Here is a 560139-nt window from a genome sequence, read left to right as displayed (position 1 = left end):
ATCAGTGTTGGAGAGGTAGCACGGTCTTGTGGTAGGACAGAAGATGTTGCTCTGAATCTCTCTGTGCTGCAGTCCCCTCATCTGTAAAATGGGGATAGTAATCCTTCCTTTCCCAGCCGTTGTCTATTAAACTGTAGATATTCAAGGCAAGGGTTGTCTCTTACTATATGTGCATACACCACTGAGCGCATTGGGCCCTGAGCTCAGCTGGAGTCTCTAGGCGCTTCTGTCAGACAAACAGTGATGGTGGGATTTGCCTCCATACCGGCCATAAATTGCTAGCTGGGGAGTCCATTCCTTAACCCCCCCGCCCCCGAGTTTAACTGCAGGTCCCCTGTGCACCCTCCAGCTGTTGCTGTCTTCATTCGCCTGTTTTCTCCCCACTTTCCCTTCTCCATCACCACCCACAGATGTCTCTGCCAACTCCGACGAGGCAGTGTCTGAAGCAGGGAATTAGCCTGGTGGAAACTCCCCTCCCTGCTCTAGATTTTCACTCATACATTTCTGGCACTAGAGAAGATGTCTGTCTCAATCTTCCCAGAAGGAAAACTGTCCCCCTTCTCGTCCTTGATGGGAGCTTGTCTCACACCTATAGGGTGACCAGACAGCATTGTGAAAAATCGAGACGGGAGTGGGGGGTAATAGGTGCCTATATAAGAAACAGACCCAAAAATCGGGACTCTACCTATAAAATCGGGACCTCCGGTCCCCCTACACACCTATCCGTCCCCCTTTCCTTTAGCTCTGCAGTCATCTGGCCTGAGAGGCTGATGGGGATTCCTCACAGAGTCAGTTACCTCCACCCTTCCCCACTTCAGGGCTTTTTGGTACACAAAGTACAGCGATGGGACAGGCCTGCCACCTTCAGAGCAGATGGGGAAATTACTAGTCAAGAAATAGTGATTATTTTTTGTAAAAAAAGTTTCTCCTCCCCCCCGAAAAGAAAAATGTTCTCCTTTTTTCATCCTCTCTGAACCCTTTCCTCTCCCCTTCCCCACTTTCCTTTTCCCATGCCCCCTTCTCCAGTGGCAAAATGGAAAAAAAGGAGGGAAAAAAACAAAACTGGAAAATTTGTTTCTGTTTTTTATCAAAACACCAAAACATTTCAGCGGAAACTAATTTTGTCCCATGAGAATGTTTTTTAAATAAAAAAGCCATTTTTGGGGAAAGTGTTTTACTTTTTTTGTTGGTTGGTTGGGTGGTTGACCAGCTCTGTAACTGACATTTCCTGTGCTTTGTGTAACTGACATTTCCTGTGCTTTGTGTTATCCTTTATGTATTGACCTGTAAGCTTTAGCTTGGGAGATGAGGCTCATGAAACTGAAGAAGTGGCAGTCGAGCAGTCATTTACCACCTACTGCCTTGTAGCATTGAACTCAAAGCACCTTGTGATGTAGTTTGCATGGAAGCCGCTATGCAAAGTAAAGCTGTGTTCTGCTGGGTTGTATTGCTTCCCATATGGCTTTGATTGTTTTGTTCAGCAAATTTCAGTGACACCAGTGGTGTCCCGTACCCACGCTCAGGCTTGTGTGTGTAAAAGTATTGGTCAGAGAGAGGGCTCTGTGACAGTGTTTAGCAGCACCAATGTGTCATGTCCCATTGGCTAGCTATGCCTGGCAATTAACCCACAGAGGGGAGAGAAAGTCTTTCCTTATTCTCAAAGGCACTGGTGCATTGCTGCGGGACATTAATGTACCTGTATACCCTATTGGGAGACAATCCTCTGAGCACAGCCGGGTTTGTTTCAGCGTCCTCTGAAGACGAGTGGAAAGGGAGAGGGAAAATCGATGGGCAGATGAAACTCGCTAGAAATCAGACCCAGGGCTTGCTGTGCGCTGAGAGCTGTCGTCTGGCGCAGGAAGATGAGATATTGGGGAAATCTCCGCTCCCATCCTTGGCTGCGGTGAAGGGGCGCACAGTGTAGCTCAGGAAAGGGGTTTGTGGAAATAGGTGGCTTTTCATTAACTGTGCGCTCCCCGATTCGGCGCCAGGTTGAGCACAGGGCTGGCCCACCAGTATAAATTAGAGCAGTCTGAGGGCTGCTGAAAGTTACACTGGCTGCCAACAGACCCAAGGGCCCCAGAATCACTATGGTACAGGGGACGCTGCTACCTTCCCTATTCCCCAGACATGCTCCCTAACCTGGTTGCAGGGAGGGACAACACAGAAGGTGGCACAACAGCCTTCCCCGGTGGCGCTCTGCCACCAAGGGCTCCCCTGCGCAGGGGTGATCTTCCCAGGCCACGTAAACAGGCATTAGGGGCACTTTGCTACCGTGGAGTGGAGCCAAGCAGCCCTGACACAAGGAAGGACACCAGCCCTACAGTCCATTTTATGCTGCAGGAGGCTGAGGTGTGGAAGAGCTGGAGTCAGGTTCCTGGCGTGGGAAGGAGGGGCAGTCAAGTGTGTGGTTCAGTAACAGCACTATGTCCTAGCATGGGAACACCAGGCAGGGCAGAGGGGGGACGGCACCCTGGATTGCCCTGGTAGGAACAGAAAAAGAATTGCTGTAATTACACCCGATCTGACTGTCCTGGAGAAAGGGACCATGGCACTGTATTGAACTTGTCCATACTGAATAGAAAGGGAGGAACATCTGAACGCAGGAATAGATGATTTGCACAAGCAGCTTGACTCTCCCAGAAATTATAGCCACAGACTAAACAACTTTATTTTTCTGCAGTTAGCTTGATTTAGTAACCCAGCCCCTACAGTTCAGCAGTTGCTCTGTGATCAACTTAACTCTACACTGTACTTGTTTTGGAGGAAAAGATTTAGTCTCTCTCCATTATGCCCAGTCCAGCCCAGTCACTCTGAAGTTCTGGAACATTCTTACCAGTGGCTGGGTTTCTCTCCTGGGGTTCTTTATTCAATTGCAAGCGAGACAGTGAGGTCTAATGGTAGCAGCAGGGGACTGGTTAGAGCAAGGAACAGTTAGGATACCTGGGTTCTTAGGTAATAAATCATCTCATATGTGAATTTGTTTCCGTCTAGTAGCCAACTCTAATAGCCTGTAATTTGCTCACCGCTAACAGGTGCTTTTTTAGCTTCACGTCGAAGAGCCTTTGCTTTTGGTGCTGACGGTCCCAGTCCTCGCTGGCGACCACATCTCATTGTATCTGCAACTTTTCAGTTCCCCATTACGTTCAGGCTCCTCATTCTCACCCCCGTGTCACTACATGACTCTCCCCTTGCCTACATCTCAGACCTCTACCCCTTCTCACTGCTCTCGTCCCCTCTCCCATGTGCTCCCTTCCTCTCTTCCCACTCTCCACTTCATGCTGTCTCCCAGGAAGTGAGAATTTGTGCCAAGCGTGTGATGTGCCATGGGAAGAGGTATAGATTCATAGAGTTCAAGGCCCAAAGGCGCCATTGGGATCATCATGCCTGACTTCCCCCACCCCCGTGTAACGCAGGCCACTGGACTTCCTTGAATTAAGTTGATAGTTGGAGAAAAACAGTCTGCAGAGGGGAACGTAGCAAATTTTGGCTCCTGTTGCTTTTCATCTCTTCTGGTGTTGATTGATATGGAGTTGTCTAGATGCTTTTGCATTCTGATCACCCGCTGGGGACAGGGAAAAATTCTCCTCCCACTCTATTTATTGCATTGCAACATGCGATATATTATGATGATTTACAGCTCTCGCTCATGTATCTGGCACTGGTCGCTGGTGGGCATGGGATAGCAGACTATCTGGATCAGTGGTCTAGTTTGACCAGGCCTAGGTGCTTCTCAGGAGGCCACAGAAAGTAAAGAACCGTTGTGCCTCATTCTTTACTAGTGATTGTGAAACTCAGTAGGACGACATATTAACATTAGGAAAATTTTCCACTGGAGTCTGATGGCACACCAGGGATTGAACCAGGGCTAAAGGCATGAGCTGCTACCATTCGACGGGAGCTAGGGACTGTAACAACTCATATTCTCCGTGTCTCAGCACAGGGGTAGACGTGTAAATGTAAAAGTGAAAATGGATGTTAGCCTAAACCCTGATTCGAACTCTGAGCCTGTGTCTGGGGATATGTCTACACTGTACACTCCTTATAGTGGCGTGTAGCATACATACACTGCACGCCCCATAGCATGAGCATAAATAGCAGGTGGTGAGGCACTGCTCAGGTGAGTGGAGTAAACACACATCTGTATCCTTTTGGTACATGGCTCTCTACACCCCCGAGCAGTGCCTCCCCTGTCTACAAGCTATTTTTAGCAGGATCGTGTCCCTCTGCCTCCCCGCCGCCTTTCCCTGCCACCGTGAAGGACTTCAGCAGCTCCAGAGCCTTTCCCCATTGCCTCCCCCTGTCGGAGCCTTTCACTGACTTGTGTAGCGACAAACCTCAGTGTGGACACAACAACCCACTTTTGACTGTGGCATGTAACTACACATGCCGCCACCCAGTGGTATGCTGTGTAGACATACCCTGTGTGTGAATCTCACGGCTGTCTTTGTAATGCAGCTAAACCAAAAACCTGGATCTAGACACCTCAATACTTTGGGTGTATTTGCAATCTTGGTCCACATTGCAATGCTTGTGCCTGTCTCCAGGAGATAATAAGCCCCCTCCTAATTAGTAGTTTATATTACAAAAGCTTATAAGAAGCCCGATCAAGCATCAGGGTGCCACTGTGCTAGGTTCTTGTGCAGACAAGTGACAAAAAAGACAGCCTGTGTCCTAGAGAGCTCTCAACATACATGTCAGACAGGATGCGACAGCTGGACGAAAGAGCGTTCTTTCCAGCTGCTGCTCCATGCGGGGGTATTGCAGACGGAGCCCCTTCTCATTGCCGCTTTGAAATGGCAGTTTCAGCTTGTGCCTCACCGGAGCCTGAATGCAGAGGAAGCTTGGAGGCTCTGCAGGAAAAGGGGGCTTGAGAAAGAGCTGTGGCGATAACAAACAGCCCGAGCGAGAATCATCTGCACGAATATGCTTGGCACAACCTTTCCAATGTCAATGGATTCCCCTGCAATGCTGCGGCTGCTACTGCTGGCTCCGGGGTCAGGTAAACATGATGGCGATCCTGCATTCTTTACACAGACAAAAATACCCAATTCTCTATGGAGAAGTCATCCACACCAGTGGGTGTAAACTGCTACCATTCTGATGTGCTGGCATCTTCCCCCCCACTTTGCACAGGTACTGGTGTAAAGGACTATGGGGTAAAGGACACAGAGCAATGGGAGTTCTGTGCCTGTCAGAACGGCAGGATTAGACTCACTGAGTAAGTGATGCAACGGAACCTGCGAGAAGGAAAAATATTTTCAGTGTTTTACAGTCTCTAAACTGATTAAAAAAAGTTAATGTCCAATTAGCATAGATAAACGGTATGAAAATCTACAGAGTACAAATCTACAAATACCAGTCAGTGTAATTAAAGCCTGTTCTTTGAGAATCAGCAGCTTTGCAGGAGAGACAATTGTGTGCTGCCCTGCTGGAATTGATGAACTCTTCCAAGACAACTGATGCTTGTTTAGCATAGAATAGCCATCTCATTAAGCCACAGCGAGTGTATTATAAAAACGGTAATGATCAACTAAGCGTCCACATGTGATTGAAGTAGGTTTTTTTTTCTTGATGCCAAGATCATTCCAATTAAATTATTAAAGCAGTTTATTATTATCCTTTATCTGGTTTATAGCTTGTTTTCCAGATACCTATATTATAGCATTGCAATAACTGATGAGGAATGCCACAAAGCTGGGTGCATTTCTCCAGTGCCCAATAGGGTGGAGGTATTTAGGGATAGCTTATTTTTTAAATGTATCTAAAGGCTTGTACCTTTGACATTTTGCTTGTCAATTTTTGGTCTATTTTTGTTTGTCCATTTTGGCTAATTAGACGGTAAGCTGTTTGGGGAAGAGACTGGCTTGTGTTCTGTTAATGCGCAGTGCCTAGCAAAATGGGGCCCTTATGCTGATTGGGCCCCCTATACACTATCATAATAGTACATATTTACATAGTTAGTCTCTTCTTCTTATTGTCTCCTTTTAGGACATGCAACTTTCCTACATTAGAATTAATGTAAGTGAGTTGCATTCTGTTCAGATCCCCCGAGTAAACATGGCAGAATTTACTTCATAGATTTGTTCTACACTACCTATATTTGAGATGTAAAGCACAGTGAGTTCCGCAGATGAAAAACTCCAAAGAAGTACAAAATATTGTTATGATAAATATAGTTGTTTTCAGCACACACAGGACCACATTTCCAAGAGGTGCCCACTATTTCTGCATGTGCAGATTTGTGATTGCAAATGTTTGTATCCTGTCACTTTTGCACAAAAATGATCAAGTCCCATGGGCACATGAAGATCAAGTTTTAATGGATTTTGTGCACATAAATTCAGTCATTTGCAGTCACAAATTCACAAAAATAATTATATGTACAAATTTATATGCGGAGAAATGGAACTTAGACTGAGGCATGTTTGAAATTTGACCTATAATCTGCAAGTTTCCCCCACCAGGCACGGATATTCAAAAAAGGGCCAACACATCAGATCTAAAACAGGTGAACAACATTATTTCAGTAAATGCCAGAGCAGCTGAAAAATCAGTGTGGCCAAAACATGATAGCCACAACCATGAATGTTGAAGCATAAATTTATAAACTGAAAATCCTATAATAAAAATCTAGTCTGATGGGATCTGATTCTGATCTCATGCTAGTTTTATACCAACATAACTCTGATTTTCACTGAGTTACTCCTGATTTACACCTGTGGAAGTGAGAGCAGATTCGGGGGATTTAATTCAAATTTTATTCAGGTTGCACTTTGGTTTCCATTGCAAGCCTGATTTTGATGACTCCCTAAAATGTAAAACAACACAAAACCCTTCATATCAGTCTCAAAACTTATGGGTTAAATTTGGTGCTGAGGTAGAATTTTTCCTGCAAAATTTAGAGTGAACCAAACAAGGGGATCTTGAATTATGACATCCTGAAATTAAAGCTGTTAAACACAGTTATAAAATTCTTCTATTTTTTGTTTTGCCATTTTGTAGCCAAGAAATAGAAAGGGGGGTGGGGGAAGGTGAGAGAGAGAACTTACTTTACCGTATTCCTCTTCATTGAGAAGTGCAGCTTTAATTCTGTATTTCCTGGCCTGCTAACATTTGAAGGTTTTATTTAACTCTTAAACTCCAGGACGCTCTCGAACGGCTCTTAAGTGCTAACAAATGCAACTTCACCTTAATTTTTAGGGAGGAATTTTATTAGTTTCAGCTCTTTAGGCAGAACTGCTGTTACTCCAACCTCCACTTTTCAATGCTTTGGTCTGGATATACTGGGCTTTGAATCAGCAAAGCACACGCTTAACTTTAAGCATGTGCCTAAATCCCATTGACTTCAGTGGGAGTTAAGGGTGGGATTTTCCAAAAGATCCTGAAAGATATTTAGGTGCCTAGCTCTCATTGAAGTAAGTGGGAATTAGGACCCTAAACACTTTTGAGGATCTGGGCTTATGTGATTTAAGAGCACAAGTTCCAAAATCCAACCCCTAGTGCTTAAATGCTTTGCTGAATAGGGATGAATGTAAGTGTGTAAAAAGCAACAGAGGGTCCTGTGGCACCTTTAAGACTAACAGAAGTGTGTAAGTAAGTGTGTACTTAGAGTTGAGGGCTTTGTTGAACTGGGACCTAAATGCATTGCTGAATCAGACCACAGATGCTTGCCGTTAGCCAGTGATCCCTTAAGAAACCTGGCCTGAATAATTCTGAATCCAAAATGCTCTGATGACCTTATCACACCATTCGTAATTAATTGACATGGACATATTTGTCTCATTTATATTATTGTTGACCTTTTATCAGTAGGGTAAAAACAAGATAATGTAAGATTGGTCAGCGTGTCACACAAATGATCGGGAGACCCACTGTGGGTTGCTGAGCTTTCGGAGGTAGCAAGGGAACGAACAAACGGAATATAAAATGAATCCAAATACTCCATCACTGTGTTCATTTATACGACAACCACAGGAAAATGTTAGTTACTTTCAGTATAATAATACTATATTGGGAATTAATGAATCTTATCAGGGAGAGCTAATGGCTACTCTGATGTATTGATTAATTCAATTGTTATTCATAAATAATGGATTCACTGAATAGTGTTGAACCAACAATGCAAATGGTTAGCTACTGCAATTTTAGCTGAAAAACTTATTTGATTATAACCAGCATTATTTGGTGAATCTGATAAATAATATTCAAAAAGCTCTGGAGTTCTAGCAACAGCATGGTGTGGTTAAATCTTTGCTGAGCAGCAGGGTTGGATCACTGAATCCTGGGTGATAATTACTGTGTTTGCAGGTTAGGGAAGTGTGGATTAGGAAGTCCCCTCCCATACTTATGACTCAAACATTTGGTAAATGTTCATGGAATTATTTGAAACTAGTGTGTAGCATCAATAGTATTTATGAGGATTAAGTAACTAATGTTTCTAAAAGTGCTTTGAGATCCTTTGATGAAACTGAGTGAGGACTTCAGGAGCTGGCATGGATCATTGGGGCAGGAGGAGTTGATGACCTCGGCTGTTTAAGCCTGTTTCCTTACAGATTTCTTTAAAATTATGGGGTGAAATCCTGGTACCACTGAACTGATATCAGAGCTTCACCATTGACTTCAATGTGGCCAGCCCTGTTCTTTAACTGAAGTAATGAGTTAAATGCCTTGCACACTAGTTTAGCAGTGGAGCGGAACAAACACATACTGAGAATATATTTTTGTCAATGTATATGTAATAGGGTGGGTTGATGTGTTTCAAATTTCAAAATGTTGATGAAAATTTTTACCAAAATTTTGAATTCTGATACAATAAAAGGGGGGAATTAATTGCACTTTTATATTTTTGACCAATCCTAATATATATTTTCAATTGTCACTCGTTCTCTAAAATATATAGCATAAACAGATACTGTATGTGCAATATTGTGAATATATTGCAGTTATCAGAGGGATGATCCATGAAAAAACTATATATGATATGTTATCATTATACATCAGTGGATGAAATCTGTAGCCTATGCTATGCAGAAGGTCAGACTAAATATTCATAATGGTCCCTGCTAGATTTACAATCTACGGCCCCAATCCTGTGAACATTTATGCATGTACTTATCTTTACTAATGTGAATAGTCCCATTAAAGATAATGGGACGCTCATCATAGTAATGTTAAACATATGTACAAGTATTTGCAGAATTGGCACTTATGAATCTGTGTTGCTAATAAGGTATGCAAAGTAGTTAGGTGCCCAAATCCTGTTGAATTTCAATGGGATTTGGGTACCTAACTGGTTTGAAAATCCCAGCTGATGTAAATAATATACAAGTTATATATTTATAGTAGTATATTAACCTGAAGTAAACCATATCTATGAATATATTTTAGTTTATTCCATTTTATGTAAGCAATGCCTTGTGTGTCGATTTAAATTATGTATGTATACAGATGAAATACTCATGTAATCCACATCGGGTCTGGGTATTTTACTTGATTCATTTTCAGTAACCTTTTTTTCTTGATAAAAATGTCGGTGTTCTTTCTTTGAGTGAGTATCCTGTAGTTTAAGATCTTGCAACATTGCCACTATTAACCCTGTCTCTGAGAGTTTTCACGTACTGACTGATTCAAATTGTGTCTGGCTGGGGAATTTGCTGAAGAGGCTTTTTTTCTTTACTTTTCAATATAATTTTAATTTGCTAAACTGCTTACAAATCATGAAGGATCAGGAAGACTGGAGACTTTATGGCCGCAGAGCCTTTTCAAAAAAATGTGTTCTTCATTAATGTAGGGACAGTTCTGCAGTTAAATTTTCACTAATGGAGGCACCGGTTGTAGCTCCATTGTGTTCTGGTTTCCACTTAAAGAAGGACTAAAACTCCTTTTGTTACATAATTTAAATACTGTTATTTTCGCAGCAAGTTGGAGTCAATTCCTCTTCAGAGGCCAGTTGAATTTTCCAAGTAATTTTCTTGATTAATTTCTCACTTATTTTTATATATAAAATTCTTTAAAATCCCAAATTTAGCATTGGTGTCCAAATGCCTCTTTTGTCTTGAAAGATCTCAATTAATAAAAGTCATACACTGTTGAAATTTGGCGTGGTAATTAGGGCTAAATTGACTGCAGAGGCCATTTTTTCCCCAGACAAATCAGTTTTCATACATTTAAAGTGTAGCTTCATTTGGAAATGTGACTGTGCAATAGAAGACATCTTTGTACTCCCGCATTCTGATTCCCATGAGTGTATTTAGTCATATCGGCTGATTTTAGTGCAACAAAAAATAAGAGCCAGATCCTCTGCTGGTGTTAATTGGCTCGAATGGAGCTAGGCCAATTAACTCCAGTGGGGGAGGAGGGAATCTGGCCCTAAGTTTTTACTGGTTTAAGGCCTGAAATCAGTGGGACTCTTTCCATCTAATGGGTTTTCGTTGTGCCCTTTTTCTCCTGTTCGCTCTGCAGAACCAACGCAGCTCCAGGACAATGAGCTGTGAGTTCAGTTCCATCTTGCTCACCATCATCAGATCTGTTCACTAACAGACCGTCTGCATCAGGGATTTGTCCTGGTTACAGCCCTGGGTGTAGGCAGGCAAAGCTGGTGTAAATTGCAATTGGCGTTGATGAAGCATATCCCGTTTTCAAGCAGAGGAAAGCTGCATGAATACAAATCATGGGTTGTAGTGTCTTACTCTGCCTACACTAACAGTTTGCACTTGGCGCAGCTACACAAGTGGCTAGACTCCCCAGTGCAGACATAGCCTGAGTTCCAGTTACACATGTACAAGAACAGTGAACAGGCTCGTGTACGTGTCCCCAGGGGTTGCATTTGGGCAGCAGAATGTTGATTTCTGGTGGTGATGTGTGAAATGGAAAGAGACCAGCTTTACTCTCATAGACTGAAAGTCTGCAGGGACTGACGGTTCAGAAAGCAAGACTTTTTTTTTCGCTTATTGGGCACATTTCATACAGAACGTATGATGCCTTTTACTGTCATGTTCCAGAGCAGAATCACACTTTAAGTAGTAGTGCATAGTTTCAAAAGGCATCCAGCAAATTGCTCCAATGCATCCAACAAATATATCCTTATAAAAGGAGACCACTGTGTAGTTAGCAAACACCTAATATTAACAACAAGAAAAGGTATTGAGCTTGTGAGTTTGAATGGATTAGGCAGATTTTCAAAAGAGTTTGGAGTCAGATTTTCAAGTGTTAATAGCACCCACTACCGGGGCTGGATTTCCAAAAGACCTCCGCACCCAAAGTGCTGAGTTGTTTTGAAAAACTGGCTTTTAGTTAAGTACCTAAATAAGTGCTGAGCTCCTATGAAAATCTAGTCCATTGTCCGTTATGTGCATATTTCTGAGAAAGACAGCCAGAGCTCTATATAATGGTTGTATGCGTTTTTTTCTTTTTCTTTTTTTTTTTTAGTACGTGTAAGTTTGTTCCCTGGACAACGTGATTTAAACAACCAATGTATTGGTTGGAATGGTAGGAACTTTCCATTCTGAAGCTAAGGCCGCTCCAAGCAGGGGCGGCTCCAGGCAGCAAGCACGTGCCTGGGGCGGCAAGCCGCAGGGGGGCGGCGTGCCGGTTCCCGTGAGGGCGGCAGTCCGGCAGCCTTTGGTGGCATGCCTGCGGAAGGTCCGCCGGTCCCGCGGGTTCGGTGGCAATTCGGCGGCAGGTACGCCGAAGGCGCAGGACCGGCAGATCACCCACAGAAATGCCACCAAATCCGCGTGACCAGCGGACCTCCCGCAGGCGTGATGCCGAAGACAGCCTGACTGCCGTGCTTGGGGCGGCAAAAAACATAGAGCCGCCCCTGGCTCCAAGCAAACTCTAGATTCAAAGGGCCAGATTCTGATGTTAGTTACTCCTACACAAATCTGGAGTAATTCTACTGACTTCAGTGGTTTCTCTAAATTTACACCATATCCTGGAGAGTGGAATCTGGTCCCAAACAGCTGGTTTGAAATAATTACAGAGCATGTCTGTAATGTGGAGTTTGTGTCATTTTTGGAAGAAACAATATTTCATGTAATAATTACCACGCTACTTGGCTACAGAACCCATTTGAATCACTGATCTGTGTTTGCACTGTAACCAACTTGCTTAACCTCTTAAGGAACCTTGTGGCCGTGCTGAATCCAGCTGCTGAAATGAAGGGGAATTTGGGTCAGAGACAGGGAGATAAAGAAAACACCATCCTTCATCTGGAAATCTGCATGTTGAAATGATTAGACAGAAGGGGAGCGTTGACTCAGAACATATTTGCTTTTCAGGGCTTATACCCAGTTATTCCCATGTTTTATATGGAATGGGGGGAGGCCTCTAAGTTTATCTCCTTGACTTAAAACAGAAATGTCTTAGAGTCCTGCTCGAGGGTCAGCATTTGTTAAAAAGAGTCCTTGCCCCCTGAGAGCTTGCAATCTAGTCTCTTATCACACCAGAGGTGAATAGGGTTCCAAAAAGACGGGGGAGGTGGGGGGCAGGTTATTAGCCCTGTGACTTGAACTCAGATCCCACACTAGTGCCAGGCCAGCAAATCTTTGGTGTCATTAAGTAACTTTCTGGGTATTTAAGGATATTAATTAACATTATTATTTGCAGAGAAGTACATGATTTTTTGAACCAGGATTGAACAGCATGGTGGCAGAAATTCAGTTGTTTTGAATATTTATTAATTAGAGGGATTAAACATCCATGATGCCCCAATTAACTGTAATTAGTGCAGACAAAGCTAGTCTTTGAGCACCTGTAGTTTCCTTCCTTATATACAGGCAAAGGATGGTTCAGATACTACCATGATGATCATGATATAGCTTGACTAGATGCAAAGCGAAGTTAGTGGATAAGACCGGAAGTCAGGATATCTGGGTTCTTTCCAGTCTCCATACACTTTCCAAGTGACTCAGGGTCTGATCTTGCCATGTGCTGCATCCCCTCACAAGCTGCTGAGCAGCTATAGGAGCTGAAGGAACCCACCCATCAGGATATGGCCCTTCACCTCTCTGTGCCTCTGTTTCTCCATCTGTAAAATGGGTATAATACTACTGCCCCCATCTCACAGGACGTTGTGGGACTCACTGAATGCTTTAAAGTGCTTTGAGACCCTGCGATGGACGGCTACAGAAATGCTAAGGATGATTATGAACTTTGTTATTTAAAAGCCAGCAGTTTTCTGTCAGCTGGCAGGAGATGAGTGGAGAAGTGAGACTATCAGTCACACTGCGGTGTCCCTACGACCCTGAGCACTATGCTGTGGAGAAGCTGTGGTGCAGACATGAAGTAATACAGTGTCTCAACCTCATGGGCTGTCAGGGGAATGCCAGCAATGAGCACCAGGGCTGAGCAGCCATTCGAGAAAGCAGGGAAAATAGAATATTCCCTTTCATGATGACGGGACACCTAGAGAATGCCACCGAGTTTTATGGGTGTAGGAGCAGTGTCATGATATTAAATGTCATGATAAACATCTCCAGTGGTAAAAGATTGTTCAGCTGATAGCTAAATAGTGGCTATACCTTCACTCCAGCCTACTACAGGACAAAGAGCTCATCTGCCTCTCTGTTTAGGGTCTCATCACCATAGTCTCTTCAATGCTATTTCTGCCCATCAGGAGTAAGCATTTTAGGAGAAATTTGCAACCTGTGGGGCCTGATACTCTGTTGCCCTGCATCTTCGGCCTGATTCTTGTTGCATTAAGGACCCTTAACAAGGTTCTGTCTGTGTAAAGGGGCTTTAAAGAGCTCAGTTCTGTCCCTGGTGGCATTATTCACAGTGTATGTCTATCCTGCAATCACAAAGTATGATTGCAGCTTGCCCGAGCTAGCTTTAATCTTGATAGCTTGTGTCTCTCTCTTACCAACAGAAGTTGGTGCAATAAAAGATATTATCTTGCCCACCTTGTCCCTGGGTCATTACTCAGTGGCTAGCCTGCGCTGAAGCCCATGACTGTAGTACAAATAAACCCATGAATGCTTTATCTGGCATGTGGTGCCACTGAGAGCAAGGCCGGGTGTTTGCTCCCAGAGGTGGATGCTAATTACCCCCACGCTGATAGGAATCAGTGTGTATGGAAAATTTTCCCTGCTGCTGCTCACACTGTCCCAGACTAGGGGCTAAAAAAAGGACTCCAGCCTCCAGAGCTGTCTGTCTGCCACCTCCAGCACCAAATGCAGTGGTTCAAGCACTGACACGACACTTGTCTTCTTGGAAAATCAGCTGATACCAACCAATGCCTCAGCTCTGACAGGTCTCAGAATAGCAGCCGTGTTAATCTGTATCCACAAAAAGAACAGGAGTACTTGTGGCATCTGAGACTAACAAATTTATTTGAGCATAAGCTTTCGTGGGCAACAGTCCACTTCATCGGATGCATAGAATGGAACATATGGTGAGGAGATATATATACACATACAGAGAATATGAAAAGGTGGGAGTTGCCCTACCAACTCTAAGAGGCTAATTAATTAAGACGAGCTATTATCAGCAGGAGAGAAAAAACTTTTTGTCAGCTCTGACAGTGCTCCAGAAAAAGGCTGCAGAGGACCAGAGGGGATCGAACAGGTCTCCTCCCGCTTGAATGTCTGTGTTTGCTTCCCTGATGTACCAAAGAGGGCAGTTGATCACTCCCTGCCTGGCTCACTTCCTGCCTGTTTGATCAGATAGGCTGAGTCAGCCCTGCCACTGCTTCTCCGGGGTTGTTGACCTACAGAGTGATTTTAGCTGAGTGCGTTGGTGTCTCTGGAGCCTGGGCGCACTGAGGTGTGTGGGCCTTTTCCTCTCTCGGGGAGATGTTCCTGAGCCATCCCAGCTTGTCTAGATGTGCAACACCGACACCAGGTACGAACCTGCTTCAGACCCTGCCCGTATTTTGGGACACGAGTCAGTAGTTTCAGAACTGTAAGCTGAGTCTGATTGGCACAAATGGGATCCCCTCACCTCCATGAGCTCCCAAATTCACCCCTGTTGTTTTGTACTTGAAAGGCCTAGCCAGTAAATATAGGATGGGATTGACTCCCTGACCTTGCTCCTGGTGTTTACATGAGTGCAAAGCAGGTGCCAGACACCATAGGCCCCGACTCCGTCGGTGCTCATCCTACATCCTTTTCCCTCACTGAAGGAGTGACATATGTAGAACCTCAAAGAAGGACTCAATAGTCCATTCCAGTCCACTGACATTTCCCATTCCAACAGCACCAAGCTGTCCCTCTTTGTCCAATGTCACTCTTGATGGTGATATGTCTTGGTACTGCCCCAAAGCTGCCTAGAAATCAATCAGATGCATCAGATTCACACAATGTAACACTCCCTCCTGTTCTAATCGTGCACTTGCTCTCACTTGGCCAGATCCCCTAATGGTGTAAACAGGTGCAGTTCCACTCAAGTATCCAATTGTAAATGCACAATTAAGGTTCTAAATAGCTGGCTATAGAAAAATAATTAAATTGTTTCTCCAACACCCACCCCCCGCGCGCGCGCACACACGCACGCACACACACACGCACGCACACACACACACACACACACACACACACACACACACACACACACACACACACTTCATTTTTATTCTTAATTATCAAGGCACCAAGGAATAACTCACATGGAACATATTCAGACATGAGAAAATATGCCCTGCTGCACTCAGGATAGAGGATGATTTTGCCACATATATGAATCATTCCAATGCCCATGAACATCACCCATTGTGTGCAGCCCTCACCTGACCAAGAGCAATACCCACCTAGTAGGGAATGATGATCTTGGAGTAAAACCACAGGAGTGGGAGTTGGGAGAGCCAAACTGTTCTCGCAGCTAGTCATGTGCACACTGTGACTGTGGGTGAGACACTTCACCCCCTCTGTCCCTCAGTTTCCCTACCTCACGGAGGAGCCAAGCTCGACAATGTTTGTGTCTTAAGATCCTCACACTGGTGATGGCAAAGTATGATTAGTGATTGTGTTTAGATGACATACAATAAATACCAGGAACAGAGGTCTCTGAAAACTATGGTACTCAGCTATCGTAGTGATGAATGCTCTATAGGAATTACAAAGACTACAATGGCATTATCACTGTTAACTCGTAGCAGGTTCAGATTGATCCTTTGCGGCGCCTAACTTTGCTGTTGAGTAAATAATTATTTCCAGCTGCTTCTCTGGGTTGGCTGTGGGCCAAAACTCAGCTGGTGTAAATCAGCATCGTACCATTTAAAGTGCTGTTTTACACTGGCTGAGGTTTGGCCCTTTATCTACAGAGCCTTAGCCAGACAAGCTTTGCCATGGCACATATCAAGATGCCAACTGTAAGGGAGAGCCTAGAAGGAATCACAGCCAAACCTACAGGGACTTTAATTTACCTTGTGGTTCCTTCTTGTATTGAAAAATAGGAATCTCTGTGTTTGGATAGTTATTTTTTCCTTTCACCCATTAAATCTATTGTACATTTTTAGCTTCTTGGAATAAAAGTGTATTTCTGTTGTCTCTCAGGTGTGCTAACGTGCAGAGTCCGGTACCATTTTCTGTTGTGAACACTTTGTCATTATGAGACCTGGTAAGCCAGATCCTTAGCTGGCGAGAATTGGTGTGATTCTGTTGACTTCAAGGGAGCTGCATTGATTGACACTGGCTGAGGATCTAGTCCTTTTAGTGAATTTGCTGGGGAGAGGTTCCAGATTAACAGCAGCCCTGGAGAGCAAAACCTTCTCCCTCTTCACCGAACAGGTGCAGTGTGGGCAACCTTCCCCATATGGCTCTGCCAAGATGCCTCCATCCTGCCTTGCAGACACTTTCTCTAGGGCCCAGCCAGTTTTCAGCCTCCCTGCAGAGACTGCCAATAAAGGTGCCAGCTATGGTGGTGAATATTTAATGTATCCCCTCAGCTGGACTGAGGCTTCTAACTCTCCTCTAATGGCCCTTCACAAGGCTGGAGGGGATCAGTGCTGGCTTGGGGCTGGAGGCCCACTGGATGCAGTTTGAAAGAAGGGCTCTGCTATTAGATTCTGTGATGGGTAAGGGGCTGAGATTTGGGAGTGATGGTGCATGAATGCTGGCATGCTACTCATAAAGGCGTACGTGACCACAGAGCCCCTGATTCTTCAACAAGTAGCACTTACTCACATGAGTAAACCTGCCAGTAGGACCATTTGTGGAGTAAGGTACTATGGCCTGGTCTAGGTCCACAGATAGAGTCAAAATATTTCTGCTGCATCAGAGAGCAGTGTGATCCAGTGATTAGATCAATGGACTGAGCTTCTGGACACCTGAGTTGTGTGTCTAACTCTCTCAGAGATGGCTTTAAATGTCTCAGATGTGGGTTGTATTCCCAACTCTGCTGTGTGAGCGTGGATGGTAGGGTGACCAGATGTCCTGATTTTATAGGGACAGTCCCAATTTTGGGGTCTTTTTCTTAGATAGTCTCCTATTACACTCCACCCTCTGTCTCGATTTTTCCCATTTGCTGTCTGGTCACCCTAGTGGATGGATCACTTCCCCACTCTGGGCCTGTTTCCCCTTTCATCTGTTTTGTGTATGCACATTGTAAGCTCTGCAGCGCATAATAGGACTCCAATCTTGACTGAGGCCCCTGGGAGCTACTGGAATACATCTAATAATAAATAAAAGACTGATTTACACTTGCTGAACATCTCTGTGTGTAGGAATCCAGCTGGCAGATTTCCGCCCATAAAACAGTCATTTATTTCCCAGAGCAAGAAAGCTGGACACACAGCATAGGCTTGAAATCAACAAGAGATGTCGGTCCATTGCATTTAACTGTACAGCTACCACTCCACCAACCCCAAACCAAACTGCCTTGAGCTCTTCTCTGCAAGCTTCAGAAGATGGCAGTGAGACAAGGAGAAGCAGGGGGTGCAGGGTCTCGCAAGGGCTGTTTATTCTATTAGGCAACATGTATAAAGCCAGCAGCCCTGTGGAGATGTCTGATCAGCAGCCACTTCCTGTTACCGTTACACTGTTACAGTATTTTTTAATCAGTGGTCTGATCTTCAGCTGCATGAATTCCCCTCTCACACCTCCAGGGGAAAGGGATTGCTTCACAGGGCCAATAGAGGGACTAAAGCACGAACCAACACAATTTATGTAAGTGGATTTAAAGCTGACACTGCCATCTCATTATCTACAGGACAGGTATAGTGATAGGCAATGGGGAACTGGTCTTCTATTCTAATCTGGCGAGTTCAGGGCTCATCAATCCTTGGTGTTTTTAGCCAGCCATTTACTGGAGTGGTTTTGTGATATGACCTGGCTGGGAGTCACAAAACTCATTTCATATGGGCCACTAAACACTCAGCAACTAGCAATAGCTTTTGTCCACTATGCTCTAGAGCTGGTTGAAAAGTTTAAACTGAATTTTTTCCTAGGAAAATGTGGCTTTGATCAAAATTCTCTGTGGGAAAATATCAATTGATTCTATTTTTTAATTTTCTGTCCAGAAACATCTGAATGAAAATGTTCATTTTGAATTGATATCAAGTCCAAATGTCAACTCAAAATGTTTTTGTTTTGAATCGACTGTGCAAAGCAAAAAAATTAGATGTAAAAGTCAGAAGGTTTTGTTCATTCAAAACTATCAAAATGTTTCTGGAATGAATTTGCTTGAATTTTTCATTTTGTGAAATGTTTGAAATTTGGATTTTTTTCCTATCCTCATTCAGGATGAAAATCAATGCTGGACTATCAGAAATTCCTGTAGGATGGAAAACCTGTTTTCCTACCAGGTCTACTACCAGCCCTGGGTTGGATTTGAACCCCTTATCTGCCTAATCTAGCTAGCTGGCTAGGTTATTGCACCATGCTCCTCAGACAGGAAAGAGAGGTTGGTCTTGTGGTTAAGACACCAGACTGGGACTTAGGAGATTGGGGGCCCATCCATGGCTCTGCCACTGACTCCAGGTGAGACAGTGGACAAATCATTTAATTTCACCCTGGGACTCAGTTCCCCATCTGCAAAATAATCCTTCCTTTCTCCCCCTCTCTATCTGTCTTGTCTATTTATACTGTAAGTTTTTTCAGAGCAGGGACTGTTCCTTAGTATGTGTATTTACAGCACTTAACACAATGGGGCCCTGATCTTAGTTGGGGCCTTTAGGGGATCCTGGAATATGAGTAGTAATAATTAATATTCTTCATTATAGCATCTGACCTGGAAATGGAGTATGGGACTTTCCATTGCTAATCGTCTGCCAGCCCCTAATTTTGGTTTGAATTCAGCATCTAAAAATGCTGCAGATAAGTGCACAGTGAGGTTTATTTAATCCTATGGAGACTTTCAAATTAAGCAGATTCACGGCCACTGACCCTACCCCCTGCCTTCCATCTATTCCACAGAGGCAAACCTGTTCTTTTACGCTGCTTCTGAAATTCTTCTCGCCCACCCTGTGCTCTCCACCCCTTTTCTCTTCCCTGACATCTCCCATCTTGTCTGCCACCTCCTCCCAGCCACCTGTCCCAGTAAGATGGGGACCTACACAGTACTGGAAAGAAGGCCCACAGTGGGCAGCCTCGGCTGAGCAGACATTGGATCATTTGATAAGACAAAGCCAGCAGGGAGCAGGCAAATGAGCGGAAACGCCGGGGGGAAGCCAGACAAACTGAGCCAGTAGCAGGGATGGTCTCAACTCTAAATTAGAGCAAATAAATAAATAAAATAAATACCGAAGGGCATGTTTCCTCCCCATGTAACTCAGAGCCCCCTCTTGCAGCTAGGACCAGTGTTTAAAGGGAATCTGCACAGGGGAAGGAACATATGTTACATAACTGAGTTTGTGCCTGTTTGTTCCTTCTTTGTGATGGGTTAGGAAAGGTCCTGAGAATTTTTTAATTTTAATAATGTATCTTTTCCTCTAGAAATGCCAGGAAGGTCCAATCTTGTGTTTTCTGGTTTCTGTTAGCACTTTCCTCGGAGGACCCTGGCATGTGGAATGAGAATCCCTAGACACAGGGCCAGCACTAGGTATGTGTACCGCTTCAGCCTTTCACAGCCCCAGGGGCGCCACCATCTCAATGCATGTTAATAATAATTAGTAATACATAGCTCCTATGTGGCACGCTTCATCAGAAGATCTCAAAGTGCTTCACAAAGGGAGGTGAGAATCATCATCCCCATTAAAATCTACACTGCCTTTTCTACACTAGGCTTTTAGACTGCATTGGTAAGCACCTCTTAGTTAACTGCAATGTTCTTAACAGCACCCCAGTCTAGACAAAGCTCAGATGGGATGTACATGGTGCAAGGCCCTCTCAGCTTGAATTGGAAGGTGCAGGGATGGTGAACCTTAACAAAAGTGCTTTTCTTCCTATTGTTTATTCAAGCCTTTGAATTAAATAGATATTAACAACAATCCAAGACGCTTTAAACAGTCTGAATAGTGATTCCTCCCCCACTCAGTTAATTAGGGTCACTTGCTTGGTGTGTGTGTGGCCTTGTCTAGACCAGGATAAAAGGGGTGTTGTTGGAACAGGTTGATTCACAGGTTCTAAATGATGTGCCTTAAAAGCCTAGTGTGGATAAGGCACGTTGCCTTTAACGTGCAGTACACTGGCCCAGTGAAACTCAAGAAAGCCTATGCTTCAACTCAGCCAGGTTAGCACATTGTGAAGCCTACACTGTCTTGTCTATGCCAGACCTCTAACCATGTTAGCATGGGTTAACATCACCCCCTTCAAATCCTAATCTAGACGAGGCTGGGACGTCCTCCTCGCTCAGGAGTGCTGAAGGAAAATGAACATAATCAAGGCCTGAATCTCTAATGTAAAACACAAGCATGTTTGCTTGCACCACTCCATTGGCTTCAAGCCCCTGGAGCAGTGTACATGGCATTGAAACCAAAGGGGCCGGTAATAAGGGCAAGATTTGGGTCTAGCTGTACATATAAGTTCCAGTTCAGCGAAGCACTTAAATGCATGCTTCACTCTAAGGATTTGCTTAAGCACTCTGCTGAATTGAGGCCGTACAGCAAAGCTCATTGACATCAATATAGTCTTTCCTGTGACTCCAGTGGGCTTTGGATCAGGCACATATCCTTTGATTGTTACATTCAGTGGACATTAGTAGTACAAGTTCCTTGCAAATCCTTGATTTCAGTGGGGCACCTTCCTTGAGCCAGAGCTACTAACAAGAATAAAGGCTTCACAAAATCTGCAGTGTTAATATGCTGGGGGGGAGGGGGGGGGGAGGGGCAGAAAGAACATAATGAGCAAAGCAAGCGCAGCTGCAGTCAATATCTCATTAGGTTTTATCTTTAAAATACATATTTAAATACACTTTGAAAATAATCTCTTCTATCTAACTATAACCATGTAAGCAAAGAAAATGCCTGCTAGTGAATTTTGGATTTGTGTCTTTCTTTGTAATTTCCTTTACACCGACTCACTTTTCAGATTGCTATCTGCTTCAGCATCATCTCCTGCACCGCAATAGGAAATGAACCATTTAAGAATGACAGCCATCTAAGAAGGATACTTCGGGGGATGCATCAGTTCTATAGGGGAGTGGAAAAAAAGCAAGAAATGGACTTCTAGTCTGGTAGTTGCCTAACTCTTCCGGTAAGTAGAATTATATTGAAGATGGATTCAGAGGGACGTTGAATGGGATTCTCGAGAAATGTTTTGTTGAGCGACTCTTGGATATTCTGTTCTGGGATCAAAATCATTTTCTGATCCACAGTGCAGACGGAGCCTCTATCTATCTCGTTTCTAAGGCTCCTCTCATCGTAGTCTCTAAAACCTGTCTCTGAATAGGAGACGTTTGTTGTTAGTAATTATACATAAGCATTTATTTCATTTTAGTTATTCGATCATTTTAAAGTATTTATCTAAAACTGAACGTGCCCTTACAAAACTGAAAACACACAATGCCAATTAAATCTGGCTTGTAAACCTTAGTTACAAAGTTGAATTCTCTTGGATATTATGGCCAAAAGTTTCAAGCTGAGGGCCCCAGTGCAGCAGAGCGGATGTTTAACTTTATCCGTGTGCGTAAGTCCCACTAGTTTGAATGGGATGTAAGCGTTACCTTCAAGTTAAGCACATGTTTAAGTCTGTGAAGTTCAAAGGCGTATAAGGGAAGTGGGTGCCCGATTCCCATTAATTTGCAGTGGAATTTGGGCACCTAATTAGCTTACACTAGGATTTTCAAAAGTGCCTGAGGGCTTTGTTGAATCAGGACATGAGTGCCAGATCCTCAAAGGTATTTAGAACAGGCGCCTATCCCCCAATGAAATCAATGAGAGTAAGGCACCTAAATACCTTTGAGGGTCTGGGTCTTAGTACCTAACGTTAGGCTGTTAAGTCCACGAGTAGGCTTTAAATAAAAGAGGTGTGATTTTTTTCTGAGAGGTACTGAGGGCCCACAAATCCCATTGGGAGCTCCCGGTGCTCAGCACATTGAAAATCCAACCTCCTTTATTTAGGTGCCTGACTTTAGATGGGTTTAGGAGCCTAACTTTCTGCACTCCTGGTTTGTGGCTTTTATTTGTTACTTCATCTTTTTTTAAATTGTATTTTTCAGATGCTTTTTGGGGGCATTTAAAAAAAAAGGATAAAATTATGAAAAACACCTTTTAGGTTTATTATTATTATTTATTTAATGTATGTACTAATTGTGATGAATTATTGGATTGCGGTAGTGCTCAGAAGTTCCAATCAAGGATCAGGGCCCCCTTGAGAAGGGCAGTGGACACACACACGCACACACATGGAGTTGTGTTTCTGCCCCACTCATGTAATGACTATTTTAACTTTTAAAACATGGCCAGTGAGGTTTATGCAGAGTGTAATGATTACGGTTTCCAGTTGTAGGTTAAAGTCAATAAAACTCCACCGAAGCAAACCTTGTGGAACAGGCCTTTGTAACATATACACCAGAAAGACCCCACAAAATGTTCCTGTTTTTCAGTGTTGGGAATGGTTAGCAGAGGTGGCTGAGACACCCTAATGCTTTCCCACACCCTCTGGGATCACAGAGCTCTGGAGCGTGTTGTCGTCTTTTGGTAAAACTCATCGAAAACAGTCAGCTACATCTTGGCCCAAAGGCCCCAATTCGGTGAAGCATCCCTCTTCAGGGAGCACTCATTGGAGACAAAGTGTTTTCCTGATCTGGGGCCTCCCAGCCTGGATGGGCAGATTTAGGTTAGTGGGGTTCACACTAGCATGCTAAAAATAACTATATAAACAGCACGTTGAAGTTGTGGCTCAGGCTGCATCTTCAAAGTGCTGTCTACACAGCTATTTTTGGAACGCTGGCATGAAGCCCCCCTAGCTCGAAGCTGTTGACCCGGGCTGGGAGGCTCGCTGTTGGAGACGGTATAGACAAACCCAAAGAATGCCACAGTGGCACATGGCACTGGATCAATGCAGGAGCATTCTATGGAAGTCCCAACCGCTGGCAAAGAAAGCCAAATACGCCATTTTTTTTAAAATAACCCAAATTTGCATAATGCTCTGCAAATTCTCTCATGCCTCATCCGGAGAAAAGCTCACTTGGTGTGTTATCACATCGTGCAGCTGAAAATTAGCAACTGAATATTTCCTCTCTCTCTCATTAGCAATGGCTAATTATGGGCCTTAGTCACATAATTGACCCACCAAAGTCAATGGGGCTGCTTATGTGAGTACAGACTACTCATGTGAGTAGAGGATGCTTAATGGAACTCTCGTTTTGCAACTCTCAGTCTGCATGTTTGAGGCTACAGTAGCCTTACTTTGGGATCTTTGGCTGCAAAGCACTATATAAGAGCTAGGTATTATTATTCGTTACTGAATAACTTAGGGCCCGAATTGCACCATTTGGACCAAGCACTGAGAGATGCTGAATCCTGATAGTGCAATTTTATTCCCACTGAAGTCAATAGAATTGTCGCTGCTATGCACCTTTCAGGACCCATAGAGAAACATACTCTTCGGAATGCCACTGATGTTCTTTGCAATCGGAAGTACCGCTGAAGTAAGAGTCTGTCATGCAGCAGAACCACAATTTGCAGTCAACAGAGCTTTGCATTGAAAATGTGTCATCTAGCCAAATGTTAAAATTGGATAAGAAGTAGTTTTCTCATTGGTGTCAAGTCCTTTTTATGAACCTCTCAATATATACTATGTAGAGAATCCCTTATAGAAACCTAATCCTGCTCCCGTGTCAGCTATCCTGGGGAGAATGTGAGATAGTGGCCTAATGGAGGTAGACACTGGGGGACAGGGGAATTACATTATTATTTACAGTTCTGTATTATCTGTGACTGTGACAAGTTTTTATTAAGCACCTGTTGCTGCAGGCCTTTGTTTTTCCCTCTAAAACATTTTTATTATGGCGCTACATATAAAGTAAATTGGGGTAAGGCAAAGCATATGGGAAATAACTGCATGTACAAACAACAGGAGAGGACATTACAATGCAAAACAGGCGCGATGCATATCTGGATTCCTATCATGGCTACAACTAGATTCCCCTCCCAGGTCTTGCTCCAACACCCACTGAAGTCAATGGAAAACCTCCCCTACAAGCCAAAGCAAGTTGTATTCTCCTCTTGGTTACCCCAGGGCAACCCAATGAGTTTGTCACAGAATGGAGAATTTGTTAGATAGGCCTAGGAACAACGCTTCATAAAAGATAGACCATGAATTAGAAATAAGAGGAAGGCTCTTTGTTTGTTTATTTTCCTACAACTAATTTTTGCAGCTTTGGAAAAGTCCTACCAGGCTGATGCCCCTGTAGAAACCTAATGGGACAGAACCTTGGTTGGTGGAAATCGGCATTAAAGTCAATGGAACTGGCTGGGGTCTGGCCTAATGATGATCATGTCTCCTCCTAACCCTACTTCTTCCCTCATTCAGGGCCGTCCAGAGGATTCAGGGGGCCTGGGGCAAAGCAATTTCGGGGGGCTCCTTCCATAAAAAAAGTTGCAATACCATAGAATACTATATTCTCGTGGGGGCCGCTGCGGGGCCTGGGGCAAATTGCCCCACTTACCCCCCCCCCCCCCCGCCCGGGCGGCCCTGCCCTCATTTCCAGCACACAGTCCATTCCATTGCTATATTTTTTTTTATCTCCTTGCCACTCCGTTTATGTTAGTGCATCATCGGTTTCTTTTCTTTGTTGCATCACTCTGCTTAGACTGTTGCATTTTTTCTCCATCAGTTCTGTCCCCTTACTGCAGTTGGCTGGGAAGCATCACCCACTCAAGTCCACATAAGGTTCAGTGGATGGTAAGAAAGACTTATGGAAGCTGCTGTTTGCCCAGTACAGCGCAGTGCCATTGCTAGCATTAATTGATCCCCTTATTGGTAGCTGACGTAGGGCATTCCATGAGGTATTGCATGGTTTTAACCTCTGTGGTTCAGGGCAGCTCCAGGGGAATGAAAGCCAAGAGGAGTGCAATAGACAGCCCCAGAGGGCACAGGAGGGAGCTGTGTCTAGTGGTCAGAGCATGGGACTGGGAGTCAGGCATTCTGGGTTCCATTCCTGGCTCAGTCACTGGGCCCTTGTGTTGCTCTGGGCAAATTGCTCAGCCTCCCTGTTCCTGAGTTTCCCCACTGTTATGCGATATACACGTGCATAGTATTATTATTGTTTTATTGGAGCCTGGGGGACCCAGTCATGTTCCTTTATGTGTTCATCTGGCCCTGAAGACACTGCTGCCTCTTCGCTATTAGGTCCCTGGATATCCCTGCCCTGTCTCTTTCTCTCTCCTTAGAAACCCTCAGCAACTTGTTCAGCTTTTTACGTACCTGTGAAGACTCTCTGCTGGGAGGATTAGTCTCAGGTAAGCGCTGCATAAAACAGCTCTTCCTTTCGGTGCGCCCAACCGCGGTATGGAGCAGGGGCCATTAGTGCTGCTTATTCGAGGGAGAAATCTGCTATGAAAGGGAGTTGGTGATCGATTTCCCCATGGAGTTGGGGAGTTGATTTTCTCCCCTGTAACCCGATCTGTAGAACTAGAAATGGGCTCCAGAATTTGAAGGCATTAAAATTCAAGGGTGTCCAGACCCAAGGGCATCGGACTCCTCTCTGCTTATTTTTAAAATCTCATTTTGGCTGTCACTGGGGCAACTATATATTCTTGCTGGGCAACCAGGTCTGATAGTCAGTTAGGCCAAGATTTTCAAAAGTGACTAGTGATTTTAGAGTGTCTCCATTTTTAGGAGTCCAATTTCTATCCTATTCTATATAGATTCTTATGCCATGCTCATCACTGTCTTATTTGGGTGTCTTTCAACTTGAGATTCCTTAAAGGGGCCAGATTTTTTTCAGAAAGTGCAGAGCACCCAAAATCGGATTTAGTTTGTCTCGAATTGGACCCCCAAAAGCTTGGCAACCTCAAACCACTGGTCACTGTTGAAAATCTTTCCCAAAGTCTTTGGGAAATCACCTTAAAAACAACGTCCTATCTGAAACCATGTCAGCCCATCAGCACTTGGAAGATCTAACATAACCTGATTGTTTTCTCTCCCTCAGCATGTGTTTTTATTGGTGGATAAACGTTCTCATCTCAGGTGTGACCTCTATCTTCTATGTTGTTCTCCTACTAGTGCTTTACATCAAGCTCAGCAGGAAAATAGGTAATTTCATCTCTTATTGGTTTCATTTATAATGTTCCCCCATTCATCCCTGGTGTGAATCCATTTAAGTGAAAGGGATGAATTTGGCCCAAGAGCCAACAAAAAGTAACTCTTCGGTTTGTTAAGGGTCACAAACTGCTGAATTGCGACGGCTAGTCCTGGTTCATGAAATGCCAAGCACTCCAGGAGATGGGGGAGGAGAATGAACGGGGGTCCTTTTAAAACAAATAAATAAACGGAGATATCCCATCTCCTAGAACTGGAAGGGACCTTGAAAGGTCATTGAGTCCAGCCCCCTGCCTTCACTAGCAGGACCAAATACTGATTTTGCCCTGAGCGGCTCCCTCAAGGATTGAACTCACAACCCTGGGTTTAGCAGGCCGATGCTCAAACCACTGAGCTATCCCTCCCCCATTTAACAAGTTCCAATGCGATTTGACAAACAGATGGATCAGCTCCTTAGCAGGTGTAAGTCGTAGTGCCATTGAAGTCATGCACTGAAGCCAAAGGAGCTACTTTGCTTTACACTAGCTGAGGTTCTGGCCCGGTGTGTGTGGGGCTGGAAGTATTCTGTCGGCAAACGTGCCGGCCAAGTACCGAAAAAAGCGTTTACACATGCTGACTTTTAGCGACAAAGCTGTGTTGACACAAGGCCTTGTCGCTAAAAGCTGAGTAGCGTAGGCAAGCCCTTGGGTACTAGCACAAGCAGAGCTACTGAGTGTCTGGCTACCCAAGCTGAGAATTCTGCCTCCCAGCTGCTATGTAGAGGTGCCCTGTGTTGTCATCACATACATACTAAGTAAGCTGAAATCCTGCCAGCCTTACTCACACGAGTAGACCCACTGAGGTCAACGGGACAACTTGCATGAGTGAGACAAGCAGAATTTGGCCTGTAATGGCAGCTGTCTGACAGGACATATTACACACGAAATAGTCTATACTAGTCTATAATTACAGCTGTTTGAAAATTTGTCCTTTCACGGGAAATGTCAATGCTTCAAAATTATTTTCTGTTCCCAGTCAGAATGAAAAGTCAAAAATATTTTTACACAAATTGCGACATGAAAAACTCCAAAAAGTTTTGCATCAGAAATGTTGAAATGGAAAATTCTGACACTTTGGATCAAAATAAAACAAGTCAATAGATTGATGTTTGATTGTTTTTGTTTCAAAACCATTTTTTTTTCTTTTGAATAGACATTTTAAAACAAAAAATGCCACTGCATTTCACCAAGTTGATTTGAAACATTTTTTGTTTCAAATCTCCCTGTTGGAATGTGGGAAATTTTCATCAAAGTCAACATTTGATTTTGATTAAACCACATGTTCCAATGAGAAACATATTCATGCAAGCGTTGTACATAGTACATGTTCCAATCCGCCCTATTGCTTACTCTGATCTTGTATTTGTATAGATGGAGGTTCAGAAGCACAATGAACCTTTCACCACAAGATATCTGAGTCTAAATCTGCTTGAGATCACAATTTGGTAGTTTCAGTAATTTCTCACTCATTTGTTCCCCTCAAAAATAAAATAGCCCACTCTGACTCTTACGTTGTATGATATAAATGATTACTTCTGCTCAGGAGAGGCCCTCACAGGATTGGCATGAGATGTTCTAGGACTGGGTTATAGTGCTGTGGTGGATCCGTGTGTGAAAGTCCCAGGAGTGGAATAACAGAGGATGCTGGGATGTGGATTGAGGGGCACTGGCAGATCTGGATGTGGGGAGCGCAGGACTGGAATAGCTGGTGTACGTCTGTGTGGGGGGGGGAACTTTCTCGAGCCAATACTGTCATTTTTTCATATTTGTAAGCACTGGGCACTTCTAGGAGGGACCAATTTTGCTTGTAGTTCAGTGCACCATCTCCTGTAATGCCCTGTACTGTGTGCTCCAGTGGGAGGCACAGAAATGACAACAAACAAGAAAACCACAAACGACCTAGCCCCTTGTGCATCATTATACCATAGCAGGAGGGATTTTTTTTATTGTCCCTGCCTCGTGATCAGCTCATGCCCTGAAGTGATGGCCCTTGTCGTGTTTTCCCTGCAGTAGCAGAAGTAATGAGCAAATCTGACTTTCCATTTCAGACAATCATTCCTGTAGCAATCAGGTGAGCAGCAGCAGCAGCCCTTCTACGAAACCAGAACAACCCAACACTTGCCAGGCAGCAAATGAGGCTTTGAAAAGGCCACGCATCCGGGGTAAGATTGCATCTTTGGGGCCAAATAATCAAGTCTCGGCTCAGTGGGTGCAGCTTGCAATCTTCAAATCTGTGCTTGCACCAGCTCCTCGGTTGTTGTGAATTGGCATAGCTTCATTGACTTCAGTGGCCCACCGCCAGTTGAAGCCGGCTGAATAGCTGACCTCAGGTACTTGTTCCTGCAGACAGGTATTTGGAAACACAGGGCCGGATTCACCGCTGCATTTCACCTCATGTTGACACTTACACCCATGCTAAGGGAATCTAACATGTTACTCCTCAGCTGTGGTAGTGTGTTACACGCGTTTTGCACTCTTTTTGAAAATGATGAGTGACATAAGGTGTGGGTCCTGCATTCATATTTCTGTGTTTGAGAAGGCGGGGGGACAGTTTATTCGTTACACAATAATTTCTTCTTTAACTAGCTATGAAAATACTTCGCTATCAGCCTGATTCATTGCAAGGGATGAGCCTCTCTTTATATGTTAGCAGTAGAACTGGGCAGCAGCAAACGCAACCTAGCTTTAGGACGGGGAATGAAGGACCTGTACACGTGAGCTATATGCATTAGCAATTCACATCACCTCCTCCCTCCCCATTCCATTTGCCAGATGAGTTCTTCTCCATTCAGTCCTCCAGACAGGCGGATAAGGGCCTGTGACACCAGCACTCTTCATGTTTTACATTTTTATACTAGAGAATATGATCATCGGGCGCCCGTAACACACTAAACATTTGAATTCCGTGATCAATGTTGCTGATGTACAATAATGCCTCGTGTCAGGCTGCAGGGCTGGGGGGTGGAGTTTCACTGCACATATTGGGAGGGGGCATTAAAAAAAATCAGTATTAAAAACAAAATTTCAAATTGCCAATTTAAAATCAACCATAATGCGGCAGAGTTGGAATATATTAAGGGCCTGGTTCTCATTTCTGTTAAGGACTTTTCTATGCATGGAGTTATTCAGGGACTTCCTTAAGCAATACGGTTAATTTAAACAGGAACAAGACACCCACACATGGAGTTAATCAGGAATAGTTCCATGTGTAGACAAGCCTGAAGGCCCCTTTACAGCCCATCTGGCAGCCTAAGGATGGGGGACTCTATCCTGGAAAGCAATGACTGTGCAAATCATTTGCGGGTTGTGGTAGATAGTCAGTGGAACATGAACTCCCACTTGGATGCTGCAGTCAAAAGAGCTAATGTGATCCTGGGATGCGTAAACCGGGAAATCTCGAGTATGAGTAGAGAGGTTATTTTATGGCTGTATTTGGCCCTGGTGTGACCACTGCTGGGATACTGTATCCCGTTCTGGTGCCCAAAATTCAAAAAGAAAGTTGATAAATTGGAAAGAGTTCAGAGAAGAGCCATGAGAATGATTAAAGGTTTGGAAAATATGCCTTCTAGTGATAGACTCCAAGTGCACAATCTATTTAGCGTCACAAAGAGAAGCTTAAGGTGTGGTTTGATTACAGTCTATAAGTATCTCCATGGAGAACAAATATTTTTAATAATGGGCTCTTTAATCTAGCAGAGAAAGATAGAACATGATCCAACAGCTGGAAGCCGAAGCTAGCCAAGTTCAAACTGGAAATGAGATGTGAATGTTTAACGTTCAGAGAGATTAACTCTTGAGACAGTTTACCAGGGGTCGTGGTGGATTCTCCATCCCTGACCATTGCTAAATCAAGATTGGATGTTTTTCTAAAATACATGTTTAGGAATGACTTTGAGGAAGTTCAATGGCCTGTGTTATGCAGGCAGTCCCTTCTCACCTCAGAATCTATGAAACTATATGAAGGGGCCATATGCCCATTTTAAGGCCCCTTTATAGTGCCAGGGTGGTGTGAAGAGGCATTAATGTAAATGAGAATCACATCCTGACAATTAAAGGGCCCAACACTGCCCTCCCCTCCCCCCCACCCCCCGGAAGTTAATGGGAGCTTTCCCAAGAAATTAAGATAGCAGGATTGGGCCCCATTTTGGACTCATGACTGGAACCCCCAAGAGACAAGAAAATGGAATTGTGCATTATTGTTTGAGAAATAGTGCCATGTGCATAGACAAACACCATGTGAGAGAGAGAGAGATCCTCTATCTACTGCTAACCCCCTTTCCCGTTCATCTCTTCTCCGTGCCCATTTTCTAACTTATAGTTATTAGAGGTACAAATGTTTACACTTTTTTTTTTTTTAAGGTGACAGTGGCACTTCCTCAGACAGCTCTGAGAGCTCAGACAGCAGCCCTTCCATTAGGCAGGTAATGGAATTGCACCAACCTCGTGCTTTATTTAATTTATTTATTTATATCATTTATTCTTTTAACGTAGACATAAGGTATACGCTGAACCAGGTCTAGGCCCCATTTTATTAGATGCTGCTGTCCAGACACTTGAGACTAGATTTCCCAAGAGCTCAAAGCAGCACCCAGCATGATGAGCTCCCCTGAAAATCTCCCCACTTATTTGGTGCACAAAGAGGAGCTGAACTCTCGTGGAAATCTGGCCTATAGTAAGAGACAATCCCTGCCCCACAGGACTTCAGCCTAACTCCCAGCTTCGGCGCCATTCAGCAGACTGCCAAGGGAAAGGTGTGGGCATCAGGACTTAAAGAGAAGAGAGATAAAATGGGAGTGGGAATATTGCAGAGGGTACAGCTGGCCAGATTAGATGACACACATGCAATTTTTCCTGGTCCTACTGATTGATGATGTCCTCCCGGGTTTACACTTTAGAACATTGACTCTCAGATGATGGTGCTTTCTGCAGAGTACTTCCTGGTCGGGGAGGAAACATGAGAAACAAGCAGGGGAGGACTGAGGTGCTGGGGTGGGGAGGGTGCCAAGAAGAGCATGCATATTTCCTGCATTTTAGGGCTATTCAGATCCAGGACTCCAGAATCCATCTTGTGTATGTGCGATGGGGAGAGAGAGAGAGAGAGAGAGAGAGAGTGTGTGTGTGTGTGTGTGAAAAACACACTGAAAAGCAACACTGAGATGAGAATGTTCATGATCTCAGTGCCATCTGCAGTATTGACAGCTGTTGCTGCTGACCAGGGCCGGCTCCAGGCACCAGTTTACCAAGCAGGTGCTTGGGGCGGCCACTTCAGAGAGGGGCAGCACGTCCAGCTGTTCGGCAGCAATTCGGCGGACGGTCCCTCACTCCTGCTCGGAGCAAAGAACCTTCCGCCGAATTGCTGCCGCAGATCGCAATCGCAATCGCGGGGGGGTTTTTTGTTTTGTTTTGTTTTGTTTGGCTGCTTGGGGCGGCCAAAACCCTGGAGCCGGCCCTGCTGCTGACCCAAAATCAAACTGCTGGCAGACATGGCAGCAAAATCCCAAGCAAACTTACTTCATTTTCCTGCTAAAATAGTAAGTGAAATCACTAAGATTTGAATGGCAGTTGTTCTCTATGGCATGCAAATGTGTCTGACTATAGATAAATGTACACATGGGTGGGATTTGTGTAGTGAGCTTAGAGGTCGTAGGACCCACTGAAGTGTGCCATGCCACTATGATTGAACCAGAGCTGATCATGGCTGTGAAGACTAGACTGAATTCTAGTCTGGTTTCTATTTGTCATATCCTAGTGTCCTCGGTCAGAAGAAGGGGTCGACTACACATCCCTGGTCTTCCAAACTACCGGTCGCAGTGCAAGCACTGCAGGGGACTACGAGAACATGAAGATGGGAGCAGACTATGTCAACGTGGATCCCCAAAAAAGGAAGGTGGATTTCTGGACCTGCTCGAGCCCTGTATCTTCCAACCCCGTAGAATATACTGAAGTGAAATTGTGATTATTGAGATGCTATTAACTAAGTTTTCCTTAGGAACGTCAGAATTGCCACAGCAGGTCAAATCAGTGATCCGTCCTTAATCAGTATCCTGTATCCTGTCTCTGCACATTTCACATGGGTCACTGTCAACCTGTTCATATAGGTATGTTCCTCCTAATCCTCGTCAATTAGTGGCTGTCATGTCCTGAAGCTTGAAGCTTTATATTCCTTATAACATTTTATTCTGCCTAATGTAACTGTGCATGTTCTTGTTATCCATACAAAGGTCTCTTCCTTTCTGAATCCTACAAAGCTCTTGGCTGTGTTGATACAATGCAGCAGTGGGTTCCACTTGTTATTCACAGCTTGTGTAAAAACAGCATTTCCGTTTCTCAGAGACAAACGTGCCCTTCCATTTCATTGGCTTCCCCTTGTTCTCACGTTAGAGGAGAGCGTAATTAAGAAAATATAATAGGGGGTCAAATCCTCAGCTAGTATAAAACCTAATTCAACTTCACTGGAGCTACACCAATTGAACTGGCCCTTTGATTGGGCTTGTGTTTTATTTGCTTGATGTCAATTAATTAAAAAAACCAACTTTTTAAATGTTTAAATATATTTCCTGGATCGCCTTTGTCTTTTCCCTTGACCAACACTGACTTTTTTTTTTCTCCCTTCCTCTTTTTAAATTTTTTTAAAAGCTCTTCATAGTGTTTGAGTGACAGTTCCCTGGGCACTTCTGCAGGCAATCAGACCCAGCCACAAGGCAGGGGCTCGCTTTTCTGAAGATGATTTGCCTGCGCCGTTCTTTAGCTGAGGACAGTCATGTTCGTCAGGGGTACCCGGGGTTGTGAGGCACCTCTCCACCACTTGTCGGGTGTGTAAGGGAGTCTTTTCTGTGTCTGCTGTGGAACAGTTCCCCGCAACCACTAGCTTGCAGCACAAGTGCTACCTTCCAGGCCTCCACAGGCCTCGCAGTCTCTGTACAGGTAGTGATAGGCACACACCAGCCCCTGCGTCCTCGGCGTATCCCTGCAGAGTCCAGCCCCTTACCACTGAAGGAGAAGGCCCTCCCACAGGGAGAAGGCTGCTGTTCCTTTTGGAACAGCACACACCAGCTTGTAAGCCTTAAGCAAAATGGTGACCCTCAGTTAACACCAGAGCACGAAGGTATTGTGGTGGTGAAAACAAGAATAAGTTGATGATCAAAGAGCAGACATTCAAATGACCATGCGTCAGACTGTTGGAAATAAATGGTTATGTATAAAACAAAATCATAACGCACTTCCTGTACGCTGAACTTAACTAAGACTATCCTCTTGGTAATATATCTCTTATTTCCTCCCCCACCTTGTCTCTAATATCCTGGGGCCGACATGGCTACAATAACACTGCATGCAAATTATTCTCCTGTCCAAAGAAGGTTATCTAACCTAACATTCTCTGCCAAACCTGGGCAACCCCTCTTTCATGAAGCAAATTTGCTGTCCAATTACTTCTTTGGCTCCCCCTGCCCCGCTGTAGTACAGCAAACCTTAGATATGCATCTTGAGAGGGTTCTCCCCCCACACCCTTATTTGCTTCCTCCTGTTATTTTTCTCCCTTTGAAGTTTTTCCAATCCTTCATTAACAGTCAGTTCAGACTGGTGAGAAGAGATCCCTTGTGAACTATACAATACTTAATTTGCATGTAACAACCAGCTAGATCAGGGGTGGGGAACCTACAGCCCGCAGGCCGCTGCTTCATTTCATCCAGGCCATGGCAAGTCTCTGCACTATGGGCCGGAAACCCCGGGCCTCGCCTCTCTGCCCCCGTGGGGCTAGAGCCGCGAGCACCGGCTTGCCCCGCTGCGGGGGGGAAGCTGGGGTTCACAGGCTGTTAAAAATCTGGTCGGCTCCGCACAGCTCCTGGAAGAGACCGGCATACCCCTGCAGCCCCTAGGATCAGAGATGATCAGGGAAGCTCCATGCACTGCCCCCAGTTTAAATTTCAAGATGCAGTATGAGAATGGAAGGGTTTAAGGTTCAGTCCTGCGCTATTTGTCTTGCAATAATGTTCTGGCCTTCTCACTCCATGAAAATGAAATTCCACCTACATTTTCTGTGAGCCTTTCCTAATCCTGTCCCAAAACACCACCTCAGCCTTTACAGCAATTTCCAGCCTGCAGCTTTGATCCCAGACTGTCTCGCAATTACCTTTCTGAGCAGAGGGGCCCTGATTCTGAAATGTCAGGAGTAATGTCAGAGCCAGGATTTAATAACACGCTTGACAGTCCATGGGCACAAAATGCACTTGAACACACAGAATCCTATCACTCGGCTTCCCTGCAGGCACCTGGCTTTGGTGTGCTGTTTTGTAGGGCGCTGGCCCCTGCCAGATGCAGGGTGAGGGATTTGCTGGACCTATGCTTTGATCTGGTATGGCAAACGCTTGGGGCCTGAATGACCGTTCCCCTATAGTTTGTGTAGTCACTTATACCAGTGCAAAGCATACGTGACAACAGCAGGTACAAGGCAGTGGAGAATCAGGCTGTTGGTTTCTGTGTGTAATAGATTTCCCTATGCATTACAGTCAATTTCAATGTCAATATATGAACTTCAAGAGGCAAGGTCTATGCGTGATTTAAGTGCCGCTTAAGTTTAAAGTAGTGCAGAGGCTTTGTGCTGCACTGGGATGATGCCGAGTAATGAAAGCAGTTCCAGGCTGGTAACATCGGTCCTGCTCCTGTGGGGCTACACCTCCCCTACAAAGTGCCAAACACCCGCAACTCCTGTTAACTTGAATAGGAGTCCAGGGTACTTAGCACCTCACAGGATCAGGCCTATTGCATATGGGCCTAAGCCAGAACACTGGCATGTTAGGTGGGGCTGGAACTGAGCCTCCCAGGTTAAACCTCTCTCTAACTTCCTGCCCATAGTGGTTGTTCGGCCAATTGATTTTGCAGAAGTACATTAATAATCAAGACACGCTTCATCAAAGGGAACTTGTATCTGCAGCAGCGTCTCTGAACTCTCCAGGGACTGAGCAAGGCTGCCAGCGAGTGGCTTATATTCATTTGCCTGCTGCACAAACCAATGAGCTGATTTTGTAGTGATTTCCCAAGTCCTCCTCCTGTTCCCGGTCAAGTCCATGGGAGCTGTGCCATTCGCTTGGAATGCAATGAGAACTGGCCATGATGGCGTCTACAGCTGCAATGTGAAATGTATTTTGATTCAAAGCCGCCCAGGGCTTTTTTCTGTCAAGTCAAATTAGAAACAGATAAAGCACATGAGAGACTTCTGAAATCAGTGGCTTTTAGAAGCATCTGCATCGCTACGTCCAAGTAGGAGCTCTGCTCCCTCATCCTATTGCTTTATATGAAAGCAGAAGTTTTGTTCAAGATGCATCTGCACCTGCCATTTATTCCCCGCTCAAAGCATATCACCCTCCTATCTGAGCTACTGACTGCAAAGGAGCCGTGGCTGTGTACTCACTAGATCGATCCTCTATTGCTTTAGCATCCAAAAGGCTTGGTCTTCAGTTACACGGTGTTGCCAGCTCTTGTGATTTTTATCACAAATCTCACAATTTTTAGTGATTTTTCTTAAAGCCCCAGCTGCTGGAACCATGGTGTTTTCTGAGACTAGTATTAATACCTAGCGCTTTTCATCAGGAGATCTCAAAGCGCTTTATAAAGAACATTAGTATCCTTCATCGTCCTCATTTTACAGATGGGGAAGCTGGGGCACAGGGATAGGGTGTGACTTGCCCATGGTCACCCAGCCAAACGGGTCTAATATCCAAGCTTAGAACCCCAGTCTCTTGAATTCCTGACCAGCGCTCTAGTCGCTAGGCCACCCTTTCATTTTAAAAAGTAAATTTCTAGCCCTCGTGGTTGCGGAGGGACGCTTGAAAATGGGAACCAAGTGCGACCTAAAGGTGCAGAAACCAGCAAAGAAAAAGGTCCCATCCTTTATTTTTTTTCAAAGTCTCATGATTTGGGGGAGCGGACTCGTGCTCTTGGAACATTTGGGGATGGCAGCACTGCTTGTTCAGGCAGAGGAAAGGGGTCTTGCAGGGTGAGTAAATTCACGCTCATTTTAAAGCCTCTTTACGCTGACAGAGTGATGCAAAGCGGCCTTTGTGTCAAGGAGAATCAGACCCCTTGTGTTTTTCTAGACTCCAAGAACAGCCATAGGCTTCTGGGACCAGATCCTCTGTTGGTGAAAATTTGGGATAATTCCATTAACTTCAATGGAACTATGCTGATTTATACCAGCAGAGGACCTGGCTCTCAGCTGAAAATGGCTTTTGTTTTAGAGGAAGGAAAAAAAGCAACAAGAAAGAAAACCAAGAAAAGGCCCCAGCAGAGAGCGCAGCATGTAGGTCTCTTGGCTGAAACAGGCTGCAGCAGCTCTGAGAAGAAAACAGCTGGGTTCCTGCAGACAAGCAGCATGCTTAGAAATGTAAAGGTGCAGTGCCCAGGAAACTAAGGGATCGGTTTTGTAAGGATATGCACCAGAGAAGCTCATGGGAATGTTGAGTGCACACGGAATGCCGGGAGTAAGTAGGAAATCAATAAGAAGGATAATCTAAAGTCTATGTAAACCCGGTGGCCTGAAGCTGGCGAGGGTAAGGAGCATTCTACTCCCACCTGTTGGCAAACAGCAAGCAGAACAGCCAGCGAGCTGCTGTATTTGTATAAGCGATTTATCCAGAACTCCAGCTGGAGAGAAGCTCCAGAGGGGGAGGAAATCTCTGACTCATTTGTTTGTGAACAGGGGGAAATGGAACTACAGACATCTTCTTTTGCATAAGCTTTCTAGCCAGAATTCCTCCAGTGACACTTTGGGAGCAGCAAGCTCAGAACTGGTTAGGTAATGGAACTGGCTTAAAAGAAGATCCAGGTGAAAACGGTTCTTAATTTGTTTCAAGGACTTTGTTTGAGGATTCCGTGTCCTCTTGATTTTCCTTTCCTGGGGATCATGTGTTGTTGAGAGGACTTTATGGTAAGACAAGAGCCATGGCTCGCTTTTCTGCGGGGTGCAATGCAGCGAGGGCTCTTTTCTGAAGCTGCAGAGGACCTCAGCACAGCTAAATAAAGCTGAAGTCATTACATCTTAGGTAATGGAGCCTTAGGACAGAACCAAGCAACATTTTCCAGGGGGCTGGAAACAATTCTGCTCAAGTGTCCCCTTGAGACTCTGAAACTGTGACCCACCTCACTGACTCCAAGCTGTGTTTAACAGATGGGGAAGGGATATAGCAGGGGTTCTCAAACTGGGGGGTCGGGACCCCTCAGAGGGTCACGAGGTTATTTCATGGGGGGGTCACGAGCTGTCAACCTTCACCCCAAACCCCGCTTTGCCTCCAGCATTTATAATGGTGTTAGATATATAAAAAAGTGTTTTTAATTTATAAGGGGGGGTCTCACTCAGAGACTTGCTATGTGAAAGGAGTCACCAGTACAAAAGTTTGAGAGCTGCTGGGATGTAGCAAAGGCTATTGGCCCGTAGGCAGGAGCGGCGCCAGGGGTTTTGCCACCCTAGGCAGCAGCGCTCCTCCTCTGAGCATTCGGCGGCGGGGGTCCTTCCGCTCTGCGTCTTCGGGGCACTTCGGCGGTGGGTCCCGGAGCGAGTGAAGGACCCGCCGCCGAATTTCCGCCGAAGACCTGGAGCGGAAGGACCCCCCGCCGCCGAATTTCCGCCGAGGGCGGCAAAATGCCACCCCTCAAATCCTGCCGCCCTAGGCGACCGTCTAGGGTCAGCTAGTGGAAACGCCGGCCCTGCCTGTAGGGCATTTACACCAGCAGGTGGGGTTAGTAGACTACTGCCCAGGTCACTGTGGGAGAGTGGTGGCACCTTAAAGACTAACAGATTTATTTGGGCATAAGCTTTCGTGAGTAAAAACCTCACTTTTTCGGATGTGGGAGAGTGTTTGACTTCGCATATATATCATTGAACTATATTGCTCCTGTGTTTTCCCGGGTTGATGCTGTGTTCTTTCCCCCAGTGAAGTTTTCCTTGTTTCATTCCCAGACTCAGTGCTTTCGAGTGGGGAAGTATTGCCTGTCAAAGGCTTCCAGGGAGGTATTTCGTGATCTCTGAAATTCTGAGCGAGGGCTTGAGCTGATGGTGGTTGATAGTTTGAAGAGGGGCCTTGTATTCATTTAGAAAGGCCAGCGGTATTGATTCAACCCAGTCACTGCCCTGCATTAAACAGTTTCAAACAAGATTTGGGGTCTGATATGCTCAGTCTGCTTAGTATCATGGCAAACACACCATTACAAGTCCTTTTACGCGTTTATTAAAGATACAGACAAACCCGAGCCGCACCTTTAAAGCTCTGTCTATTCCGCTTTACACTGAGAACTAGTGTGCACCCCACTAGCCTGATTCTCTCCACCAGGGCTGGGAGATGTACCCGGAAGGGGCAGGACGTGCTTTTCCCCAGGTGATGCTCTGCAGGAAGGCCCTGATTCAGCCCAGCAGTTAAGCAGAGCCTTAACTTTAAGAAGGTGCTAGCATCCTAGTAGCAAAGCCCCTAAGCACATGCTTAGCTTCAGAAGATAAACGTGTTCTATGGTGAATGTGTGAATGGAGTTAAATGCTCTGCTGAATGGAGGCCTAAATAACGCCACACTAGGGCTCTGTCTGCCACGTAACACAGTTGCCTTGAGTAACACGTAAGGAATAAATACCAAATGCTCAAGGAAAACCTATTGGTTAGCAAGTGACTGCTGAAAATGCGGCATGTTGCCATCTCTTCTATTCTGTGCCACTTAGAATTTGGCAAGAAATAAAGCGAAACAATAAAAGCTTTTGAAGACGTGGGTCCCTTTGTGATACAGTAGGGTTCTATTTCCTACGATGATGTGCACTATCTATCCTAGCGGCTGGCAGCAGTTGCAGTCACAGCAAAGGAACTGCCAGCAGCCCCCAATACATTTCAAACAGAGTCAAACTTGGGATTTATTTATTTGTTTAAATGAAAGGTTTTGAGACTTATCGATTTGTGAGTTCAGAGGTGGTTTTTTTTTTTTTTTTTTTTGTCTTCATGATCTTGTTGTTCTGAGTTGTCCCCTGTAGGAAAAGACATGACGGATCGGTTTGGAGACTGGGAAATGATGGTAAGGCTAAGGAGAAATGGGGCTGCAGAATTAAAAGGGTAGATGTCAAAAAGAGAGATGGATTTGTTGGTTTTCTTTCTAGAAGAGCTGGCGAAAAGGGAGAGACGTGATTTGAAGTCAAGGCAACGCAGGGAGAGGTCACCGCAGAAGCGTAATGTAATCTGGCATTTTCTATATGTAGGCTGGAGTTTTCAACAGAGCCTAAGGGAATGATGTGCCTAACTCAATGGGTGTGGGATACCTATCTAGGGTCTGTATATGGCCCCTAGGACTGTAATATCAGTGCGCTTTCCAATCTTTAATGTATTTAGCCACACAATGCCCCTGTATACTAGGCAGTGTTATTGTCCCCTATTTTTTTACAGAGAGGCTAAGGTTCTAACTCTCACTGAAATCAATGGGAGTTGAGTGCCTAGGTACCCTCTGAGGGTCTGATCCTGAATGACTTGCCGAAGCCTGTGGCAGAGACCCCAGGTAGTCCTAGGCTAGCACCCTAACCCCTGAACTGTCCTTTTGTCCTTTTGAAAGTCCCCACCGTAGCACCCCAGAGCACTCTACGAGCTTTGCATGGGCCATTTCAAGCCCTTTGCGAGCTTAACTAACTGATGTACAACCTATGCATAGTACAGTTTCCTCTTCATCAGCCACTGGGATGCAGCCACCTCTGAGATGAAATGCAGCAGCTGTTTAATAGCGCACAGCACCACTGCACAACAGCCGAGGCCAAGAAATAAGAACGCTGAATCCAGCTGAAATGGCACAATGCATTTAGGGAGGCCGGATCTGTCTAGATTAGTTGGAATTTAGCCAGGACTCCTCCACCTAGCCCTTTAAGGATCACATGTTGTCCAGAACATGAACAACTACATCTCTTAACAAGACAGCATCCTGTGTGGCAGATGGGCTGGGGCTTGTGCAGACTCAGAGGAAAGAGGTCCCTCTCGGGAACCATGACTGGTGCTTCCTACAGCAGCAAAGTACCTTTGGGAAGTTACACAGCAAAGGTGCAGGATAAGCATGTGAACTATTGAGCTCAGCCAAAGGCAGGTTTACTCTAAGCACTAAGGCAAGCTGCATCTCAAAACAAAACTAACCTTTGCAGGGTGGAAAGAGGGAACCCTTTCTTTCTGCAGGGAGGACCAGTACTTTCCCACCAAGGGATCCCAAAGAAGAGATCTGTGGAGCTTGACAGCTTGTCTCTTTCACCAACAGAAGTTGGTCCAACAGAAGATATTACCCCATCCCCCTTTTCTCATATCCTGGGACCATGGCCACAACAACACTGCAAATCCACTGATGGTAATTTCACAGGCCAGCTGCGGCTATGTAATAACTTGTGGCCACATACAGGCATCACGTGCATCAGGTAACCTTGCGCCTTGTGGCACAGGGAATAGGATGTTGTTTTCATGACCCTGTCATTCTGAGTTGTCACATCTTGGAAAAGACATGATGGATTGTTGGTGGTTTGTTTGGTTTGGTTTGTTTGGGTTTTTTGAGAGTCTGAGAAATAGAATAATAGAATCATAGGACTGGAAGGGATTTCGAGAGGTCTTCTAATCCAGTCCCCTGCACTCAAGGCAGGACTAAGTATTATCTACACCATCCCTGAAAGGTGCCTAATGTTGCTAAAAACCAGGAGAAACGGGTTTACAGAATTTAAAGGGATAATGAAGATTACCTAAGATCTGGGCATCAGCTACTTGACCACAGCAAAACTGCCATTTGCTTTGAGCTTGTGGAACGGTACAAAAAAAAAAAAGCAAGGAGGGCTGTCGATGGGATCTGCCCTAAAACAACCCATCAATAGATGGCACACATACACCCCTGTGCTTTGCAGACCCCTGATACAGACATCCAGGGTTCCAGCCAAATTAGGTGCCAGGCGATAAAGCTCTGCAGCCATCAATTACATACAAAGAACAAACTCACCAGAAGAGCGTGCACAGGGAGAGAACTCACCAGGCCTGATTCTCTATTATCCTGCCTCTTGTGCCGTCATTCATACCAGTGCAGTGTCACTGTGAAATGCCACCATTCTGATCTGGTGGCATTTTACACACCCTTTACACGGGGGTAAATGGCTGCACAAGGGGCAAAGTAACAGTGAATCAGGCTCCTAAACGCTTCGCTTGACTCCCTGCTCGCTTACAATGTTTTTACAGCAGTAGATAAAGTGCTGTGGGGCAGGGCCTGTCTTCTTGTTCTGTGTTTGTACAGCGCCTAGCACAAAGTGGTCCTGGTCCATGGCTGGGGTTCCTGGGTGCTCCCATAATATAAATAACAATAATTAATAAAACTCCAGTGACCTCAATGGAGTTAGTCTGCAGAGGGATCTCTTTACACCTGCATTGCAGCAGAGGGCAGCGTCGCACACAGCTATTAACAGAGTGAGCGGCTAACACATTGTAAAAGGTACATTTTGACCTGGGGGAGCTGAATTTTCTTCTCTCTGAGCGAACCATGTCCATAGGCTGCGTAATTATTTTTAATGAACTTTCAGGCAGGCTTAGCTGAGCTGCCTCTTGCTAATAGCGCCGGTCACTTTACAGCAACTTTATTTGACATCTTATTTAAAAGAAACGTGGAACCATCCCATGGACACCCGGCGAGTTACTCTGGATTGACCGTAGTGTAAATGACAGCAGGGCTTGGCCCTGAGAGCCTGCTCCTGCTCCTATTATAGCAAAGGGGCGTCTGGCTGTTGAATTGAATGGCGCAAGAATAGACTTGTTGCCTTGAATTGATCCTGCACTCAGATCTGAGCAGGCATATGGGCCCACCCACGTGGATCTGAACTGTGGCCCCTCCCAGCGTCGGACTGCCATGCCCTCAGGGCAGGGGGCTGGTTTGTAATATGTTCCTGCATTGATCTGCGAATGTACACCTCTGTGTCAGGGACCCTTCAGAGCAGTGCACCAAATGCTGCTTTACTCAGACAAAGCGTCCATGGTAGTCTATAGGCCTGATTCGCCTCTCACTGTCCGCGGGGGGAACCCCATTGACATCAGTGGGCTGCCTCCTGCCAGACATCGGTGTCAGTGAGAATCAGGCCCCCAAGACTTCAATGGAAGCTTTGCTTCAGTAAGGCCCTGTAAAAGCTTCAGTGATGCTTGTTGGTATACCCACTTCTAGGGAGAACAGCTGTGAAGGTGGGGAGGGGGAGCCCTGTTATTTCAGAGGCACACTGACCATATCTTTTCACTAGACTGCTTCTCCTGGTGTTTCAAGGGCAGGTGGAAGGGGGACCAGACCTGATTTCCTTTGTGCATGGGAAAGAGAGTGAAAGAGATGCTGCTTCTGCACAGTAGCAAAGCACATAAGGACAAGAGAGACACTGTGGTGCTTGCCGGGTTAAACACACAGGTTCCTGCAGAATAAAATTCTGCCTGATGCACAGAGACTGCCCTTCCCCGGTCCTCCACCCCACCCAGGAGGCATCATGTGTGTCCTCTAGTCCCACGTCCATTCAAAGTTCTGAGTGACAGGCAAGCAGCGCGGATCGCCTGACGGCACAGAGGTGTGCATCCTGCAATGGCGGCTGGCGCGAGCCGCGGTTCTAGAGCACACCTGACTCCGTCACCGTGTCCTCGTAGGACTGGTAGAAATCTTTCAAGTCCCCCTGCTGCAGCTGGATCCCAGGGGTGTCGGTTTGGTGGCTCTGAGTCAGGATGGTGGTTTTCCTGCTGCAGAGGCTCCCGTTGGAGTTTTGCCTCTTGAGGCCAGGCCGGAAGCTCCCGCAGCAGGAGACGTACCACAGGATGTCGTGCAGGAGGTGCCCACTGAAGAACATGTAAATCCAGGGGTTGCAGCAGCTGCTGAGGCTGGCCAGCAGCATGGTGATGGTGAATGCCACGTTGGTGGACTCTGCAAAGAACATGTTAAAAACACCTATTAATTCCCCAGCGGTGTATTGACAGAAGCAGCATGGCCAAGTGGACAAGGCATTGGCCTGCGATGTAGGTTCTATTCCTGCTTCTGACACTGATTTGTTGGGCAAATCACGTCCCTTCCCCTCTTTGTCTTGTTTGCCTCTTTTATTTAAACGATCAGCTCTATGGGGCAGAGACTGTGTGTTTGTGCAGCACCCTGCACAGTGGGGCTCTAAGCTCAGCTGGGCAGGTGTGACTGGCAAACAAATAAGAACATCCATGCACATTACAGGAGAACACTGCCCCCACCAGGACTCTGCGGGGATAGCCTGCACCTGTGCGGGTTGAGGCTGTAAGTCAACCCACATGTGTGGTGTGATCTGGCAGTGTGTGGCGTGTCCATCCTGTTTGGGTGCCTAACTTCCAGACACAAGTGAGTGCAAAGAGCTCCGTTCCATGTCAGAAGAGGGAAGAGACGTGCCTGTGGAACCATCAGGAGCCTGTAAATATTGAGACAGGAGCTAGCTGGTGCCTGGCTTTCCATTTACTGGCTGAAACAATTTCCCAAAGCCACTGTGTGTGTGTTATGTAACCAGAGAGTGGCTTATGACATCCTACATTTAAACAATTGTCACAGACACCTGCAAACACCCCATCCGTCCCCTCCCAGGAGCCTCCCCGCACACTTTGAGGAGGTGATCTGATCTCAGCAATCAGAAGGCACCTTTTCAAAAGTCTGCCCCTGTGTCGGCAAAAGCCTGAACGCCATGCAACGCTGTATGTTAAAGACCTGCTAGGGCTACACAGCCCCAGCAAATAGATGAGAAGCTTTATCCTGCTGTCCATTATGGAGGTCACTGAAATCATAACAGTGGACACAGTTAAAATCCTCCCCGCTCTCCCACAGCCTTGTAACATGCCAAAACAATGGAGCAGCTCCTGATGTGCATCTTCTCCACTCAGTTGGGATTGCACAAGGCACTGCATTTTGAGGAGTCTATGCATGCGGCTGGAGGGGCAGAAGTCCTGGGCTTGGCTGGATTTCTAATAACAGCAGTGAGTTGGCTCTGCAGACTTTTCTCTACAAATACGCCGGGCGAGCAAATGCTTAGCCTTCTCCATTATTTGTTTAACAAGAAAATAACATGCAGGGCCAGATTCCAGCACCCTGACTCATGAAACGTATTCCACTCTTCAGACAATCCCGTTGAAGTCTATGGACCACTCCGTGAGTCAAGTGCCACCCAGCGTGTGTAAGGGTGTCCGGAGCTCAGTGGGAACGGTGTTATTCTGTCCAGACTGATGGTGCAAGCAGCTATTGTCAGGGCCTGGGGAGTGACCATGTTGCTAGGATCAAAGCTTTCCAAGACCCCCGAAGTGAGCAGAAAAGCTCCCACTGACTTCAATGGGCTTTGGCTCAAGCGTATAGAGGGAGCTTGCTCCAGCATACACAGAAAGGCTCTTGCAGCACAGAGGAAAATCTCCTAAAGTGCAACTTACCAGCTGCTGTGACATGGGTATATTTTATCAGCTCAAGGGCCTTGTCAAAGATTTTCCTACGGACTTTGTGAGGAGATAGGAGCTGAACACCAGCAACTTCTTTTCTACCTAGGTTTATCTAAAGTCACCTAGTAGCGGCTTGTCTATATCATTGTACAGTGGCTATTCTAATAAAAAGTTTTAAACCAGCGGCTTGAACTCGAAGGCTCTGACTCTCATTTACATTAAGGTCCCTTTTACACCGCTCTAGCAGTATAAAGGAGCCTTAACGTGGGCATGGATTAGCTTTACCCCCCTGTCAGAGCGGAGTAAAGGGGCCTTCGCGTAAATCCGAATCTGGCCCAGGATGTTTTTATTTCTTGAAGGGAACGTTGTGCAGAAACTGGACCGGATTCTGGTATCACTTACACCAGAATAAATTTGGAGTAATTCCATTAATTTCCAGTGGAGTTATTCTGGATTTGTGACCTTGTAGGAAAGATCAGCATCTGACCCACTGTTTTCTGACCCTGAGTGGCTGTGTAATCCAGCATAGCCGGCTGAGAGTTGATACATTCAATAGGATTTATTTGTCACTACAGGGATCTGATTCAAACGATAGACAAAGTCTGAGAAAACACAATTTGGGATGAAGAGGGTAGACTAGAAAACAATGTAAATAGTCTCATTTGAACTTTGTCAAAGCTTTCATTTAGAGGCTGAAATCCTAATGACCCTGTGAAAGGCAGTGTTGTTGTTAGGCATGTAGGAAGATTACATTCTCGTCTTCTGCTCCAGTGTCTGAAATTAAAGACTTTAATAAGTATGACTAGGTGAGAACTGCTTCCAGTGAAGCAGTTGTTAATTCTATTTCTCTGAACATTAAATAGCTAGAGACGGTGATTGGCGTTTGGACTGACTGCTCAATGGGAACTGAATTTCAAACTCAAGACACTGTGACAGCGGTGGCTGTATGCCTTAAGGGTGAAATTCACCCTTGTGCTGGCTCTCTGCACAGGCTTAGACACTATTTAAGTCCCTCTTCATCCTTTAGAGTTAGGTTATGGGGTTTTGTGCTGTCCTTTTGCCCGGGGGCTGCATTTCACCCTTACTGAATATCCAGATATAAGGTGTGAGGCTGTAAGGGGGAGATCTGCAAAAGCACCTAGAGGATTTAGGAGCACAAGTCCCATTGGGTTTAATTTAATTGTATTTGTTGTATGATTAATTATGTTAGGGCATCTAGAGCCTTGGATCGGAATCTTTAAGAAATAAATAAAATCTCACACTTGCTTCTAATGATCTCCTCCTAAAAATGCTGCTGCCTTTTGCATCTATATATCTTTGTAAAATGTCACCCTTTGCCATGACTGTGATGAAAGCAACACAGAAAAACTGCTAATGTCTGAAGAACTAGTCGAGCCGAAGTGCGGCAAAGCTCTGAAGCAAGAACAGAGAAAGCAAAGTATTGCCAGCCGATTTTGCATCAGGGATAACATGGTAGCACTTTGCACCGGGATTCTGTTAAATGCATTTTGCGGTGTGACATTGGTAACATTTTAACATAAAAAAACAGCATTTTTATTGATTACAAAAAATGGTGGTTTGTTGGAAATGCGTCTCTGATCACTTTGGAAATAATCTGTACCACAAAAAGAAGAACAGGAGTACTGGTGGCACCTTAGAGACTAACAAATTAATAAATTTGTTAGTCTCTAAGGTGCCACCAGTACTCCTGTTCTTCTTTTTGCGGATACAGACTAACACGGCTGCTACTCTGAAACCTGTCAATCTGTACCACAGTGAATAGTGGAATGAACAAGGAGTACTTGTGGCAGCTTAGAGACAAACAAATTTATTTGGGCATAAGCTTTCATGGGCTAAAACCCACTTCATCGGATGCATGTAATAGAAAATACAGTAGGAAGATATATATACACAGAGAACATGAAAAAATGGGTGTTGCCATACCAACTCTAACGACAGTGGGACAATTTTCAAGCCAATTTTTGTGTCTCAGACTGAAAGGTTGAGAAGCACTATTCTAGGTATCTGTATCCACTCGGAGACACACAATACACACCTGCATACTGCTCGTTCTAAGCTAAATGGAGATGAATGATAATTATTGTGTATGTGTGAGACAGACAGACAGACATCTGTTTTATTTTGTAAAAATGTGTGCTGCTCAGTCTTTGTGAGTACGTGTGGGTCTGTCTGTGTGGGTGTGACTATGTACCTTTGTTGAATGAATGTGTCTGTGTATGGAAGAGTATATATAGCTTTGTGAGTGAATATGTGAGTATATCTTTGTGACTGGATGTGCATTTAATGTGTGTGTGTGTGTGTGTGCGCGCATAGACTGTGTCTTTGTGTGTGTGTGTGTGTAGAATGTGTGTAAATAATCACAAACCAAGAGAGGGATTATCTTTTTGCTGTGTTTATCATTTGTGTGCGAACAAAATGTTTTTGCATATTGGAGGGTTGAGTATGTGAGTGTATCTTAGTTGTGGTGTGCTGTGTGTGTATTCTCTGTGTGTTTTGCGTGAGTGTGTTGTGTGTGTATATTGTATTCTGGATGCATATGTGTGCTGTTTGTGTGTTCTGAGGATGTATATGTTGTATTCTGCATGAGTGTGTTGTTTCTGTGTGTGCTGCATGTTTGGTGTGAGCGTGTTTGGTGTGTGTACGTACCTGTGTTGGGGCCAGGAGTCATGCTTTAGAAGCCAATAGCTGCCCTGGATGCCCATGTACACACCCCGGCCTGGGGGTGGCTGCAGCTGGCAAGCTGTATGAGGTGCCCCTGCGCTGCATCCCGGCTCTCCCCCTGCCCCCCATCACTCACCGTCATCGGGGGCGTTCTCGTCCCAAACCGACCACATCTGCACGCTGAAGAAGGGCGCCCAGCAGGCGACATAGGCCAGCACGATGACAAAGGTCATCTTCACCGTGCGGATCTTGGCCCTGGAGATGGTGCGCACGCTGCTCACCCGGGAGGCCTGGCTGCAGGGGCACCCCGCTCCCATCTCTGCTCCGCTCTGCGTCTTGCCCCGGAGGTTCTTGCAGATCTCGTGGCAGATGAGGCTGTAGCAGATGGTGAGGATGACCACGGGCAGGACGAAGACACACAACGTGGTCCAGGTGATGTACGCCCTGGCGCCCCAGGGGTATCTGAAGTCAGCCCAGCAGTCCAGCACCCCGGAGCCCTGGTGCACCTCCTGCAATGAGAAGATGAAGACCTGGGGCAGGCTGAGCAGGCCACTGAACACCCAGGTGGCCCCGATCATCAGGTAGGCCTGCCTGCCTGGCTGTTGCAGAGTGCGCAGCGGGTGGCACACGGCCATGTAGCGGTCCAGAGTCATCATGATGAGCATGTAGGTGGAGGCGAACATGCTTAGCACCTGCAGGTACTTGACGGCCCTGCAGAGCAGGTCGGGCCCCAGGAAGCGGTAGGTCACCTCCCAGATCATCTGGGGCAGCACCTGGAAAAGCGCTACCCCCAGGTCGGTCAGCCCCAAGTGCAGGATGAAGAGGTGCATCCTGCTCATCTTCTTCCTCAGCCGGTACATGGCCAGCAGCACCCCCAGGTTGCCCACGGCGGCAACTGCCAGGATGGTGGCCAGCACCCCAATCTCGGCCCGGGCTAGCTCCTCGTCCCGGGTGTGGAAGAGAGTCCAGTTGAGATCCCCCACCTGGGTCAGGACGTCCCCAGGGTCGCTGCAGGGAGTGCTGTTCCTTTCCCAATCCGGCTCCATTGCTGGGAGAGCTGGGCGGGAGGCGGCGGTCGGCTGGCAAGGGGGGAAGAGAGCTGCTGGGGCTGGAGACAACCGTGGAACCAGCAAACTTCTTTTTCAAAGTGGCGTGTTTAAAATGAATCCCTCTAGCAAGCTGAGCTGGAGCGGTTCCATTTCCTCACCCCCAGATCCTGGAGCTGGGCATTTCCCCTGTTGCTTTCCCCACCCCTGAGTGAATCCTCTCTCTCTCTCTCTCGGTTTCAGACAAGTCCTCAACTAACTGATGGCAAATCTCCTCTCCTGTTAGGCAGGTCAATTTCAAACCTTCTTCTTGGGTAATTTGATGCAATATCCCCCTGGAAAGCTCCTAAATCCCTCTTCTCCCTCTTGCATTAGCCAACTCCAAATCTTCTTTCAGCCCGGGCTGGTCAGCTCCCAAATCCCCCCTACCCCCTTCTCCCCTGTCGTTAAGTTTCAGAAAGAAAAAAAAACTTACTTTCTTGTTTTTTAAAAATGCAATAAAAATAAATAAGAAGCACCTTAGAGATGCTCCATCTATTGGATTTTTCATCCAGAGGGTAACTTGAAAGAAGCCAGGTTTCTGGTGTTAAAATGTCTGGTCTCTGTTTAGGTGCTGTAGTGCCTTCTGAATGCAGCCTGCGATGTGTGAACAGCGTCTGGCTTGGGTCTGAGTTTTATAGCCTGGGAGCTGCCTGCTCTCTCCTGCTCCCTTCCGCTGCCACCCTGTTGCTGAGCTGCGGCTGGCTGGAGTCAGAGAAGCAGCACACACAGGTGGCTGTCAATTTCCTCCCTTGAGGAATAAAAGAAGATGCCTTGCATCTCTTCTGCTGAATCTCCCTGCTCCCTCTGATTCTCCTACAAAGCTGAGATTTCCAGGACTTCAACACCGGACCCGTTTTCACCACCAGTGATGTATTGGTAGGAAGGGGGAGGGGGACCCCAGAAATACTCCCCCATCCTTAAATTGTCTGTTTCGTGCTTTTAAAGGCTCAGCAGCCTCCCAGGCAGGGAACGTTTCTCTCACCCTCTTCCTCAGTGGTTTGCACTATCACCTCTCAAACGCACTACAGAGCCATATTTCTGCAGCTCCCAAACCTTCCCATCCCACCTCTTCTGAGATTTGAGAGAGACAAAGTGGGTGAGGTAATGTCTTTTATTGGACCAACTTCTGTTGGGGAGAGAGACAAGCTTTGGGGCTTACACAAAGCTCTTCTTCAGACCTGGAAAAGGTACTCCAAGAGTCACAGCTATATACAAGGTGGAGCAGATTAAGCACAAGGAGTTAGCACATTGCAAGAGACCATTCAGGGTGAAGTGGGCACTTGACAACTCTGCAGTTGTCGGGCAAAGGAGGGTCAGTGTGTTCCCGCTTATTGTAATGAGCCATAAATCCAGTGTCTTTACTGAGTCCTGATTTTGAGTATCTAGCAAAGTTATGAATTTAAACTCCAGGTTCATCTTTTGAACGTGTTGTGCCGGTTTCCTTGGAGGATGAGGACTGAGAGGTCAGATAGGGAGTGACCCTTTGTGAAAAATGATCGGCCACGGGTGATAGGGTGTTTTGTCTTATCATTTTTCTGTGTGACTTCATTGGAGAGCGTAGTGATTGTCTCATTTCACCCACATAGTTGTTGTTAGGGCATTTAGTGCACTGGGCGAGGTACCGTCTACTTCCCAAGACTTTCATAGCTAAGGCACTGATTTTAATCTCCGGTATCAATATACTTTACAGAGGACTTGTGCTTCCTCCTCTGTACAATAGTACAAATGAAGGGCCTGATCCAATTCCCATTAAAGTCAGTGGAAAGATTCTTATTGACGTCAATGCCCTAAGTGACCCAGCTCTGTCTGTGACTCACTGCATGACCTCCCCACCTCTGTCCCTCCATCTGTATAATGGGATAATGATACTTACCTCCATTACAAGAATTTTGTGAAACTGATCAAATGTTTGATATCCTAACAAGCTTGGTTAGTCTTCCTAGCCCAAACACTGCAATTTCAGTTCATCAGACAGATGGCCGTCCCCTGTTGGACAGGGAGCAGAAAACTGGTTACTCCACTGTGGCTAGTTCAGAACAACCTAGACAATCTCTGGACTGTTGGTGGAAGGGTCATGCCAGCAGCTTCTACACAGCCAGCGAAGAAGAACATATCCTCTGTGAATCTGTCTGCAGAGCAGTTTCAGTCTTCAGTCTGGAATAACTGTCTGGTCTCCCTTATCATAGATTTAGGGTGTGTGCTGTGTAGTTAAAAAAGCCTCATGAAAATTCATGGGAGGGGAAAGGGATGCAAACACATAATAATTTCCGTCAGTAGGCAAAGCATGTTACAGATAGTTTGAGCCAAGAGAAATGCAATAGATGATTCAATTAGAAATGCAATAGCTTCTGTCAAGAGACAAGTGCCTTAGAAATTACAGTGCCAAAAATACAGATGATAGTGTACTTATCTCCTGTAAGAAGGGGACTGTGTTTCTTGCCTGCAGGAGGCGAATTTTGGGCTTGTGGTTAAACCCTGAGGCTGGGTGTCAGAAGAGTTGGCTTCTGTGCCCAGCTCTTCAAAATGTGGTTTTGGGCCAGTCACTTCCCCCTTCTGTACAATGGGGATGATAATATTTCCTGCCTCTTGGGAGTGTCGTGAAGTTTTAATTCATGAATGCTTGTAAAGAGCCTTATCTGCATGTGTGCTTTATATTAATTAGAAGGGATAATTAGGAGGATTTCCCCCAGTTTTGGGGTTTAACGCCCCTTCGCCTCATAATCTTCTCTCCCCTGGATTTTCACTTCTTTATTCTGAAGATCCCTTTCCCTCTTTTTCTTTCAAAAACTATTTCTCTCCCTCTTTTCCGCCTGCTGCCCTGATTTTCTCACTTCCCAACTGTGTTCTCTCTTACTAGGAGCCCCAACAGAATCTTCCTTCTTCGTGCAGACCTGCTCTGAGCAGGGACAGATGACATAGTATTTAAAACCCTGGTAGTCCCCTGCAGCCCTCTCTCCCTTGGGAGCTAACTGCTGCTGTAATTGGTGGAGATCAATTGGGGATGGGAAATTTTAGCAATAACAAAATCGTAGTGTAGATACAATCTCAGAGAGTAGATAGACCTAAAACGAGACCCCCCCACACACCTCCCCCGTGCTTTGTGTAGATGTGCGGGCAGTTGTATATGTCGCAGTGTCTCCTGGACCTTGCTGGGCTGCGATTCTTGAGGATAAGCAGGAAATTGAAATTTTAAAAATCCCGCTGTGGTGGGAAAGGTTTAGTTTCAGTGTTAGTGCACAGTTCACTGTCTGTAAGATGGAGATAGTAATCCTTCGTTCCTTCCCACCTTTTGTCTGTCTTAACCGTTTAGGTTGTAAGCTCTTTGGGGCGGGAGCTGTTTCTTGCTATGTTTATGTACACCACCAAGCCCAGCTGGGCCCTGATCTTAAAAAGGGGCTTCAAGGCGGTCATGTAAAGTACATTATGATTTGTTGTTATCTCGGTCCCGGAAAGATTGGTACCGGTAGAGTTTGTATCTCCATGATCACAACGGGTTCAGATACCACAGTGATGGGCATGGTAGAGGAAGAGAAGAGAACCTGGGCACCCTGGGACAGTGGGATTTTTAACTGTGCTGCGCGGCTTGTTCTGAAGAAACTCGCTGGATTTTTTCAGATCCAGGGGAGAGGATTTTGTTTTGTTTTGTTTCTTTTTAAGGTTAGTTCTCAGTGTATAAAAATTAGATGTGTCAGAATTGTTGGTTCAGAACCAGAACAGCAGGGGTTGTCGCAGATCAGAGTTTGAAACATGTTGGCAGAGCTTTGAGTTTGGAAGTTTGAGCAACAACTGCTTCCACTATGCCTGTCAGAAACAAGGGCTATTGGCCCTTTACTTTTCTGAGAGCTACACTGAAAAAAACAAAAAGAAAATCCTGAGATCATTAACTGCAGTTCATGCTATTACAATATGCAGTTTTATTAAAGTATCGGATCTAAGTCAGCGGTGTTTATTTCTCACTCTGCATGCTATTTATTGTGTGCGTATGTATAAGTGTGTGTGGGGGTGTATATATCTGTTGCCCTGTGGTTTACAATGTGGATGTTTTCTTTTTCCACTGGCCAATTATTTCTGTTTTGTGTGAACAACAATTGAATTTATTCATCAATAAACAATTCTGCTGCCATTCCTTGCAGGAAAAAACAAAAACAAAGCCGAGCCCTTGATGTAAATTGTATTTCTTGATATAGGATTTGTTGCCTGATGGTGGTTGGACTGCTATGACTCAGGGTATTTGTAATGTTACAACTGGTTTGCCTGTAAGAGTCCAATTATTTTCTTAATAAAGGTTTGCAATTTTGCAGTTCACCTCTAAAGGGCACAAGGAGCACAGTTTGTATTTAATCAAAGATCATTTATATTCAGCAGTGACCCTATGGACAGAAACTGCACATTCCTATAAAATGCCTATCTGAAGTCCTGGAATTGTTAGAGAGAGGGATGTATTACAGGGACTAATGCAATATTTTACAGTTTAGGATCAGACAGCTGATTTTCTACCAGATTTTTTTTTAAAGTGTAATAGAGGACACACCAGTGAAAAACCAATTGAAGGTAGAGGTGGAAGGGAAGATTCTGGAGAGAGAAGGATGCATCGAAATAGTTTCAGGGCCAGATTTTGATCTCACTCACATGAGTTTAAACCTGGAGCAATTCTTTCAAAGCTGGTGCTCTTATTCTGCATTTACACCAGGATAACTGAGCAAAGAACGTGTTTCTAAAGATATTTGCAAAGGAATGATGCTAATCCATAATGGACAAATTATCCTTGGAAGGAAGAAATCAAAAGAAGTCATTAAAGAACAACATTGACTTCAGGGAAATCTTTCAAACAGATCGAACTTAAAACATAAACACGTGTACTCATCGCTTGTTTCTCATCATTTTGTTCGCCACATTGGCTAGTGTTTTCAAAGCTGTGTTTCAATGAGAGCTTGAAACACAGCCTTTCCTGCTCATATTCCTTTGTTATTATTCATTAATACTTGAGATATCTATAGCAGCTTCATCTGAGACCCTCAATGCTCTTTACAGTATAATTATGGAATACCTAACTGCCGCTCTCTAGTGGACAGAGGCAGAACTGCTCAACTGTGTGTCATTGGCTCTGTAATGAAAGCAGCTAAAAGAGATTCTCCTTTCGCACAAGTGATCAGCGGCTCATTGTTTTGGCACTGGAGGATCTGAGTTCTGTTCCTGCTATCACCACAAAGTTCTAGGTTATCACCATGCAGCATAGTGACCACCATGAAGCGCTGGGTGTGTTTGGATTTGCTACAATATATTCCTAATAGCAAAGGAAATAGAGAGAATCACTTGCCAAGTGCACTGCTCTTTTGTATCCTTCTCCCCACTCCTAGTTAACCCTAGTTAATCTTATCCCAGTTGTGGCATTCTGGATCCTGCTTATTGCTAGAGTTGTTACTTTATTAGCTCCCTTGTCGCTCTCCAGGCTGTACTTTTTACAGAACTCACTGAAATAGGAAACAGCCGTGTGATGAGGTACGTAGATGGCGTGCTGGGATTCGCAGGCAGAGGGTTAACAGGAAGGCCCACAGTTAGGATTGTCAAGGGAGCAGGGCTGGGCTGGGCTGGCGGTGGTTAATTAGGCCATTCCCCTCAGCTCCTTCTGAGTGGGCTGAATTGATGAGTAGTGGGAACTAGACGTTTTATAGGGGAAAGAGAGCAGTGCTGGTTTTTGGTGAAGCCCTCCGTCTCTTCGTATTCTGGCTGCTCGCTAGTCCAGAGAAGGGAGCTGAGGGAGAAACTAATGATGTGCTTTCACACAAAAATGCTCTGGAGGCCGAGTCTGACTTTTTCCTTTGTTTTTAGTACAACAGCATTGCTAATCCTGCTTAGGGTGAGTGATAGCCAAGTGGCTCTGGCCAACCAGACAGTGCCACACAGAGTTGATTACCTGGAAGAGGCTGACTGGTGAGTAGTGTTCTTGTTGATTTACCACGCCCCCATAAGCAGATGTATCCTGCATAGCCCAATCTTCTCCCCTCCAGGCAGTTCAGCAAGCACAATTTTAAAAAGGGTTGGATGCACTGGGTTCAAATGATCAAGTATCAGGGGGTAGCCATGTTAGTCTGCATCTACAAAAACAACAAGGAGTCTGGTGGCACCTTAAAGACTAACAGATGAGGTTTTTACTCACGAAAGCTTATGCCCAAATAAATCTGTTAGTCTTTAAGGTGCCACCAGACTCCTTGTTGTTTTTGGGTTCAAATGAGTGTAGTTCCGCTGAAAAATCAATGGATCTAATCTATTTAGCACCTCTAAGGACCTGACCCCCTGGGCTTCAAGGTGAACTGGCATCTGCTGTTACCAGCTGTTTGCACAACAGCACTTCCTATTACCTTTCCTGTCTGAAATCACTTGGCATAAAGTTTCATTGCACATTGTCCCAACTGCAGTGTTCAAATCCTGAGTCTTAAGAGCTAATGCAATATCGCACTTGCATAACCTGATGGTGAGGTGTCACTTTTCTACTCTGACGTCCATTGCTAAATGATCCCTTTAGGAAGAGAAGAGAGTGTGTGTAGGGCAGTATCTCCAGCTCCCAAGGGAAGCCCACAGCTGTAAACCTTTGGTTGTGAGCATTTACGATCTCCTCAGTTAAGCATCATTAGGCTAGGTCAATACTTGGATGGGAGGGAGACATTCAGGAAGGGTTGTTGGGTAGCCCCCAGTAGTGGGTGCTCCTCTCATTTAGCTGCTGTCTCGGAGTGTGTGGGAGGATGTGGTCTTTAAGGTTAGATCTAAAACTACTGGGGGTTATTAAAGATCCCATGGCACTGTTGCAAGAGTTGGGTAGGGCTGGGCCGTGGCTCTGGTGTCCTAGCAAAGTCTCATATGGGTTCTGTCCATCTTCTACTCCTCTACATTCCACCTGCAGTTTCAGTTGCATACAATATTTGTCCTTATCCTAAGCCAGCTGTGCATTGTTGACAGCACTGTTATAAAAGCTGTTGTGCGCTGCAATTTAGTGGTGGGTGTAGGTTGTAAGGCAGTTTGATGTTTGTAAAAAGGTGTTCTATAAATCAGGGATTAACTGCGCTATGCATAATTAGCCTTCCTACGTTGGTGGCAATTATAAGCATCGGTAAACTAAAGAAATCTATAATACAGCTCTCTGCCTACACTCAAATCTATTTCCCAGATCTCTTGTGTGCTGACAATCCTGTCCATCTTGGAGGCCCAATTCATTTGACTCTTGGGCACTCTGTATTCTGGCGGTAGTGGGATGTATTCCGTTTCCAGCTGAATTGTGTCCCCATTGATGCTGTCTTCTCACATTCAGGATGGACATCGTGTAAACAGACTTTCAGAAATATTTGCACAAGGAGCTTAAAAAGTCCTACTGCCCAGAGAAACAAATATTGCCACTTCTTGTTGTTGCACCTAGTCCTTTGCACATCAGATTATTGTGTTGAATCATGTACCAAAAATGAGTTCAAACCAAAGCTGTTAGGGAAACACAAATTGTAATTGCAAAGACCATGTTTTTTCTTCATGGGCCTGATAATGATATACACAAGTTCTAAGCTCTTAACGTATGGCTTGTCATGGTAAAACCCTATTAGAACAACTAATTTTCTGACCCTTGTTGTCAATAAATCATTAAGTATAATATGTGTTTTTATTACCAATTTACATCCTGCCCGTTCCACTGCAAAATACAGAGTTTGGGATCTCTTGTGACCATTAGTTTAAAATGCATTTGGCAGAAGAATTGACTGCTCTGTTTCATGGCAGGCATAACAGGTTTAATACCTTAATTTTTTTTCCAATTTGCTTTTCATGGCTTTTTTTATAACACTGAGATTCAGCCTGTATGTGGTGATATCACACTTCAGTGGATAGCACAGGGCACATTCTTTTGTGTCCCATTGTATGTATGGCTTTACCCTTGCCTAACTGAGTCAATAGGAGCTTTGCCATTGACTTAAATGAGAGCAGGACTGAGCCCATAGTGACTACTCCAATTTCTATTAAGGTCAATAAGAGTGTTTTGATTGACTGCAGTGGGCGTTGAATCAGACCCATAGAAAGAGGGTCTGAGCGCAGCATCGAGAGCTAGGAATTCGTGAGTACTAATGCCCACTCCCTGTGGAACCTGAGCCAGGAAGACGCTGAGCTTTCACGGCATGTAATGACTGCGCCCCCTTTGAAAAGTCAGGCTGCTGATCTCCGGATTCAGTTTGAAGTGAGGCTAAGGCTTTCCTGCTACCACATGGCGAGGGGGTGAGTTTGTGAAGTTTAATGTTTGTAAAGTGCTTTCAGGAGAGCACCCATGTAATATGTTCAGTAGCAGGCAAACCAATCGCTTTGTAGGGTAGTGATCAATTACAGAATTTAAATGAGATTCCCCTTCAATGTGGGTGTCGTGGAGAATCAAACCCAGGCTAATGACTTGGGAGCCAGGCTCCAACTCGAGACAACGTGCAACGAGCAGAATGCAGAACGTCTCCTAAATGGAGACGCCTACTCAGGCACAGCTATTAGCAACAGCGTTACTATGACCATTATTATTCTCCTCTCTGGACCAGCATTACCAGGATCCCTGCAATTATGATAAACTGCCACCTTTGGCTTATAATTATCCTCAGTTACAAAAGCTGCTGTCTAGAATTTTGTGGCAGTTGTGTTCCTTCCCTTTCCAGTCTCGTTTTTCTCTAATGAATTAAAATGGTGGTATTGCTTTATTTTAAAGAGCATACATAGGTGCCTAAGCAAATGTTAAAGACATCGCAAATATGTCAAAGAGACACATCTCAGGGATACCTCTAGATACATCAAGTGACTCCAAGCATAATGAGAAGTCTGTGAAAATCTGCTTACGAAGGTGTGACTTGTGGTATTGGAACCCTTTCTCCTAAGGTCTTAAGGGTGAAATTCACACTTGTGTAGGATGCCTGTGTATCACTTAAGTCTTGATAATAAGTGCTGCACAGGCCTTGGGCTGGCCCTCTTGACTGGGGTGGATTTTGTCCGTAGTATTGCCAGCCCCAAGCAATCAAAAAATCATGAGCCAAAACCATGAGATTGGGCTTAATCCTGAGAATTACAAAGTAATACATCTTGGCAAGCTTTATATTTGTCTTCTCGTGGCTTGGCTCCGTGTGGGCGTGGCTTGACTCCGTGTGGGCGGGGCCTGACTCCGTGTGGGCGTGGTTCACACTTTCCAGTTTTCTTCCACAACCATGAGGCTTAGCAACTTGCAGATATTTTTGTTTTGTGGTATTTTTTTTTAAATGAATGATAAGATTCTCTTGTAATCACAGGTCTCCAGGAGCTGGGACTTTTATACAAACAGCAAGTATCACAAATCTCATGATGAAATCACAAGAGCTGGCAATGCTGAATAGGACCACGCTTTCAAACATCAGAGCTTAAAATACACCTGCAAAGCGTATGCTTGAAGGACCAGATCCAAAGCCCCTTGAAGTCCATGAAAAGACTCCCATTGATGGCATTGGACTTGGAAATATTCCCTCCACTTGTACTGGGAAAAATGCTATATAATATTGGTGTGATCGTGGGGTCAAAACACCAGAAGAACAATAGCCACGTTTTTCAGAAGGGACTAGTGATTTTTGGATGCTCAACTTAAGGCACCTTAACCAGACCTGATGGTTGGCTCGATAGTTTATTCAGAAAATGCTGAGCATCTGTTCTCTGAAAATTGGGGGTATGTCAACTATGTCAACGTGGGCACCCAAAATCACCAGTTGCTCTTGGAAAATCTTGGCTGATATTTATTGGCACACTAGTGAATTTCCAACTGTACCGTCCCTCCCGCTACAAGTCCCCCAGAGCAACACTGACTTGCTCTGATGATTCCCTAGGCCATTAACAAACTGTTCTTATGCTGATCTAGCCAGGTCTGCTACATGAGAGCCAATTTGTTTCTGTGCTATTCTTCCATCTGCCAGTCGCAACTGCAGCTTATTTGTTTTACTTACAGAGCATATGATGTGCTGAGAAAAGATGGCTATAATGAAATTGGCTAGAGTCCCTGGAGTGTATCTGGAATGATCTATTAATTTGCCAGCCAACTGTACAATATCTATTATAGCTTAGCAAGGAACCTGTACTGAATGCCTGGTCAGCTGCAGCTTTCCCTTTGCATCTCCCCTGTTGTCTTCAAATATTTTAGGCTTTGGGGATAAAATCATTAAGTCATGGGCATGACAAATGGCACAGGTGCTATACTTGTTGGCTTGATTTTTCACCTCATGTCCCATTGACAAACTTTTGGCTGTGTGTGAACGCTGTGCAGGAACGATGGGGGAAGTCAGCATCGAGGAGTGTTTGTTCCCCAGAGCAATTTCAGCAATGCTGCGTAAGCTTGCTGCATCCTGACTCCCCTTGAGCGAGGAGTTGTCTTTCCATTTGTGGCATCTCGAAAGATGATCAGCTGTGGTGTTGTCTCCTGTTGATGCTTTAATAAGAACTGGATCTAGGCCACCCAAATTGGTTCAGAAAGGCATCAGAGGATGATAATTTTGGGGGGAGGTTTTGGATGTCTGACAACCAGAGGCCCCTTTGAAAAAGCCTGGATTTGCTTGCCAGTAGCTAACTACATTTTAGATCATATACACAGAATTCTGATACCCCAGGGATTGCGTCTATCTGCCTGGTAACTTCTTTATTATGAAGCCGGCCCACAAATTGGCAATGTAACAGTTGCCATATGTAAATTCTCAGTGCATCTGGTCCTACCACGTACAAGAGTATGGCATATTCCCCCTCCCTGCTCTCTCTGCAGTGCCACATGCTTCCAGGAAAATACATTCCAGTGCTTACTGATACAGCAGGAATATTGTAAGAAATCAGATCACTTTTGTCTCCGGCTTTTCATTTGCTTTCTATGATGGGATGAAATTATGAAGTCAAGGGAGGCACCCAGCTGAGACAGCTGCCTCTCAAGAGCAACGAAGAGCAGGTCTTGGATACTTCCTTTCCTTATTGGAGGCTAAAAGGGTGAGATGTAGAGCTGGGATTTGATGCGCAGCTGCCACTGTTGTTCATTGATTGGCCGGAACAGTACTTGTATGTCACTTGAACAAGAGAACCCTTTTTGCCACATCTATGTCAGAAGCTGATACATTTCTAAAGAGAGCCTGAAGGCTGAGAAGCTGAAAACTTGAGCCACCTTTTCCATTTCTCTGGCTGCACAAGGTGTGTCATTCTGTAGACAGACTTACTCTAAATGAGTCTTGGCGTTGTGGCTGAATAATACTCCTACCCCCTCGCTTTTACATGGTACTCGGCACCTGTAGATCTTGAAGTGCTTCATAAAGGAGGTCAGTATCGTTATCCCCATTTTAGAGGGTGAAACTGAGGCATGGCTGGGCAATTACTTGTCCCAAGTCACCCCAGTATCAGGCCCATCTCTCAGGAGCAGTCCTTGGGGCTGGGATAGGCACTTCTTACTTTCCTAAGACAAATCCAGTTCTAGCACTTTGTCTGGAAGATGATGTGGACCTTCGCACTGTTGTTCCTGATGATGCCAGTATGGGTCTCATATAGACTTGGCGTCTCTAGAACAGGCCTTCTCCAAGAATCTTGAAGCTCCTTGCAAACACCAATCCTTATTACCCTGGGCAATAATTAAGTAACTCCCCCCACTTTTACGATGAGAAAACAGAAGCTCAGAGGGGAAGTGACTGGCGCTAAACACATCTGTCACTGACAGAGCTGGGAATAGAACGCAGCTATCATGGCGCTGTGTGTGTATATAACAACCTGGGCCCCCAGTCCTTTGTACTAGCCCCTTGGCAAAGGTGGCACTTGCTGTACGCTCTGTAGCAGCTCTGTCATGTCCACATTAATCCAGAATAACTCCACTGACTTGCATGGAGTTAATTCCACCTTTACATGGGTGTAAACTGGTCCCAAAACAGTTACAAAGGTGTTGGCTGAAAGCAGAACTGCTGTATCCAGGGGAGCTGTCTGGAGCCATTTGATGCTTCTGAGGAGGGTGCAGTGCCACTTGAATAGGGATGCTGAAGGTCTGCAGCGCAGCTGTGGTAAAAGCATTCCCTCAATCTTTCTCTGACCTTTACTTTGTGTTAGGTTTTCAGTTACATGCAGGCAATGCACAAAACCAAACAGGGTTTTTAGCCTGTCATTTTAGGGGTGGAGGGCAGGAGGCTATGACATGTTTATTGTCAGTGGTTCCTCAAAATTAGCAACGGCCCCTTGGAATTGTCTGGGCTATTGTTCGGCAGCTATTAATGGAATCCCATTTAGCCCTCAAGAAAATTACTGCAGCACTTACAATAGCATTGTACTAGAGCTGTCAATTAATTGCAGTTAACTCACGCGATTAACTCCAAAAAATTAAGCGTGATTAATCGCAGTTTTAATCGCATTGTTAAACAATAGAGTACCAATTGAAATTTATTAAATATTTTGGATGTTTTTCTACATTTTCAAATATATTGATTTCAATTACAACACAGAATATGAAGTGTACAGTGCTCACTTTATAGTATTCTTATTACAAATATTTGCACTGTAAAAATGATAAACAAATGAAATAGTTTTTTTCAGTTCACCCCATACAAGTACCGTAATGCAATCTCTTTATTGTGAAAGTGCGATATACAAGTGTAGATTTTTTGTTGTTGTTACATAACTGCACTCCAAAAACAAAACAATGTAAAACTTTAGCGCCTACAAGTCCACTATTTCTTGTTCAGCCAATCGCTAAGAGAAACACGTTTCTTTACATTTATGGGAGATAATGCTGCTGGCTTCTTATTTATGTCATCTGAAAGTGAGAACAGGTGTTCGCATGGCACTTCTGTAGCGGCATTGCAAAGTATCTACGTTCCAGATATGCTAAACATTCGTATGCCCCGTCGTGCTTCGGCCACCATTCCAGAGAACATGCTTCCATGCTGATGACACTCTTTAAAAAAACAATGCATTAATTAAATTTGTGACTGAACTCCTTGGGGGAGAATTGTATGTCTCCTGCTCTGTTTTACCGGCATTCTGCCATATATTTCAGGTTATAGCAGTCTTGGATGATGACCCAGCACATGTTGTTGGTTTTAAGAACACTTTGCGTTTTGTTAAATCTAAAGTGAAAGAAGTTACCAATGTGAGATTTCTAAAGATAGCTACAGCATTCAACCCAAGGTTTAAGAATCTGAAGTGCCTTCCAAAATCTGAGAGGGATGAGGTGTGGAGCATGCTTTCAGATGTCTTAAAAGAGCAACACTCTGATGTAGAAACTACAGAACCCGAACCACCAAAAAAGAAAATCAACCTTCTGCTGGTGGCATCCGACTCAGATAATGAAAATGAACATGCGTCAGTCCTCACTGCTTTGGATGGTTATCGAGCAGAACCCCTCGTCATCATGGAAGCATGTCCTTTGGAATGGTGGTTGAAGCATGAAGGGACATATGAATCTTTAGCCATCTGGCACATAAATATCTTGCTACGTCAGCTACAACAGTGCCATGAGAACGCCTGTTCTCACTTTCAGGTGACATTGTAAACAAGAAGTGGGCAGCGTTATCTCCTGCAAATGTAAGCAAACTTGTTTGTCTGAGCGATTGGCTGAGCAAGAAGTAGGACTGAGTGGACTTGTAGGCACTAAAGTTGTACAGTGTTTTATTTTTGAATGCAGCTATTTTTTGTACATAATTCTACATTTGTAAGTTCAACTTTCATGACAAAGAGATTGCATTACAGTGCTTGTAGGAGGTGAATTGAAAAATACTGTTGCTTTTTTTTTTACAGCACAAATATTTGTAATCAAAAATAAAAAAAGTGAGCACTGTACACTGTATTCTGTGTTGTAATTGAAATCATTTTATTTGAAAATGTAGAAAACATCCAAAAATATTTAAATAAATGGTATTCTTCTATTGTTTAACAGTGCAATTAATAGCGATTAATTTTTTTAATCCCTTGACAGCCCTACATTGTACACATGGATGTTATTTTGAGCTTACAGCTTCTTCAAACTCCCTGTAAACCCTAGATGAATGACTGAGAACAGCCATTTAAAGGACCAGCCTAGCACAGGTTAGTCGGGCTCATTAGCAGAAGGTTGAAGACAAATATTTTGGAATTCTAGAGTTACGCTAACACTTAAGCATTAAGGAGGAATTGCCCTGAACCTGGGATTGTCACTTACACCAGTGCAAAGTGTGTGTGTAAATTGGCACAATTTGGATCTGGGACTTGCTATACCCCACTTTGCTGTAATGTAAATGAAGTCAAATGGTTCAGGAAAACAAAGAATCAAGCCCAGGATCTCAGTTTACCCCTCAGCTCCTCCGGACATCGATCTGCCTTTTCTCTTGAAGTCTTTACCTGTCCCTTAGAGAGAGACCCGGTCTGAACCAAGGGCCCCAATGCTTGGGGATGTTCAGTGCTATGATGCTGACCTGGGCCCATCTGTGTCCCTGTTTCCCCAGCTCCAATCTGAAATTCTCCTGAATAGTTGTCGTCTGATCATCACTGACAGCCACTCCCTGCCTAGAATGTCCACTTCTTGTGGAATATTATCTGCTGAACATGAGCAATATGTGCTGTGGAAGACCCACATTAAGGACAGTCCCTGCCTTAGTGCTCTACAGCCTAGAAAACAAGATGAGAGATGAAAGCCAGAGGAGAGAGTTAACAGGGCTTTTTGTTGTTGTTGTTTTGTTTTAAAGCAGATCAAATCAGCTCCTCTCCTGCAGTGGAATATCAGGCTGAAGAAGGTGTCTGGCGTGAGCTAGTGTTAGTGGACTTCCTGGAAGAATTGTCTTATGCAGGTGTTTAAATGGGTGAAGACCTAATGCTCAGGAACTTGTAGCTCATCCCATTTGCACTGTGCAGCATGGAGGAAGGTAGGAAGACGGGGCTGGAGAAGGAAATGAATAGGGCATTGAGGCTTCGTTGCCATGGAGAGGGTGAGACTATAAGAGAGGAGATGAGGCCTGGAGGTAGGAGCAGACTTGTGGAGCAAAGAGAAGAGGCTTATCTCTCTGATAAGGTAGTAGGAAAAGGGGAGTGGGCGGAGAGGTTCGAAGGGAGTGATAGGGTCTGGCTGAGCGAAAATCAGTGCTTTAGAGATACAGAAAGGGGGGTTACATGTATCAGGGAGGCTGTGGTAATATCTGAGGCTGGAGGTGGAGAAGCGTGCTGCTAAAGAGGCTCGGGTTTGCTCTATGTTGTGACAGAGGAAGAAGCTGCCTGGAGGCGAGGGGAGGACGAACATGGGGTCGGATGGCTGGAAGCCTGTGTGATGGGACAGAGGGTAACGGGGCCAGTGGCAAAAGAGGAAGTGACGTAGGAGGAAAAACAAGGAGCTGAATTACAGTTGTGTGGCTTTAGCCTGTTTGTATTCCTGCTGAACCAGCAATAAGTGGGATTGTATAACTGTCCACGGTCACATAAATAGTATTGAGGCACTTCCCTGGGGAATAAAATAAACCTGACGCCAGGACATTATTACAGCCCAATAGCTCCATCACTTTTTTCCCTTCTCTGTGTTCTACGGCAGCACTTAGCTTGATGCAGATATTTTGAAAACTTTTTGCATAATAGAAGCAACTGCCAGAGGAAAAATGGAACAGACTGGCATCCGGAAAATAGAAAATTACTTGTCTATCAATCTTAGGCTCTTACTGTTATTTACACGGCCTCTTCCTTGCATCACCCATGACGCTGGGAGGTTTTGGTATCCATGAAACAGCTCATTTTCTCCCCTTTTCCTCACTTGCTCTGCTAGAACCGTTCGGATTTAAAACCAGACACAGCCAGAGCATTTACAATTTAACAATCAATACAAAAAAAAATTACACTCCAAGACTGGAAAGAAATCATTTCGGTCTCGTCTCTTCCTGCCGGGGTGTAGCGAGAAATATGTGCTGGGCTAGCTCTGGCCTGAAAAGCATTAGCAGCCAGATGGACAGTTAGTATTGTCTTAAACTCAGCAGGTAATGGAGAAAGTCAGTGGCTTTAGCAATAAGACTGAGGCAGCAGCTTTGGGCCTGTTTGACATGTATTGAGTGGGAATGAAGTAAGGTTTTTTTGAGAGGGGACCATCTTTTCGTTCTGTTTGTACTTGGCACAGAGAGGTCCGGCTCCATGACTAGGTCTCCAAGGTGGTACTGCAATACGGATAACAAGGGTTGGGCCTTCTAGTGTAACCCTTCTGCCCATCTAAGTTGGCAGCAACAAGGGCCGGGTTCTGTATCTAGGGGTTCTGTTTCAATAACACAATGCAAAACCGGCTCGAGCCCCCACCCAGTGACCTGGGACAATTACATACCACCCCCTGGGCGCCTCTAAGAGGCAATACTTCCCCTCTCGCAAGCACGGAGTCTGAGTGTAACAGAAAATGTTTAATAACATGAGGTAAACAACATCAGCATTACATTGGAAAAAACACCACAACTAGAGTTCTTAGACCAAACCATGAGCGAAGACCCACCCCAGCAAATTGGGCCGTGTCCTCTCCCGTTGGTTCTTGAAACCAGCGACCCAAGAATCACCAAAGTCCCAAAAGTCCACCAATCCCAAAGTCTCTTGGGTCCAGCAACCCAAGAATCACAAAAGTCCCAAAAGTCCGACAACCCCCCCAAAGTCTCTGTCCATGATCAGTGCAGCCCCAGAGTTCAAAGGGGGGGGGGGTGAGCAGGGTGTTAAGGGGCACCTTACGTGATCCGAGGCCAACCGGCTGCTTCTCTGTGGGGTTCCACCGCAGCCTTTCACCACGAACTGCTCCACTCCACCCACAGTCCCACTCCTGCCGTCCCACAAACTGCTCTGGCAGCTGCTCCGCTCCGCTCACCGACCTGTGAGCCGTGCCGCTCCGCTCCGCTCCAGCCGTCCCTTGGGCCGCTCCCACAAGGCTCTGCTCTGCTAGCTGCTCCTCCAGCCGCTCCGCTCACCGACCTGTGAGCCGCTCTGCTCCGCTAAGCTAAGTTAGCTTAGCTTCAGGCTCCCCCACTAGTTAACACAGCCTCAGTGATCTCAGCTCTTAAATAGCTTTAGCTCTTTTGTGATTTCAGCTAGTAGTAGGGGAGCCCCAGTGCTGGTGCATTATTGGCCCAAAGTGAACTCAGCTCAGCAGTCTGTAACTAGACTCCTAAGGGAATCAAAGTTAGCTCTGACATTCAACAGTGGAGAGAGGTAGTGCAATTGGTGTTTCAACCCCTCAGGGAGGGGGCCATACTATCAGGTACAAATACCTGTCCCCATCCTCTCTCCATTCACTGGGTTTTGTAACCCATGCCCCTTGACAAGCAAATGCTACTTAGGTAATGGTAAATGACTCACTCAGTCCTTCTGTCATACAACAGTTCCACTGGCCTTGATTCACAGAATCAGGGTAACAAAACTTTATTCTTCCTGCCCCAATAACAGAGAAACTGGGGATCCCACACCAGCCAAAGTAACCACTTTGAGTTGCTGTGGTTTCATGCCAGGCGAGTGGGTGTGCCTATGCAAACAAGATCAGCCCCTGGAGTTCTTTTCCACACTCGCCATAATTCACCACCAGATGTCAGGGTAGAGCTCATCCTGACTCTGCTTACATCAGCGAGGAAAATTGCATCAAACCAGCACAAACAACACTTGAGCTCCAGTCCTGAAATCGGAAGCATGCAGAGCCCCATTGGAGGTGTGCAGGGGCTGCCTACGTGGAACTCACTGCAGGATAAGGCATAGCCCCGTACGGGATGCCGCACATTCTAGCACCTGCATTCTTGTACTGCATGCAGTACTGGGTTCCTGGCCCACAAGCTGGCTCCCGCCACAGGCAATCTTATGCCTGCTGCTAGGGGACGGGGGAGGGGAAGAGGGACTGTTTTCCTTCTCCTGCTGGATGAGAGGGACATGCTAATTTTAATTCTGTTTTTAATTGGAAATGTCAAGGGGGAACAAAATGAAACCTCCCATGAGCTCAAGGGCTGCTCTGTCTGCTCACTCTCCCTCAGATTGATTGCCCTTCTTCAGTGCAAGGACAGCCATGGCAGCATTTGCCATCAATCAGGACTGTGATGCTTTAGGGGCCGTCCCCACAATTACACCCTCTTTTAAAAGAAAATGAGTAATGAGAGGCATCGCTTGCACTGATGGGCACAATCGTCAATGGCTGCAGATTCAAGGTTTTGCAATTTAATAGTTTCTGTCCTGTACACAGTAGGGTCAGCCCCGGGTTCTCAAAAAATCATGGGACTTGACAAAGGTCAGGCTGTTGGTGTGCTGAGGTCACTGCCCGTCATGCTGATCTTATTGTTTGTGTTTCCCTCATCTGTCTCTTCCCGCCTACTGTCTCTTGTGTTATACTTCGTCCCTGCCCCAAGGACCTTACAATCTCGCTCTTTTTTTCTGAGTTTGTATAGCACCGAGCCCAATGGGGCTCTGGTCCACGACTAGCTCTCAGAGGCGCTACTGGGATACAAATAATGACAATGAGACTGGCTTAAATCATAAGATTGAAAAAAAATTATTTGGGGTTCTTCTTTGCCTCTTGATTTCTGAGCCGTTAGGTTATCGCTTAAATCAGATTAGTGAACAGGCTGGAGATCGTTCACTTAAGGAATTTGTGGGGTGCGATTGGTCACATGCTGTTATTTCTGTTCCCTCATTGGTGACCTGTTAATGGCTGCCATCTAAGGAACAACAACATGCTGTCACCAGTTCTTTGGAGGAGGACTTTTGGGGTAAAATGGATGGGATTTAATATCAAAACAAATAACTTGGGGGGTAGGGGGGAGGCGGGGAAGAGAGTCCTGGAACTGGTTCACTTTCATCTTCTTTAATGCACTAACAACCTCCATTTTAGATGAAGTGCTGCAGTATTTCTAGTCGGCTGCACAAGAGAGACCTAGACAGCAGCAAGGTTGTGGTTGAATTTATATTATACTATAATAGTCCAAGGCTGTTTAATGAAAAGTGCTATTTCACTTAGCCTGGTCCAATAACCTCTCATCCCTTGTCGTTCCCTTTCAGCCTACCTGACGTGGGCAAGGAGACGAAATCAACCCAAGTAGTGAGCACTATTGCAGGCTTGATTCGAGAGCTTTAATAGACCACCGATGTTAGTGGAATAACTTATTTTCATCTCACATGAAGTGTGTCTTCTCTCAATGTGTGAAAATCTCTCAGGATACACGGGGCCCAATGGGCCGTCTCCTCCCTTCACGATGGTCCTTAATTTTAGAGCAGAGAGCTGTGCTGTTTGCCTGATTAGATGGAAGGCTGCGGCCATAGGATATCTTCCAAGTAGAAGGAGACATAAGGCAAGGCTGATCGTTTCCTTCAGTGACTCCCTGTTGCAGCTTTTGTTTACCCTGGGTAATTGCTGCACCTTTACCACACAAGCTACTGTCGAAACTAAGCATCCAGGGCGATTTAGGAATCTTAGCTACGGCACAACATTCAACCCTGCAAGCGAGATAAGGTCTGGCCAGACTTGGCTGTGACTCAGAGGGAGTAACTGCTAGGGGGATCCTTCCCCTGAGAATACCAGCAAGGGGATTTGGATGGAAGGAGCTATTGTGAGGGTGGTTTCTTACCTGCCCTACTAGGAGTTGGACTCCGGCCACCAAACCATTGCTGCTGCAGGGCTGGATTGCAACAGGCATCCTACAGGCAACCGTCTCTTTAGCCTGTTCAACCCCCTTGGGCTATCGAGTGCTCACACGTCAGTGGCAAAACCTTTTCTACAGCGGCTTCATTAACACCCAAGCAGCAACCTGTTGTGGAAAGTAATGTGAGGATAATAGCTGCTAATCCTTAACCAGTGCCTTATGCCCCATCTGCTCTCCTTTGTCCTGTTCCGAACTCTCTAGCTGAGCTCTCCTTCACTTCAGCGGTAGCAGGACTGGAACCTGAGAGAGCTGCTAATGCTTTTAATCCTCTCCCACAATGAGATACCTAGAAGGAGAAGCTGGGATACGCAGCATTTGTGCTTTGTAGCATACTGGCTGCTCCAGGGAGATGGATGGGCAGGGTCCCATAGGCAGGCAAGAATTATTACTAGGCATCGGTATAGTCCATGTGACATCGCAGGAGCAGGCACTGAGCAGCACTGGGGTGTTTTTCTTTTCATGTCCTGGTGATGAGGAACAGCAAACTGTTGTGGAAGAGGCAGCAGCCGGCCGGAACTTTGTCAGCCTTCTAAGTGAGTGGCAGTGGGTCTCCCCCATGCAATGACCCAGACGAGTGGAGGTTCAGATTGTCCGCTAGTCACCACACTGAAAACAGTCTGAGACGCTGAGCTGTAGCAGGCTTTGCGGGAAGGGACCTGCCAACCCTCTATATGGACACAGGTAGGCAGGGCCGCCCAGAGGGGGGGGCAAGTGGGGCAATTTGTCCCAGGCCCCGGGCCCCACAGGGGCCCCCCCACAAGAATATAGTATTCTATAGTATTGCAACTTTTTTTTTATGGAAGGGGCCCCTGAAATTGCTTTGCCCCAGGCCTCCCGAATCCTCTGGGCAGCCCTGTAGGTACGGAATCAAGGGTATTGACCGCAGTAGAATGCATGGTGTGCTGTGAGCTCTGTCACAAGTTACAGGCAAATCTGGCCCCAGGCTGTGAGAGTGGGCTAGTGCAGTGGCAGGGTGGGATTCCTACCACGGAAAGTCTGTCCTTGGATGGTGCACCCTAGCTCCAAGCTAGTAAGGTCTGCCAGCTACAAGCTGTGATGAGGCCTCTAGGGCAGACACAGCAGCAGAAGCAAAAGGCGCTCAGGGATTCATTTCCTCCTGCTCTATCTGAGCCATCCTGCCCCACCAGGATGGCTTCTTGGCCACGCTCCCACTCCTTAGGAGCAGGGCTGGCTTTCACTGTAAGTGGTTAGCAGGGATCGGGCACACTTAGTGCTGGTGCTAGAGATGGGTGAGTCCTGGCAGTTCGGTTCAGAAAACACCCAGGTATTCAGGGGCTTATCCAAACCCACTGGAAATCAGGCTGAACCTTCATGGGGATGGATTACATCATGAGATTTCTAGTGCTTCCTGCTTCTCCCATCTTGGCAACACCACAAGAATAGTTTTTCCTTGAAGGGTTCTTGTCCTTCTCTCTCCAGTCCTGGTCAGAACCAGTGACCTGCAGGGGGTTCAAAACTCAGCAATGGAGGAGAGTCAACCGAAGCGGTTCAGAATTCAGGATCAATGCCACTTCCAATAGAAGAGTCAGTTCAGTTATTCTACTCTCCTGGATGGCTCATCTAACTTTAGGTAATACATTATAGTCCATATGAGTATTCCTTCACTATATAAATCCATGAATTACCATAGGTTAAAATAAGACCGTATAATCTAATGGCTAGAGTTGGGGGACTTTTGTTTGACTGTGGCTCTCCCATTCTCTCTGTGGCCTTGGGTACTTCACTTAAACTTTCTGGCTGCAATTTTCAAGGAACCTAGAGGAATGAGGTATCACCCAAATCCCACTGAAATTCCAAGAGTGGGGATAATGCCTCTCCTTTGTAAAGTGCTTTGGGATCTCCCCGTGACCTCATTAATCAGAATAGAGACCGCTGCTATAGTTTAGGATGCTTCATTGCTTTGATTCATAAAACTCATTTGTCTAAGGTGTTCATTAAACCAGAGTATTAAATTGTGAATTGTGGTGAGGAATTCAAACAGCTTGGGATGGAAGTAATTCTCCCCTTCTCCTTACCAACCAATTTAAAAAAAAAAAAAGGGACTCTTAGAAGATGTAAAAGAAAAGGGAAACCCCAGAGACAGAGCACAATGTTTTCCAGGCATGTCTTGGATTTAGGAAATTGAACTTGGTAACTGTTTTGATCTATACCGTGGTGTAATTTGTTTGGGTATCTGGTAACTTTAAACAGTATTTTTGCACTCAGATATGGTAGGGTTACCATACGTCCGTTTTTTCCCGGACATGTCCGGCTTTTCGGCAATCAAACCCCCGTCAGGGAGGAATTGCCAAAAAGCGGAACATGTCCGGGAAAAATACCGGCCGGGCACTTCCTCTCCAGCAGCTGCTCTGCTCCTCCCCTCTCAGACTTCGGCTCTGTTTAAGAGCCAAGCTGCCCGAGCCAGCGCTACCGGCTTCGGGCAGCCCCCTTGCCTCCGGACCCCAGCCGCCGGCCGGGCACTTCTCCTCCCCGGCTCCAGCTGCTCTGCTCCGGCGGCGCAGGGTCCGGAGGCACGGGGGCTGCCCGAAGCCGGTACCACTGGCTCAGGCAGCTTGGCTCTTAAACAGAGCCGAAGAGTCAGGGGAGGAGCACAGCAGCTGGAGCCTGGGAGGGGAAGTGCCCGGCCGGGGGCGCAGGGTCCGGAGGCAAGGGGGCTGCCCGAAGCCCGAGCTCTACCGGCTTCACGGGTTTGTCAGGCAGCCTCCAGACCCTGCACCCCTGGCTGGGTGCTTCCCCTCCCGGGCTCCAGCTGTGCTGGGGAAGCGCCAGCCGGGGGCGCAGGGTCTGGGGGCTGCCCGACAAACCGTGAAGCCGGTAGCGTTTGGGCAGCCCTTTTCGCATGGTTGGGAGAGAGGAGGGGGAATTAGGGCGGAGACTTTGGGGAATGGGCGGGGGAATGGGCGGAGTTGGGGCGGAGTTGGGGCGGGGTGGGAAAGGGGCGGGGCCAGGGCCCCGTGGAGTGTCCTCTTCTTTTATTTTTTAAATATGGTAACCCTAGATATGGATCTTCCCTGCATCTACAGTCCCAATTACCAAGGCACTTTTAAAAGCTGCTTCCATATGTGTTTGCACAATAGATTTGAGTGACTATTAGGGCATGTTCAGTGTCATTGTAAATGGGCACCGTCGCCCGTGCGTCAGGATATGACATTTTGGAAACTCCCACATGCATCCTTGATCACTCTCCGTGTAAGTGATGTGTAGCCTGGTGTTTTCAGCTGGAATTGATGATCATTTCATCGTTCAAGCCAATCTCAGTTTGCCCTGCTGGTAAGGAAACCATAGACTGAAATCAGTGGTTTCTGCATTGGCCTCCCTGTCTCACTCAGCGTGGATCTTCTAGAAAATGAACGAAATTAACGTGCAGGTCAAGCACCAGAGGATCATTTTGTGTAGAATAAAGTTGCCCCTTGTGAGCATTGGAGTGTTGGAGCCACTAGGGTAGCAGCAACATGATAAGCTGGTCTCTTCTATTCCCAAGCTCCGGTGGTTTTGTACAGTCAGATTTTTAAATTTTAGCTGCCGCAATGGGAAGTGGAAGAATCCAGAGAGGTCTGTGCTTTGTTTTGCTTTCTCCCCCATCTCATTTCCCCCCCAAAAATAAATTCTCAAAACCCCGACTGCTCAACTATGTGTCTGTTGTATCCAGACAAGGGTGGGGATTTGCATCCAGGGTTCTGGTTTTGGTCCATCAAAACCTGTACAGGATCTGCTTGGATTTCTTAGATGATCCTTAACTGGTATGGAGAGCCTGGTTGTGATCCTGCCCCCATTGAAGAGCTCTTCCATTGATTTCAGCGAGTGCAAGATCAGTCCTTAAATGAGGAGCAAAGCTGCTAGCCATGTGCTGTGTAGAAACTCCAGCCTGCCTCATATGCCATTCGTACCAAATCTCAGGTATCTAATTCCATTCATAGGTTTAATTCAAGCACCTCACCTTGTGCAGGGAGGTGAGAGTTGGTGCAGTTTCAATGAGGGGGGAGATTTACAGCTAACTGCCATATCAGAAGGAAACATGAAAGCCGCTCTTAAGCCCTTTCGCATTCATCCAAACAAAACAAGGAGAACTAAGCCCATCCCTTCTGCCTCAGGGACCAGGGTCCCCTGGCTTGTTAGCTTTGTTGATAGGATTTACAAATAAATTTAATGTTATGTCCTCCATAAACTAATCATGCAGGGATTATGCCTGGAAGGAAACCAGAGATGAGGGAGTAAAAACATCGCTCCCTGATGTAACCTGTGATTAGTGATATAACTGGTGATTAGCCAGAGGCCAATTCCCTTCCTGGGCAATTTTGCTTCTCACAGAATTCACTGCTATTCACAGGGGCATGGTTGGGTTTTTACTTAACCTTTGCTGTTTAAATGTTAGTGCCTCGCTGGAGTCTTAAGAGGGACTGGTATCGAGACACTGCATTGGAAATATCAACAGGGTTTGAGCCTGGGACCATCAGCTCTGCAGCACCAACCTCTGGCTCCTGAGCTAAGGGCCTGACCCAAAGCCCATGGAAAGGGATCGGGCCTGCCTCCTATGGCATTTCTACCAGTTCTTGAGGGGACTTCAGATCTAGTCTTTGGGCTGGTAGCTGCCTGCAGTAGCAAGTGGCTACAGTGGCTGGCTCACAAAGGATGAGGTTGAGGGGACTGTCTGTGACACGCTTTACAGGCATGTTACAATGGATGGAATAAGGGCCCTGATCCTGCAAATGCTTAAGTATGTTCTAACTTTGTTAATTTACATGGTGTAAATTTCTAATTGCGAAGGTAATTAGCCATTGGAACAATTGACTATAGGCGCCGACTTCCTCTCTACCCGGGGGGTGCTCAACCCCACCCCCTCTGCCCCAGGCCCGCCCCCACTCCACCCCTTTCTCCAAACCCCCATCCCCGTCCCAACGTGTCCTGTCCCCACTCCTCCCCCTCTCTCCAGCACCTCCTGCACACCGCAGAACAGCTGTTGGGGGGAGCTTGGCTGCCGGTGGGTGCTAAGCACCTGCTGGAACACCCATGGAGTCGGCGCCCATGCAATTGACCAAGCGTGGATTCTCAGTCACTGACAATTTCTACATAAAAGCTCACCTTAACTGATCACTCTCCTTATAGTGTGTATGGTAACACCCATTGTTTCATGTTCTCCGTATATATATCTATATCTTCCTACTGTATTTTCCACTCCATGCATCTGATGAAGTGGACTGTAGCCCACGAAAGCTTATGCTCAAATAAATTTGTTAGTCTCTAAGGTGCCACAAGTACTCCTGTTCTTTTTGCGGATACAGACTAACACGGCTGCTACTCTGAAACCTACATTTAGGTTGGCTGTTTTTTCTAAATGATATACTCTACAATAATGGCAAAGTTCTTGGTTCAGGCTTGTAGCAGTGATAGAATAAACTGCAGGTTCAAATCAAGTCTCTGGAGTATATCCACAGTTGGGATGGGGTGTTCAGTCCTTTGTATAGAGCTTCCTTTTATAGCAAAGTCCCCCCAGAAGTATGAAGCAGGATTGAAGACAAGATGGAGATGAGGCATCAGCCTTTTATAGTCTCTTGCCGTGTGGTCTTTGCTTTCTTTGTCCCAAGAACACTCTATCCAGCATGTGGCATAGAAAAACCTTAGAGTTCTGTCCATAGGCAGGTCCCTGCATGCCTTGCTGAGTCACAAGGTGTATCTTCCTTCTCTCAATGGATCAATTGTATAGCTCATGGTCCTCAGTGGGCCATCAAGCAGGCTAGGCAGAACTAACACCAACTTGTCTGGGGTGTTCCCTGGAAGCATAGCACAAGTTTGAAATACAGATAGTATAGAGCCAATATTCAGAACGTCAACTACAAAACTGATACACATATACAGATAGCATAATTATAATCAGCCAATCAGAACCTCTCCATAGACCCCTTCCACGACAACCTTTATACAATATTGGCTGCAAATATATAACAGTGGTCACAACGGTGATCTATACAGTTACAGATTATGTCAATAGCGTCACAGGAGGTGACGCGGCATCAGTGAGACTGATATTGGAATACTGCCTCCAGTTTTGGTGTCCTCCTTTGAAAAAGATGTTGTGAAATTGGAGCTGGGGCAGCAAAGAGCCACCAAATGTTCTGAGGGCTGGAGAAAAATGCCTTCTAGTGAACAGTTGAAAGAGCTCAACCTCTTTAGCTTATCAAAAGAAGATTGAAAGGTGACTTCATTGAAGTGTTGAAGTGCTTTAATGGAGAGAAAAGATTGGGTATTAAAGGGCTCTTTAATCGAGCAGAGAAAGGCAGAACAAGACCCAGTGACTGGAAGGTGAAAAGAGACAAATTCATATTACAAATAAAGCACAAATATTCAACAGCGAGAATGATTCACCACAGGAACAAGCTACCAAGGAAAGTGGTGGATTCGCCCTCTCTTGCTGTCATTGAATGAAGACTAGATGCCTTTCTGGAATGTGTTTGCCCCCAAAGTAGCTATTGTGTCATACAGGAGGCCTGTGACATGCAGGGGGTCAGATTAGATGCTCTAATGGTCTCTTCTGGCCATCAAGTCTACTAATTTCTGAAAAACGGAGTGTAGCATTGGGAGCAGCGTCTGAGGTTTTACTGTCTAGTCGGCTTGCTTCCTAGAATGAACACGCCTTGAGTGGGGTGATCCACAGGGAGTAGCTCAAAGCTCCCAAGTGCCTGGCCAGGGGCAGGATATTAGCACAGCAAGGGAGGGGCGTGGCAGTGACATCACAAAGGCCTTTGCAGGCCCTCAGACTATTGGTCAAAGGTGCTGACCTCACAGAGAGATGCTGACATCAGCCAGGCAGGACAGGGGCGAGAGGCCCGGGAAACCTCAGAGACTCCTGTGGCTTTGCTTCAGCAAGTCTCTGTCTCGAGGTCTCTCTTTGAGGACTGAGAGAACATTCGGGTTCACGTACGTGAGCGGCAGGAGGAACCTCTGTCGAGTTTTCTCCTTCCCTTTTCGTGATTGTACTAGAAAGCAGACGTCCCTGTGCAGAAGGTAAGAGCCTCCTCCAGGTTTGAAACCTGTTCAGTCTGATCCATCGGGTGAGAGTTGAATTCTAGGCATGGAAAACACGAGCCGATGCGGTGCTCTGCGGGGGCCGGCGCGGTTCTGGGCCGGGGGCCGGGGCCGGCGCGGTGCTCGACGGGGGCTGGCGCGGTGCTGGGCCAGGAGATGTGCCGGGGGCCGGTGCAGTACTGGGCCGGGGGGCCGGCGCGGTGCTCGGCAGGGGGGCGGGCCGGGGGCCAGCGCGGACATTTGGCCGGGGGCTGGCGCCCCAGTGCCCAAACCAGGCGGGAGACGCAGGGGCCAGAGCCTCTTGGCCTGGGCCAGCCTCCCTGTTTCAGGCTTCCCGCAAACATTTGATTCGCGGGAAGCAGGGGAGGGGGAGCAGCAGGGGGCGGAGCGTTCAGGGGAGGGGGCAAAGTTGGGGTGGGGCTGGGGGCGGGGAATGGGCGGAGTTGGGGCGGGGCCCCATGGAGTGCCCTCCTTTTTAAAAATTAAAATATGATAACCCTACCAGTGAGCATGGACTTGTCAAGAACAAATCATTCCAAACCAATCCTAGCTCCTTCTTTGGCAGGGTTATAGGCCTAGTGGAGGTGGGTAAACAGTAGATGTGATCTCTCTTGGTGTTTCTAAGACTTTTGACACAGTCCCATGGGACATTCTCACAAGCGAACGAGGGAAATGTGGTCTAGATGTAATCAGTGAAATGTGAGTGCAGAGCTGGTTGAAAGCCCAGACTCCAAGAGCCCTTCTCCATGTCTGGCTGTCCAATGGAGAGGGTGTACCTAGTGGGTCCGGCAGGGATCAGTCCGGGGGCCGGTGCCCGGTACTATTCAATATTTTCCTTCAGGATTTGGAAAATGGAGTGGAGAGCATGCTTCTACAATTTGCAAATGACACCAAGCACTTTGGAGCACAGGATTGGAATTCAAAACACCCTTAACAAATTGGAAAATTGGTCTTCTTGAGCCAAAGTCCATGGCTGGGCCCCTCTCTCTAGACTGGGCTGAAGTGAAACCCCAGAGCCAAACACTCCTGGGCAGTGCGCTCCCACCTTCAATGGGCAGATGCTGCTTAGCGCTGTCAGAGCAGCTTTTACTGGGGGCTTCTCCCAACACTTTCCAATAGTGGGAAAGTATGAAATCCCCGTTTGACTGCTGGGGACAGAGCCAGAGAGGGGGGAGCAACTTGCCCAAAGTCCCACAGGAAAAGGAAAACAACCATCAGTGGAACCAACAGGAAACCTAGCAATGGAACTCAGGAGTCCTGGCTCCCAGTCCCCTGGTCCAGTCACTCCAGCGGAGCACACTCCCTCTCAAAGGCAGGGGGAGCGGACATGAGGGCCTGGTTGTAATTGCCAGCTGTGGGAGGGAGTGTGCAGCAGTGGTTAGTGAAGGGGCCTGGAAAGAAAGGCTGCTGGGTCCCACCATACTTCTGACACTTGGTGTGACCCTGAGCCAGTAGCTTCCCCTCCCAGGCCTGGTTCTCATCAGTGGGGTTGGGGTCGCAGTCCCAACAGCCCAGGGGGGGTCACAGTCCCAACAGCCCAGGGGGTTGGGAGGCTCCAGGAAGGTGTGTAAAGTGCTGGGATGTTGGGATCCCGGAGGCGCTGTCACCCCTTCACGAGGGCAGTGTTGTGCACCCCCTGCTGCTGGCCGAGTTTCTCTGTCCCTTGGCACTAAGACAGACTCTTGTTTTCACAGCCAGCCGATCGCCCCGTGCCATCACCCTGCCTGCTTCCTGGGCAGGGTAACTCCTCAGCTCACCACCACCCTCTCCAGCCTGCCTTGGGCTTGGAGAGTGAGGAAAAGGGCGAGGGACGACCCTGAACATCCTCCATCCATCGCTCCATCACCAGAGCAAGTGAGTGGCATTAGGGTTCCTCGGTGGCGTCCCCTGTCTGTCTGGGGAGAGGCAGAAAGACGGGGAGAGAATCTCTCCCAAAGGAGATTGGATTTGCAAACAGCCCCCAGGACCGCCTCGCTCTCAGACCGGGAAGGGGCTTCTCCAGAGCCGTCTCCAGTGTGTTTGGCAAGGTCCCAGCAATGGGGCTCCCAGCCCTTCCCTTGTGGGAGACTGTTCCCCAGGCTGAGAGTCTGTGAGCTGGGCCAGACCTGGTGAGCTGCTGAGCATGGAAATCAATGGGAACCGAGGAGGCCCTGGCCTTGCTATGCCTAGGGACTTTGAAGTGGGGAATGGTTTCCCAGGAGAAGTCCGGACTCCTGGGTTCAGGGCCGGCTTTAGCAAGTGCGGGGCTCGATTCCTGGGGCAGCACTTCGGATTGCCAGCTGGGGGAGGTGGCCCCGCGGGGCTGCCGCACTCTGGACGGCACTCTGGCCAGGAATGCAGGGCCATGGGGCTTGCCGCGGTCTGGCCGACGGTCCGGCCGGGGTCGTGGAGCTGCCGCGCTCCGGCCGGCGCTCTGGCCAGGGGAGCGGGGTCCCCGAAGACGACTGCCGCCGGGGTGAGTGCGCGGGGCCCTTTTAGGCGCGGGGCCCGATTCTGGGGAATCGGGCGAATCGGCCTAAAGCCGGCCCTGCCTGGGTTCTGTTCCTTCTCTAGCCTGGGCGGGAGGTGGGGGGGTGTGAGTGTGGTCTGGGGTGGCAGGAGGGAGCTGCTTGTCCAAAGTGACCAGTGTCTTTGTGACTGACCCCAGTGCTCGAAAAGGACGAGACTCCCCAGTTCTTGCAGCCCCAGGGATGACGAGGGGGAATGTTGAGGGGGAGCAGAGCATGCAATGAACTCCTGCCAGTGGGGGTAGCTTGCCCTCCCTGTACCCCTGTGGGGGGAGCAGGAGCTGCTCTGGCTGGGGCAGGGATGGGGAGGGACCAAACAGGCTGGTTAGTGAGCGGCTGCCTTGACCCCAGACTCACGCCTGCTCCCCGCTGGGTTCCAGGATGGCCAGGCTCCTGAGGATGTTCGGGAAGAAGGCTCTGCAGGTGGCCCCAGAGCCTGAGGGAAGCAGCCACCATCTTCCCCAGGAGCGAAGCGGCCCCTCCGTCCCCGCTGGAGGGGAAGAAGCTTCCGGCCGTGCCAGGAGGTGGAAGCGCCCAGCCTTCTGGCGGAGGAAACCCACTCCCGGCACAGGTGCCGAGGTGGGAGCATCACCTCCCAGGCCAAAATGGAGCTGGGCCAGGCTGCGGCTGGGCAGGCAGGACCCAGCCCAGGGGCGGAACCGGGCAGGGTGGCTCTGGGGCTTGTTGTTGTGTGGGCAGCAGCGGCCCCAGGAGCCCAGCCCCAACTTCCAACAGGAGGCATCACCCTGCTCGGTCAGTGAGGACCTTCCAGCCTCCCCAGGGCAGGAGGTGGAGGATCCCTCTGCCAGCCCCAGCAGCTCGGGCCGCTCCCCATCCGACAGCAGCAGCGCCTGCGACGCGGACAGCAGCCTGGCCGACGGACGCGTCTGCTTTGTTCCAGGTGAGGAGCCAGGCTGGGCTCGGGGAGGGGTGAGGAGGGGGCTGTGAACACCCTGGGCCCAGGCCCTCGAGCAGTGCTATGGGGGCGGGTCTCCAGCCCAGGTGTCTGGCCTGAGCCATGTGAACCCCACGGACACTAGATGCTGCCACTTTGGTCCTTGGTGCTCCATTGGGCGGGGGTGGGGGGAGGCACCTCCAAGGGAGTCCAGGACAGTGGGGAGGGTCTCTTTGCTATGGGCTCCTGAAGGAGTTGGGGGCTGATGCCATCACTGAGAGGGGGGAGTGTGGGGCCCAATCTGCCCTATGTCCCGGAGGTGGGAAGGGGACACATTGTCCCACCATGCCCCTGTCCTTCCCCCGAGTGGCAGCAGGAGTCACCTTGTCCCCTTCTCTCCCTGGTGCAGCGTCCGCCAGGGACTCCGAGGACGATGAGGAGAAAGAAGAACGGGTAGACTTGGTAACGGAGGAGGCTGCTCTCATGAACATCCGAGAGCAGCTCCATGCCCGAGAAAAGGTACAAACGTTCCCCAGCTGTGCTGGAACTGAGATTGTCCTGCTCCTTCCCAGCATCCTGACCCCCTGCAGAAGGTCTTGGCCCTAATCGGGACCTTTCTCCTTCATGATCTGGGACCCCCAAGATGGGGGTGTTTGTCACACACCAGCCGGGGTCTCCTCCCCGCACAGGCACTGTCCCAGTTCCTGACCCTGCTTGTGGAGGAGTCGTGGGTGATTTGGACAATAGGCAGGTCCCCACTATCCCCCATTCTGGCCTAAGTCCTGCAGCTGGTGTGGCTGGGGCAGGGAGGTCCCTGGCTAACTGGCTCTCTCTCCCCTAACCCCACTCCTGGTGGGCGCAGGACCAGGCGCAGCAGCTCGAGTTCCTGCACGCCATCTACCCCGCGTGCCTCGCTGCCCAGCAGAGAGGGGACGACACATTGGAGCCACACTGCTCGAAGGCGGCTGTGGTGGAGAGGATTGTGGTGAGTGAGACACAGCGCCCGGCAGCTGGAGGGTGGACAGAGACATGGGAGGGGCAGGGGTCTCCCCGGGCCGAGGGTTGGGGGATGGCTGGTGCTGGAGGGCAGCTGAGGGCAGGGATTGCTGGGGCTGAAGATTGGGGAGAGGAGATGGGAGAACTAGTGGGCAGGAATCGGAGGAGCGGGAGGCAGCTGGGGGGGATCCTGCTGGCTGTGTAATCTCCTCCTTGGGGAGTGTCAGTGAGGCCCGAATCTCACACGCTCCTTTGTCTCCTTTGCGTCTCACAGGAGCTCATTGAGGAGCTTCCTCCTAACACTCCACCCGACGCCGTCCTGGCCAACTCCCTCATTGCTGTGGCCAACCTCAGGTACCGAGACCCTCCCGCCCGGTTCCCCTAACCCCGGTGCTGCTCAGGCCCCTGGCTGGGAGTCACTGCCCCTCCCACTCCCAGGTCACCTCCCAAGGGGGGCTCCTCTGGCAGAGGTGGGGGGAAGGGTCACTCCCTCTCCTGGCTGCTCTGTTCTTTGCACTCCAGTACATTGCAACGGCTTTGGGGAGAGGCTGACTCCCAGGATCAGATACAGGAGGGGCAGCAGGGTCCAGGGAACAGGCACCATTCCTGCCCTGCCACTGTCGGTCTGGGAAACCTCGGCCTTATCATTCCCTGGCTCGGTGCCTCAGTTTCCATTCTCGCCAGCCTCTGCCTATTTCCCTGCAGTTTCACGTCCGTGTTGGTGCCAGTCCCACCCCCGCACTGCACAGTCTAATACCGGCTCCTCTCTCTTGCCAGCACCATGACACCTGCCCTGGAGCCGGAGCTGGAGACCCACCTCCTCCGAGCCACGCTGCACGCCGTGTTCACCCTGGGCACGCAGACGGACACCAACCAAGTCCAGGTAGATCAGCCAGCTGTTATCCTGCCCGAATCCTTGCTAATTGCCTGCAGTGGGATGTGAATGAGAGAGGCCAGGATATGTGTTTGGGGGTCTCACCAGTGCTTCCCAGAGACTCCTCTTCCCATCCTGTGGCAGGTGTAGCCCCAGTTTCCCTAACTCTGACCCATGGCTCTCCCTTGCTTTGCAGGATCTGCATAGGGTCATACCAGACCTCCTGGACGCCATGCTGCGGAAACTGCTGGAAAAGACCCCAGACACGGACAAGCTCCACTACATCTTGGAGGTGAGCCCGATGAGGGGGTGGGGGCAATTTTACCTTAACTCTTAGATCCATTTTCCAGTCTGTCCTCCTAGCTGGCCCCCAGTGGCCGTCCTTGGTCAGGGCAGTCAGTGCAATGCAGGGTCAGGCCCTTCCTCCTTGAAGGACAGAGGAAGGAGCTGGGACTTCAAGACAGAGCTCTGCCTGGTTGTGTCGAGCACTAACCACAGGGCCCCCGGCTGGCTTGGGGAGTGAGAGTCTGAACCCCTCCTGGGAGATCCAGAAGATGGTCCTCAGAGAAGAGCCACAGCCTCATTCCTAGAGAAACAGGAGGGCCCCAGAGAATCAGCCCTTGTCTCTGACGGGCTCAATCACACTCAATCCCTTCACCCAGCCAAGGACTTGAGAGCCAGGGAGGGGGGAGGGGTCTGTCTCCTTCCTGGGGAGCTGTTCAGGAATCAGCAGTTCAGGGAGGATGGGACCAGCCCTGACACCGAGCATTGTTCCAATCTAGAGAGACAATGACAAGTTGTGACCTACAGGATACAAGCATTGTCCTGGGGGCAAGAGTCCCCTTCTAAAACTCTGCGGTCAATGAATCAGTTATTCCACCCCCACCGCATGCAATGTCTCAGCCCCCTTGGGATGGGGGGGGGGGGCATTAGCACTACACATGCACCCCCTCATCAATCCTGAGCTGCCTCCTTTCCCCACAGCACATTAACTACTGGACCGTGTCCAGGGTGCCACGAGAGAGAGCCAGGGCCATCAGGAGCAGCGCGGCCCTGCTCACGTCCGTCATCTCCCTCCCTGACTTTGACGTAAGTGGCCTCTGAGCCCAGCTTCCTGACTCCAGGCGTAGGGGGGCCGGTTCCAACGGGCTGGAGGATCTGCTGCTGCAGGGGCTGTGGGCTAGGAGTGATCCTCTTGGGGAGGCAGAGTCAGAGCAGAGAATGAGCCTGGCTTGAGTCAAGTTCTTCTTGTCCTGGTTAAGTGGCGACTCTCGCTTGTAAGGGGAGCAGGCTCCAGGTTCTTGCCTTCTTGTCATCCTGGAGCAGCTGGGGAAGCAAATCCTCCTGGAGGGCCCTGCCCACATCTCTGTCCTCCGGGCTCCCTTGCGGGCAGAGATAACTAAGGATTCAGCTCTAGCTCCTATCCTCTAGCATCTCCTGCAGAGGGGCTGAGGGGAAGGAGAGTCCTGGCCCAGGCAGGGACTGGGAGCTGACAGGAAAATGCTGATGGAGTCCCCTCTCCCTCTCCCTTCCATTAGAACTCAGCCGAATTCCCCAGGATGGGCCACCACGTGGCCCAGCTGGCTCTGTCCATCAGTGACCCAGACGAGGACATCAGCCGGCAGGCCAGGGAGGGGGTTTACCGGCTCTACCAGCTCCTGCTGCGCCAGAGGGGTAAGGAACCCGGCTAGATGAGTGAGACTGGGACCCCAGCCAATTTCTCTCCGAGTGACCCCGGCTGGCGGATCAGTCTCTCTCTCTCTCTTTCTGTGTTCTCCACCACCCCCGCAGTTCTGTTGGGCTCTGCCCACCGTGCAGCCACCAATGGGATTGGAAGGACACAAGCCCTGCAACCAGAATGACCAATGTGTATGTGTCTCTCTCTTTCCCAGAGCTGACCATCCGTGAGGTCGAAGACCTTTGGTGCTGGGACTGGCACCAGGACAGCCAGCTCCTCGGCTATAAGAACACCGCCAGGGTCGGGGAGGTAAGGACACTCTGCCAGGGCATGGCACAGCTCTGCAGGCAGGTGGCTGCCTCCTGGAGCCACGCGACAGAGTTGCCGTTCTAGGCCAGGATTTGGAGCCTGGTTCGGGGCAATCTGCTGAAGCCTCACATCTGGTTGGTTTCAGGTTTTTGGCAAATTCTTCTCCGAGGGGCAGAGAAGATTCTTCCTGCAGACAGCAGTGCTGGCCATGCACGACCCCCTGCTGCGTGTCAGCCAGGCTGGGCTGCTCCTCACTTACTCCCTCCTGGGGCAAACCGAGCAGCTGATGGGGAGCAGGGTGAGCAGCTGCATTAGACTCAGGAGATTGGGGCGGGGCCCAGGCCTCATTCCCATCCTCTGGCCATTCGCCGGCCTGGCAGCAAGGCGACTGGTGGGGAATGAGAGTGAAAGCAGGTGCTCCTGGGAAGGGAGATGAATTCACCTCCATGAGCAGGAGGGAGGAGGTTGTCCCCGGAGCAGTTCCAGCCCAGCTCGTTAGCAAGGCTAATGAATGACAAGCATTGCCTCAGCACGGACTTCTGTTCCTGGGAAGGGCAGCAGAGTCCTCTATGTGCCCTCTGCGAGCCTCTCCTGTCACCCGCGCCACCACCCAGAGTTGTTCCCGTCACTGGCAGCCTGGGAGGCCAAGGACTGAGGGGTGATGGCGACTGACCGGGCAGTTCTGAGGCACATGGGCGGGGGAAGCTCGTCCTGCTGCCGGCAGGGCTGGACTCGCTCTAGAGAGAACGGGAGGATTCACTCAGCAGGGGCTGCTGATCTGCCCCATTCACCAGGGCTGCCATCCTGCGGCTTCAGCCTCAGTGGCTGGGATGACTTGGGGAAAGGTCTCAAGCTCCCCACATCCCACTTCACTGCTGCCAGAATCCCTCCGCCCCCCCGCCCCGCTAGAGCCCCCTCTCTGCCCAACCTGGGTGGGGGTGGAGGAGAGGGGTCAGAGAACTTGAGCTGTGGATTGGCGGTGGAACAGCTGTCAGGGGCACTGGGTGGGAGTTGGCAGGAGCTCCCCCTACAAGGAGGTTGTTGGCACTGGAGGTCCCTTGAAAGGAAAACAAGACTCCATTCTGGGGGTCAGGAGGGGGACTTCATCCCTCAGAGGTGCGCGGGTGCTGGGTGGAATTGCTGCTGGTCCCAGGGGCCCTTAATTCCCCCTGATTCCACGGGGGCATCTGAGTCTCTGACAGGTCCTCGTTCCCTTGCAGCACGAGGTCGTCACAGCCAAAATAATGAACGAACTTCACATCATCCGGCACTTGCGCCAAGTGCCGGAGGCGCTGCAGGAATTCTGCCTCCAAGGCCACCAGCAACTCCTGCTCCCTCTAAACGGGGAGTGTAGTGAGACTGAGCGGCCTCCCTCCGAGCAGGAGAGCAAGGGCCCCTCTACACGCCCCTTGGAGGGCAGAGCCTATATCGCCCCACCCCCCTTGCCTGTTGGCTGGCCACCGGGGCCTCTGGTAGACTCTGTTTCAACTGAGCGGCCTCCCTCCGAGCAGGAGAGCGAGGGCCCCTCTACACGCCCCTTGGATGGCAGAGCCTATATCGCCCCACCCCCCTCGCCTGTTGGCTGGCCACCGGGGCCTCTGGTAGACTCTGTTGAAACTGAGCGGCCTCCCTCCGAGCAGGAGAGCGAGGGCCCCTCTACACGCCCCTTGGAGGGCGGAGCCTATATCGCCCCGCCCCCCTCGCCATAAGGACCGGGGCGTGGGGTCGGAAATATAAAAGGCCGGCCCTTGACCACAGTTGGGGAACAGCCTGCAACAGAGGAGGACACTTGGCCTGTTCTCCAGAGGCCCCTAACCCTAACCCCAGACATGGACGAGGACTGGCCCAGAGTACCCGCTCCCTGTTACTCCAGGGAGCCGGAAGAGGCCTGGAGGCCGCAGGTACCAAACCCTGGGGATGCAGGAAGTAGCCCAGGGGCAGCCCGGGAGCTGCTGGCTGCAGAGCCCGGCGCGGCTCAGTCGGCGTGTTGCGGCTGGATCCCCGCCGACGCAGGGACAACCAATCCTGCCCCTGCCAGCGCCTTGGGCTGGGACGCGGGGGAGGAGGGTGGGACCGCGTCCCCCTGCCACCCCACCCCGGGTGGCTGACCCCCTACATGGTGCAAGGAGGCTCTAGCCCAGGACAGGAACTGTTTGTTGGCTGGCCACCGGGGCCCCGCCCAGGCTAGAGCCAGCCCTGTCAAGTCTGTCTGTTTGCTGGCTGCCAGGGTTCCACCCAGGCCAGGGCCCGCCCTTGAAGTCTGGTTGTTTGTGGGGTGCTTGGGCCCCGCCCAGGCCTGAGCCACCCCCGATACAGTGTGTTGAGGGGCTGACCACTTGAGCGACCTCAGCCCAGCAGCGCCGGCTCTACCATTTTTTCTGCCCCAAGCAAAAAAAAAAAAATACAACAACGCTCGGACTGCCAAAGTGAGCAAAAAGAAAACCAAAAAAAACCCCAACCACTTGGACTGCTGCCACCCGAACTGCCAAAGCAGAAAAAAAACCACCAACAACGCTCGGACTGCCGCCGCCCGAACAGCTGAAGTGCAAAAAACAAAAAAGTCGCCCGGCCTGTGCTGCCCCAAGAATGGACGGAATGCCACCCCAGGCATGTGCTTCCTCCGCTGGTGCCTGGAGCCAGCCCCGCAGCCCAGGCCGCAGCCTGGTTGCGACAGCTGATCGCTGAGGTGGAGCGGCTGCTCCACCCCCATGCAAGAGGGCGCTAGAGTAGGCCAGAGCGGCTCCAGAGGCTGGTAGCCAATCAGAGAATGGTCAACTGAGAGCCAATCAGGGCCGAGATTAGAGCCAGCCAATCAGGGCTAAGCTAGGCCCTATATAAAGGCTGCCCAGGCGAGCAGCAGGCAGTATCCCCCAAACCTTGATGGGAGAAGGTCTGTCTTCAGAGCAGGAGACCAGCATCTCCGAAAGAGCAGTGCTGGGCAGGCTCAAGGGAGCATACTACAGCTCCGGCCCAAGACCTGCCAGACTGCGGGCCCTGATAGAAAGGGCCTAGAGGGCCCAGAGGAGAAGTGGCCCAGGGACAGTTGGACAAGGGGAGAGCAGGGAGACTGCCACTAGAGGATCCCTAGGTTTGGACCCAGGATAGTTGGTGGGCCTAGGTCCCCCCGTTCCCTCTTGTACTGCAGCTGGCCATACGATGGCTGAGTCAAACTGCAACCGGCCCTTGAGACAAGGGGCTAGACTTTGCGGGTTTTGGTTCGCCACTGAGGCAAGTGCAAGGACTGTTGCTAACCTACTTCCCGCCGGAAGGAGATGAGGATGGATTAGGGGGCACTGCTGGAGGGAAGTGGCCTGAAGAAGGACACCGTCAAGTGGACTAGGCAGATTGTGCCACATGGAGAGACCAAAATGGTGGAGAAAAGAGACTTCTATTGGAGGGCCTGGGTGGCTCGGCTTGCCAAACAGCAGCGGGAGTTGTTCTGGCTGCTGTGGAGGTCGGCACCCAGACCAAACAAGAGATCCGGCACCGAGGGAGAGAGGCCAGGAACGCTGAACTGCTTCGCCTGTAGATGACAGGGACACTAAAGGAGGAAGTGTCCCTCCTGGGAGGGGGCAGAGAGGCCCCACCCAGAAAAGGCACCCCCTGTGAGAGTAACAGGGGGCCCCCCGGCTTGTTGGGTCTGTGGGGAGCCAGGGCACCTGAAGAGAGAGTGCCCCTACAGGACTCCCAAGGCCCGGGCCAGCCCAGAAGGAAGGGCTAGGGCCCAAACAAGCAGGAGTAGGGATGTGGCAGGGGGAAGACCCAGAAAGTGCTTCCACTACCACCAATGGGGACACTTAAAGAGGCACTGCCCCCTGAGGCAGAAAGGGGGAGTGTCTGAGACAAGGGCTCGGTCAGAGACCAGCCACAGAGAAGAGGTGGTGAAGATGGAGGCCCCTAGAGAGAAAGGGGCTGAGGCAGAGAGGCCCCACCGAAATGAGGGAACCCACATAGGAGCCAGGAGGGCCCATGTGGGAACCCAAAGAGAAGTGGGAACCCACGTAGGACCAGGGCGTTCTACAGTGGGAACCCAGACCCTACAGCTGGGAAGCAGCTGGCTCCAGACTTTGGAGGGCCTGCGAGAGGAAAGGGATGCCCTGCAGGCCCCACTACGAAGGAAGCTGGGGCGATAGGGACCCCTTTCCTCCCCTCCCCCGTGACCATTTTTTAAGGGGGAGGGTTTGTGGTGGGACGGCTGCCCCACCCCCATGTGAGAGGGAACTAGAGTAGGCCAGAATGGCTGTGCAAGCTATCAGCCAATCACGGAAGGGCCTACTGAGAGCGAATCAGGGCCAAGATTAGAGCCAGCCAATCAGGGCTAGGCTAGGCCCTATATAATGGCTGCCCAGGAGAGAAGCAGGTAGTCTCCCCCAGAATTTCATGGGGGAAGGTCTGTCTCCAGAATAGGAGACCAGCATCTCGGGCTGGGCAGTACTGCATCTGGCCATCCGGTGGCCGAGACAAATTGTAACCGGCCCTTGAGACAAGGGGCTAGACTTTGGGGGTTGCGGTTGGCCACCGAGGCAGGTGCAAGGACTGTTGCTAACCCCCGCCCCTGGAATGGGGTGAGGATGGACTAGTGGGCACTGCTGGAGGGGCAGTGGCCTGAAGGGCAGTGTCAAGCGGTGAGCAACGCGGCTCCAGATGCCAATGGAGGACAAGAGATGGATGGGATGCTGCCAGCAGAGGGCGTTCCCCATCAACTGAGCTAATTCCCAGAGCGACCAGCGGGAGGCGCCATGCTGGTGAGTCCCAACCCCGTCAAAACCGCCCAGCCCTATTGTGGGCCCACTGCTACCCTGCAGACTCTGGTCCAGACCAGACTGGGCCAGCTGGAGTGGCCTCCCTCTGATTGGGGGAGCGAGAAGGGGAAATGGAGCCCCCTGGCACTCACAGAAACTCTATCCCCTCTCTGTGGAGCAGGGTTCTTCCCTCTGCCCCCCAAATTCCTTCATATGGGGCAGGACCTCTTTCCTTTGCACCCACTCCCCTCTGTCTACCCCCCCTCATTCCCGCTGCGCCCAGGCAGAGCTCTCCCTGCCCCATATGGTGCAGAAAAGCCCTTGTGTCAGGGCCACAGCCCCACTGGAGCTCGGAAAGCTCCACTTTTGAGGAGGTGGGGGTGGGACAGAGGCTCAGGGCTAGCTTCACCTTCTGCCCTTTATTCTCCCCTTGGCCCTTCTATGGGGTCTCTGGGTGTGACAGGAATAGGAGCCTCCTTCCAGCTGTCTTCCAGGCCCTGGGATCTGGCACAGCCTCCAGGACGGGCGCTTCCTGTAGCTGAGCCACGTCAGAGAGCAGTGGGGACAGGTCACCTCGTCCCAGCAATGCCGGCTCTCAAAGAGGCTTAGATGGAAGACCCCAGTTCCTCATGGAGGTAAGAGCCATTTACTCCTTGGGGCGTGTGGGTCTCTTGGGGGAGAAATGGCATCCCCGATGCATAGCCTGGCTGGGAGCTTTCCCGGCCCCTGGATTCCAGCCCTGGTACAGAGCCCTATTTCTCATCATGATATCCTCATTTTATTCTCAGAGGCGGTGTCCAGGATCCTGGAGACTGTTTCCTGCTGCAGGAGGTTTGAGCGGGGAGAGATCACTCACTGTCACGACCCAGGGGTCTCCAACCCGGGTCTGCAGGGTTCATGGGAGCAGCCACACTCCAACCCTCCACCTGGAAGCCTGCTGAAAATTGCTTACCTCGGACCCATGAAGTTCAGCCCCAGTTTGAGGCTCCACTCCTGAGGTCCTATTGGAGGAGTCCCAGGAAAGCTCCCTGGCCCTGTGGACGACAGCAGCAGGAACACGAAGCTGACTGAACACCAGGCCTGCTCCTGGTTCTGGACCGTGCGCTGCCTGGTTCTGCTGCCGCTCCCCTGGCTTGATTTCCTGGCATCTGAGTGGTGGTGGTGATAGCAAGTTTGTCTTTTGCTGCTGATCTTCCAGTATCCTGACCCGGCTGACTCTCCACTCCTGTCATGTGAGTGTGGACTCTGGCTCTGACCAGTAGGTCTGGCTGCCCTTGACCCAGCCGTGACATGGACTTTGGTACAACTTCTCCAATGCCCCTTTCTGATCTCCAGCAAGATACACCAGTCCCTTGGCTCCCAAAGTCCCAGTTGGCCGCTATTCAAGGGCTGAGGGGTAGTGCTTGTATCGCCCCACCCCAGCTGCTTTTCCTAGGGGAATCTCCCTAGAGCCGAGGAGAAATCTGCTCTTTTCTTAGGATCAGTCCCACCCTGGCCTCAGCTCAGCTACTTTGTTAACCTGGGGTCAGGCACCACTTTTGAAGCCCTTAGCGTGGGGGTGGAGGTGGGAGCAGAGGCTGAAGCTCCAGCAGTTTCCACCAAAGAACACCCCCCGTCTTTCTATGGTCCGGCTAGGGCTCCCCATCCATCCTGGAGCTGAACACCAGATGGGAGCTGATGGATTGTCCGTGGTGGGCCATGTTCTTGTGTGTGATGAGAGGGCCAGGAGCAGATGCACCACGCCTGGCCAGGACCGGGCTAAGCAACCTGTAATGCTCGGTGAGTCAAACCATGGCCACAATACAGCCACCCTGGGCATCCATGGGGACTGAATCTGGGCCCTTCACAACCAAGAGCACAACTCGTTCCAACTTGAGTCATGATGCTGGTGACCCCTGCCAGCCCCTCTGAGGGGGGTCAGTATTATCCCTGTTCGCTGGGGCATAGGGATAGAAGGCAACTGGCTGCAAGGTCACACATGACGTCCCTGATGGAGGCAGGAAGGAAGCATGGGACTGATACCAGTCCAGCTCCAACCGCTAGACTCCACCCACTTCCAAAGTCAGAGAACCCAGGAGCCCTGACTCTGACACTAGGCCTTAAATGACAAGACCAACCTCCCTCCCACTCAGGAAGCCATAGAAGGGACTATCTGCTGAGCTCCCCTTGGCAAAGCCGCTGTCAGAGACCATTGCTAGTGGGTGCCAAGTGCCTGAGCAGGGAACTGCTTGAGAGCCTCCTAGAGATTCGCAGGTGTTTCACTGTGACCCTCAGGGAGCCGTGGGAAGAGACTCTCCGGCTCTAACAAAGGGTTTCTGTTCTCCTAGGCAGTCAGCCCGTGAGGCCAGTTTGCAGAATGTGGAAGAGCCCTTTGGCGAGGCGTTGGAGGATTCACCATGAAGGTGGCAGCAGCGGCAGTGCCTGGGGTCCCCATGGGCCAAGCCTCAACTCCTGCCAATCCAGGCTAATCTCCCCCTGCTCTCAGTGGGGCTTGGCTTTAGCTGCTGGGCCTGTGAGCCTAGACCAGGGGTCTCAAACTCCAATGACCGCGAGGGCTGCATGAGGACTAGTTCATTGGCCCGAGGGCCGCATCACTGACACCCCCCCCCTCGCTGCCCCTGCCCCTGGCCCTGCCCCCAGAGGGGGCAGGAGGAGTGTGGCAGGGGCTCAGGCCGGGAGTTGAGGTGCAGGAGGCTCAGGGCAGGGAGTTGGAGGGGTGAGGCAGGGGGTGCAGTAGGGGGCTCTGGGCAGGGGTTGGGGTGTGGGGTGCAGTAGGGGTGAGGGGTGCAGCAGGGGGCTCAGGGTAGGGAGTTAGGGTGCAGGAGGGAGTGTGGGATGCAGCAGGAGGCTGAGGGCAGGGAGTTGGGGTACAGAAGGGATGGGGGATGCAGAAGGGGGCTCAGGATAGGAAGTTGGGGTGCAGGAAGGATGTAGGATGTGGCAGGAGGTTGAGGGCAGGGAGTTGAGGTGCAGCAGGGGGTTGAGGTGCAGGCAGGGGGCTCAGGGCAGGGAGTTGGAGGGGTGAGGTAGGGGGTTGGGGTGCAGGCAGGAGGTTCAGGGCAGGGGGTTGGGGTGTGGGGTGCAGGCGGGAGTGTGAGGTGTGGCAGAGGGTTGGGGTGCAGGCAGGGTCTCACAGCAGGGGGTTGGGGTGCAGGATGGCATTGGCCTGTGGCCTGGAGCCGCTCACCTAGAGAAATAGCCCCGCAAGCCGTGTGTTGGAGACCCCTGGCCTAGGCCGAGCACTCAGGTATTTCCATCAGCCTGCTCAATGGCGAATGCAGCCACCCAAAGAAGGGAAGAAGAGTGGAAGTGAAGGAGTAAAGCTGGACCATCCGCTGAGCTGCTGCAATCAAGTGAGCAGAGCCGGGGAGAGAAGAGGGAGAACTCGAAGGTGGCTGGCGGCAGTAGGGAGGAGAAGCAGTTTGGGAGCCAGGAGAGGAGAAATAAATAGTTCATGACCAATGCTGTCGGCTCTCTTGTGTGGTGAAGGGTTGAAAAGGGGTCTCTTTACTATCAGGCTAAACTTTCAAATAGCTGTGTATGGGGCGGGGGGTCTATAAAGGTAAGAGGTCGCTCTAGGGGCTTGAAGTCCCAGATTCTGGTGCTATTGCCTCCTTCTACCAGCTGATCTCAACCCAGCAACTCCCTCAGGTGGTAGCAGTAGTGAGCTCTTGTCCTCCTTTTCTGGACTTTCCACCAGAAAAAGGACACGATCCATGGCCAAGGAAAGAGAGAGGCAGTGTTGCCTGTTACCATGGCTCTTGTGGGGGAGCACGGCAGGTTACGCTGGACTAGGTAGGAGCCACATGTCTCCAAACTTGCGCCTCTCGAGGCTCTAGAGACTTCGCTCCCGATCCCAGAGCGTCCTCAGAGTCCTAAAGCACGAGATGGATTCTGGCCTCTCCCCCCACCTCAGCAGTCCAGAAAAAGTGATTTGTAGACATGTTCTGTGTCCTCTCCTGCCACACTCCCCTGTTGGCAACTAATGCAGTCAGAGTCCAGGCTCGGTGACAGGCATTGCTCTGGGCTGGGACAAGCAGGAGGACATGAGCTGCAATGGATCCCCCTGTGCGTGGGCTGAATGGGCAACCTCTCTCCGTCCATCTCTGCTTTCCAGCCCACAGGCAGTAAGGAGAAGGTGATGCACTTACCCCAAAGGTGGGGGTGGGAAGAAGCAGAGTGAAGAGGAGATCAGAGCGCCATCTCATAGCATTCCTCCTAGAGTCTCTCCAACCACCACCTGGCTCCTTCCTGCCGTAGGCCACAGACCCTAGGTTCCACAGGGACTTTCTGAATTAACCCTCTAGAAAGCTGCCTCTGGCTTCCTACAAGCTCTCCCACGGCCCTGTCATGGGAGGTAAGGAATAAGGTCCTGCCTCCCCCAACTGCTCGGGGGAATCCTCTCCGAGAATCAGTGCAGGGCTTTATGCAGCTCAACAACCAGATCCCTTTGGGTGGTGGTGTCAAGAAGCTGCACCCCTCGCTTGGCAGCTCTTTTTAGAGCAACATTAACTCCCCCAGGGATTTCTGCTCTAAATGCACCAGGCCTGAGGGCAGGATTCTGTGGAAAACAGGCCTTTCCCTTGCTCCAATCCAGGCTCTGCTGTTCTGATGCTGCAGAGGCTTGAGGGTTCCTGGAGAGCGTGCTGCAACGCCAGCAATCCCATGGGGCCTCAACCCTCGGGACATGTTCTCCTTCTCCCCCAGCACCGTGCAATGGAGGGAAGAAAGGGACACGGGAGATGGTGTCTCTCACTGCAGGATGGGTTATCCGTAAGCCAGGAACACCAGTGTGGACGCAGGGGAATGCTGTGCTGTGGTGTATGTGCCCTGCAGGATATCACTCGTGAAGGGAAGCAACACTGCTCTTGGCAGCGGAATCTGGGCAATAAGGAAGAGGAGATGGAAATTCTCCCTGGGGAGGGGAAATGGGGAAACCCGGGGGGACGATGGGTATGTCGCTGGTTACAGCCCACTGAGGTAGGGGAGAGAGGGTACAAAAAGTGGTGGGCAGGGAGGTGGTTCTCAAACTCTGGGTCAGGACCCCAAAGTGAGTTACAACCCCATTGTAATGGGGTCACCAAGGCTAGCTTAGACTTGCTGGGGTCTGGGGCCAAAGCTGAAGTCCGAGGCCCCCTGACTGAGGGGGAAGCCAAAGCCTGAGGGCCTCAGCCCTAGGCAGTCAAGCTCGGGTTGCAAGCCCCTTGTCTGGGGCTGAAGCCCTTGGGCTTCGATTTTGGCCTCCCCACGCAGGGTGGGGGGATTTGGGCTTTGGCTTTCCCCCCACACCCAGGGTCGGGAGGGCTCAGGCTTCGGTCCCCCCTCCTGGGGTCGTGTAGTAATTTTTGTTGTCAGAAGGGGGTCGGAGTGCAATGAAGTTTGAGAGCCCCTGCATTAGACACATCATTACCTGTTTTACGTTCTTGGTTATTGAGAACCCGGACCTCGAATGGATAGGGATCAAGCTGCTACTGACACAGCCCAGCAGATGAACCGGTGGGGGGCTGGCACCATTCACTGAATCCAAACCAGAGAGCAGGAAATGTTTCTCCTTTTGCACCTGTCTATGACTTGTGGGAAGAAATTAGGTTAGCCCGGGGGACTTCCTACTGGGAGACAGACAGGGGCGGTCTCACGTAGCCAGGAGTAAATCGTCCTTGGCCATTTAAAAAAATTATAGATACTTTTCTAATACAAAGTTTTGTGCCCAACTAGGAGTGACTCTATTGTGGGCCTCCTTGTGTTGGATAAAGATGAACTGATCACTGGACTGGATGTCCGTGGTTGCTCTGGGGCCAGTGATCATGACTTGACTATTCAGTAAGGACCAGTATCCTTACTGGTTTTGGAACAAATTGATAAATTAAACAGCAATAAGTCACTTGTCCTTTAAATCAGCTTCCACACCAGATGCCTGGAGGAGAGCTAATATGACACCAATGCATAAAAAAGGCTCCAGAGATGCTCCTGGCAATTACAGGCAACTAAGGCTAACTTCAGTACCAGGCAAATTGGGTGAAATTATAAAGAGCACAATTATTAGACACACAGATAAACATAATTTGTTGGGGAAGAGTGAACATGGTTTTTGTAAAGGGAAATCATGCCTCACGAATTTACTAGAATTCTTTGAGGGAGTCAACAAGCATGTAGATAAAGGTGATCCCGTGGATATAGTGTACTTAGATTTTCAGAAAACATTTGAGAAGGGCCCTCCCTTGGCTCTGAAGCAAAATGGGATAAGATGGAATGTCCTCTCTGGGATATGTAACTGGTTCAAAGGCAAGAAAGAAAGGGTCTGACTAAGTGGTCAGTTTTCAGAATGGAGAGAGGTAAATAGTGGTGTCCCCCGGGCAGGGCTGGCTTTAGGAAGTGCGGGGCCCGATTCGAACAGTTTCGACGGGGCCCCGACAGGGATGACTAAAAAAAAAAAAACCACGTAAAAAAACCACGTGGGGCTCGTACTCACCGGGCCGCGCTCCTAGTCTTTGGCGGCAGGTCCTTCACTCGCTCCGGGTCTTCGGCGGCACTGAAGCACCCGCTGCCAAAGTCCTGGAGCGCCGCCGGGTGAGTAAAAATTAAAAAGGTGCCTCTAGCCAGGGAAGGGATTCTCTGCCACTTGCCCCCCACACTGGGCGGCCCTGCCACTGGGCGCGGGGCCCTCTTAAGCGCGGGGCCCAATTTGGGGGAATTGGTGGAATTGGCCTAAAGGCGGCCCTGCCCCCGGGCTCTGTACTGGGACCAGTTCTGTTCAACATACTCCTAAGTGATCTGGAAAAAGGGGTAAACAGTGAGGTGGCAACATTTGCAGCTGATACAAACCAACTCAAGTTAGTTAAGTCCAAAAGAGAGTGCAAAGAGTGACAAAGGGATCTCACCAAACTGAGTGACTGGTCAACAAAAAGGCAGATGAAATTCAATGTTGATAAATGCAAAGTAATCAATTACAACATGTCAGGGAAGATTCTAGGCATCAATGATCTGATCTTTGGGTTGATGGCGGTAAACAGATTCCCATAAGGCTCCCTCTCTCCCTCTTCCCAAGAGCCACCCTCATCCTCTCTCCCCTTTCTGCTCCTGCATCCTCTGCAAACTTTCGAAGATGGATGCCTCATGATGGCCTTCGCTCATGGGGATGTTGCCTAGTGGTCAGGGTTTCGGCCCTTTTGGGGGGAAGGGCGCAGCAGATGGTGGGGGAGCCCAGGGCCTCCCACTGGGCTCTGACCCAGGCTACTCTGGGGCAACTGTGACGTTATTGACATAAACTGGGACCGTATAGATCATTGTTGCAACCAAGGTCCTGTAGTGGCACCCAAATCTTGTATAAAGGGGGTCAAATGGGGTGTCTAGGACAAGGTTATGGTTTACTGGTTATGATCTTGCTGTCTATATGTGTGTATCAGTTTTGTAGTTGAAGTTATGAATATTGGCTCTATACTGTCTGTATGGCAAACTTATGCTATGCTTCTGGGTGACATCCCAGACAAGCTGAGATTAGCTCTGCCTAGCCTGCTTGATGGCCCATTAAGGACCATCAGCTATACAATGGACCCATTGAGAGAAGACAGATACGCCTTGTAACTCAGCAAAGTATGCAGGGACTGGCCCATGTGACTCCAGACTCCATTTTGCTGTAATTTTCCACAGTAAGAACAAAGAGGTGTTCTTACACCTGGAAAAGACTATATAAGGCTGATGCCTCATCTCCATCTTGTCTTCAATCCTGCTTCATACCTCTGGAGGAACTTTGCTACAAACTGAAGCTCTGAACAAAGGACTGAGGACCCATCCCAGCGGGGGATGTATTCCAGAGACTTGATTCGAACCTGCAGTTTATTCCATCGCTGCTGCAAGCCTGAACCAAGAACTTTGCCATTACTGTATGTAATTGATTCCATTTAACCAATTCTAACTCTCATCTCTATCTTTTTCCTTTTATGAATAAACCTTTAGATTTTAGATTCTAAAGGATCGGCAGCAGCGTGTTTTGTGGATAAGATCTGACTTGTATATTGACCTGGGTCTGGGGCTTGGTCTTTTGGGATCAGGAGAACCTTTTTCTTTTACTGGGGTATTGGTTTTCATAACCATTTGTCCCCATAACGTGTGGCCCTGGTGGTTATACTGGGAAACTGGAGTGTCTAAGGAGATTGCTTGTGAGACTTGCGGTTAGCCAGTGGGATGAGACCGAAGTCCTCCTAGTCTGGCTGGTTTGGTTTGCCTTAGAGGTGGAAAAACCCCAGCCTTGGGCTGTAACTGCCCTGTTTTAGCAATTTGTCCTGAGTTGGCACTCTCAGTTGGCTTCCGCCAAAACCGCATTGTCACAGCAACACAAGGGGGTGACCCTTCCTAGCACCCCGCTATTGTCCAAAGTTCGCAGTTTATCACAGGAAGCTCTGAAGGGTGCTTGGCAAAGGGGAGTCATGCCATGGGGCGGGGGGTTGCAGAGGAGCAAGGGGGAGTCATGTCATGGTGTCAGGGGTTGCAATGGGGCCGGTCCCCCCCGCTCACCTGGAGGTGAAGACCTTGGAGCAGCTGACGGAGGGGCTCAGGTCGCACATGGCCCGGTACCCGGGGTCCCGCTCCCGCGAGCTCTCCACGTGCAGCGCGTACACGGAGAGCACCAGCCCCAGCGCGCACAGCACGAGCCGCAGAGCCCACTCCCAGCCCGGCGCCGCCATCGCCTACTGCCACCACGCGCCGGGCACGGGCTCGCCCCCACTGGCCCGCGCACCTGCCAGTCAGCAAACGGCTCCGGCCCATTGGCTGCCCCTTCAGGAGGTGGGATGGCGGAAGCAAGGGATTCTGGGACTTGTAGTTTTATGTACCAGTGGAGGAGAAGGGGGAGCTATGGTGCTTATGGGGAGGAGTCTAGTGCTTGGACCAGAGCCCTGGGGTAGCAGGGGACTCCGGGGGCTATTTAAAGTGCCGGGGCTCCAGCTATCTCTGCTGCCTCGGTCCTCTAAATAGCCACGAGAGCCCCACAGCTTCCCCAGGGCTCCGGCAGCTATTTAAAGGGCCAAGGTGGTAGAAGCAGGGGGGCCCCTGCCCTGCCTGCAGCCAGCCCCTGCTGCACCCCCTGCCCTGCCTCCAGCCCCGCACCCGCCCCCACCAGCCCGTCTCCAGCCAGCCCCTGCCTGCAGCCAGCCCCTGCTGCACCCCCTGCCCGCACCAGCCCCGCACCCCCTACCCTGCCTGCAGCCAGCCCCTGTCTCCAGCCAGCCCCTGCTGCACCCCCTGCCCACAGCCAGCCCCTGCTGCACCCCCTGCCCGCACCAGCCCCGCACTCCCTACCCTGCCTGCAGCCAGCCCCTGTCTCCAGCCAGCCCCGCACCCCCTACCCCCACCAGCCCCTGTCTCCAGCCAGCCCCTGCCTGCAGCCAACCCCGCACTCCCTGCCTGCAGCCAGCCCCTGCTGCACCCCCTCCCCTGCCTGCAGCCAGCCCCTGTCTCCAACCAGACCCACACCCCCTGCCCACAGCCAGCCCCTGCTGCACCCCCTGCCCCAGCCAGCCAGTGCCTGTAGCCAGCCCCTGCTGCACCCCCTGCCCTGCCCGCAGCCAGCCCCTGTATCCAGCCAGCCCCACACCCCCTGCCCGCAGCCAGCCCCACACGCCTTGCCCTGCCTCCAGGCAGACCCTACCTCCAGTCAGCCCCTGCCCTACCTCCGGCTAGCAATGTATGTAATATATAATTTTAATTTTATTTATATAGTTATGGAAAGTAAATAATACATGGAAGAAATGAAGGGGGGGGGTTACGTGTTTTTTTTTAATCATCCCTGTCGGGGCCCCGCCTAAAATGTTCAAATTGGGCCCCACACTTCCTAAAGCCAGCCCTGCATACAGTAATGGCAAAGTTCTTGGTTCAGGCTTGTAGCAGTGATAGAATAAACTGCAGGTTCAAATCAAGTCTCTGGAGTACATCCACAGCTGGGATGGATCATTCAGTCCTTTGTATAGAGCTTCCTTTTATAGCAAAGTCTCTCCAGAGGTATGAAGCAGGATTGAAGACAAGATGGAGACGAGGCATCAGCCTTTTATAGTCTCTTGCCGTGTGGTCTTTGCTTTCTTTGTCCCAAGGACACTCTATCCAGCATGTGGCATAGAAAAACCTTAGAATTCTGTCCATAAGCAGGTCCCTGCATGCCTTGCTGAGTCACAAGGTGTATCCACCTTCTCTCAATGGGTCAATTGTATAGCTCATGGTCCTCAGTGGGCCATCAAGCAGGCTAGGCAGAACTAACACCAACTTGTCTGGGATGTTCCCCGGAAGCATAGCACAAGCTTGAAATACAGACAGTATAGAGCCAATATTCATAACGTCAACTACAAAACTGATACACATATACAAATAGCATAATTATAATCAGCCAATCAGAACCTCTCCATAGACCCCTTCCACGACAACCTTTGTACAATATTGGCTGCAAATATATAACAGTGGTGGGAACGGTGATCTATACAGTTACAGATTATGTCAATAGCGTCACAGGAGGTGACACGGCATCAGTGAGACCGATATTGGAATTCTGCATCCAGTTCTGGTGTCCTCCTTTGAAAAAGATGTTGTGAAACTGGAGCTGGGGCAGCAAAGAGCCACCAAAGGTTCTGAGGGCTGGAGAAAAAAGTGAGCGATTGAAAGAGCTCAACCTGTTTAGCTTATCAAAAGAAGATTGAAAGGTGACTTCATTGAAGTGTTGAAGTGCCTTAATGGAGAGAAAAGATTGGCTATTAAAGAGCTCTTTAATCGAGCAGAGAAAGGCAGAACGAGACCCAGTGGCTGGAAGGTGAAAAGAGACAAATTCATATTACAAATAAAGCACAAATATTCAACAGCGAGAATGATTCACCACAGGAAAAAGCTACCAAGGAAAGTGGTGGATTCGCTCTCTCTTGATATCATTTAATGAAGACTAGATGCCTTTCTGGAATGTGTTTGCCCCCAAAGTAGCTATGGTGTCATACAGGAGGCCTGTGACATGCAGGGGGTCAGATTAGATGCTCTAATGGTCTCTTCTGGCCATCAAGTCTACTAATTTCTGAAAAACGGAGTGTAGCATTGGGAGCAGCATCTGAGGTTTTACTGTCTAGTCGGCTTGCTTCCTAGAATGAACACGCCTTGAGTGGGGTGATCCACAGGGAGTAGCTCAAAGCTCCCAAGTGCCTGGCCAGGGGCAGAACATTAGCACCGCAAGGGAGGGGCGTGGCAGTGACATCACAAAGGCCTTTTGCAGGACCTCAGACTATTGGTCAAAGGTGGTGACCTCACAGAGAGATGCTGACATCAGCCAGACAGGACAGAGGCGAGTGGCCCGGGAAAGCTCAGAGACCCCTGGGGCTTTGCTTCAGCAAGTCTCTGTCTCGAGGTCTCTCTTTGAGGACTGAGAGAACATTCGGGTTCACGTACGTGAGCGGCAGGAGGAACCTCTGTCGAGTTTTCTCCTTCCCTTTTCGTGATTGTACTAGAAAGCAGACGTCCCTGTGTAGAAGGTAAGAGCCTCCTCTAGGTGTGAAACCTGTTCAGTCTGATCCATCGGGTGGGAGTTGAATTCTAGGCATGGAAAACACGAGCTTGAGGAGGCAGCATTTTATTCCGCACCTGGGATTTTGTCCCTTAGAATCACTGGGGACATTGGGGTTTGTCCGTTTTGTTTCCCCTTTTCCTCCAGCCCTCCCTCCTTTCTCTTCTTCTCTTGCTTCTTTTGTCCTTTCCCCTGTTCCCCTCCCAGCACCAGGGTGTGTGTGTTTGTGTGTCGCGGGGGAGTGCTCTGCAGCTCCCACGGTGGGAGGTCCACCCAAAAATGTGGGGCTGAAATAGTGCCCCGGCAGTGATCCCCACCAGTAGCGTATCTAAGGGGGGTACAGGGGAAGCAGCCACTTCCCCTCAGCACATTTTCCAAAAGCGGTGCCTTAGTCAGGGGTTACCATGGCGCCAGCGGGCGGGGCCCACGCTCCGCTCTGAAGCTTGGCCTGCCCTGACCTCCTGCACGCCAAGGGGGGGCAGCACGGCCGGAGGAGCCATGGGAGGGGGGGGCCGCGGGGGCGGAACGGCACGGCCGGAGGAGCCATGAAAGGGGGGGGCCGCGGGGGCGGAACAGCACGGCCGGAGGAGCCATCCTTTGGGCTCTCTGGTGAGAACCCTCAGCCTCCCTTCTTATCAAAAGAAGATTGAAAGGTGACTTCATTGAAGTGTAGAAGTGCCTTAATGGAGAGAGAAGATTGGGTATTAAAGGGCTCTTTAATCGAGCAGAGAAAGGCAGAACAAGACCCAGTGACTGGAAGGTGAAAAGAGACAAATTCATATTACAAATAAAGCACAGATATTCAACAGCGAGAATGATTCACCACAGGAACAAGCTACCAAGGAAAGTGGTGGATTCGCCCTCTCTTGCTGTCATTGAATGAAGACTAGATGCCTTTCTGGAATGTGTTTGCCCCCAAAGTAGCTATTGTGTCATACAGGAGGCCTGTGACATGCAGGGGGTCAGATTAGATGCTCTAATGGTCTCTTCTGGCCATCAGGTCTACTAATTTCTGAAAAACGGAGTGTGGCATTGGGAGCAGCGACTGAGGTTTTACTGTCTAGTCAGCTTGCTTCCTAAAATGAACACGCCTTGAGTGGGGTGATCCACAGGGAGTAGCTCAAAGCTCCCAGGTGCCTGGCCAGGGGCAGGACATTAGCACCGCAAGGGAGGGGCGTGGCAGTGACATCACAAAGGCCTTTTGCAGGACCTCAGACTATTGGTCAAAGGTGGTGACCTCACAGAGAGATGCTGACATCAGCCAGGCAGGACAGAGGCGAGTGGCCCGGGAAAGCTCAGAGACCCCTGGGGCTTTGCTTCAGCACGTCTCTGTCTCGAGGTCTCTCTTTGAGGACTGAGAGAACATTCGGGTTCACGTACGTGAGCGGCAGGAGGAACCTCTGTCAAGTTTTCTCCTTCCCTTTTCGTGATTGTACTAGAAAGCAGACGTCCCTGTGTAGAAGGTAAGAGCCTCCTCCAGGTGTGAAACCTGTTCAGTCTGATCCATCGGGTGAGAGTTGAATTCTAGGCATGGAAAACACGAGCTTAAGGAGGCAGAATTTTATTCCACACCTGGGATTTTGTCCTTTAGAATCACTGGGGACATTGGGGTTTGTCCGTTTTGTTTCCCCTTTTCCTCCAGCCCTCCCTCCTTTCCTTTCTTCTCTTGCTTCTTTTGTCCTTTCCCCTGTTCCCCTCCCAACACCAGGGTGTGTGTGTTTGTGTGTCGCGGGGGAGTGCTCTGCAGCTCCCACGGTGGGAGGTCCACCCAAAAATGTGGGGCTGAAATAGTGCCCCGGCAGTGATCCCCACCAGTAGCGTAGCTAGGAGCGGTGCAGGGGAAGCAGCCACTTCCCCTCAGCACATTTTCAAAAGCGGTGCCTTAGTCAGGGGTTTCCATGGCGCCAGCGGGCGGGGCCCACGCTCCGCTCTGAAGCTTGGCCTGCCCTGACCTCCTGCATGCAAAGGGGGGTGGGCAGCACGGCCAGAGGAGCCAAGGGGGGGGGCCCACGGGGGCGGAAAGGCATGGCCGGAGGAGCCATGAGGTGGGGGCCGGCGCGGTGCTGGGCCGGGGGCGGGGCCGGGGGCGGGGCCAGGGGCTGGCGTGGTGCTCGGCCAGGGGCCAGGGCCGGCGCGGTGCTGGGCGGGGGCCGGCGCAGTGCTGGGCCGGGGGCCGGTGCGGTGCTCGGCCGGGGGCCGGGCCAGGGGCCAGCGCAGGCACTTGGCCGGGGGCCGGCACGGTGCTGCTCTGGGGGCTGGCGCGGTGCTGGGCTGGGGGCCGGTGCGGTGCTCGGCCGGGTGCCGGGCCAGGGGCCGGCACGGTGCTGGGCCAGGGACCAGGGCCGGCGCGGTGCTGGGCCAGGGGCCGGGGCCGGCGCGGTGCTGGGCGGGGGCCGGCGCGGTGCTGGGCCGGGGACCGGTGCGGTGCTCGGCCGGGGGCCGGTGCGCTGCTGGGCCGGGGGCCAGTGCGGTGCTGCTCCGGGGGCTGGCGCGGTGCTGGGCCGGGGGCCGGGCCAGGGGCCGGCGTGGTGCTCGGCCAGGGGCCGGCGCGGTGCTGGGCCGGGGGCCGTGCCGGGGGCGCGGGACCGGGGGCCGGCGCGATGCTGGGCCGGCGGTGCAGGCACTTCGCCGGGGACCGGTGCGGTGCTGGGCCGGGGGCCAGGCCAGGGGCCGGTGTGGTGCTCAGCCGGGGGCCGGGGCCAGCACGGTGCTGGGCCGGGGGCCGGCACGGTGCTGGGCCGGGGGCCGGGCCAGGGGCCGGCGTGGTGCTCAGCCAAGGGCCGGCGTGGTGCTGGGCCGGGGGCCGTGCCGGGGGCGCGGGGCCGGGGGCCGGCGCGATGCTGGGCCAGGGGCCGGGCTGGGGGCCGGGACAGTGCTCGGCCGGGGGCCGGCGCGGTGCTGGGCCGGGGGCCGGGGCCGGTGAGGTGCTGAGCCGGGGTTCGGGGCCGACGCGGTGCTCAGCCGGGGGCCGGCACGTTGCTGGGCCGGGGACCAGGGCTGGCGCGGTGCTGGGCCAGTGGCCGTGGCCGGCACGGTGCTGGGCGGGGGCTGGCGCGGTGCTGGGCCGGTGCGGTGCTGGGCCAGGGGCCGGTGCGGTGCTGGGCCGGGGGCTGGTGCGGTGCTCGGCCAGGGGCCGGGCCGGGGGCTGGCGCGGGCACTTGGCCGGGGGCCGGCGCGGTGCTCGGCCTGGGGCTGGCGCGGTGCTGCTCCGGGGGCTGGTGCGGTGCTGGGCCGGGGGCCGGTGCGGTGCTCGGCCGGGTGCTGGGCCGGGGGCCGGCACGGTGTTCGGCTGGGGGCTGGGGCCGGGGCCGGCGCGGTGCTGGGCGGGGGCTGGCGCGGTGCTGGGCTGGGGGCCGGGGGCGCGGGCACTTGGCCGTGGGCCGGTGCGGTGCTCGGCCGGGGCTGGGGGCGCGGGCACTTGGCCGGGGGCTGGCGCGGTGCTGGGCGGGGGACCGGTGCGGTGCTCGGCTGGGGGCGGGAGCACTTGGCCGGGGGGCCGGCATGGTGCTCGGCTGGGGGCCGGGGTCGCGGGTTCTTGGCCGAGGGCCAGCGCCCCAGGGCCCGAGCCGGGTGGGAGACGCCGGGGCCAGAGCCTCTTGGCCTAGGCCAGTCGGCCGCCAGAGGGAGCCGCTCGGCCAGTGGGGCCGGACTGGGATGCGCTGCACCCCGCCCCAGCCTATCTGCTGCCTCCCTGTTTCAGGCTTCCCGCGAACATTTGATTCGCGGGAAGCAGGGGAGGGGGAGCAGCAGGGGGCGGAGCGTTCAGGGGAGGGGGCAGAGTTGGGGCGGGGCTGGGGGCGGGGAAGGGGCGGAGTTGGGGCAGGGCCCCATGGAGTGTCCTCCTTTTTAAAAATTAAAATATGGTAACCCTACTAGTGAGCATGGACTTGTCAAGAACAGATCATTCCAAACCAATCCTAGCTCCTTCTTTGGCAGGGTTATAGGCCTAGTGGAGATGGGTAAACAGTAGATGTGATCTCTCTTGGTGTTTCTACGGCTTTTGACACAGTCCCATGGGACATTCTCACAAGCGAACGAGGGAAATGTGGTCTAGATGTAATCAGTGAAATGTGAGTGCAAAGCTGGTTGAAAGCCCAGACTCCAAGAGCCCTTCTCCATGTCTGGCTGTCCAACGAAGAGGGTGTACCTAGTGGGTCCGGCAGGGATCAGTCCGGGGGCCGGTAGTATTCAATATTTTCCTTCAGGATTTGGAAAATGGAGTGGAGAGCATGCTTCTACAATTTGCAAATGACACCAAGCACTTTGGAGCACAGGATTGGAATTCAAAATGCCCTTAACAAATTGGAGACTTGGTCTTCTTGAGCCAGACTCCATGGCTGGGCCCCCCTCTCTAGACTGGGCTGAAGTGAAACCCCAGAGCCAAGCCCACCTCCTCCTGGGCAGTGCGCTCCCACCTTCAATGGGCAGATGCTGCTTAGCGCTGTCAGAGCAGCTTTTGCTGGGGGCTTCTCCCAGCACTTTCCAATAGTGGGAAAGTATGAAATCCCCGTTTGACTGCTGGGGACAGAGCCAGAGAGGGGGGAGCAACTTGCCCAAAGTCCCACAGGAAAAGGAAAACAACCATCAGTGGAACCAACAGGAAACCCAGCAATGGAACTCAGGAGTCCTGGCTCCCAGTCCCCTGGTCCAGTCACTCCAGCGGAGCACACTCCCTCTCAAAGGCAGGGGGAGCGGACATGAGGGCCTGGTTGTAATTGCCAGCTGTGGGAGGGAGCGTGCAGCAGTGGTTAGCGAAGGGGCTTGGAAAGAAGGCCTGCTGGGTCCCATTCATTCTTCTGACACTTGGTGTGACCCTGAGCCAGTAGCTTCCCCTCCCAGGGCTGGTTCTCATCAGTGGGGTTGGGGTCGCAGTCCCAACAGCCCAGGGGGGGTCGCAGTCCCGACAGCCCAGGAGGGTTGGGAGGCTCCAGGAAGGTGTGTAGACTGCTGGGATGTCGGGATCCTGGACACGCTGTCATCCCCGCACTAGGGCGGTGTTCTGCACCCCCTGCTGCTGGCCGAGTTTCTCCGTCCCTTGACAATAAGACAGACTCTTGTTTTCACAGCCAGCCGATCGCCCTGTGCCATCACCCTGCCTGCTTCCTGGGCAGGGTAACTCCTCAGCTCACCACCACCCTCTCCAGCCTGCCTTGTGCTTGGAGATTGAGGAGAAGGGCGAGGGACGACCCTGAACATCCTCCATCCATCGCTCCGTCACCAGAGCAAGTGAGTGGCATTAGGGTTCCTCGGTGGCGTCCCCTGTCTGTCTGGGGAGAGGCAGAAAGAGGGGGAGAGAATCTCTCCCAAAGGAGATTGGATTTGCAAACAGCCCCCAGGACCGCCTCGCTCTCAGACCGGGAAGGGGCTTTTCCAGAGCCGTCTCCAGTGTGTTTGGCAAGGTCCCAGCAATGGGGCTCCCAGCCCTTCCCTTGTGGGAGACTGTTCCCCAGGCTGAGAGTCTGTGAGCTGGGCCAGACCCGGTGAGCTGCTGAGCATGGAAATCAATGGGAACCGAGGGGGCCCTGGCCTTGCTATGCCTAGGGACTTTGAAGTGGGGAATGGTTTCCCAGGAGAAGTCCGGACTCCTGGGTTCAGGGCCGGCTTTAGCAAGTGCGGGGCTCGATTCCTGGGGCGGCACTTCGGATTGCCAGCTGGGGGAGGTGGCCCCGTGGGGCTGCTGCACTCTGGACGGCACTCTGGCCAGGAATGCAGGGCCATGGGGCTTGCCGCGGTCTGGCCGACGGTCCGGCCGGGGTCGTGGAGCTGCAGGGCTGCTGCGGTCCGGCTGGGGCTGCGGGGCCGCTGGGCTGGCCGGAGCTGCAGCCAGGGTCGCAGGGCCGTGGGGCAGCCACGCTCTGGCCGGAGCTCCAGCCGGGGTCGTGGAGCTGCCGTGGTCCGGCCGGAGCTCCAGCCAGGAGAGCGGGACTGCAGGGCTGGGCGCGCTCCGCCGGAGCTCCAGCCGGGGTCACGGGGTCACAGGGCTGCCGCGCTCCAGCCTGGGTCACGGGGCCGCGGGGCTGCCGCGCTCCGGCCGGCGCTCTGGCCAGGGGAGCGGGGCCCCCGAAGACGACTGCCGCCGGGGTGAGTGCGCGGGGCCCTTTTAGGCGCGGGGCCCGATTCTGGGGAATCGGGCGAATCAGCGTAAAGCCGGCCCTGCCTGGGTTCTGTTCCTTCTCTAGCCTGGGCGGGAGGTGGGGGGGGGGTGAGTGTGGTCTGGGGTGGCAGGAGGGAGCTGCTTGTCCAAAGTGACCAGTGTCTTTGTGACTGACCCCAGTGCTCGAAAAGGACGAGACTCCCCAGTTCTTGCAGCCCCAGGGATGACGAGGGGGAGCGTTGAGGGGGAGCAGATCATGCAATGAACTCCTGCCAGTGGGGGTAGCTTGCCCTCCCTGTACCCCTGTGGGGGGAGCAGGAGCTGCTCCGGCTGGGGCATGGATGGGGGGGATCAAACAGGCTGGTTAGTGAGCGGCTGCCTTGACCCCAGACTCACGCCTGCTCCCCGCTGGGTTCCAGGATGGCCAGGCTCCTGAGGATGTTCGGGAAGAAGGCTCTGCAGGTGGCCCCAGAGCCTGAGGGAAGCAGCCACCATCTTCCCCAGGAGCGAAGCGGCCCCTCCGTCCCCGCTGGAGGGGAAGAAGCTTCCGGCCGTGCCAGGAGGTGGAAGCGCCCAGCCTTCTGGCGGAGGAAACCCACTCCCAGCACAGGTGCCGAGGTGGGAGCATCACCTCCCAGGCCAAAATGGAGCTGGGCCAGGCTGCGGCTGGGCAGGCAGGACCCAGCCCAGGGGCGGAACCGGGCAGGGTGGCTCTGGGGCTTGTTGTTGTGTGGGCAGCAGCGGCCCCAGGCGCCCAGCCCCAACTTCCAACAGGAGGCATCACCCTGCTCGGTCAGTGAGGACCGTCCAGCCTCCCCAGGGCAGGAGGTGGAGGATCCCTCTGCCAGCCCCAGCAGCTCGGGCCGCTCCCCATCCGACAGCAGCAGCGCCTGCGACTCGGACAGCAGCCTGGCCGACGGACGCGTCTGCTTTGTTCCAGGTGAGGAGCCAGGCTGGGCTCGGGGAGGGGTGAGGAGGGGGCTGTGAACACCCTGGGCCCAGGCCCTCGAGCAGTGCTATGGGGGCGGGTCTCCAGCCCAGGTGTCTGGCCTGAGCCATGTGAACCCCACGGACACTAGATGCTGCCACTTTGGTCCTTGGTGCTCCATTGGGCGGGGGTGGGGGGAGGCACCTCCAAGGGAGTCCAGGACAGTGGGGAGGGTCTCTTTGCTACGGGCTCCTGAAGGAGTTGGGGGCTGATGCCATCACTGAGAGGGGGGAGTGTGGGGCCCAATCTGCCCTATGTCCCAGAGGTGGGAAGGGGACACATTGTCCCACCATGCCCCTGTCCTTCCCCCGAGTGGCAGCAGGAGTCACCTTGTCCCCTTCTCTCCCTGGTGCAGCGTCCGCCAGGGACTCCGAGGACGATGAGGAGAAAGAAGAACGGGTAGACTTGGTAACGGAGGAGGCTGCTCTCATGAACATCCGAGAGCAGCTCCATGCCCGAGAAAAGGTACAAACGTTCCCCAGCTGTGCTGGAACTGAGATTGTCCTGCTCCTTCCCAGCATCCTGACCCCCTGCAGAAGGTCTTGGCCCTAATGGGGACCTTTCTCCTTCATGATCTGGGACCCCCAAGATGGGGGTGTTTGTCACACACCAGCCGGGGTCTCCTCCCCGCACAGGCACTGTCCCAGTTCCTGACCCTGCTTGTGAAGGAGTCGTGGGTGATTTGGACAATAGGCAGGTCCCCACTATCCCCCATTCTGGCCTAAGTCCTGCAGCTGGTGTGGCTGGGGCAGGGAGGTCCCTGGCTAACTGGCTCTCTCTCCCCTAACCCCACTCCTGGTGGGCGCAGGACCAGGCGCAGCAGCTCGAGTTCCTGCACGCCATCTACCCCGCGTGCCTCGCTGCCCAGCAGAGAGGGGAGGACACATTGGAGCCACACTGCTCGAAGGCGGCTGTGGTGGAGAGGATTGTGGTGAGTGAGACACAGCGCCCGGCAGCTGGAGGGTGGACAGAGACATGGGAGGGGCAGGGGTCTCCCCGGGCCGAGGGTTGGGGGATGGCTGGTGCTGGAGGGCAGCGATTGCTGGGGCTGAAGATTGGGGAGAGGAGACGGGAGAACTAGTGGGCAGGAATCGGAGGAGTGGGAGGCAGCTGGGGGGGATCCTGCTGGCTGTGTAATCTCCTCCTTGGGGAGTGTCCGTGAGGCCCGAATCTCACACGCTCCGTTGTCTCCTTTGCGTCTCACAGGAGCTCATTGAGGAGCTTCCTCCTAACTCTCCACCCGACGCCATCCTGGCCAACTCCCTCATTGCTGTGGCCAACCTCAGGTACCGAGACCCTCCCGCCCGGTTCCCCTAACCCCGGTGCTGCTCAGGCCCCTGGCTGGGAGTCACTGCCCCTCCCACTCCCAGCTCACCTCCCAAGGGGGGCTCCTCTGGCAGAGGTGCGGGGAAGGTTCACTCTCTCCTGGCTGCTCTGTTCTTTTCACTCCAGTACATTGCAATGGCTTTGGGGAGAGGCTGACTCCCAGGATCAGATACAGGAGGGGCAGCAGGGTCCAGGGAACAGGCGCCATTCCTGCCCTGCCACTGTCGGTCTGGGAAACCTCGGCCTTATCATTCCCTGGCTCGGTGCCTCAGTTTCCATTCTCGCCAGCCTCTGCCTATTTCCCTGCAGTTTCACGTCCGTGTTGGTGCCAGTCCCACCCCCGCACTGCACAGTCTAATACCGGCTCCTCTCTCTTGCCAGCACCATGACACCTGCCCTGGAGCCGGAGCTGGAGACCCACCTCCTCCGAGCCACGCTGCACGCCGTGTTCACCCTGGGCACGCAGACGGACACCAACCAAGTCCAGGTAGATCAGCCAGCTGTTATCCTGCCCGAATCCTTGCTAATTGCCTGCAGTGGGATGTGAATGAGAGAGGCCAGGATATGTGTTTGGGGGTCTCACCAGTGCTTCCCAGAGACTCCTCTTCCCATCCTGTGGCAGGTGTAGCCCCAGTTTCCCTAACTCTGACCCATGGCTCTCCCTTGCTTTGCAGGATCTGCATAGGGTCATACCAGACCTCCTGGACGCCATGCTGGGGAACCTGCTAGAAAAGACCCCAGACACGGACAAGCTCCACTACATCTTGGAGGTGAGCCCGATGAGGGGGTGGGGGCAATTTTACCTTAACTCTTAGATCCATTTTCCAGTCTGTCCTCCTAGCTGGGCCCCCAGTGGCCGTCCTTGGTCAGGGCAGTCAGTGCAATGCAGGGTCAGGCCCTTCCTCCTTGAAGGACAGAGGAAGGAGCTGGGACTTCAAGCCAGAGCTCTGCCTGGTTGGGTCGAGCACTAACCACAGGGCCCCCGGCTGGCTTGGGGAGTGAGAGTCTGAACCCCTCCTGGGAGATCCAGAAGATGGTCCTCAGAGAAGAGCCACAGCCTCATTCCCAGAGAAACAGGAGGGCCCCAGAGAATCAGCCCTTGTCTCTGACGGGCCCCGAGATTCCTGGGGGGATTGTGTTCACACTCAATCCCTTCACCCAGCCAAGGACTTGAGAGCCAGGGAGGGGGGAGGGGTCTGTCTCCTTCCTGGGGAGCTGTTCAGGAATCAGCAATTCAGGGAGGATGGGACCAGCCCCGACACCGAGCATTGTCCCAATCTAGAGAGACAATGACAAACTGTGACCTGCAGGATACAAGCATCGTCCTGGGGGCAAGAGTCCCCTTCTAAAACTCTGCGGTCAATGAATCAGATTTTCCACCCCCACCGCATGCAATGTCTCAGCCCCCTTGGGATGGGGGGGGGCATTAGCACTACACATGCACCCCCTCATCAATCCTGAGCTGCCTCCTTTCCCCACAGCACATTCACTACTGGACCGTGTCCAGGGTGCCACGAGAGAGAGCCAGGGCCATCAGGAGCAGCGCGGCCCTGCTCACGTCCGTCATCTCCCTCCCTGACTTTGACGTAAGTGGCCTCTGAGCCCAGCTTCCTGACTCCAGGCGTAGGGGGGCCGGCTCCAACGGGCTGGAGGATCTGCTGCTGCAGGGGCTGTGGGTTAGCAGTGTTCCTATGGGGGAGGCAGAGTCAGAGCAGAGAATGAGCCTGGCTTGAGTCAAGTTCTTCTTGTCCTGGTTAAGTGGCGACTCTCGCTTGGAAGGGGAGCAGGCTCCAGGTTCTTGCCTTCTTGTCATCCTGGAGCAGCTGGGGAAGCAAATCCTCCTGGAGGGCCATGCCCACATCTCTGTCCTCCGGGCTCCCTTGCGGGCAGAGATAACTAAGGATTCAGCTCTAGCTCCTATCCTCTAGCATCTCCTGCAGAGGGGCTGAGGGGAAGAAGAGTCCTGGCCCAGGCAGGGACTGGGAGCTGACAGGAAAATGCTGATGGAGTCCCCTCTCCCTCTCCCTTCCATTAGAACTCAGCCGAATTCCCCAGGATGGGCCACCACGTGGCCCAGCTGGCTCTGTCCATCAGTGACCCAGACGAGGACATCAGCCGGCAGGCCAGGGAGGGGGTTTACCGGCTCTACCAGCTCCTGCTGCGCCAGAGGGGTAAGGAACCCGGCTAGACGAGTGAGACTGGGACCCCAGCCAATTTCTCTCCGAGTGACCCCGGCTGGCGGATCAGTCTCTCTCTCTCTCTTTCTGTGTTCTCCACCACCCCCGCAGTTCTGTTGGGCTCTGCCCACCGTGCAGCCACCAATGGGATTGGAAGGACACAAGCCCTGCAACCAGAATGACCAATGTGTATGTGTCTCTCTCTTTCCCAGAGCTGACCATCCGTGAGGTCGAAGACCTTTGGTGCTGGGACTGGCACCAGGACAGCCAGCTCCTCGGCTATAAGAACACCGCCAGGGTCGGGGAGGTAAGGACACTCTGCCAGGGCATGGCACAGCTCTGCAGGCAGGTGGCTGCCTCCTGGAGCCACGCGACGGAGTTGCCGTTCTAGGCCAGGATTTGGAGCCTGGTTCGGGGCAATCTGCTGAAGCCTCACATCTGGTTGGTTTCAGGTTTTTGGCAAATTCTTCTCGGAGGGGCAGAAAAGATTCTTCCTGCAGACAGCAGTGCTGGCCATGCACGACCCCCTGCTGCGTGTCAGCCAGGCTGGGCTGCTCCTCACTTACTCCCTCCTGGGGCAAGCCGAGCAGCTGATGGGGAGCAAGGTGAGCAGCTGCATTAGACTCAGGAGATTGGGGCGGGGCCCAGGCCTCATTCCCATCCTCTGGCCATTCGCCGGCCTGGCAGCAAGGCGACCGGTGGGGAATGAGAGTGAAAGCAGGTGCTCCTGGGAAGGGAGATGAATTCACCTCCATGAGCAGTAGGGAGGAGGTTGTCCCCGGAGCAGTTCCAGCCCAGCTCGTTAGCAAGGCTAATGAATGACAAGCATTGCCTCAGCACGGACTTCTGTTCCTGGGAAGGGCAGCAGAGTCCTCTATGTGCCCTCTGCGAGCCTCTCCTGTCACCCGCGCCACCACCCAGAGTTGTTCCCGTCACTGGCAGCCTGGGAGGCCAAGGACTGAGGGGTGATGGCGACTGACGGGGCAGTTCTGAGGCACATGGGCGGGGGAAGCTCGTCCTGCTGCCGGCAGGGCTGGACTCGCTCTAGAGAGAACGGGAGGATTCACTCAGCAGGGGCTGCTGATCTGCCCCATTCACCAGGGCTGCCATCCTGCGGCTTCAGCCTCAGTGGCTGGGATGACTTGGGGAAAGGTCTCAAGCTCCCCACATCCCACTTCACTGATGCCAGAATCCCTCCGCCCCCCCGCCCCGCTAGAGCCCCCTCTCTGCCCAACCTGGGTGGGGGTGGAGGAGAGGGGTCAGAGAACTTGAGCTGTGGATTGGAGGTGGAACAGCTGTCAGGGGCACTGGGTGGGAGTTGGCAGGAGCTCCCCCTACAAGGAGGTTGTTGGCACTGGAGGTCCCTTGAAAGGAAAACAAGACTCCATTTTGGGGGTCAGGAGGGGGACTTCATCCCTCAGAGGTGCGCGGGTGCTGGGTGGAATTGCTGCTGGTCCCAGGGGCCCTTAATTCCCCCTGATTCCACGGGGGCATCTGAGTCTCTGACAGGTCCTCGTTCCCTTGCAGCACGAGGTCGTCACAGCCAAAATAATGAACGAACTTCACATCATCCGGCACTTGCGCCAGGTGCCGGAGGCGCTGCAGGAATTCTGCCTCCAAGGCCACCAGCAACTCCTGCTCCCTCTAAACGGGGAGTGTAGTGAGACTGAGCGGCCTCCCTCCGAGCAGGAGAGCGAGGGCCCCTCTACACGCCCCTTGGAGGGCAGAGCCTATATCGCCCCACCCCCCTTGCCTGTTGGCTGGCCACCGGGGCCTCTGGTAGACTCTGTTTCAACTGAGCGGCCTCCCTCCGAGCAGGAGAGCGAGGGCCCCTCTACACGCCCCTTGGATGGCAGAGCCTATATCGCCCCACCCCCCTCGCCTGTTGGCTGGCCACCGGGGCCTCTGGTAGACTCTGTTGAAACTGAGCGGCCTCCCTCCGAGCAGGAGAGCGAGGGCCCCTCTACACGCCCCTTGGAGGGCGGAGCCTATATCGCCCCGCCCCCCTCGCCATAAGGACCGGGGCGTGGGGTCGGAAATATAAAAGGCCGGCCCTTGACCACAGTTGGGGAACAGCCTGCAACAGAGGAGGACACTTGGCCTGTTCTCCAGAGGCCCCTAACCCTAACCCCAGACATGGACGAGGACTGGCCCAGAGTACCCGCTGCGGTTTACCCCAGGGAGCCAGAAGAGGCCTGGAGGCCGCAGGTACCAAACCCCGGGGAGGCAGGAAGTAGCCCAGGGGCAGCCCGGGAGCTGCTGGTTGCAGAGCCCGGCGCGGCTCAGTCGGCGTGTTGCGGCTGGATCCCCGCCGACGCAGGGGCAACCAATCCTGCCCCTGCCAGCGCCTTGGGCTGGGACGCGGGGGAGGAGGGTGGGACCGCGTCCCCCTGCCACCCCACCCCGGGTGGCTGACCCCCTACATGGTGCAAGGAGGCTCTAGCCCAGGACAGGAACTGTTTGTTGGCTGGCCACCGGGGCCCCGCCCAGGCTAGAGCCAGCCCTGTCAAGTCTGTCTGTTTGCTGGCTGCCAGGGTTCCACCCAGGCCAGGGCCCGCCCTTGAAGTCTGGTTGTTTGTGGGGTGCTTGGGCCCCGCCCAGGCCTGAGCCACCCCCGATACAGTGTGTTGAGGGGCTGACCACTTGAGCGACCTCAGCCCAGCAGCGCCGGCTCTACCATTTTTTCTGCCCCAAGCAAAAAAAAAAAAAAAATACAACAACGCTCGGACTGCCAAAGTGAGCAAAAAGAAAACCAAAAAAACCCCAACCACTTGGACTGCTGCCACCCGAACTGCCGAAGCAGAAAAAAAACCAACAACAACGCTCGGACTGCCGCCGCCCGAACAGCTGAAGTGCAAAAAACAAAAAAGTCGCCCGGCCTGTGCTGCCCCAAGAATGGACGGAATGCCACCCCAGGCATGTGCTTCCTCCGCTGGTGCCTGGAGCCAGCCCCGCAGCCCAGGCCGCAGCCTGGTTGCGACAGCTGATCGCTGAGGTGGGGCGGCTGCTCCACCCCCATGCAAGAGGGCGCTAGAGTAGGCCAGAGCGGCTCCAGAGGCTGGTAGCCAATCAGAGAATGGTCAACTGAGAGCCAATCAGGGCCGAGATTAGAGCCAGCCAATCAGGGCTAAGCTAGGCCCTATATAAAGGCTGCCCAGGCGAGCAGCAGGCAGTATCCACCAAACCTTGATGGGAGAAGGTCTGTCTTCAGAGCAGGAGACCAGCATCTCCGAAAGAGCAGTGCTGGGCAGGTTCAAGGGAGCATACTACAGCTCCGGCCCAAGACCTGCCAGACTGCGGGCCCTGATAGAAAGGGCCTAGAGGGCCCAGAGGAGAAGTGGCCCAGGGACAGTTGGACAAGGGGAGAGCAGGGAGACTGCCACTAGAGGATCCCTGGGTTTGGACCCAGGATAGTTGGTGGGCCTGGGTCCCCCCGTTCCCTCTTGTACTGCAGCTGGCCATACGATGGCTGAGTCAAACTGCAACCGGCCCTTGAGACAAGGGGCTAGACTTTGCGGGTTTTGGTTGGCCACTGAGGCAGGTGCAAGGACTGTTGCTAACCTACTTCCCGCCGGAAGGAGATGAGGATGGATTAGGGGGCACTGCTGGAGGGAAGTGGCCTGAAGAAGGACACCGTCAAGCGGACTAGGCAGATTGTGCCACATGGAGAGACCAAAATGGTGGAGAAAAGAGACTTCTATTGGAGGGCCTGGGTGGCTCGGCTTGCCGAACAGCAGCGGGAGTTGTTCTGGCTGCTGTGGAGGTCGGCACCCAGACCAAACAAGAGATCCGGCACCGAGGGAGAGAGGCCAGGAATGCTGAACTGCTTTGCCTGTAGATGACAGGGACACTAAAGGAGGGAGTGTCCCTCCTGGGAGGGGGCAGAGAGGCCCCACCCAGAAAAGGCACCCCCTGTGAGAGTAACAGGGGGCCCCCCGGCTTGTTGGGTCTGTGGGGAGCCAGGGCACCTGAAGAGAGAGTGCCCCTACAGGACTCCCAAGGCCCGGGCCAGCCCAGAAGGAAGGGCTAGGGCCCAAACAAGCAGGAGTAGGGATGTGGCAGGGGGAAGACCCAGAAAGTGCTTCCACTACCACCAATGGGGACACTTAAAGAGGCACTGCCCCCTGAGGCAGAAAGGGGGAGTGTCTGAGACAAGGGCTCAGTCAGAGACCAGCCACAGAGAAGAGGTGGTGAAGACGGAGGCCCCTAGAGAGAAAGGGGCTGAGGCAGAGAGGCCCCACCGAAATGAGGGAACCCACATAGGAGCCAGGAGGGCCCATGTGAACCCACATAGGAGCCAGGAGGGCCCATGTGGGAACCCAAAGAGAAGTAGGAACCCACGTAGGACCAGGGCGTTCTACAGTGGGAACCCAGACCCTACAGCTGGGAAGCAGCTGGCTCCAGACTTTAGAGGGCCTGCGAGAGGAAAGGGATGCCCTGCAGGCCCCACTACGAAGGAAGCTGGGGCGATAGGGACCCCTTTCCTCGTCCCAGCAATGCCGGCTCTCAAAGAGGCTTAGATGGAAGAACCCAGTCCCTCATGGAGGTAAGAGCCATTTACTCCTTGGGGCGTGTGGGTCTCTTGAGGGAGAAATGGCATCCCCAATGCATAGCCTGGCTGGGAGCTGTCCCTGGATCCCAGCCCTGGTACAGAGCCCTATTTCTCATCATGATATCCTCATTTTATTCTCAGAGGCGGTGTCCAGGATCCTGGAGACTGTTTCCTGCTGCAGAAGGTTTGAGCGGGGAGAGATCACTCACTGTCACGACCCAGGGGTCTTCAATCCGGGTCTGCAGGGTTCATGGGAGCAGCCACACTCCAACCCTCCACCTGGAAGCCTGCTGAAAATTGCTTACCGCGGACCCATGAAGTTCAGCCCCAGGTTCCACTCCTGAGGTCCTATTGGAGGAGTCCCAGGAAAGCTCACTGCACCCCTGGCCCTGCGTAAGACAGCAGCAGGAACACGAAGCTGACTGAACACCAGGCCTGCTCCCTGTTCTGGACCGTGTGCTGCCTGGTTCTGCTGCCGCTCCCCTGGCTTGATTTCCTGGCATCTGAGTTGTGGTGGTGATCGCACGTTTGTCTTTTGCTGCTGATCTTCCAATATCCTGACCCGGCTGACTCTCGACTCCTGTCATGTGAGTGTGGACTCTGGCTCTGACCAGTAGGTCTGGCTGCCAGCCGTGACATGGACTTTGGTACAATTTCTCCAATGCCCCTTTCTGCTCTCCAGCAAGGTACACCAGTCCCTTGGCTCCCAAAGTCCCAGTTGGCCGCTATTCAAGGCCTGAGGGGTAGTGCTTGTCTTGCCACCGCCCCCACCCCGCCTGCTTTTCCTAGGGGAATCTCCCTAGAGCAGAGGAGAAATCTGCTTTTCTCTTAGCATCAGTCCCACCCTGGCCTCAGCTCGGCTACTGGGGTCAGGCACCACTTTTGAAGCCCTTAGCGTGGGGGTGGAGGTGGGAGCAGAGGCTGAAGCTCTAGCAGTTTCCACCAAAGAACACCCCCGTGTCTTTCTATGGTCCGGCTAGGGCTCCCCATCCATCCTGGAGCTGAACCCCAGATGGGAGCTGATGGATTATCCTTGGTGGGCCATGTTCTTGTGTGTGATGGAGCTTTGTGCCAGAGAGGGCCAGGAGCAGATGCACCACGCCTGGCCAGGACCGGGCTAAACAGCCTGTAATGCTAGGTGAGTCAAACCATGGCCACAATACAGACCCCCTGGGCATCCATGGAGACTGAATCTGGGCCCTTCACTACCAAGAGCACAACTCGTTCCAACTTGAGTCATGATGCTGGTGACCCCTGCCAGCCCCCTCTGAGGGGGGTCAGTATTATCCCTGTTCCTGGGGCATAGAGATAGAAAGCAACTGGCTGCAAGGTCACACACGACGTCCCTGATGGAGGCAGGAAGGAAGCGTGAGACTGATACCAGTCCAGCTCCAACCACTAGACTCCACCCACTTCCAAAGTCAGAGAACCCAGGAGCCCTGACTCTGACACTAGGCCTTAAATGACAAGACCTATGGCTTCCTGAGTGGGAGGGAGGTTGAAGGGACCATCTGCTGAGATCCCCTTGGCAATGCCGCTGTCAGAGACCATTGCTAGTGGGTGCCAAGTTCCTCAGCAGGGAACTGCTTGAGAGCCTCCTAGAGATTCGCAGGTGTTTCACTGTGACCCTCAGGGAGCCGTGGCAAGAGACTCTCTGGCTCTAACAAAGGGTTTCTGTTCTCCTAGACAGTCAGCCCGTGAGGCCAGTTTGCAGAAAGTGGAAGAGCCCTTTGGCGAGGCGTTGGAGGATTCACCATGAAGGCGGCAGCAGCGGCAGTGCCTGGGGTCCCCATGGGCCAAGCCTCAACTCCTGCCAATCCAGGCTAATCTCCCGCTGCTCTCAGTGGGGCTTGGCTCTAGCTGCTGTGCCTGTGAGCTTAGCCCAGGGGTCTCAAACTCCAATGACCACGAGGGCTGCATGAGGACTAGTTCATTGGCCCGAGGGCCACATCACTGACACCCCCCCCTCGCTGCCCCTGGCCCTGCCCCCAGAGGGGGCAGGAGGAGTGTGGCAGGGTCTCAGGGCAGGAGTTGAGGTGCAGGGGGCTCAGGGCAGGGAGTTGGAGGGGTGAGGCAGGGGGTGCAGGGTGCAGGCAGGGAGCTCAGAGCAGGAGGTTGGGGTGCAGGAAGGATGTAGGATGTGGCTGGAGGTTGAGGGCAGGGAGTTGGGGTGCAGCAGGGGGTTGAGGTGCAGGCAGGAGGCTCAGGGCAGGGGTTGGGGTGTGGGTTGCAGGAGGGAGTGCAAGGTGTGGCAGGGGGTTGAGGTGCAGGCAGGAGGCTCAGGGCAGGGGTTGGGGAGTGGGGTGCAGGCGGGAGTGTGAGGTGTGGCAGAGGGTTGGGGTGTGGGGTGCAGGCGGGAGTGCGAGGTGTGGCAGAGGGTTGGGGTGCAGGCAGGGGGCTCACGGCAGGGGTTTGGGGTGCAGGATGGCATTGGGCTGTGGCCTGGAGCCACTTTCCTAGAGAAATAGCCCCGCAGGCCGTGTGTTGGAGACCCCTGGCCTAGACAGAGCACTCAGGTATTTCCATCAGCCTGCTCAATGGCAAATGCAGCCACCCAAAGAAGTGAAGAAGAATGGAAGTGAAGGAGTAAAGCTGGACCATCCGCTGAGCTGCTGCACTCAAGTGAGCAGAGCCGGGGAGAGAAGAGGGAGAACTCGAAGGTGGCTGGCGGCAGTAGGGAGGAGAAGCCGTTTGGGAGGCAGGAGAGGAGAAATAAATAGTTAATAACAAATCCTGCAGGCTTTCTCTTGTGTGGTGAAGGATTGAAAAGGGGTCTCTAGCTGTGTATGATGGGGGGGGGGGGTCTATAAAGGTAAGAGGTCACTCTAGGGGCTTGAAGCCCCAGATTCTGGGGCTATTGCCTCCTTCTACCAGCTGATCTCAACCCAGCAACTCCCTCAGGTGGTAGCCGTAGTGAGCTCTTGTCCTCCTCTTCCGGACTAGCCACCAGAAAAAGGACACGATACATGTGGCCAAGGAAAGACAGAGGCAGTGTTGCCTGTTAACATGGCTCTTGTGGGGGAGCACGGCAGGTTACTTTGGACTAGGTAGGAGCCACGTGTTTCCAAACCTGCACCTCCCGAGGCTCCAGAGACTTCGCTGCCGATCCCAGAGCGTCCTCAGAGTCCTAAAGCGCCAGATAGAATCTGGCCTCTCCCCCGACCTCAGCAGTCCAGAAAAAGTTATTTGTAGACATGTTCTGTGTCTTCTCCTGCCACACTCCCCTGTTGGCAACTAATGCAGTCACAGAGTCCAGGCTCGGATCTTAGGGAACACTATTTCACTAGGAGGGTGGTGAAGCACTGGAATGGGTTACCTAGGGAGGTGGTGGAATCTCCATCCTTAGAGATTTTTTTAAGGTCAGGCCTGACAAAGCCCTGGCTGGGATGATTTAGTTGGTGTTGGTCCTGCTTTGAGCAGGGGGTTGGACTAAATGACCTCCTGAGGTCTCTTCCAACCCTGATATTCTATGATGTCTCTGTCCCTCTTTTCTACTCTTTCAGTTGCTAGGAAGATCGTGGCTGTGTCATGGGGGTCAGGCAAGCCCATTGGTCAGGCAGTACCCCACTGACTAAGTGCCCTCTCCAAGGAGTCTCTCAGAGAGTGGATTCTTCCTGATGGGCCATCAACACCTTTCTGGCCCTCCTTTGTTTCTACTGTAAAGCTGGCTCTGGGCGTCTCCCAACCTCACAACAGATTTCAGAAACACACATAGAGCATAACTTCCCATACAATGACAGCACCCCCAATCCAACAGGTTATTAATGTTCAACAGATCCAGACATTTTACATACCACCTCACAAGGCATGCATAATACAAAACATCTCATAATCATATCACAGTGGTGAATACTGTGTGCTACTGAGGGATACAGGGTTCCGTATCATGGCCAATGGCAGTAAAAGCCCAAAGGAGATGCTCCCCTGGAACAGCCTTTGGTGACAGCAAGGTCCCCACTGAGAACTTCAGTGTGACTCTGCAGCTGTTACCCAGCTGTCCCCCCGCCCTTCCGCCCCCACCCCCAGCATCAGCTGCAACTCAGTGCTTTTTGAGTGGCTTCATGCTGGCTGCATGCCTAGACAACAGATAAAATCTGCTAAATCTTTTCTTTCCCAGAAAGAGCCATTCCCATGTTTCTTTCGATTTCCACCCGCGTCAGACAGGAAACAAACCCAATGCAGAGTGGAGGGTGTCACGGCCGTGATGCACTCTGAGAAAACCCAACAGCATTTACAGCTGGCTGTGTAACTTTTCATTGTCTGATCACTACCTTCCTGCCTCCCAGGCTGAGATCTAAAGTGAAGATGTGGGGTGTTGAGAAGTGGCTTGCCATTAGTAGTGTTCAGAGTTAGCACCACATTGAGGTGGACTGAGGCCAGCTTGCCCCTCTCTGATAGCTGTTGTGTGAGGCCCACTACAGACTCAGGCAGAAGTTAGTTTGTTCTGGAACAGCCATCTAAGAGGAGCAGTGAGGGCAAACAACCTAACTGACTTCAAGATTGAGCTTGATAAATTTATGGAGGGGATGGGATGACGAGACTGCCTACCATGGCATGTAGCCGATCTGTAACTGCTAGCAGCAAAAATCTCCAACAGGCGGTGATGGGACACTAGATGGGGAGGGCTCTACTACAGAGAATTCTTTCTCAAGAGTCTGGCTGGTGGGTCTCCCCCACAAGCTCAGGGTCTATCTGATCGCCATATCTGGGACGAGGAAGGAATTTCCCCCAGGTCAGATTGGCAGAGACCTGAGGGGAGGGGTTGCCTTCCTCTGCAGCACAAGGCACAGGTCACTTGCAGGTTTAAACTAGTGTCAATGGTAGATTCTCTGTAACTTGAAGTCCTTAAACCACGACTGGAGAACTTCGGTAACTCAGCCAGAGGTTAGGGGTCTATTACAGCAGTGGGTGGTGAGGTTCTGTGGCCTTCAATGTACAGGAGGTCAGACTAGATGACCTTCTGACCTTAAAGTCTATGAGTCTTATTGAGTGGTTCACACTTAATGTAAAGAACCAAAACCTGGGAAATACCAGACAGGGGACCATCAAACAGGAGTAAAAAGCCTCAGCAAAGAGCTCCAGGATACATAGCAGGGTTCATGTGGCAGTGAGTTCCAAAGATAAAGGACCCATTCATAAGATCACATTATCTGAAGAAGCCACCCCAGAGACAGCTGCATCTCAGCGCTGGGCAAGCCATCCCCATGTAGTGTTGCTGTGCTGCTGTTCCGCAGCTGTTCCACCCCAGAGGTGACTGCATCTCAGTCCCAGGTGACCATTACCCAGCAGTGGAAAGAGTTGAATCTTTGCTAAGGGTTTTTGTTTTCAGTTCTAAGAAATACCTCATTTCTGAGAAGAGGCAGTTGGGATGTCATTTCTGGACGAAGAGACAATGGTAACATCCAGAAATTCACAAGGGGGTGTATCTCTGGCCAAACTGTCCCCCTCCTTCTCTCCCCCCCCCCCCAAGGTTGGTCACAGTTCCTGGCACTTTCAGTGCTCTTTAAAGCACGTGCACTTCCAGACCCTGCTGCTCCGAAGAGCCCGTGGGGGGATCTGGGGAATGAAGATTCTCTGCACCCTCCAGTCTCTGTCACTTGCTTTTCCAGCCTGGCCCCACCTCTCCGGGCCCCTCTGTGCTCCCCTCCCACACGCACACTGCCTCCCACCCCCTCGCACTACAATGTGAGAGCAGGGCCGCCCCACCCACCTTCAAACCCCTGCCAGCTGGGCTGCTGGAAGGATAAGACACAGAGTTACGCTTTTTTTCTCAGACAAAATTTTGCCTGCACGGAGAGAAGCAGAGATTTGGCAGGCTAAGAGCAGGGGGCGGAGTGGGGAGGGCATGTGGATAGTTTTTTCCCCAATCTAGTCCATCCCCCCCAAGGAGCAGGATTGTCCCCCCTACTCTATCCCCCCCGCCAGGGCCGGCTTTAGCAAGAGCGGGGCCCGATTCCTGGGGGCGGGGCTTGCTGCAAGCCCCGCCCCCAGGACCCGAGCCGCGCCACCGGGGGCCGGGGGGGCCCGAGCCGCACCGCCGGGGGGGCCGGGGGGGCCCCGAGCCGCACCGCCGGGGGGGCCGGGGGGGCCCCGAGCCGAGCCGCGCCGCAGGGGGGCCGGGGGGGCCCCGAGCCGAGCCGCACCGCCGGGGGGGCCCCGAGCCGTGCCGCGCCGCCGGGGGCTGGGGGGGCCCGAGCCGCGCCGCGCCGCCGGGGGGGCCCCGAGCCGCGCCGCACCGCCGGGGGGGCCGGGGGGGCCCCGAGCCGCGCCGCGCTGCCGGGGGGGCCCCAAGCCGAGCCGCGCCGCGCTGCCGGGGGGGCCCCAAGCCGAGTCGCGCCGCCGGGGGGGCCGGGGGGGACCTGAGCCGAGCCGCGCCGCAGGGGGGCCGGGGGGGACCCGAGCCCAGCCGCGCCGCGCCACAGGGAGGCCGGGGGGGCCCCGAGCCGAGCCGCACCGCCGGGGGGGCCCCGAGCCGAGCCGCGCCGCCGGGGGGGCCCCGTGCCGAGCCGCGCCACAGGGGGGCCGGGGGGGACCCGAGCCCAGCCGCGCCGCGCCGCAGGGGGGCCGGGGGGCCCCGAGCCCAGCCGTGCCGCGCCGCAGTGGGGCCGGGGGGCCCCGAGCCAAGCCGCGCCGCAGGGGGGCCGGGGGGGACCCGAGCCCAGCCGCGCCGCGCCGTAGGGGGGCCGGGGGGGACCCGAGCCGCGCCGCGGGGAGGGACGGGGGGGCCCGAGCCACGGGGACCGGGCCGGAGCCGCGCCGCGGGGGCCGTGCTGGGGCCTGCGGGAACGGGCCGCGCCTCCCCAGAGCCCTTCTCCCGCCCCCACCCCAGCTTACCTCGTGCTGCCGGCCGGCCCGCCCCTGCTGCTTAGTCTCAGACTTCCCGCGAATCTCTGATTCGCGGGAAGCAGGGGAGGGGGCGGGGCGTGCAGGGCAGGGGAGGAGGGGGAAGTGGGCGGGGTGAACAGCTGCAGCGCGGGGCCCTCTTGGCGCGGGGCCCAATTCAGCCGAATCGGCTGAATCGGCCTAAAGCCGGCCCTGCCCCCCGCCAAGGGGCAGGATCGTCCCCTCTGCTCTATTCCCCCAGGTTGCAGGACTGTCCCCCGCAGTCTATCCCCCACCCATGGGGCAGGATCATCCCTGTTTGTTCCCCATGTTTCACCCTCCCTAACTGTGCTAGGGCATTGCCAAGTCACATGAGAAGTCTTGGCTCTCTGTGGGTGGAAATTCCCAGCAGCTGGGGATGGGGGTGTGGGACAGGGTCAGTTCGGCCCTTGCCCTCTGTCCAGCAGAAAGATAGGCTCAGACAGCAGCTAATCTACCCCCAATGCTGGGTCTGGCTCATGGCGTGATTTGAAACACTGTCAAACTCTCACCAGTTCAACCAGCTAAAACCCGGGCAAACCCCTGGGCCTGTGGAATCCCCTAGAACAGTGGCTTGTCTTGCAGTGGCTGGGAGGGATCCCAGGGTGGGAAACTGGGGAGTCTCCAGCAGAAAAAGAGGAGACTTTGGTGCTCCTGGACCAGAGCCCAGCGTTAGGGGAGTGGGGTTGGGTCAGGGCGTGGGGTGAGAGGGTGAATTTGCTCTCACGCCAGCTGGAGGAAAGCTCGGCCAGTCAGCAGCCAGCTCACTGCATGATGGGAAGGAAGCTATTTCCTTGTTAGGCCCTGAGCGTGGCCTTTCCTAAGGCCGAGCTCGGTGCTTCCTGGACTCGGGCTCCAGGAGCCCCTGTGTCTCCCCAGCTGCCCTCGGCAGCGAGTCGGACTGAGATCAAACTCCTCTCAGAGGCTTGTGCCCCTGCCAGGCGTGGCACTGCCAGTGATTAGCCCCTGGCACATGGCGTCAGCCAGGCCGTAGGCAGCAGAGAAAAGTCCAGTGTCACCAACAGCCCCAGCACTTGGGTAGGCTGGGCACAAGCCAACAACATGTGCTGTGATACAGCCAAAGAGCATCGGCCATGCTCCCAGCCCAGTGGGGGGTGGGGGTGTAGGTGTCTCTCCAGGGACACAGAGACGCTGACAGAGTGCAGGGGGCCATGGGGGATAATCAGCTGGACGTGAGCCCCGGTGCGACAGTGTGGCCAAAGGCGCTAAGGATGCCCAAACTGGGGAATCGCGCGTAGGAGCAGAGAGGTCAGTTTACCTCTGGATTTGACGCTGGTGCGACCGCTGCTGGGGTCCTGTGTCCAGTTCCGGAGCAGTCCAAGAAGGATGTGAATATATTGGAGAGGGGGCAGAGCGGGGCCAAGCGAATGGTTAAAGGATTACAAAACGTGGCCTGGAGTGATAGACCCCAGGAGCTCAAGCTATTTAGCTTAGCAAAGAGAAGCTCCGACCTCCCGGGGTGACTTGACTCCAGTCGAGAAGCACCTACACGGGGATCAAATATTTAATAATGGGCTCTTCAGGCTAGCAGAGAAAGCTCTAACGTGAACACATGGCTGGAAGTTGAAGCTGGACACATTCAGCCTGGAAAGAAGATATCCGTGTTTACCAGGGAGGGGAATTAACCATGGGAACAATGTACCAAGGAGTGCGGTGGATTCTCCCTCGAGGTGGGATGTGTTTCTAGGAGATCTGCTCTCGTTCAAACAGGAATTAACTGGGGGCAGTTCTCTGGCCTGTTATCCAGGAGCTCAGCCTTGGTCCCTCCTGGCCTGGGAATCTACCAATCTCCACCATGACTTCTTGGAATCCATCTTCTCGCTCTGGTGCTGCCCTGTGGACAGAGACACAAACTGGGCAGGTAAACTGAGTCACACAGCTTGTTCACAGAAATATTCCCATGTTCTCTCGCTCCTCCCCAGACTCCTGCTGCCAGGAAGGGGCACACCTGGGCTAGAGATCAGCCATCCTCCAGCAGAGCCCTGCTGCTCAGGGTGCCAGGTCCTGCCACTCAGCGGGTCTAGAGAGATGGATCAAGTCCAAGAGGACGTCACCTGCTCCATCTGCCTGGATGTCTTGGACGACCCCGTCTCCATCGAGTGCAGCCACAACTTCTGCCAGGGCTGCCTCGTGGCTCACTGGCGCGGGGTCTTGGCCCAGGGCTACCAGTGCCCCGAGTGCCGGACTCCCTGCTCCAGGGACAGGATGACCCCAGACACGCGGCTGAGAGCCCTGGTGAAGAAAATCACAGAGCCCCTGCGGGAAGAGATGGAGCTGGTGAGACCAGACAGGCTGAATCAGGGGAAAGGGGCGCAGGCTCTCACAGGCCCCAGGGCGGGGACTGGCTGGATCAGGGGGTGGGGAATGGCACACGGAGCCTTTCCTCTCTAGGGGGCGCAACCTCTGATTTGGAGGGCAGGGGACTGGATGGCTCACGGGGGGTGGAAATGGCTCAAGAGGATCTGATCTGAGGGGCAGGGACTAGTTGGTTCAGGGGATGGGAATGGGGCACGGGGCTCTCATCAAGAAGCAGGGACTGGCTGGCTCTGGGATGGGGTCCGAGCTCTGACCCTGCTCTGTCCCTGCAGCAGGGGCCGGGGGCTCAGCCAGAGCCGGGGCGCCCGGTGCAGCTGGTTCGTCTGGATGACAAAGGCAGCCTGATCCTGTACGAGGAGGCCCTGAGCCTCTGCCTGGAGCAGGGTGGGGTGGGGGACGCCCCCGTCCTGCCTGGTGTCCATCATCGGGGAGCAGCGCCGGGGAAAATCCTTCCTGATGAACTGCCTGCTGCGCCGGCTCCAGAGCCCGGTGAGTGGGGACAGGAGCCCCAGCTATGGCCCCATCGCCTGAACCAGAGATCCCACCCACCCCAGCCAGGGCCTTGCCCCTTGCAACACAAACCCCACCCACCTCGGCAAGGGCCCCCTCCCCCTCCACGACTGGCCATGCCCCCTACAGCAAAGGTCCCCTCTCCCCAGGCAGGGCCCTCCCGCTGTACCAGGCCCAGGGCAGAGCAACTGAGGCCCCACCCTGCAGCCATGGCCCCTCCCTGTTCACCAAAGGCCCCACCCTCTGGTCGTGGCCCCTCCCCCTGCACCACAGGCCCCACCCTCCAGCCATGGCCCCTCCCCATGTACCACTGGTCCCATCCTCCAGCTGTAACCCCACCCCCAGACCCTTAGAACTCCACCTCCTCCCCCCAGTGTCCCACCACCCTGCCCCCTGAGAATGCCAGACCCAATCCCCGTTCCCTTCTGACCTTGCCCTGGTCACCCCCTACAGGAGGCTCCTTGAACCTCCTCCCCCAGGGCCTGTCTCCAGCCAGCGTGCCCAGGGCCGGCCCCAGGAAGCCGGGCAGCGGAGGAGCCAGGGATGGGCAGGGGCGAGGGTGGCGTCAGTGCAGGGCACTCGTCGCTGTGGCTGGTGGATCTGTCCGTGTGTCTGTCCCTGCAGGTGGCCATGTTCCTGGTGGACACCGAGGGCTCCCTGGACCTGCAGCGCCGTATGGAGACCAGCATCAAGCTCTCCGTGTTGGGCATATTGCTCAGCTCCTACTGGGTGGGGGAGCCGTGCTGCGGGGGACGGGGCTGAGGGCTCTGCAGGGGGTGCCGTGCTGTGGGGAGCGGGGTGAGGGGGCCAGCAGGGGGGCTGTGCTGCGGTGGGGTGAGGTGTGGGGTTGGCAGGGGGGCTCACCTTTTCTTATTATTATTTTCCAGATCTTTAACATTTCCAGTACGTTTAAGCAGACGGAGGCAGATTATTTGGAGGTGGGTGGGGCAGAGGATACACACAGCTCTACTGACACGGACCTGCCAGCCAGGTGTCTGCTGGGGGGACCCAAGACCCTGGGTGATGTAAGGAATTGGAGGGGGGCAGTCTACAGGCTGTTATTGATGTTTAGAAAGTGCCAGAGATCTTGCCCCAGGCTGGGATTCGAGCAATGAGTCTGAACAGTAATACGTGAGCAGTAATTAATCAAATATTAGTGACTGTCATATTTCTAGTTCTTTATCATTACCTGGTGGCTATTTGTCATTAACCGATTAGCTCTGGTTCTCACTGCTGAGTGCTGGACCTGCTGGGGGGCTGGTGGAGAAGAGACTTTTGTGTCCCGGTTCACTCCCCTAAGTGATCTGAAATGCTCCTGCAGACTCAGGTCTCCGGGAGGGTCAGGTAGCCTTGTGGTAGCTTTGGTGACCCAGAGCTGAGGTGGGTGGAACCAGGGCTGATGAGCGGGGGGAACCGGTACAAAGTACGGGGACCTGGCGGTCCGAAAGGGGGCCCGGGGCCCAGCGGTCCGGAAGGGGGTCTGGAGCCCAGCTTCCCCCCGCTCTCGTCGGCCCTGTTTAGCCGGTCTGCCCTTGCTGGGGGGCCCGAACCCGCTCTCGGTGGCCCTGGCACCATGTCACCGTGGAGCAAGGGGTAGCCCAGATACAGGTGCCCCCAGAAATAAGCATTTCTCACAGAACGTGTCCAGCCAGAATGTCGTGCTCAGCCAAGCCAGGGCCAGCAGAGTTAAGGGAAATGCCCCCCCAACCGTACCTCGACCTTCTTGGGCTGGCGCTCCAATATACCTGTGGCACGCAGCCCTGCTCTCTGCCTGTGCCCCATATGGGGCAGGAGCCACCTGCACATGTCCTGCACCCAGACACTGAGTCTGGATGGGCAGGAGCCAGCCCTCTGCACCCTGCATCGCTCTGCGTTAGTTAAGGGATTGTGTTGGGACAAATGTTCCATTGGAATCTTCCCAACCAGCCATAACCCTAAACCTATGTCCCATCCCCCAGCCCCACCTCTGTGTGTGCTTCATTCCCCCTCCCCCCATGCCAGGGGTCTATGTGTCCCGCATTCTCCCTGCTCAGCACCCAGAAGTCCCTGCTACCTTCCTTCCCCAGAGTGATTGGCTTATTGGCTGCTGATGCTACTCACCGGATCTAAATGGAAATTGGGCTTTCCCGTTTTCCAATTTCCCCCGCCCCAAGTCAGTAGCGTTCTTTCAACTGTTGCCCAGCGTCTCCCCTGAAATTTGGGAATTGATCAGATGTGGTCTCAAAAAGTGATCACGATACAGACAGACAAAGAGAAATGCCATCCGGTTGTCTTTTAGGCCTTTTACTTCACTTAGCCAATTAACTAACTTGTATAATTGGTTATTTTATATTCATTAATAGCTGCCAGTTATTGATTATTTGTGAGTCACTACTGGCTATTAGCTGTTTGTTATTTCGTACCCACCATTAGTTGTCAGTTGATTTAATAGTGACCATGTGGGGAGATGGAAAATAAAAGTTTTGTTGAAAAATGGAAAGCTGACAAAATCAGAATGTTTTCATGCCGATTTCCACTTTCAAAGAACAGCCAAATGTTAGCATTTCTTGGGTTTCTCTCTGCACGTTTTTGGGTTCCACTCATTGTTTCTCAGGTTTCGATCTATGATTTTCAGCCTTTGGTTTTCAGTTCTCGTTCATTGTGTTTTGGTCCATGCTTGTCAGTTTTGTGGCTTTAGTTATCACCACTCCCATGTCATTTATTGGGTTTCATTCTTTGACTGTCAGATTTTGATCTCACTGGTTTGGGGGGAGCGGTTCATTATTGGTTTTCTGCTTTTTCTTTATTGGTTACAAGATTTCAGTGTTTGTTTACAGAGCTTCATTTATTAGTGTCTCTCTACTGATTACCGGCTTTTAATTTTTCTTTATATATTTGGAGTGTTTAAACTTTTTTTTCATTTCTGCTGTTCACTTATTGCTTCTTTTCACTATTGGTTTCTCTCTTTGACTATTCATTTTCTAACTTTGACTTGGTTTTGGCTTTCTGTGTCTTCTGTGACTGCTTTTCTAGAACCAACTATTGGATTTTCTGAATTGAGTTATTGCTTTTATATCTTTGATTACTGCTGTTGAGTTATTGTTGTTTGAAATTATGTTTTCTCTCTTCATTTTGTCAATTTTTCTCTCTTCAATGATCAGTTTCCACTGAATGTTGTCTGGGATCCCTTTAGTTTCAGTGGCATTTATTTCACTCGTTTATTTTGCATTGCCAATCTTGATTGGTCACATGTGCGGGGATGGTTTGTTCAAGATGGAAAAATGTTGCCTTCTCTCTCTCTCTCTCTCTCTCTCTCTCTCTCTCTCTCTCTCTCTCTCTCGCTCTTTCTGCATCTCAGATGTTCATTCAGGTTGCGAAGGAGGTTGGAGGGACCTGCAATCTGGCCCCAATCCAGGTGGGTCCTTGTTTCCCATCACCCCCCATATGAGGATATAATGCTTGTTCCACCCCCCGCCGGTCCTGTTATCCCACCTGATTCTTACTATTCTTATTTACTGTCTCTATTGCCAGAGCACCTCAGAGCCCCCATCCTAGACCCAGACCCCATTGTGCCAGGTGCTGGACAAACCCCAAAGAAACAGCCAGTCCATTGTTCTCCCTCCACGCCCACGTCATGCCCAGGGTCTCAGTGTCCGTGGCTGGGTTGGACAACAGCCTCCAGCTCTGGTCTCCTCTCTGTGCCCCCAACCCCAGTGTGACCCTTCTCCTGTGCTCTCTGTTGCAGCGCCTGGACCTGTTGGTGCGAGATTGGCAGCTCTCTGGAGCCTACGGCGCGGACGCGGGGCAGGAGTGGAGAAATCACAGGTAATGATCAGATACCACGTGTGTTCACGGAAACAGCAAACTTTGGGGCGGAGCTGAACGTTTCCACAGCGGGTCTGATTCCCTGCTGACGGCCACAAATGTTGCTTTGACTCCCGCAGGACCTGGAGGTCTCTGCTGAGCAGCCCCTGGTGTTGGAAGCCCTGAGGGCGAGCGGCACCCGGTGCTACCTACTGCCCCACCCTGGCACTCAGTTCACCAGGAGCAGGGCAGGGACGCCAGATGGTAAGAGACCCTCATCTTCTCCCCTCTCACCCCCTGCTCTGCTCCCCCAGTCCCCACCCCCTCCTGCACTGCCCCCACCCTCTTCCCTGCCCCCATCCCCACCCTCTCTCCTCTGCTGCCCCTTTCTTCCCCTCTTGCGCTTCCCCCACCCCAAAATCCCAGTGCCCAGCTCACCCCCCTTGACTTAGAATTGACTCTACTGCCCACTGCACAGGGGCACTCGCTGGGTCACAGCATCTGTGTGGGAGGTGAGAGGGACATTGGGGGGGGGTCACTGCTGGGGTCCTGGTCTGCTAGGGGAATGCTGCTGGTGTCCCCCTTTTGGGTCTTCATGGGTCCCCTGGCACCACCCAGTGGAGACTGCTATCTCCCCACTGCAGCCTCTCCTTGCCCCCTCATGCCTCTCCCCCATTTTCCCCCAGGCAGTGGGGTGGGGGGTGTTAAGCAGCTGTTGCCCAGAGATGGAATCTCATTTCCTGTGGCACAAACTAGCCCACCCAATCGCATTTAACGTGTGTCCTACCCTGGACACCCAGATCCCTCCCGGATGCCTGGGTCCTTTTCCCCTCTGCAGACATGGACGAGGATTTCCGGCAGTGCCTGTGTGACTACATCAGCACTGTGGTGCGCTCAGCAGGGACACACGTCCGGACGGACCGAGCCGGGCAGGTGCTGATGGGGCTCAGCTGGCTGCCAGGATCAAGGTGGGAGAGTGGGGGCTGTTAAAGGGGGGGGCTGGATGGGAGACAGCAAAATGGGCCGCAAAGCGGGGACAGGGATTCAAGGCGGGGTGCCATTCTGCAGGGAGCGGGGCAGGGTGCTCAGTAGGGGGCGCTGGGCTGCAGGGAGCGGGAAGGGGCTCAGCGGGGGGAAAGGGGCTGAGCTGTCCCTGATCCCAGTTCCCCCGGGCGTTATTCCCTGCAGGGCGTCTCCTGATATTGGAAGACCCAACGCTACGACTTCTCCTCACCCATGAAGGTACCAGGTCACCCCTCCCTCCGCCTCTCTCTTTCCAGCTTGGATTGGGGGGGGCGGGGGGCTGGTCCTATTGACCCCAACCCCAGGTCCTCCTGACATTGGCCAATCACACTAGCCCAGAAGGGGGCACCACAACAGCTCCACCAAATGTCCTGATCGAGGACTCCTAGCACCCAAGAGATAAGGGGACCTGCAGGAAGCCCTGCCAGAGAACCAGCCCCTCCACTGGGGTGGCAGCAACATGGTCATGGCTGTGGGATCGAGGTGCTGCCCTCTGGCTCTATTGAAATGTGGGGGGTTGGGGACCAGTTCGGAGGTGATAGGGAGGAGCAGGTCCCGTACGAATGTGGGGAAGCTGGTGACTGTGGGGGGGCTCCTAGTTCAGAGATGGGCCCAACCCATCCGCACCCCCAACCCCGTTCCCTCTCCCCACACAGATGGCTGAGGCGTTTGCAGTGATGAGACAGGAGTTAAACAGGAGAGCAGTAGAAGCCACCAGGAGGGAATATGACCAATTTGTGCAGGAGCTGGTGAGTGCAGAGGGGCTGTGGATTGGGAGTGAGGGGCACCAGCATACCTGGGGGGAGGCAAGGCTGAGGTAGCAGGGGGCTGTGTATCAGGAGTGAGGGGGCTGCGGTGTGTGAGGAGGCGGCGCCCCCTGTGGCTGGGTAACGCTAGTGCTCGTCCCTAATGGCCGATCACTCCCCCATCCCGGCAGGACCATGACCACCAGAGCATGAGCAGCTGCCTGAGGGTGAAGCCCCTGGAGATGCAGCGACACCTGGAGGGGAAACGCCAGGAGCTGCTGGAGCGCTGCCGGGGGGAGCTGCGGGGCGAGGACCCCCAGAAACAGGCGGCCCTGGAGGAGCTGAAGAAGGAGCTGGACAAGCAGATGGCGGAGTTCCATATGAACAGAGCTTTAAAGTGAAGAAGGCCGAGTGGTTGGGCCTGTACATTGGGCGGGGGGAGGGGGGTTCTGGCAGTGGTGGGTGCGGGTATCGGAGTAGGTATCAGGGCGAGTGTAGTTGTAGTGGGGCTGGAGGAAGCAGTGGCCATTGGGGTTCTGGCTGGGGGCTTTGGCCTGATGGGGGGGGGGGAGGATTGGGCAGCTGGGTGGGCCCCAGTTTGGATGGTAGGTGGCCTTGAGCAAGACAGGCACCAACACCCTAGGTCAGGGGGATGAGCGGGAGAGTAGGGCAGGGTGTTCAGATCAGGAGCCCCTTCTATGGAGGGACACACAGCGGGAAGGGACCATCACACCTCACTCTGGTAAAGGGTCTGTCCCAGCCCTCAGCACTGGGAACCTCTGTTTGCAAGGGGATAGATAGGTAGATAGATGGGGCGTGTGGGGATAGATAGATAGATAGATGGGGTGGATGGGGATAGATAGATAGATAGATAGTGTTGGAGAATAACAGAGTGCTCACTTTTGTTTGGGTACAGCAAGTCAGATACTTTATTTTCTCAAACAATTGCGTAGAGGGAGAGAGCTAAACAGGTCTCTCTAGTGGTAAACAGTTACAGCAAACCTTTTTATACCTTTCATTACAAACAATAATAAGCAACAGCTGCATTTTGTTTATACATAGGCCATCTTGATATCTTATTTTTCTCACTTGTTTTGACTCTAGTCTACATACAATATTTTCTACACATTATCTACACAAGGTCGCAACAACTTCTCACACAGTCCTTTCTCACTCGCCTCACACAATCCTCGCGTCTACAAATCTCGTGTTATTAGGGTTACAGTTAGCCTGACTCTTGCTAACAAACTGTCATGCATTGCAATCCCCTTCCTGTCAGTTCTTTCTCTGCTTTCACAACCCCCCCTTTTGTACTACTAGTACAACAAATATTTTTAAATTTTTATTTGCATTAAGTTTTGGAATTTAGATTTTACATTGGATGCTTTAATCTTAGGAGTTTTGATTGGATGTAATGATAATACATGATGAGCATGGACATGAAAGGTATTATTATTATTATGTTTTTTACAATAATAATAACATCCTTTTACACTAGCTAACAACATTACAAGCAATAACATTTTTATAGCGATAATATGATGGGGTTGTTGTACATTTTTAGTTATAAAACATAATATATTATATTTAGTACATAAGGTGGACATTTTATAAGCTGTATGAAAGACATACTTTTTAACTTGATATATATTTTGAAGCATGTGAATTTGCTTTTGTACTTTAGAGATTTTTTTGAACCTTTGGTAACAGTGAAAGCAAATTTTGAAATTGATTTGGTATTAAACTAGTTTAATTAAAGTGTATTTGGAACTTAAGGGCTATTTGCAAAACTTTATTTGCAGGCCAGTAGATAATATGATTGCCTGCAGTGGTAGTGAGATTAAAATGTATGTCGTGCAATGTGGTGGCATTAATATACACACAGCTATTATTAGCTTGGAAAAGTAAATGTTTTGTTAGGCTAGTTTTTTGTTTTTTATTTTTTTAGCAAACGTAATTATGAACAGTGACAACTTTTTTTGGCTTTAGTTTACATATACACTGAAGCTGTGGGGGTTTTAACGGCCAAAATGTCCATTGACTTTCTAACTTTATTTAAATGTCAGGTGTAATTTTAGGAGCACTGACTAAAAATTGATTGGGCATACCAGGTAGTTGAATTTTTTAGATGTTTTGGTGAATTACCCAATTCCACATGCATTTTTTTCATGGACCCGGCAGGATTCGGTATGTGGGAGCCCACACCCCTCTAACTGGTTCATATGCTTGGAATGAGCACTGAGAACGTCCGCACTTTCACCCAGAAAGTCTCCAAGTATGTTTTTATGGCCACAGATCAGATGGTACTTCTGATGTGTCTGTAAGGGCAGTGGGCCAAGCCTGATGCTCAAGATCATTTTGAATGGCCATTAGCTGGTTATTTAGGAAATTCTGAATTTTTGAACTTGCTAGATTTTATGCAATGCCTTTTTAGCCTTAGTGATATTTAATATATCACTTTTAGACTCCACACCCGAGACTCGTGGAGTCTCTTTGTTGCTTTCTTTTACCAATAGACAAATTGCTCCCACTGCGTATTAGAGGTTTTTGGTGAAGCCAGGGTTTTTCTGAGATATGTAAGTTTATTTAAATTGAAGGTACCTTCTAGTGGGCATTGTTTAGATGGATTTGCACGTGTGTAAAGATTTCAATTCTCTAAATACCTGCAGGTTTTCGGACCATGATTTATGTACATGAAATAAGCTGGGGTACCCTTAGGGGGTGAGAGGGAATGCTTAGACTGTTCCCCACCCATTTTTTAATTACACACATAGGGAGGATGCCCTGTCCGCGCTAGCGGCTCAAAAACTAAGGATCTCTCCCTACAGGATACTCACACAGGAGAGGCTAACGAGGATGGCCACGACCCTCCTACACCTCCCTTCAGCAAAGAGCGTCGGCTAGTCTCAGAGAGACGGCGCCGCTCATTCTCTTCACATCCAGCGAGATAATCAGACTGTCAGTGGCTCACACAGAGAGGAAAGGGGAGGGAAGATGGGTTCACACACTCCTAGACCCAGGTAGCTTCCTTGCCGGACGATGCCAGGCCGAGTTAGCCCACCAGGGGTCAGATCTCCTAAAAGATCCTCTAGTTACCGGGCTTGCGTTAGAGTAGTTCTGGTCACGAGCCAAAAGACTTCGCAGAGTACTCTGGGCGTCTTCTGGTAACTCTCAATTCGCACTGGTGTGTGTATACACACACACACGTACACACACACACACACACACACACACACACACAGAGGCCTCTATTTCCAAATACCACGATGCATATGGGGGCGGCCAAACTAACAGGTCCCCAGAACCACATACAACTACCTTATTGGGGGCGGCAAAACAATTCCCCAGAACCGCTCTGCATCTGATCTTGCTGCACAGTCAATAAGTTCGGATGGCGTGAGCCCAATAGGGACAGACGGCTCCACGGACAGTCCTTCCTTGACACCCCAATAGAGATTTTAAAAGGTCTCTTACCTCTATTGTGGCGCCATGGGGTTCGAAGGGGAACGATCCGTAGCAGCTGCCGGTACCTCTGCGGGCGTTGCCATCCCGGACGAGCGCCCAAATTGTCAGAGAATAACAGAGTTCTCACTTTTTGGGTACAGCAAGTCAGATACTTTATTTTCTCTAACAATTGCATAGAGGGAAAGAGCTAAACAGGTCTCTCTACAGGTAAACAATTACAGCAAACCTTTATACCTTTCATTACAAACAATAATAAGCAACAGCTGCATTTTGTTTATAAATAGGCCATTTTAATATCTTATTTTTCTCACTTGTTTTAACTCTAGTCTACATACAATATTTTCTACACATTATCTACACAAGGTCACAACAACTTCTCACACAGTTCTTTCCCACTCGCCTCACACAATCCTCGCGTCTACAAATTTTGCATTATTAAAGTTACAGTTAGCCTAAATCTTGCTAACAAACTGTCATGCATTGCAATCCCCTTCCTGTCAGTTCTTTCTCTGCTTCCACAATAGATAAGAAGGTTGTGTGGGGATAGATAGATAGATAGATAGATAGATAGAGTGTATGGGTATAGATAGATAGATTAGATAGATGAGGGGGTGGATGGGGGTAGATAGATAGATGAGAAGGTTGTGTGGGGATAGATAGATAAATAGATGAGAAGGTTGTGTGGGGATAGATAGATAGATATGAGGGGGTGTAGGGGGATAGATGGATAGATAGATAGATGATGAGGTGTGTGGGGATAGATAGATAGAGGGGGTGGATGGGGATAAATAGATAGAGGGTGTGTGTGGGGATAGATAGATAGATAGATAGATAGATTAGATAGAGGTGGTGTATTGGGAAGAATGGGGAGAAGGTGAGTGTCCAAAAGGACACGTAGGTTGATTGATTTACAGCGGGGTCACCGAGATCAGAATCCAGCCCTGACCCCATCGACGTCAGTCAATAAATAACCCGGTCCTGGCTCCTGCGCCCCGAGCTACCCCCTGCATCGCTCAGTGACAAATTTAATTGGTTTTCATTTTCAACAAGTAGGAGAAAAATTGATTTTCATATTTTGTGTTTGTTTTAAAGATTTTCTCCTCCCCTGATACAGTCCGTATGTGTAGAGGGGACAATTTAGGGTGATTCCCCTCATTTCCCCACTGATTTGAAAACAATACAAAGGGGTTAGGGAGGTCTGAAAGCCCAAATCCCAGTCGGACAGTTTTCAGTTCATTCTCACCCCAGGTCCACCCTCCATTGGCCAATTGCACTAGGGGGCCAGGAGGGGGCACCACAAAGGTGGCACCAGTGGGGGGGTGACAGCAGCAAGCAGGGTCCTGGAGGAATTAGGAGAAGGTGGTGAGTGGGGGAAGGGGGCTCCCAGTTCAGAGGGGATCCCATCCCCACCCCTACCCTTTTCCCTCTCCCACCACAGATGGCGGAGATGGCAGAGATGAGAGAGAAGGCAAACAGAGGAGCAGTAGAAGCTGCCAGGAGGGAATATGGACTATTTGTGAAGCAGCTGGTGAGTGCAGAGGGGCTGCGGGTCGGGAGTGAGGGGCACCGACAGGACTGACGGGGGGCAGGGCTGGGCTAGCAGGGGGCTGTAGGTTGGAGTTGAGGGGGCTACAGGTGTGTGAGGCAGAAGTTCCCCCTGTGGCTGGGTAATGCTAGTTCCCGTCCTCATGGACGATCTCGCCCCCCTCCCGGCAGGACCGTGGCCCCCAGAGCATGAGCAGCTGTCTGAGAGTGAAGCCCCTGGAGATGAAGCGATGCCAGGAGGGGAAACGCCAGGAGCTGCTGAAACGCTGCCGGGGGGAGCTGCAGGGCGAGGACCCCCAGAAACAGGCGGCCCTGGAGGAGCTGAAGCAGGAGCTGGACAAGCAGATGGACGAGTTCCAGTCGGCCTACAGGCAGCGCTTTAAAGTGAAGGAGGCCGAGTGGTTGGGCCTGTACATTGGGCCATCGCCAGCTGCCACCGCACGCCGGGCACGGGCTCGCCCCCACTGGCCCACGCACCTGCCAATCAGCAAACGGCTCCGGCCCATTGGCTGCCACTTCAAAAGGTGGGATGGGGAAGCAAGGGATTCTGGGACTTGTAGTTTTATGTACCCAGTGGAGGAGAAGGGGGAGCTATGGCGCTTATGGGGAGGAGTCTAGTGCTTGGACCAGAGCCCTGGGGTAGCAGGGGGCTCCGGGGGCCATTTAAAGTGCCGGGGCTCCAGCTACCTCTGCTACCTCGGTCCTCTAAATAGCCACGAGAGCCCCGCAGCTTCCCCAGGGCTCCGGCAGTTATTTAAAGGGCCAAGGTGGTAGAAGCAGGGGGGGCCCTGCCCTACCTGCAGCCAGCCCCTGCTGCACCCCCTGCCCCCACCAGCCCGTCTTCAGCCAGCCCCTGCCTGCAGCCAGCCCCGCACCCCCTGCCTGCAGCCAGCCCCTGCTGCACCCCCTGCCCGCACCAGCCCCGCACCCCCTGTCTGCAGCCAGCCCCTGCTGCACCCCCTGCCCTGCCTCCAGCCCCGCACCCCCTGCCTGCAGCCAGCCCTTGCTGCACCCCCTGCCCGCACCAGCCCCGCACCCCCTGCCCTGCCTGCAGCCAGCCCCTGTCTCCAGCCAGCCCCGCACCCCCTGCCTGCAGCCAGCCCCTGCTGCACCCCCTGCCGGCACCCAGCCCCGCACCCCCTGCCCTGCCTGCAGCCAGCCCCTGTCTCCAGCCAGCCCCGCACCCCCTGCCTGCAGCCAGGGCCTGCTGCACCGCCTGCCCGCACCAGCCCTGCACCCCCTGCCTGCAGCCAGCCCCTGCTGCACCCCCCTGCCCTGCCTCCAGGCCCGAACCCCCTGCCCCCACCAGCCCGTCTCCAGCCAGCCCCTGCCTGCAACCAGCCCCGCACCCCCTGCCTGCAGCCAGCCCCTGCTGCACCCCCTCCCCGCACCAGCCCCGCACCCCCTGCCCTGCCTGCAGCCAGTCCCTGTCTCCAGCCAGTCCCGCACCCCCTGCCTGCAACCAGCCCCTGCTGCACCCCCTGCCCTGCCTCCAGCCCCGCACCCCCTGCCCTGCCCGCAGCCAGCCCCATACCCCTTGCCCTGACTCCAGGCAGACCCTACCTCCAGTCAGCCCCTGCCCTGCCCCTGCCCTGCCTCCAGCTAGCAATGTATGTAATATACAATTTTTATTTTATTTATATAGTTATGCAAAGTAAATAATACATGGAAGAAATAAAAGGGCGTTTTTAATGTGGTTTTTTTTTTTTAGTCATCCCTGTCGGGGCCCCGCCTAAAATGTTCAAATTGGGCCCCGCACTTCCAAAAGCCAGCCCTTACTCTGGGAATGATTTGGGGGAAGTTCTATGGCCTGCGTTACATAGGGGGTCAGACTAGATCAGTGGTTCTTGACCAGGGGTGCATGTACCCCTAGGGATACGCAGAGGTTTTCCAGGGAGTACATCAACTCATCGAGATATTTCCTAATTTTACAACAGGCTACATGAAAAACACTAGCAAAGTCCACACTAACTAAAATTTCATACAGACAATGACTTGATTATACTGCTCTATATACTATACATTGAAATGTAAATACAATATGTATATTCCAATTGATTTTATAATTATAATTATATGGTAAAAATGAGAAAGTCAGCAATTTTTCGGTAACAGTGTGCTGTGCCATTTTTTGGTATTTTTATGTCTGATTTTTGTAAGCAAATAGTTTTTAAATGAGGTGAAACTTGGGGGTATGCAAGATAAATCAGACTCCTGAAAGGGGTACAGTAGTCTGGAAAGTTGAGAGCCACTGGACTAGATGATCACTTCTGGCCATGGAATCCATGAATCTATGTGAGCAGTCACATTGACTTTCAATGGGACCACTCACAGTGCATGAAGTTAAGCATGTGTGTAAATCTTTATAAGATCGGGGCCTTGCTTGGTCCTTTGTTCCATGTCAGGATAGGTACTAACTTCCCCAGAGCGTGAGCCATACCGCATTGCAGGGAGCAGCCTACAGAATGCATTGCCCTCTCCTGTTCTCCTGCTTCTGTTGTTCAAATCTGTTTAAGATCAAAATACAACATGCTAAGAGTTGAAAGGAATCCTCCAAAATAAATACTGAGTGAAACAAACAAGCAAGGGATTATGTGAGAGGTTGCAGAGAGTCCCTGATGCTTCACACAGTTCAGTTCAGCTAATATCCCAACCTGCTAACATGAGAGCAATATCCTGTCTTCTTCCCTAAAACTAATTAATTTTATACCCGAGTAAGTCTCCATCTTAAGCAATATCACCCCCTCATTTAGTTCAGTGGCAGGGAGGTGAGGCTTTGACGTGAACTCACTGTAATTGTAGGAAGGGAGAGTGCTGGGAGCTGGTTATTAGGTTTGAGAGATTCACATTCCTGAAAGAGATTTAATTTTTTTTTTTTATTACTAAGACAACCTCATCTTTAGATTAAAAAAAAACTGCAGCAGAGTTTGTAACTTGACTGAGGGCCAAACCTAGTGGGGGTGGAAATATGCAAGCCTTGATCACTAGCCTATGACTTGAGTCAACTGTGATCCCTCTTAACAAAATCTACTTCACTTCCATCCACTTGGTTTGTTTCCTTTTAATAATACCTGTTATTATTAAGTTGAATTGGTTGTTAATGGGTGAAACAAAGCTAATTGGCTGCTGGTGGGGGTGGTAATAAAGCTTATGTAGTGTTTCTCATCTGTAGATCTCCAAGAAAATTGCCAAGGTGAGTGGGCGGTGTTATCCCCATTTTATAGATGGGGAAGCCGATGCATAGAGTTTGAGTGACTTGCTCAAGGTCACAAGCAACACTGGGAAATCCAAATATATAAACTGGTGCCCCATCTACTGACCCACACTCCTTTCCCCAGTGCTGCTGCTGGAGTAAGTGACTCTTGGGTTCTATTACTGGCTCTCCCACAGATTTACTGTATAACCTTGGGCAAGTCACTTAATCGCTCTCGCTTCATTCACCTTTGTGCTGGGGCGTGTTTTCTCAGTGGCCTGTTCCTTTGGTTGGTTGGTTGGTTTAATGTGAGGTAGGGTTGTGGGCAATCTTGCAGATCTCCGTGGGCCATATTGGAGTTGCATTTTGGTCATGCCTGCTGTATAGTAACAGTGGATTTTTCAGAACTTTTCATTGACTAGGATGAGTGAACCATGTTTATTTTAAGTCTTTGTATGTAAATTATTTTGGTAAAATGTGTAGCCTGCCTCCCATGTGCCACAATCCCCCTAGATCTCCCAAGCTAAGCAGCATATAGCCAAATCCATTTTAGGATGGGAGACCTGCTGCGAGGAACACCTCTCTGTACCTGAAGGTGTTGGTGATTGAGTAAAATAAAATAAATAAATTAATTAATGGAGATATCCTATCTCCTAGAACTGGAAGGGACCTTGCAAGGTCATGGAGTCCGACCCCCTGCCTTCACTAGCAGGACCAAGTACTGATTTTGCCCCAGATCCCTAAGTGGCCCTCTCAAGGATTGAACTCCCAAGCCTGGGTTTAGCAGGCCAATGTGCAAACCACTGAGCTATCCCTCCCCCAAGTGGAGGGGGGGGGGTAGTAGTCTTCCCTTCCTTGCACCTGAGTCAGTGGTGAACTAATATCACTAGCATGATATTAGGAGATTGACTTTCATGTGCATGATAAAATGAAAGTACATCTCCGGACACTAAAGATACCACAGAATTTTATGTAATAGCAGGGTGTATTATCCTGGTGCCCTGGCTAAATCCCAATTTGGGTATAATAGGGAAGCAGAATTTCATTCAATTCCCCCTACATTTTTTTGGAAAGATATCTTCACCCTCTGTCCTAAGCTGTTGTATAGTGTTGCTATGTGCTGTTACGCAGCTGCTAGTTCTCACACCAGGGGTGGCTGCCCATCAGTGATGTGTGATGTGATTTTTATTTATATAGTCTTTTGAAGTGCCTTGGGATGAAAAGTTAGATCACTTACCTCTGAAACGGTCAAGTAATACTTAAGTCTTGGAATTAATTGGCTAACAGCTGATCCGAGGCGCTTGGCTAAAAGGTGAGATAGGAGTTCATGTCTGTTATTCTTGCATGAGATTCTGTAATGGGCAACTGAGTCGCAGATCCCTTGACGAATGATTGCTCTGGATTTCAATCTTCATGCTACTTTGGTGTCAGAATGCAAAGCCCCACTGGAAACGCAACCTCCATGATGTTAATTGCCCCGGGGAGCAGTAATACCAGGAGTTGAGGCACTAACGAGCTCTTGTGCTAAGTGAGCAGAGGACAATCAGTGAACAAGTATCGAGTATTCATGCGGGTCACAAGTGCATTGCGAGCTATTTGTAACCGTTCTGCTGGGTGTTTTTGGCAGCAAGGAGAGCTGGGTTCAGTTATATAGATCTTCCTTCTGAAAGCGTAACAAATCAGACTAGCTCAAACTCCCACCTTGGAGGAGCTCCCACCGGGAAGCAGGAGCGCCGTTCTGCCTCTCTTTCTAGTTTGTCCAGGCCCCGCTACCCAACTGTGCCAGCAGCTGTGGGTTTTATGAGGGTGACCCCTCGCCCCAAGCACATTTGGTGCAGTTCTCTTGCCCTTTGGTTACACGACCGGGATAATCAGGTGTGATTGCCCCCAGACTTAATACTGAATTCTGACCCAAATGCCCCCAACTATCATATAACAGACATGCAATGAGGCCTGGCTAATACCCCAAGCTCACCAACAAACACTGGCAGGCAGCTCCTTCCACCGTGGAGCCGCTATCCGACTGGAGTTCTGAAGCAGCTCTTCTCGCTGTTCATCAGGAGGTGTCAGGAGCAAGCTCCCTACTCTCTAGGGGTTGAGCCACTACCAAGGGGCCAGAAGAGATTGTATCTCTTTAAATAGGATATCGTCTCCTTGCCGGGTGCACGACTCAGTTGACTGGCACAAGCATTAAATGGTGCATGTCTGGTCGATAACCCAAGTCACCCCCTTCAGCAATGTCTCATCCTGAATAATAATAACAACGTTCTGCACTCTACTGGCCCTTTCACATCTCATAGTGTTTACAGTGAATCAGTTAAACCTTTTAGGAAGGTGTCGCCTCTATTTTACAAATGGCGAGGGAAGCACAGAGTGGGAATTAAGCACCTATCTTCATGCACTTAGCCCACAAAAGCTTATGCTCAAATAAATGTGTTAGTCTCTAAGGTGCCACAAGTACTCCTGTTCTTTTTGCTGATACAGACTAACACAGCTACTCCTCTGAAACCTTAAATACCTTTGAATATCTGGCCCCAAATCACTTTGTGGCAGAAGCAGGAATAGAACCAGGAGTCCTGAGTCCCCATTCCCTGCTCTAGCTACTAAGCTAAATTTCCTACACTAAATTAGAGATTATTTAATGGGAAGATGAGATTTGTAAAATCATTTGGGCCACTTTTTTTACCACTTCAAAAGTTATTTTTCCTCCATTGGTATCCTACTGTTAATTGATTTATCTTGTTAGACTGACCTCACACTTGGTAAAGCAACCCCCATCCTTTCATGTATTTATATCTGCTCCTGTATTTTTCACTTCATGCATCTGATGAAGTGGGCTGTAGCCCATGAAAGCTTAGCCCAAATACGTGTGTTAGTCTCTAAGGTGCCACAAGGACTCCTCGTTGTTTTTATTCTTTGGAGGGCACATTTTTTTATTATTCCCAATGGAGTCACCCACATCTTATGTTTTATGTTGTTGAAAAATGGAAATAAGCCTGGACAAACCCCCTGATCAGAGTGCCCCCAAAATTTATGACTCCCAATTATCTCTGGTAAAGTAACCTGTTCCCTGGCAGCTGTTTTACTTTCTCCCTTGACTTTCCTCTGCAGCACCAAGTAAGAAGAGAGCCTAGTAATTGGGGTTAAATGGTCCTGCCCTATCCATTCATTTCCTGATGCTTTGTTTTCCCCCAGAGTGGCACTAAATATTCATTGAACTTCTAAGCAAATAAAGAGGGAAGAGGCTCGCTTATTGAAGTCAAGTCAGAGAACATAATGGTCTTCAGCAGTTACCCTTATTTGCCTGGTGAACAGAAAATAACACAACTTTGGGGACTTGGCTGTTTATTGCTTTGACAAGTTTGTCCTTCACCAAGAGTTAAAATGGCAGCTCCAGAAAGACTTGAAAAGCTATTGTTCTCCAGCACTAATCAGGCCGTAATTCCACCAAAAACTTGAAATGAACCGTTTCTGAGGCTGGGAAGAGTTCAGTGAACTTTTGCCCCCTTCATTTTTGTTGCATGTGTTTCTGGGGGGACGCCTGGGAGTAGAAGCAGTGAAAGACTCTGAGCAAGACATCAGGAGTGGTTCCCTTGGAATTCTTGGTAAAGATTCAAGTCCATGTCTATTTTCAGCAAAATAGATTGCCAGACGCTAATTCTGATTACTGATTTTTATTTTTTTGAAACATGGTGCTCCCTGTGCTGTCCCCTCTGGCTTTTGTTGGATACTGAGAGATAGAAGAAAAACAACCAGCTGCAATCATCCTTGTGTTTAAAATAATAGCTATGGTAATCGTCTACATATATATGTGGCCTGGCTTTAAGTGTACATGCCTCTGCTGCACAGTAGCTTCAAGATGCTAAGGAACAGAGGTCCAAGTTCTCTGTAGATGCAAATTGCTGGAGCTCTATTGACTTGAGTGGTGATGCACCAATTTACATCAGCAGAGAATTGGGCCCAGAACCTCCATCCCAAAGAGTTTATAGTCTAATGCAGTAGAGAAGAAATGCAGCCTGACTAACAGATCCTATGGTTGGATTGGAACCCTCTTTCTGTGTGGCTGTTAAATGGTTTCTCCCAAACACAACATGAAAGGCAGCCCTGAAAAACTGAATGCCTGCAATGATGTTAATGAAATAAAACTAAAAAGGGGTGCATTAAATAGGCCATGTCTATATGAGCTAGGGGGCTGAGACACAAAGGTCCATATTAGTTTATAAGATATCACTGATCATAAAGTTCACATTGAGCAGTAGGTCCTGGTCCTGCCCCCACTGAAAACTCCCACTTCCTTGGGGCAGGATCTGGCCCTTTGAGCACATAGCTAGATTGAATATATGAAAGAAGGACTCCCTTGGAATCAGAAACTGCCGGACATATCCTCTGCCCCTTCCCGTCCCATTCTTCTGTTCTAGGCTATAAGGTCACTGACTGCTCTTTAAATTGGCAGCTAGTCAGTTCATGGACCATACTGTATTGAAAGGGTGTCACAATGATCGGTCTCAGTTAAATGAAAATAGAATCTAATGGGTTTAGACAAAATTAAGCCTGTATCAGGGTCTGCCAGGGCTAGGCCACGATATGACCGCTTGTAGAAAACTCCCTAATACGGCACTGTCCTCTAGTGGCGAGAAGTGGCCATGAAAATAAATTTGTTAGTCTCTATGGTGCCACAAGTACTCCTGTTCTTTCTTTTTCCATGAAAAGAAGTACTAGTAATCGTTTGTATTACAGTAGTGCCTAGAGATCTCAAAAAAATACAGTTTTTAAGAAGTTAGTCTTCAGTGTGTGAGTGAGAAGGGTCATGCATCCCAAAAGTCCTTGGTTGCTATTGCATGATAAGATTTTCAAGAGATCTTAGCATCTGTGAGCACAGCAGTTGGCACTGTTCTCCAGGAGTATGAAGGGAGAATTTCTGTTTTCAGTGGGAGCTGCTGGGTGCTGAGTCCAGGTGAAAGCCTGGCCCCAGGTAGCTTCACTGCACTCGAATAGCCTTCTTACTTCATGGAATCTCTCAAATCAAAAATTAAGTGATAACTGGCATACAATTAAAGGAGAGGGGAATGCAATTTAACAAAACAACAGAGATGGGAGTCATTGACGTGGCTTATAAACCCAAATTAATGTTTCTAATGGCCAGCTCTCCTGCCAGAACAGAGGATCTTAATGAAGAGTGAATTATGGAGGTGCATGGGGTTACCTAACATTACACAAATCTAACCATTTATTTTGCTGCCATCTGCTGGCCTTACTCTAGGCCATCCGAGTTCTTCAAACAGCCCTGAATCAGCACCTCCCCAGAATCCTCAGCCACCCTTTTGAAGTCCATGCAGACTGACCCCTGTCATGTGGTAGGAACCTTTAATCCACACTCCTGTCATCTGCACCATGAGTCCTTCAGTTAAACAGGGAATAGGGTGACCAGATAGCAAGGGTGAAAAATCAGGACAGGAGGTGGGGGGTAATTGGCACCTATATAAGGCAAAGCCCCAAATATCAGGACTGTCCCTACAAAATCGGGACATCTGGTCACCCTAACAGGGAATGCTTCAGCACCCTCAGTGCAGGAGTCTGTGCTGTGCCCTGGGCCATCTGGTGAGTTTGCTAGTGCTTAGGCTACTCCTTATTTTGTTGAGTACTTGCACAACTAGAAGGCCCTGAAAGCCTCTCACTCCTCCTCCCCATGCTTAGCACCTTACATCCCCCTATGTTCAGAGGATACCTAGTTTGCTGTTCCTGTCTAGCACCTCCCTTCTACAGGGCATTGTAGAGGTGTGGACTCATCCCTGCAGCACCTCTTGCTGGTGACTGCTGGGATTTGGCTCATTCCAGCTCCAGAGTGCCCTCTGCAGGTTCATGATCCACCTGTCCTCTGGCCCCTGTGTCCCTCCCTGGACCCCAGTGCCCTTTTACCTGGGGTGCTGCCCCCTAGCAGTAACCCCTCAGTCTTAGAGTCTCCCCTCCTCAAGGAACCCCCACCCACTATGCCCACCTCAGTACAAGGCTACTGCCAGTCATTGCCTAGCCCCATGCTCTGGGGCAGACTGCAGTATCAGCCTACTCATCACTGGCAAGATTGGGTTTGGACCTGCTGCCTTGGCCTACCCCTGGGCCACCCTCTGCAACCTCTAGTAGCCCTTAGCCTTCTGCTAGGCCATAGCCTGGGGGTTTCCAGGCTGGAGCTCCCCAACTCCTCTGCCTTTCCCCAACCCTGCTCCACTCAGGTACTCTGTCTCTAGCTCCCTACAGCCAGGCCCATCTCTCTCTGAATGCAGATAGAGACTGTACCCTTGCTCCTGGCTCTCAGCCTTTATAGGGCCAGCTGGGCCCTGATTAGGGCGTGGCTCAGCTGCAGCTGTTTCCTCCCAGTCAGCCCAGGCGTCTTGCCCTTCCACAGCCCTCCTCCAGGGCTGTTTTAAACCCCTCAGGGCAGGAGCAGGTAACCACCCTATTACAGGCATGTAGCCAGTGTCTGTGCAGAGTGATGGAGATATCCTGTAACTACCCACAGTTTCCAACAACTGCAGCTCTCCAGGAGTTTTAAACATACACCTAATCTTTAATTTTTTAGGATATTAGGTAAGACTTTATTTTGGGGACCTGCTTCTCCTCTCCATTTATTCCAGTCTCGTGTCTTGAGCAAGGGGCTAGAATTGAAGGGGAATCTTGCTTTCTGATAGCTTGGCCAGCTAAAATCCCACTGAACTCTTTCTAGTCTGAGCAGTCCTTGTGGCACCTTAGAGACTAAGGACTCCTTGTTGTTTTTGCTGATACAGACTAACAGGGCTACTCCTCTGAAACCTTTCTAGTCTGAGTGGGTGCTAACAACCCCATGGAACGTTCTGTAAGATTAGGGGCAGGGAGTGGTCCCGGTCTCAGACTTGCCCTCTGTCTGCTGTTGTACATTGTGTGAGATGATTGCCAGCTTCCCACCCCAGAAGTGGCTGCATTTCAGTGGTGGGATCTGTCAATTGTACAGTGCTTTGGAATCCTTTTGGGGTGAATGATAGGGAGGGAAGATATTGTTACTGCCCTCTGAAACCCTGTGCCTTTCCCTAATCAGCTTTGGGATTATTATTAGATGTTGGCATTTTCTGTCAACTCATTAGTTTATTGCAATACTGTTTTAACCCACGGTGGTTGGTATGGTTGACTTTCTGCTGTGCCCTAGGAAATGTAAAAGGACGGTGTGACCAAAGGGTCTGTTTTGAGGGATGTAACCAGAACAATAGAGTGGTACAATTCCCCCAACCCCATGAACATCACATCATGCCCCATGCATAGACTGTAAGCTCTTTAGTGCAGAGGCTGGCATTTATTATGTGTTTGTCCAGCATCTGGCACAATGGGGCCCTGATTCTGACTGGGGCCTCTGGGTACACCTGGAATATAAACAATAGATTCCTCCATTAGAAAAAGTCTAGGAGGAGTAGAAAGGATTCAGCACCAGACCAGTGCTAATGAAGGTGATGTCCACACTGCAGATTATACCTAGCACAGAGCGTGGACTCATAGCTGAGGAAAATAGGGCAAGGACCCGTGTATGTGCACACATGTTGGGGTAGAGGGGGGGGCATTAAGTGCATGAAAGGGATTGAAAAGAGTCTGAGAGTTGGGGTAAAGGAGCACAGGCATGAATGAGAGAATTTATTTAGAAGCATGTGAGTAAGAGCCCTTGAGTAAAATGTTACCCTGATCTCTTTGCAAAGCCCATATTCTCAATATGTGGGGACTTGGAGGTTTAAAAAGAAAAATTTTAAAGTTTTTAAATGTATAGATGAGCCTCTTAATAAGTCAATGGGCGTCTTTCTCCATTGAATTCAGTGGGGTTGGGATTAGATCCCAAATAAATAAATGGCAGGTACCCCTCAGCACCAAACCAGTATCTGTCCCCATCACTGAAGAAGAACCCTAGGATAACAAAGGAATGTGTGCCCAAGAGGATGCGAGAAGTGTTTCCTGGAAGGGAATGGAATGGAATCACTTTTAAGACTCCAAGGATTATTACAAACAGAAGTGAAGAATGGGGAATTTATATTTTAAAACTCTGAAAAAATATGTTGATGGGATCTGTTGTCACTGGCCCCAACACCCCCCCCCCCCCCGTTGCCCCCAAGCCAATTCTCATTGTACAGCAGGTGGCGCTACAGATTCAGTTTCCAGGCTGGGAGCTGAACTAGAAAGGGTGGTAAATTTCCTGGGCCATGAAGCTGCAGAGGCAGGCCGAGTAAGAGGTGGTTTTAGGAGGCAGTGCTGGGCTGACGGTGGTTTACCGTACAACATCTGGTTGAGTGTGCGAAATCTGTTATTAACCCTGACAAATGACAGAGATAATGAAAGGTAAAATGATGTTCAGTCAGGCTGAAGTAGCCTGATGTTGCTGCTCCATGGCAGGAAAAAGTCATTCCAGCTCCTTTGCTGCCCGGGAGGCTTCTCCGGTTTCCACCACAAATGACAAGGGAATTACCCTTTGGTCTGTTGCTCCCGCCCAGACATGGCCTGGATTGGATGACAGACTCTGGAAATGGCTTCTGTGGGCTGTGAGGATGTTTGGGTCATGCCCAGGGACGTGGCGTGTTTTCTCTCCCACCCTTGCTTTTGGCTTCGCCATCACAAGTGGCAGATGGGCCTTTCAGTGCTAGAGTTTGATTGACTGAGCTGTTTGTTCTCATTGCCCCTGTTTGTGGAATGCATCTCACAGCACTCTGGCAAACCCACAGGGTGTTGCCTGTTTGGCACTGGGATAGCATAGTAGCTGGCACCTTAAAAAACATCTAGATACATCTGGATGATTGCCAGGCTCAGCATGTGCGCTCACCAGGATGTGTGCAAACGAGGCATGCAGGTTCTCTTTTCTAATGTCTTTTATAAGATGCCCATCGCTGGAATAATTTTAAATCTTGTCACAAATCCATAGTCCCAGAGAACTTTCCCAGTTGCCACTGTGCTGCACGCCACATCTATTCAGTACCTGCTGGCCACCGTGGAGCTAGAACTCTGATCTTTCTGGTCCAAAAGCATGGGTCCTGCCACATGAGCTAGGAGAGAATCTACATGGACAGCTAGCAGTATAGGATCTATGACACACTGGAGCAATAGATTCTGTTTGAAGGCGAACGGTTCTTGCATGATCAGTACAGTGTTTTTTCAGAACAAGGAACTTATGACACCATCTAGTCTCATCAATAGTGAGATTTCCATGCTGGACAAACAGAACTAGAATCTGTTGACTTTCAGGGCAAGGTACAGGCTTTTCCCTGCAGGCATGTGACTGTGGGGGAGGTATTCAGTTTATTTCCTAGGATGCATGTCTTTTAACACATGCCTTGTTATGTCCATTATGGTTTTGAAATTTGTGCATGTGCCTGGGGATTTTGTAATGAGCACGTCTTATAAGCCGAAGCTGTAAACCTGGAGAGGCAATGTACACCAGTGGGTGCTGGGCTGGGATATAGGTTCTGGTCCAGCTCTGCCACTGAGCTGTGTGATCTTGGGCAAGTCCCTGTGCCTCTATCCTGTTTCCCATCCTCTTGACTGTGGAGACTGTGAACTCTTAGGGGCAGGCAGTGTTTCTTACTACAAGCATATGTACAGTGCCTGATCTCAGCTGGGACCTCATTGGGCTTTCATCATACAAACAATAATAAACAGGCTGTGTTACTATTCTCATCCAGGCACAGGCTGGTAGCATTCTTTTTGTCTATCTGGGAGCACATGCAATGCTATTGCATGGAACAGAGAGCGTCATGGTTTTAAATCCATTATTCCAGATGCTAACCTTGGAGACACTGCCTCATATTCTTTGGGCCAGTGACCATATCTGCCAAAGTATGTGTGATGCCATCACAGGTCACAATCGCAACCTCACTGGGAAAGCAGTGAGATTAGGCAAGCAGTGCCTAGACACTAGCTAATTCCTGGACAGATCTCTTGCAGACAGTGCAGTGGTCTTCACCGTGAGAGTGGCTAATGGGATGTTCCCTTGATCATGTGTAGACCGAACTCTTTGAGCAGCTATATTGTGGCTCCAGGTGGGGAAACCTCCCCTGTTTGGAAAGAGCTGGTTTTGTTGGAAATGTCTGAATTTTTCCCCTGGGGGTGGGAGGTGGGTCATGTGGTAACTTTACCTTTTTCTTGAGCTGTTTCTAGTTCTATCATTGCTTTATAGTGTTAGCTGGGGGATTTTTGTTGTTTTTTGTTTTTCTGCCAGGAGTCAAGTAAGGATAATCTAATCACATGCTTCAAGATGTGAAAGGGAAGGGGACAGGAAGGGTTATTTCCACAACTGGCTTGGTGCCTGATGCCAAGGTACCATGGTGATGGCCGCGTTAGCTATACCTATATGTGTTTTTTCTTTTGGGTTTCTTTTGTTCATCTTCCTCTGAAGCTGTGGATATAGGCCAGTGCTCCAGGAAGGACATCAGACAAAGACCAATAACATAGGCTGCATTCCTTAGGCAAAATTTCCTTTCAATTCAGTGGTAGGCTCCCCCCACCCCCTGTGCACACACACAGTAGTGAATGCAGGGCTGGCCCTCGACCCTGCATGGCAGATTCTCTGTTCCTATAAGAACTGGTGGGGTTTGGTTAGTCAGAAGGTTTGATAAATGTTGACACATCTGATTTGTGATCTGTTGCTTGGTTCCCAAGGATACCGCATATGTTAGAATCTAAGATAAGCAGCTTATAACCTAAGATGAATGCTTTTAAAATATCAGTGCCCCTCGCTTTTTGCATTTATATTTATCTCTTGCTCCTCCTGCCCCCTCAATGGTCTTTATTTCACACTGAGAATAGAACATGTGTGTTCTGCAGAGAAGCCTTTTACTCTTTAGGTTTGGCTGAATTTATAGATTGAGCCAGATCTTCTGTTATCACCTTTCACTGAGCACAATGCTAATATCTCTTACTCTTTTCCTTTGTGCGCTGATAACCGCGATGGAATTGAGATCCAGAGACTGACGTTCTCTAGCTAGCCATGGCAGATGTTCATGCGTGCAGTGGCAGTACACGCTTCCCCTCCCCCATTTCACCCCATTCATGTGCTTCAATCTTGTTCTGTAGAAATTACCTTTAGTGGTGGGGAAGGAAGGGCAGGCTTCATGGACTGATCAGCTCTTGACCTCTCTGCTGAGGTGGCCTTGAGATGAGGATGCTTTTCTACTAGGAATTGATCTGCAACCCACTAGACTCCTTGCACACAGGTCCTGGCATTGCCACCCGATCAATACTTTTGGTCACTTCCAACCCAAGCTGAGTTTAAACAGGGGACTTTGAGATGAAAGGTCCCATATCTCATTAGCTAATGGCCCTCTCACCAGCTGAGTCCAGTATCTCCTGCATGTCTCCCTTCAGCAGGAGCTCAGGTTGAGAGCCCTCCGCAGCAGGAGAGGATCTTGTCTTTCATATAAATCAAGACAATAAGGATACTCAAATCTCATGCTTGAAGGGTCAGCCATTCACCTGCAGGGCTCCAGAAGCTGCATGTCTTGTGTGAGTGGAGAGAACCTTCTCTTGAAGCAGTGTTGGCCAAGGCTGGAGGACCTAGATAGACCAGCAGTCTGTTCAGGTGTGGCAATTGCGTTATCACTGTAACGCACTGTGTTGCTCGGGCTGGTGTGCCCACACGTCACTTAATGCAAAGAAGCCTCTCCCCTCTCCAGCAGGAGAAAGGGCGAGCCCTGTCAACTTTGATGGCTCTGTATCCGTCCTCTCCGCTGAGCACGTTCCAACTGGCTCAGCACCCGGTGTCAGTTTTTTTAAGGCGTGCACAGGCCTTGTGGGGCTCCTTGACAGATCTGACAGACTAAACCTGTAAAGCCTTTGAACTTCCCCTCCCAACTTCTGAGTTAACCCTTTCCCCATGAGGCCCCCCCGCTTGCAATTAACACCCTCCCTTCCAAGCCCATCCATGCTGGGAGGGATGAGGCAAAGGAACAAAATTAGGCTGACTATCAAGAAAAACATCTTGACCCAGAGCCAGATCAGATTGTGCAATAACCTCCCCCTCCCCTGGGGAAGTACACATCTGGATGTCGTGCCAGTGCAATGTTGCAGGACGTGCCGCGTTACATGAACAATGGAGTCAATGTTGGAGTGTTGGCTACTTCAGTCACTGGTGGCTCTGCTCTCCAGCTTTTCCAGGGATAGTACCACACCAGAGCAGACCAGTGGTTCTAATCCAGTATCTTCCCTCTCTTCATTCCTAACAGCAGCCAGTACCAGCTGCATCAGAGGAAGGTGTGAAACACCTGGGCAGTTGGAGGGAGGTTCTTCCTAACTCCCATTAGTAAGAGGTTATCTTATGTCCTGAGGCATATTTCACTCCAAACTGAAAACCACTGCCCTCCAGCGTCTCTCATGTGCTCAGACACTGAACAGCACGCCCTTTGGCTTTTAAACCAGGCCAGCAGAGTGTCTTAATATTTCTGCAGGAATTTTTAAAGTAATAAAAAAGCTGTTGCTTCGCGCCTGGATAAAGTGACCTATCATTTATCCCCCAAGGGCTACGCGAGGCTCGTCTGTCTTTCCTTGGGGTGGAGTCCTCCTCCTCTGCCTGACTGCTGATCCAGCAACTCCATGAACAGGCAGCTAAGGCTTGGGAATGGGTCCAGGTTTGTTCCATGGCAGCAAAGTCAATGCTATCGCTAGCCTCCTGCCCTCTCAAAATGCAGCTTCCTTGGCCAAGGGGTTCTAGATGGAGCCTCTCGCCTCTAGGTCACTTCTGAAGTAGTGACTGACAGTTAGTTTGGCCAGTGAGAGACTGTTTGGAGGTGTCTGTGCACTTCCTAGTACATAAGTGCCATATCACAATTGATCCCTGCCCCCCCTCCCCACACACACACACTCCCCCACAAACCCCCTTCACTGAGGCTCTTTTGAGAGCTCATCAGGGAAAACATGGGTCATGAAGATGGAATGCCTCTCCCTCTCAGATCATGGTTCAGACATGTTATCGGGGCAGGATGAGTGGAAGCTGGAGCTGCTTCTGCCCATGCTGTGGACAATTGGAGGATTTTGGTTTCCACCAGGGTTGTCCATCTAGTACCTTTCATTAGTAGTAATATAGAAATAAATGCCACCATTGAAATACAATACTATGGCACCGTGAGGGGGAAGGGTAGGAGCTTTGTCTGTGGCCAGGGTCTGGCATATCACACTGTGGCTAGAGTGCCAAAGTAGTTGGTGCCCAAGCTTTGAACATGCCTGCTGTAGCCAGAGAAGGCTCAATGACTTAGGACAGGTGGTGCTGTCCTTATCCAAGTGGCTCTTGTTGCCAAGTCCTTTGATCTTACTGTTGGCCTCCAGCCTTTCTCTGGGGCTCCTGAAGCCCTGGTTAGAGGGGTGACTTTGGCAGTGCTCACAGCGATTTAATTTTAGATCCTCAGGATCAAGCTTTTGTAATCCATTGGAGATTGTCTGTAACTCATTGTTGCCACCTTTAATGTGTAAATGATGAACTGTAACCTGAGCTGCTGTGCACCTGCCTCACTGTCCGTTACCTAGAAGGCGTTTCATGTTTTATGAATGAATTGGTGCTGAGACCGCGGTTTAGATGGGAATACACACAATAAAGCTTTGAGATTGAACTATAATTTCGCCATACAGCAAAGTGCCTTATAAATAGCTAATTAGACCCATCAGATGGAGTATTCTCCTCCTCCTTTTAAAGGGGAGGGGGTGAATTAAGGCACAAAGGGGTAAGAGTATATCTACACTGCAAAGAAAAAGTCCTGGCACCGAGTCTCTGAGCCCGGTCTATTCACTGGGGCTTGTGGGGCTCTGGCTGCAGGGCTAAAAATAGCAGTGTAGTTGCTCCCACTTGAGCTGAAGCCTTGGGTCTGAGACCCTCCCCTCTCGCTGGACCACTCGACCCTTCTACTTCAGGCTCTTTTGGACTTCAGCTTGTACTATTCGCACGACTTAACCTTTTTTTCATACTTGGCTACGTAGCACTCCTCTGTAGATCTCAAAGCACTGAGCAAAGTGTGGTATATATTTTCATTCTTTTTTTTTTTTTTAAATCACATGAAACTTGGCTTCTTGTTTGCAGCTGTTGGAAATAGCAATTGCATGACTGCAAGTGCAGACCTGTTTCAGACAGGCATCTTTCCTCAGCAATGAATGACAGGTAAAGAGCTGTTCAATTCCATATATTATGCCTGGCAGATTTATACCAGATCAGAGCAGCTGTGCATCTAATTTGGTGTCCTGTCTTTGACAGTGGTCAGCACCAGATGCTTCGGAAGCTGTTCCCGTTTTTATTCCATACAATAGTTGGAAGAGATTGCAGGCACCTTCCATTTCTTAAAATCTTCTTGGTGCCTATGAATCTTGCATTTCTGTAGCAACTGAGGGAAATAGAAATTGCATCTAAATTACATTAATAGTGGACACACACAAATCAATTTGATAATGCCCTGCTACTATTTTCAGGGTGAAAGTCACTCCTGTGCTGAGGTCCAGCACAAACCTTTTGTACCTATCTTTGAGTGTTTTGCTGGCCTTCTGTAGAGGAGTGAATGTCACCTTTCAATGCATACTGTAGAAAAGGCCAAGCATTTAGGTATTGACTAATTTCTGAGTTTATGCCAGGTCTGAATTGGTGATAACCTACACCATCATCACCTCTTAAAGGTGACCCTTTGTCTTCCGATCTGCTTTTCTAACCAAGTAATGCTATGGTTGCACAATTCCCTTTCACTAGCTTCCATCTGAGGCTGCTAGTGCAGCTTTGTCCTCCTGGATTGACAACACTCGTCGTCCATAGGCAACTGGTTTATTCTTTAACAAACTGGAGTACATGAGCCTAATCCTCCTCCCATTTACACAGGAATAAATTGGGATTAACTCAGTTGGGGTCACTGGGTCTGCAGTGGTATAAAGCTGTAAACGAAAGGAGAATAGGACTTACTTTTTGTATTTGCCAGCCTACCAACCCATTGTAACTTTTCTTGGAATGCACAACACTTTAAGGTGGGTTCTTAATTCTATTTTTAATTACACAGTTCCAATAACATGCAAGACTCCAAACATTTCTGGGCTTGCAGTCCCACTCTATGTTCTAATTCAGGCCAAAGCCTATATAAAATGCTCAAAATGAAGATAGACTCTTCTCACATTCAAAGCAGCTTGCTTTAAACTGTTCTCCTCTGTCATGCATGAATAATGATTCCATACCATCTTGTTGTGCTTCCCCCACTGCCAGCTTCAGCTTAAAAAAGCCATCTGGGTATGTTCTGTAAGCACAACGGGACAGACTCATCCTTGGTTAAATGCCAGTCGTTTTAGGGCTGAACTTGGCCCTGTATTTTTGTAATATAAGGACAAATATGTTTCTCATAAAAGTGAGGTGCTGAGGGCAGAAGCTTAAGCGAAGTGAAGGCAGAGACTGGACAAACTTCCTCCACCCTTCTCTGCCGATACTCTTCAGTCCGGACCTCTGTCACACCTTGCAAATCCTTGGAGTATGGAGTTGGCTCTGTGATATGGGCAAACAGCAAAAAGCGGCAAAACTAAGCCCATTTTCACTGGTGACTCAAGTGGCTGTGAGTGGGATTTTCAAATGCCTAAGTGACTTGAGCACAAATCCATTCACTTTTAGTGGGTCTTGTGCACCTAACTCACTTAGTTGCTTTGGAAAAATCCCACCCTGAATGTCCAGATGAATTTCCCCCCAACAAGGGCAAATGTTGTATACTGGAATAGGATATATGCTAGGATCCATCTAACTATAATAAGGTTCCACTATATAGTGCAGCAGGAACTAATTGTGGTGCAGTTGCAGCTGCATCTGAGTGACATTCACTGGTATTTTAATAAGCACTTATTTAGGGAATTATCTTTCACATTTCTCTGACGGCACCACAGTCTCTTTGTATCCGTGTTGCTTCACAACCTTGCACACAAATTCCAATGTACGTTGACACACAGATGGAAGTTGGTAACAGAGACACAGAGCTAATTTCCCTTGCGTGATGTTACCCGGAGACGTCAAGCTGTCAGTATTGCGAAGAACCGCAGATGACATGGAAACTTAAGCACCAGAGATTTTTTTTTGAAGAGTTCAGACGTGGACCTACCCCTCCTCCCCCTCTCCCCCACTACTGTTGTCCAAAATGTGAGACATGCTTTCTAACAGGAAATCAATATGGAGTGCAGGCCAGTTTGTTCAGCCTGCATTGGGCATGAAGTCTGACAAGAGACATCATAGATAGCAAAGCAGCTGTGATGCCTCAGAGCTAGTCGCTGGTGTCAAAATACTGCTACTTTTTTCTTTTTTTTCATACTATATTGGATCATCCAAAATTCAACAATCTGGAATTAGTTTTGTATGGGATATGCAAACCCAAGTCCGCTTATGTGTTACTGCTCCCCTATGATAGCCCTTGCGTACTACGTGATATGGGGAACAAGTCTCTTGCTCTCTTGAATGCCATGTTTCCATGCATATGTAGGGCAATCTCTCTCCAGTGGGCTCCCTATCTTCATTTGGGGTATTGGCTGTATCCATTGGATCTTTTTCAGGATATATACTAAGGCTGAAGAAACATCAAGAAGGCAGCAGAAGCACAAGGATGCTTCACAAATGGGAGGTGGACCAGTTCAGTTCTTGGTGTCCAAATCCATGAGCTGGCCATGTTCGCTAGCCAACACATGCATGTTGGGATTGGGGTCTACAGTCACCTCTCTATACCTTGCAGAAGGAGCCACAGCAGTCCTAGATTGCTTACTGTAGACTTGGGGCTAAGGATTTTCCTCCTCAGACTCACTCAGGTATGACACGGCTGCACCTCTGACCTGCTGGGCACCCTTGGCCAAGTCACTCTCTGTGCCTCTGTTTTCCCTTGCACCCTTTATCTGGCTAGGCCAGAAGAGACTAGCAGATCATGTAGTCCAGTGGTTTGCAAACTTTTGTACTAGTGACCACTTTCACATAGCAAACCCATGAGTGCGACCCTCCCCCCTTATAAATTAAAAACACTTTTTTATATATATTTAACACCATTATAAATGCTGGAGGAAAAGTGAGGCTTGGGGTGGAGGCTGACAGCTCGTGACCCCCCCCCCATGTAATAACCTCATGACCCCCCGAGGGGTCCAGACCCCCAGTTGGAGAACCCCTGGGCTAGCATATTTTGATGAGAAGTTCTTTGGCCCAAGAATGGTCTCTATGTGTTTCTAACACAAGAGGTCCCTGTCTCAGTTGGGGCATCTAGGTGCTGCCCCAAAACAATTGAAAGGCTGTTTGTTGCGGGGTGTGTGTGTGTGTGTGTGTGTGTGTGTGTAAAACCAACACATGCCTGTCGTTGGCAGGCAGGTGGGACTGAACCTGGGACCTCTGGAGCTAAATGCATGAGCCTCTACTATGTGAACTAAAAGCCATAGGCCTTTTAGCTAAGGCTGTAGAGCAAGACTTATTAATCTTTCTCTCTAAGTGGGCTCGGTGTACTAGATGGGATAGAACACCACATCCAGGAGGTGTGTGGGTTACATGTGCTCTTCCTGAGGGTATGCTTTTAGGGGTCCACATATCTTACAGACTTAATAAAACATGGAGAAATAATTACATATGCAAAAATAAAGTGGTTTATAATACAGGACGACCGGTATTAGGTCACTGTTTATAAGTGAATGTCTTGAGCATGGCATGTATGAGGGGGCAACAGAGCAAAACTTGGCACCTCTAGTCTCCATACCACAATGGCTGCTGGAGCTGCATGGCATAATGCCCTCTCTGAGATACCTAGAACCACAGGTTTCAATCCTAGCAGGGGTGATTTAGGCTCTGTTTCCAAAGTAAATAAGCTGCATTTCAGGCTAACAGAGCATGGGATCTTTCCAATTTGACCCTCAATAATCAAGGGCCACATGGTCCATTTGGATGAAGATCACATGCCAATGTTCATTGCAGAATGGGGTTTACCCAGGTGTCCTGGCACCGTGCTGTTTGCTTGGCAGCTGCCTTCTATCCTAGAGCTGGCTGCATTTCAATGGCAAAAGGTTTCCTATCTGAATGTCATTTGTGAAGCACTTTGACCTGAATGGTGATATAAATTAATGCCTAATCATAATCTTACATTTGTATCAGGGAATAATGAAGAATATTTAAATGTGTTTTCTTTGTTTCTCTTCCCCCTTAAAAAGCCTTGCAATTTATCACTGTCTTTCTGTGATTTTTTTTTTTTCCTCCCCTCCTCCCGCACTAGCTAGAAATAAATGCTGAATTATGCATCACAGGAAAGAAAATGCATCATCACTGACAGCAACATTGTTGCACAAGGTCCTGAAAGAAAGCTATTGACTTGAGGGTTTGTTTGTTTTTAAATTCAGGTTTTAAATACTTTTTCATCCAAACCAAATCTGTGACCCTGAACCTACATCTATGTACGTGGTGATGTTTCCCTGCTGCACTGCTGTGGATGAGTCCTGTGGAGGGTCTCTAACAGTTGAAGTATGGAGTGTTGTTGTAGCAATGTCAGTCCCAGGCTATTAGAGAGACAAGGTGGGTGAGGTAATATATTTTTTTTTGTATTGGACCAACTCCCCTTGGTGAGAGACAAGGTGCTAAGCAGCTGGTAGCTCACTTTGACTTTAACTGCAATAATGGGTGCTCAGTCTCTCTGAAAATCGGGCCATTACTGTCCTTACACAGTAGAGAAGATTTCAAATGAGCTGAGTTAGCTAGAATGTGTTTCATTATTTTTGTTAGCTAATCACTACAGATGTATTCTTAAGTATAAAAGTTAGACAATCCCCCAGCTACATAATGTGCACTTAATATATCCCCCAGGAGAATGTGGTATAAATCAACATTTATTTGATACACATGTAGATAGCACACAGTCATAACAAGACATCCAAATACAGAAAAATAGCAAATACACACTTTAGCCAACACAGAAGAAGAGGTAGTAACACCAATTGAGAACAGATACAGTAAAGTACTAAAACAAGAGTCTGCCTTCACTGCATCTTTTCAGAGCTGAACAGAGAATATACAAAATGTTAATCTTGATATTGATCTTGGAGTTGCTTTTAGTAGGATTCAGGAAATCCACCCTACCTCATCATGTACTACTTCACTGTTGTAAATACATCACTTGAAAGATCCATCTTCAGCTAACCAGATGTACCAAGTCTACATGTGGTTTATGAATGGAATGCTTTGGCTTCTGCAAAACACCAATGAGCTTTGTGTTAGGGGCTTGTTAGAGGGAGCAGGATGCCTGCAACTGCCTTTCTGTTGTGTTCTTCAGTGTCTAAGGCCATGTTTTTCTATGGCTAGTGAGTATGTGGTTTTTGGTATAAATCTTGGTTGGGGATGTAGCTAGGGGTTTACAATAAAACAATGGCTTTGTAAAAATGGACTATCTGAAGTGGTCTCAAACAATCGCTGTGAGAGATAAAAAACTCATTTCACACACAGATTTCCAGGGCAGTCCTTTGTAGGATCAGAACCTAAGAGGTTTTGCGCAATGGGCACTGTCCTGATGTTCACCGAGCCCAAATAAATGAAGAGGAGTCTACCCACATGGAGCTTATTGCAGAACTGCAGACTTACTCTGTTGGTTCTTCATCTTAGGGACTGTGGGTAGGGTTTTACCAAGTGCTTCAGGAGCACAAGTCTCCTTGACTTTCCAAGAAGCTGTGAGTGGACGACAGGGGATGGATCACTCTGATTGCCTGTTCTGTTCATTCCCTTTGAAGCACCTGGCATTGACTACTGTGGGAAGACAGGATACTGGCTAGATGGACCATTGGTCTGACCCAGTATGGCTGTTCTTATGCCCCACTATTGATGATATTTTTGGTAAGTCACTTAGGCATTTCTGAAAATCTCACCCTATGTCTGTAATTGGTATATAAAGCACCATCTAGTGAGAGCCCTCTTTACAAAAATGTACAATAAGTCACTTCAGAAACCTTCCCATGAAATAGAATATGTCTGTTCTGAAGTAAATGTCTACCTTTTTAAAAGTTGTTGGTCAGATGATTTTTCTTTACAAAGTTATTCTTAGAACCTCCTAGCCTTAAACAAGAAAATTTTTCATTTGAGAACGTAAACTTGCTGAAGCAGTTACTTTGTAGCCGCAAGCAGAACAGTACTCTTGAAGCCAGATTTCACTCCAAACCATGTCTGGCTGCCTCCTTTCCACCTTCCACCACCGACTCTGTGGAGATTACCCACCTTCCATCAACACAAGAGCCAGATGGAGATTTTATTGAATCTGGCCCTAAACTTGTCTCACGCGCTACTCCAGCGTCATACTTACTGCTCCTCTCATTTAATACTGACAAAATAGACAAACATAATTACAGATTATTTTGCTTGGAAACTATGCCTTTTCTCCCTCTTTCAGTTTTTCACCGCAATAGGGAGACTCCTACAGAACAAAAGGAGTTTCCCTCACCTGTGTAACATTTCTTAAGAATAGTTATGCTAATATTTCATTGAACGTGATTCATTTCCATTTAAAGCAGGGAAGTGTGCCAGTTCCCAGCATACTTCCATATTTACCATTTGTCGGTCATTCTGTTCACTGGCAGCAAATCTCACTCTATAAATTTCTTATGCAGTTTAGTTTTTAGCAGAACTGAGTACTTATTACGCTCTGAAAAAACTCGGGCGAGAGACCCAGGTTCAGGAGCATCCCAATGCTCATCTCCCTAGTGGTTTCACAAGCAAACCACTCCAAAGCAGGATGAAGACAGATGGCTGTACAGTTTCAGCAATCCCTGCTGGCCCACTCTTTCGATAGCATTGATTGTGGCCTCAAAGGAGGCTGTGCATATACCACCTTCTTGGCTATGGGTGGAATGGGAAGAGAGAAAAGGCAGAGTCCAGAAGGGGGCATAACTAGAGCCCATAGAATTCTCTTCATAATGTCACAGCTCACCCAGAGTAACTATTCCTCAATAGCACTACCCTAAAGGTAAAAATTAAATTTGTTTCAGTGATACCAAGACTTTTGATCCACAACTGAGCTGTTATTTAGGAAGGAAAAACGGGCAGCAGCTGGTACTTGTAGACATGTCAAAGCCTGTGTTTTCCTTACCTGCAGCTGTTAAGATTTAGAACTATAATAACAAAATAGCCCTAAAACCAGCGGTAGCAGCCATCTGTATGCCATTCATTTTCCAGATAGGCGCATTTTAAAGCTGAAAGGGATTCTTAAGGCATATTACATTATACCCTTTATGAAAAATGGTTTGCCAGCCTTCCTGTTTACTGTATTGCTTGAGTTTGTACATTAAGACAGTGGGAAGAAAGCTGCAATACAACGTAACAAGGGAATACACTGCTGATAATTATCGGATATACTCCTCCTCAGAGATGCCAGACAGGTCTTCATCAGTGCTTTCATCCAAATCTGGTAAATTGCCCCAAAGCAGTAAATTCACACCTGGAAAAAAGGATTGTAAATAACTTAATTTGTATTCGGACCTCATTTGAGTTAGAGTAAAAACTGAATTCATTGCCTCAAAATGAATGGCTCTAGTCCTTGAAAAACCTGTTAGATGAAATAAGACAACATTGCCTAGGTCTAAGTTATTTTCTATTTTTATTCAAAAAGGATCTCTAGAAATATCCTTTTGAACTAGACAATAGTAGCAAGTCCTGTATGAAGAGTTATATGAAATAATCATGTAGCTATTGGTAATCTCCTTACGGCTGGGTTACATTAATTGTGTTGGTTCGAGGCACAGATGACATTGTGAAAGTCTTTAAACTAACTAACCTTGTGTATGAGGAACAGAAATACAGATGGTCTAGTAAAAGGCCACATACTTTGGGAAGACCCAGAAGGACTGATTATGCGAGATACACCTCTACCCCGATATAACGCGACCTGATATAACACGAATTTGAATAGAACGCGATAAAGCAGTGCTCCGGGGGGGCGGGGCTGCACACTCCGGTGAATCAAAGCAAGTTCGATATAACGCTGTTTCACCTATAAGACGGTAAGGTTTTTTGGCTCCAGAGGACAGCGTTGTATCAAGATAGAGGTGTATTTGTAGTTTGTGTGCCAAGTAGTTGTTTAAAAGGAACTCAAGCGAACTAAATAGTAAGAGCTAGTATTGGTTGTAACCTCAGCCTAAGCTAATGGGGATCAACAGAAAAAGTTATATAGGGTCACAGTGACAACACAGCTCAACTCAGAATAACCAGTCAGTGGAGGGTTGCTTAATAGCACAGTGAAGCTTCAAACACTACTATTAATAATATCCTCTGGCTCTGCATTTACACTTGTATTTGTGCAGTTTACATAACAATATTGCTCAGAAAATCCTGATTCCCATCAGCAATAGGTTAGAGTAAATTTTCTGATCAATTAATCTTACAGCCCTTTTTTAATATAAAGCCACACAAACTTGAGGCAACCTAATATTGCATTTTAGATATTTAAGCTCCAGGTGACATGAATAGTTTCCTCATACAGCATTCCTTCCCCACAAGCCTCTCTGCTGGAACGGCAACTCAGTATAGATTTGCTATATACCTTAAGTAAACAGCATATGCGTTGAGACACCTTACTATTGGGGGGAGGGGGAGAAGGGAGGAAGTTGCCACTTAACTCTCCTGTGAGGTAAATAGACCTTCCCTGTTCAGAATCAAGAGTTCCTTACCAGAGGAGTCTAGTCTGTTTATACCAAAGACTGCTTGGCTGTGAAACATCCAGAAATGGCCATTGTTACAGGACAGCAGGCAAGGTTTGCATGGAGCAATCACATGGTAACCTACAACATTGCCACTAGAACAGCAAACAAAATAATGATCATGTAAGTTCGTGGATGAAAGCCAGTTTGCAATGAAGAACCAACTAAGCTTAATGTTAAACAGGATCTAACCACTTTACCAGGCAAATTGGTATAATATTCTTATCTGGGGAAAATTAAAGGCGAGTTTTTAAACAAGTGGTGCAAAAAGTGTCTGAATATATTTATTTAAAGAAAGAGGGGGTGTGTGGAGTCTTGTCTTATTGCAGAGAACCAAATTCTGTCTGTTACCCGAGTGTACTTTAACTTAAGTCAGTGAAATTTGTTGCATCATGGAATCTGATTGTTCCATTTTAAAACAGAACTCCCCAGTGAAATCAATGGAGAGTTCTCCTTAAAACTGATGGTACAATAGGACCCAATAAAAGCTAAGTAATTAGATTGTAAGAGCTAAGTAATTAGGTTAGTGTATATATGAGCCTGATTCTGCTCCATTAAAATAAATGGAAATTAAGGGTTTGAGTAGGAACAGATTATAGCCTAATTAATTTACCTGTAGTAGATTCCTTTCACTCTCAGAAGCACACCCAGAAGAAAGTGTGTGCTTTCTATTTCAGCATCTGGACAAACCAGAATTCCTTGCTAGCCAAGTCTCTCTCTCTCTCAAGAGAAACACCTTGTTATTTTTAATCCAAGAACCTTCCTGTCCAAGTTCAAATCTGAGCAAGCTGAAATTTTAGGCATAAAGCAGACAAGTGACCCTTTTGAGCAGTTTAGCAGAACTTTTTTTTTTTAAAAAGGAACAGTATCTTAAGTATCAGGCATTAATAAAAATAAACAACAAACTCCAGGAACTTTCATGTTAATTTTTTCCATCCCCTAGTGCAGAGTAGGTCTGCCAACAGCATGTTCTCTTACAGCAGAACCTCAATTTTATGAACCTGTTATACAAACCTATTGTAACTGAGATGTTCAATTTTATGAACTCCTGAATCCCCAATTAGTTCATAAAACAGGAGTTCTCCACTGTATCTGTTTTAATAAAGTGGAAGATATGAGTAACTGCATTTCATGGTGACTTTATTCACACAGCTATCTCAAATCAATACTGAAGCAGTCTCTCTGGAGTCAGTCAGGTGCTATGCAAGTTTCCTATAGAACCCCACTTTAGTCTTGATATGCATTGTCCCGTGCATTTCTGCTAGGGACTTCTGCAATGACAGACTAACAGTCACGTCCAAAGGTAGTGGGACTAAGTTTCCACTGAGCAATGTTATATCAAATTCACTTCATTTGTGACCCAAGCGCATGCACTCTAGTGGTCAGTAATAAGAATGCTGCAATGTTGCTGCAGCATATGCATTGCAGAGCTGGTGCTTGTATGATTACGAGTCACATTGAAATGATATTACTTACCATTTTAAACATGCAATATTCTTCAGTTTGCATTTGCAGATGTCAGTGAAATAGCAGCTTCCAATGAAGTCAACAGTACTGGAGAGGGAAAAAAAAGTGTCACAGGAATAGTTTAGACTTAACATAACTTCACCCAGCCACCTGCTCTTGCTGTAAGCTAGAATTCCAACAAACAAATGTTTGAAGTTCTTACTTTTCTATTTCCATTTACAAACACCTATCTGCTATCATCCAATCTCCCTCTATCACCAAGCATAGTAGTATCAAGATAGCAAAGATTCCTATATATTCCACCAGCACAGCCTGAGCCAGCACCACAGTGCAGATTTCAAATTTGTGGGCAGAATGATGGAGTGCTAGCACATTAGCCCTGCTGTACCCCTCCCTACCTCTTACAATGCTGCCTCACCAGCTCACCTCTAGTTGTCCAGTAGGATACCATAATACTCTATTGTCTAGGGTCATCTACTCAACACAGATTTCAGTTGAATCCCAATGCTAAGTGAATGTACTTCAAATATTCACATAGCTGACTCTCTTCACTTCATGAAGTAAGAGGAAGAATAGCAGACCGCTAGTGTAAAGCAGGTATTTGAGGGCACCATTAAATAGCAAAAGAGGCAGTGCGGGTAGAATAAAGATGCTCTTCAAAGTTGTGTTGAAAGTTTCATAGATAAACTCATCACAAACCATGTGAGGAATAATACTAATAATGCTGAACATTACACCACTGCATAGTCACTTAATTGCATATCTCCAGTTATCACACCAATAAACCAAAACTGGATTACTTCCTAGAACTGGTTGCTACATAGAAAGGAATAAAAGCACCCAATGTGGTGGTCATTTTTATCGAGTGAAGTCAGTGATCAAAAGGCATTGCTCACAAGAATCTCAAGATGACACTTTATCCCAAGCAATGCTATACTCTGCAGTTTGCACTGAGTTAGTCATCAGTGCTATAAAACAAGAGTGCTGGGTTTTTTTTGAAGATCTTATTCCACTGTATGCTTTTAATCCACATTTGAAGTTGGTTCAATCCAGGCACTGTCCTGAGGCACACTTCACTTCACCAGGTTATACATGTAGCAACATGCTTTTTAATTCTACCATCTTTTTGATGGACAATGAAGGCTTCTCCTCAGGCCTATAGTATGGGCATTTACTGCTATACAGGGACTTAAAGGATCACCCGTGAAACTTTTAGCAGCTGAGGTTCATAAGTGGTTGATGGGATCTACAACTCCCTTATATGTGCACACTACAATCCCAGCAGAATCTGCCATAGAGTAATTAAAAATGAAGCATAATTGAATGCTTTAGACCAAAAATCTGACCACCTGAAATTAGTGGGAAGTGCCCATCAGATTCTGCTTTAAAAATCCATTACAGTAATTGAAATTTAATTTTAGAGTAGGCTTATTTACATCTTTAAACTTCTAAAAATATTACACACGGGCAGAAAATAAAGTTACAAGCTAGCTGATAAAGTCCCTTTAATGGCTTTGCTCTATATATTTAGTTTTTCCTGCTTTACATGAGGATGATGGCTAACTTCTTCTGAATTGTTTCAGGCTATGAGGGTTGTCTGGTTTTATGCAACTCAATGAACTGGCCCACAGAGGTTAACATCAGCAAGGCTCAAGAGCTGCTTTGTTGGTGTCCCAGTTCCATGCAAACAGTCAGTCCAGAGCTAACCATTTCAACTAGACGATAAGGCTTCAGTCCAGGGAACTGGGCCCCTCACTAGTACTTAGAGATGATAATTAGTCCTTTTATACAGGGAGTGAACTCAGTTACCAACTATACCATTGGGTTCAGTTAGCAACTCACTACCTTTGTCTACATTAAGAAACTTGCCTATTTACAATGGGTGTCAGCAGCAATAGGTGTAGCTGGCCTGGAGCAAGATGTAGTTTAACTGCAAGGGTGAACAGGTTCAAACTATGTTCAACACCGTTTCAGAAATGGTAGGTGATTTGATTTAGTCCTGTCTGTGCACTTGCAGTTAAACCATTTTCAGTACCATTTAATATGCTTGTTGCAGACACCCTACATCTTTGTCTGCAGGGAAACAGTGTGCACAGGTTAGCCTATCTGAGGTACCTAAAATCCAGCTAGCTCAGGTAACAATAATAGTGAAGACACCACAGCCAGGCTTCTGTGTGGGTAGTGCAAGTCTGGGATGGACTTTGGGTGCATCATCAACATCATCATCAGCGATCCCTTGACTCAAAGATGATCTCGACCACGGATTTACATATGGGTCCTGAGATGACTCAGGAGTCCAATCCTGGAATCATAGATCCGTCATAATAGGTACAGACATTTCCTGTCAGGCCAACTGCCTGGGGGGAGAAAGTTCTCTCTTTTCAGGTTCAAGGGCAAGGCACTTCTCAAAGCGACTTATTGCCTGATGGAGGATGTGGCGCTAGTGGGGTCAGTTGGTGGCTTGCTTCTCCTAGCTTGTGATATCCACATCAGTTTTCTTGAGATACTCTTTCAGTGTGTCTTTTGTAGTGCATACTTGGCTTGCTAGCCCACTGTGACACCTGAGCTGTGCTTTCTGCACTTCTGTTGTTACCCGTGCTTGCTGGATTCAAGTTGTCTTGGACAGACTAGCCCATGCTAGCTTTTGCTGTGCAGACATACCTTCAAACTTGATGATGATAGAGGCTGGTAGCACTTTGTCTACATCAGGACTCCAAGCTACAATGGTGGTAGCTCCGGTGAAGAACTACTTCTATAGTTCCTTACTATGGACCTAGCCAGCTTTGGCACTGGGTCAGTTTCCTAGTGCAGACAAGGCCATTGTCAGACTTAACATCTGTGTGTCAGTTTCTTCTTCTGGAAAGTAGGATAGTATTATCTAAAGCAGGTGTCACCCCAAACAGGTGTGAGGCTGTCTGATTTTAATGTCCTCTGTAGAAAAGCTGTTAAGAGCAAAGTAATATTGTCAAATACTCTTCTGTAATAGGGTTCCTATGGTAGATCTTAGGTAGGTAAGCATTGTCAACCCCCGTCATTTTTAATTGGCTCTGTTTTTGTAAATGGACACAAACTAATATTTTCAAAGCAAACTGATCTTTCCTATTTTACAACTCTGTTTGACCCTGCAATCCTTCCTAGTTTTCCACCAGTTGGAGCACTAGTGTAGGCAGCCACTGGCATTTCAAATGTAGTGTTGTGCAGACCCTGCTTTAAGCTGTGTTAGATGAGATGGTAGGTAGAATGCCGACAACTGGTTTACACTAGCATTTCCACTGTTAGAACAGCAGCAATGGTAATGTAGGTACAGACTTTGTGAGAAAAGGGGCAATTTGTTTACATAACTTGGTATGTACTGGGTTGAGTGCTCCATGTCCAACATGAGTGCTTCCATTCATTCTGTTAATGGGTGGGAAAAACAGTCCTGAGAGTTGAACTTCTGCCCTGTATGCAGAGATATAAGTTTACTTAAGAGTCTGCATGTTTCCTATTTTGATTTATTCTTATAATTTAGATCCTCAATACATTAGCTCCTACTCCAAATCTAACCACTCAGCCTTGACCAAACCATCATTTGCCATGGGAAAAAATCAATTATTATAGTATCAGGAAATCACATACCAGGAAATGATTTCCTGAGTCACTAAAACACAGATCGCTATTTTAACTTTATACTGAAATATGTGGTTTACTGACTTTCATTAACTCATTTTTGTAGTTTAATATGTTTTTATTGTACACTAAAACTGTGGATTACATTTGTAACCACACGGATAGCTTTAACTCACGTTTGACAACTAGCATTGTATGAAAGACATTTTACACCAGTTTAGAACATCTGTGCCAGGAACTAGGTGTCTATTGTAAATCTCAAATGAGACCACAGAACAATGGCTTAGTGATTAGAATGTGTTTAAAAAATGAACCTTTGTTTTTTTTAATTAATTTTAGCCCATCTTAGTTTATCTCCTTTTTAACTCATGCTTACAGATTAACGCTTTGTAATTTACATTTTCTTAATATATAATTTACTATTTAATATTTAAATATGGCTTTCCCATAGTTACTCATCCTCTGACTTCAGCTTACGTTTGATCAAGTAACAAGAAAGAATTTTTTTCTTTAATTCCTGGCCTTGCTTAACTCTGAAAGCCAAATTGGGTTCTTTCTGCTTCTTTCATCTTCACCAGTTAATGCACTCAACAATTCTGTTGATCTATGAGGCCAAACAGAATACAGCTTGTTTTCCTTGACTGATATTGGTTCCTGCACCATTAAGAGTAAAAACATGTTTTTATCCTTAAAATAAACAAATTTGACTTGAAACAGAGAAAGTAGTTGTATTTGATTGTAGTAACATTTTTACAGAGCCACTGAAGTAAATTTGTTTTTGTCAGGCTGGATGTACATTCAAGCTATGTCAATGAACAATCTTATTATCCATCATCTAATTCAGTGGCTCTCAACCTTTCCAGACTACTGTACCCCTTTTAGGAGTCTGATTTGTCTTGCATACCACCAAGTTTCACCTCACTTAAAAACTAGTTGCTTACAAAATCAGACATAAAAATACAAAAGTGACACAGCACACTACTCCTGAAACATTGCTTACTTTGTCATTTTTAACATATAATTATAAAATCAATTGGAATATAAATATTCTACTTACATTTCAGTGTATAGTATATAAAGCCGTATAAACAAGTCATTGTCTGTATGAAATTCTAGTTTGTACTGATTTTGCTAGTGCTTTTTATGTAGCCTGTTGTAAAACCAGGCAAATATCTAGATGAGTTGATATACCCCCTGGAAGACCTCTGCGTACCCTCAGGGGTACATGTACCCCTGGTTCAGAACCACTGATCAAAGTCACTAGCTGGGAGAGTGTGTGGCCTTAAGGGTAGAGTAGCAGAAGCATTTCCAGATCTAATACTAACACATTCTGACATCTTGTGGCAAATCACTTAAGGGATATGGGTTAGATTTAAAATAATTTTAATGTATATTCTTACTTTGTTACTAACTCTTGAACAACAATTGTAGAAAGTAATCCAGATTTTTCTATCATTTACACTACTTACTTATTTGCAGTCCACCAAGCTTGGAATAGATCATTTAACTGTTGGAAACATCCTACTAGTCTGGGGCAAGGCCCCCCAAGTTTATACTGCACCTGTCTGGAGGTGTTACCCTACTACAAACAAAAATAGTCTAGATACTGACTTGAAACAGGAGTGAAACTGACATTTTCAAGTCACTTTCACTTCTGTTTAAAAGCTAGTTACTTTCCCGAAGGCTCTTAAATACAACCCTACAGTGATTGTCACAGGAAAATATTTAAAGTCAAACACCAAGAAGATTCCACATTTTAAAGTTGAGAAAAAATGAGTCTTGTTTATTATGTAGAGTTTGTATATATGTATTTTTTAATGTACCATTCTGTGTTTGGACTGTTCCTCAGTTCCTGAAAATGGAAATAATAATACTTGCTTGCTTACCTGCCATATACAATTATAAGGAGTAGATTGAGATCTGGTGGGGGTAGGAACTGGGTCTTCTTAATGGTTTGCACGGTACCTAACACAATGGGGGTATTGCTACTGATTAAGGTCTTTGGGGGCTACTGTTCTATTAGTCAGCTGTTGAGATGCCTGCAGGTGGCAAAGGAAGAGGACTTACTTGGTGGGTGGGATGTCGGTGGAGTACAGGTCGATCTCTGTGTTGGCCAGCAGCACGGCCTTCATCCCCCGCGAGCTCAGCACCTGCTGGCAGAATCTGCAGCAGAGCACGGACACACACCTGTCCTTGAAGGTGAAACCACTAGTGGACATGATGGCTCTGGACCGAAATGGTTTGTCTCCTCTTCCCACAGAGCGCTGAGGGTGCTTCTTGCTTTTCTGAGGGCAAACTGGCCACCAGCCCCCTTTAGCTGCTCCTAGCCCCCGCTTCTTCAGCTCCCTCTCTCTCAGGATCCTTGCCCCAGGGACTGTTCCCCTTCTGCTGCTCTTCCCACACTCACTGCCCCCTCCCTCAGGGGACAGCCCTATACCGGCACACCTCCCTTCCCCTGGAGAAGGACTCCCCTTTCCCACCCTGCTGCCCCCTCCAGGCTCCAACACCCCCCTCTGCAAACCCTGTACCCCCCCCCCCCTGCAGGCCCTGTATTCCCGCCCCTTGCAGGCCCTGTACACCCCCCCACACACACTGCAGGCCCTGTACTCTCCTCCCTACCAGTGGGGGCCTTATGCTCTCCCCTTCCACTGCCCTCCCCTGCCTTGTGCTCTCTTTCCCCCCCCCTGCTACTGGGGGCCCTGTCCTCCTCCTTTTCCCCCTACCAGTGGGGGCCCCGCTTCCGCGCCGCCACCACCCAGGACCCACTGCTTCGTCTCCCACCCCCAGCACGGGGTACCCAGGCTATGCTCCCCTTGCTGCCCCACCCCCACAGCCCCTGCTTACTGCCCCTCCCAGGGGCCGACCCCCTTCTCTTTGCCCCGGGCCGGCTGAGTCGCCTGCGTCAGCCCTGCTGCCGTTAGACCCCAACGGGCTAGCCCCAGCGAGCCCCTGTCTTCAGAACTGTCACACTCCGTTTGAATCCCTGTCCTCGCTTCCCATTGGAAGAGAGCCAACACTCCCCTAGAGCCTGATTGGGGGGATTGGGGCAAGATCCGCCTCTCAGAGCAGTGAGGACCCGCCCCCCTCAGCTCCTAATTGGAGGAGCCGTGAGACAGAGGCGGGAGAGGGAGACCAGTAGAATGCTGCTATTGGTTAGGAGGGTTGTCACTTCGACACATCCCAGCTGCTGATTGGGGGAAACAGACGAGGGGGCGGGGTGGGTGAGCTAGCGCTGCGGAGGAAACTGACCGCGGGAGTCGTAGCTGGAGAGCCTCGGCTCATGGAGGAGGGAACCTGGCTGCGCCGCGCTGCAGGTAGGCGCTCCGCCTGGGGCTGAGGCGCGTGTCGCGCAGACCTCCGTCCTACCATAGGCGTGCCCCAGCCCATAATACTCCCGCCCTCCGGGGAGACCCGCACAGCCCCCAGCCTGGGGTGTCCGGCACGGGCTGCCCCCGCGAGCCCATTGCTCTTCCCCAGGCGGTAATTCTCCCTGGCTCGTCCAAAGCACCCCGCGCCGCCCCTTCGCGCAGGCAGAGCACCATAGCCCCGTTTCTCCCTAACTGTAACCCCCCCCGCGGCATAACCCCTCTCCTTCAACTGTAACCTCCCCCCCCGCGGCACAATCCCCCTCCTTCAACTGTACCCCCCCGCGGCATAACCCCCCCTTCCCTCCCTTTAACTGTAACCCCCCCCCCCGCGGCATAATCCCCCTCCTTCAACTGTACCCCCCCGGCATAATCCCCCTCCTTCAACTGTAACCCCCCCCCGCGGCACAATCCCCCCTTCCCTCCCTTTAACTGTAACCCCCCCCCCGCGGCATAATCCCCCCTCCTTCAACTGTAACCCCCCGGCATAATCCCCCTCCTTCAACTGTAACCCCCCCCGCGGCACAATCCCCCTCCTTCAACTGTAACCCCCCGCGGCATAACCCCCCTTCCCTCCCCCTAACTGTAACCCCCCCCCGCGGCATAACCCCCCCTTCCCTCCCCCTAACTGTAACCCCCCCCGCGGCATAACCCCCCCTTCCCTCCCCCTAACTGTAACCCCCCCCCGCGGCACAATTCCCCTCCTTCAACTGTACCCCCCGGCATAATCCCCCTCCTTCAACTGTAACCCCCCCCGCGGCATAATCCCCCCTTCCCTCCCCCTAACTGTAACCCCCCCCCGCGGCACAATTCCCCTCCTTCAACTGTACCCCCCGGCTTAATCCCCCTCCTTCAACTGTAACCCCCCCCCGCGGCATAATCCCCCCCCTTCCCTCCCTTCAACTGTAACCCCCCCCGCGGCATAATCCCCCCTTCCCTCCCTTCAACTGTAACCCCCCCCGCGGCATAATCCCCCCTTCCCTCCCCCTAACTGTAACCCCCCCCCCCGCGGCACAATTCCCCTCCTTCAACTGTACCCCCCCCCCCCGGCATAATCCCCCTCCCCCTAACTGTAACCCCCCCCGCGGCACAATTCCCCTCCTTCAACTGTACCCCCCCGGCATAATCCCCCTCCTTCAACTGTAACCCCCCCCGCGGCATAATCCCCCCCTTCCCTCCCCCTAACTGTAACCCCCCCGCAGCTTAAGCTCCCTTCCCTCCTTCAACTGTAACCCCCCCGCGGCATAGCTTCCCCTTCCCTCCAATTGTAAATTCTCCGCCGCGGCATAGCCTGTTCTCTCCCCCCCCCCCCCAATTGTAACCCCCGGCATACTCCCCCCCCCAATTGTTTAGCCTCCCGCGGCGTAGCCTCCCGTTCCCTCCAACTTTAACCCCCTGCGCAGCCCCCCACACCCACTTGCAACACCCCCTGCGGTATAGCCCCCTTTGCCCCTCCCGCCTCAAATGTAACCCCCCGCGGCACAGCCTCCCTTTCCCCACAATTGTAACCCCCGGCATAGTTCTCCCTAATTGTGTAACCCCCTCGCGGCATAGCCCCCCCCCCACCCAATTGTACCCCCGCGGCATAACCCTTCTCCTAGGATAGAGTTTCCAGCATATACAATTCCCTCCTCCAGTCTATAATACTCAAGGAGAAATTATTCCCCCCCGCCTCCCACTATTCCTCTCCCCCGTATAGCTCCCAAACCTTCCCCACCCCACACTCCAGGACTGATTTCCCCATCCTCCCCCTTCTAGGAGCTGATCTTCCCCCTTCATTCCCAGAGCTTATCTCCCCTTTTCCTCAGACTTTAATATTCTCTTTCAAACCCATAATAGTCTTCCCACCACCCCCATTTCTTCTCCCTGCTATGATTAGCCGCAGGAAAGGGAATACAGGGTTGGGTCCTTCATTCCAGAAGTGAAAAGCAAATGGGGTTTAGGTGACCAAGTGGTCCTCTCATACGATTGAGTTTGCAGCAGCCAGGATCCCGAGGTGCTGGGGCGTTTTGCAGTCAGCATTGGGGAGCTCCGGTGGTTTCTCCGTGTATTTTTGGGAGAGCTTTAAATATGTGTATTTGCGCAGTCTCTTTCCAGCTGGGTGGATAGTAATTGCATAGAGCAGCTTGGAATATCTTCCACTCCCTCCATAACTAAGGGGAGAGCCAGCCACACTCTTTCTGTTTGTTTGTTTTCCATTTAAATGCTCTAACCCTAGTCTGTAACCCTTTCCCGTTTCCTGTCTCTGCTAGCCACGTTGTTCCTCTTGATGTTGGATGTGGATCCAATAGTTGGTTGGCTTTTTAAAAAATGCACATCTCCCTGATTTCTTACATTTGTTACCCAGAATAACTTCTAACACCCCCCCGCCCCCTCCAATTGTGCCCTGACTTCCTCCTGCTGGGAGATTTGCATCTGCCTTGCACATGCTGGGCTGCATTTCCCCTGGCTCCAAATCAGCTTTGATGTCTAGAGGAGATACCTATATTTCTGGATGGGGGGGAAACCAAACAGTCGTAATAATAACAATAATATAGAATAAAAAAGCTGCCACGTCTGTTGAATCAAAGGCTGCTGTTTTAGCTATGCCAGAGGGGATTAATCTTGTTTATGAAATGGTTTGTGGATTCATTTTTGAGCTCCTGCAGTTCATGTAATTTAGGGATTTGGGTCTAATTTTTCAACATATCATGTTGCTGCTTCTCCAGTACCTTTTTTTTCTCCCTGTATTGCTCATTTAGAGAAGCGATTTTTCCGCAGGCTAGTTTCCTTTTACTCCCACCCCTTTTTCCCTGGGGACTGAGCTTTCCCAATGAAATTTTTGTTTTTGTTTTTTTGGGGGGGGGGGGGCGTACTTGCTACGATGCAGGCGTTTTATCTTGCTTACCTGGGTGATGTACATATGTAGTAATATGCTGCAGCTTAAAGAGGAATTTGCAGTACTACAGCAGCTTCTTTAAATCACAAATTTTGTCCTTGCATCTTGTAACTGACAATTTAATTTTTAAAAAATATTTTTTTATTTACAGGCAACAAAACCAAAGAAAGCAACATCTGATCCTACATTTCTACTCCCGTTTGGGATTTTATTTGCATCATCTTTGAGCCTATTTATAAAAAAAAAAAAAAAGGGCAAACCAAACCCACACAAAACATGTTGTGCGGAAGGACTTCCACTCCCTGACTGTGCTATTAATGTTAATAACCAGGAAAAGCCTTTGGGGGCTACATGATCTCTCATCTGAAGCTTGCTGCTGCTGCTAAGGGTTTTGGTGCAGGGAAACAAAACTGCCTTTTCCGCCCGCTGATTTCCTAACATCTGCATGTTTCTGCTGCCGCACTCCGTCTCACACCCTCTTCCCATGGACTGATTTTTTTTTTGTTATTGAGGGTTGGAAGGACAAGAAACCAGGGCATTTCTTTGGGAGAAACAAAATTGCATTTATTTGTTGCATTCTGGTGGATCTGTTCTGAGGTTAATATTTTTGGAAAGGAAAAACATGACGTCGCCAGCTAAATTCAAAAAGGATAAGGAGATCATAGCTGAATATGACACTCAGGTCAAAGGTAGGAATAATTTTACATCCGTCTATATTGTTACAGTTTTGACTTGCTAATGCAGGCGTTTGCACTAGATATTTGGGTGGGGACTGGGAGAAGAATTTGCAGTGCAATCTTGTAAAGGATTTGCAGTAATTTTCTTTTTCTCTTAAGGGTGGACTCCTGGGTATGTCCATGTTGTTTTAATGCATCCTAATGAGAGGAATTTTTTTTCTGTATATGAAAACCCTTGAGTTTACAGAGTTGGGTTTCTTTTTCTGGATGTTTTAAAATATGGTTAGATTTGAAATGTGATAGGCAGTGAATAGCTTTTCAATTTTTTTCCCTTAGGGAATCTTTAAAAACCTCTGTAAAAGCATAAGAAGGTATATCACTTGCCAGTATTGTGGACCCTTGTTCACATCAATGCTTCATAGCTGTCTGTGCCAAAAAGCTATAATATTCAGGCTTCTACTCTCCATAAATTCACACTTCATACAGCTCTGGCTTTAACACCCTACATTTCCTGTGCATATATGGACCACTGTTCTGAATGTAATTGGCATTTGCAATGACAATAATTTTTATATATTCCAAAGAAGTGTGTGTTGCTGCAAATGAGCTTAAGGCTTGATCAGGACATCACATGCCCTCAGTGATAAAGAAGGTGGTGAATGTTTGTATAGTTTTCAAGATAATTTTTGTGGAAAATTATTCTTTGCTTGTGACTTGGCAAATTGTTGCTGGTGGGAAATCAACTGCGTTTAGCTTGTTGTCTAAAACTTGTTTGGTACATTGGTAGGGGAGGGGGAGATGGCCTTGGGGTTGAGGCAGAGCACTGGAAGTTGGAGATCTGGATATAGTTAGACTTGTGTTATTTGGTGCAAGTCACTTAGTCTCTGTGTAAAATAGTGACGTGTGAGCTGCTCCTCAAAGGAGTACTGTGAAGCTTAATTCATTAGTGTAATGATTTAATGCTTTGAGATCCTTGGGTGGGAGGCCACAGAACTGCAAGGTATTTTATATATGTATATTTTTAATTTCCCCTCTACCTCCTCTTATTTAATGAACCATAATCTTAACTTGACAAGCTAGTCAATCTAGTGGAATGTCAAAAGCCAGCTGGAGGTGCTGCTTCAAAAAGATGGACTCTGTCCTGTGCTCTAGTGGCTGGAAGTGAGATGTAGGTGGTGCATAAAACTCAGTAAATTAAAATATGCATGGAGATGTGATTCCCGCCCCTTGTTTCAAAATGGGTCAGGGGAGGGTTCCCTCCTCCAGCTTTCTGAAACAATGCACAAGGCACTTTCTTAACCTAGAGCTCTTGAATATTGTAGCTCAGATCTATTGAATGATTGGTCTGAGAAGGATTTAGAGTAGTAATATAATAAAAAAAAGCTTAAGGTTTATTTAGCTAGCCTGCCATCATATACTCTTTGGCTGTGATCTCATCAGCTCTTGCACCTGAAATTGGATCAGCTGTGGTCAGTATTGGAATGGAAGCTCTGTAAGAAAATGCCAAGGAGCAGTAGGAAGTACTATTGCTGGTTCAGGAAATGGCATTGTGTCTCTCTCTAGAACCAGGGCTCCAGCACAGTGATGAGGGGCACTGAACTGTGTGAGACTAAAATCCAAGGTTCTGAGCATTTTGTAGTTATTAAAAATACAGTTGTCCTAGTGTAGCAATAACTATCATGTTAATTGTGGTGTCTTGGTCAATTTCCAAATGTGATTAATTACATGGTGCCTCTAAATTGCCCCAGTAGTTACATATGGATGTTGATCTTCTTGTTTACTCTCCTTATGTTAAGTAGTGTTGCTAAAGGTATTTTACCCCTGAGGTGGCTGCAGCAGTGGTAGTTGAAATGAATCACATTTGTCATACTTGGATGCTGTATAAATTGCAAGGTGTTGTCTGTCTTGCTCCAGGGTGACGAGATGTCCCGATTTTATAGGGACAGTCACGATTTTTGGGTCTTTTTCTTATATAGTCTCCTATTACCCCCACCCCGTCCTGATTTTTCACACTTGCTGTCTGGTCACCCTAGTCTTGCTCTGATATGAGAAAATTCCTCTATCTTTGCTGGCATTTGAAAGCTTAACACCTTTTTAGCTGCATTCCACACTGGGATGATGTAAGGCAGCTGTGTTTTGAGACATCACTTAAAATCCTTAATCCACAAATAATGAGCTTGTGTGCATGTTCTCTAACCTAAAAGTTGCTGCTAATCCCTAAATTTGGTTTGAAAAATTCATTAACTATTTGGAGTTGGTTAACAAAAGACAATATTAAGAAGGGCATCAGTTGGTGATTAATAAGGTCATAATTACAGCCCTATGGTTGAGCTACTGAATGAACGTGATCATCAGATTGTGAATGTCTTGGAACCAAATGGATTAGTTAGTGGCAATTCATTGTTCTGAATTAATTTTGATGTTTACATGTTTGTTCCCTTGGTCCAGCAGCCATGACCATATCCCTTTTGGGGTGCAACTGTGCCCATAGGTGATTTTTTTTTTTTTTTCTCTTCAGACTGATTCCCCAGCCCGCAAGTGGCTATTGTGCAATCTCCAAGTCAATGTTGATTTGTAGCTTCCTCCCTGGAGACTAGGAGTATTCTCTCTTCTTTGATCTCTACCTTGTAAGGCAAGGATCATGCCTTGTTCCGTTTGTTTTAATCCAGCATCTAGCACAATATGACTGTGAACCTGAATGTGGTCTGTGGGTGCTAATGTAATATCTCTTTGGTGTGTGGATGTTCAAATCTTGGTAGATATGTAGAACTGTTTAAAATGATATCCCATTGAGCTGTAGAGAATGTGGCTTTCCAAATCAACTTCAGTGGTTTAATTTCCCCTATTTGAAACCTAGATGGTACATAAAACTGACAGAATTTGATCGTTGATTGTGCTTGTGTCACTGTCTAGAATAGCTCAGAACCAAGAGTGCCAGGCTCAGGTCAGACAGTCAGAAAACAGGGCAGACACTGCAAACTGGTTGGTATATTCTATAATTAAATTTTACCAAGCCAGTAACACACCTGCACTCCCACAGCCACAAACAGTCCCCTTAGGTTCTCCAGCGCATTTTACCATGCAGACAAACTAGACTTTGATGAAAGGTTATTAAAACCAAAAATCACCTCAAATTAGATTACTCCCAATCCCAAGGGATTGGTCACTTATCCCAGGTCAATGGATACTCTCGATCCCATACCCAAAAAAAAAAAAAAATGCTGGCAGCCAATCTCTCTAGTAAGCTAACTAAAGATTTATTTTCTAAGAAAAAGTGAGTTATTGAAAAGTTAAAGAAAGTAAAATACATTAACAGGTAAGTCCAAGTTTGTAAATCCAGAGAAGTAGTAGGCTGCTCGTTTTCCACAAATCTCGCAGGGTCACCCAAAATAACTTCGGGGATCTCTGTCTTACATCTGGAATGCTCCCTGAAAGTGTCCAAGTGGCACAGATATACGTGATTATTCTCTGGATCCGTTTTTATAGCTAGCTTTCCCCAAAAAACAATCTGGCAAGTGTTTCTGTCACAGCATAGGCTTTTTGTCTGTTGACTAAATGCAGATACCCATGCTTTGAAGTTAGCATGCTGCTTCTTTTTTACAGTTCCAAGACCCTAATCCTGTTTGATGGGCAATCCAATTACAGAAGTATACACAATGCATTTAGTTGCAGCAATCCAACCAATCTTTCATTAGTTTTCATGAAGCTTACACATCAAGTAAATTCTCACTAACGTATACTTTTGATCTAGGCTAGGGTAATAATGTAATGCGATTGTAAACAGATTATAGGTAAGTGAAGACAATAACATTAACATTTGATATCCACACACAAGTGAATTGTCCTATGCCTTTGATTTGAACTGGTCTGTCAGAGTCCCAATGCTTCCATGAGCTTCAGAATATTTTGCATTATGGGTTGATGGGAGAAGAGAGAACTTCAAGGCAATCCTCTTGAATAAGTGTGGTTGAGAATGGGTGTTGTCTTGGAATACAATACTGTTTAAATAGTGAGTTGAAATTCTCCTGAGAACTGGGGTGGAGTTTGGGGGTGGGGGTGGAGAACCCTGTTTCTCCATTATGTGTTTATGAAGATTGAGATCTACAGAGTTGGAAAGTGAGATTCCATGATTCCCGTATGGACCCTTTAATAGTGCAAGCTCCTCTTCTTGCCTAGATTGTTTTAATCCTTTGGGGTATAGCAGCCGGGTATGTCATGGAGCCTGCTTTCCGTGTCCGATTTGGACTACTGCACTTCTGGGTCTGATGGAGACCACCAAGATCATTTTTAGCATAAATGTTGGAGTGTAGACTTTGAGGGAAGAAAGGCCAATGCTCTATTTTTTCTCTTCTTCTTCCCCTTCTAATCTCCAGAGAGCATTTTATTTAATCATTTTGTGGAAAGCTTCTGTAAATAGCTTAAATGGTTGGGGCTACAGAGATCTCATACTGGAGTTTTTATCACCGCAAGGGTTCCACAACCATTTTTTCTCTCTCTTGGGAAAAGTCACATGTTAAAATAAATATAAATAAATATATCCCCCTATGTGAAAATCAAATCACTTGAAACAGTTCATTGTACTTAGATCTATTTTTTTCCCATAGTCCAAATTAATCCATGACAGGCGGAGAACATGTGTACATGGTCATGCAATCAACTGAGTAAACAGATCTAAACAAAACTAACAGAAGATGTTTGGCTGATGTTCCTATAGTTAAACACATCCCCCCACATGCTTTCAAATTCAATCTGCTGTAAAACTTGCCTTACTAATCTTTCCAAAGCAACTCCACCAACTTTCACATACATCCTCTTACTTTCTGTTGGGTAGAATTCCAGGTGGTTTTCTTGACCTGATGTTTTCCTTTTGCTTTCACCACTGCTTGAAATCAGCAAGTGACTGGTCTGTGAGTTGAGGTGAGCAACTGTAAGTGATGTTAGCTGTAATCTTAATTTTGATAAGGTCTCTTGAGCCACATAACACTTTCCTTCATGGGAACTACTGTGCTACCTTAAAAAGGTCTTGTTGAGATGGGACCCACTAGAAAATTGTTCCCCTATGGAAGGGGGAGTGATAAGCAATTATAACATACCTTGAGTTACCATCATCATCTTTAACCTTTTAATTCACCATCTGGTTAATAGACCTTTTTTGAAAGGTCCCTCCTGAGAATTTGAGATCTTATTCCTGATACTGTGTATAAACCAATTGCACAGAATGGAGTTACTTGCAGAGCCATCTTTTGTTTAATGTCCCATTGAGATCCGTCTTGGATTGGAGGTAGCAGTTTTCAGTGTCTGTGGAATTTCTGTGTAGCTCTTTTCAGAACTTGCCAGTCTCTTCATTTTGATTTAATTTTGTTTTGTTTCCATTTACCGATATGTATATATACGCATGCATTTGGGAGTTGCAACTGGGCCTTTGGATGTTTGTTTGCCAATGGCTGCTCAGTAAACTATGTAAATAAATAATGGAATAAAGTTTTCAATTATTCACTTTGACAGGGGTGAGTGGAATATCTTAAGATTTCCAGTTTGTGTATATTGCATTACTGTTTATATTTAAAATGTAAAACTACCTTTTAAGGGTTTTACAGTTAATCATTGTTTTGCGTGCATAAGTGATTCCATTTGTTTGCAGCAATGAGTTACTTCAAACTTCTGGTATGGAATTGCTTTAGAAGTCCTCTGTTTTTTCCTGCAGTTTTTGATAGTGCTAATCCTCTGAGCTTTGAATCTGTTCAGAATGTGCCAACTAAAAAGTTAGATCCCAGATGGGGGGACCCTATTGGGAGACTGGTGTAGTGTTAGATATGATTTCAGGATTTTTGTTGTTGTTCTTGTCTCTTATTTGGGCTCCCTACTAATGGATTATTAACAAGGAGGGGGAAAGAATACAGCTATTTCCTACTTCACTCCCACCCCCAGAAAAACCTTCCTGTGTGTCTAGTCGTCTCCAAATTAATCAAATGTTCTAAGGCTAAAATCTGAAGCTGATCAAAAGACTTAATTCCCTAATGGGTATCAGTTTCTTTAGAAGGGAAGAGAGCATGTTGTTTTCTGCTTGAGCTCATATAAGTAGGTGTGGCAGAACTCATTTTTTTAAAATAATTTCAATGGATGATATTGATGCTTATTTTTAAGCATTTGTTCTTAAATTTTCACTGTTGGGGGTGGGTGTGTGTGACGATCATTTGATAGTAGATGTTGAGATTCGAATAGTTAAAGCTTTATTACTGTTAACACACATTGTCAACATCACGTACAAGAAATACAAAGTAAATATCCTTAAATGAAACTAATAATTTCTCAAGCAGCATTTATCTTACTTTGTCTATCTGTACACTTCTCTTATCAATGGAAATATTTTTTCATCTGTTTGTCTGCATATGGTGAAATTGACACTGGTAACAAGCTAATCCTTCCACGCCTACTTACGAGCCTGTTGTCCTCAATCAGCTAGTGTTTATCCACCATGCTTGTTCCCAAATGATTTCTCTTCCCGTGGAGTGACCCCTATCCATCCTTCTGCCTCTTAATTTAATCAAGTTAAACAACTGGATTTAAAAAAAAAATCGCCTTGATTTTTTCCATTTCTGGCATTTGCTTTAAGACCATATATTGGGTAATTCCACCGTCTCCCCTTTATAAATTCTGAAGAAGGCAAAACCTAAACCCAGAATTCTGTGGACATTTGTAACTGTCCCTCTACCTTGCTTTCCCCCTCCCCACCCTCAGGCAAGTATGCTTATTGGAAGGATGAAGGTTGGAAAACAAAATCCAGGAAAAGGGTAAAGTGCTTCATAATTAGTTAATTATCCATCTTTGTGCATGGATTTACCTTTAGAGTGGACAGTTCAAATAGTTAAACAGTATTCCTTTTCATACTTAGGAAATCTGTGTAGTGTCTCTCAAACATAAGCAATATGAGGAATTTCTGAAATGGGATGTCTGAACTCTTCACTATTAGTTTCTGCTAACCTAAGAGGCTTTGTTCTCATTGCTCATGATTGAGAAATTATCAACTTTTGCTGGAAATAATCTTCTTAAATGGACATCTTTCTGAACTTTAAATACGTATGTTCTTGGAGGAAGCAGCTGGGAAATGTGGATCCCTAGCTCTAGTTGAGTAGGATTATTTTAATGTGCCATCTGTCAATTAGAAGCCAAATTTTTATTCTCTAAAAATGTATCCATCAATGGGAAGGTGACCAAGAAACAACATGGAAACCGGAAGCTGGTATCTGATGCATTACAGATTTTTCAATATCTTTGTAGTCAGGATTATTTAAAAACTTAGAATATTGAACACAGTCAAAAATATAGATTAAATTTCTTTGTAATGGTTTCAAACAGGTACATTTTGTGCTGTCATCAGCTATATGTACCAAGGACTTGATCAAGGCATTTTCTTGTATTCCTCCACCCTCGTCCATATAACAGATGGCAAAATTTGGAGCTGGAGCATGACCCCAGGAAGAATCCAATTGACAGCTTGCATTAATTCCTGCAACGTATCCTTGCCATAACTGCTTGTAACCTGTAGCGACTAGAGATGGTCTAGATTAGTGGTTCTCAAACTTTTGTACTGGTGGCCCCTTTCACATAGCAAGCCTCTGAGTGCGATCCCTCCCCCCTTATAAATTAAAAACACTTTTTAAAAAAAAATATATTTAACACCATTATAAATGCTGGATGCAAAGCGGGTTTTGGGGTGGAGGCTGATAGTTCGTGACCCTCTATAATAACCTCGTGACCCCTTGAGGGGTCCTGACCCCCAGTTTGAGAACCCCTGGTCTAGATGCAACCATACCCGATATTTGTAGAAACTGGACCTGCGGCTTGGACTTGTATTTAAACACAACAGCTTTGGTCTTCTGTAAAACTCATTTTGGTTCAGGATCTCCTATTGCTTATGCCAGTCTTACCTCTGTGGACTTTAAATAGAGTCAGGCCGATGTAAATCAGGAATAAAAGAAGGCAAATCAAGCCCTAGTCACCCCTCCACCATTCAGACATTCATTGCAACCCAGTGTGCTATGCGCTAGGGAATCAAGACTGTGAAAAGCCAGCACTTACGACCAACTTCAGTCATGAAATAAAGCATTTAGGATGCTTCCACATATTCTTTCCCCCTCCCCACCACTAGTTCTGAATTTAGCAAATGCATTTATTCCAGATTCTATTCCTTGCTCTGGTAACCCCATGACAACCAGAATAATTTTAAAATTCTTCAACATTCAGTTTACTTACTCTCATGTCTCTGCTTCTCCACACCCCTTCTTTTTGTAGTTAAATAGTAACATAGTGGGAGAAATTTACTCAACCACATTCGCCTACCTAGTTATATTGAAACATTGTTCTTCTGGGTCTCCTTGGATTATCTACTTCGGCGTCAGTGTGGGGAGGATGTATCATTCATCACTGGAAGATCAGTTCTTCATTGATGGGTTTGTGCAAAACCTCTGTGTCCCTTCCAGTTTGCATGTCCTGGCTGGCTTTAGTGTCTCACACTGATACTTGCATATTAATGTCAATTTCAGTTTTTATACATTCATTTGAATTAGCTTTGGGGTTTGGTTCACAATCGCCATGCTACAGTTAGTTGTGATAGATCTATCTTGGATTGTAGTGGTGATGTGGTAAGATTAATGCTTTGAATTTTGTAATGCCTTACTTCTGAGGAACTGTCCCTTCTAAACGTTGTGTTAGCACTTTGATGGTATGAGTATTATCTTCATTTTACAGATGAGGGCAGTTACTTCTCACCGGCAACGTAAATATTTACTTTGTTGCTGTTGCGCTCTAGGGCTTGTGACCCAGAAGTGCTGCCTTGAATCACTAGTGTGAGAGCTAATCATTTCTTGAACAAGTCGAAGCAAGGATTTGGAATTAAAAACAAAACAACACTACTTCCTTTGCAAGTCTAAATATAAAATGATCATGTGTTTACAAGAACAGGCATTATTTGGGAGTGCAGCTTGTACTCTGGAGTCAACGTGGGTATGATGTTACAATAGTACTGTACAGTCTGTGACAAGTCTAGATAAGAATTAGCGATTGGCAGCTTGGTAAGAGTTTAAGCGTTTGGAGAAATAAGCCTACAACTTGTCATTCCTAAGCACTAGGAGTGGAAGCAAATATATATGTAAATGTGGCTTGGGGGAGGGGAATTATCCTGAACTGGATAAGTCTGGCTCCAATGTGTACATTTCTGTATGCTCCAGCACGTTCCATGGAATAATGCTGCAAGTCTTGGTTGTAAAACATAAGCAGTAAAACCTCTGTCATTGTTTTGAGGTGGGTGGCTTTTGCTTCCTTCTCTCCTCCAGGATTCTAATAAAACGTGGGGGAAGTCATCCGATGGCTGTGTTCCAAAAGCAGAAGAAATGTGGCTGTTAATAAAAAATAAACCTGAAATTAAGATTGGGCTGTTTTTAAGGCTTTCAGTAGAAAAGCATGTTTGTATTGCCACTTCGTCGAGCATGCTGGATTTTGGGTTGTGTGTGAAATTGAACCTTACTTTAATTGTAGGGAGGAAAGGGAACCCTTCAGTCTTGGAATGGACACACATTAGGCAGGCCAGTCCTCGCTTACAGGCAACCCCCCAGCCGGAAGCAAATACTCACCAGCAACTACACACCACACCACAGAGACACCAACCCAGGAACCAATCCCTGTAGCAAACCTCGTTGCCTACTCTGTCCCCATATCTACTCTGACGACACCATCAGAGGACCCAGCCACACCATCAAGGGCTCATTCACCTGCACATCCACTAATGTTATATATGCCATCATGTGCCAGCAATGCCCCTCTGCCATGTACATTGGCCAAACCGGACAGTCCCTCCGCAAAAGAATAGATGGACACAAATCGGACATCAGGAATGGTAACCTACATAAGCCAGTAAGTGAACACTTCAATCTCCCTGGTCATTCTATTACAGATTTAAAAGTCACTATCCTTGAACAAAAAAACTTCAGAAACAGACTTCAAAGAGAAACAGCAGAACTAAAATTCATTTGCAAATTTAACACCATTAATCTGGGCTTGAATAGGGACTGGGAGTGGCTGGCTCATTACAGAAGCAGCTTTTCCTCTCCTGGAATTGACACCTCCTCATCTATTATTGGGAGTGGACTACATCCACCCCGATTGAATTGTCCCTGTCAACACTGGTTCTCCACTTGCGAAGTAACTCCCTGCTGTCCATGTGTCAGTATATAATGCCTGCATCTGTAACTTTCACTCTATGCATCTGAAGAAGTGAGGTTTTTACTCACAAAAGCTCATGCCCAAATAAATCTGTTAATCTTTAAGGTGCCACCAGACTCCTTGACATTTTAGTCGAAAACTTCCTTGCTACTGTTTCTGAGATCAATCAAAGCAGGAGTTTTTATCTTGGAGAGCCCTTGATCTTATTGTGGTCTATGCATGGGGGAGGGGAGAGAGAAGAGTAAAGCCATGTGGCATGTTGGGGGAAGTAGTCTTAAAAGAAAGCTTTGAGCTGGCTTAATGAGCCCCATCTACAACACAGAAGGCATTGATTTGCTGTCTTTTTTTTTTTTTTTTTTCTTCTTCTCCTGGGATGCTTTAAGCACAGCAGAGGGCAGGAATTGGTGCATTCTGTTCTGTGTATAGGAACACTATCCAAAAGGGATGGGGGCATTCATAAAGGCAGGCTAGCTCAAATAAAGTTGCTGTGTAAATGTTTGTGCACACAGAATGTCTTGAGAGGGGAAGAAGGCTCGTCTTGAGGAAACCAGGTCTCAGTGCCACTCAGATTTGGCCCGGTTGCTGTAATGCCTGGGGAGCCGCCGGGCCCAGCCAGCCAGACACGAACTGCTGTTGTGGGGTGAGTCCGGGGTTGGCTTGCTCTCCAGCATCCCCCACTACCACCACCTGCCCAGAGCCTCCCCTTTGCACTGGGCCAGGATTAGAGTTGCAGTGCCGAGACGGAAGGTGCTCCTGCCCCCTTGGTCCATGCGCCCTTGGTGGGGTGGGGAGGTGGTGGCAGAGGAAATGGATGATGGCCTGTGACCTTGTATCCCGCTCCCCAAGTAGTTTAGACTTTGGGTGGGTTGCAGAAGAAGACAAAATACAGGTGACAGGTTGCCTTGGTAGAAAGTTTGGAATCCACTAAGCTTGAGCTCTGACTATACCAGGTTTCTCTTACTGCAGTTGGATAAGAGCTGGCAGTCCTGTAGCTCAACTTCATTAACTGTAATGGTGCGCTCTGGCCTGCCAGCCCATGTTTTTTATATTATATATAATAAAATCGCTAAGATTTTATTTTTGTAAAATTTTAAAACTCAAATTTCCTTGCCAGTGCTGTCATTTGAAAGAATAACCCAGGCAACTCTCACTCATCCTTATGTACTTTTAATTTAAATAAAAAAATCCCAAGCCATGGCTGAATGGTAGATGCTTGGCTGACTCTTGTCTACTTTGGGGAATAGGAATAGCTTGTGCTGGGTGGCAGTCATTCCAGACTTTATTCAGAGACAGCTAAAGTGCTGAAATACTGAAATCTTTAACAAGCAGTTACAATTATTTTGGGATCCCATTTATTTCTATAAAATAAACTGACTTAGACAAGTGTGAGGCTGCAGATTTGCTTATCGTGGTAGAAATGGTGGCACATAAGCAGCTCCTGGCATCTTGACTCTAAGAAGGTAACCGAAAAAGCAGATTAACTCTAAACCAAGAGAGGATTTGATCTACAGGAGTAAAGTGGTGAAGTGATGAAATTTAGACAGCGCTATTAATTTTGAGGCTTATTTTTTTCTTCTTCTAATAACTTTCAATAATAGCATCTTGGCTTCCATTCTCTTTCTTAATCTAAAATAGTGTTTTTCTGTCTACATTTGGACAAGTATTTTCACGCAAATTATAAATAGCAGAGCTTTATGATTTACAGATGGTGAGAGCTTACAATTTGATTGTACTTAAAAATGCTAGAAATTGTAGCATGGAAATTAGTCTTTGACTTTCTTTAGCTGACTAATTCCCCGTGTACACCATTCTCTTCTGATTTTTTGAGAAAGGTAGCTCAGTTTCTGTCAACGTTGTAGCTGACTTAGGTGCCCCGAACTGCCTGTCTCTGAGTAAGCAGATCTTTTTGGTTTTTTTTCTCCAAAGAGGTAAGGCTCAATCAATCAAAATGTTTCTGTGGCATTGACATGTTTTATAAGGGCAATGAAAATGGCAGCAGCTTTCTTGAGAGGGTAAATTCATCTGCTTACTTGCCATTGGATTTTAAGTTGCTAATACAGGCATTTCTCTAATAATTAGTCATGAGTATTCCTTTTCTGTGTGTGTGTGTGTTTTATAAACCAGGCAGAAACTAGTGTTTCTATAATAAGAACAATGACCTGAGATCTTGGTTGGTTTGACGACCATTCAAGCAGATCTTCTAGTTTATTTTAATTTTTCGCTTTACTTTAAAATTGCCATGTGTACTGAAGGAATATATAAAACGTTGCTGAGGAGAGAGCAATGTCAAGCTTTCTAAGTACTGATGAATGTACTTAAGAACTCTATTGCCAGTTGCATGCTATGGCTTCTTTATATGGATGCAGTTTTCCACACATGGTGTCTAGACACGTGGTACAATAGTGAGCTTGTAGCATAGGATGTAGACGTATCCCCCAGACTGCCGATTACTTCATCATGGATCCTTAGAGTAAAGGAACGAACTGTGTGGCTTTAAAAGGCTCTTTATCCCATATTAGCCTCCTATCTGTTTCCAGTTTGAATCTATGTGGTCGCTGATGGTGACTGAAGGGGTGTCTGTCTCCTCCTCCCAAAAAGTCTTGCACTAGTGGTAGAAACAGTGCTAATGCAGACAAGTTGCTAGTGAGGAAGTGTTTTAACCCCAGGATTATTTAGCTTGGCTCAGGGCAGGTCCAGAGGACACAGTAATAGCCAAAAAAGCCAACAGTCATTGATGGCTTGTCACTTCTGGCACTACCTCTGGTGGAGGTGCACCATTGGTAGCATCAGTGGGACATCTTAGGGGAGAAAATAGCTAGTGTAGACAAGGCCTTCAGGACAGTTACCTTGTGGCTGTTCAGTGACCGGTATGAAATTCAGTAGTAGGTCTAAGTTTCTAGTGTACACCACTGTATTTTAGGGGCTAATTGATCCACCTCCTTGTTTCCCATCTCAGCAGAGGCCAAAAAGTCAATAAATCTCTGACTCCTAGAAGTGATCTATCCAGGTCACAGGGAACCATAATTTGCAGGACACCTTTGAGAAAGCTTTTATTGTTATCGGTAGAAGCTTTTATATGGTGCCCATCACTGTTGTATCTAGGTGCTTGTAAAATAATAAAACTCAGATAAGCAAAGCACCAGGCTTCCCTGATAGTGCTTAATCAAAATGGGAAGTTCTGGGGGAGAGAGGTGCATCTTACCACTAAACAATGTACTTGAAAGACATAACATGTCAGAGTTCTCAAGAAACTGAAGTGCACTCTTTTGTTTTCTTGGGTATTCCAGAACAACTAGTGACATACAATAGACCACAATTCGCTGCAGCAGAATTTACACTCTCTCTAAAAGTGTCTGAGTTAATGCTTAAACATATTTCTGTAGGGAGTAAATTCCAGAGGCATGGGCCTGCTGCCAAGAATACCTGGCGCCTGCAAGCTTCACCCATATGCCATAACTGTTTCTGTGGATAATAGGGCTTCAGTCCTCTGGGCTGTTGAACTAGCACTGATTCCACTTAAAATAGTTCTCTAGACTGAGATCAGGACTGGATCGTGGGTTGGAGAAACATCCTGTAAACTACCAGATGCAGTTCTTTAATTTAAACTAGTGGTTCTCCATCTATTTACCATTGTGGGCCACATATGCAGCTCTGTGTTGTGTGGGCCACATCCACACAATATATATACTACCTGTATGGCTCTGAGGATGTCACATGGGCCGCAGCTGTGTGCTAATTGGGCTGCAAGTGGGCTGCAGGCTGAGAACCACTGATCTAAACAGGTGCTTGGTGGTAACCTCAAGTCAGTCAGTGGTAGGCTGCTATGCAACCAACTGGTATCTTGGAATTCTTGTTCATCTACCCAGTTCTGTTGGTGGAGTGCAATATCCCAAATTCTTTTTTGGCAACCACAAGTATGATGACATAGCTGCTACTCCCAGGGTGCTTCTCGTCATTCCAGATAATCCTCCTGGAAATTTTAGAAACAAAAAATTAAACTGCGCAGAGAATAATCGCTGCCCTGCTTTATCCAAAACCCTGGGTGACTGTTATCAGTTTGGAGCTGGGAATGTTTCAACCCACCTTTCTCTTGAGTTCGGTTTAGTGATGCCTTTACGTTCACCGCTTTAAAGCGATACACTTTTGATCATTGTTTGATGCATGCAGTGACTTACGGTGTTTAGCTGTACTTTGTCAGTGGTTCCTGGGGGGATGCCCGAGTTCAGAGACATGAAGTTGTGAGCCCTAAAGGAATGAGAGCCTCTTGCTCTCTTGCAGGTGGCTTGGATTGAAAAGAGAATATTAACGCAATGAGGAGATGTTTGGCCATTGATGTTGATCTTGAGTTTTTTGAGGTTTTTTTAGTGTGGTCTGGTTTGTAGAGTTAATACTTCAGACTGTCCTCCAAGATATTACTCCATTGATACATGCAGCCAGACTCTCAATTATAACCAGAAAAAATGACCATACCTGTCGCATGTAGTTTCAGCTTTACTAATAAGCACATGTATTCTCTGAATTGCAAGATTTGGAGTAGGAGAAGCTGCGTAATGTATGGATTGATCAATACTTGTGGCTCTGTCAACTTTGACTTGGAACCTGTGTAAGTTTCTTGAAAGCTATAATAATTTGCTTTCATCTTTGTGCTTTGTTGGATGTGTTTTGGGTTTTTTTGTTGGCTTTTTCTATTTCTTCAGGTAGGTTGCTTACTGTATTACAAAATTTGTTTTCCATATTCTGTTAAAATGCCCAGTGGATTTGTCCATGGACAACAACAAATCACAATATGTTTAACTCTTTTTCTGAACATTATCAAAAACAGCTTTCGGCCCCTTTGATACCATTTGGTTTCTTTTGTAAACTAGTTTTGGAAGGTAGTTGTTTGCCTCTTTCCTCACCATGCTTTCCTTGATGAAACGTTGACCCTCTGATGTCCCTGCCCCCCCTCCCCAACTGACACAAAGGGGTCTGCTTCACCACAATTAGCCTTTTTAAAAAAAAGTCAGCATGCTTCCTGTATATCTGTCTGCTTAGTAGGCTACTTACGCTGTTTGCATGTGATATCTCAGTAGGACTGTCTGCAGAGCACTACGGGAAGATACTGAAATAGGAACAAAAGACTTTGTAAGTAAAGAACTGAAAATTGCATCTGGAGCAGGGGGGAGAATCTTTGCCACTGCAGAGAGGGAGGAATAATTACAGCCTTACAAAGGTCACATGATACAGTAATGATCGGATGGAAACTTAACTTGCTTTGAAAGAAAATGTGCTTTCTGGTGTTTCCTCCTGGCGTTGAAATGCTTGTTTTCATTTTTGTTTTGTTTCATGCTGTGGTCTGGGTTCCATAAATGCCTCCTGTGAACTTCCATCACTTGTGGAATAGAAGTGAAGAATCTGAGGATGAACTGAAAATGTGCAAACAGCTGCTGCCAAAGGCTGTCTCGCTAAGGCCTAGTCTACAAATGGTTTTACTAATGGTGTGATGTTAAACCTATTTAAATGGTTTTATCTTTGCATGTGGACAAGCCTTAAGACCTTGTCTAAACTAGACAAACTTGCAAGTTTGTTTTTGTTCCAGCAATGATGCGTCTGCACTCTTTGCTACCAGTGATTTCAAGTGCTAGTGCAGAAAGCTACAATGCTATTATATAACCTACTTTGACCATATGTCAAAAGACATTTGAGCCATGCTCTCATTGGAACCATTGCTGAGAAACAGGTGGTAATTTTCCTATCAGAGATGCTGCACTCTGCTAGTATGTTTTCACTGCACAGTTAACTTGGGTTAACCTAGCCTGGGTGCAAGAATCCCCACCACAAACCACACCTGTTACCGTGTGCTTACTGTTTGTGTTGCCTGTGTATGTCTGTGGGCGTGTCCCATTGTTCGGGCTGCGATATTCTAGGGTTAGTTCATGGTCAATTTGTAGGAGAACTTGTGTGCCTTCCAGGGCAGCTGTGGGAAGGGCATTGGAGGACTCTCGACACTCAAATGACTTTAGCCTGTGTTCTCAATAGAAAGTGGGTGGCTTCCAGTCTGAGTTTTAAGTGGAGCCTGAGTTCTAACCTATACCTCTACCCATGTAACCTAGTTCATGCTTTAAGCACTTCTAAATGTGAGTTGGGGGTGGGAGGGTGGAAATGAAGCTAAAATGTGGGTAAGAGCCCAGGTTAACTGTGTGGTCAAGACACCCTTTATGGCTATGTCTACACTGCAGGCTAGGGGTGTAGTTCCGCTGCTTGGTTACACACATTGACGGTAGCTTGAGTATAAATAGCAATGTAGTTTCAGTAGCTTGGGTCGCAGCAGTGCAGGCATGGCTGAGCTGCACCGAGCACAAAGCCTGCCTGAAAGTTCTGGGTATGTACTAAGCACAGCTTGGCTGTGCCTCTGTTGTTGCTACCCTTGCTACTCATGTGTATAAATGAGCAAAGCACTCACTCCGCCGGCTTGTAGTGTAGACAAGCCCATGAGACACGGTGAGGTTTTAAGAGTTTGCATTTATGCTAATGCTTTAGTTGGAGCTGGAGATTTATACTACCATAGATGTCTGCTTTGTCTGAATAGATTGTGACCTGCAAAACACAGCACAATTTTTTTTTTGCTGCAGATAATGTACACTTCAGAGTAATAGGAAAAAATGAAGGGAACCTGATACTTGTTGCCTGAAACTTGGAGGCCGCATTCCTGATGCAACAGGTCCCAGGACAAAACTTTAAACTCTGCAGCTGGGAAGCAGATTGTATTCGTCACTCCAAAGAATTTAGTGTTGAGCTCATTTCCTGCCCCTTACCCTGATAATATTTCCTGCCTGGTATGAATCTTCCTCATTGTGCTGTTGAATCCCAGTAGACTCCTCCCCCACTTTTACCTGTTTCAATTTGGCTATAATGCCTCTGGAGTTGGTCTGATCAATACATATGTAACTCCCATTATTCCTGCTAGTAGGAGTTAGTTATGTAAATCACTTCATGCATCAATGGAAGAAAGACCCTTCTGCTGTGGCCAAGGTCTCTTACTCAAAACACACTTTCACATGTGTTCCACCTTCATATTTATTTTGATTTAGAGCCAATGAAGTTTGAAACCATCATTCCCCCCCGCCCCCAAATTAGAAGAAAATAACTAACCAGAAGATACCAAATCAAACAACCCAACAAAACTCAACTCACTTCTAAGTGTTAGTGTTTTTTATCCCTTCCTTCCCAGAAGCTTTGGTTAAAAGTTGGGCTTTGCAGCATGCTCTAAAGGTCAACCGATATGGTCAATTTCAGGGAGGGACTCGGTTCCAAAATAGAGGGCATCTCCTGGAGAATGTACAACAGGCAGCTCCCTTTCTTGTACCAAGAAAGCTATACCAGCTTGAGTGCCTCTGGCCACAACAGCTGTGACAAAACAGCGAGGAGGGAGCTGGTCTTCTGGGGCATTGTAGGTCAAAACGAACACTTTATACTCCATTCTGAAACAAGATGATTAGATCCTAGACTATTGGTGTTCCACGCTCCCAGCAAGGTATGTTTTATTAACTGCAAAATGCTGGATTTATCCTCATTTTTTTTCTAGGTTGATTTCAAGGTGTAATCGTTAAGGTGGCAAAGCGTGGGTTACAGTAGCACAGTCCACATCTGAAATAAGGGTTGCTAACACCCCTCACGCGTGGTTGTTGTATGGTGTGTTCTTTGTCACAGCTGCTGTGTGATTGTCCAATGGCACTTTGGTGTCCAGCAAAGCTCTCTAATTGTGAAGGCCAGTAAAAAATTAGTCTCTCACTCTTAGCTGAAGGGGCAGTTGTAATTCTCTACAAATCTGGTGGCTTCTCCTAATTTATAAGCATCAGGTCTCAGGATTGAGCTTCTGGCAAGCTAGCCCACATAGATACCCCAGTCTCTTCCAAACACAGTTGAGGCATTCAACAGCAGTGGTTGGATTTTTTGAGGTGAGACTGATGGTACTGCCACTACCTTCAGTTTAATAACTCTGAATCTTTCTTCCTGACAGAGGCCTTGCTGTTATCCTTTCTGAAAATACATTTTGTCCACACCAGTAAGTATACAAATGTATCTCTCCATTTTTAAAGAAAGGAGAAGCATTTCTAAGTGATCATTCATGTGAAATGTAGTCAGGGTATGAAATACAAAGAGTGTACTGGGGTTGCTACATCCGCCTTCAGGAAGAGTCAGATGATCTCGTAAATGGTTCAGCATTTAACCAGCCTGACCTGTGTTCTTTCTTATGAGAAGGTTAAATGGTGCTTACAGAATTGTGTTCTCTCATTGACAATCAGAGTGAAAATAAATGCAGCTCTGTGAATAGACAAAGGGTGGTCTGGTGTATGGGGAAAACAGCCCCCCCCTTTTGCTTCTAGCTCAGTGGGCTTCTCAATGCATTCTTACTATGTGAAACCTCACTCAAATTCTGGTAATTTGACAGTAATGATATTAAAAACTGTTGACCTCCATGTGTTTAGCACACGTATGCTGCTATTTCTGCAGTACGGGGTGGTTTTTCTGCAAACATTTGAAGATCAGCCTTTTAAAATCTCTCTCTTTATGGAGCCTTTAGTTGCTTGGGGAAGGTGGGGGTGTGGAGTTGAAGTAGCACATAGAAATTGCCTGGTTTTTAAATACTCTGAAGAGCTCTTGAACTAAACCTTTTCTTAATTTATTTTTAAACTTTATCACCTTAACTTTTAAATCTCCTTTTACACTTGAGTTGTATTCTCACTTTCTTCTATGCTATAGATTGAGTTCAGGAACCCAACTACAGTATGTAACTTTTTCAATTATGTTACTAGCCAGAGAAGCTCAATTGAGATTTGGCATGCTGTCATATTAAGGAATCTGATTATAAACACATTGCATAATAATTAACATTAAAAATTGAATGTATTTTTTAAAACGTATTGTCCTTCCATTTTTGTTTTGCTTTCCTTTATCCTAAGTGAACTATCTATTTCACGTTTGTCCTATAGTTGGGCTGGGTGGACAGACCTCCCCTTCCGTCTACCTTCATACAAGCCACAGGAGAGAAGCTGCACATGTTGTACTCCAGTTCTTGGGTGCTGTAGCCTCTTTGCTACTGTGTGTGTTCCTCCCCCACCAACCTCTGCAGGGTATGAGTTTAACGAGAGGACCTGGATAGTTACAGATCCTTGGTTACATTCTCTGGCTCCCTTGCTCTTCCTTCAAACTGAGCTCTGTCATAGGGTGAGCCCTCCATCCTGCATGTGGCAGTGGCCAAATCACACAAGTTCCTGTAGCCTTTTGCATCATAAATTATGTAGAAGGGGGAAGATGTGACACTTCGCAGGAGTAGGGTTGTGGGGCACCTGCTCTTAGCATGAGGAACCCTTGTCTGTGCCTGCCATACATCTGTTCCCCAACTCCACAAAAGCACTTTAACTCTAAGGCTTGCAGGCCTCACTGTTATTTTACAGTTTAGCGATTGACACACCTGAACCTTTGAGCCTTCCAGGCTCCTCACTCGAGTGTCCAGCCTCTGATCCACTGGACACTCCCAGTATTCCCAGATTCATCGCTTCCAAAGCAACAGTGCTCCCCAGCTAACCTGTTCCAACTCTGATTACTGCTCCAACACACAGTGCTTAGATATATTTATAGTGAAATCTGGTATAAGTTTATGTAACAAAGCACAGAGATTCAAGTAGTAATGAATAGAAGTATTGTAAACAAATTAGTTACATATAAAATTATATCCTGGATTCTAGAACCTTTACTTAATTAATAAGATGCTCTCATGTCTTGTAGAATGCTGCTCACCCAAAACCCTTGCAGCGCTTTGCAGCCAGGTTGGCTGTGATCCTTCTTTCATGGTGAAGGATCCAGTGTCTCTTTGCACTCCCAGATATACCAGAACAATTCTTTGTCTGTAGTCATAAACAGGACACGCCACTGCTGTTTGTTCATATAAACTTCTTCTCTTGTAGATTTTTGAATCTCTTCTTTTGCCTGTGGCTCCGTATGCACATACACCTGTGGTGAAGCTCCCTGTACACAAATGGCCAAATGGGGAGAGGTGTCTGCTATGTCCTGCCTGAAAGGAACATGTCTGAGCTATATCACCACCTGGTGACTTACCTTAACTCCAAGACCCTAAGAACATGACTTTTAGTATAGATATATAACTCCTTAAATATTATCCATGTGTATGTTTCACAATGATCATGACTACCAGTGGGCTATTGGCTCTCGGTAGGGATCTCGCACGTCACCCTTTGTGACCCCCCGTAAAAACTCTGTGCACCTCCTATTCTCTTGTCAGTTGGCATCAATGGGTCCCTGGATCACAGTAGGCAGGATTAGATTAATAGAGTCTGAGGTTGGGAGGGAGGGGCCATTGTGATCATCTAATCTGACCACAGCAGGATCTTCACATGGTTGTCCCTTTCAGCCTTAAAGGTTGTGAGTCCTGCTAAATACTTAGTACTACTGCTTTCCTACTTCTTATTACTGCAGTGCTGTAAAACAAAGGAAAATGTCAATGACAAGAACATGTGTCTAAATCCGGACACCCAGGGTCCCTCTCGGGACTGGCGCTGACTGTTCTCTCCATGAAGGTTGAAGGACAGTCCGCTCCTAAACTGGAAATGATGGCTGATACTTGTGCAAAACACTGGTGCCATGTTCTCTGTTTACGGGAGTTTCATTGAGAATCACAGGATAAATGACCCAGGGTACCAGGAATGATGTTGGCTGTTGAGAGACCATACCGCCAATATGGCTGTGCCATATTCGTTAAGCCAGGCATCAGGATTGTATCCACCTACAAAATGGGAGAGAATAATATTGAGCATCTCACTGTTGAGCTTGACCAGATCTCCCTACTATCCAAGGAACCAGACACACCTTTTAACTTCTGACATGCCCATATGACTTTGCATTGTCTGCTGTTACCAACCAATCGTCACTTGGCAAACACCTCTGGATGCACACAGTGATTCAGACCTCCTAATGCCCTTCTCCATTGAGGAACTGGATGCCAGCATCAGCAACCTGAAAACGGGGGAAGCAACAGGCCTAGATGACATCTGAACTGAGCAGAGCAAAAATTTTTGCCCACACCCCCCCAAGTGGCTCCTAAGTATGTTTAGTTATCTATCTTGTTCAGCTCCAGATATGAAAAATCTGGCAACAAGCCAAGGTAGTGGCTCTCTTGAAGCCTGGCAAAGAACCCTCTGATCCACAAAGCTTTTGACCCATCTCACTTGTGTGATACTTTAAAATTGAGTGTGTATTACTACGTTGCCTCACACCAGTTATTGATTCACTTCTTATCAGTGTACAGGCTGGTTTCCGCCCAAGTTGGTCATGTACTAGACAGCTTCTGAATCTGACTGAACACATTGAAGATGCACGTGAAAGGGGATTGATTACAGGAGCGGTGTTCGTTGATCTTTCAACTGCCTACGATGCGGTTAATCATCATGGGGACTTTGCCATTGTTCTCTGTGTAACCCCACTGAGTACTATGGCTTTTAAAATTGCTTTTTGTGATGCATGGTACACTTCATTGTCATACTCTGACATATTTGGTGGGCAATTTCATCAGCTGAGATGTTAAAATGTCAGCCCATCTTTGTATTGTCAGTCTACATATGGTCAGCTGTGCTTTTGTGAGGGGTCTTATCTTTAGAATCATCATTTAAAAAATAGCAGTGGTAGACATTCTGGCTTGTGCGAATTAGAGCTCTGAAGCACACCCACTCCTTTGCAGCCTGAGCTCCAGCCTGAGCCAGAACATCTAGTGAGCTCGAGTGTGTAGATTCAAACTCTGAGACTTGCTGCTACAGTCTTTTTTTTTTTGGTTTTTGTTGCGTGTGTTTTTGCAGTGTGGATGTAACCTAGCTGGTCTGTGTAGACTCTGCTGGTATGAACTAAGTTATCTAGAACAGGAGTACTTGTGGCACCTTAGAGACTAACAAATTTAGCTGTAGCCCACGAACGCTTCTGCTCAAATAAATTTTAGTCTCTACAGCTTATGCTCAAATTTTACTCTCTGAGGTGCCACAAGTACTCCTGTTCTTTTTGCGGATACAGACTAACACGGCTGCTATCTGAAATAAGTTATCCAGTGCACTTTAAGCTACATATCTCTTAGAAAAATATCCAGTTTTGATTTAAAAATTGCTAGTGATGGAGAATTCACCATGACCCTTGGTAAATTGTTCCAGTGGTGAATTACTCTCCCTGTTGGGGCCTGTGGAATTAATTTCTTTAAAAACCTGTGCCGGGAGTAGGTATCTTGTACTAAATCTCCTGAAAATAATAATCAAACATCTTCTAATCGGCACTGTAAGGGTTTGCAATTCATTGGAATGAGATCTTGGCAACTACTTCAGTGTCCCTACTTGTTTTGCAGTTGGCCTTGGGGTTCACCTTGATCCTCCTGCATTGTTAATGATTCTTGAGTGGTTGGAGTGAGAGAAGCTTTGCTACAGGCCTTAGCAAGTCAAAGCCACTCCAAACAAAAAAGCAATGAATTGTTCTTTCTCCACTTCTTGCTTCCATATTTAGACTCATTATATTGAAGGGCCATATACTTGACTCCTGTAGGTAACAATGTGCCAGTCTGTGTAAAATGACAGCCTGTTTCTGTGTATGTACACACATCTGTACTTGCATTCCAGCTTTATAAGAGACTCTGATCATACTACTTGAAATAAATCTGAGCTTATTCCAGGTGTGTTCAAGAATCTGTAAAAGGACACAGCTCTCGCTCTCGTCAGCGCTGCCCCTCCTTGCTTACCCGCCCTTGTCCTGTCACTGCATCATCCCATGCTCCCTACTCAATTTGTGATGCCTCTCACAAATGTCTATGCTTTCATCTTTGTTTAAAGGGACTGCATGGAACTGAACTGATCTATAAGGCAAATATCCTCTTTCAGCTCTGTCTTAGTAATTAAATTACTGTAGTAATAGGGACAGTGGGTGCCTCACAATCTAATGTATTGATCCTCACAACACCCCTGGGAGGTAGGGAATTACTGTTAATCCCTATCTGTAAAATGGGAAACAGAGGCATGGAGAGACTGAGTGACTTGCCCAAGGCCACACAGGGAGTCAGTACGAGAGCAAGGGCTTGACCCCAGTTTTTATAGACTTGTGCCCCAATCCCTGGACCATCCTTCCTTCCCAAGACTCAGTTCTTCCAAGATGCCATAAGCAATCTGCCAACAGTAACTAGACTGTATGTTTGATCCATGTAGTTTAAAAAAAAAAAAACCCAAACACTAAAACAGGTATGTACATACAATAAAAACTGCACATATTTTGATCCCTCTTCTCCCTCCTATGTTGCTTGTCTTAGGGTGAAAAACCTACAAGAAACTAAAAATATGTGCTTACGATCACCATAGCTAGTCTGGTTGTATATTGTACTCCACTCCTGGTGTCTGTTCCTTATTTTTTTAGATATTAAACAGCCTTGGGCTGGGACTACACTTTGCTATAAATTTTATACAGACCTAGCATATTTGGGGGTTTTGATTCAGTTAAAGGACTTTACCACAGTCTTCCAGCAAATACAGGGAAGTCAAGATCTGATATTTCCATTGAGGGATGGATTTTGTAGGCTGCTTTTATATATTGTAAAGAAGCAAAAGGAGGCTATGTGCTATTTTCCTCCCCTTTTCAGATCACCTTTAGAGTACGTTTAAACTTCCTGTGTATTCTAAACACTATAGACCATTTCTCAAGGCCACTTTAAAGTTGGACAGTCTTAGTTGCTACGGGATATAGGCATATGTAATTTTATAATAGACACTTGGCTTTTTTTCCCTTTTAAAAATACATTCTTTTTTTCTCTCAAGAACTTAAAATGAGGGATGAACTAAGTGTACTTGCAGTGACTATAAAGTACATTAAATTAACCTTTTTACTGGTCTCATGGTGCTTCCTCTTACTTTGCATTTGAATGGGTAAAGGCACCCTTCCAGATCCATGTTAGTTCGGAGGCACTCTGTAAATTTTCAATATGTTTTCAATTATACTAAGTTAGATTCTTTTTGCAAAAACAATTGCAGAATCTGATGGTGTTGTGTTCTAAATAGACTGAATAAACAAACTCAGGTAAAAAGATTTAAGGGGTCATGACAAATTGGGAATGACCTTAAAATAAGGTCACTAGCAAGGTTTAAGAGATTCAGTTGTACATCATGCACAAGTTAAACAGCTTTTTAATTGGGCTTTAATATCTGGGGGTAAGAAGGGCAAGCTTAGGAAAGACATGCCTTTGTTTCTAAGAAGTTACTTGTGCTGGGAAGAGGGTCATGCTGTTGCTTTTGTTACAAAATGGCAAATTCCAGCATTGTTATGAATGGAATGAGAGTTAAATAGCCAAATGCTCGCCCGTGCAAGTTGGACAAAAGTAGAAATGGGGGGGATAGGGTGTAATGTGTTGAGATGAACACTGCTTATATAAAATTGCCTGAACAAGTTAAAACTTGTTCACACTTGGGTACTGCTTTCTAAAAATTTGAAATTAATTTTAGTTGAGTTTTTTCACAGGACATGTTTGCACTAGAAGTTGAATTGTTTGATTTCTCATATCAAATCTAGTGCTCTGATCCTTTCCTCTTGACACTCCTCTGCCCCAGGGTTTTCCTAACTGTTTGATCACAGTTTAGCTAGTAGCAAGGATCAGGCCAAACCCCATTAAGAGGCCAGTGCAGAGAGCATATGCTGTCTCAAGCATCATTGCTATTTGTGCTGTGGCCAAGATGTGTTCAGGTTCCTTACAGACAGACAAAGTTAAGACTCTGTGTGAAACCCAGGCCTTGCTGAAGTCTATATTAAAACTCCCATTGACTTGAATGAGTCCAGGATTTCACACATGGTCCCTGCCTCAGAGCTTACAGTAGAGCTGAATGAAACTTTTTATTCAAACCTTTTTAATTCCTTGTCAAATAGGTCTTCTTAAAAAAAAAAAAATGGGGGGGGGGGGCAGATTTTTTTTATAATTAAATTTATTCCATGAAAAATGGCGTTCATGTTGCTGTTTGCCCCTCTTCTCCCATTTTTGCTCCTGAGAGGAGGAGGGAGTACAAAGAAGTCCAACCTTTGGAACTTCTCTGTAAAATATACTTGGCAATTTTCAACCAGCTCTAGCTTAGTCTTAAGATTTTAGGTGAGACTCAACATGTGGTAGCAACAAACAATGGGATAAGGAAAGTAATTGGAGGAGGAGGAGGAATACAGAAATGAGATCCTGCCTGTATTTACAATTACTGCATGAGGTTTAGGGAAGTTGTTAGACACTGAGTGCTGAGGGAAGTTGAAATTCTAGCATAGACAGGCCCAAATATGTCATAGCAATTCTCTCTCCTACCTACCCCACCCCCTCCTCACAAAATCCAATGCAAATATACTAGCTAGACAACTAATAAGGTTTATTTAAGTGTCAACAGTGTGCACAGAATTATAAGCTATTCTTGTATAGTACCTATGTTTGCACCAGTGGGGATGAATCTGCAAAGTTTTCTTAAAGGTTTATTTTTAGGAAGATAAAAGCATAGACTTAGTGCTGGCAAAATATATCCGCTTGACAGATCTAGACTTTAAATGTGTGTTTTTAAATTAAAATCTGTAACCTGCTAAGAAGATAGAACTGTTGAAAATAGAAAAAGTGTACAGTCCTTTTACTCCTATTTTGAATGATGCTTTTGTAGATCATGCATGTGTCGAAAATATATATACATACGTGAATCCCACAAGTGTGTCTGGGGTGTGGCATTCTTTTTTTTATCAGTGTAATCCTTGGAAAGGAAGCTACCTTTTTAGTAGTGCCGAGAAGATAAGAATAGTCGTAAAGCACTCTGTTCAAAGGGAGAGAGTAAACTTTTTTAAACAAATTTCCTTTCTTGTGTTGCACATAATTTCTTACAATATCAAAACTTAAAATCTTACCTCTTTCTTGTATTGCTTGAAGTGTGAATAGTGAAAATGAGTGAGTTTCACTTCTGTTTGATAGACAAGCTGATTAGATAATAAACCCTCCCACACTAGAGCAATGTTGCAGTGACTGGGTTTCAGTCACCTTCAGGAAAGTGTTAAATCTGTACCCCTTTTTTATTCTATTGGAGATGGTGTGAGGGAGAAAAATAAAGGAAAGTCTACTACTCTTAGGTATAGTAAGTGATTTGACTTGTTTTTTTTAACCAAATCTAAATGTGGATTAAAAAAAGTCATGGTTATGCCCTGCTAATTGCAATTCACAAATTGGATAAGTCTGTTCGCCATCAGCCTGGGGTCAGGGACTCATTGACCTGTTGAAGTCTGAAAGCTTATTCAAAAAGCCTCTTTTGTAAATGAGATGATAGACACTCTCCTCTTCCCTTGGAGTGGAAGGCTACATTAGACGGTCTCACAGAGGTGCTGGAGCTTTGTGGTGCTTTCCACTTAAATTCCCTAACTTTTCCCTAATTCAAACAGTCCCTCATTGGTGGTAGAATAAGCAAGGACTGCCAAATGAGGGCACGCTATTTCAGGATTTATACCGTGTCCTTTTATTTACTTAAAGGGCTTGTATTTGTTTGAGTGCACTTGTTAAACTGCACTTGATGTCCTGTTCTGGATATGTGTGAACAGAAGAGTTGAGTCTCTATATAGCCCCTGTATTGAGGTCTTTTTTTTTTTTCTCTCCTTATTTTCTATGGAATGTGCTGAGAGTCATCTTTTGCTTTCTGGCACATGTTTATATTGGCAAGCTGTATATCCAAGGGTGAAGGGGTGGGGGTGAGGTTGGTATCGAGCCCACTCTTGTCAAATGCTGTTTAAGAAGCTTTTTTGTTGTTGCTCCCAAATGCTGTTAATCTAGGCGAATACTTTAATGCTTTATTTTCTTTGCAGTCTGGAGTAGAGAAGGGAAGCAATCTAAAGGCAATTGTGTGTGCTCTTTGGAGAGGGGGGAGGAGTACCCCCGGAGCCAAGAAGAGAAAACCTTGCATTACAGATAACCAGTGTATACTCATGAACTTTACTGGTATATAGGGTGACCAGATGTCCCGATTTTGAGGTCTTTTTCTTATATAAGCTCCTATTACACCACCTCACACCCCCCCCCCCACGTCCCGATTTTTCACAGTTGCTGTCTGGTCACCCTACTGGTGCATAGCTGTTCAGACTTAATTTTCTACATGCCTTAGCTTGGTTTCAGGTTAGATAGTTCTTACTAAGACAATATATAGTTTTTAAACAGCAGAATGGCTTGAGTATTGTACTTTAAACAGAAGTGGCTAAAATACCTAAATTGCTTATATTCAAATTTCTGTGTACCTATATCTCTCTAGTCTGTCTCGCGCGTCCACCCTCGCCCCCCCCATGCGCCTCCCTACCCCCAAGTCTCTAAACAATGGTGACAATGGGGATATCTCTTTATTGCTAGCTGGACTGAGTGGCAAATTGACCAATAATGTATGTAGATCAATCTCTGATAATTTTCATATGACTTTACATTGTGCCTCTTCATATAACCTTGTGGTGGGTCTACCCACGTGTGACCTCTGTTTTCATGGGACTTTGTATCAAAGCTTCATTTAGAAACTTTGCATTGCCCTTGGTATAATATTATAGCCCCTAAGGATAGAATAAGATAGAAGAAAAATTTCTGTTTGCTAGCAGTAGAACAAGAGCTCTCCCCCCACCCCCCCCCACTCTTAATCAATTGCCCTGTTGAATGAATGAGGTGTGGATGAGCAAGGCATGGAAGAAGAACAGGAGGACTTGTGGCACCTTAGAGACTAACAAATTTATTAGAGCATAAGCTTTCGTGGACTACAGCCCACTTCTTCGGATGCATATAGAATGGAACATATATTGAGGAGATATATATACACACATACAGAGAGCATAAACAGGTGGGAGTTGTCTTACCACCTCTGAGAGGCCAATTAATTAAGAGAAAAAAAAAAACTTTTGAAGTGATAATCAAGCTAGCCTAGTACAGACAGACAGATAACAAGTGTGAGAATACTAACAAGGGGAGACAGATTCAATGTCTGTAATGGCTCAGCCATTCCCAGTCCTTATTCAAACCGGAGTTGATTGTGTCTAGTTTGCATATCAATTCTAGCTCAGCAGTTTCTCGTTGGAGTCTGTTTTTGAAGTTTTTCTGTTGTAATATAGCCACCCGCAGGTCTGTCACTGAATGACCAGACAGGTTAAAGTGTTCTCCCACTGGTTTTTGAGTATTTTGATTCCTGATGTCAGATTTGTGTCCATTAATTCTTTTGCGTAGAGACTGTCCGGTTTGGCCAATGTACATGGCAGAGGGGCATTGCTGGCACATGATGGCATATATCACATTGGTAGATGTGCAGGTGAACGAGCCCCTGATGGTATGGCTGATGTGATTAGGTCCTATGATGATGTCACTGGAATAGATATGTGGACAGAGTTGACATCGGGGTTTGTTACAAGGATAGGTTCCTGGGTTAGTGGTTTTGTTCAGTGATGTGTGGTTGCTGGTGAGTATTTGCTTTAGGTTGGGGGGTTGTCTGTAAGCGAGGACAGGTCTGTCTCCCAAGATCTGTGAGAGTAAAGGATCATCTTTCAGGATAGGTTGTAGATCTCTGATGATGCGCTGGAGAGGTTTTAGTTGGGGGCTGAAGGTGACAGCTAGTGGTGTTCTGTTATTTTCTTTGTTGGGCCTGTCTTGTAGGAGGTGACTTCTGGGTACTCGTCTGGCTCTGTCAATCTGTTTTTTCACTTCAGCAGGTGGGTATTGTAGTTTTAAGAATGCTTGATAGAGATCTTGTAGGTGCTTGTCTCTATCCGAGGGATTGGAGCAAATGCGGTTATATCTTAGAGCTTGGCTGTAGACAATGGATCGTGTGGTGTGTCCTGGATGGAAGCTGGAGGCATGTAGGTAAGTGTAGCGGTCAGTAGGTTTCCGGTATAGGGTGGTATTTATGTGACCATCGCTTATTAGCACAGTAGTGTCCAGGAAATGGACCGCTTGTGTGGATTGATCTAGGCTGAGGTTGATGGTGGGATGGAAATTATTGAAATCATGGTGAAATTCCTCAAGGGCTTCTTTTCCATGGGTCCAGATGATGAAGATGTCATCAATGTAGCGCAAGTAGAGTAGGGGCGTTAGGGGACGAGAGCTAAGGAAGCGTTGTTCTAAGTCAGCCATAAAAATGTTGGCATATTGTGGGGCCATGCGGGTACCCATAGCAGTGCCGCTGACTTGAAGGTATATATTGTCCCCAAATGTGAAATAGTTGTGGGTGAGGACAAAATCACAAAGTTCAGCCACCAGGTTAGCTGTGACATTATCAGGGATACTGTTCCTGATAGCTTGTAGTCCATCCAAGATCCATAAACCTGGATATCCTGGACGCCCCATCATCTCAGGCATTGGCACCCTAACATCAGGCTTGTCTGGTTATGTAGACTCTCTCCTCAGACCCTACGCTACCAGCACTCCCAGCTATCTTCGAGACACCACTGACTTCCTGAGGAAACTACAATCCATCGGTGATCTTCCAGAAAACACCATCCTGGCCACTATGGACGTAGAAGCCCTCTACACCAATATTCCACACAAAGATGGACTACAAGCTATCAGGAACAGTATCCCTGATAATGTCACAGCTAACCTGGTGGCTGAACTTTGTGATTTTGTCCTCACCCACAACTATTTCACATTTGGGGACAATATATACCTTCAAGTCAGCGGCACTGCTATGGGTACCCGCATGGCCCCACAATATGCCAACATTTTTATGGCTGACTTAGAACAACGCTTCCTTAGCTCTCGTCCCCTAACGCCCCTACTCTACTTGCGCTACATTGATGACATCTTCATCATCTGGACCCATGGAAAAGAAGCCCTTGAGGAATTTCACCATGATTTCAATAATTTCCATCCCACCATCAACCTCAGCCTAGATCAATCCACACAAGCGGTCCATTTCCTGGACACTACTGTGCTAATAAGCGATGGTCACATAAATACCACCCTATACCGGAAACCTACTGACCGCTACACTTACCTACATGCCTCCAGCTTCCATCCAGGACACACCACACGATCCATTGTCTACAGCCAAGCTCTAAGATATAACCGCATTTGCTCCAATCCCTCGGATAGAGACAAGCACCTACAAGATCTCTATCAAGCATTCTTAAAACTACAATACCCACCTGCTGAAGTGAAAAAACAGATTGACAGAGCCAGACGAGTACCCAGAAGTCACCTCCTACAAGACAGGCCCAACAAAGAAAATAACAGAACACCACTAGCTGTCACCTTCAGCCCCCAACTAAAACCTCTCCAGCGCATCATCAGAGATCTACAACCTATCCTGAAAGATGATCCTTTACTCTCACAGATCTTGGGAGACAGACCTGTCCTCGCTTACAGACAACCCCCCAACCTAAAGCAAATACTCACCAGCAACCACACATCACTGAACAAAACCACTAACCCAGGAACCTATCCTTGTAACAAACCCCGATGTCAACTCTGTCCACATATCTATTCCAGTGACATCATCATAGGACCTAATCACATCAGCCATACCATCAGGGGCTCGTTCACCTGCACATCTACCAATGTGATATATGCCATCATGTGCCAGCAATGCCCCTCTGCCATGTACATTGGCCAAACCGGACAGTCTCTACGCAAAAGAATTAATGGACACAAATCTGACATCAGGAATCAAAATACTCAAAAACCAGTGGGAGAACACTTTAACCTGTCTGGTCATTCAGTGACAGACCTGCGGGTGGCTATATTATAACAGAAAAACTTCAAAAACAGACTCCAACGAGAAACTGCTGAGCTAGAATTGATATGCAAACTAGACACAATCAACTCCGGTTTGAATAAGGACTGGGAATGGCTGAGCCATTACAGACATTGAATCTGTCTCCCCTTGTTAGTATTCTCACACTTGTTATCTGTCTGTCTGTACTAGGCTAGCTTGATTATCACTTCAAAAGTTTTTTTTTTTTTCTCTTAATTAATTGGCCTCTCAGAGGTGGTAAGACAACTCCCACCTGTTTATGCTCTCTGTATGTGTGTATATATATCTCCTCAATATATGTTCCATTCTATATGCATCCGAAGAAGTGGGCTGTAGTCCACGAAAGCTTATGCTCTAATAAATTTGTTAGTCTCTAAGGTGCCACAAGTCCTCCTGTTCTTCTTTTTGCGGATACAGACTAACACGGCTGCTACTCTAAAAGGCATGGAAGGCAGCACCTCCAGACAGCCTCAACTGTTGGAGAGGGGCTGGGAGCCAGACCCTAGGACAATAAAACGTGTCAAGTGGGCTCATTAAAGACAAGCAGACATACTGACGGCCTCGGGGGTTAGAAGCAAGCACCTTCTTTTGGAAACACCCTCTTTGCAGCATTGGGACAACACTCAAAAGAAAGCAGCACAAAAGACCAATGGACACAAACACAGAGTTTGAATCTGGTATAGATTTGCATAAGAGGAAAGCTGCTATAAAAGTGAGGTGTCTTGCAGAGGACCCCGGGTCTCGTCTTGTCAACATGGGAGCATCGATCCGGATCGGCAGAAGCCCGGCTCCACCCCCTCCCCCATCTAACTCACCTGGCCAGTGAAGTTAAGGGGAGCAACTAATTGGTAACAACAAGACGGAATGGGTTTGTGTGTGTGTGTGTGTGTGTGTGTGAGTGTAAGTGTAATATATTATATGCATATAATACAGTGTTAATGAATACATGTATTACTAATAAATGTGGCATTTTGCCTTATTCCCCCTGAAAAGATCCTGTGCAGTACTTTAAGTACAACATGTAGTTAGTTCAAATAAAATAGCAGAACTCGTGGTGATAGTGGAGTATTTTTCCATTCTTCAAGTTGCTGTCTTCTGGCCTCTAAATCCACCAGCCTGCACTTATGAGCTCTTTTTGTATGTTTTTCTTCCAGCTTGGTGTGACTGACTGACCTCTTTATACAGGTCAGCACTACAGCAGTGAGACTTTATATCATTGGTTGACCTTCTAGGAACATCAGCATTACAGCCTCCACGTCTTTGGGGCAGGAAGCTTATCTATATGTGACACTTCCATTTGGTCTGGGCCTCTAGTACAATGCCAGTTCCTAGTAATTGCAGAGCAGTAGTGGCAGGGTAGAGACCACGTAATCTGTTACTTGGGACCTTTTATTCATCTCATTAGTTCAGAGCAAGGAAAAAGGACTTTCAAAGACAAAAATAAAGCAGAAAATTGAAGCTCGAGTTGGCTGCTGTGCAGTCCATTCAGTTCTCTGATTGCTCCATAGTTACTATACTGACTGTGCAATGTTGGTGTGGGACAGATCTCTGTGACTGGCAGTAGATTGGGGTCTCAAACACGCGGCCCACTGAATTATTTCCTGGGCCCGCCATAGGCGCTGATTCTACAGGCAGCCAAGCTCCCGCCCCGAGCGTGCCACGTCCCCGCTCCTCCGCCTACTTCCCAGCGCTTCCCGCCACCAAACAGCTGTTTGGCAGTGCTTAGGACTTTCCAGGAGGGAGGGGGGAGTAGGAGGGACGTGGCGTGCTCGCGGGAGGAGGCAGAGAAGAGGTGGGGCTGGGGCGGGGATTTGGGGAAGGGATTGGAATGGGGGCGGGGAAGGTGTGGGAAGAAGCAGGGCAGAGGCGGGGCCTCATGGACTAGACGAGCAGTCTGAGGTATGAAGTTCAGCGTGTATGATTCTTTGTTGTGAGTAGTTGGGAAGAACGTTTGTTAAAAGTGGCAATGTATTGTGTATGAACAGTTATTTTAAAAAGTTCCTGCCATTGCAGCTATGTTGATAGACTGTTAGTGTAGATCATAATCAGTGTTACTGACCACATAAGGAATAATTACAGGTGTTGATTTTATTAAAACCACTCTTTGCATTACAGTTTTAAACAAGTTAATACATTGACTTTTAATAGCTAACTATATTACTCTTCATTTTTGTTCATTTTTGACTATTTTTGTATCATTGTATGAAAAGGTGTCAGTGATGCGGCCCTCAGGCCAATGTACGAGTCCTCATGTGGCCCTCATGGTGATTTGAGTTTGAGATCTCTGCACTAGATTATGATGTCTTCTGATTGATTCTATCTAGCATACTTATTCAGTAGCCAACCTACTGCTTTCACCAAATTTCTTTTTCTGTCTTGATCCGAGGTGACTGCACTTGAATGATGAGTGAAATGATTCTTCGCTATGTAATATACAATGGGTTTTGGAATGAAATATGTTGATATGAAAAATTATTTGATCTTAAATTATTCTTTCCTGATCATTTAATGGATACAGTGTATCTTTTTTGTTTATAAAGGACTAATTCTTTTCTCTTTCCCTTCCATTTCTTCCTTGCTCTGGCACTTCAGAATTTGAAGATGTCAGGGGCATACAAAATTATGTGAATAACTTCTAGTTTACAGTTTACACCACATTAATTTCAGACATGCATAATTGTAGGCATACTTATATCAAATACTCTTTTTATAATTATTTGTTAGAAGTAGCATGCAACAGAGTACGCCATGAAAGGAACTTGGAAGTAACACATATGATGTGTTCCCAGTCTGGTGTTAGAGAGGGAGATTTTCAGCCAAAAAGATTAAGTCCTATTGAAAGTCACTGACATGAATGTCTAAATTTCTTGGGTGCTCTTGAAAATCTTCTTCTCCAAAATGTACAAGCACTAGAAATGGAAAACCAGTTGCTGCAGTTGGAACTAGTTTGCAACATCTAAACTTCTTATCTTCAGTCATGTGTAAAAATGGCATCCTTAATTGTTTGTTCATTTGGAATCCCACCCTTTTGACTAACTACCTGACTTTTTAGATAGTGTGGCTGTTAGCCTGCTTTCTTCTGATGCAGACTTGTGATGGGAAAAACTGTTTTTTTGTGGGGAGAATACAGTTCCACCTTTCTAGTACTTCAGAGTTCCTAGGTAAGCTAAAATAGATAAGGGGCCTGTTTACACAGAGATTTAGTTTGCAGAAAGCCGGGGTGTCAATCTAGAGTGCACTAGCTTGCCACACACTGACTGTGTGGACCAGGACCTGCTACCAAGCACTAAAAATTCCATGGTGTGCTTTGACACATTGCTGTTTCACAGTGGCTTGCTGTGACTAAGGGTACATCTACACTACAGGGGGGAGTCGATTTTAAGATACACAAATTCAGCTACGTGAATAGCGTAGCTGAATTCGACGTATCGCAGCCGACTTACCCCGCTGTGAGGACGGCGGCAAAATCGACTTCTGCGGCTTCCTGTCGACGGCGCTTACTCCCACCTCCGCTGGTGGAGTAAGAGCGTCGATTCGGGGATCGATTGTCGCGTCCCGACAGGACGCGATAAATCAATCCCGGAGAGGTCGATTTCTACCTGCCGATTCAGGCGGGTAGTATAGACTTAGCCCAAGTTGCTGTGTAGACAAGCCCAGGTGTACGTGAATCTCATTGTAGAAAGTAAAGCTTTCCAGGCTGTAATGCGTGTCCTCAAACTTGTAACATGCTCAACTAGTTTCACTACACTAGAAATTTTTTTAAAGGGTTCTGTAATTTTGTTTTTTCAACTATTTGTTTGTTTAGAAAGTATTAACAAGTTTACAAATCCTTGCCATATAAATATCAGGGGAAAAAACCCCAATCATTACAAGGTAGCTTATGTTTTGAGCAGGGCAGATTTGATTTAAAGCACTAGTCAGGAAGACTCGATTTAATCATGGATTTCTACATAAAAGTGCATTCTTGTTGGTTGTTATAACCTTAATACATATTCTTCACAACTCAGAGATAGATGTAGGTTTCATTTTTAGAAGGTACACACCATACATTTTAAGTGATTTATTTTGAAAACTTTTCAGATTATTTTTACAGCTATATCGGAAAATGATTGTTTGGTTATTTCATTTACCAAAGGTAATTGTGGCAGATAGTTCACCTTCCAATAACTTCATAAATATCTCCAGTTCAACAGGTAAACCATTAATATTTGGAGGATTTTCTTGCTATGCTGTATTAGGAGAACATCACCAGAGAGATAGTTAAATTGTTTTGTTTAACTAAAACAACAACGTTATTGATTCTGGATTTTTTTCTTCAACAGCAAACATAATATTTTAGCAAAACAAGCATATACATTTTTTAAAATCAGGTTTGTTTTTGTTAAAATTGTTTAACAAAAATATACCTCTACCCCGATATAACTTGACCCAATATAATATGAATTCGGATATAACGGTAAAGCAACGCTCCAGGGAGGCAGGGCTGCGCACTCCGGTGGATCAAAGCAAGTTCAATATAATGCGGTTTCACTTATAACGCGGTAAGATTTTTTGGCTCCCAAGGACAGCATTCTATCTGAGTAGAGGTGTAGTTAAATGAAATATATATTTATATTTATATTTTAAAACAAAAATTAAATCGACTGTCAGCCAGGTCAACATGAGAAACTTATAATATTTTGGTTCTGCAGCTAACTCAGTCGTCTTCACCTTCATTTTCCTGTTTGTTCATGATCTGGAAAAGAAAAACAAGCTTTCCTGCTTTTTCAGGTCCCAAACCATTTCTCAATTTGGAATGAATTAGTCCAAAGGAAGAAAATATTCTTTCTCCACTGGCAGAAGAAGCTACTGCTGTTAAAAATGAGATTATCACTTCAACAATCTCTGAATCCAAGTGCTTAGGTGATTTCCACCAGTTCACTGGTGTGACTATCTTTAAAACATCATCAGCAAACATATATTTCTTGAATGGTTCTTATTCCCAAACTGGGTCTCTTTTACGGCCTGCTGCCATTTTAGGTTTTCCCTTCTAGTGAGAGAATGGTATGGTAGATCTCAAATCAATGAAGGCTACACTCAGAAAGACCTCAAGACTTCTGGAATATGCCGCTCAAACAGTTTCACTTTTGTTTCTACTACCTGTCCCTCCCTTCTAACATTTATTTCAAGAGTTCTCCTTGTCCAGATCTATTCCACCCCCAACAATCTTCTATTCATTGAACTTTGTGAAACTTTGCACTTTTAGAGAGTGGTAAGGGATTGACTCTGTGTATACAAATTTGCAAAGGGACAATAGGGTTGAGGTCTGTTATTTCTCACCTCTATATATTATTTATTTAAAAACATTTTTGCTGTTAACAAGCATGTTCTCTCTGGAGACACAAATCCACAGTTTGAGAACTGCAAAACTAAGTATCTCGGGTAATCCACAGTTTGAGAACTGCAAAACTAAGTATCTCGGGTAATATCGTCTAGGCTGAGCACTGAGTCCCATTGGGTAGATAGAAAGATTAACCTAAATAATAAATACAGAAGCCCCTGGAACCCCATAAGATTGTGTCCCTAATCCATGAACTATTGGAAATAATTTACAAAACTTTTCTTAAACGTTACATGAATATATTCTCATACTATCGAATTAGATTTTATAATCCCTATTCCATGATGAGATATCTTTGAGCTATAAAGTATCTTAATTAAAACTGTCTCTAGATTGGATTTTTTTGATAAAATGCTTTTTGAGGGGAAAAAACCCATTGATTTTTATCCACCCTGGTTTTAAGCGACATACAACAATATAATAGATCTCTTTCTAACACTGTTACCGAATTAGAGTATATCACAACCAATGTCATTTCTCATGATTTTATTAAATTGACTGAAATCTCTATATATACACAAATTAACAAACTAGGCATGTCTATCAAACGTTACTATTTTAAAAAAAAATTGGACAGCTATATTGTTTGTAGTTTTGTGTTTTTTGTGGCGGGTTTTGGCAGGTGAATGAACTTTTGTCTAAGTATTGAATAAAAAGTAACCAAATATTTGAGAATCTGTCAGTCTGTTTTGCTGGGTACATAATTGGTCTTAATTTTTCCATAACCACATCCTCCAATGTTTTTAACCATTCCTTTACGATAGCGCTATTTTCTTTTTTCTAATGAGACGCTACCAATAGTTCAGCAGCTACTAGCAGATGACAGATTAATCTTTCGTTTTCTTCTGTGAGACCATTTCTGCTGGGAAGCCAGAGGAGGATAACCAAATGTTCCTTTAGTAACAGATTCATCAATTTGTGATAATTTTTGTATGGATTCCATCCCAATACTGTGTAATGACCAGACATGTCCACCATATATGCATAAAATCTCCTCTGGAACCACAACTTCTCCAACATTTATCTCGATTCAATATATGTATAGAATAGCATTTAATTTAACCCGACAGGTTTGAGGTACCATTTGAGACGGAATCTTAAAGAAATTTTCTTTTATTGTGCTGCAGACTGAGGGAGGTGGTCCTCCTTTCCAGGTCAAACCTCATTCCTCTAGGGTAATTAGTCTGTCTACATCCTTTAAAAAGGGTCCTGTGACCTTTTTTTGTTTTTAATGGCTTAGGCTATAATGGCTTTCATCCTGCTTTTACTCTATGCAAAGGTCTCTCAAGAAAATCTCATAACAGAATCTAATGTTGAGAATGCCACATTAAAATCAAGCATTGTGGCAACACCTTAGCTTCTGATTTCATTGCAGTGCCTTTGGACTGAGTCGGGACAAAATGCTGTGGCGCTTGATGGTTTCTAACAAAGTGGCATGTGTTTGCTATATTAATACGTAATATTTCATGCCACTACACTTGAAGTGTGTGTGTGTGTGTGTGTGTGTGTGTGTGTGTGTGTGTGTGTGTGTGTGTGTGTGTGTGTGTGAGTGTGTGCGCGCGCGCAAATCAACATTATCCTTAAGTTGAAGCTCACATGTTTTCCTGTGACGGGAGATGGGGAAGGAATTACTGACTATATTATTACCCTTTTCATAGTTGTAACAGAAGTCAGCTTTTCAGAGAGGGCTTGAAAATGGCAGGGACATGACTAAAGTTGTGTCAGGACCTGAACTCAACTGTGCAAAGCTAAATGGCTTTTAAACTCTTCAATTGCTGTCATTTCTAGCATTTAACTTAGCATGTCTATATTAGTTTGCACTGAGGTCAGTTTAAATTTTTTTTCTAGTGACTGAAATATCCAAAGTTGAGGTCAGAGGTTCAAATGACTTGGTTTTTGTAAGAGGCAATTCAGAAAGTTTAATATCAACTTTGCTGCCCGGTCGTATGTTGACTGTTTGTTTTTATTACTAATGGTTTCCTCTAGAACTGCTTTTTCTCAATACATACTGTTCATGTGTACCTAGTTGTAAATAAGGAGTAAATGAAAGTAACTTTGAATGTGTGACAATCAGGTTCGGTACACCAGATGGTAAATAGAGCTTCACTTTTTCTAAGTCCTGGTTCCAATCCATTCCATGTTGGTAGCCTTCTGGTTGCTTCCAAACCCTCCTTCTATTTGAGATGAGTTTTGGTGCCACTTCAGTTCCCAGCTGATGAAGTGTATCACAACTCTTCTCTCTTCCCCTCCCCCCCTCTCCTCTTCCCCCCCCCCCCCCCCCCCCGCCCTGCTCTTGGCACTAGTTGATTCCCTTTTGGTAGGTTCAGCAGAGGCCAGGGACTGAATGGGCTTGTGGAGAGAATGAATTGATTTCACCCTTAAGAGGCTCGTGCCATTTCAACTGGGAAATAACATTCATCCCCCCAAATATGCATCTGCTGGATTTGTTCTGTCTTAGTTTGTTCAGTCTTGATGCTGTGCACTGTGTAGCTATGACACTGTATCTCGGGGGAACACCCTGCACCCCCATGTTCATCCTTATAATATGATTGTGTGGTATCCAATGCAAAGTTTGTCATGTTGGGTGTCTTCAAAAGGCTCATGATGCACTGAGCATTGTTGTTATAGTTATGTTATAGGTATGAGGCTGAAAATGTGTTCTCATGGCTTAAAACAAGCCCAGGCAAACTCTCCAGGAACAGAGGGGCAGTTCACACCTCATCAGGGCCTGTATGGGACAAACGCAGCCCAGCCTCACAGGAACAAAGGACACTGGCCTAGGCAGCAACAAAGGATATGTTGGAATCTCCAGTGAGTCACCCCCCTTCCCTTCATCAGTTTGGGACTACGATGAGGTAATGCTCACCTGACCCAGAAGGGAGGGGGCAACGCAAGGAGGGAAGACCGAACATGAAGATAAAGAGACGTTTGCCATGCTCTTGCTCTCTCTCTCCAACCTCAATGTACAGACACCACCACCAAGTGACTGAAACACTGATCAAAGGGGAGAGTCTGGCTGAAGGGCAACCAGCAAACCTGTGGTGAGAAGCATCTAAGTTCGTAAGGGCACTGAAAGTATTAAGATCAGCTTAGAATGTGTTTTGCTTTTATTTCATTTGACCAAATCTGACAACTTGTGCTTTGACTTATAATCACTTCAAATCTATCCTTTTTGTAGTTAATACATTTGTTCTACCTGAAGCAGTGTGTTTGGTTTGAAGCGTGTCAGACTCCCCTTGGGATAACAAGCCTGGTACATATCAATTGTTTTGTTAAATGGACGAACTCATATAAGCTTGCAGTGTCCAGTAGGCATAACTGGAAACTGCAAGACAGAGGTTCCTAGGATTGTGTCTGGGACCGGAGATATTGGCTAGTGTCATTCGATTGCACAATCCAAGCAGCGGCTGGCCAAAAGTGCTCCCTTGCATGCTGGGAGCAGCTTACATGCTAGAGGCTGTGTGAGAACAGTGCGGGAGTGGGGATTCTCGCAGCAAAGCAGGGTAAGGCTGGCTCCCAGAGTCGAGGGATTAGAGTGACCTAGCAGATCACCGCTCCAGCTAACACTAAGGGAACGTCACAGTAGCTCCTGATAAAGAAAGTGCAGTGTTGTCTAAATATTAGAGCACAGGACCGGGGATCAGGACTTCTGATTTCTACTCCTGCCGCTGATAGGCTGTGTGACCTTAGGCATGGTATTTAACCTCTGTCAGTTTCCTCATCGGTATGAGCATAATACTCCACTACCTCAGCAGTATTGTGGGGCTTTCATACTTACAGCACCCTGATGAAAGGCATTGTACTCATGCAACAGATTAGTAGTAGTCTAAAATGCTTGCTTGTACTATTTTGGGGTACAGCTCCCTTTATAGTAGGAAAAATTCACTGCAGTGTCCTTCCATTCAGTTTAGTCCTAGTTTTCTTTGCCTCTACTGATTGTGTACATTCTGTGCAAACTTAATTGGATGGAAAATTACTATCAGTTGTATTCAGCAGCAACCAGCTCCTGGTTGGCGAGAACTGGATTGTAGGTCCCCACGCTGGCACTGTTGGGTCTTCACATGAGCACATCTGATATCAAACTTGCCACTTCAGACTTGGATCTGCTCTTTAAATACTTGAACTACTTCATTAGTGGGCAGAATCCAATAATTTCAAAGTGGGCATTCGCTTGGCTTCCTGTGTTTAGCCTGACATTCAAAGAGAAACTTGTGTGTTTCACACTTTAAATAACCCTCAGATTGTAACATGGATAGTGAGAGAACACAATGCAGTGGAGACTGCTGGATTATGTGGACTCTGCAGTTCTATTCTTAGATCACAATAACCGGAATGAAAAGCTGTAGACACTGGCTCACATTTGAGCCATTGTGTGTGAGTAATGTTTTTAATTCTGTGAGTCAAAGGCCTTTGCAGGCTCTCATTTGACTATACCAATTATTTGGGACCTGCTCTTATTTTTCTTTACTAGAATGCAGTGAGGGTTTTGAAGGGCAGGGGCTGCAAAGTGGCTATTGAAAGCAGTCTTGTAAAATTCTACTTGCCGGTAGTGGTAATTTTATGGATAGTAATCTTTCATTAAGGATTTTCCCCTTATTATGGTAGATGGTGGGTGAGTAGATTTTGTTTGTCTGGAATTGCACATTTTCATGGTAGCTTTGTAAAGATTTAGAGAATGTGAAAGTTGATAAGCTCAAGCCATGGGCTTCCTTATTCACTTGCTTTATTGATATGTTCCTGCTTTCAAAAAAGACATTTATTCCAATGAAAGAAGGGTTGTGATGGTTTTAAATGTAATGGTGCTGCAGACTACACAATACTTCTTGCTCTCTGGGAATTCGGAGATTTGGGTTTACCGAGTGGCATTCCTATCTCGTGCAACTAGACTGAAATCAGTAATACATGGTTGTCTCACTTTTAGAAGCACTGAAGTCCTAACTGACCATTTTCTTTCTAAAGCGGTTTGTAATCCAAGTAATTGATGGCATTTAATTAATCTTCACAGAGTAATCAACTGGTCAACCCAAGCAGTCAGAAGACTATCCTTCATAATGCATGTTGACTACTGTGATCATATGAAAATAACCTGTTCCCTGATATGGACAGCATATGCTGATGTTAAACTCCTTCTCATACATTTCATATGCTTACTGTAGCTGTAGATAACTTCAACGGAAAGGATAATTTCTTTTATTGGCAAAGCTTTCCTACAACATTGCACTATTCCACATTTGTCATTCCTCTGAGTCTCTTGGGGAAAAGAAGGGAGGTGCTTGGGGAGGAGGTGAGAAGGAAGGGATTACTGTTTTCCTCTTTAGCATTCATGTAGCTTTCTTTTTAACGAGACCAGACACTATTAGAGGTTTGTGACTAAAGTATATGGAGGGTGGGGATGATTGTTCTCCCAGCTGGAAATTGACTGTCATTCAATTGAGTTAATTTACGAGAGGCAAAAATATAACTGCGTAAGATAGTGCCCAATTACAAGGGCCCACCACTTCTAAAAACTCATCAGCTCTGGAGATCTCACAAAAATATATTGTAAAAGGTTTTTGCAGTTTTTAGCAGAATATGGTAGCTCAACTGAAGCTGCAGAAGAGCGTTTAGATCCTATTTCTCACAGCAACCTGCTATGCTAGATGCCTCTTCCAATTCTCTTCCCTCTGACCCCAGAATCTAACAGAAAGAATAGCAGCAGGTGTACATGTTAAATTTTTACTTTCCTTCCTAGCTCTAGGAATGATGATGTCAATAAAAGACACATTCAGCCTGATCTCCTGTGAAAATGGCACATTGCACTTATTATGCTCTGGAGTTAAGTACCTCCTACTGTTTAAGTAGCTCCAGACCTTGCACTTTCTTTAGCAAAGCATTTCAGGTTGGTTAAAATTAAGTACCTGGTACCTAATAAACAATCCCAATTGTCTTGCAGAAGTGGAGTGTGAGCAGTGAGTGAACAAGTAACTGAGTCTAGTTTCACATCTGATTTGTTTATAGTAGGAAAACTGTTTCAGGGCTGAGCGACAAGGAGAATGTTTCATCTCACCTTGCCGAGGGAGCACATGAGCTTCTGGCAGATGGCCCTCTACTCCCGCTAAAGTCTGTTCTTCTGCCTCTGCCTGTTGACCCAGTTTCAGTGAAGCCTTCATAAATGATCTAGAGGAGGCACTCTCTGGAATGCAAAGTAGAATATTGCTCTCTGGGTTTGTGGAGGCTGCTACCAGTGCCCCACGAATAAAGCCAAAGGAAGCCTGCTCATTGCAGTAATGTTACTCACAGTCCATGCAGGAACCAGAGCCCCTTCCCACAGAGAGTGTCTGCTAAACTGCATAACCAGCACTCTTTTGCCTTGTCTGTCTAGACAGTTCCTGGGTCATTGTATGGCAGGACTGATGAAATTCAGAAATAAAATTTGATTTTTGCCTAACTGCAGAAGGATTTGAGTAAATGTTTAAGCCAGAGGATAAAGGCCCACAGTAGATTTCCTTCCAAGTAGTGCATTTTCTCAGAATCTGTCCTCAGTGGTGGGGATGGGGAGGAGAACTGACATCAGAAGGAGAAACCCAAGAAGGCAATAGAAGTGATGATCCGCAAAATGATAGCAAGCAAGACGATGTGTACGAAAAGATGATGCTGATGGCAGAGGGGCTCAATTCTGCTTCCTAGGCCTTCAGCTGTCTCCAGACACAGTTTGTGTATAATGCTGAATCCAGAAACAATAAGTGCTCTAGCACACCAGAGTACTGGGTGATTTTTCAAACATCGCAGTGTGGTAGAATTTGACTGGAGTGGGTGGGGCTTGGATTGGTATAAAAAGCCAAACATTTTTCATCTGATAACCTCAGTTAAAATTCCAGGCTTCAGCACTACTCATTGTTTAAATGTCTAACCTGCCAATAAATAAATAATACAAAGTCCCATCTTCTTTGTGGTAGGAAGTGGGGCAGCATTTTCTATATGTGTAACATTTATACTCTGCAGGATGTGTAATGTTTATGTGGGAATGGTACCTTATGCTGAAACATCGGTATACAAAGTTTTCTAAATATGTAGTACTTTTACAGGGCCAAATTCTGCTGTTTTTAGTCAGGTAAAACTCCCACCGACTTTAATGCAAGTTGCTGTTCAGTATTTCTGGTTATCATCCCCTTAACTGGGAAACAAAAGCAGTCTTATGTGAATGGCTTGTTTATACTATGAGGTTAATTTTAATTTGCATATGTTAGGAGGGATGTGGAAAGACAGAAACTCACACAACTCTCCCCTGTGGCCCTCAACACCTCCAAGAAAACAGGACCAAATTCCCTATTTTCTGATTTTTTTCATAGATCAAATCACACATTCTTACTTTCACCTATTCCATGCAGAAAACTCTTCTTTTCTGCTAACTTCAAACTTAGCTGGCCTGCGAATTATTTTTTCATTTTAGAGTTAGTGGGCAAAATTTTCAAACCAAGGACTCCTGAATCCATCTGTAGATACTGAAATGAAAGGGGCCTGGTTTCAAATACCAGTATACAGTCTTCTTTCAAAGGCTGCCTTATTGTCTCATGTAGTCTTAATAAAGAGCCAGCTCATCCTAAAATAACAACAACAACAAATTTTTCAGTTGTCCAGAGATTTTTGGAACCTCTGTTTTGGAGTTCCTTATTTGAGTGAGACTTGCTGAGGGGTGTGTGTGTGGTTTTGCTTTGCTTGCTTGGTGGGTTCCGCCCCCCCGCCCCTTCTTCCTTCAGAAGTGACTACAATTCCCGTTTGGCTTCAACTGGAACTTGGTAGTGTTCAACACCTCTGAAAATCAGGTTCATAGTGTCTTAAGTTGGGCCATCAAAACTGGAGGCACCCAAAATCAGTGAGCGCTTCTGAGAATTTGGGTCTAAATTCATTCATCATGGAACAGCTTTGTCCTTCCTCATCTCCAGAGCTATGTCAAACTGTTTGAAGAGGGAACTGAAACTTCTTCAGGAAAGTATCTTGTATTAATCCCATTTCACAATATATGGGAGAAAATCAATTCTCAATTTGATATATTAGTTTGTTAACTCATTAGTTACCTGAAACAAAGTTCTGCCTTGTAATTTTTGTGAAGGGCCTTCCCTTCTTTTGCTGCAATGTTACTTGGCCGGACACCACCCCAATAAGAGTGAAAAAGCAAAACAAATGTTTGTGTGGAAATATCACATGGAGAATGTGGTTGTGTACTGAACTAACTACACAGTTGGCTCATAAGTGTGTTACCTATAGTGCAGCTATGTTTAATATGTGCTTTTGTAATGCACCCATTACAGCAGATTTCCAGCTCACTTTACAGATGTTGGCTCAAGTAGAAAAATGACCATTTGTCAAAAATTGGAATGTATACATCCTGATCCTCCTCCCTCAGGCAATAGCTCTGAAAGGACCAGAGATGAGACTTAATTGTTGGGCTGTATTTCAAGATTTCCATTATATTTATTTCTGAAGCCCCTTGAACAGAGATGTTTAAAAAGTGGCCAGGCTAAGACTTAACACCGGTGAAGACTTGCTTTACCGGTTTCACTTTGGAGATGGACACCTGAAATCCTTCCTACAGAATGCAGGGGGAGACGTAGTTTCTCTTAACATTTTTAAAAACAGTTGTTACTACCAAAGATCTAGTATGTTTCTGATTCCATTGAGGACAGGACTGGGATCTGTAGAAATGACATTTGGAAACAGCTGATACCACCAGTCTTCACAGTGAGGCTTCACTTAGATGTAAGACTCTGTTCACATGTACTGCTGGATGCTGTCTCCAAACATAGAGCAGTTCACTTCTCTTCTCGTAGTCCAGTATGGTTTTATGCTTTGTGCAGTCTGTTCTGAGGACGCTGTCCAGTTAAAAATTATATAAACCTGCAACTCTGGCCCAAGTAGGGTGACCAGATCACCAAAGACAAATATCGGGACGTGGCGGGGGGCGGGGCCAAAAAAAAAAAAAAAAACACCTTCCTCCGCAAGTGCTGGAGGGAGGCCTGGGAGACTCAGGGGAAGCGCGGGGCCGGGGTAGTGAGAGTCCGGCCTGGCCCCGAGCAGGCAGGACTCAGTTGGGAGGTAGGGCGAGGAGGGGGGCGGCCCACGGGGCCAGGCGGTGGCTGTTCTCACCCCCGGGCAGCGGGACTCGGGAGCAGCCGCTGCTGCAGCTCCCACTGCCGCGGGGGAGGAAGCGGCCATGGCGCTTGGCGGCTGCGGCTCTGGCGCCCCCGAACCCCCTGAGCCGGGGCCTGCCGCGGGGACCCAGCAGCGCGCACGCTGGGCCCAGCCCCTGGCCAGTCGCGTCTGGGCTGCCCAGCTGGTGCTATCCCGCGGCGGCCCCGCAGTGGGGGCAGCAGGCCCCAGCCCCCCCCGTCCCGCAGGGGAACGAACGGGGCTGGGCTGCCGATGCCTCCGCCCCGGGGCCGCCGCGCGATAGCACCATCTGGGCAGCCCAGACGCGACTGGCCAGGGGCTGGGCCCAGCGTACGCGCTGCTGCAGGCCCCGGCTCGGGGGGTTCGGGGGCGCCAGAGCCGCCGAGCGCCATGGCCGCTTCCTCCCCCGTCGCCTGGCCCCGCGGGTCGCCCCCCTCCTCTCCCAACCACCCGAGTCCTGCCTGCACTGGGCCAGGCCGGACTGTTACTCACCCCGGCCCCGCGCTTCCCCAGCGTCTCCCGGGCCTCCCTCCAGCGCTTGTGGAGGGAGGGGGAATGGTGAGCCCGGGGAAGAGGCGGGGATTCGGGGAGGGAGCCAATCGGGGGAGGAGGGGGCGGAGTCGGGGCAGGGGGGGGGGCGCGAGCACTTCCGGGCTCGAGGCTCGGGGCATTTCCTTGTTTGTCCGGTTGTCCCGACCGCACGTCGGTCGGGACGCGGGACAAACAAGGAAATATCGGGACGGTCCCGATAAAATCGGGACGTCTGGTCACCCTAGGCCCAAGACACATAGATTTCTGCATGTTTGCCGTGTTTTTAATGCTGCAGCATATGTCATGGAGACTGTAAGTGAATTCTGACTTTTGGGACTGAATCACATTTTAGGCTCCCCATGAAGTTGTTCAGTGTCTTGTCTTTTGACTTTGTTCAGGTCTGGAGTCTTCAATTAATACAAACTGTCGTCTTCTAGATAAGAGCATGACTATTAACAATGTGTTATTAACAATTAACTTCTATTCTGGAAGAGGGTTTCCAATTTTACTGGCTTAGGTGCAGGTTATTATAAGCAGGAGCACTGGGGTAATTTACACCGTATGCTTATCTAATTAACTTTGGACAATTCCCAAGTCCAGCAAGGTCAGAGTAAGTATCTTTCAGCAGTACTTTGTGACAGCCAAATATAACAGCAGCAGCTGTGCTGAACGCCAGTGGAATTAACTACGGGAGATTTTTCTCACCATGCTATTTGGTTTGCCTGCCTGTACACATACAAGAGGAAGAATGAGGGAATCTGTAAGGTCAGGGAAACCAGTCTTAATTTCCATGTATTGCAAATGTCATGCAGCAGGACAGTGACAAGTTCCAGGCTTTTGGTCATGCAGAGAAAGTCAGTGTCTTTGTCATCAGTCAAATCTCTTGCCATTGTACGGGTGGCCATGAAGACTGCAAGGGCCTCTGCAATGCTAGGATATAATCTGTGATGCTCTGTAAATTAAATCTGATAACTTTTCCTCCCTTCCTCACCCCAAATGGATCTCAAGATTTCCCCCCGGAAAGTGTTAGATGCTTCTCTAGCATCTGTAATAGCGCTCCTCTTTAGTAGGACTAGCTTGAGAAGGGTAGGGGCAATAGGTTCCTATGACCTCAAACATAATTCTCAGTAATATTGGTTAAGCTTCATTAGAGCTTTGTTGGTTAAGCTTCGGTCATACAAGGTGTTGCGATAACACAATAATATGCATGGAATAAGAACCTGAGCAGAACAGGATCTATACTCTGCCCTTCCTGGATCTCTTCCCTCTTTCTCTTCCCCTCCACCCCCCGCCCCCCAAAAAAATTATGGTTGCAGGCACTTGATTTAGGAGATTAAAGCTTACTAGAGAAATATTTGCAACATTCATTGCGAACCTCCTTGTCTGCTGAGTATTTCCGTGCTGGTTAACTTACTTGTAATCCCTGGTCTCTCTCAAGGCATGTCAACGGACTGTACTCAATAGCAATTTAACCCAATTTTATGCCCTTGCTGTGATAAGATTTTTTGTAGCACATGTGCATGTCTGAATGCTTTATGAAAGTGGGTGTTATCCCCATTTTATAGAAGAGGAAACAGAAGTGCAGAGATGTGATGTGGCTTGTCCAAGGCCTGCGTTGGTGATGCTTCCAGAAGACTCCTGCTTCTGTAGGGGTGTGACTGACTTTATCTGCTCTCTCTTAGGTGAAAAATGACCTTTTTGAATAAGAAAGGTAAGTGTGGAATGGACTGGGAAATAACTATTAAATCGGCCCCATAACTTTGGAACTGCAACACAGTATCTGCTGTGGTCAGTTCAGCTTTTTGAAGGGCAGTCTATTTATTCAGTGACCTCTCCTCCAACATATGTTTAGTTGGTACAGAGAAATGTCTTATTTCGTCAGGAAGGGTGAAAAGTGACCCGGTCCAAATAAGATGCTTAGTTGAAGGTGACTAGGTAACTAATAGAATCGCTGATTATATGAAGGAGGAATTGAGGAGCAAGGGAAAAAACCCTGTGCCTAAATTGTACTTGTGCTTGTTTGTTGGTTTTGCTGGACTTGTAAGGGAAATTTGTGGTGTGACTATACAGCATTGCAAATCTGCCTGTTTAGTTTGGAAAAGAAGTGGATGAGGGCCAGAACAGTCTACCCAGATGCTTTACAGAGACACTGTCGTGGAACTAAACTATAACTTGATATATACACACACACACACACACACACACACACACACACTATATATATATATATAATTTATTTATTTATTTCCGGATGGTCTCAGTACAAGTCATATTGTAAGGTATTGTGCCTTATTTTGACATGGTTGCACATTGTGTTGCTCAATTAGTCTGACTTCGTAGTACTGTAGACCAGGTCCTGCTATCATTAATGTTGATGGGAGTTTTGTCATTTGACTTAAGCAAGAGCCAGATCAGGCCCAGGATGTTTCTTCCCCTTCCTCAGTTACAATATTTCTGACTTGCTGAATGTTTTCAAAAGGTTCTGCTTCCCGCAGTGAAAAGCGAGAACTGACTGATAAAGTAGCAGTAACATGTAAAACCAAGGAAGAGTTTGCTGCTGTTGTATGATTGCATTGTTATGATGGGATTTTCAGTAAAATGAAGGTTTTTGAATTTTAGGGCAGACTTAGAATGTTAAAGCCACTGCCTTAAGAGGAGCTCTTTCACCCTTTGGAAGGTGAACGAAATAGAACTCCTATGCCTTTGTTGTTTTGCTAAAGGAGAAATAGTAGTTTCAAGAGTAAAGTCAAATGCTTCATGATCACATTTTATTTCTGGTAGAGGTGAGGAGGGACTACCTTTTTAGGGGCAATATATTGTTGGAGATGGCACAGTAATTGTGTATTCTTCATGTGGGAAACATGTTTTTGAAGATAGTACATTGCAGTTTTACATAATCATTACCTTTTTAAAAATGATGAACCAGGCATTTTGTCCTTCTGTCTTATACTCCGCTCCAAGAACTCTAGAATTTCTTTTGGCATATGGTTACGTGTGTAAATGGAAATAAGGGACAACCTGTAAGTGTGTGTGCACCTTCGAGCTGTCTGCACTAGGAAAAGATTAGGAAAAATTTATAGCCATTGCAACATTGAAAGCTCTAGTGTAGTTGGGCTGCTGCTGTGCTGTTTTAATTAGAGTTCTCTAACCCTTCACAAAGCAACCGACCTAACCTACAAAGGGCTTAAAATACTGACAACAGCTGTGGACGAAGCTCCTTTGTCGGCTCTAAGGCTCCCAAAGTTTCTGATGGTGCTGACCCTGCACCATCTTCACAAACTTATCATTTCTAAGGCTACATCTACACTACAGGGGGGGAGTCGATTTAAGATACGCAAATTCAGCTACGTGAATAGCGTAGCTGAATTCGACATATCGCAGCCGACTTACCCCGCTGTGAGGACCGCGGCAAAATCGACCTCCGCGGCTTCCTGTCGACGGCGCTTACTCCCACCTCCGCTGGTGGAGTAAGAGCGTCGATTAGGGGATCGATTGTCGCGTCCCGATGGGACGCGATAAATCGATCCCCGAGAGGTCGATTTCTACCCGCCGATTCAGGCGGGTAGTGGAGACCTAGCCTAAGGCTTCAGTTGCAGTTGTACTTTAAATACATTATGCTGTATTTTCTTTAAGTTTACATGGAGGAAAGCAATTTTTTGGGGGAGGGGGAGAATGTGTTTACATTTCATGTGCCTGCAGAAATGACTATTCCTAGGTTAATTAGTGGGGGTGTGATGTCTGTGGTTTCAAACTCAAAATTTTTATATCGCATTAGATGCGTGCCTTAGTATCCTAGAGCATTTAAAGAACATGGATAACTTAAATTTTCCTAAAATTAATATTTTGTAAAAATAGTTGTTTTTTATATATATACTGTGTATAAAAAAAACTTAAGGATGGTAGAAATGTTGCTTTGTAACTTTTTTTTATGATTTTAGTAAAAAAAGTTGTTTTTAAACACACATTCTTCTGTAGGGTTTAGGCCCAGTTGTATGGAGTTGATTAAGCAAGTTAGTGCTACAAAGTTATGATTTTAAGAACAAATTATCTGTATGTAAAACTGCGTATAAAGAAAAACTGACATAAGTGACTAAGCAAAGCTAAACAAAAGGCATAAATAGTAATTTAGTAAATTGATTCCAAAACTTTTCTTCAGATAATGTAAGTTGCTTAACACACTTTAAAAAAAAAAAAAATTTTTTTTTTGCCTAAAATGTTTACCGTTGATAGTGTTCCTTTAAGGCAGCGCCCACTGTCTTGTTTTTCTTCAGGCAACATTTTGCATTAAATTTTGTGTCTTTTCAAGGCAAAAGTGCTTGGTAAAACTGTAAAAATCAGAATGACATCTTCTGCATTTTAATCACACTGTGAACTACAGATGCTATAGGGTTGTGGAATATTAGTTAAGCTGAGATTGCACTATAAAAGCTCATAAACAGTCTATCTTTTTTCTGATTCAGAAGTGGTGTTCCCTGGGGGGATCGTGTGTTCTGTAAGCTGTCCTGAAATGGATAATACTGTGCCTTTGCATGAAGTCTGCAATGACTGCTCACTAAAATGCTCAGGCACTTACAAGTGGGCAGTGTAGAGTTTTTAGAAATAGTTAGCAGGTTGTAGTTGCTGATAAACGAACCAATGTAAACACTCCTAGTAACAAGGCTTGGTAGAGAAGTCCAAGTTAAACACTTCACTTCTGGCTTCTTTGTTGATGCTGGCTAGTACTGGATGGTGCTTTTTGAATGGTTCAGTTTGGCAGATTGCTGCAGTTTCAAATACTGAAAGTAAATTAGTCACATTCTAGATAGGGTTGCCAGGTGTCTGGTGTTTGACCGGAACGCCCAGTCGAAAAGGGACCTGGGTGGCTCCGGTGAGCATTGCTGACAGGCCCGTTAAACGTCCGGTCGTTGGGGCTTATCAGGGAAGCTCTGCATGCTGCTCCTCCCCTGAGCACCGCCCCTGCAGCTCCCATTGGTAGGGAGCTGCGCCCGTGGGCGTGGGCAGCATGCACAATGCAGGGCTGCCTGGCCGCCCCTGTGCTTAGGAGCTGGACGTGCCAGCTGCTTCTGGGAGCCACATGCAGCCAGGGCAGGTGGGAAGCCTGCCTTAGCCCCACTGCGCTGCAGACTGGGAGCCATCTGAGCTAAGTGCTGCCTGGCTGGACCCCGAACCACTTGCCCCAGACCTGAGCCCGGTCCTGCACCCCAAACCCCTCATCCTTGGCCCCACCCTCAGCTGGTACCCGCACCTCAACCCTCTGCTCCAGCACTGAGCCCGCTCCTGCAGTCTGAACCCCCTGTCCCAGCCCAGAGCCCCCACCCAGATTCTGCACCCCTTATTTCTGGCCCCACCCTGGAGCCCGCACCTCGAGCCAGAGCCCTCGCCTTCTTCTGCACCCTGCCCAGTGGAAGTGAGTGAGGGTGGGGAGAGCGAGCGATGGAGGGAGGGGGGTTGGAGTGAGTGTCTCCCCTTGTCTCTGTGTGGCTTGAGTTTCCTACCTGAAGGCTGTTCACTTTATTCCTACAGAAGGGCTGAATTTGGTCTGGCATCGAGTTAGATTGGGGGAAACAACTTTTTGACCTTAATAGATGTTGAAGCACTTCAAAGTCCTAATGTGAATTTGTATAATGGTGACAATTTTCATTAGTCATGGGGAAAAGCCATAGGTTTTGGTGTTTTTTGAAGGCTTATATCTTCCTTTATTTACTGTCTTACATTTTTAACAAATGCTTTTTCTTGGGGATTCTGGCCTCTTGGGTTTTCACAATTGAATGTAGCCCTTGAAATGCAACATTGAACCAAGAGGTTTTTTTTCCCCCCTCTTCTGCTTTAGTTGAAAGAAGCTTTTGGGATTCTTCAAAAGTAGAGAGATGATCCTAGTGTCTTTAGACAGTCTTCCCTTTCTCAGTAAATGTGATCCTGAATTCTGCTGTTGTGGATATTTGATTGTAGAGTCTGTAACTGCTGCCTATAATCTACTTCCTACTTGGAAATTGGATTAGAATTTTGTTTTCAATAGCACCTTTCATACTTGAGTTACCATAAATGAGCTGCGAGATTTCAGCAAATGAGTTCTAAGTTTTTTAATCATCTAGTTACTATTGATGTCTCAAATGAAGAAGCCTTGAGCTACTTGTAAGAACAGTGATTTTCATTTTATTGTGTTTTATTTTAGGTTGAGTAATTTGAAATTTCTCATATCTCAACATCTAAGTTATTGACTTCTTCCTGTATGTCAGGTTGCTCTTGGCTGCACTTGTGTGCAGTCAAACAATTCCTGCTATGGAATAGTCTTGTTTATGTGAGAGAACTTTAAGGTTAGAGTTAAACGTAGGGTTTAATTCTATTCATGTTGCTTGTGATGCTGTCAAGCACACAAGAATAGATAAAACCCTGTGCATGGCCCAAACAACAGATACGCTATCCATTGTGGTTTTGTATTCATCCTGCTTACTTTTGTTGTATATTGGAGCCATGGAAGGGAAGGGCTTCATTCAGAACTCAACCTTGAGATGGTGGTTAACTCTAAATACTTTGGTCAAACCTTCACCACTCAATAAAAGTCCATTATATAAATAACAAAATTAAGTTTGTACATAGGAATATGAATGGAGTCTTCCTTAGTTCTTTCTCTTCCATCCCTGTCCTTCCATACGAGTATGCATGTGATCATGATTCATTTATTATAATGCAAATGCTTGGTTAGAGAAATGTGTCTAGCACTGGGATAACTGCCAACGTTCTCACTTCAGTTCCTGGCATTTTGGCAGTAGATCTCTTCCCTTCTCTTACATGCAATTTCTTAAAACTCGTGATTTAAAAAGAACTAAAATTTAACATTTTACTTCCCAGTATTATCTGATTTTTTTTTTTAAAGTTGAAATCACTCTGTTGGTGATCAAACCAAAGGCTTTGTGCAATCAGTGCCGCTACTTTTGAGCAACCCTGCAGTAGCACATTGCTATGCATGCAGTATGGAGGAATACCGCTTTGTAAGAAAACAATTTTCAGTATCAAGGGCTTATTAAAATTTATTTTTATAATAGTTTTTTTAAAAAGGCCTGTTCAACTAGAAGATGGATGTTTAATGACTAGAAGTGCAGACTATGATTAACAGAAAAAACTGCACCGTAAGTTGAACTGAACTTGAAGGACAGATGTACGGAAGTGTTTAAAGGGAGGAGGGGGAAGGATTTCTGTTAAATATTCATACTGTAGTGTTAGGAGGCCCTGCTCAAGACCTAACTGCTAGATACTTCACACACTTATACGGAGACAGTGCCTGCTTTGATCAGTTAAATCGAAGAAGACCAAAACAAAATTTCATTACTTGGCTCTATAATTATCTGTAAAACGAGCAAATACAACTGTTGCAGCTGAATTTTTCATCTGTTTTATTGATCACATTTCATTTTACATGACAGCAATTGGGTTCCATTTTGTTTTGGATATTGACTCCTCTTTTTTCCCAAAATGTTATCCTGTTCCTAATAAATCTAAGTCCCTCCCCTACACACCATTATCTCTTTCATGCACTGAGACCCTGTCTAACTGGCCCTGCGCATGGAACTGGAAGCATTTCAAAGAATGCTACCATAGAGGTCTTGGACTTGAAACTCTGGCCTCCAGCATCTACCTTTCCCTATGTCATTGGTACCTAAACTTATTACGATCATCGGCTCCTCCCTAGCACTGCACATACATCTATTTAGATGTCTTGAGTGGATGGCAACCTTTGTGCCTGGCAGGCCATTCACCATGTGGTTCTCCCAGTCATCACTAACCCATCAATCTATATTTCTCATAATCGAATCTCCCATTGCTATTACCGGTCTCTTCCTAATAACAAGGGTCTCCTCCCCCAGAGGGATATCCTGAGAGTGAGAGGGATACTATTACATCATCTCAAATTAGGGCCCTAACTACAGGAATCCTTTCATCCTCCTCAGCAGCACACAGGCTGTCAGATGGGTGGTGGGATCGCTCTACTATGTCCCAGTCTCGTCAATGTATCTCCTGGTCTCCCTTAGCTCCTCCGGTTAAGCCACTCTCCTCTCCAGAGGCTATAGACTGTCTCTGAGGGCCATGAGCTGGTTTTACTGAATGCGCACACATGTTACCTGCCCACAGGGCAGTTAATCACTCTTGTGGGGTTTGTTTGTATGTGCTCTCTTGGTGAGGGAGGTTATTGGCTTAAGTATAAAATGTTTGTTAGGTGTTTCTGGCTCTCATGCTCCCTCGCCAAGCTCTGCTGGTTGCTTAGGAGCTGGTCTTTTAAACCTCTGTTCTCCCTGAGTTAGCCCTTCCCCTTGTCAAGGGATGGGATCAAAGGATGGTAGAGAGCCTCCTAAGGAAACCCTCAGCCTTGCTTAGCAGGCACTTAGTTTCAGCATGCAGCCCCCCAAACAGATCACACCATAAACTTTAATCAAGCAGGCACACAGCAAGCAGGCACGCGAAAACAAACACACAACAAACACCCCAAGGATCATGTTGTAGCTCTACCTTCACCTGGAGAACCTCCCTCACCAAACTCTGCTGTTTGGTGCTTACGTTCACTAAAATTAAAAAGTTTGTAGAGGAGTTTTTAAACTAATAGCTGGGGGAAAGCCAACAGATGTGGAGGAGCGCACAGTTTGGATAGACACCTCACTTAGGGGAGGGTTTATTGAAGCAAATACTCTGTCCTAGTTTAAAAAAAAAAAAGATAGAAGTTGATAAAGTACAAGTAGGAACTGAAGAGGAACAGTCCAATGAAAGAGTCCCATTAAATTACATCATGACAATATCAACACATTTTATAAGTGCTTGTATACAAATGCTAAAGTCTAAATAGTAAGGAATATTGATATAATAGGCATCATACAAGCTTGATGGAACAATAATTGAGACATGGTAATACCAGGGTACGAAATACATAGCAATGACAGTAGGTCGCACTGATGAGGGAGTGGCACTATATGTGAAAGAAAGCAGTCAAATACAGTAAAAATCTTAAATGAATTAAACAGTACCATTAAATCTCTATGGATAGAAATTCCATGCTTGAATAATACGAGTATAGCAGCAGGAATATACTACCGACCCCCTGACCAGGATGGTGAGAGTGATTGTGAAATGCTCAGGGAGATTAGAGTGGCTACAAAAACTGAAAACCCAATAATAATGGGGGTTTTCAGCTGTCCCCGTATTGAATGGGCACATGTCATGTCAGGACGGGATGCAAAGATAAAATTTCTAGACACCATTAATGACTGCTTCTTGGAGCAGCTAGTTCTGGAACTCAGAAGGAGAGAGGCAATTCTTGATTCAGTCCTAAATGGTGCACAGGATCTGGTCCCAGAGGTGAACATAACTGAACCCGTTCAGTAATAGTGACCATGATGTCTATGTTCATATGCTCTTTATTGTACATTATGGCATGCGCAATCCTCAGCAGGTCCCCTGCACCAGACCTTGGCCTTAGAGATGAGCTTGCAAAATGTAATGGTTTCTTTCCTGCTCTTGAAACTTCTTTCAGATTATTTTAAAGGCTTTCTCCTTACCTCTCCTTTTGATTGACACTTTTCATCAGACATACCGGGGGAAGGGGATAGTGGACAAATGGGGAGGAAACCCATAAATGTCCTTGGGGGTTATATGAATGAAGCATGTACAAACCTTCACACTGGCCAGAAATAGTCCAAGACATGGCAGAGTCTCTTTTGGTTATTCATGACCCAGTAGTCTAAAGTACAGTAGTTGGGCAAGATCAAATCCCACCTTACATTTCTAGAAAAGTTTTTATTTTACAGACTTTTAGGGGGCCTCTAGATCAGTGGTTCTCAAACTAGGGCCGCCGCTTGTTCAGGGAAAGCCCCTGGCGGGCCGGGCCGGTTTACCTGCCGCGTCTGCAGGTTCGGCTGATCGTGGCTCGCACTGGCCGCGGTTTGCCGCTCCAGGCCAATGGGGGCTGTGGGAAGGGCGGCCAGCATGGCCCACGCCGCTTCCTGCAGCCCCCATTGGCCTGGAGCGGTGAACCGCGGCCAGTGGGAGCCGCGATCGTCCGAAACTGCGGATGCGGCAGGTAGGTAAACCAGCCTGGCCTGCCAGGGCTTTCCTTGAGCAAGCGGCAGCCCAAGTTTGAGAACCACTCTCTAGATTTGATGGTGCTTGTGTGGTTTCTAACTGTGAAAGTAAATCAAGGGAGTTTGGGGGGGGGGGAACATATTGACAGCTCAGAGAAAGGTGTTAGTTGCCATGGCAACTCATCTGGAGTGATAGTGCTGGCTCAAGGTTATCTTGCTGCAGTGGTGCAGCTACCCGATTAACAAGAAGCCTCATCTGGCTCTTTGCTACACGGTCTATAAGAAATATCCCAGCTGTATTCAGGTTGTCTAAATATCAACCAAAAGGTATATCAGGTTTTTAAATCGCCGATGTGATGAAAAAACACATGCCCTATATTTTTTCCTTAGTTGCTTATGACAACTAAAGAACTTGGGAATGTATTAGAAATGATTTCTAAATATTTTTTTCTGTCAAGCTTTTGATTAGAAATGTTGAAATTTTTGTCTTGCTTCATTTACTTTTTGATCATTTATGCATGTTAATGTGTCAGTTAAAGAAATCCTGAGGTGAAATTAGATCAGAAACTAACATTAATCATTCTGTTTATATCTCTGACTAAATGACACAATTCACCAAGGGATTTTTCTCTTCATTGAAGAATTAAAACACACATCCCCTTCTACTGCAGCTTTTCTTTGAGCATCGCTGTTGAGCTGAAAAATTATTTTAATGCTACTAAACCTAGGATATCCACCAGAACGCCTAATCTTCCTAGGTGCTGTGTACCTCCTGGGGGGTGCTGTGTGCCCTCCCTGCCTTTTGCAGTTAGTGGGATTTGAGGGTGCTGAGCACCTCACTGTATCAAGCCCTTACAAACAGCTTCACTGTTCGGAAGTGTTCAGTGAGTGACTACTAAAGCATCAGCAGGAATCCTATACCAACACTAGGGTTCTTAGTTGTCTGGGGAGGCATGTAGATCAGTTTGTTGAACCGAGTAAATCGTCATCCACCCAACAGTGTTTTGGAAGTTGTTAGTTGAAGTACAGTTCATTCTATTTAGAACATCTTATGAAAGTAATATTGAATAGCAGTGAGGTGGAACTCCAGTACATGTGTTTAAAACATAAGATCAAACACAAGTGGTCACTCAGCACTTCTTGACATACTGTGTTTCCCCAACAAACTCAATTCTAGCAAAATATCAGTGTATGGTTTCCTAGATTTCTAGGCAATTTGAAGAGTCCAGGGAGCTAATCTGAGATGTTTGTAAGTAGTACTCAAACACAGACCTGTTCAAAAAGCCTTAATTTGAATAAGGGAGTGAGAAGGTTTTAAACATTAACCATTACATTCTATTTTCAATAAAAAAAAAAATACACCACTTCAGTAAAAACACTAGTGGCGAGGGTGGGGTGGGGGAAGAAACTGCACATATGCAGATTATAAAGCATATGTTATTTGAATCAGATGTTTGGCAAGATCAGTAGTAATAGGAGATGTGAAGGAAAATTTCTCTAGCTACCACCAGTGTTACAGGTTTAGCCAAGCGATCTTGAGTTTACTTACTGCCTGGGATAAATTAGTAGAGTACCTAGGCAGTTTTTATGTATGTTTTTTTCCAGGGTCCTGAAGACACAGGGCACTTTTTAACTGGCCTACTAAGGACAAAATTTCATATGGAAAGTCAAGCTATTGAGTTTCTGACTACTAGGTAAAATAGTTCAATAGCTAAAAATGCAATGTGTTAGCATTCCCATGAATAACTAGGATCCTGATTATGCTAGTGACTCTTGAGACAGGAGATTCTTTCCTGAATATAAATGAGGATGCTTTCTCTAAGGTTTTGGCTGTAGAGCAGGAGGAGAGGAATTTTTTGGAGCAGTTTTAAGCAATGGTCATTTGAGTATGATTGTGTGAACTATGTTGGAATGCAGAGCTCGGGTATGATTGCAGGTTGTGATGCTCCAAATCATCGTCTTTCCCTCTGCCCTCCCCCCTACCCCCACCCCAAAAAAGGAATGGACTATTGATAATCCTTCAACAGTTTGAGAATCCTCCAGTGGCAACCCTCATCCAAGCCCATCTGGGCACTTTCCAGACTTTAAGCTCCTCAGTAGATATGTGGCTTTTCCATGTTAGATGGGAAAATTTGGTACGAGGGAGGAGGGATTTTAGTTAATTATTTTAGTTAAGGTCCAATAGTGGTTCAACGGTAGTTGGGAATTGCATCCAGGAATGCTGGCTATCCTTCTTGTGCGCTATCTGATAAACTAATTTAGTTGTTGAAACATGGATAGTATTTGGTATGCTATAGAAGAAATTTGCCAAGTGCTCGCCTGGAAGGTATGTGTTACATGTCCCTCAAATCTCCACACTGATTAAGGAGCAACTTTGCCTCAGAGGCACAGCCTATTTTCTCACAGTCCTTCATCAGAATTTGATTGTGACATGGGATGGTGGAATTAAAATGGAGTGGGAGGGGAGGGTCAGGATTAGAGGATATTTAGAGCTACATAAATAACTCCACAAGGGCAAGGGAAAATGCCAAATGGTTAACATTGAAAACCTTTGTGCAAGGCCATTAGGAGGGCATGTGTTCTACCAAAGCCTAAAACTTTAGCTTGGAAGTCATGAACATAAGAGGAAACTAATCAGCTTTGCAGTGTCATTCAGGCTAAATCAAATTATTGGTATATCAAGAAAAAAAATAGCACATAATGACAGAAATGTTCTTTTCATCCTGGCAGCCTCACTAATGTCCTGCTGTTCCTTCCTCTGCATGGAGGTGAGGGGGCTTGAACTCTGTATTTCATGCTGGGTCTCAACCCTGCATGAGTGTATTGTTTTGTTCTGTACATGTCTCCTGCAATCAGCACAGTTCCTAGTTGCTGGCTAGACACTGATAGGGACCAACAGTCCCAGTAATGCACAGTGTTTGAGTAGTTTCTGCTTAGCGTTCAAAGAGTTAGAGGAAAGTAGGATTGAAGGGGAAAGGAGAAGTAGTATCACTGAAGTGTAGCCGTTGGTCTTACTCAGCCATATTTAATTCCCAACTGTCACTATCATTTATAGACCTTGTTTTGTGGTGGGTGCTACCTGACAAGTAAGACAAAGTCCCAGCCCCCTCCCCGCCATTCTTATTTAATAGACAAAAGAAATTAAGAATTGGGAAGGAGATGCAACAAAGGCAAAATAATTGAGCAGTAATGTTTACAATGTGTCCTATTAGTGCTCCAATTTTTGTCTCTCTTACACCTTTTTGAGGAGGTTGATTATGGTTCGTAGGCCTTGTGGAAGCAAGTATTCAGTATCTTAGTTTTTAAAATGGGGCACATTCCAAAAAGAATAATTGATGCACTTTAGTTACTTGAAGGGAATGTAATTTTATTTTTTGTATATAGAAACATGCTGCTTTTTTTTTTCAGATCTAAGACTTTTTGTGGTAAAACTGCAGGGGCATAATGGTGCCTTCACATGTGGCACATGTTCAATACCCGAGTAGAAGAGGATGGGTTAAAGATAGGGAAAGTCAATGTGTGGGAATAGTTGTCCCTTTGCTTTTCTCCTGAATGTTCTGTACATGCTGAAAGCACATGAAGGGCTTGTTTATGCTTTGCTACAAGGGGAAGTGGTTCAATGTGCTGTCCCAAGAACAGACCAGGAAGCAGATTGTGACTCCGAAAGTCTCAATCTGGTACATTGTAACTCCACTTGTTCTGGAAGGGAGTAATCTGTACTAATCCTATACCTGACCTTGGAGATAACTTGTCCCGATGTGCTGGGTCAGCTGCACCATAGAGTGCCATGAGGGTGGGCAGCAAAGCCAATGCCACCCCTTCTCCACTCACAGGCGGGGGAATAGTAGCTCACAGAGGCTGCTTCCCTGCATGCTTTTACCCACAGTGTGTGAGTAGCCCCCATAAGGGAATAGGAGGATGCCTTGTGTCCCCATGCATGGGTGTGAAAGGTGCTCACAATTAAGCCCTAAAAGTCAGGAGGTTTAAAATAAGGACTATTACTGTCCTGAAGAAATATGCAGCACTGAAGACAAGTTCACTCTAACATCATGCACATCACCAGTTTAATGATGTGTCCAGGAGAGTCCCTTGCTGTGAGCCTAATTTGGAAATTCTAAAATGAGTTGAGGTGGTGAGCACACATACGCTGAACTCCAAAAATAACTATCACATTACATAGATTTCATGAATAATTCAATTCAGTTTAATGCTGTTCCACCATGCAAATAAAATCTTCGCAATATTTGGCATAATACAGCCAAACCCTTTCAATTTTTTTAGAAGGAAGAAATAAGGAGCCTTTTCATTTCTATTTCTAACATCACTAACAGATGGAGCCTTTACCTTCTGCTCAGTTGGAATAAATAAATATGTAAAACCCTGGCTGGAGCTACTGGTATTAAAAGGTTCCTGTACATTGCAAGGTGGGAGTGCAGACAGCACAGTGGCCTTTCAAAGGTAGGGCTGTGGTTACGAAGGAGTAGCATTTAGCTGGGAAGATGAAACTCTTTGCAAAATGGGAAAAGAGCATGTCAGAAACTGATGAAAGCAGCTGAAGACGGGAGAAATGAAAGCAACCAAAGTCAGGGAAGTGCCCCCCTCTTCTTTCTCTTCTCCCCCCCCCCCCAAAAAAAAAGGGAAGGGCAGAGTGGAAAAAAATGCAAGCCTGGGATTTTCAATAGGTACCCACAGCTCATTGAATTCATTAAGATCTTGTGAGAATCTCACCCTACGACATTGGTGACAAAGGTGCGATTGTATTATAATGAACACCAGATGAACATTTTGCACTTACAGCATGCCATTCATGGTTCTCAATTTTACAGACACTTTAAGCTTTACAGAGTCCTTGTATTATGACCTTATACCCAATCTTACAAATGTGGAATCTAAGGCACAGATTGAATGACTTGTCTGTGGGGGAATGTGGAATGGAATTCAGAAGTCCTGATTTAACACTTGGTAGCACTGCCTCATTGTGTGTATATAAATTATAATGAAAATTTTAAGTTTGAGATATGAAACTCTTCTGTGAGAAGCAAAGGTGTTCAAAATAATAGTTACCGTCTTTAAGGTTACATTGATTGTAATAAGATAACCATATAGTTCTTGGTCGGAGCAGGGTCTGAACAAAATGCAGGTAACCACTTGTTCTTTGCTGTTGCTTAAACTGAAACCTAACATGCCATTCAGTATGGTCCCTAAAAACACACAGATGGGTGCATATGAGGGTCTCCTTTTTGAGCCCCTCTTACACAGCTCATGATAGAGGCCGCTGCAAACTGTAGAAATGTCTGCTGTCTACAAATCTTTTAGAGGCTGCCTCTTTGTGGTCCTTCAGGTGGCTGGTTTTTGCTACTCACTGGCTTTCTTAAAATTTGCTTGCCTTAACACCTCTTTGTAGAGCATACTTGCAGATCTCGATGACTGATAGGGCCATGGAGAGTAAGAGGTCTTCTGCAAACGTCCTAGTATATTGAGCTGGTGCGTTTCTTGAAATCAGTGCTGTATTCACCTACAGTAGCTTTTATCACTAGGAAATGCAATGGGGCAATGGCTTCTTAACAGTGCTTCTGTCTTTTTCAGACCTGCTTTACTGTTCCCTCCAGACAGATTTCTTGTACTGGAATGAGCAGATGTTTCTGTTGGAAACATGTGCCAGCCTCTCCCTGCATACATCAATTTCACTTGCTTCGTGTAGTGGCAGGAAGAGCTGTGAGGGCCTCCCCTCCCTTGTTCAGCTCTTCAAGAAATGAGAAGACTGCAGTTTCTGAAATGCATTCTCATAATTTCCTATGTTGTGGTCAGCCTCATTGATTCTAATTCTTCCCAGGGTATGTATAGAATGAGCTTTGGTTGGGGGCTACTCTCTTTTCCCTCTGGAATTAATACCTCACACTTCCACAACTTTCTCTCCAGACTATCTCAAAGTGCTTTACAAATGTTCACTAATGAAACCCACAGCACTCCCTATGAAGGAGGGTATTGTCACCCACTGCAGAAATGAAGCCTGTTCTAGGGTGAAAAGTGTCAGTGATCAACAGTAAAAGTAACTGTTTAAATCAGGAAGGGAAGAAACTATATCCCACTGAAACTGCAGAAGAACTGGAGAATTTTGGTTGGCAAAATAAAAGCTTCACATTTGCCAGGGATGCTAGAGCCAATACCGACTAATGTTGCCCAACCGACGGTGGATTGTTCACATGTGGTGACTGTTAATGAAGGGCTTTATGTATCTTCAGAAGATGCACTGTTCCGTAGTATTGGTTCATTACTGACTCAGGGAGGGATGGGAGGAGAATGACACTTGCTGAATTACCAACATGGTTTCCAGGAGAACATAGATGTTCCAGGGAAGTCTCCCATTCAAGGAGTGACCTAGCTTGATGCTACATAGCCTGTGAGATCTGAGAAGAGCACAGCACAAGGTAGTATGGCTGTAAAATTTTTCAGGATGGGCCATTTTTCTTACAAGTCTAGTCTAATTATATTGTGAATCCTTCCAGCTTAGAATATTGTTGGGCCTTTGTTCTCCCCCTCCCCCCTACTATATTTTTAAAACAGTGTTCAAACCTAATCTTCCATTTTGTGGTCACTAACTCTGTCCTGTACCTATGCCTAGGCTTGGAAAGATTCGTTTTTTATCAGTAAACCATCGCTTTCATCAGGTGCACAAAGATGAAATATTTCTATCAATAATAATAAAAATGTACAGAAAGAAGCATTTTTCTTACTTTGTCTTTCATGCTTAGTTTCATTAAAGGATATTTACTTGGTATATTTTGACATGGCATTGACAACTTGTGTTAATGGTTATAAAGCTTTAACTCCTTGACTCTGTCATTAAATAATTGTGTGAGAACCCCTCCTCCCCCCCCATTGTCTGATGCTACATAGTTGTCTGAATTTGTGGAAATTTAAATTGATCAAAATAGAAGAAAATGCTTAAAATTAAACACTGATATCTGATGAAATTAACACACCAATTCTGCTAAGCCTACATATGCCAGGTACTCTGGGGAGTGTAGCTGGAATATGGTTGGAGGAAAAACACGGTGCTGTATTAGTGTGTATCTTGCAAAGTACAGAAAAATAAAGCATTTGATCAAGCACACCAACAACTCTGTTGGTGAAATATCTGCAGTCTAGCACAGCATTTTCTATATTGGTATGGAAAAAGAGATGATTAAATTCATGTGAATTTTCTGTACTTTTCTTCAAGCGCTAAGGAAAAATTATCTTTGAAAAAAAATTGAAGAAAACATTAAATGGGTTGTTGCTCCCCAAATGACTTTGTGCATTCATGCATGAAACAGTCTTCCTGAGCACATCTACAATGCCCTCCGTCTTCCATATGGGTCTTCTGGAGGGACATGGATATCTATCTTGAGTCCTATGATAAACTTGCTAGCTGACATATTTGAAGAGTAACTTCTATGTCATTTTCTTGACCTGTATTTAACACAACTGTGTGCTTATTTCCTTCCCCTTCCCAGCTCTGTTTTCTTGCCCACTTTTAGCCTTGGAGATCTCTAAATAAGGGTTTATGCTGCCTTGGTTGCTTGCAAAACACCTAGTGTGATGCAGGTGCTACTGGGTATAAATCATACATATATAGTCTGTACTTGTTAGAAATTTTTCCTCAAAGGCGATATCGTGGCTCGTTGAACAGAGAAAGGGATAAAACTTCTGCCTTCTATTCCCAGTTCTGCTACTGATTTACTGTATGACCTTGTGCAAGCTGCTTAACCGCCGTGCCTCAGTTTCCCCATCTAAATTAGTATAATACTGCTTACAGGAATGTTGAGGATTAATTTTTTTTTTAACTGGGGTATAACATAGTTCTGGGCAAGTGCTTAGTATTTTAAACCACAAATCTGAAATATAAATGTCAAATTTTGAGGGGGAGAGATTTTTTGGGGGGACAGGAGAAGACATTGGTATTGACCTGTTTGCCTCCCCTTGCAGCTGCTGTTTAACTTAGTCTTCAGATCAGGATGCTTTTTGGTGGGAGTTTTTAACGAGGCTCACTGCTGTCTTACTGTGTGTGCCCAAATAAGTTAAGAGACAGTCAGATGGTTAAGCACTTTTATTGCCTACTCAAGGAAACAGACTTGCGCTATCACAGAGTGGAATCTTCTCCCTTTCAATTTTGATATACATCCCTCTGGTATCTTATTTATTTTTCTCCTTTTAAGTAAATATAATGCTAGTGAAAGGGGGCAGATTGACACCCCTGGAAACTGAAGCCTTTTATCCTTGGGAAAGGTTTTAACACAAGCAGCAGCAGTGCCACCTTCCCTGCTAATGTCACAACCCTCTGGAGTTCTTTGCATGTCAGGCAGGTTTTGCTGCTGGGTTCTACAAATATGGGTGTTGCTTCTGATGTGGGGGTAGGCTGAGCCCAGAATCCTTTCTTGTAAGCTACTGGATAGCAATTGCACTGTTGGTTGGGGCTGGATTTGACGCACTGACCTGGAGGTAAAAAGCCAGTCCTCCAATGGTTTTCAACCAAGGGTACATGTACCCCTGGGCCCCTGCAGGTTACGCAGAGGTCTTCCGGGGGCACATCAACTCATCTGGATATTTGCCTAGTTTTACAACAGGCAACATAAAAAGCACTAGCGAAGTCAGTACAAACTAAAAATTCATATAGACAATGACTTGTCTATACTGCTCTATATGCTATACACTGACATGTAAGTCCAGTATTTACATTCCAGCTGATTAATTTTATTATAATATGGTAAAAATGAGAAAATAAGACATGTTTCAGTACTAGTATGCTGTGACATGTTTTTTTTTTGTATTTTTGTCTGATTTTTTTTTTTTTACGTGAGGTGAAACTCGGGGGTACGCAAGACAAATCAGACTCCTGAAAGGGGTACAATAGTCTGGAAAGGTTGAGAGCCAATGCAAGCTGCTCAGTGTCTTAAGCCTTCCACTTGAAAAGAACCCCGCAAACAAACAAGTGGCTCCTGTAAACTGACTGTCTCACTAGCACTGCACCTCTGTGTTCTGATTGCCGCTTAGGGCACACCTGCCGGGGACAAAGTTAAGGCGAATCAACTGAAGGTGTAAAGTCAATATGCATAAATTAAAGCATATTTACTCAGCATGTGGAAGCCCTCACTCAGAAATAAGGTGGCTTTAGTTGGCTGTAATTTAATCCTCTGGAGGATAGAGGAGCCCTTACTACTCGAGCATGTATGCCCAGTCCCTAATATGTATTACATTCCTCCCTTCCAATCCGTGCAAATATCATTCAAATTATCTTGGTCTTCCAGTGATCAAACCTTGATATCCCAAGTGGCTCTGCTTGCTTCCCCTTGCCCACAGTATTAAATCAAAACCTCTGTCGTCGCTTTCAAGACTCCACGTCACTCCATCCTGACCTACGTATCTTGTTGCTTACCATATTCCACCTGTGCCTGGGTCCCATCACCAGCCTCCTTTTGTCTTTGTCTTATTCCATGTTGCTTCTGATGAATGGAACAAGTTCCTAATCCCAGGTTGCTGGGACCTTCCACTGCTGTTGTCGTTGGCCTACTCCACGTCCTTCCTAAAGACTTGCTTTTTCGGCAGTGTCTATAAATGAAATAAAAACAAAGTGTGCGTGTGGGCCGAAAAACAATGATCAGGCTCAGAATTTTTGTTATACCTAAAATGACCCCGCTACCTTCCAGGACTCCATGTGTTTTGTCAGTCTTCACCTGCTTTCTAGTTTGTAAGGCAATCTGTCTTGATGGTATGCTTTGTGTTGTACAAAACATGAGCGTCAGCAAATAGGGGTTTTGTGAACAGGTAGGTGCCTAGGTTTCTTGTGTGCTCATGAGATTTACCCATGTTCTGATGAGTCAAAACATATGCACATGTTGCTGTATTCTTATCAAGAATGAGAGGCAGACAAGAACTCTCCACTAAGAACCCTTTTGCTTCCCAATGCTGCCTGGTCCTGTTGAAGGGAATGGGAAAATTGCTGCCTATTTCATGAGGAATCTGCTTTGGTGGTGGTATCTCTTTTTTTGATTTACCTTCAGAAAATGACAGCGGTTTTATATTGTGCATTGATTGTGTCCTCTTATAGGAGAGTTACATTTCATGTCTACACAGACTGTTGCATAGTCTTTATGGAAAGACATCCTTGCCAGTCATTTAATTTTCTAATATCTGTGTTTGTAGTAGGGTAAAGAATCCTCTGGAATGCTCAGATGTTGCTTTTTGCCTGTTAATGACAGAACTTCAAACGCTGGGGCCATTTTATGTAATTTTGCACTTGGCAGGAGGTAACACAGGAAAGCTGGTCACAATAGGCAGCTTCCCCAGAGAACCTCGCTAGTAAAAGCATCTTAAACTGGCAGAAGAGCTCTCCATGGCCATCAAAGCCTTGGAGGTCTGGTTAATCCAAATCACTTATTAATTTTTCTCTTGGGGATATAAACAATAAAGCCATTTGGATTGAGAAATCAATAGTGGAGCTCTGCCTGTATAAGACTGTCTGGCATTTAGATCTTAACTGCCTAGACATATGGATTGTAAGTAGCCACAGATAAACCAGTTCTCTTTCAATTATTTTTATGGGTCCTTCCCTGCCAAAGCATCCCCTTGTGAATTGAAATCCTGTATGGTGATTTCTGTAGGCTAGAATGTGAACGGCTTATGCTTTCTAGTGCAACGTTTCAGTGAGCTGAGAATATCTTGCTGTTATAACAGCAAGGGCCTTATTTATATTTTCATTTTAGTGTGGAAACTTGAGATCTGTCTCCAGTTTTACTTTTGTATTCCAGTCTCTCCTCCTTTCAGCCGAATATTCATATATAATTCATCTCCTAATGTTCATCACTTAAAAGTAATAGGCTTCATTTGTTCAGGTGGTGCTAAATTTTGGACTTGAAAGTCCTGGATTTAACAGTGTAGTGATTTTATCCTTGAGTTCTGGTAGCTCTTTCCCCCAGAATTCTAATGAGGGATATTCCTGCTTCTCCTGACATGCTCGGTATTTCTAATGAGTTTTCCATATAATGGGGCAAAATCTCCAGTAGCATAGTTCTTTCTAGTCACATTTTTGGTAGCTTTCGTAGCTTTTCTTGCCCTTAGTTAATGTCAAAAACAACTTTGTGCTATATAAGAATGAGGCAATATTATTTATTGCTCTAAATGACTTGATAACCTCCCTAACCGGTCTACAATGCAGACTACATCTGTGAAGCTGTTCTGGATTCTACCTATATGGAAATGAAGTGACCGTGATAATCTGCAATGATGTATAGCGCCTTTCATCAGAATCTTAGTGCTTTCTGAAGATGGGTGTTATCTTAATTTTACATATGGAAAAAAATAAGGCACAGATAAGTGAAGCATAGTGCTTAAATAATATCAAGGTAGATGGATTTTTCTTAGATCTTGCAATGAGTCAGTGACTATCAGGATTAGAACCTTTTGTCACCTGGCTCCCAATGCCCCTACTCAAAGGACTAGAATATTGCTGCCAGATACTTCCCTCTTTCCCCTTCCCCAAAGATGGGGAGGTACTGAATTCTGATCCCATTATTTTGGTTTCCTTGGACAATTGTGTAAGCATTTAACTGTGGCTCTTTTAATAGAGCTGTCTAGTTGCTATTAAAACATCTCACTTGCTTTAAGAACATTTGCTGAAGCAGTTTCCCTAAAACATCAGACAAGCTAAATTTATTTATTGCCCTACTGGCGAATACCCAGACATCAAAGATAATTTATTTTCTAGTCTTACTGAATGATACTAACAGGAATTCAAGTTGGAAGGTTGAATGGTAATGAAAGGATTGCTTTCAGAAACAATGTTAACGGGAGATTGTTATACTTCAGTGCAGTCTTGTAGGGAGCAGCCTGCCAGAACATTGTGTAGCTCTGTCCAGGAGGAACTAAGCTTTTTTTATTTCTTCTTTGCACAGAGATGTATTGTGTAATGTCCAATGGAAAGTTCCCCCACCCCTAGGGGAACATTTGTACTGAAACTTAGATTCTGGTGATGTCTTATCCCTCATAGGCCTCATGAGAGTCAGGGTGTAGGCTAGCTCAACATGTTCAGTGTGTGTTTCAAATCCTCTTTTTATTGTAACCCAGCTTAGAATTGACCAATTGTTTGCTTTTATACTTCTTGTGGTTGGGAACACTTAGGGAGCTTCCTCAAACTTTTAGTTGTATTAAATGCCATTTTTCTCCTTCATAATTTGCTCACCAATCTTTGAAGAAAAGTTGCCTTCTCTCCAAATTCCTATCACAGGAGGACAGTTTCAGACTGTCACTGAAGATGTCTGGTGGATAATAGAGTCTCTCTGAAGTCCTAGAATTATATCTGCCTCAAGCAGTCCCAGTCTAGCTTTAGAGAAAAAGGACAGTTGGGGCAGAGTGGCTCCTCTTAAATTTAAAATGTGCTTATCTGTACTGGCAGTGGTTTAACAGCTCAGAACCATAGGTAGGAAGGAGCTCAAGTAGGTATTGAAAAGTTATCTGAAAATGTCTAACTTTAAACTGCATAATGTACAATATGCTTTACCTTCCAAAAACACAGCTATTTTAGATGTGCAAGAATACATCCCAGGATGCATTCAGCAGACAACATGCATGTTGCTTGTGCACTGAAGGTTTGAACTGTTAGGCGTTATTGGTCTCATGTATACTAGTGGTTCATGTCCGCGTGAAGTTTTGATCCAATTAGTTACATAAATTAATGTCACAATTTTTAATTCATACTGAAGTTTACTTTTACTTTTGTCCGTAAGATTTTACTACAATGTATATTGAAGTCTGAGATTCCTATTGCATTTTTTCTTTAACTATTGATATACAAAATTCATTTGGATAGTAAAATCAGATCTATAGAATAGCGTGTTTGTGTGGGGGGGGGGGGGGGAGGGGGTAGCATGCAGTTTAGTGAAAAGGGTTCACTGGTTGTTAAAGTTTGGGAACCACTGGTCTAGGCCCTAGACTCCAGGGGATGTGTGGTGCTGCTGTTGGGTCGTCAGCACGTTCTATTAATGTATCCTTGAAGTATTTCACTGTGGGAGCCCCATAGAACAATGCTTCAAAATCTAAACTGTTCTGTGCTCCATCACTTAAATCTACGAAGCGCAGTCTGCCTTCTAACAGTGGCAACAAAATATTTTGTAGAGGCAGAAATAAAAGGAATTTGCAAATATAATTCAGCATTATCTCTACAGAAAAGAGAGAACAGATATCCTGCTCCAAGTCCTAGAATGCTGTTTTACGATTGTTGGAAATGATGATATAGGACTCTTCTAGTGGAAGATTATTTACTCTTTTCCTCTTGTAACTGTCTGCAGCTTTCTTTTTTTTTTTACAGTGCATCGCGCCCTTCTCCTCCCACCCCGGGAAGATACTACAATATTGGACCCATACTAACTTAGTTTTAGCATTAAAAAGGTCTGGAGTGTAAGCAAAGATTTCTTTTTAGATGTTGTTAAAAGGTGACCACAGTCCTTTCATTATACTCCTTATCACAGAACATTTATTTACTTAGAGATTAGGAAACCTTTTAAAATGTTGTGGTACCTCATCCAAAGAAAACTGTGTAACATTGATGCTGCTTGCCCTCCTTTTAAAAAGTACTATTTCTAATGGTATTGATTAAAGTCTCAGTGGCTTCAACTCCTTCTCAGCTAGTTTTAGTATTTACAAAGCAGTTATTGCATGTACTGTTTGGTTAGATTTGTAGCAACTCTGGTCTTATCCACAATGCAGTGATTGCAGGACAATAATGGAAATCCATTTGGAGACTTTTGCCCACATTAAGAATTATCCAAATTTATTACATGTGAGCTTACAACAGTGAATCTCTGTATGGGGTAGTTCAGTCCATATTTTCTTATTAAATATCTTCCTCATTGATGTCAAGAGCATGAACAATGTGTTGTCAAATGCTGTTGGCAGTCCAAATTAGCCTTTCATTGCACCAACATAGTGCTTGAGGTGCATAGGGGTTGATGATTCTTGGCCAGCACCTTGAGTTGCTTAACTTCAAGCACATACTTAAGTGTTCTGCTGATGTGGGGCCTTGCATCGTGTGCAAACCCCTTGTCTTCAGTCTCCGAAATACAGATGACAATGCTTTGCTTTTCACGTGGGTGTTGAGGGGCAACTCATAAATGTGTGCAAAGTTCATTGAGACCATTGGTTGGAAGAACTTTTCAAACCATTAGATCTGATTTGGTATATTACAAAACTGCACTTACAGCAGGAATCTTCAAGTTTCAATTCTTCATTTTTTTTTTTTTAATGCCCTTGTGGTGCTACATATTATGTAAGATCTGAGACCCAAGAAATTCATGACTCAGCATAAACTGAGGTACATGCAAAAAAAAAGTACTCAGTATTTCACGGAATATTGCATCTGAAACCCAGTCTTAAACCCTACTCTTACAGAAAGTACTTTATGCTACCCTTATGCTTTACTACTATTCAACTTCATGTGATCATCCATGACCTCAATGCAGTTTAGGAGGAAAAACTGCTGCAAGTGTCTAATTCTACAGATAACTTTTATCCAAGTACCTTAAACCCCCCTTAAACATTAATACTACCTACTCCTGTGAGGTAGGGAACTAGTAATATCCCCATTTTTTGGATTAGGGAAGCTGAGGCATGGAGAGGTGAAGTGCCTCTTTCAGGGTCCCACAGTATGTACTGCAGGGTTTGAACTAGAAGCTAGATCTCCTCACTATTCCTATGACTTAACCAAAAGACTACCTTCATTCCTCTCCTTTTCCTGTTTCCACCTCAGTGGTCTAGGCCAGTGGTTCCCAAACTGGGGTTCACAAAGTGTTACAGGGGGTTCTTGGGGAAAAAAAATCCCTAATGGTGGACAGAGCTGTCCATAGGGACCCCGGGAAGCATGGGGCAAGCAGCCCGGAGCCTCTGGACTTCCAAGAACTAAGCAGATCAAAGCAAGCATATCTATCACACTGAGGAGACTTCAAAACTCCTTATAAGAAATGGAAAGGGAGGTGGATATTTTTTGCTGTTTTTAAAATAAATAAGCAGCTAGTATTTTTAAAATTATTATGAAGAACTAGTTTGAGCTTTGTTGTAACGTGCATTGTTTGCCTGGACTGCTCAAGACCTGAATGCTTGTGTAGGAGGAACTCTTTGAGTTGGCTTCTTAAATACCTTTATGCTGTTTCACATCTGATACTCCTTGATTAAACATAGGAGCCTTGTCTTATAACAGGCTTATTCAAAGTGATATCTTGGAAGAGTGTTGCTTTTTTCATAATGTAATAAAAATACTGTAATGATAAATAATAAATAGTGTGTAATAAACATGTCATAAAACCACATTTTATATTTCCAAGATCACTTCTTTTTATAATTTATACTCAGGTAAAGTAGAAAATCCCTGGAAATACTCATTTTTAGGAGGGGGTTCGTGAGACTTGACAGTTTAGTGAAAAGGGTTCACTGGTTGTTAAAGTTTGGGAACCACTGGTCTAGGCCCTAGACTCCAGGGGATGTGTGGTGCTGCTGTTGGGTCGTCAGCACGCTCTATTAATGTGTTTTGTTTGATGAAATTCTGATTGTGTGACTCAGTCAAAACTGCAAAATTTTCCAAGCTATTTAATCACCTGGTGGCATTTAAATTTGCAGACTGAGACTGTTGTATGTGTGTATGTTTTGCCTCTTTCCTCCTCTTGAGGCTAGCTACTGACGTTTGTATACAGCTCATCTCTGTGTTCAAGAGGCCAGATCTCTGAACATGATGCTTCTTTCTGTCTAATGGCCAAACCAATGGTAGCCAGTTTGAACTCTGGCTCTCCAAGGACCAAAGGCTGATTTTAATTTGGTCTGTCAGCAAGGGTGGCTGGAAGATATTATGGCTGGTGAGTTCCTCACTTTTACCCATAAACTAGGAAAAACACAGCCTCTACACAACACATGAAATCCATGGGCTTGGGGAAATCAGTAACAATATCAGGGTTGTATCTAAATAAATTGCTAGAAATGGATTGGAAATAGTTTCTGAAGATACAATTTCCATAACATTGAAATCCCAGCAGTGGCCTAGCAGTTGAACCTAACACACTTAACAAATCCAAAGGGACCAGCCAATTTTTCTTTACTCTGATATTTGACTCTAACGTTAGATTCGCCTTTTAATTCTTGGGGTGTGTGTGTGTGTGTAATTTTCCACATTGCACCATTTCTTCTGTATTTTCAAAATTCGTCATTCTTTTCTGCTGGCTTCCTTAAATCCTTCCCCCACTGTGCCCCCTCTCCCCTACCACCATCAACTAGTTTTTACTTCTGTCTGTGGATTTTTTGTTTTAGGTTAAAATCTGAAACTGAGTGGAGTCAATTTTTGAATTTAAACAATAATCTTTGCCTTAACTGTAACCTCTTGGAAGGTTTAAAAGGATAACCAAATGTCTGCATTATTGCAAGTCTTACTCTGACATTTAAAACATAAGTTAATTATACCTTTTGGGAGATGGGAGTTTCTGTTTTAAGAAACTGATTGCTGACAAGGCCTAGGATCTAAAATTACTATTTCAGTCTACTGTATAATGTGGCCACGTGTTCATTTTGCAGCCCTTTGTCTTTGTTATGCTGCTGAGTCACTTGAAAGAGAGGATCCTGGCAAAGCCATATTTGTAATTTAAAGCTTGTTGACTTTTTTTCAAGTTGCCTTATGTAGTTGCTTCCCATGCACATGCGTAATGGGTGACTGGGCTGCATTTGAAGCTCCTCAGTCTGGTGACCCCCTCATCCCCTTTCCCAGTTGTTTTGTCCTTGGCTTTGACTTTAGTGCAGGGGTGCCCAACCTGTGCCTGAGAAGGAGCCAGCATTTACCAATGTACATTGCCAAAGAGCCACAGTAATAAGTCAGCAGGCCCCCATTACCTCCTGTCCCCCGGCAGCCCCTCCCCCTCTGCACCTTCCGATCAGCTGTTTGGTGGCGTGCAGGAGGCTTGGATGGGGAAGAGCGAGGGCATAGCAGGCTCAGGGGAGAGGGCGGGAAGGGGTGGAGTGGAGACAGGGCCTGTGGCAGAGCCAGGGGTTGAGCAGTGAGCATACCCTGTTGGAAAGCTGGCGCCTGTAGCTCCAGCCCCGGAGTCAGCGCCTATACAAGGAGCCGAATATTAACTTCTGAAGAGCCGCATGTGGCTCTGGAGCCATAGGTTGGCCACCCCTGCTTTAGTGTGTTCCTGGTTGTCTTTAATTTATGTGAGGAGGACCAGTCCTCGCAAAGGAGTCATGAGGGACGTTTCAGGCAAGGGGAAACTGTAAATACTTCTCTGATGGATTATATCTACTAAGGGGCATCCCATCCTAAATGCTCAGTTACTGAGGGACAATCCACACTCATTCCTATATTTGCTTTCTACAACCAACTGTATAACTTCTCATGAGTGATGTACCCAAGTATTTGGATTCTAATACCTAAACTGTATTACATTTATCTACATTTGGGTTATTGCCAATTATGTACTATGTGTATCTTATCAGTTTCTAAACAAACGTTGTATTTATGGATAATCTAACCACTATACCCAGATGTACAGATACTCTTTTCTTAACCTGTGTATTATATATATATTTTTTAACATTAGCTTTAATAAAAGTTTTCTGAGTGTCACTCAATCAGCTCTGTCCGTTAAGACCAGTCCATGTGGGTGAGAGACTTTTAAAAATCTGGGTAGGTGTTGGGGATGCTGCTTTTGTTTTGTTGCCAACCCAATCCTTTCCCGGGTGTCTCATAATTTGAAATAGCTTGGCATCTGGGACAGGGATGGGAATGTCATGGAAAGACTTCAGTGCTGTTACATGGCTGAGGTAACTGAACTGTGAAAAGCAGCATTGGCTTCTTGTTCCTCCTGGAATACTGAATTGTTATGTCTGTGTGATTCACTCTGTGCTTTCCAGTGCAAGCTACTTAGAGTCGAAAAATTATCATTGAAGAAACTCCTCATAAGGAGAGAGAGTGCCCTTTTTATTTGCGTAGAAGCGTGGTGTGGAAAAGAGAAGGTGACTGGGAGCCAGGATTCCCCGGTTTGAAACACTGTTCTGTTGCTACTGTGTGATCCTGAGCAGATCACGTGAGCTGTCTGCTTCAGTTTCTACAGTCCCCAAACGGAGATAATACTGATACCAGGGATTCTAAGAGCCACAGTAGATTGTTTGTTTGTTTTTAAAGTAATTTCAAATGCTCTGGGGCAAGGTGCTATAGAAGAGCAAGGGTGTCTGTTAAAATTTTGGAAATATCTTCCACCTCGGAGACGCATCTGAGTATTTTTGAGGCATGCCTCAATGGGCATTCGTATCACAAAGGTGAACTCTGGTGGTCCCTGATGCTTTTAGTGTGGGTTTTAAAATCATACTGACATAGGATGTTGTGCTCTGTCTCTGCTTGCTAAGCAGCTGAATTTCCCCAGAAAATTTCCCAATTCTGTGAATTGCCATACGTCACTGTTTCTCTTGTGTCATCAAGCTCCCTCTTAACTGATGATCAGCGGGAGAATTATTTTAATAGCTGTTCCAATTGGTGGAGTGGAGAGGGGAAATTCTGTAACTTTCCACTTTGATACAGTATCTATATGAATATGTACTCACAAAAAATTACCCCTTTGTATAACTCGTGGCCAGCAGAAGCAGTTATGGGGAAGCAGATGTTTTGAATGATGTAAAAACAAAACCTGAACTGAGATAGTAAGTCACCCTGCTTACAAAGGGAATGGTCAAACCAGCTGCCAAATTGTTTGCTGAGCAGGAGTTAAGCAGATTAAGTGAAGATAAGAGGTGTGAGTAAAAGATAAAAAGTGGAGCCATGAGGACTTCAGCAATTCTGTTTCTGCACAACAGTCAATGTAAAGGTATTTCATTTCTCCTTAGGTTGCTGAGATAACGGGGCAAAAAAATAGTGGAAGCTTTCTTAAGAGGGTGGAATGAGTGCAGCTGGCTGGTGATACAGAGCGCTTGTATTTTCTGCCTCATCCATTGAGATACAAGACAATCGCTTTAATGTGGATTTGCATGTGATTCTTAAACTTTGGTTTATGGAGCACTTCCAACTTGTCCCTGAATCTGCTTCAGTAACACTGGTGAAGCATCAGGTTTCATAAAGGGAAACTTGTTGCAGGCCAGGACACCTCCCCTCCCCCCGACTCCCCTTTAAGGTTCTACCAACTAGACTTAAACTCTTCTCTGCACCCTGTGTGGCTGCTTCCTGTGCATCTCTGCTGGGAGTCTCCTTGGTGCAAATTTAAATAGGGTCAAATCTGTAAATGCACAAGAGGATAAAAGCAGAGTGCCTTGGACAGCTCAGAGTAATGAGGAAAGATGAATGTAAAGCCCCAGAGAAAATGAGGGGAGAGAGGGATGTAATAAGCAGCTGTATCCATCATATTAAGGGACTTGATTTCAAGTTACCTCATTACATCTGACCTAATACTATTTGTATATATTCCAGCACTCTTGTAGCTGTGGGAAATATGGTAGAGTGGAATGGGGAATCCTCCACTGGAGGATCTTTATTAAAAGACAAGGTCTGCAATGTGAAATTCTTGAGAACTGTTACTGTATGTGTGACAAACTGGGACTGTTCTTACTGTGGTCTGTGAATGCTGACAGGGGAGTGTGGCTGGGATAGTCTGCATTGCGGGATGGGAGTCTGCCCGAAGGCGCATACCTGAGTGTGTAACATGAGAACCCAGGAAGGGGTTGAAGGCCAGGTGATACCTTGGCCCGGGAAACTGAACAAAGGCTGTGGGAGGGGTCGCTGAAGGCAGAGTCTTGGGAAGCTGGGTGGTGAGATGGTGGGGAGGCAGAGATTGCTCTGACCTCCCAAGGGGGGCTGGGATGCCCTGGGACCCCAAGATGGACCTAACTGAGGGGGTCCCTGCTGTCTGTGCCTGCAAGACCTGTCTTGGACTGTATTCCTGTCATCCAAATAAACCTTCTGCTTTACTGGCTGGCTGAGAGACATGGTGAATCGCAGGAAGCCGGGGGTGCAGGGCCCTGAGTCCCCCAATACTCCGTGACAGTATGTCTTTGTCCATTTGTTTGTATGGTATAAATTGAGGGCTAATTTATCCCTCGGCAGGCTTTTTTTCCTCCGCTATGTTCACCAATATTTACAGGGAAGCCATCATCGCTATAGATACATGGCACAAAAGGCAATGGAGTGTGTGTTTGATTCTATATTGGTTGGTTAAGCGTAATGACTGTTCATATTCCTGTACTTTGTGACCATCTCAAGCTATTAAATGGCAACTAGTGCTAAAGTAGCGATGCAAAGCCACGCTGCTATAATGCTCCGGCTGTCAAGGCTTGTCCTGAGCTCACTCAAACGGATGCAATTTAATACAGGCTTCACTTTTGCCTTTTTGCCTCTGCCTTGTTCTGTTGTTGGACTGTTTTCTTAATATTTTGATAGACTGGCATCGGGTGTGTTGTTTATGTCGAATCTAGCCATAGTGACTCTTCCACGAACACATCAGAGGCTTCCTCGTTTAAATGCTAGTTTTAAAACTGCACTCTCCTGTATGCAGGGGTTGCTACACTCATGGTAAGACTGGGGCCATCAGTGCTTTGTGTTTGTGAGGGGAAGGAGAAAATACTTTCTCCAGTGGGACTTCAAGGGACAAGATGGCATTTCCAGAGCTGCCGATTGTCAGGACAACAGGACTAACATTTCTATACTTCAGGTAGCACAAGCCATTGAAGTCCTAATTTGTAAGGGTTCTTCAAAGTAAAACATGAAAATAATTGTGAGGTTTAAAATGTGCCTCTCAAATGATTGACCAAAGGAATCTGAAGAAAGCCAAGGCTGGTGAGTTTGTACCTGAATGACCATGATCGTGAATGTTTATGCAGCAGTAACGGGGGAAGGGGTAGGATAGCTGAGTGGTTTGAGCATTGGCCTGCTAAACCCAGGGTTGTAAGTTCAGCCCTTGTGGGGGCCACTTAGGGATCTGGGGCAAAAATCAGTACTTGGTCCTGCTAGTGAAGGCAGGGGGCTGGACTTGATGATCTTTCGGGGTCCCTTCCAGTTCTATGAGTTAGGTATATCTCCATATATTAGTGCCTTATAAAGTCCTATGGGAAGAGTAGCACAGCAGGCTGGGACATGGACATTGTATGCACAGTAGAATGCTAATTGTATATAGGGAAGGAGGATTATGTCTGGCTCATCTATATAATAATACCTGGATATAGTAAACTGGTTTGCTTTTCAAAATGGCACACATTAAACAGGTCAGTTTTCCCCCCAGTCTGATTGGCACTCAAACTGGACTGAGGGAATCTGTCAATCCTATATGCTTTCTGACTCACATGTCTGACTTAAGGGTTGAGGAAGGAATTGGTGAACTTTCTTACCTTCTTTTTCAAAATGAAAAAAGAACTTGCAGCCTGTTTTATGTTGTATAGGAAAACAGCAATGCGCAGTCAGCAATGTCATTTGCTTTTTCATGTTTTCCTTTCATCCAGTCTACCTCTGTACATGAGATTCAGTGGAGAATTAACAAGAAAAGGTGGGAGGGGAGGCTATTTAGTTAGATGGAATCTACTTAATGATAAATTTATGAATAAGACGTAATGTGCAGTGTCAACTTTCCCCCTAATACCTAGCTTAATTCACAAATTACAGGACAAGCCAGATGGCAGTTAAGGTCTGTCCTTGAAGCTACTTACAAATGCTGAGGTTGAAGTACTGAAGATGGCTAGGAAAGGGATGAAAAATTATGTAGCTGTCTAGATTTATATTATATTCTTCACCTCTGCCCTTTATAATTAAGGATCTTTATAACATGATGTTGGAAGTGATTAAATGGCATACTGTTTTCCTCTTGTTACTTTTTAATCTAATTGTAAATAGCTGGAACCTTTATTTTTTCCTTCTCCTACCTTTGGAGGCTTTTGGATATGTATTTATTGGCTATGCTGTGTTTGTGGGAAGGAGGTAGCTTGGTCCAGTATTGGCATAAGGCACTGTATTCGGAATAGGAAGACTTGGGGTCTAAGTCCTGGTTCTGCCACTGACTCTGTATGATGCTGAGAAGGTCACTTCCCTTCACTGGGCCCCAGGTTCCCCATCTATAAAGTGGGGATAATGCTTATTCACCTTTGGAAACAGCTGAATGTGGAGTGGCCACAATTTATTATGTGGATCTAATGCCCCCTGTAACTTTAATGCCAGACAAATAATACCAATTACTTCCTGGCAGTGACCAACTCAACAGAAGAGGTTCATTGAAATTGCAGCTCCTTAAAGTGCTGGTCCTATTGAAGTGTTGGGAAAACAGGTACAAGAATCAGAGCAACACTTCCTTTGGCTGAGGATAGGCTGACGGTTTCCATATTTAATGCCATTAATTTTTGGGGGGCCAGAGGGGTTGCTTCATACTCTCCAAAAGCAAGAAAGAGCATGCTATCATTTTAATGGGGGTGGGGGAGAGACTGAGATGGGTAAATATCACAGAAGCCACTCTGCTACTAACCTGAAAATCCAGCCGTGTAGTAATAGGGGCTGGAAACAGTCCATGCTTGAGAACACCATGATGGATGAGGTGAGATTAAACATCTGTGTGACCTTAAAATAGTGGCTGTAAGAAAACAGATTCTGGAGGATACTGATTCTGTGACTTGGCTTGCACAAATGATGGTATCAGCAAATGGTGAGTAGGGGCTTTAATTTTTAAAAAAGGAAAGGAATGAAGCGTTTAAAAAGAGGGGTGTAGCGCTAATTTGTGGTGTCTAATTTAAGGGATGCCAAACCAATGAACTGAAATAAAAAAAATCTGTGTATTACAACTGCAATGTTATAAAAGAGCCAGTGTAATATAGTAACCCACAGTTCACAGCACATGCTGCCTTGGTATGTTCTGACTGTACATCTGAAAAAATCCTCATGCCTGTTTAATCAGTGGGATAACAAATAGGTGTTTTGTATCCTAGAAAGCTGAGTGAGCCTCAGGAAATTCCTGCATTCTTGAATTTATTTTATTTGTGGCGAGAGCAAAGTACTGTTTAAAAAATAAAACTGATGATCAAGGTTGCCCTGCTTCAGCTCAACCCCACAGCCTGGGTGCACTCGTGTTCAATAGCCTATTGTTCCCCAGTGCATGCAGCCCAATCAGCTGTTACTTTTCCTCTCACAGAAACAGTGCATTTATTTACAACAAAAAGTCCTGATGCAGCACATTTTGCTAAAGGGAAAGGTTACAATTAGTCTTGGTGTTTAGCAGGAGAGGTGCATGTGAGGCAGTTTGAGAAGCATTTGCCTAATTAAACTTAACATTGGATTTTAAATGATTGTAGCACAGTGTGCGAGTCTCTTTAATAAGATTTACTTTGGAAACCTTTTTGTTTGTTTAGTTTTTCTTTTTGATTTGGCACCCAGCTTCTTCAGGGAAAGAGCAATGTTCTTTTTTCCAGTCAATTTTGAAAGTCAAGAAGAGGGGTGCCCCATGCCACCCATCACATCTCCCAGTGTAAACAGCCCTGGAATTTGGAAGTGTTTGGATTTCAGTCCTGTTTCCAGATCCAAACCATGAAAAATTGAGCCTGAGTCTGCAAGGCACGGAGTGTCCTCCATTCTCACTGAAGGCTTTGGGCGTTGAGATCACTCAGTACGGAGCACGATAGGGAGCTGAATTTTCTGCAAATGACCCACACACTGAAGTTCATGACTTTTTGTCCTCTGTCGTCTTCCTGCCTCTTAGTCCTCTGTCCCTCATGTAGGTCCCAGTGCTGTGAAGTACTGAGGTCAATGGAAGTTCAGGGTGCTTGTGAAGCAGTTACCAGGCCTGGCAGAATTAGGCAGTCATTGAACTCCGCTTTGATGTGTGTTTTGGTTTTTGTTTTTGTTTGCTATGGAAGTGATTTCCCGAGCAGTTCTTGTTAAAAGAAGAACTTTATTGGTGCAGAATCTCTGAGCTTGCCTCACAGCTACCTTCCTAAGAAATCAATGATCGGGTAGCAGGAGGTGGGGGAAAAAACCATTGCATTACCACTCTTGGCTATATCTTTGTTTTCCACTCCACCCCAATCTTGCCTTCTGACACATCCTGAGTATTGCTTCCAATACCAGCTATTGTGCTTGCATGTGCCAATGGAGTAGCTGACTTCCCCCAAGATAACCTAATGCAGATAATCAAGCTCTAAATGGGCAAGTATTTATAAGAGGCAAGTGGTTGCTGAATCTGAGCTGTGTGCTTTGCTTCCATATCTGTTTAAGGGAAAACAATGAATCAGCTTTGACGTTCTGTTCATATGATGGATACAATATAAAATAAGCTTTTGTGACAAATGACCTCACCTCTCTGGGTCTGGGATAGGGTCAATAATTCAGCTGAGAGTCTGTTTAATGGAGTAAACTAGCTGTCATGTGACTACATGCTGAGATGCCAGTGGGAGTCAAATTCTAAATGAGCTAGATCTTAGAGGGAAACAAGAAGGCTGCCCTGTGCATTGTTTGCCACCTGTTGCAATACAGCAGGAGGCATATAAGAGAACATAATAACATAACAATTGCCATATTGGGTCAGACTAATGGTCCATCTAGCCCAGTATCTTCACTTTTGACAGTGGGCAGTGCCAGATGTTTCAGAGGGAATGAACAGAACGGGGCAATTATCAAGGGATCCACCCCTCCACTCCAGTCCCAGCTTCTGGTAGTTGAAGGCTTAGGGATGCCCAGATCATGGGATTGCGTCTCTGACCATATTGGCTAATAGCCATTGATGGACCTATCCTCCAGGAACTTAACTAATTCTTTTGAGCCTGGTCGTACTTTTGGCCTTCACAACAACCCCTGGCAACAAGTTCCACAGGTTGACTGTGTGTATGTAAAGAAGTGCTTCCTTACGTTTTGTTTTAAACCTGGTGCCTGTTAATTTCATTGGGTGACCCCCTGGTTCCTGTGTTATGTGAAGGGATAAATAAACTCCCCTATTCACTCTCTCCACACAATGATTTTATAGACTCGATCTTATCCCCCTGGGTTGTCTTTTCTGAGCTGAACAGTTGCAGTCTTTCTAATCTCTCCTCATATGCAAGCTGTTCCATACCCCTAATAATTTTTGTTGCCCTTTTCTGTATTTTTTCCAATTCTAACATCTTTTTTGAGATGGGGCAACTAGAACTGCATGCAGTATTCAAGGTGTAGGCATACCATGGATTTATATAGTGGCATTATATTTTCTGTGCTGTTACCTATCCCTTTCCTAAAGGTTCCTAACATTCTGTTAGCTTTTTGATGGACTGCCCTTCACAGTGAGCGGATGTTTTCAGAGAACTATCCACAATGACTCCAAGATCTTTGAGTGGTGACAGCTAATTTAGACCTCCATCATTGTGTATGTATAATTGGGATTATGTTTTCTAATGTGCATTGCTTTGGGTTTATCAGTACCATTTTGTTGCACAGTGACCCAGTTTTGTGAGATCCCTTTGTAACTCTTCCTAGTCATTTTTGGATTTAACTGTCTTGAGTAACTTTGTATCATCTGCAAACTTTGCCACCTTGGTGTTGTACCACTCTTCTCAGATCCTTTATGAATATGTTGAACAGCAGTGGTCTCAGTACAATTTTTGGGGGACCCTACTATTTATCTCTCTCCACTGTGAAAGCTTAACATTTATTCCTATCCTTTTGTTTCTTATCTTTTAACTAGTTACTGATCCATGAGGGGACCATCTCTCTCATCCCAGGCCTGCCTACTTTCCTTAAGAACCTTCAGTGAGGGACCTGGTCAGAGGTTTTCTGAAAGTCTAAGTACACTATATCCACTAGATCACCGGTGTCCACGTGCTTGTGCTCCTTTCTGTTTTCCACAATAGGATTTCACTTTCAATTGTTAAAGGCTGTCCTTGTCTCTCACGGTCTCTTTACTCTGTCTAGCCACTGTGACATTTTTTGGTCCTCTTAGTATTTTTTTTTATTTGGGGTATGCATATAATTTGAGCCTCTATTATAGCATTTAAGTTTCCATGCAGCTTGCAGGCATTTTCCTCCTGTGACTGCTCCTTTTAGTTTCTATTTAACTAGCTTCCTCATTTTTGTGCAGTTTCCTTTTTTGAAGTTAAACGCAACTGTGGTGGGCTTCTTAAGAATTATTCTCCCTACAAAGATGTTAAATTTAATTCCATTATGGTCCCTATTACTGAGTAGTTCAGCTATGTTCACCTCTTATACCTAATCCTATGCACCACTTAGGACTGAACGAAGAACTGCCTCTCCCCTTGTGCGTTCCATAACTGGCTGCTCAAGGAAGCAGTCATGAATGGTGTATAAATTTTTCTCTGCATCCCATCCTAAGGTGACATGTACCCAGTCAGTATGGAACTAGTTGAAATCCCACATTATTCGGGCTGTCTGTCACTGAGGTCGTGGCAGTCACAGAGCCCTCTCCTCCCCAGTGCCGCCTCCTCCCACCCCCTCCCCAAGATTTAGTCACTGGTATTTTGTAAAAAGTCATGTCATGGACCATGAATTTTTGTTTATTGCCAGTGACCTGTCCATGACCTTTACTAAAAACATCTGTGTCTAAATCATAGCGGGATCCATTATTATTGGGTTTTCTGTTTCTGTAGCCTCTCTAATCTCTCTGAGCATTTCAGTCAGAGTCAAGGACCTGTCAGGTGCTTGGTGGTATATACTCGCTTGGTATTATATACCCTTATTAATGCTTGGAATTTCTATCCATAGAGATTCTGTGGTATTGTTTGATTCATTTAAGGTTTTTAGTATATTTGACGTTGCTTTCTTTTCACATGTAGTGCCACTTCCCACCAGTGTGACCTACTCTATTATTTGTATATAAGCACTTATCAGATTTGTCAATATTTGGTTGTCCGCCTTCATGTGGTGTAATTGAATGGGATTCTTTCTTCCCTTTTCTTTCCTTTCTTCAGTTCCTACCTGTACTTTATCAACTTCTGTCATCGCCTCTTTGCTAGGATATAGAGTATCCCCTTTAATAAATCCTTCCCTAAGGGATGCGTATGTCTGAACTGTGTGCTCCTCCACACCTATCGTCTTTCCCCTGCCTTTACATTCTAGCAGTCTTCTTCCATTTTGATTTTGTTGGAGCTTCCTGTATAGACTCTTCCTTTCCCAAAAAGGGTGTCCAGTTCCTCATAAACCTAAATTCCTCCTTCAAACACCATGTTTCATCCACACATTGAGACCTTGCAGTTCTACCTATCTAATTGGCCCTGTTCATGGAACTGGAAACATTCCCGAGAAACATATTTTTCTTCCACTGCTGTTAAAAAAATATTGAGGGGAAAATCAAGCCACTGTCAGTGCTCTCTTGAGTCTCTGGAGCAACGGTTCACTAACAGATCTGTCAGGAGCTGGGCTGCAGTGCATAGGACACTTGGTGCATAAATAATGGAGCAAACAGAATATGCCATTTTAATTTTTAACTATGATTTTGGAACCATAGGGTGAAAATCATCACTAATTTGCCAAATGTAAAAAAACAAGCTATTACAAAAATAGGGAGGAAGAGGCATTTTCATTTCCAAGCATTTGGAGGGAGCATCTACAAGCAATAGATCAGTTAATTAACAAATAATTTTAAAATTAGGGCAGTAGGGCATTGAAAGAGGTTGAGGTTCTAGATCAGCGGTTCTCAAACTGTGGGTGGGGACCCCACAGTGGGTCCCGACCCAGTTTTAATGGGGTCACCAGGGCTGGCATAAAACTTGCTGGAGCCCGGCGCTGAAGCCAAAGTCTGAGCTCCACTGCCTAGGGCTGAAGCCAAATCCTGAGGGCTTCAGCCCTGGGCAGCGAGGCTCAGGCTTCGGTCCCCCTTCCTGTGGTCATGTAGTAATTTTTGTTGTCAGAAGGGGGTCACAGTGCAATGAAGTTTAAGACCCCTCCCTTGCTCTAAATAGTATTCTGCACTGCTGTGCTCCTCCCCCACGCTCTGGTAATAGAACCCCTCTTACTTAAAAAACCAAACACAACTGTCTACTGTACTCTTAATAGAACCCATTGCATGCCAGTGACTTGCTGCATGCATGATGCTTGTGCCATTTTTACTGGGACACAGATCGGAATCTACTTTTCAGGTGCCTCTGTTACCTGTGTGTATGCTAGCTACAATTTTTTTAACCCTATTAAAGGTTTAGAGCTTGAGGCAAAGTTCATTGAAATCAATGGGAGTCTTTCCTTAGTTACCACATAGCAACACCACCTGACTGTATGTGACCATCAGTTTTACTTGAGGGGGTGAGGGTGGGAGGAGAAGAAATTCGCTGATGCGGTTGGCCTTGCAGGATGTTCTGTGTCAGAATAGCAGACTTGCAAATGAGTATTAGGTTAAGTGGTGAGGAGAGTGATTCATTACACCAAGGAAACAATGAATTACTGCACATTCCTTATGGAATGCTCTGTCTGCTCCTCAGTCTATTATATATAGCTGGCTCACCTTCATTCCTATATCAGTCTTACCGACAAAGCCACAGATGGAAAAGAGGTCTATTTGCATAGCACGTTAATAAGCTCATCACGCATACAAAGCTTTTCAAATCCATTATTGCTTTTGGAAATGGGGAGAAAGCCGAACGGGGAAGAAATATAGTGTAATCTGAGTATCAACCATTAAATAACTGCTAGTAAATTTTGTGTTAGTGTTAAGTGTTTTGCTTCCTCCAGCCCCTGTAAACCTGAAATGTTACTGCCATGTGGAAATGAATATGCAGCAGGGTATCACAAATTTGCAGGAGAGATAACATGTAGGGTGTGGTTTTTTTTGTTTTTTTTTAACATTGCCTACGTAGGGTATTCCACAGTTGGCACCATGAATGGTTTCAGTGGCCCTTTTCAAGAAGCCCATGGATCATGATCAGTGTGCACTTAAAAGAATACTGTGTGCCTGTCCATTGTGGTCTCCCCTTGCTTGGCTTCTATGGAGCCCTGATGGAAATGGAATCTAACCCTGACTGTAGAACAGATGGCAGTGGTACCTTTCCAGAGTGTGAACCCCATCCTGTGTTTTATAGCAGGCCATGCTAGTAGAAGGAGGTGTAATTGACACTTTACTCTGCCTGAAGGAATGAATGTGGCTCGATGTTTTGACGGAAAATAAATGCACACAACTATAAGTTTGCATATTTGCATGTAATTTTATTTTCCCTGACAGAGGGATAGAAATGCATGAGTTCTCCAACCAGAAAAAAATTACAATTGACCAGGTTTGCCTTCATGTAGCATTTATGGGGAGAGAGCAGCTGGGGGAATCACACTCTTTACCTGCTCCTTGAACTGTGTGTTCTGAATTGCCTTGGATGGTAAACTGTTGGGAAAGCAAGACTTTCAATTTCAACTCTTTTACAAAGATCAACTCAAATTTGAAAGCCTTAAGTTATCCCATAACTTGAAAAAATTAACTAATATCCTGACTTCTTTGAGGGGGGAAAAAACAGCAACCTGAAACAGAACCCCTTACCACTGCTCCCCTTTTCTCCCTCTATCCCACCTCCCAAATAAGGGTGCATGATCACTTTGCTTGAGAGTTGTCACTGAACTCCGTGGAACTGTTTCTTGTTCACACTGTCCTGCTGGTCTTTGTGATGCATTGGCAGGGTAAAGTGGTCAGAGCTGGATCCTGGTAAGTTTCCGTCAGTGACAAGAGGACAGATGTGCTCAGGGAGGCAAGCAAAGCTGGTTGCGCTAATGTTTAAGTTTATTTATCTGTCTGTAGTGCCATTAAAAATGGTCTTGTTAATCTACTTCAGTGTCTTACGTTTTTCAAATGGATCATTCTAGGAATGAGTACTTTCCAACCACAGCCCCAAATAAGACCATTATCCTAAAGCTTTGCATCCGTGCAATCCACGGGCATAAACAAAGCTGTGCATGTAGAAGAAGACCTGAATGCTAAGTACTTCATTTGCTAACTTACATTGCAGTTTAAATTCAGTCCTGGAACAACATGTTTTTTCAACACTTTGGAAGCAGCAGCAAATCACCAGTGATAATAGGCAGCTCTAATTAATGTTTGAGCACCGAGATCCTCAGATGAAAGTACATATTTTATTATTTTCTTGTTGTGTTAATTGCTAGAGTTGGAAGCTAAATATTCTCCTAGTAACTCAATAACTGCCAGCTCTCTGTGTTTCTTTATTTATTTGTTTATTTTTAAAGCAAGGGACTGTGACATCTCTGCTTCACGCTGATTCACTGTGTGAATGTGGGCTACTCATTAGCCATTCTGTGTCATTTTCTCAATCAGTGAAATGAGATTAACAGCCTATCTCCAAAAGCTTCAAGGGTTGATTTCACATTTGTAAAATGCCTTGAAATCTTAAATGAAATATGCCATATAAATGCAAACTGGTATTGCTGCTAATAATTCTGCTTCATAAACAGCATTAAAGAACACTTGTACCTGAAAAGGCTTATGGATGGCATACATGTGTACATATGTTATTTGGAGAGATCCTTTTTTAAAAGAAAGTGTTAATTTTGGAGGCTTTGTCCAAGTGGAAATGCTGTCTGGCTCCTCCAAACAGGGGTTTATCAGTTGGGTGATGCTGTGTTAATAATGGAGGTTACACATTAACTGCACTTAACTGAATAATCCCAAATTGGTGTCTTTTGGGAATATCCAAAACGCACACAGCTCCTTTGGTTTTGCCTCCAGAATAGTCAACCAAGGAGTTTGATTGAGAGACTTTGTGGAGTGATTTTTGAGGTGCAGGGGAAGAGGAGAGATTGCAGCTTTGCAGTCTTATCCATGCTGGGATTCAGGACATTTTTGGGGAAGTGACCATTGCTTAATGCCAGATATGCCCTTGACACTTAGGATTGATGAAATTTTCAGCAGTAGAGCTTTGCTTGTAAGTGTACAATATTGGGTTCCAGATCGCCTTACTCTCGTCATGTGTCCATAGTCACCTAAAGGTAATTGTAACCATTTTCTAACTATGGATACAGTTAATTAGATGCTTTTGGTGATCTCTTGATGGGGAGGGAGAGCTCTTTTAACCTTGATTTACTAGGTTAACTTTTATCACTTGGTTTTCCTTTGTTGGGCTTCTATTTAACACTTGGTATTTTGTTCGGTTCTTTCCTTGCTCAGAGATTCGCACCCAACTCATTGAGCAGTTGAAATGCCTCGACCAACAGTGCGAGCTTCGGGTCCAGCTACTTCAGGACTTGCAGGATTTCTTCCGCAAGAAGGCAGAGATCGAGATGGATTACTCAAGGAACTTGGAGAAGTTGGCTGAGAGATTCCTGGCTAAAACAAGGAGCACCAAAGACCAGCAATTCAAGTAGAGTTTTCAAAGTTCCTTCTGGAGGCTGGGCATGGGGTTGGGAGGAGAGAGCTGAAATATTGAATGTGGTGGCAGGGGAGGGAAGGGGGCAGCATGTCCCTTTGTTAGGAACTTAAAGTGGAAAATCCTTATTCTCTCAAGTGACCCAGGCGTGTGTTTTGAAAAAAGTAGTTTCCCTTTTATGTGTTAGTTAATTAGCTGGATTAGCACAACTATTGCTGGTGGAGTGTAACTCCAAGGGGGAATGGAATGGTGGATAGTGGAAAATAGAGAATAACTTAATGAGGGAGCTGACACACGTGTAAAGTGAAGGGCAGAATCAGAGCTCTTCCCTAGATGTTTGGCTATTAAGGGAATACTTTTTTCTAATATTATGGATTTGTGTTTGCTATCTCTCTCTTTTTAGTTAAAAAATCAGTTAAGTAAAACTCCTCAGTTCTGGGGGTGGGGGTTAGTATACTCCTAAGAAAACTCTTACATCTGCAATGCCATCACTTTTGATCCTGGCCTCAGGAAGAAAAGCAGCATAAATGATGGAGAGGTGGAGTTAATGGTACTTTTGGATGGAGGAGATGATCCAAATTTTTGTGTATGGTACCTAGATACTAAGGTGATGACAGGTTAAAAATCCTTCAGCTAGAAGATTTGTGTGTCAGATAAAAGTATGATTCTCCAGTGGAACTTTCATATGATCCAGGTCAGTCTGTGAAATACTTTTGGCTTCTTTGATTCTACCATGATGATAACACCATGAAGTGGGAGGAAACCAGAGAAGATTATTCGTTTATATATCCATGTGGGTGTGTAGGGTGTTACATGATTGAAGTGCCCCAAACAAGTGAGTCCCTACCTGGGGAGTTGGTAGTTGAAGACAACGTGCAAAACAGGACAATCCAATACAGTTCTGACCAGGTTATTTTAGTTGCTTCTGTAGTGCAGCTCTTGTTTTTAGATCAGGGTTTGCACTATTCTCACTTGATTAAAACATGTTCTGGTGCCCTGAACATGTTTCCTTGGCTGCTACCTCCTTCCCCCCCCCCCCCCCCCCCCCCCCCCCCGTTGTGATGAGTTTGATGCTTGAGTGGGATTACCCAGCATGTGCTGAACTTTGTTTGATGTGACGAACCACTGATATTTTCCTTTCTGCCATCAGACAAGAATGTCTATTCATCTTATTAACTATTATTTAGGCTAAAGTATGTATATGCATAGTGCTGGAATGCTGGTGGGGGTGTGCACACAAGTTTATATAATGCAGAGAATGCAGAGCAGCTTAAAATTTGGAGACCATCTTGTGGCCAGATCATCAGAACAAAGGAGTCCCTTATCCTGGCTTTCTTGCATGGCGCTGCTGCAGCTGATATCCCAACATGCACAAAGCTTGTCATGTTTTGTTGTCAAGATAGCAGCTGTGGTGGCAACTCCAGGCAAAAGTAGTCTTGGGATATGAATCACTTCAATTTTGGACAGATCAGCCTTTTTTCCTCTGAAGGAATCCATCTGGATCTGCCTCCACCCAAAATACAGTTTGTTTAAATTCTAGCCAGGGTTGGATCACAGCATTATCTCTCTTTTTATTGGGCTTTTTTTAATTGCTGTATTTGGGGACACACGTTGTTGATGCTGGTGGGGGAGCAATTTTCCTTTTTATACTAGAAAGCTTTCTCTGGAAGCCATTAAATAGTCACCCTGTGACTTCCTTTTTTTAATACAGCTTTGATGTAACTCACCTTTTGTTCTCTGCCAAACTGATACTTAATGCAAACATCCTCATTAAAACACACAGTGCATTATATCACCCACAAAATCTGACCTCTAAACAGAGCTATTAAGCAGAGGTTGCTAGAGAATTCTTCTATGTATTTATAGAACCATAATTGTGCCTCGAAGATTTTTTTCTGTCCTTTCCAGCAGCAGTAAAAACTTTTGTGGAACTGAAAGCTGTGTGCTTTCTGCAGACACCACTGAAAATGGGCTCAAGTCGTGTCTTGAACGGTGATTAATTCTGCTACATCCTGATTAGACTGTTCTTGTTTTGCCAATGAAATTTGAGAAAATACATTTATATTAAATGATGGTATAAAACCTCCCAAAGGAAATGCTCTTGCATTAACAATCTAATGTTGGAAGGGTGTACATTGCTATCCTCTTGTTTTAGGCTTTAATTGGCTCTTTAATATGGGAGTGATTAATAAAAATCCAGCAGGGTCTTAAATGATGCTGCACTGTTTGTTGTTCAAAGGTATTAGGCAGAGTATTGCAGTAGGTGGTTTCAGTGCATGTGATCTTTTTTTAAAGAGCCTAATTTTGTATTTCTAATAACTCTTCAAAAATAGAGTCATTTTGCTGGTGACAAAAGGATTAAAAGGCCCCGGCTAGTGCAGAATGCAGCCAGTCTGAGTTGGACAGGCCATTATAGGCATATAACATCTTCACATGTTTTTGTATTGAGTGCCCATCCCTCTTCCAGCTGCAATTCAAGGTATTCTCTAAATGCTCTGAGAACTTATTAGTTTAGCTTTTCACTTCACATCCTGTAGCCATAGTTAAGGCTGGCTGTAGGAATCCTGTTGGTCATTCCTTCTCTCTCTCACTGACTTTTCCAGGCTGGAGCAGAGCATTTTCTGTGGGAAGCCTTCTGGCCTTTTAGAACTTGTGCTCACTATAGTAGTTTGTTGAAGCGCATACTTTGCAGTCTTCAGGGCAAAAATGTGGTCAGACTTTGGGTTATTTTTCCCCTTTACTCCTCCAGTGAGGATAATCTAGATATGGATGGTTTTCTGGCCACAACAGTGAAAACTGTTTTGAAACAACCTGTTCTGGGTAGTTCCTTGTAAGGTATGGTTGGCCATCATTATATCTTGTAGATGTTAAGGCAAGCAATACTTAAAAATACTACCTAAGGAAGCAAGCAACATATTGATTCTGCAGGCTCAGTCATTTGGCTGGTTAATGCACAAAGGTACCATGCTCAAGGCTAGTAGATGATTGGAGGGGATGGGGCATGGCTTCAATACCGCATACTTGGGTAGCATCCCAAAGCACTTGGAACTCCAGAGACTAAATCCGGCAATCATTCTTGGTCCTTGCAAAGCTCACATGCTAGCTTTATCTATTGTAAGGTCTACATGATTTAGACCTAGATGTACTGTAATAGCTTAACCTACCACTGAACTGCAGCCACTCTCAAACTATTCAACAGTGCACAGCAGAATTAGGGGGAAAAGTTAGTATTTAAAGCATTGTCTCATGCTGTGGGATGTCCTAGTTAGAATTGTGCAATGTGAAGGAAAGCAAGGAGATAGGAATTTCGATGATGGTAGGGTCAGGGAATAACATGGCTAGAAAAAAGCCTCAAGTGTCTCCTCAGACACAGCATCTTTGTCTTCAAATCAACTCACTTTAAAATTAACCAATTTTGTTTTTGCATAAAGTTGTGTACAGATGCAACATATGGCTTTCAATGGGGCCTGGCATTTTAACATTATTCCTTAGGTTGGCTGAGTGAGGCACTGTGAACTGAAATGACTTCTCTGAGGTCACATACTATAGTGACTCATTTGGCTCTGTGTGGATTAGCAGCCGAGACTTGGATCCCAATCCTTTGCTGGAACTTCTGGGCACGTGGTCTCCTAGTCCTTTTATATGGTTAAGAGGGAGGGAGAATATGGATTTAGGTTAGCCACTTACCAACTGTTATTCTTTTGAGGCCCAGGAGGATGTTTGGATCGTTAAAAACTTTAGATCCACTTCCTGCCCGTAGCTTATTGTCTTAATTAGACATGGACTAAATGGATGAGATGCCTGTTGTTTTTCAGATAAGGGAATAAGTTGAACATGATATGGAAGTCTTAAAGAAATTATTTTTGAAAGGCTTCACAGAAGTGTTTTGAAGAAGCATTCCTGATGCATTGGGAGGAGGAGGCTGCTCTGGATGTACAGGGCAGCATGGAAGAAGATGTGAAAATGAGAATGGAAGAAGACTACAAAGAGAAACTAGAAAACTGACAGGCTCACAAAGGAATTGATATGGAGAGTTAAAAGAAACAACAACAGGAGTGGACCTTGAAGGGAGGGCAAAAACATGAGACCAGTGGAGCAGGCAAGGGGAAATCCATTGAAGAGTTTGAACATGGAGAATCAATCAGTCAGAGCTGCAAAGGAGAGGCAACTTTACCAGCAGCGTTTTGAATGGATTGAATTCTGCTATTTGTGCAATCATCTTAGTTGTCTATGTAGTCTTGCTTTGTACAAGCAATGCTTCCAGGGTCAAGAGTGAAACATCTCCATGTGGCCATATTTTGTTGCAGCACTGCCACGTTACATTGCACATCACTCAATAGCAATATGTGACATAAATGTACTTGTATCATGGGGGAGGAGTCTGTCCTGTTGGACAAATTTAGAAAAATGGTAAATCTAAATGAGGCAGAACCTTGAATGAGTGTTGTTCATTAGACACAGATGTTATCTTCCCTCCTAGAAGCCCCCTTTCAGGCCCTGTTTCAAGCACTGAATACACCTGTAGTTAATATTTAATGGAGTGCTATTGTGACTCAGCCCTTTGAGTGACTGCTTTGTGGTTACAGCCTTGCTAGTTGTGGTTGAGTTCAAAGCATAATTAACTATCACAAACACTATTCTTTTCTAAACAGTGGAGATGGAATTTAGCCAAAAGTGTTTTTATACAGATGTTTCAAGTCCCGTTCAGACCTAAACCTTCCTAAAAGACTATCTGAGCAAATCCAATTGTCAGACTTCTGTCCTGGTGGATTTCCATGGTATTGCATGACTTTCCAGGACACACAACCATGTGGCAACTCTGTTATTGAGAGGCCAGAACCCTAAATATACACAATAATAACACGTTCCTTCATGTAACATGGTAATTATATCACAAGATACCGTGTTGTTCAATGGTAGGTTACCATGTCACTTGCAATTGTCACTGGCAATTTTTAGATGGCCTAACAAACTTCAAACAAAGGAAATTTGTCAGGCAATTATCCTATAATTTGCATGTACTTTCATAATCAAAAGCTACCATGTCATTGCCAAGTTACCATACGTGGGTTCATGTAATGGAATGCTGTCAAGAGCAGCAGGCCCAAAGTTTCAGCCTTGAAATTGAAATGATTTCACCACCACTCTCACTGCCGTATGAAAACAGAGCAGTAGACATGGGCACTGTGAGGTGCAGACTTGCGTGTGTGTTGTGTTGGGTTTATTTTTGTTAGGCAGGGCCACATCATGAGCTTGGGTTTGAGGCAGCTGTACCCTTCTTTTTAGAGGATATTTTGAAACCTAGACTACTGGCTGCCGGCAATAAGCTATGAATAGACCGTGGTGGATTGAAACGGGTTGTGTGTGTGTTTGCACAATACTTTATAACCACCTTCACTGAAGCATCTGAGTGGTTTACCAAGGTGGGTGACTGCTGTCCCCATTTTACAGCTTGGGAAACTGAGGCACAGATTGACTTGACCAAGGTGGCGCATGAGTTGATGACAGTCAGAATGAGAACTTGGATTTCATTTGCTTTTAACCACTAGTCCATGTCTCCTGGAGCTGTCAACTTTGACTCCTACCCCCCCCCCCCTTTTTTTTTTCTTTTAAAGGGGAATTTCAGGTAGAGAACACTGAATAGCGAGAATATTTGTATCCGAGGTACTTATTTGGTGAGCACTTTTTAGTACCTCTTGCTAGATATTCCCTTAGATCATGTAATGTTCAAAACAAAAATAAGAGCGGTTTCCCTTGCAGCCCAGCTTCTTAAGCTGCCGGAGCCTGACTTTCAAAGGGTGGATACTCAGCACTTGCAAAACTTTGCCCCTGTAAGTCATCCGAATTTGGCCACTCAGAAATTGAAGCACCCAGAACACTAGTCGCTCTCCACATGCATTGCAGCAGATGTTGCTGTGACTGGCCTTCAGTCTTAAGGTTCCTTAAAAGAAGCATGACAAAACAGAGTGTAGCTTCTACCAGCTACCGAAGGGTTCATCCAACCACTGTGGGAGTTCTCAGACCTTCAGCCCTCACACCTTTCAGTCTAACATTCAAAATTCTGGATCTTCTGTGATTTGATCTGCCCGTTCATCCAGAGTAGCAAATACCATGACTACTAAACAAATAAAAGTCTGCAGACTATTTTAAGACAAGATTATAAAATAACTTTAGAGAACCAGGATAATATTGGGAAGTAGGATCCCGAGCATCAATTGTCAACTGCTGAATAGAATGGCCAGGACATCCCAGCATGAAATTCAGATGACTTTCTGGCAGCCTCTGCGTTGAAGTGGAGGATGCAGAACAAGTCTGGCAGCCTTCAAGCTCAGCATTTGTAAACAACAGATGTTCCAAACTGGAATGTTTGGAAGGCGGGTTGGAAAGCAAGGATATATGTCAATGCTTGAAATTCTTTGAATTTACAACGAGCATGAGCAGTGTCGGGAAGGCTTTCTTAAGATATTTGTTTGAATCAGCAATTTACAGAGAAACATAATTTTAGGTCTTCAGAATCTTCAGAGGTTACTAATTTTAAGGGGGAGAGAATGCAGGTTTTTGGGTGGATTTGGTAAAATATTTTGATTAGATGAATACACTATTAGCGTTAAACCAAAATGGATTTTATTAAGTAATTTGATCATAGTGATATTTTGTCCTTTTAATTTTTTTCATTGGAAATTGAGAATCACATCTTTTTGATTTCTCATCCTGGTTGCATTGGCCTACTCAGTGATCTTGTCTACACCTGGAAAGTTAAGACACATCATTCTCCACCAGTGGAGACTTGTATAGACACAGGGAGTGTGCAGATTGTATTTTACCACTGTATCATCTGTCTTATTCTGTGTAGGGTTAGATGATGCAGTCATGGTTCAGGGTTCTCTGCCAATTGAAGTCACTAAGACACAGGATTTGGGGACTTCATCAGCAGAGTCAAGGAAAGGGTAGGGACGGTTTTGTGGCCTGCAGCATGCAGGGGGTCAGACCAGATGATCCTAATGGTCCCTTCTGACCTTAAAGTCTATGAGTCTATGAGGTTTGTCTAGACTAAATCTTCTATCATTGAAACCACCAGTGGAGCTGCACACGTGAAGAATTATGGAACTAAATTTTCCTGGTATAAATTCAGCTTTTGTCAGTTTCTAGCCCTGATAGGTCATTAAACTAGACTTCAAAATGTCATAATTCTAATGTCTACCTTGTTTCTCACCCCTGCCTTTGACATTGTGATTTTTACCAGCCACTATGCAGAAGTGTGAGTAATGCTGAATACCATGTAAACGAAGTTCTAAGGTCTGAAGGTGGTTGAGCATTAGTTTCTAGATCTCATGATTCAAAAGATAGTAGCTGTTACATTAATGTTGGAATTGATATGAGATGGGGAATTAGTAAGATCATAATCATGATGCTGTGACTTGAAAAATCTATCACTTACTAGGTCTATAAGCATGCTAAATATACACCTGGATACTGATTCCCGTATTCTAGTGGTGGGGGGGACGGACACAATTTCTAGCCTGAATTGTATACATCAGACTTTAAAACGGTCACTGATCCTTCAGTCCATCAGTACTATGGTTCTGGCACTGGTCCAAGATTACACCCAGTTATACTGGCCCATGGTCCAAAGTAACTTCCGTTCCTTGGAAATGTTTTGCCTTCAGCAGGCTCTATAGTTCCATGTGATATGCATGAAGAACTTGGTTCTTGTGTCGCCAGCCCCTTAGGTATAAAATATTATTATCCATCTCCATTCCCACAGAAAATGAAAGTCCCTTTTAATACTGAATACCAACTCAAATTAAAGGGAAGCTGTGAATGATTGGGATTTAATTTCTTTCCTTCTGTCTGTTTGCAAATGCTGTACAACTATGGAAATGGCGGAAGTTCCAAAACAAAGGCTTCCATGTAATTTTCTCTTGACTAACAGAGAAAAACCATTGGATGAGTAGAGTTCTACTGAATGATAGGTACTGGAGACAGAAAATTTTCCACTCAAGAAAAGACTTTTCCTTCAAGGAGGCATTCAAAAAGCCCGGTCTTAAGGGGGGAAATGTTCTTAGCAGCAATTTTAAAATGCTGTCAGTGCCTTGCCTGCATAGGAATCCTACTGTTGGCCAGGATTCAATGATTGTACCAGTATTAGCACTGGTGCAAAAGTTTAGGAAATCAAGTCTAGTGTAGACAAGGACTCAGTGGCTAATGAGGCCACATGATCTGTTAGTGAAGCCTATATTTAAGGCTATCTTTTTAAGGTAACATGTAAAATATGTTTGAAAAAAAATTGAGCCTGTTCTTTTTTTGCTTCTTATGATGTATAAAGTCCAAGACGCTGCTGTTTTTCAGCATTGTCCCTCTTGAGCCCCTATTTCTATCATGACAACAGAAAATTTGCTTGCTAATAAAGTTGAAGGGCAGTTGGAGAACTTCTGTACTCCCACAGGGTGAAATCCCAGAGCACTGTTCATTTAAATGCTAAATCTTTCAGAGGCTTACATTGATCACAAAGCTGTTCCCTGGTGCCACGTTCATTCTCCTCTGGGCTGTTGTTCCCTGACCTCACTCAGACATAGTCCTCTTGTTTAGCAACTCCTTTAAGAGAAGGCTGTTTTCTGCTCCAGGATTAGGCTGGGGTTCCTCGAAGCATCACCTCACTTCCTGAACAGCTCCTGTCCCTTGCTTGGGATTTCAGTAGAAGGAACAAATGGTCTGTTGGTCCACAATTTCCTTGGCCAGATGTCATGTGGACGGGCAATTTAATAACTTAAAAGGCCTTGGATTAGTCTTTAGTTCTGCTCTGGTGACAGACAAACTTTGAAGTGAAAGTTGCAGGATTTTACAAAGAGAGCACTCAAAAAAAAAATCCACGTGCCTTAAGAAACCATTACTTTGGTAGGTTTTTTAATCTGTGCACAACCTCCCATACCCTCATTTCTCCCCACAAATGCTGAGATCCAGTCCAGCTAAGACTCACCTAAACAAGCTCCGTAGATCTACCGTTGTCGTAGCACAGGCTTTAAACAAGAAGAGACAGGTTTGTTTCAAGCCCTGGATCTGACTTTAGAAAGAGTTTGAGTTTGGACTGAATCTGCATCCTCCATGTAGACACCTCTAAACTTTGGAGGAAGTTCAGATCCAAACTTTGCAGTTTGGGCTTAGGTCTATTTTAAATTAATTCAAACAGATCGCCCATTGAAGCAATGCTGTCAAACCTAGAGGAATGGCTGGGAGTTGATCCAACTTTTACACTTCCATCTCCTTCGTGGGTGACCTGAAATCAAAAACAGAATAAAATGTGCCAGCCCCTCTGAGAACTACAGTGAGCAAGAATAGCTGCAATTCTGCCCGTGGTTATGGCTAGAAATTGTATTTTTAACTTCCTGTCTTCAGGAACGGTTGTGTAGCTTTGCTGTATGATGTGAAAACTGCCACATTCTACCCCAGACACTGCTGCAGTTCAGAGGTGGCCGAAATAATTTGTGTATGTATATAGCTTTTATTATCAGGGAGCCCTTAAAAAAACACACACACACAAAAAAAACCAGCAAAACCAAAAACAAACAACCACCTCATCCCCTTCATTTATCCTTGCCTCTGCATTTTCCAGTGCAATCCTGTCTTTCCTGTCTGTCTCCTCTTGATTGTAATCTCTTCAGTGTAGAGATTGCCTTTACCTTTTTGTCTTTTACTAGTCCTGAGCACATTGTCGCTGTCAACCAAATAATGAACCTCATTTATTTGTAAATAGGTTGGAGTGAGAGGTAATAGACTTGTATAAATGCAAGATGGTATTACCTTAACGAGGTACTGAAAGGGTTAAGGAAGCCCACAGACAGAAATGAAAGGACTTAAAATAAAAAATTAAAAATCTATTGGAGCACTGTTATGTGGTGGCTATCGGAGGTTGAGATTAGGATGTGGCACTAACTGCACAGACTTTAAGGTGGCAATCCCAATTAGAATCGTGTGGTGTTGGAGATTTTTTCCTGCAAGACTGCCTTTCATGTGTGACCACATGCAGTGTGTCAACATGCTGTCTGGCGCCATTAGACACCAGCAGTTTTAGTCACCGAACTTTCATGGGCCCTTGGTATTTCTGCTATGCACCTTCTTAGAATAGCTTCGGGTGTTACGGTGCAGCAGTTTGGACAGCTGGGAATTGTCCATTTAACTTTTTAATCTCTTATGATGGCCAGAGTCTGCCTTGTTTTATTTGAAAAATAAAGCACATATGTCATGCTGCACTCTGGCCTCCTTCATAGATTCTTGTCTGCAGCTACATACTTTGTCAGCTCTCGCAAGCTAAGCAGTGTGAGACTGGGTTAGTACATGAATAGGAGACATTCAGAGAACAACCAGGTGCTAGTGATTCAATAAGTGACAGTTTTGTCTCTAAGCCTCCTTAGTTCTCCATGCTCATGGTTCCTAGAAATGCCATCTTTTAGATCAGTTGTAAAATCTAGCTACTGATGATTTATCCCTTTGTTCCAAACTGTTCAGTAGTTGGTAGGGCGGCCACTGTGGTAGGTGATGCATTGGAAAGCTGGGGAGATGGAGATGGGCAGGAACAGACATTTCTAGTGGGTGAGGACACAGATTGTGCAGGCTGGCTAGCAGGCTTCACACAGCGGTAGCTGTGCAGGCTGAGCAGGGAGAGTTGGCAGCCCTGAACTGGCCTATGTGAGAAGAGTGAAGAAGTGAACTGGAAAAGAAACAACAGATTCTCCTCAGGAATTGGAGACAGGGTTTCTAGTGGTTAGAGCAGGAAACTGCAAGTCATTAAAATGCGGGTTTTATTCCTGATGCTTCCATTAACTTAAGTGAGAAGTTTTCTCTCTCAGCCTTAGCTTCCCCATCTTTTAAAGGAGGATATCTAATCATGCTTTGAGATCTTTATCAGAAATGCACAAGATATATATACACAAAGTGTTGTTGTCACTTAACGGTGATCTTACAAATCCTTGCAATTAATTTGACTTCTAGTTTCTGTGTGTGAAGCTGTCATCGCAGCCTATTTCACAAGTTGTCTTATGGAATATGTGGCTTTTACAGCAAATTTTAACAGTAACTTTTCATTAGTCTGCTTGCGATCCTTTCTTTCATTGAGTTATGGGCTAGAGATAGTGTCTCTTGTCCCATGAAAGTTAAAAGTACGTTTTACCAGACCCAGGGCCACCCTTGGAGAAAGGGTTTAACTTAGTAAAATATGGCATTAATTTTTTCTCTTATGGTGAAAGCTTTTATCTGGGGTTGGAATGGGAAAGGGCAGGATGCAGAACTCCTCCTTGTGTGTCCTGGAAGTACAGGTGGCAACGTATGCATATATAGTCCATATTGGTGTGTGTATATATATGAGATGCAGAAATCCTCCTTTCATGGACAAGATTCTGTTTCTAATTAATTCATCAGTTTATTAACAAAGCAAACAATCATTAACCACACAACAAATGCAGATTTCAGGTTATCTAGGGCAGTACAGTAGGAAGTGCTTGATTTATATAGGTTAATATCTAGTAGTTGCAACTTTCTTCAGTCAGGACCGCCCAAGGTGGGGCAAGTGGGGCAATTTGCCCCAGGCCCCGCAGGGGCCTCCAGGAGAGTTTTTCGGGGGCCCTGGAGCGGGGTCCTTCACTCGCTCCGGGGGCCCCGGAAAACTCTCGCGGGGCCCGGGCCCCCAGAGCGTCATCCGCTCCTGGTCTTCGGTAGCAGGGGGTCCTTCAGCTCCAGGACCCGCCGCCGAAGTGCCCTGAAGACCCGCGTCGGGGGATCCTTCTGCCCCGGGACCCGCCGCCGAAGCCCCCAGGCCCCCTGAATCCTCTGGCCGGCCCTGTCTTCAGTACTGCATTGTGATAATTCTATCTGCTTTTGTCTGTCAGCAGTATATACAGTGTAGTACATAAACTACAAAGCCTAATATTCTCTCTCTCACCCTAGATGATTTTTTTTTTTTTAAATCAAAGCAGTAGGAGAAAATCACTAGCCTAGAATATCTCCAGCCCCCTTCCTTATACTCCAGACCTTGAAACAATCCAGATCACAAGCTTTAGTCATTTCCTGTGGTATGTTTTTAAGGGTAAGAAACAAACATCCAGATCAGCTGCTTTGAAACAAGTTTTAAACAGAAAAATAATCTACTTTGTATTGTAGATCCAACCTTTGCTACTGTGGGTAGCACAATGGAAGCCTACAGAGGCTTGTTTTAGTATTAATCATGTTTATTACAGTAGTGCTTAAGGACTGACTGGTATTGGAGCCCCATTATTCCAGGCACTGTACAAACAGAATAGTAGATTTTTCCTGATTTGACAAGCTTACAATCTAAATACACAGGGTAGGGGAATGGGTGTAACACACAAGGAATGTAAAAAATGCAATAGCAGCAAGTTATTTCCAGGTTTGTAGGGTTTTTGTTCGGTTTGGAGTTGTTTTTTGTGTGTGTGGGTAAACTAAATGGAGAGTGAGGGGGTCAGGGCAGCAGGGCAGGGGAGGAGAGGATAAAAGGGGCAGTTGTGGAGTGAAACTGAAGCGAAGAATCGGAGGGAGGTGGAAGGAGAGGAGTGGAGCAAACAGGCCATCCGCACAGGCTAGAGAAAGTCCAAATCAAAACTGTAGCAAGTTCTCAATGTCCAAAGGTCCCTGCTTTGGCTGCTTTTGCTCCCACTGGCTAGAGTCTCTGACTGGCTTCTTTTTGCACATCTTAGGAATATCGGCGAGAAATCTGTTTGCCATGGGGAGGTTGCTATCCATCTAATGAAGGATATGCATGGTGTTTGTGGGGACTGCATCTTAGTCTTGCAGAGGGATGGAGTCTGATCTAATTTTACTTCAGTTACTGCTTGACAACTCTTACATCTCTGGTGTAAAGCCAAAGCTCATCTTGATCTAATAGAAATCACTTTACTGGGATCTCCATATGCACATGCTTAACAGATCAGGTATGTCTATCAAATATTTATATTCAGAAAAATTGCTGCTGTTTTTTGCAGGCGAATGCACTTTGAGTATTGAATAAAAGGTAACCAAATATCCATGTATCTGTCCTCTATCTATTTTGCTGGATATGTAACTGGTGTGTTAATTTTTCTATAACCACAATCTCCCATATGTTTTTTACCATTCCTCAATGATTTGGCTATTTTTCTTTTTCCAATGAGAGGTTTCCAGTAGCTGAATAGCTACTAGCAGATGACAGAAGAACTGTTCATTTCCTTTTATGTGACTATTTCCACTAGGAACCCTGAGGAGGATTACCAACAATCAGTACCCAACAATTTGATATGTAGTAGTAATTTTAATTTTTTGTGAATGTTTAATCTTGCTTTAAAACATGAATGCATTACTCCATTATAAACCCCTATTAAATGATGCACATGTCACTCCCCCACTCTCCCCCTCCCCCAAATTCAGATTTTGTTCAAAGGCCCGGGTGAGGATGGTGTAGCTGTTTCTGTGTTAAAGAAACTGTGGAGTGTGAAATCTGAAGGCTTTTCTTCTCAATCAGAACAGACCCTGTAGTGCCGCTTGATCACACAAGAAGGGTAAATTGACAAATGCATTCCAAACCACGCTGCTGTACTTTTAGAACAGCCTGTCAGTGAACCAGTGAGATCAGCTCTTTTGCCAAACTTTTCTGTGATCTTGAACACACAAAGTCCTATCAAATGCCTTTCTAGTTTTCTGCCTAAAGATCAGTTGGTTTAATTTTGACACGTTGGTAAGAAAAACTTCATATGGATTTTTCATCTTTGTTTTAGTAGAGATGAGCTTTTCAGACAATTTTGCAGCTGTTTGACACATTCTTGCCATAGCCTGGCTTTTTAGAATATTTTAAATTTTGTCTCTTCCAAGAATTACGTAACACAGGAAAAAAGAACATGTGTAAACAAATGATAAACAGATATAAGGGAAATTAAGTATTCCAGCCAAGCTAACAGGTCTAGTCTCCACCAACCCAAAACAGTGCTGCAGAATCCCTCAGGTACTGTAGAAAATTACTGCTTAGGTCTTGGCTTGATTTCTGAAATGTTTCTTAAAACCTTATTCTTGAATTAGGCGGCTTGTCACTTCTATCGTCTCTGCAGTGAGGGATGTTGTCCTCCTTATTTTGTTAAGTTGGCACTAAAAATTAGTCTTTTTTCATAACCTCATTCTTTATTGAACGGGGGAGGAGGGGGTCAGCCATAGAACATGGAAAAAGAAAATAGAAAATTCCAAGATGGGATCATGCACCTCCCTGATAAATTTTAGAGGTGTGGTTACTCTATTGGTCACTGTAGGTTTAAATGCAATGGAAGTATGTATAAAAGTATCTCAGAAATGCATATAGTGGCTGTACCTTCTCTCTCCCACTGGGTTGTTATTGATTGGAAATAAATCAAACAAAAAACCAACATCCCTAAAGTAATTCTTTATGAAATGACACATGTAGTAAAACAATCTTTAAAGGCAGATGCCATACTGAATCTTTGCTTAAGTATAAGTATTTGCACTGTGGATAAAGTTAGCCTTTTAGGCTATTTATCCACTTTTCAAGAAAACAGCCAAGTGACTTTTTTAAACCACATTCTCCCCTGACTTATGTCCACATGCAACCACACTGATTTCATTGTGTGTAAGTTAGGGTAGTTATCTGACTGTTGATAAAGCCTTGGTTGCACTTTAAGTTAATATCTTTTAAAATATGTATAAATATTGAATTTATACTACAAACCATTTCATTTACCAAAATAAAAAGTCACACAATAATATAGTGTTAAAATAAAGCTGATTACCACATCCAAATTCTCATGGGGAGAGATGGGTTAAGAAAATGTTTCAGGGTTTTTGGGGGTCTTGGTATTTCATTGTATTGGCTTAGAGTAGATCCTCAAGTTCAGACATGTTAGGGAGAAAGAGGGAGGAGGAGTGTAACTTTGCTGAAGATTCAGCTACAAAAAGTGTGTGTGGGGGGGGAATGCTTGAAATGCATTTCCTCATGCTGAAATTGAACAATATCGGATCTCCTCTCTAGTTTGTAGTTACAGAAATTGAAGTGGGCTGTAGGACAGAGCAAACACTTGTGTGAGGGTTAAGAGGGAGATGATCAAAGAAGCAGCATCTGCTATATCTCAGAATCACTGTAAACCAGGCATAACAACATGTTCTGCTCTCTGCTTCTGGAAATAAAGATTCAGTCAGAACATTATTTGTCCAGGTGTGGGCAATGACCTGGGAGGTGCTGAATTCTTTGTTGAATTAGGGTAAGGTAAGCAATAATCATTTACTGTTCTGTGCAACCAGCTTGGCTTTGTTACAGTACTATGAGAGGCTTCAGACTTCCTGAATACAGAATCGGTCCAGTACACTTTTTATTTAAATGAAATTTTACTAGTGCAAAAGCTTCATTATATTTGGTGGATTTTTTTCTCTATGTTCATGCTAGGGACAGACCTCTGCTAGTTTACTAACACTTGAAACGTTATTGTTGCTGCTAGGGTTCTTATACAGGTCACCTGCCCATCATGGACAGAGCACTTACTCGTTTTGGAGTGAGAAGCATGTTATAACTGTGTAAGGGCTACTGAAGAGGAACACACCTGTTGAATGTGTCTAAGAAAACTATCTCTATCCATGTTTGACAGAGGAAATGTTGCTAGAATCTGGCTGCTGGCTACCAGCAGCTTTATTTAAACTTTGTGCAGTGGGTAGCATTATTCTGGTGCCAGTGTGGATGGTGCCTAAATGATTGGATATTTGAAATCTGCTTACACTGTAGACAAGAAACAAGTCTATGGATAAAGCTTGCACAGTCCCTCAGTCTGTAGCGCTCTCTCTCCCTGTCATGGGTATCAGAGTTCCCCCACACCTTTTAGAAGACATGATTCTCAGGAGCTACATATGGTATGTTAGAGTAGCTACACTTCTGGTGTGGAACTATAGAATGTGTGTTCAAGTGAATGATTTAGCCTGCTTGACCTAAAGTCCTGTCCCCCACAGTGTTTCCATTTTGCATTCCCTGCAGGAAGGATCAGAATGTCCTGTCTCCAGTCAACTGTTGGAATCTCCTCTTAAACCAGGTGAAGCGAGAGAGCAGGGACCACACGACTCTGAGTGACATCTACCTAAACAATATCATCCCTCGGTTTGTCCAAGTCAGCGAAGACTCTGGGCGACTCTTCAAGAAGGTAATGGCATGCTGCAGCAACCACCTTTTCTTTGACCCTGTAGAAAACAAAATTGTAGGTGTCTTTTCTGCTGTGACTCGCTGACTAGTTGGTTTGCTATCCTGTCTGCAGCTTGCAAATTTGTTTTCATCATACACAACTTTACTCAGACTTCCTGTGATTGTCGTGGCTTGAGGATTCTCCTAAAAGGAATCCGTCAGTTCTTTAGTTTAGTCTGGTGATTGGTATCAATACAAGGGTAACTGAGTGCCGTTTAGTGCCTTGTGATATGCAGAAGGTCAAACTAGATCAGGGGTTCTCAAACTGGGGGTTGGGACCCCTCCGGGGATTGCGAGGTTATTTAATTGGGAGGTAGCGAGCTGTCAGCCCCCACTCCAGACCCCAGTTTGCATCCAGCATTTATAATGGTGTTTAAATATATTAAAAAATGTTTTTAATTTTATAAGGGGCGGGGGTCACACTCAGAGGCTTGCTATGTGAAAGGAGTCACCAGTACAAAAGTTTGAGAATCACTGGACTAGATGATCTGCTGGTCTCTTCTGACCTTATACTTTATGGGCTTGTCTACACAGTCGGTTAGTATGTAACAAGTCAAGATGTGAATCTGCAGCACACCAGTTTGCTGAGCACAAAATCTCCACGTGCACAGAGCTACAGGGCAATGAAAGCCTTAGCGTGTGGCCTGAGGCTCTGACTAAGGTTCATAGATCCAAAATAGGGCCCGACTCTCCTTTTTACCTACTTAAAACACACATATGAAAAATTACATATACTTTGTTTTAAAACTACTGTTTCCAATCTCTTAACTTCAATAACTAGAATAAGCTGCCAACACTCATGTATTACAGCCTTCCAATAACAAATCTGTGTCTGCAATGGAGAGATTGCTGTTAAACCTATTTTGGGTTTCCATCTTGCCAAATGATGAAGCAAACCATTTTGAAAATTAGATACCTAACTGTCCTTTTGAAAACCAGAGGAAAAAACCAGTGTCATTTTTTAGGAATGACTTCTCTCAAGAGCACTTGGAAATAGGTTTGGACAGTGGGAGTGAGTGGCTTGAATGTTAAGAATTTATAGTTGTCCAGTTGATGAAACATGATGTGGAAGATTTGGAAAAACACCTTTAAACAATAATGAATTGGTCTCTTTTGAGATTTCTTGATGGTTGCACCATCTGTCTGGTTAACTTACTAAAACCAGTGCAGGTTTAAAGTGTTTTCTGTCTCATGGGTGTGTCTTGATTCTTAAGAGAGTTCTTTCCATTCTAACAAAATTACATAGGCACTCATCCTGTGCAGTCACACTACATGTGGGGATACAGATGAGGACAGTTTTGACAATATTTCCTGGCTGACTTTCAATATTTCCTGGCTGTCTTTTTGCTTTCTGTGGTCCTAATTGGTCTTATGCTAAAATCAGTGACACAAGTTGTGTGTATGTGACTTTAAAATGTAAATCTGTTTAGGTGAAATCTTGACAGTAATTGGGGCCTTCATCAGCTTTTCACTGTGATCTTGACAACTGCTTGAAATGTCTTAAGAGAATGTGTTCTGTCACTCTATGAGCATCCATATGTGCTTTTTAACCAGTTTAGAGACTCCATGCAGTGTAGCAAGGTTTAGACTACTATAAAATGCACAGCATTTTGCTATTGTACATAAAATGTTATCCCCAAAAATTCACATGAAGGGGCAGGGTAATCTTTCATTCTCATGATCAGAAGCAGTGTTGGGTGCTGTATTATGGAAGCTTTTTAGGTAGGGTGGCAGCTGATTTGTGCTGGAATCGAAATGGTAGCAAGCGTTGTGCTCCTTTTGAGTCTGTCTGTTTGCTGAGCATTACTGCTATTGCAGCAATATGTAGGAGAATGTAATCTGATGCAGAAAATTTAAGAATATGAATGACCTACTTCAGGGTTATGTTTTCTTGGACTTTAAGGTTTGTGTTCCTCAGGTGCCTCCTAAGTAGAGGGGGAATCATTGTTTTTCAAGTAATGTCACAGCGAGACCTTTTTTTGACCTTTTAAAACTTTTTGGTAATTAAATTACAGTTGATTAGATACTTACATGGGATTATTGAATGCCAGTTCCGCTAATCCTTCCAGAGGATAAGGATTCAGTCCTCTTCGGGTTTAACAGGAGTTCTGCAGGAACAGAGTGGCTGAGGAAGTCCCAGGGCCGCTGATAAACTCTCTTGTTTATCTAGAAACTGACATTTTCAGTTTCAGCCCTCTCCTCCCCTATACAAACATGTTCTTATCCTGTTCTGTTTTAGTTTGATCAGTGGGATTTGATTTTTATTTTTTGTATGTGTATAAAAATAAAAAATCTTGGCTTGTTTCTCAGACTGAGTAGAAGCTTCTCAGTCTTGTGAAGACGGGAGCCCCTCCATGTCAGAAACTCAAATAGTTTGGATTAAGTAACTAGATCCCAGGCTTACCAAGTTGGCTTAATACCAGGGCAGGTGTTTGACAGAACCTCTTGTGTTTATGCTCTGTTGCTAGAAAGGAAACTTGCATCCCAGCCCTATCCAGGGAACCTCACTCCTGAGCAAAATGGCAAATCTTAAATGGAAAAGATTTGACTGAACTCAGAACCACTGGGTATTGCACTCTTCATTGGAGCAGTTCAGCTTCTTGAGCCACAATCAATCTGTCAAGTGTGAACTAGCACAACTGCTGATAAAAGCTGGAAATAGAAGTACTCAAGCAGACTTGTTAAGTGGGCTGTAGAATCTCTTCTCTGCTCAGCAGTTAAATGCAGAGTCATGGAGTTCAGCTGCACTCTCATGGGTTTTAAGATACTACATTTTGTATAACTAATAATAGTTAGCATGTATATAATGCAGTATGTGTTCCAAGAACTGCACACACAACTAATTAACCTTCAGAACAAACCTGTTCAGTAGGCAAAGCAAGTAATAGTAAGCCCTTTTGACAGGTGAGGAAACAGAGAAATGGCTGAAGTGTCTTATGCAGAGTCACACAGCAAGTTACTGTCAGAGCCAGGAGGCTTTCTTTATTCTCAGCCACGTGGTCCATTCTTCTAGATCATGCTCTCAGTAGTTTCTAGGCCTTTGGAGGGGACAGAAAGGTACTGAGTGCATTTATGGTTCTAATCCATTTTTAGGTGGGATGCTGTCTGAAACCCTACGTAGTTGCATGTTCTGTATATAGATGGATATAAAGGTGTTCTTGAAAGTGACGCTCGATCCTCTGCTGTGATTACTGGGCTCTTTGGTGATGTGCCTATCTTCCAGAATTGTGCATTAACTGAATGGAGGCTCGTTATTAGCTAATGTCCCCCATCCATCGAAAGGGAATCCTAGAAGAGTAGGACTGGAAGCAAGGAAGGAAGGAAGGGACCTTGAGCGATCGTGTAGTTCAGCTCCTTGTGCCACAGCAGGATCAAATAAACCAAGACCAGCACTGACTGGTTTGTCTACCTGTTCTTAAGTCTCCAATGACAGGGATTCCACAGCCTTCCTTGGAAGCTTATGCCAGTGTTTAACTACACACTATTCTAATAGTTAGTTTTTTCCCCCCCTCGAATCTAACCTAAATCTCTCTTACTACAGATTAAGCCAATTAGTACTTGTCCTACCTTCAGTGGATATGGTGAATAATTGATCATCATCTTCTCTTTAACAGCCCTTAACATATTTGAAGACGGTTATCAGGTGTCTCTCTTCCCACTCCTTGCCCCAGTTTTTTATCAAGACTAACCATGCCCAGTTGTTTAACCTTTTCTCATGAGTCAGGGTTTCTAAACCCTGTATCACTTTTGTTGCTCTTCTCTCAGCTCCCTCCAGTTTGTCCACGTCCTTCCTGATGTGTGGTACCCAGAACTGATCACAGTACTCCAGCTGAGGCTTCACCCGCGCTGGGTAGAGCAGGACAACTACCGCCCATCTCTTACATACCACACTCCTGTTAATATACTCCAGAGTATTAGCCTTTTTTGCAGCTGCCTCACATCTGTTTTGCAAGGGCTGTTTGCTTTCTCCACCCAGGAGAAAGATGTCTTCGGAACTACGTCTGTGCAAGGTTGCCAGCACCTGCAGCCTTGCTTATGTCCATGAAATCTTTTCAGCTGGACAAAGATGCTTTCCTATAGGAGAAGCGATTATTCTTCTCTTGAAGTAAGAAATAATTTAGAAATGCTGCAGATGGAGTTAGTCCTCCCCATCTATGAAGTGTGTGTGTATGTGTGTGTGTGTGTGTGTGTGTGTGAGCTATACCAAATTTGTAAACTTCATTTTGTGCACTCACATCTTGCTGCTCTTTGTGGACATATTGTGATGTTGTCTCCTCTGTATCTTTAGCATGTGAAAACATGAATTTTTACATGTTTCCTCCAGGAAAAGCACGTGGAAGATACCCATTTTTCTTGGTTCTTTTGAAAGAGAGAATTCATTTAATAGTAGCAAATGTTTGGCCTATGGCTAGCTGTGGAGAGATTTATGCTCAGGAATGATCCAGTGGGTTGTAACTCCTGCAGTGGAATGTAGAGAGGGCTGTGATATGGGTTGTCCTAATCTGTTTAAGATGGAGGTAATGGAATTTGGAGCCATGACACTACAATAAGGGTTTAGATCAGAATTTGGGGGACCGTCTGATTTAGGGCTTTATAACTTATAGCCAGCACTTAGGGTTGTACCCAGAAATAAACAGGCATAGAACAAGTACAGCCTGCTGTGGTAATCTAGCCTTAAGGCTACAAAGGCCTGGATGGCTGTGGTAAGGTCCATGGTAGAGAAACAGTCGCAACAGCTGGCCCAACCATAGAAGAAAAAAAGTCATACTATCACAGCTGTTGTCTGTGAACCCTGAAGCAGCAATGGATCACATATGGAAGGATCCAGTCTTGCTGTGGAATAGAGCAACTGTGACATTTTTGGAAATGTGGATTTTGTCTCCAGCTGCTGGAAGTAGGTGTTATAACCCTTTGGCAAAAAATCTACAAGCTGAGACACATCCTACTGTTGCCCTCAAAGACCCCTCTGTTACAAAAGGAAGGTGTTACAAGAAGGGTGCAGCATTGCTAGCTGTCAAATCCTGTAACAAACCCCGTTGACTACTCTGTCCCCATATCTACTTTAGCGACACCATCAGAGGACCCAACCACACCACCAGGGGCTCATTCACCTGCACATCTACTAATGTGATATATGCCACCATGTGCCAGCAATGTCCCTCTGCCATGTATATTGGCCAAACCGGACAGTCTCTAGATAAAAGAATAAATGGACAGAAATCTGATATCAGGAATGGTAACATACAAAAGCCAGTAGGAGAACACTTCAATCTCCTTGGACATTCTATAACAGATTTAAAAGTAGCCATCCTTCAACAACAAAAACTTCAAAAACACACTTCAAAGAGAAACTGCAGAGCTACGATTCATTTGCAAATTTAACACCATTAATATGGGCTTGAATAGGGACTGAGAGTGGCTGGCTCACTACAAAAGCAATTTTCCCTCTCTTGGTATTGACACCTCCTCATCAATTACTAGGGTGACCAGATGTCCTGATTTTATAGGGATGGACAGTCCCTATATTTGGGGCTTTGCTTTATATAGGTGCCTATTACCCCCCACACCCTGTCCTGATTTGTCTCACTTGCTGTCTGGTCACCCTATCAGTTATTGAGAGTGGACCACATCCACCCTGACTGAATTGGCCTTGTTAACACTGGTTCTCCACTTGTAAAGTAACTCCCTTCTCCATGTGTCAGTATATTTATGCCTGCATCTGTAATTTTCACTCCATACATCTGAATTGTTGTTTTTAACCACAAAAGTTTATGCCCAAATAAAACTGTTAGTCTTTAAGGTACCACCGGACTCCTTGTTGTTTTTGTGGATACAGACTAACACGGCTACCCCCGATACTAAACACGGGCATGTTTTTCTTTAATATCAATTAATTTCTGAAATCCCAGTAGTGAGTATACTTGAGTTGCATGTAGCTTTTCAGACGGCTGCTGTTTTTAGCCTGCAGTGTTGGGCATTGCTGTGCCCTAGGAGGACTGCGTGGTCTGGCTCTAGCTAATTAAGTTTTTCTCTCCATATCTTACAATGAAGAGATCCCTTTTCAGGGTTGTGATATGATGTGAAGGGCCTTATTTGTTGGAGAACTAGATGGAAAGTTGCCAACCACTTCAAAGGTATCTCTGCTGATAAGGGGAGTCAGATTTACTGCCAAAGCCAACATTCGAGTGGTGTCAGACACTCAATGTATTGCTATGGTTTCTCACTGGCTGCCAGTCCTGTTTGCTGTTGCACTGAGGTTTCCCCATAGAATGTTTAAACACGGAGTACCAGGGTGTCGCATCTGTGTGCAGTGAGGGTGGTCTTGGACACTTGGATGCAACCAGCAAAAAGCAAGGGAAGCAAAAGATTTAAAAACCAAAGGAAGCAAAATTTCTCTTGTTTTGAGAAAAGGTTGTAAAATCTAAGCACTTCTAGAGGAAGAGCTGGCCAGATATACTCTGCACAAGTCGCTCCAGTGCCGCCTCTTTTGGGCAGCTAGCTTGAAAGTGCTCCAGGTTTCCATACTCAGCCTCCACACTTGCAGCCCAGCCAATCCGATGATGGAGACTACTCAGTGATACTTGGGCTTCTCCTCCATAAGGCATGTGACCTGGGAGAGTGAAGAGCAGAAAGAATAAGGGAAAGACTGGGCTAATAGCCAGGTGTAGGGAGTTTGTGAAAGTCCCAGCTTGGGTGGAGAGTAGCAAGGAAGACTTAAAAAGCCTGGTGGAAAAGGCTCATTGAGGATTCCGGTGTTGAACTGACAGGTTGATGAAATGGAGAGGGAAGGGAAACCCAAAGAAGAGACTGAATTTTTTTTTTTTTAAATGGACAGGAAAACAAACTTGGTTGGTGTGTGTGTGTGTGTGTGAGAGAGAGAGAGAGCTCTGTGTAGCATGAAAGCTTCTCTCTCACCTAAAAAAGTTGGTTCAATAAGATATTTCCTCAACCACTTTGTCTCTAATATCCTGGGAGCGACACAGCTACAACTACACTGCATACATGAAAACAAAAGTAGCTCAGCAAATTCAGATTTTTCAGGGGCTCTTAATTTCCTGCAGTAAGGAAATCAATAAGGGCCAGATCCACAGCTGGTGTAACATTGACTTCAATGGAGCGATGCCAACTTAAAAAAGCTGAGGGTCTGTCTTTTTAAATGTGTAATGCATTGAGTGGTTTAACCATACAATTTTATGTCCACATGGTGCATTTTGGTCCTCTGCTATAGATTTTGGAGAGATTCACTGAACATTACACTGCTTCAGTGCCCTTTTTATCTTAAGGCGTCTCTGCATGGTCCTGCTGTGCGGACTGCTGGGTGTGAGTTGCGGCATGCACTGAAGTGTTGTGCTGTAACTTCCCCAGGTAGGCCCTGCTAGTGTGAACTAAAAGGTACCTAGGGGAAGGGGTAGCTCAGATGGGGAAGGGATAGCTCAGTGGTTTGAGCATTGGCCTGCTAAACCCAGGGTTGTGAGTTCAATCCTTGAGGGGGCCACCTAGGGATCTGGGGCAAAATCAGTACTTGGTCCTGCTAGTAAAGGCAGGAGGCTGGACTTGATGACCTTTCAAGGTCCCTTCCAGCTCTAGGAGATAGGATATCTCCATTAATTTATATTTATTTTTATTTATAGTGTTAACTTAGTCCCATTTTAAACAAGCCTATGATAAGGTGGACTCAGTATCCTTTATTTGGCACTAGCAGGGTCTACACAGGGCAGTTGAAGTGCAGCACATTAGAGTGCTCTGCAACTCAAACACTGTAGTCCACACTATGGGGCTGTGTGGATAAGCCCTTTGTTTCATGTTATAGCAGAGGAGACCACAAGCTGAAAAATGCAGCCAGAGACTATTTTGTGTTGATGGAAAATTATGTTGTAAATACCCTGAAGCCATTATTCATATAATGTAGTCCCAGGGACTTCAATAGGAATCTGACCCCCTTGACTTTATTGGAACTACTTGCATGAGTAAGGGTGGTAGCATCCATCTCAAAGCTGTATATGCAGTTTTTATAAGAAAAATAACAGGATCTGTAAGAGAATAGCTGACCATTCTCTGTGAATAAACCAAACCAAGTGGAAATTCTAGATCCTATCTGGCCATAATAGCAACAAATTGGTGCCTCTAGGGAGCGAGTTAAATTGTTTCTATTCTTCCCATAATTAATGATGTAGCCCTGTGTTCAGAAACCATAGGGCTCAGATACGAGTCTCAGTGCAAGCCTGCATTTCCATTCTGATCTTCTCACTGCCTGTCTTGGGAGAATGTATGGCTTTGATGTTAGGTTCCATTCTTGTGCAGACTCCTTTTGATTCTCTCTCTCTTTGTAGGAGGCACTCCTTTGATTACTCCATACTTATCCTTGTTGAGCATGGCCTTTAAAAAAAATTTTTTTACGCTCTCTTCCATTTGATTTGGTTCTCTTCCCCCGCCCCATTCTCTTTATCCCCTAGCTGACCCTTTGGTTTTTACATGGACCCTTGATTTCTCTGCATGGTGTAAGCTTTATATTTCTGGTATGGTTATCAGATTCTCCACCCATTGATGACTCTCTCTAGTGGGGTCCCTTGATATTATTTATACATGCACTTTTGAGAAGAAGCCTTTTCCGTTTGGTCTCTGTAATCCCTAGTTCTCTGCTCCTTGTTTGATGTCTTCCCTCGAAGCAAACTGATCTCTTGTGTTTAAGGAAAAACCCTTTTTTATAGAATACAGAAATCTTCGTTTTTATCCAGTCCCTGGACATTTTTCTCTAGTACATCCAGCTGACTGGCTTTCTGTAACAAAAACATCAAGTTATTGAGTGTTTGTTTGTGTAGCTGTTTCTTGGTGCCATAACTTGCTTCACACTCAAGTGGGTGATCGGGTAAGTTATCAGCAGAGGTGGAAGCAAAATGTTAAAGAAGTGTTGGGAATGTATCTCAGTGAGGAAGGAAAGTTAATCTAGTCAGCTGCCTGCTTCGGCACCCTCTTCCTTCGCTGGAGGCTTGCAGGATACAATCTCTGCCTCTTCCCATGACCTTATTTCCTGATGCTCATGTAGAGGCCAAATTACCCTTTTAAAATAATACACCAGTATTTTACAGTAAAAGCACAAAACACGACATCAGTGCAGCCCTTTCCACTGCATCACACTCGAGCAACCTGTCTTCACTTTCAAGGTTCTTCACAGCCTATCCCCAGTGTAACTATCATCTCTCATATGTGATCGAGATGTCGACTCCCACCTCTGATCCACTGATGATACCATCCTTCATTGCCCTCTTGTTTTAACTTTTCAAACAAGCACTTACGTGCTTTCTCCTGTGCTGCCCCTCACACTTGGAAGAAGCTCCTCGTAAACATCTGCAAAGCTACATCATTCTTCTCCTCCAATTATTTCCTTAACTCATTTGCCATGATGCCTAGAAAAAATATAACAATTGGGCTACTAGCGTACTGAGACCACTGCCTATCATTCTGACCAACATTCTCTTAGTTTCTTATGCTTCCCTGCCTGCATCCACCTGTTGTCTCTGGTCTTACGTGTAGATTGTAAGATCTTTGGGGTGGGTACCATCTTCTTGTTCTGTTTGTATAGCACTTCCACAATGAGATCCTGAACAATGACTGGGGGTTCCTATGTACTGCAGTACAAATAATTTAAACTGTAGTCTCTTGTATTATTATTCTAGTTTGACACCACCTAGCAATAATTCTGCCTGAAGGATTCTCTGGACCGTTCTCTAGAGAGAACATTTTCAGAACTTGTGTTCTGTACTCTTGTGTTGGTCTGTTCCTTTATCCAGCATTGCTTTTGAGAGACCACACTTCTGCTATGATTTTACTTTTAAGTTGACTTCCATTCTTGTTGGAAAAGTTTTCATAGCAGACAATGGCCCTATCAATGAGTGCTTCAGCTGCATCCCACACCATTATGCAGGAAGCCAATTGGAGAGGCACACAGGATTTAACTATCCCCATCCTTGTGTGGTTTAAATCTCTTTCAACAGGGCTTATACCAAGATACCAGTAGCAATCCGGCCCCAATTATAGACTGTTAGATGTCCCAGCTTCCTGCAAATCTTGTTTCAGGAGTATGGGATTCCTTGTCTGACGTTCAGTCCAGTTGCATGCCCATATTCAAGAGGCCAAAGGAAGAAGTGTATGAAACACTAGTGTGTGGAAAAACACAGCCTGATAAGTGAGTCTTGGACTCACTTTCCCTGTAGTGCTTGAGTGATTTGATCACGAAAGGGGCTCTGTCCATGTGGTGCATTGTATTTGATGTGAAATGACAGTCAACAATGACAACTGGTCAGAATTATGGTAGTCTATGAAGCAATACTACACCATTCATTTTCTTAAAAGGGCACTTTCCCAAGACCTGACAGACATTAAAATTGTGCTGTTGCTAATATCTTATGGGAGCCACTGGAAAACAAATAAATTAAATAAGAAATCAAGCAAATTTTAAAAATATTTATTAAGATTAATATCAAAGCCATCAGATCCTTCTGAAGCTAGGTCTCGCACCCTTCAATCCAACTTTTATTTATTTATTTTTATTTTTATTTTTATTTTTATTTTTATTTTTATTTATATATATATATATATATATATATATATATATATATATATATATATATATATATATATATATATATATATATATATATATATATAGTGAAACTGTCACTAAAGTGTGCGTGGTGGGAAATACATCCATTATATGTACACTACTACACTTCCACATTTTGCCACAGAATCACCTTCTGCCTTAGGGCTGGTCTACACTGGGGGAGGGATCGATCTAAGATACACAACTTTAGCTACGAGAATAGCGTAGCTGAAGTCAACGTATCTTAGATTGATTTCCCTCGCATCCTCACGGCGCGGGATCGATGGCTGCAGCTCCCCCGTCGACTCTGCTTCCGCCTCTCGCTCTGGTGCAGTTCCGGAGTCGACGGGGAGCGCGTTTGGAGATCGATTTATCATGTCTAGATGAGACACGATAAATCGATCCCCGATAGATCGATTACTACCCGCTGATCCGGCGGGTAGTGAAGATGTATCCTTATACTCTTTCATGTTACTTCTGTTAGTAATGATGCTGTTGAGTGGAACAGGCAGGAAAATAAATCATATTGCTTTCTGTTACCATAAATACACTTGTAGTGTAATATCCATGTTTGTCAAATGAGAGAAAACAAAAACTGTAGAGGAAAAATCTTACTGTCCTAATAGTAATAGTTCATACCCATGAGAGTAATTTCTGATGAAGCAGTGTGTGATTATTGAATTGTTTAACCCTGTCCCCATATTTCCAAGGGCATAGTTCTGTTATGAAATGACATCAATTCTGAACAGTCCTTTATCTCTCATTAGTGGAGTTAAATATCTCCTTCCCCTGTCCCCCCGTCCCCCCCGCAAGTTTCCTACCCCAGTTATTTTTCTTAAAAGAAACTGCATTGAAGGAGAGGCACTGATGGAAATTATTTGTGTGTGTTGGCATTATCAAAGTTAGCAGTACATCTCCACTCCTGGGCAAAAGATGAAAATGTTTTTTCTAAACCGTGATCACTGACATGCTGTTCATGCTCCATACCAAGTAAAATGTAACGACGTGGTCCGAGTCCATTGCCCCGAGTGAAGCACTGCAGAGCTCAAGGCTATAGTTAAAATATTTCTGTTAGCTCTGTTTCAGGCTGCAAATGCCATTCCTGTCTGTGGCATGGGCAGTGAATGTGCTGCAGTCGGCCCTTTTCAGTGTGTGCAAAATGAGTCTATTACTGTGACATTTTTTCTCTTTCCCTGTATTCATATGTGAAGCCTGTGTTGTCCCTTATTATAGCAATATGCCTCTCTTTATCTAGCCTTTTGAACATCCGCTTGGATTCAGGTCAGCTAGAGACTGGCTGACAGCATCTCTTAGCTCCAGGTCAGTCATCCAGCTGTGATGCCTCTAGTCAGCCACGTCAAGAGAGATTGCTCATAGCAGTTTGAGAAAGGACATTGAGGAGAGTAGGTAGGCCAGAGCTATCATATGCTGCAAGGAGATTGCATAAGCAGGATTACAGGACATTATTTCCAATATTTCACAGGACTTCACAGGCTGCTGGTGGGGCTTGCCACCGTCTGAAACCTTTTTCGCATCTCACTCACTTGATAGGTGACTCTGTGTAACTGGCTTCACAATAAGAGCAAGTGCTCTCAGCCATGAAATTGTTTGATTTATTGGGGGCTGGGAATCCGAAGCCTGAGACTTGATAGCCCACTGCTGAAGACAGCAAAAAAGGAGCAAATAGGAGCTATTTGGAAACCAAATTTATGATCCAAAGAGTGTAAGTGGCAATGTTATGATATGGCATTGCTGCAACCTATTACGGTTGTAAATGGCTTTTTCACAGCCCAGTGTTTTCGCCAAGTAGGATAAATACCTCCTTGCTAACATAACAGTCAAATGAAGAATGTATCAATTACTAGTGCAGCAGGTTGGGAGACCCCTACGTAGGTAAAGGACCCTATGTAGGTAAAGAATGAACTATTGCATGAGTGATGCAATTATATTGGACCATTGTGAAGTTGTATACCATTAGTTTGGTTATCCCCATCATGTGGGGCATATATTTTATCAAGTACACCTCTACCCCGATATAACGTGACCCGATATAATACGAATTTGAATACAACACGATAAAGCAGTGCTCTGGGGGGACAGAGCTGCGCACTCCGGCAGATCAAAGCAAGTTCGATATAACGCGGTTTCACCTATAACACGGTAAGATTTCTTTGGCTCCAGAGGACAGCGTTATATCGGGGTAGAGGGAGGTGTAGCCTGATGTCCTAGATTTTCTTTTGTCTCTAAACCAGGGAGAATACTAATGCAATAGCAGGAAAAAACCTTAGAAGATCTTGTTTTACAGGGACATGTGATAAGTAAACAGACCATACATAAAAATGGTGAAGAATGGAGTTATATAAAACATGCACAGGAATAGTCTCTTAGATCACATGCATGCAGCATTTCCTAAGAATTGACCTGTCAGAAACAGACCCCTAAACGACAAGTGACAAAATAGCCTAGGCTCTAACTTGACCAGTATAATGTGTTACAGGCAGTGAGTAAAGCTTTCAAAAGTGCCTAAGTCACCTAGGCACTTCTGAAAAATTTTACCCAGCGTGCTTTGTCTGCATTAGACTTTTTAAATAGTGTTAGCTAACATCCCACCTTCACATCTTAGTCTAGACAAGGTCTTGAGAGTCCAAGAATAAAAAAACATTGCTATTAGACTTCTAGAGCTTTAATAACTAAGGCTACGTTTATGTCATGGAGGTCATGGATCCCACGGAATCGGTGACTTCTAGAGACCTCCATGACCTTCTTTGCTTCAGCACCTGGGGCTGCGGGACTCTGGAGCTGGCAGTGAGTGGGGCCCGGGCAGAGTTCCAGCAACGGGGGCCCCCTGCAAGTTTCCAGCGACAGGTGACCGACTCCTGAGGGGCCCTCCTCAGGGTTCTAGTGATGTGCGACCTCCCACGGTGGAAGGGGGAGGGGGACACCTTGGACGAGCGGCTGGGGGATGCCCCGTTTTCTCTTAGGGGAAATTTGGTCACCCTGCAACTTCTAGCTGCCGCGGACGAAGTGGGAACCCCACAGCTCCTAGCCATCACAGTGGCGGGGGAAATCATGGAGCTGCAGCAGCAAAAGTCTCACACAGATCACTGATTCTGTGAATTTTTGTTTATTGCCCGTGACCTGTTGACAGCATTCTTCAACTCTTATTTACCACCACCCAAAATATTTTGACGGTCAGGTTGTAATGTTCAGTGGAATACAGAACAGCCAAGTAAGCATGCCATAGATCCCCAAAATGTCTGGATTAAATTAGATGGGGGCTGGGAGATGGAACAAAGAGAGCGTTGAAACTGGTGCAGCATTCTGAGAATTAATGTTCCAGTTAAGTGTGGCAGCGACCTACAGGTCTGCCCATGGTTCAGACGCAGCCCCTTGTAACAAAAGGTTGCGTGTATGCACGTGTGTGTGTGTGAGTGCGCACTTGTGACAGCTCTCTTGACTGACTTGTCCTGGGATGAAAAGGATGTTTGAGATGGGCAGCTTGAAAGGAAAATGCCAATGTTGCGAGTCAAGAATGCTGACGAGAGTCGCTCTTCTAATTTTGCTGAAATTTTTTTTCTGGTGGGTGCTGGTCATCATTTCCCTAATACAAAGAGTGTGGGGGTGGCTTTTTTGTGCCCAGTCCCTTTTTCCTTCACATCCTCTCAGCAATGCATATCTTTGCAGCAATACAGCTGAACCCATTGTGCTTGGCACCCCTTCTTTCCTCTTCCCCAGCCCCCGAGAGTTCAGTGTACTTTTCATATAATGCCCTTTTCCAGGAAGAATGTAAATGCAATTCACTGAACTAGGTGACCTCCCAGGTCAAGAAGACAGAACTCATTATTTCTTGAACGTTGAAAAAACACAATCTACCTGAAATGTCACTAAGCTAATTAGAGGGTGACGCATGCACTTTAGTTGAAGCTATTATTATAGTTGGGCCTAAATAACCTAATGAATTTCTAAGTTCTGATTAAATTTTAGTTTGGTTACAACTTCAGGCTTTTAAAACGGCAAACACAGATTTAACTTGAAACCTTTCCCTCCCATCCCCATCTCCTATACTGTAGTCATAAATATATTTGACCCCTGCACATCTGACTTTCTCTTTTCTTTGAGGTGTACATATGGATTTTCAGCATGATGGCTCTGATGATCATAAGGCTGCTGCACAACGGGATATCATATTAGAAATTCTCTTATGCTTTGCTTTCTACTGCAAGCATTGCTTTCTCCTTGGCTAATTTGATGTTAAAGTCCTTCCTTCAGAGCTGTCTTGCTTTTTTTTTCCCATCATGAAAGTAAATGTTCATTGATCAGAAATGGCAACAGCATCACCTCATAACCTGTGAACTCAAACACCCAAGGCTGAAGGCATGCCTGTTTCCTATTTGGGCTCAATACTGGGGTAACTGGGAGAAATTCTATGGCTAGTGTTAGACAGGAGGGTCAGACTAGATGATTTTATGGTCTCTTCTGGCCTTCAGATCTGTGAATTGTATTCTTGACTGTCTATTTTGGGCCACCAAGATGCAGCTCAGGTGCATTATTGTTGGGCTCCTGGCATGACTTCACTGTTGTTCAGGTAAACATTTCCTCTGTTGGTTACAAGAGATTTGTTTCTGCCCACTCTGCTAATATTCAGCATCACAGATACATTCTCTCCACAATGAGCTCTATGCTTAAATCTGTGCACAGGTATATTCCCTACACTTTGCACCATATAGAAGTACTGTACATGCATACGCAGCCTCTCATCCCAAAGGCTCCCAAGACACTATAAAATTAACCATCAATTCACCCACCACTGAGAGGGAGCCAGCTCTGGGAAGGCAAATGGCAGCTGTTTAATAGCACATAGGAAGTGAAGAGCTAGCCAACTGGAAATGCATTCTGCCTCCCTAAACTCTCCCTCTAATTACCCAGGTTGGAAGTTGGACAACTGCCTCCTCTGAAAAGTGCCATGGGATCTTTTAATAACCACAAGTGGTCAGAACTAAATCTCCTCTGGAAGAAGGCACCTCCAATGGTACAGAACTCACTAACATTATGCTGGAGCATTTCTTCAGTACTGGGAAGGAAGAGCACCTGCTATTGAATTGCCAATACCACGTTCTGTAACGCCTGGCTCTCTTCTTCCCCGCCCCCCTTTTTTTGTGGGGGGGAGAGAAGAGAAGCGGAGGGGCGGGGGGAAATCTCATCACCAGGTTTCTGTCTGCTTAGAGGTGGTGCCTGAAGATACCAACAACTGGAAAGACTGAACTCCTCTCATCTGTCTTTTTATCCATATCCCTGCATCATGTTCAGGAGGTGCCTTGAATTAGCGAAGCTTCTCAGCTGGTGTCATCAGTCTGTCTGTGTGGTGAGGTTTGGATCAGTGGTCTCTGATCTAGAAGCACTCCCAGTGGCTAGACCCTAGAATGCCAGTAATGTTCTCTCTCTGCTTCAGGTCCCTCATCTTTTAAAGTCATTCACTCAGCGATTTTTTTGCCATTGCCTGAGGCATTTCCTTTTGTCCTTGCCTTGCTGTGACTGCTCTACTTCCTGCAATACAATTTTTTTTTCTCTCCACTTCACTAGTACAGCCAGCTTCTAGGTCAACTCTTTCAACTCCCATTCCCTCAGCCTTATGCAGTGGAAATTGTACTGAGAGTAGCATTACATTAGGATTGCCACATTCTACAGCTCCTGAAATGATTCTTGTTTTCACAACACTGATTTTTCTTGTTCCAATCTAGTAAGTGTGCCGTTTCTTCTTTCAAAGTTCATTTGTGGGACTAGAATTTTGTTTGCTCTTATGTTTCTTCTACCGTCTTCTCCTTCACCCTGAACTTGCATCCCCAAGATGTTCCAGCTCAGGTGGAGTTCGGGCTCTCAAGCCCCCCCTGATCCCCTGTGCTTGAGAGACAGAGCTCTAGCCTGATCTGGAAGATCCACACTGCTAACCTTGGCACGCTAGCTTGAACCCTGCTAGTGCAAGTCTGTCTGCGTGATGTTAGGCTCGCTCTGTACTCCAGACATATCCATGGTGGCTTCTACCTCTTCTTAATTAGTTGCTGCTTCAACAATTCGTCCAATGAATGAGCAGTTTTCTTCAATAAATAAACAATAAGAAAGGAATTGGGTGAAAGGAAGATGGCTGGGCCAGTTAAGGCAATTTAACCAACACACTGGTGGTAAAGCTCTTTTGGTGTGAAAAGATCAGTGTTTGGGGCACTTAAAACAGAACCAGCCATTTGGTTTCATTAATCATCCTTAAGATTAAGAAGAAGGCAGTCATAAAATCCTTACGCGCATATAGCTGCAGAGATGGCAGCATCTCCAGCGTTCCTTGGCTCCTAGTGATTTGAAGGAATGTGGGGAATATTATTGCACAATGCCTTGGGGGCTGCAAATCATTGATCCTTCTTTTTTCCCCTTCTTTCAATTACAAGTCTAGCACTCAAAAAGCAGAATACTTGTCTTTTGTCATGGCTCTACTTAGTTTATTTTCTTAGCAGTCCATCTGGCCACCCAGGGCTGGGGTTGGGGCGGTGAGACTGGAACACATGAAAATTCAAACCATCTGAACTCAGGTTTCAGATGGCTCTGCTTATTTTGGTTTAAGAATATTTTTATTAGGGTCACAAGTGAATAATGTAAATTATTTTCACGTAAGTACATTATATGCCAAGACACGGATTAGGTCACAGGGGTCATAGTGAGAACATTTAAAAGTTTACATATGTCAAAATGAAGGAATGGAACAAAATAATAATAATAATAGTTAGGTTTAAGCAACAGGAGAGGTTTGATGCAGTAGATGGCCTCCTAAACCTGCTTCTTTTTCAGAAAAAGTCTCCCTCTAGGATTTTCATATGGTATTAATCACTATAGTATCTATAGCGAAAGACTGTGTCCAAGTACTTTGTCATTTTTTAATACCTAAAACTTCCCTAAACTTGGCACATAATCTGTGTGTGATCTAAGTGACCAAGTATTTGCCCAATTTCAGAAACACTGTATGCTCATTGCAGTGTTAAAATAGGAGATACAGCAGAATGATTTACAGTTAGATTACATATTCTCCTCCCTCTTCCCCTATAAATCAGTATCGATCCTAATAATTTGGGCTGTATGTTTTGGCCAGGAAATCGAGGTCCAGGCAAGTGTATATCTTTTTTTGAAGGGGGGGGGGGATTAAAAATAAGGTAGTATGGGTAAACTTTGGAGTTTTTAACTATAAAAATGTTGAACTTGTGTGAGCTGCTTTATCCCTGTGGATATGAAACTTTTTTGTTGAATCTTGTGGAGCATGTAGGATCAGTCAGACCAATAACGGAGTTCCACAGACCCACACCTGTTACAGCTTGAATCGAATAGCTCCCATGCAAGGAACATGAGAAGTCCACTCATGAAGCTATCAGAGCTTCTACATTCAAGGTGAGGAATAAGGGAATTAGTAAATCTAAAACCCCTGCTTCTGATCCCCAAGACTGTGAGTGTAGCAACTGGGTAGGAGACTTATTGAGTGGAGGACCTGGATGGGGGGGAAGAGGTCCAGTTCATGTCAGAACATTCACAAGCAAGGAAGTGTGAGGTCAGTGCTCGGTGTGTTTTTTGTTTATAGCTCCTAACGTTTTAGTACCCTATTTTAAAGATGATGGGGTGGGAGAGAACTGTCTTAATTCTCCTTAACAAATGTAGAGTGACGCATTTCCAAACCTCCATAACTTAATTTGTTTAGCATTTTCATAGGAAAAAGCCCTCTGTATTTTAATGTCCTATAAAAGATATATTATTAGCGCTGTGTAGAAGCAGTTATAAATGAGGTTCCTGCTCAGGAGAACTTAGTCTAAAGTGATGTTTTAAAAATGATTTAAAGTCCTCCTTGAAGCATGGCCTTTGTGTAAAAATGCAAGTAAAGCCATGAGTGTCTTTCCTCCCTGTCCCCTAACTTAAATATGGCCAAACAGGTTGCTCCTTTAACTTGGGGGCGGGGGGTGAAATGTGAAAATTGCTCGTCGGCTTCCAACTTTTGTATGCCGAATTGCAGCTGAAATATAAACCCCCAGAAAATTGGATTCTATATTAAAAAGGCTGGTACAATCTTATCTGTAGAGACATTAATGCTGCTGCTTTAAAACCTAGTGAATGGGGGAAAAAAAATCTGGATGAAATTACCTCTTGCCACATGTTTGAAATAGATTGAATCACCTGTTAATTGATTCTGCTTTTATTTTAATTATTAGTTGCATGTACTGTGGGCATGGCTGGCCTTTGAATGAGAGAGGGGTGGTGATGGTGGGGAAATACAGGCATTGCCCTCTTACTCCATTTACTCCCGCCTCCACAAAATATAATCTGGATGTGCTTCATTTTAAAACCCTTGGAAATGAAAGGGTTCAGTGTGCCTTAGCTCCCCTCCTGTGTCTCTGAATGATCACAGCTATTACATTACAGATGGAAGAATTAAAGTGTTAAGGATTAGGCTGGGAGTGCTAAAACTGCATTTCAGAGATCGCTGCTGCTTTTAATACTGATATATATGTTAGAGGAGCACCGCTCTGCAAGAACGCTGGCCCCCCAGGAGACCACCGCAGCAGCCTGAAAGGATGCATGACCTAAAGGGACAACTACTACTGATGATCCGTTGCAGGTTAAAATCCTGCTGCAAAATATTTTTGATTTGGCTGGCTTATAAGTACCAGAGCTACTGTTAAGCTCTGAATCTAGGCCTCTTTCAGGCAACAACTAGAATGATGATGTTAAAAATTAAAATAAAAAGACTTTGCCCACAGCAAATTATTTTCTTCCCTTCAGTGTCCTGAGCTGTTTAGAATGATGACTCATTCTTTTCCGTGAAGTTTAAAGAAAAGAGATATTTTGTCTGATAACGTACAAAGGCAGCTCTGTTTGTTGTTTGCCTTTACTCCTCCCCCTTCTTTGGAATGCAGTTCATAGGATTTCTGGGAATTAATTGCTTTATCAGAGGGGTGTTACTAGGTTTCATATGGGAAATTGTCCTCTTGTCCTCTGGTTAGGTTTTCATTGGAAGAAATTTCCCCCTTGAAATCGTGATCTGTGGGGACTAATGACAGTTAACTACTTTTTTCTCTTCCTTTTAAAGGACAGCATTATAAGGGCACTCGGGATTAGAAAGTCACAGTTCCAGTACCTTTTTGGAAAGCATGATGGTCTTGGATGCCTGTTACAAGGCTATGATTAACTGCCTCTGTGTCAGCATCACTTTGAGATTCCGAAGGCCCCTTGTATTTTAAACAGCATAGAATTTCACTTTGGTTATCAAACAGTCATGTGCTCCATAGGGAACTGGACTTAAAGCAGTAAGTCAAAATCGCTTCAGCAGCCTGTTCAAATAAACAGGGATAATAGATGAGACATTTCTTCTCGGAGTCGTCAGCAGCAAGAAAGGAAACATCTGCCTGGGCTTAATTGTAATTTTATTGGCTTCATTTTTTCAAGTACCGTGGGCTGAGTTATGTAAATTGTATGCTTGTGCAAATATTACAGCCAGTTGTATAACAGAGCTTTCTCTTGTTCTCTCATGCTCTTGCCATAGAAAAAGTTGCTCAGGCTATCGGAGAACCAGTGAGCGGAGGGAAGAGGAAGATACGATTTTCAGTGGATGCATGAGGCAGGGATGGTGTATGGGTGGGATGTACATGCAGAAACACACAGAGAATCCAGAAAATTTTAAGCAGTCTGACTAGACACTTGTCGAATGTGCTTTTTGGTATATCTAAAAGCCTCAGTTTCTCATTTAAACGTTTCAGATTGCAATAAATTGCCACTTCTTGACCACCTGTTTTAGGCTCAGATCCTGTTTGTATTGAAGTTGAAGGGAAAGCTTCCTTGAGCTCAAAGAGAGCAGAAGCAGTGTGTTAGCATGTGTACAAATGTCTAATGCAAGAAGACTTAATGTGCACAGGTATCTTCTTTTAATGATGTGGATATAAGTAGGTGGTTCATTTGACAGCATTAAATACAGAGACTAGGCTACAGACTGCCTGAATGCAAGGTTTTGAAGTGTACAGGTCTTCCCACACTAATGTGCAGAATTACTATCTTATGTAGCCACCATTTGAAAACTTGACATTTGCCACTCTATAATGATCGCAATAGCACAGGCTACTTTTGGTAGCCACGTAGCCTGCCCTGTTACCCTTGATTCTGATATAATCGCAACACTATCTCGAAAAACCCAGGTAGCCAAACACCAAGCATTTGGTTGCTGCCTTTGCTGTAGTAATGGGTGAAGAATAAGCTTTGATCCATCTTACTTAGGAGAGTTGTGAATGTTGACAATTGGAAGGCAGGGGGATGAAATGCCCTTTTAAATGAAGCTGAGATGCTCATGCTCTGTTCCTGTATTCCAGTGTTTAGCTACAGCCAAGAGTTTGACAGTGCAGCACTTTTATATGGCAGCTTCATCCAATCACAAGCCAGGAATGCCTGCCTGATGTCACCTGCCAAGGAATTAAAATAAAGAAATAAAAAAAAATTTTTTTTTTAATTGACACTTGGCTGCTGGCTAGTTGGAACCTTAACCAACCTTGACAACTAATCATGCCTCTGTGCAGCTCTCATTTATTTTTCATGAGTTGTATTGCCTGGGCTATAACTGAGTAGCTCACGAGTGCCAAGTGCCCCTTGCTAGGGAGTGATGTGTGCTGATACATTAAAATTGTATTCTAGTGCTTGCAGTTTAAAAATAGCTGATGGTGTTGTCTGCCGGAGTAAATCCCATGTCTGGCTTTGTAATTTGAGGGGGAAATTGGGGGAGTTAACTGCAGAGTTCATAAATAGAGTGGGTGGGGTTTCCTTTTTTATATCTTGGCATTACCACTGCATTCAAAAATAAGTGTCTAAGCTAGTGGGTTTTGTATACTCTTCCGCATGCAGTGCCTGTGAGCTGTGGCCGGTCAAAACATAACCACTTTCCTGGGTCTGGTTTTATTCACAAAAGGCATGCGGACTGAAACACACAAATAAGCACTTCTCCCCAACTGGGGTTCATCTCCAGGAATGCTCATCCCCCACCCAAGATAATAATATAATATATGGAGATATACCTATCTCATAGAACTGGAAGGGACCCTGAAAGGTTATTGAGTCCTGCCCCCTGCCTTCACTAGCAGGACCAAGTACTGATTTTGCCCCAGATCCCTAAGTGGCCCCCACAAGGATTGAACTCACAACCCTAGGTTTAGCAGGCCAATGCTCAAATCACTGAGCTATCTTCTCTCTCCCCCCCCTTTTTTTAATTTTTTTTTAACCTTTCCAGAGAGCCATTTCCACCTTCTGTCCAGGTGCAGGTACCCCTTGTCTCAGTGAGTCAGCCAGCGAGTTAAAATGAGGTTTAGCTCCTTGCTGTGTCTCACTAGCCTGTCATACTTGCAGAATCCCCTTTGAGCTCCCCCATTTAGTATATAATTGACATTCTCAGTATTGGCACCAACTACAGAGGCTGCACTCTGTGACCTATGGAACTTTACGTAAGCAAGGACAAGAATAGGGCGCTGAAGTAAGTGTGTGAGAGAGCAATGGTTACCATACAGGACTCTGATCTTCAGGTACAGCTATAGGCCGCTGCTTTCCCAGTGTATAGAGATGGGTTTTGTTAAGGAGTTAACACACTTGGTCTTCAACTGTACGTGAGTCTTTATGAGGACTTAGGGGGTACACGTGCTACTGTTCACTCCTCTGGCAGTCATCTAAGCGCTCATTGACACCACATAGCATAAGCTTTCCTAGCCAGGCATTATTTGTCTCTCCGGGTGGGGCTTCTCTTTGTGCTAGCTGAGAGAGCCATTGGAAAAAAGTGTTCAACCAAACCATCCCTCCTTTCTCTTTCATGTCATTTGCCTGGCTGTTTGCATAACATTTCATGGTATTAAAGCTGTTTGTGTAATTTGACCATAACTGTCTCTGAACTGAGCAGTTAAATGGTGCCTAATTGGGTCTAGATTATTAGCAGTGCGTGTGGCATGTTCGTATCCTCCAACCATCCCCATTTTCCCTAATGGATCTCTGGCTCTCTTTCTTTGTAGAGTAAAGAAGTCGGATTGCAGCTCCAGGAAGACTTGATGAAGGTCCTGAATGAGCTATACACGGTAAATCAGACTTCCTTCGTGAGTTCTTTTCATGCATAAGGAAATAAGTGTTTGACTTCTGCCTGCCTTCCTGCTGTTGCAGCAGAGACTAAGCCCTAGGGCTGATGCATGTCTACGATCTCAGTGATTTGAGGCAGCGTGTGTTCACCAGTCTATACTGTACCATTAATTTTATTTTCACTCCATCTTTATCCTTGGGCTGTATCTCTGTCTGATCTGTTGTTGCTAAAGAATGTTCCACAGGAATTACGGAAAGTATCACATTTTGGGATACATTTTTGGTTGTGTACATGTTACAGTACTATGGCTGTGAGCTTTTAATTTCTACAGCAAACAAACCCAACACAATTGGCCCCATTCTCTCCAAATTGGGATGTAGTGCCTAATGTGACAGATCAGACTTTTCCACGCACTGTACCTTTTCCCCTACTTGAGGATTTATTGTAGATTTTCATATTTGGTTTATTTTCTAGATCCTGATTTCAGCAAGGTTTGTCTGCTGTGGGTTGGGGAGGAAGGGGATTTGAATTCCTGAATATGCCTATTAATATTTAACTCAGCATTTGGTTTCAGACAAAGCTCTGTACAGGACCCCCTCTCTAGAGATGAAACTCTGAAGCAGCTGAGATGCAGCCTTTTTTCCTGAAGGCTAAACAGTCTGTTGTAAATATGTTTTGTTTCTGTGTGAGGTAGCTGGAATGAGGTGTCTCCATGCACAAGATTTTTATGCACTTATTTTTAACAAAACCTCTCCCACAAATACATTTTTCTCATACATTTTTATTGTATCATTGTAAAATAGTATCACAAATGTGCAGGTAATCTCTAAATGCAAGTGTAGGTTATTTAACTCCTCCAGTGCAAAGCATGGTAACCTTGACAGTAAGTGATGACTGACTTCCTTCATCCCAGAAAACGCTAGATAATTCTCAGTACCCTAAGTTGTGTTTTACTCCGTTAATTTAAAAGCACACATTGTGTGTGCTACAAGTAGTGAACCCAGGAGAATAGGGATCCTAATTTTGGGTGTACCATATATTTATATAGCACTTATCCAATTCTCTGGCTGCTGCATAAAAAATTAAAAGCAGTATAACTCATAATTCAAAAGGCCATACACAGACATCCCCTTCCTCACCACGGCATTTTCCCACAGCTGCTTAATATACCTTTCTTCTGTAATTATATTTATTATAAATGCATTTCCCATCCCAGCATACTCCAGTGATGTCCCCAAATCTTCACTTTGGTTGACAAAGGGTGGAGGAGAAGCTTTGCAATGACATGGACACTGTACCGCTAACCCAGGGGTTGGCAACCTTTCAGAAGTGGCGTGCCGAGTCTTCATTTATTCACCCTAATTTAAAGTTTCATGTTCCAGTAATACATGTTAACGTTTTTAGAAGATCTTTTTCTATAAGTCTATAATATATAACTAAACTATTGTTGTTTGTAGAGTAAATAAGGTTTTTAAAATGTTTAAGAAGCTTCATTTAAAATTAAATTAAAATGCAGAGCCCCCTGTACCGGTGGCCAGGTCCTGGGCACTGTGAGTGCCACTGAAAATTAGCTCACGTGCTGCCTTTGGCACAAGTGCCATAGGTTGCCTACCCCTGCACTAGCCCATTCCTCTTTACCAGGAAGTAGTTGTCCACGTCGCAACATGCAGCCTTTGGTATGTTTCTCGGTATCAGTTTAGGAGAGTCTATGACTGGTGCAACAGGGAGGCTGAGGTTTTGAAATGAGATGTTTTGGCAGAGCTGTGTGGGTAAGCTGCTTCCATTGCCAGCCAACATCATATTCAGCTTTCAGCTAGTGTTGCCTGTATTTTTTTAGCATTCATAATGATGTGGAACCAGGCTGCAAAATCTGGTTCTATATCCGCCTCTGTTCCCTTTTCCCCACCTCTGACACACAGACTTCTGCCAACCTATAGTGCTGTAAATTAGGGCAGCCCTTTCCTTAGCCTTGGGGTAACAATTGAGCTCTGCCAAAAGGTTATGGTACATCAGTTAGGGTACATATACAGTAGAACCTCAGTTATGAACTGACCGGTCAACCACACCTCATTTGGAACCAGAAGTACGCAATCAGGCAGTGGCAAAGACAAGAAGGGTCGGGGGGAAGCAAATACAGTACTGTACTGTTCAATGTAAACTGCTAAAACAATAACAGGGGAAGTTTTTAAAAAAAGATTGGACAAGGTAAGGAAACTTTCTGTGCTTGTTTCATTGAAATTAGGATGGTTGAACCCAGCATTTTTCTTCTGCATAGTAAAGTTTCAAAGGTGTATTAAGTCAATGTTCAGTTGTAAACTTTTCAAAGAACAACCATAACATTTTGTTCAGAGTTACAAATGTTTGAGGTATGAACAACCTCTATTCTCGAGGTGTTCGTAACTCTGAGGTTCTACTGTACACTTGAGGGGAAGCCACAGCAGTGATTCTCAGAGCCCAGGTCTATGGACTCAGGCTCGTGCTATGGTGCTAAAAATAGCAAGGCAGACCTTCCCACTCAGGCTGGAACTTGGCTGTAAAAGCCAGCTTGAGAGGGTGGGTTTCAGAGCTCCAGCCTGAGTGGAAACACCTACATTACGCTATTTAGTACCATAGCACGAATCCTAGTTTGTAGACCCGGACTCTGTCTCACTGCTGTGGCTCTTTTATGCTATCACAGAAGGTCATGTGTACTGCTCATCTGGTCCTAGACGTGGAAATTGGAGTGTCTCCTGTTGTCACAGGTCTAGCCTTTGAATTCTTTTTAAAGTAAAGAGTAGTTGAGAAGAAAACTGTAGGGTTGGGGATGGTTTTAAAATGCTGGATAAAAGTACTACTGGTAGAACATACAGCAATGCAAGTCAGATGGTGGCTGATGGGTAACTGCTGTTCTGGCAAAGTATTTCAGTGTTGACAGTGATCTTGCCATTAAAACCTGAGTGTGAGTACCAAAACCTTTCTTGGTAGCTTGGTAGTTGTTTGTAATTTGGGATTTGGTGAGATTCAATGCAAAAAGTCAGGACATGGAGATGAGATTTGCTGATTTAAACACAAACGTCCTTTGAGCGATGCAGTTAAAGAATTTTTTGTTCTGGGACATGAAACTCAGATGACTCAATTTGTTGGAATCCAAATCTGGATAGTGGTCAAAGTTGATAATACTGTGCAATGTTTACTCACAGCCAGACTCCTCCAAGAGTCCAGGGGGAATCCCAAGAAGTGGAGCATTTTCAGAAACTCCAAATGTCTTCCTTTTTTTATGAATACTAACTTTGAAATTGCAATGCCCTTGGGAGAATCCATTTAGGGACCCAATTGGGACAGCCCTTCTCTTGGGCCTCGCTTGGTTGGAGGCATCCCAGTAAAGTCAAGTACTGGCTGCTATTGGGCAGGGGTGGTGTCATACAGTTCACGACTCAAAGCTCTGGTCAACCTGGGGATTAGCTCCCAACCAATCTGACGCCCCCTTCTTTGGTTTCTCCGCCCGGAGTCTCGCGCTGTATCTCTCTGGAGTCAGGTTACTCCCTTTTCATCACTTAGGGTCTTCCATCCGGCCAAGTCGCTGTAGTCCTCCCCTTCTGGGATCAAAGTCCCACTGGACACTCCGGCAGTCTTCTGATCCACTACCCAGTCTGTGCCACTTGCCCAGCTGCCAGTCGGGGAACCTGGGTCCTTCCACGACTCAGCCCACGGACCCTGTGCCCAGCAACCACCATCTGCTCAAGCTCCAGACTTGTTGCTGTTTCCCTGGGCTCTTCCCTATCTTCAGGCCCCCCTCTGGGTTACTCTTGGAGCTTCCTGTGCTCCTTGTGGCTGTTTCACCCCTTGGCGGGTTCTTGCCAGAGTCTGTATTCCAAGGCAGGATCTTAGGGCTCACCCCTCCCCATAAACTCCTCCTGACCTATTGCCAACTCCCCTCCACTTTAGGGAGTGAGGGTAGCATTCTTCCCTTCAGCCCTCTCTTAACACCAATTTCCTTCCTTTATGCCTAGCCCAGCTCCTCCCTCAGCTGGGTTCATCAGGTGTTGGGCCTTATCAGCCCCAACTCTCCTCCACCTGCAGCCTGTCATGGGGTAATTATCCCTTTTTACCCAGGCAGACTTTGTATGGGATAGACACCCCATCATAGGTGAGTAAGTATTTAAATGAGGACCCCCCCAACTTTAGAAAGTCTTATCACAGATTTTCATCCGAATACCAGAATCATTGCTTTTCTCTCACCGTGCAGACGTTTTCTTCTTGACCCTTTCATCCTAACATCTTTACGTTTCTCATGTGGAGCCCCGTTCTGCCTTGATAGTTTCCCATTTCTTTCATTTTGTTGTTTTAAACTGTCTTTATTTAGGAAGTTTTAACAGGTTTACAAATCCTAGCCATGTAGATATCCGAGACAATGCAATTATTACCACAGTGAGCTTTTGTTTAGAGAAACATTATACAGTAATGTAATTATTGGATCTCTCTAACAGGGTGTTACCATATTACACAGTATCATCTTCACACTACCCAGGACGTGTCATTTCTAGTGATTTTATTAAAATTAGTGAATTCTCTGATTACACATTTAACAGACCATCCGTGTCTATCAAATGTTGATGTTCCAAAAAAATAATTGACAGATGATCTGGGTTTTTGCAGGTGAATGTATCTGGAGTATTAAATAAATGATAACCAAACATATAAGTACCTATTTGTCCTTTATCTAGTTTGCTGGGTATTAACCATTTCTCTGTGGTTAAACAGAGGTTATCAGTATCTGAGCAGCTACTAGCAGATGAGATAAACCTTTTTTTTCCCCTCCTTGTCTGACCATTTCCTCTAGGAAGCCCCAGGAGGTTTTACCTAAGGATCATTTGGTAACAAATATCCAATAATTTCTGATATTTGGTTAAAATTACATCCCGGTACTGTACTCTTCAATGACTGGACATCATCCTATATACATAAAATCTCCTCATTAATCACAATTTCTCCAACATTTATCCCCCATTCCATCTTTATATAATTTTCAACCTGATGGGTTTGAGGTGCTATTGAAAGAATATCTTAAAGAAAATTGCTTTTATTGTGCTACAGATTGAAGTTACTGATCCTCCCCCCCCAAATCAAACCCCATTTTTGTGGGGTAACATGTCCATTCAGTTCCTTTTTCCAGCAGTTTCACCATTTCTTGATGATTCAGTGCTGCATTGAGGTCATTCTGATTGCTGGACCCAGTTCCCAAAGATCCTGCCTTAATTTGTGCCTGCTACCAGCTACAGAGGCATTTCTAAAGGAGGGAGAACAAGGGATAACAAACATTTAAAAGAACCCCAACTGCCCTAAAGTATTTAAGAGGGTATCTTTCTTCTACATGAGTCAGACAGGCACTGTGATTGTATGTGGATCAGTAACTTCAATCTGTAGCACAATAAAAGCAATTTTCTTTAAGATATTCTTTGTATGTGATTGTATGTGGCTGACTTGAGGAAAAATAAGCTTGCTGCAGAAAAAAGCTGTGTAATTTCAGTGGAAAAGACCACCGTGTACATGTGGTCCTCCTGTGTTCCAGAAAAACAAGTGACACCAGGAAGACAGCCACCATCTGTCCTTTCCGTTCGGCAGTGTATCCAGCACAAACTCAAAGGAAGAGGCATTGTCTGGGGAAGGAGAAGAAATATGTTCATAAAGCTCGCATGCTGTTCGGGGGCTTTCCTCCTTGTGCAGCTGAATGAAATACGTTTGCTGTTGATTAAATCTGTCCTTTCATCATCTGTTAGTGAATTGCTTCTATTTTAGAAACATGCCCTGCAAACATTTTTTCTGTGGGGTTGTTGGACGGAACACTTTGTTTTTTGCCTAATGAGCTGGGTTGCTGATATGTTGTGGTGTAAATTCTTTCCTTACCCCTCTTCTCCTGAAAAGACGCTTCAGAAATGTGTTTGAAAGTCAGAACACATTGACCCTAGGGTGGAGCTTGGGTATTAACCGCTAACATTACAGTAGGGAGGGGTGTTTCTCTGAAATTATATATACCAGCAAAACCCCAAAGGAGAGAGTTCAGCATTGGAGTGTTAAAGCCAAATATTTGGGCTAATCTTTGAGAAAGCAGGAGAGTTCAGGAAGGGAAGAAAAAAAAAAAAAGAATTCAGCACATGCCAGAGCTCTTGGTGCTGGAACAGTTAGGATGGCATTTTTAACCACAGAAACACAGCTGCTGATTCATGGCAATTTTGATACTATACTGGCCTGATAATTTAATAGTTTTGCTCTGCGTTGCCATGCAGGAGAGTGAGTGGTGTTTTGGGTTTATCTCACCCCTGCTCTCCCCTGGGAGCAGTTAGTATTACTGAATCAGCAAATTTATCCCTGGGGAAGACATTTTATATTGCTTAAAGGCAACTCCAAGCAATGACTGTTAAGTAGCAGTGTGATAGAATTCATGGCCATTCCATGCAGATTTTTCTAACAGTGGTTGCATGACATAGTCTTGAATGGTGTTAGATGTCCAGCATTGCTTTGTGTAGCAGGGATATTTGCAGGTTTTTCTTGTTGCTGGCAGTGGAGTTATGCTAAGAATAAATGTGGCTCTGTAAATTAGGAAATCAGGTCACGTTGTCTGGTTTGCCTGCCATAGGAATGGCCTCTTATTTGCTGGCCTAATCTAGGCTTCATTTGTGTTTCTCTCTCCTGTATTATGTATGGGTAAGGGCTCCTACAGCAGAAAAGGTACCTGCCTCCAGACGCTTGTCTCTTCAAGTATTTTGTTTAACTTAAATTGCACTAAGTATACACAGCACTTCAGATGATAAGATAACGACTCAGAGGAACTTATGTACCAATATGTGTGTGTTCAGGACACCAGTTTCTCACAAGTCATTGAGCCAGGTATTGAAGGAAGTGATCTTAAAGTACTCATTGGGAAAAATCCTTTCAGTTTTCCCTAAGCACCCCAATGAACATTTTATTAGCGCATGAATAACCTTTGTAGCCCTGGCAGAGACTGGAAATTCATTCTTTCTTTTTAAAATTTCAGATCATCCCTTTTCTGAATATTCTTTTCAAATTACAAAGAGAGGAACCCCCACCCCAACCATACTATAAAGTAGCTCTCTTTCTAAGTGGATCAAACTTAATCACCAGCCATTCAAGTTTCTTGTAGTTTCTGCCATGAATAACATGCCACTAGCAAAATGAGTGAATGAGAATGTTAACTTCTTGGGTCCAGATGCATATCTGATACTGCTCTATTGATTCTAGTGAGGTTGTACCCGTTTGTACTAGGACTTAATTTGGTTTAGGATGTTGACTGGTTGGGCAAGGGAGAGCAGTTGTAGTTGGGACTTCTAGAAATGCCTTTGCATATGAACTACTCTTGCTACTCTCTGCCTAACGGACAACAATCACTTCAAATTTCAAGTAAATCGGAACAAACTCACTGCCCCGTTTCCTTTAGATTTCATCTATTCATAGAAATTAGAGATAGCAAATGGGGAGGAGGGGGCGGAGGGGTGTGTGTGTGTGTGTGTGTGTGTGTGTGAGAGAGAGAGAGAGAGAGAACACAGAATTCTATAGAACTTTCATTCAAAATGGTGTAGTGTTCAGTTCTGTTGCAATTGCCTTTTCTCCACTGTAACTGCCCTTACTAAATAACTTTTATGGGAATCGGTGGACTAACCAGGAAAAAACAGCTTGTCTAAACTGGCTGTAAGGAAGTTTCTGATCAGCTGCCCAGTTTGCAGAAGTGATGAGCAACGGTCTTGAAACTAGATGAACCATTCATTGGGATTCAGTTTTCATGCAACCTTGTGCAAATGAATTCTTTGAGTCCATTGACATGAGCAGCACTTGTGGGTGTTTGTCTTATAAATCAATTAGGCCTGAAATAATGTTTTATATCAGCTTAAAACATCTGATGAGACCAGTTGATTCTCTCACAGAGCAAATGAGGAGAGTTTTATGTTCAGTCTAGTTTTAAATTCAGCCATGTCACTGTTTATCCCATTCATTTTGTGGCCACATGTCACACTTCAGGTGCAGCACTGACAATATAGGTCTTAAGTCATTACATGAAACCAGTGCCTCACCTTAGCATTCGTGTCTGTAGTTGGATCCTGTGAGATTAGTAGTCTTGCCTATTACAGATGAAATAACTTCAGGGTTAACGGATTGGCATCAGCAATATTGTGCTCAGAGATCCTGCTGATCTGCAGCAATCATACCTTTGAAAATTCATGTCTTGTCAGTATGCCTGTTACATGCCATCCCGGTCTGGTTACCTGCTGATTAGCAGCCATATAAGTTGGGAAAGTGGATGTAGCAATTGCATCCTCACTCTAAGATCTTGTACACCAGCCTTGGGAATTTACTATCTGAGACAACTGATCACCATTAACTTGATTCTGCTTTTTAATTTCCCGGGACAGATTTTGCTAAAAGAAATGATATTTTACCAGTCTTTTCACTTCCCATTTCTTAAGTTTCTGAATCTTTCACATGTTTTGTAAATATATTACCTTGAAGTTTAGTCAGTAAGACGACTGATGCTTAATGCAACAATACTTCATTTTCAATACCATGAAGAAAATTCACAATGCAAACATGAAGTGGAAAAAAACCCTGTGAATCTCTGGCATATGCCTTCAGGAATCTATTTTCTTTAAATTGTTCCCTAGAATTTTATGTCCTGGTCCTGCTGTCATATTAATCTGTTCTTTGGCTGTGGTGTTGACCCCCAGCTGGCCATAGTGAGTCAGCACTGACCCCATTGCCAAACATGGAGCAAGCACAGAGGCATCGTCAGCAGGATTTCATTAAAATTGGATTTTTATTAATTTTTTCTTTCTCCCTGCCAGCTCCCTTTCCAGCGATAGAGGAAAATAGACTTCTGTGCAGTTTACAGCTACTATAAATGCCTGCTTTCTAGTCTAGGCATATGTTGTAGTTGAAAGTCTGTGTGTAAATTATTCAGAAGGTCTCTGTTAATACTGACACTGTTCATGTGCTCTTTCATGTTTAAGTATAACTTCTCTCGGTAACTGAGAACCTTCACTGATCTTTGAGTGAGGCTAGAGCATATATCTCACTTAAATGAAATTTATGTTAAAGTTCAGACTAAGGTGAAATGGGCATAAATGGCTTTGCATCTTAAAACCAAATAGCTTCCAAAGGGAATTGGGCTGAAGTCAGGACTGCAATATTGGGCCCTGTACTCAGATAACCTTTACTGGCCACTTATCAGCCTATTATCATCAGTGCCTATTTCCACTGCAAGGTTATTTTTAATTGAGTGTGGATAAACCAGTTCAGATGTTATGCCCTTTTTCCTCTCTTCTCCTGGTTTACACAAAACTAGATCCAGGTGTTCTCTGAAACTAAAATATATCGTGGTCCCCCCTCCCCCCCATCTTCTTAGTTTCCATATTCGTTGTGCACTTCTGCCCTTCCAAGTTCCAACTCTGGAAATACCTGAAACTCTCAAAAGACAGTTTTCTTGGGAGACTTGCAAAGGCTAAAGTTGTGGATCCAAGAGGTTCAGATTTGTATCTGAACTGACTGAGGTTTGCCCATCAGGACTTTGCATGCACAGACCTTGTATCTCACTTGGAAACCTTTTGAGGGATGAAGGTCCCATTGATGCATAATCCTAATTTTAACTACAAGAGGACCACAAAGACTAAGGTGCTCTAAAAGCCTATAGCAACATATTCTTCCTTTTGTCATTGCTAAAGAACATCAGTACAAATTATTTTCCAAGACTAGAAGCCTCGGGCCGATTGAGCTTCTGTATGAAATATGAATAAAGGCACCTCTCATTATTACATTATAAAGATGCATATTCATATCCCACTATCCAAATGATGATGACATGTGGCACTGGCAAAACATCAAATCAGAGGCTTCTGTCTCTCCTCTACATCTTCAGATGTACTTGGAATAATGTATACAACGTGGCGTTTGAGTAGCTAGATTTTTAGCATGACATTTTTATCAGTAATTTTTTATGCAAATGTTTCTCTTTACAAAACACTCAAAGCACTTCCCCTCTGAACTTTACAGTGCATCTCTTCCCTAGAGCCCATTCCTTTCTCACACCATCCTTTCCTACTGGATCCAGCAACAGGACCTCAGCAAGCAGTGTTGTGTTGTTGGTCACTCAGCAGATAGTACAAAGGGACTGATTGTGGGCCTCAAACTCAAACTATGGGAGTGAAAACTTTAAGGAAAATACATCTATATGGTAATTATCCAATGCGGTACAGCCCTCCTCGGTTATGTTAAGGGAATCAACTGGTCTTTTATTAGTTTTTTGGTATTTTAAAAACAACAAACTGTCAACCTCAAGTTGTTTATTTAAATATGGATCTCGGGCTGATGCAGAGAAGTGACAGGCAATGCCCACTGAAGCCAATGGGAGGAAGCCACTGATTTACACAGGGCTGCATGAGATTTGTGAATCCCCAGTGACTGGTTTCATTTAGTTTTGAGGCTATAGCTCAAAACTTTTGAAAACCAAGCGGATACCAAAATTTACCATGCAACTAATTTAGAGAAATAGGTGGTTGTTGGTTTTTTTCCCCCTCACAGGTTAGTCCATTGGCTTCTACTAAAAGGATCTTAGTGAGGCCAAAATTACATTATGGAAAAAGCACTCCAAATCAGAGCTGAATAATAACCCAGTTTGATTCCAGAAGTATTCTGAGAACCCCAATTTCATAAGTGCACATGCTTTGTCCTTGTTCTGTGGTAGGATGTTTTTGTCACCATTAGAACATGGATAATGGGTAGCGGTTTAAAACCAGTTTCAGTAAGGAACTTCTACCTTTTTGCCTTTTATTTTGAAGGGTACTTTGGCCCTCTTGAAGTAATGTTTGTGATCTGTAGAATGACATCAATTTGTTTTAAAGATAAAAGCACTGTTTGATTTCCCCACCCACCCCAGTGAATAAAATCTCTACACACCTAGGGCCTAGTCTATACTTGGGTTTTGTCCCAGTTTCAGCAGTCAGTGGCAAACCACTGGTGTGCAGAAACCTGGTGTAGATAGCTATAGGCAAGGGTTTGCACTCGTGCAGCCTTTTCCAGTTTCATTAGTGCAGATATATTGGAGGCTGAAACTGAGGCAAATATTCCATATTGAGAAGGCGTACATAAAATCTGTGAGCATCTAGCATGTTTGTCTTTGGGTACAACAAGCTCATCCTTCTCAGAACATACAAAACCATGCTGCTATGTGACTGCTCAATGATCTCTCTTGCAGGTGATGAAGACTTACCACATGTACAATGCGGACAGCATCAGTGCTCAGAGCAAGCTGAAAGAGGCAGAAAAACAGGAAGAGAAACAGATTGGGAAGTCGGTGAAGCAAGAGGACAAACAGACCCCACGCTCCCCTGACTCAACTTCCAACGTTAGGTTTGAAGAGAAACATGTCCGACGGAGCTCAGTCAAGAAAATAGAGAAAATGAAGGAGAAGGTAAATGAGCAGTGACACTGAGGAAATAAATGGTGATGGAAGGAGAGCTTTGCAATTATTCACCAGAGTGACTGCTGAGAAGTTTCCTGTTAGTGATGCTTACATTCAAAACACTACATTATAATGCAGGGTTAAGGATGCAGTGTTAGGAAATGCAAAGGTGAGCATTGTCATTAACTTGGCTGGATAGCCCAGCAGCCAAATTTTGTAATTATCTTCAGTATGCATAGATGTTGAAGAGCCAAAGCCTCTTTACTTGGAGAGAGGTGAGGCTAGAAGGTAAGCAATATCTTCCTTAAAGTTGCTCTTGGGCAGGTTATTGCCTTCTCTTCAACGTTAATGGGGTAGTAAGATATGGGGCCAGATCATTAGCAACTGATGTTGCAGCAGCTGAGGGTCTGGCTCATGGTATCTGGAGGCGCGCAAGCAAACATGGGCAAATGTTAATCCCTACCTCTTTCCTTAAGCAGATCCACATACTTTAACAATCAAATACTTTAACATCCTTTGTAGCCCCTTTGCAATGATGGCCTGCAATGTTGTCTGCCTGAAGAGCAGAACAGGCCCTACTTGCCTGTCTGGAGGTCGACTGAAATGACATCTTGTTTTTAAGTCGCCTTATAACGTTGTAAGACCATCTAACATTTCACGCCCTCCACTCACTCTTCGTTTGTGGGTTGTCTGCAGGTAAAGCCCTAAATGCAGGGTTGTCTGATTAACAATCTGAGTTGATCTAAATTAAGCCTTGGAATTTTGTGAGATGAAATTAGTTCCCAAATGAAGGTAAATGAGCATTGAGATGAGGTGTAATTGTTCTGAGGGCACAGTTTGTTCTGCCACCAAGAAGTTTTTTTTCTTTTTTTTGAATGAACTCTTTTGTTTCTTTTCAGCGCCAAGCAAAATATACTGAAAATAAACTGAAGGCCATTAAGGCAAGAAATGAGTATCTGTTGGCTCTGGAAGCCACCAATGCATCTGTGTTCAAGTATTACATCCACGACCTGTCTGATCTCATTGATGTAAGTGCGCTGCTACTTGGGTGAATGTCGTTCCCATTAACCCCACTGTGTGCATCTCCTTCTTTAACCCCTTTTGTGCTAGCATCCTTTGTAGCCCCTTTGCAATGATGGCCTGCAATGTTGTCTTCCTGAAGAGCAGAACAGGCCCTGATCACTGTACGTTGGGGAAATGTACCAGGTACAATAGTCAGTAGTAAAAGGGTTAAGGAAGCTTTTCTTAAACAGTTGCTTGGCAAAGGGAGTGTTAAAAAGAAGGGAAGTTTGTACAATGGGCACAGAATACAGAAATCTTTATAAAGAGGGAATGCTTCATTTGTTTGTTTTTATACGTACTATTTTAAGCAAATCCCCAAGATTATAATTGAAAGATGGGTTTTTGTAAAAAAGGAAAATGTGTTTGTAAAACTATAAAACAATTGGCAGAAGGACTCAAAGGCAGATGTAGCTCCCAAAACTGCTTTTAACTTTTTTTTTAATTGTCTAACTTTCAAATGTATGGTGTCTCTTTATAGAATGTTCAGTGAGATATGTAGAGAGCCATGCTCCTGTATCCAGGACCTCCCGCTGATTCAAATCCACACAGGTCTCCAGTGACGTAACGTGTTTCCAACTGCTGCTATTTGAACTGCATAATATAAGATTTGTGTTAGGCCAGTTCACAGTGGCAAGGTGTGTGTATCACCAACAGTCCCACTAATTCCCCCACCCCTAGCTCAATGGTAGTCTCAGCAAAGGGGGAAGAAAGAAATGGTCTATGGAAAGAGAACTCTCCTGTTCCCTAGAAGAGTCCCATCAAGCTTAGGGTTGGGGCAAATTACCATAAAGCAGTATGTATGGCTAGTTGCCCTGCATCTGCCTATGTGGTACACATTCTGCGGCTAAACAGAAGACCTCAGTTTCCTGGAGTGGCAATTTAGCATGTTTCTCTTAGCGCTAAATTTTGTTTTATTAAAGGTATACACTGAATAAGTAACAGCTACTTTTATCATCTCTACCTTAACATTCACGCTTGTTGGAAACCTCAGAAAAGCCACTTCGGGAGTCTGAGATGATCCAGGGCTTGTCTTCCCATATGGCGCTACAGTGGTGCAGCTGCAGCAAAGATGCTCTTATGCCGATGGGGGAGCTGCTCCTGTCAGTGTAATTAATCTACGGAGAGGCAGTAGCTGTGTCAGTGCTATCTACGAAGGGGGGGAGGGGAGGTTAGGTCGATATAACTACCTCGCTCGGGTGCGGATTTTTCACCCGAGTGATGTAGTAAGGTAATGTAAAACTGGTCCCAGTCTTTCAGAGCTAGTGTTGATAATGTTTTCCTCTAGTGTGAGTGCCCCGCCCCACCTCACAGGCATGAGCTGCATTGAATTAGTTCTGCTCATCCAGTCATTGATTGCTATTGGATCCCACTTTGTTCCATTTCTTGATGACAACCCTAATATTTCCCTGTAATTGAGGTTAAAGCCATCTTTGCTGAGCCATGGGGGAAGTTGTTTGGAGGAAGCTATGTGGGTGGGTGCAGCGGGTGAGGTGGGGGTTTGAACAAGAGAATTAATTCCTCATCTCTGATCACTCTCCACTGGTCATTATTCAGCCAGTTGTAAAGTCAGACTAGCCATGCTCAGTGTGTTGCAAGGTTCAAGTATTTGAGATTCTTATTGCTCTTTCCTCTGCAGATCAAGACTCTCTATACTAAGACCTTTTAAAATCTTTTTTTATTTGGAGGTGCAGCTGTAACTATTAAAAGGAGGGCTGTCGTGCTGTGTGATGCATCATGGCAATGCTGTTGTATCGGTGGGACATCCAACATTTCCACTATAACCCCTGTCTTTTGAGGGATTTGTACCTGACATATTTAAAAAAAAAAAAAAAATTGACTTGGATTTGTATTACAGCTTCTTGACTTTATAGAAAATTACTACTTTCTGGGTGTTCTAAAGGAGGTTAAGGGAGTTGGACACCCAGTTCCCATTGAAGTCCAATGGGATTTGAACACCTAATATTCTCAAATTCCTTTTGAAACTTCCAGTTCTAGTTTATAACAAATTATTGTAAAGCACTCAGCCAACAGACTGCTAGTTCTTAATATGCTTCCTATGAGGTATGTGTAGTGAAAAATCTCACAGAATCCACTTAGATTTCCTTGATAAATCCTTAACTCTCCTTTAAACACCAAGGAGATCCCAAGGAGTTTATAGCGGTTTAGCCGGCAGGACTTGTCTGGCTGCTCTGCTGGTACAGCTGTCTCCAGACTATACACAGGTGCAAGGAAGAACAAAAGTTTCAGAAATGCTTAATTCTTTTTTACCGTTCCTTGACAGACCACAGTAGGTCACATGGCTACAGTTCTGGCCATGTTCATGCACAATGACATAGTTAACCCTTTAGCCACTTGATTAACTGTGCAAAGTGCATACTTAAGAGTGTATAGAGCATTTATCTGTAGATCTCTTCCCCCCCCCCCCCAGTGCATTACAAGGACTGGTAAGCACTGTCAGCTCAATTTTTTTCAGAGGGGGAAACAGTCACACAGGTAAAGGGACTTGATGGTTCACTCAGTGAATCAGTGACAAAGCTGGAAATAGAGCTAAGTGTACTCCCAGTCTAACAATGACACTTGTAAATGGCAACTATTAATAAGACACTTAAACCTACCAATGGTAAAACCCTGTTGAGGTATAATTGAGGGTCTGATTTAAATACAAACAGGATCTGAAAACCAACCCTGAAACACCTACAGTATCCTCAATGGAAATAGTGGTGAGTTAAGAACAGTGTGTTGTCCCAGACATTCGTCACTGGTTCTGTTTCCCGACTCTGGTGACTGAGGCAGATCCTTGTGTTAATGAAATTATTGCACTAATAGAAAAATTGATCTTAAGAGAGAAGTCCGTTTTGAGCCACCTTTGAGACCCTTCTGCAATCTGTATTTTCTCTCAAAAAAGCCAGTGGACCACTAAGGCTGAAAAAGGAATGAAGTCAGGGGATGTGTGAGTGAGTGTGTCTGGCACTCTGCTTTTAGGGTGCCTTTGCAATCCTGGGAATAAACAGATTTCTGCTGTCCCAACAAGAGCTCAAGCTTTCCTTTTCCCTTTCCTTTTCCCTTGCATCCCACCCCAAAATAACACAAGCTCCCTCCATTCCCCCCCCCCGCCCAAAAAAGAAACAGAAACTTGAGTTTTAAAACAGTTATTTTCCTCTACTTTGTATTCTGGGTTTGTTTAAAGGCTACTTGCTGGCAAAGGGTTAATCAGCTGTCATGTTGAGAAATGAATTTGGATGAGCTATCATTAAATTCTTATAAAAAATTGATTTCCTTGGAGAATGTTTCCATCAAACATTTATGTAACCCAGAAAAGGCCAGTGAGACTGACACACTTATAAATATGATATGCTGGACCCTCTAAAATGTTAGTGACAGAGAGGACTGAAAATGTTCTCAGCCACCAGCTTCTATAAAGGAAAGCTGAAAGAAGTTGCTGTCTTAATCTAATCTTCCTGGTTTCTCCTGGAGGTGGGCTATGAAATATTAAATCTTATTTTACTCTCCTATCTCATGAATGAATCCTTTTGACATAAGCTCAGCCGTCCTCTCAGATGCACATGTACCTTGGTGTAGTTTGAGAAATGGGCACCAGCACTGGAGATGAACTTGTCAGTTGTCTAGGCTCTGTGGTAGATTGACCCACATTTTAAGCAAAATGAGCATTAGTCTCTGTAAACAGTCTGAGCAGATCCTCCCCATTGGACTGTTGGTCCAACTGAATCTGACTTCTCTCAAATTTTGCTGCATGGGACATGGAATTTTAATGTGCCTGTGGAGCAGCAATAGCTTGAATGGCTCTTTACCAGAGAATGTCCCCGCACGTGCAAATGCTCCATCAAGCAGCTTTTGTTTTTGTTCTTGGGGTTTTTGTTCTTCCTGATTGAATTTAATGTCCTTTAATTCTGTCTCCAGTTAAGCCAGCGACTGTTGTTCCTTTACAAGAGCGCCACACCTGCTAAAGTCCATTGGCACAATACCCGGGCATGTAGTAGCATTCTGTGGCAGAAGTCTTGTAAAAAGCAGGGGAGGGGCAGGGTCTGGGTGTCTTTCTCTTTTTGAAGGCATTTACTTACAATAGGACAGTGATGAGACCCAAATGATGGGGGAGGAGGAGGAGATGCTGTGATTTTTGCTTACAGAGCAGCATAGCAATCAAGCAGATGGGCTCTTTCTTCTTGGATATTCTCCTCGCATATTTAATTTCACTTGCAGTTCCTGGAAGATGGACATTTCTCTAGCTCTATTTATTACATATCTGTAAAATTCAGGCTTTCTGATCAAGTAATGAAAAGAGCTTCTCTTCCTTATGAAATATTAAGAGTTGGCTGTGGAAGCTGGGTGCAGATGAGCCTGCCTGATTGATTGGCTTCCAGTGATGTCATGCTAATGTTAGTAATAGCCAGTAAAAGCTTGACTGTGATCTTTTTACCTGAAGGTTTTTTGTTCACTTTGTCTCACCCTAGCAATGAAACCATCCCAGCCATGCATTTTGAGGGCCACTGTTGCCCTTCTAGCATGGCAGAAGTCATTTGGCCTTTGTCTCATAGTTACCCAGGGTAAGCTATGACGGCCAGAAATGCGACAAATTGATCCTCTGAGCCAGGTGCCATTTAGATGTGTTAATACCCTCTCATTTGCCCAGGTAGTGATTTGAGCAGCTAAATGCAAAATTTAGACATCCTCTGTCTATGAAAACTGGGCTTCCTGGTATTTTTAGGAATGCCTCTGTGGAAAGCATATTAAGATGAGCCCCTGAAAATAATATTTGTAATGTGTGTCCTGATCTGTTGTCTGCATGCTCAACTGACACCAGCTTATCGCTCCTCCAAGATCAATGTGAAAAATAGTGCTCAGTAGGTTTAGAATACTTGCATAGAGTGCCCTTGTCCAAGGATTTCAGAGTGCTTCCAGTAGCAGCCAATTGCCTCTGTGAGCTCGGTAAGGGATATATAGGAATCCACTATTGAAATCATCCATTTCTGGGGTGGAATGTCGCAGGCTTTTAACAGCACACAGCGACACTCCAGCACAATTTAGAACAGTCAACGAGGACGAATGTATCCAGTTGAAACTGTAGGGGGATGTTAGGGAGGCAGTTTGTAATACCAGAGTTGGAATTTGACTGTCTTGTGTTTAACAGCCCTCTTCTTACACAATGGATCATGAGATCTCTGAGAACAAGTGGTCAAGACCTCTGCTTTGGGGTGAGATGACAGTGTCCATCATAAGAGTACCACTTAGTACCCATGATTTGCTTTCTGCTACGCTTGTCCTTACCCAGGGACCATTCAGTTTTAGCCTTTTTATTCACATAGCCTGGTGTCTGTTTTCCAGCAGTGCTGTGATCTGGGATACCATGCCAGCCTCAACAGAGCCCTCAGGACTTTCCTGTCTGCAGAGCTGAACCTGGAACAGTCGAAGCATGAGGGCCTGGATGCCATTGAGAATGCAGTGGAGAACTTGGATGCCAACAGTGACAAGCAGCGCCTCATGGAGATGTACAACAACGTCTTCTGCCCGCCCATGAAGTTTGAGTTTCAGCCCCACATGGGTGACATGGTCAGTTTATCTCCCTCTGCTCCAGCTCTGTAAACATACACAGAAATCTCCATCCCATTGAATTATATTGAAAGGATTAGATCTGTAGTAAAACAAAACTTCCCTGCTGTTAGGGCTCAGGGGCGTGTACTCTGGGTCACGGGGCTGGAGTTAGTGTGGAAGAATGGCCTTGAGACTGTATTGTTACCTACCTAGCCAACACTGTCCTGTAAGTGACATGGACTGTAACCTCTCTGTGGAGTCTTGTATATAGGTGGGAGGGAAAACTGCTACTCAGGATGAGATGTGGACAATGCAACTTCCATAAGCAGCTTCTTCAGCTATCCATACACTGCGCTTACGGCAGCCTCCTCAAAAAGGCCACCTGTTTGATTCCCACTTGGGAGTTGAGGGGGAGGCCTTGGAAAAGGGACACAGTAGGAAAATATAAGCCGTGGCATGGATTTCTGTAGCCTGCAATTGACTCATTTTGAGTAAGAAACCAACTGAAGAGGAAAGCAGCCAAATAGCTGTGATCCTAAAGATGGAGAAACACCATTGTTCTCTTCCCATCCATGCATCTTCTACCAGACAAGGACTCTCAAATTAGAAGACTGAAGTAACATCTGAAGGATTTAATCATCCCATACAGAGCCCAGCTCTGCTTCTGCAGCCACATTGCCCTCAGCTGTTTGCACAGACACACCACTGGTGCTTTCCAGTTACATAGGTTTTTGGAGGGTGCAACAAGAGAGGGCAGAGATATCAACTTGAAATATCAACTTGATCACTTTCTCTCCCCTCTGACACCCCATTTCTAAGACTGAATTGCAGAGCTCTTGCTTGCTAATACTCCAGTGGAAGAATATTGTACCCTTATATGGAGCCCCTTTTTATTAGAGGAGCTAATTGGAAGAAAATCTACGCTGCAGAAAGTAGCCAGTATTCAGAGTCATTAACCTTTGCTACCTAAACTGATTCCTAGAGCCCTGCCACTGTCTGAAGAAAAATAGAAAGACAAGCAATTTAATATGTAGTTTTATGACGCATTTGATTGTGTAGTCCTGGAGCACAAATGGTTTGTGGTGCTTCACACATTTTATGGTGACACAAGGGCAGTCGAAGGATTTTCATTTTTGGCAATGAAAATGTATTGCTCGGCAGCTTTATCGGTTGTGTCTGCATATCTGGGAGCCATGTTTGGGAGCCAACTGAAGCCAGCTCACAAATCTAAATGGCATTTGCATGCAGTGTAACAACTTAGGTCAGTTGGCTGGATGTCTGGATTATCCTAGCGAACATGAGGAAAGGCTAGAGAGATGCTTCCTGATGGCCAGTGTGCTCTTTCATTCCTAGACACATAAACACAGCGTAAGGCTGTCTGTCTCTTTCTTCTTAAGTGGTGGAATGGAGGGCAGGGAACATGTGAAAACCCTGAGTTGGAAAGTGGCCTTTTTATTCTATACTCATGCACAGATTAGTGTCGCTAGGATAGTAAAAAGGACTGCTCCCACCCAGCCAACTCGGCTTCTAGTCCCACATATTCATCCCCCCAACATATCCCTAGTCATGAGACTTGCTGATGTCCCGCTGACTTGATGTGTTATGTCTGTAGGAAGGTTTGTATAGCTCTCCTAGGATTGTTGGGGTGGTTCTTGTATGTATGAAATTTACTTTGTGTGTGTGTGGGGGGGGGGAAGCTTGGTTGGCAACTTGAGCCTTAACGGATTGTAGCTTTCTGCCATGATATCAGCAGTTTATTCTTACCAAAGCGCATGGTTGCTGTGTGCTGTGAAACGTGAGCATTCTCACCAGTACTGAGTGAGCCCAGTGTTTATGTAAAAAGGTGCTTGCCCAGCAGTCACATAGCAAACAGGTGTAATCCTTCCTGTAGCCATGGGGAATAATAGATACCCCAAGTGGACAAGCCAAAAGCCTGCTTTTCCCCTTCACAAAGTACTTGACTTGTTGGACCAAATTCTTCCCTGCCATAAGCTGACATAGATCCCATTGAAGTCTCTGGGTTCTGTTCAGCCTGTGGTCTCTAGTGCAAGTCAGATGTTTCAGGATTAGCTCATTGAAAGTGACTCTTGTTTCTCTTACTCAATTCTTCCTTGTCTTTTTTCTTTCTCTCTCTCCTATTTTGTTTGACTTTAGGGGCAGGGGATTGTAATTCAGTAAAACATGGGGCTTAGCTTTGATTTGTTTTGGCTTAAATTCAGAGACTTCTCAAGCACTAAAACGATCACTATTGTTGGACTGTTTAATACCGTAACACAATAATTATGATTTTCTTGGGTATTGAATGTACTGTGGCTCTATCAAGGGGGCTTCTTTTTTGCAGGTGTCACAACTGTGTGCCCAGCAGCCAGTCCAGAGTGAGTTGGTGCAGAGATGCCAGCAGCTGCAGTCTAGATTATCTACGCTCAAGATTGAAAACGAAGAGGTGAGCTAACAAACCAACCAAAAAACGGCTTGCAGCATTTGCAATATTAGAATCTTCACACCGCCCAGGGACAAGGGAGTACCTCATCTTAATAAGCCTGCGTGCGCTGACCTGTGTAGGAAGATGTGGAAGGAGGGCAGCAGAGGGCTTCAGTGTTTTAGTCTGTATCCCTGACTTTCCTTCCCAGCAGCTTTGCATGGGGCAGAAATTTCAAAAACAAATCCAGTGTTATCCTTTTTCTCAATCTGAATTGCTAGGCGTGGCCATGTCTCAGGAAGCCACACCTGAATAGCAAAGGATCAATGATCTATCTTGTTTTAAAAAAAAAATAATAATAAACCTCAAGCAAGTCCTAATTTTTGTTTCACTTGAATGTTTAGCTCTCAGGTAAACAATAGACTCTGATTTAATACAGTTCTTTCTTCTCACGGTTTATAAAACAAATCTATACTACAAATTTATCCCTTACAGCTACTGTTCAACATGTTTCTTTGTATTCAGCCTAGTTTTACTAATATTTGCTGGCAGGTACTGGAATATTTCTCCCATGTGAAACAAGATGCTAGTCTATATTGGAGAATGTCTTCGCTCTTTTCTACAAATATAGAAGCATTTGCTGCTGCTGTTTTTTTTAAAGTCTCAGTCCCTTGTTTACTTGTCTGGCCACAGAAGTCTTTAAATGTGTTTAAAATCTGTGCATAGATTAAAAACAGACAAATAAGATTGCACATCTGTACCTTTGCATTAGTGGGTTTTTTAATTCGTATTTTAAGTTTTGCAATCTAAAGAATAAGATACTAGAGAATAAAGTGTTTACATGGCAGTTATTAGATTTGTGTGTGCAACATTGATACTATACTCTTAATCAGGAAAAAAAAGATGGTACTTGAAATACCTATTTTCAGTTACTTAAAAAAACTAGAAATTATAATCAGGTATTACTTTCTGATATTCAAGTCCATCTCCTGTTCCATTTGGGTATAGATGGCGCGGGGCGGACAGGAATTAAGTAATGGTACTAAGCTGATTTCATTGCGGAAGAACACACCATCAGGTTTCAGTGCTTGTGATCAATAAGTCACATACCTCGCTATCAGATTCTGTAAATGAAGTATATCTTTTCTCCTTCCATTGTCTGCTATTTCAGACAGTGACACTTAAATGCCAGCAGATGGGAAATGGGTAGGTATGAAAAAAATGGAGGAAGAGTGAGATTCCTTCAGTCCTTACTGTGGGGTGTTTGTGGTGAATTGGTTACATTTGTTGTGCCTGTGTAGAAGGGCAGGTTTTGGTACCTGTTGTAAATAGCAATTCGGCTCTTGCCAAGTTGGGTGGCTACACATTTGGCACCTACTCCTTCGCTGCCTGAGGTCTGTTTGTTCACTGTGCACAGATGTAGATGACCGTGCAAGGCAGGGAGGAATCGAACAGTGCTGGGTTTTTTTTAAAGATAAAGTGAATCTCTTTTGAAAAGGAGATGGGGGAAATCAGCCTTTGGATCATATCAGCACAGTGAGGCGCTCCCCCTTTTCTGTGCTGCCTCTTTCCCTCCCTCCCTCGCCCTAAGCATTCATCCCATCAAGGTCTAGTATCCTTCTCAGTCTCTTTGACCTGAAAGGATTAAATGGATGGCATTGCATGGGGAGCCCCTCAGAATATCCAATGCACACCTCCAACCCCCCTGCAATTTATCATCCTGTTTGTGCGGTCCCTTTATAGGCCCCAAGCAAGGAAGACACCTTCAGTAAAAGACTTGGCAAATTACAAGGAGGTCTTATTTTAATGCAGTGTGTTTTTTTGTTTTGAAGCCCCAAGTGACAGGAATAAAATGATTCTGAGCCTTCCACGATTCCCCCCAACACTTCTCTTTGCTATATGGGCAGATTCCCCTATTTCCCCCGCACCAGGGCACTGGAATAACCTTTTCCTTACCGCAGGGTTTGTACAGCATACAGCAATGCAGATTTATTTTGCTGCTAGCCGGTTGTTTACGTGGACTGTGCTCTGTTAATTAGCAGAGCTTGTACTGTGGTTACGGCCCATAGGACTCAAAGGCAGTCATATCAGTTTATTAATAAAATGTTCTGGGACACTGATCCCCTGTTTTTCACCTGCTGATTCTCATCTTTATTTATTTATTTTAACTCCTCTTTGTCCTTGCTGAGGCAGGTTAAGAAAACTATGGAAGCCACACTGCAGACTATCCAAGACATAGTCACAATTGAGGACTTTGATGTCTCTGACTGCTTCCAGTACAGCAACTCCATGGAATCCGTCAAATCCACAGTCTCTGAAACTTTCATGAGCAAGCCAAGCATTGCCAAGAGACGGGCCAATCAGCAGGAGACGGAGCAGTTCTACTTCACGGTAAGGGATTTGACTTGCAAGGTGTTCACAATGACAAGAAGCTCTCAGGAACATTTGAGATGCTGCATTCATTGCCCCTTTATAGACATCCATGACCGTATTCTTGTTCTCTTGAGTTTTCCTATTTAATCTCCAGGGACAATTTTAATTTTTATAGGAAGCCATTTGAATCTACTTCTTAATGTTGGATAGCTCTTCCTGAAACTAGGAGAAACTTCCTGAAACTGCTTATTACCAAGTTTACACTTCACAGAGGAAATTAAAATGGAACAGAGAGCACCCTGGGTTAGTCTTAGTTTGAAAGAATTTAAAGGGACAGTATTTTAATAATTTTTAAACTTTGATAACACATGCTTAATGAGTTTAGCTATACTTGTGCCTTCCCCCAGTAGGTAAACACTGACAACTTTGATTTGCTTTGTTGCCAATACAGAAAATGCCACTGTGGCTTAGTTGTTACTCTTTTCTCAACCCCAGCATCATACTATAGGCTCCAGTCCAGTAGCATGTGGACAGAGAGCACCCAACGGAGGCCCATGAGGTCATGGCAACTCTGCATAGGTGCAGCGGGTGGCCTGCATGCTGCAGTTGCAGGATCAGGGCATTAGATCCATAATCAGGAACTTGCACTGTTCCTGACAAAATGATGTATTGTAGATCCACGAGAAGGGAAAATTAGAGTGTTCGTCATTTATTCTTGCTGCAGCCAGAGCTGGGTTTGTTTTTTAAAAAAAAAAAAACAAATAATGAAACTTTGTTTTTAGATTTTATTTTATTTTTTTTTTTTGTTTAAAAAAGACATACAAGTACTTTGTCTACTGAATAGAATTTAGTGTTTGGATTGTAATATGGCCAGGTGGTAAAATCTGGTCTCTCTCATCTGCCTACACTGGAGCTGAAAGGACAGAGCTTAAAATTGTGAAGGGAAAATTCCAAGTTTCTTCTAGGTTTACTACCTTTCAGACCAGCATGTATTTTTTTTCCCCCTGAGTTGTGATCACTTATGTTGAGCTGCTGCATCATTTAATATTTTCAAAATATATTCTTCCAAAAAGCAGATGAAAACCAGACCTGTAAAATTCATTACTCTGACCCCTTTTGAGAGCCTACTGCTATATTTAAAGCTTTCCGATTCCTCTTATGAGAATGGTGTTGCTTATTAAAATTGTGAAGCTCTGTGCAAATTACATTGGCTGACAGGATGGTTTTGGTCAGGTCTAGTCTAATAGTAAACTCTCCAATAAACCTATCATTCCTTAGAAAAGCACTCCAAATGCTTAAAAATAATGCATTAAATGTAAAAGTATTCTTCTAAGGTGAAACTGTCAGTTAGCAAAAAAAAGTGGGCAGGTGAATTGATACAATTAAGAAGCAATTGACAAGCCTGCTTGTGATTATGGAACTAGAAAAACGATATTTTAAATTGAATTTCAGGTATTCCCTCTAGAGAGAGCAGATGCTCTATGTGCAAATATGCATGTGCACATAGGGTTAGTTTACTGTGATTTTTATCTATGCAGGGTACTTTTCCATTTCGTAGTGTTAATATCCTGCTCCCATGCAGCCAGACCAGTGTAGTCCCAGAAGGATTGTAGGGCTGTCTCCGAGAAATGAAGGTGCTATTTATCATGTCATAACTGGGAACTGAATGAGGCTGATGTATGAAGGACCCTGTAAACAGTCAAATCAGATACTTTATTGATTTTTTTTTTATTGGACAGACTTATAAATATCCTTAAGAATTCCAGACTTTGAATCTGTAAAGATCGGTTGTTTCCTCATACATAGAAATGAGCTGAAGAGCATTAATGAGAACTAGGATAAAGCCATGGTAAAGGCAGTATTGTTAGGAAAGAGAGAGAACCAAAATACACAGATCTTTTAAGGTACTGAACAGACCCCTGTAAAGGAAAGACTCCTATCTCCTCTCATTTCATACACTTCTGTATTGCAGCTCAAATGTGATGCATATACACATACACACACGCACCGTGTGTGCGCGCGCACGTATATATACACACATGCACATGCACAATGCTCACTGGAAGATAACAAGAAACAACTTTAAGTATCAACATAATCCTTGGTTCCAAATCAGTATTTACATACCATGCTGTTTGCTTTTGAACTTTTCAGCATTCATATACTGTGGTGGTAAGTACAATATCTAAGAGGGATTGTGTTCAGAAAACAAGTTTAAATTTAATAGTCTGCAAAGGATAGGAAGGAAGGAGAATGATTCCGTTTTCCCATCTGTAAAATGGGGATTAATTTTGGCTTTATAGTTAAAAATAATATTAAGCAACACTACAATGCTTGCTCTCTTCAAAGTGCTTTACAAAAATGAATTTAATAAAATTTGACAAAACTCATGACATGAGTAAGTATTTCTGATTTCATCGATAATTAATTTTACAGAAATGTCATGCTGCTTCTGTCAATGTACCACTCGTTCTCTTTTAATCACTACCATTAGCACAGTGGTGTGATGATCTGATTTACTCATTGCATTCTGGGAGCATTGCTAATTGTGCTGATGGCATCCACGTTGATGTTGTTTTTAAAAAATAAAAAAATAAGTTGCTCTGCCCAGATTTGAGATGGAGCCAAGGATATGGGGCATGTGACAGAAACTATTTCCATATAGTCTCGAAAGCATAACTGTCTGCCTTGGCAGCAAAGCAGGAAGATGTACTCTAGTTTACACTTTGCTCTATTATGCATTCCACCTGACAGCTGCTTCCTGCTGGAAAAATTTGAACAGGCTCGGAGTGGGGGAGGGTATTAAAGGTGCGTGGATGTGGGGAAGACATCCATTGCAATGCGTACACTGTTACTAGTTAACAGAGCCTCCTTTCTGAGGTCTTTGCAATATGGAAATTGTATTGTGACTGCCATCTTTCTTTGTCCTCTTGCGTCTGATTGTACTTAAATTAAATCCAGGCCAGAAATTAAATCGTGTGGAGTTCACGCATACTTTTGTGTTTGGTTTTTGCTGTTTGAAACCGAATGCTGCTGGATCTTCATAATTTGTCAAGAAAAACCTGCAGGTTTGATTTTAAATGGACATCCTTTTTATTTTGTGTGCGCTCCTGGGAGGTGGCAGGCTCCGGAAGGTGGATTTAGTGTAGTATGAAGAGGATATGAAATACCAGTAGTCAGTAGAAACCATTGTTTTCTTTGTAGCAGCAATAGGAGAACTCTGCATTGGGCACCATGTTCCTAATGTAACTCAGAGACCAGAATAAATGTCAGAGGAACGCATAATGTATTTCTCTGGAACCCTGAGTGTTTGATAAGCTCTATATACAGGAATCTTTTCTCGCCTCTGAAGTGCGGCCACCTCTGAAATAAAACAAGGCAGTTCAGCGTGGCACCACGCGGATTTAGGGTAGTATGTGACATTCATCACTTGCTATCCTAAATAGTGATGAGTGTGTCATATTGCAAGGGGGAATTTTCAGGTAGCATTGCTCAAATTCTGCTTTAGCCATGAGGCTGGAGCTAAACCCCACCTCCTTTACTCATAAGTTATTGTAATGACCTCAGTTGGCCAGGAGAAAAGTTTTGTTTCCTTCATGAGATGGCACCTCCAGTGTCGCATATGGAGCACCCTGGCTTTTACAGAAATATCTGTCAAGTGCAGGCCACCTTCAGCTCTGCTTTGATTGCATGCCTTAGATAGTATGGCTGTTTTTAAAGCTGTTGTTTCAGATTGTGGCCTGTCTGCCTTCTCCACAGCATGGGGCACGGGTCACTTGAGGTTTAAACTAGTGTAAACGGTGGATTCTTTATAACCTGAAGTCTTTAAATCCTCATTTGAGGACTTCAGTAGCTCAGCCAGAGGTTATGGGTCTATTACAAGAGTGGGTGTGACCAGCAATGAGAACTAGGACAAAGCCATGGTGGATACAGTACTGTTAGAGAGAGAGAGAACCAAAATATGTAGATGTTTCAAGGTACAGAACAGACCCGTGTAAAGGAAGGACACCTTTCTCCTCATTTCATAGACTTCTGTATAGCAGATAGATGTGGCATATATACATAGATCATGATGGTCCCTTCTGGCCTTAAAGTCTGAGTGTCTGTGTGCAGCTCCTCAGGAGCAAGGATTCATGGTCAAATGGGATCCAGCAGGGCAGTCTCGTACCTCATCAAATGGTTATTTGTTTTAATGGGATCTTGACTGACAGCAGGAAGTAAACCATTGACCTATGACCAGTCCTGCAACAAAAGGTTTCTCTAATCACTGCACAACCTAGCCAAAGAATGCTTTGGCATCTTGTTCTCCCACATCTCAGTGACTGACTTTAGACAGACTGAATCTTCATTTTGATCTTCAATTTCTCATTATTTTAAGTCCCCCCCCTCCCCCCCCCCCAAGATCTGTTGATGTTTCATGGGAGATGTTTCTTAAAATCCATTCGTTACAGAGGGCTTTAGATGGTTTGTTCAGGAGTTTCTCATTCCCTTTGACCACAGTGTTCTGTGTGGTGTGTTTGTTTGGTAACTGGAGATAGTCTCATGCAAACAGTGTTTGTCTATTAGAAAGTCATGAACTTGTACTGCTAATTTAATGATATAATGTGTTGGGTAATATCATAATTAGCTGGTATGAAGAATGCTGATACCAGACGGTTAAGAGCCTGGCATTAAGTAAGGAATAAGCAGAAGACCAGATAGAATTTCAGAGAGAAACGGATCCTATTTTCATGCAAATAACCGTCCATGTGGCCTATCCATATCAGTATTTAATATCCTTAGCTGAATAATAAATAGGATAAAGAGGCGAAAATTGCGTGTTAAAGCAGAATTGTGTCTAACGAGGATATTTATCAATTTTGCCATTAGGAGTCAGTGATTCTTTAATACTATCTGTGCCTCCCTACAAATGGCATTCTTCTACATTCTTCGTCAATATGCAAAGAGATGCAGCCAAGAAATACAATAATGCAATTCCATCAAGGTGGTTCATAAACCATGAGACAGTAACTGAAGCATTTTGTCACAAGAACAAAGATGAAACTTCATTACACACTTTAGTTTTATATTATGGAATTAAAAGGTGTGTTTGATTTGTTGGTTTTTCTTTTGTGTTCCATATGCCAAAAAATGTGTACACATTTCCAATGATCTGCCTAACTAGAAGGAATAGAACTGTCACATCAGCTGTGGGGGAACCGGATGGCTCAGTGGATTGGTAGTGGGGGAGAACATATCACAGCCATGTCACTGATTCTGCTGTCATCCAGAATGGTGGTAGTTTAAAATCTGTAGCTCTTGGGTGCTTTCATTTCAGCTCCTAGTGGACATGCAAACCACCCCACATAATGGATTAGCGCTCTTGTTAGCTCTCTCAGCCTAGAGGTCAAGAAGCGAAGAGGTCATGGAGACTGAATGGTCCTTACACCTAGAGGTGGTCCCTCCCTGAGGGGAATGGTATCTTCACAGGCCAGTGTGAGCAAACGTTGGCTTGCCGTTGTCCTTTTGTGTACTTGGTCCATGGAAAAATAGGAGTTCAGTATGTAGGGTTGCCAATCCGGTATCTCTTCCCAGAACAAAACATAGTTTGTTTTTTTTTAAGCTGTGGGGTAAGGGGTGGGGGAAGCAAACTAGTAATCCTGGTGGGAAATTTTGAATTCACTTTATTTTTTCAAATATACAGCTTAGTTCCTTGCTGTAAGTTGAAATGTAAAAAGCCTCTGACCCAACTCCCTCCTCCCCGCCTCACCACAATAATTACAAATATAAAAATAAAATCAATAAACTATACATTGGACAAAGGAAAACACCTGCATTTGGTTTTTGGCCTGAATAACAATGAAAATCCAGTTTCTACTGGGTGTTCATTATAATTATGTCAGAAGATGCCAGGAGATAGTGAATACAGAAGTAAAGCAAGAATGACATAGTCTTACTCTGTCTATACTTCAGAAAGAAGCGTAGGTCTCTGGGGAAGCAAGTTTATTTGTGGGTCTTTAAACTTTTGATTTACCCATTGGCCACATCTTGTAATGTTTTGCGCCTATTCAGCTCTCCTTGACTTCTGTCAGAGTTGAGGGAGTCTTTCAGAATCAGACTTGTCTCCCATCCCAACTCCCTGGAGCATGAAATGCAATATCATTTGGCCATTTTGCATGAGGTACACAGGGACAAAACCCCAATCTGGTGGTCTGTCAAAACTTGAGTGAAATTGTCTAGATCTGAATAGATGGATGCGACTCTTTCAGGTTTAAAAAAAAAAAATTAGAATGCAAGAAGCAGCCTATGTTTGGAATCAATTTGGACAGATTCTGGGAGGAAATCTCCAGTCAGCACTAAACTTTGGTACAAGGTTCTTTTGAAGGTTCTGAAATGTTTGGTTAACTTTAATTTTTAATGTATTTTGCCACTCACTTTGATGCTTCCTGCTTTTATCCAGGACCAAAGCTGTTGATGTGCCAGCCCTCAACAAAGCCGGTTGTTTGCTGCGAGTCTCCCAAGAGACTTAGTTTTGATGAAATTCCTACTCCAGTTCAGAGTCAGGAGCAGCATCCTGATTTTTGGCCACTAATTAAAACCCAAATGCCAATCTTCTTTGTGAATGACTTGTCTCTAGAAATAAGCAGTCAGCGGACCCACAACTTGGGGCTTCTGGGATCCTAAATAGTTTTACTTTCCCTTGATACGGTCTATATATCCTGTTCCATGATTCTTCTCACCCTTTAAATATATTTATAGCGTGCCCATTGTTATGACCCACACAAGACCAACTGAGGAAAATAGCACTTTAAATTAAGACACCCTGTGTATTTCAAGGAGCTTAGTCTAAATTTGACACTACAAAGCTAGAGTGAAAGACAGTGGATAGAAATGAGGTAAGATGAGGACAAGAGTTGGAATAATTTATCATAGGATATTGCTTCACTTGAACTCGCTTTCTATTGGTTCCATTTTTGAAATGTTTTAGTGTATTATACGATAAAGTTGTGTTCATCACTAATATTTGAGCAAAAGATTATAAATGCTTAACCTGTTCCAACTGTAAACTTGACACTGATCTTCTATACAGCACTCTGTACACTTGCAGCATGTTAGCAATGAAGAAAAATGTATTGTCCTCCAGAAAAAGGGATGAAACAGTTTATAAATCTCTTCTGAAGAGCTGGGAAAACCTAGCCACCTCAAGAGAAACAAATAGAGAATGGTCTGTGATATTTTAGCTTGAGATGAGCAGAGCAAATGTCATCTTTGTTGGGTTTTTTTCCTTTCCTTATTGTGTATCCAGAATAGAGGCAGATGCAGTATCTGACGAGTAAAGTGGGGTGAGAGAGGTTAAGTGAGAGAATAAGCACAGTAGCAGCCTTTTAGTTTGTTAAAACAGATTGTTCATTCAGTTGTCGGTGACGTGATGAAAGTGCATTTCTGTCCCTCTCTCTGTCTGGAGAGCAGGGCGTAAGACGGCCACTTAGATGTCTCAGACATGCCAAGCATTCAGTTGTGAGTCAGTCCATATCTAGACTGGGGCAAGAGAAATGAGATGGCAGATTGCTGGGGTATGGACTGAGACTCTGATATACGTCTGTAGATTTATTTCATCCTTCTCGCTATAGAGTTCACAACTGTATGCAGAGTCCAGCAGACCAAAGGTGGTCATCTGAGAAATAAACACCCCCTTGATGGTCTCGCTTTTCTCTTTCACCCCAACAGAAAATGAAGGAGTACCTGGAAGGCAGGAACCTGATTACTAAGCTCCAGGCCAAGCATGACCTTCTTCAGAAGACACTGGGAGAAAGTGAGTCTGGGACCTGCTTGTCACTGCATTAGACAGTCATCTATAGTTATTAAATTAGTCAGCTGACTGAGCGTAACTGTCCTAGATTACCAATGCTAAGCGGACATATTCATGTTTTATGAATGTATTTTTTCCGGCTTACTTGGTGCAGCACTCTATGGGTGCTTGAGTAATTGTGAAAGGCAAATGCAAATGCTTAATGAGGTACTAATGTGCCTCATCTATTCGTTTAAATGAAGCATGTGCCCGCTCAGGGCCCCCCCCTCCGTTAATAATCCAAACAGAGGTAAATCTTGTGATTTACTGTTTACTGCTGATCTTAGAAGCATTGCCTCATTAGGGTGGTAGAAAGGTTTGTTTGCATGGTAGATGAGCTGCTTTTCACCTCTGTAGGGTCAATCCAAACCAGGCTAATGCAGAACATGACCTTTATTCGTGGAAATAGAAATTTCAGAGCAGACAGAATGTGTTGCCCCCGCATCTACTTGGCACGAAGCAGCCGTCAAGATTGAATGTTCCCACCACTGCTGGCCAAACACACACCTCAAGCAATGCATCCATGTCTTCATGCAAACCTCCCCCGCCAGCATTTGCAGAGAGGATGGATTGGCAGTCTCAATATCTAGTCTGACTCCTAGAACCTTACATTTACATGATAGCAGGGCCTGCTCCTCTTTGCTAGGTATCTGAATTGAAGTCCACAAAGTTTATAGTGCACAAGTTGTCTTCTGGATGAGACTTTAAACAGCGCGCAGGTTGTAAAGTGTTTGCTTTCAGGATAAAAATGTCCCCCCCCTCCCCCCAACAAAAAAAAGAGCTTCATGTTAATCAGACCAAACCTGTAGGAAGTGAGGAAAGGATATTAAGATTCCCTTGTCTCTCGACAACTGTCCTAGGAAGGGGAATCAGAAACGCTGTTTCCTTAAAGCATTTTTCCTCTGTCTCTAAGCATCTCCAAATGACACCCAACCTGCCCCTGTGACTAATCACATTCCTGGTTCATAGCTGACCCCTGCATACCATGACCTCTTTCCTCTTAACCTGCCTGCCCCTTGAACCGATCTCAAGCTGAGGGGCAGAAGGCAGGAGCAAGAGGAATGTTTAATGTGTTGGTTGTCTCTCTCTAGATTTAGAGGCCCCTGCTGTTTGTGGTTGCTTTGCAATGCTTAAACTTCTTTGGAGCTGAGCTTGTGAAGGGATCTGGTGCATGTCAGAGTGAGCAAGAGCCACTTTAAAAAAAAAAAAAAAAAAAAACAAAAAAAAACCGCACACACAAAACCTGCTGTTATATGTGAAATCAAAGGAAACGGAGGTGCATTATGCCTCCAATCCAAAGCAAGGAATGGGATAAACAGAGTTGGGTGCTCAGCATCTAGCCCCATTTATAAAATGTCACTTAACTGGGAGTGGGTATACTAAAACCTTTCACGCATTGCGTCAGTCTCTCTCTAGGAAGTTTTGCCCACTGAAATGCAATGTGCAGCTGCATCTCTCCAGACACTGGGGAGTACATGTTTCTATTTTTTTGTTTTTTTTCCTTTAGGTTACATTTTATCACTCCTCTTGCAAATTACCTTAATCTAAAGATGACAAGTTCTGGTAATAAAAATACCAGCAGGTCTTCCTTTCGACAAGTAATTATGTCTCTGACTGTCTACATTTGTCACTGTAATGTAAGAGCCTCTTGATGTTGCCACAGCCGTGTAATTTATATGTATGAATATTCCGTGATGGCAGTGGGACAGATGGTTAGGAACTCTGGTTCTGAATAACATTTTTATAAATTATGCACCATTTTGGTTAAATGAGCTTTTACGCAAGGAGGGGAAAGTGGCTGCTCACAAAGTGTTCTATTGATTCTCAGCAATCAACAATTAGCCCTTTTCATTCACTCTCTTCTACCCAGGTTCAGGGAGGCATTAAACTCTGGAGGGGAAAGGAGAGCCTCATCATTAGCTGGTGTAAATCAGCATAGCTGTGATGTTGATTTACGCCACCTGAGGATCTGGCCTGGAATGTTGGGTTATCAAAGGTACTTGCCAAATATTGTCTCCTTTTTTCCTTACTGTGCTATTTTAAAATGCTGCCTGTCTCAGGAGCAGCCATGGTAGCTTGGTCCCCAAATTGCGAACAGAATGAAAGTTAATGGAACAATTTTGCAAATATGATTGCGGAAAATATCATTAAAGCTCTGCCTCCTGAAATAGCTAAATGCTAGCACGTCAAGCCTGTGGGCTAACAAATCAGAGAATGTTTTCAATCTTCCTAAGTGGTTTCATAAAGTATAATCTCTCTCCTCCTCCCCCCTCCCTGACAACCCTCTCCCCAGCTCCCTTGGGAAGGAGGAGGAGGGAGAGGTTGAGAAGGCTAGTTTTTTGGCAGTGAAAGTCAACAATTAGAGTGCACGGGAACCAATTTTCAGATACAATGCTTTCCAGAGAGAGAGAGTCCTCAGGCAGCCGAAGCTGGTTTCTGCATTTCCTGGTCAGCCACAGAGTAGCCTTGCCAACGGGGATGGGCTCGCATGATCTTAATAGCAGCAGTTCTTGGGGGAAGCAGCCACATTGTCATTCCTTAAAGCTGTTGTTCTCCCTTCCCTACGCTCCCCTCTCCCCTGCTTCCAAATTAAGGTCTGCATGTCGGTCAAAAGCGTTTTCCCATTTCTGTTCTCTGGTGCAAGCCTTTATATTTCTTTCTTTGTCTCCCTAACAGGTCAAAGGACTGATTGCTCCCTTGCAAGGTAGGTGTGGCTCAAATAAACATTGTTTAAAAAAGAGCCTCTTCCAAAAAGACAGCTGACAAAAGGAGTCAGTCACCAATTCAGGACCTGTGTAGATTAGGAAGATGAGGTGGGGTTTGCGAATTTCCTGTTAAGCAACACATCTTTAAGCACCATTGCCTTTGTCTGCTCTAGATGCTAAATGATGTCCAAGTTCACGAACACCATATTGCTAAACACACCTCGTTTTTCTAACCTAGATGGGGCCCTGGACTCTTCAGGATTTATCCACGTGTGTGGGGGGAGGGGGGAGAGACAAGAAGCCAAGCAGCATCTTGAAGTGCTTGTGATTGCTTAATAGGAGGGTGGGGGCGGGGGAAGAGACTGGTCATAGAGGCGTTTTCTTCTCCTTGCCCTGCTGACCTCATCTGGCCTGACATGGAATTGGATTGCAGCACAGAGAGGCCATGAAGAATAAATATTTTGCTGTAACTGAGGCCAAGTATCAATCACGGTGCCGTAGAAGTCACCAAATATGTGAAACTCAGCCTCTCATCATGAAGGGTGGGGGGCTTTCTGTGAAACGTAACAGTTCTGTGTCTCTGAATTTGTTTTTGGGGGCTGTGTTGGCCACAGGGATTGTGCAGCACGCTGGCTTCTTAAAGTGAGGGTGATTACTGCAGATCTGAAATCCTTACTCCATTTTCCCCATTCCTCACAGTAAAGCAGAGCTGACAGGTCCTAATTAGGGTCTGACATCTGTAATAATAAAATATTATTCATTGTGAAACAACTTTAAATATCAGAATCATTTTCACCAATAGTCTAAAATATACCTCACTGCCTGTGACAGCTCATGAAATCTGCTTTCTTGCTTTCTCACTACAGCTCATTCTTTAAAAAAAAAAAAAATCTGCAAAATGAACGCTATAATTGTAATTCTTAAACACAATAAAATTGACATACTTAGAATTCCACAGTCAACTGTCCTGGCAGGCAGTTGGGCTGAATGATCCATTAGGCTTTCTCTATCCTTATCTCCCATGATTCAGTTTTACAGAAAACTAAATTTCTAAACCCCAGAAATAATATAAAAGGAAGGACTTTCAGCAGAGCAGGCTCAGACCTCCTTCAGATCAGGCACTAATATCAGCCTGCATAAACAATAATTATGAAGCCATTTGTAATCATGATCTTGTTATTTGGAAATGGTTTAATTTGGTGTCCATTTTTTATTTTTTTATCACAGGTTATTATAAAGAATGCATTAATATGCTTATATTAACAGCACAGAGGGAAACCAATTTACTTTTTTCTCCCCCTCTCCCTGTGGCTTTAAATCATCCAGTACAATGGACCTACTTTGGAGAGGTGCTCTCTGAAAATTATAACCAACTTGATTTAGAGTGAAGGGGTTTATATACTGGATTTTCATATGGTTGGAAGGAAGAGGTTAAGTACAGGCTTGTGTTAAGGCAATGGGCTCCCCTGTTCCAGTTTCAGGATTACCGTGCTTTTATATTAAATCACTTAGTCTTTCCAAAGTTCCTGTGAACTGACAGAGTGTAGATCATTGAAATTGTTTCCCACATCTGGGTCCTTTCCCCACCAAGACTCAGTACAGTTTTTGAAATACCATACAAGCAAGTATTTTGGTTGTCAGTGGTCACCTTGACATTTGCCTGTGTTCTTTCCTCTCCATCTTCAACCGATGATCCGTTCTGGGCTTCTGATCAGTGGCAGACGCAGCTCTACTATAAGGAAGCAGGTAATAAAGAACTCATTGAAGCATGCAACTCTGTGTGTGGGGATGGGGGGTTATTTTTGTCTCTCTCTCTTGCATAGAGCTTTTTTGTATGTTCTTTTTGAGTGTTTGGGAATGTAAGAACTGAAATGGTAAAAACCTTCCATATACCTTTTGCAGTCACCTTTTTGGGCAATAACAAACTTCATTTTTATGTTTTTTTGGTATTTTTGAGAAAGATCTGGTGTCTAGAATTCCATACAAGTTGGATGCAGTCCTATATTCTGAGGCTGTAACTTCTTCTGGACAGGCATTGGTTGAGATATTCAAAGCCATCTGTCAGTTTTTGACACGCATCTTCCATTAAAATTAATGGCAACTTGGAAATCAGGACTGATCTTTTTGTGTTTTGTACAGTGTTGAGTGGATTGTCCATACTAAACCAACAATAAATAATGATATTGGAAGGATGATATTTGGGCGTGTGGGATAGCTCAGTGGTTTGAGCATTTGCCTGCTAAACTCAGGATTGTGAGTTCAATCCTTGAGGGGACCATTTAGGGATCTGGGGCAAAATTCTGTCAGGGGATTGGTCCTGCTTTGAGCAGGGGGTTGGACTAGATGACCATCTGAGGTCCCTTCCAACCCTGATATTCTATGGTTCTATGGCTATATGACTTGGAGCTCAGGCATTCCCAATTACTGAACAATTTTGGTTAAAGGCTGGTACTGAATCAGCTCAATAACTTAAGTTATAATAGTACTTGCCCTTCTATAGAGCCTTCCATCAGAGGGGCTCAAAGCATTTGGCAAACATTAGTGAGTTGAGTATTCGTGTGACATTGGATAGTATTATCCCCATTTTACATATGGGGAAACTGAGTCACAGACTGTAAGTGATTTTCCCCCGCATGCCACATAGTGTCTGGAAGGGCTTGGAATAGAACCCAAGCTGCCTGACTCTCAGCTGCTTCTTGAGCCATGTTACCATCTTCCTACTTTAGACTCTGCCCTGTAGTAGTCTTCCTGAAGAACAATAGTCATGTTAGTTATATGGTTCATATGAGAGATACTCCTGTTGAAGAGTATACTTTCAATCTTAACTTGTGACAGAATAGGGCAATGTGTTTATCTTCACCCATGACAGGTGTGTGTGCTTGTATCGCTGTCTTCTATGGGTGGAACTATCAGACCTGCTTGTCTGTGACATCATTACCCACTAGCAGCCTACGTAAACTGCTGCACTAAAGTTCATAGTCCATTGTCTCCTGATGACATATATTTGTATTGCTATTTGTTCTCTTTTAAATTCACATTTCTATTAAATAAAGTTGTAACTGCATGCTGGCCATACCTTTCATAATAAAAGGGACTCCAAGGAATTCTAAGGATGCTTTCTTTTCTGTCCATAGTGGATGACTTATTGCCTTTTAAACTATGACATTTTAATAACAAAGGAACTAGATCAGGTTATCCTGGGATAGGAAGGAGCTGGAAAAAATTTTTCACATCCAATAAAGAGAAGATTTGACTTGAAACATCATTTCATCTGCTCCTCCTTTGGTCCCTTTTTCATTCTTGAGCAATAGCTTACAGAATCTGTCTGCTGACACTTTTCATTAGCCAGAAAGTAGGTCGCAGTTGCTGTTAGAAGGCATTGTATATAGCAGGATAGCCAGCACCATGCGTGTCTTGTTAGTATGTTGGTAGTTTGAGGGAAAGGCAGACTGTATTTTACATTTTTCTTTCCTATTTAGGAAATTGTAGGCACGATATGTCCCTTGCTATATTTTGAGCAATGATTATAAGCTATGTTTAAAATCCAGTATGCTGATTTTTGAAAACCCACTTTCCATGTTGCATCTCAAGATTTTTGGCTTTATCATAATTTAGTATGTAGGCTGCTGTGCTGCAGCTAGATGAAAGGTATAGTCGTAGTTATTTTGGGATGCTGGAGAGCAGGGGAGAGTTTGTAGAAATATCTGCCGTGAATAAAAGCTATATAAATTGAATAAAAATCTGAATCCTTATTTAGAGAATTTGCATTTCAAGTTGTTTGCAGGCTCTCCTATGCAGAGCTGCATCTTTTGAATATCCTGAACTCATCTGTTGTGGAGATTGTTGCTTTGTTTACACACTAGTAACAGACTCTTTCAACAGGAAGTGAAATAGCTGCATGGCTGTTTATTAATGGCCATTCACAGTAGTGTTTGAGGGCTCACAATGTATTCTGTACTTGATTGGAGATGACATACTATACCCTGTGACTTGAAAACCTAAAAACTAATCAGTTTGGAAAAATGAGTGCCTCTGTGCCTCAAATAATCCACATGAAATCACTTGTGTGTGACTCTTTTGAGTGTGACCTACCAATTTAAATTGCACATCGTTCAGAAATTATCTCTTTGAGGACAGAGTGTGTTTTTTCTCTCTAAAGTTCATTTGGTGCTTCTCTGAAATGAGTTGTGTAAATCTGTGGTGCTATTTGGATGATTATTTAATAAACTCTTTGTCATTCGCCAAGTAAGCTGCAGGTTTCCATAGTGTTTCAAAGCACTGTTGTATTGCAAAGTGTCCTCTTATACAGCTTGCAGAAAGCTAGTGCAATCCAGATAATGAGGAGGGAAAATTGTTAATTACAAAATTACATTTGATGTTTTCCTAAAAGATCTGCTCTGGGAATTACTTTGGGGAAGTTCCCTGGCCTGGGTTATATAGGAGGTCAGACTAGATGATCACAATGGTCCCTTCTGGCCTTGGAATCTATGAATTAAAGGAATTCTACAGGCCACTAAAAGGAAAATCACTAAACCTTTTAAAAATATATATTCAATTAAGTCACTTAACCTCTGTGCCTTAGTTGACTCTTTCCTAAAATGGGAACAGTAATACACTATCTCACAGATATTGCTGAAATCTAATTGTTTGCAAAGTATCTTGTGATCCTCTGAAGAGGGGCTAGAGAAGTGCATTGAACTGTTCGCCTATTACACAACTTCATCACTGAATTGCTTATGGTGGAAATTGGCAAGCTAGAAAGTGTCATTTACTGTGTTCTGGCCCTGGCCCAAAGAACAGCCTGCACTCCAAGCTGTCATTGTGAACTGGTATTTTTACAGTACTCAGTGCTTAGCCCAAAGGTCAGTGAGCATATGACATCTAAAATGTTTCTGCAATAAAATGTCAGGAGCTTGTTCTGCAAAACCAAAATTTGTCATGTTTGGGATATATGGAAATCAATCTGAAAAATGTACAAATATGGACTCGGCCAGAGGGCCACAACTTTGTGTGGGCATGCGCTGCACGAGATGAAGGAAGGGCATAGTAGGTTTTCTCTCCTTTTCCTTCCCTGGCACCTTGTGCACCAGTTGAGCACAGGTGTTGTGCAGAGTTAGTCATTACAGCAGCACCAACTGGCCTTCTCAAAGCATGATGTTGGCAAAGCTGGCCAGCCACAGGTAGCTCGTATGACACCATTGGTACTATAACATTGCTGCTTCCAGAGGCATTGCATGGAGCTGTGCCCTAAAGATGTTAGTGCAGCCCAATAACTTTCTTGTACACTGAGTCCAGATCAGAATTGGTGATCCTTGGTTTTGACTTGGTGCTTTTTCATTGCACATAGATATATATATTCCTGTATAGCTTGGGATGGCAGTTACCATCTCTGCAAAAGGCAGTGTTATGTCTCTAGAATAATTCACAAACCAAATAGTACCTCCTTCAGAGACTCTGCTTCGGGCCCTGTGGACAGCTCTGTTCCCAATCCCTGGCAGAAGGTGTATTGCTCCATGAAGTTTTGCTTGTGGATTTCAGAGTTGTTTTTTATTTTTCAGTCAGCTCTGTGCTTGACTATTTGTTTTAATTTTCTCCCTTGGTTGCTCAGGACTCCAGCCAAGCCATTCCCCTTGTGGTGGAGAGCTGCATACGATTCATTAGCAGACATGGTAAGTTTACAGATGACACAGTAATGATTTTTTCAAATGCCCCTTAACAGAATAAGGCAGGCAAAACTTTTTTTGTTTTTTAAGGGTGTTTAAACTCATAATGAGGAACCAGAAAACTTCGATTTGGATCCCGCCCCTGAACTCTAGGAAAGTTCACATCCAAGTTTCATAATCTGAGTCCGTCCATCTCTAATTTAAGTGAATCACATGGCCTCTTCAATGTGCAGAGTCTCTTGTGAATGTTTAGAGTAGCCTGGTGCAGAATGTGTGTGTTAGAATCCTACAGCAGGCACTACTAAGAACTCCCCACTGTCCACTTGGAAGAGTCAGTAGTGCTGCACTATTGTCTATCCTAAGCATAGGCAGACAGATTGGCTGCTGCAGGTATTTGAGGTGGGGAATGCTAAGCACTAAATAGTGCCTCCTACATGTATCCTTCCTTTCCAGTGGGGAGTTAGTTTGCTGCTGCAGAAGTGTTCAAGTTTCCTTAGGTTTCATTCAACGTGTGTCCCATAGCTTCTTGTCTTCAGTCTTGCATGAAGTTGGAAGATTATCTCTCTGACTGGGGCAATATTACCAGGCCTTTGTGTTCAAGTTGTTCCTGTGCCTTTATCTCTTTCCTTGTCATGTAACCTCCCTCCCAATATCTGTCTTGCCTACTCACAACTCGCCCCTGCCTCACATTCTGAGCTATTCTCCTTGCCCACAATGTTCAAGTGACCATTCAGGGGAGTTGAGGTGCAGATTTATTTGCTTGGATAAAGGATAAATGTAGCATTTTAAGATAAACATCTTCCACACATTTTATTCTAAGTTGTGTGTTTTTAATTAAATGTTATTAAATAATAGCATGAAGAACGACTGCTAGTCAATAAGCTTGGGGGTTTGTTTTCATCTAACCAATACACAGAGCGAGAGCATAGGTTCAATTGTAGTTTGCTTTTGTTTTAATCACTATTGCACGTTGGAAACTATAGTGTAAGTTCTCCCCGCTTTTTCCCTTTTGGCGTACCAAATAAAATCTATGCTAAAGAAAGCACAATTTGGGATTAGAGATGTGCTCTTCTCGTACAAATCCATGTCAAAGGAGAATTATAAAGAATTGATGGCTTAACCCATTAAAGTTAAGTTCTGTAACATGGTTATTACATCTTACATCTGAATTTATGCTTTTGAATAAAGATTTCCCTGTAGATAGTGGATTGATTCCATTTTCATTCTCAGTTTGCTGCATTTCGGTATATATTTTCACTGTGCAATGTGATATGTGTGCTGATGATACCAGGAATAATTAAGGGCCATATAACACAAGAATGTCATTCCCTGGGGATTAAAATAGTACCATAATTTGAGAAGAAGAGCTGGCCACAGATGATCCAAAAGAGCTTATTAGTTACATATACAGTGCCATAAACCTACAGTACATAGAGCTTTGCAAAAGTCAAATTCCCTGCTCCTGTCCAAAGGCTTGAATAAATACAACCATTTCCTTGTGCTGGAATTATTTTAGAAGTTAGGATGTTGGTTTTAAATGTTTGCTGCTCATATTTCATGTTCCAACAAAGATATTTTATAGGAATCCATTGGAATCCATCAACTACTTGCCCCCATTAGTTTTAATGATTTTATAATACTTAACTACTCTACTGGAATATCCTGAAAACTCCCCTAGAGTCCCAAATATCAAGTCACATTAGTGGTAGTTATATTCTGTAATTTCAGTTGAGTAAGTTGTTCACTTCTTGTCGTAACTATTTTCTATTGTTGCTGTTAAACAATAAAAAGTTGCTGTGTTCTGCCCAAGGAGTGGCTTCAATATATAGGTTGTATATGGGCGAAGTGATTCAATATATAGGTTGTATATGAGTTTAAGTTTGTAGAATACTTTGTGGTACTTCCTTCTAGTGAGGGAGGGAAGTAAATACTTTTTTCCTGGTGTGGAAGGGGAGTTTATCCCTTGTTGTATTCTTAGATTTTTGCAGAAGGAAATTTTCCAAAGGGTGTGAGAATTTGGCCTGTCCTGCTTGTTGACATGGTTGTAATGTTTTAGATGGATGGGATCCCACCCTGATTGTGCCTAGGCTGGGCAGAATTATTTTTTTAAATAATTTCAACAGATGATATCAATGTTTATTTTTAAGGGTGATTTTAAATTTTTGCAGTTGCACAAAATTCTGAGCTTTAAGCATTTTTTAAAAGTTGTATCAGAATTTTCACATTTGTGGGAAATTACGTAGAGGTCAACATGTACTGTCATTAAATCATCATTTAAGATTCAAAAAGTTAAAGCATTATATAAACTGTTAAAAGTCAAATTGTCAACATCACATGCCAAAATATTTCAAGTAAATATTCTTAAAACAAAGGAAGTTCTCAAGCAGCGTTTTTCTTACTTTGCCGATTTGTAAACTTCAATTATCATAGGAAAATGTTTTTGTTGGTTTGTGATATATGGTGAAAGACATTTAATGACACTTTCCAATAAAACTCATCTTTTCAAATTGGTTATGCAATATTACTTTGCCAGATGAGGAACTGAGTTGAAATCTTTGACTGTCATTGTGGGTTTCTCTTATTGTCTTACAGGACTGCAGCATGAAGGCATATTCAGAGTGTCTGGATCGCAGGTTGAGGTGAATGATATCAAAAACGCATTTGAGAGAGGTAAGGAGGGTGTATTCCGTATCATATAATCACAGGTGTTACCATTCTAAAATACCTTTAGTATTTTGGACACAACTGATTGTGCCCTGTGTAGTGTGGTTTTTTTACAACAGTTCTACATTTCATAAATGACTCCAGGCAGAGAATTTTTTTCAATGCTCACTAACCTTGAACATATAAAATCACTTGATATCTTATGCTTCATGTCTTGCTACATCGCCGTATAATAATCATTCAGAATTTCGGCACCTGTCATGTTGGATTGTTTAATGACTGCACACATTTCCTTCTTGGATTTAACTACCTAGTCTGTTTTCCTCCACCTTGTGAATAGACTCTATTCCATGCCTGGAGTGGGATCTCTTGCCCCTGACATTTCTTGTAAAGCAATATGACTACATTTACTCTATTCACCACTAAGTAAGAGAGTCCCTTTCAACTCACTGTTCATTTTACTCTTATTTGGAGGGCTTTTGTTGGGTTTTTAGCTTGCATATGTGATTGGCCTTATGCACAAGCAACTGTTTGGGGGCCCTCTGACACAGCAAGTCACATCTGACCCAGTTTCCCTGCCACAGTGGGACCAGAGAAAAAGTTACCTTTCAGATCAGTCCTAGCAGTTTGTGGCCCCCTTCTTGCTTGGGACTCTGAAAATCACAAGGCTGGTCCTGCTTCCTCATACATTTCATGTTGCAAGTGACACATTAATTGTAAGTTTTCATGTTCACATATCTCCACATCCCAGATATGGGTGCATAGCAAATTGCTATCAGTGAGAGGAGAGAGAGAGATGTACGTATTTTAGAGATGTGATCTTATTCTGCCTAACCATCATGATGTTGAGACTACAATGCATTTGTCTTTTATCTGAGAATGAAATACCTTGGAGAACAAAGGAAATGCATGTGTGGTAGGGTTGAGGGCTTACAACACCAGACTCAAAGACTACCTTTCTTAAAGTAAAGGACAGATGTCAGACATTTCAGGGAAAACAGCCAGTTATTCCAGTATCACCAAAATAACATTACTTTTTTTAGTTTCATTTTGCTTGTCCCTCTAAAGAGGATGATATACAGAACTGACGAAGTTAACAATAATGTCTGTGCAGTTTATTACTTAATCCAGAACCCTTGGTAGCAGTTAATATCAAAGATAATGCTCTGGTTCATAGTGGACCATTTATTATCCTGTGTGGTTATTAAAGTAATAGGCAAGCTTTGGTAATTTCCGTCACATAATGGATATATATAGCTTCGATTTGAGGTTTGCCCCATCATAAAATCTAATTATATTTGATAGGGAGATTTCCGTAGGGAATAGCTCCTTCAGTGTGTGTCTTCTTTTTTGTAATAGGCGAACTACAGTATAGATAGTTACAAATTAACTGCACCAGAAACTTTATTTTCCTACCAATCCAGCACAACATGTCTCTTTCTAAGACTTGTAAAGGTAGCGATTGGCACAAGCATTGGCCTGCTGTGTAGGCCCCAAAGCAACCCCACAGTGAATCACAGAGTTGATTAGATGTGAGCAGTTTGTGGCAATGTGCTTCCTACCTCCTGTAACCCAGTTAAGAAATGCTGTCTGTTCCCTCCAACCAAAAACACCTGGACTGCAGAGCCTCCCAAAGTTACCACAGCTCCAGGAGTAATTCCATCCCCAATGTGGTCATAGGTGGGGGACTCTTCCTCCATGTGTTGGGGTCAGATGAGAAAGTCAATCCCTTTATCTGCCTGACTGGGGGCATGCAGCCACCTCCAGCCACAAAGGATGGCTGCCAAGGACCTTTCTTGATTGCTGTACTTCGGGGATGGCTTTCCCAATCACCCATTGCCTGCTCGGTGTTTTGGGGGAATAGGGAGTAACCTTTGGATTACGTGGATCCTTCTTTCTGGCTGAGACATGTCCTTCTAGCAGAGCAGCCAGATCCTCTGTCTACCAAAGTTCTTACTATTCCTCCCTACCTCCTTTTTTTTTATTCTTGTTTTTGTTGTAACTAGGGGAGGATCCACTGGCTGGAGACCAAAATGACCATGATATGGACTCAATAGCGGGAGTTCTGAAACTCTATTTCCGAGGGCTGGAGCACCCTCTGTTTCCGAAGGAAATCTTTCATGATCTGATTGCCTGTGTCAGTAAGTAGATGAAGGAATGGCGTTTTCTATTTAAATAGAAGACCTGAAAAAAAATGCAGATGACCCTTTATCAACCCCCCCAATCCTCTGTTCCCCATTCCCCCCCCAAAAAAGATCAGTTTATGGTAATAAGAGTAAACTTTTATTGTACCAGAAATGTTGATTTTATTTTCCATCATAGCCCAGATTGCTTTTTTTGAGCATCCCATCTTCATCGCCTCCCAAAATATTTCTCCTAATCCCTTTTAGGCTCTGTGCTCCAGCCATCATCCAGAGAGGACTGCTCAACTCTCTTTGCAGCACTCTCTTTAATCTCATGGCAGAGCCTGTTTAGGAAAGTGAATCTGAGAAGAGAATGAAGTGGATCCTTCGGGATCTGCACCACAGCAGCATGTTTCTGAGATAGTGGCCACAGCATCTTCAGAGCCAAAGCTTCAGAAGTAGTTTTTTAAAATAATAATTTGCACAAAATGCTCCTTTAAAGGCCTAAACTCAGAATGTGCTTGCAGCTGCCATCTTGGAAGCCCACTGTTCTAGCAGAGTTTTCCTGCCCAGTCTATCCATGTACATGCAGCACATCTGTTCTGGTGCATGCCATGTATTTCCAGCAGGGAAGCAGCTGTGTGTTCTAACCAGTCTGAATAACCCTTCCATTAACCACAAGGAAGATTCCTTATGGACTCTCACTACTGAATGTATAATGTGAGAGTGATCACAGTCCAGGTATAAACAGCTTGGATTATTTCAAAGCTTTTTCTTTTTTGTTGGAAACCAAGTTTAAATGGTCCCATTATTGCCGAATCATTCAGCAGCAAAGAATGAATCTATTGTCCAGGCAGTGGAATAGCCATCAGCGGCAGCCTTTGAAGTGGGGCAAAGATAACTGCTTCCGAAACAACTCATGGTTTTCTTCTCACAGTAATGACTTTACAAAGCTTAATTCATATTAGATGAAAAGAAATCTGCTCCCAAATAACTTCATCCTTCCAGGGCTGAGGATTTATGCTGCCCACTTTTTTTTCTCGGTCGTCTGCTGCACACAGAGCTTTTAGCTCACCCTTTAGCTATGGTAATCTATTTTCTGAGTCAGACCAAACACTTTTTTGTTCAACACCCACCTTTTGTAACTGATTGGAATGAGCTATTGTGTTGGATCTAGTGAAACAGACATCACTCAGTGCACCCACACTGTAAGGGAACCTACAGATAGATTACACATACCATGTACCTTTGCAATAAAGGGCTTTGCAGAACAGGTTATGCATACATTGCATCATCCAATAAGGCATTTCTGGAGAACACATCATACACCTTACAGGAAGCAGATAGCCCCTTTCTTCCCCAAGATTCTGTGCTACTGTATCTTGGCTCCTATCTTTAATATTTTACACCCTAGTGTAGGGAACCTCCTAGTGTGCCACAGACGTGCAGATTCAGTGACTTCAGGTATGGCCATGGTGATATAATAACTCTGTATGGTGCTCTTTCCTCCTTTCAGCAATGGATAACTTACAAGAAAGAGCACTACACATCCGGAAGGTCCTTCTGAGCTTGCCTAAAACCACTCTGATTGTAATGAGATACCTCTTTGCATTCCTCAGTCAGTGAGTATCCCTGAAAGCACCAGAGCTCTGCAATAGATGTTGGGGTTGGTATAAATGTGTTGAATGAGAGGACTGCAGATTTGACACTGCCGTTTCTGATCCAGAGCAGCAGTTCAGGGTACAAGTGCCATTCTCTTTGCCAGTAGCAGTTTGTTGCCTCTCAGCCTGCTTACTTAACTATTGTATCTATTTTGCTGGGCCCTCTCAGCATTGCAAAACGGTAACTAGAAAAAACTTGAGCAACCTCAACAGAGTTCTTGAAATGAAAATTCATAATACTAGAGCTAGCCTGGTCAGCTAATGTAAGTGCAGCATGAAGGATCAGGGGCTGGGTCCCAGGCTAGCAAGAACTGGGAATGCTGCGTACTCCATCCTTGTTGGGGTAGATGGGCTCAAAATGCATAAGATTCTTACTCCCCAGCTGGTGGGTACATGGAGCTCTGCTGGCAGAGGGGACCCAGCCTTATTCTCCTTGCATGCTGTGGGGCTCTTGAGGATGCTAAGAGGAGGAAATGTTGCATCCCTGCATATATTCTGTATGGAAGCTGAGAACATCAAATGGGTGTTCCAGTGGTATTGTCCTTCAGCATGTTCACATTGGGGCAGGTAAAAAAAGTGAGACTGCATTTGGGAGGGGATGTTGAAATTATCTATGGTATATACACCGTATTTGGGCTTGAATCAAAACACTAGATCTGTACAATCCTAAACTTTGGCAGAGACTGAATCTGACCTTCCCATCTGGCACCTTTATAACAGACTGAACCAAAATTCTGGATCAGAACATCCCCAGAAGTCTTTGGATCTGGAGCTAAATTTTGCAGCCTCCCTCTAGACATCGCCAAAGTTCCCTGAAACGTTATACTAAAACCAAGCCATAGAAAACCAGGCACTGTCCGACTGATTATATGTTGGCATTGTTCTGTGAATTCCTGTCTGGTTGACCAATTGCATCAGGGGAGTGACCGTACAAGAAGATTCAACCTTCCATACTTCAGAGCTGAATTCTGAGGTGTAGCTCTGTAGAGCTCAGTCATCTTAATCGCATCATTTTGGCAACCTGGAGGATGGATGTCTCATCCTTTTCCTCATGATGGGTTTAACGTCTTGTACTGCAATTTGAGGTTTCAGCTATAAATAACTTACAGAGGGCTATGGAACCTCTTGCCCTTTCTCTCATCTGTCTCCCACAGGTCATTAAAACTAGCTAGACAAAGCAGCCCTTTCTGCCCTCACTGTGCCTCCAATAAAATGGAGGAAAATTCGGCTTCCAGAATGGATTCATGTTCCCATTAGAGAAATAGTGTGTGTTTAGTTTGTATAGAGCTTGGGAAATTTATTTCTACAACTGCTTTGAGAAATCTTACTGATTTTAACTAATAAGTTATGCTATGGCCATTGAACAACCAGTCTTACACAACAGTGCAACAGACATTATTCATGAAATAAAGCATAGCCCTAAAACTCAGGGGATCACACTCTGTTTAGACATGCATATGCAACTCCCACTGACTTCTGAAGCTGAAATAAAAATCGCTGTAGCTTGTTGAATTGTCTTGGCTCCTAATTGGATTAGCCGCACTTCCAAAACTAACTTGAAAAGCAAAGGAATCTAAATAAACCCCAAGGCTGACTTCATAGCAGAACTGAAAGTGATGTAAATCCAAACTCCCTAAAGTTGTGAAATCCTCAGTACTACAAACTAAATAGGACCAGGCCTGGTCATGCTTGGATGGGAGACATTCTAGAGTAACCCCCAGTATGCAGCAGGAGCTGGAACTGCTGTTTCAGTAGATACACTCTTCCTGCTAAGTATTGAACTGCTGCCCCAGATTGATGGTAAAGACTATCTCCACTTGTGATAATTACGGAGCCCATTTCACTTGAGATAAGCTTAGTGGAATGTTTGCCCACCTTGCAGCCTATCTAAATATCATAGCTAACTATGTATTTTCATTGAGATGGTATTTTTCTTTCTGTCCTAAATGCTGTGCACTCTTATAAACAGCTTGGGCAATAAGATTTCTCAGAGCTGTTGTGCTGATGTGTTCAACCTCAGAGGTGGCTGCATTTCTATGGGGGGGTGAAGTGATTCCTGCATATGTAAACTTGTAAAGCACTTCAGGCTTCTTCTCGATGTAAGCAGGTTATTAAAATAAGATTGATAATATTTTGGTTTTACTGCTCATGTGGCAATCAACATTAAATAATTCAGAGACTTGAGTCCTGTTACCTGTGTTTGAGGCGCTAATACATCAGCTGCTCCTGAGAGATGCCCAGTCTCCTATGTAGAACTTGGTAGCGAGTTTAAAAACCCTTATTAAAATGGTTCAGGGCATTTGTTGAATCCGATCCGATATATACATCTCTGCCCAGATATAACGCAACCTAATATAACACGAATTCTGATATAAAGCAGTAAAGCAGTGCTCCGGGGGCAGGGCTGCGCACTCCGGCGGATCAAAGCAAGTTCGATATAATGCAGTTCCACCTATAACGCAGTAAGATTTTTTTTTTTGGCTCCTGAGGACAGCGTTATATTGAGGTAGAGGTATATTGCAGAAATTGTTATTGCACTGTGGAAAACCAAAAAACATTCACAAGATTACCACTGTCTTTTCCTCCTCCCAAGCTCTTGCATAGGAAAGAGATACTCTGCAGTGCAAGAAGAGAAACTTTCCACAATAGTGCTGTGAAATTCTTCGATGCCTTGGGATTCTCATTCCGCAGATGTCATTTCTGGAGTCATTGAAGTGGATGTTTCCTTCCAGCCTTAATAGCTTTTAATTATTTTAAGAAGTGAACTGGAAAACAGGGTCTTTCAAGGGGGTTGTTCTAGAACTTAGCTCTCTGTTTGGTGCTTAACCATTAACTGGTGCCTTGAAAGGCTTAAATTACAGGTTTGGGGTTAAAATTTATTCAGATTAAAGAAGTGTTGCTGTGCAGAGACTCAATGTTCTGGCTGCACTTGGTAAATCCGACAGATGGGCTCCAGGAAAAGCTGCTAACAAGAAACATCTTGGTCTTTGGGAAGAGGTTTGGTTTGGAAAATACACTACCTAACTCTCGCTACCAAGCACAGAGTCAGGCAGAGGAGCTCAGGTTTTGCTCTGGAACTGGATGCAGGGCCGCAGTGAGATTACAAACAGCCGTCATAAAGCAGGATATGCTTCTGCTTGTGAAGTCAGCTCCCCAAAGCCTTTCAAAGCAACACAGTCCCCAAACCTCTACAAACCCTTGGAGGTTTTTAGCTCCAGCAGGCCTTGCTTTTCAACTTCAAAGGGTTTCAATACGTCCCTGTAGCTAATACTAAAAGTCCCAGTGGCTGCTTCCATAGTGAGCGTTGGCTTATTCTTGTGCTATTGGGAGCCTTTGTGCTGGGAAAGAACTGTTTCAAGGAGGGTGCAAATGGAAAGAAGCAGAAGGGCTCCTTGGTTGCCAGCTCCCTTGCTGTGTTCGGTGCTGCAGGTTGTGATGTGTGGAGCACCAGTGACTCAGTCAGGCCTGCCTTGGCCTCTTGACTGGATGTAAGGTGTTACTGCAGCAGCTGCTATCGGAGCAGGGTGCAGAGAGTCGACCGCATGTAAATAAATCCCTGGCAATGAAATTCAATCTGCATGAAGAATAAAGCTATTGAAAAGAGGAACAGTCTGACATTTTCTTTCTTTACCAATGCTGCATGTGCTGATTGAGGAGGATGTTAGGGAAATGGAAAAATGCCTTAGTGATTGAGTAAAGAAATCAGCATGTCAGCAAGCAGCAAAGTTTTCTTGTTTTTCGGTACAGATCTCCACTAGGAATCTGTTTTCATGCAAGCCGTGTCAGATCAGGCTGTCAGATCCTGGGAGATGCGTCGAGGAGTTTCTCCTTCCCCAGTAAATTCCAGTCACTCTTATTTTTCCTTTATTGACCCAAAACATTCCGTTCCCAGCAGAAGGGGCTTAAAGAGCAGAGCACCCAAAGCTAGACCTCTCGATTTTAGATGTTGGCTCCCTAGCAGGAGGTGTCGGTATTGTTGGCTCGTATTAATCCTCTTCTCCCGGTCTTTTGCAGTTTATCTCAGTTCAGTGAAGAGAACATGATGGATCCCTACAACTTGGCCATCTGCTTCGGGCCCACGCTGATGTCTGTGCCTGAAGGACACGATCAGGTCTCCTGCCAGGCTCATGTCAATGAGCTGATCAAAACCATCATCATCCAACATGAGAACATCTTCCCAGGACCGAGAGAACTGGAAGGCTCAGTGTACAGCAGGAGTGGAAACACTGAGGATTACTGGTACAGTAGGAGCCATTAGGGAGCAGAGGAAGGGGGCCAGCACTTAATATGCTCATTAACTAATTGTGTGTTGTAGTCATGCACACTGCATTGTGTCAAATTCCAGCCTCCAGCACCAGTCCCAGAATTTAAAGGAGTTAAAAACGGGTTGCGGAAGGAACAAGATGGCTCTTGTCCTTCCAGGGAGCCAGCGACTTACATGAAATAGGAAATAGCCAGTGACCCAAATGTCAAACCTGTGCTTCATTCTATTGAAGGAGAATAAATGACCAGTTAGTCCTGTAGCTGTGATGACCATAATCTCCTGAAGGAAGCCAAACAGATAGTATGTTGACTGTGTTCGTCCCTTACGTTGTCGTTACTTTTCTCATTTTTCTGCCTGTTCCAGGTGACATTCCTTGAGGTACAGGGTTGATTGCAGCTGAATCTAGAAAGCTGTAAAGGACAGTACTGATCAGGGGTGAAATACAAAATCACCATTTCCATCCAACCAAAACCCCCGGAGGCCTGGCCACGCATTCTGTCAGAAGGCAGCATCTGGAAACAATTGAGCCAGAGCGGCTCCTGTCATCTGGGGTGGAAGGTTGTGGAGGGAGGGGGAAGGGAGGTGTTTGCTTTCCTAGTGGTTGAATTGATCTCGCCCATCTCCCGCTGAAAGGAAGAATGTTTAACTGTCTCACTGCCCTTGCCCCAGGAAGGCAAATGACTTTCTTGTGTTGATATTAAAAAAAGAAGGAAGTCACTCTTTTGGCAGAGCTTGTTGACTTTTTTTCCTACCGTATTACAGGATAGGATAACTCATCAACCGTCCGACCACTAGATAGGAGATGTGAGGGGAGACTTTTTTTTTTTTTTTTTTTTTTACAAACTGTTAGAAGTTTTTAACAAAGGGCTATTGCAATGGCACTTTGATTGATTTACTCTTCAGGGCTTCCATTGATTTTACTGGCTGGCCGAGCTGTATGGGCTGACTTTTAAATCCTCTCAGAGACCTGTATTTTCATCGTGTGAGGTTTCCCCTAGGTGGATGGGAGCTGTCATAAGGAATTAAAAAGTTAAATGTTTAGCACGTGATTATTATTACACTTAATGTATGGTATATGCTGTTTATTGTGTTAAAGTGTACATGGAACTTGACAGGGACGTGTAGGGGACAATCCCTACCCCAATTGACTAATACTTAGGCAAATACAGTACATGGTGAAGGGGATCTCTGGGATTTTGTAACTTATGTTACTCTAGTGTCTGGCTCCCAAGTGCTCTTTTCACTTAGAACTTGCTTTGGAAAACATGAGGGTGCCTGGCTTCAGACATGCCATTGGATCCACAGCTGAGAAAGTGACCATGCAAAATCATGTCCTCCTATACTGATCGTCACTATATTTTGGGGGTGGGAAGGTAGTGTCTCATCTACCTTTTAAAAAAAAAATATTAAAATGTTCTTCAGGTTCCCATCACTTATCTCAATTTACTTTGCTTGTCTCTATTTTTCTTCTATCTTCATCCTCCCCCCCGTTCGCCTTCCCCCCGTTTCCTACTTACAAGGGAAGCCAGGGAGGGGTGGAGTTCAGTGTGATTTAAAATGTTTGAAGAAATTAATCAGGGAGAAGCATCTGGTTACCATTCACGCCTCGTGGTAGCCGTGGTATTAAGTGGCTGTTAGTCATTGCCCACAGGGCTTTCTGCTGCAGAGCTTGCACGGGGCAAAGTGGCTCCCCTCCTGGCTGAACTGGTTCATCAGACAAAGGGAGATGAGTGCGTTTGCACCTGAACACTGCCTCTTCCCCAGCCTCAACCTCAGCTGCCTTCTCTTGTCCTCCCCTAGTAATGTACAAATGATGATGCTCCAGTGCAGAGGCCCCCTGTGGCTAGGAGCCATCCTTGATGTGCGCTGTGCACATTCCTTTCCGTGCTCTCGCTGTGCGGCCGTCACTTTCAGTCAGCAGCTGCTGGGGAGGATTGAAATGACTTGTGCTGGGAGCAGAGAGGGCGGGACACAATGTACAGTTTGCAGTTGAGATTTAGGCTCTTGATATGGGCACCTTTAAAAAACCTATCCCATGTCTGTCTGAACAGATTGACCCCACATGAGACTATACAGTGGTAATGGTGGGGTGGTCAGAGTCAAGGAATCTTATGTGAACATTAGAATTGATGAGGAGAACAGTTTATAAAGATGCTCAACTTGACTTGCATTCCTCTGGCAATATATATTGCCAACACTCCCTCAGTATTCGTGTAGAACTCCGGCAGCCTAGCACTCCTCCTTACAGCATCCAAGCGCCCGTGTGATCCTTAGAGAGAGAGGATCTCTTTACAGCAGGGGCAGGGTTTTTTTTGGTTGCAAGTGTTCTATGGGGCGGAGGGAAGGAATGTGATCCTGCTTCTCTTTTCACAGTGTTTAGATCATTAGAGCTGTTTGTATGCTACATTACTTCACAATCTGGGTGAAACTTTAGCTTGTAATACTAGAGCCCTCCTGGGGCTTTCTGTGGGCTTTAGATTCTTTCATTAAACTTTGCAGTGTGTTTATCCTGCCTAGTAAAGGATGGGAAAGTTAACTAGTGCCTCCTGAGGTATGGTCTTTGAAGAGGGCTAGGAAGCAGAGTGATTGTTATGTGTATTAAGTGTAATGAGATACTGGGATTGTTTAGGCTCCTCTTTTTCTTTTTTAAATAGGGGGAGATAGCTCTCGCTAACAGATTCTTAAAGGGAGAGTATGAGGCGTCAGTGAACTCTTACTCGAACCTTTTCAGGGCCAAAAAGACTGATCCAGTTACGATCCTCTGAAGAGATGTAAAAACTGCTTTTGAAATGATTTAAGGTCTGCTCAGTCTGGTGCATGGAGGCCGTAAACCTAGAGCAAACAGGTTTTCCCTTTAACAATATATTCCTGTATAGGGGAGGGGAGAGTGCTCCTCATGCGGAATTCTTAGCAGTATACTAACTGAGCAAAGAAAGACTAACAGTCATTGCTAAAAGAACAGGAGTACTTGTGGCACCTTAGAGACTAACAAATTTATTAGAGCATAAGCGTTCGTGGGCTACAGCCCACTTCTTCGGATGCATCAGATACGCTTTATACTCTCCCTTTAAGGACGCATCCGAAGAAGTGGGCTGTAGCCCACGAACGCTTATGCTCTAATAAATTTGTTAGTCTCTAAGGTGCCACAAGTACTCCTGTTCTTTCTGCGGATACAGACTAACACAGCTGCTACTCTGAAACCAGTCATTGCTAACTGGCAGTTCAGCTCTGCAGGGTGATTTGGGAGAGGGCCTGAATTCTCTCCCCTTTCTCTCTCCTCTCCCCTTTGTTTTCCACTTCTTACATGTGTGATCTTCGACAAGCTCTGTCTCATTTCATATAATACAGTGGTGCTTAGGCATCTGTAAATAGACTTATGCCAGTTAATCTGATATGGGAGTCAGTCATTTGGTGAATTAAGACAAGATCATTTTAAACTGATCAGAAGAAAAAAATCTGAAGCATCCTATTAAATTGTGGAATAATCTCCTCTAGGGCAAATGACATTCCGTAACTTGGGTAACTAACTAATGAGAGCAATGGATAATATCATGTAGAGAATAATCCTCGACTGGCAGAGAAGATGAACTAGACTTTTATTATGCCTTTTCCATCTGTAACATCTAAAATCTTCTGAGGGCCCAGTTATGAGATCTAAACTCAGGTTTCCCTGATATACATAAACTGAAAAAGCTACTCCAGGTGCTCATGGAAGTAGAGACTCAGCTTGATTTTCAACAATATAGTTTTCAATGCATGTAAATGCGTCCACTTCTAAAGAGTGCCTGGCACAATGGAATCCAGGTTTGGTACCACTGTGTAAAGCTCCTAGTATTCATAGACACAGAAATGTAAGTCTGGAAGGGACCTTACAAAGTCATCAAGTCCAGCTCCCTGCACTGAGGCAGGACCAAATACACCTAGGTTATCCTTGAAAGATGGTTTTTAAGAACAGGTTCAACCTGTTCTTAAAAATCTCCAATGATGGGGATTCTACAACCTCCCTTGAAAGCCTATTTTAGAGCTTAAATACTCTAAGTGTGACTGTTTTTGTACATACATCTCTACTTCGATATAATGCTGTCCTTGGGAGCCAAAAAATCTTACCGTGTTATAGGTGAAACCGCGTTATATCGAACTTGCTTCGATCCACCGGAGTGCACAGCCCTGCCCCCCCGGAGCACTGCTTTACTGCGTTACATCCGAATTCGTGTTATATCAGGTCGCGTTATATGGGGGTAGAGGTGTAGTAAAATGACTTTCCTCTAGTGTAATGCATTGAATGTGTTTCCTCCCACTGCAGTGAAAGTCCTCATGGAGAAACAGCCTCAGCAGAAGATTCAGTTCAGGATATAGCAGCTGAGCATCATACCAGTGATGATGGTACGTGAGGCATTTTAGCTGTCCAGGGGTTTGGGTTTTTTGTTGGGAACGGGGATGCTGTCCTAAGTTTAAATTTAAAGTGCCGATAATCTGTTGGGGAATTGAATCAGAAAAGCTGTTGGCAACATCCACCAAAAAATGGAAAGGCACACTGTCATCAGGAAGCTTTCAAAACTACTCTACAAAATCCTGTTTTCCAAAGGTGCCTTCTCAGAGCGCCAAGCATACACAGACTCCTGTCTTCTGTAATGCTCTGCACAGGCTTTTCTGCTCTCCTGTTGTTTAAACGGGTCTTTGAGCTGGGGAGCATGAGCTAAGCAAAAAGCCAAACAGTCAACATGTCCCTGCCTGCTCTCCCACTCCCCTCTCCATGTGCTGTCTGCCAAGCTTCTTCCCTTTCAGTGGCCTTGGTGGGCAGCCGCATGGTGGTAAGTTCCAATTGCTTTATTTAAAACAAGCAAGCAAAAACCCCTCCTACCTTCTCCCTGCGAGCCAGTCTCAGGGGCAGGGAATCCCTGCTGATTCTTGGTTTCTGTTGGGGATCTCCTCCACTGTCCTTCTCTTGGCCTCAGTAACTGAGGGGATTTGAGCCTCGTCCCACTAAGTAGCCTCTGCTTGACCTTTCCAGCCATCTCCTGATGCTCCCCAGCCTTGTGCAGAGTCCAGGGATGAAGAGACAGTACAACCCCAAACTCATTGATTCCCATCTCTCACAGCTATTGGCTAAAATGCCCTCTTTTAGGGGTTGGGAAAACTATGCACATGAGCTCCTTGCAGAGCAGTGCGGGGGGGCGGGTATGTTGTCAGTACCAGTGCATAACGGTGTAACTGCCAGTCCAAAGCAGCAAAACTGACCCAGAGTGGTGATCAATGCCCAAAGCAAACTGACCAAATAGAAACAGAAATGCATTGTGTTATAATGTCTGCCGGTTGTAATTGTCCTAGAGAAGTGCCTGTGACTACAGGAGCTGCATCATCTTCACATGAAAATGTGACCTTTTTCAATTTGATTGCATGTCTTCTTGAATTGTTCTTTAGCAACCTACTCAGTAGCATTGGCTTGTTCTCCTACGCTCCCCCTGCTGTCTCTGCACCAGTGGTTAACCGGTTAACCTATCCCATAGCTTGGACACGTTCATGTTGGCTTAATGTTGCTGGCGCACTAACAAGGAAGTAAAGACTGAGCCATGTTGTCTGCCATCTCTGTTAGAAATGTGGGAATCAAGGAGGAAAACTAGTTCTTCAACAGGAAAAACAGTCAGACTTTTAACCAAGGTTGTCAGGGGTGTTACAGAGAATATGGGTGTAAAATGATATGCCTCTCATGTGCCCTTTAAACATATTGTTCCTCTGAAAGTCACAGTCCCTTTGGAAAGCTTGGGAAAGCCTTTCCCTCTGTTATTTACTTACCCAATAAGGAATGACATCACTCAAAGGAAAGGCAGACTCTGATGCCTGTTTAACCAGGACTATAATTCTGTTTGCGGACACACTGATAGGTGGATGTTCTTGGCTGGTTTTTGAATGCTATTGTTGAACTGTTTGTGTAGCAAAAGAGCAAGGTGATTAGAGATGCATTGTGGGCTCGAGCTGGGCTCCATCCCAAAGCCACTGGGGCTTGGCCTTGAGGAGCGTCATGCAAGGTGAGATCAGTGTTGGCTTGGAACGGCTTCCCACAACCTGTATAGAGTGTGTGGAGGGAGAGTTTGGCACCTGGAATGGGGAAAGGAGGAGAACTGTGCCTTTGTCACTGCTGAGGGGTCAGGAGGTTTTTGTTAGCTGGGAGGGAAATGAAGGTGCTTTTTGGTAGCAGCAGGGAGGTGAGTTAGATCCCCAAGATAGGCTCTTGAGAGATGCACCAGGTGAGGGGTGCTGGCAGAGCAGGATCTCTTTGTAGCCACCCACATGGGCCTGCTCTGCTTTGCACAAAATGGTGCCTTCAGGGCTAACTCCTGAGAGGAGCCAAGCGGAAGTTAGAGGGACTCAGACCCTCTGTGAATTTGCCCCTCAGTCTCCGAGAGAAGAGATTGAAGAGCCACTTGATTTGGATGAAGGAGCTCAGCTCCTCTCTCAGCTCTGGGAGTGGTGCTGAGAAACAATCCAGACCAAGTGAGACTGTCATCCGAGGCACGCTCAGTAGCATAGGCTGGGTTTGCAAACTAAGTCCTTTCATGCTTCGGTTGGTGGTTGAGTCAGTTTCTGGATGTGAGGAGATAAGTTTATCCCTCACTCATTCAATTAGCCACTCTAACGCACAACCACCTAGCTGGCTTCTGCGTGCTACTCGTACCATGGGGGCCTGGTCTGTTTAGCAGCTGCCTAGTGACAAACATGCGAGCCTGGAAAATACTTCACCACTGATCTCTAGGGTTAAGAGCAGGATCGTGGGGCAGGGAGTTGGAGGGAATCAGCGTCTAAGAACAAGGCTGTGGTTTCTGGAGCTGCCATTCTGTTAACGTTCATTGCGATGTAAGAGTGATCAGACACTTGGTGGCTGGGACTGGCACAGGCAGGCCATTGATACGGTGAGGGTGCAAGTGCATTTCCATGTTCACTAAGTCATGAATTGGTGGAGAGACAGTAAACTGCTGCTCTCCAGCACCGATTTTGAGACTAGGAGTGGTAGCTGTGTTTGGCTTAGTCTTTTGGTCTTTATTCCCAGCTCTTTCCTTGTAGTCTGAGCCCAATAGGGTAGCAGTACTGGAAATCTGAGTCTAAAATCACTTGTCTGGCTAAAATCCAGAGTCCTAAAAGGCAAATCGGAAATGTAAGAAACCCGAGTGCACTGCACATTTGGAATAATAAACAATTGTTAATGAAACAAAGATGAAATTTACCCCCTCCCAAAAAAAAAAATCTAGTTCCTTCACTTGTAATTAAATGTAAAAAAAATGAACATTAACTTTTTAAATGGTATGAATGAACTGGTTCCAAGAACCAAATAAGCAAAAGGAAAGGAGGGGGCCAGAAGCAGATAACCACATGCTCAAGGGAATCTGGACTGGAGAAAAAAAAAAAGTTTTTTCCAAGCTGAAAACAAGTGAGCTATTTTTCACTGATGCAAACACCTTGCAGGCTGGTGGGGGCGGATGACTGGAATCCTTTGTGGCTGTCCGTAGACTTATCTGAAATGTATAAGTTAGTAGAAGTGCTGCTGTCTGGTTTTGTATTAGGAAAATCCATTATTGAAGGCTGAATCCAGCAAATGTCATGCCTGCTTGGTCTTAGCCCTCGGTCTGTCCACGCTCAGCAGCCACAGACACTAATCACAATTCTAGGGTGGGTAATAATTTTTGTTCTGCTGTTTGATCAGACAATGGTACTACAGCTCCTGTTCACCCTGCAGGATTTATGCTGCTCTGAGAATCATGTCCAGGCCACTGCTGATCCTGCTCATGGAAGCCTTAGATGGCCTAATTCCTGTGCACATGCTTTCCCCGAGGAATAACTTAAAGGGCTTACTTCTTGATGTTTGTTTTTGGTCATCTCTGGCTGGCCTCTGCACTGCCAAAGGCAGCCATGAAGAAGCCTCCCCTAATCCCAATGGCAGGCTAAAGACAAAATAACGGCATGTCTTTCCTTGGCTTGCACCAGGAACAGGGTCTGTTGCTCTGGAAGGATCAGGAAAAGAGCTATGTGATCCCTGAAGTGTGCTGCTTTAAAAAGAAGCCAAAACTGCCATCAAGAGGCAGCTGGCCCCCAGCTCCTTGAAAGATGCTTGGAAGTTGTAGATAATTAGGAAGTAGGCAGCCAAGCTCACTCCATTACCTGATTCCAGCCTAGAGCTGTAATTTGTATCCTGGCTGCAAAAGAGAATTTGCCAAGGACAGAACTGTAAATCTTAAAATGATCCAGGCATTTTGAGTTGGATCAATCTGACTGTCTAGACACCTATCCTGTCCTCCCCTCCATAGTACAAGTGCCACAGGTTGGTATCTGGTCACTGTGTGTTATGAGACCGTCTATTTTAGATTGTAAGCTCCCGAAGCAGGAGCTGTCTTGTTCCAAGTATTGTACAGCTCCGAGGGCCCTTGGATTGTGCTTGATAAACAATGTGCGCGATGAATCCAGTGGGGTGTGGCGCTCTGGAGTGGAGTGCCTTTTCGTGAGCTCATCATAACATGCAGCCATGCAGGCGTTTAATATTTTTATTAGCTTCCATGACAGGCCAGCTATTGCTCTGAACAGATCAGCCTCCCACACGGCCAGGATCTGTAGTCTTCTGGTCCCTGCAAGCCCCATAAGGCAGCAGAAATATTCTTCTGAGTAGAGTCCTTACTTCTGAAGCAGCTTGAATCCAGAAGTCTTTCCTTCCCTAAATGCTAATGAAAACTCCTGCTTGCCAGCACAGAAGGTTTATTGAGCTGCCTTTGAGGAAATTAACTCTAGATTGCTTTTGTCCCTGAGAGCTTCTTGGTTTTGGTGATCTTAGAGTTCAGTTGTGGGTTTTTCTTGACATGTTTTTGCTGCAGTGAGAGATTTCAGGGTAGAAAATGTTGACGTGAAAAGCTCAATCCAAGAACCCCTGACTGGTTGGCACTGTCCACTCTGGCCGGTTGTATGTAGCGTACATGTAGCTACATACCACAGTGCAAGGCTCTGGCGGGAGGCAGCCGGGAAAGGCTCCATTGCTCTCTGCTGCAGGAGCCTTTCACTGCCATGAGGAAAGGCTCTGGCACGGGGAGACAGCCCGGAAAGGCTCTGGGAGCAGGGAGGGAGCAGGGACAGTACACTGATTAAGCATAGCACTGCTGTGCTTTGGGGAAGGCACTGCTTGCGCATGCAGAGAGCCATGTAGGATATGTACGCTGAGATTCTGCTGTGTTTGCTCTACTAGCTTAAGCAATGCCTCCCCATCTACAGTGCTATTTATATCCATGCTGGGGAGGCGGGTGGGGTCTGTCGTCTACACACACCACTGTAGATGTAGCCTTAAAGAGATGGATGCCAAAATCTGAATGCTTGTGCCCCCCCTTCTCCGTTGTTGTGAGGTGATGCTTTATCCCAGAGGACATGGTCATGTCCCATAATTGTTGCTCTGTAGCTGATATCCATCACTGAAAGATTTAAGGTAGGGATTTAAACTCGTGAATCCTTGTCCAACACTGAGTGTTCATTAAATAGCCTTTTCCTTTCTCTCTCCTAGAGTGTGAGCCGATAGAAGCAATAGCAAAGTTTGACTACATTGGCCGAACTGCACGAGAGCTGTCCTTTAAAAAAGGGGCTTCTCTCCTCCTGTATCAGCGGGCCTCAGATGATTGGTGGGAGGGACGGCACAACGGCGTAGACGGTCTTATCCCTCATCAGTACATTGTTGTTCAAGACACGTATGTAGCCTTTTATTTTATTAAACATGAATTCTGTAATGTGGTATTACACCGTCGTGGGTTCAGCTCTGGTGGCTAGTTTCAAGCTTAACAGAGTGAAAGTCATCTCTGCTACTTGTTTTAGAGTTAGTCTCTAGGAACACATAAAGACCAAGGGTAGTGACCACACACACATTCACAAGTACAAGGTTTAGTCTATTTTACAAGTGGTGTTAGTTACAATTAAATGTATGATTACTCAAGCATATAGAAATTCTATATAGACCTATGCACAAGTTACAAATATAGTTATACTCACAGCTTTAACAACAGTGTTCGGGTCTGATGGGTCTCTCATGGCTTGATCATCGGTAGAGGGATGGTTCCTCCTAGAGACTCCCATAGGGAGCTCAGTTTTCTCGTTCTGGGCATCCCCTTTTTATAATGTGATTTTGTCAATACCTACATTCTGCACATGTCCATAAAAGTGTCAACCCTCTTTTTCTCTCATTGGTCTGTGTCCCATGGATACTTAAGGGACCCCAATTTTCTATAGGCTGTGTAAGTTCCCTTTATTCTCATTAGCATTGACGCACAACCTGTATCCTGTGGTTAAGACGCATGTTGGAGACAGATATGCCTTTACAGTATTTTTATTATCGAATATTCATCTTCTGGGTAATTTTGCACAATATTACCACCTGGTACCTCTTTTTGCATAATCTTAGTGCATTGTGTTATTTTCTGGTCACTTATGTCATCATTACTTGTCTCCAAGGCCTAAAATAGCTAAGTTAAAGTCTTGCAGGCCTCAGCCTACAGGTTCTTGCGTTTCAGCTTGTCTTACTCATGTCTAATACTTGGTTCCTCTAAAAACTGATCAATCTTATACTTTTATAATCCTACAAATTAACTCTAACATATAATGAATATATGTAATATAACACGTTGATTAATCATAACATCACACAATAAATGGATGATGATAAACTAAAATCATTGGCTACATGTACGTTACCGCTACAGTGATCCGGGGTGGGTTGCTGAATGCCTGGAAGATTTGGGTACAGTTAATTCTTATTTGAGCAAGAAATGTTTTTCAAACTCAGTGATCTACATTGTGATGCCCATGCCTGCACTGTATTGGGATTACATAGTCCTGATCTCTCAAGCTGTTCCCTGCAGGAGCAATGCCATTGAAGTCACTGGGCTTAATGTATGTGCTGGGTTCCACCTGCGCTGAGCTAGTAGGTTCAGCATCTTTGTCCTCTAAAAGTAATATTTGCCCACCTGAGGAATCCCAGTGCACAGCTGGGCTCTCAAAGATAGGCACAAAAATTGACTTCATAATTTGGAACAAAACTTGTCCCTCACAATGTAGTGATGACAAAAAGGGGGCAGAGGGGGCACAATATAGAATCTTCTGAAAACTTAAGATTGTGTTTTTGTTTGTGCTTTCCTTCCCCTCCTCCTCCTCCTCCATAGTGAGGATGGTTCCTCTGAAAGATCCAGCCCCAAGTCCGAAATAGAAATCAATTCTGAGCCACCAGAAGAAAAAGTGACAGCCAGAGCCGGTGCCAATTGTCCAAGTGGGGGTCACGTCGCTGATATTTATCTTGCAAACATCAACAAGTAAGAGCAATCTTGCATTTTTCTACTTGGTACAGAAATCTTGGTGCTGAGCGTTGTGGGACATTTCTCTCTTGTGAGAGGCGTAGGAATAAGTGGTACCACTTCCTCTCTGTTTCCTCCTCCCTATACCTATCCGTACCCCACCACTCACTCTTTAGCTCCTTCTTTCTCCAGCCTGGCCCACTGTCACCTATTTCCCCGACTTCAGTTCCACATCATCCCCTGCCCTAAGAAGATGAAAATCTGAAATCCAATAGTAAATACACTAACATTAAAACAACTATTATGTGTATGTAGCAGAGCCACAAAGATGATATTCTTGCATTGCTGTTAATTATTTGTTTCTCTAGAGCATGAAGGTAGTAGAAAATAATACACTGAGAAGACCGATAGGCATGCGGGCATGCGGAGGGTAGATAGAGAGCCTGTGGCGGAAATTAGGGAAAAGATGAATTTGGGACTCGTAATGATAGGCTGGAGAGCGCACATGAGATGATGATGATAGGAGAAGAATGACCAGCAAAGGAAGCATGGGAGGGGAAGTACATGGAAGACTGAGGATACAATGGAAAGACTCTGTCAAGAGAAGTTTGAAGAGAGGAAAAGGATTAGAGCTTCAAGACCTATGAACCCATGCCTTCTAATAGAAGGAGTGGTGAAGAATTAGGGGCACTTCCAATACTGTGTAAACAGGAAAAGGAGTCAAGAAGGGAAATGTTAAACCATAAAGGCTCCAGACAGGATCTGTTCTCCATGGTATGAGGCACTGTACTATCACATAGGAAGATGGTCCCATACTACCCAGAAGATCATAGTCGTCATCACATGACTTTTTTTGTAACCCCTTTTCTCCTATTCCAACCCCATTGTTTGTTCTTACCATTTGGTGCTGCCTCTTTACATTTTAGATTATTTGCTCTTTAGGACAGGGATCGTGTCTTTTTTTTTTTTTTTTTTTTTTTTAATACATCTTGTAAGACATTTAGCACAGTTTTGGGTGCTATAAAGCACTAATGAAAGATAGATCCTCTTTTCAACTGCCTCAATGCCATCCATAATGATCTCTCCTTTCTCACACTTTTACCCAAAGGAAGTTACTATGTATGTACAGTGCTACTGAAATAACTGTCCTCACTTCCAATTTTGTCTGTTCAATAAAAAATTGTTAGAGTAGCCTAAGGCCGAGTTGACGAAAATCTGAAAAATGAAACTGGAATGAGATGAAATGTGTCTCACTTTTTATATTTATTTATTTTTTAAGGCAGGGTTCTCCCCCCAGATCTTTCAGATTCTCCCATTATTATAAAAAAGCATGCTGTTACCGAAATGCCTTTCTCTGCAATAAATCTGTGCCTTAAAGCTACTAGTATTGATAATTGTAACATTCTAGAACTGAATGAAAATATCAACCTTTAATTAGCCTAACAGGGACTCTAGGGCAAAGATAGAAAATAATAATTGTAAGTTGTCCACTGTTTGTATTAAATAACAGGCCAGATCCTCAGCTAATGTGAGTTAATCCAGCTCTGTTGATATCATTGACATTATATCACTGTGCACCACCTTAGGGTCTGGCATTTTTATATGTTCTATGAGCCATTAAAGCACAGAACTCTACCAGTTATGGAAGGATTTGTATAATGATCAGATTCATTCTGGAGGCTCACCATCTGTTATGGACACTGCACCAAAGGGGAGAACTCCTAGGGCTTGGTTAGGCTTAGTTCATGTTTTCCTTTTACCAGGGAAGGTGTGATATTTAGCAGCATAATACTCATGCTGTGTTTTCTTTAGAAATGAATATTCTGATCTGTGCAGAGCTGGACAAAATAGATCAGATGGTTTCACTGTAGCAATTGTGCCGCCCACTGAATTATTTTTCTGATGCCAAAATCCAGCTGGAACTAGAACTTTCTAGCAGTTATTCACAGGGCCTGTGCTATATATAAATAATCCTCTTTAAAGGATGCAATGGGTTCCTCTATTGCTTGACACATTCCTTCTACGATGATCATATGTCATTTGCTTGGAGTCATGCTTTCAGACTGCATGCTGCTGAATGGAGATAGGTTAACTGGTGGTAACAACTATTTCACAAAAAGAAGAACAGGAGGACTTGTGGCACCTTAGAGACTAACAAATTTATTAGAGCATAAGCTTTCGTGGACTACAGCCCACTTCTTCGGATGCATCCGAAGAAGTGGGCTGTAGTCCACGAAAGCTTATGCTCTAATAAATTTGTTAGTCTCTAAGGTGCCACAAGTCCTCCTGTTCTTCTTTTTGCGGATACAGACTAACACGGCTGCTACTCTGAAACTATTTCACAGCATCCTATACACTTGTAGCACTATATAATTAAGCCACCATGGTCATCTTCAGTATAGAGAAGATACATTTACTGTAAACAGGAAATGACTATTAGCTTAGCCATACTGCAGGTCACCAGCCATACCTGTATAGCTGTAAATATCTTCTTGCCTCTGGCCCAGAGTTTGATTAGACTTTCTACCTGGCCCCTCAGCCAAAAATAGAAGCTCTGCTGTTCTCATATCATGAAAGCAGGCAGCCAAACTAGCTGACGACACCGAATTATTTTAGTTAAAAGTGCAAAATCTTTGTTTCATAACCATGGGTGACCAGGAGCCGTGCTGGAGTTACTTCAGTTAGGGTGAACTGTAAAGGATGGGGCAGACAATCCCCAAAGCTGATGGATATTCTAATACTTAAATTTACCAGACCAGCACGAAACAGCTTCTATAATACCTCACTGGTTACCCAGAAGCCAGAACACAGTCCCCTTAAAGTAACCCAGTCTCAGGCCTCCACCCAGACACCCCAAGTCAAACATGGTGAAGATTACTGAAAATCTTATTCATCATATACAAAAGTTCTACCAATCCCAAAGGATCAGACGCATTACCTCACAGGTTAATGAATATTCCAGATCTTACCCAAATATACACTTACGGCCAATCCTTATTAACTAAACAAAAATTTATTTAAAAAGGAGAGAGAGAGAGTGTATTGGTTAAAAAGTCAGTATACCTACAGACATGAGTACAGTTTCTGAGATGAGATTCATAGTAGGGATGGTAAGTTTTGTAATTGCAAAGAGTTCTTTCAGATATAGTCCATAAATTATAGTTCAATGATCATATTCAGGATGATCCAGACAGGTCTGGAGATCTCAGTTTTAGGATTTAAACTTCCCCTGCATGAAGCATCAAGCAGATCTGAGATAAAAAGGATCAGGACTGAAGGGGTTTTTATACAGTTCCAGGCCTTCTCTTGACAGGTCGGAGTCCTTAGGTAAACAATAGGCAATCATGGAGACTTTAAAGTAGACCTGTTTCCTGATCATCATGGGTAATTAGCTACACGGATTAACATAAGGCAGGTGCCTGTTTTTCCACCATTCGCAGGTGATTTGCTGTACATTTCAAAGAGAGATGAATCACTATGTTTACAGTTCATTTAAATGTTAAGAGATCCTTTCGATCTCTGAATTAACAGAATACAGCATAGACTGGGACTGTTTACATATATATTGTTAGATGTTAACAATGTAATCAAACACACACAAACAGTATCTACCAAAATGTCCGTAAGGGTTGAATTTGGGTCGTTTATCTGCAGGATGCTTAACCCTTTCTGACCATGGGTCACACCATGTTAAATATATTCTCCATTCAGTCTTTTGTTTTAATGACAAGTGTTGTGATAGTGATTTGTGAGAGTGATAATGACAACCAGGCCACCTTTAGATCTCTTTCTGTTGTCCTCTGTGTTGTCTCAGGACATCTATATTGAGGTATGGCCCATCCCCGACACCTGCTTGTACTGACTTGTTTTGCTTCTGTGTTGGAAGGCAAAGAAAGAGACCAGAGTCAGGCAGCATCAGAAGAGCGTTCCGTCAAAGCGACAGCCACGGACTGGCTAGTTCACTGGTAGAACCAGCCTCCCCAGGAGCCACAGCTAGTTCTAGACCCTCATCTCAGCCCATTATGAGCCAGAGTCTCCCCAAGGAGGTACCAGATAAATGCTCCATCAGCGGCCACGGCAGCCTCAATTCTATCAGCCGGCACTCATCTCTGAAGAACAGGATAGACAGCCCACAGATCCGTAAAACTGTGACTGCAGGCAGGTCAAAGAGTTTCAATAACCATCGGCCCATGGATCCTGAGGTCATTGCGCAGGTAAAGGGGATTGCTTGGCATAAAGGGTTCAGTGAAGTGTCCCTTTTGTATTTGTAAGGAAAGAGTGTCATGATTTTAAACCTTACCCAACTCATCATGAGTAAACCACTCCTTAGTGTGGTGCCTCTATCCTTCAGGCTTGGGGAGAGGATTGTGTGTTCCAATCCTTGGCACTTGTAAGCACTTCACGGGTTCATAGATAGATGCTGAATTCCCTGTGCTTGTCACTCACTCCACTGCATAAGCAATGTGTGTATCCACCCACCTAGTTATTTCCCTAAATTTCTCATAGCGGTTACTGCACAACAGATGCCCTGGGCTTGCGTGGGCAATACAAAGAAGTGGGGAGGTCGCAGATATGCACAATTCAAAGTTTGGCTTTCTGGGTTTTTGACCCATCATCTATTTGTGTTGTAGCTTTTCTTACTGTCTCTGCAGTATGCAGACACGGGTTGTAGGATATTTATTGGTATATTTATTTATAATTGGGGGGGCAAGAAAGCAAGGATTTGTGATCATACTTGTCTCTTTGGCTGCTTGTTACAATCAAATGTTTCAAATTCAAATTGTGGCTTAGTTTTACAACTTGCATCCTTGGCGTTGGATTAATAAAATATTAACCCTCTACGTGGCTAGAATCTAATCCTGTAAACGTACATTGGGTAAGTCAGTGAGACTACTCACACGAGTAAAGATAAATGGATGAATCCTTTACTAAATAGAAACTTCTGCACATTTATTATTTATATTCTACAGTTTCAAAGGTTCGGGTGTGTCCATCACCAAAAATTATACTCTGATTCCAAAGCTGTCAGCAAAATATTAAATAATCCAAATTCCAGGGCATGAGAAAAGCAGGGTATTAAGTGTCAATTTGAAACCCTTTCACCAGTTGAGCAAGCTTGTTTGACTGTAGTTAGATGTTGGAGGTATATGCAGTAGTATAATCAAAATAAAAGCAGACTTGCCCCATTCTTCTATTTTCATAGTGCTGTGTTTTGGTACTTGTAGGTTTCAATGTGTGGTGAAAAGCCACCTTCAAAGAAAATAGTCTTGACGTTTTGATTTCTTTAGACAGGTGTTTAAGGAATGTGGTCGGGTGTCTAACCAGTGAGTACACAGCTGTTCCTTAACCCTGCAGAGATGGTGTTCTACATTTTAGACCAAGTCAGCATACAAGGAAAAGGGGCTTTGTTATTAGTTCATCTTCAAAACCCTTACTATTTTGGATCTCCCTCTCTCTTAGCTTTTGACATGAGCACTTCTCATAAAATCCTCATCTCTATGCACAAAATCTCTCCATCACTTGCTTCTTTGGGACCATGGACCATTACAGTAATGACCTATGTCCATAGAAAAAACATTCAGAAATTCACAATGAAATCTCAGCTTGCACTGTCCAGAACTGACCAGTGCCAGAACATGTCACAAAACAGATCTAAAACACCCAGATGCTTGAAGTAAAACCTAGATTGCAAGGGGTGAGAGCTACCAATGCAGATAAATGGGTAGGTATTACAGGCTCTAGCTGACTTCCTCCTAATCACTGGAGGATCTCCCCTTACCCCCCATTCCAAACGGCCGATATATCTACACATGCATGCTTGCCCTTGCCAGCTGTTTTCAGTGTGTGGTGGATCTATCTAAAGCTAAGGAACACTTTGCTCTCAGATTACAAAGTCAGCTCTGAGCTATGCAAGAAGGCCAGTTTCTACAGTCTTCCGGAACCAAAAGTGACATGATTTCAAAGAACCCCAGAAGGAGTGGGTAGGTGACAATGAATAAAACACCTTTTTACAGGCAAATCAGTGGTGGTAGATATTTTATACTTGATATTGGGTTATTGTAATGTAAACATGGGCCTTTTGCCCAGAATCCAAGTGAATATCTGTTACATCCTCTGTTGTTGTTGGGTTTGTTTTTTTTGTTGTTGGGTGGTGCGGGGGGGAAGGAGGGGCTATATTTTGCTCTTGCAGTATCTTTAGCCTGCTCTGTTCTGTGAGAAGGTAATGTACAGGTCTCATTGTCTTGACATTTTTCTTCTTGAGGTTTGGTTGACACAAATCAATCTTTGTCTTTCAATTAAACTCTCACTTAGTTTTTCTCTTCAGTCTCTTCTTGCCAGAATATAAAGTCCAGTCATTTATAATTCTCTAGTGGAAACAAAAGTTTTAAAAAATTAGCTGCATTAAGTGAGTGCTCCCTTTTGTGCCATGTCATATGTCAGTTCAGACACTAATAATCATCTTACGTTTTTACATATTTTTCATAGTTGTGTGTTTCTTAAAACCTGTTTGGTCTTGGTATATGGTTGGAGGTGTCAAGCCACCCTCTCTGGTTCCCTCTACCACTCCTTGACTGATTTACCTCCCCCTGCACCTAACAAAGCTTCCAAGGAAGCTAAAAAGTTGTAGCTAAACTGAGTCATGGAAAAGCTAAACCATTCCACTCTCATATGAATTCTTTTCATGGACAGTAGACTCAACCCATAGCTGAGGTCTTAGCAAACGTGTAGGTCTCAATATAGCTGAGACTAAAACCCACTGACATTTATTATTGGTCTCATGAAGTTCTCTATGCCTCCTGGTTAATACCTAGAGTATTCTGTAAGCCCGAAGGGAAATGCTGACAACTTGTTTTTTACATATGTCTCCAATATCTTTTATGGATTTTAAAAGCTCAATATGATTTACAGGTCCAGTGTGATGTCTTCATGGGGGATACCAGCCCTTGCTTATGTGCAGATCCAATGAGATGGATAGGTAACCCATACAAACTCCAGCATCCTAGGATGCTATCACCCTTAAAGGATGTAGGAAGCAGTGAACAGCATGATTTCATCCTTTCAAGGAGTTACTCTCCACAGTACCGTTTGGAGGATTATCCTTCTGTTTATCAAAAAAACAAAAAGACAAGAATAGATCCATATCAATTGAAACTGCAGGTTTTTTTCTCTGTAGTTCAGCCCAGGAGGGATTTTATTTGTGTCTTTGATGTCCTGGTGAAAACATAAGAGAATTCAGGAATAACAAAGCATAAAACTAGCCTTAAAAAAAAGTCTTTATTAGTTTGTTCCCTACTGCTGGTTAATGTTATATCACTAAGTGATTTCTATATATGCAGCTAAATACAGTCAATAGCCCTAGCATGTACAGTCTAACACTGGTTTTGCTTTATGGTAATTAAGGTCCTATTAACCCTTAGCAGACGATGATTTGCTGAGCCCTGGAGCTGAAGAAAAATGAACTCTCTCTGAAATTGACTCTTACAGAACTGTGTGCTTGTTTACGTGTATCTGGCCCCTGTGATCATTTGTCTTTTTTTTAAATCTTTGCAGGACATTGAAGCTACCATGAACACTGCTCTGAATGAACTGCGGGAGTTGGAAAGGCAAAGCAGCGTAAAGCACACACCAGATGTTGTCCTCGACACCCTGGAGCCTTTGAAAACCTCCCCTGTTGTGGCACCCACCTCAGAACCTTCCAGCCCTCTGCATACCCAGATTCTTAAGGACTCCGAACCAGCATTCCAGCGGAGCGCCAGCACTGCTGGTGACATCCCATGCACCTTCAGGCCAGTGAAGTCAGTCAAAATGGCTGCCCAGGTTAAACCTCCAGCAACAAGGCCGAAGCCTGCAGTTTTCCCCAAAACAAATGCCACAAGCCCTGGTGTTGCTTCTTCTGCATCTCAACAGCCTACTGACAAGTCCTGTACTGTCTGAACTAGAAGCCCCACTGTGGATATAATTTTGTTGTTTCAAATGAGGGGACTATATTAAAGACACGTGAAAATTCCTATTTAACTAGTTTCGGACTTCTGCTGAAGGTTAGTTTGTAAGTCATTACTGCCAGGAGCGCTCCCTGGGAGTGAAGACATGGGTAGTTAAACCTCACCACATGCACACCACATCAGCATACCTTGCTTATGAAATACAGACAGAAAATCGAACTTCAGGTCACTGTGAAAGTGGTGAGGCCAACACAAAGGACTGATGAATTGGTTCTCAGTTCATCGTTGATGCCTTGTTCGTGTTTGGCCACTGAGAGAAGTACTCAGTGGTGCCATGTTTTGGATACTGGTGTAATGACTTATATATATTCATTTGCCACAGGGAAACAATCCAATAGATTTTAGTCTACTGCATGTTTTGATACCACTAGTTATGTGGAGCTTGGACATGCCTGATTCTTGTGCATTATTACATTTCCTGCTGGTGCCACTGCTGTTAAGGGTCTGTCTCGATTTCCATTACATCCTCTCTCTTTCAGCAGTCTTAGCTCTTAGCCATGTCAAGCTCCCCTTGATTGAAACTTGTCATGACAAATACTCAGCTCTGGAACATGAGTTCCGTGTTGTGTGTGTTGGTGCAGATTTAAATAAAGCAAATCTATTTCTGAGTTTTAGGAGGGGAAAAAAATAGAATTGCTGAGTATGGCCACCGTGCAGTTGTTTTGGTGCTCCCAGCTTTAAAAGCAGCTTTGTTCTTTTAAAAGGAAACGTTCAGGGCATTAGACAATAATGCAGTGTGTGCTGTTCAGTGGGAACTTGGAAGGTGGAATGTAAAAACGAGTTACCTTCTGAAAACCAGCTGCTGTGCTCTCACAGGAGTGGCATTTCCTAACGTGATCATAAGTTGAGATGGGCTCAAACCGAAACCCCACTTCTGAACATCCCTAAAGCTTGATTCTGAAACTCTTTGCCGCTTGGCCCTGTTTTTGAGTCGTAAAGACTTTGTTCTATGGCTCTCACCACTATGAACTATTGTGGAGGACCCCAGTGTCAGGAGAGTGGTGGGAGCATGCTCGATGGGTGATTGGCACTACAGTGTCCAGCTCCTAAATTGCTTAAATACATATTTCTATGATAAATCATCATGCCTCCAAGGGATTCTGCTGACAAATTAGTGACGACTTAGTATATATGTGTGTGACAGACTGACTGCTTCAGCTACTAGCAGGCTATATGGACTTTTCTGTACTTTCATGGCAATATATTTTCCAGAATGCTGCCATATATTTAATGAAGGGGGAATAAAAGGCAAAAAGGCTCATGCTATGTTAAGATAATGAGTCTCACAGCCCCACTAGACAAGGGATCTTGCAACTGACTTTCCATCCTTACCTTGCCCATCATGCTCAAATATTGCTGGAGTCTGAATAGTCCTACCATTTATGTTCTCGTTGTAGTTACTCAAGCAAGGACAACATAAGGAAGGTGACTCTCCCAACTCTAGTCATGTCCTTTGATATTTGTGGGCCTGAATCACACCTTAACTTTGTGGTTTAATGCAGGTTGTGATGTTTAACTAGCATTGTAATAAAAACAAGGTATGTTGCATCTCTAAGAACAAGTTGGCCTTAAACATCCTCTTCTAATTCCTTTTAAAGGAGGTTACTTGGATAGACACTGTTTTTCAATCTCTTTGAAAGAGAAGATTTTTTTGTATTAATGCTTGTGTAAAAAGGACTGATTTTCTCTGTGTCCTAAATTATGGAGACATGAGAAGTTCATGGACTACAGGAGAAAGAAACCGCTGAAAAAGATTTGTTGGGACCATTTTAATTGTTTATTTTCTTAATTAACATCTAACAGCCCTTATCTTTTGGAAACACTGCACTGTGTGTGTTACTTCTGTCAGATCTTAACCTGTCCATATCAAAGGGAATGAAACCCAACTGTGTGACCAGCTCGGTTGCTCTCAGGTTCAGATGGACTCCTAGCACCAAGGAATCTCAGTCTCTTTTTGGAAACTAATAATTTTAAAAAGCAACTAATGATTTATTTTTCACTCAGGCAAAGCTTTGTGGTAAATATTTTATTTTTGGGGGATCATGACTGGCCAAAGGGAATGCATGTCACTACACAGGAAATGAACAGAACAGGATCTCTTTGTAAATTCACTTTCACTCATTCTTCGCAATGCCTTATTTTTTTGTTTGTTTGTTTTTATGCTTTGCATTCACGTTTCCAAGGGACGACATCCAGCCATACAAGGCATCTTAGGACAAGATCTCATGTCTTCAAAGCTCACAAAATGAGTGGAAATAAGGTTTTTTACTATACCATACTATAACAACTATTGTCTGTGTATGGAATTACTATGCCTATCTCTAGTGACCACAACACTGGGAAGATCCTACTGACAAGAGGAATAAGAACTTACAATGATAAACAATATCCTGTGCAAATCAACTGGAATTTCAGTGTGCACTGTGACTTGCACTGAAAACATACACCTAGCAACGTGGCAGTTTGAAGAGCATCTTTTCTCTTCCATGTTGTCTGGGCCTATCTAACCAGCACGAAACACACAGAAAAACCACTTGTGGCTCGTCCGCTTCATGCTGTGAACTCTATGGGGCAGGAGGATAGTTTGCCACAAAGCATTACTAACATTTGTTGGGAGAGGGAAAACTGGAAAAGACTGTGCCCACTGGGCATCCTACTGAAGAGACCAACATGGCGTGAAGAAACAGGACACTGTGTGGCGGATGGGGAGGTTTATATGTTACCTCATAGTCAGAAGAAATATTAGATCTTCCAGAGAGATGCAGTTACGTGTGTGTCAGATTAATGGTATATCTCTTTAAAGAAAAGAAGCGTTGATAACTGGAATAATGTATGTCTGCTTGGCAATACTCTGTAAGAACATAAGTCTGTCACTTATCAAATGATGGATTAGAATAATCCAAAGCAAAACTTTTGAAAATAAAATACAGTTTTAGGTGATCGGTCAATAGTTTCTGCAGCACCAACCTTATATTTTTCCCATCCCCAGTTGGGTGTTAGGCAATGTGCTTTAATGATTGCTAAATTTCTGCCTCTCTGTGGTAATATGAGCTCTAAAATTAGTGTGTGTCAAAACAATGACATGACCAAAAAATGTTCACTTCATCTGTACTGGATGTTTGATTGCAAAGAAAACCATTAGATAATTACAGTACACTGTGACAGTGCAAGAATTCTCCTGAATATATTTTGATGCCTGTTTAAAAGGAGAGTGTGTTCGGGCTTCCTGTGAAGAATACCTCATATGTTCGTTTTTAATGTAAGAATATTCTTGCACATTTCTGTGTTCAGATTACAAAGTTCTGACAAACTCAGAAAATCATAGCACTTGAGAGTTCAGGCAGAAAATTCTATCCCTTGAGTTTCCCCATCTTGTTTTACCTCGGTATCGGGTAAATTTATCACTAAAATACATTCCCCACATCAGGGAGAGCTCTGCAGTATTGGACAAAGGGATGGCTTAAAGGTGACGTTTTAGGCTTCACTCTGTTTCTTTTGTGTGTTGGTCAGAACTTCAACACTTAATTGAACATTGAGTGGGCTTTGAGACCTAGGGTTGTATGTGTGAGAGCGCACTCTCGAATTTTTCGGCAGAAGTATGCTTCCTTATAGCAAGCACGTCACAAATTCTGTATACATGTGTCTACCTGATAGACTGAACTGGCTTTGTCAATTAACGAAACACCTATTGCGGCTTTTTTTAAGGTAGATTATTTTCCCAGGAGGGTATAATGCTCTAATAAATTAGCTGGGGATGGGCAAATATCTATTCAAACAATTTGTTCAATAGATCCCGGCAAATGCTGAGTATTCTGGCCCCAGTCCAGCAAACCAATAAGCATGTGCTTAACTTTAAGCATGTGAATATAGTCTCTGAAGTTGAGAATGTGCGTGTTGATTTGTTGGATTGGGGTCTTATGGACTCAGCACTTAGTAGGATCGAGCCCTGACACCATAGGGACTTGTTCCAAAACACAAATATGTCCTTCTTGGGCCATATGCCACCAGCTAGGAAAACTGTGAAGCTAAAATGAAAATAAAAACCCAGAAACAGGCTGCTGGGAGCATTCAGAACAGAAACTAGTTGTAACATAATGTTTTGGTTCTTTTTTTAAAAACCTTTCTGTGAAATCATCTGGCATTGGCTGGACATCCCATGTATGTAGCATTAGTTATCAGGAGACAGGTAATTCATGGGTGTCTTTAGTGAACCAGCAAGAGAGAGAGGACTTCACAAAAGGAAACAATTCTTAAAAGTTAGGAGTTAAAGCTCATTCTGCGCTGAATGCTTCCTACGTCTGGGCGAGAGGAAGCAATAAGCACTTGGTGGTGGGTGTAATTCCACTTTGGTTTCAGCCTGACAGATCGTCTCTCAAGGTATTTGCCCTTCCACATCATCTCTTTCTATGTGCAACCACCTGTACTGGGAAATGATACTTGACCCCCGTCCTGTGCCCACACAAAGGCTCAAGGGAGCCATTCTAATCAGTCTGCTGTGTAACGCACAAATTACTGGGTGTGCTGTAGCTGTTTTTCAAACATTCACCTCGGCCTGTTCACCTACAAATGCCCAAAAGGAGATTAATGGATTTTTTCCAAGCTTCGATCTAAGATTGCATTTCAGTTGATCTAGGGGGAGCCAAAACAGCTGTTTAAAAACTGGAAAAATTGGAGTTTCTCATGCTGTACCTCCAGTAACATTGTTTGGGGCAAATGGATTTCCAGTTTTTTCCAAAAATGGATGAACAAGAGGAAGAGTTCCTTCTGTGCAAATACTTGATAGTCCAAGTCTCAATGCAGGGTAAACATTCAGCAGTTTGCAATGGAAATTAGACGGACCCTTTATTTTAGCAGCACTGTAATAAGTGAACTTCACCAGCCTTTCTCTAGAGGCAGAGTGCTATAATCTGCATAAACGGAGTTCCCTGGAACTGGGCTTGGAGTGTGCCAAACTGCTGGAGCAATACTTGTAATCAACAAGTTCTTTAAAAGACCAGCTATGAGAAATGTAGCCAAAATAGAGTAATGGATGAAACTGTCACTTACAAATTTAAACAGTAGCAGTGATGTCTTGATTCTATTGTATGTAAGAAAGTTTGATTGCAATCCAGCAATCTTAAAAAAAAAAAAAAAAAAATCTCTCAAAGGTGGGCTAGGGTTCGTGCATTGTTCTTTGTTTTTATTAACAGCCGCTGTTTAATGGGTTGGGATGAAATGTTCTTGTTAAGGCAATTTCTATTGTTTCATGTCTTCTACACCAATATATATATGGTGTACATATTTACTTTTGAAAAAACTGTGTAAAATTGTACTTTGTATATACAACTATGTACAATATGGAGGTACATCTTTTTTTTCCTTTGGTACAGTCTTGTACAGTATTAGAGGAGTACATGTGTTGGAATTGGTAACGCCATACCGGAGGAAACAATGTATCCGTCGTTATTAGCAATAGTTTTGGAGAAATAAATGTTTTGGGTATGGTGGAAAAGCTGACCTACAGACAATAAATGATGGGTGTGCGTATAAGACAGAGAGAGAGACTGCTGGCAAGGATGAGACCATGTGGAGTGAGGCCAGCCAGGAGCGCTGTGCTGACTTCTGGAAGATTTGGAATTTTCATTAGATTCAAAATCAGTTTAAGAGACGACTGGCAAAATTAAGTAGCTGAGGAAAGTTCACAAAGCTTCAGTAGGAATTCTTCCCGTCCTTAGATCTCAAAGTGCTTCAGCGGGGTGAGTAAGCAGCACCATTCACATTCTTGCAGCTGGGTAATATGAAGCACAGGCAGGTAGAATGACTTGCCCAAAGTGATAAGCAGAAATCATTGCAGAGCCCAAAATTGTTGCTCCTAGTTCAGGGTTCTAGCCATTGGATCCCATTGCCTCACAAATGCAGCTGGAAGTATCGGAAAATGCAGCCCGAGGTCTTTTCTCCCTTGCACCCATTATAAGGTGCTCATAAGATAAGCACGCTCTTGTCCAATCCCCCCTCCATAGGTATGCACTAGAAGAGAACATCCTTCTCTGGAGTGGAATCTGAATTACGCTTTAACACACTGTCTTGAGGAGCTATTGAATCTGCTGCTATCTAGTCCACTGACAGGCTGTGTGTGAACCACATCTCAAACGTGGGCAGCAATAAATCGATGCTCGGCAGGCCGCTGACTGTAGGCATCAGTCTTCACTGTGTAGCTGTGATTCAGTTCCTAGTCCAGCCAACTGGGAAGGAATTGACGTGTGTGGCAGTCTTTCTGCATGAGGCAGATGGCTGTCTAGAAGAGGAAAGTCTCTGGGAGTGTTGGGAATGCTTTGTGCACGTCTGTGGATTATGCTTCGTGCCACAAGAATCCTGCAGTGATGTTGCTGTCAGCATAATCACTCGACAGGAACGGACAGGGGAGTAAATGCTTGGGAGACGTTACTGCGGGGGCACAGGGAGGGTAGGAATACAGTGCTGTTATTTCTGCATAGTGGCATTTTATTCTTGTAAGATCTCCCATGCTGCTTGTGCATAGAGCCTGCTGTTTTGATGTGTGCAGTATGGGGCGGTGGTTACTTGCATTGCAGACCAGCAGCAGTCAGTGGTGCAGTTTGTGGATGCCTTTTTTTCTATGTGATAGGGCGAAAGTGATTAATCACCAAATTCTGGTCTCATGGATTTTAATGGAACCAGGATTTGTCCTTAAAATGGCTGGTAAATGCCAATGAACCCGTTCCTGTTCATCTATCACGTAGAGGCAAATATTTCAGGGCAGAGTAATTTTGATTAAAAAGAGGTGCAAATGAATATGCAAACAATGCGTGACCTTCAGGCTCCTGGCAAGGTGCCAGAGGCACTCAGCTTTGCAGTTCTGTACATTTCCAAGAGACTTTTTTGTGTCCTGTTAAGAGCCACCTCCCAGTTCCTGTTTTCTGTCCTGTTACTCACATTATGGACCTATATAGTTGCAGCCTGTTCTTGATCTATACAACCTTGCACTCCAACACGGCTTCATTTAACAAGAAATGTGTCACCCTGGGCCAGATTTCCAAAAGATCTTGGTTCGTATTTAGGCACCAAGAATAAATGGCCAGATATTTCAAGATTGCTGAGTATGTGGGGTGCACTTCGGTTGCTTTGTCCGGTTTACAAAATCGTTGGGCGGTATGACACTGAGAGCCACTGTGTGCTGAGCCCTTGAGAAAATCTCACCCTTGTTTAGCTGCCTAAATGGGAATTGAGCTTTTCTGGACATCTGGCCGCAGGTGTGGGTGCTGAGCACTTGAATATCTGGACCTGCAAGTAGAGTTGTGTTATAGGGGATCTAAGCAAAGAAAATCCCTCTTCCTCCCCCATCCTTCCTTCCATCTAGGAGTATAGTCTGTTTTCATCAGCTGCAGTTGCAGGAGGTGACAGCAGCATAGGGTTCCTTTAGAAGGTCATCGTTCCAGTGGGAACAGTTGTAGAAAGATCAGCTCCACTTCCCACTGCAAGAGTGGGCTACCTCCTCTCCCAGTGAGGGGAGAAGCTGTGGGTAAGACTGGGAGCCAGGTTCCCCTCCTGTCCCCCTTTCCTCACTCCATAGAACCACCCAAGTAATTGGTAGCTTCTCTTCCCACCCTTCCAACTGCAGCATTCCAAGGTGTTCAGCACGGTGGAAACTAATCACAGTGGAGTGAAGTTTCACTACAAGCCCGATGAAGCTTGACTGCAAAGAGTGAAAGTCACCGATTTGCGCTGAAGCGAGTCAGAGCTTTCTGGTCCATTTCAGTAGCAGCGTAACCAAAAAGCCATTGACTTTACCAGGAAATCTGACTTCAGTGGGTTTGGGATCCGGCCCACTCAAAAGCTCTGCTGTATGTAGTGATAGTCCAGTGTCCTGGCCCTACGCTGGCAGCTTTCAAAAACTCTGCCTGTGGCTGTTTTTTTCCTTATTGACTTAACTGGAAATGAGGCAAGAAGGCCAGCAGGACACTCTCAGCAGGGAGAGGCTGCGAAAGGAGCATAAGGGAGTGTTTTGTCTCTTCTTATTTTAAGTGGGTTCTTTGTCATGTAAAATTATTTATTTCTAAGAGACGTTTGTGCAGGGCTATATATATCCCAGCCGGTTGTTTTGATATAAAGCATGACTGAAAAGACCCCAAAGCAATTGATTATATTGCTATGTACTTAATGATGTTTATAGCCCTATAGGTATTCACTCCTGTTGAGTGGGTGTGGGTTTTATTTTTTTTATGGATTCCATTTGAAATAAGAGTAAACAGTCAGAATATTGCCTTAGGCTCTTCTGGTCACGCCCTCCCTGTTTCTAAACCAGTGGTTCTCAAATGTTTTGGGTTGGTGACCCCTTTCATACAGCAAGCCTCTGAGTGCAACCCCTCCCCCCCTTATAAACTAAAAACATATTTTTTTTTATATTTAACACTATTATAAATACTGGAGGTGAAGTGGGGTTTGGGGGTGGAGGCTGACAGCTTGCAACCCCCACCCCCACGTAATAACCTCTCAACCCCCTGAGGGGTCACGACCCCCAGTTTAACCCCTGTTCCAAACTAACTTCCTGTCCAGAATCCATTGCTCTGTCCCCTGCTGTGTGCCCTTGGCACGCCGAAAACCAAGGGCCTCATCCTGCAAGATAGAATTGTAGGACTGGAGGGGACCTCGAGAGGTCATCTAGTCCAGTCCCCTCTAGGCTACTGGGCTCTAAAGGTGCTCAGCACCTCACCAAGTTGGGTCCTAATGTATTTTCATGCATTGTCGGCCCACATGCTGAAGCTTCTTGGTTCTCAGGACAAGTGTTCCACCAGAGCCCCATTTAGGGCACCCTACAGAGGAAAAGTGCTCTGGTGGTTAAGGTGAAGGACTTGGAATTGCAAGCTCTAGGTTCAGTTGCCAACTCTACCATGGATTCCGTGTGACCTTTGGGCAGGTCATTCTATCTGACTGTACCTTGACTCTCCATCTGTAGCATGGGGGATACTTGTATTTCCACAGCTCTCAGGGCATTGACTATACATTTAATTAAGGTTGGGGAGGCATTCAGGAATACTATGGGAATAGGGCCACATGTTGATTAATATCTGCTCCTAGAAAACAGTGTAAGGTTCTTCTAACAGGCTTTTGGAGATTGACCATCAGCATGCAATCTGAGTGCCTAAATCAGAACAACATGCACAGTAAACAGCAGTGAATCCACAGGAAAAGGTTGATTCAGTGCCTCCAAGATTTCTTGGTTCCAAAAAGCTGGTGAATTTCAAACCTTGAAATCCATCCAAATATGCCTCCCTCCAGGGTCTGAATTTTATTTGTTAATGGACACCCAGGCTGCTAACATTTTCCATGTTTTCTTAGCTCCCATCCAGTTTAGATTAGACACACCTGTCTGGTTACAAACAGGATTTGATGGAGCATGAACTCCTCCTGCAATGGGCTGATTAAAAAATGCTTAATCTTGATGGTGTTTTCATGGAGAGGAGGGGGCTCAAACTGCCCTTGGGGGAAAGAGTTTGGCCATGTGGATTGTGAGTTGGAGTTTCTAATGTTTTCAATATTTTGTTGGGGAAAGCGGAATCCCACCAGGTTTTTGTAATTGTGGGTTAAACATCCTCTTTTTTGTTAGGGTCCAGATAGTTAGTTACTTACAGTAGGGTTTGGTGTGGGGAAGGGAGGGGTGTTTGGTGTTTAACCAAACCATTGAGTGTTGTGCTGGAAGTCAGCTGGGTGTAGCTAGCCAGGGACGCAATCACGTGCTGCACTCCCATCAGGAGGGGAAACTGGCTCCTTCTGAAACTCCTGGGACAGGGGAGTGTGATCCCCAGCAGGACCCCCTACCCTACATCTACTTAAGTCTAATTCTATTTATAAGTCACAGGGGGAATTCCTTTATAAGGAAAGGAGGGGGGGAAATTCCTGAATAAGAGACTGTGGATTCTGAGATTTAATGTTCTGTCTTGTCAAATTCCACCTCGCATAACTGGAAACAAATGCATTTAAAAAAAAAAGTTCTTACAAATTTGGTTCACAACTTCCAGCTTCAGTAGTTGGATTTTTAATTTGATCTATTTACCCTGTAACTAAACATCTAACCATTACAGGTACAAACCACAGATAAATTATTGCAGAATGTAGCCCCCCTCCAAAAAAGTTATAGGAGCAGTAATATACAGACAGGTTAACAAGAGATCTGTTTTGTTGATACAGGATACCATTTTATTTTTACATACTTGCAAGATAGCAAAGAATAGCTGTACACCTTGACACAGCAAAGATCAGTGTTGTCATCCAATGCCACTTCTCTCTAATGCAGCCAATGTATGGGCAGGAATGCTGAGAAATTGGGAATTTTTCTCTACTGGATTAGTGGTCTAAATCACAGTAGGCTAAATGGAAACACCAGAAACCAGACTAGACATCACAGTGAGCAAAGCAACAATTGTATGCTGGGACATCTGCATCCGAAGAAGTGGGCTGTAGTCCACGAAAGCTTATGCTCTAATAAATTTGTTAGTCTCTAAGGTGCCACAAGTACTCCTGTTCTTCTTTTTGCGGATACAGACTAACACGGCTGTTACTCTGAAACCTGCTTCCTTTGTATCTCAAAGCTCTCTTTTCTACAGGTAAGAACTTGCTTCTCTACTATTGTTGGAAACCCTTAGCTTGTCTCAGAAGTACGAGGGCTGCTTTGCAGCAAGGTGGAAGAGACTATTGCCTGGTTTAACCTAATTGGTAAGAAACCTTAACTGAGGAATGTTATGTTGAGTCTTTTTGTTGATTCAAGAGAGTCCCTGGTGGATGTCATCTGATCAGTTCGCTTTCCCTGCATGGTTCTGTCGTGCTTTTGCTGTCACAGTAAACCCTGTGGCCTGGAACCAAAGCAGGCCTATCTCCCCTGCCAGCCTGTGGAAAGGGCTATGTGCTGTTAGTGAGGTAGGCTCTGACGTGGGCTGTGTACTCACATAAGGGAGTAGGGACCTTGCAGGCACCCCTCCAGGAGCCACCTGGATTTTGGTCCAGGAGTGTAGGGGTAAGTGGGACTATTGGTTTGGCTGCTGCTCCTCCCCTCTCAGGTGGCTGGAGAGTGGGCGGAGCCTTGTCTCCACCCCTCCTGCTCCCTGGCCAGTGTAACCCAGCCAGTTCCAGGGTGGGTAGGAGTCTATCGCTGATGCAGGTCAGCCACAAATGAGACCCTTCCAGGAGCGAGGAGGAAGCCTGGCAGGAAAGGAGTGCTAGGGAGGAACTGGGCCAGTGCACCCAGGTTGTAAAAGATACCTAGGCTGGTGGGGGGAAGAATTCCCCCAGGACAAAGACTGTAGCGCAGCTGTGCTGTCCTATGGGGCCATCCTGCAAGCTCTAGTGTAGGGGGTATTCAAGGGCAGGACTGGAATAGGGCAGCCCCATTGCCCCTAGCACTACAGGGCCACTGTGGAGTGCTGTCACCACTGCCAGCAGGGGGTGGGCTGCCAAAGTTACTATAGGGCCATTTTGACCCCTGGAGCATCCGATTCCTGGAATCGTTGTCTTCCTTTCCTTAAGGTTATGTTCTCTCCCCCAGTGCCACTCAGCGCTATGGATACAGTGATTAGCCTAGCCCCATGGACTCCTAGCCCCCACACACTCCTTCCCCAAGAGTAATTCGGACAGAGAATGTACTGTAGGAAACAGCCTTGACCTGATCACCGGAGAATGTGCTTGGTGCCCTGGCAAGTCATTTCCATCTCTGCTTCCCAAGATTTTGCTTAGCACCCTGCATTTCTATGCCAGGGGACACCATCCACCTAAAAATCACACATTTGCAAATGTCCCCACTATGATTACAGGTAGCCCCCAAGGTGACTTTCAACGACTGTCTCTTTGCATATGTCATTTCTTTCCCCCCTGTTTGGTTTTGTGGATTTGACAGCATGGGCGATGGGGGAGAGTGATTGTCCTTTGCCTTCCTTGCATCTGTGTGTTGTCATTGACACCAGGGTAAAAATGGGTGTTAAAAACTGTGCCCCCTACCCACATTGCTGACACACTCCGAGATCATGCACAGTGCCTTGTGCAACGGGGCCGCGATCTCCCTTGAAGCTTCATGGTGCTAGTAGAATACCAGTGAGGATTGTTTTAGGCCAGGGGTTCTCAAATGGGGGGTTGGGACCCCTCGGGGGGGGGGGGTCACGAGGTTATTACACAGGGGGTCGCGAGTGGTCAGCTCCACCCCAAACCCCGCTTTGCCTCCAGCATTTATAATGGTGTCAAAAATATATAAAAAAGTGTTTTTAAGTTATTAGGGGGGTTGCACTTGGAGGCTTGCTATGTGAAACGGGTCTCCAGTACAAAAGTTTGAGAGCCACTGTTCTAGGCAGTGCGGGTAGCCACGCCTGTACTTATGGCTGTATACAACACAGGGCCTGATTGTGCCCCATTGAAGTCAGTGGGAGTGGGCCCGTAACCATTTGGAAAATGGCTAGTCTTCCAAGCGAGGTAGTGGTGTCCTGCAAATCCGCCCTTGTCTGTCGAAGAGCCCCTGTGATGTACTTGGCCTCCAAGGCACAGGGACGGGGACTCTGTTCCCTACAGGCTCCATCTCCGCTGCGGGGAGTCTGGGCTTTTAAGGAAATCAGGCTCCTTGCTGCTAAAGTCCTCTTCAATAAATCAATAGGCTGATTGAATTGAACATCCCTTTCATTTTTATGAATCTTCAATTAGTCTCCATTGATTTCCAGGGGCTCCCGGCGCACTTCTTTTTTGAGCATATCGGATACACAAATAAAAATGATTTTTGATTCTCCGTTAGAGCTGTTGCTGTCCGATGACATTGACTCAGATGCTGTAATCTCTTAAAACCTTTTAATCAGATCATTTATCGCAGCTTGGGTGACAGGGGGGGTTGGAACCCTTCCTCCCCTCTCCGAAAGCACATTGGGTTTTATTTTTTTTGTGAATGGCAAAGTAAATTGCAAGTGAAAGGCCAGGTGGGGGAATGTTCCCAGCTGGGAAGCTAGGAGGTGATTAAGTAATGGAGGCTCCAGACCAGTGGTTCTCAAACTTTTGTACTGGTGACCCCTTTTACCTCTGAGTGTGCCCCCCCTTATAAATTAAAAACACTTTTTAATATATTTAACACCATTATAAATGGTGGAGGCAAAGCGGGGTTTGGGGTGGAGGCTGACAGCTTGTGACCCCCACATGTAATAACCTCGTGACCCCCTGAGGGGTCCTGACTCCCAGTTTGAGAACCCCTGCTCCAGACCCATTTAGAAAGAGCTTCTGTAGCAAGGTGGTTGGAAAGGGTGTGATCCCTCAGAACCATGGGAAGATGCAGACCTTTCAGCAGGTTCTCCTCTGTTTTTATGAGCCTGATTCCGCCACCTTTCTTCCCATTGGTGTAGCACCTTACCATGTGAGCAGCCCCGGTGAAATCAATGGGCTGGGAGCACTGTCACAATAAAGCACTGCTCAGCACATGGGAGGGTATTGGAACCAGGCCTCTATGCTGAGGATAGCTCATTAAAGCCAGTTCTTTCTCCTCTCATGGCAGAGTTACAAATGTAAATGAGCTGGGGCATTTTCCCGTTCTGTGAGATTCCCTTCTTTGACTTACAGCAGCAGTTACACCGACTGGAGATCTGCCGTGTTTGGGGCCCCCAGCCTTGGAGGTGAGCTGGGAGTGGGTGAGGGCACGTGTACCTAGTGTTGAGATTCACTTGCCATTTGCTTGGGATGGTTTAGTGGCTTGAGCACAGAACTGAGATCCAGGCTCTTTAGGGCTCTAATTCTAGCCCTGCTGCTGAAAGTCAGTGTGCGACCTGGGGCAAATCGCCTCCCTGCTCTGTGCCTTGGTTCTCCCCCCGCCCCCCCGCTCTCTAAAAGGGGGAGTGTTTACCCCGGGGTTGTCGGGAGACTTAGTTCATGTGAGTAAAGTACGTTCAGGATAGAAAGCACTGATGAGGGCTGAATGGTGTCATGGAGTTGGCTGGTCCAAAGGAGGTGAATGCTCCTGGGGGCTAGTAGTTGGGAGGGTCTAGCTTTCCTGTCTGTTAGTTAGGTGCCGGCTGCTGATGGGGCAGGACCTTGGTGAATTGCTGAGAGGTCCCTTCTGCGTGCTCTGCGTGTAAGACATGAGAGCCAGTAAGAGATTTGGCCTGTTGCAGGGCAGGCTACTCTGGGTAATGGAGTTCTGCAGGTTGCAGAGTCTCACTTTGTTCCTATGTGTACAATTCCTCTATAACATTTTCCCACCAAAGAGCACATGCAAAGCATCCCATTGGATGTCAGTTTTCATCTGCCTCATTGGTCCAGATGTCTGGTCTCCCGGGTGTCCCCACCAAGGGCCGGGGGGCCCTGTGGTAGATGTAGCTGGAGCAGGTGCCACCACAGGCTGAGCCCTCACCTCGTGTTCAGTGCAGGACAGAGAGAGATGTGGCCCTGGCCTTGGAGCACTTGTGATGTTAAAGGACACAGAATGCTGCCTAGTCTGTACTGAATAACCAGACCAGGAGGGGCGGTGGTGCAGCACCCAGCGGTCTCCTTACTCCTCTCTGGGAGGTGGATCGGCACTGCGGGCCCTGGGGAAGAGGTGCCTTTAGAGCACGTGTGCGTACGGGTGGGCACTGCAGGCCTGACCTTGTCCCTTAGGGGCCCGGAGAAGGCAGCATGCGAACACACCCACCTTCCTACCTCCAGCTTTATTTTTGAATCTCTACTGCCACCTTGTGGAGTGTCTATTTTACTAATAATTCAGCTTCAGGGAAACTATTGACAAACCCCCTCATTAAACTGTACCATTATTGCTGCCAGTGTGTGAAAGGGGGACCTTTGAGGTCTGTCAGAGAGAGGTTCATTTTGCCCAGGATAAGCTTTATCACTGTGTTTGGAATTTGACTTCCTGTGTCTCTTCCTGCTCCAAGGGGCAAGTTGCTCCGTAGCATGATGCTATCTCACTCCTTGACAGAACAAGGAGCAATGGTCTCAAGTTGCAGTGGGGGAGGTCTAGGTTGGATATTAGGAAAAAACAGTTTCACTAGGAGGGTGGTGAAGCCCTGGAATGGGTTACCTAGGGAGGTGGTGGAATCTCCAGCCTTAGAGGTTTTTAAGGCCCGGCTTGACAAAGCCCTGGCTGGGATGATTTAGTTGGGGTTGGTCCTGCTTTAAGCAGGGGATTGACTAGATGACCTGAGGTCTCTTCCAACCTTAATCTTCTATGATTCTGATTTCTTTCTCACAGGGTTGGGCATATGTTAAGGGCTGTTATAAAGAGGACAGTGATCAGTAGTTCTCTATGTCCACTGAAGGTAGGACAAGCAGTAATTAATACTTAATCTACAGCAAGGCTGATTTAGGTTGGTTATTAGGAAAAACTTTCTAGTTAAGCTCTGGAACACGCTTCCAAGGGAGGTTGTGGCAGTTTCATCATGGGAGGATTTTAACAACAAGATTAGACACACACCTGTCAGGGATGGTCTAACTTTACTTGGTCCTGCTTCAGTGCAGGGGGGCTGCACTTGGTGACTTCTCAAGGCCCCTTCCAGCCCTACAGTTCTATAATTCCATGGGTTTTTTTCTTCATGGCTTGTTGATGAAAGGTTTACAATTGTTTCTGATCAGTAGAAGGAATTGAGCATCTGGTTCAGATTTGAAGCAGGATGCAGCATTGTAATGGGGGGGAGGGGTTGGTAAATTTTGCACTTCGTGGAAAAACCACAAGAAAAGTATTAAAGGTGAAAAGGCAGAGCATGACCGCAAAGATACAGGAAACTTGGACCTAGTCCTTAACTTCCCCAGAGCATGGAGGGAACTGGTTCCATCTTGTGAAACATCAGCAGTGGATGATTTAGTTGGGGATTGGTCCTGCTTTGAGCAGGGGGTTGGACTAGATGACCTCCTGAGGTCCCTTCCATCCCTGATATTCTATGATCCAAACATGGGTGGGTTGTTAACAGGTCTATTGTAGTGTTCAGAAGCTCTGAACAGGGGCAAAGGCTCGCTGTGCTTGGCACTGCACGGTGGCAGATGAGGTCTGCGCCCTGAGGAGCTTATTGTAATCTAATTGTAACTTTGCAAAAAATTGTAACTTTGCAATTGTATCTAATTGTAACTTTGCAAAAGTTTGAGGGATTTTAGACCTGAAGTTGTAGTTTGGGGCTACCTCTGATTGAAGGGGGCATTTGTTCCTCTTCTGGGTCTGGCTAGGGAGAGCTGTGCTTTCAAAAGAAAAGGGAATTGTAGCAGGACTTGAAAATAGGCTTGTTTTTTTGCTGTTACAAAAAAATATTTTAATTGCTTCCTTCCTCTCTATCTCATCAGCACCCTCAGTTCAAATCCACAGAGCCATATGTGAAAGTCAAGGTAGTGTAGATAAGTCCGAGGACACTAAATGCACTTGGTTTTGAGCGCTCTGACTTTAAATGCGAGGGTTTTGGTCGCTCTTCTGAGCTATGGGCTCGGCTCACATGATCACCACTGGAATTTCCAGGCCTGAGTGTCTTTCATTGGAACAGTCAGACCCCTGTTCATTGAACACGTTTGGTGTTCAGGTTCAGCTCAGGTAGTCTGTTCATTGGTGTTTTTGGAAGCAGGATACAGGAGGCCATTGTGCATGAATTGGGCTCTTTGACAAGTGTGTGGTGGTTATGGGGAGCCCACAAGACAGTAAAAGGAAAGGAAAGCTGATCCAGTGGTTAAAGCACAAGATTGGGCGTCAAATCTTGCATTTACATATTGGTAGTGGCCGATTTACAATGGCATGCAATACACTAAAGGTTTCCTCTGGTGCTCTGTAAGGCTCTCTGTGTGGCTTGGAAATACACTTTTGTTTTTACAGTGCCTGCGTTCGCAACTAAACAGGTGCTCTGTCCCTGGAAGTTAAATGCAGGAGCAGCAGTCTGCAAACGTGAAGTGGGTGTTCTAAACAGTCACGTGAATGAGCAGGAAACACTGTATTCTGGTTGTGTTAATATCACTATGCCTTCGGGCAGGGCTGCATGAGAAGATTGCTGGGTACTGCAGTGGGAATTTCCCTTCAGACTTTTTACTGGTAGAAGCATCTTCCTTATGTTAACTGCTGCTCACTTATACACTCTCTGTGCAAAGTCACGAGAACAGAAACAAACTGCAAACTTTTTTTTCATGGGTAGCAGTCCAAATACCCCAGGTACACAGACCAAGATCTTTGTCTGCTTTGAATGAATAACATGGAGCAGCCCATCCAGTGTGTACCATACATATTTGGTTTCAGAAGTGGAGTGAATTTAAAACGGTCTCCCAAAATCAGTTCGGGGGCTTTAGTTGAACTTGGTAGGACGTGCAGATCTGTATTAAGTGATGTCACTGGGTGAGGAAAAATAAAAACGTGATTTGCAGTGGGGCAAATACAATGCCCCCCTGATGTTGGTAGCAAGTGACAGGACAGTGTTCTTCAGGGTGCAATTTTGACTTAAAGCATAATTTTAAGACATCAATTTCTATTGAGTCCTATAGTGACAGTACATCACATATTCTTTGTAGTGTTGTTTTTATTCCAGCATCATCCAGAGAGAGCCCCCTTATGCAAGGCACTGTACTTGCATGTAGTGAGAGAGCATCTGTGCCTCAGAGGTTATAAAGGAAATATTACTCCCAGTTTACAGATAGGAACCTCAGGCACAGAGAGACTAAAGTGATTTGCCTTAAGTCACACAGAGAATTTGTCAGTGTCAGAGGTAGGAACAGAACCCAGATCGGCTGAGTCCCTGTCCACAGGACTAATCCTCCTGTGTGTGTTTGTATGGAATACAGACCTCAACATTTCTATTTCTCTCCTAAAGGCAAGGAATATCCTTAGGGTGTGGAGGGGGGGTGATTTTTTTCTCCCCCTCCCCCATTTTCATTGATTCTGATGGGATAATAATTAGAATTGTTAAGGACAGGGAGCAGAAGTTGTACCAGGCTGGTGTAACTTTTCATGATAATTTTACGTGTGTGCGACTGTGAGAGAGAGAATATACTGCACTGCACGGGAGATGAACTTCCGTTCTATGGCTTGACAGGCAGGTCATGGTTTGGTCCCTTTTTTTGCTTTTACTGTAAGTCTATCCAAGCAGGAAACAATGATTTGCGTTGATGTGCGTCAGCTCAGTGAAAAGGGGTCCTGTGTCGATGCTCGCAACGTGTTCAAACGGCAAGGGAGAAACTGGGCAGTGTCCCTTTAAGAGAAAAAGAAAGCAGGAAGTCTGAGCAGAAAGAAAGTCTCAGCCTGGACTTCGTTCCATCCCTGCCTGTGTGGGGTCCCTGTGGCTGCTTTCAAGCCCACACCATGGCTCCCAACCTGGGCACTTAAGGGTTTTCACTGCATACATTGGTCCTGAGCCAGCTGCTGTCTTCAGGTGAGTGGGAATCTCCTTTCACATCTGTACAGTCTGTCTTGCAGACGTAAAGAGCTGGGTAAATGCTACGGAATGTTCCTCTCTTGGAGTCTACACTGGCTTTGTTGCACTGCATTATGCTTAGGGTGGTGTATGGAAACCCCTGATGTGCAACCAGGATTACAGGTAGTGCCAGGGTGTGTGTGTCAAGTATCAGGGGGTAGCCGTGTTAGTCTGTATCTACAAAAACAACAAGGAGTCTGGTGGCACCTTAAAGACTAACCGCTTTATTTGGGCATAAGCTTTCGTGGGTAAAAACCTGTGTGTGTGTTTGTAGTATGGTATTCTGTTGTAACAATAATACTGAAATGCATTGTTATCCTCACATGCATGTGATAATGTGAGACCAGAACAGTGAGAGAAAGATGGATCATGTGCTGATGACAGCTGTGAAAGGAAGCATTGGGGCTGGGGGGTGGGGGGGGTGAGAAAGAGAGTTAGACTAGAGGTGATCTCCCCGTGATCAGTACATGTTCTATGCTGGAATAGAGCAGTACTGGCTTTCTTGTTCGGGAGGAAAATTCGTTGTGGTTAAATCATCTGGCATGACCTGATAGACCATGTTAATCTTGGCAAGAACATCAGCAGGCTCACTAGCTCTTTTTAGCGACTTGTACCTTGAAAACATTTCTGTATCGATCTGAGGATTCGCCGAGACGCTTCCTCATTTTCCTTTCTGGGTGCTGATCTAAGGGAGCCTAGATCAGGGGACGCACCAGACTTATGTGCCAGCTCCCATGAGTGAGGGAAAGGGTTTGTGTCCTTTGTGGCGAGCCATGTTTTAAAAAAAGTTGGTTTTGTTTGAATAAGGTCCCGATCTCCGATCTTGCGTTTTGTGATCTATTTTTGCCTGGGATTTTAAAGCACATGCAAGGAGAGCGCAGGCCAGAGGGCGCTGGACTGCAGGTGTCCTCCATGCAGCTCTGCAAGCTCACTTTACCATGGGCTTGTAACATTTTTGCTACTCCGGCTCTGGACATTTCCTAAACACAGAGCTGGAAGGTGTGATTTCCAGCTGGGAGAAGCAGGCCCTGCACGTGAATTGGCTAATAACTTACTATGGCTATTCCAAGGAGTGCGGGGATGCATCAGGCACTTTGCGAATTATGTGCATACAGCTTTGCCACTGAAGGGGGTGAAGGGCAGCTGCCAGGAAGACGACAGCACTGTGTGATGGATGGGGTGTTCGGGAGTGGGAGGAAGCGAGTTTGGCTCATCACAGGAGTACAGACACCTCTGCAGTGGAACATGGCAGCCATTTGTCACCAATCAATTCTGCACAATGGCTTTCACCTATGGGGAGAGTTATCTGATGAGTAGGGTTGGATGGGTATCCCGCTGAAGCCCTGAGGGTTGCTTGTAAGAAGCATGATGTGCCCCATTTGCTTCCCATTACCCAGTGGGGTGTTCATAGTGAGTTGTCCAGTCCCGAATATGCCTCAACTGGCATTCTCCTGTGAGGGGACAGCGTCAAAGTCCAACAGAAGCGTGTGCTTGTGCACTCTTCCCTAGAACAATTGCAGGTGGGCACAGGTGACAGAACTGCAGACGTATGAACTTCAGGAGTGTTTGGACATATAATTTTGGTTCAGCTCTTCGTCGTGACGGGTTCAAGTGCAAAACTTGGATCTGGATCCCAATTTGGATGCCGAGCTGTCTCCCAGTGTATCCCTCTGCCCAAGTGCAATCTCACACATCACTCAAGTCTGGGACGTCCCACTGTGGAGTTTGGCACAAGCCCATTTCTAACGACCACATGAGCTTGAAGGTTCATTGTACTGAAATTTGAATGCTGAGCAGAGACTGCTCTGAGTCTGGGAATTTTTTTGTTCTCATGGCAGGAAGCTGAGTGCTTCCTCTTTAACCAGTGGCTGCGAATCTGGTGTTGCAATCCTATAGGTTTCTGTTCTTGCAGCTGGGAGGTGCCTCTCTTACCTTGCAGCCCTCAAAGCTTAGTATTTTTCTTGCATCAGTCAGTGTTTCTTTACCAGCCTGAGTGGCTTCTGACTGGGTTTCCCTGCACAAGGTTCACAGCTCTGTCCTTACCCCATCTTCTCCCATCCTTTCTGAGCTCTGCTTTCATGTTGTTTGCAGAGGGAGGTTGGTGGCTGCTTTTTAAGTGAGACAGAAGGACTCCACTTTAGCAAGAAACAGCAGAAGAGTTGGAGATGGGGGTGAGGGGCAGTGGACACATGTAGGAGAACGGGGTGGGTGAGGTGGGTCAGTAACCCCTGAATAATGATGCTGTTAGAGACAGATTGTTCCTGGTTATGCTGATAGGTATTGTCTGTGCACCACTGACCTCTGCTGGACAGAATCAGAACTCAGCTGTGTGTCAACTCTCATCTCTTCTGCTGACGTCTGATGGAGATTCTCTGACAGCTGCAGTGGCAGCGGACTGGGCTTTAGCCCATAGGGATCAGACTTCTTAGACAAGCTGCTGCTGTGAGGCTGTGTTGGTTCAGTGACACCTGTGCAGTCGTAGGTGTGGCTGGCTGTTACAATCAGCTTCTTATGGAAACAGACGGGATCTGAACCCTCCAAGCAGTGAGGAGGTTCATCTCCTTGTCCAGGCTGTGTGTGGCTTGGTCCCACATCTCATTTTGGGCAGCAGGAGAAGTGGAATGAGGGTTAAAACAGCAGGGAGGCATGTGAAAGCACAGCGGGGCTGGTATGACTTTACTGTCTGCCGGGGTTGTCCATGTGTGTAAACGGCTCTTTTCCTCACAGACTTGTCTTCTCCCCGCTGCCTCACAGCTCAGAGTTGAGCTGGCCTCATACTGAAAATGCAGAGCACGCCCAACTACCTCTGGAATATGGACGATGTGCTGGGCCAAGGGGCTACAGCCAGCGTGTACAAAGCCCGCAGTAAGGTGAGTGAGGGGCAGGAGGAGAGCACAGGATGGGATGCCCTGGGGGTGGGAAGCCTGAGTTGATTCGGTTGCAGCGCGCACATGCTTCTCTCGGGTGCAGAGTTTACTGGCAGTACATGGACTCACGTAGGCTCCTAACTCGATTTCCCTCCAGTCTGTCCAACCCAGCGCGCGCGCGCTCTCTCACTCACTCACTCACTCACTCACTCACTCACACACACACACACACACACACACACACACACACACACACACACCCCTAGCGACGTGTGGCCAACCCCCCTCTCAACAAGCAACCCTACTCTGATCTTCCAGCTGCTAAGACCTCCCAATTTGTTACATGCTTCCAAACCCTCCCACAAATTCCCAAGTGATGTGCACCCCAACGCAGCTCCCCATAGCACCCTCCCACCACACCGGAGCTACCAACCCTTCCTATGCACTCTCTTGCAACCTGCTCTCAACCGTCAATCCCCTGGCATGCCCTTCTCATCTCAACTATGTGTAAATTAGTCCTGGGTGGGTAGTTTCTATCACTATCACTCCGTGCCCTGTTGGTGCCCTGCAGCCATTGCCTCATGCTGCGCAGCCCAGTGAGCAAAGCCAGGGTTGATTTTGTATCCGTACAGTTGATCATCATTTTACAGTCCCTGCACTGCTCTCTTCCTCGAGCAAAGACCGCGGGCTGCAAAATCATCCAAGGCACTTTTTTGTTATAACCTGATCCAGGCCAGTTTTCATTCTGAGGCTGACTTAGGCCATGGTTTTCAAGGGGTCGTTTAGACTAAGGATATGGTTGGGTTTTTCAAGATGCCTTGGCTTATCTGTGTTCCCGTTCTATGCCCATGGTAAAACTCCCTGTGACCTTGGGGGAAGGGAGGCAAATGCCGAGTGTTTTTGAAAATGCCACTCATAATCATTGGAATGTATCGTGCATGAGTTCCAGGAAATGAACCCACTGGGATTGGGCCAGATGCTGATCAGTGTCTCTGCTCTCTGAAGTTTATTCAGAGGGTTGTCTCATTGCTCAGTTCAGAGTCAGGCTTTGGAAGGAGATTCAGTTTAAAGGATGCTTTATAATGTAACCACTAACTCTCGTGGAGGAAAGACTGGGGGTGATGGTTTCGGGCCTCGCTGGAGATGTTTTACAGAACTGGATAAACCTGTCCCGCTCAGCACCGTTCACCTGGGCTTCGGGGGCTCAGAAGGATGTGCAATAAGCATCGCTGTCCTTGCTTTGCAATGGGGAGAATGGGTGAATCCTACAAAGAAACGCATACATTGCCAGGATTGTTTGCTTTCCAAACTGCAATGTACTAACCATGGCTGAGCTATTCGGTCAGGACAGGAACTGCATGAGGGCGCCAGGCTGGGTATGAAATGGGGAACAGAACTAGGGAGAGAGTCAAACCACCAGCTACTGTACTGCAGCCGTGAGCGGCGGCGACGAATGAACAGTGTGTTTAAACCCAGGGCCGCTCTGGATCTTGCGGGGAGATTTTAAGATGACACAAAGGGGAATTTGATTTTCAATGGGAGCTGGGCATTCCCTTTGTGCCTTTGAAATCCTCCCCCTTAATCCTTTCATTCCCAACTGGAAACTGAGCTGCCTTCTGGCTTCGTTTTTATCGTCCCCGCTAGCGCAGAACCGTCCCCACTCTACAGAGCATGTGTTGTCCACTAACCTGTTTTCCTGGCGGGTTAGCATTCCACCTGGGGGCTGCGCTCTGAATCTATCCTGTATCTTTTCTCCTCCTTGCCCAGAGATCAGGGGAGCTGGTTGCTGTGAAGGTCTTTAATAATGCCAGCTACCTGAGACCACAGGAGGTGCAGATGAGAGAGTTTGAGGTGCTGAGGAAATTAAACCATAAGAACATCGTCAAACTGTTTGCAGTTGAAGAGACTGTAAGTCTGTCACTAGCTCTACGGTGGGAAAGGTGTGGCTTGGTGGTAATGCAGCGGGACTTGGCTTTTAGCAGCTGTGACAGGGCACCCGTTGCCGGGATGTGCCACTGCTGAATAACCACAGCTGCTTCCTGTGGCTTTTCTCTACTCACCCTCAACCCTCCCTATTGTTTCAGCTCAAAGCACTTGACAAACATTCACTCGTGACATCTCCCAGCATCCCTGTGGTGTTATTCCCCACTGATGGATGGCGCATTGAAGTGACTTGGCCAAGGCCCCAAGGCAGCTGAGTGATGCAGCTAGGAATAGAACTCAGGTGCCCTGCCATCACATCTGGTGCTTTAACCACTAGTCTACCCGGAATCCCACACCCTAGGCGATGGAGCCAAGTGTCCTGGATCGCACACTCAAGTGGTTCATTTGCCAATTCCTTAGAGTTCTGGGTGGGGTGTATTGTGTTAATCAAGGACTTCGTTTTGGGTGGCAGAGCTCATTTTCCCACCCAACGTTCTCTTGCCTGTGCAGTCCGTCGTCTCTGACTAGAAGAGCCACGTAGGCTTCTTGGACAAGGAAGGGACACCACACTTCCATGGAAGGGGCAAAGGGTGGGACACAGCAGCCTGCCCCGGGACTCTGTGCATAACAAAGCGTCGCAGGGTTCCTGTTTCTCAGAATGCTGCTCAAGGGATCCATCTCTCCTTCTGCCCCCCAGACCCAGGGAAACAGCAAGCAGAAGGTGCTGGTGATGGAGTACTGCTCACGTGGGAGCTTGCTGAGCGTGTTGGAAGATCCAGAGAACTCCTTTGGCTTGTCTGAGTCAGAATTCCTCATCGTGTTGCATTGTGTTGGTAAGTCTCAGAGCTACTGGCTCGGGTGTCTGTGGCGGGAAAGGGGGATAAACGGGTGCTCGATGCAGCTAGTGGGGACATGGGATTTGCATTCTACTCTATATAAGAATGGCCACACTGGGTCAGATCAAAGGTCCATCTAGCCCAGTATCCTGTCGTCCGACAGGGGCCAATGCCAGGTGCCCCAGAGGAAATGAACAGAACAGGTAATCATCAAGTGATCCATCCCCTGTCACCCATTCCCAGCTTCTGGCAAACAGAGGCTAGGGACACCATCCCTGCCCATACTGGCTAATAGCCATTGATGACCTATCCTCCATGAACTTACCTAGTTCTTTTTTTTAACCTTGGCCTTCACAACATCCTCTGGCAAGGAGTTCACAGGTTGACAGTGTGTTGTGTGTTCCTTTTATTTGTTTTAAACCTTCTGTCTATTAATTTCATTTGGTGACCCCTAGTTCTTGTGTTATGAGATGGAGTAAATAACACTTCCTTATTTACTTTCTCCACACCAGTCATGATTTTATAGACCTCTATCATATCCCTCCTTAATCGTCTCTTTTCCAAGCTGAAAAGTTCCAGTCTTATTAATCTCCTCCTGTACCAGCTCTCCTCACACTCAGCTCCTCGTCAGATCTGCTGTTGTGTAAAGATGTGGATGGGGGCAAAAACTAACTTACTGCATGCCTGGAGGTGCATTTTACAAAGCAGTGGGAATGGTGGAGAGTGAAGGCCTTTGTCTGCCGAATACACAGGGAGTATGGTCCCTCTGCCAGAAGTGCACTTCCCCTACCCACTTGTCCTTTGCTGAGGCCAGCTGTGACTGTTAGTCAGTTCCCTTAAGAACTGATACTGCCAAATTCAGGCCACCAAATCCAGGCTGGCTGTCACTACTGACCCAGGCTGGATTTGAACCAATGACTTGGCAGGTGAAAGACTCCATACCCTGGAACCGAACCCTTATACTGAGAGGCCATTTGATGAGTGGGCATTTCCATGAGCCTATGTTGGCAGGACTCTAGGTGCTGCAATGCTCTCGGTCCCTGTAGCAAGCCCGCCCTGAGCATGTCAGGAATGTCACCCTATGCTTCTCCATCGAGGTGCTTTGATTCTGAGGATGCCCTCGGCATCCTGAGGGAGCTGAGAGACTTAACTGTGCAACTGAACAAGAAGGTAGGTGGTGCTCACGTTATCACATGTCTGAGATGGTACAGTTTGCCTGTGCGCGCTTCCCCTCTTTAGAATGGGCGTCATGCTCTTGAGTCTTCTCTGTTTATCACAAATTCACGTTAGCTTCACCGGGTCTGAAAGCTGAACCCAGGGCCACCTGCCTGCCTCAATTTTAGTCCATACCCCTGCCTGTTTGCAAAGCCGGCTCAGAGAAGCGGCGGCCATTCTAAGCAGTGTCTCACTTTCCCATTGTGCTCGTAGTGGCCGGCATGAACCACCTTCGTGAGAACAGCATTGTCCATAGAGACATCAAACCAGGAAACATCATGCGGCTGGTGGGGGAAGACGGGCAGAGCATCTATAAGCTCACGGATTTTGGGGCCGCTCGAGAGCTGGACGATGACGAGAAGTTTGTGTCGGTCTACGGGACAGAGGAATATCTTGTGAGTAAAGCAAAATGCCAGTTGCTTAAGGAGCAAGAGTTCAGGAAGGAAGGGTCACTTCTCAGCATACATGGTCTGGAATGGTAGGAGCATGGGCTGTCGCTATGCTTAGCGTATAATAACAATACCTCGCTCTGCTATAGCACTCTGCATCGGTAGATCTCAAAAGTGTTTTACATAGGAGCCCACTATCATTATCCCCATTTTATCGATGGGGAAACTGAGTCACAGAGGGGGGACTGGGGGATGTGACTTGCCCAGGATCATCCAGCAGGTCAGTGACAGAGCTGGGACTAGATCCTAGGTGTCTAGTCTCAGTCCGTTGCTCTGTCCACTTAGAATGGACGACCTCCTCTGTCCCCAAGCGTTTCATTCATAGACACTCATTTGCTTGAACTTCACTTTCTATGGCCAAGGTTTTTGAAAGTGACTGGAGATTTGGAGTGCCTCAATTTTGGGGAGCCCAGCTTACAGGGACCAGATTTTCGGTGCCTGCGTTTTCAGAAAACCAAGCCCTCTGAAGTGTCTCAAGTTGGGCACCCAAAAATGGAAGAACCCTAAATCACTAGTCACTGGGGAAATCTTGGCTTCCACGACCGACCTGCTGTAAGTAAAGCAGATTCATTCACAATGCTTTTCTTCCACTTTGTCCCATTAGCACCCGGACATGTACGAGCGAGCGGTTCTGAGAAAACCCCAGCAAAAGGCTTATGGGGTGACTGTAGATCTGTGGAGCATTGGGGTAACCTTTTACCATGCTGCTACGGGCAGTCTCCCATTTATCCCCTTCGGCGGACCTCGCAAGAATAAAGAAATCATGTAGGTAGTGCCGCCGACAGGAGTGCGGTGTTTAAATGGGCTTTGTGTTGTCTGTTTTGGCTGAGTTTGGTGAATTGAATTGGGTCCTAAAGTGAGAAGCTGTAGTGACGAGTGGACGAGCTAGGCTACATGGAGAGCTAACAGTGCACCCCAGTCCTGACCTGCAATACCTCCTGCTCTGCCAGTGCTGTGTGCCCCTCCAGATCTGCCAGTGCCTCCCAGTCCTTGTGTTGCATCCTTTTCTCGAGTCCTGCCTCTGTCCCGATACGAGGCTCTGAGTCTCAGATGTCTGCTGAAGACCCATTTCAGCTACCGACTCCTCGTTGTGCTGTTTTCTATGATTGTGGAATTGACCAGGTCTGTTTGTGTTTATGCACCTTAGCTTACTGATGATTTAATCACCCAGATTCTCATGTATACTTTAGATCTGCTGGAAGTGTAGCCTGTGGCTGGCTTCATCTGCAGTTCCCAGCATGCCCTGTTCCATGCTGTTCTTAGGAAAGGCCTCTTGGGGCAAGATAGAACACGAACAATGTAGTAGGGACTGCACTTTCTGGGGGGCTGCCTCATCTTGGCAAGTCACCAATGCAGCCCCTGCTATTGACCTCCCCTGTGGTTAGCACTACAGGGGCGGGCACTAAAGCCCCCTTGGAGACCAAGCTGGCTGTGCTGTCGCTAACTCAAGTACATGAGGGATTAACTGGGTTCTGCTCAGAGCGAGCATCCAGGCAGGAAGACGTCAGAGCTGCAGTTGGCAATCAGTGCCCCTTTCTATGGTATGTTTGCCCTGATAACGGTGTTTCTGTGGCTTTGTGGTTTAACGGCTGAAAGACGGGGCAGCTTCTGACTTGACTTCCATGCTGTTGCTTGAAATGTCCTCCCTTCCCCCCACGCACCGTCTTCTGAAAGCGACGCAGCTTTTCCCCCGAGGGATGATGCAAACAGGTTTGGGATTTTTCTTTTCATACCTTTGTACTTCTGGGTTGGGGGTTGATGATTCTGGATCACAGCTTCAAAAAGCAGATGCCTAAATGGCACCCAGGAAACAGGCAGGTGCAAACTAGTCTAAGTGTGTGGGGGGTTATGTGGCTGTACGTGCAATTTCCCATTTGCTTCGCTAGCACGCACAGTCTCTGCTCGCTTGTTCCCGTTGGTCTGGTTTTCCATGTGCGATTAAGGCACCTCGTGTTGGTAAATTTTGGTTCTGTCAATTGAAACTCCTCCCTGATGATGTGGGAAGGTGGAGACTGATTTTCTCCTTAGCCGCTCCATTTCACTCCCTCTCTCTGCCCGTATCCCCTACGACTTGCCAAGAAGCGGTTGGAATGTGCCAAGGGAAGGCCGGTTGTCCAGTTTCCACACAACAGAAACGACTTTTCTTTCAACAGGTATAAAATAACGACCGAGAAACCCGCTGGAGCTATCGCAGGTGTCCAGAGGCAGGAGAATGGGCCCATTGAGTGGCGCTACGAGCTGCCCATCACCTGCCAACTGTCTGTGTGAGTATTGGAGGGGGTGGGGTTAGCCTGCAGTCTCTGCTTCCAGGGAGCTGTCCCACCTCCTGCTTTGATCATAGAGCCTCCAACCAGTCAGTGAGTTGCATGGCCAGAAGTGCTGCTTTGGGTTGGAAAAGAGCACAGGGACTCTGCCCTGCCCTCGGCATACTCCAGGGATGTAGTTATGGCATGCAAACGTCCCTCCCCTAGATTTGCTCCTCCCATAGTGCCTGGACCAAGCGCGTCTGTAATAATACGAATACCTCTATATAAAGGATATTTTTCACTGGTGCTTACGGAGATGTGCACGCCTTGTTCTATGGGATTTGGGCACTGAACATCTCAGCTGTAAAAACCTACTTGTTCCATCTGCTGGACTTCTCCGTGCGTCCCATTTTCTCTCTCTGATTATAAGCTCTCGGGGGTGGGGACTGTGTTGTGCGTGTCACGCATGCTTACACAGCATAGCTGTGCGCCCCCCCCCCCCCCAAGTGGCTGGACTGCAGAGATGGTTGAGTTGGCTACATCCTTTGAGCCAACAGAGCTGGGGCTTTTTGCTCAGGCAGTGGAGGCTCTTGCTTGTCGATCATAAGGTGCGTTACTTCAATCACAGCGACCCACGACCCTCCCGAGTGTCCCGTGTCCCGTACAGCGCTGGGCGCGTGGCTGGTGTTGAAATAAATAACCTTGAGCATGATTAAGACTTTCGGAGCAATACAAGGCTCTAAAAAGCGGTGACTGAAGCCTCAAAGAGAATGTGTGGAGCCCATTGCTATCTCTGTGCCCTTCATTATAGTCTTCTGTGACTGTATATCTGTCTCCTGTGAGGTACTTGTTAATATGTACCTGGGGCCTGATTCTCATTTATGTTAAGGCTGGAGTGGTATAAAGGGCCTAAGTGTATATAAAGTGCCTCAAAACAGTTAGTGTTTGTCCCATGCTATAAATCTGGGGAAAGAGAATTTGCCCATTTTGTCACATTATCCCTCTCAGTTGAAGTGACTCACGTTGTTTTGGTTAATTCCAAAATTTCCCACTATTGACAGTGTCTATATTAATCCTTTCACAGTAGAAGATAGCTTTGGTATTTAAAATCAGTATTTAGGGTGTAATCGTGCCGTGAGTCCTTATTGAACCTAGCAGCCCTAATGACTTATCACTGGGATCAAGCCCATAACCAGTATGCGAGCATATCATTGTTTGAAATAACTTGGAGACTTCTCACAGTCATGTTAATCTGTAGCAGCTGCACTACTGTGTGGGATTTTAGTTGAATAATTTCTGCAATGTGTTCGGACTTCTGAGGTGATCCTGAAAGTTCCACTGTCTCTCCTCTTTCTCCAGGAGCTAAATGGTTAATCTTAAAACCCCAGCCAGGGAAGTTCTTTTTGTCAATGAGCTCCCCAACTTCTATCTACTTCCTCTCTTCCCATGTGTCTCAGTTGTGTATTAACACAGGCTCATAATTAGAGAATGAGACTCTGGGCCAGAAAAGCCTGGGTTCTGTTCCTGGCACTGACTCCCGGTGCTGTATTAACCTCTTTTTTTTTTTTTTTTTGGCCTAACTTGGGGTTTTTGGCATTTTCCCCTCTCTGTGCCTCTGTTTTTCCATCTGCAAAATGTAAATAATTATATTCACCTACAACACAAAGCATTTTGGATTCATTCATGTTTGTAAGTGTCTAGGACAGGAGCGCCACCAGCTTTTTTGCCGCCTTAGGCGGCGGAAGGTCCCGCCCCCGAAATGCTGCCCCCAACAGAGGCGGCGGAAGGTCCCGCCCCCGAAATGCTGCCCCCAACAGAGGCGGCAGAAGGTCCGGCCGCCGCGGTCACCACCCCCCAAATGTTAGCGCCCTAGGCGACCGCCTACGTCGCCTAATGGGTTGCGCCAGCTCTGGTCTAGGAGGAAGTGCATCATGGGAGGGCATTGGAAAAAATATACGTCACTGGTGCTCCATTTTGGAACAGTTTTTCTACTACTTTGTAGCCTCTGTCCCAGTGTCCTTTCTCTTAACATGCTTTGAGGTGATAGTAAATTATAACTCCTCACCCCTCTGCTTCCTCTCCTCGGTGCCTTGCCTATGCATGGCACAAGGCACAGTTCATGAGAGGAGGAAAAATGAGCCGAGCCCCTAATTCCAATTCTTCTACTTTTGTACAATGAGTGAGTTTCCTTACATAGTTCCCCAGAAACATCAGAAGCTGAAGTTTCAGTGCTAAGGCACTGTCCATCGGCAGCAAAAGGCCACCCTTTGTATCTGCATTGCCTTCAAACAGCTGATGAAAACTAAAGAAATAAAATTCTGTCGACACCCTTTTGATAATCCATGTGAAATATACCGCCAGGGAATTAGGACATTTCCAATGTGGGCAAGTGTCCACATTGTAAAACACACCAGTGCCGTAAAAACCATCCCTGCTCCTCCCAAGTCTATTTTGTTCCAGGTCTTGTACTGTGCCCCTTGCTGTGCTATCTGGGCACCTGAGGTCAGGGTTGAAACCTATGGATGCGGGCAAGGTGAACACTTTACTAAAGCTTACCTGAGCAATGGTTTTCCCATCCTGTGAAAATTTTCAAGTTACCGAGAATTTTTCTCATCCTAAATTGGGAGGAAGAGTCGAAATCTAGAAAATTTGCATGAACCAAAAATCCCCCCCCCCCCAAAGTTCCATTTGGGCCTGTGACGGGTTGGATCACAGAAACCCCCTTGGGAGCTGCCACCCGATGTGCCAAGACTACCCCTGCTTCTGTTTTCCCTGCCAGCTCAGGACTCCAGCATCCTGTCTTGCTGAGCCAGACTTTCCCATCTCCTCCAACACGGACCCAGGGTCTGAATCACTTGCCCCAAAGCTGCAAGTTTACCTGAAAACAGCTCACAGAAGTGTGCTTGTCTTTAGCACTCAGATGCCCAACTCCCAATGGGGTCTAAACCCAGATAAATCCGTTTTACCCTGCATAAAGCTTATGCAGGGCAAACTCATAAATTGTTCGTCCTCGATAACACTGATAGTTATTCACAGTGGTCCCAAGTAGTAACAGACAGAACAAAGTAAGTCACCAAGCAAAATAAAATAAAATGCGCAAATCTATGCCTAATCAAACTGAATACAGATAATCTCACCCTCAGATGCTTTAGTAAGTTTTTTTTTCTCAGACTGGACACCTTCCAGGCCTGGGCACAATTCTTTCCCTTGGTACAGCTCTTGTTCCAGCTCAGGTGATAGCTAGGGGATTCTTCATAATGGCTCCTCTCCCCCCTTTGTTCTCTTCCACCCCTTTATATATCTTTTGCATAGGTGGGAACCCTTTGTCCCTCTGGGTTTCCACCCCCCCTCACTGGAAAAGCACCAGGTTAAAGATGGATTCCAGTTCAGGTGACATGATCACATGTCACTGCAAGACTTCATTACTCACTTGCCAGCACACACACATACAGGAAGACTCACAGGTAAACACAGCCATCTACAGACAATGGGAGTCATCAAGATTCCAAACCATCATTAATGGCCCACACTTTACATAATTACAAAGGCCCTCAGAGTTATATTTTATATTTCTAGTTTTAGATACAAGAGTGGTACATTTATACAAATCGGATGATCACACTCAGTAGATTATAAGCTTTGTAATGATACCTAACAAGAGACCTTTTGCATGAAGCATATCCCGGTGACGTTATATTCACTTTTTACCATATTTTTCTAAAACTATCCCAGTTACGTTATATTCACTTATTATCATGTTTTTATAAAACCATATAGACTGCACAACGTCACAGGGCCAATCAAAACTTTTTGTTCTGGTTGCTACTTAAACTCTTTTTAGTTTAAATTCACTACGGTTTTGAACAAGGCCTTTTGATTTGAACAAAACTTTGTACTTTGAAAATGTTGAAATAGGGGGTTTCAACCATTCTGGGTGGGGGGGAAAAATCCCATCTTTTTTTGAGTTGGGAGATGGACATTGTTTCGCAAACAGCTTCGGCTTGAACGAGTGGGCGAAAAACCAGTTAGTCAAAATATTCCCAAGCAGCTCTACGCTTAAGCTGTTGCTGCTGTCTGTGCCATCCCTCTCCTGTGGCTAAAGAAGGGGTTTCAGTCTCTAAGGCTGTCAATCCAGCACCTCTCACCAGCCCTAAATTCACCTTAAAAGAAAAGGCATTCATTTCTTAACCCTTCCCCTCGCTCCCCCCCCCCCGGCAATCTTTCCATCCTATCAAGATGAGGCTTCAAGGATTCAAAAGAGGTTTATAGTCAGTCTGTCTCTTCCTGCCTGACAGCCTGTGAACCCATCTATTTAGTCTCTGTTACATCCCCAGGGAAATGAATATTGGGAAAACAAACTCTCTGGGTCCTGAGTTTGATTCATTTGCGAGGGCTAAAGTGTAATGGAGCATCTGGAGAAATGCATGTGACAAGCCCATGGATGCTGGATGAATATTGTATGGGGCTGTGTCAAGGAAAGCTGAACGTATCCTTAATGATGACAAAGCATAGGCCATGTGTTCCTGAGAGCTCGTCAGGGAAGCTATTGGGCCATGCCATGAAATGGGGAGTAAGTGGCATACAATTTGATGATGTATCATCCTTATAATTCCCAGTCCCATTCTGTTTGAAGTTGATTGGAAAAATTACCAAGGGAGTTGGATCAGGATCATAGAGTGCCTGGGTTCTTAACCTGGGGCACATGCTTTTCATCTGTAGATTTCAAGGCGCTTTACAAAAGAAGGCCTAGTAGTATCTCCATTTTACAGAGGCACAGAAAGGGGAAGTAACTTGCCCAAGGTCACACAGAGGTCAGTGGCAAAGCTGGGAATAGAACCCAGGTCTCCTGATTCCCAGTCCAGCATCCTATCCATTGGAACGCACTGTCTTCTGTTCATTTTTATTTTTATTTTTATTTTTATTTATTTTTTATGTTATTTAGTGTGTGTATGTATGTATGTATGTATGTATGTATGTATGTGTATATATATATATATATATATATATATATATATAAATAAAAAAATAATAATAAAACATCTTCACTTCCTTTCCTTTGCTTCAGGGGGCTGCAGAGCCAGCTCATCCCCATACTGGCTAACATTCTGGAAGTTGATCAGGAAAAATGCTGGGGCTTTGATCAGTTTTTTGCTGAAACCACTGACATCCTGCACAGGATAGTGGTCCATGTCTTCTCCTTGCAGCAAGCTACCATGCACCGGATCTACATCCATGCCTACAACACGTAAGCACGGCTTAGCCCCTGGCAAATCTTGGGAGAAGAATCCAGGAGCCCTGAGTCGCAGGCCAAATTTTCACTGCAGGTTTACGGTGTGCACCTGGGAGAGGCACGTGTTCTCTTTGCACCTCAGCCAAACTGGCTGAAAAACCAGTGGGAAAAGCAGAAGGTTCAGTTTAATGCTGAGCTGCGCTTCCCCAGGGAAGCGTATCAGCTGGAAGGGGTTGCTTATTGCTGTCCCCTGTATGCCTGCTCTGCTGCTCTCCACTGCACAGGAGGCTGCATTTCATTGGAGGAGAAGTGATCCTTGAGTGGTTTTTTTTTTTTTTGGCTCGTATTGAGCATAATCCAAAACCCGTTGATGTCAAAGGAAAGTCTCCCCCGGACGTCATTGGAAGTTAAGTCAGACTGCTAAAGCGTTCAGGTGACCGAATGCTAGGGCAATGGCAATCCACAATAAATATCACTGTAAACAAGTCTGATGCCGCATGCTGCCGGGAAGCTTTGCTGGATCCCAACCGAGCTTCCTTTAGTGAACGATAAACTCAAGAGTAGGATTGGGGGGTGGACAGAATAATAGCGAAACTACTGGCTATTGTGTGAAATTATTTCGGTTGCTGATAGCCTCATGTTTTATTTCCCTTCTGTTCCCTTGTTTGTTTTTTGTTTCAGTACCACCATATTTTTAGAAGCTGTCTTCACACAGACAAATATAGCCCCTCACCATCAAGAATATTTTTTTGAAGGTCACCCGTATCAATTGGAACCCAGCCTGCAAGCTCACAATTTCTCCAGAACCACAGAAAATAGCCCGCTGACCTTGCTGAGCAGTGTACCGGAGGAACCCGTGGGAGTGAGATTCAGAGATCGTGAGTACAGTCATCTCGTAAAATGGAGCCTTCTGCTTCCCGTCCAGCCATTTGAGCTCTTCTAGTGGGTTTAGTTTCCGCCATCTGTGTATGCACGCATATGGTCACGCTTGCAATGTCCTCCTGATACAGGGCTCTTGGTCACTTCATCTGGAGTCTCACTGCAGAACTGTAAATTATTAGGGCAAAGCTCAACAGGGAGGAAGGGATGGTTTTGTGGTTAAAGGCATTGGACATGGTTGGGTTGGGTTCAGTTTTCATCTCTGAAACAGATTTCCTGTGTACCCATGGGGAAGTCATTTAGCCTCTCTGTGCCTCTGTCCCCAATCTGTAAAATGGGAGTGATGATAATACTCTTTTCCCACCCTTTGTCTGTCTTGTCCGTTCAGATTACTCTTTAGGGTGGGAACCACCTCCTGCAATGTCTCTGTAGAGTGCCTAGCACAATGGGGCCAGGACCTGGCTGAGACATCCGGGTGCTACCATCAGTTAATAAAGTCTGAGCTCTGCTCTGCCCTGCTGAACCCAGAGATGTGGGCGAGTGATCTGAGCGCAGGACTAGGAACAAGGAATTCCTAGCTTCTCATCCCAGAGCTGACAGATTCCCTCTATGGGCTTGAGTGAAAATGTTCTGCCTCTCATTCTCTATCTGTAAAATGTAAATCGTTTAGCCATGTCTTAAAGATATGAAGAGGATTAATTAGTTAATATTTGTAATTCACTTGAGAGATCAAAAGTGCTCTCTACCTGCTGAGTACTTTTGTGTATTAGGATCCACACTGCAGTTCGCCGCTTTATATCCTCTTTATTCCATGTGCAGAACTCCAGGGCAAAATGTGTTGCAGAGACCCATAATGTGAGCTGGAGAGGAGAACGTTACCCTTCCCATTAGATTAGACAGAAGTGCCCATAAAGCCTTCAGGGAAGGATGCTTTCTGTGTTGATGTCTGTATAATAAAACATTGGTTGAGATGAGAGTGGCAGATAGTTACATTCCTGCTTGTGTTTTGTGCACAGGAGCTGACGGTACAACTTCCAAGATGTAGGTAAAATTTTAAACATTTCCTATGTGACTTAGAAGCCTAAGTCATTTTTGAAAGTAGAACTTGGACTTCTAAGTCACATGGGAGATTTGGAAAATGTCCCCCATATCTGGTGTAATACCTGTGGTTTGCCAAAGTGGGCACTAGATGTCACTGCTGATCCACAAGAGTGCAACTCCATGAGAGATTCCCTGTTAATGAAGCAAACGTGAAGCACAGAGGGCCCCTCTTTTATAGCGGGTGATATAGGAAATATACCCACAAAGGGCTCTGAACGATGTCTCTTTGTTTTCAGCGTCACATGAATTTCCAAAGTTTGTCCCAAAGGTTGATGTCCTAGCTGACTGCAGCATGGCAAAGGTATGTTGGGGATTTCAGCTCAAGATTGAAATAGGCTTTTGGAAATCACACTCAAGTGAAGGAATGGTCATTGGCAGTGCCCTTTTGCCTTCTAGGGTGTCCTGAGTGCCGTTCACCAGACACTGAAGATCTCTCGGTCACTTTTGAAATGTCAAGAGTTTATTCTGAGAGGTCTTTACTGGGTGATGTAAGTACATGACAGCCGGTGTACCCTGTTGGTGCTGTGTAAAGAACAGCCAGAACTGTTTGATTTCTTTTCTCTCTGTGTAGCTGATAGAAATATCTTGTGTTTGAGAACCAGATCGCTTACTCAGACAATCCCCCAATAGTATTCTACAGCGGTGCTCCAAATCTTGCAGTGTCACTGCATATGCTGCAGTGGTTTGGATCAATACTATTGAGAGAGTGTGTGTGTGTGTGTGTGTGTGCGCGCGCATATGTAATGTTGGATGTAAAAAAATAAAACAATTTGGGGATATTCTCTCTGCTTCTGAACTGCAGAAGGGTGTGTGCATGTGTGTGAATTAGAGACACCCGAGAGATTCATTCAGAGCATGTGTTCCAGATGGAATCCTTGTCCCCACTGTGGCTGAGCACGTGTCACAGTCTGACACCGATGGGTCGGTTCAGGCCAGGCTGGTAAATATAGCAGTGTTAATGCCCATAGTACAGTGTCTTGCCTGTTTAGACTCTAAGCTCTTTGGAGCAAGAACTCTCTCATGTTATAGGGCCCCCGATATCAGGTGATCAGAGTAAATGATAGAGCTGTGTATATTCTACCGTTCATGGTTACAAGCACCCAAAGGAAACCCTGAAGCACAAGGCTGGGGCTTGAGGGGTGGGGAGAGGCAGATGTGATTAGAAGCAAGTTAAGAACACAAGAACGGCCCTACTGGGTCAGACCAAAGGGCCATCTAGCCCAGTGGCCAATGCTAGGTGCCCCAGAGGGAATGAACAGAACAGGGAATCAAGTGATCCATCCCCTGTCACTCGTTCCCAGCTTCTGGCAAAGTGGGTTTGCGAACAGGCAAACACTCAAAGTTCAGCTGCATTGCACCCCTTGGGTGAGGGGAGTTGGATGATTCCAGACAAACCTGTCTCTTTGCAGTGAGAGCCTGAAAGCCAAGTGCTCCCGTGTTGTGGAGAGAAGGGAAGCGGCCGTTTTGATGCTGAGCGGCTTGCAGCATACTGAGCTGAAGGCCTTCGTGTTGTAAGTATCGCTTTGTTGCTGTCACTTGTGCAGCAAGGGATAAAGATGCTCTGCAGCTGTGCACGTGTGGTCGTGGCACTGAGCTGTGTCTGTCCCACACGTGGGCTGGTCCGATAGGGGCTCTGCACAGGCCCTTGTCACTTGAGCTTGAAGAGAAGTTATTGCAGCTCTCAGAACGTTAGGGATTAAGAGGGAAAGTTTCCAAAACTCCTGCATGACTCAGGAGCACAAGTCTAGCGGCAAGCCACTGGGATTTGTGCTCCTCACGCACACTGGGGCTTTGGAAAAATCCACCTGAGGCCTCTTTGGTGGCCCCCACCTACTGGACTGGAGTGTCAGTTATAGGACTCTTGGTTAATATAAATCCAAAGGCCATGTTCTCTTCTCCGGACTTGGGACGATGTAGGTTTCCCACCTTCTGTATTGAGGCATCTGCTGCTCTCGTGCGTGACAGAAAAATGTGTAGAGCTCCGTTAACGTCTCTGTGGTGAATCTGGTGCTGCCTATTTAAATCCTGGGATGGGGAGCAGAACTCACCAGGGTAACAGCAAAGGCCACGTGCGCAGCCACAGAACCCAGAACTTAACTGACTGCAGGAGACAAAGAATCAAAAACAAGGGCAGAGCATGTAGCTCACAAGGTGCAAACAAGGGATCCAGAGCGGAACACCAGGCAGAGAATTCCCCTGACAGCCAAGGAGGCCGAGGTCCTTTATTGTCCACAGAGCTGGTACAGCATGGAAAGTAAGCAGTGCGGTATCCCACTGCTCCCCCCACCAGTGTAGAGTACCTTCACCCTGACCGTCTGAGCCACTTTCCCATTCTGTTTCCAGGGCCCGTTCAGTCCTTGTCTTCTGTGCTGAGATCTTCAACGCGTGGTGGCAGTTTTGGTGATGTGGACACCAGTCCACTAGGAACTGGATCTAGCTCACCACTCGAGGCAGTGCTTGGCAGCGCAGCCTATTGGATAGAGCACTGGGCTGGGACTCAGGAGACCCAGCTTCTATTCCTGCCCTCTGGTGACCTTGGGCAAGTCATTTCCTCTCTCTCTGCCTCAGTTTCCCCATCTGTAAAAAGTAACAAATGACACTGGTCTCCATTATAAAACGCGTTGAGATCTACTGATTAAAAAGTGCTGTACAAGAGCTTGATATTACTTTTATTCCTGAAATGAAGTGACCAAGGCAATGCTCTGTGCAGGAGGAACTTGTCAGGAGCCCTTGCTGGTTATCTGTAGGAATTGTGCTCCAGATGACTGGGGCAGTGGAGAAAGAGACTTGTGAGTAAGCTGGGTTGCTGGTGAGTGTTACGTTCCTGCAATCCTTGTACGTAGGGAATGTGCAGGAGTGTCTGAGCTGAATGGTTACCCTTCCCCCTCCCCCGCCTTGGATGATCAGTCTCCACTTTCATAAGAACTTGGATTTTAGTCCCTGGTGGTCTGGCTGCTCTCTGGGGTTTTTCAGATTGAATATTACAGGGTACAGCAAACCTATATAAGCCACAGAGATGAAGTCATAGCGTAAATTCAAGGAGACACCAGTGCTGGAATCTTCAGCTGAATGCAAATGGAAAAAAAGAGCCTTGTTGCTTGGTAAAATGAAAACCGCGTGAAGAGTTACACTGCATTAACCTAAATCCCGGGGGGAGGTCAGTCAGACCGAGACATTGTTCTCCCAAGGGAATGGGTGGAATCCCTGTCCTTTTGGACAAAACCCTGTAGAATCTACTATAAGGAACAATTCTGCATTTGCCCTGGAGGATGGATGTGTCTCTTCTGTCTCTAAATCTCTAGGATTCAGACCCATTACAGTGCATTTCTGCTGAGTGCTGCCTCCAGCCTGACCGCACTCCTTACGTTGATGTGCCTTTTATTTCCATTTAAGAAGCTCCATTAGTGGAACTTCCATCAGAGACCAAGTTACAGGGAAATCTCAGACAATCCTACTAAATACATCCATTGCTGTCACTGCTGTTCCAGTGAAATCCAAGCCTACCCTTGGTCATTTAGCTCTTGCGTCTTTGTTTTATCACCTCAGGGGTGGAAAATGGTTTATTCGGGGTTGGGTTATTTTATTGCTGAGAGAGCTGCCTAGGGGGATTTAGAGGTGTGATTCCCATTCATTTCAATGGGAGCTGTGATTGTAAATCTCCTAGATGCCTTTGAAACTTCCAGCCTAAGAGGAGGGTTTTCATTTGCCCAGGTGTTATCTGCCCCTCTTAGCCCAGGGCAGGAAAAGCCCCTCTGAATCCGGCCTCTGGTTTAATAAAGCTTTGATCTGTGTCTAATAGGTATGAGTCTGTTTCTGGAGGGAACGGTAGTCCAGAGCTGAAGGATCTGGCTGAGGTGAAAACAAGGCTGCAGACTGTGAGTATGTAGCTCCAGCTATGGGTGTTATGTGGGAAGGAGCTGAGAAGCCCATGTGGAACTTCTCTGGTTAATGGAGAGCCCTGGTCTGGACCTTTTCTTTCCCGCTGTAGGTCACTGAAGACCTCACCAGATGTTCGCACAGCATCTCCGAACATAAAGGGACATTGGACTCGCTTTTGTCTGAGCTGGTAAAGCACAGGAAACAGGCACATGAAGATAGGTTTGTGGAATAAGCTTTTGTTTAATGTTGAAAAACATTAATATATTTTCATATGCAACTGTCTGTATATTGCTGTACACACCTACTTATAGCGTGTGCATATATTGATGTAGAAGTTACAGTACACTACCAATATTTGCATACAGTTAATAGTACGTTTTATATTAATATTACTTTGCATTTAAGTGCAAGATATTGATGATTTTATGTCAAATATAAGTGGTGTACTGTATATATGCATATACAGTTCCAGTACACTGCCAATATTTGGCACCTTATTTTGCACTATATATTTAAGTAATAATAGCTGTACCATTATTAGCACTAATATTATTACTTTGGACATACTATAGTGCCTTTCATCCATACATCTCCGGGCACTTTCTTAACATATCATTATTGTTATGGGAAAACTTTGGAAAATTGGCACCAAATATGTCAGCATTCCCCCCCTCCCCCATTTTTCAGTCTGTTCTAATAATTATCCCCATTTTCATAAGTAGGAAAATGGAGTCAGTGGCAGGAGTGGGATTAGAACTCAGGACTGTCACACACATCATAACTACCCCCCTGCCAAGATGCAGGATTAGACTAGATGACTCTTGCGGTCCCTTCCAACCCATGGTTCTATGATTCTTTGACTGTCAACTCCCAGGGCCAGTCCCTACCTACTGGACCATACTGCCTGTAACCTTCTAGTAATGTTCTTGGTGCATGTGCGTTGGCCAGCTGTGATTCTAGGGAGCATGATTTCATTTCAGGCTACTTATTTGGAACTTGTTTCACTTTCTGCTATGAGAACAACTCAGTCCCAGCTTCTAGAGAAACATGCGTATAAATGTGTATACACTTGGGTACTATAGTCTCTGGTGGCATTTGATCTCAAGGATGCTCTTTATCATTCTTATCTAACGTTTGCGTTGAGGATGCCAGTTTCCTGGATTAGAGTACTAGGGACTGTCTTATGGTATTAATAAAGCCAGAGCCGGAGCTTTTCCCCAGGAGCCAGAAGAGATTGCACTCAGAAGCCTCTGTGTTTCCAGGTCATTGCTGTTTAAACTAAGCTATATTTAGAATGCTGCTTATTTTTATAATGTCCATCATGGCAAGTGTCACAATGCCCGTTATGGGTGAATGTCGATGATAAGCTTAGGTGAGAAGGAGAAGTTTGGAGGGACAGGACTCCCCTTTGGAAGGAGATGGGGAGGTTGCCTCAGGCAAATGGAGCAGTGCAAATGAATTGACAGCTATAGAAAATGAAGGAGGTGTCGGGGGGGAGGAATTGTCCGGAAGCCAAACCTAAAGGAGCAGAGCAGAGGAGTAGGTGAAGGTGAGGTTAAATGGAGATGGGAGGGGCAGCGTAGGTGGAGGTGAGGCTGGCAGAGCAAGTCTCTGGGGAGGTTTGACAAGCAGAATGTGGTCTCGGGCATCAGCTCCTAAATACACCCACTTCTGTGACTCAGTTTGAGGTTTTCTTGGTGGGCTCCCAATTTCCCCTTTAGCTTAAGGGTGTTTAAGTGCCTCCCCACCCATGCCATGCCACACCAGCCAGCTCTGTTTTTATTTGAATGCCCGAGGAGTGGACCCATGAAAAATGCCCAGGCCCTGCTTCAGGGAGCTTGCAGCCTGCTCCAGGCACAAGCACAATATTTCAGAGGTGCAATACCTCTGGGTATTAGTAGGGGTTAAAGTAGATTGAAACAGGAGGGGAGTTCTCACTGCACCAGTTGAGCTAATAGGAGTGGGAGCTGCTCTCCCCAAGCCTGGGAGGGAAGGGGCAGCACCCATCTGCTATGGGCAGAGGTGGCAGAGCTACTTTCCTCTCCGTCCCGCTACCCACCATCACAATCCCTAGGCTAATACAAGCTTGGGGTGGGGGAGAAGAAGCTTGCAATAGGCACCATTGGGGAAATCTCTTTTGGAGCAGGCAGGGCCGCCCGGGGGGGGGGGGGTGTGAAGTGGGGCAATTTGCCCTGGGCCCCACAGGGGCCCCCACGAGAATATAGTATTCTATAGTATTGCAGCTTTTTTTATGGAAGGGGCCCCCGAAATGGCTTTGCCTCAGGCCCCCTGAATCCTCTGGGCGGTCCTGGGAGCAGGGACTGTGCTGCTTTTCTGGTTGGAAAATGCCTCAGAACATTGCAGGCACTACCAGAACCAACCAACCACAATAACAGGTGTGTGTTAAGGATGAATTTGCATGATCCTGGTCTCCCGTGGGAAGAGTTGCAGGACAGCCTTCTTTGGCCAGGCCTTGCCGGCTGATGAATTCCTGTCTGGCTGCCGCAAAGGGAGCCTTGGTGTGGACTGGACACTGGTATTTTAACCAGTGTGTCGTCTAACCCCACTCAGAGCAGGGCTAAACAACACGGCGGTAAAAGCACCTGCTTGCGCTCTTTCTATGCAAGGGCTCCTGCTGGGGGAGCCATTCCTGCAGCTGATACAATGCTGGCAGACTTCACACAAGGCTCAGTGTCGATGCAGCCTTCTCAACATCTTGAATGTCTCCGCTTAAGTCTAGTGAGATGCCTGGACACCCTGATGTAAAGGCTAGTAGCAGTACTAACAAGGAGGGAGTTGGTGGTTCGTTGTGTGAGGAGACAAGTGAATGCCTCAGGGCTGGTCTTAGCCACCTAGATTTTAAAGTCCTGCTGGGGTAGTAGTAGTAATACCTAGCTTTGTGTAGAGCTTTCCATTTGTCAACCTCAAAGGGCTTTACAAAGGAGATCAGTATAATTATCCCCATTTTACAGAGGGCGAAACTGAGGCATAGAGAGGGGACATGCACAGGGTCATGTGACAGGCCAGTGGCAGAACTGGGAAGAGAACCCTAGTTATCCTGAATCCCAGTCCAGTGCTCTATCCACTACGGGGCACAGCCTCCGCTTTGCGCTCTGTGCGACTCACAGGGAAATGGGTTGCTGCAGACCCAGCTCCTCGTCTGAAACAAGGTTTAATTGAACATTTGGATGGAAAGAAAACACATCTCATGTCCTGGTTCCACAGCATCCGGCAGATGGAGTGCTGCCTCGAGAAGATGCAGCTCATATACAAGCAATTCAAGAAGACCCGGATGAGTCCGCGTAAGTAGCTGAAGTTGGTGAGTTAGGCACCCAACTGCCATTGACTTGAACACCGTTAGGAAAATTTCAGCTGTAGTTTTTTCCTCAAGAGGTCTCTTGCTATAGTGTAGCAGCTGTGAGTATATGTAGGTACATTTATCAGTCTGTATGAATGTGGAAGGTCCCAATGTTCTTTCCCGGCACATGACCAATAAGTATCTTTCTCTTTTCTAGGGCTAGCCTACAATGAGGAACAAATACACAAGCTGGATAAGTAAGTAAATAACCCATTGTTCCAGGGTCTTGAATGCTTAGCCATCGTTAACTGGGCCGTTCAATGTCTGGCATTTCTGGTTGCCTTTTGAGGGGACTCAAAACGTTTTTGGATTATTAATGCTAAGAATGTCTGGCCTGTAAATGACTTCCATGTCAATCAGTTTATCGATCCCAGCTGAACTACAAACCTCTTTAGGAGAAGGTGCAAGAAACCCCATAGTGTAAATATATGTATCCTGTAAGATCTTTGGGGCAGAGACTGTCTCTTCATTATGTGTACACAGCACCTAGCGCAAAATGGCCCAATCCGTGACTGGGGCCTTGAGGCACTATCACATTACAAATTAAAACGAATAGTCATGGAGAATGATGAAACAACCTGCCTGCAGGTTACTGCCCGCCAACAATTAGTGGCTGGCTTATGCGTGAAGACCCCTGTTCAGGAAAGCAATTAAGCCACAAGCTTAACTTTCAGTGGGAATTAGGTATCTAAATGACACTTGTTCTTTTTAAAATCTCCCCCAAACCCAACAGAAGCCAATGGGACTTACAGATGCAAAACGTTAATCACGTGCTTAAATGTTCACCTGACACAACAGAGTTTATACCCCCTATATATTTTATCAGATCTAATGTTACTGTGGACTGTCTCATTAAACTTGAAGGTGGAGATTTTTCAAAAGCACCTGTGGGATTTAGGAGCACACGTCCTAATAGCTTTCAGTAGGACTTGTGCTCCTAAATCTCTTAGATGCTTTTGGAAAATCTCCCATTAAAGAGAATCTCCCTACAAAATTTTGCCTGGGACTTGTTTTTACGCCACAGCAGAATTTGCCTTGCCTTCAGAAAGTGCAGCACCCCCGCCCACCTTTCCTTTCTGGAGACCATCTCAGCGCTCCTGTTACTTCAGCGATGGTACTGAATCCCACCCAAATAATGCTCATTTTCTTTTTCCTCTCCCCCAATCTTTTCAGGATGAATTTAGGGCATTTGGCCAAAAAGGTCTTGTCGATTTTCCAGGAGGACTGCGTACAGAAATATCAAGCTATGCTGGCCATCCATGGGAACATAACTAGGTAATGGCCGTGCTCTCTTCTTCACCTGTGTCCTGTGTGTTACACCAGGTATCCTGGTTCTAGTTTTCCATGTAAACAGAGCTGGTACTTTGGGAGCAGCCTCTGTGTTCATAGTCGTGGGTTGGGATCACCATGGTGCAGGGGCTGTGATTCCTGTGAACACTAATATGTAGTCATCCCTCCGAGAACCTCTCGTAGCTCCTAAAGGTCTCCAAACATTACGCTAATGGTGGGGCTTGGTTCAAGATATATTACTAGTACCTCCCGTTGGGGTTGGGGGGGAAATCGTAATAAGTCACAAAGCTAGTAAGAAATCCTCCAGGGCTGCTACTGCCTGTCTTGTGTTTTTATCCTGTGCCAAGAATTGCTCAGCCGTTGCTCTGTAGAAGAGCTTATTAAGAAGCATGGTGGAGAGGCCCTGCCAGTGATGTTCCTAATAGTGTGGACGGATGTAATTCGGAGACGAGCCCAAGTCTGATTCCTGGATCCATGTTCTAGCCTGTATCTATTTCTGTGATGGTTGGAATCCAAAGAACCTGAACCCTGGGGGGAAAGACTGAATTTAGATTCAGATTCTGACCCCCCAACCTTGGATTGCTTGGATGCAGGGTCTGGGTTTGGCTGACAAAGCTTCTCTCTGGAGTTTGGATCCTGGGGTTTGAGGATCCACCTCTAGTTCTAATCTATTGCCTATGTTTTATTATGCTAATTTGCCTGTTTCCTGTCTGAAGGAGCTTACAGTCTAGGGCCCTAGGTAACATCAGTGGGGCTATTTATGGTGTCAATAGGCCTTAAGCATGTCTGTAAGTCGTTACAGGGTAATAATAAATACCCAGTTCTTTTATGTAGCATTTTTCATCAGTAGGTTTCAAAGCACATTTACAAAGGAGGGCAATATCGCTATACTCATTTTACAGATGGTGAAACTGAGGCCTGGGAACGGTTAAGTGGCTTGCCCAAGGTCAGCCAGCATGGCAGTGGCAGAATCAGAAACCGAACCCAGGCCTCCAGAGTCCCAGTCCAGTGCTCTGTCCAATTGGCTGACCAGGGTCTAAGTAATAACCCAGAGCACAGGAACAAGTTACAAGTGGGTAAGAGGAAGAGAAAATTAATTCCCTGGCTGGGTAAATGCTGACCAGTCAGAGTTGAGGGAGAAGAGAAAAGGGGGTGATTTTCCCTGACTGTCCCCTCACACCTCTGTATTGGGGAACACACACGGCAGCATTTTAAAATAAAAAATCCAGACGACCATCCCTCCCAGTGCCAAACTGCCTCAGCTTCCCTTCAAGTGGCTGATTGCTTTGTTCACTCAACGGGAAGGTTCCGTGTACTACAACGAGGCTGCTATTAAGACAGAGAGCGCCACTTACAAAGAATGATTTTATGTTAAATGGTGTTTGGGGAATACAGCAAAGAGCAAATTGCCCTGTGGTGATTGAGTGCTGCACAGTGACTTACCACAGCAAAAAAAGTGGAGTTACTTAGCTGTGGCTGTTGCCGAGGTTGGATTTTTATTGCAAAGTTGCTTTTAAAGTGGAGCATCTTCTCCCCAAGGCTTTAGGTGTAGGTGGGAATGATTTTCTCTAACCGTTAGCATTAGAACTTGCTTGTGGTTTGGCCCCTCTGTTTGAGGTGGAATTGAGTTCAGTGAAATTTACTGTGTGGGGGAACTTTTAGGACAAGCCTGGTAGTGAAGCTCAAACCTCCTGTAAGTGGATCTCAAAAAGCCCTAGGACATCTTTTTCAGGAGCAAACATCTGCCTTGGTGTCCTTGGCTACCATTTTCTTTCTTCCCCCCACACTGTTGGGCAGGATGCACACAGTATCTCCTTGGAGAAACAGAATAGAACAGTGGCTCTCAACCTTTCCAGACTATTGTACCCCTTTCAGGAGTCTGATTTGCTTTGCGGACCCCCGAGTTTCACCTCACTTAACTAGTTGCTTACAAAAATCAGACATAAAAATACAAAAGTGTAACAGCCACTAGTACTGAAAAATGGCTTATTTTCTCATTGCTACCATATAATTATAAAATCAATCAATTGGAATATAAATATTGTACTTACATTTCAGTGTATATTACATAGAGCAGTATAAACAAGTCATGGTCTGTATGAAATTTTAGTTTGTACCGACTTCACTAGTGGTTTTTATGTAGCCTGTTGTAAAACTAGGCAAATATCTAGATGAGCTGATGTACCCCAGGAAGATCTCTGTTTACCCCACGGGTACGCGTACCCCTGGGTGAGAACCACTGGATTAGACAACCTCTTGAGGTGCCCTCCTTCCCTACCCTTTTCTAATCCTGTGCTGTGCAGCAGTTCTGACTAGCTGCAATCCCGTACCCCAAAAGTGGCTGCATTTCAGTGGTAGGGGAAGGAGTTCTCAAACATCATAATAGATGCAATCCTGGAGTCCCCATTCCCTGTGCAGTTAAATCGCTTGTTGACTTCAGTGGGAGTTTTTTCTCTGAGGATGATCTTCACCCCTTTGCAGAGGGGACAGTATGAGGCCTTTGCAACATGTTAGTCTCATTTAGATTTAAGTGGGATTTGCATGGGAGCAGTGGTTTTTTTGTGTGTTTTTTTTTTTTTTTTTTTTTTTTTTAAGATTTCTCTTGTTTTCCTTTTCTCTCCTGGTCAATTTCTATGGTTTGAGGTCAGAGTTGTTTTTTACTTTCACTTCATTTCTAATTGGCTTGTTTTGGATTTGTCCTTGTTTAGTGGGTAGGGTTCTGTGGTGTGATGGGTCTTTTCTGGGGATTGCACTGTTGACTTTCAAAGAACAAAAATAAAGCCAAAACAAACATACAACCTCTTTCCAGAATGAGGGTTTCATCTGCGTCACGTCTGTCCACTGGGAGGCACCTTTGCACTCAGGCACATAGCACAGGTGGCAACAGGGTGAGTCCCCCCAAGATTGTAGACAGGTTCTTGGTCTGAAACACACCAGTGACGCTGTTGGTAATCTGCACGTGGCAGCTGTTGCTCTGACCAAATATTGAGCTCTGTTCACCCCAGATGTGTGACGGCTCCATTGGAGAGGGTCTCATGACTCAATGCTAATTGTTCTGATCAAACAAGTGATCCCACTGACTGGGAGTGATCTGAGCTCTTTGGGGCAGGGACAGGTCTAGTTTCTTGTCTGCACAGTGCCTAGCATAACAGAACTCTGATCCTTGACTGGGGCCTCTACGCCTTACCATAAAACTGCTACTAATAATACAGGAATAGGGTAAGCTATATTTGGCCCTAAAATAGGGACCCAGAAATCAGGACGCTAAGGGTATGTCTATACTGCCTCATGAAACTGGGTCTGTGGAACCCAGGCTTGTGCACTAGGTGTTTCCAAGCCTGTGTTTGAGCATCTACACTGCATTGTTAACCTGGGTTTACAGTCGCTGGAGCTGGGTCTCACAGCTGTGCTAACGCCTCTATAGCGCACTACTCAGCCCTTCTGACTTGGGTTTGCAGCTTGACTGGAGTCCACATTGCAAAATGACAGGGCTTGACCCCAAGTCATGGTAGGACTCTGGCTCTGACCCTCCCCCCTAGTAGGGTCCTAGGACCCAGGTCGTAAGTGCTTGCTGACCCAAGTCAGACTCATCTGTGTGTGGACGGAAGCAGGGCTTGGGCTCAAACCTGAGTCAGAGCCCTGGTTTAATGTGCAGTGTAGACATACCCTAAGGTGCTATTCCCAGCTCAGCCACCGACGTGCTGTATGACTTCAGGCAAGTCACTTCACTTCTGTGCTTTGAATTCCTCATCTGTAACGTTGACCTCCCTATAGTAAGGTTTAGTGTATTGCTTGGAGACTCGTGGATGCTACAGAAGTGCAGTCGTTACCTTTAGGCAATGCCTATTTTTCTTTATTATTATCTGTGTGGGAATTAAGCACATAGGGCCTGATCTAAAGCCCATTGAAGACAAAGGGAGTCTTTCTACTGGATCAGGCACAGAGAAAGGAGAACAGCCATTGTTAATTACAAATTTAAATAGCCTTTTAGAGTGAATTTTGGCACCAGGTGTGTGCACCCTCCACACAGGGTACATTTTCCCCATTCGTTTACTGCTAGTGCTCTTTGGACAGCCTTGCCTAAGAACAATAGAGGCACGACTGTAATTATAACATGGGTGTGACACCAAGAGCCATTCATCTGCTTCCCTGTAGGATTTTAACCCAAATCCAACATGGTTTTCAGAAGGGGGGAAAAAAATCAAAGTTCTCATTCTTACCAAATATTTGACTGGAGTTTTTGTTTGTTTTGTTTGTTTTTTCTCAATAGGGACGTCTGGGAGATGAGAGAACATTTGAAGAAACTCAGCAACTCTATAGCCACTTGTAATGTGGAGATGATGGGATGCCAGGAGTGCCTCCATAAGGTACCATGTTTATTCTAAAACCCTCTCTGCTCAGAAGATGGATACTACAATGTAGATTTTTTTTTTTAAATCAAGCTAGTATCTTGCACTTGTAAATTTCAAAGTGCTCACAAATCCCCTGCGATACTAAGTAGTCTTCATTTTATAGGTGGGGAAAACCTGCAGAAGAGCAAGGTGAAGTGGGGTAACACTTTCAAAAGTCAATGGGACCTTGGCTCTTGTGGCACTTAAGTGCTTTTGAAAATTTGATCCCAAGTGACTTGCCCAAAGTCACACAGTGAGTTGGTGTCAGCTTTGGGGTTAGAATGCACTCATTCCTGGCCCCAATCCTGTGTTCAGACTACTAGTCTGCAACACGCTCACACGTCTTCAAAAAAATTTTTTAGCAGTGACTTAATTTGCTGCTAACAAGTTATTATCCCAGTGAGTATAGGTGCTGGGCCCGTATCCTATACACTACAACATACAATCTGTAATCTCATGAGGGTGACACTTCTTCTGATGACTCTTGTGTTTTTTTTGCCTCATTGAGACTTTCATTAACACCCGGCCAAATTTCTGTGTAACTAATGGTCGAGTATGATGTGTTGATCTCTCAACTGAACAGGTTATGTAATGGCAGGTCCTGGGTGCCCAGTGGACAGGAAACAATGAACACCCCTCCTTCAAGTGAATAGCTGCCTAGCGGTAGTTACTTTAGGCTGTAATAAACTGGAAGTGGCAACAGTTATAAACATGATGAGCTGCCTAGTGGTTTTTAGGATGCATTCTCTGGTACTTTATGATGCAGACACATAACAGGTGCCCTGGTCCATCTGCTATTTTTATTTTGCTTTCCCTGGAGAGGTTTATGTGATGGCCCTGGTTATCTGCACATCACTCTACTTCAGCGTTTAAAACCCCCTTGCTATTAAAACCTCTAAGCATCAAAGATGCTAGAGTTAAATATAGGAAATAGCATATCATTTGCAGGCTGTAAAGTTTCCTTCTCCTTCACAGGCTTTGGACAGATTACCTCAGAGAATCCTGCGGGAGAAACCAAATTTGGCCCAGGTCTCTTCTGCACCCCCACCAATTTACATGAATCTAGTCGATCAGGAGATGGTACTTAGGTGAGTCCAGGTGGGTGACAGGAGAGAAGGGAGCTGGAACATGTCCAGAACCAATGAGAAGGACCCAAGCTGTGTGCACCATTATGAGTTCCCTTATGCCTAGGAATAGGCCTGAACCATAAACTTCCCCAGAGCTGAGCTATGGTTGGTTTGGGCTTGGACTAGGGACCACTACCAGCCATGTGAGAGTTCATGGTCCCCCTTTATATTAAGGTTCCATTAATAAATGGTTTGAGGGGTTAACAAATATCATGTTAGACATGTATGTGTTTATAAATGGTTCGGCGTCCATCAGGAGAAGACTTTATAGATGGTTATAAGCTGTGGCTGTAAGCAGCCTGTTGGACTCTACAACAATTGATAAACCGTGTATTCAGACCGCTGTTAACCCTTTGTGGACTGTTCATAAAAGGAACCTTAATATGAAGGGGGGTGGTGGTGATTTTAGGTGTGGGTATCAGAACAGAGCAGGCTTAAGAACTTGAAGGAGCAGGGAGACCTTGTTTGTTCTCTAGCAGATAGCGTTAACCGGCTTTCTAGCCCTCCCACAGCTGCACAGGGGTTGAGGGAGGAGGGGACTGCAGGCCAAGTTGGGCTCTCAGAAGCAATTTAGGAAACTCCAGAATAGCTACTTGCTACTCAGAATGGGGGCGTGTCTGAGCAGGGGAGCTCTGTGCTTGGTACTCACAGGACTGCCTTATACCTAGGGCCCTACCAAATTCAAGGCCCATTTTGGTCAATTTCACGGCCATACGACTTTAAAAATCGTAAATGTCATGATTTCAGATATTTAAATCTGAAATTTCACAGTGCTGTAATTGTAGGGGGCCTGACCCAAAAAGGAGTTGTGGGGAGGGGGGTCGCAAGGTTATTGTACGGGGGGTTGTGAAACTGCTACCCTTACTTCTGCACTGCTGCTGTTGGTGGTGGCGCTACCTTCAGAGCTGGGTGGCTGGAGAGCAGCGACTGCTGGTCGGGAGCCCAGCTCTGAAGCAGAACCACCGCCAGCAGCAGCATAGAAGTAAGGATGGCATGGTATGGTATTGCCACTCTTACTTCTGCGCTGCTGCTGGCGGGGTGCTGCCTTCAGAGCTGGCCGCTTGGCCAACAGCCGCCCCTCTCCAGCTGTCCAGCTCTGAAGGCAGCTCAGAAGTAAGGGTGGCAATACCGCAACCCCCCTAAAATAATCTTGCAACCCCCCGCAAACTTCTTTTGGGGTCAGGACCCCCAGTTTGAAGAAATGCTGGTCTCCCTCGTGAAATCTCTATAGTATAGGGTAAAAGCATACAAGACCAGATTTCACGGTCCATGATGCATTTTTCCTGGCCATGAATTTGGTAGGGCCCTAATTATACCTCCTGCTGGGGAACGTTTCTCTTGTGTTCTTTGCTATGTTAAGCCATTTACTTTTGCACACACTGTTCTCCTACCTGAGGGTGAGGACTTGCTGAAGAGAAGAGGACTTCCACTTTCCTTCTGCAGGAAACTCTCCCACTAGCAAAACAGCATGTGTGTTAAGAGGCTTGTTTGTGTCTTTATCAGAATGAAGGAGCTTCGGGAGCAAATGAAACTGGTAGCGAATGACCTCCAGAGCAACAACAGCATCATTGAGCGGTAAGAGAGAGTGCTCTGTGTGCAGCAAAGCTACTCAACTGAGCATTTACTTGCCGCCTCTAATGTCTAGATAGAGCTTAACCTGCTGCCTGGGAGGAGCGTGGGATGGTTCAGATAGGAATTTGACCAGGGGAATAGTGTGGAGCATTGGCACTGTAATGAGATAAAGGGATATAAGGTCTACAACAAAGTTTTATGCCAGCCAACTGAGCCATTTCTCACAGTGATATTAGGACTATATTAAATTTACCTTCTGACCTAGAATTTCTGAAGAGTTTATTTGCCTTTGAAGTTATACCTGACCTTAGCTTATGTGAGTGCCTACCTATGTTTCACGCTGCCATTTCAGGCATTCTTCCTTTGTTGCTCTGCACTGTTCAACAGTTGCTGTTTTCTCACCCCAGAAGTGGCTGTATTCCAGTGACGGTTGAAGTGTTTCCTGTACGCACTTAGTGTTTCATCCAGAAATTCTTTACAAACTCATTTGCTAAGTGTAAGATCAGCCTCCTACTACTAATAAGAACATCTGGCACTTCTCTTGGTCTTTGGGTCTGAGGATCACAAAGTGATTTAACATTAAATACATCTCTGCTTACAGATAGAGAAACTGAGGCAGAGAAGGGTTAAGTGACTTGCTTAGGCTCACACAGCAAGTCAGTGGCAGAGACAGAAATAAAACCCAGGAGACTCACCTCCTGCTCCCTAGACGACACGACCTCAGTTACCATGAATCCTTCTGAATAATAAGAATCAAAATGTCAATATGTTTCAGGCTAGAATTTAGAGGGAGACATTAACTACATTATCACCATAGTCCTGGCTGTGAATGAAGAAGAAAAGAGCAGGTGTGTTTCGGAACGAATGGCTTATTTCAGGAGATGTGGGAGCAAGCTGCAAAAGTTTGGATCCACATCCAAATTCCACCCCAGAGTTCAGGAGTGTATGAATCCAGGAAGGTTGCTGTGTCCTTCTCTAGTATAAACCTTTTGATTTTTGTTCCCACAGGTTAAGTGGGGTTGTGTCTGCTCCAGATGTTTGAGGGAGATGTGATGGATTTGGAGCTGCTGAAATAGTGTTTTGTCTTTTGTTTTTAAATTATCTCTCGCACTTTGGGTCAAGATCAATGGAGAACTTCAGCTCAAAGACATCACCTTGTCCTACCTCTCTGCTCCAGCACTTTGGCACAGTTCACCAGCATTAGCCTTACCTGGGTTGCAAACCTCAAGTGCTTGAATACTCAAAGTGTCCCTAACGTTGTTCCGACGTTACCCTGTTTGGGTTTCCTTTGAGAAAATGGATTGTTTCCAGTATTTTACATTTTCTTTCTTGTTCCCATCGAATTGCTGACTTCATCCTGTATCAAGGAGGCTGTGCTCTGTTAGATGAAATGGGTTAGATTAAATCAGCATCTTTAAGCCACTTTACATCTCTCCCACCCATGGAATACAAGCAGAAGTCTCTGTAATTTGTGACTCCAGCATAAAGATGATTTTTCCATTGCATGATCTCCTGGGTTCTTTATCCTTGTCAATTTTGATCACTATGGGTCCTTTCCAGTGTGAGCCGTGTGCAGGAAGGATAGTGGACTCAATGGACCAAAGATCTGCTCCAGTATGGAAATATTCCTTCTTTCAACTGGGAGAAGGTGGAATATGGGCAATGCAGAAATCAACAGCACCAAATCTTCGAAGAGCTTCGCTTTGGAGTATAGCTGTTGTCAGCTGTCTGCTGGAGACTGACTGGACCATCTGGTTGTGTTCTGTCACTCCCTCTCCACCTAACTCATATGTTCTGATTACCGATGGCCATAAGAATATGAAACAATCAGAAGCTTCGGTTGCCGTGTCTTGTAGGTCCGTTTCCAGAGCGATACATGAACTCTGTGCTTATATGCACATGCACGCACACGCTCCCTGAGAAATTCCATATTAAAGATATTGTGTAAAATCCTTGAACGTGACATCCATGGGCTGCATCCAAATGCATCTTTACAAGTGAGAGAGGGTGATTTTTGTTTTGGGATGAGCCGTGGAAGTCAATGCCAAGCGGACAGCTGATCTAGCTGTGAAATGCTGAATTATTCCAGAGATCGCTGGTCCGATTGGCTTATTGGCGATTTAATTTAAATTTGTTAAATTGGCATCCCATAAGGGACCTAGTGAAAAACGTTCAAAAGTGACTTGGAGACCTAAATTATATTTTCAAAAGGGACTTGGGAGCCTGAATCTTATTGAAAGTTAATGGAACTTCAAGCTCTTAAGTGCCCGAGTCACTCTGGACAACTGGGCTTTGGTTCCTAAATCACTTAGGCACCGTTGAACATTTATTCACAGAAAGCTATACACATGAAACAGATGGTATAAAAATAACTCTTTCTGGAATAATTTCACTACTCACTAAGTGTTATCATTCCTTGACAACATGGGCCAGATTCTCAGCTGGTGTCTCCATTGAAGCTTCACTGATCTACACCAGCTTCATGATCTGGCCCTATGAATTTCAATCTTGTTTTCCATCAGGAATCTCTTCTTTCTTGAGTCTCTGCTTTTAACTGCTACCAGAGTTAAAGAGAGCTGTGTGTGTGTATCTAGGTCCCATGTATGTGATAGCAGAACACTGCCTACCCGAATGCTTCACTCTCCAAACCTTCTTTTCTAATACACTGCCCTGGTACCCTCTTGGCTCCCTGTCCCTTGACTCTGATTACTCAAATAATCAGTGATCCAAGTGTATTTGGTGGTACAGTTGATCTGGATCTGACAGTGTATTTGATGCAGAGAAGGCGTCTCTTTAATGCAAACCAAATGTAAACACAGGAATGGTCTGGTTTGTTTGGAGCACAACTTGTAAATGGAACTCGTTTGCTTGGTCATGTCTGTGGTGTGTTAACGTCCACGTGATAATGGAATAAAATGGTTACAGAAATAGTGTTTTGTTACAGAAATGATTCGTAGGGCTATTTATAAAGCCTCTGCTCCAACATGCAGAATTGTGCGTCTGGAGTTTGCAGATCTGGACAGTCCCAGACTCCCAGTAAATCTGACTGCAGCGTTCCAGAAAAGCGTTTTTGTTAGCTTTCATTAGGGAGATAATGCGCTTTGACAGTGGATGCAAAGGTGTCCTTGTTTGTGATACATGCACAGGCCCCCATCCTGCTTGGCCAAACTCCATGTTCTTCAGTGGGATTCTGCATGGGCACAGGGGTCTGCCTGCGTGCGCCAGAGTGCAGGATCCAAGCCATAATTTTCAGGCATGGTTTTGAAGATAAATCCACCTGAGAACAGAACGAACGCTGAGTGTTTCGTGTTGCTGTGCGCAGAGTTCATTATAAAATGTGACTGCATTTGTAAAGGAGAAACCGATTGTTTGCATGTTCTATAGCTTGATTTATTGCTGATCCCCAGCAGGCCTTTAGGGATTAAGTTTATCCCATAATAATAGAGACTGGGGCCTTGTGGACGCATGACCTAGTGGCAAGAGCACTGGGCTGGGTTCTATTCCTGCCTCTGCCATTGGCCTGCTGGGTGTGAATAGAAAAATCTATTCATGCAACTGATTCCCTTCTCTCACTCTTTGTTCTGTCTGTTTGGATCCTAAACTCTCTGTGGCAGGGACTGTCTCTGATGTGTCCATGCAACATCTAGCACAAGGGTTCCCTGGTTTTGGTTGAGAGACTGAATAGGTATAAGCAAAGAAAGGACCATTTGTCATCTTCTGAGTTTTGAAATGGAGTTATCTATGGGTCAGAGACAGAGGCAAGCTGTTCTATGGCAGGAGCCTCTGAGGAGAAGGCTCTCGCACTGACAGCATTAGGGGGGAGGGAGGGAATGCAAAGATGAGGCCAGTGCCAATTGAGCAGGCAGAGAAGTAGGAGAGACCAAGTCCATGCGGTTGGCTGGAGTGAGTTTGTGGCGGACTTAAAACAGGGCAGTTCTGAGCTGATACCTGAAATGAATGCTGAACCAGTGGAGCCGTTTGAAGATACCACTGCTGCTTTGTGTGTGAGGACAGCCACAGCCCTTTGCCTGTGTTGGTCTAGGACAGCTGGGACTGAGGGAGAAGGGAGTTAATTCCCATATAATTGTAGGCCAGGAAAAACATGAGATCTATTCAAAATCCCTATTGCTCTAAGTCAATGCTGGTTCCAAATGCTTTGCCTCCAGTATTTGTTATGCCCCAAACTTCCTACCATTTTTAACGTTGGCCTTTACGAGGGGTTGCAATCCTTAGCCGTTATCTGCTGACTCAGCTGTTTGCTGGCAGCAGTGTGTCAGGTGGTGATGATATAGGAAGCTTAGACTCTCCAGGGGGCAAACATTAGATGATATCAAGAAGCTATTTGCAAGCAGAGTCAGGTGCGCTGTCTTTTCCCTTTTCCCTTTTCCCGCTGGGTGATTTATGGGTGAAACCCCCAGCGGAGGGGAGCAGAGAGACCCAGATAAAGGTCTCCGAGCTGCAAATGGAGCTAAACTGAGTGATGATGCCGCTCACAGAAAGTGGGAGGGGAGTGGGGTTGCAAATGCAATCCATGTCTGAGAGGTGGCTATTTAGAACCTGGGAGCTGAGCATTTAAAAGGGGAGGGAATTCCCCTGGTGCTCTCTCTCCCTTCCCGCCCCACTCACACTTATAGATAAATCACTGCCTATGCCCCCTACTTTTCATGTTACAAAAAGGGAACTATGCTAATGATACAATGTAGAAGGTGTCCAGGCGTCTCTAGTGGGAAACGCAGGCTCATTGCACTACTTGGTACTTATAGCCAAGTGTTTATAGCCATTTAGCAATGGTAAGTGGAGAGACCATGTGATAAAGAGGGTAGGGTACTGGGCAGGGAGCCAGGAGACCTGGATTCTATTCCTGGCTGTGCCACGGGCTTGCTGGATGACCTTGGGTAAGTCACTTCCCTTTTCTTCCCTTCCAAGCCTGTCTATTCAAATTGCAAACTCCTTGGGGCAAGGACTGCCTCTGAGTGGATGCCTACAACATTTGGCTCAATGGGCCTCTGACTCTTTCACAATGCAAATAGGTGCTTTTGTACCGGCACTGCCAGTAATTAATCTTCATGTCTAGTAAAACCATAGTTGCCTTGTGGTTGTGGGTTTTCCCTTCACTGCGTACTGGTGTAAGATGTGTTACAAGTCAGGGCAAGCTGAGTGTTTCAAAGACATGATGGAGTAGAACAGCCCCTCTGTGTCAAGCTTCCTTGTCAGTTTCCCAAGATTAAGGGTGCCACAAGTACTCCTGTTCTTTTTTCAGAAAGAGAAACTTTATTGTTGGAGGAAAGTTTCACACTTATGAAACTTAATGTTTCAATGTGTTTGTCAGTCCCTGCCCGTCCCTGCCCCTTGATAATATTTCTTGCTAGTTTTGATTATTATTGAAGCGATTAACATTTTAAAAATATGACTAACTTGATACTTTTAAGGGAGGAAGTAGTATCCAATGGTTACAGCAGGGGACAGGGAGCCAGGACTCCTGAGTTCTATTTCCAGTTCTTGAACATAGCATTGGATCACGTGCTCAGAGCGAGGGACTAGGAACCAAGACATCTGACTTCTGTTCCTAGCATTGGGTCTGATTATGGGACTGGGTTACCAGAGAGAGGGATTTGAGAGCTAAGATTCCTGAGTCCTAGTGGATTTGATTTTACCTTAAGCAAGTCACTTCACCTTCCTGGGCTTCAGCATCTACACCTACGTAATGACAATAGCAATACTGGGCTGCCCCAGGAGATTGAGTCCAAGTGCTTTGAGAGCTTCTGATCAAGGCGCTGGAAAAGTGCAAAATGCTTGTGGTTGTTCATACTTTCCAGCCGATGTGCTGATCCCACATATAGAAAAAGAAGCGGGGCTGCTATCCAAGCATGAATGTCTGAATTAATAGCAAACAGGATACCAAGAATGACTGTCCCAGCAGATCTGTAAAAAGCTGTTTCTTCTCTCTTTCACCTCCTGTAATTCCCTTTCCAGTGTGTTTTCTGTGGCTAACCATTTGTTTGCTAAACAATCAACGGTAAACCCCATTGTCAAACCTCAACCCCCTGAGTGAATGTTTTGGTTCCAGAGCATTGACTCTTGCGTCCTTCGAGCAGTCACGTCCTTGGGCTCAGGCAGCCTGACAGGTCACTTTGTCATTATGATTTAAAGAAACTGAACGGTCCCAAAGTGCTGCTTAAGCTCAGACTCTAAGCCCTGAGTATATCCTTCACCCCCTGACAATAGGGTGGTGTCAACCTTTAGATAAATTAATAGCCTCACAGTCTTGATAAGCCTCCACTATCCTTGTACCGGATGGGGGCTTTTTATTTTATTTTTATTTTTTTGCTTCCTGCTTGGGGAGGCTAAACACTAGCTGTTATTACTGTTGCACATGATGTGTACGTGCATGGGGCTGGTCCCTGGTTAACAAGGGGTTAACCTCAGATCTGCATACCCCACCTTTTGAACAGCCAGTTGAGAGAAGGACTATAAAGAGGTTTCTTTGGGGACAGAGTTGGAGAGATGTCTTAGGAAGAAATCAGGATCCAAACCTCTGGGGCCATAGGACTGGGCTGGGGACCAAGGTGGGAAGTTTTCTACTTGGTTTTCTTTTGGCTGCTTATTATTATTAAATACATGTATTGTGGTAGCACCCAGAGGCCCCGATCAGGGATTAGGCCTCCTTGCGCTAGGCTGTGTGTGTGTGATGTGCACACACGCAGTTCCTGCTTCAGCGTTTACAGTCGAAGTAAATAGCAAAGGACAAAATGTGAGGACAGCAGTTGGTGGGGGTAGCACATAGTAAAAGTGAGTATTCGTTAAGGTCCGTTTAATATGCAGTGGTCACATCACAAGGGCTTGTTTTGCTTCCTTGATGCAAACGTGATCCCTGAAGGATAAATCTTTTTTTAAAAAAAAAATGTAATCTGGGGCCCACAACATGCATAAAATGAGCCCCAAACTCTACTTTGCAGGGGAGAGATTAAGGTTGGGGGCCACTTCTGAAAATGTTGGCTTTTAAAGTGCCCCAGTTTTGGGGTGTCTAAGGCACTTGCATGGCCCCCATCACATAGGATTTGAGATCCTCATAATCTTTAATGGGTTTGTCATCACGCACTCCTAGGAGGCAGGGCAGTGCTATTGCACAAATGGGAACGGGAGGCACGGAGAGGCTGTGACTCGCTCATGCTCACACAGGATGGCTGAGGTGGAGTAAGGATTTGAACCCAAGTCCTAGGCTAGTGCCCTAACCACTGGACCATCTATCCGAATGCTTGAGACACCTAGGGTCTGTTCTTTCAGACGTGCTGAACTGCCGTTGTTTTCAGTGGGAATTGTGGGTGTTCAATATCCACAAAGTCAGCCCTTGGGTTTGGTTGAATTCCTCAGAAATGAGGAATCAAAAATTTAGTGGCCACTATTGGAAAATCTGGGGCTAAAATCAACTTGAACTGAAATCCGTTTAATGTTTCAGACTTAGGTAGACAACAAACAATTTAAACCGTATTAACATAACGCTTCTGCAAAGATCGTGGTGGTAGGTATAAGAAGTATCTCTAGAGACTTTTGGAGGGAAAAAGTCATATACACCAAGTGAAATCTGGCATAGAATCTAAATGTTCCCTTTACGTTCCGATTTTAAATACCCAGCTCTCAAACCAAACCACTTGCGATCATGAACACACTGGGAATGAGGCCCTGTTTTAAAAACCTTACCCGCAAATTATTTTCTAAGAACCTCCTAATTTATAAGCTAGCATTTATATTTCAGTCAGCCTTAAACATACTTAAATCTCTTGGAGGAGCAGAGGACCAGAAGCTGAGCTGGGGTAAATTAGCACAGCTCCTTTGACTTCAATGGAGTGGCACTGATTTACACCAGCTGGGGTTCGGACCAGGAATTCGTTGGGCTTTTTTGGCAAACTTCCTGCAGGGCTGCACTAACAGCTCTTGTCCTGTTTAAACTGCCATAAAACAGCAGTTAGACGGAACTCCCTGAATCAACATGAAACAGAAATCCTCCTGCCAAAATTATTTGGCTTGTAATTTTCTTATGTTAACCCTTGATATAGAAGGCTTCTTTCACTCCCTCATGCCCCCGTCCCCGTCCCCCACCATCTCAAGCAGCTGGGGTGAACTCTGGCCTCACTGAAGGTGCTGGCAAACCTCCCGTTGCTTTCCGTAGGGCCAGAATTTCACCCCTTGTCTTTGGAATCGCTCAAACAAAAATCAACTGACCCCATAGATCTTTTGTTCATTTAAAAAAAAGAGAGAGCTGGGGAGTGGGAGAGGGTGTGTGTGTGTGTGTGTGTGTGTGTGTATCTGTCTCATTTATATCTTTTAACGGTCACCTCGTGATTTTCAGTGTCGGAAGATGAGATGCACTGGTTCCTAAAGGTTATTTGGGCTAGGTTAACCACTGTTTCTAACCAGCCTTTTCCTGGCCTGTACAAACCTGCTGACTAATGAAAATGGAAACATTTTTCTAGGGAAGAAACTGTATCCTCTTTTCTGCAAAATAGCACTTAATAGACTGTAGCAATTTAAAGACACTATCCAAAAACCTGCTTTTTTTTAATGCTGCATTTTAATAACTAAGTGGGAGGAAAGGGATTTTTTCCTGCTCAGTCCCATACAAAACTATTTTGCATTTCTGTAGCACCTTGCAGCCCAGGGCCTGGAAATGTGTAAAAAAACATTCATTAATGTAGCCACATTGATCTGCTCTGAGTCCCCATTTTACTGATGGGGAAGCGGAGGCAGTGTGTTAGGTGACTTGCCTGAGGTGTCACATGGATTCCATGGCACAGCTGGGAGTAGAGCCCAGGTGTCCTGACCTAGTCTCATGCTTTGCTCTCAGAAACATCCTTCTTCCCAAGAGTGTGAAGTCCTTTTTGCTCCTCAGAGTTTGAACGCACAAGATGAGATTTTCAAAAGCGCTCATCTATGAAATCAGGTATTGATTTTCTAAAGGAACAAAGTGAGGCCAGCGCCAAGCGCTTTTGAGAAGCCCATCCAAATGATCGCACTCTGCCATTTCTCCTTGGAACTCACGGACTTCTACACTTTGTGTTCCTGCCACAAATATGGATTTGTTGTCTTCACCCTTTTGTGCACCATTATTACATAGTGTGCAAACTTTCCCACTCCCTGGCCACAAGAGCTGACGCGGCGGAATCAGACACACGCAATACACTGCACACGCGCATGACCTGTAGGTAGAAGGTTTTCTGTTGTGATGTAAGGGGACTTTCCTCCAAAGGGAGGATCAGCTTCTCTGGTGGAACCCCGCCTCTGCAAAATTTCCTGTAGCCTGCCTCTTCCAGCCTATGTCTAGGCATGTGCTATTAAATGGTATAAAGAGGCAATAAGGGTGGCCCCTTCCGGTATGCACAGGGAATTTCCTCTGGCGAGAACCACTAACACACTGAATCCAAAAGCAACTGGGGAATCCCCCAAGTTCTTGTTTTGTCTCAGACTGTGAAACCATTTGAAAGTGACACTGTCCCCCTGGGTTTATGGCAGAGGAGCAATTGACCAAAACAACTTTAATCCTCTCAAATGGACTTCGGCTTTGTCCTGCACCTATCTGTGCTCAGAACACGCATGCAACCATGCACACCCTGTGTCAGCTAGAACGGTCTGAGCCTGACACACAAACAGTTGGCAGCTCAAGAGGCACCCAAAGTAGAGTGTAAAAAAACCCAGAGTAGAGGTGGGTGAAAGGTCGGAAGCTGTCTGAATTGCCACCTTCTGATGCATATAACCAATTGTGGGCTCCTGGTGGGCAGTGACTTTTACTCTGAGCATGTATTTCAGCCCCCTGAAAGTTCACATTATAAACATGTTGATACAGTGACCACAATATGTCAACACACCACAATACAGTAATGGTGGATAGCGGGACAGGCCCTGATATTCTGCTTGCTCCGTAAGGTAGAGGGGTAAGTAAGATGATAGTTGTATTTAATGTTCAGGATAGGTAGTCAATGTCTTAAGCGTGTCTACGGCTTTCTCTCAAGTGAAGGTTCATTTATTAATCTGCTCTTGTGGCAAATAGTCCTTTAACAAGCTGTATCAGTCCATAGGGAGCGGAAGTGTTTTGTTGTCCAGCAGCTGAATATGCATTTTTTGCTAGTGGAAACAAACAAAAAAATACCGCTTTTTACAGGTATATTGGCTATGGATTAATACCTGCCAAGCAAACATTTAGATCCACATTAGGAGGGTTGTGACATGATAGGAGACATTCACAGATCAGAGCTGAGCAAACACCTGGCTTTTTTTGTTCGGTGTTCAAAATTAAATTAATTTCAATTTGGATCGAACAAAACATATTTGACCCGACATATATTTTTATTCTTTTGTTTTGTTTTGGGGTGTCTTGTTCTTTCTGGCAAGTAAATCTAGCTAATTTTTTTAACGAGATGGCATTTTCAAATGAAAAGTTTTTGACTTACCCAAAAAAAAAAAAAATTATTTGCGGCCAAAACTATTCACCTAATTTGACCTGAATTTGCAAATAGTTTGGGTGAACCTGAAACTGAATAAACTATTTGTCCAGAAAATCTCACCCAGCTCTGTTATAGACAACTTCCTTTGGTGGAGGGGCAGGAGAGTGCTTCATAAATAAAATGTTAGCAACGTTAGCAACAACATCCAGCATTTGCTCACTGTACTGAAAAGCAAACGGGGAAACACCGTGTTATGTTCAAACAGTTTTCCCAGGAATAAATTCTGCTGTTGGTTTTGGAGCTGTGCAGAGGGAAGAGCATTGGGCCTATCTAAATTCCACCTGCAGTTCCACCTAGTTAGTGGTGTTTTGCCCTAAACAGTTGCATGGTTGTTAAACAGCTGCAAAATCTCATCTCAGAGGTTGCTGCATTTTAGTTGGGGGAAAGCAATTTGTGTGTATATAATGGTAGCTCTATTTAAATATGCAGAAGAATACATAGCACGTCACAAATATTAACTCTCTCAGTCCTCCATCTTCAAGTTAAGTAAATATCCCCATTTTACTGATAGGGAAACTAAGGCAGAGAGGTTATGTGATCTGTGCAAGGTCACAAAGTCGGTATCAGAACAAGATTGGAACTCAAGAATTCCTGAGTCTTGGTCCTGTGTGCAGATCATGGGACTAGCTGTTGACAGGACAAGAAATGCGTGAGAAAGTGAGTTGTTCTAGTCCAGCAGCCCTGTAAGTATAATGGATGCATGTAATTGGAACAGACCCAGAATCCAATGGGGAATTGTCACATAATTGTATATGAAGCAAAACTTTTGGATTGACTCTTCCTGGGGCCCATGTATTTTTATTTGAAGTTCTGTTTCGTTTTTTTCAAATCCCACATAACCTTGAATTAAAAATCCCTGATGAAGAAGCCTTGACATAACATGCATTTGCCTGTCACAAATATTCTTCCATTCTCTCCTCTTACTGGTGTGTGTGGGTGGGTGTGTGGGCTGCAGCTGCATTGTAACTCTGTCACTTCAGTAAAATGCAGCCCTCAATTTCATAGAAAAGAGCGGCTGTGATTATATTAAAACAACCCAGGATCCTGAACATTGTGAAGAAGAGACCTTAAAAGGCAAAAGAAAAACAAAAAACAACTTTGTGCTGAAATGAGGAATGAAACTAGAATTTTGCAAGCTGGACTGCTGTTTGATAACTGACTTGAGTGTTAACCTCATGCTATCTCCATTCTATTGTGGCACTATTAGCTTGTAACCCAGATCCAGTACTTTTTGGATTTAAATATCTCTGGTTCATCCCTCGCTCACTTGTGAAACAGACATACTTAAGAACTCAAATTTTGCTCCAGAACAGCAAATGAAAAGCTATTATCTCTTTGCATTATTGACCTGATTCTTCTCACATTGGAACCCATGTAACTCACTGAAAATTATTTAGAAGTAACACCATTGAAGTTGCACCAGTTTTACACCCGTATGAGAGCCCTTGTGCCAGAAGGAAAGAGAGAGGGTGGTGCTGGGATAGGGCAATGGCTTGGGACCTGGAAGACCCAATTCAGTTCCCTGCTCTACTGCTCACTTGGCATGTGACCTTGGCTGAAATTTTCAGATGAGTCTAGCAATTTTAAACCTCTCATTTAAACATCCGACTTTAGATGCCTTAAAAGGTCCTGAATTTCAGAAATTGTGGAGCCATTCACCTTCTGAAAATCAGACTTTTTTAGCCTCTCTCTCGCTGGACACCCAAAAACTGAAGCACCCAAAATAATTAGTCATTTTTGAAAACCTTGACCTAATTACACTCTCTCTCTCTCTCTCTCTCTCTCTCTCTCTCTCTGTACCTCAGTATTCCTATCTGTAAAATGGGGACAATAGCTGGCTCATGGGCACTTACTGAACCCTCATTGATGTTTAGGAAGTGCATGATGTTCCCTGGTCGAGAAGCGCTGCAGAAGGTATGATATTACATTTAATGGTATGATTGGCTTTTTGTTCTTTTTCTCTCTTGATTGGAAAGGCATAGAAAATAATGAGTTTGCAAAGCAGAGATTGCAGGAAGCTCTGAGGAGGAGGCAAAAAACTTCCAAAGCAGCAGCTTGTTTTGCCACCCATATTTTTGTGCTCCCTGAAAACCTTGTTTGCTTGGCACTGGCGAATGCAAAGCAGGTAGCTAGATGTGTACCCAGTTGGGGTGTACAGCTGCCTCGAGGCCCCGGCTGGAGCCATTTTAAAGTTGGTCTATAATATTTTCCCCCTTCATATTGCCTGTGGCATGTATAGAGATAAGTTTCAACTTTCTAAATGCACATAACCCGCTGCAGCCCTTGTGTAATTGCAGCTAGGTCATGCTAGTGACAGAAGCTGCCTGCAATGGGAAGTGGACAAGTTCATTTTCACTTTGCTTCCAGGGAATGAAACATACCAAAAAGAGCGGTAAAAACTTTTCAACTTGGGAGCTCAAAGGCAGGCACCTAAGTAAGTGGCTTGATTTTTTTCCCCCCTCCCACTCCCCCTCCGCCCGTTTCTTCCAGAAGACCTTGAGTAGCTGTAGTTCCCATTAAGTTCAGTGGAAGTTGTGAATGCCCATCACCTCTGAAAGTGCCTTATGTATGGATTTAGGCACCTAACAGCAAGCATCCAAGTTTGAATATTTTGGTGCACAATGAAAAAATGTTAACGTTTTAATAAACAAGTGATTGCGACAAAGGTAGGAAAATTACAGTATTATTATTATTATTAATATGGTTTCTAGGAGCCCTAGTTCTAGATCTGGCCCCTGGGTGCTAGGTGCTGTACAAACAGAACAAAAAGGCAGACCATGCCCTAAAGAGCTTACAGTCTACCTATAAAATAAGTGGATACAGACAGACAGGGACATACAAGGAAACAATGAGAAAATATTGGTGAGCTTAATTGGCAATAGTATCCGCTCACCGGCTGAAATGTATCTCTGAACATATGAAAATATAGGTCTGTGGTAGCTTACTGTTTTGCAAAGGCTGTAATTTACTTTATATTAAATATCCTATATTTATATATGTATAAATATATACATATGTATTTATATGTGTATATATAAATATCCTATTTATAAATAGGATTTAATGATTCAAAACTTCCCCTCCAAAAACTCCTTTGTTGCATCTTCATGCATAGTTTCCTGTTAAGATGTTGGGGAAAGTGTGAAATTAACAGACCAAAGTGTTTTGCAGGTTCAACAAATAACGTGAGGGAAGGAGGAGGTGCTGTAACTTGGTGTAAACTCTCTACCCCTTAACATTTTGATTTATTTATCATGGTATATCAAAAACTGCTTGATTGAACTCCAAATTGTGAATGTTTGTTTTACCCCATATACACACGGAGGCAAAATTATTAGATATGCCAACGGGCCAGTTCACTAAAGGAATTCTGGTGGTACTTTTGAAAATCCCCCTAGGTGCTTAACTACCTTTTAAAAATCTGGCTATAAATCCTGTTTTCAAAAGTGACTTGGACACTTAGGGAAATAAGTCTTCAATAGTTTCAGGCTTTTAACTGCCTACGTCACTTTTGAAAATGACATGTGGGCAGGTGCATCAGTGAGACACTTTTGAAAATCTCACCTCTGGTGTATTTGCCTTATAGGACCGGCCCCCAGTGGCATTTGGTGGAAGGGCTGATAGCTCGGGTTTAAAACTCCATGCCTCCACGTGACTGACTTGGGAGTGCATGCACCTGGGTAGAGTTACAGTGATTGCCTTGTTATACAGGTGCACCACTGTGTGCAGGATCCGGGCCCTGGACGGTAAGCTCAGTGGGGCAGGGAATGGTTATTGGAGGAAGTGTTTTGATCTTAGCGCAGCGGGGCTGGGGTCGCTGATTGGCTCGCTCAGGTGCTATCCCCCCGCTGAAGACCTATTCTGGTTGAACTTGCCCCTGTTGTGTGTGGGTTTTTTTTAACAGGTTGCCTCCCACTGCAGCTGCGTTTGCAAACCTGGGAGCGCTGCTGGCGTAGCTGCTTCTCGCCCCGTCTCCTCCTCTCTCCATTCCCCCCACCCCTTTGCTCAGCAGGGCTGAGGCTTGGCGACCGGTCCCTTTTAAAAGCGCCTGCGCTCCCCGGCCACCCTCCGGCTGCTCGGAGCTGCTGGCTGGCGGCTCGCTATGGCCATGGCCTCCCCTGCCCTCGGGCAATGCCCCTACCCGCTGCTCCTGGACAAAGAGCAGCAGCTTTTCCTGCAGAGCCTCAGCGCCAACGAGAGGAAGAAGATCCTCAAGCGCTCGGCGTCCGGCGACATGAAGCAGTGGAGGCGCCAGACGCCGGCGCAGCAGCCGCCCGCCGCGGGGGCTGCAGCCGGAGCGATGCCCCAGCAGCGGGGCACGGAGCAGGGCAGCGGGCTGGCAGCCCCGCCGGGGAAGGCTGGAGGCGGCTGGGGGCCCGAGGAAGGGGAGCGCCCGCGGGGCGAAGCTGGGGGCGGGAGGCTCCTTGGCACCGCGGAGGACCCCGGCCCGGGGCGCACGGCGCCCGCCCAGCAGGACGCGGGTCCCTCGGCCGTGCCGCAGTCCCGGGAGCCGTTCGCGGGCAGCAGCGGAGCCGGGGAAGAGGTGGAGCTGGCCGGCTGCAGCCCCCAGGACCCGCCCGCCTCCCCCGGCTTGGGCAAGCCGCCCCGCTCCGGGCTGCTCCACTTGCGCCTGCGGCTGCGCTCCGGGGCGCCGCGCCAGCTGCCCGACGTGCGGACCATCTTCGAGCAGCCCCGGGACCCCCGCGTGCGGGAGGAGAAGGGGGAAGGGCACCGCTTCGAAGTCTTCGCTCTCGGCAGGGGCTGGTGCGACCTGTGCGGGGAGGCGGTGCAGCAACGGGCCCTGCGCTGCACCAGTAAGTGTCTCTTCCCCCTCCCTCCTTGCAGGTGACTGATCGCCTCCCTTTGCAGATGTCTGGTTTCCCCCACCCCTTGAAAGGACCTGCAGCCCCTCTCGATCCGAAATGTAATCACCCCCTCATCACACAACCCTTCAGCCCCCATAACAGAATTCAGGTACCTCCTCCTTCCAGTACAGCCCCCCCCCCCACCTCTGGGATACCCCCACCCCATGGCAGTTGATTGAGAATGGCCGGTGACCTCCAAATCCCCTACCCCACGCCCTACTGATTGTATCAAGAAAAATGAGCTGGAGGGAATCTATATATTTTAGAACAGAATATATTGTCTCCGAGAACTGATACATCGTGTAACCTTGTTGCATCTGATTTGCATTCTTGTAAAGCAGTTATGATTCCTCTAGGAGAGCGCCACTGCTTTATGCAGAAGGCTATTTCAGTAGTGCCTGCAGTGATGTATTTATTAGAGGAGAGCTATTTCTTTCCCTGTTTCTAAACCTTGAGTAACCTCCCAGGTGGGGAATATATTTTTCCCTCTCTCTCTCTCTCTCTCTCTCTCTCATATTTTTCCTTATGGTTTGCATTATCATTTATTAAACCCATTACATCCAAAGGTATTTACCTTAATTTGCAGTTTTGTATCATTGTATGCCTTCTCCTTTGCCCCACTGGTAAATCACCTGGTACTCCGACAATGTATTTGCAGATTTATTCTTGAGTAGGTTACCTGTTTTACCTTTTTCAGTAGCTGTAAAGGCATGCTAAGTACATAGCTATATTGATGACAGAGAATTGTTTGATGCACAGGGGCTGTGTTGCTTTAAAAGATATCGATTCACTGGGATCTAATGTAATATTGTCTGTACAACACTGTGGACTTGCATAGTGCTACGGTGCTCAAATAGATATGAGAGATGAGTTTTTGATTCTGGTAGCAAAGAGCTTGTTGTATGTGTTAATGTGCTGTAGTCAACTGCTGCATCCAGAGTTCATTTTGGTCACTAGCACATAACGCCTGTCATTTTGCCTTTAAGATTTAGAACAGCTGTTCCCTGAGGGCTGGTGACATTTAATAATAGTCTTTTCCCATCCCTTTCAAAGCCTTTCTAGAAAGTTGCAAATTCATAGAGTAATAATGGGGGTATTGGAAGATGCTCCTACCTTCATTATAGAATGTTCATAGTTTAATGATCTACCATCATGAAATTCTGACGCCTCTGTCAGTGGGAGTTGCACCTGCTTATGGGATTTAGCTCCTAGAATGCAGGATGCCCCTGAATCATTGCATGATGTATATTTTTCTGCCAAGATGCCATTTGGCAATGTAAGGGCATTTCTCAATAACCTAAATAACACACTGGGGGAGAGGGTTGATTGAACTTAATTATCAGTGTGGAACTTCTGATAGTGTCAAGGGAACTTGGATTATTGATCTTTTTTAATTGACTCTCATACAGTAATCAAAGCTTTAATATTTGATGGGGTGATTGGGTTAGGTGGTAGTACATTTTCCTGTGCCCAGCACTGGCTTGGAATGGCTCATTCTCTCTCCCTTTTTGTAGCTGATAAATATGCTTCCAGGTTCGGTGTTGAATGGACATTCACCCTGTGTCTACCCTTGTTTAAGTAGCTGAAAATTACATTTTCCTATTACCAACTCCGTATAACTGCTAATATAGATACAGAGGTAAAGAGGATAGTAATTAAATTCCTTTTTCCAAACGATAGCACTGATAACCTGTAAAGTACTGGAGCTGTTTTTTTTTTTTTTTTTTTTTTTTAAGGAGCTAAATATTTCTACAGTGATTTTCTCTTGTGTTGTGTTTGTTTTTCTAACCTTTCCTTGTGCAGCACATAGAATCTTGTAAAGTTTATCTAAGCCTGATGTGCGTTGGTATAAAACTGTGTGTCTGGCAGAGGATTCATGCTTCAGAGGTTACACTGACACTGCAATGTGTGTGCTATTGTACCATATTCAAATCTAACTTACCTGTATACTAGGTATTGATGGGGCGGGGGAAGAGTTCTCTTCCTTAAATTTATTCTGTGTGGTGGTTCGTTCAGTAGCTTATGGAGGAATATTTAGTTACTAACTAAAGAAACTGAGACAAGATAACTATAAGTTAAATAATTTTAAAAAGTCACATTTTATTTATTTAAAAGTAGGTCAGTATCACTGTCCATCTTGAAACTGCTATGATCTGGAAAAGGAAGCATGTCGGGAGTCTAAATCTCTTGATGCTTCTTTTTTTTTCTACTCCAATACCTGAGAAATTTGAGGCAGGCTGCAAAAACAATCCAGCACATGTGATTAGGCACATGCCATCAGCCCCATTTTTATTTCCAGCACTGCACAAAAATCCCTCCAAACAAGCAAACCTTCTGCAGCAGTTAAAATACTCTGTCCTCAGTGCTGTTTTGACATCTGCAAGGACGGCAGTGCCCAAACGTGGAAGTAAACAAAAAAGCAGACCTGTTTAATTTTGATTCCATTGGCAAAACATGGTGTTTGCTAATAGAAGTCAACATCGTGATGAAATTACTTTCCCCTCCTCTACTGAAGGCTTTACAGTCTCCTGTGGTGTTGGAGATGCCATCATTCAAAGGAGACCTAAAACTAAAGTCCTGGCCACTTATGGTTATTAAGACCCTGACCTTGCAGACACTTATGCACATTTTAACTTCGCTACTATGACCCTACTCATGATAGTAAAGTTAGACATATACTTAAGTGTCTGCAGGATTGAAGCCCAAGATCTTACTGGCACTTTTCACAAGAGTAGGTGTGTCAATGTAGATTATTAGACTTATGTACAGTAAAATATATATTTTTTTTCAGGTGACCATTGTCATGTTTTAATGACCTTTGTTATTTTGAGAAAATGCCTCATCACTGGAGAAGACATTCCACATAATAATAGAAGGGGCAAGAAACTACCTGATACAGCAGTTGACTAATAGATGGCAGGGTAGTATTTTCACTTAGCAGAGAAGTTCACACTTTTTGGTTTGATTTGTCATTCACTAGAGTATAACATTTGCTGATTATAGCTGTACCATGAATCCTGAATACAGCAGGGGGGAAAATGATGAATACACTGAAAGTCTATTAGTAGTTAGTCTTGCTAATGAATGTATTTGTTCTTTTTCTTGTCGCAGGACCTAAATTGACTTTAATAAATCAGTTTGTTCAGTCACCTCAAGAGAAGTGATCTAAGAGCGCCAAGTGTTCTTGGAGATTGAACACACCGTCTGCTACTGACACACATTTCTGTTGCCGTGCTTGGTTACTGACTGGTTGTCTCCAGCTTGATGTGATTTGACATTTAGGTCCAGATTTTCAAGAGTGCAGAGTTGGGTTGGTATGTGCTCAGCACCCCCAGCTTATTTAGATGTCCGCTTTTGGGGGTTAGGAGCTGTCGTCTTGTTCTGTGTTCGTGCAAAGCCTCTAGAGCTCCTAGGTGCTACCACAATACAAAGAATATTGGGGGCCAAGTTTTCATGAGAGCTCAGTGTAAAACATGTACCCAGTGTACTGAGCTCTTCTGAAAGTCTGGCCCTGATTGTAGGGACTGAGTCCTTTTGATCCTTGGAGCTGCTGCACACCTGTGGGACCTCATTCTCTGCTGCCTGGCTCTGTGTAGAGTCACAGCCATTGGTGTAAGTGGAAGATTCTCATCAGAGAGTGTTCTGCTCTCACTTGGCTCTGGTGTAAAGGACTTCCCAAATGCTGGTCAGTGGAGAACCAAGCCCATTGACTTCTGCTGACATTGTGGGTGTTCAGTGCCTCGTGAGACCCATCCTTTTGTGTACCACTTAACACCACAGGGAGAGTTAACACCCTAGCTTGCTTTCGCCCAAATTGTGGTGTGTGTGGTTTCTTTGTTTGTTTGTTTTTTGTTTGGGTTTTTTTAGTGGTCTGTGGAGCCATTGGGCTCTCGGTCATCTGGTAGACGTACCCTAGGTCAGTAGCAACTCAAAGCTGCTAAAATCTGGAGGCGGTTCAGCAGCCCCTGTGAAATGAGTTTGCTGGTCTGGTTCCTTGTGAAAGCTGCCTGCCAACATCCGGTTGTTGGCAAGATCAGCCGGGAGGCCAGGAGTTTGACTAGGCCCTGGAAGATGAAATGCCTGTCACTCATCAGCACGCTTTTCCCTTAGCGTTCGAGCACTTTAACGGGAAGCTTGCTTTGCTGCTTCCCGTGTTCGTATTCTATGGCTAGATGGAGCATGTCTGTCTCCAACTCTCATTTGTGATGTTAACAAACATTGTTCATAAACAATTTATTGTCCTCCCACTCTCATGCCAACATAAACTTAAATCGAGTGGGTGGTAGAAACTGTGTGAATGTGTTATTTATAACATCATGAAATCTCCTGGGCTTTTCACTGTCGTTTCATTTGCTTCCTTGTAAAGAGGGAGACAGACGAGTAACATCCATGAAATATCCTCACCTTTGATTTGATAAATAAAGGTAGTTTATGAAGCTGCCAATGATAGAGACTGCAGCATTGGATAATGCTCTGTATTGGGCTGGTCCGTCCACATTCCTGGCAGTGGATGCAGTTTGCATGAGTTTGGCAGACAGTTTCTCCGGCAGGCAGGCAGTATCACAGTTTGCTCCTGGTCCATTGGAAGGGGTGTGTGCATGTGTGTGTGTTGGGTTGATGTTGTTTGTTTTTTTTTGGCAGACGCATGTTCTAATGCTGACCTTTCTGGAGCAATTATTCCCCTGTTCAGCCCTTTCTGGTTTTGATGCTTTTGGCACTTGCTGGATTCCGAAACAAATGTTTCTGGCTGTGATTTACATACTACGGTGTAAGCAGGGATCATACACATACCTCCTGGTGTCATTTGTTAATGAAGGGCAAGTGGGAGAGACAGTAGCAGCATATGGTCCTGTTGTGTCACATTAAGGTTTTAACATGATATGATATTCATTAAGTGTAACCCTATCAACATCATATCACATGGTAGCACAATAGGGTACAATAATATGTCAGTGCTGGTCAATTTGTCACATGGTATGTTATTTAAATCCCTGCAGAATAGTGTGTGCACCTTACATGCACTTCCTTCCCACCTGCCCTGTTTGCTTATTAAAGTACTAGTAATAAATGGTGCACATGGTGTCTGTTCACCAGTGTCGAAAGTTCTGCCTTTAAAATTTCCCACATGTTATGCAAAAGACAAGGCATGATTGACTATCAAGCATTTAAAGGGATATGGTGCTTTAATTTAGGACCTGATGTTTACATGTGGTTTATTTAAAATAAAACCAACCCTCCACCTCCAAAGAGGGAAATTTTTGAAAGAACCTAGGGGAATCTAACTCACTTAGGTCCAGGATATGGGCATCTAATTCACTTAGGTCCCTTTGAAAATTTTAGCTTAAAATGTTTGTGTGGGGAACGGTCAAAGTGTTACAAACACCCTGTGAATAGGTTTTAGGGGGATAGCTCATATTGCTTAGGAATGTTTAAAGACACTGGAAGAAGATTTAAAAAAAAAAATCCGAATGCGTTTAGTTAGGAGAACCAAAAAGAGAAATAACAAAAATACACACAGAGTAGTTTTAGTATCAAAATTCCAAAAATAAACAAAATGCATATGGGGTCAGGGGTGGAGTAAACGTTGGTTATCATTCAGTGGTAAGAATCTAAAGCAATATTAGTAACGCAGGAAAAGAGGCCTTCAGTATCTTCTTAACCAGGACCCCTTTAAAAGTGATGTCCCCCAGAGCAGCAGTGTCTCTCAAAGTCAGACACTTGGTGAGTCCCGGTTGTGCATCTCTTGGAGCACAGAAAGTTGCAAATTTCACTTTTGCGCAACTCCTGATGACATGTAAGAGGTGGGTCTGAGCCATGTCTTGGATCCAGATCCAAAGTTGGAGGCTATTCACGGTTTCATTAGTACAGTTCTGCTATTCTGGACCATCTTTAATATTTATTTAAATTTAATTTGGCCTATTCTTTACCAGACAGAGGGCTTTACCTGGAACACTGGGCTGTGTGTTTTTCCCAGTTCAGGTTTCTGTCTACATTAATAGCTAACTTCTCATTCCAGTGCAACGCAAAGCAGCACATGCTGAACGTGCAGTGGGAGAGTCCTCCAGTGTCAGGATTGAAGGGAGAGGAAGATGTTGAGTCAAGAACTTCCCTAACTTGTTTTTTAGAGATTGTGTGAATGGTTCTGCTATTAGAAAAAGGGGTAGTAGGTGACAGCAGCATGTTGCTGAACAAAGACTGGGGTTTTGGCTGGAATTTTTTTTCTTTTTGTGTGAACCAAAAACATGTTGAAATCCCCTATTTTTGATTTCCCCTTTCTAAATTGATGGCCATAAATAAACCCTTTGCAAAAACTAGTTTGGGTGGATTCTTTTTGTTTCCTTCTCAATGGAAAAGCTAGGAGTGTGGTGATAGCAGAGTGTATGCCGTGCTTATGTCAAAGTAAAAACCTTTCATTTCCTGGAAACTGCCTTTCTTATGGCAGCTGGTAGGTTCAGACTCTCAGATTCAAAGGCCATTGCAGTTAATAGTCCTACTGACTTCAGTAGGTTTGAATCCAGTCTTAACAGCATCCGTGATTCCCATTCTAGTCAATGGGAATCTTTCCAACAGCAGTTGGCTGAGACCTATCACGATCACTTAATATGTGGTGGCTTTGGGAAATTTTGGATAGAGAGCAGGGAAGTGGGCTGTTCAGTGTGCAGTGTCCCAGAGTCTTGTTCCTAGCTTCTCCTAGGATGTGACTCAACTTGAACAGAGGCCTGGAGAGAGTAACTTGGCCTGCCTTATTGGTCTTTTTCATCATTTCTGTAGGGTGGACTACTGGGTCTTCACATGCAGCCCCATTCATGTCAACAGATGAATGGATGGTAGTTCTGCGTGTGGATCCAGGGCAGCATATGGCCCTTATTTGTCATCCTGTTAGTTAATTAAGAAACATTTGGGCTTCAGTCTTTAATCTGTGTTGTTGCAGCAAATGGAATCAGGCATACGGGACTAGACTAGACTATTGTGCCTTGTGCTTGTAAAGTGTGAAACCTAGTCTGTAGTTCTAAGCATTTGTTTGGTAACCAGCATCCTGTGATATGGCATTTTACAAGGTTTGAGCTGAGACATTCAAGATCTCAATGGGAGTGACCAAATACCAGGCTCTCCTGCTGCCTACAGCTTTACCAGGTAGCCAGGAAACTGGGAATTTGTTCAGGTGGAGGGAGCTTGGAAAAGAGAGGTATCTTACCATGCTTTCTAAGAGTGTGGTTAGGTTTGTGATGTCGCTGCTGTAGTGGAGCAGAGGGCAGTTATTTAAAGGAAATGCTGACAAATTCCATTCCGAACCCATCCGGTTTTCATCGAGGATTTCAGAGAACCAGGCTGAACTGCTGATGTGAGCTACACTTTTGATGATAAATCTTGAGGGCGGGAGGGGAAGAGGAGAAAATAGGAGTGGATATTGCTAGATCGGACACAGAGCTCAGATAGAGCTAGGACAGCAGGGTATATAGAACAGCAAATAGAGTTGGGGAAGACTGACCAAGTAGTGTCACCATGCAATGATGATGGTCTGAAATGACTTTGTTTGTAGTCCAAGACCTATAAAGGATGGCATAGCTACTGTCATTAACAATTTAAAGACCTTCAGACCCTGCTTTTGTTCCGAGTTGTTGGAGCGCTATGATATAGGTGTGTGTATATATCTAGTGTGATACACATTTTTGTAAAGGAGTGAGTGGAGCAATTCATTTTCAAGTTCTGTTGAGCAAGAATCTTGATATTTGGTTCTCTTTTATTATATCACTGAATATGCAGAGGGAAATCCACACGTCAGCTTGGACCTTTCTATCAGAGGTCCCCTGTCTTTTTTGTTGTAGGATTGAAGCTGTCCAAGTACCCATTGAAGCTAGAATGTTGAAGTCTGGTGCAATCACTGCTTATGGACCACGAATTATGGAGGTGAAGGGGAAGTCTCAAATTTGAGATTTGTCACATGTATTGTGGGTTGCTGAAAGGTCGTCAGTCTGACCACTTACAAAAACTAGATTAATTTATCTAGGAGTTGGCTCTGTTGATTGTGAAGCCTCCTACCTGGAGAGATGAAGGTCACTTGTTATATACAATGGATTTTAGCTAAGGAAGATTTCAGAGGTGAGTTTATTGTTGGCACTAATTTTGATAGCTACTTCCACCTGAACCATAGGTTGCTATTTTGGGGGAATGTGTATATATGCACCCCTCCCTGCCACCACAATAATGTACATTTGCATTACCACCTGGGGAGAAGATTCAGGTTACCTGTCCTCACCATTAGAACTTCGTTACTTGATTAGCCTTGTTGTTTCCCAGCAGTCAAATCTGTTTCCCCTTCTCGCAGCCAGTGCCCTTTCATGTTTCCCCCCGCTTGCATCTGTTGTGAAGTCCCATGGCTTTTGCTTTCATCCCCAGTGAATCCAGGCGAATGTGCAGCCATTGCATTTTTGAGTGACCATAAAACAGTGATTGTTTCATTGAGTGTTTGTGGCATGTCGATAGCATCTCCCTGGAAAGGGCAGCCTGCTCTGGGGTTGGAATCTGATGCCTTCAGTCTTCAGCTTGTGTGCATTCAGCTGCGACAGCCGTAACTTTACAAAGACAGGAAACCTTTCGGACTAATGCTTCTCTATAAGGAAAGCTTCCGAATCATTCTGTGTGTTTTCTGCAAGGAAGACTAGTCATGTGACACTCTGTAGAGGACGCCCTTGAAATGTACACGGAACCAGGCTCTTCCCTTAGTGAGCAATGCATATATAAACCTGAGTTCAGGGGTAATTGCACATGTGCATCTGTGGACAGGATTTGGCCTTTAACTTCTGCATTGTGCCCTGATTAAACAAAATACTTAAGCTAAGCATGTACCTGGCTTTAGGCGCCTGCTTGAATCCATCCCTGTTCATCAAAGCAATTAAGTGCATGCTTAAGTGCTATGCTGAATCAGGGCCCATTTCCCTAGCAAGGAATAACCCCCCCCCCCATCTCTCCCCATGATTCATGGAATGCTGCATATTTCTAACAGCACTAGTTTATTTAAGGCAGTGCATTCCTTTACCAGGTGAAAGCATCTGTTTAATACTGTGATTCCAGTAAACCTGGGAACTAGAATTTCAGTTGTTCACATTATTTAATATTTCTCTCTTCAGGAGACCACTGGCAGATTAAAATAAGTCACTCTCTTTTTGTCTTTGTCTGCACTCCTCTTTCCCCCCCCCACATTTAAATTCTTTTCAATTTGGGCACTTGAAGTTTCATAGATTCTAGGACTGGAAGGGACCTCGAGAGGTCATCGAGTCCAGTCCCCTGTCCTCATGGCAGGTCCAAATACTGTCTAGACCATCTCTGATAGACATTTATCTAACCTACTCTTAAATATCTCCAGAGATGGAGATTCCACAACCTCCCTAGGCAACTTATTCCAGTGTTTAACCACCCTGACAGTTGGGACTTTTTTCTAATGTCCAACCTAGACCTCCCTTGCTGCAGTTTAAGCCCATTGCTTCTTGTTCTATCCTTAGAGGCTAAGATGAACAAGTTTTTTCCCTCCTCCTTATGACACCCTTTTAGATACCTGAAAACTGCTATCATGTCTCCTCTGAGTCTTCTCTTTTCCAGACTAAACAAACCCAATTCTTTCAGCCTTCCTTCATAGATCATGTTCTCAAGACCTTTAATCATTCTTGTTGCTCTTCTCTGGACCCTTTCCAATTTCTCCACATCTTTCTTGAAATGCGATGCCCAGAACTGGACACAATACTCCAGTTGAGGCCTAACCAGCGCAGAGTAGAGTGGAAGAATGACTTCTCGTGTCTTGCTCACAACACACCTGTTAAGGCATCCCAGAATCATGTTTGGTTTTTTTGCAACAGCATCACACTGTTGACTGATATTTAGCTTGTGGTCCACTATAACCCCTAGATCCCTTTCTGCCGTACTCCTTCCTAGACAGTCTCTTCCCATTCTGTATGTGTGAAACTGATTGTTCCTTCCTAAGTGGAGCACTTTGCATTTGTCTTTATTAAACTTCATCCTGTTTACCTCAGACCATTTCTACAATTTGTCCAGATCATTTTGAATTATGACCCTGTCCTCCAAAGCAGTTGCAATCCCTCCCAGTTTGGTATCGTCTGCAAACTTAATAAGCGTACTTTCTATGCCAATATCTAAGTTGTTGATGAAGATATTGAACAGAGCCGGTCCCAAAACAGACCCCTGCGGAACCCCACTCGTTATACCTTTCCACCAGGATTGGGAACCGTTTCTAACTACTCTCTGAGTACGGTTATCCAGCCAGTTATGCACCCAGTAAAAGATAGTCACTAATAACTCACCCAGATAATTTTTGGAGCAACATCCTGCTACTCTCTCTGGCTAGTCTAAGCAGAGTAGTGAGACTTTGTCTGGACCCAGCCATCTGGGCAGCTATGGAGGTGTCACTTTAATGGACAGCATGTTCACAAGATTACAAACATAGGTCAGGTGGGGAATTGGTGCTGCTGCTAATGCGAAGCTTATATATGCTTTAAATACATAAACATAAGAACTCTTTCCAGCGGTGGGCAGTGTGTTTTGCAAGTGGGAAGCTGAAACGCGGGGAGGGGAGGGGAGGTGACTTACCCAAGGGGTCACAGCAGATCGGTGGCAGAGCTGGGTATAGAATACTGGTCCCCTGTCTCCAGGTCCATTGTCCCAGCTACGGGATCATGTTCCCTTGCCGCTACTATCATTGCAAACCAGTTTAGTGCCTGGGGTGTGTGTGTGTGTGTGTGTGTGTGTGTGTGTGTGTGTGTGTGTGTGAAGAAATGTGGTTAGGTAACCAGCACAGATTGTAGCTCTTATTTTGTAGGGTAGTCTGTTTTTCTGGCCCAGTAGATTAAATTGGGTCTGTTAGCCTTTAAAGTGTTCCCTTAACTTTTGTAGAGGTTGACTCAGTGTTGAGTGGCTACGGTACAGGATTAGGAGGCAGGATTCCTAGTTTTGGGGGAGAGGTGTTTGTGCATTAAGGGGAGTATTTCCTAGTGGACTGCCCAGGACTGCCTCCAACTCACTGTGTGGCGTAAGGAAAGTCACTCCATCTCTGCCTCTATTTACCCACTTGTAAAATGGCAAGAATATCTCACAGGGGTATTGCAAAATTTAATTCATATTTGCACAACCTTGGATGGTTGTATAAATGCAGGATAGTAGCCATGCACTGGATATGGATTGCAGTAATTTAGAGGTTGCGAAGGGCTAGATTTAAAGTGTGCTGTTGAACTGATTTCTTTTCCTGACACATGGCGCCTGAGGCATTCATTTCCAATCGTAACTGCAACTATAAAATAAGCAAATTCTCTTCCTCCTTTGGATTAGTGCCTATCTGTGGAGTTTAAATCCATAATCTAGTGTTTAAGTTTAACCTGATTTTTACCAGTTATTCCTTTATTTTAGGCTGCAATTAAACTTGTGAGGCTTTGACTTTAAACTCTGAAAACAGCAGAAAGCTATCACTTGCGTGAGAAAAAGTATATTGGAAAAAGACTTCCCAATGAAAGGATGGGTCCTGCTCTCTCTTTCTCTCCCCGCTGTAATCTCTTCTGTTAGCTTGTTTTATCTTATCAAACAAAAAGTCCCAGAAATAGAAAGTTTTCCATGGGTAAGAGAACCAGCCCTGGGATACACAGCATTAGGCTGTGTGCATTCCCCTTAAAAAAAGGAGCCCAAAGTGGCAGTCGATTATAAGTGAACAATATTGATGGTCTGTCTGCATGGGGGAAGAGAAAGAGGCTTGAGTTAGAAATGTACATAACTTGCAATGGTACACACTGCTTCCAATAACATTCCGCATCTGAGTGCTTCCCGCTTGCTTCTCTAGTCCGCCTCCGTTGCTTGTGCCCGAAGAAGCTATTGATCTTCTGTTACAAGGATGACACAAGGGAAAGCAGAGGCAGCCGCTTGCTTTGGGGTTGTAACAAAGAGAATACGCAAGATATTCAGGCATTTTCCCAAGTCGAAATCTTGGTCCGAGGGTCTCCACCTACTCAGGAGGCCCAGCAGGGAGGTCTTACTGGTTAAAGGTAGGTGCTCTTGCAAGTTTGTATACTAGGCATACTAGTTAATTGCCGAGATATATCAGGTTGCAGCTACTAGTTAAACATTATGGGATTTGTGTAGTACTGGATTGTTGCATGTATTAGAAATGCAACATATAAGAAAGAGGTAACAAACTGTAGTAGTTCTGCTTTGTAACAGGCCAGATGATAAACTTTCCTTTTGGCTTTGTGTTCTTACATATGTCACTATTGAGGATATTAAGCAATTTAAAAATCTTCTGTTTAGTGTCAGCTACTTAAGATTTATATTATGTTTTTCTACAAGTATGTCCCCAAATGCTGAAGTACGGCTGTTGTGAGCTGTTGTATTAGGGTGTTAAATTTCTTCTTTCCCCAGGAAAGCTCGACTTTCTAACTAAAGGTGACCCTATTGCATTTGCTAAGAAGCTGGTTTCAGATATTACCAAGATCAAGTCATTGTACGTTTTTCAAGAGCGTTTTCATAAGTTATAGTTTGGGGGGTTTTTGGGGGTGTGCTTGTTCTGAAACAATAAGGCAAGATTTATTTTATTCACTTCAGAAATTGGGTTTGTCGTCTCCGGTGAAAATATGTTACTGTGAAATCTTAGGACTGTAGTGGGAGACTACAGTATTTGCAGTTCATATACTATGTGTTAACCAGGAAGTCAAAAAAGGCCGCTTTTAAGGATGAATATGAGCAGTTCAAATTAATATCTGTTGGAAAACAGAACAGGTTTAAGTTTTTATGCTCTGTCATCACTTAAATTGGTGGCAACTTTTTAGATTGCCCCCTCCCTTGAAATTTATGTGAAAATAGAGGTTTCCTTTTATCATGTTTAAAGGGCCAGATGCTGCAGTCTTTACTCAGGTAAAATGCCCATTGATGTGTTTTATCTGGCCAAGGTGTTTAATGCCAAGGTGGTTTGTCTGAGTTCAGGCTGAAGGACTGAACCTTCAATCTTCTTGTGTTTGAAAGATAAGTGACAAAGAGCCTTCAAAATCAAATCTCCTATAAAGTGTGTGGCGTTTGCGGAGTTAATATGGAAATCGCGGGAAAGCCAGACTTTGAAAGTGAGTGAAAATGACTATGTAACTTTAAGGGATTTAGATGATTTGTGTTCATGGTTCACCTTTCAGCATTGCTAAAGATCATCTTAAGCACTTTGTGGAACTGCGGTATTCACTGCCATGAGTCTCCTGCTAAAAGATCACTATATTTGGTACATACATTATCTTACTGACTATCCCATGACCTTCACAGAGAGCGTGTTAGGCTGCGGAGTGCATGAAATGGGAACTGACTGATTCTCTTGAACAGCGGGCTAAGAATTATTCAGAGGTCCTTTCCCTGTTGTTTTTGCTTCTGAATTTGAGATGGGGCTATAGATTTAATAATATCAGTCAAGTATGGAATTGCAGACCTTGGGGCTGTGGGGTTGCTGCTACACCCAGCTGCTGTGTTCTAGTTAAATCGTGTCAGCATTTCCATTAAAAACTGTAGTTTTCAGAGGATTTTACCAGCTGGTTGTCAAGTGTTTGGGGTTTTTTGTTTTGTTTTTTTGTTTGTAAACCTCAGGCTGAAATTTTAGCATATTGGGTCTCCAGCTGTGTTTGCACTGGTGCAAGTGGGAGGATAAAGCCCTTATGCTCTCCCCAGGAACGCTGTTTGTCACAATCTGCTGTATTTTAGAAGCCAATAATTTCTCTTTCCAGCTCCCTTTTTTTGAACTGGGAATAAAGCGATCTGGGAAAGGATTTCTTAGCCCAGGGGACCTCAAACTTTTTCATAGCATGGGATGCATCTTCAGCATTGTCAACCCCAAGCATTCAAAAATGTCAGGCCTCAAAAAATGATTGGCTTAAAAATCGTGAGATTTAAAATAACAGATGTTGTGCTCTTTTTATTTACTGTCTGTTCTCTGTGGGTGCACCCATGTCTCTCTTTCAAGCTTTTCTCCATGGGGCTACCTATTTTTTTTTGTTTTTTGTTTTTTGTTTTTTGTTGTTTTTTTAATGAAAGCAGTGAGTTTCTGTTATCACATGACTCTTGGGGCTTTAAGGAAAACCTCAAATATTGCAAGACTCCTTATAAAATCATGAGAGATGGCAGCATTGCTTTTTAATAGATAGTTACATGGACATGTCCCCTCCCATTCACAATTGAATGGATTGCCTTCCATCCATCTCAGCAGCTGGAAACATTTGGCCAGCCTGCTTTTCAGATCACAGTGTGAGAACTGTTGATTTAGCAGAAACCGGGGTGGGGGATAGAGAAATTGCCCCAAACCATCTTCACCACCTACAGGTCTCATCTCAGGAACCAAGTTTCAGAAACTTCTCGTGTATAAAACCTATTGAATATTTTAAATCTTTTTTTTTTTTTTTTTTTTTAATTTAAAATTTGTGGGTAATCTTTATTGCATCCCCCAGGTAGTTTGGTCTTGAGGTTAAAACCGCTCCTCAGGACACCTGGGTTCTTTTCTTGCTGCTAAGAGGAAGTGTGGCTGGTAATTGGAGCAGAAGGCTTGTTTTCAGGACTCCTTCATTCTCTTCCTGCCTCTTCTATAGACTCGCTACGTTACCTTGAGCAAGTCACTGCTGCTTCTCTCGGTGTTTCATTTTCCTCTTCTATACATTGGGATAGTCAAGGATTATACCTTAGTTCTGTATGAAGTACCTTGCACGTTTTTAGGAGTTCGCAGATCATAATAGTAATAAATACCCATCCCATAGGTCTACCGTGAGGTTTAATTAAACGTTTGCAAAGTGCTTTGAGATCCTGTGGCTATGTGCTATGCAGGTGCATCATCATAAAGTGTGAGCATAGTCGAGCACTAGAATTACAGGGTAACATTCAAAATAAATATAACAAGAAAATAGGTAAGAATAAAATATTGTAATAGCCTGAGGCTTAGAAACAGCGGTAAAAGTGAAGACCAAGAGAGTGAGCAGCAGACGTGTTGAAACCCTAGCACCTCCTGTGGGAGACAAGGAAGCCGGTTTAAAGTTGTTGCTATTTTAAATCTTAGCTTCTGTTGATTGGACATGCTTGCTTTGTTCTGTGCAACTTCAAAATTGCTTTGATTGGAAAAGCAAGAGAGGATATTTGGCAGCTTAACAGTTCCTCTCCTAGCAAGCTCTGATTACTTCTAATATCTTGCAAAAAGGCTGAGATTCCCAAGGGCCAAATGTGGCGTTCAGCTATACCAATGTTGCTCTGACATGACTCAGTTGAAATTCCTAAAATTGCCCCCAACTTAAACTGGTGTAACTGAGAGCAGAATCTGGTCCCAGATACACAAGTACGATGGAGTAATCTGTCGAATGGAGGAGCTTAGAGATATACAATTGTCTTTTGGAAACTGGGTTGGCAAAAGTATTTGTGCTTAAAACTGCAAGAGGTGCTGTTGGGTTTGTGCATTTGGGGAGGAGATGGAAAGAAATAGCTTCCTCTGGGGGCACTCACGTATCAGCTAAAAGAGTCTCTAATTTTAGCCGGACAAAAAATAATCAATCTCTGTTTTTAATGGAGGACGACAGAGATTCTGATCGATCACTAAACCCGATGCTTTTGTGGGAATTTATTTACATGTTTGATAGAAATTCAGTTTCTGTCAAATTAAGTGTCTCTTCATTTAAATGTAAAATATCTTACTCATTGAGTGGAGGCATCCTACTTCAGAGGCTCTTGGCAAACCTGTCACGTGGCTATATCCTAGAGCTGGGTTAGTTTCTAAAATTAGCTCTCCCTGCACGTTACTGAAGTGATTGTCTGTTAATAGGTGATAGTGACTAGAGAGTGTCATAGTAAATCCTGTAAAGAAATGCCTAATAATCGTGGGCCTGATCCTGAGGGTTGCTGAGCGGCCAGGACTGCTGTTGATCTCAGAGTGAGTGTGAGTGTGTGTGTTGGGGGGGAGGGGTGGCATTATGGGTGCCTAGCTGCTTCCAGGGTCAGAGCCAATAGCCGTGTTTTTAAGCTATTGATGTGGTCTGAGGAAGATGAACAAACCAATCCATTGCAATTACAGTGAGAGCTTCTCTGTCATGCTATCGGTGCAGTCCTATCCAGAGCTGGCTACAAGCCCCAGGATGATATAGTGGTGAGGCTGGCCATACAAGTACTGAGATAGGTGGGACAATGGTGCAGGGAAGGGGCCAGCTTCAAAGAGTTTGGGTTTTGTTTGGTAAACACCCAAAAGTTCGGCTGCTGTTTCTGCAAACTTGGGCTGGGGATTTCCCAAGAGGAGGCTTTTTACCAGTGCTCTCCAGCCCTTTCACTTCCCATTTTGGGCTGAAAAGGTAATGAGACCAACTTGGGTCATGGCATCCTAGAATTTCTCGCAATTCCCTTATGGCGAAATACTGCAGTTTTCTAGGAATGCGTCCCATGCACTACAACTAGCAGGAATGCGAGGCAGAATTAGTGTCATTACTCTAGACCGGTGGCTCTCAACCTTTCCAGACTACTGGACCCCTTTCAAGAGTCTTTGTCTTTTGTACCCCAAGTTTCACCTCACTTAAAAACTTACAAAATCAGACATAAAAATACAAAAGTGTCACAGCACACTATTACTGAAAAATTGCCGACTTCCTCATTTTTACCATATAATTATAAAATAAATCAATTGGAATATAACTATTGTACTTACATTTCAGTGTATAGTATACAGAGCAGTATAAACAAATCCCTGTCTATGAAATTTTAATTTGTACTGACTTCGCTAGTGCTTTTATTGTAGCCTGTTGTAAAACTAGGCAAATATCTAGATGAAAATTAGGTCTCTTTAAAGTGTCTCAAGTTGAGCTCTTAAAGTTATTAGTTGTTTCAGAAAAATCATATTCTGGATGTGCAAAAGGGGGTTGGGAAGGAGAGTGGACCTGAAGCTTTCATAGACCTTAGCCCATTTTGCAAACCAAATCCTACATTTTTGTGGGGTAAAGGCCGAGAGATTAAATGATCCGGTCGCCTAAGCATGCTGTAGTTGCTTTGTAGCAGCACCTTTCAAAGGAACATAGAGAAATTGGGTGACTGACTCCCATAGACTGCTTTGAAAATCCCAGCCTACAAATAAATACATATGAGCGACCTGAAACAGTTCTGGATCAGTTGATGGTCCTTCTATCACAAGCGGTTCATGGGAGCCCATCTCGGTAGTGAGCAGAATGAAGCCTCTTGAAAGCTAGGCCAAGTGTAGCATTGGGAGCAAATGTCTGTGAAGCTTTGTCTTGCACAAAACATAGAAGGTGGAGATTTTGCCCTCCTGGATTCCTTGTTGGTGTCAGCACTAGACCCAAGGCAGGGAACACTTACCTTCTGGTTCCCCCTTGAGGCTTCTATTTCCACCTCACTACTATTATTAGTGTGAAACTGTTTCTGTCCAGAAAAATAAGTAGGTACATGACTAGGGCTGGAGAGATCTATGTCAGATGAAATAGCCCCTCCGTGTGACTCCCGTGTTGAACAAAACTAGGGCTGGTTGGGAAAAGATAAATTTTCCATCAAATTTTACACAAGGGAAATATGTAAGTTGTTTTTGTTTTGTTAACATATTTCAGATTTTTGTCAAAAAGCAAATTTTAATTAAAGTGGGAATTGCCTTGTAAAGTTTCCATTCAATCAATAAGCTGTTTTTCCCCCATTAAAAATAAATGTTTGGATGGAAAATTTTTTTGACCAGCTCTAAACCAAACCCTTTTGGAGGTTCAAACAATACATTAGGCTTTCCCATGCATCTGGAATCCCTTTGATACAGTAAGAACATCTAGTCTTGTGGTGTTTCCAATCAGACTGGAAGGAGGAAGCACCAACTGTCTTCTGACCAAGCCCGTTCTTGTTCACTTTCATCTCCCAGCTTTGTAGCCTCAACAGGAGTGGAGGGTTTCTGGAAGGGTCAGGTCAGTAATGGCTGTATTGGGTTCCGCTCTGTGTATTCAGGTACCTCCTCCCCAATGCTTTGTGTGAGCCTATGTTTTTGCTTTAAGTGCTGTTCTTAGGGAGTTCTGATTTGGCTCATTTAAAAAAAAAAACTAGTCTGACTGATGCAGCTGAGGGTTTCTTTGGGTTTTTTTAAGTACGTATCTGTGGAAAGATTAACAAAAAATGATCAAATAAAAAGGTATGTATCTAGTGCTGATGAAGGGTGCTGGATGCTTTTTACATACAGGCCAGGTAAAGCATTATACAGTGGCAGTATTAGCCTGCACTTCACCCTTAAGCTGGAGGGACCATCTCCGAGACTGAGGGTAGGTCTACACTTACTCTGAGTCGGGTGGTAAGCAATCTATCTTCTGGGATTGATTTATCGCGTCTTGTCTAGACGCGATAAATGGATCCCGGAAGTGCTCGCCGTCGACGCTGGTACTCCAGCTCGGCGAGAGGAGTACGCGGCATCGACGGGGGAGCCTGCCTGCCGCGTCCGGACCCGCGGTAAGTTCGAACTAAGGTACTTCGAATTCAGCTACGTTATTAATGTAGCTGAATTTGCATACCTTAGTTCGAAATGGGGGGCTAGTGTGGACCAGGCCCCAGTGAGGATAGTTCAGCCTCCATGGCTTGTTCATTGTTTTCTTTGTTGAGAATGCCAAGAACGTGGCCAGTTGTAGTGGTGCTGGTACACATTCACTGGGACTTGACCTGACGCACTCAAGTAGTGGTTGAAAGATGTTACTGACCTTGCCTGGGTTTGAATGGGTAACCTCTAGCCCATTCCCAATCATCTGAGCCATCCAGGGAGGGATAGCTCAGTGGTTTGAGCACTGGCCTGCTAAACCCAGGGTTGTGAGTTCAATCCTGGAGGGGGCCACTTAGGGATCTGGGGCAAAATCAGTACTTGGTCCTGCTAGTGAAGGCAGGGGACTGGACTTGATGACCTTTCAAGATCCCTTCCAGTTCTAGGAGACAGGATATCTCCATTAATTAATTAATAAATCCAGTGCCATCTGTAATGTGCCTTTGGTGTATTTAGAAACTCTGGTGGAAGGACACCATTTACAAAGAAAATGCCTTTGAACTTTATGGCCATTGTATAGTGAGCTTTGTGGAAGGTACAACCACAGAAATTAGACTAATGCGCTGTAGTGCAAAGCTGTCTCAAATTGCCTTATTATCCACGGAAGGTTGTCTGAGTGCATATATGGAATTGAAGTCAAAAGGGATCCCGTTATCTTAATATCTAAAACAATCTGCTGGTTAAATTTCTTGGTGTGCGTTGGGCTATACTCAGTCTCTGCTCCCAGTTCACCTACTCAGAACTCTTATTATTTCTTTTATTACTCTCTGCCTTTCCATGCAGTAAATCAGCTTTCATTACAGGAACAATTAAATAATGCATATTCTGGGCATATGGCAGGGAGAGCTGGAAGAAGGTCACAGCAGCAATACAGTACCCATCGTTCATGAAATTCCAGTTAAAGGGAATTTGTGGTACTGGGGAAGATCTGGAGTGAGGCTGTTGTGATTACTTGTTCTCAAATGCTTGTGATCCCCAAACTGTGTGAGTAACTCAATTGGTTTCCCAGAATGCCCCCTTCATTGTACAAGCCAGCGTGTGCTGCTTTCCATTCAGCTCTGGGTTCTCTGACTCATAACAGAGCTGTCTGCAGCAACTCCCAGCTTTGCAATTGGCCTCCAGCTCTGCATGCGTCACTGGGACCCAACCCCAAGTTTATCATCAAGGTTTAGGGAGGGGGAGATTGGAATGCTGGTCGGATCAGCTGGAAGTATCTGCGCTGGCCCCTGTGTCAGTGGTCTGGAATTACTGCTTTATGAGCCAACCCTCACTTGATCTAGGGAGGGGAGAGGGGATCTGAGGCTACTATGAAGTAGGGGATGGTTACGTTAATTGCTTCATCTTTCCCATGAAGTTTTTGAGGTGTATGTCACTGCACTTACACATACCCCTCATGTACATCTTTCCAGAATGCTTACTCCAAAGCTCCATTGCATTCAGCCCAGATAGAGGCCGGTGGTATTTAAACAGGTGACCACCACCTTTCCCCTCCCGCTAAGAAAGAGGCTCTATCACCTACCCAGACTGTGAGGTGATGAAGGATCTCCTGACCACAGACTTGTGACCTTTGTTATCCTCATGCGCTGAACTCTTCCCCTCTCTCTTTGCATTAATAACGTTGGGCCTGGATGTGCAGAGTTAGGCTCTGAAGTCTGTATTTAGGCACCTGAATAAGAGGCCTGATTCTGAGAGGGCTGACCTGCTTTCTAGCAGTTCTGCGCTTATGAAAACAATTACGCTTGTTAAGGTGCCTAAATTCAGGCTTCGGGGCCTAATTGTAGGGCACCCAAGTTTGAAAATCTTGGTCTATGGTGCCTTAAAAAGTCTGTGGCTTGTTCTAAGACTTGTCCAATTCAGAGGTAACTGAAGGGTGGCCTAAAGAGTGCTAAATTCCAACCTGTTGTTGCTCCCCCTGGGGTGAAGACAAAGTTGATCAACAGTATGTTTGTTATGGCTGGCAAGCTGTCCCATGTGACTTCTCTTCTTTGTCCAAGTGAGATATAAGTAGAGTTGGGCAGGAAACAGTTGTTCTGTCCTGTGAACGTTTTTGAGAGTTAGATTTTTTTTTTTCTCATTTTGAATCATGACGAAAAGTCAAAATTTCAAGTAGTCGCGAACCAAAATTTCTTTTGTTTCAGGAAAATCAGAATATTCTGATTTTGACCTTTTAAACCTTTTTTTTGTCTAGATAGCTTAAGTTTGGAAATGGGAATCGGTTTTTATTGGAAAACCTGGAATGTTTCATTTTGACAGTTTGTGAATCTTTTTCCCTGACAGTTTCTTGAGTTGGGAAATTCGTTGAACCCAACCTTGTTCCACAGACCGTTTTCGTTTTGACAGAGTGGCATTTTTTCAGTGAAAAATGATTGATCAAAAAATTCTCAGCTGGCTCTAGGTACAAGTAACTGTGGTAGTGTGCGTATATTTTTGATAGGGCCCATGGGCTCCAATGTATTCTAAAGGGTTAGGAGCCCTGCAGTACTTCAATGATGTTGAAGATTTTGAATGTTGCTGAGCTGGCAGACACTTCTGCTTGTAATATGACATTCAGTAGCATTACCGAGACTGTTTCCATCGGGCAACGAGTCTTTCTTGGTCAGTGCTCACTTGAGGAGTCTCAGATTTTCCATTTGCCAAGGCTTCCAACAAGAACGCTGTGTAAGGTCTATTTCCCTAAACACAACCGCACTGCAATAAACACCCATTCTTTCCAGTGGCCTGAGTGACATGCAGTTGATGAGTCCCAGCCACATTCCCAGTGACAGGAGTCCCTGTCGCCAGAACCACAAGCACAGCTGGATCTAATTGGCACCCTCAGCGGAGAGCGAAGATTAGGGACAGAGCAGGCCAATAGAGCTGGAATGCCCGTCTCCACACAGAGACAGAGCAGTTTAAGGGAAGCTTGGGCTACAGCTACTGCGGTGTAGGGAGAGCAGAGTTCAGTCCCCGGGGCTGTTGAGAAAAGCTCCTTTCGGTCGTGCTGAATTGATGCACGTGAAGGAATAAATGTCAGAGACGAACCGGAGCCAAAAAGTTTTTAGATGGGGATTCGCCCACCTGGATAGTGCTTGGCTCGGGGGGCTTACCCCACAGCTTCAAGGACAAACGTGTTTGCAAAGCTGAACCTTTCTAGTGGGGTTCTGTGACAAAACACTGCCATACAGGTGAACAAGCTAAATCCATCAGAATTCCTGGTATGATTTCCGGTGGGGTACAGAGCGTGGAATACGGAATCAGTCTGCCAGGGGAATTGGCGAGTTGAATTTTTGCCGGGCGGGGGGGGAGGGAGGAGATTTTTTTTTTTAATCCTTATTTATATCCTGGTAGCATGTAGAGGCCCCAGCAAAGACCTGGCTCTCATTGTGCTTCGCGCTGTATGAACAATAAGAGACCGTTGCTGCCCCTAAAAGCTCACAGTACAAATAGACAAGAAGGACGGAGGGAGTGTCGTTATCCCTCTTTTACGGTAGGGAAGCTGGGTCCCGGAGGGACGAAGTGACTCTCAAAGTGTCTGTGGCAGAACCAGAAATGGAACTAGGATCTAACGAGTTGCTGTCCAGTGGTTTAACCACAAGACCATCCTTCTCCATCTGTCTCAGTGGGTGTTGAATGCTGTGTGCTCACCCCAACGGAACAAATAGGGCGAAGGTGAACTGAATCCGGACTAACTTCCGTTCAGCTCTATCATCCCCTGCACAAGCTGGGTTTATTTTTCCCCCTCCAGCTGCTGTAGGTGAATGCACAGCTCAAGCAGAACTGGCACCTCCTGCAAAGCATTTGTACATGACCCTTACTGAGAGGATGTTCTGATTACCCAGAAAGCCGTGCATTACAATTACCGAGTAACCGTTCAGCTCTCTAATTAAAAAAAAAAAATCCTTCTTGACTTGCCCCCAGGCATATTTAAGCAAATTGACTCTAAATAGAAAAATGATAAGCAGCTCACGTCAGCTAACTGTGAAATGATAAATGACTTCCCTCTCCCTCTTGAGATTGCTAATGCCTTCCCCTCAGGCACCAGCTCCCCAGCAGAGGTTCAGCTTCTCTGATTCTCAGTCATTCCTCCAGTAAGACAGTGCACGCAGCTGAGCAGACACCGCCATTGCCAGGGCAAACATGGGGTATTCCTTCCTTCACCTCTCGGGCTAGCATCGCCAAGCCTAAGCGTTCAAAAATCACGCATCAGGTTCCAAAAAAAATAAGAGATTGGCTTAAAAATCATATATCGGGGGTATCTGTATTAGTCTGTATCCACAAAAACAACAAGGAGCCACTGGACTCCTTGTTGCTTAAAAATCATGAGATTTTTTTTTAATTAATTTTGGTTTCTTTTTCTTGGGCTTTTGAGATTTTAGCAAGCATGTTTTCAAGCTTTTTCCCATCAACCCTGAGGGTTAAAATATTTTTTTTGTTTTTTAAAGAAAGCTGAGATTTTCAACATCATCCCCTGACTCCAGGAGCTGTGGCTTTAAAAACCCAACCCCCCAAAATTGTGATGCTCGTGCTAAAATTATGTGAATTGGCAACACTGCCTTCCACAGTTCCTATTTTCTTTTTTTTTTTTTTAAAGCTACTGAAATAACATTGATAGTCCCAGGAACGTGGGCATCGCCAGACTGGAGCAGACCAGAGGGAAGCTAGCCCAGTATCCTGTTCTGACAATGGCCTACGCCAGCTGCTTCAGACAAAGGTGTAGGAAACTCCATAACGGACATTTGTCTGTCTGAGATACTGACATAGCCCCGATCACTGTAGTATCGGAGTGCCTCACAGTCGCATCCGAAGAAGTGGGCTGTAGCCCACGAAAGCTTATGGTCTAATAAATTTGTTAGTCTATATGGTGCCATAAGTACTCTTGTTCTTTTCACAATCGCTAGTGTACTTAGCCTCACAACACCCCTGTGAGTATTGTTATCCCCATTTTACAGATTGGGAACGGAGGCAGAGAGTCTGTGCTGCAGCTGGGGGAGAGCCTTCTAGCCCAGGTAGGTGGATCTGCGCTAGCAGGGCTCGAGCTAGCCTGCTGAAAGTAGTAGCGTGGATGTTGTGACTCCGGCAGCAGCTTGGGCTGTCAAGTGCATCTGCCCCTTAGGTTTGAGAGCCCAAGCTGCAATGTCCACACTGATTTTTTCTTTTTCTTTTGCATGCTAGCTGGAGCCCTTTTAGCGTGAGAGTCTGTTGGCCTGGCCTGGGAGACTGGCACTCCGCATCTTGTAGAATAGCCGCACAGGAAGTCTGATGGAATAGGGACTTCAACCCAGGGCTTCCAAATGCAAGGCTAGCCATCCTTCTTTGTGTTCCTTCCATTGTGCAATGACCTGCCAGGTAATGCATGGATTAGGCCCTGACACACAAACGATGCTGAATATATAAATTGCGTTCCTTCAGATCGAAGTGCAAGCTTTTTTTTTTTTTTTTAAAGGAGCTCATTTAGGTTATCTTGAGCCACTTCCCCTCTCCCCAAGCCTGGTGAGTAACAAGGGATTTCTCTCAGTAAAGAGGCAACTTTTTTAAAATTGCAGGGGGATCACAAGTTCCCTGCTAAACATTAGGGCTGCTGCATGTTTAAATTGATAAAGGAATATTGTGCGGGCTTTGTGAAATCACACTTGTTTTGAGCAAATCTTGTATTGATCTTTAAATCTACAGTTAGTTTAGCCTCCAAATGGAAGCTTTGCGTTTAAAAATCACAAACCTGCTGTAAACAGGAAGACCTTTGTGATTTTAAATAAAATCAATGTGGATGGTTTTGTGTTGGGGTTTTAAGTATTTCCCAGCAGCATATGCAGCCCAGGACATGAGACGTGACAGCCTATCTTTGCTGCCTAAGTAGAGTAAAACTCTAAATATAGCACAGCTATTAGAAGACAGATTATATATTATATTTGTGCTCAGTTTTAACAATCTCCGGTATTGGGAACATAGGTAAGAAAAACTTGTTAAATTAAAATAAGCTTTTCAGCCCCAGTTCAGCAAAGCACTTAACTATAATGGAGTGTTCTCGACTTCATTGGGATTTAAGCCCGTGCTTGAGTGACTTACTGAATCCAACTTGAATCCTGACAGAGTCCCTTTAATTCTGAAATATTACGCTTTGTAAGGCCACCGTCCTGTAAACTCTTCCTCTTAACGAACTGTCCCTGATCTTGCAGTTTCATCCATGTGGCTGGATCCTCACATGCAGGCAGGCCCATTGATTTCACCGGGACTCCACATGGATAGACTCTCATGCCCGTGTGCTGTCTCGCTGAACTCAGTGGGCCTCTGTGCAGAGCTCAGGGAACCTGCCCGGCTGGCTCTCGTTGCAGGATTGGAACCATCATGCCATTTCTGAGAGTAGTCCCATTGCCTTTGAGTTAGGGCTATTCATAGGGATGTGTGTTCTCCTGAGTAGTGAGTATTTCCAGGATTGGTCCTAACCCTAGAAGTACAGTCATTGCAGAACTATTTTGGAACAGGGTTCCCAATCCAAGGGCTAATATCCAGATCTATGTGGCATATCCAGTCTTCTATCATTCCTCTATTTTGTGGGTGGTTGGTGGTGTGTTTTTTTGTGTGTGTGTGTCTGGGTTTTTTTCGTCTTCTTTTTCTTTCTTTTATTTTAGTTCAAGAATACATTAAATTATGGTTTGAATATACTTATCCCACAGTCCTTACTTGTTTGTGTGGTCCCAGTGAAATCAATGAGATTGCGCGTGTGAGTAAGGGCTGAAAGATCAGGCTCTCCTTTAATCTATGTTCTGGAGTGAAATAGATCATATAGATAATTTGTGTGTGTTAAATAAAATAGGTAATACACAAGATTCTTCTTGGTGTTTTCTATTTGCTTGTAATGCAGTGGAAAAGGTTGCTTTTTGTTTATACAGTCACCTTATTTTTCTTGTAAACGTTGATACAAAAATCTGGTGAAGCAGATACTGTTTTAAAAATACTCTGTAAATGCTACAGTGTAATGTTAAAGATCAGAATTCTTTAGTGTGTGTGTGTGTGTGTGTGTGTGTGTGTGTGTGTGTGATCTCTCCTTGCCTTATTTTTGCCTTTTGCATCAAATTAACAAAGCCTAATTGTTTCTTAGCCTATTAGATTCCAGAGCGCCCTGGGAGGAGAAGGGAGGGGAATGATCTCTGTTAAATGACTTGGTGGACTTATAGTAGAACTTGCTCTAGTAGTAGAGTCTAAAAACTGTGTGTGTCCTATCTACATCTTGGGTAGGTTTTATGAGTTCGTTTTTTTTTTCTCTCTCCCCCCCCCCCCCCCCCCCAGTTATGATTTTGAAGAGCTGGTTGTTTTCAGCCACAGAGTTTCCATTTCATACATCCCACCCCCATTTACATAAGGAGCTTTTAAGCATCATTGATATATGTAGAATACAAATGAATGCATTGATTTTTGTCCTGCGATCGTGGAATTGTCTGGGATCAATTTCACACTTCCCTGGCAAGCACTGTGTTGGCAGCTGCCAGAGTGAAGACAAGAGTGAGTAGCGAAACCTGGGGCTTGGCAGGAAATCTGTGAAAACTTCGAGAAAAAGCTCAATTGAGGTTTTGTGATTGGAAAAAACTCACAGGATGGTTTGGTGGGGTTTGCTCCCTGCCTCTGCTCGTGCCTGGTTGCACTCTCTTTTTCTCTTTTTGTTTTCATAGATCTCCTCAAGCAAGAGGTTAAAAAAACCTGCTCTGTGTAGGCTTAATTTTCCAAGGGATCAGCTCCCACAATCAGGACAGGTTGAGCTCCCCCTATGACACTAAGGTTATGTCTGCATTCGAGTTTTTTTTTTAGCTTGAGTGAATTGATAGTTGACTCAGATTAATTGGCAAATGTGTTTGTTCATGCGAGGCTGGACACTCCATAAATGTTAACGGTAAACGGCAACCTTTGTGGGGTGTCCACCCTAGCATTAGACGTTGTTAGCCAAATCAACGTCACAGGCAATAAATTAACTGGTTAAAATGCTCATATAAACCTGCCTTTCGTGCCAGATTTCCAAAAGAGCCCAGCACCCATTGTGAGCACTTTTAAAAATTTGTCTCTGTAAGTCTTTATTTTCCATGTAAGCTAAGGAGGTGTGCTAATAGGAGTCAAACATCGGTCCTAAAATGTACTATTTGGGATAACTGAGCTGTGCAAAACCTGTGAACCATTTTGTTATGTAACGTTCGAGGATGAGTTAGCAGACGAAATGATCTCTCAGTGTATTGAACGTATTACAGACGTTGGCTCTCGTTTTCAGATAGGATGTAAAATGAAGGTCCTCTGGCTATTTGTGATCATGAAAGGTTCCCTATTGCTTTTCATAAGGGTTGGAGTGATAAATCCTATTCTTTCCAAGTACTAGTTTGGGTGACTGCGATGTCTCCCTACGTTTCCCCTGGCAGTATGAACGGGATATGAGACTCTTCTCCAATTCCTGCGTCTCTACTGCACGAAGGGCCTTTGCTGTAAGTCTTGGCAGTTCTGCAGAGCCTTTTATCCGAGGATCATGCAAAGTGCATTACAGAACTTAATCAATTAAGCCTCACAATGCTCTTGTGAGGTAGATCAGTGTTATCCTTATTTGCATAGATGAGGTGTTTTGCTGGGGGGTGGGGTCACATGAAGTTGTGGCAGAACTAGGAGTAAAACCTCAGTCTTTATACTCCCAATCCCATACTTCAACCACAAGATCGCCCTTCCTTTCCGAAGGCTTTTCCGCCATCTTAGCCTTCAGAGCTGATGTGCTTGTTGCAGGGCCAGCTCTAACTTTTTTGCCGCCCCAAGCGCAAAAAAAAAAAGCACCACTCTGCTGTAACAACCCCCCCAGCACCGCGCCGCCCTGCCCCACCGAAACAACCCCCCCCCAAGCGCCGCGCTGCCAAAACAAACAAACCAAAAACCTCGAACGCCGCCCCGCCGAACCAAAAAAACTCGAGCGCTGCCCCGCCACCCAAAGATTGGCCGCCCCTTACAAGGTGCTGCCCCAAGCACATGCTTGGTCGGCTGGTGCCTGGAGCCGGTCCTGGCTTGGTGAGCTTTCTGGTGCTGCTGGAACTCTGGAAGAAACAAATCTCACCTCGTTCTGGAAGGAGCCAGGTGTCTTCTCCTGTTCTGCAAAGTTTAAAAACCCTTCCAACAAACTGCGAAACAGCAAGGGGGGGGGGGAAATCTAACAGTAATCCCTTCATTGAGCACTGTGGAGGCAGCGTCTCAGCCCAGCAAGGCAGGAGGTTACCTTGCAGTGAACCCTTAGTGCCCTCTCGGTTGTATTATCGTTGGATTCCAGTAACAGGAACATCCAGGGCTGATGTTAACGAGTTGCTTTGGGAACAGGAAATAGTTGCTTAGGGAAATTTAAAAGATCCTGCTCCGGTCCTGGGCATTGCTCTATAGTAACCCAAGCTGCATAGCAGTTTGTCCATGCTTTGTCACCTGTGGTGGAATTGCGGTCTGCTAGTTAGAGCAGGAGACCTGGGCTTAGAACTCATGGGTTCTCTTACCAGCTTGGGAGGATGGGCAAGGGAGGGGAGAGTGAAGAGGGGGATGATAGGAGAGGGGTTTGACTAAGGGATTGAGGTCCTGGCTCTGTCACTGACTAGGTGTGTTGCCTTGGGCAAGTCACTTAACCTCTCTGTGCCTTATCTTACCCATCTGTAGAATGGATTCAATAATACTCCCTACCTCACAGGGAAAGATAGTTAATGTTTCTAAAAACACTTTGGGTTATTCAGACTAAAGGGGCCATAGAAGTGAACTAACAAAGCCATAATATTTGTAAAGCTGCTGTTTGTTTGACCCCTAAGAGATGGGTCTTTAGCTGTCTTTTCAAAGCAGAGACCCTTTTTATTCTAAAAAACGGTGTCTTTTAATTGAGAGACTGTTGGCCATTTGGGAAAATAAATCTTAACTCCAACAACAACAACTTCCAAAACATCTCAGTTGTTGGTTTAGACTAAATGTTACTGTGTTGTCTGAAATGTCAACTAAATGTGCCGCATGTTTTAAATAAAAGAATGGCAGATGAAAGGATATGCGGAGTATGCCTATGAATATTAATTTGCTCCAGAATGGGGATGAAAGCCCTTTAATGAGGGATTCTTTTACCCAACATTGATATGATCAAGACTCTAATAGCTGCTCTGTGTGCAATTACACCAGTGACTGAATCCTGTACTGAAAAAAACAGCCTAAGCAAGCAGGTTTACGAAAGCCGGGATGGACAAACGTCTGGTGGTATGAGCCTGGGACTGAGGCAACAGGACTGCTGGGTTCTGTTCCCACGACTTCAGTTGACTTGCTATGTGAGCTGGGACAAGCCACTGCCAAATCTTTAAACATGACCCCTGATTTTTGGGTGTCCAGCTTGTGGAAACTTGGGCCTGATTTCTAGGTGCTTCTTTGCCCATCAGACCTTCGGTGTCTCCAGCTGGGCTTCCAGAGCCAGTGGCTACTTCAGTCCCTTTATGCCGCCGTATTTTTCATCCTTCAAATGGGTATAACACACCGCTCCTTGGCAGTTCATGACCCCAGCACTTCTGGGCTTGCTGCATCAGTTATGAACGTAAAAAAATTGCCTGAGCCCCGGCACCTCTTTCATTACAAATGAAGCACCGCTCCCTGAGGTAATGGGAGGGCTGACGTTTATAAAGCACCGCGAGACCCTCAGATGGAAGATGCTGCATTTGGGCAAAGGATTGTTATTTGAGATGGGCGTGTGCTAAAAGCCCCAACCCCGCCACCTTCCATTTGGTGGTGTTTGAAACCTGGATCTGAACTGCAGCTTGATCTCCCATCTCCAATTATTATTTGGAGCTTTGAGCTCTGAAAGTGCTCAGTGCAGTTGGAACCACAATCATTTAGAGGCCTCGGGGTGCAACGGAGAACTCCCATTGACTTTAGGGCAAACTGTGAGTGAAGAATTGCTGCTGCCCTGTTGTTAATACCCTCTCTCTCTCAGCCAGAGAATTGTGGGCTTGCACAGTCCAGTGCTGACTACACAATGCAACACCAGGGGAGTGTTGCTATCTTGTTGAGGCGCCATCCTTCAGATGAGATGCTGAGCAGGTGACCCCTCCTGCCCATCTGTTACCTTTCAGAACACAAGCAGACTTGCTCGCGCTCTCTCTCTCTCGGTGGCCCCCTAGTGGTGATGGGACAAAGATGATAGGAAAGGCTTTGCCACTCAGGAGTTTGAGAGCCACCTGCACAATCCTTTATCTGATGCGTGCTATGGGTGCCTGGAGTATGAACGAGGCCTAGGTCTATAAAAGAAAACCCTGGTTCTGTTCCATGGCTTTGCAGCTGCAAATTAACCAGCACTTTGCAATGCAAGAGCTAATATGCATCTCTAAGCACAGCCAGATAGAATGGTTGGATAATTACTATCTTTTTGAAAGCTCCACTGTGATATTTTAATTTGCTGCAGCAGCAGATGCCAAGTGCAATACACATTTTGCTTTATGGATAATATCTGGTAGCCAATCTAATGCTGTTGATTGAATTGCTTTTTTCCCCCAGTAACCTCTCTGGAATTTTGGTTAATGTAAAAGGGAAAGCAAGTTCGGTTATAAATATAGTTAAAATTGAAAAGGCTCACATGGGTCATGTAAATACCAACAGGATGTTTTAGCTGTAGTTAAGGTGCCACAAGTACTCCTGTTCTTTTTAGTAAACTACATTCAAGTCAAATCTTTGACAGAGGAGGATGGGAGAACGGCAACAAATTTAGGCCAACACGTAGCTTTTAGTAAAGAGAAATGGTCAAGCCACATATGGTGCAGGATGCAAACTTTGCTGTGCTGCGATTGCCATTGAAAATCGTTCTTTATAACAAAAAGAGGCCAAAGCAAAATGCTCACTTCCTAAAGTTCTTTATGGAGCTTCTGCTTTATCGAGCAGTTGAACATCTTACAGTAACACAGATCATCTTCCGAGAAAAGCCGTGTCAGTTCTTTGTTTGTGCCTAGGCAGTGTGTGTACAAGGAGGGAGCTAGGTAACATGTCAGCTGTACATTTGAGACCATGTGAAATTTCCAATATCCTATCCAAGGGCGTTTCCAGGCAGAATCTGACAATAGATTTAGGATTTAGGCACATACTTCAGTTACAGTAACTGGCAATGAAAATGCTGATACAGAGAGACCTCTTTTCTTCCTAAACTTGCTCTTATAAATTGCTATGTAATCATACTAAACACCTGCATAATGCTATTTAATCCAAGGTTCTCAAAATGGCTTATAAAAAGCAGATCAGTATTCATCTTAGGTACTTATCTGGCCCCCATCACCACAGTATCTGAAGGACTCCCAATATTTAATGTATTTATCCTCACAACACCTCTATAAGCCATGGCAATGCTACTATCCCCATTACACAGCTCGGGATCTGCTGCCCAGAGAGACTAAGGGTGTCTTCACTGACAAACTTTCTTTTTACTATGGGTGTTAGCTCTTTGGCTGGCTGTAAAAATGTAGTGAAGCCAGGGCACTTCAGTTTTACTGCAAGGCCAACCACGGATAGGGGCTATGGTGCTGACCTCACCTGGCTACCTCAGAGTTAACACTCCAGGTGCCTCACCTCCTCTTAGGATCTGACACCAAGATAACTCACCGGTGTCACCTAGTCATAAAGAAGGGCGGGGGACCCCCTTTCCAGCGGTGAAGACAAGGCATTTATGACTTACTCCTGGTCTGTAGAGGAGTAGGGAACTGAACCGACGTCTGCTGAGTCCCAGGCTAGTGCCCAAAGCCTTGGCCTGTCCTTCAGTGATATCCCGTTTTGCTGAAGGGGGAAACTGATACGTAGAGATGTGAAATGGGCTTACCATAGAAATGCAGGGCTGGAAGGAACCTCGAGCTAGCCAACCCTTGTGCTGAGGCAGTACCATGTAAACCTAGACCATACAGAACCTGGGAATGGATCACTTGATTACCTGCTCTGTTCATTCCCTCTGGGGCACCTGGCATTGGCCACTGTTGGAAGACAGGATACTGGGCTGGATGGACCTTTGGTCTGACCCAGTACGGCCATTCTTATGTTCTTATCCCTGACAGGTGTTTGTCCAACCTGTTCTTAAAAACAACCAATGAGAGGGATTCTACAACCTCCCTTGGTAACACGTTCCAGACCTTAACTATCCTTCTAGTTAGAAAGTTTTTCCTAACGTATAACATACATCTCCCTTGCTTCAGGTTAAGCCGATTGCTTCTTGCCTTCCCTTCAGGGGACGTGGAGAGGAGTGGATCACCATCCTCTTTTTAATGGCCCATCATATATTTGAAGACTGTTATCAGGTCCCCCTTTGTCGTCCTTTCTCAGGACTAAACATGCCCAGATTTTTTAACTTTTCCTTGTAGGTCACGTTTTCTAAACCTTCATCATTTTTATTACTCTCCTTTGGACTCTCCCCAATTCGTCCACTTTTTTCTTAAAGCGCAGTGCCTAAAACTGGGCACCATACTCCAGCCGAGCTCTCACCAGTGTTGAGTAGAGTGGAAGTTATCTCCTGGGTCTTGCATATGACACTCCTGTTAATACACCCCAGAACGTTGTTACCCTTTTTCTCAACTGCATCAGCTTGCCCCGTGTCACACAATGAGTCCATGTCGGAGCTAGAAATAGAACTCAGAAGTCCTACCTTCCAGTAACTAGTTGATAATGGTGCCTATTTTAGGCCTTAAATATCAAACTAACACTTTACGTACAAGTTACTGGTTACATCACTGGTATCAGAAGGAAGGGTTCTTGCTTCAGTTTAGCAGAGCCTTGCAATAGACTTGTTCTTCCGCTGCTAGAAAATCAGTCTCTTAAACCCCCAGCACAAGAGGTGCAGTAAGATGTGGAGAGATATCGGCTGCGACGCCCGAAGGAGCATTGCTATAAAGACTTGCAAGGCGCTGTGAATTGAGTGGAATGGGATGTTCCTTCTACTCTGTGTATCCAAGTGTCAGCACTTCTCATTTCAGATCAGGAGAAAAACTAGTCAAGAGTAAGGCAGGAAACTCCACCTGTGTCAGCTTTTAATTAGTACAGGTTTCCTTTGGGCAAGGGTGTGAGCGACCAGGCACTGCTGTAGCAGAGAATTTTGTGCCCTGCTAGATACATTTCCTCACCCGCCAAGAGAAAGCAGGATTGTGCCAGACACTCCCCCTGCCACAGTTCTAACCATTTCTCTCTCTCCTCACCACTTTGAGATACTTTGCGTGCTGAGAAACCAAGCCGAATCTATGAACCTTTCCTCTGATTGGGAAGAGAGTTGGGATGCTGGTAATGGTCTAGTGGAAAAATACAGGGCTCGTAGCTGGGAAATCCTTGACTGCATCCCAGCTCTGCTTCTGGAGTGGGGTTTTGGTCCAGCTGGTTAGTGAGCTGGGAGCCAGAGAGACAACTTCAAATCCAAATGCTCCCAAAGAGCTTATTCTGGGCTCGTCTCATCCGTAGCTTGACCACCTGTGAATGGTTTCTTGTATTGGTCAGTTTGGAATTTTTTTGGAGGGGGAAGGGGTCAGTATTTCTCTCTCTGTTTGAATATCTGGGAGGGCACATCTCTTAGTGCACTAGTTGTAGTCGAGTGTAACGTCTTGCACTAGGAAACACAAACCACTCAAAGAAATGTGGATTAATTAATTTATTTTTTTGCAGTGGTTCCATGTCTCACTCCGAATCCTCTTCAAGTTGTTCAACCTGAGCAGAGCTCAGTACCCACATGAAACAATTTACAGAACAAGAGTCTTAATTTTTTTTATATCACCTTTGCAGCAAATGTAGATGTCCTTGGTTCCAAGTAACCTAAACAATGCACTGTACTGAGTGCACTGTACTTACGACTCTTACGGTACTCTGGGAACCAAAGTGTACAGTATTTCTCCTGTGAAGAATGTGCCTCTGGCTTATCTGAGAAATTAGAGTTTGAACAGGAAAAAAAACCAAACCCTGATATTTTCCTTCCGAAGTGTTCCACGTAGAAATAAAAGGAAAGAAATGGGAAGAAAACACTGCAAAGCTTTTCATTGCTCATGGCAACACAGTTCTAAAATTACTCTCCCCCCTTTGTAAGTTATCTCTGTGTATGGGTAAAAGTACTCGCTGCTACCCCCTTCTGATGGTGCATCACCAGCTGCTAATCTCTAGAGCTCACCTGCCTCTCTACCACAGTGTCTTAGCCTAAATGGGAGTAGGTTTTTTTTTTCATTATTATTTTTGCCTTTATGCATTCTGATGGCAAACGAAAGTTTAAGGCAAGTGCGGAGGCATCAAAACCTGTGTAGTGTTTAGTGTTTCATGTAGGTGAGGCTGTTGGCACGTGCTACTGAGAATTCCGTTAGTTTGTTTTTTCAATCTGACAGATGCCATGTGGGGCACTGAGACTGAATGCTCTTCAAGGCAGAGACCTGGCGGTGGGGCTGGTCTGCAAAGCGCTACGTATACTTGGAGCGCTGCTGAAGTAACGATGTGAAAACCAGTTACATCACCGAGATCATTTGAATAACCTCTATGCCAAGCCAATACTCATAGGCTTCTGTTCACTGGTAAAGTGTAAACTTCAGCCCATTAACAATTGTGATTATTTGCTGCTTCTCTGGGACCTTTTGTCTCAGGGTATCCAGGTACTCAGCAAATACTAGTGAAAGCCTCAGTATCCCCATGAGAGAGGGCTGTATTATTACCCTCATTTCACATATGGGTAAACTGAGGCTCAGTGAGGTCATAATTTGCCCAAGGTGTGTTAATCTAAATAGTATAGTCAAGAACAGGACGTAGGAGTCCTGACTCCCAATTTTCCAACAGCTACTCTGCAACAATTTCAATTAACTACTCTTTATTGGTACTTCATGTGTACAGCTGCCTGGTTTGCATATGCATTTGCATGCTTGGTCACAATAAATGTGCATGCAAATAACCAATTAGGCATCTGATAGACCATTTATGTGTGTCATTGTAGTAAACGCTATCCGTTGGTCCCGGGACATTTACATCGAGCACATCACCGGCCACCGCCAATACCAAGAGTGAGCCGGGGAGACCTCGTGCACCCACACACACCCCCTGCTGGACCCTATCCCCTGAGCCCTAAACCCACCAAACCTAGCTGAATCCCGCCACGTGAGGGTCACCCCATCCCCATTACCCAGCCCGCTTACTTATACCCATGACTGTCTCTACCTCCCGTATGGGTGATAGACCCTCACCGTTTATCGACTGTCTCCTGATCCCGCCCACCGGTTACCCACCCCTCATTGGGGACATTGCAGTGTGTATATACTATGTGTGCTGCCCAGCCCCAAAACACCAACATACCCCCATACTCTGTATGTTACCCCCAATGACCAATAACTAATGCTTCAATTTTTCTGTATCGTTTATTTCTTTTAAATATTCTCTAATAAAATTTAAATGTTTCTTTGCACATCACCTAGTACAATGGGGCCTGAGGCCTGTGTAGGGTTTGGAGGCACGGCCACAATGGAAATAATAATTGTGGCTGCAATTTGGGTAGGCATGTGCATGCTTCACTTGCAGTGGTGCCATCCTGAACATCAGGTTCTGTAACTTTAGAGTTTGACCTTCAGCAGTAATCTGATCCCTTTTATTTCTCACTGTTTCATTGTTCTGTTTTTATCCCCCTTGAAAGCCAGTCATTTATTTCTAAAGCATCCTTCATTTTTGTTTTTGTTTTTCCCCCTGCTTAGATTGCAAATATACTTGCCATCAGGAATGCAGAAGCCTGATTCAGCTGGACTGCAGCCAACAAGGACAGCCCCAGAACAAACCCTCGCCAGAAAATACACTGACGCAAAACTGCAGCCAGGTACGGATTGGGGAGCCCCTGTGCTGGGTGGCTGGCGGGAGGGAAATGGGATAAGAGGGTGTTTGGAGTTTTATATGGAGAGGGGAGGGTGGGGGGTTGCTTTTCTGGCAAGCAGGGGCAGTGCGTTGCAGAGAGATGATGGCATGGCATTCTCGTCGTCTTCAGTGCTAATTATACTTCACCAACACACACACTTTTTTTAAGCACCTCCCAATTAAATTCCTGTCCCTTTAGATTTCAGAGCTCTTGCCCTGCTGTGCTTTAACATGAGCTTTTAGCTTCTCTACTTAGTTTACCTGGGAGGATTTGCCAGGTGGATCAAATCATGTTTCCAAGGCAGGTAACCAGAAGAAGCTGTCTGATGGTTCTTGGGCAGGGTGGAGCATGGGGTCAGCTTGTGCTCTGCAGCGTGATTATCCCATTCGTTGTGCGCACAGCTACAAATGTTTGTCAAGAGCCTTAAAATCCAGTCATCACTACAGCTGCTTAACCGAAGGTGCCTGTGGGGCAGCACCGTGCACAAAAACCAGTGCATTGCCATGGAAACAACAAGCCTCTTTGAGGCAGGACAGCAGCGTATTTTTGTGTGTGTGTGTGTGTGTGGGGGGGCGGGTTGTGCATTTGCTGCTGCTTTGCCTGCCCCTTGTTAGAATGGGTCAGGTGTTCAGCAGTGCACAGCAACGCTAGAGCGTGGAAAATGGAGGCAAATTCCACCTGCAGTTTGCTTTTGGCGGAATGCAATTTAGCAAAGATGGATTTTGCTGGGGCATGTCATGAAGCTTGATGCCCTTGATTAAAACTTGGAAAGCAAGAGAATATAGACACGCATCTCCCATTGGTGATAAGGGATAGTGCGTGTCGGTTCCTTGCGCGGCTTTGAAAATCTCAACCATTCACTCTTACAGAAAGTGCGGTGGGTTCTTCAGTGACCGCCACTGGTCAGGAACTTTAGTGTTTGCGTCCAGTCCGGAGAAGGATGCCACAGTGCATTGCAACCCCAGTTCAGCAAGGTGCCGAAGCAGATGCCCAATTGTAAGCCAGCGAGCCATTCAAGTGAAGTCAGTGGGAGTACTCCGATGCTTAGTTAGGCCTCTGTGTAAGAATTTAAGATCCAGAGAAATAGAAAGGGTCATCAGTCACATTATTCACTTTGTTTCTAAAATCTTTCCCTGCCAAACGAATGATGCAAAATATTACAAGGCTGTTCCAATATCTGTTTATCCCACAGTGAAATTCACAGTAATAGTCTTTCACTGGCTTCATGCAGGATGTTAATATCAAATGACAGCAGTGAGGCGTCCATGGAGAAACGTTTGCCCGGATAATAGATTGCTGGCTCAGCTTCTCTTTCCATCTGAAGAGGAGCCTTGATTGTGCTCAAGTCTGCATCCCAAAAGTGCAACTTAACTACGGAAAAGAAGAGATTGGTGGTGGCAGGGGAAGCCAGCATTGAAAATGCAGGCGACCTGCAGCTGCACTTAGGGTGGATTCATAGAATATCAGGGTTGGAAGGGACCTAAGGAGGCCATCTAGTCCAATCCCCTGCTCAAAGCAGGACCAATCCCCAGACAGATTTTTGCCCCAGATCCCTAAATGGCCCCCTCAAGGATTGAACTCACAACCCTGAGTTTAGCAGGCTAATGCTCAAACCTGGATGTCAACAGGAGAGCAAAAAGTTGGTGTCAGTAAGACACATCCACTTCCTCCACTATGGTTGTAGCTGTGCTGTACCCTCCACATCCTTAATATTGCTCTGAGATGTAAAGAGGAGGGCAACACCAGAAGCAGCATGAGTGTCTGGGCAAAGGTTAGACAAACACCTGTCAGGGAGGTCTAGATAATACTTAGCCCTGCCTCGGTGCAGGGGAGTGGACTAGACTACTAGAGGACCTATTGAGGTTCCGGCCAGTTCTACATTTCTGTGATGCTATGATTGCTGTTTGGTGGTGGTGGCTAGCCAGGCACAGGAATAAAAGACCTGTTGGCTGAGTTGGGTATGTGTCAGCCTAGTGCTCCGGTTTGGTGTGGTTCCCCTGCCAGATTCTCATTAAGTTCCTGGCAGCAGCAGATGCTTCGTGCATCTGGTCAAAAGTCCCTGCACATTGTCACTAAGGAGGGGAGCTATTGGGATGGGGCAGCGGCACATTCACGTCACCATGTACGAGGCCTGCTGCTAAGTCATTGCATATCCACCACATCAGGGAAGTCTTGGCCACTCCCTGATCCTGGCCATCGCCAAACCAAATACCAGCAGGAAACCTGCAGGGCTGAACTGCCAGGCTTTATTGAAGGGGGTCACGTTGCAGTCAGCCTTGCTGGATGAGCTACTGTTTGAGTTGCCTGTTACCCAAGTGTATTTAATGAACCATTCAGTCTCCACTGACTCCATCCATTAGAGGGCAGAAGTGCTCAATTATGTGTCAGAAGTCCTAAACTGCGAAGGGTAAATGAGATTCTCCTATAGCTGAAGTCAGTTTTCGAGAACAAGGAGAATGGTGAGCTCAGTCCCTTCTTTTGTTATGAAGTCCTGAATGACTATGGATCTATTCTTCTTCTCCAAGGTTCAGATGCCTAGATTAGTCCCTCTCTGCTGCGTCCTTAATCTGCTGGTATTTGTGCCGCAAAGGGAGGTGATTTAAAGCTGGTCATGGGTGACTTTTCCGCTTAACAATAGAAACGGTGTTAGGTTGGCAGCTAAGACCTGTGGGCACCGTCCACGTGGCAAACAATGGTATTTGGACCGTGACCCGCTGGTGCCGTTGCCAGCCCTGGGAGGGTGGAAGGACTGGACGTTTTGTGGTTGGGGGGGGGGGGGGGGTGTCTCAGTATTCCATTCATCACAATTCGGGCCCTACCAAATTTGCCATCCATTTTGGTCCATTTCACAGTTATAGGATTTTTAAAATTGTAAATTTCAGTTTCAGATATTTAAATCTGAAATTTCACTGTGTTGTAACTGGGGGGGTCCTGACCCAAAAATGTTTTTTTTCGGGGGGGAAGGGTTTGCAAGGCTATTGTAGTGGGGGTCATGGTATGTCACACTTACTTCTGCTCTGCTGCTAGTGGTGGCGCTGTCCCCAGAGCTGGGCTCCCGGCAAGCAGCTGCAGAGTTTCCTGCGGTCGGGGAAGGTTCCCAGAAATGGGTCTGACCTGGTCCTGGGAGTGGGCCCTGCAGGGGAAGAGGAAGTCATGTTCTCCCCCCAGCCCAGCTGGGACTAGCATCTGGAGTCTGGCTCAGGGTAAGAGCCCACAGCCCTGCCCCTCCCCTACACTAGCCAGATTTCCCGGGGGAGATCAGATTTCACGGTCTGTGTTGCTTTTTTCATGGCCGTGAATTTGGTAGGATTCTAAACATGATAGTTTGAACAGCAGAAGAGTTTAGAGAGGGTGGTCAATGTGCTAGGAGCTGTACATTCATCTAGTAAGAGAGAGTCCCTGCCCCAAAGATTTTACAGTCTGAATAGACAAGGCAGGCAAAGGAAGGTGTATCCCCTTTTTACAGATGGGGAACTGAGGCCTGGAGAGGTGAAGTGACTGGCCCAAGGTCTCACACACAGTCTGGCAGAGCAGGGAATTGACCCCAGATTTTCTCAGCCCCTGTCTAGTGCCTTAACCAGAAGGCCACCCCTCTTTTACCAAGAGTTCTACTCAGCCGTATTCGAGCTGGGTCACTAGCAATGAATATTGCAATAAACTGGGGCAAACAGATTGTTCCCATTTTAGGCTACCAGAACTCAATCCTCCGAAGGTTATGGCCAGTTTATTTTTGCAGTTTGTGAGCTGCAGTGGGAAGCAGGTTGGTCACTGGGCTGCAGTGGGTGAGTACTGACCTAGATGTCCAAAGTCACCGTGCCTTTGGAAGGTGGCATCTCCTCCCCTCGGGAGTGCTCACCTAGGGATGAATGTTGTGTTCTGACAGCGTTGCTTTAGCACTGTGACCAAAAATGGTCTGAACAGTCTGATCTGATTACCAGAGAGAGCGATAGCCTGTAAATCCTGAAGTGCAGGCAAAAACAAACATGCCTCAAGCCCGTGACAGAAGCCAACAAATATCAGCAGGGATCTAAATAGCTAAGTTGTACCTTAATTAAGTAAATATTGGCTCCCGCAGACTGATAAAATCAGCAGGTCCTGTTTGGTTTGGACAGGTCAAACTGCGTGTTCTAGCAAAAGTGGAATGAGACCATATCCTTTTATCAACAACCTGCTGCATTCCAGCTTTCGGGCCTGTTCCCCGCACTCTCCTTTTATGAGCAGACCTCTCCGATTGCCTCTTTCTCACAAAGCCACCTCTCAAGCGGTAGAACTTTGCACGCCACCCCTGGTACCTAGTTCACCTGCCGTGCCCAGCAATGGCATTTCCTAAAAGGGGCTCAGTCAACGCTGATGGCGAAAATCCACCACAGACCAGGGTGCACAATGGCCCATCCAGCTCTCAGTGGATCTTGATTACCAAGGAGAGGCCACTTTGGTGTGCAAGGATGGGAAAATCTCTTTAAAGCGAGACAGCGCTGTTACTCCAGTACACTACAAACAGTGAGGAACGTTCCCTGCCCCAATGACCTTACAATCTAAATAGACCAGACAGGCAGTAAGAGCTGGGCGACCACACAGGTAAAATGATAGGAACTACAAAACTTGGAAGTTAGCATTGATGAGACTTTCCTTTCTGTATTCCTTGCCCTAGGGCTTGCTTTGGCCTGATATTTGCAAAGTACCCATTATTATTTAATATGCTACCAAAGGTCTGCCTGGCACCAAGTTCTGTGCCCTGAGGAGCTTGCAGTCTAAACCCCTGAATCAGAGAGGTGGGAGTGCGTATAGCTGGGTGGGATTGGTGCTAGAAGGTTAAGGGAAGGAGCAACTTTTAAGAAGCAGAGGGAATTCCTGTTTTCAGAGCAGCAGAGTCACTTTGAAGCCCCATCCACAGCACAGTCATGTGCCCCAAACCTCTCTGCCGCCGGAAGGGACCCTGCTGCTCAGTCTTTGTTTTGCAGGAGGACCAGTGTCTTACCTAGTGGTGTCGCTTGGGGGAGCCGGGTGGTAAGTGATGCCTGGAATTGCATGCGTATGTGTTTGCATTGCGATGCCAGGTGAGTGCTGCAGGCAGCCAGGAAGGTGCAATGTGGTCGCTTTGGTACCTGGACAGCATTTCAGGGCACAACAGGTTGCAAAGGAAATGCAGCTAAACAGCCTGATTTTTCAATGGTGCCGAGCACCTGCAGTTCCCACTGATTTCGGTAGGAGCTGGGGTCGTCCAAGACTGGAAATCCAGCCAGTGGCTTTTCGAAGGATAGTGTCTTGAGTTACTCAGAGGTGGTTCTGGCCTGAATACACAGCTGTTCCCAGTGTAAGGGGAGAGGGACTTTACACTGATTTTCATCCTCCGTGTTCACCTGGTGATTGCAAATACTCAGTGAAATCTCCTCACTTGCTGTGTAATTGGAGCGGATCCAAAATATGTCATCCCTCCGAGTTAAATTAACTTCCCTCTCAGAGCACTAAGCCACTTTATATGGGGAACTGCTCTGGCCTGTGGAGGGAGGCACTCAGCCTATGAACAGGGCACAGCACAGCTCATGCTTTACAGAAGAGGGTCAGTATCATTAGCCCCATTATATATGGGGAAACTGAGGCAGAGAGAGGAAATGAATTTAACAAGTTGAGCTCGATGCAGGAATCGCTGAGTGAAATTATCTGCCTGTGCTATGCAGGAGTCCTTGAGTTGAAGGCCAGAGGGTCCACCCGATCCTCTAGTCTGACCTCCCTTATGTCACCGGCCACCAACACCACCTCGCACCCGGACACAATTACAGCCCACAGGAGACTAGACTGTTGTGCCACAGGCAGAGCACAGGAGTGACCAAAGCGCACCAGTGCCCGAGGCCTCTGCAACGTCTGGGAATTGAGGAAGTGAGAGGAAACCCGGATAATCCTGGCAAGTGACCTCCACACTACAGAGGAAGGTGGAAACCCCCCCAAGGTCACTGCCAATCTGACCTGGGGAAGAATTGCTTCCAAGCCCTGCACATGGCGATTGGTTAGACCCTGAGCATGTGAGCAAGAACCAGCCAGCCAGGCACTTAATAGAGGCTGCTCGGTGCCACCTCAGAGCCCTGGCCCACCCCGTCAATGTGCCATCTTCAGCTGTGGCCGTCTATGATGCTTCAGAGGAAGGCGACACAAAACCCCAAGCCCCAGAACACATTGGCGGGGGAAGGGGGGGGAGGGAGAACTCTTCCTTACCCCTATGGGTGACTGGCTGAAGCCCTGAAGCATGAGGAGGAGGTCAGACTAGTTGATCACAATGGTTCGTGCTGACCTTAAAATCAATGAATGAGTGACTTGCCCAGTGAGTTAGTCACCGAGCCAAGAATAGAACCCAGGCCTCCTGACTTCTAGTCCCTCTCAAGTATTACTAGCCACTGATTTGTGGGCCACTGGACCTGTGTTGCAGCTGACTGACTTGCTGTCCCTAAATCCCTTCCCTGTCCCCAGATTCCTTCTCCATGGTGACCTATATGGAGCTGATGCACAATTGCCACATGCACCTGCTCTGCAGCTCCCTGACCGCATGGTGCAGAATTGGGGAGGCTTCTGAAGACCCTACTCTAGTGGGTGAATTTCATCCTATGACAGTAAATGCTTTATACAACTGTTAACACTAATTGGATGTATGCTTTAGTGGGGTCCTGGTGAAGGCACCGAGATGCTGCAGTGATAGGCCTGGCACAAGCACCTGGCTACACAGACAGACAGACTTGACTAATGGAGTCCTCACTTCTAGTGGGTTTTTAACGGAGCTGTTTTAAAACCCAATAGGATTAAACTTGGCAGGCGGGTTGTAAATGCTGACACAGTGATTTATCATTACACGAAAAGGACTGTAGGTCGATCAATGGTGAATCCATTCACAAAAAAATAAAAATGGAGTGGTTTCAAATGCTGGCTTTTTAAATTTCTTTCGGTAAAACACTGTGTCAAGGCTGCTTCCCCACTCTGAACTTTAGGGTACAGATGTGGGGGCCTGCATGAAAACTTCTAAGCTTAACTACCAGCTTAGATCTGGTCCGCTGCCACCACTCTCGATGCTAATTCCCTTCCCTGGGTAGCCTTGAGAGACTCTTCACCAATTCCCTGGTGAATACAGATCCAAACCCCTTGGATCTTAAAACAAGGAGAAATTAACCATCCCCCCTCCTCCCTTCCACCAACTCCTGGTGGATCAAGATCCAACCCCCTTGCATCTAAAACCAAGGAATATCAATCAGGTTCTTAAAAAGAAGGCTTTTAATTAAAGAAAAAGGTAAAAATCATCTCTGTAAAATCAGGATGGAAAATAACTTTACACGGTAATCAAACTTAGAGCCCAGAGGACCCCCCTCTAGCCTTAGGTTCAAAGTTACAGCAAACAGAGGTAAACACCCTAGTAAAAGGTACATTTACAAGTTGAGAAAACAAAGATAAACTAACATGCCTTGCCTGGCTATTTACTTACAAGTTTGAAATATGAGAGACTTGTTCAGAAAGATGTGGAGAGCCTGGATTGATGTCTGGTCCCTCTCAGTCCCAAGAGCGAACAACCCCCAAAACAAAGAGCACAAACAAAAGCCTTCCCCCCCCCCAAGATTTGAAAGTATCTTGTCCCCTTATTGGTCTTTTGGGTCAGGTGTCAGCCAGGTTACCTGAGCTTCTTAACCCTTTACAGGTAAAAGGATTTTGGAGTCTCTGGCCAGGAGGGATTTTATAGTACTGTACACAGGAGGGCTGTTACCCTTCCCTTTATAGTTATGACACACTGCTAACTACATAGCTGCAATTTTTGAACAGTTTTATCCCCTTCTATAGCTGGAACCTTTTTAGTATTTTATTTTTGTAGGGATATGAGGAGGAAATCATTTAAAATGAGCTATTTATGGAATATTTGTGTCATTTAAATGATAAAGGGTTGAAATCTCCTTTTTCCTCTGGCTCTCATTTAAGTTAGCAAATACCTGTATTCGCCTGACACTAATTATTTATTAATCATATTTATCATGTTTTGTGCCTAAGGACTGACCAAAAATGGGGCTCCAGTGTACTAGGTTCTGTCTTCAGAGAAGTACCGTCCCTCCGTGAAGAGCTTACAATATCAATAGACAAGACTATTGAGGGAAAGGAGTATAACACATAACAGACTCCTAGAATTTGGTGCACAGCTCTAGCCACAAGTCAAGTATCCAATGGGCACCTGTGCCATCTTAAGACGGGCAGAGAAGATGAAAGGTGTGGGGAGGGACTGTACCATACAAGTAGGCTTGGAAGAATTAGGTTTTTATCAGTAAATGTCGATTTCACCAGACACACGCAAACCAACTAAAAGATATTTCGGTCGACATGAATCGAAATTTACAAATAGGTAAAGTAAGAAAAATGCTGCTTGAGAATTTTAGTTTCATTTAAGGATATTTACTTTGTATATTTTGATGTGATGTTGACAATTTTTCAACGTTAAAAGCTTTACTTTTTGAATGTCGACATCTACTGTAAATAATTCTTTCCCCTACTCCACAATTTTTTTGCAACTGTGAAAATTTAAATCAATACAAATAAAAAAGCTTAAAATACATAATTTTGTGCAACTGAACATTTAGAGATGAAAAATGCTTAAAATAAGCATTATTATCCTTCGAAATTATAAAAAAAAAATCAAATCAAGTTCTGCCAAGCCTGCATGCGAGCAAGATGACACACATTCACTCTGGACTTAATAGAAATCTCAGGAGTAATAGGGGTTTAATTCATTTGTAGTAATGAATGTGAATGCAGCCACTCTTTATATCATGCAAACCTTGGGTTTGCGCCTTGGCTCTTATTTTCCACCTGTTCTTGAACAATTTTCCAATGTGTTAGGCACGAACTGATCTGTCACCCAGTTTTCATTTGTTTCACTGTCCACTTACTGTTTTGCCAAGAAACACAGGTTGATTGGCGACTGTTGTTTTTGGTGGACAGTACAAGCAGGGGCGCTGGAGCAATTTGTATAATGGGGGTGCAGATAGCCATTGAACCAAACTGTAAAACCTTTATATGATGGAAACCACTTCAAGATGCAGCACCCCTAGTTTTAGCACCTGGGAGTAGAAGTAAGTGTATGAATTGAGAGGGAAGCAGAGAAGAGCAATAGAAATAGTGAAGCAGCCGGAGAAAGTGATTTATGATGAAAGGTTAAAAGATCTGAATATGTTTCATTTGGCCAAACGATGACCCTTAGAGGACAAACATGATGAGCAGCTGCAGGTAATCCCATAGGGTGCAATCTCCAAGGGGGGCCAGTAATTTGTTAGGGTGGTTTGGGGTGGGTATGACTGCCATTACCAGGATGAAATTTAAGAACAAGAAAATGTATCTCTTAGTTTTATGCTGCTGCCCATCCGTGTAGTATCTGGGTGCCTTCTGTGTAAAATCAATAGCAATAGCGAAATCCCTAGTGGACTTCATGGAGTCTCTCTGGTACTTCTCCCTTTTGGGGGTCAAACCTCTGCTTGGAGTAAAGGGTGTGTGTGTGTGTGTGTGTGTGTGTGTGTGTGTTTAGAGGTAGATTAAAGTTAAGGTGGAGTATCAGGGAAAACTTCCTGTTGGGGGAGAGTATTCTACTGGAGAATAGTTTCCCAAGGGAAGTGCCAGAATCGTTATTGCTTGCAATGTTTAAAACAGGACTAGATGAAGCCTTGGGGGGATATACTGTAGATCAGGGGTCGGCAATCTTTCAGAAGTGGTGTGCCGAGTCTTCATTTATTCACTCTAATTTAAGGTTTCACATGCCTAAGGTGACCAGACAGAAAGTGTGAAAAATCAGGACAGTTGGGGGGGGGGAGGGAGGGGGGAAGGGTAATAGGCATCTATATAAGAAAAAGCCCCAAATATCGGGACTGTCGCGATAAAATCGGGAAATCTGGTCACCCTACACATGCCAGTAATATATTTTAACATTTTTAGAAGGTCTCTTTCTATAAGTCTATAATATATAACTAAACTATTGTTGGATGTAAAGTAAATAAGGTTTTTAAAATGTTTAAGATGCTTCATTTAAAATTAAATTAAAATGCAGAGCCCAAGGACTATGGCCAGGACCCGGGCAGTGTGAGTGCCACTGAAAATCAGCTTGTGTGACGCTTTCGGCACGCATGCCATAGGTTACCTACCCCTGCTGTAGATTAACAATCCTGTACTGACTGGAGGTATAGGTTCATTGGCATCTCTACCTGCTGTGTAATATTTTTTTTTACAATATCCTTAACCCTTCAAAAAATTGGGCTTGTTTTAGTCTGGAGAAGAGAAGACTGAGGGGGGACATAACAGTTTAAATGCATAAAAAATTGTTACAAGGAGGAGGTTGAAAAATTGTTCTCTTTAACCACTGAGGATAGGACAAGAAGCAATGGGCTTAAATTGTAGCAAGGTTGGACATTAGGAAGAACTTCCTGTCAGGATGGTTAAGCACTGAAATAAATTGCCTAGGGAGGTGGTGGAATCTCCATCATTGGAGGTTTTTAAAACAGGTTAGACAAACACCTGTCGGGAATAGTCTAGTTATTACATAGTCCTGCCTTGAGTGCAGGAGGCTGAACTAGATGGCCTCCCGAGGTCCCTTCCAGTCCTACACTTCTATGATTCCAAACATGAATTTATATTCCTCTCAGTAGAACAGATTGGGCTCTTTCAAGACCTCTAGTTAGTGGATTCATTTGTGTATGTGAGAGCTGTCTGTGTGTGCAAGGGGTGATTGATAAACCCGTAATTATCAGCTGCTGCTCTGCCAGCTATCTACAGCAACCAGAAGCCCATTAGTTCAAATAGCAAGTTCATCCTCGACGGCCAGGGATTTAAAAATCCAGCCAGGGCAATCTGACATCTCCACTCCCACTCTCAACCACTGAATGTAGCGAAGAAGTGATTTGTCATTCCTTCTAGACAACCAAGGCACCAGGCCCGCCTGCTCCGCTCCTTTGCATGTACTCATGCAAAACTGGAAATGGGGAACATGCACATTAAAAGGACATTATATTTGTGCTTACTGTGCAAGGAGCAAACATTAGAAACTGGCTGGCAGTCCAGTTTTTCTGCTGATCTGGATTTTGCTGGGTAGAAGGTTCCTGGTTTTGGGCTATCTGAAGTATTTACTGTATTAATTATTCAGAAGGAAAATATTTAATTGTAGTGTCACTGTACAGCAGAGAAGGCATCCATAGAAAATTGAGCTGGGTATATTTTGCGCTGGGGTGGCTCTAGCTTTTTTTGCCGCCCCAAGCATGGCAGGCAGGCTGCTTTCGGCGGCATGCCTGCGAGAGGTCCACCAGTCCCTCGGCTTCGGCATACCCGCCACCGAATTGCCGCCTAATCCGCGGGACCGGCAGACCTCCCACAGGCATGCCGCCGAAGGCTGGCTGACTGCTGCCCTTGCAGGGACCGGCAGGGCGCCCCCCGCGGCTTGCCGCCCCAGGCACGTGCTTGGAGCGCTGGTGCCTGGAGCCGCCGCTGATTTTGCGAACATTAGAATAAATCATGTTTGAAAGCTTCTTGTGGTGGTTGTGTTCCTTCCCCCCCCATTAACTGGATGTAAAATTGTAAATCTTCCATCATAAACTCTTAATTTTTTCAGCGATTTTAAAATCAGCTAAAGCAAACTGATGGGTGCGGAGCCAAATGGACACACTCCCTAGCACTGAAGTACAGGAGCTTCTGGGACACAGGCCTGAGAGTCAAGAGATGTCTGTTCTAATCCCGGCTCTGCCACAGACTCACTTGGGGTGTGCTGCTCCCCTGTGCAGAGAGCTAGCACAAGGTTTAAGCACAGTTGAGCCCTCTGTGCAGGGGTGAACTTCACTCTGTGCTCTTGTCATTTAACTTCTCTGCACCTTGGTTTCAAACCAAGTAAGTGAGACTTTTCATGCAAACTGCATTGGGTCTAAATTCAGACATGACCTACCGGGAGCAAGTATTTTTGCTTTCTTCTTCCTTCCTTCCTTTTTCTTTTTAATCTATGCCTTAAAATAAGCATCTAACCAGATTCTCCACTAAACCTTGAATGATTTTAATAGCAGAGAGTATGCTCTGTCTATTTCAAACGTATCAGGGTTTCCACTGAGTGAGAATGTGTATTAAAAGGCTTGTTTCATCTTCAGAGTGACAAAACAGCCAGTGCATTATTGATAGCTCTAATAATAAACAGCGAGTCTGCGTATCACAGCAATTCATCATTCTGACACTTCCTTGGTGCCTTCCCTCAGTCCAGCCCAAAGGGAGGAGCTTTCAGTGACAAGGAAGCAGAACCACTCCCCACACACGCACGCACTCTGCCGCCCCCCCTCCTCTCCACACACACACAACAGCTTCAGCAAATGGAAATCTATAAAACCGGCTCAAACCATCACTCGGCAATTAGGATTTATGTCATCTTACCTGCTCATTAAAACTTTGCTCCAGCAAAACTGTGCCTTTCTTTTCTTAACTGTTCCCATGAAAATATCTAACCTATTCTGCACCTGAAGCCATAGACTCCTCGAGAGAGGGGAATCTAGCAAGAAGGAGGGAGATAGTCTTTGATATCAATCACCTGCTGAAGATAGCAAATCTGTTGTTCGTACCATATTCCGTCAGGACTTGTTGGCCAGTATGTTAGCTCATGTTCTTTCCATGCCCCAAGTTATGTCAGAAACAAAACAATAGGAAAATGGATTAGTTGTTTGTTTCAGATGCTTTGGGGGAGGAGGAAACCTTGGCAATAAACATACATCTTACTTGCATTTTCAGGAATGCATCTGTACCTGTGAATCTCCAGTGTATTACCTAATTAATGGGGGAAAGCAAAATTTAAAAAAATAATCCACTGTCAACAAAAGATGGGAAAGGATAAGAGATGTATCTGATCTGCAAACTCATATTTGCTGCTTAATCTTGACCTGTAGAGCTGAACCAGCTTCTAGTCACGTGTTTCTGTTGGTCGTGTAGTGTTGGCTTCTGGGAGGAAGCGGAAGAGCATGAAGGAGGAAAGATGATGAAGAAACCATATCAGAGCACCAGGGAGAGATACGGAACTTGTTTGTGAGCTATTTAATGTGTGGGGTGAAAAAATCCTTTGGCAGCACATGTTACAAACTCAAGAATCTTAAAACTGATTCAGAGTTGGCAAGCAATAAACGTGGTGATTAAATGTAACTGAGCTGGTGAAATCAAAGGGATAGCCACTTACTTAACACCTAGTTAATACTTAATATTGCATGTTAACAATGCTTAATATTTTGGGCCCTGAGCCAGCAAAGTACTTAAGCATGTGTTAACCTTTATGCCCATGAGTAGATTCCTGGGTGAAAGCCCCAATGAAGTTAATGGGAAAACTCCATTGATTTCTTTTTTCCAATAGAACTACTCATGTATGTGTGTAAGTGTTTGCAAAATGGAGGTCTTAGATTGTAAGTTCTTAGTAAAATAAAGATGTGTCCCTGACCCAGAGTTCCCAATAAAAGGGAATCCTGATCCTGAATAGCCTCAAGGTGCTACTGTAATCCAGATATTTAATATTAAATGCATGTGCAATAGGCTTCCCTTCTCTTACTGACCTGTCTTTCAGTGCTCACTATTGGTGGACAATGCAGATTTCTTCCAGCGAAGACCATAATCGCCATATCTTCACCAGCATCTCATTAGCCTAGACTTGGGTTTTGGATCTCTCCATAGCTGGGAGTTGCTTTTTCCCCCTCTATGGCAGTTCAAGCATGGAAGGATTTCCTGAGTAGATGCTTATAGTTATGCCAAACTTGGGGGGGAATGGGCTATTTTGTGATGCAGACATTTCAGCTCGGCAATGAAAGAATTTGAATCCTAGAATCTCAGGGTTGGAAGGGACCTTAGGAGGTCATCTAGTCCAACCTCCTGCTCAAAGCAGGACCAATCCCCAATTTTTGCCCCAGATCTCTAAATGGCCCCCTCAGGGATTGAACTCACAACCCTGGGTTTAGTAGGCCAATGCTCAAGCCATTGAGCTATCCATCCCCCCAACACATGGGAGGACACGGTTTACAGAGAGGGACTGATCTCCAAAAGGTTGGTGACTGACATCTGGAAAGAGAACCATGAGCCTCGTTGGCTGGTGTCCATTTGCCTAGTTCTTGACTTCTGTGGAGCTACGGCCATTTACCCCACCTGAGGATCTGGTCCAGTGTTCGTGTCTTTGTAGCTGAAATGGTTGTTCAGCTGCTGCATTCCATCCTTGCCACCAAATGTATATGGCTGGATTTTCAAAAAATTGCTGACTTAAGCGCTGCTAGCGGAGTTGCTGCTCGCTTTGCGCATGCAATGGCATGTGTTTAGGCTCATTTATGCACCTGACCATTTCTGTGCGTATCTTTGTACATACAATTTACGAGTCTGTTTTTAAACCTACCCCTATAAAGTCAATGTAGCTCACTCAGCTAGGCCCAATCAGAAATATTCCATGTGGTGAGAAAACAGCTGCTATATTGTTACAAGTTGCGTTGTAAATATTTGAATAATTAACTAGTTCGGGTTTTTATTCTTCCCTCTGAGGCCCAAACTTTGCCCCCTATCTTCACATGATTGGCAGTGGCATCAATCATTTCCCCCATCGAGGGAGTAATTCACTCTTGTGTTGAGGCCACAACAAGGTGTATGCACCATTTAAGCCACACTTCTGACCTCAGAATAGGGCTTAAGTGGTAATGGTGGTCTCTGCACAGGGGTCCATTTCATCCCTCCGAGGGTAGCATGTAGCTCTTAATTGGACAATGTTCTAAAGCGCATTGCTTCATTTGTGCTCTACCCCGCAACTTAGAATCAGAGAAATAAACAAACCTTGGAATGCCAAGGGTTGTTTATTCCTGGCCTCTTAAAGAAAATGCCTCGAGGAGGGAATTTTCTCCGAGAAGCTGGCTGAGCAGAATTCTCTCCTAATAGACATGCACTCTGCGTGAGCAGAGAGGAGTGGAGCTGCATATCCAATGTGTTGTCTTTACTGCCCCGAGCGATTTATAATGCTGCTGTGTGTCGGAACCGCACAACACCTCCGTGCCCATAACGCATGTTTCATCTGCGCTTGGCAGCTCAGAGACCTCCTTACGCAGAGCTGGTGTTCATGTGAACACGGACGGCTGTCATCTGTAATGCATTCCCAGCTTGTGCGTTTAGACAGGACGCCTGCTCCGTCCTGTCACAGTGGGATGCTTTTGCTATCAGTTGCTAGAATCAAACTTTCCTGGGCCAGGTGTTGGGGCATTCTCAACGAGTCATCCAAACGTGTAGAACTTGCTCCTTTTGGTGGTCCCTGCCAGTGTCCAGTGGTCTTCAGGTATATTGCAAAGCTAACCTGCTTACCCTTGCTCTTTGGTTCTCTGTAATCTCAGAGTTGCCCACTTGGAGAGTGACTCATATTTGTTGATTTGAAATTGAATGTGAATTGCGCAGGTGCCATGGCAACAGGTGCCATATAAATCCTGTAAGATCATAAAACACCATCTGTAAATTATCACAGGGGGAGGAAGTTTAATACACAGCAAATTCTTTGCACTTTGCTGTAACAGAATGTATGTTAATGTTAGAATAATTGCTGCACTTACGCTCATCTGAGGATCTCCAAGCCCTTTAATCCACAGTGAAGCCTCATAGCCTAGTGAAGCAGACAGTATTATGCCATTTTCCTGATGCTGAGAGATGAAGTGGCTTGCTTACGCAGTCAGAATTGCACCCTGAAAAGGGGATGGATGGATATTCCATATGAGAGTGTGTGTGTGTGTGTGTGTGTGTGTGTGTGTGTGTGTGTGTGTGTGTGTGTGTGTGTGTGTGAAATAAAAAATTACCCGACTCTAAAATGAGTACATTGGTGTCAGATGCATCTACAGCTCACCTGTGTTAGTTAGGGTCTAATCCAACTGCAATAAACTTCAGTGGAAGTTGGATTGGGGCCTTATTGAGCATGAAATAGTGCAAACCACAGAAGTTATATAGAGGAAGAGAAGAAAAATAAATTCCCAGGCTGGGAAGAATTTAAATATTTATAGTTAGAGAGCTGATACAAAAAAAGGACGAGATTCTCCCCCACACACACACTTGTCTTCTCTACCTGCCCACCCACCCCTCTCCTGTTTTATAAATTAAGCCCTGAAAAATTGTTATACATGGGGAAAATTTCCTCTTCTAAAAACCTGAGTCCTACATTGACCACTAGTATTTTACTATTAAGAAGCTTCTTAATCTCAAACTGACTTTGGGTTTTTCACTAGCCCTACAAAGCTTGTAGTTAATACTTATCTATTTTCCAGATGGGTCAAAATGTAACCTGCTACCCAATGTTACAGAATACTTCAGGGCCCAATCCGACAAAGTGCTCAACTCCCATTGACTCCAATGATCAGCCCTGAGGGGATCAAGCCTTAGTCTGGTGGAAGTTTATGGATATAGAACTTACCTTTGCAAGTCTCCATCTAAATATTCAGATTCTTCACCTCTGAGAAAGGCAGGGGAGATGTTTTAAAACTAGAATTCAGAGTACGAGACATGACCCTGAAACCAGCAACCCTGCAGTGGACAGGTGAAGGAAGGAGTGGGGGGATAGAGTAGGTTCATAGGTTTATTCCATCTCTACTTTCTGTGGTTCTGTGAATTGCAGAAAGATAGGGGGATTGAAAGGTGGGCAGAGGGGGAGTGATGCTGTTGCTACAAGGCTTTATCAAAGCTAAAGAATCTTTTTAACGGATGTGGGAATCTGCCTGTAACGTGACAGCAATTGACAAACTGGAAGGTCTAACCTGGCAAGCTGAGTGGTGCTTTCTAAGGTTATAATCAAAACTGCCTCATTTTTGTGTCAGCTTTGCTGAAGTCATCCTGGCTGTTCTAAAATTATTTGCAGAATGCAGAGGCACCTACTGATTCATGCATTAAAATGTCAGTAGGCAATCCGTCTGTCATGCACCCACCACCGTGGTGTCTATGTGCTACCACAGATTGAATAACTAAGGGCTGGGGTCTCATTGTGCTTAATAGTGTACTGAGCTTCTGATCCCTTGCATTGCCTCTCTTTGGATTCTCTTGGTGCAAAATATGTAGCAGCTGAGCAAAGCTAAAACTCAGCTCAGCTTGTTCTTACAGCGTTAATTCCAGGAAGGCTGTAAATGAATTAAGCCACACAAGGATATCTACCTGGCAGAGCGCCGTAAGCCGGCTTTCTATAGCAATATACTTTTAAATGCAGGATTACTCTGATCACAATCCCCGCCTTTATGAAAGGTATTGCAGGACACCTGAGAGGGAAGCCCAGATCCTCAGCTGGTGATGTAAATCAGCACCGCTCCACAGACAACGTGGATTTACACCCACTGAGGTTCTACCCTGGAGATGCTGAGAATTTGAGCCCAGTGCAAAAACTGGGTGCGAAAGCTTGCAAGAGGAAGTGGCTCGGCTCCTCTCTGTGTGAACTGAGAGTAGGCAGGAAAGGGGGTGGGGGGAGGGAGGTGATGTGTTCTTACAGCCAGCTCCGCTGTGCTTGCAGGCAGGAGATTAAACCACAGATGGTGAGTGAGGCTGAGTGAAGAGAGAAGAAACTCACTCAGGTCTGATCCCTCAGTATTCTCCGGCAGCCCTTGCTAAGGGAGTTGGTTGGGTGAGGAAAGGGAAGGGTAACCCAGCAAGGCCGTTTTAACGGAGAAATCATGGAATTAAATGCTGGATAACAAGCAGAAGGAGCTGTTGCAGATAAGGACAAGCGAAGCCGAGGATGTGAAATCGTGTCTGCTGCTGAATGTACAGGAACTGGATTGGGAAATCCCACTGCTGCTGCAGTGAACAGGAATCAGATGGTTACCTGCCCCTCCAGCTGCTTGGTGAGCCCCAAACGTTCTGAGGGTCTCAAATCCACTGTTGGTAGATGACCTTTGGCAGCGCAGCATGAGCAGCGGGTACAGTAGTCTGGATGAAGAGCTCGAGGATTTTTTTTTCACAGCCAAGACCACCTTCTTCAAGAGTGCACAGAGCAAAGCCCCTGGCAAGGTAATAGCTTTAAAACTATCTAAGAGGCCATGTTGGGTGTAGGCTGGAGCATTCTCCCTAGCAAGGTGCAAAAAAAAGTGTCTCTGTGCGCATGCATATCTATCTGCAGGTGCCAGGTTCTCAAAATTAGCTTGCGGTCATAGTCAGGGTCACAGTCTGGTCCCAGAACGAGGGGGGCATTTACTTACATCTCACTATCTGGTAAAGTAGATGGAATGTCTTTGCTCGGTTGCAATGGTTCTCACCTTTGTCTATTCTGCCACTCCCTTTTCCATGGCAGGATATGCACCCCCACTCTCCAAAAGATCCCCTTCCCAGTCATCCAGGATCTGGCTGAAACCCTTTGCCCCCCGGGGCGTCAGAACCCTCAGGCTGAGAATGCCTGTGCTGTCACATGCAACATAGAACATTGCAGATCATTTAGACTCTGAGAGGCATGTTACGGTGACAGCAGGTTTTCTAAAGTTAATGGGCTAAATTCATCTCTGGTCTAATTCTATTGACCTCATTGGAATTACTTAAATGGACAAAGTTAATCCCTGGTGTATGTTTAAAAAGAGTGTTTGATTGTGTATACCATTTTATCCTGACTTCAAAACTAGTATCGGTTAGTAACACCGACAAGACATTGCCTGTATTAATATACACATTTAAAATCAACCCTCTGAGAATCTGTAATCACCAACCGGCACAAGCTGTAAAAAAGAGAAGAGAGGAAAAAGCTGTCACAGAAGTAGAGGTTTTACACAGGAAAAAGAACCCTAAAATGTTCACAGATCACGTTACTTAGGAAGCATGCGCTGGGTCACCATTTTCCTCCACTGCTGCAAAAAGTTTGATCTTGGCTGTGCTGTCAGCCTGACTGAGGAAAGCACCATGTCATTGTAGCAGTTCTTCTTTTTCATTTAAGAAAAAAATACTTTAAATGATCAGTGGTGAAATTCCACTGTAGGTTGCTACCATATTTGCATGTCTGAAACTGCAACGTTATAATCCTCAGCAGGTGCTTTTGGTCTCATCTTTCTCTGTGTGGTGCGCAAAAAAAAAGGGGGGGGGCAGTTCTGAGTTAATCTGAAAGTGTTTATTTTGCTTCGTCCAGTTGCGTGAATTGGTGTGTGCGACAGTTCATTTATTATCCGGTAGTTTTTAGGATCTCATCTTACTCATCTGAAACTTTTTAGAAATACTCCCTTGGGTTATAACGTGGGACATCCCCCATTAGTAATCTGTGTCGGGAGCTGACCTCTAACAAACATTTTTTTTAGAAAATGTCATTGGATTATCCCTTTGTGTAGAAGACCTAAATATCGTTGTATAATTTTATATATATATATCCCTCTGTGCATTCAGTTCCTATTTCATTCTTTCTTCTGTGGCAGGATATTGAAATGCTAATTTTTAAATAAGCCTGCTCTTTCAATCACTGCTTTATCCTGCCCCAATATGTGCTCATCACTGTGATATCTGGGCTCCATTCTAATGGATATTAACTGCACTGGTTTCTCCCCTCCATTGCTCTCTTCTTAACAGTCAAACCTGGTGAAAATTAAAGGAAGTTCATGTCAAGTGATCTGGTATTACAGGTTTCTTGTACTGTGGGAAGGAAATGTTTCTTGTTTAAAACAGCATAGCGGCCCAAGCAAATCATATTGTATGATCTATATTTTCTGGCTTTACAATAGTACAGTAGATGCAAGTCATCGAGCAGCTGATTGGTTTTTTTTCCTGGGGGAGAAATAGTTTAAGGCTCTTGATCATATTAGGGTGGTAGGGGCTATTCAAAGTGTGCTATTGCTTTTGGCTTTCTTGTTCTGAAGGTGTGATTAATGGGAATTATACATGTACTGCAGAGAATTCTTAGACCCTCTAAGGCTGGAAAGCCGGCTCCTGGAGTTCTGAAGGAACAAGTCACTGAATAGTGGCAAAAAATAGCTAGGAATAAATTTAGAGGCCTAATATGGCCAAAAAATAAATGATTTCCAATGGTTAATTAGTACTTGCAAGAACCTGATCACTTGAGGAGCTTCCCATTGCCTCAGAAGTGTGTGTGAGAGCGTGGGGGGAAGAAAGGGACTAGAGAACAGACTGTAAGGAACAATCCTGCACTGACGGTTATGTAGTAGCATGAACCTAATGAGTTTTTGTCTCCTCCCATCTCTGATGTAAATGTGAATCATTGAAACTAAATTCATCCTGGATCCAGATGACACACAAGCTGTTTGATAGGCACAGGCTGGTTGGTGTGGGTGGAATGCTTTGCCCAAGCATCCTTGGAGATTACAGAGGGAAACAGGTGCAGTCATTATTCAGCCTTGACACCAGTACAGGCATCGATGTGCAGAATGCTGGGACAGCAGCACTATCGCCCCAGCAGGTGGGAACTACTGTACAGTACACACTCCTCCCAGGCCAGGCAAGGCAGATATTTGAGATGTTGGTTTAACTTGACAGTCTTATTTTTGCTACTGGTCTTCTGGAGGCCCTCAATCTGTCTTTACTCAATCAAAACACCCACTGAAGCCACTGGGAGTTTTCCTAAGACTTTAGGATTTGATCCATTTATCTGCTCTTCTCATTCACTCTCCAAGTGTTGTATAGTCTGAGAAAAGCATCTTAACAATGAGATTCTGTCTCCTCTGTCAAACTGGAATCTCTGTGGCTTTGTTTGTTAGTCTCCAGGCCCCTCTCTTGGTCATTGGTTGTCACTAGGTGAAGCAGAGACTTTTTATTGGTGTTCCAGAACCAAACACATTTAGGATCCAGAGACGCTCTTCTTTTGATTATGAGATGCCAGGGTTATGAAACGAAGCCTGCTACAGCGATTGATTGCTCTTATACCAAGTAGTGTGAGTGATGCTGGGCCAAAGCATGTATGTATTTGGCTGTCTGAAATCCCTCTGAACTGGGCAGGCATAGCATCAAATGAGGGTAATTCCCCCTTCTACTTGTACCTCCTTCTGGAACCATTTTGAAAAGTTAAATGTGGAATGTTTCCACAACCGCAGTCTGTAAAACACCTCTGTATGGTAACAATTTTGTGTTTTCAGCCACATAACCCATCGTCTGCCCGTGGCTGTGTGCAGTCAACATGTTCTGAATCCAAGATTTAATTAATCTGCTGGGCACACTTCAGCCCAGCCTGTCCCACTCTAGATATTCAGGAAGGATGCCCAAATCAGAGATGCAACCCTCTTCTGAGCACCACAGGCTTCCTAACTAGACTGGCCCCCCAGCACTGATGGGACTGCAGAGAGAACCATCTTGTCAAACCTCAAGTAGCGCTGCCATTTTCTGGCACATGCTTTTCCGTGTTCTGTTTCGTTCCCATCCAGCTGGTTTGTTCGAGCTGGTTTAATCCGCCTGTTCAAGCCAGCTCTTTAAATGGTTAACCATTTAAAGAATGCCCCTGCATATGGGTGTAGCACGCTTTCACATGCTAAGGGCTGGTCTACATGGCGAGGACGTCGGAGCGCACTATGGAACTTTCAGTGTTCAGGAGGAGGGTCCACACAGCGAGTTTGCCAGCTCCAGGGCAAGCTCGAGGGCCGTAGATTCACACTATGGCATGCTGCATAGTAACTTGCCATGTAGACAAGCTCTAGGATCTTAAAGCATTTTACTAACCTTTTGTAACTTTTCACAATGGGTAGATAAGTGGTATCCCTATTTTACAACTGAAACACGGAATTTGAGTTGCTCTGATATCTTGGGTAGGTCAGAGGTAAAGCCAGGCATAGGACCTTGGAGCCCTGCTTCTCATTATCCTCCTTTAAAGCTTAGAGAACTCTGAGGTGGGATTCTTCCGAGGAGGTTAAGAGAATTATTTGCCCAACCACCACTGAAATTCAGTGGGAATTGGATGTTTAATTCCCTTAAAATCTCATCCTAAATGACTATGGCATAGTGTAAAATTAGATAAGGTTGCCTTCTACAGAAGTGCTAGACAGCTGAAATAGTTAAGGAGAGTTGCAAGGCCACATAGATCTAGAGAAAGTGAAACAAATTATGAGAATCAGAGAAAAATGCAGCCATCAGAGTGGCTAATTCCCATGGTTTGAAAAGGTGATTTAAAAATAAAATCTAGGCTGGAAATCTTGCCTCTTTAGTAACTTCATCATTCTTAAATTTTTTTCTAGCATCATAAGAGATACAACATTGGAAACATCATTGTTCAAAGCAAACATTTGGGTCTTCCTTGTAGCATTTCCCCTGCAGCTCTGCTGCTCTGTACTTTCCTAATTCACCATCTGACTGGTTCCGTGAGCTTCTGTATAAAGAACAATATGATGTACTTAAAGGGCTTAATCAAATTGCTTGTTGGCATCCAGCAGTAACAGACATGGGGACATTGTGTTTATAAAGAGAAAAGGGCAAATTACTATCTAGGATCTAAAATGTGCATTTCCACATTATGATGCATATCTGTTGTTCTCCCGTCGTCGTTTGATCAGAATTCTGTATCTGCAGTAAGTAACTTGCTTCTTAAAATCAATCTCACTTTTCTCTTCCCTTTGTACACATCCATTTCAAGCAATCTGGCCTTTCTGTAAACGCTTTGGAAGATCTTTAGGCTTCTTATGGCTAACTGTCCCACCCACTGATTTCCCTTTTATTCCCTGTCGCTTTCTTGCAGGTCTCTTCCACCTTGTTATGCCATTATCTATCTATGGGCAGAATGGAGACCCCCTGCTCAAATACAGGGGTAGATTAAGCCTATAGTATTCAGGCTCTGATTAATCAAAATAATGTCCCTACCCATATGACCCTTCAAAATCTTCAGCTCTCCTGTGTGTGCCAATCAAGTTGAACTCACAGGGCTGTCACCCAACCTACTTCACTTTGGTTGTATTGGGACTTGTGACCTCAAGGCCTTAATTCAGGGGCCTCTGAGCTTCCTCACCACCTCCTTGATTTGGATGATGGTCTGTAGCACTTAGCTCTGCCTCTGTCCAAATGTCTCCTCATTGGCCTCAGAGTGTGAAAGTGATGCGCACTGGAATGTAAGTAAGCAGGGCCAGTTCCCGAATAACACTTTTCTCAAGAGCAAGTGCATTGACTTGGGGCAGAGGTCCAGAGCAAACTGCAGCTGCATTCATGTCTCTTCTGCTTACTAATATCAGCAAGCCAGCTGTATAGAAGCGTGACCTCCTTCGGTTCTCTAACGGGCGGAGACCGTGCACGAGCGTAGGGCCTGATTCCGTAATCCAGCTACGCATGGAAGTCCCGTGGACACCCAAGATAGATCCACAAGTGGAGCAGCTGCAGAATCCAGCCTGGGTTCCTTCTCTCCTTGTGTGTCAGGCTGGGAAACTGCATGCGCTCGCACTCAGGTGCATCTGCGTGACAGCACATCTGTAGGATTTTAAGTAGTGGATTGGAAGATACCGGGAGTCTAGTTTTTTCTCTGTTCTTTTGGACATCAAATGGAGACGTGACTGGCAAATTTGAAAGATTCCCCACAAAGGGGAGGGGGAAATGCATAACACAGCAAGACCTGGTCAAAGAGACCATTCAGGGTCTCAGCCCCAGTAGCTTAATGGAGTTAATCTTCTGTAATGAAGATAGAGCAGAATTGTAGGTGATGTATTTAGGGCAGTTTCTTGAGAGGAAGCTATAACCAGTGACCCTTTTTGTCCAGTTTTCACTGCATATATTAGTTCAGGGGTTCTCAAACTTAATTGCATTGCCGACCCCCTTTTGACAACAAAAATTGCTACATGACCCCAGGAAGTGGGACCGAAGCCCAAGAGTGAGAGCTGAAGCCCTTGGGGCGACTAACCTGAGCCCCACCACCCATGACTGAAGCCCTCAGGCTTTGGCTTCAGCCCCGGGCCCCAGCAAGTCCAATACCAGCCCTAGTGACCCCATTAATAGGGGATCGCAACCGACTTTGGGGTTGCGACCCACAGTTTGAGAACTGCCATTTTAAAACTAGCTCTTAGAGTGCTTACTGTTAGTCATGGGGGAAGATGGCACACAAATGGAGACCTGAATTAGTTTGTGCTTTGGAATCATTCCACTGTTTGAGCCCTAGTGAGGCACGATGTTCTCTGAGCACTTTTCAAGCCATCTGTATTGGGAAGGTGTCCTTCAGTGCGCACAGAAATAAGACCACTTGGCTGAAAATTGCTGCCCATGAGTCAAGAGTTCAGCACAGACAAGGTTGACTGAGAGTCCTGAAGACTGGACTCCTCTTTATCCAGAGAGCCAGAGACCACTGCTATCCCAACAATGTGCCTCAACCTAGTTTGAAGGGACCTTCCTCTAAGGGGTAAGAGAGGAATCCTGTCTCCATGGCCCATTCAGACAGACTTTGTTCTCACTGCAGTCTCAGAAAGGCACCAGCGTTTTTATGGCTGGGTTTGAGTAGTGGTGGCCCAATGCATGTGTGGCTTTCCTACACCCACACCCCCTCTGTAGGTCAGATGCTGGCAAATGTGAGTTCAGTTGTGGAATATCTAAGTCTGAACAAACACCAAGGAAGACTCAGATATTTTGGATGTGTGACTTTGCTGTGGGGGATGAGTCACACTGGGTATGTCTCCCTAGTGAATTAGTTTGTGTCAAACCCTAGCTGGGTAGAGAGAGGAAGGGATTGTCCAGTGGTTAGGGTGCTAATTGGGAGACCTGGGTTCAGCTCCCTGTCCTGTCACAAACTCCGTGTATGACCGGGGACAAGTCGCTTAGCCTCTATTCCCTATTTGTAAAATGGGATAGTGTAATCCACTGGGGTAGTGGGTCCCCCTCTGTGCCCAAGTATGTTACAGCCCCTGCAAGAGTGCCAGGGCTCTTGAGCTCAAGCTGTAGCATCTCATGCTTTTAGCACTCAAGGTCTACGGTTCAGTCCCTGGTGTGTTGGCCAAAATGGTGGCCATCACAATAGCACTTTCCTGCCTCACAGGGGTGTTGTGAGGTGCTCAGATACTCATGAAATGGCAGCCATATAAGTACCTAAGATAGACTAAACATCTTTTCATGTTGGGGGTATGAAGGAAGAGGAGAGGGATGGAGAAACTGGGATCCAGCCTTTATGAAGTGCAGCCTTGCAATTAGATTTCAGTGGCTCAAAAAATTCCACCACGTAATGTCTTTCTCAATCGGAGAGAGAAAAATTAAATCATTCTTTCAACTGTTTGCCATGGAGATATGCAGAGCTATGTTGCTATGTTACCAGGTAATACTGCGGTGCTGACTGCGTAACTGTTTGCTCTGGGGTTCGCAACAAAGAACATGATGGTTACCTTAGCCCTGTTGACCTCTTAGAGGAGGGGACCTCTCTTAAGACCAGATAAATTTGTCCAATTTAAACCAAAAAGCATTGGTAGGCAAGAGCTGTTTATCCTTAAGCATCTCTCTCTCTATATATATATTGGAGACTGTAAGTTCGTTGGGGCAGGGACCTTTGGAATTTGTTTTAGACAGTGACCACGGCTTGTTGGTGCTGGACATGTCATAACTGTGGGTATCACTTTTATGATTAGGTTTGGTACCAGTCAGATTATGCATGTTTGTAAGGTAGGTGTCCTATCTTTGAATGTTAATGGCTCTCACACTCTTGAAAAGGGCTGGATGAGTTACCCCGGAGACTGGATTCTTTGTGCATAGAACAGGGGAAACATGTTCAGCAACAGTGTCAGCCTCCACTCTCATGCCACAGCCTTTAATTGGAGGGGCTGTCTCGAGGCAAACAGAGGCAAGTGTGGCCCAGTGGCATTCATCTGGGATTTGGGTGGCCTAGGTTCTATTCCTATCTCTGCCAGCGACCTTGAGCAAGTTGCTTCATCTCTTTGAACCACTGTTTCCCCTCTTGCCCGTCATCTGCCTTACCTATTCATATTGTTAGCTCTTTGGAACAGGGACTGTGTCTCACTAAGGGACAGGCGTGACAGCACGCGTAGGCACACCCAGGATAGCTTTGATCAAGCTAGCTCACTAATTCTAGCAGTGTAGCCATGGCGGCATGGGCTAGCCATGTGAGTACATACCTAGGGCCCCGGGCAAGCTTGTATTTGGGCAGCTAGCCGGTGCCATTATGGCTACTCTGCTATTTTTAACAAGCTAGCTCAGGTATGCCGACGTGTGTCACAGTCTTGCCACCCAATTGCCGCGTAGACATACCTAAGTGTATGTTTAGCATCTAGGATAATGGGGCCCTGATCTCTGCTATAACCTTTAGGTGCTACCATAGTGCAAATAAGAAGAGGGGATTTGCTGTCTGTGTTCATTCAGTTCTTTGGCTTCTCTGCCAAAACTGCCAGGAAGCACGTTTAGTGTCACTTGTGGGGGCAGTTTTGTGGTGTGGAGCCGCTAGTCTCAAGGCTGAGACCATCACAGATATCATTAATACCCACCGTAACCCCACCGTATCATCGGTAACTACTGGTGTGTGTTGCACCCACCTTGTGATCACCCGGCACTGGTGTAAATGAAGATGCAAAGTGCTGGGCAATGGAGGTCAGGAAGACACCATGTGCCATTTTATACCTCAGGCAGGGGCAAAACAATGATGGCTGCCATAGTTACTAACCTCATACTCACTCCTACACATGTTCAAGGAAATGGGTGCACTGGGGTTTTTTGCAGGGTTGACAGACCCACTGCTTGTGTATCCAGTTTCACTAGTCTCTCCTTCCAACTGTGTGCGCTAGGACACTCCCAAGTGCATTGCCCCAGACCCACTCCTGCTGCCCTTGGCGCACGTCCTCTGTGTGCTCTGCCTTCTGCTGAGGCCTTGTGGGGTAGTTGCCCAGCTTTCCCCAGAATCCCCTGATACAAACATCGTGGGTGGTTGCGTGGACACTTGTGATGGCAGAGCAGCTGCTGTGTGGGCTTTGTGATAAAGGGTGGGAGAAGGGACAGATTATACCCATTTCACAGATGGCCACTGAAGTAGAGAGAGATCCAAGTGACTTGCGCAAGGTGTTTGTGGCAAAGCCAGGAATTAAGCTTAAATCTCCCGAATCCCTGTCCAGTGATTTAACCACAACACTGTCCAGTTTACTTGCTCGTGCTTTGTCTAGTCTGGTTTTAACTGTCCAGGCATTGGGGTTTCTGCCACTGTCCTTTTGGGAAACTGTTGCCATGTCAGAAAGGCTTGTTGGCTGCGGTTCTAATACGCAAGCTGTAAAATGCCAAGAGCAGTAAGGAGAAATAAATAAATAAAACAGTAGGCCTCGGAGTGTTCACTTTAATTTCCATTAGCTGAGGGTTTTCTTTTTCTTTCTTTGCTGATTATATGTTCCCAGCAGAGACACTGCTGAACTATTTAAGTTATTTATGATGCTGTACAGAGAAGTTTCTGGCCTGGAACTGAGTTCTGGGCTGTCAGTCACAGCAAGTTTTCTTTTATTTCCATTTGAATACTTGAAAATAACAACGTAACATTTTTGTGCTGCCTGGAAGACTCTCTAATTATAACGTAGAGTCTTGATGGGGTCTCAGTATTACCATTAGTCCCATTTTTGAGGTTTCTAGCTGGGTCCCTAAATTGTTTTGAAACTGGTAAAAGACAATATATTAATTTATTGGTGTGGGGTTCTGGTTATTGGAAATGGGAATCTTTCACCTCTTTAGTCAACAGTTGGAAGCCAACCCACATCAAAACTGACTAACTCACTGGACAGGGAGGGTCCAGTGATTAGGGCCCTAGCCTATGACCTGGGTGACCTGGGTTTAATTCCCTGCTCTGCCACAGACTTCCTGCATGATCTTTGTCAAATGGGGAGGCTAGTACCTTACATGGGTGTTGTGAGGATAAAAATATTAACAAGACTGTAAGGTGCTCAGATATTGCGGTAATGAGCAGGGCCATATACTTACCTAAGAGAGGCCACGGAATAGGCATTAGATCGATGTGAAATGAGTTTGGTGGGTCTTGCGCCACTTCCAGTGGAAACTTGTCCACTTCTTGGAAACCACCAACTCAAATTGCTAGACTCATTGGCAGTCTCGGTAAAGAGATCTCCAATACTGTGGTGATGAGTGGAAGAATAAGACCTTAAGAGGCCAAGTTACTCCTGCCCTTATAAGAGGTGGAGGTACACTGGCAGAGGGCCTGTGAAGGACATTTGTACTGCTATTGCCCATGTTGTACCTGTCCCATGGACAAATAAAGTCAGCTGCTGACACTGTTGGCCTGTTACCTGTGCTGAAAGTATCTAACAACTATTATTCTCTTGTGTCCCAGCATTGATTCTTAGAGCACCTGGAAACCCTTCTGGGATGCAGTTGCCTTTGTTAATGCTGTGGAGTAAAAGGGACCAACCTGTCCATTTTTCTTTCCAGCTCTTGTCATGCAAGGAAACTGTGACCTCAGTCACTGGACTGAATCATGTGCTCTGCTCCTTTGTGTTTCTCCTTTTTATTCTGGACCCAAGCATCCTGTCCCCTTATCCCTGCTGTGTGGCGGGCATGCTACCAAATAGGCTCTATGGTCCTTTGATGTCTGGAACATTTCCTAGATTGTTTTATCGTTGTTGTTGTTTATTTTATTTATTATACTAACAAAAATTGTTGCTAAAATACTTTGGAAGTAGTTAAATAAATAAATTAATGGAGATATCCTATCTCCTAGAACTGGAAAGGACCTTGAAAGGTCATCGAGTCCAGCCCCCTGCCTTCACTAGTAGGACCAAGCACTGATTTTGCCCCAGATCCCTAAGTGGCCCCCCTCCAGGATTGAACTCACAACCCTGGGTTTAGCAGGCCAACGCTCAAACCACTGAGCTATCCCCTCCCTCCAGTCTATTAGCACATTTAGTCTACCACCACTTGGTATGTTGGAAGCGATATGCAGACATTGATTAATTCTCAGAGCATCTTTGTCAGGTAGGGTAAGCATTAGTATCCCCATTTTACAGAGAAGGAAGTGACTTGTTCATGGCCATGCAGTGAGTCCGTGTCTGGGCCTCTGAATACAACTCTGGACTTTCAATGATTGGCTCATTCCTCCAGCTCACACTGCCTTTTGCTTAAACAATATTTTCCATGAAGCGATCTCAAAGCACTTAATGATTTCAATAGATCACTGACTTTCAGGTGACACTAGGGCTGTGTCTTTAAACCCCGAAATGGCAGAGGATTTGGATTGAAGGATAAAACCGCAGGCTAATAGTGGCATTGGGGCTGAGACAACCTATTTCCAGTTGGTCAAAAAGAGCCTTGTTTGCACACTGGATGTTTTGCCAGACTCCCCTTCTGTTTCTCTTTTGTTAGAACAGACAGTATCTGGTGGAACCTATTGTAGCAGATGGAAGCAGAGCAAACAGATAAGTGTTCCTGGTGTTCATGAACCACTAGGCCATCTGAAGAGCAGTCAATTAGCTGACGTCTTTATTTAGCGGCTTAGGTGGTATTTGATCACAGAGCAAGGAAAACTTGCCCTCAACTGTGCTTCTACGTACTCAACTCTTTTGACTTATTTTTCACTAAGAGCCTGATCTTGGGAGATGCTTAGCAACTTGTGGGATCAAGTGCTAAGGAAGTTTTAGCCCTAAAGCCCCCTAAGAAAAATGCAGCTACTAATGGAATAGTTTAAAAAGCTGGTTGGTAGGGGCAGCAACATGAAAGAGGAGAAACTGTCCAAAAAAAAAAAAAAGGGATTGCAGTATCCTGTAGAATGTACAGAGCGCTGGGCCTCAGCATTTCCTGGCCACCTGAGTGAATTAGCTTTGTATGTTATACAGGCTTGTGTGCTATTCTTACTGCGAAGAATATAAAGCCCAAGGACCAGATGAACAATAGATGCAGCCTTGACAACAGATTTCCACAGCATTGCTGAATCCGCAACCTTTGTCAGAGGATGAACAAGTTTATTAGCGTTAACTCCCTCCCACCCACCCACCCACACTCCCCCCTGGGTTTTTCTGGGGACTCTGTTAATCTCTTTTACTTTTCCTAAAAAAGGATTGAATTTATCAGATGAATATGGGTTGCTGAATGTACCCTGTTTGCAAGCAAAACAAAGCTCCAGGCATGTGGATGTGAAGATTGTTTCTCTTTCTAGACAAATCTTAACAGCCTTATAGAGTTGGAAAATGCTTTCATTTAAAGCTTCCTTGTAATCATTACTCAGTTGTAAATAATCCAGTCATGTTTTAGGGACTAATTCTGCTACTGTTACTAATTTCACCTTGTACGTTACCAAGGGCCTGATCTAAACTTCATTGAAGTCAGTGGAAAGAGTGCCAGTGACTTCAGTGATCTTTGGATCAGCTCCTAAATGATCCGCTTCATTTCTGTGGGAATACTATACTCACATGGTAAAATACTACTGAATGCAAGCCAGGATGGCAGTATCAGGCCTCATAGTAATTGTTTAAATATACTTTGTATATGTGTGTGTATTTGTAAGATTCCATTTTATATAGAGGAGCTCAGCACCTCAGGAATAAATTAAGCCTAATAACACCCTGGGAGGTGGGGAAGTATCCCCATTTTATTGTTGGAAACTTAGGTACAGAGGTTAATTAACTGTCCCAAGGTGACGCAACAAATCGGTGGCCGAGTTGGGAATAAAACCCACAAGTTCTGATTGCTATTCCTTTGCTCCAAACAACATTTCCTCCCGTGTACCATCTAAGCAAACAATGCCAGAGGCTTTGCCAAGCATGGATTTCAAACCACCAGGTCTAGATTCCAATACCAGGGTTCTAATGTCCATAATCATCCGATTGAGAGGAGGGGAAACCTGAAAGATGAAGTAGAGCTCTTCACTGCATGATGTTCAGTCATTTATTTCTGCAAAGCTGGCTTCTGTACCAGGGTGGGTGACATCTACTAATAATTCATAGGCTCTGAGCCTCTCAAGTTTATCTTTTGGCAAAAGGTAATCTCTGTGTTCCTAGCAGCTGGTGCCCTTGTCAAAGCTGGCTACTGTCATTCAGTGTGACCAGGATAGATGTTCTACTCCAGTCAGTCTCCAGCCCCATTTGGAAACCAAAAAATGTTAGGTTGGAGATCTGAGGGCTCTGATAATTTGTAGGGAGGAAGGGAGATAATCAACAGTGCAATTTTTAGCATGGCGGCTGTTAATCTTTAGATGAATTTATTCAAAAGGAAATCCTTATCTGATACCAAATGCTCATTAATATTTGTCATTAGTTGCAGCAGAAAGGGGATAACAATATTGGATATTCTGATACAGAGGCTTTAAAGTCAACTCTTTTTCTTTCGCTATAGGCTGGGTGAAATTTAGATTTTTCCCACCTACAAATTCATCAGACAATACTTTACCCCTACTCCCCGGCCACACACAGACACCCCAAAAAAAGTTCAACAAAAGCCAGAAAACTCTTGATCTGGCAGGTTTTCATCCAGAAGGATTTTTTTTTTTTCTGGTGGAGCTGTTGGTAGGAGCTGCTCATCAAAAATGCTCATAGTTTTTGAATATAGTGGCACAAATTACAACTGTTTGTTGTGAAATGGGTGTGTGTGTGTGTGTGTATGTATAATGTATATATAATGTATAATGAATCCTGTTCTGAGAACAATGATATAATGTAGCTTTATGTTGATTGCTCCCAGCTTTTTCACTAGAGCAGAGCAAAAAATTTTAAACAAAAAAAAAGTGTTTTTCTAAAAGAATTTTGTGAAATTGTCAACTCTTTCAAATTTTCGGAGGGAGGGATGGTTGTTAAAAGTTTTGAGACACTTTTAATTAAAAGTTTGAACAAAACCAACACAGTTGTATTAGGAATTTCTTGTTTATTGAAAACTAGGCTTTTGATAAATGAAAATTTTCAAGAAAATGACGTTGAGATGACAAACAAGGGTCGATTTGGAAGCCTCTGGAATGAAAACAACATTTTTATTTTTAAAAGTACCACCAAATTTTTTTTGTTCCACTTTTTTTGTCCACCAGTAAAATTTTCAAAGGCACTTAAGTGCCATTTTCAGAAGTGAGATAGGATGTCTCAGTGTAAGTAATGGGATTTGGGCTGCAGAGTGCACAAGTCATTTCTGAAAATGGGACTTAGGCTCCTAAATCACACAGGTGCTTTTGAAAAATTTAACGCCCCTCCTTCCCTCCCCCCCCCCTTTTCTCAGGCACCTTTTTACCAGCGTCAGACTAGAACCTCAGCTGTGCCAGGCACTACTGGCCTGAGCTGAACAGTATTGGCTACAGCGTCACGTATCTGAGATCCTGTTTGGGTGGCAGTGCTTTTAGGGCCTGGTTCTGTAATCATTGCTCTCATAGGTTTTCCCATTGTAGTCTCTGGGCTTACTACTCATGTGCATAAGGGCCACACAGGATCGGGCCCCTCTCGAGGATGGTGGTATCTAGTTAGAGGGGAATGAGGAGCAATATGTTGCAAAGACGGTGACTGCTCGGTAGAATCTAATGCAGTGGGAACAGAGTTTCCTTGTTTCACAGTCCGAAAGCACTGAATGTGGGGCTGTATTGTATCCCTGCCTTTCTAGAGGTCTGATCAAACACTAGCTCAGAGCTCTTCAAGGAGCTGTGTCCTAGTGGTCAGACACTAAGCTGGGAGAGCCAGGAACTCCTTAGCTTTAATGATATTTCTCTCTCATTGGAATCATATAGGGCCTGATCCAAAGCCCACTGAAGCAATGGAAAGACTCCTCTTGACTTCACAGGGTTGGAATCAGGCCCCAAGGGTTTGATTTTTCTGGAAGTGCTGAACATGCACAGCTGCAGTTTGAGTTCTTGGTTCTCGTGACCTCTGAAAATCAAGCCCTCGTCCTCTTCCTTCATTTCCCCATCTGTAAAATGGGGAGAATACACCAGCATGTGCCTCACTTGAATAGTGTCAGAGTTGTGAAATGCTCTAAGGAGCAAGAGTGACGGCTATATTTGCCTTCTGTTTTGCCAGAGTAGCAGAAAAGCCACAGGGCACCCTTAATGATTGATGAAAAATAATAATTACCTGAGGTTTCCATGTTTTCCTCCTGGAGGCTTTTTCTGCTCGACTTTATTTTTCATGTGAAGTATTATCCGTTTGTGTTGAAAAGGACATGGGCTCTCTGCCCTGACAGCTCATTATGTGAGGGAAGAGAGTGGGGAGTGCATGTTGCACATGGTATGGCGCACGCCAGATGAGACGGGAGATTTATAGGTGAGGATACATAGATCTAGGGAGGGGGAAAGAGAGAACCCTGTGTTTAAAGATCACGGCCTTGATTCTTCTCTATAATTCATAGCCTCATGCCAAGGAGCCTTCCTCAGAGGGGCAGGCTGGTCCAGTGGTTAGTGTGTTCACAATGGTTAGTGTGTCCTGTGTGATGCTGGGCAAGTGACTAAGTCTCTCTCTGTGCTCCAGTTGCCCATTGTTTATTCCACTGCCCTCCCTCACAGGGGTGTTGTGAGGATAAATACAGTAAAGATTGCGAGGTGCTCAGATATCACAGTGATGGGGCCATAGAAGTACTTAAGATAGGCAGAGAGCTATACTAGGAGGGACTTACCTCTGGCAAAAGACAATGGGCTTAATTGTACTGTCGCTCCCCCCCCCCCCCCCCCGCCCTCATGGGTGTTGCCGCCAGAAGGTTTTAAAATACAGTCAGGGCTCCTCCATAGGGAACTCCCCAGAGGTGTCGAATCAACATATTTCCCCAGTACCAGTCCTTGTCCTTTCCCTGGCTAATACTCCACATTTGATTGCACTGGTCTGCTCCATTCGCTGCTAGAGCAAAGGTCATAGGCATTTTGCCCTGCCTTGACTTTCCACCACATGCCAGGTTCTGTTGGCTTCCTCGAGTGGGAACCCAGAAGTGAGCAGAGTTAGGATGGTTTCATCAGTGGCTCTCTCCATCTTTAACTCATCTCAAGAGAACTTTTTTTTTTTTTACCCAAAAGAACTAGCTAAGGTTAAAATATCGATCTTCATTCAGTCTCTTTGGCTTTTCCTAGATCTTAAGGACAGAAGGGACCATTTTGATCATCTAGCCTGACCTCCTGTGTAACACAGGCCAGAGAACTTTGCCTAGTGATTCTTGCATCTAGGACAGTAACTTGTGGTTGAGAGCATCACTTTTAGAAAGGCATGCCAAATTTTGTCATTTGGTTTCAAATGTGCTTCTATTGAATCATATACTTTAGGACTAGATCTCATGCCTTGGTATTGTGGCTATCAAGTGCTCCATAAAAGACATGTGGGTCCAGTCTTTCCCACGTCCCAGTTAAAATGCAACTGTGCTTATTATACATGCGACAAGGTAGGTGAAGTAGTATGTTATTGGACCAACTTCTGCTGGTGAAAGAAACAAGCGATCGAGTAACACAGAGCTCTTCTTCAGCTCTGTGGAACTCAAAAGCTTGTCTCTTTCACCAGCAGAAGTTGGTCAAATAACCACCGTGTGTCTCTCTTATCCTGGGACCAACGCTGCAAACAACTTAGTGTTTTGTCCAATCTAATTTTAAACATTTTTGCCTGTGAACAAAGAAACAGATAGCAAACACTATTTAAGTTAAATCTACGTGGTAATTGAAAGACTAGTTCATTTCACTTAACCTCTTTTGGAATGGAATAATCATTTTCTTCTTCTCTCTGGTTGGATAGTTTCCTTTTAGCTTTTGTGCAGACCCAACAAGCGCAAGTAAGGTCCAGCCTGCTACTGAAATGATTTGAAATGACTAAAACATCTATATTTCTGTGCTTCAAACCCCTCTATAGTTTGATCCTTTCCCCGCTGATGTAAATTGCAAGGAGCGTGGGGAGGGTGAGTGGTGGAAGTTTTATAATTACACAGCTATTGTGGGAGAACAAAAGGTACCCAGCCTTTTACTGAATCTTTTATGACTTGTGGAAGCATTTGTTATGTTTGTTTGGTTTTCTTTTTCCCTTTAGATCTGCCAGAGGCGCATAAAAAGGAGCATAACCAGTTTCAAATGCAACAGAATCTAGGTTTTGGAATTGCTGGCTTGTTTTTGTTGTTGCTTATAATTTGAGAGGTCTTCATAATTTACTCAAATCTCATTCGTCACTGCATGATACTGGGTACAGGGCATTAGCAATTGACGGGCCGTTTAATTTCAAATATGTCTAACGGGTTTAGAGTGACAGGGCATAGGAAACTCAGACAAACTTCATACTTCTCTCATTTGTAATTTAAAACAAACCTTTGTCTGATAACCAGTGTGAAGACTGAGGGGCTGATGAGCTGAGTAGTAAACTAATATCCCTTCCCAAAAGGGATATTTAAATATATTTTCATTATATAAACACTTGAGCTGAATGAAAATATTGATTTTTAAATTGATTAAATCCATTGATTTAAATGGAGCTGTGCCAGATTATAATAGCAGAGGATTTAGCCTGGTCCGTCTCTCTCTGGTTAGAATGATGCAGTGCTGGGGCCAAATCCTTCCCTACGGTTCAGCTGTTTTACGACTGGTTAACCAGCACATGGCATAGAATTAGTGGTAGTGCTTGATGTTTTCCACACACAGAGGAACAATCCCTGCCCCAGAGAGCATACGATTGAATAAACAAATGCAGATGAAGGATGGCAGGAAAGGGTGGAACATTCAATGTGATTGGATGGGGGTTGGGATGGATAAATCCAAATCTTACTAGTTGTTTTCATAGGGGTCATATCCCAGGGGAATTGCATATTCCTCATTTCCACCTATGTTTCTTTTGTCACACACAGTTTCCCTAATGATAAATAATGCAATGTATTGTACCTGCAAAATTTATGCTTTTGAGCTCTCCTCATCTAACTCAGAAAAGTGACTCTAAGATTGGCTCTGAGAACCTCCTCACTCTGCTTATCTCCTCTTGCGTGCCTTTGAGTCGTATACACAAAATTGTATTCCTGTTAGCCCTGCAGGGCTCAATAAAGCTATGGAATAGGAATCTACATTTTATTCTGCCTTGCGCATAATTTGGTGTAATTGTCAGCAAGCTGTGGATATAAGACGGGATAAAAGAACCAGCCTCTTTTTTAAATCCCAGGCTGATTTTTGCAAGGCCAACAGTGAGAAAAAAACATGTCTTGACTTGGAAATGGAGCGTATTTTCCCTGGAATCATTGAACGATGATAAATGCAGAACCCCACCATGCCAATTTTAGAGACACGTTTCCTGGATTACAACTGCTCTTTCACTAGCAAGGCCCAGTAATCCCCATAGCCCATATTTCCCCCTCTCTCCCATGAATAGCCTGGATCGTGAACTTATGGCTCATTAGATAAGTGCTCTGTTGCAAAGAAAAGGCGAGTGTGGCTAACTAGCTCTTGAACTACATATGTCAAAAACATGAGCAGTCTACAGTGACGCACTTTGTGTGTTTGTGCGGCTTGTCTCTTATCATGCCCCGTATTTGTTCTGGGCAGGTTGTATTTCGGTGAGCATTAATCCCAGTGCCAGATAAAGTGTGGGTACCGGAGATGGGTCTGACTTGGCAGTCTAGAAAGAAAACCACATTTTAAGTGGGCTGTGATGGCTGAGTAGGAAGGATGGCTAAGGTTGGGAGACCTGGCTTCAATTCCTTGCTCTGTCTCAGACTTCTTGGGTGACCTTGACCAAGTTACTTAGGGTTTGTTTACACAGGGGATACTCAGGAAAGTTAACCAAAATTAATTAAAGGTGCGAAATTAAAATGGGTTTGCTAAACTGCATTAAATTCCTTTGTGGACATTCTCATTCAGAATTTAAGTGGCCTTAATTCAGTTTAGCGTAATTCACTTTGAATTCACTTAATTCACCTCAGTTCCCCCATCTGTAAAATGGGGATAACAGCATTGCCCTACCTATCAGGTGTATTGTGAGATGCTCAGATACTACAGTGATGGGTGCTGTAGCGATGTAGATCCTAAGAGATGATTGAGTAGGCTGTGGCAATTTGGGTTCCTTGTTTTAAGTGTCCACTTTTTAATTTTTATGCTGAGGAAGGTGGAGCTAAAACTTGAGGTCCAGGTATTCCAAAAGAGCTCTGCTCCCAGCAGCTTCTAGTTAGGTACCTAAACAAGGGACCAGAATTACATAAGTGTGTTGCACCCAGCACCTCCCACTCATTGTTCTCAGTGGGGGTAGGGAGGGTTCGCCATTGTTCTTAATGGAGACTGCTGAGTGTGGAGCCCTTTTGAAAATCTGGCTGCTTTCCTTAGGTGCCTATATGGAGCTGACCTCTTGTGAAATCCTGTCTCTCAAACTATTTTCTTCAAATGCTGGAGCCATGGCATGACAGTTGTCACATCAACTGCACTTGTAGCTCCTTGGTGTGAAGATGCACTCTAAGAGCACTAATTTAATCTCCTGACACCTTTGCCAGGTGGGGTATGTGTTAATATCCCTATTTTGAAGGTGGATGAACTTAGACCTGATTTATACACACACAGTTAGCACTGTGTGTTTGTTTTCCAACTGATTTAGTTAAGCCAGTGCAAAACCATGTGTGGGTCCTCTTAATTTGATTTAAAACCTAATTTATATCAGTTTAGCTTGTGTCTGTAAATTTAAACAGATGTATTTAAACAGTAAAGATAAACCGAGATAAGCCAGGTTTAAACTGAATTAAGAGTGTCTGCACTGGTTTTATGAACGGCTTTTAGTTAAAATAGTGCAACGCGTCTATGTAGACAAGGCCTTAGGCCAAAGTCACAGGGCAAGTCAGTGGCAGAGTTGGGAGTAGAACCTGAGTCATGAGTCCTCTGCTTTGACCACCAGATTACAACAATCCATGATGCACAGGAAATTGTGTCAGGATGTGTACAATAATGGTGCAAGTTAGAGTTCACAGGCGATCGGAGTCATTTTTATCATGTCATTTTTATGATGTTAGTGCACAGATACCAGCATCACCGATCTCTCTGCCAGCATCTCTAGTCTTTGTTTAGTGAGAGGGTTTTCTTATTTTTATCTCCTCTTCCTTTCCCCGTCAGGGTAATATGCTGGTGGCATGAATGTCATTGTGCGGTTCTTTCAGAATAGATGTGGTGTTGGGGCATAGGGCAAAGCTTGATCTTGGGTGTCATTTCAGGCATTCTTATTCTGCGATTGACCTGCTACTGTCCTAAATTCAGCATTGTTAGCCAGTGTTGATTCTCTCCACGGCTTCTCGGCTATGCTGCGTCACAGGCAAATTTAGCAGGACATCTGTAGACATCAAAGAAACACAAGAATATCACGTGCCCGTGAAGGAGTATTGTCCAGTGGTTTGAGCTGGGGTTTAGGAGTTGGGATTTCTGGATCGTGCCCCAGGCTCTGCCACTTGGATCATTGTCTGACCACTAGCTAGTCACTTTAACCTATGTGGGTTTCACCTCCCCCCCCCCCCAACCTGTAAGGGGGCGCTTGTGACTTTTGATTGATTGTAAAGCACTTGGAGATCCTAGGATGAAAAGTGTGGTGGAAGTGCAAACTGCATGCACAGAAAAGGATTAGCTGTGTGTTACTGGGGCCAGTGCAGCTGGGTGTGCCCTTTAAATCCTGATGTGGTCACTGATTTGCATGTTCTACTAAATCTTTACTAAGCAGCGGCCATGATCCACTGACACTGGGTGAAGGGGTAAACAAACCCACAGAGCCTTCAACCTCTCTGTCTCACCAGGGCTCTTTTTAGCAAACCCTGTTCCCTTGAGAGTACCAAATCCAACTCTGGAGTTGATCCTTCTCTTGTCAGCATCCTCTCCCCAAGTGGATCCTAGCAGTGTCCTCCTCCATGCATGCACAGACAGACAATTACTGAGAAGTTTTGCTAACAGTTTATTTCATCCTGTTTCTGTGAAACAGGAAATGTGGCAACGGCTTATGGTTAATCGCTTCTGTTTTTTTCTTCAACCAGAATTGCAGAAACTTTGCAAAATAGGAGCTTAGGGCAGATTCATGAAGAGCAGTAAAAGGCTTGCAGACCCCAGGCTAGACTTCATAGGACTCTTAACAAATGACTCTGTTGTTATGATAAAATAATTTTACTGCCACTGTTTCTCCATCCAGACAATGGGTCTTTGCCTAGTTGCATTTCAGTCCTTGCTCCCACCCACCTGCAGTGTTTGTCTTTTTACTGTAAAAATTGTCACATTTCCTAACTGACAATCCTGATCTGACTTGGCTAGTGGGCTGCAGGACCAGTTTGTCTCCATCCTTCACTGACAGCTGTCACTTGTGGGGCACCCAGCTCCATTCACTGTGCAGCACCTGCCACATTCCCGTGCAAAGATTTGTTAGCACCCTTCATTCAGTTTTAACTTAGCGCGAAATATGTCCTGAGAGCTGTTGATGCCCTCTTATCCCTTAGGGAAACCTCTTCTTGTAGAGAAGCTGCATCTGCTTCAGCCATCTCCCTCCCTGGAAACAAAAACAATTGCTAAAGATAATAAGGAGGCTTTCGCTAGATCCTATGAGGGATCCCATGACATGCTTACCTCTGCTTGGTGAGCAGTGAATCTCCCTGGGCTTCGGCGTTCAGATGGAAAGAATGAATTAAGTCCTGTAGCACTGGTTTAGTGGTTCTCTTTCCAGATCCATCCCTAAATTGCTGTATGATCTTGAGCAAGTCATTGCATTTCTCTCTGACTCCATTTTCCCATCTGTAAAACAGGTATACTACTTCCCTCCCTTTTCCCTGGGATGCTGGGGGGTTTAACCTCTGGCACTTTGAGATTCTTGGATGACAGGCGATGTAGAGGTGCGAAGTGTAGCATTCTAACCCCTTTTCTCTCCTGGGAAGAGGCCCATTGGATGCTTTGGGGCACTTGGATGGAGACAGAGACCATCTCGCAGCACTGTGTGGAATGGAGAGGAAGGGATACGCCTGTCTCTGTATTGCATCCTTCAAACAGCATGACGCGTTGATTGTTATCCAGAACTGACACTGGGCCGAAGTAGTCCTTGATGCAACTCCACTGATGCTGGTAGATTTACACCAGAGATGGATTTTGGTTCACTGTGCCCAGCACCTGTCTCTGACCATCTCAGCTTCGCAAGCAGCAGGAAGAGGTTAAGGGAAGAAGCCTTTGAACTTCCCAGTTCTTTATATAGCACCCTGGATCCTCTCCCCTTGTATCTTGGCTATTAATAGCTGTGTAAATAAAACAGGATGGGGCACTTGCTTTGGGGGATGTCGCATCCAGAAAGACTGCCACAGGTGTCTGACCGCTCTCTGGCATGCAGGGAAATGCCTTGACAGGGCAGCCTTGTGCTAGAGATGGACTTGAAACCAAAAACGGGCCCCAGACACACCCAGACTGCAGGAATGTTTAAGATCCAACTCCACGGGTTTCAGCTCGAGTCCCCGAGGCCTGGCGCTGTCTCCGGGACTCGGTGGTGATCGCCTCGGCTCTGGAGGATAACCCGATTGATGCACTAGTTGCTGGTTATGTGGATTCTTGTTCCTTAATAATAACTGGCCTCTCCATCCAGAGATCCGTGTGCTTTACAAAGATGAGTGGGTGTTGTGATCCCCGTTTTGCAGAGGGGGAAGCTGAGGCAGGGGAAGTGACGTTCCCCGGGCACCCAGCAGGCCAGGGGTAGAGCTAGGAATGGAATGCAGCTGGGAACATTGCCCCTCCGACTAAGCTGTGGCTCTCCCTGCTGGAGAGTCCTCCATGAAGCATGTCTTGGGGCAATGGGAAATCAGATGCTCATGGCTGCAAAAAAATTTTAAACCAATTTGGGAAATCTGATTATTCCAATGGGGAACTCAATTTCCTCTATCCTACCGGCCCTTATAGTGTCTTATAGTGGCACCATCAAGATGAGGGATTTCTGCTTAATTATTCTATATTGTACTTAAGATGGGTTTGGAATTATTTTAACAGCTTATTCTCCTTTGCGATTAGGGACAATGATTACGATATCTTAATCTGTTGAATTTTTCTTCTTTCGCTCCTAGGGAAATGTCCCCAAACAGATCCGTTTTCTCCCATGTCCTCTTTATTAGAAATAATGAATTGTTTTCTTGTGCACATCTCATGGCTTGCTACTCTATTGCCTGGCCGATATTGGTCATATGTCAGGTGGTTTTTCTTTTTCTAGATTAGGGGTTCATTGCTTTTGAAAATCAGTTTCCTGGTGTGAATGCTCCATGGAAAGAGAACTTTAAAACTTCCTTTCCGTGAATATTGGAGCATGTGAACTGAAAATTGACCTTCTCAGAGCACTGGTGCTTGTAGAATTCAATAGCATAAATGTTCCCAGATTAGCAAAGGGAGATGAACAGTGCCAAAGAGACTGGATTTAGAAATTCAAATGAATATCCACTGATTGATTGTTGCAGTATTTGCCCAGCTCCCATCTTTAATATTGCAATGCAGTGTCCCTTTAAAATCTGAACTGCAGTAATTAGAATGGTTCTTACATTTCAAGCCCACTTAAATGCTGGTATCATGGAAACCAACTTCTGTGGTTTGCAGCACATCTGATGTCTAACTCGGGGGAAAAAATATCTTGATAGTCTCTGGAGCCTATATTGAGTTTGCCTTGTGTAGTTTTTGAACAGAAGGATACCAGTTTAGTTTAAGGTCCGGTAACTGAAAATGGTGTCCATTTCTTTCAAACCACAACACAAAATGTGCTTCTGGCTGAGAAGTGTTTTAAGCACATGGTCAGCTCTTAACTACATTCAGGGTTATGGCAAGTGACTTGTGTTGGCTGACAGTTCTGTTTCCAAAACAACTGTGTTACTTTCCAGGCACCTTAAATTGCTTGTTAGCAATTGGAAGCAGTTTAACCATCTGTCCCTAAACAGTGGGGGCTTCATAAGAGCAAATTAATTCCACACCAGATGCAAAATGATTTGTAAAATGGCCCCCCGAGAGAGCAGCAAGGCTGTTAAAACCCATATTGGTTAAGTCATCATGCAAGGGTTCTTTTTAAATTAGTCGTACATGGAAGAGGGAAGAAGCAAACTATGATTTGGCCACTTCCTGTGTCTCTCTTAAATGATTAAAATTATGACAGGAAGGAGTTTGAAGCCATGTGTAATTTGCTGCACCAAGAATGGAGAGAGTTAAAGAAAATTAAAAAACGATGCTGGTGTCCATGCAGCAGCCAACTGTTGAAATCCATCATTGAGAGAGAGAGTAAGTTTTTCCTTATGCAAGACAAACCACTGTGTGGGTATTTTGTTGTGGACACAGCAGCGAAATGAAGACAGATGCATGGATGGATGTTAAGTGGCAGGCCGCAACTTTTACTAAACTTAAATAAAGGGGAGGAGCAATACCTGCCCATCACCCATACTCCCCTATCCCAGGCATTTAATTGGTTCCAGTGTGGGAGTTACAGGGCTCCTACTGTAAAACTCGTAACTTGGAGTATGCTCTTATCAGCCTGCCCCCCCCCCAGGACTCGGCTACCCACCCTCCAACCCAGGAGGACAGAGGGGCAGTGACCTCGTCCCATGAGGGCCCCAAGGTTTCACCCTATCTCATGAATCCCAGGTTTTTTACCTCCGGGAACCATTCATTTTATCCTTTTAACCACATTGGAAACCGGCTGCAAGTTGCGAGGACTGAACAAGTCAACCAAGATACTAAATGCATTCCTGGCTAACCTGCTGTGGCTTGAAGGTGCTGCAAGGAAGGTGAAAAACTCTCCAATCCTCTGCCAATTGGCCCATGGGAGAAAAAGTTCCTTCTTGACACTCCTCCCCTCCCCCCCAAACAGGGGATCGGCTAGACCTGCAGCATCTGTCAGGCCGGATTCCCCTTACTAGTTCAGGGTGGGTAGGTGGGGCGGCTGGAACGGGGCCAAAAGAGGCTCCAAATGGCCGCTGTTCCAGAGTAAGTCCTGGAAGTTAGGGAATGCTAGCTGCACCTCTCCCATCCCCCTCAACTGGCCGGAGATTCCAATGGGGAGTTGGGGGGGGAGCTATATGATGTCCCTCAGTGAGTGTCTCCTTCGCTCGCTGCTGGGGGTGTCCCCCTTCCACCACTGGCCCCATCAAGTTCTCCCACCCGTTGAGGCAGATGGGTGGCATGTTACATCAATTTAAAAAATGTAAATCTAGAAATGAGCAGAAGGCTCCTTCGTGATGTATTTTGGGGTCATCATACGCTTGGTCTTAAGGCCAGGCAATCGGACTTCTTTTGAGGCATTTATTGAGAGATCTGCCACTTAAAAGATGTGTCATTGCTGGTAGTCAGTTATCCACAGTTACACCCATGTCTTCTGTCCTTTCCCTTTGCTTAAAGTAAGAGGATGTAGAGACAAATCAGGGAGGAAGTGGTAAACAGGGCAAACTTGTAAAGTTTAGGTAGATTTGGGGGGAGGGGACTGAATTAGGACCCATTTTCCATTAACCGAATCTAGTTCAATCCTCGCTGTAATCCTTGGTAGAGAACGGGAGCCAGTTAATAAATGAATAGCATAGATACTGAAGCAAATGATTCAAGAGAGCCTTTGCGCAGATCACGATTTAGCTGCCTTGCACTGAGCTGGGAGAGGGGACTGGACCAACAGGATTAGCGTGTGCGGATATCCCAGGCTGGAATAGCAGGAGGTAGAGCTTTGGGAGCGAGGGGACCTGGAAAAGCAATGGTGCTGCAGATCTGGATTGAGCTGCATTGGGAGAGTTGCGGGGAGGCAGGAATAGGAGTGGAGTTGGAAGGTGTTCTGCGGGATAGGATGGCTCTGTGGTGGTCGAGCTGCATGGGGATTCAGGGATGGAATAGCAGAGGTTCTGCAGGTGAGGATAGAGGTGCATTGGCAGCTCTTGGAGATCTAGAACCAATGCCATCAGCTTCTTGCTTTCAGGATTATCGGAAAGTAACTTAAATCGTTTAAAATAAATTGGAGGAAACCGTTCACAAATGAAAACAATGCAATGGATGAAATACAAGGATTTGGGCATGCAAATTAGCCACCTTCTGCTAAAATGTTCCAAGGGATATGATTTGGCTGATAGATGTTAATGAACAAGTTGCCAGTCTTTCTCACTTGGGGTCCAATCGCAGTATTCCCGTGTCAGCTCCAGTATGCTCCATAATTAATGCCTGCCTTGTGCCTGCTGATAAACACTGGTGACAGCTGTCTCCCTGGTGCTCGCCACATTACTGGAGACTCTATGCTTCCTCCATGGAAACCAAATGGCATCATTATCACAGACTTGTTCAAGGGGCTCTTAACTGCCGGCATGTGTTATTTTCTCATTTGAGAACGTCACAACAAAGGAGTGACCTGCCTTAACAGGAAGAGGCAAATTACAAGGATAAAGAGACTGATGTAGCCAATCTGTCTGTTGGCTTATGCCCATATCTGCTTGGAACAATATGTGATCTAGTAGCTGGTGGAAGGGACTTAGGCCTTGTCTACATGGGAAGGTTTTTGTACGTTTGCATCTATGTCTGGGGCTTTTTGGATAACCTAAGGTGTGAAATTAAACCAAAATAGTTTTTCCAGTGTAGCCTCCTGTGTGGACACTCTTACAGCAGAATAAAATGTGTCTACATGGTGTGTTATACCAGTATAACCGTTGAAACTTGCCCATGTAGACATGACTTCAGTCAGTTCAGCAAAAAAAATACAATTGCTTTATCTTTATTAGACTTTTATAGGGAGTTAATTAGGTTGACCTGGGTTACTCAATCTAATATCAGACCTTTAAATTCTAGTCTAGACATGGCCAGAGAGTCAGGACTCCTGGGTTCTGTTCCTGGCTCAGATACCAACTTGCCATGTGATAATGGGCAAGTCATGGGTTGGCAGTCTGAGAGAGACCAGGACTGAATAATAGAGTTAATGATTGGTGGTATCCCCAGAATACAGAAGACTTCACTCTTCAGGATTCTCAGTAAAAACTCCAACTGATGGCTGAATAGGCTGAATTTTCCACTAGCACAAAATTCACCAGGAGGGAGTTAATAGAATTTGGGAAACCATGGGTGGAAAAAGAAATAAGTCACCTCATGCAGAACTCTATCAGTATTGCTGTTAAATATATTGGTTAAGATTTTCAAACAGTCCAGGGGATTTAGGCACACAACTGCTATTAATTTTAATTGAACCTGTGTCTAAATCCCCATGACTGCTTTGAAAAATCTCAGTCCTTAACGTGTCTGCCAGAAAGCCCTGATTCTGCAAAGCACATGGGCACAAGAGGCACATAAAGTTAAGCACGTGCTTAAGTCGTTTGCTGACTTGTGACCTTAAATAGGTTTGTTGTGATAAATGTTCGTCCTTGTGATACATGGATACAAAAGAAAGGGAGAGAAAGCAAAAGGGTAAGTAGGCTGTCAGGCAGGTTAACTGTACAGACTTCTCCCATCAGGTTATTACGTGGGATTCTTGTTGAATGGGGCATTCATTGATCTAAGGGGCTCATTGGAAGTGTTTTGGTCCTTACCTGACCTCTCCACCATTCGCTAGTAAGGTTTTGGGAATTTTAAGTTGGAAACCTTATGGATACTAAAACTGGCCCAGGGATCATGTGGGAATTGTGTACTAAGATCCTTAACCTATTCTCTGCTCTTATTTTTTTTTTAAAGAAATATCATTAGCCAGGAGCAATATTGTATTATATACAGATTGCTGATTCTGTCTCTCATGTTCCAGGACTGGAGTGATCTTTTAATAACAGGTCACTGCCTTGACGACAGAGCTTTCATCTTGCAATTTGCTGGTTTTGTTGCCTTTGTGGAGTGGCAGGAACATGGGGGCTGCATTATTTGTGGGCTATGTTGTGTTTGATTTTAAGTTCATGCTTACACAGCATAAAAGGAGATTAGGGGGAAATGCAGCACGTACGTTCGCCATAATAACCCAAGCTTTTCCATCCAGTGGTCTGGGTATATGAAAATCGTTCCTTCCTAGGAAACATCGAGGATTGCCTGAGTGTGTTGAGATTTTGTTTAGGCCAGGATGGCTGCATCTGCACTAGGAAAAAGGTGGGGCACTGAGAGTGCCCCCTACTGTTTACCCTCAGTACCACCCGAATTAATGTACGTGGAGACTGGTGGGAGGGATGGTGCTACTCTGAGAGTAACCCAAACCATGCAACCGCAGCCATTCAAATGCAAGCCTAAACTTTCCTCATGTCCTGGTCCCTCCTGGGTCCTGTTTCCATTCTGCGTGAGAAGGTCGTGCAGCCATGCACAGCTGTCAGGACAAGGAGTGATGTGCATGCACACGTTGCAGAATCTGCTGGTTATCCTGACTTGGCATTTATAACCCCTTTTGACATGCTGCAGGAGGGATACTGTTGAAAGCCCCTGCATTCCTGTGCAGAAAAGTGTTCTTTCTGTAGGCCCCAGGACTGTGCTTTACCATTAGGTTCTAATGAATCTAATTACCACAAGTGGATTTCAGCTCTCCCTCTTCATCTGGGGAATTGTCCCACAGGTAGGGTGAGGTGTTGAAGGGCTTACACCCAGAAGTTTTAGGGCAGCTCAAAGGAGCAGTGAGCTGAAAAGGCATTGTTCTGGCCTGCTCTGTAATCCCCTAACCATACGCAAAGAAACCCAGTTTATCCCGCAGAGCTTTTGTGTGGAGACCTCAGGTCTCATTTTAGGCCTACCAGCCTTGATTTGTATATCCCTTAATACTTAAAGCTCTCAGTTAAAACTAACTTTAGTCAGTCAACATAAAAGATGAGTCCTGCTAGTGATCTCAGGCAGCATCTATCTGAAATGTATTTATGGCCCTGCTTCTGGGGAAGGTGGTGTTTTATGACAAATGCAGCAGTGCATTGTAGTGTGAAATGCCACTCACTGATACTATTCCAAGACACACATGAATTTGTTTACAGTATGCATGGACTCTGGACTATAGAGTCTCTGTTCTTTAAAGGAGACTTTATCCTTTGACTCTCAGCCAAATTGAAGAGACTCTCTGCAAATGCTTCTGGGTGCAAACCAAGCTACGCCCCAAAATGAAGAGGGAGTTGCAGTTGGAGCACATTAATAACATTAGTTAGTTTTTCATTAACCACATTTAATTTTTATTTAGGGACAAAGGTATTGCCATGCCGATCAGACCAGTGCTAGAGAGGAAAGCCAGGCTGAGATTCAGGAGGTTTGGGTGCAAGTCCTGGCTGTGCAACCGATTCCCTGTGTGACCTTGGGCAAGTCACTTCTTCTGTTTGTGCCTCAGCTCCCTGTCTTTTAACCAGGAGATAATAATCCTTCTCTGCCTTATAGGGATGTTGGCAGAATAAATCCATTAGTGGATGTGATGGGCTCAGAGGTTACAATGGTACATACTCTGATCCTGATGCAACGCCCGTTGTTGTCTGAATCTTTCACTTGACTTCACTGCGACATGGATTGGGCCCTGAGTGAGTACCTACCATTGTAGCCTCTGAGCCACTTACATCCACTAATGGTATAGATATATTCCTGGTCCACCATTTCAGGTACACTGCCTCCAGCTTTGACCAACTTTCAATGCTTAAGAAACAGGCAAAACCTCCCTATAAGGAGGCTGCTTTCAATTGGCCAATACCATGCACAAGGCTAGGAGGGGGATTCCTTCCTGGCCTTTGCAGTGTGTTAGCATTATGCCTTGAAGCATGAGAGTTAATTATCTGTCACATGGATTGCTACATATGATATGGCTATAAAATTATCCAGCCCCTTCTTTAAAAAAGGCAGCTACAGTATCTGACCATCTGATCTCCCATTGTCATTGGTACAAACGGCTAAAAAGAAACAATGAAGATACTTTCTTTTTTGCATCAAAGCCCAATGTTGAGAGGCTTCGAATAGCAGAAAGCATCTTGTAGAATATAACTTCTTGTCTGCAGGATGGAAATGAGCACCATGATTTTGGCATGAGGATTCTGAGTTTCCTGTAATTAGGAGGATGGCTTCAGGACAGGTGTTTAGATTAAGTACCATACACTAAATCTGTGTTCACACCAAACCTCTTCTGAGATAGACCCTGGGATCCTTAAAGGTGTGTGTGTGTGTGTGTGTGTGTGTGTGTGAGATATCCAGTTTGCAGTCAGCTCAGCACTGTCCTTTCAGTGGGTTATTTCCCCATAAGGAAACATACATGGAAGCTGCCACGCCTTGCTGCATAGACCATGAAGATGCAGCTTTGTGTATCGACTTGTATTTCATTACAGTGTACATTTTCCCAATAGATTTTTTTTTCTCTATCCATTTTAATTCATTTCAGGGTCGCACAAACCCTTTTGTTTCCATCCTTCTATGACAGGGCCCGTTAATTTTATAAGGGACTGTGATTTGCTCTGAAGGTGAGCGATAGGGTGACCATATGTCCCGATTTTATAGGGACAGTCCCGATTTTTGGGTCTTTTTCTTATATAGGCTCCTATTACCCCCCACCCCGTCCCGATTTTTCACACTTGCTGTCTGGTCACCCTACTGAGCGACTTCCTTTTTGGATGTAGCTGCTGTCTTTTCCCTCCACTGTTTCCATACTCGGAGGGACGCTGATGTTTTCCAGGTCTCCCTAAAGGGCCGATGGGCCTTTCATTTGCCTAGAGCTCTCAGTCACAGCCCTGGAGTTCTCTGCCCTTGGTTTCAAAGGATGTGGCTGAAATCTGTCAGTCTTGCTCCTGAGAGGAGGAGGGGGGTGCACTGGCAGAGCAGGACAGCTGGAGGCACGTTGCAGGCAGAGACTAGACGCTAGTGTGGTGCTTCCAGGGGTGCTGTGGGAAAGCACACACCAGCAGCAGTCACTATAGGGATAAGCAATGCTCTGCCCAAATGTTACCGTCCGGATGTGTGGGATGTCATGGCCAGACGCAACCTCTCTAGTGCCCAGGTCTTTCCCTGGTGCTCAGGGAGCCAACCAAGTGTGTGCCGTGAGCAAGGGGAAGGGACCTTTGGGTGGGGAACAGCGTTTAGGATAAACCCTACAATAACACACCAGGCTGTGCTGTGGAGGGAAAGCAGCATTCAGTTTCAGGTTTCCAAGGTCTTAAGCAAACTCAGGGGAGCATCAGAATCTTTAATCATGAAAAATCGCACACTTGCATCCTTCAGAGGGCACGGCTGGCTTTTTTCCCCCCCAATGATCCTGTCAGGGAAAGCTTATCTCTAGCTGGTTCATTTTCTCCTGGTAACTCACCCCCTTAATTTTCTCAGAGGCATTTCTCCCCCCCGGCCCCCCAACAATCATTTAATGCCCAGCGTATGTTAAGGGTAGGGGCCTTGGAGAGATGCTTTCCAAAGCAGGGGGAATGAATCCTGATAGCGAGGTGGGGGATTAACGACAGCTGGAGCCCAGGCAAGCATTTGATGTAGAAGGATTAAAACTCTCCTTTGCTGTGAGGCCAACAAAAAACTTTGCCACAGTTAGGCTGCCGGTGTGCTGAAACCTCCGCCATTCTACTGACTGGACTCTCTTGTTTCTGCGTAGCCCCCCTCTCGGCTGTGGGTTTCCACAGGGAGCATGGCTGGGGGGGAGGGGGGAATGAGTCTTTTCAAGGTGCTTCCTGCCTCTTTACCTGGAGCCCTGGCAGCATGTGTGCAGTGGGTGCGTATAGGAAGGCTGGGAGATTCTAAGGGCCTTTCCTCATCCGCAGTGTGATCTTCTCGTCTCTGTTCTCCCACCAAACTGATCTGAGGCCCCCGGGACATGCAGAGAGAGGTGAGGCTGAGAGAGGTCCTGAGATGTTTCTGGGGAGGATGTGGTACCCTGTTGTGTGACCTGCTTCCATGAATTAGGAGTAAGCAGCAGCAATGCCCTGGATGTGCCTGTCAAGCTGAATTGACTTACCGCGGCCCAGAGGATGTTTCATTACCTCGCTGCTTTTTCAGTCTGTGGGCACTGGCAAGTCAGGCTGCTGTGATTCATCAGTAACATCTTCAAAGTCAGTACAAGGAGCCAGGAATAGACCAGTCCCTGGACCTCTCCAAACGCATCCACTGACCTTGCTGCGAAGCTGATGCAAACTTCGATAACGCCATCACCCCGCCCCTGGCTTGGACAGAGACTAGGCTATAATCCGTCTGAGGGAGAGTGTTGGTGCATCTCCTCGTCCTGGAAATGGCCTGCCCTGAGCCCTGCATTCATTGCTGTCTCCATTCCTTTCTGCACCTCTTTATGGCGCTGATCCTGTGCGTGGATCTATGGGAGCACAAAGACCTGGCTGTCTGGATTCACTTGTGGGATCAGAGTCCTGAGTCAATAAAGGAAGCACTTAAGACCAGCACTGTTCTGTTATCTCCCTGGAGGACATTAGGGCCACTGTCCTAGAATCCACAGGGACCCCTGTGATCACCCAGTCTGACCTCCTGCATGACTCAGGCCATAGACCTTCCCCGGGATTATTCCTGTCTGAACTAGAGCAGATCTTTTCCCAAAACATCTTCTGTGATCACAGCTTCATCGCATTGAACCAGAAGCATGAACAACCACGTGTATCTGGCTCTGGCATCTGCTCCAGCTTAGCCCAGTCAGTTCTGCCAGCGCCATCACATGCTAATACTTTTCCTGGAACTCTCTCTGGAGATTTTGATTTCATTGGGCCAGTCTTGCAAGCTCTCTTTAGGTTCCCCCAAATATCAGAGCATTTGTGGTTGTCAGTTAATTACCGTTTAATCCGTGGGTTCTCCTAAATCTGTCTAAAGTTTGCAGTTCATAGACCATTCTAATTTAATTATATGTAAACTCTTTGATAGCAAGAGGAGACTTGCCTTTTAATGAATTTCTAGGCTGCAACAGATTTGCAATTCCAGTGAGCGGAGTTTGATTTTTCACCTGAAGTTTCACAGACAAGAAAATACCTGGGTCATTTGCTTCCCTCCTGCATGTAAACCTGTGGAAGGGGAGGACTTATTTGTAATCTCTCCCTGGTTTTGCTTTCCCTGATGGTGTTTTCTGACAAGGAGGAGGTGCTGTGCCAGGGGATAGAACCTATGGTAGTTGAGGGGCACAGGGAAAGTTGCTCCAAACCTCGCAGAACCTGTTGTATGGGGAGGCAGCATCTTGACTCCTGTACACCTCCCAAAAGCACTTAATTGTCTCCCATACTGGCACTGTCCCCTGCTTGGCACTATCCTCATGATCCCTCTGATGGGGTTCGTAGGGCACAGAAGCAGGCTTCATGCTGCTCAGAGAACCCTGGATTCTGGTGGCAACAGGACCCATATAGCAACTTTCCCGTGGCTCCTCTCCCTGCCTGCCAAGCTCGGTGGCAGGAGCACTGCAGAGGAACAGGTGGCAACAAGAAAACTCACAGATCCCCCTTTCTCCCTTAATGGAGTTAGCTGATTTTTACAGACTCTATGGTCAAGATCCTCGGCTGGTGTAAATCCGCATCGCCGCATTGACTTAAACGGAGCTACATCGATTTACGCCAGCTGAGGATCTGACTCCGTATATCGGGTCTAGAAGTAGCTGGCAGCACCTCCTTGAATTTAAGCCTTCTTCAGATACATCCATGGCCCGAGTTTCAAAGGTGCCGCGATTCCTGTTGACATCACTGGGAGCACAGTTCAAATAGACTATCATGGCTTTTAATGAGCCTCCTTAATAAGCCCCTCATGGCAGGCGTATCCAGAAGTGTTTATTGCCCTTTTCTTTAAATCCTCTCAATGCCCAGTTATGTTTTTCGTTCGCTCCCCAGAGCTGTCTCTGTCTGCGATGGGACTTGATTACTGGTGTTTTTCCGATTGTCTCTAATGACTAATGAATACGCTTACGTAAAAGACCTGTGTGTGAACCGCTCCTACACACTGCATCTGACTGTAATTTAGCCTCCCAAAAGGAAATTCACCAAAACCTATGAAAGGGAGAGAAAAGAACCCTTGTCCCTCTGTTTCCCCCACAATAGAGAACAGAGTGACTTCCAAGGCAGGCTGTGAATGCGTTGATTGGATTACTAAGGCCTTTGGGCAGGCGCGTGTTATGGATTAGCCATGCAGATTGCTCGCGGTTTATGTGGAGTTATCGCTTTTTCGCTTTGAAGTAATTACAAACTCCTCCGAAGCTGCTAAAAACGCACTGCTCGGAGGAAGAACCCAATGTAGATTTAACTGCAAATTCTGCTTGGATGAACCTGCTGTCAGCAGCATCCTGGCTATTCTGCACAGGGGGGAAATGCTAGCAGAGCCATGAAAAATAGTCAGTGGCTTCCTGTTGCTGTGAGGGGCATAAAAATATTTGGCAGCTGCAGGTGGATGAAGTGGTACCTTCCACTGAGGCAGCAATGGCTAGTAGAGTGGCTAAAGCCGGGGATTCTGCAGCTGACTCCATGTGATCTCTGGCAAATCTCCCTCCATTTTACAGATGGGGAAGCTATGATAGTTACTCACTTCGTAGGGGGTGAGGTGAAGCTCACTGCCGGTGTTCTAAGCACTCAGACCCTCCTGTGACTGGTGTTTATAGAAGGGGGAGAGTGCCCTTACTTCCCCATATAAAATGGCAGTGAGCAATCAGCTGGGTACATGATGATCTTTTGTTCTAGTCATGCTCAACAAAGACGCCCAAGTTCTCAGGGAGTTTGGACTTTGTGTGTTTCCTTAATTGCACGAGGGCTTATTGCAAGCGTTGGGGATGCTGCCCGCAAATTGCCATAATAAATGCAACTCCCTCGGGTCTCCTGTGTTGGCTGCTGGCTCACAGGTCTGTTCCATGGCGAAAACATTCCCCATCCTTGGTGAGATTTTTTATTTTGTGCCGCTTGTTTCCCAGCCCCTCTTTTGACCCCTCCACGAAACTCTACAATCTCTGCTGCTTGGTGCTTGCAATGCGTGAATGTCTTTCTGCAGTGCTGTGGGAAGTGGCTCAGGAAAGCCATTCTTTCTTTTTCCTTGCCATCAGCAGCACTTATCCCAGAAATATTTCCCTCGGGGACTGCCAGAACCAAGATTGCAAGGAGCAAACGTGACAAGCCCACTGAATGGAACACCCATGGCTATGCAGATGCTGCAGGCCGCTGGCACGGGGCAGATGGAGATGTTTTACAGATGAAGCGTGTGGTGCGGCAGCATCCAAGACCCTGAGAGAGCAAAAGCCTTTTGTGGCTTGTCTGTTCCTTTACCTCCCCATTGGCCTTCCCATTGATCAGCCTGTAGGAGCCATTGTCTGCTAGTCATTAAACCACCCAGAGCACTTTGGATCAATACCTCACTGACGAACTCATTGGAATTATAACAGCCATCTGCCTGTCATTACCGACTGCTCAAATCTCGGACCCTCCTGCGTCACAGACCCATGTGGCATTTCTCAGCTTTCCAGAAGGGACAGCTTAGAGCTTTAAGCATCAGGTTTGAAATCACTTAGATTCCTTGGAACCATATGTTTGAATTCCAGTAGGGTGTGTAAAAAAAAAAAAAACACCACCTTCATCCATCTGAGAAAATTCCATGCAGGTTTAATGAAGTGTCCTCTGGGCAAAACCCTGTTCACTCTACAGGGAAATTAAGGAAGCCACAAAACTTTCCATGAAAATGGTGCTGGGGGTGCTAAGAGGTGGCCTATGCATCTTTGGCCAAACTTTTCCCCTTTCTACGCTATTGTGGAGGGGGCTGGTTCACTGTGCGTGTCCTTTTCAAAAAGGAGCTGCATGGCTGGGGCTTCTAATATAAATATTAAGAAACATTCTTAATAATGAAGGAGACATTGCTCCACACACCTCTGAAGTGCAGCTACCAGTGGATGGAGGGTGAGCAGACAACTGATGGAGGTTGTAGTCATCAGTTGGCTCTTACTTAAATTGTAAGCTCTTTGGGGAAGGGACTAGTTTTTTGTTCTCTGTGGGGCCTTGATCCTTGTAGGGCCTAGAGGCCCAAATCGCCAATACAAATAATAGCAATAACTGGCATTATCTTCTCCATCGTTCTTAGTGTAAACTTTCAGGATCAGGGATTGTGTCTGTCTGTGTGCTTATATGTATATCCTGGCAAAGGCAGGGCCATGAAGAGCATACCATTCATATGGCGCTCCTGGCTGCAAAGTGACGTACACACCGAAGGTATTTATTATTTATTTCTCGTTTCAGAATGTAACAAAAGCAGTAGCAGAAGAAAAACCCAAAGCTCCCACTACCCAGGAGATTGAACAGATAATCAACAGTTACAATGCCAAGGTTACAAATTGCTTCGTGATGAAGCTGGTATGTATTTTATTCATCTGTCTACATTACTTCAGGCACAAAGGGCAGGCTTTTAATTCTGGCTTCAGCAGTGACTAGGCCTTGCGCTGAGCCTTTGCACAGGGGTGAAGTTCACCCGACATGGATAGCTCCAAAATCTTTGATTCATCTGCCAAACAGCAGCAGGAAATCCGGTTCTACTGCGAGGAAAACACACCGACAGAGGGTATAAATGCATAGAAGAGACAACTGCATTTGTAAAGGGCAGACAATCAGATGATGTGGTAACTGCATCAGTTACCAGTACAGGGACTGCTTGCCTGGCATTTGAACCGCAGTATGACAAATGAATTCTGAGTATAGCATTTGTATTAACCTGTTTGAGCAGTTGTCTTCTCCTGAAACTCTTAAGGCTACAGACTGGCCTGAATCAAAAACTTGGGTCTAAACAGGGGGAAGAGAGGGGCAGCATTTGAATCTGGATTTTAACTTTGACTGTGCCCAAGGCTGCTGTTATGCAAGTAGGAGAACAGCGTAAGCTCTTTGGGGCAGAGCCTGTGTCGATACAGCCCCTATCCCAAGGGGTCCCAATCGCTGCTTGGTGGGTCAGGGCACTACTGTACTGCTAATTGATGGGAGTATGAAACATGCTAGGTAAAAAATTCAGAAGCATTTAAGTGCCTTGGGAGCCTAATTCACTTAATGAGACTTAAGCTCCTACATCATAAAAGTGCTTTTGAAATTTGTACTCACTGGATAAGACCTCAGTAGAGCAAAGCATTTAAATCCAGTCTTAAGCAACTTGCTGACTTTTCAGTAGCCACTATGTACATTGAATTAGCTGCTTCTCGGCTTCTGCCTTGGAGACAAGTGTCGATGGTAAAAAAAAAAAAAATCCACCATCCTGCCAGGCTCCCTCAGTAGGAGTTTCGGGAGAGGCTAAATACTGTGCCATGGAGACTGAACTCGCTGCTTAGCCCTGCTGGTGAGGTGTGGCTGAGATAAGGAGGAAAATGTGCATTGCCGGTATCTGTGCTGTCCAGGCCTGATCCAAAAGCCCACTATACTGGTGGAAAGATTCCCATTAACGTCAGTGGGCTTTGAATCAGGCCTGGTCTGTCCTACGGATAACACAGGGCTTCGGTCTCGAGGGTGGTCACTTATTTCAGCACCTAAAGTGCTTATTCACCAGCCTTATTTGTACCCGGGTCCGTTTGGCGTGAGCCACCGCACAGTTCAGACGATGGTTCTATGATTATTATTTTTTTCCAGTGGGGGAATTTTCAGAGTAATTTCGATGTCCAGCCAATGATTTGCCACACATAGATCAGGCTGTATTGTTCTTGCTTAGATGAATCATGTTAACTAGAAAGCTGCATCACTGTAGTTCAGCAGCTGTTACACAGCCTATTTGGTGACATCGAGCCCTTGGGGAAACAGATGTGCCATTCTGTTCCACCACGGTCAAACTTTTAAACAAAGTTGTGGGACCCCTAGTAATTTGCTTACAGTTCCAGCCATTGATTGCAGCCTTGTTTACTGCTTTGAAAAAACAACCATGTAAACCAAATCCTGTTGGTAAGTCTTGGGAGGCCAAGAGAATGGCTGTGTTCACAAAGGAGATTTAACAAAAGGAGCAAATTTCACAAGTTCCTATAGATCAGAGCGAAGGAGGTTTTAAAAACAGAAATAATAGAGATTTTACAATTTCAGAGACCAGAGTTCAGTTGTTTATGGTTTTCCGGTAGCTTGTCAGTTTGTGAAAACAAGCCCCAAGTTGTCTTTAAACAGACATCACTTACGACTGAAGTGAACAAAAACTACTGCAGGAGCCAGGGAGTCATCAAAGGGATCTTTTTCCGTCTCCTAACTTTTGTGATCCATGAATTAACATTGGAGTAGCCTGGGTTCCAAAGGAGTTATTTATTCTTGGATCATTTTCTTTTAAGGCAAATGGGCCATCTTTTGCCTGTAACCTGTGCAGTCCTGGGACTCTGTAGCAACTAACGTCAGCCCCAACTGACAGCTGTGAAGCAGTACCTGAGTAATCCGTTCCAGAGGTTCTCATCTTTCAGAGTTTGTTATAGCCTGGCACCCACGGTGTTGTCCATGCTTAACCAGGGTTAGATTTCTCATGTAGTCTGTGTAAAGGGCCTTAATCTCCAGATTTGGCCCAGGATGGTGAAAATCTCATGAAATTTCCATCATTTAAGATGGAGAGCTGCAAGATTTCAACTATTTGGAGCTAAAACCTTATGAAAACAGCCTGCATATCCAACTCAACCCCCGGAAACCCTAGTTCAGATGCTTATACGTTCTGTCTCCTTTAACTGGAGATGGCTTTAGAGAGAAGTGTAATTGCAGGCACAAATGGTATTTAATGTCAGTTAGTTTCCATAACTCTTCTCTGTAGCAGGAACAGTTTACACAGGATGAGACAGCCAAGGGGCGGGGAAGAATCCTAGGGCATTATTGAATAGTAAGGAACAGGAAGAATTCTGTAGTGACTAAACCTAAATTGCTAGTTCCTTTTACATTATTAATAGGCAAGTTTCAAGCACTATAGAAAGTCAGCTCACCATGTCTACCACTGGGTTAAGTCCTGCAAAACCCCCTTCAGCTGGGGGTGGGAAATACTGGCATTAGCTGAAAACCTGTCTTGCCCCATGAGAGCTTGACTTTCGTTATCTCCTCTGCCTTAGAATGAGGATGGCACTTACACGGGCTTCATTAAAGTGCACTTGAAACTGCGCCGGCCTGTGACAGTGCCAGCAGGGATTCGGCCACAGTCTATCTACGATGCCCTCAAGGAGGTGAATCTGGCTGATATGACGGACAAGAGAACGTCCTTCTACTTGCCGCTGGATGCAGTCAAGCAGCTGCACATCAGCAGCACGACCACAGTCAGCGAGGTGATCCAGGGCCTCCTCAAGAAGTTCATGGTGGTGGACAACCCTCAGAAGTTTGCACTTTTCAAGGAGATGCAGAGAGATGGGCAAGGTGAGTTCACGCCCTTCTGAGCAACCAGTCCCATGGGGGGCTCAGTGCAGAGAGGGGAATTCCCAGATGCTTCTCCTCTCTGCCACAGTTGGTAAGATTGTAATTTGCGTTACAGTAGAGGCCTTAACTGAGCAAGGTGCTGCACATACAGACAGCCCCTGCCCCAAAGACTGACAAAGGGACGATAGTCTTACAGGTGTGGGGAGGGATAGCTAAACCCAGGGTTGTGAGTTCAGTCCTTGAGGGGACCATTTAGGGATCTGGGGCAAAAAAATTGGTCCTGCTAGTGAAGGCAGGGGACAGGACTTGATGACCTTTCAAGGTCCTTTCCAGTTCTATGAGATATAATATAATATAAATATAGGTATATTAGGTGGGGAACTGAGGACCAGAAAGATCAAGTGACTTGACCAAGCTCACAGAGGGAGTCAGTGGCAGACCTGGGCAATGAACCTAAATCTGTGGAGTCCCAGTCCAGTGCCTAAACCATAAAGCCATCTTTCCTCTCATTCATAAGTGTCATTCCTAATAGCAGAGCTGTCAGAGGCAATGCTTTCCCCAGGGAAGATCTGCTTTGCTGTGCGGTGTTCTTACTAATACATTCATCAGCGAAGAGCTATAATAGCCAACCCCTGTATATGTGGCCTTCCACCACACTGATCCTGACTTCTTGTGGTCACTTGTTGCAGGAGTTAGGGGTGGCCTGGCCCAAATCTAATTTAGATAATCAAATATGCCTAACAAATTCCCCCTGCAATTGTTGGATAAGTCACTCCCTGCCCTAAGCTGGGTGGAGCATTTCTGTGACCAGGTACACACTTGCCACCTTGCAGCAGGGGCTGCGTAGAGTCGGTACATAATCTTACTTGCTGTGCTGTGTTCAGGGTGAAAGGAGCTATATAGAGATTACAGGACAGAACGCTTTGCAGCCTCCCGGGTGTTGAGAGGATGAATACATTGAAGATGGTAAAGTGCTCAGATATTACAGAGAGGGGGGCTATTTAGGAACCTAAGGAAGGTTTAATTACTGTTCTGCAGCATACTAAATCCCTGGGCAATATTTGCCTTCACACTGTGTAGTAAAAATATCACCCTACTGCCTTATTCTGCTTCAGGGCCAGCCCCCGTTGGCTAAGGCAGGAGTCATTGTTTCATCGCTAAACAAGTAATGTTCACTGGTGCATACACAAGCTCTAATTTCCAGCACCACAAGTAGCTCCCGCTTAAGTTACAGGGTCTTGTGTCAGAGCTGAGATGCCAATATGGCCACCTTTGTGGAATACAAGCTGTTGTAACAGAAGCTAGGAGCTGCTACTTACTGACTGGCATGAGTGCCTGGGTGTACCTAGCTTGTGAGCCCCCTATAGCCTGAGCTAAATTGAGTTGTTGCCATAGGTGGAGACAACTCCTAGCGAAGTCAATGGAAATTTAGTCATTTATAACACAGGCCTTTCAGTTCAGTTATAGCAGACTGCTTTGTTCTTTAAAAATATCATGTACTAAATTTTGATACCGTGGAGGCTCAAAATCTCCTCAGGGTGACTCATCCCTTTGAGTTGGACACCCACCTGCATGGAATTCAGTCTTTCCCATGTGGTCCTGTCAGCCCTGGGGGCTCTGCTATGCACAGCACTTTTCCAAACAGTGTGTACCCTAGTGTCCCTGGCTTCTGTGTATCAACACTGATCTCTGACAGTGCCTTATCTTTGGTACTTGCAAAATATTATTGACATTCTAATTGACTCATATAGACTTCTGGAGTTTTAACCTTAGCAGAATCATCATGACCCACTCACCCTTATAAACAAGATATTTACGTTAAAAGTGTATTTATAAATTGGCAAGGAGTGCAGCTGCTCTGAATGGACTTGTCGCGCTTTCTCTTTTCCTCCTCTAGTCCCATGGTTCATAATTATGTCATCTGCCTCTCCACTGTCCACTCCCCCAAAAAATCCACCATCACAGGAAGCTGAACTACTTTGGCACTATAAACTGTCATGACAAGACAGTCTTGGTGCAAAACAGTGTAGGAGACTGGGTGGGAATTTCAAAAGCATGTGAGGGAGTTAGGTGCCCTGTTCCCACTGAAATTCCAGGGGATTTGGGTGTATTGCTGCCCCTTTGTCTGTTAAAATCTCCCCCCACACACACACACCCAACAGGGGGCTAAACAGCATAGTTTTGGGATGGTACAGATTGGAAAGTGGGATTGGGATGAGGGCCAACTCAATGAATTTATGTACATCACACTAAGCAACTTCCAGTCTACCTGTGCCTGGTTGTGTTGGCCAGTGGGGTGGGCTCTTCCTACTGATAGTTTGTGTTTACATAGAGCCTTTCATTGAAGGGTCTCTCAGCCCTTGGGCCAAGACTTTCTAAACTGGGTGCATAACATTAAGCTTCTAAATCCTAATGTAGTAGCCTAAACAAGTGGCCTGATTTTTAAAAAGGGCAGAGCCCTCTGCAGCTCCTGTTGACATTGATAGAACTGCAGGATCTTCACTCCTTTGGAAAACAAGGCCACTTGCCTAGGCACCTAAATAGGGCTTTTGGGGGCTTCACTTCAGACACTCAGTGCTGAGTATATTGTTCATGAAGAGTGTTAATTAAGCTTCACAGCACATTCAGCTTGAAGCTGGGGGGGGGGGGGGGGGGCTTACACCAGCTAACCTAGATGTGTGACCAGATTCAGCTGCACTGGTGAAGTCTGTCCCTGGCAGGTGTCTGTATCTACGCTGATTCTAATTTCCTTAATTGGGACAGAACTTTTACTCAACCTCACATAGCTAATCAGCAGCAGACCTAGTATCTAGGGGTTGTGACTTTCAATCATTTGCTTTAACCACTAGTCTGCGCAGCCTCGCCCTTTCTAAACACCTTTGCTGGAGATGGTATGTCCCGTAGTGACTCTTAATAATAAAGTCCAGCTCAAGATGCCTTAGAACCTATGCTGTGTTTGTTCAGTAACTTCTTGAGCATCTTCCTGCCCTTGATCCTAAAGAATCTCTCTCTTCCTCCCTGCAGTTCTCTTCCAGAAGCTCTCTCTAACAGAATACCCCTTGTATCTCCGGCTGCTGGCTGGACCTGACACAGATGTTCTCAGTTTTGTGCTGAAGGAAAATGAAACGGGGGAAGTTGAGGTATGTCTGGGAGTCTTTCCCTTGGCTCTCACACCAATGTTAATAGCTTTACAAAAACACAGGGCCTTGTTAAACAAACCCGTGAGACTTACTGCAGTAGAAACACAACTTGATATTTTTTTTTTTTTTTTTTGCTGGAGGACAAGAGGGAGCAAGTTTACTTTCCTTGTGTTATGGTTTGATCATCCAAAACACTGAATTAGACACCAACCTTCCACTTAAGAATAAATATTAAAGCATCTCAAAGGATTCCTTGAGCTTAGCCTGTGTTTTTCAGAACCTTTTAGTCAATCAGTTTAGTGCAGAAAACTTTGTGTTTTTTAAAAACCTGATCTGTAAAAAATGCTGTGGCCTGTTTGATGTTTTTAGACCATAATCCATTTGTTGTTTGTTTGTTTATAGAACTAAGCAATGCAGTTCTACAGTTAATCCTCAGTAGATTAGCTAAATGGAGCCATAGCTAATCCACTGATTTTAAAATAGAGGCCTATGCTATGCTGTATAATAAACCTACAGCCTCCTACGGCTTCATATGCCACACAGTACAGCAACTTAGAACTTCAGAGAGTGTTCAAGCTAAACCTCAGGACTATCACCTGTGCTGAAGATGAATCTGTCAGCTGCTAAGGAGTATAGGGCATTGACACATAGTCAAGTAGTTCAGATTCTAACCACAAGAGAGCAGTCCTGCCAAGGAGAGATCAAAAAAGCAGGATTAAGTATATCTAAATTCCAAAATTATGGCCTAGCTGTCAGTATTTCTCAGGGATACTTCCTGACGTGCATTATTGGAAAATTGAAATGTTTCATTTTGTCTAAACTGCCCATTTCCCACAGTTTTGGTTAAAATGTTTGGTTTGAAAAATTCCCAACCCACTCTATCAGGGGAAAGATACTTGCAGAGTCTAGTTGCAAGGCCAGTTAACTAGATCTTTCTGTATATAGAAATCTAACTAACTGACCTTGCTAGGTAGCATGTGCCTTTTCCTCTGATTTTCAAGACGAGCACTCAGCTGCACAATACACCACAGTGTGTATGTTACAGGCAAGCAGAGGGGAGGTGGTATTCTGTCTGCTCATCTCACTTTGTTTTTGCTTTCTTTGCAGTGGGATGCATTCTCTATCCCAGAGCTACAAAATTTCTTAATGATACTGGACAGAGAGGAAAAAGACAAAATTCAGCAAGTACAAAAGAAGTACAGCAAGTTTAAACAAAGACTGGAGGAGACTTTGAAAGAAGCAGGAGGAAAACCTGGATAACCAAACACAAAGCACATATAGTACCAGACTAAACTAGATATTTTTTAAAAGAAGAGACTTCTCAGGACACCTCAGATTTGTCTGACCCTTTCTCCCTGTTCCTCTGTCTGAGGAATGACGCGCCCCACAAAGAGACAAGCGTTGCATTTCTTTTCCCTCAGACATTATCGCTGGATCACAGCCCGTCAGTAAAGAATGGAAAGCCTCGATTTAAATCTGCAGGCCCTTGATAAACCAAATCGAGCTGCTGCTTAGCTTTCAGTTGTCGCATTGAGTCGCCGAGCAGAGAAACTTCATGGCAACGGCTGAATGTTAAATAAATAGGAATATCTACTGGGTTATTGTGTTGGGCAGGATAGAACTGCATTTCTTTCACCCTCCTCCCACCAACTTGCCTGCTGGCTTGGTTTTAAGATGCTGCGGCTGCCTTGTGTGTGATTGTGTTGTGTAGTTCCGTCATTTCATAAGTTAGGTGGCGCCACAGGAAGCAGCAGATAAAGCAACAGGGGTTGGTTGCACCAGATCATGTGCATGTTGCAGCTCTCGATGATGCCAAAACAGATTGTTGCACAATTCTAAGATATCTACTGAAACATAAAAAGTCAGATGCCAAGAAGGCTCCAAGTCCACCATAGTCTTTCCAGTAGGTTTTATTGGGATTTTAGATAACCTTCATTCTAGGGAATTTTTTTAAAAAGATAAAGTAGGCTGAGTGTGAAAGTAGGATTGTTTGGTCAGCCAGTCTCCGCATGGGAGCAAATGTTCCCTAATGCTGAGTGCGGCTATTCTGTGTATTGCCAGTTTCCTACTCAGGGACCAATGTTTTACACATTTACTCTTTTTACATGCAAGATGGTTGAGGTGGGAACATGGATAATGGTTCAGTTCAGAACCCTTCAAAACTGGAGCATAACCTCCAGCCATGCAGAAGAATAGCAACTGCCCAGCCTCCTGCAGCTTGTCTCCAGTTATCCTCTCACCTCTTGTTCTTGCACCCGCACCCAACCGCCCACAGAGCCTCCACATCCTCCCACTGTCTTCCTTCTGCACGTAGATGAGAGGCTGCTAGGTTCCCTGTATGACTGCCACCCCGCCACGTGTGGTGCTTAGAGCTGGGAGAATGCAACAAGAATGTCATTACTCCCCATTCTTTCTAAGAGCAACAGCTTAGCCTTTTACAGTTAGATATTGCTGCAGCTGGAGACAGAGTTACTGCTATTAATCCAGTCCTAGCTCCTGGTTACACACACCTCCATGTGGCTGGGATAGGGTTCCCCATGTTGAAGGATGCCAACTTAAAAATTACACTTCTGTCTGGAAAGCTTTAATCTAAGGTGTTACTTTTAACAGGTTATTTTTCCAGTGTTTCCTCTTAATGCATCGGATTAAGCACTTAGTGTGTAGTCGGTTTCACTCTTTCCCTTATCTGCATAGATCCTTCGCACAGCAACAAAGGGATGTGTGAAAAGGAAGGAAACCTGATGGTAAAGCCATGAAAAGGGGTAGGTGCAGCTGGAACACCTGAAATGACTTTAAAATGACTATCTGAGTTGAAAGCATCCCTTGAAACTTGTTATATGGTGAAATGATTCCACTTCAGAGGTCTGAGTCCACTAGATGCAAAGTGATGACAGAAGGCAATTTTAAGAGTCAGATTTACCTCAGTGCCTTTTTTTAAGTGTAAAATCTTTACTGTAAAGCTAATGAGGATCATCGGTTGGGAAGGGCTTTTTTGAGAGGCCTCAGTTACCTTTTCCCTCTGCCTGTTCTCTGAAGTACTGTAGGGATGAAGCTGATTTTGTGGGGGGAGGAGGAAGGAATTGTCAGTTCCCCCCAAGGTGACTATATGCTTGTTTTGTTTTTTCAGTTTTATATCTAAGCAGGTTTTAAACGGGAGAAAGTGACCATACTGTTTAGCAAGCCTGCCACCGTGTAGAGATGCCACTTTGTGTCACAGCTGGTAGCTTATGTTTTAGCTAGTAGCACAGACGGGTTTGATAATAGGGCTGCAGAGCAGGGAAAGGCACCTAGTTGTACTGTATTCCTTCCCCAGGTGACCTTTAACAACCGTGAGGTAGCAGAGACAGCCTCAGGAAATCACAGGCTTTGTAGGTGTTTGCCCACTTGTAAAATGGGGAGAATACTTACTGACTTCACAAGTACACTGTGAGGTCAATAAGTAATTAGCCCTTAGTGCTTTAGACCTTGAAAGCATTCTGTACAAATATTGACTGAGCAGAAAGAAGAAGCACACTGTAAAATGTCATTGGTTCTGAGAAGCAAGATCCAAATTTTTTTAAATTTCATCTCACTGGCTAGAAGTTTTATGGGTGTTTTTACTGATTATTATTTTTTTTTCCCTTCAGTGACCATCCCACACTCTGGACCCCCAGCATGTCTTTAAGGTTTTGTAGAAGGCATGGCTTCTTATGCAATTACGGTGAATGCTGCTGAAAACCTCCTGCAAAGAGGGAGGGCTGTTTTTGTTTTTGTTGGCTAGGGGGCATTTAAAAAGGAAAAACCTTGAAACTCTGTTGCAAAGCACAGTCAAGTGACCTGTGCCAAAGGCACAAACTTTAGACATTAGCAAAGGCCCCCTTCCTTCAGATACGCAAAATACTGCTGGCAGTGCCTTTGGTTAGTATTGTGTTGCCTAGTGTACGTGTGAAATTTGTCAGCTGTACAACCTGTAAAAACTATGTATAGAATGGAATAGTAAAGCTTCTGTGGTACAGTGAAATGCATTTTTGCAATGCTGTAATTTATTTTTTACTACTCCCTGTTAATTCTGTGGTATTTTTTTTTTAAAAGTCACTCAGCTTTTATGGCAGTTCTGAAACTTGGTTCAGATGCAAACAGTGTAAGAGAAAGATAATAAAACAGTCAATGATTAAGAAGAATTGTGTCTGTTCTATTTAAAGTTGTCTGGTGCCCTCAGTGTTTAAAGGGGATCTGAGTGTAAGGTCATTAGTGTTTATAAAACATGTTGAAGCTTTTCCCTTATTGAAGTTAGTCAGCAGTTTATAAGAGACTATGAAGCTCATTGCAAGACAAGAGCCTTAAAATAAACAGTCCCCTTTTGTATTTACACCAAATTTTGCAATTAAGTGCAGGATTTGGGTCCAATGTGGTCTATTACACTGTCAAAACTCAATATGGGGGCGGGGGGAGAGAGAAGGGATGCGGACAACTGAAAACGTTTTTAAACTACTAAAGGTATGAATTCTAGGCCATGATGTGCTGGAATAGGCTTTGTTTAGTTGTTAGACTGCTTTTATTAACAAAAAAAAAAAGCATGTTAAAGATTACCTTACAAGCCAGCCATTTGGTAACCCATTAGAACGCTTTAGTAAAATATCTGGAAGACGACGACATTTGAGATTTTTATTTTAAAAAATTTGAACAGCTAAAACAATTACATTCTTTGGATGAAATCCTGGGCTCATGAAAGTCAACAGCAAAACTCCCATTGACTTAAAGGGGAGCAGGATTTCACCCTCAGCTGTAGGCAGAACTGGTTATAAATAATGAGATTTGAATACTTCTTATACTAGACATATTTACTTCTTCCGGCTAAGCTTTGGAGCCTTCTCCAGCCCTTGAATATATTTCCGATGTAGCTGGTATTCCTCTGCAATATAACCAAGAATCCAACTTAAGTATATCCCAGAGCTAGGTTTTATAATCAAAACATTTACCTTTTATAACTGACACCATCCATGTCGGCTCAAACTTACCAAGCAGCAACTTGGCAAGATGGTTGATTTGGTTGCCTTGGATCTGGACCTGGACTCTGTCCTTTGCCCCAGGTAGTGTGTTAATAGTGGCGCTGGCCTGTACTCTTTGCTGGAGAGTGTTGGCAACTAATTGCGGGTCTAGGCCATACAGTTCAAGATTCTTAATAATGGTCACCTGTGGATTTTAGCCATTGTCACAAGAAAATAATCCACAAAGTGAAAATCTACCACCACCTATGTAAGAACAGCAGTTATGACCCTGTCCTGCTTTTCTGATTAGAACTGGGCATTAAGAGTTTCCCCATTAGTATCACATCATAAGCTCATATACAAAATTTCTGATTGATTCAATACAATCTGTTCTAATTTATAACCCCCCCCCCCTCCACCTACATATATACATATAAAAGCACAGCTGGAGACAAAATATCAAAGAATTCCCCCCACAATCAATCATTTGTTTGCACTTAAGCAATGTGATGTGCTTGACAATTTCTATGCCAGGGCGGTGTTAAGAATTTTGACATCTTTAATGCACGCTAATCCTTAGAGTTCTAACCTGCAGGATTGAGTGACAGCCGGTGCTCATTAGCACAGAACTACACCAGAGTCCTGGGCCAAGTTGGAGCACTTTCCCAACTGCCCAGGCTACTATGACCCACCCCCCACAAAGGGCAAGACTGGCTATGCGGAAGCCCTGAACTCCAGCAAGGTCTGTCCTAAAAGTGCTGAACAGCTCCAGCATGGACTAAGATCCAAAGAGGGGTTAATCGTCCACACCTCTTCCCTATCATCTCTCTCTGCCTTTACCTTTTTATTGGATGATCTCTGTGCTATGGTTATGTCGATGGGATCAAGGTTTCCTTTCCTCACAATGGGTTCATGTCCAAAAAACGTCACCTGGTGGTAAGGCTGCAGTTGTTCCAGACACCTGAGAAAGGTATGGCTTGAGTTTAGTTTGTCAGATACAGCAGGATGGACAAGATCTTTTTATTAAATCTGGGATTCCACAGATCTGTAGACCATAAGAGTGATCAAGGGTCTCAAAGTTCTGAGTACATGTTTAAGGCTGTTCTAATATAAATGTAAGGATGTGTTCCAGGATAGATTTATATATTGTGTGTGTATGTACATAGATTGCGTATACGGAACTAGGTTCTGTTAAACTTGCCTTGTGAACACTTATTATCCATTTTTAAATATTACATTTTTAGGTTACTAGTCATTTGCAAGGTGGCAAGAAAAGAAAGAATGGAACTTGCACTTTCTTAGCAGTATCTACTAAACTCATTACAAATTAAGGTTTATTTGTAGGTATTTTTATGTTGACAATAAGGAAGCCACTGCCTACTTCAGGGCTTAGAGTTAGACATGGCTTTGCATCATGTAGTAGTCTAGTTAAGTGCTAACTCTGAATCTTTGCAAATGTTAAAGCAGAGTCAGGAAACAACATTAGTCACCTGCTCAGGAGATCATCCCATTTGAGCTTTGAGATCTCGTCTTGCTCCCATTTATCCAACAGGCAGTCGCACAAGATTGGATTCACCTTTACAAAGCTGTAATAAAACAAGCTGATTAGATGCAGGCCTGGCCCATCTTGTCCCAGAGATGTGAAAATACAGCCTATGTTCTCTATCGAGTATGCCACCATTTATGATTGTTTCCATGACCTGCTTGCAAATAAGGGAGCTGAACCAAATCCACCATAACAGGTGATTAACTTAAAAGCTACACTGGCCTCCACACAAGTCTAGTGCACTTGTGCTGTAGTTTGGTAGTGTAACATGTTAATTTTTTTAATATTCCTTGCTACTCAAACAGATTTTTTCAATAAATTAACTTTTTGCACTGCACTCAGCGTGACTAGTGAAAATAGATGCACAAATAAGATTCACTTCTACTCACTTCTTGTTTGTTTCATCAACCAACTCATTACTCTTTACATAGCTGATGATAATATTTCTCACATCGCTGCTGGAGAGGATGCTGCCTTTCCTATAGAAGGAGGAAATTGTTATTATGTTGCATTAAGAAATCAGATGTTCATATTAACATTTGGTACTTCTAGAGTAGCTTGCAGCCTGATGATCACAGGCTGCCACCACAGGCTGTTTAAATTACAGCATGTTGCTCCAGCCCTGAATCGGGGGCACAACAGTGTCTTAAGTCACCTCCGTCCCCCCGTTGGGCAGCACTACAGCACAGAATCTCACCCCAGAGGGGGTAACAAGGCAGCTGTTTAACAGTACATGACAATTCTTCTCCTCAACTGCTGTGTAGTAAGGTAGAACACACTGTATCCCCTTGAATTTTCAAAGGAACTGACATAAGTAGACTGTAAATACCTGATCTGGAATTTGGCCAGGTCACCTGAGTTATCACACCTATACTGGTAAACAGTGCTAAGGGATTCTCTGGTGACTAAGCATCAGGGCCTCAATTGTTCCTCTCATCCCAATGATGTCACCAGCAACAGCTAAGTACTCCTAGCAGCACGCTCTGACATTGCCTCAATACTGACTGAGGGAAGGTGCTGATGACTTAACTATCACCATTCCCTTTAGCACCTGGCATAGGTCTTCCCTCTACATCTCCTATCTGATTGCTGGCTTAGCAGGACAATTATGCTTTTATCCTATCCTCCTAACACTTACTTGTGTCCCGACTCCTGGAAAAGTGGAGCCATTTTGGTTGAGACGCCATAGAGTGGTATGATTTCAGGAGCATGGTACAGCTGCTCTCCATCTCCACATTTACTCTCTGGGGCAGTTGACACAGCAAAGACTACTTCGGGGACAACAAATGACTTAATGCTGAAATGAAATAGGGAAAATAACAGGGAGCTCAGGTTCACAATAGTTTCCTGGGTGAGGAAGTATTGGTGACTGTTTAGCTCTTACATTAGCCTCCAGCTTCTCAGCAGTGTAATAGTCCTCCCACAACAGACACTCTGACCCACACCCTCTCCCGGCTACACGCTGCTACTGGCACAGGCCTGGCTGATGCACCTGACCCGAGTGTCCTCTGCAGGGTGCCCGATTTTAAGAGCCAGCAGCAATGGTCAGGATTTTAAATCAGGAGGTAAAAAAAGGGTTTGGATTGCACAAGCATCCTGACTTGCCTTGCTAATACCCAGCACAGCCCCTCACCCCTTTCTGGGTCCTAGACTCCAGAACAGTTTCCCAGTTACTTGAAACAGACACGGTTTTAAAGAGAGAGCCAAAGTGGCTTCAGGTACTAACCTGCCCCTAAGTCTCAACGCCAGTTTTGTGGGGTTTACAATTGTATTTTCCTTATTCCTTTTTCAAATTTCTCTCCCTTTTTCTGTATGAAAGACACCCCCCACATAGGTGAAAGTGACTACATGAATTGCTACCAAATACCCGAAGTGTACTAAAGAGGTAGGAACTCCTTTTCCTCTAATCTCTTGCTGTAAAAGGTTTAGGGGGTACTAATAGCAACATCTGTCCATGTGATTAAGAATATCCATATTGACAAGAATACCATCATAGCTGAAGTGCTGCACTCCCTACTAGGTAAAAATAAATCCTCCGAGACACAAGTGTGGCACTTTAAAGTGGACGGAGTTCAGATAGACAACTGGGAAATGACCAGTTTTGAAAGAGTAGGACAGAACAAGAGAGACCAGGAAACATATCAGGGGCAAGTGCTGAATTTCAGTCTGCTAAAGAAATATGCCAAGGCTCAGCTAATTAGAGCGCTGTTCTTGCTTCCCAGCATCAGAGACTGCAGCCCTGTGCTTGGAGGTAAAGAGACTTGGTGAGTTGCAGGTTTGGTCTGTCAGGAGGTCACATGTCTGGGGTTTTAGACCCCTAGACAGGGCAGGTGAGACACCCTGTTTGTTAGCATCTCTGGGAGGAGCATAAGGCTTGAACCCCTGGGTCTTCAATCAGACCCACTGTTTGAAGTCTGAGTAATGCAAAAGGGTGGACCTAAGCAATGACAATTAGTATTTAAATCAGTTGCCAGGTGAACTCCTGAGCAGCAACAGTGAGGGAGAGAGGGTCCTTCTCCTTTGGGGATGGCTCTACACCACAAAGAAACAACTGTGGTGACTGCCTTGGATGTGCTATGTTTTCCTTTCTGACACACACACAAGATTTCTGATGTGTGAAGTACAAGCCAGTGAACACACTGGAGAAGATGCATAGTCTGGAAGTGCAAATTTCAACACTGCATCGCATCCAAGAAAAGAAGACGTTTTAGACAACCTGCATGCAGGGTGTGCAATTCTGCTGTCCACAACTTAATGAGGATGTTGAAAAATTGGAAAGGGTACAGAAAAGAGCCATAAAAATGATTCAAGAACTGCAGAAAATACCTGACAGTGAGAGACTTAGAGCTCAGTCTGTTTAGCTAATCCAAAAGACTAAGAGGTGACTTGATGAGCGTCTCTAAGTACTTTCATGGGGAGAAAATACCAGGTTCTAAAATACCAGGTACTGGTGGAGAAAGGCAGAACAAAAGTTAATGGTTGCCAGCTGAAGCCAGACAAATTCAAACTGGAAATAAGGCACAAATGTTTACCAGGGAGTGATTAGCCACTGGAACAAACTACAAAGGGAAGTGGTGGATTCTCCATCTCTTGAGGTCTTCAAATCAAGACTGGATGAATGCCCTTCTGGAAGGTAGGCTTTAGCCAGACAAGTTATGGAGCTCAATAATGGGATACCTGGGTGAAATTTAATAGCTTGTATTATGCAGGAGGTCAGAATGAAAGAGTTAATGGTCCCTTCTGGCCTTAAACTATCAAAAATCTATAGTAATACCACTTGGTGTGGCTCTTTCATCTAAATATGTCACTTTACAATCAAATCTCACCCTTGTGAAGCAGACATGTTAGATGAGGCTCTGTGCCTCAGTTTCCCCATCTGTAAATTGGGGATGATGTTACTTATCTCCTCTGTAAAGTGCTACATAGGAGCTCGGATAGACCAGTTCACCCACCTCTTGGGTGGACTATTTTACACCACCCCTACATAACAGTTTAGGACAAGTAAAGAATATAAGGGCCATTTAAATGGGGAACTGAGGTACATAGACTAACTACCTGAGGTGAAATTTGGTTGACATCCCTAACTCCTATGAAAAAAGCAGCAAGATCACAACATTTTACATCTCTACCAACTTCAGTGCCATTTATAACAACTTACTCGGAGTGTTTCCAGTCTATATGCACAATACTCTCCACCCCTTTGTTCAGCTCCTTCACTTGTATGATCTTCTGCTGTTGCATGTACTGCAGGAACTTGGAGAGCTGAAGGGGAAACATCAGGCAGAAATAATGGAAAAAGTCAGGTACGTTGAAATTTGTGTTCATGCTGCCAGTGAACCCAAGCCATCCCGTCTCTGCTTTGGGATCTGCACGATCATCTCAGTAAGTAAGTCACAAAACCAACTCCTCAGCTCCATAAATGTAACAAGCCCATGGCAGTATTTTGCATGCTCAGTGCAGTCTAGTGTTGAGAGCAAGACACCATGGGTTCCATTACTGGCTCTGCAACTGATTTGTTTTGTGACCTTCTTAGGGCCACCTACTACTCCCAGCTGACAACATTTTAATTCCTTGCTCTCCCCTATGAGATATCAGCTGCTAAAATCATGGTTAGCAGTGAAGAGGAAAACAGCAGGCTGGTAATCAGAATATCCCAGCGGGGAAGGATCAGCTTGCAGTTAAGGCACTGGGAAGGTACTCAGGAGATCTGGGTTCAAATTCCCACCTCTGTGACAGATGGTGGGTGACCGTGGGCCAATCACCGCTTCTTTGTGCCTCAGTTTCCTGTCTGTAAAACAGTAATAATCAGACTTCCTAAGGGCTTGTCTACACTTGAAATGCTACAGCAGGACAGCTGCAGTGCTTCAGTGTAAACACTGCCTACATCGACTGGCGCAGGTAATCCCACTCCCCGAGAGGCAGTAGCTAAATCAACAGAATAATTCTTTCATCAACCTACTGCTATCTATGCTGGGGATTAGGTCAGTTTAACTACGCCACTCGAGTGTGGATTTTTCATGCTTCTGAGCAACATAGTCAAGCTGACAATTTTCTACTGTAGACCAAGCCTAAATTCCTTGGGGACGATCTCCTAGTCTGTGTATGGACAGTACCTAGCAAAATAGATTCCCAGTTTTGATTGGTGTTCCCCAACACAAAATAGTATAGACAGAGCTAGCAATATTTGATAGACTAACTTGTCCTGAAATCATTTGTATGGGTCCACCAAGGTGATACTGAACAAGTGATGAGAGAAAAGATTACAATACATTTCTTTGGGAAGGGCTTCTTTACAAGGGGGCCTAAGAACTTTATATATATATTTAAAAAAACTGAAACGTAAATATCAAGAAATCTCACCTTCTTGTAGCTTGATTTCTTTATGTCTAATTGTTGTCCTTCTGGGCTACAAACAGATGAAACAATTAAACCTTTAAGTTACAAGAAATAGCTGGAACCAAGGAAAAATATTTGATGTTTAGCAAGATTAACAATAAATGCAGTTTTCAAGAATCTCTGTGCTAAAAGCTTCTTAGTGGTGTGAATATGAATTGCAGGCGAGTAAGTGGATTTAAATGTTGTATTTGAGATAATGGAGTCTGTTTTGAAATCGGCAGAGGCAATGCTGATTATTCCAGTGTGTTAGGTGTAACACCACCAAGAGCATGTCTGTAATATACAGTGGTTTCCTAACTTTTTTCTGCCAAGGACCTGTTGGGCTCTGACCAACCTTCCCAAACCCCTTTCAGTTGTTAGACATAAATTTCATGTTCTTATTATTTTAAAAATATATATTTTTAAAATAGACTCACAAAGGAACCAGAAGTAAGCAGTCTGCAGTTATTACACCCCCCCTATTTTCACTTAAACTACAATTTGTGGTGTAGTCCTGAATGGGCACTACTAGAATGCCCCCACTGGCATGATCTCTCATACATGGTGTGTGCAAGGTCATGGTGCACAGACGGTGCCATTTTGAGAACAAAATGGCATCCTCCATGGAGCAGAAGTGCTGGAACACTGTTCTGACCCCACTGCAGTACTCCTCAAGGGACATACCCGCCCTGCAGAACCCCAGGGGGCCAGCAATCCCCCTTTGGGAACCACTGATAGGGTTTTTAACTTGAATTAATTGCCAATGGCCATTTGAAGAGGGAAATTGAGGGAGACAGTCCAGGGTAGGATGTATAAACTGGTTAGCCAACTTGAGTTGATTGGCAATCAAATTGAATTCTAGTGTAAACATGCACCACAAACACCCGAATTACATGAAAGGCAGCAGCTTCATCCTAAATATCTCACTGTCCCACAGCAATTTCATTCAAACCCACCATGCAAACCCAAGGATGGTCGTCTTACCACATACCAGCATGAGAACATATAGTTGCGCAGGAAGGTGCTGGTCAGTAGAGGGAGCTCTGACTTCTTCACTTTACATTTTAAGGCGTGAAAAAAACATTGATGCAGTAACTCATCTATTCGCTCTGAAGAAACACAAACATTTCTCACAGGCCTCTGTGCAGAAAGGGAGAGCGCACTCACAAGAATTATTTCTCATTCATCTGGACCTTTATGTTTGTATTGATTCCTCTGAGTTTGCACCTTACAACGTTAAATCATTTTGATTTACGCACTACGTTCACCACATCTAAACAGAAAGACTGGAAGCCAGGATCTTGTACATTCTAATCCTAGTGCTAATACCAGCACTCCTCTGTGGCCTTGGGATAGTCACTTAACCTCTCTTGTGCCCAAGGTTTCCCCATCTTGTAAAATAAGGATAATAGTGTTCACCTCCTATTCTCCCCCTCTCCAGGGTTTTATCTAGATTAAAGTAGGAAGATCAAAGGTCTAAGAGTTATTATGAAGTGGAACTGAGTAATTACATAAATCTGTTTTAAATACAATTCCCTTTAACATACCATAGGCCAAATTCTGACTTTTTCACTATGCTTATTGCCTAGCCCTACTACAGCCTGTTAAACAGAGAACCACTTCTCAGACGTCACTCAGGTGGGTTGTTTTCCCTCTGTGAACTTGGGCACACGGAGCCTGCAATCCTTTGAAAAGCACTTTCCCAAAGTGGTTTGTTTGCAGTGCACTGTCGGTGTGGAGTTTACGTACATAGATCATTTTTACAGAGTGCTGCTTCTAGTTTAAGATTCCAAAAATGGCACTCCCGACTAACAAGGAATTAATGTTTTGAGCCCAGAGAGGGACACATTGTAAGAAGTGCTCCAGAAAAGCCTCACACCAGGCAACCTTTGCTCAGGGGAAGCAGCTTTTACAAATATGGGCCTTTGGGCTGAAATTCTCAGTTAAAAAAAAAAGTGTACAGTCAGAGAAGTTTTTCCTTCCCAACGGGATACTGGAATCACTTACATTAGAGACCAGCTTGGCTGCAAAATTATTATTAGCTCCCACTGTAGTTCCATCTTGGGCTCACCTTATCTACCCAAGAAGTAGGTGTCTCTCTTTTTAAGCACTGGAATGGGTTACCTAGGGAGGTGGTGGAATTGCCTTCCTTAGAGGTTTTTAAGGTCAGGCTTGACAAAGCCCTGGCTGGGATGATTTAGTTGGGGATTGGTCCTGCTTTGAGCAGGGGTTGGACTAGATGACCTCCTGAGGTCCCTTCCAACCCTGATATTCTATGATTCTCTTTTTATCACACCCACTTTGGCAACATTTGTGAAGCTCGTCATGCCAAAAAACCTCACTGAATTAGATATATTATCTATACCATGTCATGAACTATGGTACTTGAACACTAAGTTTTCTGCAGCACACTATCACCCAGGGTATCCTTTGAGCATGGAACCTTCGGCGTTGCTCCCACAACAATTACATTTAGCTTAATCCATAAATCTCTCAAAGCACTTTACATCTTTATCCCCATTATACAGATGGGGAAATGGAGATGCAAGGAGAAGTGAATTGCCCACAGTCACATAGTAGGTGAGTGGCAGATCCAGGAATAGAATCCACATCTCCTCTCAATTCAATGCCCTAATCACTTAAACACATCTCATAACACAAGCGGAACCAAAAGAGGGAAGTTTTGGTACTATATTGAAAGACTGTCACGTTGTCAGCTCCAGCAGCTTCAGGCAAAACAGTTCCATAGAGCCCAGACCACACAGCATGCTGAGAACCTTCACCTCACTGAAGTCAAGGAGAATTCAGCCCACCAAGACATGTGCTCAGCAGCTAAGGCATGAGGTGCTACTGAATTGCTTCCTGCCCATCAACTAACAGGCAAATCCCTGGGACTGCCAAGAGATTGAACATAAGAACAGCCATACTGGGCAGACCAAAGGTCCATCTACCGACAGTGGATTCAGAGGCAATGAGCAGAACAGGTAATCAAGCAATCCATCCCGTCACTCATTCCCAGCTTCTGGCAAACGGGCTAGGGACACCATCCCAGCTAATAGCCACTGATGGACCTATTCTCCATGAATTTATCTAATTCTTTTTTTGAACCTTGTTATAGTCTTGGCCTTCACAACATCCTCTAGCAAAGAGTTCCACGGTTGACTGTGCGTTGTGTGAAAAAATACTTCCTTTTCTTTGTTTTAAACCTGCTGCCTGTTAATTTCCTTTGGTGCCCCCTACTTCTTGTGTTATGAGAGTAAATAACACTTCCTTATTTACTTTCTCCACACCGGTCATGATTTTATAGATCTCTATCATCTCCTCCCTTAGTCGTCTCTTTTCCAAGACTGAAAAGTCCCAGTCTTACTAATCTCTCCTCATACAGAAGCCATTCCATATCCCTAATAATTTTTGTTACCCTTTTCTGAACCTTTTCCAGTTCTAATGTATCTTTTTGGAGATGGGGCGACCACATCTGCACGCAGTATTCATGGACTACTCAGTGAGGAAAGGGAGGTGTTTATAGGTCAGCATGGTACCCAAGGAGCCACATTATGCACGCAATGATTTCTGCATGAATGCCCTGGCTCACAGCAGTCACTACGGGGTTTTTCAAAGGATTGCAGGCTGCGTGTCCCTCCACTGTTCAAGAACTGGGCAGCCGCTCTCAGTACAAGCTGAAGTATATGTAAGGCTTGCTATGGCTAGTCAAGTAACGGGAAAACATGGAAATCTAATACACAAGTGACAGCTACATAGATCCACAGACACATAACTTGGTTTCATTTTCATGCTGTAGTACCTTGTGGAGTTCTGCCATCTTCCGTTTCCGGCTGAACCTCGACGATATCTTCAGCCATTTCTGCAGCTCCAGTCTCACCGGGTTCCTCCTCCTCCATCAGCCTTGCACAGCCATCTCCCTCCTGCAGGCTCAAATTGCCAATGTCCATTTGTAGCGACGGGGCAATGCAGAGGTCGCTGTCAGGCTCCCGTCCCTCCTCATCTTTGTCATCATCATCAGTGCTTTCCAACTCCGCAGGCTCTGCTACCAAGGGAGCTATTGTGGGTGGGTAAGACTTGTCTCCAAATCCCCTTTAAAAATAACAAAAAGCATAAAGCAGCTTTATTGATGGTTCTTTACTCTCTTGATACAGGATGGTTCCCCATATAGCTATGAAGCATCCTGTGCTGAAAAGCCTGGCCAGTCCCAGCTGACTGTCACAAAATCACGGAGCTAGAAAAATACAGGGCCATCACGTGAGGAAGGACCCACCACATTCCTAGGTAAGTAAGTTGTTCCCATGGTTAATTACCCTTGCTGTGAGAAGTCTGCACCTTATTTCTAGTCTTAATTTGGCCATTGGGACTCATTCATTTAGCAGACAAAGGCATAGAGTCCTCTATTTTCAGAAATCTCCTCCCCACATAGGTACTTCTAGACTCATCAAGCCACTTCTTATCCTTCTTTTCCATAAGGTAAGTAGGCTGAACTTCTGAAGCCTCTCACTATAAGGCGGGTTTTTCAGCTGATGGGGTTTTTGGTGTTTTGCAGCTACGAGCCAGCCCAAAAGCAGGCCAGTCAGGATCCCACGTCCACTGAGAGGTAACTTGTCACTGCCAAGCCTACAGCACATCATGCTTTTGCTGTCCCCAAATACTCGGTTTTGATTTTTAAAACCCCCTGTGGTGAAACTGGTGCCCATGATAAGCACCAGACTGTTAGTCCTGGAGGCTCAAATCCTCTGTTTATCCACACAACAGGAACAACACAATCAGCAGCAGTGCAAACTTCTCCCACACCATGCCTTAACTCTAATCGGTGGCTTTGTCCTACCAGAGCCGAGAGGGCAGCGGAGTCTCCACGGCTCATTCAGGTCTGGGCCTCCCACCTGTAACTCGGAACAAGGAGGGTGGCTAGTGCCAGGCGGGATGGCGGTTTTGTGATAGGAGTACTTGAACATCAGGGACTGGATTGAGACACACCCATGTCCGATTCATTTCACGTAGGCCAAACAGCCATCCAATGGCATTACATTTTGACCCCAGCTGACCTCAGGCCACGGAGCTCTGAAAACAAGCTAGTGGGACACAGACAGGCTCTTGCAGGGTTCTAATAAGGGAATTCACCCAAAGTACCTCTCTGTGGACACCAGTCAGAGTGAAAGCTATAGCAATCTCCTTCCGCAGTACACACGTTTTATAAGAGAACAGGCTGGGGAGGTGGTTACTGAAAGTCCCAGTAGAGAGTGTTGTCTAGGGAAAATGGGAGTCAAGATCTGGATACACCTTTTCTTTAAATGAAAATCAGAGCAAAAAAGAACTAAATTAAGGCAGAGTAACAATGGGCCAAATTGTTCATGATGCAACTCCATTAAGCTCAAAGAAGTTTCACTAGAGATTTACTTCCAATATCCTGTGTTCATGTGCACATGCACATAAAAGGACATCAGGGCAAACCCCTAACTCCTGCTAGAAGTAGATGTTAAAATTCCCACAGCACATGGAGTAGACCAGACGTCTATTGTTAAGGGGTCATCCAAAATACGCCCTTAAACAGTATCGAACTATGTATCTACACTGCCTCTGCTGGGATCTAAACCTTTGGTCTCTTATACTGACTTAGATGGGACAAATGGGCCCAAAGAGTCAAAGATGTTAACATGACCCAGTCACTAACATTAAGCACTGTTAAATGAGGTTCAGGATTTGGTATATGGAAACCTCAGATTGATTAGTACCACGACACAAACACCATTAAGAATTCTTTTACTCAAGATACAGAAAATAAGGGAAACTAGTTAAAGTATTAAATAAGGCTTTCATTTTAACAACATCCCTTGTTCCCTTTCCCTGGAGAGAGCTTTTAAGGGGGGGAAATCCCCTCTGTCTGATAGTCTCTTAAATGCTATTCAAGATGGTAGCAACTGTCCCTTTGGGGAAAGGAGAAGTTAGTTGAGATGGGTTGTTGCAGCTAGGGTGACGAGATGTCCTGATTTTATAGGGACAGTCCCAATTTTGGGGTCTTTTTCTTATATAGGCTCCTATTACCCCTCACCCCCTGTCCCAATTTTTCACATTTGCTGTCTGGTCACCCTAGTTGCTGCTATTAAAGCCAACTCTTCTTCCTAGAAGACAAAACAACACACACACAAGGGCAGAGAAAACAACAGCACAGATAGAAAATGCAGCCTCTGTCTCTGGTGTTGACTCTCACTTGCAACCTCATTACTGGAGAAACACAGGTCCAGCACCTGGTCTTACCAGCTACTCCAAATCCTAGCAAACCTGTACCAGCATTGGGCTATTTAAGGCATTGCTTTTAGCTGTCTCTTTTTGGTCATAAGCTTACAGCAGTGTTGCAAAATATGCAGTCTTGGCTGACTAAGCCAGACTCTTATTAGACAGAAGGAAAAAAGGAGTGGGATAGAAAAGAGAAGAAATACAGTAGGGAAGGAAAAGGACACATTTTGCAAGGGGATGGAGAATGGCCAAGTTTTGCATCCCAAGTGGTATTCAGGAATTAGCTGGAGCCAGTGGAGGTGGCAGTGGTCACCTGGCTCCCTCTCTGAGCCAGTCTGGTTAGAACATCTCTCATGATTAGAAATCAGGTGGTCTGAGGTCCCAGGAGATGGTGAGGGTGGCAACCAAGATGGCAAAGCTTGCTCCGGTAGCCAATTTATTCTATGCCACATCTCTCTCTTTAAAGACCCAAAAAAGGAGTGGGGGGGTGGAATAGCCCATCCCCTCATGACATTCAACAATTATGCTTAGTTTCTGACACCCCAATTTTGGCTCATTGATTTTTTTGGTTTTAGCTTTTCTTGTTTACCAGGCATGACCTTAACACTGTCCTGATTTATAGCAGTAGCCCTTTTGTCTGGACTAATTCAGCCTGCCTGCCTTGCTTTTGCACCTTTTCCTGTCAACATGTGTGGTTATAGGTTATTGTGGCATTCCATGAACTCTCTCACCTCTCACAGCTGAGCTCACCATTAGGGTAAATTTGTAGGGCCAATTACAACAACAGGTTCCAGGCAGTCTTTCAGACCCAGCACTCACTCATCTCATTTTCTGAGACACACTGTACTCTTGTCTGCAAACTCACCATAAGTGGTCTGTGTAAGCATGCAGCACGGTGAAGCCCTTCCCCTTCATTCTGGCGGCCAACATCTCTGCAGCGGACATGGTAGCGACTCCTACTGCTACCGGGGCTCTGAGAAAACAGTATCAGAATGGGAAATGGCTAAATTTTCATGCTACCTGGAACACATGATTCCTAAGCCACCATAGCACATTCGCTTTCTTTCGCAATGTCCTTGATAATGGAGGCTAATTACTATTCTATGACAGTTTTACACTGAATCTATTCTTGACACTCTGCAATTTCAAGTCATCAGGATATCTTCTATTTTCACCCAGTCCCCTCTAGTATGCAAGGTCTTCTCCCAATACTACCCCACATGAATTGTCACTGGACAGCCACCCTTTCTTAACATAATTGTCTTTCTGCCAGAAGCTGGGATTGGACGACAGGGGATGTATCACTGAAAAGTTGCCCTGATCTATTCATTCCCTCTGAAGCACCTGGTACCAGCCACAGTCAGAAGCAGGGTGGATAAAAATCAATGATTTTTTTAAAATATTAAAAAAAAAAAAAAAAAAGATTGTTTTGATAAAATGCTTTTTGAGGAAAAAACCTATCTAAAGATAGTTTTAATTAAGATACATTATAGCTCAAAGATATCTCATCATGGAATAGGGATTATAAATTCTAATTCTATAGTATGAGACAATAATTCATGTAATGTTTAAGAAAAGTTTTGTAAATGAGTTCCAATAGTTCACAGATTAGGGACCCATTCTTATGGGGTTCCAGGGGCTTCTGTATAGATTTAGGTTAATCTTTCTATCTACCCAATGGGACTCAGTGCTCAGTCTAGAAGATACTATCAGAGATGGTTAGTTTTGCAGTTCTCAAACTGTGGATTTGTGTCTCCAGAGATAACATGCTTGTTAACAGCAAAAATGGTCGTTGGGGTTTCTTTTAATTTCATTTAACTATTTTCGTTTAAAAACAATTTTAACAAAAACATGATTTAAAAAAACTTGAATATTTAACTAAATTCAAACATTCATATGTTTGTTTTGTTAAATTAGGATGTTTGCTGTTGAAGAAAAAAATCCAGAATACATAACATTGTTGTTTTAGTTAAATAAAACAATGTAAATGTCTGTCTGGTGATGTTCTCCCCCTAATATAGCATGGCAAGAAAATCTTCCAAATATTAATGATTAACCTGTTGAATTTGAGACAGTTCACCTCCCAATGACTTCATAAATATCTGCTACAATTACCTTTGGTAAATGAAATAACCAAACAATCATTCATTTTCTGATATAGCTGTAAAACTAGTGTGAAAAGTTTTCAAAATAAATCACTTAAAAATGTATAGTGTGTACCTTCTAAAAATGAAACAGACATCTATCTCTGAGTTGTGAAGAATATGTATTAAGGTTATAATCACCACCAAGAATGCACTTTTATGTAGAAATCCATGATTAAATCGAGTCTTCCTGACTAGTGATTTAAATCAATTTGATTTAAATCAAATCCACCCTGATCAGAAGACAGGATACCAGGTTAAACAGACAATTGGTCTGACCCAGAATGGCCATTCTTATGTACTGGGTGAGCCAGCTACTTACCTGCCTTTCTCCTTAGGAGGAGACTAATTTACAGGGTTGTGAAGAGCACTCAAAACAACATTTGGAAAAAAGCTTTCACAAAACAAACCCACCCCAACAACAGTGGTAAATTCTGTGGTCCCTGCCCCCCATACTTCAGAGGACAAATTAGCCCATTTCCAAGAGAAAAACTGAGCAGAATTTCATTGTTTTGTTAAAAATACTCCTATTTCAAAACACAACCCTCGACATTGAAGAAAAATCTTATATTTATTTGAACGTTGTGCATTTTAGGATTCAAAACCATCCAATTTGCAAAATTTTCCACCAAAAGTGAAATCTGTAGGATACTAATGATTATGCCACAGCAAAATTGCAAATATTTTTTGCAGAATTTCCCAACATCAGAGTCTGCCTTCATATGTTGTTTCTCCTAATCCCTCTCAAAATCCTCACAAAAATGCAACTTTTCTTCCCTCATGGTAAGAGAAACTATAGATAAATTGAGGAGTACTTGTGGCATCTTAGAGACTCACAAATTTATTTGGGCATAAGCTTTCGTGGGCTAAAACCCATGCATGCATCCGATGAAGTGGGTTTTAGCCCACAAAAGCCTATGCCCAAATAAATTTTAGTCTCTAAGGTGCCACAAGTACTCCTCATTCTTTTTGCTGATACAGACTAACACGGCTACCCCTCTGAAACCTATATATAAATTGTACCTGTTTCCAACCAGGGTGATGGCACAGAGAGTGCCCTGCTGTACCTGAGGAAGACCACAAGATGGCACCATAACTCCTGGCAGCATTAGATCTGAGATAAAACAGTAAAGAGCCATTAGCATCCTCTCTGCTTTACAGTTGCAAGCCAGTGACTACCCAGCCACCTCTTCTACCCCCAGCTAGGGTGACCAGATGTCCCGATTTTGGGGTCTTTTTCTTATATAAGCTCTTATTACCCCCCACCCCCGTCCCGGTTTTTCACACTTGCTGTCTGGTCACCCTACCCCCAGCCCTTCTGTTATTCAGCAAAAATACAACCCTGGTAACAGCCGAGCACATGCCAGGTAAAACACAATCTCCTGTGTGCCTGCTATCGAGTTAAGAATACTTTCCAGTTTCCTTCCAGAATTGGGTGGGATAACTGGCCTGATTCAGGGGGATCCCAAGGGACACAAGAAACAGCTGCGTGTCTGCTCAGCAACGGGTAATGTCAGGGTCAAAGGGACTGTTAGGAGAAAGAGGTGAACTCTATGTAAAGGACCAACTGAGAAACTTGGCAGTAAGTTTGTTTGCTACCAAGAGGGAAACTAGTCCTGTCCCACCTCCTTTCTAGCAGAAGACCATGGCTTCCTTCCAGCCATTTTTCTTGTCTCAGAAGGACATTTTCTAGTCTGATTCGTTACATTTCAGTGCAGGGTGGAAATCAAGCATCTTCCTTAAAATACAGTCCTAACATATCTGTGGTATTTGCACTAAGCAGGTTGATTTTTCATTTCTCTACAAATAACATCACTTCCCTTTTGTGACACACAGGAAAATAGGATTTTCAGAGAACTACAAGGTGAATGATTTGCCCAAGTTCTCAAAGCACATCAGCGGAAGAGCATGGAATTAAAAGCCAGGAGTCCTGACTCTCAGACCTTCCTGTTCTATCTCACTAGACCACACTCCTCTAGAGCCCCGGAGGCCCGCCTTCCAGGCTCCGGCCCTAACCCTTAGAATGCACCAAACAATTCCGCGAAGCAATGGCAGAGGCTGTTAGAAAATCTGCCACATGCCACTTACCTTTAAGGCTCAGAGCCAAGACAATTTTCATTGAGGTGCTTTAAATATTGATTGGCAGGATCAACTAAAACCGAAACTATACAAGCAAGCCAGAAGCCAGTAGCATAAAATAAGAACTGCAGCCACTACCTAGGTTACTTACACTTGAAAATATTTCACCCTTCTATACACAATCTAAACAGTAGGGATGGGGAGGGAGGACCTACAAAACCAGCTTACCATCCTATTAAAATATAAGCAACACACAGAATTCAAACTGGAACAGGTACAGAGAAGGGCTACTAGGATGATCCGAGGAATGGAAAACCTGTCTTATGAAAGGAGACTCAAAGAGCTTGGCTTGTTTAGCCTAACCAAAAGAAGGCTGGGGGGAGATATGATTGCTCTTTATAAATATATCAGAGGGATAAATATCAGGGAAGGAGAGGAATTATTTAAGCTTAGTACCAGTGTGGACACAAGAACAAATGGATATAAACTGGACGTTAGGAAGTTTAGACTTGAAATTAGACAAAGGTTTCTAACCATCAGAGGAGTGAAGTTCTGGAACAGCCTTCCAAGGGGAGTAGGGGGGGCAAAAGACATATCTGGCTTCAAGCAGGGCCGGCTTTAGCAGGTGTGGGGCCCCATGCTGGGACGCGAATTGTCTCGCGCCCCCCTCTGCCCCAACTCCGCCCTCTCCCTGCCCCATTGGATCCCTCCCCAAATCCCCGCCCTGGTCCCGTGTCTTCTCCAAGCATGCTGCATTCCTTCTCCTCACCCCTCCCTCCCAGGCTTGCGCTGATCAACTGTATGGCAGCGCAAGCACTGGAGGGAGGGGGGACAAGCAGAACGCGGCTTTTTTTTTTTTTTTTCCTCCCTGCTCTGCTGGCAACCCCGGACATTGCGGGGCTCTCTTAGGCACGGGGCCCCATTCCGGGGAATCAGCCGAATTGGCTTAAAGCCGGCCCTGGCTTCAAGACTAAGCTTGATAATTTTATGGAGGGGATGGTATGATGGGATAGCCTAATTCTGGCAATTAATTGAGCTTTGATTATTAGCAAGTAAATATGCCCAATGGTCTGTGATGGGATGTTAGATGAGGTGGGATCTGAGTTTTTACAGAGAATTCTTTCCTGGGTGCTGGCTGGTGAGTCTTGTCCACATGCTCAGGGTTTAACTGATCGCCATATTTGGGGTCAGGAAGGAATTTTCCTCCAGGGGAGATTGGCAGAGGGCCTGGAGGTTTTTCGCCTTCCTCTGCAGCATGGGGTACGGGTCACTTGCTGGAGGATTCTCTGCACCTTGAGGTCTTTAAACCACGATTTGAGGACTTCAATAACTCAGACATAGGTTAGGGGTTTGTTACAGGAGTGGGTGGGTGAGATTCTGTGGCCTGCATTGTGCAGGAGGTCAGACTAGATGATCATAATGGTCCCTTCTGACCTTAAAGTCTATGAATCCAGAAGAGGCCCATAGGCCCAGATCCAGAAAAGGTATTTAAGTTCCTAACTTCTGTTGAAATCAACGGAAGTCAAGAGCCTAAATACCTTTGTGGATCTGGATCACAGCCTCTTATCTAAAACAATCCTGCTGACAAAGCCAAAGCTACTTTAAATCATGTGCACTGTACAGAGTATTTTCCATATGGAAGACAATTCCCTTCCCCTAATACATCTGAGCTGGCTCCTCGTCATGGATTCAAAGGTAAAGCCCTCCACCAAAAGCTTCTAATTCTGCACACCGACGCTGCAAATGCTGCAAGAAAACAGGGCTCTGACACTCTGCCAGGAGCCCATCCAGTACATTACTGTTAAAAGGCTTCATTCAGCCTGGTTGTTAAATTAAATTAGCCAAAGCAGGAAAGCTTTGGGCAGCTAAACCGAGCCCATATTTTTAAAATAAGGGCATGGGAAAAGGAGAGGGAGGAATAAAGGAGTGTGTTTCCAGCTAACCTTTTTCTCTTTCAGCCTCCTAGTAGGTTCTAGCTTCTTCTACAAGTCAGTGCAAGCCCCTTAGTGTACTGCCCTCTGAGAGTACAGAGGTGATTACCGAATTAGCCCCAGCTGGGCCAGCCCTGCTACCCTGACAATGCCTGCACTGAGGTCAGCTGTGACCTTTCCTCTGCACAGAGACACAGTGTTAACCCTCTCTTTGCCAAATACACCATTGTAACATTCCCCTCCTAGGTTACAAGGGTTGCCTGCCTCAGATATTGGCCACGGATGGAGGCAAGGAGCAGGGCTCGACAGCTGCGTGGTCTGATCTGAGTAGACACTTCGGATTATTGCAGGCCCCTCGCTCCCCAGCATCATGGATTTTTATACACACACAGAAGCAAACACTTTTTTTCTCCCATTTGCTGCTACAACAGCTTTCATCAAATCTAACACTGCGATATGCATCCAACCCTGGCTCCCAAACTGGGAGTGATTTGTGAAATTCCTGGGCAAGGGAAGGAGCCACACAACGGTCTGAGCGCTGCAGGATGAAATAAGCAGCATGTCAGAACATATCTAGCAAATGATAAAGGCAAAAAACACCTGGCTGGATGCTTAGAGCCACATGAAGAGATAATACAGAGTGGCCCTGCCTTGGCTTTACCACAACAGTTGGCTCCCTGCTGCAAAGTCTCACGCCCTTTCCAGAGGCTTCTACGTCATTGTCTCTCTGCCCCTCCCCTCTATGATGGCTACTGTCTCCAGGGCCACCCTCTCATCTTTGGCTCTGGCTCAGAGGTCAGTTGAGGCCACCTGGTTGCCAAGGGAGACCAGTGACCTGAACCCCACTTTAATCAGCCTCCCTCTCCTACCAACAGGACCTTCTCCATGTAAACTAAGTCACTGCGGGTCAGTGGCTAGGCCCACTCCTCAGCTGTCTATCTCTGTGCCAGGCCACAGGACCAGGGGCTGCTTTCCACACAGGGCCCTCAGCTAGAAAGCAGCAGGCAGCCAAAGCAGAGGGCCTCAAGTGCCACTGCAGCCCTACTTCCACCTGAGGCAGGTTATGTGGGGGGAGAAAGGCAGCCCACTTCTAGACACACATCCCCACACACGCTGAGAAGACAGCGTTCAGATTCTGATCAGGTTTAGGCTTGCTGTTTAGGTTTGAGGTCAAGCCAGGAGTAAGGTTTGAGGTGTCACAGCTCTCATGAGCAGTTATGAGATTTCAGCACCAAGGATTTGAACATAACCCCCACATGACATACACAATCCAAAATGTAGGGGGTGGGGGATCAGCTCTGAGACTGCAGCTGGGGCCCATCTCTACTAAACACACACAGTGGCATCTTATTATCCTGAATGTGGATAGAGATGCCCCTTAAAGCAAAGCAAAATGAAAGCAGCTAAATTGAGTTGCCCTGTGAAAGTTAATCACAACAAACGCTACAGAATGAGGAAACAAGTACTTCTAGTGTCCCAGTTAATGGCTGTAAATCAATATCTTTCTAACCAATGCATGAGGAGCAACAACAGGTAAAATTCCAACTCTAGCGCCATCTGATGGGAAGGGTCAATGCATTTGAACAGATTGGACCTATATATTATATTTAGTTCACAAACTGTATTTGTGGCTAATTGGTTTTCCTTTTTAAGGAGACAAAAAAAAAAACAGCCACCCCACACTTTCAGTGCATCCTTGTGAACAGTGAGTTTCTGCTTTTTTTTTTTTTTAAATAAATCTTAAAATCTTGTCCTGCACTAGAAAAATTAGCTTAAAAAAAATAAAGATCCAGAAGAATGAATTTCCCAAGGCAACTGACACATGTATCGCAAAGTAATGAGTTTTGATTCTCTTACCTGCTCCTCCTGCTAGTCTCTGCAGCACAGGGGGCCATGTTGAGAATGCTGGAAGAAGATCTGGATAGGACCACAGAGTATAAACTGTCCAAAAGAAAACGGATTTTAAAAACATGGCATTACAGATGTCTCTAGCTGTTGCTTCTCGCCATCTTCAAGCCCCTGTAATACAATTACAGCAGCACATCCTTGACTGTAACTAGCCAGCTATTTCTCTCACATGGATGGTCAACAAATCAGGCTGCACAGCCCAGCAGCATCAAAACAACAAGCCAGTAGATACTCACAACGAACAAACTAAAATGCTAATGTTTCAGTTTCAAGCTTCCAATGGATTTTAATAAAGGATGGATAGATGATCTATGGCTATCTTGACACTGTCTTCTTTAAATCAAGGATGCTTTGACCTGAATTGTTATGATAACATGGGAGAGTCACTGAGCGGGCAGAGAAAAATGATGGAACAGCATATTGTACCAGGGCAATTCAGTCTTTCACGCACAGAATTCCACATAAAGAAGGTTGAACTTCATACTCACGGCAGTTGTGTCTTACAGTAAGTGGGCCAGAAAGGAAGGATGGTCCAGCAGTTAGGGCAATAGCCCAGGATCTGGGAGACCTGGGTTTAAGTCCCTGTTCCACCCCAGACTTCCTGTGTGATCCTGGGCAAGTCACCTCTCTGTGCCTCAGTTTCCTATCTGTACGATAGGGGATAATACTGCCCTACATCACAAGGGTATTGTAAGGATAAATACATTAAAGAATGTGAGGTGCTCAGATACTACAGTAATGATGTGTACAAGTACCTTGAATAGATGGGCATGCACAGAACTTGTAGGAGAGTTTTATGTCCGAGAGGCAGGAGGGGTTGGGAAAGATATTCTATTTCATGACTCATACCTGTTGGATATAGGGTTTTCTCCAGTTCAAAAAGGACCGGGTTCCTGTTGTTGGCATAGACCGTGACCGCATCCCCTTTGTGAGCATACAGTTTGACTACATTGAGTTCTTCTCTGTTTGGAACAAGTTCTGACAGCTGTTCACTGCTGAGGGCGGGAAAAGCTGCTGCAACATCAGTTCGCAGTTTCCTCCTGTAAAGACAAATTTGTGCTGAGCAAAAGTAAGGTTTTTTGTTTTTTTTTAATTTAAATTTTTTAAAGGACAGGGTACAGGCAGAGACTAGTCATGTCTAAGGAGACATGGGCTCAGGTGGGATCCTAGCTATGCAGTGGTTCTCAACCAGGGGTACGTGTACCCCTGGGGGTACACAGAGGTCTTCCAGGAGGTACATCAACTCATCTAGATATTTGCCTAGTTGACAACAGGCTACATAAAAAGCACTAGCGAAGTCCCTACAAACTAAAATTGCATACAGACAAAATGAGAACGTAAGACATTTTCAGTAACTCTGCTGTGACACTTTTGTATGTTCATGTCTGATTTTGTAAGCAAGTAGTTTTTAAGTGAGGTGAAACTTGGGGGTACTCAAGACAAATCAGACTCCTGAAAGGATTACAGTAGTCTGGAAAGGTTGAGAACCACTGTGTTCGAGGCAGTTAGCTATCAGTTCATTTCTTATGTCTCATTCATGGCACTAGGCAGCAGCAGCAGCAAGATGGCAGACACGCAGCAGCACTGCTCTAGCGACTGCAGGATCCACTCCCTCTGCTCGCCCCCCAGTTCCGTTCACATTTTGCTTCATGCTCATTCACGCCACGTGCCATCTGTTTTGCAGGCTGAAGCCCTTCGTCAACAGTCACAAACAACATACAACTCTACATCTGCAAAGCTGCTAGTAAAAATGCATCTATCTGAAGATGGAGGGCCTGATTCGCTGTTGTCGTGAAACTTTGTGGGGTCACTCACTCCAGCACAAAGTGGGTGTAAAACATGAGCAAATCAGACTGGTAGAATTCTACACTCACTTTGCATGGGTGTAAGTGACAACACGAATGTACACAGCAATAGTGAACTGGGACCCCAAGCCTTCTTTCGGGTAAAGGCCATTGGTTAACTTAGGCTATGTCTTCACTGCTAAAAAGGTATGTGTTTACTGCAAGATAGCTCACTCAAGACAGGTTTCAGAGGGGTAGCCGTGTTAGCCTGTATCAGCAAAAACAAGGAGGAATCCTTGTAGCACCTTAGAGACTAACACATTTATTTGGGCATAAGCTTTTGTAGGCTATAACCCATTTCATCAGATGCATGGAGTGGAAAATACAGTAGGCAGGTATAAACATACAGCACATAAGATGGAAGTTGCCTTACCAAGTGCGGGGTCAGTGCTAACGAGGCCAATTCAATTAGGGTGGATGTGGCCCATTTCCAACAGTTGACAAGAAGGTGCGAGTATCAACAGAGGGAAAATTATTTTTTGTAGTGACCCAGCCACTCCCTGTCTTTATTCAGGCCTAATTTGATGGTGTCAAGTTCGCAAATTAATTGCAGTTCTGCCGTTTCTCGTTGAAGTCTGTTTTTGAAGTTTTTTTGTTGAAGAATGGCCATTTCAATCTGTTATTGAGCATCCAGGGAGACTGAAGTGCTCTCCTACTGGTTTTTGAATGTTACAATTCTTGATGTCAGATTTCTGTCCATTTATTCTTTTGCATAGAAGCTGTCCGGTTTGGCCAATGTACATGGCAGAGGGGCATTGCTGGCACACGATGGTATATATCACATTGGTAGATGTGCAAGTGAACAAGCCCCTGATGGTGTGGCTGATGTGGTTATATCCTATGATGGTGTCTAAGGCAACTCTCATCTTTTCATGGGCTGTATATTTATACCTGCCTACTGTATTTTCCACTCCATGCATCTGATGAAATGGGTTCTAGCCCACAAAAAGTTTATGCCCAAATAAATTTGTTAGTCTCTAAGGTGCCACAAGGACTCCTTGTTGTTTTAACTCAAGACAGTTACCTCAATGTAAAATCCTAGCAGAGACAAGGCCTGGGTAGTACTCGATGTCATCCCCTTGCCTCCCACCTGATAAGTTATTGACGTAAAAACATGTTTTAAATTTTATTTTGCTACAAAGGCATCTTCAGTTAAACACTAGTACTGACCGAAGTTAGTGAATGCTAGCTTTGTGCTGCAAGGCCCTTAGTGGACTTGGTTTGTATTATTACAAATATGTAAAGTATGTGGTCCCAGGCTAGTATGGGGACAAGGTAATATCTTTTATTGGACCAACTTCTGCAGAGTTCTGTGTAAACTCAAAAGCTTGTCTCTTACCAGCAGCAGTTGGTCCAATAAAATATATTACCTCACCCATCTTGTGTTTCAAATATTTTAAGTGTTAATATGTTCACTGCAGCATTACACAAAATATTACAAATAGACTTCCACAAGCTAGCAGAAATATGGTAAGGAAGGTTTTCCTGCTAAAAGAAAGAAAGCCTTCAAAATTTGCCTCACAACATGACTCAGACTGCCACATTATTTAAAGCCCATCTGTTTCAAAGCTACTGTGGAACCTGTCCTTGGGTGCATTCCATCTGGCAACGCTTTTATACCAACGCTACAGAAAAAGAATTCACAGCCTAGCTTCACTTATTTGGAAGGAGATACATTGCCGATTCTCAGGAATGGCATTTAAGAAATAATAATAAAAAAAGCCTCCCCCTCTTGTGATGCAGGATATTGCTGTCTGCTCTTCAGCAAGATGTAAAATCTGACTCATGCCTCTTAGAAATCGCTCCTATTCAAGCTTGTAAAAGCTTGTGACTGTGTGCCTGCCTTAACCAGACAGAGCAGGAGGAGGTAAAACATGCTAGCTACCCTAAAAATCTCACCGTGGGCCTGGAGTGAAATTAACATAACTCACTCACCTATCAGACCCTTTGATGGCAGTGTTGGATTTCACCCTGAAGGACTTGGAAAACATGATCCACTCCAAAGGGGAGGCTTCACGCCCCTCCTTCGGCTCTGCCCCAGCCGTGCAGGTAGGATGCTAGAAAGGCGAAAGCATGAGTTAAGCCCCAGGATTGCAGCGCTCCTGCTTCATTGCATGGGAGCAGCCATGTTGCAGTCCTGCAGCAAAAAGAGCCCGTGTGGCAACACGTAGCTGCTTTCTGCTGCTTCCTCTGCAATGGCCAAGCTGTCTAATGCCTGCTGGGCGAGGGAGGCTGATCCTGCCAACGCATACACACGCGTGAGTAACTTTGCTACTGAAGTCAATGGGACCGCTGCCGTAAGTAAATTACTCATGAGTGCAAAGATGATTGCAGCCCAGTTAAGTTTGCAGACAGCAAAACATTTGGAAGATGCATCACAGAACCAGGCTGCTGCTGTTGCTGGAGTGGCAGGAAGAAATCAGCTTCCCAGTATTCCCAGCCCTCGTGGAAGGGGCTAGGGGGAGGAGCTGCGAAATGTGAACACGTGTCTGACTCTGGAGACAGCTGGTAACAATATAAGCTTGACGAGGTATCAACTGCCCCATCCTGGAACACACCCTCAGGAGGGGTGGCTTGTGCTTTGGGGTCCTGATTGCCTGGCCCTTCCAGCTCTAGGCCGCCCTGCCAAAATCTCACTCCTTTGGAGGGATAGTCCCTCATTTTAGATTCTCACTTTACAAAGTGTAGGTCTTTGAACAAAATTTTCCTAACCTTTGCTAAAAATAAACCTTACAAAACCACTTAATCATTCTCACCCAGTTTGCATTTTACTTAGCGTGGATAGAGATTTTTTGTACTTGCCCCTTGCAAAGAGTGCGGTCACATAGCTTTCTGTCTCTCACTTTTGATTAATTGCCTGACCTCCAGCCAGAGGTCTCCAAACACCTTCCCCTGCAATGCTACATGTCCCATCCTGTATACAATAATATTTCATGTATGTGTGTATGCATGTCTTTGTTAAAGAGTGTTATTTCCCCGCCTCCCCTTCTTTATAGTGAATATTACTCACAGGTTCTCAAGTCGGGAGCTGCAGTGATTGTCTTGCAAACACTGCAGGGGGGTGTTTAAATCAAACCAAAAATATTTTCATTTAAATCTATATAAACATTTCTAATAAAACAGAATAGACAGAGCGAGCACAGCATGAGCATGTGGGAAGCCTGGCCTGCTGCTGTCATGGCTGTCCCCTTACTCTGATAAACAGAGGACTTCAGAGCAGTCAATTCAGCTATTGTAAGAAGCGCTAAGAAGGCCTCAATCCTGCAATAGGATGCATGCAAGTGGACCTGTGTCAATGAGGATTTACATCAATAAGACGCTGCACTGGCCTGTCTGAATGGATCCAATTGCAGGACCAGGGTCTAAATTACGTCTCTCTTCTGATATCTGGCTAGAAAACAAGAGAAGCGGAGCCCCAGGCATACCAAGCAAGAAGATGCAGCAATTTCAAG

General features: G+C 45.4%; 9 protein-coding genes, 1 long non-coding RNA gene and 1 pseudogene across 29 annotated transcripts; 7 read left to right on the top strand and 4 right to left on the bottom strand.

The window, feature by feature from the left end:
- The first annotated feature begins 4582 nt into the window (after positions 1-4582).
- Positions 4583-33161, top strand: RHEX (regulator of hemoglobinization and erythroid cell expansion). Of its 2 annotated transcripts, XM_065591501.1 has the most exons (9): positions 4583-5002; positions 19872-19977; positions 21405-21569; positions 25156-25223; positions 25712-25780; positions 26473-26576; positions 28669-28782; positions 30980-31041; positions 32370-33161. In XM_065591501.1, the coding sequence occupies exons 6-9, from the start codon at positions 26474-26476 to the stop codon at positions 32574-32576; spliced, it is 486 nt and encodes a 161-aa protein (XP_065447573.1). In that variant the 5' UTR covers positions 4583-5002; positions 19872-19977; positions 21405-21569; positions 25156-25223; positions 25712-25780; position 26473; the 3' UTR covers positions 32577-33161. The 2 variants fall into 2 exon arrangements, with proteins under 2 accessions (XP_065447573.1, XP_065447575.1); XM_065591503.1 differs by lacking the exon at positions 25156-25223 and having other exon boundaries at positions 4584-5002.
- A 5669-nt stretch (positions 33162-38830) lies between these two features.
- Positions 38831-48961, bottom strand: AVPR1B (arginine vasopressin receptor 1B). Its single transcript, XM_005306472.4, has 2 exons — positions 47861-48961; positions 38831-43531 (listed from the first exon to the last, which is right to left on the bottom strand). The coding sequence occupies exons 1-2, from the start codon at positions 48768-48770 to the stop codon at positions 43224-43226; spliced, it is 1218 nt and encodes a 405-aa protein (XP_005306529.1). The 5' UTR covers positions 48771-48961; the 3' UTR covers positions 38831-43223.
- Positions 48962-84681: 35720 nt separating this feature from the next.
- On the top strand, positions 84682-89796 carry LOC122173146 (uncharacterized). Its single transcript, XR_010600381.1, has 4 exons — positions 84682-87479; positions 87940-88111; positions 88265-88708; positions 89112-89796. It is a non-coding gene; the product is annotated as an uncharacterized LOC122173146 (long non-coding RNA).
- Positions 89797-92630: 2834 nt separating this feature from the next.
- On the bottom strand, positions 92631-96243 carry LOC135982903 (vitamin K epoxide reductase complex subunit 1-like). Its single transcript, XM_065591500.1, has 2 exons — positions 95988-96243; positions 92631-93046 (listed from the first exon to the last, which is right to left on the bottom strand). Exons 1-2 carry the CDS (start codon positions 96155-96157, stop codon positions 92782-92784), a joined length of 435 nt encoding a protein of 144 aa, XP_065447572.1. The 5' UTR covers positions 96158-96243; the 3' UTR covers positions 92631-92781.
- A 26795-nt stretch (positions 96244-123038) lies between these two features.
- LOC112061610 (RING finger protein 112-like) lies at positions 123039-127653 on the top strand. Its single transcript, XM_065591019.1, has 6 exons — positions 123039-123296; positions 123608-123894; positions 124325-124574; positions 124733-124783; positions 127183-127239; positions 127570-127653. The coding sequence occupies exons 1-6, from the start codon at positions 123048-123050 to the stop codon at positions 127651-127653; spliced, it is 978 nt and encodes a 325-aa protein (XP_065447091.1). The 5' UTR covers positions 123039-123047.
- A 993-nt stretch (positions 127654-128646) lies between these two features.
- On the top strand, positions 128647-135229 carry LOC135982815 (uncharacterized; annotated as a pseudogene).
- A 21172-nt stretch (positions 135230-156401) lies between these two features.
- Positions 156402-167700, bottom strand: FAM72A (family with sequence similarity 72 member A). Its single transcript, XM_005306439.4, has 4 exons — positions 167412-167700; positions 161745-161822; positions 160239-160363; positions 156402-159010 (listed from the first exon to the last, which is right to left on the bottom strand). Exons 1-4 carry the CDS (start codon positions 167561-167563, stop codon positions 158916-158918), a joined length of 450 nt encoding a protein of 149 aa, XP_005306496.1. The 5' UTR covers positions 167564-167700; the 3' UTR covers positions 156402-158915.
- Positions 167701-168529: 829 nt separating this feature from the next.
- On the top strand, positions 168530-370593 carry SRGAP2 (SLIT-ROBO Rho GTPase activating protein 2). 10 transcript variants are annotated; one of them, XM_005306441.4, is made up of 23 exons: positions 168530-168658; positions 171739-172276; positions 259470-259662; positions 275672-275834; positions 298526-298588; positions 309824-310039; positions 310930-311058; positions 316436-316657; positions 318981-319082; positions 321252-321449; positions 329139-329223; positions 331936-331963; positions 333680-333710; positions 337573-337633; positions 340220-340297; positions 342298-342432; positions 343931-344036; positions 348090-348314; positions 352643-352722; positions 357869-358049; positions 359514-359660; positions 363529-363856; positions 367194-370593. In XM_005306441.4, exons 2-23 carry the CDS (start codon positions 172210-172212, stop codon positions 367575-367577), a joined length of 3222 nt encoding a protein of 1073 aa, XP_005306498.2. In that variant the 5' UTR covers positions 168530-168658; positions 171739-172209; the 3' UTR covers positions 367578-370593. The 10 variants fall into 10 exon arrangements, with proteins under 10 accessions (XP_005306498.2, XP_005306497.2, XP_065450671.1 ...); XM_005306440.4 differs by having other exon boundaries at positions 316433-316657; XM_065594599.1 differs by lacking the exon at positions 259470-259662.
- A 2681-nt stretch (positions 370594-373274) lies between these two features.
- IKBKE (inhibitor of nuclear factor kappa B kinase subunit epsilon) lies at positions 373275-430807 on the top strand. Of its 4 annotated transcripts, none has more exons than XM_065594601.1 (21): positions 373275-373380; positions 388741-388883; positions 390648-390788; positions 391501-391636; positions 393068-393249; positions 393908-394068; positions 395457-395567; positions 400615-400794; positions 401461-401657; positions 402996-403060; positions 403156-403247; positions 404169-404270; positions 406559-406634; positions 406748-406857; positions 409864-409940; positions 410154-410193; positions 411170-411271; positions 415557-415653; positions 416653-416765; positions 418308-418379; positions 430678-430807. In XM_065594601.1, the coding sequence occupies exons 2-21, from the start codon at positions 388797-388799 to the stop codon at positions 430790-430792; spliced, it is 2256 nt and encodes a 751-aa protein (XP_065450673.1). In that variant the 5' UTR covers positions 373275-373380; positions 388741-388796; the 3' UTR covers positions 430793-430807. The 4 variants fall into 4 exon arrangements, with proteins under 4 accessions (XP_065450673.1, XP_065450674.1, XP_065450672.1 ...); XM_065594602.1 differs by lacking the exon at positions 373275-373380 and adding an exon at positions 381176-381267; XM_065594600.1 differs by lacking the exon at positions 373275-373380 and adding an exon at positions 385812-385971.
- A 1720-nt stretch (positions 430808-432527) lies between these two features.
- Positions 432528-533307, top strand: RASSF5 (Ras association domain family member 5). Of its 6 annotated transcripts, XR_006174194.2 has the most exons (7): positions 432843-433686; positions 468946-469064; positions 522921-523034; positions 525716-526013; positions 529038-529153; positions 530261-531915; positions 532780-533307. XR_006174194.2 is itself a non-coding variant. In XM_065594595.1 (6 exons), exons 1-6 carry the CDS (start codon positions 432543-432545, stop codon positions 530411-530413), a joined length of 876 nt encoding a protein of 291 aa, XP_065450667.1. In that variant the 5' UTR covers positions 432528-432542; the 3' UTR covers positions 530414-533307. The 6 variants fall into 6 exon arrangements, 4 of the variants coding, with proteins under 4 accessions (XP_065450667.1, XP_042704920.1, XP_005306503.1 ...); XM_065594595.1 differs by lacking the exon at positions 432843-433686 and adding an exon at positions 432528-432618 and having other exon boundaries at positions 530261-533307; XM_042848986.2 differs by having other exon boundaries at positions 530261-533307.
- A 476-nt stretch (positions 533308-533783) lies between these two features.
- EIF2D (eukaryotic translation initiation factor 2D) lies at positions 533784-559138 on the bottom strand. 2 transcript variants are annotated; one of them, XM_005306444.4, is made up of 15 exons: positions 558623-559138; positions 555693-555883; positions 554793-554876; positions 549949-550039; positions 547647-547754; positions 544344-544633; positions 541533-541650; positions 540527-540572; positions 539325-539428; positions 536805-536963; positions 536056-536145; positions 535611-535706; positions 534961-535081; positions 534151-534325; positions 533784-534044 (listed from the first exon to the last, which is right to left on the bottom strand). In XM_005306444.4, the coding sequence occupies exons 1-15, from the start codon at positions 558676-558678 to the stop codon at positions 533974-533976; spliced, it is 1800 nt and encodes a 599-aa protein (XP_005306501.2). In that variant the 5' UTR covers positions 558679-559138; the 3' UTR covers positions 533784-533973. The 2 variants fall into 2 exon arrangements, with proteins under 2 accessions (XP_005306501.2, XP_065450666.1); XM_065594594.1 differs by lacking the exons at positions 554793-554876; positions 555693-555883; positions 558623-559138 and adding an exon at positions 552948-552975.
- Positions 559139-560139: the final 1001 nt, after the last annotated feature.

The sequence above is a fragment of the Chrysemys picta genome, chromosome 4 (assembly GCF_011386835.1).
Source record: "Chrysemys picta bellii isolate R12L10 chromosome 4, ASM1138683v2, whole genome shotgun sequence".
Taxonomy (NCBI): Eukaryota; Metazoa; Chordata; order Testudines; family Emydidae; genus Chrysemys; species Chrysemys picta.
Note: the sequence above shows the minus strand (reverse complement) of the source record. Positions and strands in the feature narration are given on the sequence as shown.

Coding starts and splice junctions, on each gene's coding strand:
- AVPR1B (XM_005306472.4), bottom strand. CDS start 48,770: ATGGAGCCGGATTGGGAAAGGAACAGCACTCCCTGCAGCGACCCTGGG. Junction 43,532..47,860: donor CGAGAACGCCCCCGATGACG/GTGAGTGATGGG, acceptor TGTTCTTTGCAG/AGTCCACCAACGTGGCATTC.
- RHEX (XM_065591501.1), top strand. CDS start 26,474: ATGTGTTTTTATTGGTGGATAAACGTTCTCATCTCAGGTGTGACCTCT. Junction 26,577..28,668: donor CAAGCTCAGCAGGAAAATAG/GTAATTTCATCT, acceptor TTTCCATTTCAG/ACAATCATTCCTGTAGCAAT. Junction 31,042..32,369: donor GCAGCCCTTCCATTAGGCAG/GTAATGGAATTG, acceptor GTCATATCCTAG/TGTCCTCGGTCAGAAGAAGG.
- LOC112061610 (XM_065591019.1), top strand. CDS start 123,048: ATGGATCAAGTCCAAGAGGACGTCACCTGCTCCATCTGCCTGGATGTC. Junction 123,297..123,607: donor TGCGGGAAGAGATGGAGCTG/GTGAGACCAGAC, acceptor CTGTCCCTGCAG/CAGGGGCCGGGGGCTCAGCC. Junction 124,575..124,732: donor TATTGCTCAGCTCCTACTGG/GTGGGGGAGCCG, acceptor ATTATTTTCCAG/ATCTTTAACATTTCCAGTAC.
- LOC135982903 (XM_065591500.1), bottom strand. CDS start 96,157: ATGGCGGCGCCGGGCTGGGAGTGGGCTCTGCGGCTCGTGCTGTGCGCG. Junction 93,047..95,987: donor TCCAAGGTCTTCACCTCCAG/GTGAGCGGGGGG, acceptor TCTTCCCACAAG/TCATAGACAGGTGCAAAAGG.
- EIF2D (XM_005306444.4), bottom strand. CDS start 558,678: ATGTTTTCCAAGTCCTTCAGGGTGAAATCCAACACTGCCATCAAAGGG. Junction 536,964..539,324: donor ATAGACTGGAAACACTCCGA/GTAAGTTGTTAT, acceptor ATTTCATTTCAG/CATTAAGTCATTTGTTGTCC. Junction 536,146..536,804: donor TTCCAGGAGTCGGGACACAA/GTAAGTGTTAGG, acceptor CTCCTTCTATAG/GAAAGGCAGCATCCTCTCCA.
- IKBKE (XM_065594601.1), top strand. CDS start 388,797: ATGCAGAGCACGCCCAACTACCTCTGGAATATGGACGATGTGCTGGGC. Junction 395,568..400,614: donor ATCACCTGCCAACTGTCTGT/GTGAGTATTGGA, acceptor CCTTTGCTTCAG/GGGGCTGCAGAGCCAGCTCA. Junction 411,272..415,556: donor ATCCATGGGAACATAACTAG/GTAATGGCCGTG, acceptor TTTTCTCAATAG/GGACGTCTGGGAGATGAGAG.
- SRGAP2 (XM_005306440.4), top strand. CDS start 172,210: ATGACGTCGCCAGCTAAATTCAAAAAGGATAAGGAGATCATAGCTGAA. Junction 319,083..321,251: donor TCAAGATTGAAAACGAAGAG/GTGAGCTAACAA, acceptor TTGCTGAGGCAG/GTTAAGAAAACTATGGAAGC. Junction 348,315..352,642: donor GGAAACACTGAGGATTACTG/GTACAGTAGGAG, acceptor CTCCCACTGCAG/TGAAAGTCCTCATGGAGAAA.
- RASSF5 (XM_042848986.2), top strand. CDS start 432,975: ATGGCCATGGCCTCCCCTGCCCTCGGGCAATGCCCCTACCCGCTGCTC. Junction 433,687..468,945: donor ACGGGCCCTGCGCTGCACCA/GTAAGTGTCTCT, acceptor CCCCCTGCTTAG/ATTGCAAATATACTTGCCAT. Junction 523,035..525,715: donor ATTGCTTCGTGATGAAGCTG/GTATGTATTTTA, acceptor CCTCTGCCTTAG/AATGAGGATGGCACTTACAC.
- FAM72A (XM_005306439.4), bottom strand. CDS start 167,563: ATGTCCACTAGTGGTTTCACCTTCAAGGACAGGTGTGTGTCCGTGCTC. Junction 161,823..167,411: donor ACCGACATCCCACCCACCAA/GTAAGTCCTCTT, acceptor TTCCCTCTCCAG/TACTGTTGACTTCATTGGAA. Junction 159,011..160,238: donor AAACAGACTAGACTCCTCTG/GTAAGGAACTCT, acceptor CCTTTTTTCCAG/GTGTGAATTTACTGCTTTGG.